This window comes from Plectropomus leopardus, chromosome 15 (assembly GCF_026936395.1).
Source record: "Plectropomus leopardus strain MGB_pleo_1.0 chromosome 15, ASM2693639v1, whole genome shotgun sequence".
Taxonomy (NCBI): Eukaryota; Metazoa; Chordata; class Actinopteri; order Perciformes; family Serranidae; genus Plectropomus; species Plectropomus leopardus.
The window spans coordinates 16,110,822-16,581,914 of NC_142190.1; the positions used below are offsets into that span (position 1 = coordinate 16,110,822).

Genomic DNA, 471,093 nt, shown 5'->3' on the forward strand with positions numbered 1-471,093 from the left:
TGTTTTTGTCCATGATGTTCAACCCCAGACTGAACCCCAGAACTGCAGCTTTGTTCTTTTCAACCTCATTGGACGATGGCACAGTTTCCCTGGGGGGCTCTGTCGCACTGCATGAGATTTCCACAAATTACCAAGACACAAAGCAGCCCCTTATAACGACAGTATCAACCTCAAATGTGCTTGGATGCAAATACCGCAAAAAAAGAAGTCCCTCTTGGGGGATGTTACCATTTGGAGCCATAATGTTGCAGAGAACACAGAAAATGACTTGCTAAACTTGGCCAGGCCAGCTCGTGGAAGCAAAGCAATGCAGACTTTAGCCCACGAGCTATTCTTTTGCAACAAGGATAATGTTAGTCATATAACACGACATTTGCAGAGCCACCACAGTGACAGGTTTATCTAAACGAGCTAGTCGTTAAGTCTTGTTTGAATGTTGCAGGGCATCAGCTAATGATGGTGGAAGCAGCCGAAGGCAAGACTCGTCAGTCCGGAGGAAAGAAGGGGTGATGGCAGGGATGAGAATGGGACACATTCTCCAGGCCATCATGATATCATCAGCATATTGTCTTTCCTCCCGCAGCTGTCACTAGAGTACAAATGTCTTCTTTTGTCTCCTTTTAAATTTAGTTTCTGGGACTAGAATGATGTGTATACCTTGTTTCCAGTTTTGTATTTCTGTTTTGTTTTTTTATCTCTCTTGTCTTTCTCGTTGTTTTGAAGTTGACATCTGGGGTCAGCCTGACCACTGAACCATTGATCTCCTATTCAACCATCTCATCAGTTCTGACAGCAGTTGATGTTTTCTTGCTCAGCTCTCCAGAAGAAGTGTGGCTTCTGCCAAGACTAAAATGAGGTACGGCTGACAGAGAGCACAAGTAACGAAAGGTGAACTGAGAAAATGAGAGATAAGGAGCTGGATGGAAAGGGGGTAGTAGGGTGGGAGGAGACGAAGGATCACAAGGGCATGTGGGATGATAGATTAAGGGAAAGGGGGAGATGATCAACAAGGATGAGAAAGGAGTCCAGAGGGGGAAAAACTCAAAGACAGAGGCCAGGATGAGAAAAAGTCATCCAGACAGTATGAAAGGCAAAAGGGAAAGAAACACATTAATTACAGAGCAAAGAGAAATAGAATAAGTTTTGATGAGAGTGAGATTGTGGAAGCAAATGTAGTAATATAGGGTAGGCGGTAGAGTGAAAAGTAGAATTACTGCCTTGTGGTTGTATGCCTCTGCAAACAAGTCAAGCTGCAGTTACAGGCTACGTCAATGTCTGTCCAAGCTCATGTATAGCCTTCACGTTTCTGCAAAGAAGCTACATATTCGAAAACATATATGCTTCATGCACATCTCAAACCAGCAGCAATTCTTGAGTTATAGCCAAAGACACTTTAAAAGGTTACAGTGACCTTGACTTTTTACCACCAGATTCTCCAAGAGTCCAAGTGAACGTTTGTACCAAATGTGAAGCATTTTTGAGGAGTGCCTTGATGAGAATGATATAGGCGCAAGGTCACTGTGATCTTGACCTTTGGCCACCAAAATGTAATCAGTTCATTGTTTAGTTCCAGTGAAAGTTTGTGCCAAATCTGAAGAAATTCCCCCAAAGTCTTTTTTTAGATTTCCTGTTCACACGAATAAGACAAACAAGGTCAAAGTGACCTTGACTTTTGACCTTTACGAATAAAATCAAATCTTTTAATTTTTTGGTCCAGGTGGACGTTTGTGGCAAAATTGAAGAAATTACTATAAGGCGTTCTTTAGATATCGCTTTCACGAGATCGAGACTGACTCACTGAAAACATTATGTCTTCAGCTAAAGCTGTCAATAAGTTAAGAAAAGGCTACTGAAAAGCATAGAAACAACCATAGGTTGGAGAACAAAGAAAAGAGTTGCAGTAGAATGTAGAACCACTTGTATAGCATCAAGTATGCCGCCACTGTAAGGTACATGAAAGTAAAACACTCAAAGAAGCTTTTTTGAAAAATATGTAATTATTGTTGAAGGCTGGTTGTTCTCTGTGCTGGTCTCTAATAAGCTTTGCCCTTTTGACCATTCTCTTTCCCTTTCATCTTACCTTCCCTCATAGACATCCCTCAACTTTCTCTTCTCATCCTACTTTTTCTCAATGTTTTAGATGAATTACAGATATGCCTCTTTCAAATCACAAACTACATCATCTTCCTCCACCACCACCAACTCTAAACATGTATGCTGGACTTTAATAAGACAAAAGTCCCTTTGTCATCTACAAAATTGCTTTTTTTCATTGAATTCACATTCAGTTTGTCTGTAGGGTTGCATTATATAATGGCAGTTATGTAACATAATTAAAAGTTGCTGTTTTACCATCATTGGATTACATTTGTGTGCTCTCCACAGCCAAGCATCCTGAATCAAGAGTTGTCTTAAGCTTGTTGCAATCCATGGTTATATTTAATACCAGACAACAGAGGGGTAATTTATTTGGCTTACATCACAAAATGCATCCAGTTCCATTAAATTGCAAGTGAGGGCTTTAATGTGGAATTAACTAGTTTTTGGACTGCTTACAGATACACCACTTCAACTCCAACAGTTAATAGCGTCACAGATATTGTACATTATAGAAGCATATGAGGCACCTTGTCATTTTTGGACCACCACTAAAACACAATTAGTCTCACTCTTATGAACTAATGGAACTTTAATAATGAAATAATAACATTTAATAACTGTGGTATGCAGAATCTTTCAAGTTGCACCAACTAAATAGGTGCAGTCATTAAAAGTTATGTTTATAACTTTATATCCACAGTGCACTTTCTCTTTTTGTACAGCAGTGAGATGGTGCTTGAGGATTCAGTGACCATATCTGCAGCATACAATCCACTCATTGTAGTAATACAACTGGATTTATGTGGAACAAATTCGACCCGTATGCGGTTTTGAATTCTTTTATTCCAAACAATGGACCCTGGATACATTTTTGCTGCAGTAAGCTAGTTGGCTACACAGCCAGTAAACACTGCCTAATTCTTGAAGGTCAAAGCATAAATACTCATGGATCCAATGTGGACAATGTGTTTGTGTGGTTCAATTGGAGGCTATCTGGAACTAGTTTTTGTTTGGAAATGGCTTTCTTTACAGGGTATTATCAGAAAGTGTGTGCTGTCAGCTGTCTTGTATTAATGTAAGCTCCAGTGGGCGTGTTCCGTATTGACCCGATGTAGCTACAGTACTGCACCTGTCACAGCCAGGAGGCCTGTTGAGCACCATCCACACACACATTTGCCCACAGGTAAGCCATGTAATATAATAGATTTATAGCTTCACCTTGGCCAATGTGATTTTGTTTCTCTGTTGAATGTTTTCTCTGTGTGTGTGTGTGTGTGTGTACATACTATGCTCATGTGTGAATGTGCGTGGGCTTGTGTGTGTCCCACCTAGAGCTGTGTTTCTCTCTTTTCCCCTGCTATAAATCAAAGTGTAAACCCACGTTTACCACGGTCAGCGCAAGCATCACCTGGTTATGGTTCGTCGTAATCTTATGCCCCCGTTCATCCCGAGCACTGTTTCCCCCTCTGGGGATTCAATAGGGATCACTTCTGTTCATTCTTCTCTTGTAATATTCTTTTACCCTTCCCGCTTTCTTTTCCTTTCTCTTATTCTCTTCCCTTCCCTCCCAATTTTCCTTATTTCTCCAAGGCCTTTCGGATGTTCTTTGTCAAAACCAATAGTTACTATGCATATCACTAACAAGCTCTGCAGTTCAAAAGGCTATGAAGCTCACTTCTGCTCAGCCGCACATTGCCATTCAATCATATCTTGTTACCATGACGTGCCCTCTTCAAACCATCTTTTCTGGGAGGAAAATAGCAATTCAAAGGGCACAAGTTCCATCTAATTCAATCACAAGAGCATGACACTTTTTTTCTTTTTACTTCCAATCACATTTTGTTATTCCAAATAACTGCACTGTGGACTTTCAGAAAGAGGTTTTCCCTGTTTTCCACTGGGGATCACCCTACAAAACTCACTTCCTGACACGGTGCCGGCTGTAACCTTAATAAATGCATCGGCTTGTACGGGTCCAAAATATGATTTTCTCTTGAGGCCACTGCTGTTTCAGTCTCAAGAGCATGAATCAATAAAGAACTTACAGGATAACACGGCATGCGACTGAGGAAGCACTGGGTGAAACATTGATTGGATTCATAGTTAAGATACATCATGCTTTTGCAATGCAATTATGAGGGGTATCATCTCAAAAAAAAAAACAACTAGATTCAAGGAGGACATGGTTCTCCAATTCCATTTCTGATTTCATATTTGCACATACTGCCACACAAATAAAGAAAACAAAACAAAAAACAAAACCTTTTCACCAACCTGGTCCTCCTCAGAGGCTTTTTACCTTTACATGTATGGTTTGGTTTTCAATCTGCTGCTCTCCGTATGGTAGGACATACTGCGCTATGCTGAACCATAAATCAAGCCTTGATAGACTGTGTACACTGAATCGACACATATCTCACATCACCTCCCAAGGGATCTTGGGAGGCTATAGCATCCATCAGCAGTTAGCAGGTTAAATGCAAATGGTGGGGAAGGCAAATGGATCCTGATCAGACTCGAAGCAAATCAAAACATATGGCGCTCTCCTCCAGAGTGCGTCTCAACAGGCTGAATGGCAGTTGTTACAAAGTGTAGTCAAAATACATTGTGTACTAAGTAAAAATTGCAGCTTGAAACCGGGGACACGACGAGGCTAAATATGAAAAAAAAATTACTGGTGGATTTACTACAAAGACTTTACTGCTGTGGGGTTTGAGTAACTTGAACTCGACCTGACACTGGATTTACACTCAAGTCTCACGTTTTAGACAAGAATAATATTTCATATTTTTTACTTATACCTTAAAGAAATACTTTATCTCCTGAAAATGACCACTTGTAAATCAGTCATGTTGTGATAACTTGAATTCATAATCGAAATTTCACTTTTCTCTATGGAACATGTTAAACATATTGATTTAATGATTTATTGGGGACCAACAGCAACACTATACTAAAATATTTGCCAACAATGTTTAACAGACTTTGTGCAATACACTCCAAGTTTTGGATATCCAGCCGTATTTTTGCATTTTTGCTAAAACCTGACTTTTAAGGAAATGAACTGAAAGGTAAACTTGTCTATGTTCTCTTCAAAGCAGACTCCACTACTAAATTGAAAATGCATGTGTTTGCAAAATACGGAGCATATGACTAGATAAAAGACACTAAGGTTATACTGCTCAAGTTTTATGAGAGTTTTTAAATGGACATTTTTTGAATAGTTTTCCTGTTGTTAATGTGGTCCCCAACCTATCAACAAATCAATATGTTATATATTCCATGGGGGCATGTGAAAAAACCTCACAAACCACTGGAAGCAATTTGGGATTCAGTGACTGTACTTAATTTGAGACTGGCACCTAAAACCAGGAAACAGCTGCTCTATCCATAGTAAAACCGATTACTTTAATTATTTTTTTTTTATGCAAATGTCAGGAATCAGTTTAGTAATGTGTGAATCCAATAATGTACAATATTCATGTCCGTAACTGTAACCCAGCTTACAAAAGAGCACCAAGACTTTGTTTGTTTGTTTTCAGTATGGAGCAATGTCATTGCATCATTTATTTGAGCTTCTATCATCTCTCCTGAGCGACTGCTCTGTTTGAAGTTCTTCAGAGATTTCAAGATACAATGGGGGACAGATTGGAAAAACATGTCATTCGGTTATAAAATACAGATGTACTACTGTTGTTTTTAGGAAACAATTTCATATTACATGAGGGTGCGCCTAAGGCTCTCTCTCACAGATTTCCCTCTCATACATGAAACATTTGTATGATTCAAAATAAATGTGTTTTTTTTCTCTGCCATGATGCCATATGTGCAGGCTTCACACACACACACACACATGCACACACACACGCATGCATACGCATGCACGCACGCACACGCATGTGCACACACACACCTCATGGACAAATAAATCCAATATAAATTATAATTTGATCCAGTATATAATTGTGTTTTTGATTACCTTAAACGCTGCCACATATTTCCAAATCCTTAAGGAACACTTGTTCCACTCTAACACGCACAAACATACAAGTACACACACACACACACACACACACACACACACACACGCACGCACGCACGCACGCACGCACGCACACGCACTGCTAATGCTGATATAATTTGTTAATGTTGACATTTGTTCCACCCCCAGGCAATGCTTTTTTCTCTCTTCATCCACCCCTTATTGTGTCATTCCGCATTCTGACCCCCAACCACTGTGTAAACAGCAACATGGAGATAGATGGATGGATAGATGGATAGATGGATGGATAGATAGATAGATAGATAGATAGATAGATAGATGGATGGATAGATGGATAGAAAGATAGAATAGTCAAATCCTTAGTGAAAAAACAGAGACATGTTTGACTAAGAGAAGAGAGAGATAGCTTATGGTAAGGAAGTAAGAGACAGAAAGAATATGATGGGGGAGAGACAGAGAGCATGCCTCCATTATTCATCTGCTCATCTCACTGCAGTGGAGCCAGCAGGGGGAGGTGTTGCAATATTTGGTTGGTTGCTGTCGTCTGTTGCAAAAACCCAACTAAATACTCTTACATATAAATATTTGTAACTTTTTCCCCCAAACATGTGAAGCATTATTTAAACACAGATACACAAAACTGCACAGGGTCCTTTACAGAGTCCTCTGACATCAAAAAGACAGCTGATGTGTCTTTTTGTCTGTGTTGTCTCTTTCTATAAATCTATGTGTGTCTCTCTTGCCCTCACTATCCCCCCCTCTTTTTTTGTGCACAAGTCCAACTCACTTGGCCAGAGGAAAGGTATGTGTGGAGCAGGGTGGTGAAAGAGCTGTTCAAAACCATGAAATGTCTCCCCTCACTTGGGAGGTTCTGACATTTTGTCTGTCTTGAAGACGGGGAAAGTGGAGCAGAGAGAAAGGAAGAGAGAGAGAGAGAGAGAGGGAGAGAGGGAGAGAGAGGGAGAGAGCAGGCTATTTGGATGAATCCAGACGCAAAGATAGAGTTGTATCTCTCTGTCACACACAATGTGATTGCTGCATTCAGTAGGTGGTCGTTATCATAGAACAAAAGAATAATAAAAGCTTTGGGATTATGGTTTTCTGTCACATTGAATCCGCTCATTCGATTTCATGGGCCTCCAAACAATGTGTGTGTCTACAAAGAGTTTCTATATGGTAGTGCTATAAAGTTTTTCTATATTTTTGGTTTTCAGCTCCACACCCTATAGTCTACTACTTTATGTAGCCCTCAGCCAGTTTTAGGTGTTTTAAATGGACTTTTGGTTTGGCAGACAAACACATCACAACAACGGTTGTTATACAACTGTCTTGCCAAGCTAATGAGACCCTCATATTTTTCTCTAGAGCTGTCAGACCACACTGGGCCAGTGAATAATGGACTTATATTTGATAGGATGGAAGAGGAGGACTCTAATGGGATCAGGGCTGGATTAACCCATTAGGGGGCCCTTGGGCAAAATTGAGTTTTAGGCCCCTATTGAGCAATATATTAAGGACTATGCATCACGTAAGCACAACCAAAACTGAAATGAGCAAGTCTTCAAAACTAAAGTTCAGGGACTCTTAATTATACAAGGAGGGTCAACCCAATTATGCGTGGCCCAGTTTACAGCTGGTATTAATATGAGTCTTAGGTTATCATATCACAAGTGGACACCTCTAAGTGCAAGTGCGATTGCACCCAATGCTCACTCAATGTGTTGAGATACTCAATAGTTCAGACCACATTTGGAGGTTGCCCCGGCTGCATATGGCCACATTCTTTCAACAGCATTTGCACTAATATGCATGGGCCACAATGATGGACCACCTTCTAATCTGACATCATTGCTTATATTACTCTCTGCCAGATGAGCAAACTTTTCTGTTGCTGCTGTTACAAAAGCTAGATGTAGTTAATTTACATATAGAGAGGAGAAGTTAGCTAGCTAGCTAATAACAAGCATCACTCAAGACGCATGTGGAGACATATTCTAATGCCATGTGTGAAAAGACAGACTTAAAGCTCTCCACTTGTGAATGGATCACTGAAGAGGAATTTCAATACTAGGTCTAAGTAGGTTCTAATAGTGCATGTACTTGTATCATATTTAGATTTATTATTTTGGTTGATGCTTCTTAAATTGTGCATATAGTTTCACAAAACAAACTTAGTTTGTCAAAATTCCACCAACGAATTGCCACAGAGTAACCATCAAGTTTTCGGCCCCTTTGGGTTCAAAGGTAGAGATAGTTGCCGGCTTTTTGTCTGATTGGTAATCCAGTAATGTATAGGATGTGCAATCCAGTTACCTCAATTCAACCATATTGTTTCCTATTGTATATGCAATGTTAAGCTACCTTAGCAATTCCACTAAGAGGACAATTGTCCATGTCAGAGTAATCAGTATAACTGGTTGTTATTTAGAAGTCAGACAAACCTATTGTGCTGCCAAGAAATCATTTTAGCCTTGTTTTGCAAGGTACCAGTAGCATTTAAAATGAACATTCATTCATTTGGCAGACGCCCTTGTCCAAAGTGATGTGCAAATAAGGTAATTTAAGCCACGGCAGATAAATGAGACGCATCTGTCTTATTGTTACTTGAGATGTTAACTAGCTTGAATGATGATGTCAACCTGCAGCAATGACACCATGTTCTGTCTGAGCAAGAATTTAAATGTCTTCAGATCTTCATCATTTGAGATAGATATGTTGTACAGCTACATAACATCAGCTTCAAAACAAGTGATGTTTGACACTTCTTGGCCTAGGTGTCTCCTGTCTGTTTTAGAGCGTCTTTTTGTGACTTTAGGATGTGAATTTGATAAATAACCACATTCACAAAAACATAGTCTCCGGAAATGCACGCTCCATCAGCACTAGGTAATTATTTAATGAATAACAGATGTCAGTCTGGCTGTTTTTTCTGCGTCATGAAGTCAAAATCACAACAAACAAGCAGCAGATTATCTCTTATGGGTGGCAATTTTCAGATGATGTGAAGTCTCATTTTGTGCTACGTTATTAACACATTGCCAAGGCACATGCACAGCCAGGTCGTGACGTGCCTTGGGTGACAGCCATTATTCATTCTGAGACTGGCCGTGTGTATGATCGTGATTTCTTAGCACTAAATGAATCATTGTTATGTTTCAAACCTGACCACTGACAAATCTCTCTCTCCCCTTATTTACGATTCTGCTCCAAATTATGTCTCTGAGCCAAACTCATTGCATTTGATTTTTGTCCGAAGTATGTGTTTTGTTTCTGCTCTGAAAGAAAATGTTCCCTCTGACTGAAATTCAATTAGGTAAACGGAGCAAATTGTGTTTCATAAACATGCTGGGCAACCAAATGTCTAAACAGATGGGTGTGTGTCAACATAATTTGATTTTTATTAATTCAAAGTGCCAATTAACTGATACTGAAGGTGGCAGATTCAGTTTAAGGCCAATGAACCATCTTTGTTCTGTTTTGCTTTCATACTTTTTTTCCTTAGTTAATTTCATCACGCAAGTCAGTTAAGACTTTGCTGCAAATCTGTGGCAAGATAAAAAAAGATGGGAAACTATAAGAACAACTGAAGAAGCAACTGAAACAAATTTTCTTCACTTTTTTCCCCAGCTGTGAAAAATAAAAGGCCAGTTTGTAGTCCAGTTTGCAAAACAGAAAATGCTCCAAAAGATGTTGTGTATGCAACATAATTGGGTACTGTAGTGCCTGTAATTTACATAAGCTAACAGATTTTCATACAGATACTTCTGTTATATGTTCCCTGGTTAGACACCTTAAATCCTGTAAAATTGTTTGCATGGCAGTGTTAGACAGGGTTTCTAATACTTCAGGCAAGCTATATTTGAAACTTTTTAATGCTATTTGGAATGCAATTTTAGACCAATTTTACAATGACCATGATTGAAGGGAGAAAAGAAAAACAGAAATCAACATCAGTTACTTAGTGTTAGGGACAAGTTTTGCCCCAGTGTTTATTGAACATAAAACATGACTTGTTTTTTTGTGTTTCTGATTCTTCGTGTGGGATTCCACTGCCTTGATTCACTTTGTACCAAGTTAGACCCATGTTTTTTTGCATAAAATTTCTGTTGCACTTCCCCCCTGTTGTCCACAGTGCAGTGACAGCTAACAGTGCATCCTCTGGTCTGAGCATCGTGGAAACAAAATGTGAGTGTTGGTGTTGTCATCTTGATCTGCATGATGTTAATTTGTGAGGCATTTGGTTATTGTTTTTAAATTGATGTTTACAATTATTTTGAGATTTTGCAATTTAACATCAGAAAAAAATATTAACAAAATCCTACCACGTCTTACCATTTTTTTAGCTTGAAAATTTGATTTAAGACATTTTAATACTAATTAAGGACTGATATTTCTATCAATCAATTCACTGACTTTAAATACTTTTTAAGGCGCTGTAGAAACCCTACTTAGAGCTGAAGCCCATATATGATATTTGTATCAGTAAAAACGTTTTTTAAAAGCCTCAATTAAATTGAGAAAGAGATACAGTTTACATTGTCAGATGGGTTTGTAAACTCTCTTCAAACGCAGCTCTACTGTCAGATTTAACCTTTTTGTTCATTTCCCCAGCATGGCTGCTCTCTGATTCCAAGTTGGTGACTTCACACCTTTACAGTTTATGTCGTTTCACTCTTTGAGCCTTGGCATATTTTCTCACAGTTAATTAGGTAAAGCTACTAAAGCATTTTTATCTTCATTGGGAATAAGAATGACAATATTGTGAACAGAGCACTCTGAACTCCTTGCCTGCACTTGTGTGATTGCTCTGCAAACCCTTCTATGGGATCGTAAACAGAAATATGTGGAGGGCATCAGAAATCACTAAAACCTTACTGAATCCATTTAAAGTTATGATCACTGCATTTTCAGTCTTGGCAGCAGTGTATCAAATCAATGGAGAAAAAGTGTAATATATCCTTAACCCAGGCCTTGAGGCATGATTCTTTGGCAAAATCTCTGTTGCAGCATCCTAGCTAGTAATCCAGCCTTTCTGCCATCCTTTGGACATGGTTGCCTGGTGCAACTGCATGCCTTTTTCAGCACCAAAGGCATTTGAGGTCTGCAGCTGTTTTGCAGAGCTGTTCTACATTAAAAATGATTGTCTCATAGATAAAAAAAAATACCATAAAAAGCAAACTCAAAGCTGAAATTGATCTATTGTGTTGTACTGTGAAGGAACAGTACTTTATGCACTGAATCTCAAGTGAGGTCCACGGTAGGTTAGCATGTGAGTGACAGAACATCAGATATACGACTGGCAGGGCATAGCGAGACCACCGTTATCTCCCATACGCTCTCTCTGCAATCTCTAGTGACACTTCCACGCTGTCTTGCAGCCGTCCAAGTGAGTTTCATATTGAACCCAAGTGGCACCATGAGACCAGGGGAAGCAGGGCAAAGGAGCAAAGGAACAGAGAGACTGAGGAAGAGATACAGGGTGAGGAATGTAAAAAGGGATGTGAGAGACGAAGGGAGGATGAAAAAATCCAATAGAGGTTTTGAATGCTCTCCAGAAAGGGCATTAAGAAGTTACTTAGCTTAAATCCATTATGCTGCGCAGGATGTGGCTGCCTCTCTGCTCTAAATCAAATCATGCATCCAGGTAATTGTTCTCACATTAGAAAAACTGCATCCTACTCCCATCCTCTGAATGCTCATTCACGTTGCACCATCCATCTGGGGGATGGATGAAGTGTGAATCAGATGATGATGGTTATAATGCTAATCATGCAATAAACACAATGAAGATGGTGTCACCAAGATATAATGCAGTATAAAGAGGAAGAAACATCAATGACAAGGATGACCACAATGATGGTGATGATGATGATGATGATGATGATGATGTGATTATCTCTCTTTATAAAGGTAGGATTTATTGATTGAGCTTGTGATTTTTCAGCAGTTTCTCTGTTACACGCTGTTATACATAGAGGATCCCCAACACAATGCCATCCTTCTGCTGAGCAGCACCACTGGCGACCGTGAAAGATAAGTACCTTTCTCAAAGTCAGCATGATATTCGCCTTTGGGGGACCAGTGAAAATGAAACCTGAGACAGGTTTAGAAATCCCGTATGATTTAAAATGTCAACAACTTACAGGATATACCTTTTAGGTCAAGTTCACTGAACAACTATAGAAAACATTTTCAGTGACCTTCTTTGTTGGCAGCTAAAGAAATAAAGTGAGCTAAACTCCTTGAGTCAGAAACGGCTCAGGAAAAACTGACATAGAGTAACCAGATGCTACAAATATCTAAAAGAGCAGTACACTACTCTTCATAAAGTTGTGAAGATTAAATTCCTTTGCATACTGTGCAGGCACTTCCTTAAGTGTTATGTGGTGAACACAAATGCTGAATCTTAACAACAAAAAACGGTGCAAAAGAGAGGACTCAGGTTAATCAGTTCAACTATAGTGCACATATTTTTTTTTAAAAAAAAGGAGTATCTTTTGTTGCTTTGCTTTATTTTTATTGTTTGAAAGTCCACTAACTAGCTTTTTCTGGAACTTTTAATTGACCAATCCAAAGTCCTGGCCCCATTGGTTACTTTAGCTATGTCGGACAAGCTTGACAAAAAGAAATATGGCAGTGGTGGTTTAACTTTAAGAGACAGCAAGGACCATAATGGAATTATATATTCACAATGTTAACTTTTATAAACAAGGCAAAGCAAGGTATATTGAGACTTCCGGACTCTACAAAAAGGGGAGAAGTACAGTCTGAAGATCACAATACTGATTGCTGCCAAGATCAGTGAACACTGGTCCTGCCCTGCCTCGCATGTGTAACACAAAATTGTTTTTTTTTTTTAATACATTACCAAATAATACAGAGCTATAATTGCCAATATCAATACCAATACAGATACTTTTCATTATTAAAAGTGGCTTATGTACTTTTATATTGGGGAGAGCAGTGAGTCATGATTTATGAGGTTAATAAAGTAACAGTTAATGATCACGTATTGCAGTTTTAAAATGTAACATTAAACAATGCAGATCTGATTGACTAAAGTATTAATTTAACTAGGCAATACCTGGACATATATCTTGCCCGAGTCTCTCTACCATGGTGTGTTGCGTGTATGCAACCGTACTTTGTTCAGGTGCACACAGCAGTGGAGAAACAAAGAGTACATGCACCAGATGTGTTCAGGACAATAGAACATTATTTGCACATACAGTTTTTCTCATGAAATGCAAATAATGTGGACGAGAATAAGTTATTTCTTTTTTTGGGATCTATCCTGCTGACGCTAGAATTGATCTTCAAATTGAAAATGTAGTATCTGTAATATTCATTTTTTGGTAATGATCTGCCTACCCCTAGTATTTATTACTATTACTACAGACCATGGTACTGACATAAGGTTTGTCTGTATTTACTGTAGAAATTTACATTAGTTAGGCTTATATCAGGGCGGCAAACAGCCTTACAGAGATATAACAAACGAAGGAATGTAAGCCTTGATTTGCTAACAATAATCCATGTTATTACAAAAATATGGTACCAACCAACCTTTCTGTCCTTTTCTAAATTTCATAAATTTCATCACAAAAAAAGAACGAAGTAAACTTGGCTGATCGTGATCTGACATTAGCCTAACTCCTCTTGATGTGGGTATTAGCTAGTGTTTTACTAACTTAAGTTAACTTAAGATGTGATTGTATACAGAGTAATGTGTCCATGAATATTGTGACAGTCCCCCAGTCATATCTTTTTAACAGTCTTTGAAATTTGGTTCTTTCAACACAGACCAGCCTAGCACATAGCATAGCTATTATAACAGTGAAGAGGAAAGTTGGCCAAGTTTCTGCCATGTTCCAACGTTGTCAACTGATATTGGAGTACAGAACGAAAGGTGTGAGACTTAGAAAGGATTAATTGTTAGCAGATGTCATTTGCACACCATATGACTTAAGAATGAGACTTTGGTCACATGATAACAGTTAGTGTGAAAGTGTATCCTCTATTGGACAGGCAGACCGCATTAGTCCTCATTCGTTCTGCTGCAAGTAAGAAAAATGACTGTGCCACGGCAAATGAATTACTCAAACCTTCAATGTGTGAAGCCCAAATTGACCTTTACATGGCGCCTATCAAAGGGGAGCATTGCATAATTGAAAATCTTTGAAATATAAATGGACACTGAATCTCATCAACTTTCAATGTAGAACATCAACAAGAGTGGTCTACTGTACAGACTTCTGTGCTTTGAGTTCAGTCCAGTTCTTTAGGCTTGATAGGTTTTTGTAATTCACCCAGAAATTATGACTTGAATATCTTTTACTCCCCCACCAAAAACACACTTCACCCACTCAGTCCTTTTTTTGACAGAGAGATTGTTCCTTTTTTTGGCTGAAATATGCCTTAAGTATTCTTCATACAAAACATTGTTTACATCTGTGACATAATTTAAAGGGATCTCTGTGTCCTCTTACACAATATCTTGCCCATTCATTATCTTCTGCTACTAATCACTTGCAAGATTTCCACTAGAATTTTTTTTCTATCTTTAGAAGAGTTTTTTAAGTCACACAGCTTTACAGAACTAACCTGCTACAGTCACTTAAATTATAAGGTAATGTACTCTGCAGCCTTCGAAAACATTATGGGATGGAATTAAATGTTTAAGTCAAACAGTACACTATGTATGTCTCTATGACCTTGGCTCATTAAGTCTACCAATGCAAAACTCTCTCGAAGTCACACACAAGAGACCAATCTTTGATGTCATCAAGCGACACCTCCTGGAGCTGTTCGTGGATGGGCCAACTTTGTGAATAGTGTGACAGCGCCCGGAGCTATTTTCTGGAGATATAGGCACATGTTTTGGTTCAGAGCTCTGAGCACTTTTATGAAATGAAACCCATTTGGGTGTAAAAGACCTAACAGTTATTCTACAGAGTCAGACTGCAGAGTCGGTCCCCCGTTCTTTGGCAGGAGAGCAGCTAAAGAAAATGATGCAGATCACAAAGTCGTGGTTGCCTGGATTTTAGCTTTGGGGTTCACTTGTTCATGTTCATAAATATTAATTGAACTGTCTGAGATGATTAGAGTGTTGGAATATATTTCACAGTAAAGTAGTATGCTTGGTCTCACTTAAGATTAACATATGATTTGAAAGTGTAATTAATATGAGTTGCACATAGCAAGAGTATGAACTGGGACTGTTGTACATCTGCAGCTCTATATAATCCAATTTTGTGCATGTTCTTTTCATAATATTTTAAATTACTGAAAACATAAATAGATTTTATTTATAAAGTCTAAGAATAATTGATATTACATAGGAGATTATTTTAGCGGAGTTTAAATAAGAATGTTATAGTTTGTTGTCTGTCATAGTATATAGATATATGCTACTGACCAATATGTAATACACAGGCTACAGCTTACTGCTGTTCATAGTCGTACGCGTTTCGAAACTGCTAAATTAATTTGCTTATTCCCGAAAAAATGAAAAGCTAGCACATCTCAAGCCCTCATGTCAAGGAGGACAAAATACTCACATTTCACTTATTTATTTGACTTACATTTAACACTTCACTAAGAATCCCTTTGTGGGAGCACAACCTCTTTTTCCAAATGGCTGGAGTGGCAAAACCGAGGAGTTCCCACGGTAATTACAGAATCACGCACATTATAACGGTACAGAAGAAGAAGTAATAACTCCATTCACTCCATGGATTAATTATAGTAATGTCGATTCACTCCCATAACTCCCAATAAGTTGTTCCGCGCCACTTCCATTCTATGGTTGTCCTTATAAAAGGATGTGTGGTGTCATAAATAATTTTGTGGTTTTCCACCTCCCAAATTAGCTTCTCCTCTTCCGTATTGCCGGTAGTGACCTCCAACAACCTCTGACCTGTTGAATCTAGGCCTGGATCCGCTCATATTGACGTTTTTTTATGTAGTTGAGTGAAATACTATCATGCATAAACACAGAGTGTTTTATTCTGAAAATTAACTGGATGTTTTAGTGTTGTATCGCTGTCTGATTTCCTGTCTACTCTGTGTTAAATTTAGCTGAATTTATGCGGAGTGCTCCAGCGTCCAGCAAAAAATAGGAGCCTTGCGTATCTGATCCGCAAGCCTCCAGACTGCCATAGCTGAGATGGAGTCGATCTGCAACGCAGTGGAGCCAGTTGAAATTAACACCTAGACTAGAGTCTGTTTGCTCCATCTGCTGTGATGGAGCGGAGCCGGACCGCACACTGATCTGGTGGAACTTCGGGGTAAGGTTGATTTCAGCAGAGTACCATGAGTGCTGACCGTCCGCTGGTGAGGCAGCCTTGCTGATCCAGTATAAGGACCTCAAATCTCCAGAAAAAGTCAGAGCAAATTTTTTAAGCAGGCTCTATCTTTATAAAGATACCACTCATTTCAAGTTTACAAGTATATTATCACCCAAAAAACACTATGTTCAATGACATAATAAGAGAAGTATTTTGAAAATTATAGCCTACAGTGCTGAGCTTTCGCCTCCACTATTGATGCTGGTCCGACGCATACTTGAGATTTTTCCTGAATCAGCACAGCATCCAGGTATTTCTGGCGTACTGCAGATTTTGCTATTGTTTGCATTCTGCATACCACATTTTGGCCAAATCAGTATGTACTTCATGTACTGCAGGCAGTTTCAAATCCAACCTTAGTTTCAAACAAACTTTGCAATTATGAGTGTGAGTCACTGAAATAATGACAAATTAACTTCAACAGTATGAACGCTTTATGAATACAACAGTTCATCACCTGAAGCCTGTAAAATTAAAACAGAAGCAGGGGTATTACTGTGAACTCAAGCACACTCCCAAAGCAGAGTCCTATACACTTCATTTTTACCAAATGCGTCGCTTTCAGCCCATGGCACATCACTTTCTCCCTAAATTAAACACAAAGCATGTTTCAGCTCCCCAGGTAAGAGCGAATGGCCTTGGGTTAGGCAACAGGCATAAAGACACTCCCAGTGATCCAGAATAAATTTGGCTGCTTTATAAACAAAGCACTCTTTGTAAACTCTGTGATGTATCAGAGGATCAGCGACTGATGTGATCTCTCATTGTCAGAAGGGATTTACCAACAAGGGCTGTCTCTTGTTTATTTGCACTTCCTTCATTTACCTGTTAGATTCTCTCTACAGTAATTGTGTATCTCTTTGAATCGCTCCCCCTTTTATTTTTCCAGTGTGACTGTGGCTGCTGGCAGATTTCCTGTTCTTCATATCTCAAAAACTACAGTCTCGCCCTTGGTGTGTCTCCAGACATCACCCCAGCGGTGCACTTCACCTCTGTTAACTCTACTGGTGGTATTTATGCGTGTGAAGCCCGAGGATCTGAACTCGTAGAGACATACAACACACGGTTACAGCTTTGCTGTCCAACTACATACGGCAAGCCTGGCCGACACTGGGGGCTCCCGCCAGGGCCTTTACAGCCTGCTGATCAGAGGAGCAGAAAGGAATAAGTTTCCTCAGACTCCCCACTGCTCAGTGGAGAGGGATATAAGACATAGATGGAGGCAGAAGACCTACACTTACCAGGTTTACAGACAAATCTAAGGATACACAAATACAGATGTGTACAGGCATTCAACTTGTATAAACACTGGAGCTGATTCTGCAAGTAGCGTGAAAGCAATAGAAGCTTGGATGAACCCATTGAACCTACCTACCTGCCCGTTATTATTATTTTGTGACATAATGGAGAATTTAGCAGCTGAAAAGCCAGACATTTCCCTTTAGAGTTGGTGAAGACCAAAACAGAGCTAAAAGGAGTGACTGTAGGATTCCTATGTGTCCAGAAGCATGACTCCAAACAAAAGTTTCAATATGACTGCAGGGTGAGTAAAAAGGCAACTGTAAAATGTTAAATTCAACCATTTTCAGGTTAAGGTACAACAGTGAAAGTTGTTTATTTATGCTTAATACATTTTGTAGTTTGCTATGGCAATCAAATTTTACTAATTTTGGCAATATAAAGATGACTAATTTTAGCAGTATAAGGATAGAATGCAAGCTAATATGCTGTCAATTAGGAGGTCCTAATTTGAGGACATTGGGATGTTATTATCTCCTTTGAGGACATTTGGACTACATTATTGCATTATTGCCGCACTTCATACAGACTTATCAGGTGTGAAAGACTGTTTCTACAGACAAAAATGACATTTCTGAATTGGAGTATGGAGTAACGAAAAATTATAAAAATGTTACAAAATGAACAAATCATAAGGCTTTTACAAATGATTCCTTATTTGCAATGTCCAAAATGTATTCATAGACTTGTCCAGGTTTTGAAATGAAGTTTTAAAAAAGTGAGCCCTCCTGCATAGTTTAAAAAAGGATGGGACAAATGCTGCATTGTTTGTAGTTTTGGTTTTGGACAACAATGTTCAGACATTAAAATAAACAACTTAATACCTTATTACACAATTGTCACTCATATGAGGATATCTTTAAAAAAACAAACAAACAAAAAACCACTTACTGTACAAACAAAACGATTAGTTTTTTAGACTTATCAGACCCTACTTATCTCAAACAGCTAGGAGGAATTAAAAATACATATGCAACAAAAGCTTGGCTCTGAGGAGGTGTTTTGGCTTTATTGCAAATTGAAAGTAGCAATTATTTTGAAACACACTGGACATAAGGATGGGCAGTGCATTGTGTTACAGGAGTAGTTTGAGAAGTTTGTGTTGGTTACTGTATTTTTCTTTTCCTCTTTTTGCCATGAACCTGAGTCACAATTGAATTCCATTTCAACTGTTGTGAATCCAAGCAGACTATAGATGCCATCCTTTTTGAAGTAACGAGCAACAGATTTTTCATAACCAACTGTCAAGCCTACAGGGGAAGAAAGCTTCAGAGAGTCCATACAGATTGTGGACCGTATTGTTGTGTAAAGTTTTAATACAGAACTTGTTTAAACAATACCCCTCTTTTGTTATTTGTCATGGAAACTAAAAGTAAAAAGCCCTAAACTCTATAAATATGTCAACGCTTGCTGTTGTGCAACCTCTTAGAGACAAAGCCCCCTCCACAATGAGGACAACAAGGCCGAGCAAATTAACAACTGTTGCTGTGAGTAACCAATATGCCTGCCTCACAATGGGACAGAGTGCTATGGCCTTGGGTTGAACAAGATGTTACGTAAGCATCCTGATGGAGACGCAGAAAAAGAGTGATGAGCTCTGGATAAAGCCTTGTCCTACGCAATGAATTTAAATCAAAGGCATTAAAAACCACTGAGGTGTGTGAAGATGTACTGCACTGATTAAGTGAGGTAGGCCCCATATTCATAAAAATAAAACTGTCATGCTGAATGAAAGTAATTTATTTCTCCCCTCGTCCTTTTGAATGTCATCCTAAAATGAAAGGGATGCGTTGCTCTACCCAGTAAAAATGATGCTTCCAGTGAAGCCAGTTACACTTCCATCTTTATTCCTTACAACTTATACTGGGTGATGAATAGTATTCCACGCACACACACACACACACACACACACACACACACACAGACACACACACCCATATATATATATATATATATATATATATATATATCCCTGTGAATTTACACATGAACAATTACACATCAAACGTTTTCCTAACCAGTAATTCAAGTTATATGTACAACATAGGTGTCATACTGTATCAATAGACAAAGACTTGACTGCAGTCGCAGTCTTTCCTTGTTCTTATGCCTCTTTAAAAATTATGTTTTCGCCCATTGTCTTAAATTGAGTGATGTTTGTGCTATGCTTTAGTTCCTCATCCAACTCATTCCATAATTTTACTCCACAGATTGAAATACACATACTCTTCATAGCCCAAAGAACATGACATCATAATGCTACTAAAGACTAACTAAAGATACAGTTGTGCTTTTCTCTTCCATCTGCAATGTTGTGAGTCACAGCCTTTGGCCACAATTAGGAAACCCTATTATTATTATTATTATCAAAATGAGACATAAAAAAATACTGCTTTCAGAATCAACCCTCCTGCTGTTTTCTTAATGACTTAGGTGACATGCTTTCCATCTGAAGGGAATGTATAGTGGTTTGCTGGACTAAATTGACTAAATGGCTCCTTTTCAAGCTTTGTGCTTTGGATGCCATTAAAACGCACAGACAAGAGAGTATAGCTGATGGCTGAGGTGATGCTGAAGTGTTCCCTAGGGACTGTCCATTTAGTGGTATCGGGTATCATCTCTACTGCACGAATCAGGCTACATTAAAGGTTTTTTTTATTAGCTGTGAACAAAACAAATATGCATCTTTGTAGCTATTTCAATTTCCTGACATGATAATGGGGATTCTCAAACAAGTTTTGAAGTTTTTTTGGAAACTCCAGCCTATGATGAATGGGGGTGATGGCAGAGCATTAGTGTTCTTCCGATGACAAAGTGAGGCTCTGGCAGATTTTCAACAACAACAAAAAGGTAAATGGAAACAGAGAGGCCACCTTGGAAGTGAAAATACCACCAACACTTGCAGTGCTGTGGAGAACAACTTTATTTTGGAAACATCAGGGTGCAACGAAGGCCACGGGCAGAAATGCATTCGTAAGGTTGTTCTGAACAGCACTAAAAGCATTGCTTGAATTTTCAGGGCATTAGCATCCTGCCAGGGGAACAGCTAATCTTGATGGCAACTGTTGTGTAATGATAGAGAGATTTACTTTACTTTGATAGAAATATGCATCATACTGTAAGTACATCCAAAAGCAGATACATATTTTGGCATTCTGGTGTATGTGTGGAAGCCTTTCTGTGTTGCAGCTTTCTCACACTTCAGATTTTTTTCCATCAGAAAGAGGCTTTAGAAAAAAACTCGACAAATTCCCAAGGGTTCAACGTAGAAATATTCTAAAAAACACAACACACGTATTTCAGTATCCCTACGCTTTAACTTACTTGGCAGTGCACAGCCTGCAACTTCCAGCACTCTTCCATTTTGGCATTTTCTCCTCCATATGTAATCTGTAGTATCTGCATCAGTGACTTTGGGCTCAGTTGTGGTTTGTGTTTGATAAAGCCGTGACCCTGAAGAGAACATAAAAGCCTCAGAAATAATACCAGAGCTGAAAGCAGAAACTCCCTGTGATCTACCTTTGGGAGTGGAGATTATACCTGCTTAACGTCAAGCACACCAAATACCATATAAAGAGGCTATGAAATCAGCCAGCTAAATTTCCCCCCTAATCACAGTGGAGAGGTTAGATGCTGGCAGGCGCCTCGCAAGCCACACAGTTCAGGAGTGTGCGAGCCTCATGGAAAGCAGATGACTGAGCTTCACTGTTACCGGCTTAGAGCAAACTGAATGTCTAAATAATCCTTATGGTTTGTTCAATCCATATACAATAGATGGTTTAGTGGATCAGAGCAATTTAGATAGAGCCAGATGCATTGTCTTTTTGAACTTTGTTTCAACTCAGTGAAACAAGCCTGTAAACCTCAATGGGACCACAGATATTATTTATATTTCTCCACTTGGTTGATGAACGCTGCCTTTGATTTTTATACTCCCACCGTAATTTGAAGGCCATTTGTCAAATTCAGATGGAGTAGCCTGCATTGGAAGAGAGCACTGTGCTATGTCTATTTATTCATGTTCACTGTATTGAAATAATTGCTTAGCTGTAAATAATTTGAATTATCAGATTAAATCATCTATATTGCATGAACAATAATTTTATGTTACCCAAGACAGAATTTTAGTAGCCATGGTTTTAGACCAAGAGGTGTCAAATGTGGCCTTCTGGATCATTTTGCAAAGTATGAAATTTCAAAGAAGTCATTAATACTAGAACCCAACCAATTTTATGTCTAATTAAAAAGTAGGAAAAAGGCAACACTAAATTGTGAGGATATTGTCTTTATTCTTTAAATTTTTGGAGCTGCTGGAAATAACAATCAAACAGATAATAGGTATTGTGTGGTGCATTTCAGTTTAGGGCACCTCTGACTATATGCGCACAAAAAAAATCAAGCTTTTTAATTGTATACATTTTGAGACATTTTAAAGTCAAAGTCCCACATAACTGTCTTGAAAAGATTTTCTGTCAGCAAATAGAGGCATAAAAAAAACCCCAAAAAACCCCCAAAAAAACCCAGTGCTCATCAATTCCACAAAAAAACGTAAACATTTAGAGTTCAGGACATCTCAAAAAACACCAATACCATAAATCGAGCATTTTTACTGTATCAAAGTTTGTCAAACGGTAACGGTTTTCATGGTCTGGCCCACTTGATATCAAAGTGGGCTATATGCGGTCCACAAACTAAAATGAGTTTGACAACCCTACTTTAGACTAATATATTATTTTTGTACTCTGTCAAAGCAGCTTCTAGACCCTCAAAATACAGATCGCTCTACAGTATTTTTACTGTTGATTAGGTTACATTTTATTGCCAGATTTCCATGGAAAGTGTCTTGTCTACAAGCTGCTACAATGTCTATATCCCTGCTTCACAGTACAGCATCCTGCCTAACTGCACATTACTCTTGGCCTAATATGTCAATCATTCATCACATTTGCTTACTCGCAGACTCTTCTTCCTCAAAGATCAGTATTTTAAGTGAGATCCACCCACGATCCAAACACACTCCATGCAGTCTGCCAGGTTAAATGCATACAGTGTGAGGGTAAAAGCCTGTTTAGACATGCCACTCTGCCTGAGAGGTGATTGATTTGGTGGTTTGTGCCCCCCTTCAGGTTGACAGATCTGAGTAGCCACAAGTCTGAAACAGTTCACTGCCAGCTGCCTGTACACAGTCAGGGGGTTGTTGGCGTCTTATAGCGAGTCTATAGTGGTATTATTCTTCATGATCATAACATGGTTCTTATTCAGCTGCAAACCTGCAGGCTCTCGAACTGTAACACGAAACAGTGAAAACAAATTCAATTAAAAATAAAAATATTAAAAATGAACAATATGGTGTTACTTTCGGTATCTTTAATACTTCGGTTAACAGCAGCAAATCAAGAGATGCAGTGATGCTACTCTTAATGGGGGCCCTCATTAAATCAGCAGAGAGCACCAAATGACTCAGCATGACACGTTAGATAAAAGAACAATTTCGAAATGGGGTCTAATAAAGACAGATTGTAAAGAAAGTTGAACGATATAACGAGGAACAAGGAACAAAGAGACAGTTGGACTGTGGACAATTGTAGAAGAGGTGAAATTCAGTCTGGTGGCATTTCAGACATGGTTTAAAGATTTTAGCAATGCCAGACCACAGAGAGTGCTTTCTCATGTTCATGTCTGAAAGCTTTCAGTAAGGAGGGATGTGTTTCTGTTTTTGCTATGTTTAATAAACAGACCACCTGGCCTCACACTGTATCTCTCCTGTCCGGTGTCAGGGCTCTTTATTTTTATCTTTTTATTTCTTGTTATTTCTGTGGCAGAATTGCTCACTGTAAAATCTGACAGGTTGATTTTACGAAAAAAAACGTAATGTTAATTGTTACATTTACTTAAGATGTGGCTATATTTACTTAATTTTGTGAAGTTGTAGCAACTCAAAGGTGACAAGTGGAATTACCTTGGTCTTTTGAAGTGTTAGCAACTTTAGTAAACCAAATAAGTCTGACTTACCTTGATAATGACAAAAATAATTTAACGAATTATGAAGTTAGGAAATCTGCGAGTTCTGCTTTGTTTAAGAAAATATAAATATGATTGACTTGTTTTCAACCAGCAGGATACAGATACATAGCACAGTATATAGCCTACTGAAATTACTACAACTTTGAAAGAATTATTTATTACATTTGTAATTTTTAAGTTGCAACAACTTTACAAAATTAAGTACATATTGCTAAATCTGAAGTAAACTTAACAATTAAATATAAAGTAAACATAAATTAAGACTAACAGTTATATTTGCTTACATTTTCAATTTTTAAATTAAAGTCAACTTGTCAGATGTTACAGAAGTGAAATCCTTTTATGAAGTCTCAAATTTGTTGTATGTGTTTTTCTTCTTTTTTTTTTGGGGGGTGTCTGACTGCCACACTGTCTCATATCCAGTAGTGCTTACAGTAGATCATTCTGCTCCCACAGCTTGATGCTAACTGAGTGGGGCTGTGACAGCATATGTGTGGGTTGTAAAACTGGAATGATAGTGGAACTGGGCATCTGTGTGTTCAGTGATGCCATTATAGAGGACTATACCTCCTCCAGCTCTTATCTAAAGATGACACAACATATCACCACAGCCAGACTCACACATGCCACCCTGTCTGCAGAGAGAATGGGTGCCATGAGAGATGAAGTCATTATTAAAATGTTTTTAAGCAGACATGTCACTAAACTAAGCCTTCACATGCCAGTACTGTCACTGCCCACAATGCACCCAATGTGTTTGGTTATAGAAATGAAAACCTGAGATGCTTTGTTACAGACTGCTGTTAATTATATTATGCTGTATTGTAATGTACTCAATATTTCTCATGCACCTCACCATGACAAAGCAGCCAAATGCTCAGTTTAGCTTACCGCAGATATTTGGATCAGGTTTTTGTAATATGTCTGTCTAACACTAATCCCATATGTAAGCCAGGGGCCCTACTAAATAATTGATGTCAGTAAAGGTAACTACCGACTTGTATTTTCTCAATGTCATAAACACACACAAGTGAATAGGCTGCTGGAGGTAGGTCAATGCATGAGAGCCCAGGTGCTTCCATGATATGAGGATGCGCCAATTTGGCTCAAATTTCTGCTGTGACTATTGAACCAAGTGGATCTAACCTGACATCTCTCTTTCTATCTCAGTCTCTCTCTGTTAATTTGAGGGTGTGTGTGTGTGTGTGTATGTGTGTGTGTGTGTGTGTGTGTGTGTGTGTGTGAAAGACAGAGTGTGAAAGAGAGAGAATATGAAAAAAGAGAAACAAAGGCAGATTCTGCCAGGGATATAAGCTGGTTGCCTTGTATCGTTAGAATAAATGTTTAGTATAAACAATATAGATAAAAAGTAAACATCTTGTCGCATGCTGTAATAGCAAACAAGTAAACAAAAGCTGTTATCCTGTTTACAAAATACATTCACGTGTTAATTAAGTTTAACAGTTTAGTGGCCAGTGGCATTTATCTAAATTACCTCTTCCATCTTAGTTAGATCGATACCTTTTACTGTTAACCAGTATGTCTTACGCTGGTGTTTGGGTCATGACCTGCATGACTGGAGTCTCTGACAGCTGTGAAGACATGGCTGCAGGGCAGAAAGAGATATCTGGCCCTGGGGACTGAATGATATGCGCCATATAGTGTGTGTGTGTGTGTGTGTGTGTGTGTGTGTGTGTGTGTGTGTGTGTGCCTGTTTAGACCAGGAACATATAAGCCAGGACTAAATTTGCATTTTTATTTCCAAAGCTGTAGCTACGTTGAATATCTATACAGTGATATGAAATTGAAAACTGCATGTACGGGGGATTGGAGATTACTTTCTCTGCCATTAACTGGCAGTAAAAATCATAAAATTGCTAAAAGAAATGCAGTTAAATACAATTCCTTTTTGCAAGTATCATAGCCGTATTTTGAAAGTTCTAGTGTGTAGGATTTAGTGGAATCTAATGGTAAAGTTGCAAAACTAAAAATTCTCCCGTGTTAAAAGTATGGACAGAATACAATGGCCAAAGCAAAAATGCGAGAAGCCTTATAGCCAATGTTTGGTATGTCCATTCTGGGCTACTGTAGAACAAAATGGCAGACTCCATGGGAGAGGACCAGCTCTGCATGTAAATAAATGGGTCATAAGGTAATGAAAACTTCTTATTTTCAGGTGATTATAAACTAATAACATAGTTATGAATATTTATAGATGCCCCTAAATCCTACACACCGGACATTTTAAACATAAAAAAAAAAAAAAAACACAACCAAAAAACATAACCTTTATTGCTGAAATGTGTTTCTAGTTGGCTTGACTACGTTCACTGTCAAAGATGTTTTGAGGTACAGCATAGCCAGGAAATGTGCATTACAAACTGGTTACAAGAATTAAACATTACAAGACCTCCTGTCTTTATTTATACTATATTCAGGAACTGGTTTACTTTGCTATGAGGAATGCTGAATGCCTGATGAAGCATCTGTCAATTTTCTTAAGATGATTAACCTACGCTGAGCCTCACTTGCCACAAATAAACACATGATGGTGTTTTCAAATCAGACACAGCTCATCTTCCATGCATGTCACACTTAGGAGGCAACAGCTGCAATCAACTTTGATTGCCAAAGTCGCATTTTAATAACTAATGTTTAGAAAACAGGAACCAGACAATGGCTGGTCGTCGTTCTGAGTGAATGACTTCATATGATACAGGCAAAAAGAAGAGTGCAACAGTTTACCATGGCTGTCGCCTCATGGGACCGTAAAAGTGATAATGCAGCATGTTCACTGCCTGTATGCCCATGGAATAAATGTTCAGAGGGGAATTTGGACTAATGCACCATGACAAGATGACGACTCTGCAGGCACCTGCTTGTTTCCACTGCACCTGTCACTCTCCTGGGTGCTCATTTTTACCCCTTCAGCTATCACGCTGGTCGCTTTTCATTTTAAATTAGTTCAATTAACTGTATTTGTCTTTGCTTGTTTGACAACAACATTTCTACTGGATAGGGACACTATATATATATATATATATATATATATATATATATATATATATATATATATATATATATATATATAATAAAATACACACTGTATGTCCACTGGGGAAGAAACAGCTGCATCCAGCTGCTGAGGACAAGGGACCTATTTTTCTCTTGTCATTCATATCACGCACAAAGTCCTAACAAGCACCGATTTAAATTTATGCATTTTTTGTGTTATTTATCTTGATTTTCCTGCCTGCTCTCTTTTAAACAAGCATTTAAAGAGTTTTGAAACTTGCCATTATAGACTGAAGGGGAGGGAGAGAGAGGGAGAGAGAGAGAGAGAGAGAGAGAGAGAGAGATTGCAAAGAGTAACAGCAGTATCAAAGTAATTTATGAGACAATGTGGGACAGGCGACCATTTTGTATTTTATATTATGAACACATATTTTCCTCAAACATCCCCTCAAGGAGCCCTTGGAAAAAAGTTACACCCCACCAAAGCAGCAGCATTAGCATACTTATATAAGGATATTGAAATGGGTACCAGAGCACCTTACAAAGGACAGTGCAAACCTCAGGATACTCTTTCTGGATTGGTTTCAAAATATGTCAAAAGACTTGGAAAAGCACATATATCACAGAAGAATTTTGTATGCTGCCAAAATATTAATATGTCATTTGGCACGGGCTACTTAACCTCATTCAGTCACACAATCAATTAAAATACAAAACAAGCTGCAAAGTAAACTAATCGGCTCCATTTTTGGGCAGTGACACTATTTATTGTTTGTTTGTTTATTTATTTACTGTCAAATCAACTTGGTTGTGAGAGCCCGTGTTCCTCTGATTCAAGCAGCAACACACTGACAGGAGCTGTCCTTGGTGCTGATTGGTGGTTTGTTATGTAGATGAAACTAATAGAGCTGTCCAAGGTGCTGAAAGCGTGACTGGACTTGACTTGGGCCTGCGGCTCATTTAGGACTTTAAATGGATCTGCGTGGCAGCGAGAGAAACAGAAACACACACACACACACACACACACACACACACACACACACACACACACACACACAGAGAGAGAGAGAGAGAGAGAGAGTTTCACAGTTTCACACAGTATATTTGTGTGCACTGTAGGTAGAAAAAGTGCCAGTGAAACATGATTAAAACTTTCAGTCTGCTACAGACCCTTATTGTGGTCACTGAGACTGAATAAAATGGCGTACATTCTCCTCATTAATTTTTTAGGGACTCCAGGATGTCACCTTAGATCTTACTTTGTGAGATCCCACATTAAATTGTGTTTACTGCATTATATTATTTGGCAGCGTTTGCCAAATGAGGCAAGTTTTCACCGCCTTAAATAGCATTATTTTGTTAAACAGAAAAAATATATATATATTAATACACATCACGTGGTATACACCAATAGTGCGCTGGCAGTAGAAAAAAATAAAACCACCATTTTTGTTGTAGCACCAAGCTAAGGCTTTTCCCCCTATTCGTTGCAGCCCTGCTTCCGCTTGGTGAAACCACGCATGTGTTGATCCGTGCTGCAGCAACGTGCATCAGTTCCTCTCTGACCCCAGTGTTAATCTGCATTCAGACTGAGGCTCCACTGTTTTTTTCTTTTTTTCAGCGGCTCGATATTAGTGTAGCATATTACGGGGAGCTTCGCCGTCTGTGGCAGTTTTTTAGGGCCCTGCTAGGCTGACGATTCGGCAACAGACACGTAAAAAAAAGAAAGAAAGAAAGAAAGAGAAAAAAAAAACAAGCGACGCGAAATCAAGCTTTCGACTCGCATCGATTCTGTTTTGGCTGATTTCACTCCACCGCACGTCCGCCTGGGGTCTAGATTTGCAGACCCGCTACTGCTAACGTGCGTAATGTATCGTAGAGAGGAAACACAGTAAATAGACGGACACGTCCATCTGCAATAAAGAGGAAACGAAGATGGTGATGATGGCTCCACCAAATTTAGCCTCCAAATGCTCGACAGCAATGGCGAAGCCTTCCCTCCCCCTGAAGCTGTTTCTCTGGGTGTTTATTGTCGTCAATCTCCCTTCAAGGTAAGAAATGAACGCGTGATATTTCCTCTCTAAGCCATTATTCGGTGTCGGCTTTGTTGGGTAGCGGGTTTCTTATTTTAACATCATATAATTTTGCGGTGCCTCCCATCAAATGCCAGCACAAGCCTGCTTTCAGTGGAATCCTGAGCGATGAGGTAGCTGAGGGAAATCTAGCTTTAGTACAAAACCGAGTCATGTAGCATATAAATCACACGTTTAATTGTGGCTCGACATAGGGGTGTGATATTAATGTTTCAGATGGCCACAGCGACACATGTATCGCATTGCTGTGAGCTGTCGGGTGTATTTTTTTTCCTACAGAAAACAAAAGCGACAAACAGCTATACACTCTTTTTAATATTCGGCTGTGGAAATTTAATAGCGGGCATATCTATAGAGACCAGTATCTCACACAGTCCGTACAGCGGTAGAAATAGCATAGTGGCAGGCTAATTTGCTTGAAGCTAAAGCTACATATAGTCTGTGCTAAAGCTGTCTTTAAGGATCAAGTCTATTCTAAGAGCCAAAGGCTCATTATTGAAAGGCAGGTGGCGGATGTGGCCGAACTCTAATAGCTTTATGCAAACAGTCGTTTGTTATAAAGACAAAGTGTATGCGAATGAGGGTACATTTCACCCCACGTATTTGAAATAATTAAAAAAAAAAACATTTCAAAATGGCAGACAATCACACAGAGAATACAAGTGTAAAGGCACAATAAGGACAAAGATAACACATATGGGCTCATCCTTGTGTTGCACGCACGCACAGGCAAAGAGCTGCCATTTCAGCTTTAACTGAGGTGCAGATTTGAGTTTGTTGAGAGAAGCTGCTTGGTTGTCCCTGTCAAGACTTTATGCTCGTGCACTAAGATGAGAGAAGTCAAGAGGAAGGATGGTTAGGCTCCTCGCATTGCTTTCGTCTTGTGCTGCCAGAGGGTGAAAAATGGAGGCAGATAAATCAGACGACGTTCAATCAGCATCATGCTGATCGCAACCTCAGGGCTCCCTGCCCAGCCTTCATTGTCAGTGCCTGTGTATTTCTAATTGTATGCATAAGTAGTCTTCACAATATGCTTGAGTAAACACTGCACCTTGTCCCACTGAATTAAATCCAGAATTGAGATGTATGGGCAGGTTGTGCATGAGTGACTGAAATATAATGATCTGAGATGTGACATTTGGATGCCTCTTAGATAATCATAACAAGGCCAAAATGTGAGCTCTTTGTGTAAACACCTGTACAAAAGTGATATCTGTGGCTCAAACCTAGTTAATTACCAACAACAGCTAAATATGTTTTCCTTTCTAAGTCTTGCGCACTGAATAATAATTTAAAGACAGCTTTTGCTCTGTAAGTTGCATTGGAAGTCATTTGTGATTCATGTATGAGACTTCTTACATAAGACATCTCTCAAGGCCTCTAGCATGCTTTCAGTAATCTATGCTACTTTGTGACTCATTGACAGTTACTATGCGTAGTGATGTGTAATTGCATCACCATACATTAACCCCCAGTGCACAGTCAATTAGTGGTACAAAGGTAACACAGCATCCACCCTCGAGTAGAAGTAGAAGTCGTGTTTTTACAGATATCTTGACATATTGTTCCACCAGTCAATAATTAGGCTTCAGATAAAGGCCTTGGATTGTTGATTCATGGTCATGACAGGAGGAAGTGATGTCAGAGTGAAAAGGTGCACTGCTCAGGGTTTTTTTTTTAAATTTTGTCAAGTGGTGTTTACTGTTATGCAAATTCACCAAATGTCTCTTTGGTGGCAGTTGAAATACATATTAATATCACAATTCAGGATGCACTATTAATCATCTTTTTAACATTCTGTTTTTACTTCTATAACCATAACATTACCAGAATATATTTAAATCTAATCTGTATTTGTTGTTGATCAACAAAAGCCTATATTAGTTTGATGGACATCGTAGGGCTGGGACGATATATAATGAGTCATATTTCCCACAACAATTTACATTATGTCAGTCAGTGTTTCTAGCTTTTATTTCAGCAGCATCATACAGCATAGAAAATTGGTGAATAAACTAATCTGTTATTATGGTCTTTTTTTTAAACAATTGTATTCTTGTGAACCACTCTGAGCTCTAAGAAAGGTGCATACTCAATAAACATTACTTACATACTAAAATTAATGCATGTATAATAACATTTTTATTTAAAAAAAATATTTAAAAGTAATCTTCTACACTTAGCTGTCGATGCTCATAAAGCTAGTACAGTGTTTCCATTACAATGATTCATTTGTGGTGGCCGCCACAATATCAACATTGACCGCCACATATTGATTTTCAATTTTCTATACTATTTAAAAAGGGTAAAATCGTATTTAATTATTGAGCAGCATATTGATTCTCCCATTCCCTCCTTGCCCCTTTCTCCTTCTCTGTATTTATCACACCATAAATGAGAAAATAATTATCAAGTTGGTGTGGTCCCTCTAGCTCACTGCCTCTGACTAGAAGACCATTAAATAGAACAGGCGGAAGCTCCGGAGACGGACTTTCAGTAGCAGCTGCAGCAGCACCCCAGCGGTGTGGCTCTAACCTGTGCAGCGGCAGCAACAGAAAGTTTACTGATCCAGTGGGAAGTTTTCTGTGGCTAAATTAGAGTTGCTACAGCCCCTACTGAAGGTCTGTGTCCTCAGACTGTCTTCAAATTTCTGCTTTTTAGCTTTGGTTTTGTTTTTTGTTTGTTTTGTTTTTTTAAACACATCTGATTTCATGTTACAAATATATTATATATTACCACTATAAAAAGTAACAACTTTCCTTTTTACTCACCTTGAATGAAATTAATTCAGGCATTTAAAAAAAAAGTGATACTTAAGTGAATCAGGTTTTTTCCCCCACCCCTAGTAATTGTCATTGTTGTTAAGTTTTAGTTTCTATTACTGACAATAATCATGTTAGATTATATTTAATGATAAATACATTTTCCTCTCAGCCTGCCAAATATTAATGCTTTTCTTTTCATCTTATATAATCATATGAAAAATTAAAACTGCAAAGCTTTTAGTAGGTCCAGCTGGGTAATATTGGCTGTTAACAACACATACTCTCCATAGAAATTAGTGAAGAATTCTTGGCATTGCATATTTTATCTACATCTTCTGATGATTACCAACATAACACCTTAATAATTCTCTGACGTGAAAATTATGTACTGTGAATTTAACTCTGTCCCTCATCAACAACAACAAAAAAGAATGCTAATGCTCATGCCAAGTATCAATGTATCAATGTATCAATGCACAGTTCCAATAAGTTAACAAAAGCAATACAGTGCTACATGTACGAATTTGTGACTTAAGGGGAACATCCCACAGCAAGCTAACAAAAAGTCATCTTGCTAAACAAGTGACAAACAAGTAGCAGACACCTTGCCAACAACATGTACACCCACACAGCTATCTGCAGTTGGCATAATTGCATATAAAACAAATTATGATAAAGTCATTCAAATTAAATCTGTCATCATTTGCCCTAACACAAGACTCCTGGATCTGCAGTATTAATTTCTGGATAAAATTATCCTGCTAGCAGGATATACTATGGACATAATACAATACCATGAATATGGATTTGGAGTATTCTTTTCAAATTTTATTAATTTAATCCTGAGTCTACCACTGGTTGCATTCTAGCTATACCCAACCCTGTTATGCTTGTTTATTAGTGACTGCAGTTCCATTAAAATTACATTCATTTATATGGGAAATCTACAGTGTATTGGCCTCAATCAAGTATTAATAGATTATGTGCCTCTTACCATCACTTTGGATGTATAACTGTGACTAACTGTCAATCCGTCATGTATCCCATAATGACTATCATATGTATTTATGTCTCAGAATTCCTAAAATGTGGTTGATAGGAGTCAGCTGCTGATGCTCCTTTTTCACATGACAGTTAAGACAGCTTGACAGGACAGTAGATGACAGTCAAAGCCCATAGCTGCCTCTTGCTAACAGTTTAGAGAGTCTTTCATAATCATCAGCCATGAGGTATTAGGGTCAGAGCGATTTAAGATTTCTGGGATAGCATTGTGTGAATTAACTACAGTTAATTTACTCAGCCCAGTAAGTATCACAATAAACCTTAAGTAGGGTCACGGCTTATTTCCAGGCTGACAGAGTGTCCTATCTATCTGTCCTAAGTATTTTCGCTCTGGCCATCCCTGCTGCCTCAGCCCTGATAGTTTTCTTATTCTAAGAGATACTGTGGATAAATATAACTCTACTACCCTTAGTCCAAAAGGGTTTGTGCAATTCTATTTTAAGGATACAGGTGCACAGCAGGTGAATGAGGATACTAGCATACAGAGAGGATACTTTAAAACTAGTCCACTAATGCTTTGTTTTCCTCTGTGCAGGGCCTGTTTTACATGCATAGCAGAGGTTATTACTAAACACCCAATGTTGCAATGGACTCACTGTTATATCCCCACTTATATGAAGCTCCAAAAAGTTAAAAGCACAGCAATTTATATGCAAAAGGAAAAGCTCACCCCACCCAGAATTTGACCCTGCTATCACTCCCTTAATGACTGACGAACTCTTTAATCTCTCAACATTAGACAGCATTTTAATTACTTATTCATATTTTATCTTGCCACTGCTGAGGGTTTGTTTACATATTTTTTCACTCAAACCTAACTTTTACATAGTCTGAGATATTACTGACTGGCTCGAGTCACATGACTTGGACTTGAGTCAGACCTGAGTCAGAAATTTGATGACATTAGATTTAACTCGAAAAACAACAACTCGACTTGGATTTAAACACCAATGACTCATGATTTTGCTTGGACCTGAGCCTTTTGACATGCGAATACCGGACACCGTCTGCCAAGGCAATTTAGGAAGAGAAAGTTATAGACATTTTTTCAAATATGAGATAAATACAACACAGGATCCAAATATACAAAATTAATTATTGGTTAAAGGTCCTATATGCTTTAAAAGTGCAACATCAGCACCACTGTTTTTATGATTAAGTTTGGCCACTTTCTTTTGTTACAAACTTATTATAACAAATACATTGCTTTAAAAAGCATACTTTTTTGGAAATTGAATGTATTCTTACTTTTTAGTTAAAATGGAATTACATTTGGTGAAGAGGGCATTATGACTTGTTTAACACTAAAAACTCACATTTAGGAAGTAGGACTTGACTTGAGACTTCGCCACCAGGTTCTTTGTGCATTCTGGTTGGTTTTGAGATATTAGCTTCAAAGTTTTGAATAGCCAAAATAGCCATAAATAATATGAACATTTTTGTTTTTAAATAAAAAGTCCAAAAATGCATAACTTAGAAGACACCCCACCTTACACAATGTTAATACATTGTCACAGAATAAGAATATATAATTAACTAAATTTTTGCATAAACATCAGATAGAACTATATAATTCTAATGTGACGATTTGCCAGTCATGACATGAGACTTGACTCAGGACTTGAATTGGGACTTGAATGTAAAGATGTTGACTTTGTCTCACACTGGCACACTAGCACTGGCAACATTACAAGTTGGACCAATCTGCCTTGTCAACCTTGTATGCCAATATCATCTGATTTAGGGTTGGTTTGAGATCTGGTTTAGACTGGACCGAGTGAAGACTGTAAATACACTTGATCTAACTATCATAGGTCAGTTAAGTAGAGCAGGCAGACACAGTCCAAGTGATAGGTCGCTAACTATCCTGTATGTCAGCACTATAACTGCAGAGCTTTGCAAATCGACGCCTGATTACGCAGAAGCACAATTTCCAACAGCTTTAAATGCCTACAGTTTGTTAATTAGTGTTATTTTGTTTTATTAACAGTAGAGCTTGTGGGTGGAGGGTTGTAGCAACAACCTGATGTGCAAGAGTGGTTTGTTGTGCTGTTGCCATAGGTGCAGGGCCAATTTCGTGTTGGTTGATAATAAACACGAGGGTTCATTAAGTTTGGTTCCTTTATTAGCTACGATTTGAAACATGCAAAGATGATAGCTCGAGGGAACTTGATGTGGATAGTAATGGCATAGCTGTTTCCATAGCTGGTATCGCTATCATTACCCTACTTAGACCCTCTTATGAATAAGTAAAACTGCAGAGGATGGGGCAGCTCTCTGCTGATACATGAAACCTGAGATGAGATTTTAATTGAGATCTGTTCAATAGTAGGGACAGGTTCTGACTGCTGCATATGGAGCAGATGAGAGTGTTGCTTGATGATGGCGCTTAATGTGAAGGGTAGAATGTATGAAACTGTCAGATTGTCCTCAATGAGAGGAGCAGCAAACACAACACTTAACTCCAGCACTCTCCATCATTACATACACAGCCCTGGACATACATATGCATGAAAAACAAACTCGAAAATGCACACAAACACATAACAGCACACAGGCATTCAACACACTTACACACAGGCACACACCTCTCTGTGGATCTTCAGGTACCGAATTAGTAGGCAAAAGCTCAGATCTGCCTGCAGTGGAGAACACATGGCTCTTCCTTTGATCTGCTTGTCTTTGGAGCATTTCCATATACACAGAGATACTCTGCTAGATGAATATAGATGATGAAACTGCAGCAACCTAAAAACACCAGATTCTTGCAGCCTTCTCTGCCCTCTTTTTCTACCCATCTATCCATCTATCCAGTCTGTGCCAGAGAAAGATCCTCCCCAGCTATATTTTTAATAACATCCAGTAGGGCACATCTAAAAGGGTCCACCTGAGAAAAATGATTAAGATTTAATGTTTCAGGCATTAGTGTTGTGCTGGAGATGGATGGCACTTAATGCATTCTAAGGAAGAGTGCTGGTCAAAACAATATTCCTCGCATCCAACATGAGAAAGCCATCAGAGCTTTTTTTCTGTCTTTACCATGGAAACAGTCTTTTTTCTCACCTTTTCTGATTCTTTATTATTTCATTCAGAAGTCTCTTTTTGTCTTTGAAGCTTTGCTGAAAGCTCCCAACTGTCTCTCTGTTGCCCTTTTGTGCCGTTGGCCGAATCTCCAAACCTCCTTTCTTGGTATCTCTCTCCCTCTATCATCTCATCTGTCACTTTTCTCTTTTGTCTTGTTTCTGATGCAGTGTGCTGCTGAACAAATCTGTGCTACTTAGAGAACATCAGCAAATGCAAGTTTTCTGTCATCTGAGGCACAGCTTCCATGTAATTAGTGAAGGAGGACTCTCTTTAATGCATATGCATACAAGAAAGATCGCAAAAATAGCAGGAGATTGATTAGTTGATTGCATATTCCATCATATATTATCCAGGTCCTTGGTTTCCATGGTAAATTAGCTCCCTCCAGAGATTGAGTGCACATTTAATTTGGTGTATTAAGAGCAAGTTGTAGTGGAAAAAAGTCAGTTAATTATCATGTATACTATAGAATATTTATCTATACGTATAAAACAAGAAAGCAAAATATTTTTAAAAAATAAAGAGCAACAAATAAATGCCAATATCTATCTATTTTCTACAACTAAACACAGGATTGGGAGTTGTGGCTTTGTCGTAAACAAAAAGTTGACATGCCCAGAGCTGCTGCACTATGGAGATACGGATTGCACCCTTGATAAGGCAAGGCAAGGCAAATTGAACTGCCTTGTTGTTGAATAGTGCTCTATAAATCAAAGTGCTTCGTGTAAAATATTTGAAAAAGCGTAAAGACAAGATATATAAAAAAGAAACATTACTTTAAAAGACATATAAAAAGAGTACAATAAAATAGTGATACGGTTTTAAGAGCATAATAAAAGTCACATGGCGGTCACAGTGGTGAGCAAGATATGAATGAATAGTTCCAGATTTGATTTATTTAATGGAAATGGCAAACATAAAAGTTGGAAGTGTCGATTTAAAAGAGAATTAGAGCATTATAATTGTTTTTGTTTAACAAGAAGTGTTTTGTTTTGAATCATTTTTGTCTCCCGTACCTTTTTTAAATACCTTAGGCCGTAGTATGGTTCTACTGCAGTGCTTTCATAAGCTTTTTTGGGGTTAATATCAAGATTAAATTTTAACTTTAACTTTCTCAGTTTCACTTTTTCACTAATTTTGAATTTTTAACATTCTTGTGACTTGTTTTTTAAGCAATTTTTAGGGTACTAATTTAATAAAAAAAATCCTTCACTTTTATAAACCCTTGACACACAAAACACATCTGAAAGGAAACCCCAGACACTGACTGTGTAATGGACTGCTGCCTCAGTAAATCACACAGTAATTACACACAGACAGTGCGAGCACAAGTTGAATGTAAAGATGTATCACAAATTCGCCCTGTGCTTTTATGCAGGTCCATAAATTTGGGCCAACATTCTCTTTCACTAACATCCACACATCACGTCCATGCATTTCTGTCTACACTTTTGTTTTTGTCACACACAGAGTTCACATCGTCCCTGCCCCCTGGCATTATACACCTTCCCTCTTACTGCAGACAGCATCAAATCCCCTGACATTTACTCGCCGTAATGCAATGTCATACCACTATCTTCTATTTGAGGTCTCAAACCTGGAAAAAAAGATCTATTGTTACAGAGAATAAACCTTTATTCCAGACATATAATTTACCAAGATCACACTTGTCTGTGGGAGAGCAGGAAAAACATTTACAGCCCCGCTGTGGTGGTACTTGTGGTCGGGGGCTCTTGGGACATTATTATCCTTTCAGTTTGAGACGTCTGTGGTGAGGAAGTAAACTCAGGAAAATTGGCTTGTCTTCTGCTGCTCTCACAGAAGCTTAGGGGGCCCTAAAAACCCTATTTACGATCCGACAAACAATTCTGCCGTCAAGTTCCTCAACTTTGCCATCTTGGAATTTATTCACTGAGTTCAAAATTGAAGGAAACCTATAGCTGTGATTGAAGGTGATTGTGGAGATCATTCAAACTCATTCAAACGTTCAAACTCACATTACATTTTGTTTGTCATGTCTATACAAAAAATGGCCATTTTGAGAAGTAGTGGGGAGACTGCAATTTTCTATTGGCTTTTTCAACTTTTTGCAGTGTTAAAACTAAGTACTTTGAGTCCGTGCCTAAGGCATTACACTAGTCTTTTGTCAAGCAGCTTTTTGTGGAGATAGCTGGCTACGCGCCAACAAAAGTCACAACATCTCACTTTGAAAGAGTGGCCATTATTGATTGTGTTTCAATCTTTACAGAAGAATAAATTCCTGATGAATCTGTCCAGCAGGGCATTTAATGTTATGTCCAATTTACTTGACATTAATGCTAACATCAGCTGTCTGAACTGCGGTGAGTTTGCAAAAAAAAAGAAAAAAGCTGATTATCTAACCACATTACTTAATTTAACATTAATATATCTCGATGGGGAGGAAGTGTGTGCAAGAAAAGTCATCGTGGCTCTCAGCTCATGTGGTGGTGCACACTAATATGCACCGTGGGTTCCATTTAAAATAAACCAAAAAGTAAAATGCAGATAATGAGTTATCTCCTTTTTAATCATCTAACAGCACAACTCCTCACTGACAGCATAATTCCCATCAGCCATAAGCTCTCCATATATCTATTTTATATCCTCTTAGATGAGCATATATGTATGTGCCCTGTGCCATTTTCAGGCTATGATTGCTTTGCGCTTTTGTATTTTTTTTCATTTCTTCCTGTTCTATGGCACGAACAAGACTAAGAACTATAGCATTATTAAATCGAGATGACATCTACACACAGAGAATGCAAATTTCTGACGCAAATAAGTTCAGCCCTTCTCATTTGATGAGAAGATCTAAATTCATGATGTGCTGAGTTCTGAAATACTGGTCAGGTATTCACCAAAACACTATTTGGTCCTAGATGTGTGTTGAGTTTAACATATTCGATAGGAGTAATAATCTGAATCAAACTAAAGAGGCATGTTTAAAAAGATTTTTTTATGAATTACAATATACAGTATACATATGATGGCATTGCTGCAAGAATTTAGACATCTAACTGATAAAAAAAATATTTTGTAAAATGGTACATAATGGTACATGATCGAGACAAACAGGCGGTAGACCACAACAATATGAATATTTGATTAATGACAACCGTATGGTGTGAAAAAATGAGAAAATACATGTTCTTCATCACAAGTGTTGCACTGAATATGTACCATAGTTTATTCAAATCCTACACAACCACTTTGATTCGGAAAGGAAAGATTCATCAAATATATTTTAGTGTGTCCCTAGTAGCACTGATGTAGTGATGAAAAGCCCTGAAACTGTTGCCAAGTTCATCTCCTGACCTTGGATCGAGATCTTCAAAAGCCTTTTCTCTCTCGCTGTGTCTCTTGTCTCCTAACATTTCTTTATAAAGAAAGCAGAGCACACTAGGAAAAACACTGCTTGCACTACCTTTTAAAAAGAAAAAGAAATTATTGATTGCATGCATTTATTTTTTCTCTCCTCCCTGCAGCTCCTTCCAGACTGATGACGATGATGAGGTGTCTAACAAGACGTGGGTGCTGACTCCCAAAGTGTATGAGAGTGACGTCACACACATCCTAAACAGCCTACTAGACGGATATGACAACAAACTCAGACCTGACATCGGAGGTGGGTGCCGATTTTTCACACATGATCCGTTTAGTCGCAGAATCACAAAGAAAAACACCCACATTAGTGGCCAAATTTGCAATCAAACGCATATATGCACTCATTGACTGACATGCATGCTTATGCTCAAGCATTTTACGCTTTAACAGTCAAAAATAGGGACGTACCATGCGTGATGTCACCCACTGATATCTAGAAGGAGCCTGGAGCCTGCCATATTCTCACTTGTTGAAGACAGATAATTTATGCTTGTGCAGTGGTGTGAAGCCTAGAACACGTGTTAATGAGAGCAAATCAACCTTAAAATACACCCCTCTTTAATATGATTCTCAAAATTGTCATTAAGAAATACATTAAAGGGAGCACTTCTCTGAGACTATTTCATTTTTTGAAAAGTTAAGCAGCAATTAGAGGAACTGCATCTTAAGGCACTTACGCAAACTGGGAGTAGACACTACATACTATAAAAACACATCTGGTACACTTCAGTGCACATATTTACCACTTTTTTATGTTTGATATTTCGAATAAAAAAACGTCAGTTTTAAAGGAGCTAAGAAAACCACTTTGTGGTCAGACGTCCCTAAACAAGTAAAAGACAAAGTGAGAATGAACGGAAATCACCATTACTGGTGTAACTGGCTTCTCATAAAACAACAGTGTCTGGGTCATGAATCTGTTGACTTTAAACTTGTCTTCACAAAAACAAAAGGACTTGCAATTTGACTTTCACACCAGTGACTCATTACTTCACTTGGACTCTAGCCTGATGACTTTGAATCAATTGATATCCTCCCAAAGCCCAAAGATAAATCATACAAGGTATTTTTTCTCCTGACTTTTTATTCAATCTTGCAACAGCCAGTCCAAACTGCACACGCATGATGGAAAGGTGCATTTTTCAAGCTTCTCATATTAAGACTGCCAATTCTGAATTATCACCAGTGATGGATCATATCACCTGAAGCTAATTAGTTAAGATATTGCTCTAAATTACTAATTGAAATGTCAAAAAACATGGCTGTTGTCGGTTAAAACTGGATTCAGATATGATATAATGCTAACAACGACCCAATAGCCAAAGGAATAACATGCCTGATGAGGCATACCTGATCAATTTGCTCTTAAAGGAGTTCTTTGCGAGATTCAGATCATATCAATGATTCAGAGTCTGCAGTCTGCAGTGTTAACGTCTGTGTGTCATATAAAGCCTTTAAATGTTAAAGTTAAAGTTTTTTTGGAAGTGGTAGATATGCATTTTTAAGTGCAATCAATGTGTCTGTACAACTACCCTGCTATTATTCCGTTTCAATTCTGAAAAAAAGCACTGAATTTAAAGGACTAGTGATATGTTTAAGACTCTAAACACAAAGTTAAGGACTTGTATCGGACTTTGAGTTCATAGCTTAGACTTGTGACCTACTTTGGACTAACCTCACCTCTGGTCGTAGCTCATAACAATATTAGTCTTGCCACCTGATACATATTTGAATGTCTCTGCTGCAAATTGTCAAATGATAAGAAATAATGGCTTTTTAATGGCACAAAATGAAAATGGTAGGCCAGCTGCAGCTGGGTGGCCTGTGTATATGCAGTGGCTGTAGAAATTGAACAGAGGGTATAATATGCACAGCATACAGTTCATTATGAAGCCATGCTGGGTACAAGGTGTCCTTGTGTGTTTGCCTGTGTCCAGTCTATGTGTGCTGACAGGCAGCCAGGCTGACTATAAAGTATGTTTGCCTGTGTTTATGTACATGCGTGTGTTATGGTCGGGAAAGCAGTCCGTCATGGTTCTGCTAGCCCTGTCTTGTCGATGTGAGAAGTAGACAAGTAGCTTACACCCTTCACACTGACAGACAGCTGGGCAGGGCTCCCTTGTCTGCACAAGTGCACATATATCCTAAAGCCTGTCACGTCCATCTGCAAGAGCAGAATAGGGAGATATTCAGTACCCTTGAACACTTGATTCATGGGTCAGTATTCCTGGGAAAACCGGTTTAAGTCAGAATCTGTCACATACTCTTACAGAATAATAAAGATATACCACTCTATATGCTAGCAGTGAATTGCTTCTCCGCCCACTGTAAGGGCTCAGGGTAGTGCTTAAAGCTACAAATAGCATGAATAGTTGCCGGGGGAAAAATGCCCCAGTCTTATCAGTCTGTGTCACAGAGTTACAATTCAGACACTTTATTTGTCTTTCATTTGTCTTGTTGTCCAAATTGAAGTGTTGTGTCTTGTAGTGGTGTCAAATCACAGGGAGAAGGAAACAGCAATAAAAATATAAAACCTGCACCGCAAACAGCAGCAACAAAGTGCTCTTTCCAAAGAAGAAAACACATTGACCTCTATTTTTGTATCTCTGCCAAAGCAAGTGATCACAAACTGATGAGCCAGCTTTCAATTGATATATTTATTCAGTTCGGAAAATGGTTTGCTGTGCAGGTAACTGGCTATCTTTTCTGACTTTACATGATTTCTGGGGATTAAATACGTTTAATCATTAAGTGTCTGTGCTACTTGAAGGCACCAACATTTAAACATGCCTATTTTATCTTATATTTTCAGGATTTTGGGATGGAATATTGCCTTTATTGGACAGATCACTTAGAGGCAGACTGGAAATGGAGAGCGGGGAGAGAGGGGTATGATATACGACAACGGTGGTTGGAATTGAACCAGTGGCGTTGTGGTTATATGGCATGCTTCAGCTACCAAGATACTACGAGGCATTTTGTGAAATTTGCCTGTATTCTCTGGAATTGAAATGTGCTGCGGTCTTTGACACTGCTCCCTCTACTTTTGCCATAACGATGGAGTATATGTGTTACCTAATCAGCTGCTTCTTAATAACTGCCACTAAGAGGTTTATGCTGTCCCCACTGATTTATGAAGAGAACTGGATACAGCGTTGTAAGCGGGGCTCTGTTCATTCCTATGAAAGTTGCTCAGTGGCACATGCAGCCTAAAATAGTTTTAATTCGCGGTATAAAGCTATTTGGATCTATGGGCCCCTCGATTTGCATCGTGGGGCCCATAGAGCAAGCGCACTTGAGACTTTTGCCAACTGAGCAGCTAGGCATGGGCGGGATCACAGTATGACAGTATACCAGGTTATTTGGAAATCCTGACAGTGCAACTTTAAATACTATGAAAAATACAGACCCTCATCTTTACATTAACTTCATATGTTTTGCATGCAGTGTGCATCACGTATCCTGGAAGTTATGCCTTGGTCACACTGCATGTGAGAACAGTGTGTGTTCAGCATTTGTTATTGCAACGTCGCTGCAGAGCTGCATACTATTATAACTACTATATTTCCACAATAAAAAGCACATGCTCCTCTCATTTATGGAGCCGTGCAAGCTATTGCATCATCAGCAACATGGTCCTGTAAATGTTTCACAATAAAATGCCGTCTTCTGAGTCTGTTGACGGAAACGTTGTCAGAGAGTTTTTATTTTGTAACTGAAACAGGGAAGGCTGAGTTAAACATATATTTGTGTCTCCTCATATCTGTGATGGATAAATAGGTGAAAGAATATTATCTTTTGTTGACATCTTGTGGGTGTATTGTGTATTGAGTAGGCTGAAAATGAAATGAAATGCAGTGAACTCGCTGGTCGGTGGTGCAAAGGGGGATAGTGCCACACAGTGATACCATCATATACTGTATACCGTGGTGAAATTAAAAAAAAAAAAAAAGATACCGCCCAAGCCTTGCAGCTAGCTTCCATTTTGCATCACTGGTGCAACAAAAAAGAAACAATCCTCCACTGGCTTAAATCCCCGACTAATAAATTGGCTGAAATGATGGCACAAGATGAAAGCAACTGAGTAGGATGTATATGATAAATCTGTTACACTGCTTTCAAGTTTTTTTTTTTTTAATGTATATATACAATCCTGCATATAATGTGACACATTTCATGAAGGGCAGCATCTTTATTCTTAAGACTCTAGAAGTGGGCTCATGCTATAAATTGAAGAGCAGCTCAGATCTGCTTTGAGGTGCAGCTTCAGCCCGGAGAGCTGCTGCATAGCTGGGCGGCTGGCTGCCACCGTCTTCACCATCATCTTCAAACACGCTATGATCTCGCTCACTCAGCGGTGGTATTCCAGCTGCTGCCAAGTTACACAGCTACAGAGGGGTTATAATTAGCTGGCTATACTGTCATCTGATCCACCAACCAATCAACCAACCAACCCTACCAAGAGGAGGCAAAGATTCCCCTCCACTCCTCAGAGCAGTGAAATGCTGTGGATTTAGATTCAGTGCTGATTGTGCCACAGCCTCCCTTTGAAGTCCATTGTGATGCTCATTTAATTTTAATGCCCCTGGAGTCTACTGTACGTATGAAAACCGAAGCAAATAGGACAGAGACACTAAGAGAGAGAGAGAGAGAGAGAAAGATCCCTAATTCTTAAATAATAATACATCCATGGCTTTGATCAAGGTCATTGCCTTCTAGAAAATAGACTGTTTCAGTGAATTCACAAATATTGAGAGCAACAGAAAGGAGTTATTTTACAGTGAGTTTAACTAACAGGTCTAAACTATGGTTAATGCACAATACTGCATTTGGTCAGAGTCTATGAGCTAATAGGCCTTTTACCAGGATGCCTGTGGTGGGTGTGTTGGCATGTATTGTGTCGTCTCAGACAGCGAGTTAGAAATCTAAGCACAGCCACTTCATGTTCACTGGCATCTCGGAATAATAAGTCCTTGGCATTTGTTTTCCGTATTTCTGAAAGACATGTACTTTCCAGCTGGCTGTATGAAATAAGACACATTTGTTTTAAGTTATTACTATTCTATTCATGGCTTGTAACATTACATGTGCTGCACACATTTTCAGTGACATAAATGTTAGTTATGTCAATGCAATAATATACACTGGCATTCATTACTCACTCATACCTATTTGGCCAGAAGCAATGCTTTAACTGTTGATAAAAACTATGCAAGATTCGGTATTAACCATTTAGAGCATTGTGTATGTGTGTATAAGCATGTGTGATTTTATGTAAGCAGGCTTATGTATGTTAAAGTGTGTATGTGGGGATGGGGGTGCATTGCACATTCATGTATGCCTGTGAGTAACATGAAAAATGGATGCAAACCTGCGCTCACTCCCTCGTATCTCTCATACTCACTGTAGCTCCCGCATTGAGTCCTAACCTGACTCCTCTCTGACACAACGTCCAGTCATCCATAAACATACGCATTACATAGCAAAGTGTACAGTGGTGATCCAGGCTGACACAGAGGATCTGACGGAGCATGGGCGGCCATTTGTCACCAAGCCTCCTCAGTCATACTTTGTTTGACACATGTCTGTCCATCTCACTAAGTGTTGGCAGTAGACACCAAGATGTGGAACACATGGTGCTAGACAGATGCACACATGCAGATGCACACGCAGAGATAATTTATTTACATAAAAAAAGCATGCATCATTTAATAGTTTCCAATGTGCCGATCTATTATTTGTTTGAGGGTAAGAATTGTAATCTTATGCCAAATCCTGTCAAGTCAAAATATTTACAATGCACTTCTACCCTAAAAGTGTGTCTCTGTAGGAGCACTGTGCATCAGCAGGTCTCTGCGAAAAGACAGTGACTGATTGGTTATCAAGAGGAGCTCACAGGCCTGAAGCATAGAAGGGTAGAAAAGGAAGGATGGGATGTTGCAGAGGGCACAAAGGTATTGTGTTAAATGGGTTGCGAATTTGGCCGTAAATACAGGCAAAGCATGTGGTTCTCCGACATTGGCAGAAAGCCTGTTTGAAAATGAAGTTGGCTGTGTATGTTCTGATGTCGTCTCATTGCAGACAAAGGAACAGGGGTTGAAAAATGAAGCCAATGCAGAAGTGCCAAAAACTGCAAGTCCTCAAATGACCACTTAAGGCTGGTTAGAAAAGCAGTCAATCATCATAGACCCCCCCACTTTACAGCAAAAATAAACATGTTTACAGCCTGGTTAAAAAACTGTTTTGGTCTCTGTAGCCAATTTCCCCATCCATGACAACTGTGCATTTAATTTTATTGAGGCTTTAAGTTGTGTGTAATTAATAGCTTGGGAGCTTTGAGTGACAGGCTGTCTGCTAGGCCTCAGGCTCTGAATACAGATTCACCCCTTGGTCCTCCACAGCTCCACCCTCTCTATCCAAATTTGGTCACTTCCATCTCCAAAAATCTAAGACTGCAGGGGAAAAAAGCCAAACTCAAAGATTAAAAATGGGAGATCATAAACCAATGGCTGATAACACTGAGGCATATCTAATATTTTTTATACAGGCTGTCAGAAATTCATATTAATAAATCTCAAACAACCTATTGAACAATTCTGTGCCAAACTGCAAGCACTTGAGACGGTAACATCAATAATTGAGTAAAAAACATCATTGAAGTGAGACAAATAATACATCTCAAAATCCTAAGATTTCTTCATACATTAAAATATTTGCCCAATATATTATAAACATTAGATTAGTTGTTTCATATTTTGAGTTTGATGCCTGATAAAGGTTGGTGATGAAATGTTGCATTTCCACTGAACTTGGTGCACTAGTGTGCAAGAATCCAAAACTTTCTTGTGGATGATTTCATCATACACACCTGTCTATCAGGTGTGTATTAGATAAAACTTGACATAACACTGAAAGCTAGCTGAGCAGTAAGCAGCAGCTTTATATTCACACTTTCGCAACAGGAAGACTATTTCCTCCTTTTTCTTCACTGATGATGACGGTGATGATAATATAGACAAAACTGCTAAACAGCTCTCTGAAACTTGTTGTGTAAGTGTATGACGAATCATTGCTCGCCTCTAAAATGGATTTTTTCTTGTGCTTCTTTGCAGTCAAACCAACAGTGATCCACACAGACATGTTTGTCAACAGCATCGGTCCAGTAAATGCCATCAATATGGTGAGTAATACCAGACTATGGTGTTCATGTGTCATCACTGTTATCAATAATCAGCTAGAAACTGCATGCATAACTAAAGAAGAATACTTATTTCAACAATTTGTGTTCAGCCTGCCTCCGTGATTGTCAGAGTGCTGAGGGTATAATGATTCAGATAGTATAGCACTCTGCTCTGGAGCTGGCAGGGTTTCAGTGTCTTGCTCAAGCACACTTCAGCAGGGCAGATGCTCGCTGTCACAGTGGATTGGTTGGTCCATCTAATCACTATGCTGCCCCACTGCCCTTGTAGTGCAGCAACACAATGCAGGTGTCAATCAGCAACTAAACTACTGCACCAGCCTCTGCACCACAGGGGATGAATGTGGCCCATTTAATGCATCTGAGCTGCATTAAAATCCTCTTATTTTGAGTTAGAAATACTGATTAACAGTTGGCCAATTGTGTTGCTCAACACACAGGCCAGATCTCAAAGCAGCATATTTGCAAATGGCTGCGTGAGTTGGCAAATCCTAAGATATTCGCACTTTGTAGTTGCCAGGAATTGCATCAGCGACAATCTGAGGTGTCACCTGTTTGAGCTCTTTGTGGTTTGTTCAAATAAATACACCAGTTTGTGATTTTTCTTGAATCTGGTTTGAAGACAAGGCTGTTTTTTTTGTTTGTTTAAGCTTTTGATCACAGCTGTTTGTTGTGGCGGTTAGAGTGACTCATTTAACTTGTATACTGGTTGCACTAAATTTCTTTGTGTTCAACAGCTGCAATGTTGTTTGTTTTCCATAAACATTTCTCTAATAAAAATGTGCAAATAAAACCTTTTTACTTTAATAACTATTCGAATGATCCATACAAGAGCCATGAAATACAATTGCAGCCATGTGATAAACAGTATATATACAGAACATGCACTGATATAATACTCTCATTTTTAGATGTTTGTTTTGGTTAAATGATAATTTCTTTCAGTTTTCTAATGAATGTATTTGCTAGGTTTTGTTAGAATTTCTTCTAGTGTATGCATGCAGTTTCCTCTAGTGTTATTTATTTAACATTGTTATCCCTTTAAGAAGTAAGACGCTTGCTATGTCTGTAAAGCCAAGTCTGTGTAGCATTTGGTATATTATTCTTATAATGATGCACATCAGTTTCTGCCAATATGAGTGGGAGGACTGCCTCAGCGTCCAAAAATGACATCAGTGTACTCCTATTAATAAAAATAACCAAACTGTAGAGTTGAAAGTCACATTCAGATCAGAAGACCCTTCTCTATGTTGTTTTTGGTAATGCTGTTTGCAATAACACAAGAATCTACTGTATGTGTATATTTATTTGAAAACTGAAGAATAGTAATAGGATATATCCAGTAGCTGTCATGCTTCAGTGACGACCAAAATAGGGCAGAACAGTTCATCTGATAGCGGAGAGGCAAAATGTTTGTCGGAGAGAAAGGAGGATTAGAAAATGAGAGTCTCTTGCAAATCTCAAATCAGCCTTGTTTTATGTGTCATTGTTTTCTGTGGCAGGTTCCCGCTGAGAACCCACTTCTATTGTAATTCTGCGGAGCAGTCTGCTCTACATGGTGGTGGCGTTCCGTTTCACTTAGTCTTAGCTACAACACCCACTCTCAATAATGGCAGTCGCAGTGAAGTTGGAGGAGAGGCATTGATGAGATCAGTTAGAAAATGTGACTTGGCGCTCACATTAGGGAGTCTGCGTGCATGCGTGTGTGTGATGAGGGCGTCACGCTGACATGAAACGATGACTGATTGCTTCACATTCATATGTAATCAGCGTGGTTCGGCCAGTGTGTTCGCATTATGATATGACAAATGTGGTGCGGTAGGTAGATTTTTAAATTTTTAATTGTGCAGGAATCTTTCAAATGTGGCAAAACTGAAACTCATCTTAGACATAGGGAAGGGAGGAAAAGAGGAAGAGATTTAAGGAAGAAAAAGTAGAATGATTTATTGATGCTCTGTAGCCACTAGAGCTAAGCAGTACTTGGCTGTACTTGGATGTGTGCAGCTGTTTGAATTGAAAGTGAGATTCTGTAAAATATCCCACTGTATGTATACGTTAAAAAATGTTCATCCTACTCAGCAGGGCCCAGATGAAGTTCCTAAGGCATTTGGTCTTTCTCTCATCACTGTATTTGAACTGTCTGCCCGTCCTTTGTGGGAAAAAAGGGATGTTAAAACAATGGGAATGTTGCCTGGTGAAAATGTTTTTCAAATCTTGTTTAGGACTCTTTGGCATGGATTTAGGCTTTATTGTTGGGCTAAGCTTTGTCAGGAAGCTAATGCCTCTATGCCCTCCTGCACACAAATCCCCAGATTTTTTTTCTCTCTCTCCTGCTGTACTTCACTTTGGACCTCAGGGCTCAACCATTCCAAATAACAAAATAAATAAGAAAGACTGATAGCTCCCTCTCACTCACTGACTCTCCTTTCCCCCCTCACATTAGACCACATCACACCTTTGCTCTCAGCTCTTCAACTCTGCCTGTGCCAATTTTCATCCCCAATATGTATGCTCTAACACAGCTCTCACAGGGGCTGAATAGGAGACAGGAGGTTTTGTCAAGCTCAGGACAAAGTGCCGGCAAGGCAGCAGGTTATGAGGTTAGATAATACTCGAGCCAAACAAGGGGAATTATTAATTGCCCCGTTGAACATTTAATTTTCAGGTTGAGGGCCTCAAGATGGTCTTTTTCAGCAGAAATCTTTAGTAGGGACAAAGGGACATCTTGGCCTGAATAGAAACCATCTTGTCTGGGGAAAAAAAGTGCCTTCAAATGTGTTCCAGCATTAAGTTTCCACTGACATAGAAAAGTTCCCTTCGCAGAGAAACAGAGGAGTGCTTTTTCAGCGCCATATTTGATCTCATTGCATCGCAGAGTTAAAAGCCACACATTGGTGACAGGCACCGGTTGCACGCAATACTGTTTGCAAGGTTTCCCTGACAAACAGAGACTTTTATCTAGAGTGTTACATAAAGCATGTGCAGCTTTTAAACCGAAGTGCAACTTAACAATATGGGTGTGTTTTCTCTGTTGTCAGGAATACACCATCGACATCTTTTTCGCTCAGACTTGGTACGACAGGAGGTTAAAATTCAACAGCACAATGAAGGTCCTGCGTCTTAACAGCAACATGGTTGGAAAGATCTGGATTCCTGACACTTTTTTCCGCAATTCCAAGAAGGCCGACGCCCACTGGATCACCACGCCCAATCGCATGCTTCGAATCTGGAATGATGGCCGGATACTCTACACCCTCAGGTAAAATGTCAGGCAAGCCCAAGATAAGATATAAGATTGGATTTGGGTATTTCTCATTCATCTGAGACCCCCACTTTGATTGACTGAGTGACTGGGTGGTAGAATTATTGACCTTTATCACATTGAAAACTTAAATTGTCAGCTATCATTATCTCTCCCACACTGTATCCTGTTTAAATGCTTGTGATTCTAAAGCAAAAGATTTTAAAAAGTGCTTCCAATTTCAGATTAACTGGAAAAAAAGATTTTTTTTTCTGTATTGGAATGAAAGCTAAGATAATGAGGAGTTCAAAATCTATTTACAGTAACATGTAATTCTAGTGATCTCAGCTGAATACGTCCGAAAACACTATATAACAGTGAAAATACATGGTAACTTAACTCTTAACTAAACAATCTGAGCGTTGAAGCTGGATTAATAATTACTCTGCAGTATTAAGGGTTCTTTTTTTGTTTCTAATTGGGATGCTTATCAATTTGTTGCCACTAAGGTGCTTCCTCCTCCACCTCGAGCAATGCGTCTACTTTACTAAAGGATTTTGAAGCACCCAACAATTTACGGCTTCTCTACATAAATGTTTCATGGTACTGATTATTCTGAACAGACCTGGGGCAATTTGAAATTCCGCATTTTAAATTTGACATTAATTAGCATGCAGGAAATCTGTCCTACTGAGTGAGGCAGGAAGTTGTTTATGACAAGGGAACAGTGGAACTGCATTGCCTTAAAATGATGTTTTTAGGCACTATGCATTCACTCTTTGGGTTAAAAGAGAACATTTTCAATTCTCCTAATGTATTTTTTAAGTAGGTTAAAATATATGGGAAAATTTCTAAATAAACTAAAAGTTGTAACAATTATAGATATTTCTATAATGTCCAAGATGAGGAGTGATTGGATAAATATGTTAGATATAAGGCTGGGCAATGACATGACATCAATATCATGATATGAAATTAAATATTTACTCAGATTATGGATAGAAGTGATAGAAGTGTTGTCTTTTTCTGGTTTTAAAGTCTAAATTACAGTAAAGTCATGTCATTTTCTGAATCTACCAGACTGTTCTTACTGTTAGGTTATTTTTCTTTATCCACAGAGACACTATATCCACAAGGGTTGGGCCCTAAAAAAATCACAATACTTAAGTCACGATACAATATTATTATGATATAAATGTTTTGCAATATGCTGCTTATTGTGAGAACATATATTGCAATTTATTACCTCTTTTTATCTGCAAATTTTGTGCCAAAAAGAAAATTTTGTCAAAAACGTTTTATCCAATAAGATAAAGTTTTCAGTCTGTTAATCTCACTTTAATCAGTTTTATTGCAGTAAAATGTATCCAGTGGACTGAAAAAGCAATTGATTGTATTACTCTAATGGGCCACCAAACATTTAATTTATATTTGCAATATTTGATAATTTGTGTGTTTAAAAAAATATACATGGCGTCCGTAAATCAATTAAAATACTTCCATGCAAATTATCACAATATACTACTATACCGCACCCCTATAATACATAATACAGATGATTTTAAATAAAAAATCTCCTAGCATGAATATTTTTTGAAAGCACCAATAGTCAACCCTACAATATTGTTGTAATGGATGAAATATTAGATGTTTGTCTTTAAACACTCTAAATGTAAAATTATTGAATTCCTCTATGGCTTCAAAACCAGTGTAACTAACAAGAAACGTGAAAGATGTAAAACAGGAGGATAGATTGAAGGGGATTATTAATTGTGCTTATTATCATGTTTTGCATGCCATCATAAATACAGCGGGCATTAATACTGACACATTAATATATCATCAGTAATAATAAGAGAGAAAGTGAACTATTCTGGACTCAATCAAGCCATGATGGATGTTCTGCTATGCAGAACACTACCCCTCCACTTCATTAATTTGTTAAGGAACTCAGAATTTAACCAGTGGTTAATTAGGATGACCGCTATGATTGGGAGGACAATGATACATGACAATAGCGAGTGCATGGATGGGCAAAGTCATTTAAGGTCATTCTCTCATTAAGGGGAAGTTTAATGACTTTGCCTTCAAACTCCCTCAAGTGTGAAAAGGAAGAAACGGGTGTGTTGCTGTGAAAAACATCAATTTAGTTTAGTGGAATTCTAATTAATAATTCCTTGTGTTAATGCTGATAAGGTTAGGGGTTTAATTTAGACTTTTACAACACTTCTCTTAATGTAAACTATTGTTTTTTGATAGACTGGTTTTTCATTTAAAATCTTTATTTACACATATACACTTTTCCATAGTAACTGAGAGAGCGCATCCAAATACTGTGTCTCTGCAGGCTGACCATCGATGCCGAGTGCCAGCTTAAACTGAACAACTTCCCAATGGATGAGCACTCATGTCCCCTGGAGTTTTCAAGCTGTAAGTTTGGCCATATGCTGATCACCCACTGTTTTACCTCTCCCTCCGTTTCAACTCAAACACACACACGCTGTGGCCATGAACAAGCAATATGAGCCTAACAAAGACATAATTTTTAGGAACAATAATGCAACAGGCCAAATCAAAGAAAATGCTATCACAGTCATCAAAGAGCTCTATAAAAGATGAAGAAAAATACAACAACATGTATTTATGTGTTGCGATCTGACAGTTGTGAACAAAAACGTGTTAAACACGTCATTCATTCATGGTACGCACTAGCATTTAATAATAGATGTCTTTCTGCCTACTCGACCAGAGGCAAAGCACTGATTGATTTTTCTGCACTTTGTCAATACCGCTCTAAAAGACATTTCAAAAAGTGACACGAGTCCAAATGAGTCAGTCCCTCCGTGTGAGGAGCGGATGGGGGGTAAGTTATGCTAATGAGGCCGCTATGGATCTACAGAGAGATGCACCATGGGATATTCTCCAGAGAGAATGCTTCCCAAATAGCTCCAGAGTAACAAGAAAGAGGAAGTGGGGGGGGGGGACAGCAGGCCTAAAAATGGAACAGAGGCGTTCATTTAAATTTGATGAAAGCCATGGATGTTTTCAGAACTTTTGAGAACCGCTTGATGTACAGTACATGAGCTCAATCTCAGAGGCAGCAGGCGGAGCACTGCGCAGCATTTATCACGCGGCATATTTTTTTTCTAACACGTGCCACAAAGCAACAAAGCATTGTAGATTTTCCTCTGCAACCTCTTCTGCTGTGGTTCTGGAGAAAGCTTTAGAAACACACCTGATGAAGTATATTATTTCAGTTTTCTCAGAACTGCATGTTCACTTTAATATGTTAATTGCAGCAACTATTTCAGCGACATCACAACTTGTTTCAAAGTGAATATACGACATCAGGACCATTGTTATTCTAGCTTCACAGAGAGGCGACTGAATCTATAATTTGTCCTGGATGCACTGCCAGCGAAGGAGCAGACTGCTTGCCTGGCTGTAATGTGGCAAATGGACAGATCCTTCCATCCCCTGCTCCTCTGAGGTCCAGAATTACTGGATGTCTGAGAGCACTTTAGTAATAAAGCCATATAACGTTCATACGGAGGAAGTTTAATGTGCATTACTCAAGCCACTGGCCTGCACAGCTCATCACTAGACGACACACTAAACCTTTCACCGGATGAGGAGCCCAATTCCAAATCCAACTTACTATGGGTTTAAGTGAAGCTTAACTGTGTCTTTTTATTCCAAATTTGGAGACCAGACAAATTCAATGCTAACAAATATAATTTGATTATGATAATGCATTTGCATCGTCTAAGTGAACCAGCATCAGACAAGATTGTTATTGTGGTTCTCACAAGCGGAGAACATCCTCATGAGGAATAAAATTACTGGAAACCAACAGACGTGGATCAATTTTGTAATTCTTGCCTTTAAGTCAGCTGAGTTTTTCCGAAAAAGTTTTCACTCCACAAATGGACTGCATATTATGTCAGGAGTCTGTTATATAATGGTTCTTTCATGAAACGGTTTATTTGCAAGCTAGCTGACTCTGTATGGATTACTGTGAAATAAAACAGACTGTGCTCAATGCTTTTGTTTCATATTGAACAGTGTTCCAACATGTTGTTTTAAATAGCAGAATGCTTATCTGAGGAGGCAAGTCTTAAGATATCTCCTAAAAAGGGATGAACGCTAGTCTTTGGAAAACATTTTCATTTTTGCACCAAACTTATTTCATGTTTTAACTGAGCTCTATGTGACTCTGCTCCATCCTGTTCAGATGGCTACCCCAGGGAGGAGATTGTGTACAAGTGGAAGAGGAGCTCAGTGGAGGTTGGGGACATTCGCTCCTGGAGGCTCTACCAGTTCTCCTTCGTGGGGCTGAGGAACACCTCTGAGATTGTCAGGACTGTCTCAGGTAAGACAGTCTCACTTTTTTTCCTTTACAACGCTTACTCATTCATAAAAGGCTGACTGTATGTTCTTTGCCATTGACACCCTGTTTGTGCCACTGAACAGCCGTTAGAGTGACAGAAGTGATTTCTTGAACATGTAGCAACAGAATAGGTGATTCCACGGGTGCTGCACGACACAACATTCATGTTGAGCGTGATATATTTAATCTGATGGAGGCAGGAGCATGCAGGCAGCTTCATCTTAATGATGTGATATGGTGGAATGAGAGGCGTTATTATTATCAAGCTTAACTGTCCATGCCAGTGACTAAACACGTTATAAAATACATTTCTCTCCCTGACTCTCTCAAAATTGCCATTCGCCTTTCAAGTCTGACCTGTCAGCAATCACGGCTGATCTGTAGACCTGTCTGGCTCGTGTCTGTTGCTAGGGGTTACAACAAGAGGTTGACTTGGGACAAGGACATGACCTGTCATGTTTTTTATCCACTTTCAGTTTTCACTGCCTCGAGTAAAATCCATAAGGGCTATGGTCCGCAAATATATGACTTCCCCTGTGGGATGGCCATGCTGCTGGCAGAGTGGGATGCACTGTAAGAACAATATATCCAAGATGCTGCACCATTCATCCACTCAGTGCATGCACTTAAAGCTTTTCAGCATTTTTGATATTTTTGGCCCTTACAATATGCACATAGAAGTGTTTATAGGGCATCTTCTGAAAGACTTTTGGTGGCTTTTAGTGATATACTGGACCCTATAGCTCAAACTGTTATACTTTCGAAGGCAGGTCTGAATGTTTGTGACAACTGAGAAATCAAATGTGTATTTAATGTTTTTTTTAAGGTAGAGGTCAACATGACCTACAGTTTGTGGCTGCAGCTCCAAAATTATCCTGTGTAGATGCTTGTTGAAATATTAAGAAGTCACAGCACAGTGACTTTAAAATATACTAGAAAAAAATTATTAGATAAAATCAAATTAATTGAAAATATACATTTGAGTGAAAGACAAGTCTGATTTTAAATCACACTTGAAACAATGAACAAAATGAAATGAAATTAACTCAGAATCCACACTTGAAAAAAAAAGAAAATCTGTTGAGTTTATATTTCTGTATCAACATTTATTGTATCTGCATAACAAAGACTAAGAAGAAGATATTCACTCATGATTTTTGTCAGGTTATGTTCATCCACTATTTTGCTCCATATTTTGCTCTATTCTCTGGACAAAATAAGCTGCTAAAAATCACTGTAAAGACAGCCATGAACAATACGGAATAGTTCTAAATGCTATACACCTACATGCAGTACATTTTAAAAGCTATTATTTGCTAAATAGAAATAGTATTTGTAAGTAAAACTTTGAAATATAATTTTTTTTTAAAACCTACATTTCGCCCCCATTTATCTGTTATCACACTTGCGTCAACTGTCCACCATGGCATGCTCTAACAAGGGTGGATGAATGTAAATAATGTGGTGCCTACTCATTAACACACAGGGGACAATGTGCATCATTCATACAGTATATTTATGGTGTACTGGATGAATTCCATTCAAGAAGATGCAGGAATATTTGCTTGAGGAAAAACAGGAGGTTCCACTGTGTCTGCATGCATATGTTTGTTTGTTTATGTTTATATTCATGAGATGTCTGTAAGTAATGTATGTAACGCTCTGCTGAGGAATTATATGTATCCTCTACGCTGTCTGTGGTGTGAATCAAAGAAAGCCTTCCCGCAGAGATTAGCTTTGGCCAGAAGAGAGTTCATTCTCATGAGATCAGCTGCATTATACAGAGGAACTGATGAAGAAAATTTTAAATAAGGGTCTAATATATATGTTCAAGTAAAATATCCCCCTTAATGAATCCTATTGTTAAATTGCTTGGAAAGAAATACAGCCATTTCAGCAATTATTCGCTTAACTTGCATCTTTAGGGGTGATTAAAAAAGAAAAGCTGCCATATGTTTCCTTATTAACACCAGCATACAAGGGTTTTTTAAACTTCAGCTCAATCTCTTTTTTATGAGATACTCAATTCATCCTAAGATATCTGTTACGTGGATATTGATCAGGGGGAAATGGATGTTTTTTGGCTGCACTCCATCCGTTTAGAATATAGGCTGAAAGGCTATAAGAGGTAAAGTCACACATGTATCAGTATAGGGTCATTGTGCTGGCTCTCATTTGCAGATCAGTATAGTCAATTCGTATACTGCATCCTTTCATAATAAAAGTCAAGGCTGTCTTGTGAGAAGCACGTACTGTACTGCAGCAAAACACAAAAAATAGTGAAAGAATTACTGCATACAGTTTTGATTGCTTTGTTGTGTATGAGTTCTTTGGTGATGCAGGTGCACTTTATAGTGACTATTTCAGTGGCTGTACTGTGTGTATACATTGAAAGTGCTGTATATGACATTCAGAAACCATCTTTGCACTGTGCTCATATGACTGCTAACACTAATTTACACATTCTAATCCCAGCTCATCAAACATCAGTGCTGCTCACATCTTCATGATACGATAGGTGTTCACCTGCGTCTGCTGTTGATGTTCTGGGACGGTGTGTTAATTTATTCCTGTTAAATGCACTATGTCTTTTGAAAATACACTTGTACATATGTACAGTTTCTGCTTGTTAGATGCATACAGTCTTTTTCAAAAATGACTTTATGTTGGTAAAATACCTTGTATATATGTTTATTTCCTTGTGCAACAAAAGCACACAGTTAGGTTTAAAAAAAACACAACCATTATGACTTGGCTCAACAATCAAACAGGAAGCAAACAGATGGCTCCTGGGTTTAAGTCACTGTTTAAGTGGTTGTATTCGACAACTTGAGAATTAGAACAGGCTGCACTGATAATGGCGTAGTCGCGAAAGGTAGCACCCACCCTCCACTTTCCCCCAGGTGAACACCTTTACCTCTGTCAGCGCTGTTGCTGTTTCTGATTTTCTAGCTGTTAACACTGTTAGCTGCTAGCCGCCAATTCAGCCACTTCTATACTGAGAGCCATGTGCAGCAACCTGAATCAGACTCTGCATCACAGACATGCTCTAAATGTTGTGCATAGCTCCTTTCATGTTCATTAATTTATATGCGGTAGCTCTAGGAGCTTATGAACAATGCTCTCCTGTGATGAATAGTTAAATTTGAGGTAATATTGTGTTTGGAGTGTTGGGTGCTGAGGGTGTAATAGCTGCTAACCCTGTTAGGTAACCCAGTGCTCTGTAATGGTGACAAACAAAGCTGTGACAAAATACCAGGAATCATCAGCTTTTACAGAAAACACATTTTAGAAATGTTTGAGCACTAAAGATATGTAAAGGTAATGCATTGACCTCTGCAATGCAGTTTATTATTCCAAATATTCCAATATAAATCAGTCATCAGATGCACAGAATCAGATTTCTCTCAGAGTTGAAATGCTCACCTTTCAGTGGTGGCCGACAAACTGAGCTCTATGGGACAAACACAGAGGTATGCTTGTATGCAAACATACCCATGGGAATAGCAAAATTCACCCAGTCGTTCAGTAATTTGCTACAGTTCAACAGAGTGCCACTGCAACGTTATGCTCACACACACACACACACACACACACACACACACACACACACACACACACACAGGGAGGGATGTGGTGTGCACAGCACATGTGCATTGCGAGACCAAATGCTTGAACAGCAGTGGTGCAAGGTGATTAAAAAATAAATAAATATTAAAACCGTGCTTGTAAATTTTCTCTCTGTTTAAATCAAAACAGTTTTCAAGTGACAACATGAAAAGGCGATCTGTGTAGGAGGGTGAGCTGTAGTGGAGAATTTGCAGCGTCCTCTGACTCTCTCTCTCTCTGATCTGGTTTGTTATTTCCACAAACAGCCATCTGCTCTCTTGTCAGAGCAGAGAACCTTGACTGTGGCTGAGAGACCTCTTGTCTCATTTTGCAGTCAGTTTGGGTATCTGACCTGCTTCAAGATTCATGAACACAACATCTGTCTCGAAAAGCACTCAGTTAGGGACTTATAATTACCCAGTCATCTCAAGCACTTGCAATTTAGTGGGTAGCGCTCCTGAAAGGTGTGCTGGAAATGTCAAAAATATTCCTTAATATGCTGCATTATTATCAGCTCTTTCCGTGCATTTTAAGTGTAGACAAACATTACAATAATAAGCCATTGTACTGATAATTTATATTTTTCTGCTTTACTTCTCTGAACACTGAAAGTATCCTTATCTTAATTCTATACTGTGAAATAGGTGGATTTATTATCACAAACAGCAGTAAATTCAATAAAAATCGTGTTTGACCTTTTTAATTTGGCTTAATTCGTGATTTGATTGTATTGGATGCAGCACAAGAGTAAAGCTTGAACACTGCCACTGTGTTGACTACAGAGCAGTGAGTTGGGAAACCAGATAAACAGAAGCTCAAGCTCTTGTCCCAGCATCTGCGTATGTGTACCCTGTGTGTCCATGAGCAAAACACTGAATCCCTGCCAGCTAAACGCTTCGTTTTCTTTGTTAAAGTTTGTCAGAGTTATTCTTTCAACACAAACCTTTGCACAGTATTCAGTTTTGCACTAAATGCTGAATCGATTTCAGTTTAACTGAGTTGAAATGGGTCAGATGAGGCCACAGAGGGACACATAATGGTAAGCCAAGCAGGCATGCAGGCAGGTGAATTGGCCGGATCCAGACAATGAAGACTATAGCAAATAGGCAGAGGAAGAGATTCCTTCTCATTCTTTGAGACAAGCCAGTCTCTCCCAGGCTCAACTTGTCACAGCACTACTCTCACGAATTAATGTATCCGTGCTTGTAGTCTCTGACTATCTTTTTTTAATAAAAAGTGATGCATGATTAAAGAACGATTGAGTGATATTGTAATAGAAGGGGGGCCGGGGCAGTGACATGCCATCTGCTGCTCTCATCCAGTTGTGCTGTAGCTTTTTATAAAGGCTATGTCTGTTTGTATTTTGTTCCTTTTTCCTCCCTCAGCCAGTGTCCAAAGGCTTGGTCTCTCAACATGTCACTTCACATCAGAGATGCCTGTACTGCCTGGAAGGCCATACCTGCATTTACTAAAACAGACACACACACACATTTGCATGCACACATGCCATCTCAGGCCAGTAAAAAAACACATTCACTGCTGCTTATGACAAGCAAGGACCCTTGAAAGGACGCCAGTGGACAGAATAGAGAGAAGCTGAAAAGAGATGCAGAGGAGTTTGAAGGCAGGACAGCCAAGGTACACAGCTAATGATGCTGTTAAGTTAACCTCAAAGTTAACCTCTCAGTGACTGGGTTAGGTTTGATGCTGGGAGCTGTGTTCTCACCCATCTGCCAGGCTGGAGTTCAGGGAAGAGCATCATAGTGCAGACAAGAACAGAGAAAAAAAAGAGAAACCAGAGGAGGAGGAGTGGACAAATTATAGAGAGGGGGGGTGGGAATAAAATGAAAAAGATAGTTGTGGCTTTTTACTAGTCCTGCGAAGGAAAATTACAGATCAGAATCCATGTTGCCAGTTTACGGAGGTCAAGTGTGTCAGGTTGGGAGCAAAATGTGTGGATTTATTACATCTAGGGTTATAGTTTGGGAACTTATGTCTCAGAAAATATAAAAACAACATTTTAAAAACTTGTACTCCCAGTGGATTACTGGTAGTTTTTGCAAGTAAATGGTCATATAGTTATAAACAGGTTTGCTTTCCAAGCTTTGACTCGGCATTTAACTGTGACTGGGAAAGTAATATATGCACTGTGTGATAAATGTAGTGACCTGAAGATGAAATACACTCTCATAGCTTGACAAATACAATTCTGTTATTTTTTTAAAGCACCTAAAACATCAATGGCCCCCAATTTGCATCCAACAACAGCAGTGTGGTTGCACTAATACATTATGGATGCATGTGTTTGATAAAAGAAGATGTATTGTGAGGGGGGGGGGCAGGATGAATGACTGATTTGTTTTATCAAGAAATGGGCGATTAGTCATTTTGTCGAAAGCCGTTGATTAATGTAGCCGGTGTGGTGCATTTACATTAACTATCAAATGCTATCACAGGGATCTCTCTGAGATCTTCCCAGCACATTAGTGGAACAAATGAGCTCAGAAAAGCATTGCTTGGATTGCCAAGGAGCTTTTCCTCTCGAGCATAAAGGGAATCAATGCCATGTGCTGTCTTTCTTTCTTGTTTTGCTGTTCACTTTTGTCAGAATCTTTGGGTGGTTTAAGCAGGACATGAAGTGCTTAATTCTCCATCCTTTTAGCCAAGTGCAAACGTACGCGACTTGCATCAGCCAGTGGTATATATTAGTATGTGGTTGACAGTACTCAGAGTGCTTTGGTCCACGCTTGTGTCCAGGATGAATTAATGCATGTTCCTATGTGTCCATTTGCTTGCATGCACATTTCAGTGTGCGCTCTCCACTGAATACGAGTCTCTTTTTTTACATATTGAAAGCTATTCTTAGAGTGACCTTCCAAAAGCCATGCCGTGCAGCCCTGTTGTCTGTGTGCGCCCGCCTGTGTGATTCAGTTAGAGTGGAGAAAGCCCAGGGACACATCAGTGGCCCTCTCCCGATTACGGAGCGCCACAGTTTGCAGATGATTCTTTGATGGGCGACTCTGGAGGCATTATGGTTGAGGGGAAGTGGCTTGGCAAGAGGGAAACAGTCAGCCAAAACAAATACATGAACGCCCATGCACATGGTATATATAAACACAATCATGTAAGCACAGTGACTCTGACATACCAAAGGATTCCCCTTATAGCTTGGCAGAGTGCATCACTGTCCTATCTTTAGGCCCTCAGTGCTGTGAATGGGGACCTAGACCATAATTGAATCCTCTGATACACAAACACACTCTCGTACACAACTGGAAAAGATACAGCTCTGCTGCATCCTCCTTTATGATTCGAGCCCCTTTATCTTGTTGAGAGGTATTAAGATACAATTTTAGTTTGTATCAGTTGTATCCAGAGGTGTGGACTCTATCACATGACCTGGACTGGAGTTAGACTTGGCTCAAAAATTTGATGATTCGATAAAATAAAAAAAATATTTGCAACTTGACTTGGACTTAAACACCAATGACTTGTGACTTCGCTTGGACTTGAGTCTTTTGACTTGAAATAACTTGATACCTTCCCCTGAGCCCAAAGATTAAAAAGTATGTTATGTGCCAGGATTTTTTTTCTAAATCAACTAACATGAATGCTTTGCAAGTTAACAGTTAATAATTCTCCAGTTCCTCTTTGTTTTAGCTGATTGGAAAGCATCCAATCAGGTTGCAGGAGAGAACAATAAAAAGCTAATATTATGCTACTGTGCGCTAGCTGAAAAACAAATTGCAGTATGCAAAACAAGCAGGTTGAAAATAAAGATAAAGACACATCAACTTCCAACTTTGTTAAAAATTTGAAGTTGCACAAATTACAGTAAATCAAGGCAAATATTAACATAGCTATTGAGCTAATGTTAGCTAAACAGCTAAGGATTTTTTTTAACTAACTTGTTTTGACCAAGACTTTCACCCATTTGTTTGGTGACTAAAGTTTTGAATCCTTAAGTTTGGCATTTCAGCCACTGTGCTTAAAAATGCATAACTTTTGGTCTTCATAAAATGTAAACAGGTGAGTTATAAAAAATATATATGTTTGTTTTTTTTTTTACCAGACTATAAGCATGTTTATTTCTGCTGTAAAGTTGGGCATTTTAACATAGGGAGTCTGGGGGATTTACTCTTGTTTTGAAATCAGCCAAGACTACAGTTGATGAACTACAGTTTTTCGCACTTCCACATTGGCTTCATTTTTCAGCCTCGCCGATAGCTGCTGGGTTTTACGAATAAGTGCAGACTTTAAAAAGCATTCATGATATTTCTAAATTTAATAATTGGCATCACATTTGTTGAAGAGGCTATTATGACTTGGTTGGGACTTTAAACTCAGAGTTTAGAACTTGGGATTTATCAGTCTTGACTTGGGACTAATGCGTAAAGACTCCAGACTTACTTGTGATTTTCAAAACAATGACTATGGCTCACCTCTGGGTGTATCTAATGACTTATGAGTTTCATCACAGCTGTGTAGTGTGATTATTGCATTGCAAAACAGGAAAGCTGTTCTGTAAAGAAAATCTACTTAAAAGAGAGATGCACAGACATGTGGCAATATTGTCTTGTTGAGGTTTGTGAAATCCCCAAGTGGTAACATGCATGCCACATACGAGTTCCATAGCAGAAAACCAAAGCAAATTAAAGGGAAAATGTTATCAAATTCCTCAAAACAAAATCATGCCAGCAAGGCATGGATGCTTGTCACCACCTGCCTGGTTTAATCAAGAAAATATGAAGGGGAGACAAAAAGCAATAAAACCAAAATGCCAATACTTTTTTTTATTGTTATGGAGACAGCATCCCTGATGAAATAAAGCACCTGTGAAAGCCCAGGCATATTGTGCAAGATTATTCAAGTTTCCAATGCATAAATTGTCCCGACGAGTAACACTTCATTTTAAGAACAACTCACAATAAATGTTTAAAAAGGAGATGCAATATGAGATTGAGGAATATGCAGATGCATCATTCAAATATTACTTTTTGGTTGTATCATGGGTTCTCAGTCATGTTTATGTCAAGTAATTCAGTGGTGCTCTGATGCGAATTCACAATACATTAAAATGAGTATTAGGGTGTGAAATTTTTAAAACTGGTTTGATAATAAGCCAAAAACTGGACTGGACCGGTTTACCAAATTTAATGATTCAGCAGTCAGTCCTGAGAGGAATATAATGACATCGTGTCCCAAGAGAAAACTAGTACCAAACTATCACGTAGCATAGAATAACACTGGAGCCCTCTGTCCAAACTGATTCCATTAAATATGCACTTCTGTTACTTCATGTAAACAAACCACATAATGTTAGCTATCAGCTGTGCAATGGAGATCAGACCGAAGAAGTAGCCCACTTGCTATCTTCATACTTTCGGAATGTTACTTTTTAAATCAGAGATCAAGTTTTATGTTGTGATATTTAGTGGAAATTACTTGGCACTATACTATTTACATTAGCAGAAACTTTCAGATTCCAGGTGCTATCCGTCCAGCCAGCTGACACTGCGCTTAGTTTTTTTTAGTGAAAAAAGTAGGTTTTGTGTAAATAATTCCTTATTTCATCCTCTTGAATCAGCTGTTCCTCATCCACTGCTGCACTTTCAAAGCAAGCAACAGATATAAGTAGTAACACAGCATCCAACAAAAGTTTAGCTCACAACAGCACCTGCAGCCAATAAACAGCTCTGTCAGCTTTAAAATCAAAGTCGCCATACTGGCACAGTTTTAGCCTTTTTAAGAGAATAACTATATGTTGACATTTCTCCTCTCATCATCAAAAGGTAAACAAACAGTTTGCGCTGCTCTCCCTTCCTCCCCCTCGCCTCTGCTGAAATTTGATCTCTATCTTGTTGCAGACACCGGCCGCTCCCTCTCTGCAGTAAATGAAAACATGACCTGTATGACACTAGTTGCTCAATTAATAAGTTTACAAACATGATAGGTTATTGTATTAATCACACTGTCATGTTGCTTATTACTTATGCAGTTTGACTTGGATTCAGTGCTGTGGTAGGCAACTTTTGAAACTGCCAGAAAGTGACATAATGACACATATGCCGGTTCAGCCAGTTTGCATGAAACAAACCGATTGAAGCTTTTACAGCGGACTGGACCGGCAAAACTGCCAATCGACCCAAATTTAATGAGCATAGAGGTGAAACTGCAAGTCTTAATCTTTCTTAACAATTCCTTTATCCTCATATAGTACGAAATCAGACATATAATAAAAAAGAAAACGTCAAAATAGATACAGAGCAGGCTACCCTTGACTTCATGCTGTATATGAAAACAGTAATTTAATCACAGTAATGATACGTTGCACTTTTTTTTATCAGATGATGATCACTCCATCTTCGCTGAAGGAAAAAGGTTAAGAAGCGCTGAAACAATCCATTAGCCACGGTGCGACTCTGTTGCTATAATAGCTGCTCTCTCTAATCTCTCCCTCCCCTCACCCCCCTCCCCCCACTCTTTCTCTCTCTGTGCGTGTATGTTCTCCCTCTTGCTTCTGGGTGATAGTTGTGATGGGCAGGAGTGGGAGGAAAAATGCTCTGACTCAGCCAGAATCCTCCTTTTGTGAAGTTAAATACCAATTTACACTCCTCCCCATCCCCCCTCCCGTCCTCCACACACACACACACACACACACACACACACATCCTAACCCACCCCATACACTGAGCAGTATTCACATTTACAAGTGTCTGTGCTATATACCCCCCCTACCCTTCACCCCTTCTCCCTTCTTCCCTGCTCACTCTCGCAAAAGAGATGATTTTTATTTTGCGCCCTGTGTATTCCTGTGTCCTACTTTTCACAACCCCTCCCTTCCCCCCTCACTTTCTCTCTCTGCCTTTCACACTTGACAGTCTAATAAGCTAGTAATTAAAACCTGAAAACAGAGAATGGTGATAGGCCATAGGAGAAGAGATTGCTTTGGGAAAATAAGGCTCTTGTTTTCTTCCCCATCGACCACCACCTGCATATAAAAGAGCGCCTGTAGTGCACAGCAGAGCAGCACCGATTTAGAGAAACAGATTTTATTTTTGTCTTTGTTAGATTGTCAGTGCTATGTGCTCAGTATAGATGTTTGTTCTTTTTTGGACAACCGACCATGAAGCATACAGGGATATGGATTGAAGACGGGGAGTGAAGGTCAGAAAATAGAATAATATTCGGTGTCAGAGGCAGCCCACTGCTCCACTCCTGCAGCTTCCTTCACCTTGTTATGCCATGTTACTGTCCTCATGATGTATATTTTTTTGTTCACTTCAATGACAAATCTTTCCTCAGCATAACTGTAGCTGCGACTTGAGTTTCAGAATGATAAACTAGGGCGCTAGAATTCATTGACTACAATATTAATGTCATCTAATATGCAAGAGAGAGGAGGAGGGGGAGCAAGTGGACGTAAATAAATGAGGTTGTTGTTGGTTCCTGTTTTTCGGTTGAAATGCCAGCAGGCAAAGATGGAGATCATGGGGTGGAGAGATGCAAGTATTAAAAAAAAAAGGAGAGGGAGAAAAAAAGAGAAGGATGTTACTAAATACCAAACCGGGTCAAAGCTTTTAGAGATGCAGTTTTTGGAGGTTGGTGGTCTTCTTGACTTCTGCTGGTGCAGCTGTCATTCTGAAACACTCACTTTAAGAGTGTGAGACCACTGGAAGGGGTCGATGGAGTTTGTTTTTGCTTTTGACAAGGGAAAAGGAAGAGACTGTTAGCTTGAAGGTGCAAAAAAGTGGAGATAGTCACACGTATACCGTCATTTCTGATGAAATGTATTGGATGCTTGGGCAAATTTTACTGCTCCTGCTGGTACTGCAAATACAACTTTAGTTCTCCTGCTAATACTATCTGCTTTTATGGCTTTTACTAATACTACATCTATTTATGACTATAATGTTTCCACTACTTCTGCTTTCAGTATTACTGCATGTGTGGTGCAGCATTGGTATGTTGATTCAACAGCTTTGTTTCTCCTCATGTACTTAATTTTATCTGGATGTGTCACTTTAAACCAGTAAAATAAATGGTGATATTTTAAAATAGATCCATGAGTAGATTGTTTTTGTGTTTGGTCAGACAGGACAACCAATGTGAATTTGTCAAACTGGACTCTGGGATATTGTGATCTGTCAGTTTTTGCTATTTTCTATTTTCTTTACAGATGAAAAACCCCATAGCTCCTATAACGTTAGATGTAGAGGTTTGAAATTGGATTGTGTGACTGACAAGATGTAGAGAGTTAAGAATGTCGTGGAACAAAATGAGGAACAAAAAAGCTCTTTGAACAAATTTAGTTTAGGGTATATTTCAGCAAATTACTAAAAATCATCAGAAACTAGAAGATCTTACCTTTAAAATCAAGCCTTATATTTTTGGCTGCACAGTTCTTCTATCATAAGCTTTTCCATTTGGGTATGCCAAATAAATAAAAATTCTGAAAAAGGGTAGATGTTAAGAGGTTAACTGAGAAAAATAATGGACATATTAATTGATTATTGTGAGTTGCTCCTACTGCGTACTGAAAACAGATCGGTGGTTGGAGAAGTTAAAGTACAGTAAAGTATATTCCATTGTAAGTCCTGCATTAAACATTTTATTTAAGTGCTATGAGTAAAAGTATGGCAGCATCATCAGACAACTGTATTTTGGGTGAAGCTGGACCTGATTAAGCTTCTTTATATACTATTGGAAATTTGTATGTATAATAGCTGCAAAAAAGGTAACTATAGCTTTAAACAATAAAATATACAAATAAAATGTACAGTATCTTCTTGCAAAATGTGGTGGAGCATAAAGTAGCGTAACAGTGCCTTAAAATTGTATTTCAGTATGTATATTCCACCAATGAAACAGACACAGTACAAGCTAGAAGCATTACTCAATACACTAGTAGCTGACTACTCTTCGAAAAGTGCACAGTATTTCTGTTGAAAGTGTTATTGTAGAGTAAAACAAGAGGGCTTCTTTTTTCAAAAAGTGCAGAATGAGCAATAACAACAGTTATATTACAGCCTGAATCCAGTTGTACAGTGCATGTGGGCATCTGCATACACACACACACACACACACACACACACACACACACACACGCAGTCTCTTCTCAGTACCCTGTTGAGACGGATGAAGCTGGTTTGGAGGCTAAAAGCGTTCAAAGTTGATGGCACTCTGTGGAGAAATTGTTCCAAGGCCAAGCCCTCATTGCTCAATAAATTGTTAAAAAGTTTGGTCCTAGATTCTCTTCCCACTCAGCTTATTGGCCTTGTGTAATACTCTGCAGCCCAAGGTTTTAAAGTAATTAGCCAGAAGAAATGAGGAGAGAGTTGTGAAACGTCTTGTGTCTGATAGGATAAATCTCAGAATCGCAATAAAAAAAAAAAAAACAATCAGTTTCCCATGAATCAGAATGACACTGTGAAGCACATAACCTAAATTCTAGGCTTTTCTTTTCCTGTTATTGTGGTATTAGAACTCTGCAGATTTAATGTTTAATGTCATATATGGCATATGATATTACCTCGCTAAGCCTTAAAAGAACATGTATCTGTGCATATTATGCTAATGCATGTCACATATACTATGATGTACCAGAGGCCTTTTCCCAGTAAGTCGGGCAAAGGCTACAGTGAAATTAATTTTTAAGTCAAGTAAGCTTGGACTTAGAATTGTGTTACCTTCAGTGAAACTGTCCATGAATCTGTATGAGGGGATGCATTGTTAGTATTCATGCTGGATAGCTGGGATCATGTATGGCGTTAAGCCCAAGGAGCACATTTGTATGTAAGGCTCTCTGCTCGTGTGTTTTTCTGGGAGTGCTGTTTCGGCAAAGCTTTGTGATTATTGAGGTACTTAGAAGAAAATGCTACTTAGTGTGAGTATGCACAGGCATAAATCAGCGCTGTAGTTTTGGGCGATTCATTTCACTGCGTTGAATATGATTAATTAGATTTCAAAGCTTAAAACCAGGGATCCAAAACTCTAATCTGTAATAGCACTAAGCCATTGGCAATGAAGAGGGGGACTGATTGTCTTGGCTTCTACAGTGTTTGTCTGAGCTCATCCATCGAATTTAGATTCAAATTACATTGTTGCTATTGTAAAGAACAGTACATTGTGCCATTAGGAATGAAACATCGTCCTGAAGATATATTAGAATAATCTTCCATTTACTTTATGATTAATTAAAGCAGACACTGCAATCAGATTAAATGTAGCAACTGTTAACTAATTCCTCTGAGTATATGATGGGTAAAACTTGTATTTTCCAACTTGGTCTACAGGGTTTCCCACACATTTATGCATTTGTGGCAGCCTGCCCCCATTAAAAGATCTGCCATCACGTATTGATTCTATATTTCTGGAGCCGGACTGTATATTATGGTATATGTATATATATGAGCAAAGTTGTGAAGTTGTTACAACTTGAATATGACAACTGAAATCCCCTTGTTCTTTGTTAGCAACTTCAGGTTAACCTGACTTAACTTGATAATGACAAAGAGGATTTTGCCAATGACAAATTTAGGAGAAAATGTTTAAGAAAATACAAAGATATATAAGAACACAGATATATAACCCTGTAAACTTGGTTTAAGACAAAGCAAGGCAGCTTTATTTGCACAGTACATTCGTACATTTAAGTTTCAACAACTTAAAAAATTAATTACATGTAATATGTAACTCTACTATAAAGTTAACTATAAACTAAAGTAAACTTACCGATTAGATATAGTTTCTTAGATTAAAAAAAAAAAAAATTAAATCAACTTGTCAGATTGCACAGTGTGGGAGGTACTTGTAGATTTTTCTAAAGCATCCTTGATGATAAATTGCTTCTGCTGAGGTGAAGATCGTTACTCAGGTGTAAAAAAAAAAAAAAAAAAAGAAGGAAAAATATGGCCAGTGCTGTGACATCTTCGCCCTTTGATTTTCTGTTTAAGGCTCTGTGGGCTTTTCAGCCACAGTGGTTATTACAACTGAAGCTAACTTCTCGCTGCTTATTCTATTTATTGCAAATAAATGACTGTTCCTGTTATAACACTCCTTTTTTGCTGAGGGCTTCTTTTTTTCTGGAGAGACACACTCCTGCACCAGGTGTGTGGAGCCGAACAATGAAAGCCGAACTGTAAAATGGTGTAGTAGAATCACTCTTGTGTTGTATCACTAAAAAAGATATCCATATGGTGCGAGACATCACTGAGAAAAATAGCAAATATTGTCTATCTATCTCCTTCTGATTGCTTGTCTTCACATATCAAGTCACTTGTCCATCCATCTGTGTTTTTAGGTTTTCCAATTTATTTTCTTTTTGAGGCATACGCACACAAATCAAAGCTGAACAGATCCCCTACACAGAGGCATCTAGAAAGCTTTTTGTGTTGTGTGCTTGCTTATCTGTATTTTTCTGTAGTTGCATCCCTCATGGCGTCACAGTCTCCTCGCCTTGATTTTATTTTTTTTTTACAAAATTAGCTGTATTTATTTTGAATTCCAAATGAGACAAACATGTCTAGCATCAGTGTTGTGACTGTTCAGGGAGGATAAGTCCCGTCAACCGGCCAAAATGGTTACAACAGAAAATAAGAACCCAAAAAAGAGGTGATATATTAAACATGGAGAGAAAGAAGAGTGAAAACTGAATTTTAGAACATAGAGCTTATGTAATGAGTGTGAATCGCATCTCTCCTCAGTGTGTGAATAAGAAATAATGAAGCCATTTTTAGACGAGGTAAGCTGGAACACAGATAAAGCGAAGACAGACTGTGAGAGAAGTGAGAGAAGCTGCATGTGAATGTGTCGGCCTTGTTTTTTAAATATATGATGTGATGGAAATGACTCACTAATGCTTTCTTAAAACCATTAAAATTTTCTTTAAATTGATGTGGAGAAGTAAAATGCTTAAAAGTTAGTATGAAAAATAAATAAACAAGATGCCTTTTTTTGACAGAGACAAGATGGACATAAGAAAACTTGATTTTTTGTTTTAGATGGAAGCCTAGGCTTATGCGTGTGCAATGGTGCTACATCCAGCTGCAATCTACTTAAAACAATATACAGTCAAACATGACAGTACAGTATGAAATATCCAGAAAAAAGCACAAATGTGCCTATTTGCAACCCTCAAGTGGCGGTATGAAATGCTCCAGACAACTACCAAAATATAAAGAGCAAGAAAGTGTGAGTGGAGGTGGACTGTCACCTGTGAGCCCGCAGTTCATGTCCCATATGAAAACAAAAGTCTAGCGAGTTATTTTAATGTGTAAGTTTGTGAAGCATACTATGCCAGCGACGTATATCATGTTTCTTTATATTGTGTTAGTAACAAACATTCTTATTCATTCTAACCATGTCTTTTTGTTGCCTAAACCTTAGATATAAACCTTAAAACATTTTTTACCCATGTTCCCAGTTTAGTTCGAAAAACGCTGCTTTTAATGAGCAGAAACTGTACACTTCCTGTAAAAAAGGAACTATATTTTGAAAAGAGTTTGCTTGTAATGAGCATGAATTTGCACACTGTCCCTGACTGTTCAAAACTGATGCCGAAATTGTACCTAGAACGTCACATTTTGATGTGTAGGGCCACTCACTGAATGGTATTATATGACGAGTTAAGAGTGAGAATGTGTTAGTGTTGAAATTTGGCTTCTGTGAGTCTGTGTGAGTGTGTGTGTGTCTGTATGAGAAAGAGAGCGAAAGAGGAGGGGCTCAAAAGTGGCTATAGTGTACTTCGTCTGAGGACCCCTCATGATACCATGTGTCATCATCATCTAAAAAACATAAAGTACTCATGGATATACTCGATTTTAAACTTGGTTCTCTAACTTTTCCACTCTCTGCGAAACTCTTCAAATAATGGTAAGGTAAACAGTTGTGACAGCTTCTTACCACCTGTCATAAATCCCATAAACAGCCTTGCTCTCTATTAGTATGTCTAAGAGAGATAATCATCTGTCTCTGTCAAATTCAACACAATGTTAACAAGAAGGCAATCAAACTCTGCAGACTCCTGTCTGCTGTTTAATCATGCCGCCGTGTTCCCACATTCACTCACTATGACAATGCTGTGCCTTCTTTTTTTTTTTTTTTTGCCATGACATCATCTTGCCGTCCGCTGTCGGGCAAAAATAACTGCAGTCGCCTGTGGAGGCAAAATGCAAAGCCATAGTAACTGGTTAATCACTGGCATATAGCCCTGAGTCATGTCACAGAAAGTGATGAGTTAACATTCTCTGTAAGTATTGTTGACCCTGGCAACCAGCCGTGGCATAACCCTGGTCATTAGCAAAGCTCCTGTCTTCTCACCAACACACATACACACATAAAGACATGCTGCACGATAGCATCCGCTGTCACCTCTGATATAGATGACCCCTGACAGCAGAGGAGCTCAGTAAGACGGCCTGTCAGCGGCTCTGCAATGTGTCTGGCTCGTCTCCCTTCATTGGATGGCCAGCATGTGCCTCAGGTCTCTCCTGCCCATCCATATCCACACCAATTTACAGCCTTGCTGCCAGCAGAACGATATTCTCATGTGACAGCTTTTTTTTTTTTGTTGTTGCCGTGTTTCATTCCCATGGACCCCCCCTGTGGCTATTCTGCAATAATGCACAGCCACAATAGGACCAACATTTGCAGAGAATACAGAATGTTGTAACAATTTCTGTATAATAATAATAATAATAATAACAAATCATCCGATCTTTGTGGATACTTCTACACTTCATACGAGAAGAATGATCTGAATTTCCTCCCCTCTGCTGTGTGTGTCTGATGTGTGTTGTCTCTGCAGCTTTTAACAACAAAGCAACACTGTGTTCTGATGAATGATCATCCCCGCCAAGTTTTTATTGCTTTTTGTAGATTACATCAGCTTGTAGTAAATCGCTTTTGCCAAGGAAATGTGTGATCCTAATAAAAATACTTCAAACCATATCTTAATGCAAACAATAGTTTGAAGCTGTTGTCTGCATAGTTGATTTTTCACACAGCTGTCATCAGCATCCTTCATACAGGGATTATAAACAGAGAGGAGTGGATTGACTTGATAGCCATGTAATAATAGCGATAAGATGGAGAAATTTGAACTTTTAGGAATTATGAGAAGCAAAGGAAAGAGGCCTCAACGGGGATCTGAACTCTGTGTTCTCATTACCAAGCACAAGAAGTTAAGTTTATGATCAATAAAAGAGTCAGGGCTGTAGCTGCAAGATCACAGGAGATGTGGTTGGATGCATGCAAGAGGCTGTGAGATCATAGCAACTCTCGTAAAGCAGCCTCTTTATATTCATTGTCGATCCACAGAAGGTAAATTTAACCTTAGTGGTAACAGCCTTAAAAAAGATAGCTTCCTATAGACCCTGTGAAGATAGAGTGTGAACAGTCTTGTGAACACGCCCTCCTCTCCTGGCGTTGACAGATGGGGAGTGCTAGCTAAGGTTAGTTTGAGGGCTCCCATTAGGAGGAACACAGGCACGAAGGCTTGAATGCTTTGATATCCCAGCTGCAGTCTTGTGCTGAGAAATAAACAGGGACCTTTCATCCCGCACACTTACAGTCATGCGTGCATACACATGTGAACTACCATCTACCTAGCCTATACAGCAGATTTCTTCAGAACTCGAACAAAATGGGCAAATGGAAACCAAAAAAAAAAAAAACCAAGGGGAAAATTGTACGTTAAATTTTAATCAATAACAATCAGGCTCACCTTTTTATAATTTTGTTCTCTAATTAAACATCAATAGCAAGTAAACACAATTAATTCTATTTTTTAAGGATTTAAGTTTGCTGCATGGATGTGGGGTGAAAGGAAAGGCTACGGCAATAATTTTGGATAAAGTCGATGTGGTCTATGTCTATAGTGGAGACACAGAGGGACAGCTCCATAAATTGCTTTTAATGGGGTAATATTAATTTTTAAAGCCCCTGGGTATAGGTTATTAAAATATATGGCATTGGTGGCTCTTTGTGATGGTAAATAAAACATACCACTACACCCCCAACCACCCCACACATAGTGTACCACTTTTTAATAAGATAGAATTTTTTTTACAAACAAAGACCTTAAAAAAAAGAAGATAATAATAATAATAATGATCATTTTTATTATTATTATTATTATTACTATTATTATTATTATTATTATCATTATCATTATCATTATCATTATTATTATTATTATTATTATTATTATTATTATTATTATTATTATTGTTGTTGTTGTTGTTATTATAAACTTTAAAATATATTGATGAGTTTAAGGGTATCTTACAGAATGAGATGATTGGGCTGGTGGTTGTTTTTCTCTTGAAAGGCCACTGTGTTAAACAGCTGTTCTTCCATTTTATTGTGAATTTTTGTATACCATGTTAATTATATGTTGTGATTTTGCATGGCTGGTACCTCAGCCAGGTTTCTATAGTAAAAGATGATCTCAAGGGGACCTCCTGGTAAAATAAAGGTCAAACATAATAATAAATAAATAAAACATATGCCATCAGAATAATTAAAAAGATGGAACTCACATAACAATTTGACATTTTAAAATCGTTTGCCTCACTAAAGCAGGCAAATGATTATAAACTATAAGAGCACTTGGACATTGCAGACCTGATATATATCCGCCCTGTGACTCAGGTCTATTCCAAAATTTAATGCTTTCTAGTTTGGCCTGCGCTACATCCTTCCAAGTATTTTATCTGGAAGCCAACTGACAAACCAGCCAACAAACAAAACCAAACGGAAAATAAAAACCTGCTTTCCGGAGATAATAACCAACATGCAAAGCATGGAACGTGTTCACACAGTCCACTTATTGTGTTGGGACTGTTTATCTGGAGCGCTAAACTATTTGCTCCCCCTACGGTAATGTTGTGAAATCCCGGCCAGACACTTAAACCAGTGAGGGAACTGGAAACCATTTTGTTTTGAGTGGAATCAGGAAGACATTAACAAACCGATGCATTACTACAGCGCCATAATGGCAGGCAGGCTGATACAGATACATCAGCCTGCCAGACTGGAGGGCATCGGTCGATAACACCTCCTCAAAGTGTCTTCCTGGCAAGTGCTGTGGCCTTTAATGAAACTGGTGAACAGACGGAGAGAGGCGTACGGCAGGAGGGTCTTACACCAGCCGACCTCACCCCTGTGGTGGAAATCCCATTATCATTAAGAGTCCGAGGAAATGTGAAGGAGGCTTTGTGCTGCTGACCAAGCCAGAATAAGTGTATTAACCGGCAGTTTCTCAGCTGTCAGGGGTCTCGGTTTTGGGCCCCTGTTAATGTAATGTTAATAAAAACAAAATAGTGGGCTGCGGGACCCCTGAGAGCAGCCTTCATGCGTCTTCCGTACTCCTACAAACTGAGGTGGCTTGTGTAATATGCCATGCACCTGCCTGCATCAGCAGAAAGCGAGCGTGGTGATATGAACAGTTATGGTTGTGCTGCTGGGGTTATTGCACTTGGTTTATTTAATGATGCTATCAATGGCGGGGTGAACAGAGGTGCATGGTGGGATGAATCACAAAGACTTGGTCCCTGTCCAGACACTACGAGGACGCACTCGCACACAGAGTGCACATGTTTGCCGGCATAATAAACACTGACGGTCTCATCTCTTTCTCGCTCTGTCTCTCATTAACACACAAAGACACAGATGTTGGCTGTTTTTCAATAAGCCACAGTATGTTGTTGTTCACCCTTTCTCATGAGGAAAATTATTAGCCAGCTGTTCAATCCCCAGCTGCAGCGACTACTCCATGTGCTGTGGGTGCTTAAACACACACACAAACAGAAACACAGTGTGGATACATGGCAGAGAGAATGGGTTTGTGCCCTGCAGGTTACAAGCCACAGAGAGAGGCCAGGGGAGGTTTCCGACACCGTTAACAGCCTGATGTTAATCAATTAGCAGACAACCGACTGAGCTGAAGGCCAGCAGTGAACTGCCATTAAACCCAGGAAGCAGACAGACAGGTACACGGGTAGACAGTTAAAGAGAAAAGTAACTATTGGAAAGCTGGCAGGAACACTACTGAAATGTGTGTGATGAGTTAGTTCTTGTACATGCCTGTGTTTCTGTTTAGTCCTGGTTTACCCTCCTTGCAAAAAGAGTATGTGTGCAGTCCAAGAGGGTGCACGCGCCTGTGCATCCATGTGCATGCTTCATATGTATTTTAAACAGGCAGGCTAGATGATCCATATTGTCGGGGTGAGGGCTACCTGGGCTCAGCTAACCTCACCCTTTTAACACCTAACATCTGCTGGGGTCAGACAGCCAGCCCAGGGATGGCTCATCATCGGCTGGATGCAAGTGTTCATGGTCCAGCTAACTACTGGCAGGAGACGAGGCTTTGTGTATCCAAGCAAGTCCGGCTCGAGCTCTGTGAAACACTCCGTTTCATTTTGGATCTCGAGTTGCCTTGGGGCAAACACGCTGTGGAGATTTTGGTTACACAACATTACGTATTGATCAGTCCGTGACTTAATGGTTTGTTTAATCCGCACTTGGTGTTTCTGTGTTTGAGCATGGTGAGATAATGTGCAAACTGATTTTTTTCAACTGTCTCAGTCCACTACATGTTCGATTATCTTGTCCTTGGATGCTCAGATTGACAGTGAACATCAAAACTTGTCATTTGTTTGACAATTTTTACACTTGTAATAAAGTGAATTCTATTTAAGGCTGGGCAGTATAGAAATATTATACCAATAATTTGATATGAGACTATGTTTTGTCTGAGATTTTTGATACTGTAATATCACAAGTGTTGTCTTTTCTTGGTTATAAATGCTAAATTACAGTTAAGTGATATAATTTTCCAAATTAAACAAACTGGTATAGCTGTTTTATTGTTTGCATTTTAGTCATTTAGTAATTATATTCGAATTACTGATGATCGTTTCTCAAAAATCTATCCATCTGTCTGAATAATTTTTGAAAAGACCCATAATCAACCCTTTAATGTCACTGCAATATCTATATTACAGTATTTGGTCAAATCTATTGTTACATTTGATTTTTGTCCTATCCTATCAACCAACCCAAATCTTATCCCACATATACAATTATATAATGCTCTCACTCTTTCTGTCTTTTCTCCTGTTATTTTTATCTTTCAGGAGACTATGTGGTGCTGACCGTCTTCTTTGACCTGAGCAGGAGAATGGGCTACTTCACCATTCAGACCTACATCCCCTGCACCCTGATTGTTGTCCTCTCCTGGGTTTCATTCTGGATCAACAAGGATGCAGTACCTGCTAGGACATCATTAGGTAACAATAAAAGTTAAAGTTATTACTGATGCAAGATTTTCACAATTTCTAGTACATGCAGGGGGAAAAAAACTGTTTTTCTTAAATTGTTTTTGCTTTTTTTTCTCGTAGTCGCCAAATCCCACTCTTTTGTAACTGCTCATCAAGTCCTGACAAAGCCTTTGCTCTAGTTCATTCAGTCCACCCAGCCCAAACACACATATGCTGCAGTTACGCCATTGAGATTCATTAGCCATCCTGGCCTTAATTACTCTCTGCTGTGAAACACATCAAGAACCCAGTGGTGGTCACACACCTCCTCAAACTGAAGAGCAGTCGACTCAAACCTTCTCCTCCCTGCTGTTCTCTCCTTTCCTTTTGTCTTCTCATTCACCATCCCTCCTCCTCCTCTTTTCCCCTCTGAGACCAGGCAGCTGCTTAGGAATCTAGTCCATCTTGATTAGGAGAGCCTCTCCTGCCACATATGTTTCCATGCATGCCTTAATGAGGCATTAATTATGCAATACAGCGGGGAAGATGCAGAGATGCAGCCTCAGCACAATAATAATGCAGGTGGCCTCTTCGCTGAATGCAATAAGAGGACACGCAATGGAAAAAGAGGGCAAGTGTGAGGATTTCAAGGAAATTTGTCAGCTTTTGAACTTGCCCTTGGCGTCCAGTGGACATCCTCAGAAGTTCACTCGTGATGCAGTTACGTGCATATTCCTTAGTCAGCTTTCCTTTTTGGCCCCTTAAGGCACCAAAGCCTGACCTCAGGTCCATGTGATGTGATCATTAGCGAGCATAACTGAATGTAAAGCAATCCCTGCAGGCACAAACCCTCATTCCACCTCACTATCATCGTTACTTTGTCCATCATTAATCTCTCTAAAAATAGGTTGTTTTTTCCCCCCCTTTCTGCTTATGCAGCTCCAGACATGATTTGCAGTCGAAATAATAACACTATTAATTCTCTGCTAAAAATTGCACTAAGAGTCAAATATCTTAATTTCCTTTGAAAGATGATGCGGGGGGTACAGGAAGCCAGGTGGTTAGGAAGCGGATTAATGCAGATGACATAATTCTTAATCCTTCAATGTCGTCCAGAAATATATCTATTCACTCACAATACTGCAGTGTAAAGCTTGATGCAGACTGAGGTCTTACATTCCACGTTAAATTTAGACATAAATCATCTTCTATATACTAGGAGAGTCCCCTTATAAGCGTGATCTATTAAAAGAAAGGAGGCGCTCTTGTTAGTTGCTTGTTTGTTGGTGTTTGGGGGATTGTGCTGCTGCTGTTAGTAATCTGTTGTATCAGTGCACTACTTATAAACCCATTTCCTTGTCCTGTGCCTTCAGCCCGCCTCCAACTACATCATCATTAGAGACAAACAGAGCAGGGTAAAAGGGGAAGGATTACCAGATGGTGGATAAAGGAGTGTTGTATGCCAGTGTGGTGGTGGTGGTCATTGGCAGCTAAACCGTTAACCAGTAAAGTATGTGGATCAATGCGACAATAAAACAGCTGCTCACTCTGTCCTCATGACCGCAAGAGCTTGCAATTCAACAGCCAACATTAATCCTCCTTCACTTATATATATATATATATATATACATATATGCTTATATATCAGTTGCACAACTTATTATTTGTAAATTACATTTTTAGTTTCAAAACCAGATGATTTATAACCATCAGCATAAGGTAATAAAATAAACTGCAATTCTCCACTGACTTTTTTCCAGTACCATATGTGTTTCTAAAATGAAAATTTACATCCTACGCTGTAGCATTTAGGAGCACATGTGTTTTTAGGTTGAAAAATGTACGAGGACATGGCTATGTGAATTGAAATATGTATTAACAAACTAGTGCACAATCTGTGAAAATTATTAAAAACATCCGAGCCAAGTTTCAGTCTCCGAGTTCAGCTGGTTTCAGCTTCACTCCAACTGTGAAACTATTATGGGGAGAATATCCTGATGAGTAACACGTGCAGTCATTTCTTTTGTATTATTATTTTCTCTTCAAGAACTCAAAGTAATGTCTAAATAAAGCTGTCAGCATTATGCACATCATGTTTAACATCATGGCAGATTTAGGAATACATTGTTGCGAAATGCTTGTATTAATAACCATCATTGTGTTGCCATTTTTTTATTCTTTGATGCACAATTTAAGTAGCAAGTAGCATAACATTTCAATCTAGGTTTTTGATGTTTTTGATCTAGGTAATTTTTAAAAGAAATACTATTACTACTACTTGTACTAGTACTACCACTACTACTACTACTACTAATAATAATAATAATAATAATAATAATCATCATTATTTATTGATAAAGCACTTTTTGAAACAAAGTTACACGGTGCTTTACAAGGTCGATCCTAAAATTAAGACAATGCCAGATTTAAGCAAAATAAATCTTGCAATTTTTACTGATATAATAATAATAGTAATAGGAATGCACAATAAGAAAATAGCCTCCAGCTCTATGTGGCAGTAAAAAAAAAAAGTAGAGTATACTTAACCCACTTCTATTTTACCTTGTTTTTGCACAGATCTCATTTTCTCTTTTCCCTCAAATCTCACACCAGGCATCACCACTGTGCTGACCATGACTACGCTGAGTACTATTGCCAGGAAATCCCTTCCAAAAGTTTCCTATGTGACTGCGATGGACCTTTTTGTCTCTGTCTGCTTCATCTTTGTCTTCGCCGCACTTATAGAGTATGGCACTCTGCACTACTTTGTCAGCAACAGGAAGCCGAGTGCCAAAAAGGACAAGAAGAAGAAAAACCCGGTGAGTGCCTTTCTAAAACTCACTGAAGTGATATAATTTTTTAAACATATTTTTTGGATAAAGATTTCTTGAAGTCTCAGTAATACTGCTTAATTTCAAAGTGTACGGAATTATTTTTATTCACATATTATATCTTTGTGTAATATCTTTACAGTGTTTACAGTATCCTTTATTTAGGTGAGAGTTCAAGTTCTCTACGTGCTCCCTGGCCCTCCCCCGCTGCATTACAGTACAGGGATTAAGCCTTAGAAAAAAAGCTGCTTCCTGAAGGGAGCATCTTCCCAGGGACCCACCACACAAATTACTCAATGAGCGAGGCGTGCAGCTTGAACCTTTCCTTAATCCGCCACATATCTGTTACAGTTGTAATTTAAACCCATGTCACATGACAGGAGAGTTGGAGTCATGTGAGCTTTAAATCCCTCAAGAGGTCATGGTAGCTCAATTCAAGGGCCATGATCTCTCAACATACATATGAGCACTTATGGAGACTGTTTGGCCTCGACAGCATATCCGCTGGAGTAAGCATATGGTTCTTGAAAGGAAGATTTTGCACTGAAATACGTTCAAATCCACTTTTTGAAGTCTGTTTAGTGGAAAAGTTTGTTTTTATGCTTTTGTACAATAACTAAATCAGGCTGCAATCGAATGATGTTCGATCTTAACCCTCTAAGTATGCTGTGCTTGGCTGACCATGGGTATTGAACTGGAACTTGGGGGAAAGTGGGGCGCTCTAGTTTAGCCTCTGTAACTAAGGTTCTGCACATGGTCTCTAACTGTCTCGTGGACACGAGTGACTAATGAAGCGGAAGGTGTGATGCCAGTTTGCCATCTCAGAGGGGCTTTTCTAGGTTCTTTGCATGATTTGCCAAGATGTGGGAGGAGGGAGGTATGCAAGAAAATGAAGTGTGTAAATGAAATAATGTTAATGTTTATGAACTGTTATTAGCATTGAAAAAAAAGGAAATCGAGCAAATACAAATAAAGAATTTTATAAATTTTTTTTTACTACTTACTAGTGCAAAGGAATTTCCCATTATCAGGTGTCCTGGTTTATTTTGTTTCTTTTAGATTAGCGACATATTATCAAACTGTTTGTTAAATGTCAAATAGTGAAACTGAAAAAGACACTTGATAAAGGGCTGTGTAAGACAAATGTCTCCAACTTTAAGTGTTACCTAACTATTTTTCAACCTTTTCCTATATTTTGTGTATCGGTGACTAAGGGAATTTTTTGGCATTTGTTCAGTACTGAGCATGAGGGCTGCAGCTGGCAGCAGTGAAACAGGGTGCAATGTAACATTAATGGGCAATTGTGCACCTCAATATACAACACTCAAAAGTACTTGTGTTGGCCAATGACAGACTCAGATTGTTATAATAAGTGTCTGGAAAAGAACCTAACGGGATAGATCTTTTTGCGTAGTTTTTGTTTAACCAGAAACAGACCCAAAATTGCTATTGCCAAACTCAACAGATTCCATTTGATTTTATTAGCGTAAAACATGCTTCATTCAAAGTCGACAAAAACAAAATCAAACTCACAAAAGCCATCTTGGTTCACTTCTTTTATTAATCCAACAGTCACCAACTTTGCTTTGGTTAAAACGAACCCTTAATTCACCTTGTTAGATGTGAAATTATGCTGGCTAAAATTTCTGTTTATTTAAATGGAGTCTGGCGGGTTTGGCGATTGAAATTTCACAGCTGTTCTGGTTAAACAAAAAAGAAAATGGTCTGTTGCAGTAGAAATCCTTTGCCTAATGTTTTCAGACACTTGTAATAACAATAACAATATCTGGGCCCGTCAGTAGCAAAAGGAAGCACTTTTATTGGAGGTACAGTGATGGTGCGCAAATGCCCCTTGTGGTTATATCGTAGCCTGTTTCATGGCTGCCAGCTGCAGCACTCTCGCTCGGTACTGGACCAATTTCAAAAACTGTTGTTCCCATTAGTCAATTAAACACAAAAACCTGGCAAAATGGGGTCTAGGTTGAAAGATATTGAAGTTACCCTTGAGGGTGAAAACATAATGATGTTGCACTCACAGGGAGTATTTGAAGTCTGTATTATGGATAGTGTTTATCTCTCCAGTTTTGCATCTGTAATATTTTTCCTAAGGTGATGCTGGCGTGAGAAGCATGTGAGATACATATATATCCCGCCATTCCCCCTGTGTCTGTTCGTAACATGTATGTCTCTCTACAGTATATTTCTTCTCTTTCCATTTTGAGTTAGACAATACAGTGATTGTAAATTTCACACATTATCCTGTGTTTGTTTTTCGTTTTATTGATGTTTTTTCATTCTCTGTTTACATGTATTCTTTGTTTTGTTTTTTTTTTGTTACTCTCTTTCAATTCCACATATTCTTTGTTTCCTGTCTGGACAAAAGCTCCTCCGGCTCTTTTCCTCAAAGGTATATTGCCTGTGTCTGACTGCATGTGTCTGCTGCATTTTGGCTCTTTGAGCCCCCAGCACCTCACTGCTTTTCTGTCTGTTCTACAGCAGATATGCCTCTCTCTAGTCCCTCTTTATCTACCTGCATTCTTACCGTACTCCTCATCAGTCGCTAAATAGGTATCAGAGATAACATAAAAAAGGGGCGCTCTGCAGTGCACAGTGCGGAGGCAGCCAGCCAGACGTACTTATGCAGTTTTTAAAATTCAAATAAGCATCCCACACATCCTGTGTCCAGAGGAATGTAATAGTCCAGGCCCAGCGTGGACTCATTCTGGCTCCCTCTGTCCTGTTTCACTCTTTGTTGTTGTTGTAACCACAGTGAACTAGCAGCCGCTGCAATAGCTTCCTCTTCTTTCCCTTCTCCTGCCAGTAAATCTATACCTGTGTGTTTGTTGGGCTTCTCAACCTGACGCTTCCTACAGAGTCAGCAGAGCCTTAACAGACTGAAACAGACAACCCCTGCACTGTCTTAAGGCTAATTAGAGTTGGAGGTCCATTCAGAAGATTAAAACATGCTAATCTGTAAACACCCAAAAAACATCCAGGGTGGGCGGTAGCTAGCAAAGATCTCTAAATTGAACCTAACACAAAATAATCTGCTTTTCTACATAATGGTCCATATCAATATTTTACCGGGAGGAATATTTTTAAGGTCGAATTAGTTAGATTTTCAGTCTAGACACTACCATCAAACATTCAGCCAGAAAACCAAGGGATCCTCCAGCAATGGTCCCAAATGTTTCCGCCCTTTGTCTTCCCTGAGAGGTTGTCTACTTTCAGCCAGTTAAAGTTGCCGATGCCACTGTGTTGTTTCTTTGTTTTTTTTTTCTTTATTTTTTGCTAACACCGACACACAGCACAGCCCAGCTTGACCAGGCCATGCGGCAGGATGCTGTTAATGCTCCTTCTGCTTGAGCTTCCACTGCGCTTCCTCCAGTGCAACCAATCCCCTTTGAGAACTGAGTCATAACCTGTTCTGCTAATACCCCCCCCATTTACCTCAACATACTGTCCGTTAATAAGGACAACAATGCTGAAACTAACCCGTATGTTGTTTTGTTTGTGGTTATGTATCGTTTTCAAAGGGACCGCAGGTTTGTGCACTAGTGCTGGGCAAGATTACAAGTTGTAGGGAATGAACAGTTCAATCAAGTTTAAGTATTTTAAGCTTGTTTGAGGATGCATGCTTACAGCAGATAATGTTATGTTCAAACTAAAGCTGCAATGATCTGTTTATTTTTCTTTTTCTTTTTTTTTTTTTTAGCAGCAAGCATGCGTACTGTAGATACATAAAAATGGGGCAAAAACATCCATGACAAAAAGTATTTACTGTTTTGTGATGCTGCAATTTTAAAAAGAACTGATTAACGCAAGGCATAAAAATGCTGTAAAACACATTTAGAGTGTGTATACAGTAATTTACAGATTCCTATGTCATGAGGACAAAAAATAGAGAACAACATAAACTACAGCTACTAACGCTTTTCCGAGGGAAAGTGGTGATGTGAAATTCTTAGAAGTTGAACTTTGGAGGATGCTCGATTCACTGTGTCTTTTTTAAACGATGAGCTTGACACCCTAGTTTATCAGCAAGGTCAAGGAACCTCTGCCAAAGGGGGGGAAAGCATTTAATCTGCCAAACAGCCCAAATTCCAATTTGTACAAAGGTGGCATGGTGTTTCAAGATAAAAGCTGATGAAAACAGTCTGTTTGAATACTAATTGTCTCCCTTCAGAATGACAGGGCCACAGACTCACTGATGTCACTGTCCTATTTTAGGATTCTTCACAAATAAAAGCCATGTGCCCTCCAGTGGCGAGCACAGTTTGAAAAGGAGGTTTATTTTAACCCATTTAGTGACAGAAAGAGTGGGCTGGAGCAATATTGAGCTGTGTACTGCACATCTGCCAACACATGCTCCTCCCTAAGCTTAGCTTTATGATGCATCATAAGCCAGTTACAACATGTCGTATAAATGTATTTCAGAGAAATTGCTTACAATATCCATACAGGTCCAAATTTGTACATTTTGTTGAGTCACTGGGCATTAAAAACATTTTTAAATACTGCTCAGAACAAATGATCACAGTCATGTGTGTGATACAGTGTTTTGACCGCAGCAGGAAAAGTATAATCAGGAAAAAAAATAAGCAGGGGCTTTGCCCAGCACTAGCTCGATATAGCTGCTAAATAAAGCAATATAGACTTCTGTAATAAAAATATTATGACTGCCTCAGCCACCAGCTATTCTCCAACCCAAAGGTGTAATTTGCATCCTGGGTTCCACTGGGACTGACCCTTTGTCACTATAAGCCTCACTAATTACAACCACAGGTGGTAGTTATGGGTCAATTAGAATTTTCTTGACATTGAAAGGGTCCATTGGCAAGTTGAAGGTGCAAATTACATTTTGCTGACTAATGATAGAGATTGAGGCGTGAGGCAGAAAATGGCAGCTCCAATTAGGTCCCCTGTTATGTCAGTGAGGTCTTGATTACAGCACTCTTGGGCTGTGACAGCTAACTGTGTCATTTTGTCCTGTTAAAAGCAGACACCCACGGTAGACATCCGTCCACGCTCGGCAACGGCCATTCAGATGAACAACGCCACGCACATGCAGGAGCGAGACGAAGAGTACGGTTACGAGTGTCTGGACGGGAAGGACTGCACCAGCTTCTTCTGCTGTTTCGAAGACTGCCGCTCCGGAGCCTGGCGGCACGGCAGGTTGCACATCCGCATCGCCAAGATAGACTCGTATGCACGCATCTTCTTCCCCACTGCATTTGGTCTCTTCAACCTGGTCTACTGGGTCTCCTATCTCTATCTCTAGGCCTGGGTGTGTATCCAGCCTTATCATACAGCTCGTTACATTCTGCATATGCTCTGTGCCAGCAAGGGACATTTTGAAGGCGGGGACCCACTGAAATACCCACTGATCTGATTCTAAGCATTTCCTTGAATTCCTTAGTTTCAATCTCTCTTAGTCATTTTATTTGATAACTTTGACAGACACTGCAAATGTTGTAGCACTACATTTAACTGGTATGAGGAGGTTTGTAGATGTGTTGTGAAAACATTGATTGTGTGAGCAATTTATAAGTTTTGTTGTTGTTCTCATGATAATTATGGACTTTTTATTTGGAACATCCTCTTCATTTCCTCAAGTGGATTTTTAAAATTTGCTTTATTTTTTAGACAAATGCATTCCTTCCGTAGAAAGCAATTTAAATAAACAGCAATTCAGATAGCAGCAAACAGTGATCAGAAAAGACTAAAATGACATTAATTACATCTTATCATTTTTATCTCTTGTATTTTTCACTCTACACACTAAAACACAAAATCTGAAGCACTTTAATAGAGCTATGTTAGACAGTGACGCTAATTTATTTTTAATTTATTTTGCTTAAGAGTTGGCACAATTTAACATTTTTCATGTGTGGTCAGAGAGAGATGATGCTGTTTATGGACAATGCTCAACTGTACAGACACTGTATATATTTTACTATTACATAGTGGTTTACATTTATTGCATGCACCTTTCAGGCCAAAAATCAACATCTTTTATGGTCTTCTATTGTTGGCTATGGAAAAAATGAGCACTGTTGATTATCATTGAAGATTTAATTATACTATTTTCTAGAAAAAATGGAAAATGAAATGATAAAAAAATGTGCCCAATTTATCCTTTTTAGTTGAGGAATCATCTTTGCATACAGGTGGGAGGATCAGCCCAGAATTCCAGGCCAGATAACTGGTTTAATCGTTTTCCTCACAGCTATTAGCTTACAGTATAGACAACTCTGACCTCTCATCCTCTCCTCCATTTGCTGTTAAAAGCGTGCATTTACATAATGACACTCTGCTGTTGTATTTTAGTTATGCAAGCTTTCACAAGAGAAACTGTACCGAAACAAGTTAGGCTTTCTTTTGAAAACAAATCATTTTTGCCCTTAACATTAGCAGAGTGCTAACTGCAACTGTGTAACCAGCAAGTGAGTTTCAAATAGAGGAGTACAAACTAATCTACACTTTAATGTGAATATCAATACAGACAGCTGTTGGGTTTTTTAAAATTCCTGCAGTGGGACGGGGTTAATTCTATGTGTCATTCTTCTAAGATGAGCAAACAAACAAAAAAAGCCTGAAAAAAATATGAATTGATATCAAATGAACTTAAGAGCTTCATTCAAGTAAAAAAAAACATCTGCTTGTGTCAAGAAAAGCTGTGTAAGCCTTATTATCAAGCATCTCACTTCCCGTCTCTTTGAGAGAAAACGCATTAAGAATGTAAATTATTACATAGTGAGGAAATTGATTCACTGGCTGGGCAGAATTTCATTATTCTTATTTTTTTTTTACTTTTGTTGCATTAAAATTAGCTTTGAATGCCGTATGTTGAGTGACAAGAGCGGAAAACACAGAAAACACAGTATCTGAATTGTAAATGTTGTGTATGATAATATGTTAACGCACACGAATTACAACCCCTTACAGATCACAATTTTGATAGACACCAGTATGCAACAAATGGAGAAAGTGCTTCAGTATGATTTGTAAACTCACAAGAAATATGGGTGTAAATCACATTGTTTATGTACATAAATTATGAACGGAGTAAAACACTCGTCAAGCCCTTGGGATTTTGTAAAAGGGTATATATTTTGTAATTTCAGCATTGTTACAGTATATCATCATACAGTATATTAGACTTATTGTATTATGCTGGACTGACCATGTAGAATACTTTGGGGTAATGGGGTATTTATTTATTTATTCATTGATGGTATTTATTTATTCATTTTATTGAAGAAAAAAGTATTTTATGTTCATATAGCCCCTAAAAAGAAACACAGAATGCTGTCATTTATATCAAAGATACATTTTTGTTTGATGTGTCAATGGAGCTTGAGCTTATTTATCTTGTGTTTTCTATGTTGTGATCGATGTACACTACTCTCACAAAGGCCTGTCAAACTGTTATATCTGTTGAATTAGTGAGTTGCAACATTACTTGTTGTGCAGCTTCTGAGTAGTAGACTTGAACATTTTCAGGGAAAAAAAACACAAAAAAAAAAACAGTTCCCGAGCCACCAGAAGAAGAACATTTGCTCGTCTAAGTGACTATTGATTATTTCCACTTTTTCCACCTACACAAGGGTTTTCAACGGTCTTGATATTTGCCATCTTCAATAAAACATCAGTGACGACACGGACATATGCATTTACCAGGTTATCTCATATTTCCTGAAGTTCTTTCCCTTTTGTATTCAATGGTGGTCCTGTTGCTGTCCTAAAGCTGCCACTTACAGTAGTGGTCAAACCTGTCTTCAGTGTGCACATACTCTATCTCTCACATCTTTAGGGACGTAAGTGTGTCAATAGCAAAGTAGACTGGTCATCATCAGTGTTCTGTAGTTTAAAGAAGTGTAAAAAGAGTGATTACATCCTATAAAGTGCCAAACTGACACACATGCAATAGAGAATATCAAACTATTATATCATTTGTGAATCCACATTTACTGCCTTGATGAAAGAAATATATGCTAAACGTAAGGGTTTTCATGAAGGAAATGCAACACTAAAGAAGTCGGACACATTGTTGTCCCCTCAGATATTGTTTATATATATGCTTATGTGTGTGTTTTATTTTGTTTTTTTCATATGTTGCGAAATCAACAAGGACAATTGTCCGATAAAAATTGTTGTGTCTGGGTGAACAGGAAGACACTTCTGATTCATTTCTGACTTCAGTACACTGGGTTTGTAGATGACCAAGCATGTTTTGTGTTTTAACAGTGGTGCAGAAAACAGACATACTTTATGGGGTTTTACTTTTTCCATCATAATTAAAGCTTGTTTATTTTTTTGTTTATTATATTTATTTTTATGCACTCTACTGTAAAAGGTGTGTAGGAGGTACAGTTAATATTCAATAATGTGCATGTTGGATATCTTTTCAGAATTGGAACTAATTCAAGCACTGTTTAATCCGGTCTCAGTCCTTTTGCCTGCATTGAAATGGACTTTTACGACGCTGTTTATTTTTGACAAAATCTTTGTTTTTTTTGGGACCCACAAATGACACATATATATGTGAACAGCACATGTAGATATTTTCTATTGTTATGTATTTTGTCAAACTGCAGAAAACAAAATATTGCGCACTGGAATTACAGGGCTCAGTTTAAAGGTATCCAAGAACAAAATGAATTTCATATGATCCCCATACATACATTATGTCAGTTGTTTGCCATCTATGTATATTTGAGTATTGTATAATAGGGGCACTGATCAATTCTGTTAGGGTCTGCTTAATATATTATACATGTACTGGAAAAAATCCTTTTCATAAGGGAATTGCACATAGCTGTGGAATTTTACAATAAAATGGTTGCATTTATCGATGTGCATAGGTTCATCATTATTTGTACTGGTGCTGGTAGTTCTTGTGGCCAAAAGTACCAGAAAAATCTTCCTAGAGTATCAATGATATAATATCATATTTTTGTGAAACTGCTACTGATGAATCAGTGTATCAGAAGAATTTCACCTATATAGTGGTTTAACTTTCCTTTTCTTTTCTCTTCTTGGGTGAATATTGCATAATTCTACCTCTTTGTGCCTAAACACTTATTTCAGTGAAATCTGTGACATGCTCAGAGGGTATATGTTCCTGGTGGAGCTTCTAACAACTCATTGGCACCAAAATGTGACAAGATACCCTAAGATACTGTTTCTTTTGAAACAAGTCACAAGCCAAGACGGCAAGATACCACTGGTTTATTCTTTAACAATGCAATGCACTTTATAAGCTTATCTATGTTTAATTATACATAATCTGATTCCACACAGAAAGTAGGAACAGTAGCTGTCAAATAATGCATTGGTGTAATAAGTGCAATAGCGTGGAATGGGATCACTCAAGTAAAGTATGAATGCTTAAAATCTGTATTTAAGTACAGTGCTAAAAGTAAATGTTCCTATCGACCAATTTTTGACAACTTGTCAGGAGCTCACATAACTAAGCTGCAGATATCTCCTGCACATCGACTAAAAAAGAAAAAAATAGAGATAGAAATAGAAATAGAGTTTGTGGGGAAAACTGACTGGTTGTGAAGCAAGAGGACTATCTTTCTACTATTCCAGCTAATGGGAGAAATATGGTACTTAGCAAAGTACCAGTATGGCACCTGCGTATGCTCCATAGTCCCCGCACCAGGCTTTGACCCGGAAGTCGAACAGGATAAATTTGTAGAAGAAAGCCGGGAAAACAAAAGACGACGAAAGGAAGAAACAAAACATGATGACAGTAAAACATAAACATAATAAACAGAGTACGTAAAAAATGTACAGCAATGACAAATAATCCATGTTGTCACCATTTGGCATGCAACCCGTTTGCCCCTAGCTAACTTGTTTGGTATGTGACGTAATAGGTCAACCAGAAGAAGGTCCAATAGCAACTAGGTGAGAGGGAGCGTGTCCTCGTCTTTCATCAATAAACTGATTCTCCCCCCTGTGCTTGTATACTGTAACAACGACAGTAGTCCAATTAGATGGCTTAATTGAGCGATAATCGTAGCTCGACTTAACCGCGCATGTAAATGTACTGACTGTAGTAATAAAATCACCTGACTCTGATTTTATCATACTTTATTTGGCCATTATCTGTGGTTTTAATCCTCATAGATACGGTGGGAAGGGGCCTGCCACACCTACTCCTAGGTTCAAAAGTCGTTATCAGACCGTTTAATGGCCATTTGCATATGTTATATCATAAGACGTTGACATTATCAGGCCATTAAATGGCTGTTTGCAAATCTATTTTTGTGAAACGGTTGCAGGTTTAAACACAAAAACTACATGGTTAGACTACATTTATAAAAGACATCATGATACATCAGTTAAAGTATTCATCTGTACCACCCAACATGGACTTTGTTGCTCTTTGTACAATGTCACTGGAGTCCCTCCCCTGCTCCCGTCATATTGTGCTGAGAATAGAAAAGTGTATACACTATAGGTTGTTTTTTTTTGTTTTGTTTTGTTAAAATTACAGCCAGAAAGGAATGTAAAACAAATGATAAATAGGTTACTTTGATCCAGTCAGGTAAAACACAAAATATAAACCAGGCAGAAATCTTGGCATGGATAACTAAGATTTGTTAAAAAAAAGTAAGGAACTTACACAAAAATAAACTACATGGCCAAACTGTTGGTTAAACAAGCCGTATTCAGAGGTGGCTACACCATCAACACATTTATCCTGTTTTACTGTCATTTGATAAACTGTCAAGAGGTCAGGTTACTTACATGTTATAACTGACATGTTGAGATTTTTAATAGTCTGCAAATTGCCCAGAAAGTACTAATGGAAATCATTCTGATCTCCCCCTTGTGGAAGCAAAACACATTCAATAGTCCCATCTTCCTTTGCATCACTTGGCTAAAAATTTACACTTCAGCACCTGTCACTCATTTTGATGTGCCGTCAACTGTGAAACTACTTCTTTTCCGAGGTAACCAGCATCCATACAGCCACAGCAGGTTTTGAAAAAGCAGATGGTATATGTGTCAGAAAGGCATTCATTTCAACCACAGTGTAATAATGTGACTCTTCTGTGTGGACCTCTGAAGCATAATTGGAACTCGTGTCACTGAGTTATCCGATATGGAACTAAATAAAAGTCATTTTAGTACTAACCTGATTTCAGGGTTACAGCTCAGGACATTAGTTTAGCCCTAACTTAACTCTATCAGGAGCATGTTTTCATATAAAAAGGACAGTTTTTACGTAGGGGATGGCACAGCCTGTTCTCGTCTCGTTCAGTGATTCTCTTCCTTCCAGGAAAGTGCACTTGAAACAGAGCAGCAGTTGGCTGATGGACCCCTGTGCTGGCACCTCTCCCTCCACTGGGCAGTGTGGCAGCTGCAGAGGACAGCCATGTGAATCGCTCTGATTATTACACAACCGTCTGCAGTGTACCACAGCACCCTGCCGTCACAGCCAGCCCTTTCATCAGCTGAGGTACAGGCTCTTCAGCGAGTACCGAGCTGGGAGTGCAGGGAGCCCTGCATGAATAATGCAGTCTGCACATGGCTAACTTTTAAGGACTTCACCCTCATGCTTTCATCACTGTGTGCGCGATGAGATATCCGGAATATGAATATACGACTACCTTACAAAAATAAAACAGTCAGAAGAAGTGTTTTGTATAGATTCTTGATAATTATGGGTCAAAATAGTAATCTACAGGAAAACCAAGTGTTTTCCCAAAAATTTAACAGTACAGAAGTATAATTCATTTACTTGAGAAAAAAATCTGTAAATCTGTATTTCCTGAATTAACAAGAAAAGGAAAAATATTTTTTTCATGAAAAACAAGAGCAGAATTTTTTTCTCTACACAGAGAATAAACTGCTCTTGTTTTTCTAAATTAATAGGATAATCAAAATAAAGGGGCAGAATTTACCACCTTTCTCAGACTTCTAAGACGATAATGTAATTAATTTAGAAAATCAAGGCAAATATTTTTAAGTGAATGCACCACATGTTCATAAAACAATGAGCATGGCAACTTTAAAATGACAATGTAATGAATTTCTGTTATTGTCTTCAAAGTCCATGAAAAGACCAAAACCAACAATGAACTTTAAACAAGGAGTGTCTATGTATCAAAAGCCTAATTTACAGTAGCTTGTTCTTCTGTGATATAATCATAGACTGTATACAACAACAGCTACTATGACATTACCAACTTTGCCTTGAGTTTAGCATTTTGGCTGTTGCCATGTTGTTGTTTTTTGGAGCCAGAAGTGACCATATTTGGATAAAAGGGTAGACCTGACTCATAGACTGTAGCGACGCCTCACAGACTGCCTGTCACTCAAGCAGCGCACCCTTAAATATGTATAACTTTAAGCCTTAATAAAATGAAAATAGATGACCTATATAGTCATTCTGCCCCTGTATAGTTGTCAGTTGGATATTGAAATTAGCTTTAGAGACCAAAAACATTTGTTTTTGTACTCGGCTGTAAACGTATTTATTTCTGCTATAAAGTTAGAAAATTTTAACACATGGGGATTGGCTGGTTGCTGGAGCCAGCCTCAAGTGGCCGTTAAAGGAGCTGCATTTTTTGGCACCTCTGCACCTTGAAAGTTGCTGCTTAGATATAATGTAGATCTCCACTGACCAAAACCTTTTGAAACTACATCAATTTTTCAGATATTTTAACTGGGTAACATGTTCTTTCATCACCATAAACATGATCGCTGCAGTGTATTTTGAGTCAATCCCACCATCCTGCTGCCACAAATCCACTGTTCCACACAAAATGTGTATAAATTTAATTCCCCTTTAAAGTTTAATAGGGCACAGTAAATGATAACCAACACCCTAAAGTTGTCACACAGATTAATAATAACTTGCGAAGAAAATTTACAGCTTGACTTTCCAACTCGCAAAGGCACACAGCTTGAACCCGACAACGCTGTGATCTGGTTAATTACTGTAGCCACTTAATTGCTGTTTCTGACAGTATGTATTTAAAGCATCACTTTCTCACACAGCATTTCAAACTGATTATAGCAAAGCAAGTAAAATATATGAACACATATGTGACAAGTACAGATGACATGTTATTAACCTGCAGCAGATATGCGAAAGGCTCTGTAAGGAGATCATAGAGACATTTCAGCCACATGATAAACATGGATGAAAGGAACACTGACTGGGAAATTAAAAGAGGAGCTCATGTGAATATAGCTCAGCTGACCAACTGTCAGTTAACATGATATAATCTAGCTTAACGTTTTTGCATTTCAAAATGCTCTGGAGAGCAAACCTTTAACAAACCTACTTTAATTTACATTTGAGAAAATCCTGTTTGCATCCATTTCTTCACACCTACGAAATAAACAGTAAACACTTAGACATTTAAATGTCTGTAATTCCTGTGACAGTGACCTCTTTTAAGAGTGTCTGAAAAGTCATCATACTGAAGGTATCACCGTTGCATCAATATACCACAGACTTCATTAGAGATGGCATTTAGTGACTTTTGATCTGTTCAATCAATGATGAACGTTGTAAAATGTCAGCCATAAAATAATTTGACCTTTCATATTAATTTAGATGATGCCCCCCATGTAAGCACTGAGGGCTGATGAGAGTGACCACCAATGTCCGCATATGTAATTCCAGGTTTTCTGATGTGTTTTTGACATGTATTTAACGGTGCGTGCGTGTTTTCGCCTGGTTTTCTGAACCCCTCATTAACAGCTCAAATGTAATCTGCTTGGGCTCAGTAACACTGAAAGCAGAGTAACAGAGGGATGGTTGCATAACTTCTTCCTTTAGCCAAGACATTGTATAAACAGGGATTAATTACCAGGGTTTACTGTCAAGATACTCAAATCCACAATCATCAAAACATGAGTGTGAATGAACAGTTTCTTATATGTACTACTCAGGCACATGCCCACAGAAACACACACATACACAAACTCGTATTTTTTTTGTAATTTCTGATGCTAGTGAATTAAACGAAAGGATTCATTTTATTCATGTACTTCTGAATTTTTATAAAAGTTTCTTATTGAATAAATGGAATTTAACCAATCACTGTAAAATCACGGGCCCACTGTTAAGTCCCAGGTCTCACAGTGGTGTTTAATCTTTAGGCCAACGAGGACAAACTGGTAGATTGAAGGTAAGACAAATGAGAAAAGATTGGATTTTTTTCATTTCAGTAATTAAAAGACACTTTAATGCCTGTAGAGACCTCTGACATTCTTCTTTCCAAATTCACACCCAGCTTCACTCCTTACATCTGCAGCTGCCTGCACGCTCAAATATAACCGCACTTTCTGTATTCCGTTGAGATTTCTTACAGTGATTACAGATCCAAAGATGTATCTGTTTATTATATGATTCTGCAGTATTGAGAAAGAAATGTATCACTGTTCACATGCTGTAATCAGAACCATATCTCCTATAAATTAGATTGCATTAAGTTAGGTGGATCTCATAATCTGTTTGACATTTTCCTATTAAAAGCAATGCACCCAAATTCATACATATTCCACATATTTTAAAAGGCATCAATTACGTGATCAATGTGTTTACGGGAGTAAAAAAGGAAGCAGTCCTGAGCAGTCACGTAAGGAGGCATGTTGGGGTAGTGGATAGGTCACAAAAATGTGGACTTTCCTCAGGACTTTCCCCTGGAGTCACGGGTTCAAAACCATCTGGACTTAGAGTAATTTTAAGGTATATCCCCACAATATTTCTTTTCCTATACATAACTATAATAACCTTACTTGCCTAAACATAACCTCCATAACTTGACATTGATCACCTTACTGCACATTAAGGAAGTGCGGTAATTTGTAGGGTATCATGCATACCGTTCCATGAGAATACATTAAATAAACGCAATTATTTTGGTTTATAAATGTATGGTTCAAGTAAAGTCAAAACCTCATCCATAACTCTCCCCATATGAACGATAGCAAGGATGACAAAGCATCTTATGTGTAAAAAGTTCTCCTTGTTGTTGGTAATATGTGGAGATCAAATCGAGCAACCAGGTCAACCAGACAAATTGTATTGATATAACTGATAAATATAATATCTACAGTTACAAAACTTCTTGGTTAAGGTCACAGAAAAACTGAAGTTATGGTTTATTTCTTAAAAAATGATGATGTTGCAAACCTGTGAAGCTCATGTCTAATGACCTTACACCAATTCAAAGTATAGTGTTGTACTGTAACAGTGATGCATCTTTCTGAAGATTTATCTAGAACATGGTAACCGGTATCCTGCACTGTCGTTTACCGAATTTGCACCTCCCTTTCTTCTACATGTAGCCTACCTTTTTTCAAGCTTTTTTGTTTTCTTCAAGATAAAGAGAGGTCTGTCCTGCCCTACAACTCTAACCTCAATTTTTGCTGGACCACATGCAGTGAACATAAATCACTAATGCAGAATCGTTCCATATGTGCATACAGTAATTGATGGAGGGTTACAGCTGAAGCTTTGATTTATTTACTTTACTCACAGTGATCTTTCAAGTTACTGAACCACTGAAATCCAAATTTAGTAAAGTGGGTGCAGAGAGAAGCTTGTGTGGAGCTGTGAGCAAACGGCAAGCAATGCCGCCAATTGTGATAGGCCGAGAAAGCTGTCAGGCAAGCAATAATGTATAGTCATGGTCTTAAATGGCATCTAAGCGTTTTAAGTTCAAAGAGAATCCCTGTTGTTTTAAGGTTTGAAAGGCAGTTTATTCTTAGCTGTTGCTGAGCCTCTGGTGACATAGAGAAAAGAAAAAACAAGCCACATTGGATGCACTTGTAACTTTAAAATGCCCATGAAATTATCTAAAGTGTACAGCAGCTGCTGTTTTGTCACAAGTGCATTACAGATGTAATGTGTTAGAGCGTAAGAATCACCATAGGTACTTGACTTTCTTTTTTTCACCACTTGCTGAACACAAATCTGAACAACATAAAAAGTCTTATATGCTCTTCTTTTCAATATAAGAGCTAAGATTGACCACAGTGTGATCTCTTGAACAATGTCTTTTTGTGGATAAGCTACATTTAACATGAAGTGAAAGCACTATTAAGCACAGGCTTTACCGACAACTTAAGTTCAATGACCCTTGATGCTTGGAGCTGCACACTCTAGGCCTCCTGTAGTCCTTCAGTAAAGTTCCTCCTTCATTTGAATTTGACCTTTCTGAAGCTTTGTGAATGTGCTAAAAGTCTGGGTTTGATTTACAGATGATTTAGATAAGAGAAAAAAAAACTATATAAGGTACCAAACTGGATACTGAGAAGTTAAAGATCTTTTTACACTGATGTTGGTGGATAAAATACATTTTACTAAAGTGAACACCATATATTTTTGTATTAAACTAGAATTACTGCCTGAAAGTTGTATGACTCCACACATCAGTCAACTTGCACAGTTGACATCAGTGTCTGTAAAAATGTGGATGCTTCACATACATCTCACCCCAGGCAGCATGAAAGAGTTATCCTGTCATGGCCAGAAAAGTGTCTTTGCAAAATATTATGATGTCACAATGAAGTTGATCTTTGACCTTTTGGATACAAAATATCATCACTTAATCATTTTATGTCATTAGACTGCATGAAATTATGCCATAATTAGTGTATGAATTATTGATTTATGGCCAAAAACAGGTTTTGTGAAGTCACAGTGACCTTGACTGCCAAATTATAATCAAACATTCTTCAGTTCAAGTTGACCTTTGTGCCATATTTTAAGGCCTTCTTGAGATATTATGTTTAAGAGGATGAGACTAAGTCAAGGTCACAGTGACCTTGACCTTTGACCGATAGTCCAAGTGGATATTTGTGCAAAATTTGAAGAAATTCACTCAAGGTGTCATGGGGATATCACGGTTACAAGATTAGACAGATGCATAATAAAAATGGTATAAATATTAAATATTACTGCTGTGTCTTTTCCTATCAACATAATATATACTATACAGTATGTAGTCACTATCATATGAAATATTATTGAATAAAAAAACTTAATGTCACATGTTCTCTAAGGCCAAGAATTGGAATCAGCAAGTGTAATTTCACAGCAGAGCATTGACACTTAAGGCGCTAGTGAAAAACACCCAACAGCTGAAAAACAAGGTCATGTACAGCTGGTCACCCACAGCCAAGGGGGTAAATCTCAGCTGATACACCACTACTACTGAGCCAAATGCAGACAGTACTCTCTTTGCAAATTTGACATTCTCAGCAGGATTCAAGCCTACATCTGCTTACAACAAATATTTTGAAACGTCTTAAATAGATGCACAGAGAGATGCTGGGATCAATCACTTTTTTAAGTAATTAATAATGTTATGTTGTGCTGAATTTTAATTCAGTCTCCGCCACCTACAGGAGTCAGGAGGGCATGTGCTCCTCCAATCTGTAATGGCTCGTCTTATTTTTTGTTGGTATACTGAGGAGCAGAGTGGTGGAAAACTCTGGATCTGTTGTTGGGCTGAGCTTGGCACCCTGCAGGCAGCAACAGAGGTGAGAACAAGGACTATACTGCTTCCTGAGCAAAAATCTACCCAACTCCCACACCCTCTAAAGTTATCACCTTCATCACTCTTCTCATCCCTCCAAGGCGCAACTTTCAGCATCACACTTTCGCCAGCAGTCATAAGACTATATACACCACCTCCCAAACAACAAGTTAGAATGTGAGCAATGTACAGTGTGTAGAAACCGTGGCACATTTTTTCTATAGACACTACTGGTGCTGCTCTCCGAAATGTAAACTTTTCAGGAAGTGACATCTAAAGGTCTTCCCTACAGCAGGCATCTATCATTCTCTGTATCATCACTCTGCCCATTTCTACTCTACTCATCTTTGCTGTACTCTGTTGCTATTTGCTGATGCAGTTAAGCTGGTTTCCCCTACGGGGTCATTAATCATTCATCATATCTGAAGGATGAGGTGGAGGTGAAGTTGTTGAGTTGTTACTTTGGCTGAAGTCTTTGCCGTCTCACATATAGTATGAAATAAAGTCATTTAGGGTCTCTGCTCTGTCAAGGAAGCCTCAGGTGTTGCTCTTGACACAGGAAAACACTGGGGAGCGAGAGGCAGGGAAACATGCACATTTATTTCAGATAATACCATATAGATGAATGGTTGACTGGCCTTGACCACCTTTGAATAGGATTTCAAGGTATTTGTACATGTTTATTTATATCGTAGCGACAGCTGCAAGTCAGTGGCAGGTGCAGGTTGGTTTGGATTTCTTCCAGTCATTTCATGTTGTCCTGACAAAATCAAAGGCAGATTTAATTTCGATATCAAGTCACTACAAAGGCTGCACAATTTTAGGAACATTGGGGATTGCAATTTTTTTTCTAACCAATTTCATAATACCTGTAATAGGTCAAGCATTGTTCTTAAATGAAAACAAGTATCTGATAAAATTATGCATCAGCTTGTTTGCTTTTTTAAGCAATGTCTTAATAAACTGAACTTATTTTCTACAGATAAAATTACTATATCATACAATGTAGCCTACCTATGATATTTAACAGTGGTGTTTTGGTTATTGTTGTTGTTGTTGCTATGTTAGCAGACAGACAGGATAAGTGACTTCAAAATTCAGAGCTTTTCAGGTGTAAACTTTAAAAGAATAAGATGTGCATAACCTTTTGAAACGGGGATCAACATCAGTTTTCTTGTGCTGCGTTCAGATGTCACTCATAAGCTATCTGACCCTCTGAAACCAGAGCAAATTGGTTTGATTTTTTTTTCTCACTTTTTTGTTGTTTATTTTTAGGTAATTTTCTTGAAACTTTTTACTAATTTCTTGCTAACTTTTGGGCCATTTTGTGTTAAACTGCACATTGCCTTCTTCTCATGTTTTTGAAAAAAAAAATCAAACCATATTGCTAAGGTTTCAAAGGGTCAAAAGTTCAACAGCTGAAGAATCAGAATCTAAGCCTGAACTGTTGAGTTCATGGACAACACACAACTTTGTGAGATACCAATTTTCAGCCAGGTCCCTGTCATTGTGGTGCAGGCAGTGCATGCAAATAAACAGTGTTTGGCTTCAAGTCGGTCAGCCAAAATCTGCCAGACTTATGCAGAAGGTGGAGGGTTTTTGTGTATGGCACAGATGGAACATTTCTGAACTGCTGGCACTAGATGAAGCCAAACACCATTCATCTGCACACACTGCCCACATCGCAGGGACATAGACCTGGTATAAAAGAGAATAAGTGTATATAAGTGTCCTTCAAACAAAGATAATACAATTATAGCAAGCTGAAATGGATTTCATATCAATAAAATCAAAATTTTGGCACATCTGAACTAATCCAAACTGGCAAGAACCATTAGAAAAGACATTAATTAAATAAATAAATAAAAATACAAAAGGCATTAAAGAAGTTTTAAAGTAGCATTATGACCTCCAACAGTCCTGCCAGGAGTCATTAATGCCTTTCCTCACTTTCAAAAGATTAGCAGCCATGTAGTGGGAAACTAAAATTCATTCAACTTCTTTTGTAGTGAATAATCCCACTTTCCTGCTACCCCTCACAGCCACATGGACCCAGCATATCTATTCAGTTCCTTTTTAGCATGCTGGCCCAGCAGGGAGAGAAAGCTGCAGGTGTAGAGATGTTTAAATCTCTAATCTCTCACAGTGACTGACTTCTTCAGTGTGACTAAATCTGTGAAATTAGAACACTCTGTTGCTTTGGGTTACTCTGCAGATAAGAGTACAGTCTGGCTTATGTTGATTAAAACAGCCTAAAAAAGTTTAGTGGCATTCCTTATTTAGAAACTACTTTGCATCCCCCTTTAAAAAAAAAATGTTTTATAGCTATAATAAAAGATTTAAGAGTTTTCGCTGTGATTTCAAATTATCCACACTTTACTTGCAGCGCGGACACATTAGCTCCCAGTCTCCCTGTGGGGCAGCCACCTGCTCTGATGTTTCATCTCACATACTGTAGACTCTCTGGTCTTGCAGGTATCCTACCATTTTATTTTCCTATGCCACAGCACTATGTTTTTGTCTCTTTATTATTTATGTCTCATTAATATTTATGAGTGATAAAATGAGACTGAGTGAAACATGGGGTCCAGGTCTCTTGTATCATTGTCTGCTCACATCGAGCAACTACCTGACATAATCAAAGCCTGATAAGTCAAAGGCAATACCATTACCAGGCCTGTTTCACAGTTTGGTTTCCAGATGAACTGTGGCAATGAGCTTTGCCAGAATAGATGGAGTGTGCAGACAGGAGCAACATTATGTCACCCCACACCCTACTGGGATATATAGTTTTGGAGGGTTAAATGTGTAACAGTGTGACATTTTAAACACACACACACACACAATTATAAGTGTTGCTCACAGATACAATAAGAGCATGGTTCAGTGACCTTATCCATTTTTGTCCTCATGAAGGTGTAGCTACAGAAAATGTGATGCTTGAACAGCTTGGCCATGAAGGTTGCAGTTTCTTAAAATCATCTAAACTTGCATCCAATTTTACCAATCTGCATCACAAAACAAGGTTGAAAAAGATAACTGTAGACAAATGTATGGCAAGCAAACATGGGTTGATAATGAGACAATGGGCCTCTGGGTCCAGCCATGCAAAAAGGCTCCTCCACAGGAGTAAGAAACAAAGATTTTGCAGTTGTTTAGCCTCTGGGTTTTTGTGTGTCGCAGAATTTGTGTCTGTTTCTGGTAGTTTTGCCCATTTTTGAAGTCGTGTCTTTGCCTTACATCCCTTCTTTATAGTCATTTCGAGTCTTTTTGTAGTTGCTTTCTTTCTCTGAAGTGTCATTTTGTGACCCATGTAAGTAATTTTCTGTCTCTTTGTCGTCATTTTGAGTCTCTTTGTAGTTGCTTTCTTTCTCTTTGGTGTTATTCTATGACCCATTTAAGTCATTTTATGTCTCTTTGTAGTTTCTTTCTGTCTCTTCCAAGTCATTTGTGTGTCTTCAAGTTCATTTTGAGAGTCTTTGTAGTTTTTTCCATCTCTTTGAAGTAATTTTGTGTGTCTCTGTGGTCATTTTGAGTCTCTGCAATTGCTTTCTGTTTATTTGTAGTTATTTTGAACCTGTTCGTAGTTGCTTTTCATCTCTTTGTAGTTGCTTTGTGTCTCTTTGTGGTCATTTTGTGTCTCGTTGAAATTGTTTTGCCCTTTTTACCATTGTCTAGAGTCCCTTGGTTTCTCTTTGTAGCTGTTTTGCATCTATCTGTAGTCATTTTGTGTCTCTTTGTGATCTTTTTATGTGTCTTTGTAGTCATTTTGAAGGTGAAGGTTAGAAGGGCCCCTGACACTTTGAGGCACTGGGCTTGTGCCCGCTAAAGCCGTTCAGTGATCCATCCATGCAAGCAATGGTTCTGTACAGAGAGCGGGGCTGACTGATGCAAAACGTTTCTCATGCTTTCCATTTTCGCCCACTATCCCTTGAAATTGTGTCCATATTGGACAATTCTGTACCTCATACTCTGCATTCAATGCCAACGATGAAACCTTGATGAAGTGTTTCAGTTGCCTGACCCGACTAAAGACTTAATTAGCCCTCCAAAGCTTTGCCGGAGCGGGGGAGTATTAGAGCAGTGGATACATGTATTGACACGACACACAATCTAGCCCTTCAGGTTCAAATTTCATCAGATGAGTTTTCTGCCATCTTGATTATTCGTTCATTTTTCTTTTTTTTCTTTTCCAGTCGATGCCTTTCTGTAGCAAACTTATGGCCCCTCATTCACTGAGTCAGATTAATACTCATACCATCTGCAAATGTAGTGACAAAATCATATGGAGACCTTCAAATACGCACAAATGCAAAATAAGCCTCTGAGCGTATGCGAATATAAACACTGGCATGTTGTGAGAATGAAACATGATGTGACAGGAGGGGCATGAAAGATATGTTTATACCCCGCCACATACACATATACACAAACTAAACACACACACACACACACACACACACACACACACACACAGTCTACTGCTTGTTTTGCAGTACCTTCGGCAGCTGTCTTTCCTTGTTTATCAACTGAGTAGAAAAGCTGATCTGTCAGGTCTACACTTGGCTCAGGCGATGGCCACACAAAGGACTGTCAGGTTTTTTGGAAGATAATCACAATGTTCTAAGTTTTGTGTGAGTTTACAGTTTCACTTCACGAGGCATTTGTCAAATGGTGGGGAAAAACTAGATTTTGGTGCTAAAGTTATTTTAGAAACAGCTTGTTAACAATGTTTAAGATCCCAAAATATGAACCAATGAGCACTGCCTTAGCTGTAGGGTAGTCACAGCTCCGACTAATAGGAAATCAGTTCAGTTAGACTTCATAAAGGAGCAACAGATAAATTAGTTGCCTTCACAGGGAGCCTTCTGGTATGACATGGAGGTCGATTAAAATGTTGTGCTTTTTCCTTTTTATGATACAGAAATATACAGTACACTGTATATTTGTATGTTAATGTTTTTCAGATACAATGGGTTATGTCCTGACACATACAAATTTCTAAAACAAAAAAAAATCTTAAAACAAGCTAACCCCTCAGTAATTCAAGATTAAAGATTCAAGAAATGTATTATTGTTATGCAAGCATAACAAAATTGCATTTGTGCTAACCCTATTGGTGCACACTAGGTAGAGGAAAAAAAAACATCACAAATTTAAATTAGGACATGAAAGTGAGTAATGAAAAGAACAATAAAACCTAAAATCCTTGGTAGAGAAATACTAGCAATATTATACGAAATATTTACTGTACTAAATATAACGATATTACATTTTAAAAAGTACAATGACTTTGAGACAAATGATGTTGTTGATGTGCAGTGTGTGTATCTGAATATTTCGACCTGAGTGTTATTGGTGTTTGCACACCCATGTCTATACTTAAATGTATGTGTCTGCATTTGACGGCTGGTGGAGCACACTTCTTGGCCACACTGTCCTTGACACTACCTCTCTCCACGTGACCGCCCCTGCCCGGGCTCCCTGAGGCAATGTCGCTTTAGCGTCAGACCTGTCTAGTCGAGAAAAACTGGCTCTTTCTTGCCCCGCAGGGCTGAAGGCCCATGGTTGCGTGCCTTAGACATCTCCTCTACTGGCTGTCCACTCCCCCCAGGTCGCAGTGACTCACCCAAGCACACAGCTGAGTCACTCCCATAGGGGGAACACAGACATGACACAGGCGCAAACATACCTCAAAACTACATTACATGTATATATTGAAATATTTTTAGAAATATGTTTGAATATATTGTTTGGATAGAATTATATAGATCAACGTTACATTCCCTTTGCCTGGGAACCAGACAAATTTGTGAGCTCATGTTTTATATGCTCTGATAGATATAAGTGGTTCCCTTCCCGTTCAGAACCAGATTTTCAGCCAACCTGGATTGGACCAATCACAACCGTTTATCTAATATTGGCCATTTTTGAGACAATGACTGCCAACTTATGTCACTGCAGAGCCCTCACGCTTACATAAATACGTGTTGAGATCATTTTTGTATGACGCACCCTTACAACAGTGGGAGAAAACCAACTTAGTAAAGATGACACAATGGCTGCAGCTGATATGGATTTTTTTGTTGGAGTGCTATTGTCAAAGTCTAATAGCAAATAATAGCTAAATGGACCTGCACTTTTAGGAGCTTAAACACCATGAGTCATATTCACATGTACATGTTGTCAGGGAGCCAGGGATCAAACTGTCAACCTTCCCATTAGTGGACAACCTGCTCTACCTCCTGAGCCACAGCCGCCCCGAAGAGGCAACACTGGTTTGTAGACATACTGATTCAACACTATCACATCTCATCTCTGCAAGCTAGTCTGTCTACATTATATGTGGTGTCATCAGGACATTGGGAGAATGTATCACCAACGGCAAAAACTGCTTGTCTGGGTACAATTCGGTGGGTTAGCCAAGATGCTTTCCCACAATCTGGTAACCACTGAAGTGGGTAAGCCAAAATGTCCTCCCCAGACACTTACTCTAGGGTCTCCATAAAACTCTTGAGGAATTCCCAGGTGAGATAAATAATCCCTGCAGTATGTCGTGGGTCTGCACTTAAGGTTTAGTCCCAGGTGTTTGATTCAAACTACCTCTACAGGGATGCATCTTGAGGGCATCCTGATCAGATGCCTAAACTTTATCAGCTGTCTTCTTTTGATTCCAAAGGAGCAACGTTCTCCAACTTCCTCACAGACTGTCAAAACCTCTCACCATATAAAGAAAACCAATATTAACTCCTTGTATCAACAATCTCAGTCTATTCCTGGCGCAAGGATACTCTGATTTTCTTGCATGAATAAGGACCTGTTCTCCTGTACCCTCTACCAGCTAAGGGCCTAACCAACACAAGAAAAGGAGAGACAGCAGCCCCTATCCCTTTCCAGAGGGAAAACGATTGAGCAACTACACACACTGCTGGCAATCCTGCACACATGGATATATTGTCAATTCATCCAGTACATTAGCTTAGGCAAACATGTACACACTAACAAATGGCAATTTGTGGACTTCCTAATGAGCATCACATAGTGAATGATCACCCTTTCAGCTTTTCTATTCCATTAGGGACATCATCTATGCCTGCACACTCCATATCCCCCCCCACACACACACACACACAGACACAAAAAATACTGTGCATTGACACACACACACACACACACACACACACACACACACACATACACAAACTGTAGACAAAGCACTGATGCATGCCTAGAAGTATCATCCATGTGATGTTTAAATGCAGACTGGCATCTTCCAGGAATTTCCTGTCCTGCAATTTGGCCTGGCAGGGAGGGAGATGAGGGGGAAGGCATCTGGAACACTGGCTGCTTATATAACAGCTGGATAGTCTATTCCCTACCAAGCCTGCTTTGTTGTATAAGTGTGAGAACTTGTTATATGTGAATGTGCTAGTGTTTAATTCTGAGCCATGCCACATGTGGGGACAAATTTTTGGATTCAAGCCAGTTGATTATAACTTGCATGTGTATCCTCGGGTGTGATTTTATTCCAAATTAAAGGCTTTCTGTCCTCTTTAGGGGTGAAACAGTGGTGGTCTTGTTGCCTAACAGCAAGTAAGGTTTGCATCTTTTCCTTGTGTAAGCTTTGGCTTTCTGTGGATGCTTGAGAATCTTCCCCCAGTACTAAGACATACGTGTGAGGTGAAAAACTTTCAACTGAAATTAGGTGTAAATATTTTGTGAATATGTCCTCCTATAGCTTTCAGTCTTGTGATAGACTGGAAGCATGTCTAAGATGTGACACACATATTGCTGAGTGCAAGCATCCAGCAACCCTCAACAGGATAAGCAGTTCACAAAATGGCATTAGGTTAAGGTATGTGTCAGCTATGAGTAACATTAGCATGAGCCTCAAGGGAATAAATAGAAATCAATGTCCCTTTCAGAGACCTCCAGCTTAATATGCGTATGCGAATGCCTCTTTTTGTCTTCCAAATCCGTTTTGTTGTGTCTTCGCTACATATTTCTCAAACAGTAAAATCTGAAAGATGAGACAACAACAACATCACCAAGGTCAACCAGTCACTTGCGATGTCCCCCTCATTCAAATAGCATTATCTTGACGCCACTGTCACAGTCATGAGTGAAAAATGTTGTCAGCTGTCTGATATAATCATTTATAAATATAAATGTCACAGCGGATGTTGGGATGAGCACAGTCATTGCATTCAAATGACGCTCTGTGTCAAGTCAGTGGATAAATCTTAGGCATTGACAAAAGGTCAGGGGTTTAAGGAGCTTTTTATTTAATTATTTACCCTCAACCTAAAAATAAATCCGCAGTCCTTGGGTGTTGGATGGCCTTAAGAGTATGCTCAGCAGGGCGGCATTGATTGATGAGATTCCTCTAGATGCAAATGTGAGCTTAATCAGATTTGCTGATTCGTTTGTTGTTTCTTTCCCTCTCTCGTTATACTTTATGTTGGCACGTAAAGTCTCAAAGAGCATGACCTTCTCTTGAATGTTTATAAGTGGAAAAAATATAGCAATGAACAGAAGTGACTGATTAAAATGAATTTATGGTGCAAGACCTGAGCTGCTTGGCACCTGCTGAACCTTTTAAAATAAGTCTGTAGAGTGCCCGACAGATGGAAATGCCAACTGTTATACTGAGGCTATTCAGACAATGTAACACAATGAGCATTACACAACTCTAAAAGCAATCAGCTATGACTCAAGCATGACTTGGTTTAATTGAATAACATCAGTGCTCTACAGTGTGCCCATATGCTATTTGTTTCTGATGTGAAATAGAGTGCAGACGGAAAAACCCATCGGAGCGTGCAGAAAAGGGGTTGAGTTTTGAACTTTGAACTTTTTCAAACAGCTGTTCCCGCTCACCCTGGACTATTATTATCTTTGCGCAAGGTTATAAAACAACACAAAAGTAAACAACAAATTTAAATCATCTCTATTAAGCATTTTCTCCTCCAGCAATCAGCCAAGATAACAACAGAAAGAATTTGAGTGATGACAAAACATAGTTTAAAAAGCAAGCATGCAAATGAAAGCGGAAAGGAGAAGACAACTAAACCAAAAAAAGTTTGATGAAAATTGAATGAGCCAGCTGTTAAAGCCTGTTTTGTCATGCACAACCAACAAGCATTAAACTTCAGCTCATATTTGCATTGCTTGAAACAACTGAAATGAATATAACAGCCAACATTATATAAGAGTGGATAACATAATGCTGCTCAAAGTCATAAAAAGTTGACTGAGTGCGTTTGCTCTTCTGCCAACTCTTGTTTGCATTCATCTAAGTCCACATCCACACCTGGAAGCTGCCAGTACAGCCAGTTTTCGACTGTTGATGAACAGCTCAGCTGGAGAAGTTAGAGGGTTCTGTGCCTGACTCAAGGGCAAACACTAAAGGTGAGAGTGTTTCATTTTAGCTACTCATATTTTTCTGGGCAATCCATAATTTTGCGATGGCAAATTTAACATTCACAAGTAAAATTGTCTGACTTCACAAAAAACAGTGATGTAAAGGTCCAATGTTTAGAATTTAGAGGGATATTTTAGAAAATATGTGATGTAATGTGATAAGAAGGCTATATTTTCATCATTCAATTGTTGTGTTTTCGTTACCTTAAAATGAGGCATTCAGTGTATATCTTTCTTGGGAACAGGCCCTTGTTGTTGAGTTCAACATTTTGCAAAGCCATGTTTCTTCAATAGCCCAGAGTAGACAAATAAAAGCCTAGCTCTACACAGAGATGCTCAACTTTTCATGTAGGCCCCTGTAATTAACAGCCTTTTCGTGATGAGGAGCATCATAAAATACATTGCTTTTTTTTTTTTTTTTTTTTTTTTTAAAACAACTTTATTTAGTGTTTCCAGCAATTTTGAATTATCTGTTCCATTTATTTTGGAGAGGAAGAGACGAATAATTTGGCTTGAGGTAACCACTGAAGGAAATCTAACTTTAGCTGGTTGCAATCTGCAATCCTCACCACTCGATGCCACAAAGTCTCCCTAAACCTTGCACACTGTTCATTTAACGAAACAACTTTTTATCATTTAGAGAGGTCGAGCTAATAACAAAACCAAATGCTTAAGGGTACAGCACGAGCAAAAATTTAAGAGTGGTTAAAAAAGAAAGTAACTTCCGAGCCTATTTATTTTTCTTTCCACATAAGATAAATCTTATGACTGTATGTTTGCTTAGTTTTTACAGCAGTAAAGACTCGTACTTTTACACTGTTATTTCTCATTGCCTCCTGGCAGATGCAAAGTACAACCACCAAGTGTTTATGGTTACATTTCTACAGTTATCCCTTGCTCGAAGGCACAACCATTCAAAGACAAAATTCATGTACATAAATTCTTGCTCGACACTGAAGGTGGTGCTGCGTCAGAGTAAATGTCCCCTAAAGACTGACTGGCTGACACACACATCTGAAATGTGGATGTGCGGGAGATACGTTTTGCCAACACACCAACTGTATCACTAGATTTTCTGCAAAAGTAACCACTTTAACAACTAATTAAAGATAAAAAAGCAAGGAAAAAATGAAACCTGCAGTAGCTACAAATCAAGACACTTTTTGGCTGCACATTAGCCCCCAATTAAACTCAGTGAATCTGCAGTCCAGTTCTCACTGTGGCTCGGGTTCAACTGCATTCAGTGAGATGGAGAGAGTGGGCACATTAAATTGACTGCACAGCAGCCAGACTGAACCAAGGAAGCTTACACAGATTATTCAGTGCATGTGAAAACACCACACACGGCTACGCTAAGTAATGATTGTTTGGATGCAAGCTGCAACAAGTGAACCTCACTGTTACATTGTACAATATATACCTTCCACCTGATGTCAAACAACACCGTTTCAGACTCAAGTTAGGCATCACTGTGGAATCAAGAACTTGTGTTGTTACGTTGTTTCTTTATCAAAACTACTGCAAGCTTTCTGCCCTCCCCAGAGAAAAGGGAATTATGCAAGACTTATTGAAATGTTACACTATTCTCCCTTTTATCTCTTCGCCTTCCCTTTTCCCCTCATATGACTTTGTGGTAATGGTGGGCGCTGGCCCCTCAGGTGCAGGCTGACAGACACCACATTTTAATCTACCTTACATTGTACTTTGCTTTTGTCATATCCACTTAACCTCCCTTAGGCAGGCCTAAGAAACAAAGATTTTCCTTTTGATTCTTTTTTTTTTTTTGAACATGTTACACTCAAGTTGGCATGATCCCTGTTGCAAAGCGACCCTCTGGCCTACTGCCAAAACAGCTTCTGTCCAGAAAATACTGCAAACTGCCTCTGTTTACCTACAACTTTTGGGACGTTTTTACGATTTAAATCATTTTGCGCTTAATAGATTTCATGTACACACTGAATTAAACTACACTGTCAAATGTTTCTTAACACCATACTTTGACAGTTGAAATTGTGAAATGTACCATATTGTGTTACTAAGTTACATCACTAGATGTTGTTTATCCTTGAAGTTAGTTGAGCAGAGCTCTGGCCATGGACGGATACCTGTAACTGAGCTACTGGCTTCCTTTAGCTTCTCAACTCAACGCTAATGTTAGGGTACCGTGTGTGGTTACTATTTGCTTATGTATGATGAAATAGTAGCCGTGCAATTGGGCTTTAATTGCACGAGCATCGTGGAAACCCCAGACACGTGGAAACCCCAGACATTGTGGAAACCCCAGACACGTGTGGCTGTACGCTTTTGAATAACTTAACTGCCTCCAACACTCTAAAAACCTTCATTATATAAGAAGCACAGACCCAAACCGATACAACATCGGGATGGGAAAAGCAGCTGTTTTGATCCCCTATTTGGAGACCTTTATGACCTTTACCCTACTTTAAATGAAAAGGCTCTTTCAATGGTAAATTTACGGATGGAAAACTGTAGTTAATTAATGGTAATAGAATTAACTAGAATTACCACCCCATGGTTGTTTGCTTTCACAAACCAGTGAAGTTGCAGTTAAAGTTTGCATCCATGACCAGACACAATGTAGCTGTGACAGTATTTAATGCTTGAAATATGAATGTTGCTGTAAAAAAGCTACAAATTATAAAATGTGGCTGCTTCACACATCAGTCTATTGTTGAGTGAACATTCATGCCATATTTGAGGAAATTCCCTCAAGGCCTTCTCCAGATATCGTATTTATGAGAATGAGTCGTAAACAAGGTCACAGTGGCCTTGGCCTTTAACCACCAAAATCTAATCAAGCTATCCTTTAATCCAAGTGGATGTTTGTGCCAAAATAAAAGAAATTCCCTCAGTGTGTTCTTCAGATATCATGGTCATGAGAAAAAAAATGGAAACAAGGTCACTGTGACCTTGACCTTTAATCACCAAAAGAGCTCAAAGGTTGAAAAATGTTTTAGTCATTTAAAATGAACGAAAAGGTATAGGTTCTGCGTCACAAGATAAATTATTTGCGCAGGTGGTGTTATAATTCCATGTACAACCACCATTAGTTAAGCGCCTGGCTCTTTACAGTAATTAAACCAACAACCTATAATGAAAAAAAGAGAAAGATTAGATACTGTGTACTTGAGTGATCACCTGTGGGAAAACCACACTAAAGAGGCAACACTGCAACTAACATGTAGCACAAAAGCAGCACCATGGATGTCGACTGCAAAGAAGAAGACCATTTGGGTTATGAGAGGCTCCCATTTAATTACCTTAAATGCCTTTCTGTCCTAGTGCGTATTACATAGCTGTTTGTTTTCCAGATGGCTGTCAAAGCTCCACTTTACTCCACTCTATTTGCCTGATTCATCTCTGATGGTGAGGAGGAGGACAGTAAAGTGGGGAGATGAAGGCGGTGGACTTTTATTTCTCACACAAAATTTCTGCTGACTCTCCCATTGGAGGCAGTGTGATTGATGCTTTTTTAAAAAGCCAGTGATTAAACACTATTGCATCCGTTTATCCTCACAGTTCTCCTCACTGTGTGTTTCTCTCTCTGTAGCCCTACAAATGCTTTCCACATATGCATTTACCAACACAGTAATTAAAAAGAAGATTGCAAAAAAAATGTTTCCTCCTCTTTAGAAAAAATAATCATTACTGGTGGCTCCATTTGTTTGTTTATACCTGGACTTTGTCTCTCCTCACACTGAATATTAATGTGGCTGGCTTTAATTGATTAGACATTGCTTTGTTGCTGCTGTGAACCCTTGAAGTATGTATTTATCCGCTTGCCAGCTACGTCTTTCAGTCTGGAATATAAACTCTCAAAATAAACAAGTGCTTTCTATCAAAAATGTTTCAAAAGAAAAATCCAGTTATACAAAGTTGTCAAACAGCACTCTCAACCTGACCAAAATGAGCATCATTAACCACAAGGTATTTTATCCAAGGTGACCTCTAGGCCTATTCTACAGAAGTTGTGAGATGCCTAAAAACCCACAGCTGAAACATGTCTTAACATGGAATCACGCATGACTGCTAACTCTAAAACCTGATTTATTTCCTTGCCATGTGATGTTTTTGTAGCTGGGTTTAATTTTATCCAACTCTATGTTAGTTCCCACAAAATGCATGTAATCATAAACAGCAATATTGTTGTCGTCATACCCCTCAATATATAGCTTTTCACTGAATCCCCTAGAAAGCCACCAACCCTATGCTGTCATGGTTACATGCATTTGCTGGGAGCTAAGGCTGGAGATATGAAGGTGCATTTGCCTCCAGCATTTATAGCCGCCCCTCTGGGAACAACATTCAGAAACATCTAGAAGGCAGGCAATGGCTCGTATCTGAATACCAATGCACCTCTTAGATCCCTGTTGCTACCCTGGCTCTGAAGCCACCTTTGCTGCTGGTAGGTAGCTGAGTAAATCATATCATTGCCTGTGTTATTGCTGGAGGCAAAGGCATTTGGAAGAGGCATGATAATTAGCCCAAGTCAACAGTCGCCTTAAAGTTGTCCTTACATTGTCCAATGACGTCTGGAAAAATGAAATAATCTACAGTGCTTTAAACCTTGTTAACCTCACCTCACCTATGCATGGGTCATCAAAAGCCCGAGCATTGTTTTGACTGACAGAAACTTATTTTATATTCCTTTTTCGCATCAAAACTACAATTCCACGCTGAGTTATAGAGACTTGTATGTTTGGACATTTTACTGCTTCAGGATCCTTGGACCTAGCAGATAAGTGAGTTTACTGTATCAGAATCAGAAATACTTGTTAAAGACATATGAGAACTATTGTGGTTGACTGCTATCAATAATAGCTATTGTGCTTGTAAACATAACAAAGGAAACACACATTACTGTACTTATATAGCTCTCTCATTCACAGAAAAGCATGTGCAAGTGCAAATTTCTCTTTTTTTTCGCTTCAAGCACAAAGAAAGAACAACAAATGGTTCTTTGCTATTGTTTTGTCATGTCTAGATATTTTGTTATGGGGATGTCAACGGTTTACCATTAATTGGTTAACCAATGAGAATAGTTTTAGCCATTTACTAATGTCGGTTTATAGGTTAATTTTGTTACATTCCAGTTTACTGCACTGCGCATCATCCAGGTCTGGTTAAGACCTTACTTTAGCTAGCTAGCTATTACTCCTAAAAACACAGTCCCAACCCAAACAGCATTGCTGTGGAAACATTATGCCCACTATACAGTCTTCCCCTAGGTTGCCCTGTTGAGTAAGTGGTTTAACTTTGAGCTGGTTAAACCCCTTTAGAATTGCTGACTGTTACCACTACCACCACCTCTCTGTTAGTGCCATTAGAAGTGCCAGCATGGGTAGTGGTGCTAACATAGTCAACACTGCTAAAAAGGGTTTTGTGGCTCAAAATTAAGCCACTTACTCATCACTGCAACCTGGGGGGAGACTGGAGGGTGGGCATAATGTTTCCACAGTAACACATTCTGCCTTTAGGAGGGTGTTACCAGCTATTATCGCCAAATAAACGGCACTACTAGCTGGCTAACGTTAGCTCCTACCCAAACCAAGTGTTGTGCAGCACAGAGCAGCAGAGGAATCAGTGGAGCCTGAAGGCATCAGGCTTTGGACATAAGAGTTGGACACACAGACGGCTGACGGACCAGCCACAATCATCATCTTTAGGACTGACCAGTCAAGGGGCAAATTGACCTTTAGCCAGTAATATTCCAAGTTATAGCTGACAAATAATACAGAATGACTTAAAGGTGTGCTCAATAATTTTTGCAATAAAACGAATATTGCTTTATAGGTAATATTATCCAGAAATCATTTCCTCTTGTCAGTGATATGGCTTGCTCCATTTAGCAAGCTAAATTTTGACTGAAACTTTGAGCGTTGTGCAACAAGACCTGCGGTTATACAGAATGAGAAATATTAAAGTGGAAAGACCAGACATCAGAGAAGAGAGAGTCCCTGAACCTTGTTAACATACAGACACACACACCCATTCAAACACCACCTGTCTTGGCCTAAAGCTACAGCCAACTAGCAGAGGGATGCTGCTTGTTCAGTGAAGCTGTCAGAAGCTTTACTCCGCCCTACAGATGTGAAGGTGTGTGTGTGTTTGGGTGAGAGAGCTGCAGGGGGGCCTGCTGTGCAGGAACAGGGGTGCTGTAAGTTCAATCCTTTCACGGAGATCAAAGTCAAGCTCCTGGCGCTAACGATCTGATGTGAGCAGCTGGCTGGTTGCCATTGCTGCCACTGACCTGGCTAAAAGTTTTCACTTGGACTAAGATAGATGGCCTTATTTGGCTGTTCTCTGTTAGGAGGCAGGCATGTTAGCAAATGGGACATCAATGGAGTGGCAGTGCAATAAGCTGTAATTCCCACTGCCAGTGTAAGAAACATACGACATACAACAGACAACAACAATAGTCAATGTATATGAAAATTTTAATTCACGAAGTAATGTAGTTGCCAGTTGTGTAGCAGTAATATTAAGACCTCCTAATCATCACACGTTCCCAAATGACTTTGAATTGTCAACGTTTTAATACATGTACAAGTATCTGTAATGTCGAGAATGCAGACTTTTTTTCTTTATTAAACACGAGCGACTCTTATCATTGTCAATAAAAAGCTCATAATTAAGATCATGCAGCCTAGTCATTTATGAGGGTATATGTATATTGTATGCTAGGAGTACATCATTATGATAACATGTCTTGGTTGCACACTGTCAAAACTTAAAAGGATATCCTGATGTTTGACAGAAGCTTGGATTTGTTATGTTTGGCACATGACTTCCTCATAAGACCTTCTTATGCAGTGTTATCCGAACATTTTATCACAACAATTTCTAGACTTTCTTTTTCCCTCACAGATAACCACATAAGCCATATAAGTACAAAGTGACACGTGCAAGACAACTGGATTTCTTTCCCTTCACAATCTGTACTTAATGTTGCTGCCAGACTTCACTCAAAAGACCTGTTGTTCCCTCTGTCCTTCCCTTCCTTTGTCCTGACACACAAACACACAGAGCTATCCTGTCCAGGCCAAAGGAAAAGTGCTTGATATCACCGAATTTTGTATTTTCTGACTGTGGCAGTGGGATATCCACTGGATATCTGTTCTCTCATTGTGAGACAAGCTTTTGTGAGTATGACAAAGAGACCTGTGCTTACCGGAGAGTCTGATCTGTCCTAATGGGGCTTCTCCGGATTTACAGGGGCTTTCGATTTCTGAGTAGGAACTGCAGTCGATTTCTCAGACATACCAGCTGGCCTTGCAAAGGGACTGCCACTCCCAAAGAGGGTAACATGTAGACACAGGGTCAAATAGTAGTTGTCAATAACTCTTTGGGCTTGGTGGTATAGTCAGAAAGTTGGTAGGATGGCATTAATGTCAGGTATACATTTTAGACAGAGTCAAATATAAATGCCTCATATCTTGCATGATCATACCCACCTATAATCCCATAAATCTGAAATATATAAATACTTCTAGACATAGACTCTTATTGTAAAAAAAAAAAAAAAAGATTCAGAAATTAGTACCATGTTTGAGGTTATCTTTCTCCACGTACAGTGCAGAAAGTGTTACCTCATGTACATGTAGTTGCGATATGTTTGTGTTCTGGTCTTTTCCCCAAAGCCATGTCACTGAATGCTCTTTCATGTAACATACATGTTTATTGATTTTCTTTCTCCCCAAACCTGAACCTCGACACTGTATTATTAATAAGAAATACATGGCAACTGGTGCTGGAGCACTAAGGGAGATGGATGTGGTTGCAACAAAGGCACATATAAAAAAAAATTGCATCTTCATTCTGACACATCCCTTTCAACTGTGGAAGAAATCTAATGTGTTTTTCCATAGGGGACATGCTGGCATACATGGTGTTATGGTAAATAGGCTGAGGAACTGTACAGTAATGGATTGCATTGTTTTTGAAGCACACTTATTAAGTTACAAAGGACACGGGGTGTCTTTTCAAGACATTTCAGAGGCATTAAATGACTTCTTAACTTGTCTTTTTTTTCTTTTTAAAAATGTATCCCAAATTAGTTTTATTAACATTTATTTTTTTTAGATTAATATTGTGATCTTAACAAATTATGCCAGTTTTTCAATGACGACCATCTCAAGCTTTAAGCTTTGTGTACCAGTTACATTGTCTGAGTATGATGAGCATAAATCATTTACTGTATCGCTGATGACTAACATTGAAGCAACAAAGGTGTTTGAGATTGCAAATATGAAATGTTAAGACTATTGGCTTTAAGTGCCATGCCATCAGACAGTTGATCAATAATTACTGAATATAACGACATATTCTTGAGCTGACATAAAAAACTCTAGTTTTGATGAATAGGTGCAAGATTGTTATTCCAACCGACATTTACATACAAAGACCTTTTCAACAGCTATTTCCTCCCTAACAATGACTCATGTTAACACTTCCGTGAGACTGTAGAGCTCATTACAAAAACTTTTTTTTCTTTTTTTTTTTTTTAAGTTGTAAATGTTAACTCATTAATGGATTTTGATGTTAATTCCCTGCAGCACTCTTACATGGGGAAAGTGATCAAGAGTCTATTAGAATGGACTTTCTGAATTACTACAGACAAAAATAAAGTTAAATGTTCTGGAGGAAAATATACAATGAGAACAAGAGATGTGGAGCTGTTGCTACAAATGGCTAATTATAGATCAGACAATGGTATGCCTTTATAATAACTTAAGTTAAGTAAAAAAAATACATATCACTGCACCAATACTGATCCAAGCTGACTAGACAGAAACAGATGCCAGAAAGTGATGGCATGACAGCCATGATAGACAAAAAGCATGATAGAGACATAAATAGACCTCATAGGTATCAATTAATACGCATGTGTTTGTGCATGCACTTTTTTAGTAAAGAGGTAAGACTGGGGAGGGGGGTTTGGAATGGGAACAGGGCCACAGGTGCTGCTATGTTATTTTATTGTGTTGTATACTTCTGTCTTTATGTGTATCACCTTATATTTACCATCCCTTCTTAAAGTATATCGTACTTGTGTCTACCTGCCACAGGGACTGCAGATGGAAATTAGCTTAAAGCTATGTCTGGCGCAATTCAACCTTTTTCAATCTGAGATTAATGTCGAGTGTACATGTTCCCTGACAAATAAAGTTATAAAACAAATAGATACAAAGATGAGGGATGATAGGGAGATAAACATGACACAGCGGCAATGATAGATAATCAAAGAGACAGGTAGGCACGGCGGCCATCAAAATCACAACAAAGATACAAAAAAATACATATAAAACGTATCTCCACACTTCACAGTTAGAGATACAGATAGAACGATGAGGGACAAAAGTAGTTAGGACAGACACGGCGGCACGGCTGCCAATCAAACAACACAACCTTAAAGAAAAATAAAAAGGTCACTTACTTTTTGTGGATCTAGCTGAGGCGGCTGTATCTCAGTTTAGACTTGCTGTGGAAACCTGAGGATAGTGGTTCAAGTCCAGAAGTCCAGCACAGACCACACTGCAGAATGCAGACTGGTAGGTAGAGAGGTACCAGTTCACCTCCTCTGCCAAGTAGTCCTTGAGCAAGGCACCAAACCTCTAACTGCTTAGAGCACTGACATATGGCAGTCCAATCACTCTAACATCCCTCTACAACCAATGAATGTCTATAGGTTCTGTGTGTGCATGTTTATGTCAGGTCTGTGTGCGTATGTGTGTGTGTGTGTGTGTGTGTGTGTGTGTGTTGAATAACAACAAGAGTATAAAAAAATGAATTTCCACAATTAACAACCAAATCAATATATAATGTTGCACCAATCAACCCCAAGCTGATTGAAAAGAAGCAGAAAGACAAAAGACAGTCACAGAGTGGCAGCTATAAAAGATAACAAGAGTGAAAGAGGGATGAGGTATATATAGATAGGTAGATAGAGGAATAAATAGAAATATAGAAAGAGACATAGCAATGGCATGGCGGCCATGATAGAGAGAAAGAGTGATAGAGAGCCGAGGGATAGAGAGAGAGATAGTCATGGCACGGCGGCCACAGTAGATCCTCGAAGAGAGGCACAGTGGCTAGTAGCTGGAGAGGTGCTACTACAGTCTGACATCTCTCTATAACTAATGCATAATGTCAATGGATTCTGTGTGTACATGTGTGCAATTTGAGTCTATGTGTGTGTATAATGGATAATAAAAAACAAGTGTAAAACCAGAATATTCACAATGAGTCATAGTTATGGCACGGCATGACAGATGATCAAACAGAAAGGTAGGCACGGCGGCCAACCCAAAAACACAAGACAGACTTTAAGAAAATAAAAATGGGACCTACTCTTAGTTGGCCGTTGCTCAGTCTGTAGGGGCATCTGTACGGTGTGGGGTGTTAGGTTCAAGTCCAGGAGCCCAGCAGAGACTCATCACAAAATCTGGACCACAGACTGTATAAACATAATGGACAGAGCCACTGTGTCATCACCCATTGGTTTGTGACATTGTTAAGTCTTCAGTTTGATGGTTTACACAGCCATCTTGTTTTGTTTTGAGCCAGAAAACTCAATATTTGAGACAGGGACACCCCTCTACAACTTATGCATAGTTCCTGTGTGTGCATGCCTTTATTTTGAACCCATTATTTGTGTGTAAGGAATATTAACAACAGAGTGTAAAATGTGAATACTCCCTATTACGGATGGGAGATAGAGTTAGAGAGAGAGAGAGAGAGAGAGAGAAAGAGAGAGAGATAGACAGAGACAGACAGACAGTTAGATAGATGTTGCATGGCAGCCATGATAGATGGTTGAACAGACAGGTATGCAAGGCAGCCAACCAAAGACACAAGAGAGATTTAAAGAAAATTAGAATGGAACCTACTCTTTGTAGCTGTAGTTGTGGCGGCTAGGAACGTATGCAGGGTGGTGGAACCAGAGGGTGGTGGGTTCATGTCCAGAAGTCCAGCACGGACCCATCACGTAGTCTGGACCGCAGACTGTATAAACAAATGGACATAGCCACCGTGTCATCACCCAGTAGTTTGTGACATTGTGAAGTCTTGAGTTTGGTATTTTACATAGCTATGATGTTTCTTTTGAGCCAGAAAATACCATACATGAGTGAGTGGACATCCCTCTAAAACTAATGCATGTCTACAGTCCTGTGTGTGCATGTATTCATTTCAAGCCTGCATGTTTGTGTGTGAGGAATAATATTACCGGAGTGTAAAAATGTAATTTCCCCAATGAGGGATTAATAAAGCAATTACCTGCAACTCCCAAATGGCATATGCTATTATAAGTAAGTGGTATCACTACAAGAATCCTATTTCTCCACTGGTCTGTCAAGGTTGGTAAACATCAAGTGGTAGTTGATAAGTTTACAGAAATACCATACTTGCAAATGCATAAACCTCCATAAAGACATATGCAAAAGAGCACCTACACATTTTAACATATGGCCACATGACAATTAATGTGAAGGTGAAGCTGAACATATAACTGTGTGTTTTTACGCTCAATTTGATGTAAACTGACAGTCACATTATGACATTTAAATAAGTATTTCACCAATATAAAGACAGTCCTCACATAAAAGTAAGCCATCTCTGCAATGCAAAGATGCATTTTTAAAAGAATTAGTGCTACATGACCAGAGAAAACAAAGAAAAAGCGCTTATGGTATTGTCTTTTGATCAAATGGTAGAAAACCTACAATTACCAGGATGCACCTGTTGGGTCACCTAATGCAACCTAATTAATGACGTTAATTGTGTCATTTGGCAGTCTTTTGCCAGGAAGGAGAGATATTCAGGCACTGGTTAGATGGAGGAAAGTCTACCACTGTTCATGAAACATACTACCCATATTGTTTTGGTACAAAGCTGGTTGAAAATCAGCGAAGTGTCCCTATAAGAGGGACTAACTGGGATTACTGATTCTAATCTTTGATCCCCAGCTGCAGTATAAGTCAGTAGTTGATTTAAGGAGAACTGATGAGGCTCAAAAGGGACAGCAGCTATTCTTTGGGAAAACATGACTAAAAATGTCGGGCTCTTTAACTTTTTACTTTTAAAAGGCTGCAGTGTTCATGTCATAGGCTCCATGATGGTGCACTTTCATTGTCGGCTGTTTTTCTCTGTTCTTCCACCACCCACTCCTTCATTTCTAATGAATGATAGGCGTTTGATCAGTGGTCTGGGCTTATTTGAATTCAGAAACCCACTGTGAAAATGCTCTCAGTTTAAAAGCTGCTCTTAATGTGATTTCATTTGTTATACATGCTTCTACTTTTCACTGTTTAACAACACTAAGTTGTGTTTTTTTATGCTGTATCACATTCTGTTGTGTTTCAGTGAGAAATACAAATTAAATTTGTTGGACTGAATTCAGATGTGACATGGACTCTGATTGATTCCATGGAAAACCTTTTGCGGAAATTGACTGATGGTTAGCAAGGAACCAGCAACCTCTTGCAGCTATGAATTCAATTAACCTATTGATGACAGATGGATTTGTGTTTTTGGTGACATGAGTTTATTTATTTCATTTGATATACTGAACTTGGGGCTAGTGTTAGTGTGGAGGAACGCAGGGCTGGGAAGGGAACAGATAAAATAGAAATACTGAGCAGCAGACATTGAGTGTGAGCTCAGGAGCCACAGTGACAACAAAAAAAACCATAGCAAGACCAACCAACAGTGTGAGGGACACAAGGTTAAAGTGCATAACAATGTGTAAACCCAGCATCTTTCAGGATTCCAGCTGCATTATAGAGTGGAAACCAGGAGCACCTCTGTTCACACCAGGAAAAATTATAACATATTTTCATTGTCTTGAATAAGGATTATTGAGTTTGAGAAAAAAAACACACAAAAAAACAAGCAGAGGCTCTACATCACATTGTCTAGTACTAAATATGGCGATTCATAGTTACTACACTAAAAACAGAATAAATGCATTGAGATCTGCCAGACTCAGCCCATCTGATTCACTGACTTATCACATTGGACCAAGCACTTACCAGCACTTAAATAATTCTCAACAGAAGATACAAACAATTTATTATATTTTTCATTACTAATATTTAAATAGATCTTGTTTTTCACAGTACATTGATAATTTCAGTTGTTTTAATAGGTATCTCAATATTAATTATTCATTTTAGCATCTAAATGCTTCCTACAAAAACCAAAATGCAGCCCACGGTTTCTCAAGCCAAAATGACGACCAATTTTGAGTGTGTATTGTTTAGCAGTGACCTCTAGTGGCCATAGTAAAGCAAAGAAGTTTAAAAAGCGAGAAAGTCTGCTCATTTTGGACACTGGTGTTCCCACATCGCAGTAAAAAAAAGTCAATGCTGAGTTTTTTTAAATAGCAAGTATGTTGACTGCCTTATATTATAACTGTTCTTATTTTTTTATAATATTTGTTTATTAATTTATTATTGTTTTCTTACACTGTAAGCCTTACTTACACTGTGCCTTGGGTACCTGAAAGGCGCCATAGAAATCCAAGTTCTTCTCCTTCTTCCTCCTCATCCTATTATTATTTAGCCATTGTCCATCAGTAGGTGTGTTCATTTAGAAAATATTACAGTGGGTTGTAGTTATTGGTATGAGCATATGATTTATGGGGTCATATAGGTTAGAGAACTTATTGAAAAATGTATGAGACATAGGGAGAGACAGGGGTATGGCATACAACAAGGCTCCACTGGCTTGAAGCTGATCCCTGGACACTGTGGTCATTTGGTCTGTGCCTAATCATTAGGTTACGAGGGCACCCGGCAAATCCAAGACTCGTGACGCCTCTTGTGTTATTACAAAGGCTTGCAAGCTATTCACAACAGCCTCTATTCCACTGCGGTACCAACTACCATTTTTTTTCCATAACATTCCTGCGAGTGCAACAATAATACACAAGACCTGCTGGAAACTGGGCATCAAATTTGTAGTATCTCATTTCTTAAACTGATTCTTCGATAAGGTATTTATTTTTATTTTGTGACAATATGTGATTGTATTATAGTGCAAACACTATTCCTAAACCCCTGTACCAGAAACATTTTAATAAGTGAATCATCTGATCTCATTTTAGAAATCTCTCAACACCAACACGCCAAAACATCTCTATGTTCAACTAGGTGATAAAACTATTTATTAGTTTCTTCCATCAACAACCCAGCATGTAAATACATATAAGTGAGTTAGAATTTGAGTGACTGTTCCACAATATACAGGGAACAGGATGTGTGGGGAAAGGCGCCGCTGCTATTTTCAACACCTACAAAGTTTTCAAAAGTTCTTCAATGGCAGCATGTCAAAAAGAGACTTGGTGTACCTTCTTCTTTTTTTCACCTCGATGTCTGGAGAATGACAGAATGAAATACTGAGAGACAGATCAGGAGGCCTCCATTTCTGAGTGGCTGCTGGAAATGGCACTGAGAGACAGGGTGGAGGGGGGAAGAGGAGGGAGTAGTATCAAACTTTTAAATGCTAGCTGGTGAAGAGACAAGGAGAGGAAGCAGCTTTCCTGTGTAAGCTTGATAGGGCCTGGGAAAACATGGCATCGAAGACACCTAGTTTTCCGAGACTGGTGTCAGGGGAGGTGAGTCTCTCAAGCTCTTGACGCCAATTATGGGAAACCTTCCCTAAGCAAGTACCGAATGGAGCCATGCTCCCGGATGCTAATGAAAGCCCTAATTATTTCAGACAAAGCATCCGGGAGTGACACGGCAGGTTTCAGAGGGGATTGACTTCCTGTGCGTTCACGCCAAACATTGACAGTAGCTTGAGGAGAAATCTTTGGACCGACTAAGGATTGGGAGGGTATGGACAGATGGATAGATAGATGGAGAGAGAGTGAGAAAGAGAGGGAGAGAACATGGGAATGAGACAAGGTGTGGGCTTAAGGGAGGCCAGGAAGGGCCCTCTGTCACCAAAAAAGAAATGCAATAGAAGGTAATCTGTAGTCATAAAGAGCTCTCTGCTGAGTTGCACTGAGGGTCCCCAGGGAGCTGTCATGCCTTAACCGCTGCTGTTGCCTTCTAAAAGCTTAATGCTGAGGAGGAATTAAACCACTGTGTGCATGTGTGTGTGCATGTGCATGTGCATGTGTGTGTGTGTGTGTGTGTGTGTGTGTGAGAGAGAGAGAGAGAGAGAGAGAGAGAGAGAGAGTGAGAGAGTTGGGTGCTTAAGTTACTCTGTGTATGATATCTCTGTTTGAAATGCTCGAACAGGCAGAGCAAATAATCAAGCCTATTAACAATGACTTCCTAAATCACTTCCATTATTGGCTCTGTACCCAAGACCTGAGCGAGGGTCAAACGACAATCCTTGTCTCAGCCCCAGAGGAACCACACGCACACCCACACCCGCACACCCACACACACATCTAATACTACATATTAGAATACTACATGAGAAAACAGTAACTGCCTCCAAATCATTAGCAACCCCATGAAAAGCTACTGAAGCTACATAAAGTGCCACAGGGACGAAGCTTCCCTCTTCCAGATACCAATAGGGTTTTTTTTCCATTGGATTTTGGATTCCGCCAGAAAATACACAAACATTTATGATTACTACAAGTTTTGTTCAGCAAGATAATGTTCAAAAATGAACACCACTTACAGGACTTTTGAAGCCTAAAAGCAGATGCTAGGAGTAATAAGCTTATGTTAGGGTATAAACAAACCAATGGCTGTAAAGCCTTGTTTGGCAGCAGTAGTGCGGCAGTTAGGACACCTAGTTAAGTATAATTGAAATTGAACATTTGAAAAAAAAAACGAAAAAAAAAACAGTAATACTATTATAGTCTCTTACATTACATTATATTTTTTGGCAGATGCTCATGTTCAAAGGCAGTAGCATATTTTACCCCAAATGACACACATTTCTGGGCTGTGACATGTTAGCTTTGAATAGGGACTAGAGGCAGCTCATCCCCAGCAGAAGGAATTTACACTCTTCAAAACTGCCACATTTCACTTCTTCAGCTAGCTTGCCACACCCAGGTGGAACCTGAACCTGTGGGCTTCACTGTAAGGACAATAATTGAAGGTACTCATGTGGGCACTAGAGCTAAATAAGCTGTTAATGGTTAGTGATTAGCTTAGCTTGCTTACCATTTTACCATAGAGTTTTGACTTTTGTTTCCACCAGTTAAATGGAGGGTCCAGCTTTGGGGTCTTTGGACGGCATCTTCGACAGAGCTGAATTTAGAAATGGTGAGTCATGTTTATGAAATGTCACATGTCACTAATTGGTCACATATGGAGTGAACAAATGCTGCACCTGAACGCAGATATAAACACATGTAGTGTCACTGTGAGCAGAGTGCACATCCCTGAAGCTTATTTACTGCATTAGCTATCAGTGATTGCTCACTTTCCCCCTGTGTTGAAGTCTACCTCAGTGGTTCCCAGATTTCCCCAGATATTTCCCTCTGGGGCATTTAACGGTTGACCTGGCCAGTACTTAGCACTTGTTATGTGTGCATTGAGTATGTTGGTGATTAATTAAAGCAATCTATCTGAAGCTCCAGTGGGGAATCAAGATGCTGTTGGGAAGATAAGTGGATGAAGAAGTTGTGGGAAGCCTGTAGCAGTGCAGTCCCCTCGGGGTAAACACTGTTCTGCCAAGAGAAAATACAGTGTAATATAACATGCCATTCACTAATGTGCTTTTTTTTAAAAAATTATTTCCATCCAAAATAAGAATAAATTGCAATTTACATATATAACAACATAACACCATTAAGTCCCTAAAAGGCAGCCAAGATCTGCAAAAGTGACCACAAATGTGCCAGGTTTTAAATAAGGGCCTTCAATTCTTTAACAGCACACTCGCTGCCAGTTAGGACTAAATTGCCTGAAGCACCTTTACAGTTCCAGATAAATTTAAGTTCTCTGTGGATTATAGTTATGTGTTTATGTATTCCCAAAGTCTCTTTTTAGCACTTTAAGGAGGAGATTTCCAAGTGAGATTGCATGTATGAGAGCATCATTTGTATGTGCTGCTTCAAAATTTTCCCAATAAGGCAATCAACCTAAACAAATAAGGCCATGAAGGTCATGAAAAATAGAGAGAGTTGTTGAGGTTATAAAAGATATATCCTTGTTTTTCTGTGCTTACCTGCTTCCCTCGCCTGTCAATTGCTGGGTATTTATAGAAAAGGTTGGCGTGATTGAGAAATGTCTTACTTGAGCCCATCCATAATAGATTTTAACAAAATAGCACAGGACAAGACTTTCATATCATAGAAATTTTGTTCCGTGCAGGTTGCGACCAAAATATGAAAATTCTTTAGTGTGTACTAAAACCCCCTCCCATCTCCCTTCTCTCTCTCTGGCAATGCAGCAATTCCATTTCAGAGTTAATTCTGTTCTTGTGTCCTTTCATCCATAATTAAAATAACAAGCAACTAATTACTTTTGAATAATGTCAAGCCAGTCAGGCGGGTTGCACAATCCCTCTCCATAATTAAAGTGCACCCAACAGTTTTGGCAGACATTCCCCTCATAGCCACATCACTTTGCATTGTTTCAGTGAACCAGTGTAGAGGCCAACCCTTTGGAAAACCTTCGAGATACTCCAGGGTCTGTATGTCAGCTGGATCTCACACGCTCCAGGCTTGAGTTATTTGAGGTTTGGAAATACAACACGGCCCAATCTGAAGCACCCTGAGGGCGAAAAAACATTGTAGCAGGAAGTTGGGGATTAAACAATCTGGGTATTCTCTGTTTCTGTATGCCAGCCAAAGAAACAGTGCAACAGTGACTGTGTGGAAGTCATGAAAGAATGAATGATAGTTGCCTACTATGTCCAATGTTTTAAAGCAATGCTATGGGTGCTGGGTGGCCACATGAAAATGTGCCTTATAAGAGATATCATAAATAACAAAAAAAAAATCAGACATTTTTCTATTTCTGTACAGGAAAAAATGGCATTTCCACCTCCACTCACTCTGAATCTACCTTCAGCTCGCTTTGCTGGCTATTCTACTCTGTCTGAGAAAATAGTGAGAACCCTCCTGGGTTTTCAACAGTCTCCATATCACAAAAGAAAAAAACAAACAAACCAGCAGCTCAATGAATATAGACATATAATGTTCAATAATAAACCACATATAGTGTGATATTTAGTTTTAAAGCCCACATTTGATTTAATGCCTGCACAGCACATGATTTAGGCCTATCATTGCTTGTCCATTCTTATAACAGATTGCCCCACTTTTACTACCTTCCCACAATGCTGAAGCTCTAAAACATTGCTCCCAAAGACCGTGGGGAACACCCCGGTGTATAATCGTGCCAGGAAAGGCAATTTATCAGATGATATTGCCTCTGTGTAGAGTGGGGGTCCCTAAGCTCCTCCCTAGCAGGACTATTGGGTTTGGACCAGCAGCAGAAAGTGGGGGAGGTCCCCTAACTGATCTGTGCTCTGCCACAATCAATCTTGGAGAGATCCCATGGCTTCAATGGACACGGCTACACAAGGCCTAATGAAGGCCTCACGCTGCGCGCTGTCTGCTGCAACAAAACATGTTTATCTCTGTCAGAGTGTGCTGGGTTAAAGATTACAGGGTGGATAGATAACTCAGCTTATGGTAGGCATCATTTCATCTGCTGGTTGTTTCACTTTTACAACCTGTGCGATACCATATATTCATTTTTTTATCTATTCTGTGGTACACGCTGTGATTTATGGTATATTAAATAGATTAGGGAATGTGTGCCGCTCCACACACAGGAAGCCATGATGTATTGTTGTTTGACTGTGAACTTTTGACATGCCCATTAATGACTAATTAAGCTCCAGCCAGCATCCTCTTGTCATTCAGTACATAATTGATGCAGCATCTGCCCAGGACGTCCTCTTCCACCATTGTATGTCTCTCCCTCCATTGTTATGTATCAGCTATATTTGGAGAATGGCTTATTATAAATGTTGCGTATGTGCATCAGCTAACAATAGATATACAATCTATACATTTAGAGGTTTTAGCATATCTGCATTTTTATTGCGTTGCCATTTATTTGCATCATGTTGTATGAGAAAATTCCTGTTTACCATGGACTTTCATTGGCCTAGGCATTGGTGCTGTTGTGGGGGTACATGTGGGACAGTTTGCTGTTTGCTATTTGTTTGTAGATTTTTATTGTTAAGTCATTACTGCCAAAATTATATTAAAGCTGGCTGAATAAATCAGTACAAAGACTAAACTTTTTATTTAAAAACATATTGGAGCTGCCTTTTACCCCTTTAAAGGCTGGTTTATCTGCCCCTGCACTAGGATTCGTCTCTGAACAAAGCCAATGACGAGTGAGTGACCTTACTGTGACATACTGCTGGAGCACCAACGTATGCCTTTTCCCAAAAAAAGGGATCAGCATTCCAAAAAAATAAAAGAACGCAAGGAAAGGGGAAAAAAGCCAACTGACTACATTAAATAATAATAATTGAAAAAAATGAAAAAGTGTGTGAAAGAGACTTGGCTCAATAGAGAAAGGCCGGGGAGCCCACATAGAATGCTTATGCTCAGGGCTCACATTTTGGTGCTACGCCCCTGTGCCCACTGAGAGTTATTACTTCACAAACTCAGTCACATGTAATTCAGTTGGATATTGTGAATCAAATGAATATATCTATATTTACTTTAATGTGAAACTGAGGAATAAAATATGGGAAGTGGTGGACAGTTATCTTTCTCAGCATTGGGAAGACAGTCATCCTTATTTTGAACTACTTCATTTAAATTACGTTAAAAGGACATTTACTCAATTGTATGTCATCTTAACTCACCATTAAATCAAATGGATTAGGAAGACTGACACTATTGTATTAGTCACTAACTTACTGACTAATAAAGTGACATTTTTAATGTTTAATTATAGGTCCATTAAACTGTAGCACTCACAATGGCAGACTGCACTTTGCTCACTATTCTGATTCAACCTTTTAGTTGTGTTGCTGTCATCTCTGCTCTTAAGGACTAAACAGACATGAAAATCACATTAAATTACGTCTAACAACACAAAGCTTCTCAGACGGGGGTCACTGCTATACAATGTAATCAAAAGACAAGGGCAGAAAACTATTTGTGGGTCCTTGATGTAAAAAAAAAACAACTGCATTGTCAATTGAAAAAAAAAATCTCATGGGATCAGTGCTAACTGAAAACTTTCAACGGATGACATCCCCTCTGTGTGAGTATAAACAGCTGTGGGAGAAGTCTCTAAGTGGTTCGCTGTAAGATGTCAGCTTTGTTCAGGCAAAGTAGGTTGACTCGTGGATGGTGATGGCACTGAGATGGGCAGACAGCTGCGGAGTTTCAGGAGCAGGATTAAGACAATGTGAAAAGGGACACCAGCCTCTATTAGAAATAATGACCACAGAAACTAAAGTAAGAATTCAGCTGATTTAAACATCAGTCAAAGCACTAAGGTGATTGCTAAATATATGTCAGAAGAAGATGTGTAGGAAACCAAGCACAGGGAAATTGTTTTGTTTGCAGAACCATCGCTAAAAAGTCTGTTTATCAATACATTTATCCACGCACTTTTGAAAAGAACAATACGGCTTCAAGAACAATGCTAAAAGGTAAACATACAATAGCATAGATATGCCCTGAACTGAATTAGCTGCAGGATAAATACATCCACTTATTGGGCATGTCAAATTCACAAGCTTGCATACATTTACGGCTTAATTCACAGTAATTTATTAAATAAAATAATTCCCCCTCATCAAGGATAATTGAAAGAGTAGTAATTATAAAAAAAAAAAGAGAGAAAGTGACATCTCCTTTGTGGGCTCGTGAAAGGCTGTGAAGGAGATTGCTCAATTGCTTTGTGTTAATGTCTACTTGGTTCCTGTCAACTTCTAATTGGTTTATAGTGCTGATGGTTGCTAGTTACATACAGTTCCTTGCTAATGTGCAGCTGTCAGTGGTTGTTAGAGCGGTTTCTGTACAAAATCCCACCGCTGCAGTGTCAGGATTTATTTTCTCCAATTTACTGCATAAAGCTCTCTAAGGTAAACTCTTTCTTTTCTTTTGTATTTTGTCAAATTGTTTGAATTATTTAAAGCTCTTTAGAATAATTTAATTAAACTGTGTTTTGGAATAAAGTACCCAGAAGCATTAAGTGAACTGCATAAATCATCCTTGGTGTTTTCAAGTAACCCACAACTAAGGACACATCTGCCATGATTAATTTTTCAAGTTTCTTGGCTTCACTCTGCAACTAGATCTGACCTCTTTGGTTCCAAAGTAAAAGGAGGTTTAGGTGGTTTTACTTTAAAGTGCCTCTACCCTTTCTGCAGCCAGGGCCTCATTATCCTCACCTATAACGGCCAAACAGACAGAGTGAAGTAAGAACATTTTTAAACCCTTCAGATCCTTGCTCGCAGTGTCCAAGCCTATTAGATCACTGTGACACATGGAAATGAGGTCATGTACTCTCTGTGGGGCAATCCTTATCCATATTTCTGGGATTTCTTTTCATTGGGAGTGGGAGACAGAGTGAGAGAGAGAAAGAAATGGGGAATAAGTCCCAGAGAGGATCATTAAAATGTGAAAAACCCTGACCAACTGGTCCTTTCAGCCCTTTGCGTCATGACAAATGCTCTGAGTATATAGATCTGAGAGGAGCTTCTTGTTCCCTTCAAAAAGATGATAAATCTAAAACTTTTTCCGCTGCTCACTACTTCATTGTGCTGCAAATGGCCTTTGAGCATAATATATCACATTACAGTTTGTATGAATAAAACAATAATTATCTTAAGAAAGGCCATGAAGCTGGTTGAACTGCTGTCACCTCTGACTTTGATGCCTCGAGCTATTTTTGTCAAGCCACTGCTGCTGCTGCTACTGTAGGATGACTGCACAAAGATAGAGCTCTGTGCTTTGAGAATATGGCTATACTGTACTATGACTTGTTTTGAACAGAAGAGAGCAGATATGTAATACTGTCAAACTCTCTACCCTTTGCAGCAGAACAGATTGTGCAACTGCACCTTCATATTGATACATTAAGGAGTAATTATAGTTTAAATGGTGGGATGGTGCCCAATGGAGCATTCATTATGATCATCTTTTAAAAGTGCCAACAATCTCCTCTTCACCCATTCAGTTAGATCAAATAAAACTTCGTAAAAAAAGTGACTGCAGCATGGAGACATTTTGAGTAAAATGTCTCCATGTATCCCGAGAAGACAATATGGTCGAAGGGGCTCATACTTCTGTTATGCCACTGACACACCAAAATGACACCAAAGAACTACTGGTGTCAAAGGCCAACTGCTGCGTCACCTCATGTCGCTTGTGTCTCAGCCAAAAAGTTGTACGTGAACACACCACAAATACGACAGCCAACATTAAGCTAGCAAACATGTTCTGCACCTGCGTGGGAGGAAATAACTCTTCATAGCAGCAGGTGGAGGTAATCTGTATATGTAATTCACAAAGGAAAACCGGAAGACTGACCAGACAGATTCATGATGCTAGTTGGCCAGTTTGCACATTAATAAAACAACCGGATGTTGAAGAACAAAGGATATTTACCACGCAATAGCAAACAATTACATAAACCACAACAAGCCATTTCTGCTCGAGATGCTTAATGTCTCAAAAGTAAAGAATGTTACCTAATACAACATGTTTGTTTCAATCTCACTCCCTCTTCACTTTAGCCATTTATGTACTTTTCTCATTTCAGTTTCTTTAGTGTATATATGTATTAGTGTGTGATTTCATTCACCAATGGGCTCTGCCATCTCAGACACCTATTCAACATGCTGAATTTGAAAAAAATACTGTGTGTTAATTGTAGTTTGACTGCATGTGTGTAGCCGTGTCACCTGTAAAATGTTCAAGACAACTTTCTGCTAAGGGAAACAATAAAGGCTTATATTATCTTATCTTATCTTATACATAGTGTCCTCAGACAAACACAAAGAAAAGCACTAATTACATCTAACATTTGCATCCAGAGAGCAATGATTTAGTCAGAATTCCTGGATAAAGTTTGATCATTTTTTATCAAATCATAATAATCATAATCTCCAGACAAATGTTGGCACCTTCTAAATTGTTGCATCTAAAAATGAACATGATTTAGCATAGAATATTATGACATCTAGCCTCGTCTTAGCTGAAATGCGAGGAATGATGTGTCATCCTGTTGTGGATATGTGGCATGTTTGATCATGAAATACATTAATAATAGATCTGTGGCAAAGTCTCCCTTTCCATGACACTGTTATCCTATATGCTTTTGCTTCTTGGTGTTCTGCATATGATCATTTATTCATGACACGGAAGCACAGACGAGTTATTTTGAGATGAGTAAAAGATGAAGCCCCATATGAGGGTGGTTATTTTATAAAACAAAACTTTATAATAAAATAGCTCATTACATCACAAAGTGTGAGGAAGAAAAAGTGACTGTTACTTTATGTGGATTTTGCAGATCAACTCTGAATGTGTATTTTACCAAGAAGGTGGCATCATTTGTGGAATTCTTGATATCCTAAATAGTGTAGCATTGCAACCTCAAACAAGATACATTTTTAACAGGCTCTTGACCAATAAAAGAATGATTACATGAGGGATTTCCACTGTAACCCTGACCACCATGACCATCTCCTTTCATGAGGAGCTTCTGTAGGAAGCTTCTGTAGGAAAATAAAAGTCTTGGGGATGCCTGAGCATTTAATACTCTACAAACAACTATTTTATCGCTCCTTTATGCCTCCATGAGGTAGTGGACCTGCTTCACAAGTGATTGAAATGGCTTTAAATGTTAGGGGGCACCGAGAGCAGAGAGGTTTCCTTTCTAAGAAGTGCACAGGGTATTCTTGAACTTTATCAAGCAAATCTATGCCTCGTTAAATTCACCAAAATCCACGGCCATTTATTCTTTAATTAAAAGGCGAACCCAGGGAGGCTTGCCCTTCTACTTGCATTAAAAGCTTTTGGTTATGCAGTCAGTCATGTTTAATTCACAGCATATTTCAGTGTAAAAAAGATACATTGCACAGTCATGAAATATTGAGGAGGCCCCTAGAGGCAAAGATCGCAAGCTTGCTCTCTAAAAAAGATCAAAAAAATGAGATAACACGCCAGCGCACATCCAGGGCAACGGTGTATCTCCTTGATCCTCTTATCTCATGCTGCAACGCAACAACACACTTCATCGACAGAGCATGACCAGCAAGGATGTGAGAGGAAGTCATGCTCAGAACATAATGGTCGTACAGACATGCACTCGCAAACACTACTGAGAGTTTTGACACTGAAAAAAAGAAACAGTGTGTCAGACTTACAAACAGCGTCGACTTCCTACTACTACAGCTGCTCCTTTGATTCAAATCAGATGCAAATTAGATGTATAAAGGTTGTATGGTTTTTGCCGGTGCTTGAAGACAATATAATCAATCATGCAACAAACTAAAAAAAAACATGAGTGTGCAGAAAGCTAAGGACAAGGGTGCAGAGTTACCAGGACAGAGACAAGATCTCATGTTGGTCAAACTTAAGCTCCAGTCAACACAATACAGATTGACTGATTTATATAATGGAAAGTCATAACTACACATCAGTTCTTAACTTCAAGTGGAGACATACATCTTCACTGTGGAATTAACTCTCCAAGATTGTTCTGAAACTTCACTTGCTAATATGTCATTGATATGATGTCAACAAATTTGAGCTGTTCTCCCCTATTGTGCTTTGTTAAACATAGAATAAAAACAGATTTATCCATGTAATGTTTTAAAATGACCTCTTGACAAAAAATGCAGAACACGTCTAAACCTAAACAAAAAGTCATTCTCAACACATCTGGTTTCAAAGTAAAGGCCTATCACTGCCTCCAGGTTTAAATGCATTTATTGTAAAGCACATGCAGAAAGTGATGCTGTAACATGCGCATTCATGTTTGCGCACCACAGCAAACTACAGGGGTATAGCATAAAAAAGGCACCATGGTTATGTCTGGCTGATATCCAAATGACTTAATAAAGTCAGTTTCAGTGACTTGTTGGAATGAATCGGTGCTTCTTTCAGAGAAACATAAAAAATGTGTTCAACCACAAATGTGTAAAGGAGTTCTTAAGGTTAACTAATCTTACTTGAAGTCATAATCAAAGATTTTATGCTTGTTCAGTATGTGAGTTGAAGAAAAGTAACAAACACATCACGTGGGCGTAAGGTTATTAAAAAACAGCATAAATGGAGAGTTGAAAGTTTCTGTGCATAACTATTTTTATTGAATAATGGGTTTTATATTTTAAAAAAACATCCGAGAAATGCAACTCAGTGTACAAAGGCCTTAAGTGTACAGGCTTACTTTTTTCTTCCTATTGTTCTGTATGTCAACTGCGAGAATGGAGAATCGTGGGTAAAGGAAAGTACATGTTTTCATAAAGATCTTTTTTTAACTTGTTCTTACAGAGGTAAATGTGACGTTGTGTTATTGTTGCTATGGATTTCAAGCCATGTCTCCCCAGCCTACTTAGAGGTAACATACCTTTCAATATTTAATTCATTGCCGCATATTTCATTTATACATGCTTAACATAGATAATCTGATTAAACTCACCCTCTTTGAGAATCACACAATGACATGTCTGATATGCTTCAGTTGATGTCATGAAAAGATTCACTTAAACTGAGCTGTTGCATCACTCAAGTGAATCACCAACGGTTAGGGTTTAACTAATTCATGAGGTGGTCAAAGAAATGACTTTCTTGTTACAGCTAAGTAATTCCACAGCTGCCGCTTTATCCATTCTACCTCATGTAATCCCCAAGGTTGATTGTATCAACAGATAGCTCTCTGGCAAGAGCCAATCTCCACATGGTCTGCTCTTTTCACAGAAACAACCTGGTCTAAAAGCTTCCCAGAAATCTCCTCTGAAACCATGTGTGAAATTGTTTTCAATCTAGCCTGTGTAAACTGACAGGTAGTAAATCAGATTTTTGGAGGGTTTTACAGCACAGATTATACCTGTCTCAACCTCTAATATGATTGAGATGTTAATATAAGAGGAGGTGGGCAAAGTCAACTGGCCACAGAGGACATTACAACACAGTAAGTCGAAAGTGACATCCGATTAACGTTGTCATTTCTCTGGTTTAGACTGACCTTTACTCAAAAATCTGACTGCAGATTTTAGAAACAGGAATGAGTTAATCGGGGTGGAAAGCGGGCTTTTGAAAGGTCGTTAAAAAGGTCAGGGGAACTTTTCATAAGACTGCGGTTTTTCAGTCATTCCCTCTGAGCTGAATGTTGTGGGAATATTTATCCTCTGACCATTTCTAAACATAATAGAATATTCATGAAATCTATTTCCAAATGAAAGAATAGAGAGGATTTATTGACCTCACTGTGATCTATCTATAGGGGTAGTGAGGGCCCAATGGGAGTTACCATATATGCTCTATGTGCATTCAAGTGAGAGATGGTGGAGGTGAGGATGGCCCACACACATTTCTAGGTATGCCGCTGATTTGCTGAACTGCTAAGGAAAATGAAGTATGAGAGAGTAGTGAGAGTTTGAGACCCCTTAAAAAATGGCATTGCTCTTTTTTTTCTTGTGCGCTTATTGTACCAAAGTGTAACCTAACATTAAATACCACTGCATTTGTGCTAGCTTAAAAAATGAGCCTCTTCAAAACAGTGTTCGAGTTACTTTCGCCTTACCTTCCATTCATACATGTATTTAAATTAAAGTTACAGAATTAACAGCTTTTAACCTTTTACTGTTTATCACCAGGACACTATATGAAGAACTTTGATGGACTGGCTAATATTATGAAAAGTTACATGAACCAAAGCATGTAATTTTAGATGAGGATATTGTATTTTCGGTCATTGTGGTCACTTTTATATGAAGAATGCCCTAACATAAAAAGTAATCATGGTGCAGTGCATAGGCTATATAACTTAAATTATCTGTGTCTTGCTATCTTCAAAGCAGTTTGTAAGTCCATTATAACATGATAAATCTTAGAAAACCTGATGTCCAAATTTAATGTTAGGGTCCGACAATCAAAAACACAGATCACCCTCAAAATGCTCAGTGACTGTAAAAGGGCTAATATTGTTTGCTCGTATGGAGACAAGCAGTTCAAACTGTCCATCCCACTGAGAATCAACATTATAGTCTGAAGTTTCTATGACTTTCAACTCATATGGGTTTTACTGGTCTATCTGTTTAGTTCTCCACGGTCTCACAATGCCCCATATAAAACCCCACATAAACTCATGCAAATCAAACATACACCAGCTAATCAGCAGGTTAAAGTGAAGACAAATAAAACAGCTATCAAACCAAAGATGAAATCCATTTTCAGGCATTAGTATATTAAAAAGGGATTAAATATGACTGAATATTGTACTTGCTTTTGACAGGTGTCAGAGGGTGGACTCCAAAGAGATGCTGCAGATTCAAAAGGAGACTAAACTTTATCAAAATGTGCTTTAAATCCAGTTCACATTTCCAAGCTATGGTACAGCACAGGAAAAAACAGATGCACATATGTGTGATGCTAAGCTGCCTTAACCATATGCAGTGTATTTGCTTCTCTAAGAATCCAAAATCACTGAAGTTTGGACTGAAACCCAAAGCATATCCTCTCCATGTGTTGCTGTGAAATCACCAAAGATGCCAAGAGAATGGGAACAAATGGAGATGTTATAGTATGGGAAGTCAGTCTCACAAGGGCATTGCACTTAATCCACCATTTTCATCACTGAAACCCATTCAAACAATTTACATAAGCAAAGCCCAAGTCTTGGACTAGGCTCTTTCAGCTCAAGTACTACACTTATCCTCTGAAGATATCCACTTTGGGCTGAAGTCATTCAGCGTATATAGAGAGACAAAACAGCTCCTGATCCTGGACTCAAAGGGGCTGAGGCTATTCTATCTGACCCGGCCGTGTAAAGTCTGCTGATTGTTCCAGCAGCTTTAAGTCAGCATGGCATTGGCCCCTGGGATGTGACACACACAGTCTTCCTCAAAGGCCACAAACAGGTGAGGAGACTTTATTTGGCTCTGGCCAGAGGGTGTCTGTCTGCTGACGCGTAAGCAGCCACGTAAGGACCAATGCACAAATGCCGATACAAACACTCGCCGACTTCTGCATCTGCGTGCACATATACACACACTCTCTGCCTCCTGTCTCCCACGTGCATGTACACACACATGCACACCTGGAATGAACCAGGGCTGAAGAGGAGCAAGAGGTAGTTGGGGAAGGACAAACTTTCCCTCAGGTGCCTGACTGTCATGGCAGCAAATGGGCAGCTCAAAACAATAGACCTGCACCCTTCACATTAAATCTCATCAGAATGTTTCATCCTGAAGCAGAACTGCAAATACAACTCTGTTGTTTTTAATCTTTTTTTGTCTACAAGAAATGACTGCATGATGAAAAACTAAAGACTATATTCTTTGGGAAAGCACTAACCATGTAGGATTTTTTGTGTGTGTGTGTTAATTTCAGGCACACAGACTGCTGACTGTAAGAGTAAATGGGTCCAAAAGCTTGCAGGAAAAAACTGGTGGCACACAAAGTCAGGTTTTTTTGTTGTTTTTTCTTTGTTTTGTTTTTATGTTATCCTCTCCCTCTCTTGAGATGTCCTTGAGCAAGCACTTATGCACAGCTCCAGTGAATGTAGCCACCCTCTGTGACCAGACAAGGGAGAAGCTTTCATTTGTGAATGAGTGAAACTGTGGATTTAAAAAAAAAAAAAAAAAATAGGTCACTGCTACAAAGAGCCTGTGAATTCAGATTTTTTAGGGCGCTGAAAAATAGCTACAGCTCCTCTTGAAGAAGGAAAATGTTAACAGGAACATGTTTTATCTGCACACAATGTTGGAAAAAAAGCAGCAGCATTCATGTATCACCATTAGAAAAAAAAAGACACCTTAACATTTCAAAGCCTGATATACAGCCGTTATATGGTGTATTATATACTTTATCAACAGGGGAACACTTCAGTATTGTGTGACAGTTGCGTCTCAGCCCCAGCTACAGCATGTCATCTGTATCTTTCCTAGGACTGCCTGTTGTCATTATTTACAGTGTTAATAAAGCTTTTCTAATGGCCTAGTTGACTGCTGCTCCTCAGCTGTGTGTAATCCATCAAAGAATGATGGATTAGAAAAACACACACACACACACACACACACACGCAAACACATGGATCTACACCAAAGCACAGATGCTATTATGCAAAAAGTGTAAGAGGCAACGCTAAGATTAATAATTCAGTCTATTTAAATGACAAATGCTTCTTATTGTTATGATATATTATCACACCAACTATTACAGCGCAGAGACACAATTGAACACATGCACATGCACGTATGTTTCCAGGCATAATTTAAATTTAAAGAAAGAATGAGTAGGATTTTCCCAAAAAAAAATTATGTATAGGGTAAAAATAAATCCCTCTCAGTCATCACTTATGACCCACTAAGTGTGTGGTGGTGTCTGAGATTCAGCTTTTCGCCTGTATTTTTCTTATTCTGCTGATTTCGAGATATTTTGTGTGTCAAACTTTTGGCAGTGTGTAGCCTCCAGCCAATAACAATGTGCAGGGTGTGAGGACCGGACTCTAAAAACATAGCAACCATGGTGCTAGATCAAAAGCACGTATCCAAGAGAACTGTCACCATTGTTTAACATAGCAGGGGGAGATGTGCCATAGTATTTTACCCATCTGAACACTTTTGTTGAGCATGTTCTCTTCATCCATCTCATACTACATCATACCCTCACTTGTGAATAAGACACTTAAACTACCTACTTGGGAAAGCCATTTGCCCTGCACAGAGTGGGCACCCCACCCTTTGAATGTGTACAATGGCTTCATTAGCGGAAAGCATTTGGTTCCCTGAGCTTTTGATGTGTATAGCGTAAAGCCCGCCAATATTTAGAGAATTTGGTATTTGGTAACTAGCTCCTACTGCTTCCCAAATGGAATAAAGATGTTCCAATGAGACAGGTTTTTAATGATGTAACACATAGAGCTCTTTTCTAAAGTTGCAGGTGGTAAGCCCACATGGCAGCAGCCAAATATAGATTTATGGCTGAACCTGACTGGGCCTCAGGTTATTAGACATTTGCCTCCCAGGCCTGACTTGAAGATTCCCCCAAGTCTTGCTCTTTCCTATCGTGATTGTGAACATTTTCTTTTCATGTCTCTATTTTTTAAGCCATGATGCTGTGATGTTTTGGTATTTGCTATATTTATAAGGTGACTCTGCTGTTGGTGTTGGGGATGCCAAAAAAGGCAATGCTGATCACCAGCCTCCACCCATCCAGCAACTGGATGTCGAACTGCTTTGAAGTTGGTATGGCCCCTGAGGAAGCATTTCTAATTATTTTTGCAACCTCCCGAGCTTCCGTCTAGTGCCACTGTCAGGTCATTTTTTTTCCTTTTGATAACACTTCTCAAGATATCAATCTGAACAACTGATAAGATTTCAAAATCTAAAAGGCGCTTTGCCATGTCTGAGCACCGTCATGCTCTCTACCTTTCAATTTCGAACACCTCATGAGTTTTCTCCTCGCACAACCTTAGCTTACCCTGGCAACTTTGTTCACAAAATTGATTAGTCTTGTTTGTGTTTGGAAAGTCTTTGGAATATTGAACATGAAGCAGTGTTCAAAATATGACAGAAAATAACTTAAAATTAAAAGAAGACAAGATGAATACATTACTAAACATTTTTCTCAAAATATATGAATTAAACTCTTCAGGCCTCAGAGAGTATGTCTATGACAGCCACAGCATATTTTAAGGTGGGTGGTTAAAGTTAACATAAGTATGTGATTACTAAACATTTAATTACCCGGAAGTGTTATTCTCAGCTTTAGCGGCCTAAAAAAAGACCCACAGCCCTACACAATTTCCATGAGACACACACACACACGCACGCACAAAATCCTAGCTGACTCAGTGGAAATGCTGATTTGACACACTTGCCAGAATCTGATCAATGCACCCCATAAGTAATGGAAACAGGCTCTTGATAGAAATCTAATGGAGACTCACTTAAGCAATTTATACTTAAACATGCTATTACATGCTCTTCCTGTAAAAGCGGCACTTTACCAGGAGACAGCACTTACTGTGGATTCCTGTATGCATTCCTCCACAGCTCGCCAGACCTCTCCTTAAGTCGGTCAAAGTTGAGGTGGAATATATGATCTTTCTATGGGCAAATCAAAACCTGCCGCCATCCATTACATCTTTAAAATGTGTATCAGGTATACAATGTTTGATTAATTTTATTTACACTAAACAAATATCTTATTATTTTCACTTAAATGTGACCAACTCACCTTTGATTGGACCAGATATCCAACAAAGCCAAACAGAAAATGTCAACATCCAACTATTAAAGTTCCGCTTGACTCAAAAATGTGTTGTTGTTGTTTTTTTCAGTTTATGTCCCCTAAAATGTCTGACTTTGACATCTTGGACTACTCGAACTTTGTCAATGGAGATGTGTTTTCACATTTCTCTACTGAATACTGGGGATGGCTATACATTTCCCAAAAATCTAAGATTCAAAATCAAAAATCAAAATATCAAAAACCACATTACAGCTGATCTTATTGTATATTTTTCAGCCACTAACAGATAAAATATATTAACGTCCCTTACCATTCTGATACGTCTGCTAGTAGACAATTTTGGTGCTCAACCGAGTCCTTGTTTGATTCTCGGTCTGACTGAGATTCAAAAATGTATGTACGTAATACTAGCCATCTTGATATGCAGTGCTACGGAAAGGGAAAGCAAAACCTATCGCAAGCAGCCATGGTGGGCGGAGGCCAGATCTAGAATTTCTTAGCAAGGTAAAAAGAATCTGCTCCCAGACCCTTCTCAGAGTTTATTTCTTTAACTATTGTGTGGGAAAACCATGTTCAACACAATATTAATATGTTAACCTTCAAATTTTTCTGGAGGGGGATTTTAACCATGTTACATCCAAGGTTCCCACACATTTTTCTGGACAAAATTTCAAAACTGTTTCATGACTTTTCAAGGAACCTTTTTTTTTTCCTTGCACCACATGCTCGACATTACTCAAACATGAATTTCAGCAAGCTGGCACACAAGATGAGAGAGAAGGAATTCAGGGAAAAATATGAAGAAATGTATGTGATGGTAAACAAAATGTCACACATTGACGCATATTAGAGCTACAGCACATCAAAAGTTAAAGAAAAAAAAAAAATTTGCTGTTGTTGAGGTTATCCGTGAAAAATTACTACAACAATTTCATAACATAAAACCAAATTCCACGTATTTTTGAAAATGTTTTACTTATTCCATGACTTTTCCAGGCCTGGAAAATGTAATTTGGAAATTCTCTGACTTTTCCCAGCTTAGCATGACAGTGATGACCCTGTACATCACATAACTGGATACTAGTTGTGTTTTACTAAGGCCTAAATAAGAATAACTGATGAACAATGATGTGTCTCTTTTGGAAAAAATGAGGCTTCTTCAGTGACAAACAAGCTAAGGGGATTTAAGTCTGTAAAACAACTGCTGAATCAATTGAACTTGGCGGTAGAACTCAACAAATCAGTGAATTATTGAGAGCGAGTTGCATGATGACGTGTTTCGCAAAACCCACGAACAACTTTTTAATCTAGGCATTTTAGATTGAAGCATTCAAGTCTAAATGAAGCATGACTGTGTAACTGCATGGCCTATTTCTCAACTTTAAATTTATTCAGAAATACTCCACTGACTCAGGAATAAAGCACACAGCCTCTAAAGTTAAGAAGCACTCAATTTCCTGAAATTATTGCAGCATGGAGGCTTATAATATATGAGGTAATAGAGATATTTATACATTACTTCACTATGAAATTGTATGATCTGTAATACCAACACTACAAACAAGAATATATACATATCTCCTCTCTCCACAAACTGTGTCTTGTTATCCACAAAGTCTTGGGGAGGATGAAACCTCATTAAAGGGACCAAGAGTTGCATGAGACAGCACAGAGAAGCTTTCTTAAAGCCTGCCTTTGAAGTTGAAGTTGAAGTGTAGAGTAACACACACACACACACACACACACACACTCACAGCCTTTAAAACCGTTTGCATACGGGAAAAGCATACACTCAAACACACACAATACATGCCACAAAAGAATACACGACAGAGCAGACTGCCACACAACAACAGCTAAACAAGAGCTAAATAAATGCTGCTGCCCGAGTGCCTTGGGAGCAGAGCTGAGAATAAATGACTCAACTTCAAAACCCCTCACATCTTCCATATCCCTGCTGACTCTTCACCAACCCACCCACCCAACCATACAACCAACCAATGGAACAAAAGCATTGTGCTTCTCACAGAGGCTGTTCATTAACAGTGCGGTTGTGTGTTTGTGGCGCCCTCCACTTCAAAGCCTCATCTGATTCCTCCCACCATCGTTGAGAGAGAAAATAAGCCTTTTTTTTTTCGTCAAAGGAGAAGGACAGCCAAGCATCATCTATAAGTTACAATTTGGGGTAACAAGCCTACTGGCCTTGCAGATTCTCAAACCCAGACAGACTTCATAATGAAGCCAGATTTCTCTGTGGTCCAAAAGATAATGCAGAAAAAGCTACAGTGAAATGCATGCAAAAAGACTACAAGATTGAGGAGTATTTCAAACTGAGTGAATATTTTTGTAAGTCAGTCAAAACTAAACCACTCCAAGTATCGTCCTGCACCCTGTACATCAGACACATGATGGGATGAAAGAGAAGAAGAAAGTAAAGAGTTGTAAGACTGATAAAACACATTAGACAGACAGATTGATAGATATTGCAGGCAGACAGACAGACAGAGGATTAATCAAAGACCACACTTCCCTCATCTGCCCGTCTTGACTTACCAGATTGTCTCGCTTGACATTATGAGGATGAACACCACCCCCTGCTGGTGGCTCTTCTGGCCAGGTGTTGAGGGAGCTATTACAGTCCGTTGGAGACAGCTTGGAGCACAGGTGGCAAAACAAATATGAATGCCGTGCAGCCTGAGATGGCGAGTCACACTTGAGGAGAGTGACAACTTCATTTGTCACCCAGAAAGGAAGAGTAACGGCCGTCTCCTCTCACCTTTGATTCTGTCTTCATTTGCCGGACATGACCTGCATATGGGGAAAAGAAGTGAAAAAGTTAGATAATGTCTTCAAAGTGATGCACCCAACAAGTAAATACACTTTAAAGTCAAGGCTTCATCGCAGCTGCTTGAGAAAGCAGAGTTCTGTGGGAACTACAGAGGCTCATAAAACCCGATCAAAGACAACCAGCAAACAGGGATTTGGTGGTTCAAGGTTACACCAATGTCAAAAAGTAGCAAGCCAAATTATACACATTTACAAAGACACACAAGAGCAGTTCTGTGTTGTCATGCCAAACTATTTTGCTGGCGTGTACTAGTTTTTGGTGAAAATGAAATCTTTTATGTTTCAAATAAACACTGGTGGAAGATTAGTTACACAGAGGTAGACATACCCAAATCAATGTGCATTAAAGTCATTAAAGAGCTAAATTTAACAGAAAGTATCTGTTTTTATTAGGTCACCGCATTTCTGTCTCCAAACTCATTCTTTCCCTCATAATGCTGATATCTGCATGGGTCACAAAGTGTTTCCAGATGATAATCTGCTTAAAAACATCCATTTATACAAGCATATCTGGAGCACAAGATATAATCTAATTTTGTAACATTTTTGTTTTGTAAATAATTACAACCACTCATCTTCATCAAGGCAATCAGATTCATGCAAATCGTCAAGACAGAAGGGGAGACATTTCATGTGTCTGTGCCTGTGTTTTTGTGTTAACCATCCCGGAATTTAAATCTGTAAGGTCTGTGTACTTATTTATTTATTTTTACTGACTTAGAGCATATTTTCTATATCAATGACAGACAAGCATTGGGAATATGATTTTAGCTAATTGGGTGTTTTGAAAAGATGAAGATGAAAAGGGAAAGGAAGGGATTTCTGATGACAAGGGGATTCACTAAAGAGAGAGGGGATGTGTATTGTCTCAAAAATAGAGCCTTAAGCTGTGTGCTCGCTTGCTGCGTAGACAAAATAGATTTCCTGTCAGGAATCATTCTTTTCCAGATCTATACTGCTTACCGCCATTAGTGTTTACTTATACAATAAATATGGAAGGGATTACATTCTCCACCGTTTGCAGTTCTCAAAGTTGCAAAAAGACATGTGCTGGTCTGAATTGGGAGCTTTGCCTATATGGACAAGGTAGCACCTTTATAATTTGAAATAATTTATGATTGCATGATGACAAAATGTGCACTGTTTGCTGGAAAAATAAATGGACGAAAAGCTTTGGCTCATATAAGTAAAAGGTTGAATTTCAATGCATCTATCAAAGCTGTTAATGTGTTAGAAAGATTTTAGATGACATTGTTAACCCCATTCATATTTGAAATTCAACCATTTATCTTCAGAGAGAAACATGCAAAAACACAATGAACATTAATGCCTTACAGGGACCATATTCCTGTTAAAAAATGTTCTCAGTCACTGTTCCTCACTAAAACTCCTGTATGTATCCTTGAGGCCTAAAAATGCATTGTGTGTATTTAAGGACCAGTGTGTAGGAAACGGGGGGTGTATCGACAGAAATGACATATAATATAAAAACTAAGTTGTATTTATTGTATAATCACCTGGGAATAAAATTTGTTGTATTTTTGTTACGTTAGAATGAACCATTTATATCTACCCCAGATTGCCATGTTGCAGCGCCATGTTTATCCAAGAACAGACAAACCGAACACTGGTTCTAGAAAGGGCCATTTGCCTTGCGTTTCTGCATGTCACTGTGGTTAGCAGCCCCTCTGCAACAAGAGTGTCAGAAATATTTTTATTCCGTTTTTTGGTGTGTCTTTTTTTAAGTGAAACTGATTTAATCAGCATTTTTACCAGTTTAAATCATCAGATCCATTTGTTTTGGAGAGGAGGAGACCTCTGTAGTCAATTCAGCCTCCGTTAAACACCTCCTGAACAATAAACACTGAAGAAACTCTAAGACAGGAGGGGTTTCAGCTGGTTGCAATCTGCTGCTAGATGCCACTAAATCCTCTTATGTCTTACACACTGTTGCTTTAAGTTCCTCATAAAACATTTGCAAAGATTTTTTTGAAATAAGTCTTCAAAACCATGTTTGGTAGCTTGCAGTCTCCTTCCTCAGTGTCTTTGCCGGCACATTGCATTTTGTGCCTTGTAGTCTGCCTTTTCTGCACGAATATCGCCATCATCAGCTTTTTGATGAGTGCAATAACACCAAACGGGTAGAGGGAATATGTATTTTGGATTGCCTTCTTGATAGCAAATGGGCATGAGTGTGCAAGTGCATGATACAAAAACAAAAAAGTGAGGTTGAGAAATACAACAGGGTAATTTTAGATAACTTGATTGAGTGTGCACAGTGTGTAAGCAATTATATGTACATGAGAGACACATGTAGTCAAGAATTCTTTGGTCAAAATTTCTATTTTGTGACCACAACGAAGTGTAGCGTTGGCTATTGATGCCGCTGACTGTTTGGGCCTCGCCAGCTGTTCAGATGCACAGCTTCCACAACAACAGCTACACTTCACCCAGTATTGTTACTAAAATGAATTTGAGTCTTGAGGCTTTCTGAATGGATTCATGCCTTTAGAGGACCATGAAAGCAAAGACTACAAAGAGTCTCTTCTACTATCTCATAGGTAACCCCACATTTTTCAAGCACCCTCTCTGGTGTGGAGTCTCCTTGAGTCTCACAGACCTCAAAGTCATCAACATAATGCATAATTCCAGTCATGTGTTTGATGGTAAATTTCACAATAGCTGTTTAACTTCTCCCAGCTGTATGGCCGGTGAAGATATGCAGCTCCATATTTTGTCTTTAACTTTCCAGACATCAAAGTGCTTAAAGAAAAGAGAAGGCAGTTACCTTTTTCCACTTACATGTTTTCTGCCTTTGTAAGAAAGTGCCCTGTCCTTCTGAGAAGCTGTATGGATAAGATGAGAGGTATCATTTGTCTGAGAGGTTTGATACAAAGACACTTATCTTCTCAAGGATTTTCCTGTCAACTCAGCATAATCCAGCACTGGACTTTTAGATGCTCATGAAACTCATAAGCCTACTGAATGATAATCTGTCAGGTTGTCAAGTAAATGCAAAATGAAAATGGTGATGAAAGGTGTGATGATGATTCTGCACATTATTGAATAAATCAGGAAGTATATTTACATCGGCAAGTGTTTTCTTTAGGGACAAACAACTAGACACCTCTGGCCATATTTTATTTGCTCAACACCTGGAACACTTAGTTGCTCTTGTGATGGCAATGTCAGTGTTGGCTCACCGCTTTGAGTCAGACTAAAATATTTCACAACCACTGGATGGATTTCCATGAAATTTTGTGCAGACACTCATGGTCTCCAGAGAATGAATATTAATGATTCTGGCAATTCTCCTGACCTTTCCTGCAATGTCACCAGCCGGTCAATGCTTTCACTTATGCTGTGAGATATCTCAACATCTATTGGATGGTTTGGCAATACAATAAACATCTATGACTCCCTGAGGATGAAACCTAATAACTTTGGTGAGCGCTTGACTTTTCCAACATGATATACTGGGAATAATATTATTTCCCATGTGGCAACAATGTTACTTATACAAAAAAAATAAAAAATACTACCCTGACCATTTACAAATGTCAATAATCCCAAGTAAACACGTGGCTGGTGAATAGCACTGCATATTCAGTGAATCCAAGTGACTCAGATGTTTTTTTTTAAAGATGTGGGTCTACTAAAAAAAAAAGAGGGGTAAGCACAGATTGAAATTCAACTTGAATTCAACAACTGTCAAGAGAGCTGGCTGAGAGTAAGACACTCAACAACCAAACTGCTCCAGATGGGCAGGCCACCACCTTGCATGACAGCTTCCTGCCATCGGTGTATCAATATTTACGTGAGCAGAGAGTACAAAAGAACGAACATCAGAGTAAAAGAGAGAAAGAAAGACACAAACATGGTCATGTCAGGAAGCTTTCGACATGCCAAACCTCTGACAAGATTTCTCTCGCATATCTTTAGATGGCTTCACCACCTTGTTTTGAGATGATGTAAATCAGTCATCTGCACATGCACTGACGAATTCAGAGGTGTTTGTTATTCTATTGTGGGTTTCCAAAGTTAATTCTGCAATGAAGTATAACAGAGCCAACTAAGAAAAAATAAGGAGGAGCTCTTTTTCCCCCCTCTGAGTGTTAAGAATTGCTCTGGGGAAAGAGTTTGCTTATAGCTGAGAAATGACTGAGAATGCACGTACTTAATGAGCAAGAAAATAGATGCTTCTCGGGGAGGAATGTCAAGTTAAGGGATGTGTGTTTGTGTGCTGTGGATGCTGCTGTGCTAATATACAGTAAATGTAAGGAAATAAGATTACATACTGTTTAATGTCAATGTAAAATTCCCATGTATGTTTGTGTATATATAAAAAAAAGACAGAGCTTTATGAAATGTTTTCCATCAGTAAATGCTGCTGACTTGTTATGAATGCCATTAAATTATTAGTTTTGTTTCGATCTCCAATTAACTAGATGCAATTCTAACCAGAGGAGCACAGGCAGTTACAATCACTGTTTAGCCTTTTTCATGCTAAGGGCCAAACACAGACAAACCTTAATATTAAACAGCAGGAAGTAAATGTGCTGCCCTACTGTAAACCCTATCTATGCATAATGTTCAAAATGTCTGACCTCCTCTGCAAGTTGTAAGTACACCAAAAAAGGTAGAGTGGATGAATTATGAATGTTGTGAAGACTTGTGCTTATCATTAAATTGAGCTCATACAGTTAGTTTATTTTTATCCTATTATTCTCTTGCAGAGTAATTTTGACTGGAATGTTTGATAATTGATTTTCGCTATGAAAACTTTTTAAAGTGAACATCTCTTATCTCAACCGCATGTGATGAAGCCAGTAAAAAATATATTGGACAGCATTTTTCCTATTTTCTTCTAATTCTAAAATGTCTAGCAAGCAACACTAAATGCTACCAGCCTGCTCTCACTCCCAGGGCATCAAATACAAATGATTTGTCATGTCCGTTGGTGTGATATCGACCCCGGGCACCCTTTGGTATCTTTATGAGATGCACCAGGTTTTCAACTAACTCTAATGGAAACCCATATATGGGAAAGGTTTTGGCTTAGAGCAACGGATGTGGTTTAACCCTGAGAAAGCACACAAAGGGTGGCAGTGAGGGGAGGTGGATGAGTCAAAAAATGAACTTTCAAGGAGACCACAGTTCATGTCCTGAGTGAAACCAGCAGTCTGTTGTTTAAGCCTAACATTATGTAACTTAACTACGGCCATCGCCCACTCACATCACTCTTGATATATACTTACTTTAACACAAAAACTACCTATTTAAGCTGTGTGTCACATAGATATGGTAAGTTTTGGCCTGTGCTTTGCTATGAGACGCCGAAGGGTCTGGGAAAACGGGTTGATATTACAGTGTCAGTATTAATAGAGAAATGAGATGCAAAATGACCAGTGCATAGACTGCTTTGCATTATGATACAGTGGCTGAATGTTCAGTTTGCAGATAGATTGATAGAGTAAATACAGACACAATGCAGACATTTTCCCTATGGAAAATTATTACTGGTAAAGACTTTTTCATACACCCAAGAAAAATTACATCATTCCCTTTGAGAAAATTATGTTGCATTTGCTACACCTTTAAGTAACAGTTCTGCTTGCCACATCTTTCTTTGTGTAATCTATTCACAGCACAGTTTGCCATTCGCACCAATAAAAGACAATTATACTCTATAAACTGCAGTGCAGTGCCACTTGACACTGATTTTCTTTCCTCTTAATAATCATTCTACGTTAGGACCCCTAATTCTCTTTCTGAAATTGCAAAAGCCACTTTATTACCTTTATTTAATTATATTATTTAAATTATTAAATAATATAATTTTATTTTATTTATTTATTTTTTTACATATTTTTGGGTCACAAGTTGGCCAATGTTACTGAAAGATCTTTGTTAGTCGTTTGCACCGTTAATATCAAGCCGACAATCATAAAAATGATGATTCATTTACCTTATAATGACTTTTTTTGATACTGTATTTTAATTGAAGGGATTTTAAACATACACAAAGTGGCTGACAGCTTTGCTCCTTTGACAGCTCACGAAGAAATAAACCAAAAGATAGAAAAGGGGAGGAAGACTGGCTTCAGACATTGAATGTAAGATGTTTTTTAGATCAAGGACTTGCATATGCATTGGGTTTATTCTATTGATGAACACCCTACAAACTGACACCAGTGATCTAAAATTCATCATATTCTTTCAATCTTTCCATGGCATCTGTCTTTTAAACAAGTATGGGGTCGCAAGTCGCTTCCAGCTTTTCTTTTAAAGCTTTGTAGCCCGCTCATCATGGCTAGGTATATTCATGAAAAATGCTGTTTGGTGACGGCCTCTGTCTACAGCGCCTTGCAATTATTACATCATTATTAGCACACGAATAATCAGTGACCCAAGCATGATACCTGTATTCCTTTTGACCAAAAAGTTTGTGAACTGTTTTCTTATCTTCCTTGTACATTCTTCATATTGTTATGCAGAAAAAGTCTCTGCAGAAGTACAGTGACACTGATCTGGCTCATGTGACGCCATTCACCATCGCTCCCATGTAGCAAAGACCCTTATGAAGCACCCCAATCAGACGATAATGAATGGAGCAATTAGCAGTGATTATTAAGTGCTTTGTGAGGCTTCTCTTTGCCAATTTATCATGCGAGCATGTTCGATTTATCAGACCCCCTCGAGACATATGATGATGATGGGCAGCCACATGCAGCACATACACTCGATGTCTGTGTGCTCCCGCTGCACTTGCACCGAGCGAAGGATGATTGCAAGGGTGTTAAGTCCTTGTCAGTTCATAACGTGGCCATGGATCGAGGACATCATGCTTCCTTCCCAACACAATAAAATAAGGCTACAGAAATCGCAGTACAGGTAAACAGCAAACATGGCAAAAATACAATCCTGTGGCCTATTTGGTCTGCCAAATGAGGCTTGATGATGAGGAAGTATTCTGTCTCACCATCCAATGAGAGATACTATTGATTCAGTCATACCTTTCTTGTCCACTGCATGCACGCTCCATTACACTACTCAAACACTCTATGAAGGCTTCATTAGGCCCCTCTAGCCCTTGTATAATTCATGTTGAGTGTTTGCTTCTGTAGACCCACTGAGTGTCAAGGTCGTTTTCATCCCAGCCACGACCCAGAAGGGCTGGCTGTCCCACAGGACAGACTGCTATTTGTTTTGGAGTGTGTGCTGTGTTTGATCGGGATGAGAGGTGGAGAATGGATAACAGGTCGACTGGATGCACAAGCAGAATAACTGATTGATGTCCCTCTTATGCTGCCCTCTTAGAACCACATTTTCTCTTCCAAAATCTGCTTGTTGTGTCATAATCTTTTTTGATATCGGTCATGGTGACCAGAGGAAACGTGAACTGGTCATGGGAGAGTTTAATGTAAGCCCCCCGAATCCAGATTAAAAGCGAGCGGAGGTGGTAATGATACAGACTTGGCGATGCATCAAGCCTTGTTGTCTGGCAGAGGCACATCAAACTAATCACTCTTGCATCTGTCCCTCATCGTAGCATTGGCAATATCCTGCACGACACATCGATCGCATTTACTGCCTCTCCAAGAACTTTTTAACTGACACTTTCTTATTTAAAATGTCAAAGCATCTCCTGCATTAGCAGAAGACTGATCATAAAGGAAATCGATTCAGAGTGTCACAAAGTTTTGATCTCTTCCGTTTGACACTGAGTTTGGCGCCGCGCCAAGCTGCAGAGGAGCACATGCTCAGATTTGAAGATTTTTTGACACTTTTTCGGGTGAAGTGGGAGATAAAACATGAGAGTATAAGCAATTCAGCAAATACCTGTTAACAAGGGCATGTAATGCTTTTCTGTATTAGCTCAGTAGTTTTCTGTTTTCCCGAGCAAAGAGTCTATATGGGTGTGAATTTGACGTGACCAAATTTGATCTTTTAGCCACTATACACAGAGATCGCGCTATTGGGCTGCTAGGGAGTCCCTTCTTTTTGCTACCTTTGCATTTGGACACAGAATGCAAACAACAACAGCATGCAGCCCCAGTGTGTGGTTTTAGATAGCATGCTGGCACTGCAGAAGCAAAAGAGATGTGACAAGCATGACATCTGACAGAACAGCATTATCCTTTAGTTCGATATATAACATATGTGGCAGCATTTACTAAACAATAGTTTATTGTACCTGTTATATGGAGGCTGATCTTGTCCATCCCTCCCATGGTGCCGTTCTGCCAGCTGTCCCTTTTTCACAGACACCATTTTGGCGCTGTAACTACCTTCGCTACTGGCTTAAAGGCCCTATCCTGCCATCATACCTTTATACAGAACAGCAAGGTAGCATAACTGCAATATTCCTGTCTTGAATAGGCAGTTTAAAAGAGGCTTCTGTCCAGCAACTTGAAGTGATTGAAAAACCACTAAACAAAGCTTGTACTTGCATGTCAAGCAAACACATCCTCATTAGCCAAAGCTGAATGTTGGCCAAACAGAAAAAATATGGAGTTGAGAGCCAACTAATCCTAGTGGACCAGACCAAATCCTTAAATTCAATCCTTGGATATGCAAGCGATCCTTGGAATTTTCATACCTCACGTACAAGTTTGGCACCGCATAAAAAAGGTCAAGAACCACCGTGTTAGTATCTGTCATGCAGGAGGAGCTTACATCATTCAAACAAGTCCATAATTCTCACTGGCTTCAGCATAATGTCCATCCAGTCTTAATGTCCATTTCCCCTATGACTCCTCATTATCACCATGCTGCCCTAATGACTGATGGCATGCTTGGTTAATAAAATTAACTAGCCAGGGCACACAAATTACCATCCTGAACTGAAATATTGAATCATGTAACTACACCATGCCTTCTTAATTGCTACTTTACATATTAAATGTATAAGTGGTATCATGTTTGAATTATGTGATTTAAGATAGACCTGATATACTATATCTTTAGGAAAAGTTTTTTTATAACTGTATAGAGAGCTTGTATGTGTTTGGTGATGAATAAAACATTGGCAGCACTTAGAAAACAACACAGAGGGAGAAAAGTGTAATATAAGCAACATGACAGAAGCAGTGAGAATAGGAGAGCCATACGGCTAGAAGGTTAGTGTGCCAGTAGAGGAAATCAATTTTTTATAATATCAAAGCCTGAGACAGGCATGAAACACATATCAAACTATTTCAAAATGTCTAGCGTGAGGGGAGCAAAAGGATAGAAGTGTAAAAAAAAAAAAAAAAGAAATCACTCTCAGCTTGCACCACAAGGCATACTGGTGCAGCCCATACTAAACATGCTTGACCTCGATCATTTTCCTTGACTTCCTCTAACACCCAGTGGTGCAAAGTTGAAGTGAAGTTTAGAGAAGGCGCTCCCCCGCTTCATTTTTCTTCTTTTCAAAACTGCAGCAATGCTTGGTCAAATCTCTCTGCAATGAATATTTGATTGTAACAGTGCAGAGTCCATTTACATATGTTTCAATCACTAAGTCTTCTTAAGAAGTGGCAAAAAGCAGTTAACATTGGTGCATATGTCGTTTCAATGTCTGTTTATGCAAATGTACATGTGAGTGTACCTAAACCGATTGTTTCACAGCCTTAAAATTAGTTTTTAATGAGTTTCAAAAGTTCTACACTTTCAATTAAAGACTGCGGCAATGGAGTGTCTGACATGATTAAACTTTTTATGAAGGTGTGTGAACTTTTCTTTGTACTTGATATGAGTCCAAATCTCATCTACATTTTCCTTGATCCACTTCAAAGGAGGCTTTTACTTTGATGAGTCTTAAGGAGTTATAGTTCTTAAAGTTTACAGTGATCATTTGAATCCGACTTTTGCTTTGGTGGGTATGGAAACGTATTAATAATGCATCGTGAAGCATCATCTTTATGCTGTGAGGAATTTGCATATATATTGGGTATCATTAGATTATTATCCCAGCAGCTATCACAGCATTCATAATCAATGAGTAAAAAGATACAAAGTTAAGAGATATTATCTAACATAAGAGGATATTGAATGCAAATTCTCTATGTCTATTTTGTTCACATCCATATTAGGTGTCAACGCATTATGTTGCAGTTTAAAGGTTCAGTGTGTAAGGTTTAGGGGGATATATTGGCAGAAATGTATGTATGTTTTTCTTTAGTGTATAATCACCTGAAAATGAGAAAAGTTTCGGTTTCTTTACCTTAGAATGATTCCTTTAAATCTATTTAGGGAGCAAGTCATCGTTGGCTGGCCACCAGATTTAAAAGTCCATCCCCAATAAACAAAACTGCGTTGGAAAAACCCTGATTTGTACTGCGAAACTGCTTTATTCAGTGTTTTTACCACTTTAAATCACCAGGTCCATTTGTTTTAGGGAGGAAGTGGATAATTCTTCTCCTGATAAAACCTCCTGATTAATGATCATTGAAGGCATCCTAGCCAGGAGTTCATACACCCGTGAGAAGTTGCACTTGGTTGCAATATGAAATCCTTACAGCTAGATACAATTAAAGCCTATACACTGCTCCTTAAAAATGTAATATGGGTGCTATAGCCTTATTAACTTTAAAATAAGAATCATTTAAAGCATTTTAAATAAGAATTATTCAGGTCTATGAAAATGGTGCTAACAGTTAATGGTCTCTGTAATTATTCCTCCAGTTGTGAAGAAGTGACCACACTTAACAAGTTAAGGGGTAAAATCCACATTCATCACTGCAGGCTAAAATGAGCAGTCTGTTTTTGCTAAACTAAGCGGGTATTTCAAAGTTACAGTCTCCTTTGAGAATGTTCTGAAAAAAGCACACATGCAAACCATATCTTTATGCATGGAGACTGAATCTCAACGGAGACGGTCTAAAGGTGAAAAGGAGAACCAGTCTTGTTATTTACTTGAATTTGAGGTATAAAACACACCCATAGTCTGAATATGTTAGCTGCATTAGCCATCTGTGTCAAATAAACACAGATTACAAAAACACTCCAATTGGCAAATTAATGCAACTAAAGCAGGGCAAAAGGTCACTTTTAGTTTGAGCATCAGAACGTGTGATTGCCTACAAACCTACAAACAAATACCAGAACATTCCTTCACTGAAGCTAAGCAAGAAAACAAAGTCTTGGGAAGCCCACAGGGAATTTCGCCACGAAAAGTCTTAAGTTATAAACAGTAAGTAACTTTGGTTTACTCAGACTAAAGCCTCATATTTGTTGCATCTAGTTTTGTGATACAACAGACTTTAGGAAGTCCACACCTTTCATTTAACTTTTCCAAGATGATGAGTATGAATTTAAGTTGTAAATCTCACTAATAATAAACATCAGCTTGCCAAAGTCTCATTTAATTCACATGTAGTAACCAGTCTTATAATACTACTAGCAATAAATCTGTTTAAATGGTTATGCCTATAGAAGAAAAGGGAAATAGCACTGCCTTGAAGGAAAACCCTGCAGGCAGAATGAAAGAGAAAGGCAACATAATCTTAAGAGATTATGGCTCAATATTAACTCCGTCATGGTCAGGGTTGAACTCTGAATTAAGGCCATGAAGTGGGTCTTTTAACTAAACCCTGAGCACAGTTTCTTAGCAGTAACATCATCATTGCTTCATTAGGTAACTGAGAACAAATAACATTTAAGTGCAAATTGCACAATTTCGGAGGGCTTGGCTTGAGTCGGCTTTTCTCTGTGAAAATGATTATCCCTTACTTAATTTGTCTGATACCAAACTTTCATCCCACCTGTTGCTACAAGCATCACATTAACATTTCACTGACTTACTGATTGGCTGAATTCAGACTTGCAGTGTTTTTATTGTGGTCATTATGTTTGGTCATCTCCTCTTGTAGGGCGGAATAGGTTCACAGGTTTTTATTGCAAGGACTGAAAAGTTTTGTGAAGCGGAACATCAAATTGGCTGTTTTAGCTTTATTTGCAATGTCTGCTTTGATCTGCATGATGCTCTGTACGTAAATGACACTTCAAAGACCCCACAGACACTGGTGCACATAATGCAACCCAATGCAACACCCTATCTCGACTCTTTCAAGACCTCTCTTTTTTCCCCCTCTCACCACCCAAGGTTCATTGTAACAGCAGTGTGACAAACTGTCAGCAAACATCAAATCCACTGTGTGCTGTTGTGCGGTGTCAACAACACAGAAAGCTCCATTCGCACACAATCCATCAACCGTGACGGAAGGACATCAAATAGCACGGCGGATGCCACATTCATCACAAAAACCTGCACACGGAGACGACTGCTCCGGCCCTCCTCCCCTCCACCCACCGTTGTGCTCTCACCTTTATTCAGCCTGAGGAGTTGTTTCCCCTCTGTACACGTCTGTCACTGCAATCTAAATCACATGTATACATGCATACATAAGCACGCATATGCACATGTGAGTAGGCTGACAACAATGCTCTGTTTCAACATGTCCCTGCCAGTTACAGTATCATGAGCTGGCACAGAATCACATCATCCCATGTGTGCCGTGTCTGTTCCTATATATGACAAGAGCCATTGTGCGCTATTGTATGAGTGCTCTCTCATATGTCAAAAGGACTGTGGCTCTATAGCAGTGAGGTAAGAGTCCTTGGGTGGAATAAAATGATATCTCATCTAAACATACCGTGTTCTGTGTTGCATGGGCCATTGTTGCATGATTGAAGAACTTGATATTGGATTGATTTGGATGACATACACAGTTAATTTTTATTTAAATAGAAAAATTATTTCAAGTTGGCATATTTGTATTGGCCAAGGCTGTCATAGTGGAGAAGGGGGGCCATCAAAACATCTGGACTGAAAGGTTTGATTTCCTGTTTTGTTTCTTTGTTTTTTTATATAAATAGTGCCGTAACTGAATAAAAAATGCATGAATTAATTGTTTTAAAGACTGAACTTTGTATAAAATTTATAGAAGCTTTCTGATGCCCCTCCTATCCCTTCAAGGAGCAAAATGGTTTTGTCCACCCCTGCACTTGGATTCATCTCTAAATGCATTTAGAGCTGTATGAATGATTGCTAATGCTGCTGGATCACCAAAATAAACTTTCATGTCCTTCCTTGAAAAAAATGAAATCATGGTTTCAAATAAGAAATGAGAGTAGGACACTAAAGGAGAAGCGAACAAAGTGACTTTTTAAAAGTGAAATTAAAAAAGATCTGTGAGAGGGAAATGGATCAAGAGATAATTGGCTTAACAAGTGTGCTTGAAAACAACAGACTGTTTAGTAATAACAAGTTAATGTTATAGACCCAATGTTATAGGGTCTACTTTAATTTTAAAAGACATTTGAGTCCCTGGTGTTTTTAAAACCTTAATTTAAGAAAAAGAAATGAATTGCAAGGACAGAGGTCAGATCAAAGCACAGTACAACATATATCAAGGTTTATAACTCTACAGAGTAACTGATAAATGAGTAACCAAGGACACAGAGGTTCATGTTTCTGTTAATTATATTGGTAAAAGCTCAATGGGCCTTGTTCAAAGTGATGGAGGTGGTCTGGCCACCTGTGACTCTTGTATTGGAAAATAAGTAGTCTTGCAGTATTTCATATCCATCGGGAAGAGAAGGCCACTAGTGGAAATACTCTTGCAAATATTAATTTTATCCAATGTTGATGAACAGTTATGAATAATTGATCATTTTCCTATATATTTTCACATTTCTACAGTGATGTGGTGTTTTTAAATCTTATATTTAGGCTACTTGATATGACAAGAAAGATTTGGTACAAAAACAAAAAAAAAGTCCCTTTTGTCAAAATGTTGCCATCATCTCCGGGGTGAAGCATTTCCATCCTGCTACAGCTGACCTGTTCTGACATGGGGAGGTGCCTATCGAGGCATAAGGGGCTTGTTATTTTCCCAGCAGGCACCTCATTAGAGTCCCTATGACCTTTTACAATTGAACAGACCATTGGTCGCGCAACGTTTTGAATACAGATATCCATTCCACTGACATTTTTTTTAAACAAAAGAAAGGACATTCTGTCCTGTTTTGAGAGAGTGCTGCCAACCTGAACATTAGTCCAGGCTTGCATGGATAAATTATGCTGCACATCTGGCAAGTTTTGTTTCTGTTGGTAAAATATACCTCAGGGATACGAGAAAGAATGGTACCATTCTAAAAATAAAAGAAAGACAATAAGATTTAGTACAAATTACTTACCAGGACACTTTTCTAATGTGTCAAGTATTTCAAGATACTTATACTGAGGCAAATAAATATGTATTTAGTATAAATTGCAGTTTAGATACAAACAACTCACTTACTACTCCTCTCCTTTTACCTCCCAGTTGCTAGTTGACTATTAACAGAATAATCTCAGTAGTCTGGCAGAAAAGGAAACTTAAAAATCTTCTAATTGTCTTCAAGTTTAATCATCTGTTCTATTTCTTGTAGACCCGTGTTTTAAGCTACTATAAATTATGAAACCAGGTCAATAAAAGTAAAGCTGATCCTTCATGCTCAGTAATACAAGAGATAAATTGCACTATCCCCCTCAAAACCACATTTTAATAGTTGTAATGAAAAGCTCAATGCATGGCATGTGTGCTTTTTCTAAAATGAGCCAAGAGCAGCTCAAATCCATTCCAATTATCTCCACCACTGATATTGTGTCCTGTCCCTGTCCTTGGTAGGCCTGCTATTTTGCATCTTGCATATCATTAGCACAAAAAGCACTTAACGGTCTCTGCAGGAGAGGTTTGCAAATTACTATAGATGACCTTCACCTAAACCAAGTGCAGAATTTGCACATCTTGAGCACAGTGTTTTTACCCATATTTTTATTCTTCTTTTACACCATGACTTTGCTCTTTGTTATCTCTTTTTTTATAGTATACACAATGATTCAGATCTCTTTTTTATAGACCAAGCTGTTCTGTGTGATAAAATATATATATGCAACACACTGGAACCAATGTTAAATTAATAAGTGCCAAAAATAATGTATTTGATTATGTCATTTGCCTTTTTCATAGATTTAATATCTTGCTCAAGGGTGCTGTAGCAGATATAAGGCCAGTTTCACTGAAGGATGGTTCCTCTGTCCTTGAGCCACCCCGTGCTCTGCTTTGTGAACTTTCACTTCCCCACAACTAAACTGCTGTTTATCTGTCATGACCTCATACTGTATCTCTCAGTTCACCTCCGTAACACTATACACCGTGCTACAAAGAGGTAATGGACGAACCCAGCCCAGTGATACAGAGGGCCACAACAGCAATAAAAAGGCGGTTTAATTTGCCTCCAGTTTAAGATCTCGGTGATATGGTGGGATGCACACATAATTGCAGGGATCAGGAACAGTCATCTAGATTGGAAAAAGATGCCCTTGGCTGAGTTGGTTGACAATAGTCTTTCTTTATCTCTTTCTTCTTATTTCCAGATTCTCTCCCTCTGGCATCAGCAGTAATTAACTCTGGACCACAAATTTTAATGTGTTTTTCACTAGTTTAACAATATTTCAGTTGTATGGATATAAGTAGTACTATCAAGTAGTAGTATTCATTTATTCTTGCACTGTACACATAATCAAATAGGCAATTATTGCTGGCATATCCTGTTAATACAGGCATTTTTTCCAACAACAGAACACTGGAGTACAAGTTCTCTGAAACTCTCTGGCTCCTCTCTAACGCTGACCTAATAGGCATCACCGTGGGGTCTATGTTATTTGTTGAGCCAGTGTTGACCATAAATAGTTGAACACTGGCTGACCGTGGCCTGAGCCTGTGCCAGGTAGATGATGTCATGCATGGATGGAAGAATTATTGAACTAGACTAATGGGCGCAGGCCCAGGGGCCAAAAATGTTAGGGGTTCCCTTGGCCTTCACCTATAAAATGTCACTCCTATTAACACTTACTGACCAGGACGAGATGCAAAGGAACTGCAGAGATATACAAAACAATAAAAAAAAGGGGTAAAACAACCACAAAGAGACACAAAGTGACCAAAGAAACATAAAGTTAAAGAGTCAAAGTGATACCTAATTACTTTAAAGAGATGCAAAACTGCTATAAAGAAACTACAAAAGGATGCATTGTGGCCACAGAGATATGCAAACCTATGACTCAAAAAGAGGTTAAAAAACTATTAATTGTATGTCTTTTGATAATGCATAAGACAAAATGACTTTAAAGAGATACAAACTACCACAAAGAGACAAAAAAATGACTACAAAGAGACACAGAATGACTACAAAGGGGCACAAAACCACAAAAAGATGCATAACAACCACAAAGTGATGCAATATGACCCATAAAGAGGCATAACAACTATGAAATGTGCCTTGCCCCTATGCATAAATGCAAATCACATTAAGTAATAGAAAACTATCACTAAGCGATACAACATGACCACAAAGACACCCAAAATGACCACAATGACATGACCACGAGACATAAAACCACAAATAGATGCATTACTACCGCAAAGAGATGTTACAGAATGACACACAAAGAGGCTAAATGACGATAACGTGTGTGTCTTGCTCCCGGCAGGAGAGGTCAGGGGGTCTTTTGCATATCTGTGCCCAGGGGCCCAGTGTCTGATTATCCGCCTCTGCATACATGTAGCAGATTTATTCCTCTTCAGTGGTGTAAATGGAACACAAAAGCCCAATGATAACTGTGCTATGTTTAAGGGATTAACAAGATATTTGGAGCGGATGAACAGTATGGTACACCACACTAAACACAGAGCTATGTACTGACACTCCCAAAGAGACACACAGTGGGAAAGGTCTTTGAAGTAGAGCTCTGCTACAACACAGGTGACCACTGCGGCCATAAATGTGTGTCTATTGACTGTCAAAGCGGGACTTCCTCTTTTTCCAGCAGAGACACACAGAGAGTGACATTATTTGCTCATGGCTGTCAGTTGTAAATAAAAGCTCTATGTTTCTGTCACCCAGGCTTCATCGTTGGCCCCGCCTTCGTTGCCCTGACCCTTGCATCACACACTACGCAGCCACGGGAGGGAGCGCTCTAGCAGAAAATGCAGGTGTAGTTACTCTTTAAATAAAAAGCTGATACATCAGAAAAGGATTACTTCACAATTTGGGTGAATATTTCAGGATATCAAAAGTATTTTGTGTTGATGCAATGCCCAACACATTCATATGCAAATGTTCTGGGTACAATTAACATTAAATCTGCCTCTGTTCTCAACGGAAACATTTTCACACGACCACAGGATGGAAATAGATCAATATATCTGATGGTTTATTTTCAATTTCATGCTTTTCTAGTTCCATCAAAATGTGTCAGTGGGTGATAAATCCAAGCCCTCTCTACTGCAGTGTCAACCAGATTTGCTGACTGAATCCCCGCCGTCATTCTCACATCATAAACATATTCTGGATCCATATTTATCCCACATGTGCTAATCAGGGTCATGACTTCCTGGTGAAATGTGACAGACAGAGAAAGGCTTTTCAGGTTCATTTTCATTCAGGGAGACGTGACAGAAGTGATTGTGATGTGATATAAAAATCTAAGCGATGATGTTCGTTAGTGAGTCACTGTGTCACTGCATGCAAGTACTTGCTTTGCTATTTATCACAAGCATATGTATTGCAACAGTGTAGCAGTATAACACGTATGCATATGGCGCAGTTTACACCCTCATGGAATTACTTGATAAGCTTGCAAGATTATTTTTGAATACATGCTGGTGTAAGAGACTAATTTAAATGCAAACAAGCTGATTCATTGCTTTCTTTCCCCTCAAATATGCATGTTTTAGGCAAAGAAGCACAACTAAGTTATTCTCACCCTTGGGACATAAACAGACTTCAAAAGAAAAGCATGATTTAGTTGGCCATTTCCAACAGAACCAGGCTGAAACAGAAAAAAACATTTGTGTTGAATTGCGATGAAACAATGTATTCTCCTCAACATGTTTTCATAAAGAGATGTTTGATTCTGCATAACAAATGTGAAAACTTTTATAGAACTTTAAATGACCCTTTGAATGATCTCTCCCCAGACCCGAAGCAATATTGTTGGGACATTATGGCAACCCAGCAGATAGTTAATTAAAAGTTAATCAACAAAGCTATTCACCTCTTTCTGTGGCCTGGTTTCTGACTGCAGAGGAGTCCTCAGCTGACTAAAGTGACCCTGCCTTTCTGATGGAATGGATGAAAATGGGCCTTGACCCAAGGCCAACATTATGATGATTAGCCTGACAAGTTAAATTCCTCCCCAGAGGTCCCTAATACAACCTCAATTAAACTGTCCCAGTCCCAGGACAACCCGAGGCGAGCCGGACTCTGTGGTCTCCAGTTTATTACAGCTCATCATCATGCGTGCGTATTCACGCATATTTTAATCTCTGGACATTTTAATTTCACACGCTTTCAGTTTTTGCTGTTAAAATCCAGTCTTTGATTCATGAGATATCTAATGCATCAGCAGAGAATCTCTTATTAGAAATGCATCTTACCGCTAGTCTTCATTTTTGAATCGTGGTCCGTTCCACAGAGTGGTTAGAGATGACCATGAAATAGAAATAACAGCATTATATTTAGGGGTGAAAAGTGGATTTTTAATGTCAGCCATTTCAAGAGCCAATCCTTTATAAAGTCCTCCTCATATGATGATCAAACCAAATATTTTTCGACGAGGAAATTAAACAGCAGCTCATCTCTCTCAATCTTGCCCTCTGCTGAATTAAATATATCACTTTATTGTTTTATTCACTGCTGAGGCTCATTTTACATTATGCCATGGAGTTTTAATAAACCCAGTTTGAGGTGAGCACTGATGCAGTTTGCAGAGATGTATTTTCCTCCTTTAGTATTAACACCTGCAACCCACTCACTCCTCAGACTCTTTTTAAGACTAAAGGAATGCACAAGAGAAGAGTTCAAGTATTTCACAAAAAGAAAAACACCAAAAGAGCACCAGCACAAAAATAACTGCAGGACTAAATCACGGAGAGATGCTGGAGAATCCTAAAATCAGCAGGAGAGCATTATTTAAATTTCTTCTCTCAAGTCAGGGGACTCAGTTAAAGCCCAAAGGGGTAACCTGGTGAAGGAAAATGTATCTCAACAACTAAAAGAGATACAATAAGAAGTTTGTCTTGAATGTATTTTACCTCCTGGTCATACCTAAGACTGTTAATTTCAAGGGGCCTGCTTCTTGACATTAATTCTGACACACAGATGGGCGCCAAATCAAAACAAAAAACAAAATGGTGTCTATGCAAGGCACCAGTCCTCCTCGAAGCCACAGGAACAGAATCAATGCTCCTCTGCAAAATTTAAAAGTCTCTGAACTCTACTGGAGGGCTGAACACCATCCTTCCAAAATCTATTCCCTTGTTTGGGGACTTTGCGCACTTCGTGCATACTTCAGACCTTGCGTACACTTATTTTTCCAACAGTGATCAGACGTGTGGTGAATAAATAAGTAAGTAAATAAGGTGAGGGACAGAACCTAAAAATAATTTATATTTGCAGTCTGTACAGAGATCTGTAAAAGTCCCAGATCAGATGCACATCTCTACACTTAATTTTGATGAATTACTGATGAGTGGGTTATTCATTTTTTTATTTGCACTGGAGACATCACTTTACTTTCTTTTATGTTCTTCTTATCTCTTCCATTTGATATGCAGCCTCTGAGCACTATAAACTAAACCAGTGATTACTTCTTTGATGGCTAACAGGTACAATATGCTGCATTAATGATACTTGGGCTGTAAATAGCCAGAGCCGTGCATATATATGCCATGAGTACTGATGGCTGTACTGGTGTTGTGGTGGGACGTTTAATGCAACACAGCCTGGGTATATATCTGTCTTGGTGCATGAAAAAAGGTTAATGCATCTTGATTTGTTTTTGTACTCTGATGATTGTGAGCACTGTAAAACACATCAACCCAAAATCTAAGGTGTTCAACTGATTTAAGATTTGGAGACTGTCTCGGGGCCATAGAATATGATTCACATAATTTTCTCACTCCTTTTCCACCAATCAGCTCATATTTCAACCTGTCTCATGCAAAACCATTGTCATTAAGGGTGTGTCATCAGAGGTGCACAATACACAACTAAAGTAAACAATTGTAGCAAAATTTCAGATTACATTGGTTACCTAAAAACTTTGTTTTTGAAAAACAAGCAGGAATCAACTATTACTAAGACCAATGCACTATGGATGTTTTTATTTTAAACATGATATTGATATGGTCTGATCAGAAGTTGCTATATCTATAATTTATTAAAACATTATTTACGGAATAATGTCAACATTGAGATTCAGACCAATTTTACTTGGATTATATTTGTACTGTATAAAAAGTACATTATCTGAACTGCATACTCATTTCATCAGAGTACTCGGCTTAACTCTTCAATGCAAGCTCTCTTTCCTTCACAATGATTTCTCAATTGAGTGTTGCTGGCTCCTCCCTCCTCTTTCCAACCTGTAGAATATCAAACACCCACCAATGTCAAGGAAAAATATTTTTTGGCCCAATTTGTTTTTTGGTTGAAATGCTTTGAACTGTTCTAAATCAAGTGCAGGAAGTGGAACAAAACTGGTTCTATGCTGGTGAAAAAAAACCCTTCCCGGGGGGTCAAATAATGTCTCAAGATCCATGTAAGCTCAGTGGTTATATTTTGGGTTTTAGAGTATTTAGAGAAATTAAAAGTCATTTGTTTACCATGAGTGTTATGGCACTGTAACCCTTAAATATAAAAGCTCAAAAGAAAATCATTAAAACCTTATTTGTCTGGACCGCTCTACTGCAAACAACACAGTAAAGCAGTAAACAACAGCACGGTTCTTATCAGTGCAACTACTTTTATTTTTTCATATTCTAATTTCAGATATGTATCATATTCTTTCTCTGGGTTATATAAGCAGAGCAGCATCATGTAATTAATATCCAAAGACCAACAGGGAGGAATATCACAGCAAGATATTGGTTTTACCTCTCACTCTACAGTGACTTATCTCATTTCCACTTTGTGTGTCGAGCTGCTCTGAGGAGAAACTCTGGTATGGTGCTTTGCATTGTAATATCTTTCCAGGTCAATTGATATTCTGCCTGAGCCTGGGAATAAACACAGCTCTTGCTGTGTCTCTCATTCACATTCCGACCAGTTTATAATGCGCTAAAGAAAAACAAAATCTGTTCGCATATGGAAACACAGATCAAATCTCTCTATTCATTGCAGTTCTAACACACTAATGTTTTACTCAGTTATAATGATGTTATTATCCTCAGCTTTGCCTCCTCCCTTCATTCGCATCATCATCTGAACACCTGGTGACCTCGCGCTGATGAAGCCACTCTAAATGGGATTCAGTCACCCTGACCCCTGAAGACCCATGTCTGTAATTAATCACTCTGTTTTGAAATACAAACAGCCTGTTGATGTCCATTAGGAGTTTAAATTTGGATCTGCATGTTGATGTTAAAGGGAGACATTGCTTTTTATGACATAGCTGTAAATCTATTATGAAACTGCAAATTTTACAAGGTCAGTCCATATTTTTTTATCACTGTAAAATTCATGTGGCGTGTGTTATAAAATCTAGTTGAATACTATTACTCATTAGCTACATATTAAAATCACACATATATCATACTCTAATAAAACCTACGTCTAATTAATGCAATTACATTTAGTTTGCACACTGTTTTAAAATTCATTTAGATCTGGTACAATTTGTTTTAAATAGTGTGCATTTAAACTCTTAAGCCAAGATTTTTGGCATCTCTGTCATCTCTTGCATTAGACATGACATGTCTTGTTATTTTAAAGGACAAGCTACTCAGAAATGCTAATATTTGGGATGCGAGTGACAGGAGTGTAGCACCACATTCTGGGGTCTATGCTTGTGCACACTCTGTGGGCCCTTCCTCTCTAAATTCATGTTTCTGCCACAGACCTTTGGAAATTACTTTGTCAGTTTCTTTTCTTTCCCCTTCCTTTATTTCTTTCTTTTCGATGACTCCCAGTGTACGAGCAGACAAGACCATTTTGTGTCTTTCAGAAGTGAGAGGGGCCTCAGAGAGCTTCCACTACTTTTTAAACAAGGCTCAGACCACAACACGCAGTCTTTCAACCGATGCAACTAATATTAATTTTGTTATTGCACTAACTAGAAATTTTTTAAAAAAGCAACTACAAAAGCCCCTGGTTGAGTGGTATAATACAGAGGGTCTGATAATTCCATCACAACTGCTTTCATTTGTTTAACAATTTTTTTTCAGTTAAGACCTTGACATCTACCTCCTGCTGACAAAAGTGACTGACATACTTTTAAACAATGATTAACATAGCTACATGTCCCGCAGCCACATAGATATATAAGGCTCACATGTTTCTTAACACACTCTCCGAGCTGTCCTGCTTTGGAAGTAAAAACAATATAAAATGTCGGCCAGAATGCAAACAGCAGATAAAGTTTTCATTTGTTTTCATTCTAACATCAGATAAGGCCAGAAGAAGCCAAGTGACATGGAATCAAGCTGTCAAAATGTTTATGCTGCACAATGAACCAAAAGTAATAAAGTGGCGCCCGCGGGACTGTGTCCATACATTTATTCATCTCTAAAACCACAAAAGCACAAGCAAGTATGAAAAGATGGACACACAAACACAGATCAAGAGAGCATCTGTATGCCAGAGACGGGGACACATGAACGGTTCAACCACTTTGTACACATGCTCACTTATTCAGAGGCAAATATAACACAATACATGCATACATGAACACACACACACAGCATAATGCCCCGAGCACTAGCCACATTTCACATTTTACACTTAAGCCGTGTTCAAAGGAGACAAACAGGTCATCTGAATCAACATTACAGGCCATTTTCTGTGATAATCTCCTGCATTTGACCAATTACCCACACTGAGGCAGAGGCAGGGACACGCATGCAGATTGGCAAGCTTTGATTCCTGCCTCTTATGGCCACCACTACTGTGGTCAAGCTTCACAGATGCCACTTGATTGGCTGACTCTCTCCCTTTTTTGCTGTGTTGTGTGCGTCACTTTTTTCAAAATCAACCTCACTCCCCTCCAAATGTGAACCACAAGCAAAAGTAGCCATCCAGTTAGCAGCATCACACTAACAAGTGTATGACGGACAAAAGAATAGTGGAAAGTCTGTTTTTTTTTTTCCGTAAAAACAATGTCACAGGAGCTGATTTTGAGTGGTTGATGATATACTGTAAAATGTCAGTGCAGAAGTGCTGTTAGAAGCCTAGTTTTTTCAAAATATTGTATATTAGGCTATAATTTTTGAAAAAAGATCATTTTTATTCATCAAATAACGTTCAAAACAGTTTAAAATGTGGAAACTGGACATTATGTTCCCCTTTAGGGAATAACATTATCTCAACAAACTTCTACAGTTTAATCATGGGATTTTAAATATCTGTTTGGAGGACCGCTGATTGCACAGAGTGCTGAGTGCCTATGGCAAGTGTAAATGGCTGCTTGCTAATAAACTCCAAATACCTGAGCTCAAAATGGGCTCTGCCAAGCCAGTCTTCTGTTTCAGTACAGTGAAAGCAAGTAGAGTCCTCTTACAGTCTCTGGGTAAACAAAAATGCATCTAATGAGAGAGACTCTAATGATATATTATTCAACAAACACTTGAAACGACTGGCAATGCATGCTTCACGAAAAGCTAATTATGCACATGTATGTCTTAAATAACACAAATAATTGAATGAGCCACACATGCGAAAAATTCTCCAGAGTGATGGGGAGTAAGAGTTGAATTGTTTGTATGACAACAGAAACGTGCCAGAGTATGAATTAAACATTACAGTATACTTTAAATGGATAAAACAACATTCAGATGGATAGGCTAAAGCCCCCTTTCCACTGCACAAAAAAAACACTAACAGCAGCTAAAATCTGGCTTTTTAATGTAATGGGAAATGTAACAATCCATATTCACACCTGGCTCAAATGACTCTGCAGTAGTTAAGCAATGCCCCGACACTGATCCAAATTCAGTTTCCACTGAGTTTGAAAAAGAGACTGAATAAGATAAATAAAAAAGAATAACCCCATAACATATTTACTGGCCTCCATGCTGCTTTCTACCGATTACTAACCGGTCTTCCTGCCTGCTCAAGAAGTCAAACCCACCAGAAAACACACACACACACACACACACACACACAGACAAACACAGAGAGTCATACTTAGCTGTTGCAGAGCACACAGCTATGGACACAGCTCTGCTCTATAAGTAATGGGAAAGCAGTCTGTCGCCTATTTTTAGCAGGTTTTCTGTGATTAAAAAACTTGCATAAATACGCTAATTTGGTGGAAATGGGGTGGTATATGTATGATGACAGAGGAAGTAGATGATTGCAGGTAGAACTGATGTGCAGTGAAGGGTGAAAGAACTGTACTGATGTGGTGAAAGGTAGCAGAGATGGGCGATGATAAGTGGCTGTGTATCTGTGGAGACTCAATGTGTGTGTGTGTGTGTGTGTGTGTGTGTGTGTGTGTGTGCGTGATTGGCTGCCGGAGTGAAAGCAGGGTGCAGACGATCAGAGCACAGGTTGAATGTGGTGGGAAGGTTTGATTAGATTCTGCGGTCCAGCTTGTATGGCTAAATTAGCGTGTGTGTGTGTGTGTGTGTGTGTGTGTGTGTGTGTGTGTGTGTGTGTGTGCGCGTATGGTGAAGATGAAGTGAGGCTATAAAGCAGGTGGCTGTGACTGTTGGAGGGTTTTAATATATGTGGGGGAGCTTGGAAGACAACAGGGAGCTCAGAAAGGTGGTATTAAAAGGGCGGGGTTTGGATGACGGGACAAAGTTAAAGAGAAAACATGAAAGTTGGGCGTGTCTCAGTGAGGGCTTAGTGTTTTCATGCACTGATACAGTTTCTGATCACTCTTCTTGTATAAAGTGGCAATAAGAGAGGAAAGAATACAGCTCTGGCAGAAGAGAAATAAAGTGTGTGCGGCCTAGCCACTCACATTAGAGAACTGTGTTTTTATATACAAGCACTTTATAAATATTTATAATTTCAAGATGAAAAACAAAATTAAATGTAAATAGCAGAAGGGATTAGAATAAACATGACCGAGCTAATATTTTGGAGCCCCATTAAAATTACTGTTTTCATAGGAGCTCATGCCTCGATGCCCCATAATTTGCTTAATGCATCCAGGTCACTGCGTCAGCTGACATTTGTTTATATAAATCAAAATGCATATAAAGTTTTAAAAAAGGCCGAATAAAATCTCATTACGCGTTTATTATGTATGTTAGGTGAAATTAAATAAGCAGAAGTTTGTGTCATCTGTATTACACTTGCTGTAATCACGGCAATTATCTTATTGGACAATAAAATAATGGTGTTTACAGTAAAATGATGAGTCTAACAAATGAAGCGGGATAGCATGCAGGTAGATAAACCCTAAAACAAAAGAGCCGGGTTCAATGTGCGGTCACAATTTTGCCTGCCTGCTCTCTGGCTGCCTACAAGCAGAGGAAAAAAAAGACTTTTTCTCCAGGGATTAATAACAGATCATGACTGTGATATTAATGATGAATAACGGAACAATAATAATGATAAGGTTACTTACAGGTTGGGGTTAGAGCCCACAGACTGTCCCTAGGACATTTGTTAAGGTTTGGGCACGGGCAGAAAATGCAAATGGAGGATACGATGGGTATCATGGGATTTAGCTCATTTGGAAGCAGGAGGAGGCAAGTGGAAGCAGGAAGTGAGTGGAAGGAAGGGGAAAAAAGCAGGAGAGACAGCAGGTTAGGTGGGAAGTATGGAGCAACAAACGCTGGAAGGAAGGAAACGTGGGCAGAAAGTGCGAGACATAAGGTGAGGCGGGGGGAGAGGGAGAGGTAGGGGTGTTGCAAGGCGGACATCGCTGGCATGCCGTGGCTGTGTGTCCTGGCACGGCTGCAAGACGGAGCAGTACACCTGCTCTCAGTCCAGTCCCTGTGGATCTACAGGCAGACGGTCATCTCTCACACTCAAACACACATTCACTTATCGCATACAGTGCACAAACACAGATGCTGTCATGGGCATTTTTTGATTTTACATCCACGAGTCCTCGATGGCCACAGAAATAGAGCTTTTTTTACCCGAGGCCATTGCTTTTATCCCTGCTCTCCATTAGTGTTCTTTTTTGTTATAAGACGTATTATTGGTGAAAACAGCAAAAATTCTATTTCATTTCAAGATAAAATAGCATAGATGCAAATCCTAGAGAGAACATAGACACTTACAACTATACATTGAGGCAGATCCATCCTCTAGCATGACTCATTTGTTCCCAGCGTTGTGTGACTGTGTATATGTGGACAATGTGTTCACACTAACAGAGCTACACTGTAGCCTCAAACGACAGCATTAGTGGGTCTGATGAGGACTGTTATGTAACACAGTATTTTGGGTTTACAATGATAAGAGCAGAACAAACAGATTTCAAAAGGATTTCGGAAGATTTAACTTGGAAAACAAAAGAGCAGAAGCAGCTTAAGATCTGCACCTAATACTGGCTTAATTAACAAATTATTTTAGATTTATGAATTTGAAAACACACAAGCAGATATAAGCCAGGCTGTAATGAGGGCTGTTTTCTGAATGGAGGTGGGAGCTCATGCATAATTTTCTAAAGTTGTTCAACTTCTCAGCATTTTCTAAGTATATCAGACTTAAATGATAAGTGAATGCTTTATTCAAGCTGATCACAGGGGCTGACGTGTTCCCTTTTGTTTCTGCTCCTAACAACTTGGTTCAAAGCATTATTTGATTTCCTTACCATGTTTTAACAAAAACACAAGGAATATTAAAGGCAGTGAATAGCCAGTTGTCTTATCGCATTATCCTCCTGTGAATCATACAGCACTTCTAAAAGTTGACCCCTCTCATCGAACTGAGAAATGAACAGTTTAGTTTTACTTTTAATGCGCCTGACGTTCTGCCACACGTCTCTGCCTCTACTGTGCTAGAAATAACCCAACGGTTCTTTAATATGGCTCTTAATTAACAGTCCAGCTCCATTAAGACTATGGCGGGACAAATCCGACTATGGCTATGACTATGGTTATTAATGGGAAACACTGATGTTATTTCTATGGTCTAAGGCAACATAATAATATTGGTAAACATGACCATAAATCCAAAAAAATTAGAAATTTTTTGATGCCTCCAAGAATAAAGTCTGGAGCTGCTCCGTGACAATGAATAGTAAAATATGTTCTAGATGACAATAGCCCCTTTTACACTGCCTGTTCAAGGTGGGAACATTATGCCGCCTCGACGTTCTGTGTAAAATGGTACAATTGTGGAGTTGGGGGACAGAGTTGTCTCGCCACTGAGCCAGAAAGGAACATATTTATAGTGCTGAATCAAGGTCTCTGCAAAGGGATAGCCAGGAACATGAGTGGGATGGGTGGGACATTTTGACAATGTGTTATGCATGTGACCCACAACCAGGAGGTCTAAACAGCTAACAGCAGTTAGCTGCTAACTCAAAGAAGAACAGCGGACATAGAAGTCTGCAAATGGGAAAACAATGAGATTCGGGAGCTCCTTATCCTCCGAGGAGAGGACAAGATCAGCCGCCATATACAGTAACAGGGACTGTAAATGACTGATAGTGCCATTTAATGTCATTGATGTTTTTTATAAAGCGTTGCCTATGAGTATGTATGTATCACAATAGAGATAGACGCTGTTGTGTTAAACTCCACACCCATCACGCCTCTTTTGCTTCCACGATGCAGGCATGCCATCACTTATTGTTGTTGCTGTGGAGTTATGTAATCCCTCTCACTGCCTCTACCTGATGATTTAGTGTGTGGATTATGTCTTTGTCTTTGTTTTCATACTGTGTATGTCATTTTTGTTTTTTTGACTATAGAGGAAAACAAGGTTCCCTCTTAGAGATTAATAAAGTGAACTGTATCCATCTTAATCCTATGACATCACAACATGAAGACCTGCTTCTCTTGTGTCTGGATTTGAAACAGTAGCTCATGTTCACTAAAACTGGTTGAGTGCTCCTTGGCCGTGGCAATAACATACTGAAATTCTTAATTTGGGTGGTGCTCCCTTTTAATTAATCTCTAATCTTGGTGCTCAGTTACTCACCAGTTCTCACATTGCTGTAATAGACATCTCTAATAGTATTTAAAAAAAACCCTTAGTCTCAAACATCGTGTGATATAACAAATAGTAATTGTAATTTAGAGAATTCATTAGACTATAAAAAGTACACCCATGCTGAAAGATAGTGCTATCATGTTACATGTACAATGGTTTTTTTCATTATTACAAATTAAGCAGATTGAAACACTCAATACTAAATATTTATATTCCAACTAAACCACATGAAATAATATGTGGGATTTAGTTATGTGAACTCCAATTTATTCTGTCGGTTTTAACATTGGTAGTTCCTCATTTGTACAGTATGTAATATATGCACTAAATCCCAAAGATAAACCTACATTTAATGCAATTTTCTGTCATGTATTGTTCTCCAGTCACAGCTTTCAATAGAAGGAGTTTACAAACCAACACACACGATGTCATGTCAAGCGTGTTGTGTCAGAGATGTGAAAACTAAGTGCAAAAAAAGTTTATCAGAAACAATCTGACTTTGATTCGTTTCCCCAACCCCTTATGTCACACTCCTTTCAATAAGTAGAAATAGTGACACTGTGCTGTGCTGCTTTGATGGCCTCTCGCCTTGGGCCAAGCCAGGGAAAATGACCATTGTGGACACAGGTTGTTGACCAAAGGCAATCTCCCCACTGTGGCCAAATAGCCCACAGAGATGTAAACATTACATGGAAGAATGGCCTACTGATCGACCTCAGAGATTGCAAAGTGAAGGTCAATGGTTTGTCCAACAGCCTATCAGAAGAGTGTGTGTGTGACTGTGTGAGTGTGTGTGTGTCAGAGTGGGGGCGCGTGCGATTAGAGTGGGGTGGAGGGAGGCGACAGTGGTAAATTGAACCACCCAGTTTCGAAAAGGACTTAAAAGTGACTGTCACAAAGGATAAGCTTGATCTCTTCACTCCCACATACCTGTAGGTAAAACACACACATGTGCACCCATGCTCGCACACACAGAGGGGCCACAACAGGCCGCAGGTGTCGCACGTGATATCTATCTTCCTAATCTCACTTCACAGACAAGTATGGGTCTGTAAGTGCGATTTTGCTCCTAAAGTTAATGTGATATTGAGTCTTTTTGAAGAACATGTGTGCCGTTTTGAAGCTAATCTTCAGAAAACCAACAACATTAGTCCTTCAAAATAAGGTTAGAAATACCGAACCCAATAGTTTTGAGTGTTTTTTTGTTTATTTTCTTCACTTCCTCTTCTGTTGTTGCCTTCAGGGACTTTCATTTCTTTCACCTAAGCACTAGAAACTTTAATCTAACACAGCAATTACAGTGGCGCTACCTTATGTTTAAGTTATTAAGGCATTGTATGAATATGGGTAGAGGCTAAGTCACTTCAAATTTGTGCGGAAATGAGCACCATTTGCATAACTCACTTGCCTGTGCCTTGCAATTATGCCCCCTGTTCCGACACATGCTGCATCGTTCTGCATGTAAATTCAATTCGGCTGATAAGAGTACCTTATGAATATACAGTTAATTGGCAGCAAATTCCCCTGTTCAATTTTCAATCGTTCTGCAATTACCGGAGGAATCATAATGGCTTTTTTTCTTCTGTTCTCACTCTCCTTCTCTCTCTTTCCCAATGACAGAGCAAGACAAATACCAAAACAATTGTTCCTGGGGCAGTATCTCTTAAACAAAAAAAAGAAGAGGAAGAAAGAAAAAAAAGATAAAAGGAAGGAGTGATCAAGGAGAAATTTGTGGCTCCTGCCTCCCAGTGCTGTGTGCACACGACTGAATCTGAGGGAGATTGCAGGCGACACAGCGTCTATGAGAGATCAAAGAGGTTCCTTGCTTTGCTTTGCATACCTCAAACACTATCAATAATGTATTTTCCTGCCCTACCTGCCAAGCGCAGGGTCCCTCTGAGTGTGTGCACGCACACATGCATGCACACGATGGCCTACAGCAGTGCCTGGCATTTAACTACGCTGTCTGTGGAGCAGCTCAGGTGCAAAGATGGGTACAGGTTGACAGCAACCTCGGGGCTGGTGAAGTTTGTTGAAGGCTGGGGAGAACTCCAGCTAAAAATGCATTTTAACAAAACATGGTTCAATAACCAGAGAGTCATTTCTCTGTGATCAATCAATTGCCCATGCCTTAGACATCTCTATATACGCAAATGGGAATTAAACTGCTCTTACTAAACTTCTTCGGGTGAACACCGGGGTTCACAGAAATAATAGGTGAATTTCTATTCATATTATTCATTGCTGTTTTTGATGTGATACATTATGGGATCATGAATGCTACAGTAGATAGTGCACAAACAGTAAAGAGTTTAAAGACACAGAAGTTATTTACCTTTTTTTTTCATGCCCCTGGACCGGATGGCAGAAATTTGAGCCTGGAATGTGAATAACTCACTACCTCACTTCACCATTATTGTTGAGGTGACCTTGAGTTTAGCACTTTACCCCACTGATTCCTATGCAGCTGCTCAGTCGCCAGCAGTGATGAAATATTACTTAGTATGTTTACTTAAGTACTGTATTTAAATACAAATTGGCTGCATTTGTACTTCGGTATTTCAATTTTATGCTATTTAACACTTATACTACTATTTTGTACTTTTTACTCCACTACAATTACTCAATTACTTTAGTTAGTACTGTGCAGATTCAGATAATAAAAACAAAAATATAAATCAATAAAAAGATCTGAGATCACATTACAGATGATGTTATCCAGCAGTATATAAAGTCATTAAAATGAGCTTCACCTTTAAAAGTTACAAGATTTAAGTGATGAACACATTATTGCATCAATAATTATAATACAATGATATAGGATGAGCTGCATTATTCTGAGGTGGGCTATTCTACATAACGAGTACTTAAACTTTTGAACCTTTACTTGAGTAAGAATTTGAATGCATGACTATTACTTGTAACAGAGTATTTTTACACTGTTGTTACTTTTATTTGAGTAAAATACTTTCTCCACCACTGGTAGCCAGCAGAACTATGGTTGTAGTGGACTTTTTACTGGTTATATACAACTTTAAAGTGGATCTGAAGAGTAAAAACCACAACAAAACCAACAACGAAAAAGTTTAGAACTAGTTCATCATTCACTGAACTAACGCATTCACCTGTTTGTTACAAGATGACAAGACATTGACAATAGATGTTCTGCTGCAGGAAACTTTGTCAGTACATGATTGTTGATGGTCCCACTGTTTATCCTAATTATTGAGTCTATGACCTTTCCAGTATAGAATTGTGTGTCTAACTACTCGGCCTCCCTGTCACCAGTGGTAGGAATAGTCATTACTGGCTCTTATGCTGAGCCAATAGTATTGAGCAGACTAACTATCATCAACACATTTTGTGACTTATTTTGCACAGCTATTTTCAAATGCATATTGATTTTTTCTGCATATTTATTACATTTAATTTCAAGTAGAAGCTGTCATATAGTGGATATCATCTAGATAGCTTCTCTAGGTAAAAAAAACAACAAAAAACTGATGGCTGAAATGAGAAAAAAATGCCTCAGCTAAAAGCAGTGGCTTACTTAACATACTTTTTTCTCTACAGCTGAACAGAAACCATCAGTCAAGAAACAATGTAGACTCCATTAGGTGAATATGAGGCACGGGTACTTTAATCCTGTCTTCTTGCATATATAGGTCAGTAAATTCAGCATTGCACTGCCCAAGTCTCTAAGTGTTCAGAGTATAATTTTAAAACATGAAACATACATCTACTCCTCCTGTCTTATATTTAAAAAAAAACAGAAGCATACTGTAAGTGTCTCGATCTGAAATTTGCAGTAAAGTGAATTATGTAAACAGCTTAAGCAAGACAGATCTGACTGCGGATGACCGATTCCCTCATTCTAAGCTCCTTGTGGCACCAGCGCGGAAGTGGCATGGAGTCGCTCTGTGAGAAACCATGCAGCAGCTCAAGCAGAAAGGTGCATGGGTCACTGAAGCATCAAGGTACCCAAATAAACATATGCTCAAGCACACAAGTGTGTACAGTTTGTGTCCGTACATGTACGCAAACAGTCACACAAATTCTACTAATTAAGACCGGAGTTCTCTAAACAGGTACTATTTGCCCGTTTCGCACTGACATCACCATTAATACATAGATATTAACAGAGAAAATACATAGCAATAAGCACAGAGGGTTCATGTACACTTCTGTGTCAGCATTGGCTCATGCAGTGTGTATCTGGCAGCCATCAGAAATCCAAGCTATATATAACAGCCATTAAACTGTAATAGACAGGAAACACCTTGATCCCGCCACAATTAGAGCCTCTTCCAGTATAATGATGAGGTCATAAAAAGTGATGAACCTGATAACGATTAGCCTAATTTGTTTCCTAAATTAATGGAGTGAAGACATGCAGCCTAAGCAACAAAAGAGGCAGACGTGAAAATCAGAGTGTAATCACAAAAGTCTGAAAGTACTGCGATAAAGCAGTATCTCGAAGAAGCGAAAGGCAGAAGAGTGCCTTTGTGATATTGTTATTTTTGGTGCCATAGCTGGAAGGTGTACTTTTGAGTTTCATTTTATTTCATATCGAGTTTCATGCCAGAGAAAGCAGAGGGGAAGCAGGTCTTTAATGTCAAGGTACAGTATCCCACCATGACATTTTGAATTTTTTCATCTATTATTTCTCATCATCAGTAATTTGTTACCTCACAGAAAATGTTTGCAACAGGACAAAATGTAGACCGGCAGTAGAAGTTTTAACACTTTCTCCTTGTAAAAATTCAATTTCTTTTTTTTTTTTGGCTAGATATCAGACTGAGGATTTAGACAAAATTTAATTTGTACTTCAGAACAGCGAGTATATTATAAAGCTCATTATACCATTTTCTGTTTTAAATAATGTTGAACATTGTGTCCAGTCCAAATGTGCATTGGAATTCATTTCTAGGATAAAGAGGCCACATAACAAACAATCACCCTGCGATAAGTCCAAGCAGTCAGTCGATTATGTCTCAAATTTCAATCCAGAAGAGATCTGGACTTCGTCTCGAAAATCACTTCAACAAGAAATGTGATCTGCCAAAGTGTCTGATGGTTCAATGTAATCTGTCAATCAATTCAGACCATCGGAAAGCCAAATATGAAGGTACTCATTCACTCGAGTTAAGGTGGGAGACTAAGTAGATCGATCTGTTCTAGTCAGTCAATACATGAGTGGGAGTGAGGTTAAAACAGATTAGTATGGTGGCCCTGAGAACTCAATGCACTGCAAAAACTAAAACACAAGCAAAGAAGAAGGCAACTTGACTAGACATGCTCAGCATTAAGAAAACATTCATCAACTTGAGGACACACAAAAACATCAATTTGAGGACACATACACATCATGTAGATAAAGTGCTGCAAAAAGCCCACAACACAACGGAAAATGTTTCCAGGGGACACTACACGTGATGCTGGAGCAGCTACATGACCCGCCCACCAGCTTTATTACTCACCCACTGTACATGCAAGATCTGCTCACTTCACTCCTTGGTCCAGAAGCAGAAGCCCTGGGAAAAAAAAGAAAAAGAAAAGAAAATGCTTGGTTAAGGTAAGACAAGGCAAAGCAAGCCAGCTTTATTTGTAAGGCACATTTCATACAGCATGGCAATTCAAAGTGCTTTACAGAGCAATAACATATATATAAAAAAAAAAGTTTAAAATCAAGTTTTTGAATATGTTTGTAAATTTTAAGTTTTGAGTTAGAAGTGGTCAGAGTTGGGGCTTGTCTTATCATCTAGGTGGTTTTTCTAGCTTTATCCTGAATAATAATTTGGGTTAAAAGATCACTACTCATCCAAGTACTGCACATAACGACTAGGTGAGTAAAAATACTTAACAATATATGTTCATACAAAGAATATCTTTATCTAAAAATCATTAAAATGGGTTTGGTCCACATGCTAAGAAGGGGTAGAGGTAGAATTGGTTATTTAGTTCCAATGGCTCATTGTTGTCTTGCTACATTGACTAAAATGTTTCAATGTTAAAATTATATAATTATTATTATTTATTTTAAAAAAGAGGTGGTGCAGGATATAAGGAATAAGGCGCTCAGAAAACTGAAACACACTACAACACAGGTTAAGGTTAGGGTAAGAGTTAATCTTGTTACAGGATGAATTATGTCTTCATGTATAATAAATAAAGTAAATGAATAAAGTGGATTATTGCTACGTTTGGCCTCCTGTTTATCTGCTGGGGTTCAAATAACTGTTGCATTGGTGTATTTGAATCTTGCATTGCTGTTCTCATGTGATGTCAGGTCGGTGAAAGCTTTCTAAATGCTGTGCATGCATTGTAAAGTTGGTTAAGATGTTTTTTCATTTGCTTGTGTTGTGTCTATTTGCAGTGTGCTGAGCTCTCAGTGCCACCGCAGATTACTGAACAAATGTTAACTTTCAAAATGCCAATCTCATTCCCAAATCCCACTCAGATCTCACAGTGATTTTTTTGCCCTTTTAACATGAGGCTGCTCTGCTATTATCCATTAATTAAGAGGCTTAGGTGACACAAAAACAAAAAACAACTTAAACTACCATCATATGCTGCTGGTTTAAGAGTTAAAATGCATTTTTGTCTCTCACACACACGCTTAAAACACAGAGTCTTGTATGGGCCTAAAGCGAATATTCCATCCAGTTAAGACCCACTTGACTTCACTGCAGTTTCTAACATGACCTTAGATTTCATCACAGAGGCAGACGCATGTGCTGGAGAACACACAGAAGACATACACTCAGTCATGCATGCACACACATACAAATACACACAGCAGGCCATACATATTAATGAGAGATCAACATCATCTTCTGCTTTCCCCCACTAAGCTTTTGCCCTTTCCTCATGTACAGCAAAGGACAGAGACTTGCCATGCATGAGCGCGTGCGCGCGCGCGCACACACACACACACACACACACACAGAGCACACTAACAGTCACAAAACTGCAGCATTGTTGTTCTCCTTCTGCCCACTTTATTCACACACAAGCTGGCGACAACAGCAACAAATGGCAGTGAAGGCTGAAGAGTGCCCCCTGCTGTTACACCGAGACTGAGGTCAGTCCACCTAGTCCTGGTCATTCCACTGCTCTGTCTCTCTATTAGCAGAGGCTTACTTGGAGGTGGAGGGAGGTCGATATCATACTGCAGCTGCCAGAGTAATAAAACCACAGGCAACCCCGGCTGAGCATGAGGGGGAGTGGGAGCGCAAGACAAGGCTGGCAAAGTAGGTATGAGGATTTAGGCAATGGCCAGAAGAAGAAGAAGTGAGGGCAGAGAAACTCCAAAGAGAGGTGAGATAAAGTAAAGAAAGAAGAAGTGTGTAGGTAATTCCATGAAAGAGGGGAAGTCTTGGGGGAGTTGAGAGACGTGCTGGGAAACTTGGCAAGAGAGAAGGTGGAGGGTCTGAAGAGGAGGGGGAGATCAGTGGAGGAAAAAGGTTTGAGTGCCGAGCTCACAAGTGCCAGCTGCCTCCCAGCACAGTCGCTGTAACCTACGGTAGGAATCTACGGGTTAATTCTTACACAGAATTTTAGATTTGATCAAAACGATTTAGGTCCAAAACATAAAATGTATGCTATGTTTCTGTAAGGCAGCAGTTTACATTTAACATTTAAAATCCAGCAGCCTTCCTCCCAGGGTAAATAGTTTATCTATTATCCCTCACATGTTCGAAGTCTGAGTCTTGTCTAGATGTGTCTAATCAGCTCCGGCAACTTTTGCTGAGCTCAGACAACAAACTTTAGCTCCTAATTAGATCAGAAATAGCTCAACACTTCATTAGCAAAGGTCAGAGGACATTTCATTTGTTGTGTGAGCAGAGAGGCTTGAATAAAGCCCCATTTAGACTTAAATAAACATTTAAATAAACGCAGAAAGGAATTCTGAAGTCCGACACATCCCACACATCTTATCCAGTTTCAGCCAAATTGGCATTGGTTGTTTTAGTCTAACATGAGCGGGTAAACAAGAAGTCATGACGCTTAACACTCAGGTTCTCTTAAATAACTATTTGACTTAATGACTGCATGGTCATTATCTTGCTCTAAAAAGAGTGCTTTTTTTTTTTCTTTAGGCCAGACGCATTTACAAGGGAAACTTCTATGGTATGAAACTATAATTAATCTCAGCAGTTACACCTGTTCTTTTAATGCTATGACAAGTCAAAGTGTTATGAAACACACTCAGTAAAATCACTCCTTCCTTCATAAATCATTCCACATTATTTCATCTTCCTTAATTAGCAGTCTTCATTAAACTGATAATTGAGGCAGCAATAGAAAAAATAAAAACCAAATCAAGCAATCAAACCCAAATTGGTTTAGATGAGGACAGAGACAGAGAAGGGGATTGGGAGGAAGCACAGATGAAGACAGTAGAAGATGGGAATACCAAACAGAAGGTGGGTGAGGTAGCAGCACCTCAGGACAACATCAGTCGATATCTGGGCAATAGAAAGTCATGGAGCTGGAAAGAGACGTACATACAGTCGTAACTATCAAAGATCAATGGGAGGGCTTGAAGGGCAGCCTGAAACCCAGAGTAATTGCAGGGGATCAGGGAGGTTATCATCTCAGGCCTCCCTCTCTCCAACTGCCTTCCTCTCAGCTGATGGATGAGAGACTTCTCGGCTAGCCAATGGACAACAGGGCCATTGAGATTAATCCCGCAATAAAAGGACCATTACTCCTCATTGGCATGACGAGAGGTCCATTCGTTATGGCAAATGGTTTTTTGTACGACTGTGTGAGACTGAGCTCCACAATTAGGAGACCCGGGTTCATATGTCATCATCAGGCCAAGAACGGAGGAGATTGAGACGGAGCTGCCGATGATAGGCTGGGATTACTAAAAAGAGAGATATTCAGGGAAAAGGAGAGGGAGAGAGAGGGAGAACTGATTGACAGAGCAGGGGGGCAGAAGAATGGAAAGATAGCAAATCAGCCATGTTGAAGAGATTTTTTAAAAATGGGGGAAACTGGTGGGAAAATGAGGGAAGAGAGAAGAAGCAAGAGAGAGAAAAAGAGATGGCTGGCTGGCTGACTGGCTGGCTGGCTAGTTGGCGGGTTGACAGGGGGCCCGTAGTGTAGACACCTCAGTAGACGGCTCTTAAATGGCTGTCTGTCAGAACAGCAATGGCTACCCTCTGTTCCACTACTTTAAATGAGCTCGTTATGGTTGAGGCCATTACGGCATGGACTCTCTGTTTGGAGGAAGCTGAGATGTCATTAGACATAGTGAGAGTGAGGTGAGAAAGAAGAGTCGGAAAGCTGGGAGAGACAGAGAAAAGGAGGAACCCAGCAAGGGAGGGTGAAAGTGATAGAAACAGAGACAGAAAGGCAGAGGAAGGGTGAATAAACCAACGGAAATAAGACCAAGGAGAAGAAAGGTAGTGCTTGTAATGAGGGAAAATATGTAGGATGAAAGAAGTAAGGGAATAAGTTAAGAGAAGACAGAGTTCAATTTACATAAAGCAACCACAAACTTCCACAGCTCTGTATTCTCTGTGAAGTAACTTGGATATTGTGTTACCGAGGAACGTTTTCTAGACTGAACGAGGAGCGCTCAGTATTCAAGAGGCTTTTGCTATTATCTCATGAGTCTTAATGCATACCAGCCTGAGAAAAAAATGTAAATTAAAAGCAGTGTAGCATGAACATTCAGTCTACAGGTACATATAATATGCAAGCCCAAGGCCAAATGCAACAATAGAGCACGTGCAAAATGATACAACAACCCAGCAGGAGTCACTTTGCAGTACGTATATATCAGCAGGTTGATTATCTGCAAATGACTTTTCTCGTGTATGTATGAGCACACTTTGGCTGTAACTAATTGGGTTTTTTTCAATTCATTGATGAGTTGTTCAGTGTGTAGAATTTAATAAAATAGTGAAAATGTCCCAAGGGGACATCTTCTGGGTTCTTGTGCGTGTGCACAAGATAAACTAAATAAGGATCCTGCTTCATACAAAGCAGCTCCATAGCACTATGAGAGACCACAAATCCTACAGTGAACCTTTACACTGAAGAAAACAAGGCCAGAGGTGGCCATATTGTTCTATTTAGATGCGAAGAAAACGGATAAACATTTAAAAACCAATGTACTGTATTATCAAATGATCATTGTCATGTATTGAGTAACTTTTAGCCTTCTATACATGCTTGATTGTGTTGTTTGTTTAAGATATTTCAGACAAAGTTTGATTTATTTCCTTCTTTCTTCCATATTATTGCAGTTTTACTCCATATAATGTTTTTTTTTAATCTATTTTGTGAGATTGAGTGTTGGGACCCAAATAAGGGTAAATGACATGGGAAAGGCGAGTGAGGCACCTAAAATATAAGAAAACGTATCAGCAATGAAGGAAGCATTAGAAAGCCTTCATTGTAGTGTAATTGGTGAATTAAAAATGCTCATTACAGCCCTGTGATAGTCCGTCGACCTGTCCTGGGTGTACACCACGGTTCACCTAATGTTAACTGGGATAGGCTTCAGCCCCCCTGCACCCCAGATGGTAAGTGTTCACCAGCAATGAATGAATGTCATGGCTAAATCATTATTTAAAAACCCAATATGTTTTGCCCCCTCCAGGTTGTTCAAAGCCCAAAGATTTATAGTGATCAAAGACTGATTGCTTTTTAAATAATGATTTAGCCACTACAGTAAAAGGCTCTTTTAATATTTCCTTCCTCATTGGTATTTTTTCTTAAAACTTAGAGTTCAAGGATTGACTCTCCTGTTTATCCAGTTCTTTCCGCATTTTCAAGGACCTCTAAACTTATTTTTGATCTACAGTTTAGCATACAGAGTAAGCAGTCATCTATTTTCCTAGCTATTGAGACAGTTGAGTTCCTGGTACATTTCTAATGAGGTTTTAAAGAAAAGTCTTCTAATCAACTAATTGTTTCAGCACCATACAGTTTAACTTTATCATCTGTATGCATTTACTGCATGCACATATAATGTTTGTGGTATACTGTACTCTGCTGTGACAGCATTTGTTATTGGCACAGCCAGAAATGAGCTCCTTTGCAGCTTTTCAAATTTATGCTAGCTAGAGTGCCGATAGTTGTGTCTCCTTCATGTAAGACTTTTGTGGCTGGAGGACATTTCTCTCACTTTTCATCCACAGAGCATATATTTGCATTCTAATACATCACTTCATTTAACTACGTTTTGGGAGACCAAGATTTGCGTTTGTGAGCTGAGGGCTCTTTACCCCTAAGGTCTACACACACACACACACACACACACACACACACACACACACACACACACACACACACACACACACACACACACAAATACGCACATACACACACACACAGACTTCTGTACTGACAAACGTGCCAATGCAGAAAAACTGACATGCAAACAAACAGACCTTTACGGGTGGTTAGACAGTGAGCCAACTAAATGTCAGATTGGCAGATGCTCCATCTCAGCGTCTGGCTCCTTTGATTTTCATCTGTTTACCCTATCTCACCAATACAGAACATGCCCAAAATCAATTATGATTCAGCCAAATGTCACATACAGGTGGCATGCTTGATGACACTTGGCTTAATGATAGTTCAGTTTGTTTCAGATTGATAATGAGTCTGTCAATGTTAAACCGTCATTCTGTTCATGTTTACCAAAGATTCAAATCAAACGAGACACGTGTTACCGTGATTTCAGACAATACATTCACCTCAATTAATGTCTCTATTGAAATTCTTCTGAGTTAACAAATTCCCTCTTGGCTTTTTCATGCCATCATAGCTTCGTGATATTTCACCAGGGTAAACGGTGTATGACGGTATTTGTGTGCTGCATTATCACAACCCCACCACTACCACCCCAGGAGTTCACGACATTCTGCAAACTCACTTAGCCCTTTCTTTTGGATAAATAAACAATCCAAACTCACAAGATGTCAATTGTTGGTAATATTCGTACCCAATTTTCATTGTTAAACAAAGAATTTCAACCGCACATCCTTTAAATTCATGTCTCTCTTTAGCCAAACTAAGATAGGTTAAACACCTTGTACATCGAAAAACACATCTCATTCAAACTTAATTGTTCCAATAATCACCAACTCTGCTTTGGCCAAAATAAACCCTTATTCACAGAGATAGATGTAAAAACATGTTTTTCCACTGCTGTTTCTCTGCTACTCTAGCTGGCAGTTTACAGCTCTGTTATGTTATCCCCACCACTCGCTCTCACCATGTTTTTCAGCACTGCTACCTCTTCCACCCCTAGAGACTGACCTCTCAAGGCCCTAGATGAGCACTATATCCAATACATCGTGAGTACAGCATCTCCATAAAAGTTTAATACAAAGAGAAGCATCTGTATGTTTTGAGGGTATTGGAAATCAAACTGTCGAGATCTGTAAATATCCTGGTATACCATAATATTGAGACAGCACCCAAGCGTAAACCTAGTATATAAAATGCCAGGACAAAATATTGTTTTCATTATTTGAGAACTTTTTACATGACAAAGATCCATTTTAAGAGGTCTTATATGCCAGACAGGTATAAAAATGCAACCATAAGCTCTTCCACCAGATGCAATTGAACTTTGTTCATCTGTGCGTAGATTTACAAGAAAATAATTTAACTCTGCTTAAATTGAAAGTATTCTGCATGGCTACCTCTGCTGCAACTAGAGGCTTTAGATGGATCAAAGTACTGTCCAGGAACTGTGATTACTTTTGTCTGAAAGCTGAATGGTGAACTGAAAGTTTACTAATCTAAAATAACATCATTGTTATGATTATGATTATTACGATATGACAACTCACACAACTTTTAATTAGCTCTACCTTCTGCTAGCTTTACTGATAAGCTTTACTGTTGTCTGTCAGCAACTGTTTGTGTGTGCTGATAACATTTTGAGCTACCGCTGTCAAACTACAGACCGATAAACAGTTGGTAGCTATCCAGTAATAAAATCTCATCTCTTAAGGGAGTCATAATTATCTAATGTTCACTGAGGCAGGAGGGCTCTGCTTCTGTTTCTCTCCTCTCTGCTGCCACCATCTCACTACAGCTCACTTCAAATAAGCAGCATCTATTCCACGCTGCGTGCACAGCAGCAGCACAGTGTAGCCTCACTGCCCCACCCACTTTTTTCCTCCGCACTCTAAACTGTATTTAAAGAAATTGACTCAAAGTGGGCACCACAGGCAAAAAGTGGAACATCAAGGACACCGTTTTTGGTTTGAACACACAGTATTGAGTGCTAATTATCTGACTTCTCCTATTAAGATCTTAACACTCCAATTAAATGTTTGAACCATAGAACCAAAAAAAGCAACACAGCAAAAACCACCTCATCTCTACAGACAAATGATACACTTTAACAACAATTTTGCCGGCAGTCCCTCAGGCCATAACTCCAGCCTGCTCCCCAAACATCTGCTGTACCCCCACTGCTCAGCAGATCAAGATCTATGGGTTCGCACAGGCAGTGTTACTAGGACGGTGTGACTTTATGGGCCACAGGGGTGGAAGTGGCTGTGCTGCAAGTGCATACTTTGTCACTCCACCAACAGAGTCCCCTGTGAGAGGTCACACATAGAGATGCAGGATCTTCGTTCATCTTGTAACAGGGATATAGGCAACTGTGTAGCAGGTTTGGTTCCCTGATCATTTATTGATTTTGGCTCTGTCTCTGGGGATTGAGGCAGGCCCCTAATTATCAAACTCAGGTAATTGCACAGCTTTGCTGAATACTTGATTCTGATTGGTCAGTTAAGGCAGTCTGTTTTTATCTGAGTAGCAGACCGCTGCTATGGACAGAGTTCTAATCATAAGCTCTACAGGGAGTAATAAAATAATTTTAAATCAATGAAATTATTTTTAATTAATACTTTGTGTCAAATTACTGATTTCTTTATAAATAGCCGTGCATGCAATAAGTGCAATAATGAACAGTGAGCGGGTCATTTGTGTGAAATAAATCCCAACAGGGTCATAATGCAGGACCCATCGCGAAGACCCCTGATATTAAGTGTGGTTTGGTTGGAAAGAAAACCTACTTTCAAACTTTCACAACAAATAGTTGCCTGTATCACCTTTACACATGTAATATGCAATATGCAATACAATGTTGTGTCATATACTGTACCTTATGGGATGCTTTGAGTGTGAGAGAAATTATATATATATATATATACTAGTAATTAAATTTATTTACATTTTTCCTTGATGTTTTATCTGTATTTCTGCCTAATAAGCTGGTGCATTGATGATTTTAAGAGGCCAAGTCCATAGTAAACCTACTAAAAACAGCTTGATTTGTTGATTTATTGTCGTAAGTCAGCAGGAATCATATATAATGTTAATAAAAAAAGCTATTTTTTTTGTTAATGGTAATCATTTTGAGAAAGCATATGTATAATCAAATACCCTTTTTCATCACCCTTCTGCAGACAGACGGTAGCCTACTCTGTGACAGCATGTCACTGCATCTTGCCAGCAAAGAGGCTAAAATTAATGCATCCACCTGGGTGTCGCATATCCATCACTGCCAATCGGAGCCAGTCGGATCCAATCGGAGCTGGAGCAAATAGCTACTGCAGTCATTTTAACCAAGAGTGAATACTGATTGTAACCTTTCCCATTAATTACAAAAGTCATATGTTAGCAGGTGTTGGTGGATTTTTGCACAGTGAGAAATGGGCTAAAGAATGGTATAAGGTATGTCTCTGTGCCATAGAAAACCAGCAACATCCAAAAACTATGAAAACACATGAATGGCGCTGAGTGGAATATTTCTTAATTACAATGAACGTGGAAAAAAATGTATAAAACTGTGCCTTCTACTTGAAAAACAATACATTTAATTTCTTTAACAGTTTTAACTAAATACAAATCAAGACTTGACTTTCTTTGCAATTGTACATATCCACTGCAGACACTTGGCTTTTGTCCACTGAGACCACCCTCTAAAGAAATACAGAGGACTTTTATCGGCATGCAGCTGAAAGGGTTATAGATGTACTAGCTTGTTGCCTTTGAAGCTTGCCTTTTTTCTAAAGACGGTCCCCCCCTCTGAGGGAGTAATACTTTGGGACAATGTTACTTTATGGGCTCTATGATGTATGGGCTCATGGCTGTGGGAGCTGGTTTCTCTCCACAGAGCTTCCTGTGCTCTCAGATGTGGTGTGCATGGATGCCTCACACTGTGACAGACTATGATCATATTTCATGATGAAGAAGAAGAAATACACTGTGCAGTATTGATCTATTAGCTTATGGATGGGTGAAATGGAACTTCCTATACAGTAGCTTACTTTATAGAGTTTCATCTGAGGACTTAATAGTTTGTGTTCCTTTCTGATGCCTCAGGGAGGTAACCAAGGGTATCACCTATTGGTCCCCCATCCTTCATATCTTTTACAGTTTCCCTCCTTTGCTGTTTACTTCCCTTTTTGCCTCTCTTTTCAGTCTCTTCCCATCCTCTAATCCTTCTGTATCACTAACTTTCTCTGAACTCTTTTCTGTTCCATCTTGAAATACTACATTTATTTATGGCCCCTCTTTTCCCTATAGATGTTCATAAGATCTCAAACATCTATCTTGTTCTGTCAAGCAGCAGAATGCTGAGCTAGTCCTTCTTCAAGAAACTAAAGATGACTAATATTTGTTGCTTTGTGCACGAACACTTCTAAACTCCTCAAGAAAAAATCGCGCAAAAATCACATTTTTAGACACTGCTGCATTTTTATGCTGGGTTTAAGAGACTCAAAGTCACACACACTCATGGATTAACTCAATTAATGGAGTGAGTTTTGATACTGTAACCACTCCTCCCTAAAGGTGTCCAGTAAATGAGGGTTTTACCCAGCGAATAGAAGCAGCAATTAAGGTAAATGTACTATTACTATCAAAATAAAAAAAAAAAATGCAAAAATGTTGAGGTTACTGTAGTGTCTAAAAATGTTTTTTAGGAGGTTCCAGCTTTGGGTGAAGTAGAAGTTTACAGAATTTAAAGAGGTAGAAGTAATTGTAGTGTAGTGTTGTAGTCATAGTGGTGGTAATATAACCAAGTGCAGAATTTAAAGGTTCTCTATGCAGCATTCAAAGCATTAATACAGCAGCAAATCACTACTTTCTATGAAAAGATGTAGTCTTGACGTCCTGAGCAGAGAATATAGCGCTACCGCTCATATGCTCATATGCTCTGAATTTTGTGTGTGTGCCTTTAGCTAAATTAAACTGTGACAAAGCTGGACTGTTGTTTTTTTTGTTTTTTTGTTATTTTTTTAAGGGGATCTTAAAGTATATCTACAGATCTTGAGGAGTACTACAGCATATGTATAAAGAACATTTTAAAAAGTACCCATGGTGCACTTGTATACAAGGGGTAAAAAGAAAGAAAGAGGCTGTAACAATCATGGCCAATCATATTGACTACTTTCATCCCTTTTGAACACAAGACCCTCTGGCATGACACACTGATAGTTTGGGAATCTGTGGGGGATTTTCCTCAGAGGAAAGTTATTTGTTGTCTGGGATGTGCAGAGCTTCAAACATGAATACATGAGCTAATACAAAACACCAAAAGCAGATGATGGATTATCTTACATTGAATTATTTTATGCCATATATACAATAAAAACAGAATTTAGATGCAGTCTGCTTATTTTTGACCGGTTTACATGTAAAAACCATTGGCAACAATCTTAGAACATAACAGTTGTTTACTTGATCTTCATATTGTTTTAGTGGTTATTCTGCAACAGTTGGGTGCTCATTGCACAAAAATTAACAAGCAGATCTTCCAGGCGTATCTGTGGCTTGGCAGCGAGAGACCACAGATGGAACAGATACCTGCTGCCTTTAGATGGCTGAGAGACTCACTCAAGTTAAGGAAAAAACCTTCTGTATGGGCTGCTAGTTGTTGTAGATTACAGAGCTGGTAAGAATCACTCATTAATCTTCACTATGATTCGCTGGCATTAATGCCATAATTATTTTTTTGCTGTTTAATCACATCAGCTGTTTGAAATACATGAATAAATGGATTTTTGAGATTTTAGAGTGATTTAGTGTATGGGTGTGCCTTAATTAGTTAAAGTGACCAAAATATTATGGAACAGAAGTGCATCAAGCTGCAAACAGCAAACAACTAAGTCTTGATATTTATGACATTTCATCTCCATTTGTGTCCCATTTTAGTCTTTGTAAATATGTGTGAAGTCTTAAATACAAAGCACAAACTGGGGCTGAAATTTTTGTTGTACTTCCATGACAATAAAAATCTTAAATTGAAATGAGTTGGTACAAGGCTATGCACAGTGTCTACATACCCTCATTAATGTATGTTACTAGAGCCTGCAGGTTGTTGCTACTGTTTTCTGTGTGTTTATGGTGAAGTCCCCCGTTGTTAGTGCAGTGGTACTGGGTGCTTACTTGGCTCCTGAACACTGAGGCACTGTTTGTGTATTCAGCACCATGGAGAGTGACAGCAGGGGTATTACTCTGTTAAAAAGCCCTTGAAACTTTTTTTTTTATTTCAGTCTTAGCAGCTTCTATCATATGTAACTACTGTTTATTATTTGTTTATTTGGACTGTTTATTTGGACTCTACACAAAAACAAAATATCAACATTATTAGAAAAATGCAAGGCAAGGTAAGGCAAATTTATTTATGAAGCACATTTTATACCTAGGGCAACCCAAAGTGCTTTACAGATTACACAGGTCAAGGCACAAAAAAGCAACCATAAAAACAATAAAGGCAAGCAAGCAAAAGCATGCAGAACAGAAACAGTAAAACACACAAAAAAATAATTTTGATTTAAATGATAAATTATTTAAAGCAACGGTAAACAGGTGAAAGTTTTCTAGTAGCAGCATTGTCAGTCAGCACTGTTTCAAGTCAGATAGACATCCTCCTAGTGTCGGTTTTCAAAGCTCAGGAACGGCATTTGAATTAACGCTCATTACATGCATTTTGTCTTAAAATAAACTACATATTTATTTATTGATATATATATATATATATAAATAAATATAATAAGCACATTCTTTACTTAAGTAATGTAACTTCACATGACACATATAACTAGCTTAGCATGCAACACATATTGGAACTTCCTGAAATACCACCGCCCGGTGTGTCTTGTATTGCCGCTAAAGAGTGCCTAGGTATTGAACGCTGATTGGCACTGACCAAGAGTTGAAATTTGAGTAGTTGGGCGTCGAACCATGTTGTTTAGGTCTCATTTGGAGAACAACCAGTTATCCACAACCAGCAGTCCTGAGAGGTCTGTAAGATTCATACTGGGACAGGAAATCGAATGTGTATCTTGGTAAACCATTCATCAATTAATTAACAAGCTATCAAATCTGAAGATGATTCTGTGAAAAACAGGTATCTGAGAAGTGGCGTGATTTACTTAGCCTTGTTACAACCCTAGAAGCAACATTCTGGATCAGCTGAAGCTGTTTGATTTCTGTTTAAAAATAGACCTGTGAACAGTCCATTGCAGTGGTCCAGTCTGCTAAAGATGAAAGCACATGCAAGTTTCTCTAGATATAATGTTTTGACATCAAGTCTCTGACCCTTATGATATTTTTCAGGTGCTGGAAGCTGAATTTGTCATGTGACTACTGAAACTTAGGTCTGAATCCAGGAAAACACCAAGGCTCTTAGCTTGAATTTTACTCTTCGAGGACAGACTATAAAGGTGAGCAGAGACTTTAATTGTTTTTTTTTTTTGGCCCAAAAAACAATCACTACTGTTGCGTCCTAATTAAACTGGAGATAAATTTGGAACATCAGCTACTAATGCAACACAAAACCCCAGTATTAAATCAAATATGTCACAAAGCACTGTATGCATTATAGTTATTGATCCTGACTGTGTGAAAACAAGCAGTGAACAGGTGAAAGCATCTCCTATTGTTTGCCGGGGATGTGTGAACCAGGCCATAGCAGCGGGGTGCTTCCTTTCATCTACACCTTATCCTTCTTTTTCACACACACACACAAACAAGGTCTTTGTCACTCTTCAGTCTGCTTCACCCACACCATCCCTGTCTCTCTTAGTTTATCTCAATTACCCCTCTGTTTCTCTCACCCCTCTTTCATTCTCACATTACCTTTTTCTTTCTCTTATAGTGCCCTCTCTCCCTCATTCTGTTCCTGTTGCTTTATTTCATCGCCGCCTTCATCCATGTACTCCTCCACCGTGTTCTTTAATTTCCTGTGCATGAAAGATTCATCTGACTGCTTTAATAATAAATAAAGAGGCACAGTTGAAAAGTGCAGAAGGCACCTTTGACTACAGCAGCAAGGATCCAAAAGACAAGAGAGAGTAATATTCCTGCTCTGTCTGGCCTTTACTCCCTCCATCCCTCCCTTCTATTAATCTCTCTTCCTTTGTCACTCTGTCTCTTTCTTCTCTGCTGTCCCAAAGCATCCTGAATGAGGCCCTCTGGATAAAGATGAGGCACAGGATCACAGTAGATGGCATGAGGTCCTACTTATCCACAGCATACTGATTCAGTGAGTCACTCAGTCAAACAGTCATGATGCTGTCACGCTGACTCTTTGTTGTCTTTGGTGTGAATTGTATAAGACTTCTCGCTGCTAAAAAGTAAGCAAAGTGTCACACAAACTCCATGCTGCAGATTTTTGTTTTCACAACCACCCAAACTTATTTTCAGAGGAAACTGAGAGATGATTGCTGGAGTAATGGAGCCAAATTAAATCCTAGCTCACATAATCACAGTATGCCATAAATGCAAATGACGGGAAATGGTAGGAAAAGTTTGGATATGAATTGTGTTTTGACCTTGACTCTAGTATAAAACATCATATTTTATTTAATTTCTTACTGCAACTTTGCTCTCTATGGGTTTCAAAAACATTTCTAATTTCTAGACAGTTGTACACAAATGCCATTTGACAGTATAAATCTATGTATTTTGGAGCCATTTTCCAAAATTGGCACAAACGGTGTTCAAGCTCCTAATGAGTCTGCTTGGACGAGGACACAGACCCACATTTTCATTTGTCATGCATATATTGTAAAAACCATGTTTCTCCAGGTTTGATGATTTTGACATTTTTAGGTTACAGATATGCTCCTTTCTGAGGTTGACAAATACCCCACCTTATAAAACCTTTATGAATTCATTGGATTAAGTAGGAAACACATTTTCACAAACCAACCTGTTCCCACTCCCAACTCGTCAAATACCGCCAATTTGTAAGTGATGTAGACATTAGACACAGAGGCAAAAGGGCACCAAAAAGGCACGTCTGTTTTGGAGGCAGATGTCGAACGCCTTAGTCTAATGTCCATTGGCATCGGACATCAGACATGGACGCAACGAGGCACCTTTCGCTGTGGTATGATTCACACCAGGCACCGGCAGTTTGTAATACCACCGGCAAGTACTGTAATATGTTCTTCTAAACCTAACCACATGCTTTTGTTGCCAAAAGGAAATAAACATAAAACCAGCAGAAACTGTACATTACCTGTGAAAATGGAAGTGTATGACTGACACACTGTCCCATAACGTCCAAAACAGACGCAGGAGGGGACCTTTTAGTATGTGAAGGTTCACTGAAAAAGCGGCACTATTTTACGCGTTGGGAACATGTTGCAACTGCAAAAAAAGATTATTTTTCTAAGATGTTTTCAAATTATCCTGCGCAACTATCCATAATTGACATACAATATCTATCTACGTGAAATGTGTGCATAGTGTTGATCGATTTTATGTTATTTCAATTTTATCTAACTTGTTTTTTTGTCATATTTTCATTCTCATTCATCACTCAATCACTATTTTCCTCTTTCTCTTGTTTCTGACACTTTAGCTTTTCCAGCTTTTGAATTTTCACAGTGTGGGGCTAATAAAGTCTTATCTTAGCATTTTTGAGTCTCATGGTTTACAGCTAAACAAAATGTTGTTGGTCTTTGTTTCCCATGCAAGCTGTTCAAACAAACTGCCAAAATATGCTTGGCATGAACTCATTCTCTGTCATTCAGTGAGTCAGTCAGGCAATCAGTTGGTCAGGCACTTCTTCCCTCCGTCCACACTCAAACATATCTTACCTACTCCCTTCATCCCTTATCCTTCTTGGACAGCCCAGAGAACAACTGGAGAGCACCCAAAAACAAGTCTCACAGCAGCTCCTAGCAATTCTTCATCCTAACACACTCCCTCTAACTTAGGTCGTGTTCCAATACCCCAGGAGCCTGACAACGTGTCTTTGTCACCAAGAACAACCTCATCCCTCTCGTCGTCCTTCTGCTTCAACATCCCACTGCTAAAGCCTGCCTGGGGTTCTAGTGTGAATAAAACTAAATCAGAAACAAAAACTTTTTCAGCCTCCCTTTTGCTCACAGCAGAAGCCCCTCAGCGCAGGCAATAAGTAGCTCAACATCATATAACCTCTCTAGAGGTTCGTGCTGAAGTTTGGTCGATCATTCAGAGGTAACAGAGCAAAACATCTCCCTGCATTATTTATTTACCAAGGTGTGTTTACTTTAAGTCATTTACACTTTAAGGGTTTCTTGTTAAAGCAGTCACTGACCTCCACATTCTGCTGAACAAGACAGGGGCGTTTGGATGGTTGAAACTCACTCAACTCAGTGTGGATGGCCATCGAGCAGCCATGTCACTTTCTTACAGGCACCATGGCTATGTTGTTAGGGATGTCCCGATCATATCAGAAGGATCGGGCCCAATCGATGCATTTTGTAATTGGTCGGGATCGATTATTTTTAGCACATGCCCCTCCCGATCCTTTGTTTACATCCACCATCACACAGGTGTGTTAGTATAGGATAGGAGCAGATAGGAGAGCATAGGAAAGGATAAGATTCACTTTATTAACCCCCCAAAGGGAAACTAGTCTGCCACCGAAGACATAAAACAAAAACCACATAATGAGCATGTAAACAAAGACAGAATCCAAACACTAGATCACCAGGCAGAGACAATCGAACAGAAGCACATTGCTCCACTGCAACAACAACAACACGAGAGCCACTAAAATCCCCACAGTCAACAGTAGAAGGGAAAGGGTGTGATACAAACACAAAGTGCAAATGTGCTAAATACCATCATGTAAACAGTAAGCAGACAATAACAATAAAAGTCATTCCTGCATACACTAAAGAAATAAAGAGAGAGCATGACTGCAACAGATAATCAGGTTTAATTGTAATGCTGATACTCCGATACATAGAAACTGATTTTATTTTCACTTAAGCTGCTACAATTTTTGTCATTTTTAGTGAACTAGTTTTACTTTAATGTTGTAATGTGTGAAATTATGACCGATTTTCATTTCTTGCGACTGGGAAAGTTAAAGTTAAGTAATAATAATAACACTACTTTGAAGTGGACTTGTGATCATATTACTCATTTCTAGTGTTCTGTACTTAGTGTACTTCTGTACACTAAGTGGATTTGAGAGAAGTTTTTGAAGACATTAGTTTGTTTGCTTGGTTACTTTATTGAAAAAGATGCTGCATTAAGTGGAACTGTGATAAGAGCCAGATGAAATATTATCTGCAGATATTTAGTATCTCTTAGTAGTCTGATTGGAATCGGGGGCAAAAAGTCTTGATCGGGACATCCTTACATGTTATGCAAAAAAAACCTGACACCTCAAACTATAAAGTCAAATTAAAAGTATGACATGGACTTTAAATTTCACTGCACTTTCAATTAAATCCTTATTGTGATCGGATTTCTGTATCTCATACTCTCCAGCCGTTCTCCTTCTCCTTCTCTTCACTGCAGTTTATCATCATTAAAATGAAATGCTTGAGAGACTATGACACCTGACGGTACGTAAACTATGCTTTGTATACGCACTGCATATTATACAATAAACCTATATTAGGCAGGCTGTCACTGTGGATGTGCCCTAGAAATGCAAAAGGGTAAAGCAGCTCAGAAATGCATTTGATGCGCTACATGCCCCATGATCATCCCATCAACTCTGCTCGATGTTGCGAGGGAGAGAAAGAGAGAGAGAGAGGAATATTATAAATGGATTTCATTGACATGCAATATGGGATTTATGGGAAAAGGCGACCATTCACTCATCTTCATTAGAATGGGGGGGGGGAGATGGTGAAGTAACACAGACCTTTATTTATAACTATCACAAAGGGGACACGAACAAAATCCTCCTGTGACATTCGGGCGTTAAGATTTGTCACGCCTCTTTGCCGTTAGTTCCCCGCAAAAAATGGCACGCGGAGTAAAAACATCTTTTCAAGGTTTTGTAGCAGACTATGTTATGGAAGGGAGGAGGGAAATGACACCACCATCTGAGCCACTGCCAGCCATTTTCTGTTGATGAGATGTTTCATGCTTCTTTAAGCACAGATTGCAAAATAAGAGTCACGTTGTGTCCTCCGGTGCTGAGGGAAATGATTGTGGCCTTGCGGGCAAAGCTGCCTCAGAGTATGGAATGAATGTGCCAGTGAAGCATACCACATTAAGATGCTATGGACCAGGGCGTGCACTTATTCTGCTGTTGATAATGCCCCCAAACAATAAAGAGTCACTGACCTCATAACTTCACTTTTGATGATTTTTTTCTCAGTTCAATAATTTCTTTTTACTTATTCACTAATGAAATGAGTGACTGTTGTGACCTTCGGCCATATCAAACCTATCATCAGCCCATTACATAATATTGAGAGTACTTGGCCAACACTCACTTTCTAATTCTTTAAATACTCACTCTTTTTTGAGAAATATACAATAACCACAGTATGCTGATAAATGTGCTGGTTTCTGGGCTCTGGCACTTGTTTTCAGGATGGTGAGCCCAGGTAATTTTTTGGATTGGTTCCTATTGATTGATGCAAGCCCATCAGACTTAACTCCAGGGGCTCAAATTGAGACCTTTTCCAAAGCCCTGAGAACCAACTCCAAATCACAGGATGGGGTAACCCGCTCATGTATAATTAAAATCTTATTAAACACTGAAAAATAAATAAATTTAAAAAAAGCTTAATTCTGACAACAAAGGACATTTAACAAAAGCCAAAATAAAAAAGCCTTTGAACAGCATGTAACACTCAGCTACTTACAAAGAGAGAAAAGGGGGGAAAGGTCAAACAAGCACAATGAGTTGCTGAATATGACGAAATGCATATAAGCTTGAAAGCTACAACAATACAACATAAGATATTAAGGAGAAAAGTGGAGCAAAAATATGTTTGCATAAAAGTACATTTATAGATATATTTCACCAGTGGAAAGATGGTCTTTTCATAAACTGAGCTGTTTATGATGTGGAAAAATGAAAATACTTTTGAAATTGGTGCTACATGACCACAGAAAACAAAGCAAAGGGCTGTGGCATTTGCTTTGGCTCAACAGGTAGAAAACCTATCACTACCATAATGCACTGCACCACACTGGATCAATAAACAATCCTCCTAATGCAAGTTCTTTGTGCACAAAACAATATGGCAGCTTGCTGGTAAAAAAAAAAAAAAAAAGATCTCACTTTACATTTTAACAGTACATTTTTTTTTAACATTTTAAGTGAGAAATAAGCAACAAAGTAAGGGAATATTGTTCATATTTGATCAACACTGCTAAGTACAACTTTTTATCTCAGTTTTACTGACATCCACGCAGGACATGGTTTACCAAATCAATTATTTTTTGGTGGCCTGCCACAATTAAAACATCTGCTGCCACATACTGATGTTATATATCTGGACCTGGATTAGGAGTGCTGTGGAGGATATAGATACTATTTGGTTACTCATTGCACCTCTGGGAGCACAAAGCCTACTCTGGGCACAAACAGAGCAGCAGAACACCAGGTGCAGTGAAAATTAAACTAACACAAATTCCTCAAACTGCTGCTGAAAAAGGAACTCATAAAGAGCTCCGTCTGTGCTGTGTTCACGGACCTGCAAAAACATCTGACTCTAGAAAGGGCAATGATAACAAAGTAACATACACAAGACAAAACAAAGAGAGACGTACAAGTTTTAAGTTGCGTTATGTCGTTTTAAACAAACTCAAAGCAAAAGAGCTCTGAAATATTGGATGAATACACTCTAATGGCGTAAACAACAAATTGTTAACTTACACACTTACAACACTTCTTACTGCTGAGAAAAATAACTGAGTCTCTATGGCTAGCAAGACTTTTTTCAAAGTCACTCAGAACATTCAACTTATTTAGAAATGTGATTTAGGTCCGGATCTAATTCAATGACAAAGATCTTGCCACTTTAAGGAGTGACTGGCTCATAAACCTTATGTTGTCAATTCCATCTCAACGTTTTGGGCTATAAATAAAACTGCTTGGAAACTTGACTTTCTGGCCATGGCCATTTACACCCTTCTTATTTATTCTTCAATTACCAGCAAAGAAAAAAGCCTCTTGGCACTGAATAGAAAAACTGGTGTGACGTTTCCTGTGAGATTCATTTAGCCGAGGTTCAACCGCAACTTACTTTGTCAGTCACGTTGGTCAGCTGTTGTCGAAACACAGCTGATTAAACCTGGAGCAAAAATCCAGAGCACTGGTATCTGTTGTACCGTCGCACATTTCCCATACTGTATGTCCTTGTTTGTGAAAGATAAAAATAACATATCAGGCAGTTCCTTTGTTGTGACTCTACTGGGGAACTAAACAAACATTATTTTGTGATGACTAAGAAGTAGCTGGGGCGGGTACTCTGTTTAGAGCTTTGCAAGTTTTTTTGATCTTTTGCTTTGTTTCGTTTCTATCGTTCCCCCAAACAATTCAGCTTTTGAGAGACTTTCAGTGCTATGCAAAGTAATTGTGCCTGTAAATCACCTATGTCTTAGTTGTAGCCAATGCAGAAATATATCTCAGAACAGACAACAGGACAAGATAGGACAAGAAGTGTGCTTTCTTAATGGTAATGCTATGCTGTCCTTCAGATCATGTCGTCTGTATTCACTATGTTGATTGGTGTGCATAGACTTTTGTTGTTGGTAATGTCTGATGGATGTAACAGTTTCTGGTTTATCACGATTAGCCGCTGGTCTGCTGGTAGCTAACGCTGTATTCACACTGATGAAGGTTATGAGACATTGAGACGGAGGCATTTGAACGACGTTTGAACCAACACAGCAAACTCCTATTAGCGCTCACATTGACAGCGTCAGTACAGTAGCTGCACTTCTTCATTTCTTACATTTCACAATAAAAGTCCGAGACGGATACACTGCATCACAGCTTGCCAGAGGGAACTCATTTACACACTGAGGCTGTGGTGATGAGCTGTTCAATATATTTAATACTTTTACTTCAGATTTTGCTCTAGCCTCTTCTTTAAGTTTGCGTATTATCTCAATTAAATGGACTGAAATAAATGTATGTGAGACAAAAAGGGCGATTTATTATTTTGGCTGGTAAAAAAAATGCTAGGCTGGTAGATTTTTTTCCAACCAGCCAAATTGGCTAGTGAAAAGTTAATTGTAGAAACCAACTGTCAGATTGTAATGCATCCACCGAAGTTAGCAGCAGCTATCATTTTTGCTATTTGGAATGGAAAAAATTGAAACTCAATATCTAAAAGCTGCTCAAAATGCAGAAAGAGTTCAAATTTCAAAGTGGCAATTTTTCAGTGTTCATATGAGAAAAAAAGCTTATGAGGCACTTTGTATTTTGATAGTGCAGCCTGAGCTGTTGATTTGGTTTGTTTGTTAACCTGTATGCATGCTGCCGTATGTGGGATACAGAGGAGTGTGTGCAAGTGTGACCACCAGGATGAAGTCGAAACATCATTGTTAAAGTCGATACCGTCCCCTGAGTACTGGCCATTGCATTCGGACAATGAGAGGGTGGGATGGAGGAGGAGAGAGTGGGACGGAGCAGTGAGAAGAAGACAGGATGGAGGGAGCAGAAGGACGACAGGAGGGAATAGACAACAGGGAGAAATGGAGAATGGGGGGGTGGACAAAGCTGTCTGTTTTGGAGCATTCAGGTCTCACTGCTATTTGATGAAGATGAAGTGAAGTGTTAAAAATCAATAACCGGCTCGATATGTCCTCAGAAAGGTTTGACCACTGGGGCCACAACCAAGGGATTCATTTGAGATGCGGGTTGAATATATTGTGAGAGCTTCAGTCAATTTCAGAACAGCTCTGGCAGCAACCAAAATGCCTGATAAACCTGAGCAAGAATGCAATCAAATCTGATCTAAAAGTCTAGAAGAAGAAAATAAAATGAAATTTTGATGAACTGATCAGAGAATTAAAATGCACCAACATTAAGTACATAAATAAAGATATGTATATGAAATTATTCAGGGTACAATAGTAGAACTGAGGTAACTAAAAAAATAAATTCAAAAAAACAAGTTAGGGATAAAAAGGAGGCTAAACCTTAAAATGACCAGATCTGATTAATACCAGGCTGCAAAATCAGACACACATTTTCCACCATTAAATGATAATTTATTGGATCAAATGCTGTAATAACTAATCTCTCAGTCATGGTGGCTTTTATCAGCCCTCACCAGTCTATGGATAATAAAAGAGATCGAGGACGGACCTTGAAAACAATCACAGCTTAATTATACTCTGAACCCACTAAATGGCAGTAAGAGATATACTGTTTGTGGGGTTTTGTTTGTTACACAAAAGACAGAATCATTTCTCACAAACATTGGCCTTAATATTGCAGTGACATTGCGGTTGTCCTCCTGACAAGCAGGATATACCACAGGGAAATGCAACATCTACAGGGGTTCTGCATCTCAGCAGATTGGAGGTATAGTCTCATAACAGGAGCCACTGGCCCATGACCATGCAAACCGAGTATTGATCTGAATAGAGAATACTCAATATAAGATTATAATGGCCTCGCTTAGTCGAGAGGCTATAAAACATGGGATCATCAAGCTGAGATAAACTCAGGGGAGATAAGGCAGAGGGGATGGTATGTGCTTTTGTATTTGTGTATTTGTGTGTGTGTGTGTGCGCGTGTGTGTGCGTGTGTGTGCGTGTGTGTGTGTGCATGCGTGTGCGTGCATGTCTGCAGAAAAAGGGGAATGTGAGACTGGAGGTTGTACAAAATGCTTCAAAAGACTATGAAGTCCCAGGACACTTGATAAGGTCTCTTAGGACTCAGTTGCATGGAAAATTAGACCATATCTATATGTGTGTGTGTGTGTGTGTGTGTGTGTGTGTGTGTGTGTGTATATATTACTGTATCAGATGTATGATCATTTTAATTGGTTACAGTTGGGTTCCGTCATTTTTCACTTCACTGCATTCATCTCCTCTAATTAACATGGTTAAGTTCGGACTTCAGAAAGCTGGTTCACTCCGTCATAGTTTATGTCCATCCGTTCTTATAATTGAGCTCATAAATTCGACTTTTTTTTCATTCAGATTTTTCAAAACAACACAGATTGTGAGTACATTTCACAGTGACTAAAGCATCAAATACTAATTATATATTTGTACGTTTGTTTAGGTTTAAACTATGCCTTGGTGTGATTATAGTGTGCTCTGCACAAAACACTTGGTTATGGTTTGGGAAATATAAGGTGTTGGCTAAAAAAAACAACTGCCTTTGGTTGCACGATCATCACTGGAAATTGCACTGATATCTCACTAAAAAACACCCCCTGTTGGTGGCACAATCTATGCTAGAAAATGCTGCTGATGTTTTGCTTAAAAAAACTGCTTTTGGTGTCACAAATGCCATTGGAAACATTGTCAATGTCTCATTAAAAAAATAGCAGCTTTTGGTGGCATAATCACCCCTGGTAGCAGCAGATTCCTCACAAAAAAATTACCCGCTTTTGGTGGCACATTTACAGCTGAAAATACTGTTGAACAAAGTTTTTTTGCTAGTTGGTTCAACAGTTGTCTGCAGCATGGCAGATGTCTTGCCTATGTACGACACCATCCACCATCCCCTCCACCTCCTGATGACAAAGTCAGCATATAAACATATATCCAAAACTATATCACCTTGGAAACGTTAATGAGTGAATCGTGTTAAATGAACAAACGTTACATATCTGTATTTGCAGAAATGTACAATGCCAAAGTTTTCTTCTGGTGACTGTGCTGTCATCATAGAGAAAAAAATCATAGCTCACCATCTTTTATGCCTTCTTCCTTTCCAATTAGTAGACACAGGTTAAGTATGTGTGCTCATATTGTGTATCCACTTATGAAAATCTGTTTGTAGACTTGAGTTATGTATCTCAGTAAACATTTATCTTTGTTGCTTGCAAGAAATGATGTGAGCTCATGCTGTACATGCTTTTCAAATTAATCTTCACTATAACAACTGCTGTATCCAGTAATAATAATAATAATAAAATAACACTTACCACTGACTGTTAAATGTTACTGATAATAATAAACTGATAACTGCTAATTGAGTTTCATTTTAAACAGAAATTAATGGAAAGCAGCCACTGCCTGGAACAAGTTGGAAAAAGAAATTCATCCAAAAATTCTAAAACTGTACAGCATTCAAAAATGTGAACTTCACATAACTTTTTTAGAGCTAAAACTTTCAAAGGAAAATAGTAATACTATACCCTGCATGCAGTGACTGAGATGGAGCTTAACCTTCTGAAAATGAGGGGTACTGCTTTACCACGAGGTGAGGGTCATGCTGGAGCCTCTAAAGTGATTCTTTCTGCCTCTGAAGTTAAAAAATGTGACTTCCACCCCAGAATAACATATTCAAACTATGATGTATGAGTCTGGGAGAGCCTTCAATTAATTTCCCATGCCAGGTAACGTGAAGGTGCCATAGCCCTGGTACATTAAGCGGAACTAAATGAAATAATGCAGACATTATGGTTCATTGCAACAACTAGGTTCCATATCACCTGCAATCTATTTTGGCTAATCAATCTGCCAGCGCTTCCACAAGATTAATTATCCGGGTTATGGATATCTCACTATCAAGCCCCAACTCCTCTCCTCTCCTGTTCGACTTCACCACACCCTCCACCTGCTGGAACGTGTTCTGCAATAATGAGTGCAGAGGATAAAACTGTGGACTCTGGGATTATAATGCACTCTTTAGTGGACACTATTAGACCTCATGCCATAGTGGCTAATAAATTAGAGTAATGTTGCAGCTCTCCCTTTATACAACTGACCTGTCAGTGGCTTAAGGAAGTTACAACAGGCCCCAGTGCACCCTATTATCATAGGCCGTTGTGCACGCTAACTGCTAGTTATCAAGCACATAGACACAGACACAGACACACACACCATTAAGGAATACTGTATTAATATGTTACCAACAATGTGTTGGTGAAATATACATTTATGTGTTTGTGATGCAGATGTGCAGCTTGTCAGTCTTGAGTCTTGTTGCACTGACACTAGTAGGTTTGCCACCCGAAAGTCAGAGATTCGAATCATCACCTGGAGACCGGCCGATATCACAATGAACGTGCCACTGAGCCTTGAGACTTGACAAACAACACAAACATATCTATTACCCAGCAATCATCATTTCATATTTACATATTTAAAAGCATATGATTTTTGTTACAGATTTCTAACTGACTATTTCTTGAGTTGTTCTCGTATCACAGCTGTATTTCCGAGGTGGCAATCTGAATCAGTCACAAGGGCCTGTTCTCCATGTTGTTGGAGGGCTCACTCTACTGCCCCCCCCCACCAAAAACTGACCTCACAATAACAAAGTTAGTTTTAAGTTGGATATTTGACAGCCATTCATTTTAGACACAGCAGTGTCTTTGTTTCAGTTTCACCCAATAGTGGCAGAAGGAAAACAGTAAGCTCACCTCCCAGCCCTCCCGTTTACTGCTGGGGGCTGATGCAGGCCCTCAGTTGAACTGTGAATGGAAACACATCAGCGTCAGTGTGAGCACAGCTGTCCACAGGCATTCGATGCAGAAAGTATGTCCAAGCCTTTAGGGTTTAATCTCTCACTTGTCCACCTGTATGTCAACTCAACAGGTGACCACACTTAACATCAGAATTTAGGTCAGTCAGTCAGAAAAAATTTTACTTCAACACATGATTTAAAAAAGCAAAAATCTCTCCAGGTGAAGCCTTAAACCTCTAATGTTAAGACATAAACTTATTTCTATTAAAATGAAACACAACTTTAAATGAAACTCCAAAAACTCAACAAAAGAAAGTGAATCAGTGCGCATTTCTGCCAGGTAATGTCCTGAAGATAATATAATCAAATATGTGCCGGTAACTTTTCCGTAACTCGCGGTGCAGCGTGGCATTTCTTTGCTGTTTCTTATCAGAAATGGCATTTATATAAGTTTAATGAGTTGTTTACTCTTCTGTCCAAACACTGTCTCCCGTGTTTGTGCTGAATCAGAGGCATGTGGCTGTGAGTGGCAGCAAAACACCAAGGTGGATTAAGACTGCCAGATATAAAAGAAGACTTTCATGTCTCCACTTTTCCTCCCCAGCAAAGCTAAAGAATATATATTTTAAGGCATTTTTTTTTATCTGTGATATTTTACATTAGGTCATCAATAATTAAAGAGTTTGTCAATAGCTCAGGGGAGACTGCGGGCTTCATAATGTTGTTGCAGCATGTCTGATCAGCGGACTTTATGTCATCTTGTGAAACTCAGTATGAATACATAAAATCTTTGATTGGTAAAACAAAAATGGCTTCAAATTAAATAGATTTATTGTTATTTTGTTCCTAGTGGAATTATGTGTCTGACAAGAGGATTTCAATCTGGCTTTAAATCAAGTGAATGTTTTTCAGTCTACCACGCAGATGGAGAAGTAAACAGTCATGAAATGTAATGATATCATCTGCACCTGGACAGAGTAAACCTCTGGTTTTACTGCTTCTTGCTGGGGTCATTGTGAACTTGAATGAATCTCTCTAAATAAATGTAAAGATGCCGCTCTACCATGATGCTACAGGTTCAACCATGTGTTCACAGACATAGTTTGGGGTCAGCTTGGGAACAAATATGTGCACATGCCACCTACAAATATTCCTCTTCACCCACAAAGTCAACACTGATGGAGGTCATAATGAGAAAGTGTCACAGTTTAGCACACGGCCCGCTTTATTTATGATCAATAAAGTCTGAATAAATCTCCCTCATTCCGTTAATCCATGTCAGCAGTAAATCACACCAGTGAAATGTTTGAGCTTCACAGTTATGACCCATTACATCTGATTGAAAGGAGGCGGTATTTCATTTCCCTCTAAGCCTCAGGCTATCACCTGAAGTAAACAATCACATTATTTCACCGTGTACAGGCCTCTGTTGTTAAATTAACGAGTCTGTGGTGAGGGTGAAAGACGTCACAAATAATGACCTTTTAACTCACCTCTCACCTTCAACTTTATTTTCCAACTCTTTGCATCACTCTTGGGTCTTCTTTGTCTTTCTGAAAGACAAAAGGAAAAGAACAGACAAAAAAATAAACAACAGCAAAAACATAACAGATTCCAAAACACAGTGGTTTGACTGTGTTGCCAACAGTTGAAGCTAAAATGCAAAACATTTGGTCAATACTTGTATTATAATTACTAGAGAATAGTGTTTATTTGTCAAGTCACGCCTGGGTTTCAAAAGGGCGTTTAAATGTGATTTGGCTTTTAACTTTAGTTTTATGGTAACAGTAAGTTCTTATGTGGAGTATCTTTCCTTCTTTGCTCTCCTCCACCAACAGCTGAGCTGCTTCCAAAAGAGTGATTTGATGACAGAGTAGGATGTGGTGTAAGTAATAATTAATAGCTTGTTCACTTCAAACTCAACATCTGTTTTGTGTGCTTCTATCTCCCTTTCATGTGTTTTATTTTGCTAGAGTAACAGGAGATGGAAAAGGCTAGATTCATACATGTATGACATATATGCAACATCATCCAGGAGCACAGGAAGGGATGTTTGAAAAATGTATTGAACGTTTTTAAAAAATGTGTTAAGAGGCTTGCACCATGTGTAAAACCTGTGTCAAAGGTTTGTTATATCATGCTCCGCTGGATCGACATTTCACAAGCCACTGACTCTCCTTCCTAGCCTCGCCTCTCATGTCTTTTCGTGAGTTGGAGAGCACTTAAGCAGATGTTCCCCGCCATCCTGCTTCACTGTCCCCGTCACACCTGCCCCGATGCTTCTGCAGCTGTTTGCCTGGCCCTTCAAACAGCAGACATAACCGTGTCCGATCCACCTCTGTTGTGGTTTTGCTTTTGGGTAGGACGGAACTTTGTACTCTTAAGGGAAAAAGTTTTGGAGGAGACAAAAGGGGAAATGTCAGACTAAACAGATGGGCTAGTGAAGCTGATGTTTTGGAGAGGATTTCTGCTTTTACCTGGCAAGCTGAATGGATGCATGAGAGGGGAAAAGAAGGCTTTTACCCAATGGGAACATCAAGAAAATGATCCTATTGTGTTTCTCTACTTATCAAGATTCAGTGCTCATTTGAATTGTGTTGAATGGGAGAGTTGAATGAGAGTATTTAACTCCCTGTACACATTTGTAGTGCCAATCCAAGCACAGCATCTAACCAAAGCCGTTTGTCAAGTCAATATTGTTGGGAAAAAATCTCTAGAGGGAGATGTGCATTGCTTTGTTTTCTTTTGGACCAATTACAATGACTGATGACAATCGAACCCGGGGCAAGGATTTAAGAAGCAATTAAGGGTGCTCCACAGTAAGGACAAAACGCACCGACTACCACACAAACGTCAGGATTCAGAGGAGCCACCTGCTTAGTTCAACATTAAATAGATTTTTCAGGGAATCTAGAGGTTGAGTGGTGTTATTCAACTTTTCATTGACATACATTTGAAAGAACTAAACCTTTACACTGACTTTTAAACATTTAGTGAAGGAGGCGCTCTCAGTCTAAAAAAATGTAATTGCTCAGACACATTCAAGCAAGCAACTGCACCTGTCATGTATAACGTACTTGAAAAGCACTCGCTCGTCTACCTTCCCCTTTTCCCAGTTGCATTTGTGTGCAGTTGCACAGCCGTGAATGGATCTATTCTTTTGCTACTGGTATTCACCACCAGTTAATGTAATGTCAGCCAGATGAAAAGCCAAGTTATGGGTGGGTTTATGGGTCAATCTACCCTGATCCCCACACTGTATGAAAGCCTTTAGCCTTAGTCTGGGTAAAGCTAAATCATCTTTAAACAAAATCTAATACCTGCACATGGAATACAAGTGTTTGCATGTATCTGGCAACTGATCAAATAACATTACATGTCCTCACTTAAGCTCATGTCAAGAACATGTATTCATGTTACACTATAATATAGTATCCTTTTAAAGGGTATATTATAGGCTTTCATTCAAGCCAAGTGGGTCTGTCTGACAAAACAGTTCATTTGAGCTTTTCAAAATATCACTGAAAACATTTTCTTCCCCACATTTTTGTATATTTTAGGAACTATGCTAGACTAGGAAGATCACAGGCACAGAATCCAAAAAATCTGAATAGTCAATGAGTGGTACTAGGGCAGCGAATCAATGATATATCCATATTGTGATAAATGTTGTCTTTTACTGGTTTTACAGGCTGCAATAAAGTAATGTGATGTGTTGAGTTTATGGACTAGAACTGCACAAAAGACAGCAGGAAAGTAGTTGAATGCCCAATGTGTGTGAACACCGTAACACATACAAACCCCTTACAATGCTAACCGCTAAGCTAACGGAAGCTATTAGCACAAACAAACCCTTTCCAATACTCAGCGCTAAGCGCCATGCTAACCGCTAAGCTAGCGGGACCTACTGGCACACATTAACACACGATACAATGCTAACCGCTAAACGCTAAGCTAGCGGGACCCATTAGCAAATGAACAAACACAAGACTGATACTATAACCAGCTTAACAGGTGAGAGTGTTTTATAGAGAGCACTTTTCAGAACTTACCAAACTGTTGCAGTTGTTCTGTTATTTGCCTTTACCCACTTAGGGCGCATTTATGCCCAATGTCAGATATGTATAGAAGAATCCGACAATCCGGTGTTGAAAATTAGCACGTGTGCTATACACACCTAAGCATTGACATCTGGTCTGTCCACTGGGACAGTCTCAATGTACTTGTGATGTCCATATAAAATAAAATAAACTTAACTTAACTTAACTTAACAACCAATTTGTGTGTTTTGTCATCCTGCAGCACCGCCGTTTCTGCAGTGGCACCATGAATTTGCATATTATGGTGAAGTCAGGCACTTGGCTGCTGCCAGCTGACATTGACTTCTTCTTCATCTTCCTCTTCTGTTGGGTTTAACAGCGGTTGGCGTCCATAAAGTCGCATTACCGCCACCTACTGGATTCAACCTAAGGTCTACACTAACTAAGGATAAAAAAACAATACCACAAATAATAATAATAATCACAATACCCCTTCCTATCCCACTCCCTCTTTAATGTATCTGAACATCTTCTTGACTGATTGAGAGCCTAAAAGTGTCTCTCAACAGCTGCTGTACATCCTCTCCTGAAAAATCTCCAACATCCACAAACCTGCTTGCTGCATCAATAATGACCTTTCTCTCAATACCAGCAGTACAGTTTGTCACCATCACCACAAAGGCTCAAAACTTCATTAGATCTTTACAAATGCACTCTTTGCGTGTCCTGACTGACCCGTCCACCGTAGCCTCACGCCGCACACCATTGCTCGTCCCACCAACATTCTCACGTTTATTTCTTTTCTTGATTTGTGACAGTGTCTGCCTCCCTCCCTCTCTGTGGACAGGTAGCCTCCCATGCCGCATCCAGATTGTGGGGGCAGTGAAGTGTAATTCAAGTTTTTTTGGGTTTTTTTGTGATCAGCTGTTTTTATTATTTTCAATGTGCATATAAGGAATAAAATAAAAATGAAAAATTAAATTCCCTCCGACCCCTCACCCTGTAGCAACCCAATAGTTAGGTGAGATAGAATTTAAAAAATGAAAAAAAAAAAACAAGGCCCTTGGCAAGACCCTTATGCGTGGAGCACATGCATGCCTAATGTGCATAAGCATACAAATACATATACATATACATTCACACATGTAATTAATTACTTTAATCAATGCTCAGTTCTTTCAATTTTCAATAGTCTGTTTCCATAATTTGAGTGTCTTTGGGCCAGCACCATGAAATATACCAAAATGTACCAAAAAATATATGTAAAAATATATATACATTGACGTGTAGTTCAAGTGAGATTTGACTGTAGCAGAAGTCAGAGACATTTAAATAATGGCAGAATGGAACAAATTGGTAATATATTGAAATTAATTCTCTATCCACGTCTCCGTGTATTTAATGTCCACCACCACTGTCTTGTCCACGATGCTGCGACCATGAAAAGGTACATCATTGCGATCTCCTGCACCGTCAGCTGTTATTGTTATGTGAAACGTTTAACTCTGCCCTTTGGTGCCATCTATTGGCTATATTAATGCTATCATATATAAATGAGCCCTTAGCCATTTTATCCACATTACTGATAATTATTTAGTAAAAATGTCATTGTGTAAATATTTTGTGAAATTCCATCTGTCAATCCTACAATATTGTTGCAATATCAACATCAAAGCATGTGTTCAAAAATGACATGATATTTTATTTTGTCCATATTGCATGGATCACAAGTGGTACTAAAATCTTCTCTGGACTACAGTTTATATGACCATATGAACAGTATTTTATATGAGATGTCATGCTTTTTTAAAATAATTAAGATGATGTGGCTGTATTGCCACAAGTTGTTACCTCTTTCACTAGCCCCAATCTTCACCTCCCCTCTGTAAATGTCACTGCATTTCCAGGCCTGCGCCCTTTCCCCTGAAGTCCAAGACAGCAAGTGCTGATTTGCGCTGCCCGGGTGTCCCTAACTGGAAAAAACAGCATGTACTATAGACCAACACTGTGATATTATACCCTGATGGGATTTTGAAAAAATGTGTTAAGCCCTATGGGCCTCTATGGCATTCTCCATCACACAAATGGATCAAAATACTTTTTGCTGTTTATTTTATTGTGACCCAAAGAAAACACAGTTTTTCATATTTGAGGTATCTGATACTTTTTAGTCCCTCTTTGTTTTTCTCTTCATCTTACTCTCTTATTCTTTTTCATTTTTATCACTGTATCTTTCTCGGTTTCTCTCCTTGGCTTAACGCCTTTGTTTTCTCATCCTCACTGTATTTTTCGTAAATAACTCTTCCCTCTCTCATTTACAGGTCTCTTGTTCTCTCAGTGGCTTGTTACCTTGTTTGCAGGCTGAAACTCACAGCTATTGGTGTCAGCAGGATTATGTGACATGCCATGCATTGTGTTGTCCCAAAGGGGGGTTCCCTTGCCAGCCAGTGAATTAATGAGTCCCCAGTGTGTGAGCATTGTGTTTGTGTGCTTTCAGGATGGGGTCACTGAGCGGTGCATGTGGGTGTTAAGCCTCATGAGAGAAGCGTTAATGTAAATGTTCATGTGTATGGAATGAGGATGAGTGCATGTGAAGAAAAATGCACAGGGGAAAGGCCTGTGCTATTCTACATGTTAGACACCAGTGGACATAACTACATTAAGGACCACATATATGATACATGTGCAAGGAAATGCAAATTCAGCATAAATAAGAAGGCTATGAAAAAGTAGAATTAATGGATTAACAGGTGCACTGATATCAATTCTCAATATGTAATGACCCACTTGCTGTGGAGTATGGTACACAGTAGTATTATTGTACAGTATTTGAGAGTGTTTGTATAGAGTATCACCAGCAAAAGTGAAAGTCAACCCTAGATTAACTCCTGTTTTGGAGCAAGTGTTGTCCACTTAGTGCTTCACCTCACTATATTTGTGTTTTTTTCAGTGCTATGTGTGTACTTTTCATAGCATCATCCTGAATATGTGCTGCTTACAGTCTGACACTTGGTCTTAGATTGAAATGAAGTCCGAGAATCAGCACTGGACTCAGGAAAGTCTTGAACATTGCAAAATATAGAGGAAAATAATATAATACTGGGAAAAAGTGTAAGTGATGATTTAGCAGGATTACTTTTGTATGAGTCCATGCTTTGTTTAATGCTAATTGCTTAATTTAGTTTTTACGTCAGTTTCAGCCACTGCATATTCACATTACATCATTTTGCCAAGTTTTTTATCTTTTCTCAGCTGTATCTAGATGGTTTCTAGAAAATTAAAAAAAATAAATAAATAAAATAAAATAATTACAATAATAACAATAAAAATAATAATTCTTTAAACTTTACTTTTACTTTATCAAACAGAAATACCAAATGGGCTAAAATGTTTTTTCTACAGTTTTTTCGAACATTAATTAATCTAAAACATAATTAACAGGTTAAGCAATTATTAACATTGCTTGTTGAAAACCCCATAGAGTTTAAGATACACCTAAAAAACAAAACAAAACAAAAAAAACCCTGCATACACTCATTCAGAAATGATCCCTGGAAGTGTGTGGTGGTGTTTGTGTCAGCAAATACTCTGGTTTTTACTAGGTATGTTTTTACTTTCAATTTCGCTGATCAGCATTTTTACAAACAGTAACCGACAATCCTGCATCGTTTATTTTAAATATAATTTTTCAGTTTTTCATAAATTTTCAATACAATTAACCCTTTTAAGCCCCACTAGCCTCTCTCTTTTAAGATAATCCTGCACTTTTGTGAATCTACCACATTAGTGACTTGGATGCATCCATCATGCTACAGAGGTATTAGGTAATTAATTTTATCCGTTTGTAAATTGCATACTAAAAGAAAAGGGGTGTAAGATGCAAATACAGCAATTGCCTAAACCATCCGGAAACCATCAGGAAGATCATCCGAAACAATCAAGTGCAAGTTCAAAGACAATGAGCTTTTAATCACTCTGCAGTAAAGTGAAAAATGCTACAGTTTAAACAACCCTGATGGAGTAAGACTTCCTGGCAACAATTCATCCTCAATTTGGCATTTGTCCATTTTCCACTCAAATGTGATTGAAGAGTGCTGTGTATCAGAGTGTCTAACGAAATGAAGCACCAGGCAACAAAGAAAATATGATGTAAGTATAAGCAGTAATTTCATCACTGATAGAAAACTGATGCTTTCTCTGTCTCTAAAATTAAGAGGTGCAGATGTTAGATTAGATGAACTCCAATAATTGAAGCTTGATTTGTCTGATTATTTCATTTCCTTTTTTTCCCCCACTGTGTTCATAGGGTTATGTAATTACTCTGCAAAGTCGTCTGCTGTCTGTTTGTAAAGACACACATCATTTTCTGTCTTTACAACTAGTGCTAAAATTAGGATGTTGAGGACTGCAGTAATTTCAGAGGTGCACCTCAAGAAAATCTCTTTAGCTGTGCCGAAATAATTTCATCAACAAATGATAAAGTTAAGACCCTTTATGGTGCCCTGATGAATCAAATAAATTATATGATTTTATGCCTCTTAACCATGAAGTCATCTCTGTCAGTACATTTTCTGTCCCTCTCACTCATCCGTTCTTTGGCTATCCCTATTGTGTGTCATCAGCCTCAAACCAAGCATCCTTGCTAAAAGAGTGACGTTCTGAAGCTAATTAGAGCCCCATTACTTATTTATAGGTAACTTGTTTATGTGAGAGCAGAGGTATAATTATCCAATAGACGATGTCTTTGGGGTATTTTGTTGAACAGAGCTTTATTAACAGCAACTGGTGAGGGCAATTTAATGGCATCCCAATTATTTAGAGAGTCCCCGCTGTTACCAGTGCCAGCCAGAAGCAGCCAGCTAGCACCCATTTAGAGTGGCGAGGGAACTGTAGCACTTAATGACACTGTTAAAAAGATTCTCCGTGGACAGATGTGTCTTTTATTTGAACCAGGGGACGGTTTTGTAGTGAAATGAGAGAAACTGAGCCAATGGAAAAAAGAGAAACTCTCTTTTGTGTCTTGTGCAACTGAACTCGCAGAACTCACACTGCCCGGAAGAGCCCTATATTCGAAAATTAATGCTGTATTTCTTTGATGCTCAGAGAAATTTGACAGCTTTTAGTTTAATTAGGAGCTAATATGAGCGGATACTTAAATGACCATTGAACATTCCCAGTGTCCATTATGACTCGAGATACTACTGTGACTATTAAAACTCTGAGTGCTAAAGAGGTTTCCGTATGTCATAGCAGCATTACGCTACAAGGCATTGTGTCAAGTAACTCTCCAAAAGAACATTTCTCTGAATTTGTCAATTTACTCAGCAGCTGACCTTGTGAGGAAGTGCTCTTTAAGTGAGCACCACACTCAAAAGCATAAAACACTCCATGTCTGCTTTAGAAAAACACCTTATATAGTTGGTTTAGTAACAGGATGCCAAAGTTTAGCAGGTAAGATGTGAATTATCATTGGTGAAGAAAGCAAGCAAGCAAGAAAGAACACAAGATCATTAAAAAAAAAGTCTAACGGTTGCCATAAAACAGCATCAACATGGATAGTTCATGAAACCTGGGAAGGCAGTGATAGTCCTAGCTGGAAGCTAGGCCACATGCAAAGATGTCATCATTAAGAATATTGGATGGTTGATCAGCTGTTCTTACAGCCATACTCTGGTCGCAGATACTGACTGTTATCCCCATAAGGTGACCACAACAATGACCAAGAGGTCTTAGATCAAGGCCTTTGTCAGGGTGTTCAACTACATCCACCTCGTACCCATTAGAAACTCTACTCTCAAGTACTCCACTCTCAAGAGCAAATCCAAGCAGGAAGCCAAGATCAAGTTGAAAGAAAGAAAGATGATAGCATCATTCATACAGCCAAACTGCGATCACAGGCATCGACTGCTATCCCCATAAGGTGACCACAACCATGCGCAAGAAGATCGCAAAGAGGTCCAAGATCAAGACCTTCATCAAGGTGTTCAACTACATACACCTCACTGTCAGCAACAACATCTTAAGGATTCCTGCTCTCAAGCAAAAAGCCAGGTGAAAGGCTAAGGTCATGTTTGAAAAGACGTACAAGATGAGTAAGAACTGGTGGTTCTTCCAGAAGATCAGATTCTGAATTCACAATGTTTCACAAATAAATACATTTTTGAAAATGAAAAAAAACTATACTTAAACTAAAACTATTTTGTAAACCAAGATGTGTACTTATGAAACATTACAGAGTGACTCCAAAATAGCTGAATTGCTGCAGCGATTTCTGGCTGTGGTTTGATTAATTAAAGATGGCTCACTACAAACTACTTTGCATCTTCCCTTAGATCTGAAACGTTTCTGTGTTTGTACGTAACTGAGGAAGTCTCTCGCCTTTTCATCTCCATCTCCTCTCCCCTGGAGTCACCTGGCTTTGTGTTCTCCCTTACCACCACCTGTTCTGTCAAAACTCCCTCCTTCTCTCCAATGTTTTTCCATTTCATTTGAAGACTTCAGAGGTCCAAACAGCTGCCGCTGCATCTGCCTTGAAGCTGAATAAATTGCACACCCATGCACAATAATGTAAATGACTTGACTCTTGCTGTAATGTTACTCAATGCAGTGAATAAAGATCTAAGTAACTGCAAAATCATGTGTTTCCCTGTGAGGATGACATGCTTGATAAATGCAGTGTAATGTAGCCTTGTTTTTATTAGGCGGTTCATTTTTTGTTTCCATGAACTGCATGTTAAGTCTCCAATCTGCATCTCTCTTTCTCTCCCTCTCCGTCCCCGTCTTCTGGACAGCCTCATCAATTTCAAATTCACTGGCTTACAGTAGGTACGATAACCAAAACACATTAACCACCATGACAGCAGGAACACAAGGCACAAGAGGTAGATTAATCAACCGTGTACGTAGTGATGCCAAGGTGGCATCATCCCAAGGCTGCCTGAGAATCCCAGAATACAGACCATTACCTTAAAATACAGATTCATTACAGAGTATATCTGGTGGCTATTCCCAGAAACACCACTGACAATTAGAGAGACCAGTGAGAATGCTCTTAATTGGTTTTTCAACAGACTGAGTTTATGCTTTGTGCCAGCGCCATTTTTCAGCAGAGAGTAGCTGAGTGCGTAAGGAATTAAAAAACAGATACAGCAACTTCAGTTAACACCAGTGTTAGTCAGGTATCTTTATTATCACCGCTAATTTTCCACAATCTCAACTTTTGATTGTAAATTCCTTAAATTACGGTGGCTGACAAGGGCAAACACAACAGCCCATACCATTTCCAAGTGGAGAAACGTGCTGCATCTTGAGAAATTATGCCAATTCAAAAACACATACAGAAATCCAAAGCAAAAACATTGAAAATGTGTTGTAAATGAAAAAAGGTGCTGCAAAGTCAGAACAAAACAGGAGCAAACAAACTGCAATGAAGCAAAGTAAGAAAAACACAAACCTCAAAAACAAAATTCAACAGAGGAAACTGCAAGTAGAGACAACACAATGTAAGTTCTCCACGCATCTAGGGGATGCTTTGTATATAACTGCCCCTTTTTCACACTGTAAAACTAAGGCCAAATGTGAAAAAGGATACATACCTCTTCATGTCACCTCTTTAACCAACTTTTTTTCCCCTTTAAAAACAAACATCTATGGTCCCCCCTTTTGCAGGTCAGATGGCAAGCTTTTGCATTTAGCACTCCCCCTAGAGGCCTGGAGAAGTTCCACTGTGTTGACTGCATGCAGTAAGAGGAAATTCTTTTCCACAGCAGATGCATACAAAGCAGGCGGAATGCATATTACAAATATGTAAGACAAAAAATGTATTGGTACAAAACACACCACAAACTGAAATTCCATAAAAACAAGGTGGTTACTTATTAAGAGCTTGTATGGCCGTGGGAACGCTCTTACTGAAATGGGCCCTTCTGCACATGGATGATCTTGGATGATAGTGAGTGATAAAGAGCTTTGCAGCGCTCTGTTTTATTAGTTTTGGGGGTTTGCATGTTTTTGACTTAACATTGTTTCTGTAACTGCAGCGTGTTTGCTGTTAATGCATCTGTTTTGGCTTTCAGCAGCACGCTTTTTCATTTGCAAGTTGGGCATTTTAACACTGGGGTCTCCGTGGACTGACTCTGTTTTGGAGCCAGCCTCAAGTGACCATTCAAGGCACTGCAGTTTTTGGCTATTCCACGTTGGCCCTGAGAATGCTGCTTGGTTTCACCTGATGGAAATATTTTGGGAATTGTTGCTTGTTTGCCCTTGTCAGCCACCATAAATTAATTACCGTAGTTAAGTGCCAATTTTAAACTTGTGCTGTTTTGTCCTGTTGACAAATGGAGATCTTGTCATCATTAGATTTTGTCCTTGACAACCTCTGCCTCATAAAAGTGATCTAAAATGATACTTTAAGCATTGTGGCTCAGTGCATAATATGCAAAGCCACACATACTGTGCAGCAGCACATGAACATGCACTGAGCCCAAAAAGTACTAGCCTAATTTTAACAAATAGTTTGGCAGCAGGGATTTTGTTTTATACACTCAGTCAGACTTTGGCTCCACGAATCCTAACGTTTGCTTTTTAAAAGTGCCAGTTTCTTGTCACAAAAATATATAAAGTTACAGAGTGCTTCCAATTATCTAAAATACGTTGGCAGAAATTATTTCTCCTCCATTAGGCATTTGCAGTATACATTTCTCACACACCCACACTAGCACACTGAAATGCATACACACAAACATACACTTCACAGCAAGCCCCCCTTAGAGAGACTGATGAAGCTGAGTTAGCTCTAGACATTTCTCTCATAGCTGAAAGATTAAACACAGCAATAAGCGCTGGCTGACTCCTGTTTAAATTAAGCTTAGTCACTGTAAGGTCTGCTTAACTGCTTCTGTTTGAGGTCCTGTCAAATGGAAGGAGAGGGAAGAAAGTGACTCCCAGTTCCTCCCATAACATGTTGACTGTCACTGCAAAACCTGTAACACCTCCTGACCATTTTTCCATTAGTGTCAGTGATACAAATACTTATTTTCTTCGCAATGTGACATAAAATGCTCTCGGCAACAGGGGTCTACATTGATTCTTCACACGAAACGGAAACACTGTCTGTCAAGGAAAAAGCTGCAACACCTGCCAGATGCAACACTGGATACATCATAGAGTTTAATTTCTGAAAAGAGAAGAAGGTTCAAAAAGAAACCTAAACCCTGCTGCTTCAGTAGTTGCTACATCCATTGTAACCTTTTAATACTGAGCTGTCAGACTGAACATAATGGCTGTCATATTAAGGACAGATCAATCAATCACAGTCCACCGCCTTCTGTTGCATCCAAAACCTAAGAATGGTTGATTTGTGCCACACAGACCTGACAGATTACAGGGCAGTGAAAAACAGATGTGCAGACAGGGCAGACTCTCTGACGTTTCTCTCTTAATCACTAAAAGAATTTCCTACAATGAAACGCAAACGCACACACACTGTTGGAAGTGATGACAGACGGAGCAACTGACATGACTGTGAAGGATTTTGGGTGGGTGGAGGGGGGAGCGTCTGTTCCTGTTCCTTGTCAGGCTGCAGGAGGAAGCAGAGGAAAGAGGCTAAGACAGTGTGATTGAGCTGCTGTGACACCAGCAAGGTCAATTCTGACTCTTTCCTGCTGCGGCAGCATTCTCAGAGTGAGGGGAATTCTTCACATATAAATTGATGTCTAACTATCTGGTGCATGCAGAGGGCCCGACTTCGTTTGGTTTACCGAAAAGGAGCTCGACAGCACCAGGTAATCTGTGTCTATACAGAGGAAACTATGAGCTGGTAGATGATGACAGTTGTTGCAAGTCAGTCAGAGCTGAGAAATATGGTAGAGGGGAGAAGGCAAACTGATTTGTAGAGAAAAAAATATATAAAAAAGGAAAATATCCTTCCACACAAACAATGCAAACAAAATGCATTATCTCTCTCACCTTTCAGTAAACTCAGTTCAGTGTTGCTGACATTGTTAAGCTCTTGTTGCCTTTTAACATGCCAACATTTGACTATATCACCCGCATCAGTCCAGTCCTCATTAAAGCAGTGGGTGTTATTTGTTACTATGGTTGTATGAATGTGGCAAGTTTTGTGTCAACTTTACTCAGAGTGCCAGAATAAAGGCCATGCATAGTTGTGAAAAAACAAAGTATAGTGAGTCAGAGTCTTTGGACAGATGCAACAGCAAAAAGAACACTGAATACTAAAATAATGACTTTACACTCATATGAATGTTTCTTTAGAGAGCTCGGCTCATGCAAAACCTCTTTGGGGACTCTTTGATAGCCTGGGCCCCCCTGTCTCTGATATCATCTAAGACAAGTTTTCAATTTTTCAAAGGACTTCAAAGGGCTGTCCTTGAGCCAAAAACGTATAGCTTTGATAGGGATAAGTCCCATTATGCTCTGTGTCCTCTTTGAAAGGTTAGGGGCTTATCAGAAGACCAAAGGGAGCAAAACATATCTCTTTGCACCAAAAAGAAGGACTGAGCAGTTTCAACATGGATATTTAAAAAGGTGCAATGCTGCGTGAATCTGAAGACTGCAGTAGTATGAATGCAGAATTCAAAATCTTTTTGGGTCACATGGTGGATAAGCAACCACATGTCATTAACAAATTTGAATGGGTAGTTTAGAATACAGTATATTCAACAAAACAACATCCCAGAGGGACGCCAGTTCAACAGTTTCTTGAGCTGCAGGACCTGTAGGAACATCAAAGGTCGTCCAAAGACATAACAGCCATCAGCCATCAACTAAGCCGCAACATGAGCTTTTTCAGCCCATCTTGAATATTTGCAAGAAAACAAAGGCAGCCTGCTTGGTCCCTGATGTCCTTGTACATTCTTAAACCTTTAAGGTACTGTATTTCAAATAATTACCATTAAGCCTTTTCTGAACACAAGCCCACTTCTTTGAAAAACACACAATGGCAACAGGGTCAAAGAACCCTCCAGGCCACACGGACTCAAGGTCATATCTAAACTAGCTTTAGAAACACAGACAAGACAGAATTTTGGTACAACCAGCATCTATAGTCATAGAAAGATGCAGCTTGCACTGTTTCAAGACTGTCATCCAAAAAATGACTACATTTGACATTTCTACAGGCAGAATTCATGGCCCATATTGACAGTTTTTGTTAGGTGGTTGTAGCATTTATTTTGGGAGCAAGGCATAGGTCAGGTGTCATAATATAAAGTGTAAGAAAGTCAGCTAAGGGTGGGAGGCGGGGAGGTGGATGGGTCAAACAAACAATGGACTATAATCCAGGAGACAGGTGTTCGTGTCCCGAATGGCACAAAAGTCAACAGTTTTATAGAATTTCCCCCACATTATTAAAGGCATCCCAAGCATTCATTTATTTGTGGCCACCAGCCACAATAACAACTTATGCTGCCACATGCTGATTTTCTATTTTTGTGGCTGGACTATTGATTAGGAGCTCTGTTGGAATACTCATACCATTCAGTCATTCAGTGTACCCAGAGCACAGATGGAGCAGTAAAACACAAGATGCAGTAAAAGTGTAACTTGACTGTTGCGTTGGGTCTAAGAGTTTACTTTCACTCACTCTGCAGTAGCTGCTCCTCTTATCCATCAGTCTGATCCGATCAGGTCTGATTGGATCGAGTTATCAATTATCTTCTCCGCAACTCAAATTCAACAAACGCTGCTGAGAAAAAAAAACTCACCCAGAGTTCCGCCTGCATTCACAGACCCGCAAAAACCTCTGAATTTACAGACAGTATACTGCTGGAGTACTATATTTAAACAGTATGGAATATAATATTCATAAAACTATGTTTTCATTCATGTATAATAACCTGAAACTAAAAATCCTTGTGTTTTTGTTGCCTTAGAATGGGCTATTTATATTAACATATGAGGCGGGCACTCTTCTGCACAGTCAGCCATGTTATTCCTACAGTAGCCGTGAATGGACAAAAACAAACACCAGCTCTAGATAGGGCCATTTAGTGTTTTGCATTAGCCACTGTAGTTCTTCTACAGGCTTGGCACACAGGAAAAATTTCATTTGGTTGCAATCTGTGACAAAACAACACTCATAATGTGTAATACTTTCTGGTTTTATCAAAGGCAGACTGCATCTAAAATACTATTATGTTTAAATTTTAAAATGCTGATTTTTCATTGGTGTCTTAATTTACAAAACACTAAAATACTATGCAATCCATGGTTACAAGTTTATTTTTTGTTGTTTTGTTTTTTTATTTTATTTTTTTTTTAATGTTACCAATTACATTACAATTACATATCCATTCCAGGTGTTGCATTGTATTACAGGACATTAAGACAAGAAAAAAGTATTGCTTATGGTCTCTATCTGCGAACCGCGGTTTATATCTACCAGCAAGTCATAGCTCATGTCCACGCCAAGAGCAAGTACAGTCACCATGATAGACCTAATTACATCAGCGTGATGCAGCGAGCAAAGATCCACAACTTATTCATGCTCGGCTCAGTTATGATGGCCATCGAATGAAGTGGCCATATGTGTGGGTCAGGTCTTTATGAATTCCTCATGGTGATGGAGCCTGGCAGGGGAGGATTTATCCGTGAAAACAGATGGGCAGGAAAAGAAGGAGGGAGCCATCAAGCTGAGAAAGTCCTGCTGGGAGTCTCCTTATGGCAGAATGAATTACAGACGTCTGGCAATGCTTAATGTCAGAATGCAGCACATTATGTTTGATTGATCATTTTTATATTGACTACACTGAATTAAATATAAGTGCATAGATTCACACAGAGTAGAGACACATGGTGGACAGGTGCAAGGAGTCTACTAGATTTTTTTAGTCTATACCTCGATATAAAGTTCATAAACCAAACTCTTTTTTACAGGAAACGTGATACTATAGAGACTGTAAAATAATTGTGGTTTCCTGTGATTGATTTCTTGGCATGCATCGGTAAACTTCACAATGAGAAGACCTATGAGCTGTGCAAAAGAGAATAATTTGATATTTGAACGGCTGATCTTATGTGGCAAAAACAACAAAATTAACAATACAAATGAGCAGACACACTGTCTAATTAGCACATCTCCTTTGTTTTTGGTAGAATTATGGACGTCTACCCATAATAATTAAATGAACACCCATTAGGCAAAATAGAAATGCAGCAGCCGATTGCAAGTTAATGAGCACAGCGGACAGAGAAGATTTCACTGGCAATTATATGTGTTTATCTTATTAATTATTTTCATTGTTTTGTCACTTGTCACATATTTAGAATTATGGTATTCAAACTCAAACTTTTTATGAATGACAAAAAATTTAGTTTGATTTACAAGCTTCAGGTAGATTTTTGTTACTTCCCGCAATAATATGCAATAACTGTTTTTCAGGTGACGGATATACTGTGCTTCAAACATGTCTTTTTTAGTTGGGGTGCAGAATATTTTTCAGCATGCTAAATGTGGTGTGTGGATGGGGTAATACATTGTCACCCAGGGTGTTTTGTAGGTTTGAGTCACATAGCAAGGTGCGCACAGTAAGCTAATACTTAATAATTGCAATAGTGAGTTTTATGGCTATAAAGAAAAGAAATGACTGACCACCACCAGACAGCAGTCCTCCTCCTGTGACTTCATTATCCTTTTATTTTTTTTATATATAATCATAATCTCAATCTGACGCAGTATTTGAGGGAACATATCAAATGTGTATGCTAGAAATTTTGAATATATAAGCATGGCTTTTCTTAGTAATTGATAAGCCTTTCAAAAATAATAAATACATAGTGGAAGTGATTGGTGTTATTATGTAATGTTATTAAGTAGTGTACGGTTATACTGAAATTTCATTGAAGATCTTTCGAGCAGATGTGCTGCTGTAGGGTTGCAGATAATAATTATTTTTTAATTAATCAGTCTAGGAAATATCACAAAGTAGCTTCTGGGACTCATTAGGGATCCCATTTTAACTGCCACAGGTCTTTAAACTATGTTTCAATGTATCTACAATCTCTGAACCCATCGCCTATCAGTCTGACAAAACTAAGCCTGCAATGAGATTGTTTCATGCGGTGAGATCACATACCAAGTCAATGCAAAGATTTAAATATACACAAATTTGCACTGGGTGACACAATGGATGCAAATGATGCAGTGCGATTGACTCAAACATTCAAGTCTTGGTATAAGTTGTTCAACTTGTTGTTGCCATGGTGCCTCTGCGTTTGCGTTTGCTTTGTTAACACCCAACTATGGGTTGTGCTTCACTGCAAGCCAAGTTAGCGGTTAGGCGCCTCCCCCGGTTAGTTTGCTCGCACAACCATTAGCCTAGCTGTTAAGGGTGAATATTTGTGAGTTGCTCCATAAAACATTCCAGCTGCTGTATACTCATGAGTAACGTGAGGTGAAAATTCAGCTCAGGTTCTGTGTGAACACTATAAGGGGATAACGGTCAATACTTTGGAAGATCCAGTTTGGCAAACTGTTATACAAGTCAAGACATCATCTTCAGTGTGTCGGCCATTTAAGCTTGTCTCTATAAGCAGATATCTGCATATGAATGCGGATAAAAAGAAAATGAACTTATCTTTATGTATAGAGGCTGTGTCCCCGCAGCAGCGGGTTTGATTCCAGCCTCGGCCCTTTGCTACATGTCAACCCCTCTCTCTCCCCCTGTCTCTCCCCCTGTGCTGTCCTATCAACTAAAGGCAAAAACACCCCAAAAAATATCTTTTAAAAAAAGTCTTCCCCAGACAATAGCTGATGGGTTCCAAGATAGCATTTCGACCAGTGCATTTTGCATTTTTCCACACAGCCATTCTACCATGACTGGTCAATACTACTCTGACTACAAACGAAAAACAACAACTGCTCCAATATCAAAATCTCGTCTCGTTGCCTCCAGATTCAGTAAACATATGCAGATATAAGTATCAGCTGTCATCACATGCTGCTCCACAATCATTACAAATTTGGCCTTCTCAAGCTGCGATGGAGAGTGTGATCTGTGAAGTGCTTGAAATGTGAAATGATCAATGGCATATAATGTTACTGTTTTGTTGTTTCCTATCTATTAGGGTTTGTTAGGGTCAATTGCATTGTGAAACAGGTCTAATTATCCTCATCACTATTCAGATTGGGTTTCGAGTGGCCCCAACAGATTGAGTTACTTTTTATTTATTTTTTTCCGTTTCAGACTGAATCTAAAACTTTGGACTAATGAAGACCTCTACCCCCCAACGCTTTGCTAAGCCATCAACAACTTTCCTTTTTCACACAAACAGTGTCTATGTCCCAAAGGGCAAACTAAAAGCATTCTCATTAACACCCTCATTTTGAAAACCTACCTGACTTGTGATTGATTACAGATATACAAATGAACCCTCGTCCATCTCTCCAATGCAAACCCTTAGTCCCCCATGTCAGTGGCTTCACCACCCCTAAAAACAACGTAATGATACTGTCATTGCTAAGTGTTATTGTGTAACCATTCAGTCAGTGTTGGTTGAATGGTTAAATGATTAATAGTAGCCAGTGTGCCAGCTAACTAGCACAGACGACTTATCCGTTAAAGTGAAAAGGCTATCCACTCCTCCGGGGATAAACAGGAAAGAAATGCTGTTCTGGCATTTTCAGTGCAGTGTTTGATAATTCAGTGCACAGTTTATGAATTATGTGAAGATCTCTTAGCTTTATATCACACCTATTGTGCTTTCTTACAACATGATATATTATAAACAGTCATAAAGCACATTTTACAAAGCCTATCAATTACTGACATTGCATGTTGTTAGTGTTTGTGTGCATGTGAGTGTGTGTGAATCCAGATAAATGGACATTTTTGTCTATTGTACCTCAACACAAATATTGCTTTGCACCTGTAAAATTGTAAATCTTGTAATTTGAGCCACAAATCAAACAAAATATGTTATTCTAATGTGTTATTATGTTGTTCACTCACTGTATTAGGCTTCATCTATCATATTTTGCACTGTAGACAGAGCATGTGAGCATCTATAAACCCCATACACTGGCTGTCTACTTGCCTTCACTTTATGTCACTGAAAACAAAATTCATTTATTCAATAACAACCCACTTTAGAAAGCTGTTCCCCCACTGCCAGCACAACCTGCTTCCCTCAGCTCTAATGGCAGCCCAATTATGAATGGTAGATGGGTACCTAATAGGAGAAACTACCTCTCACTGAGCCCAAGAGGAGGAAAAGAGCTGAGAAAAAGGGAAAGGATAAGAAACCAGAGTATAAGATCACATCTCCTGTCTTCTTTATGCCGATCCACTGACAAATATTAGATGGCATTGAAAAATGCTTTCACCTCTGAGATCAGAGCTGCAATTATTTTCAGAATCTAATGTCAACTTCTCTCCTATCCCTCCTCTCTGGCTTTAGGCAGAATAAGACAAGCTCTTGTATTGTGCAGTGGGAAGATCTAGAAGTAATAACATGTTGCTGAAGACAGACAGTATTGATATCATGAGATCAACCACAGCATCTGCCCTCTGTCCCAGAGGAGCCAAGAATTGGAGTTATCAGAACAAATTTTCTGCTTTTCCTTCAAACAGTGGCTCTGCACAATCAAATTTTGTTTGGGATACTGAGAACACATACAATAAGCCCACGCTTATTTATTGATTTATTGATGCTCTGTCGTGGTCCAGATGCTATGGATCCATCATCAAAACTCTAAAGTATTTAGTAAGACTTTGGATTGATTGATAGGTTCATTCAGAAATACTAAAGGTACATGCAAGACTGCAAATAACAAACAGTACCCGAATGCAATTGAAATTGTTGAGGATAAAAACATATCAGGCAAAAACTACTTGAACAATCTGCCTAATACTTTGTGCATACATGTATGACTGTATGCTCAAGGAAGTCTCATAGTTGCAGTGCTTCATAATAGCTGAAAAACCTTGTTTATTGACTGTTTTGTATCCTCAGAGATTGCTGACCTCTCTCCCTCTCTTCCCCAGTACGGGCTGCAAGTTTTCTGGAAATCCACTTCGCTATAAACAAAAAGCCTAACTATCTTTTGTAGGCCACATTTTGACCTTTGTCATGGATCAAAAATTGACAGTTTGATCTCATTTTGAACCGCAGCATACCCGAAAGGTTATGATCCACACAAGGTACACATGTTATTACATAAATTAGTCCCCATTTTTTATGTCTTCACTGCCATCTTGAATGTAAAGGAGCTGGGAGGGACAATTACACCAGGCGCAGCTGCGACCCAGTCTTGTGTTGTCCTCAGCATGGCAACAAAGCACACTGGGAGTGTTACAGGAGCTGAGCGTTTTACCTGCCTGATCTGCCTGATTCTGATTTTGTTGATTTGGTCATATTTCCTTGATATTTGTGCTTCTACCATAAGAAAGTTAAACAGGCTATGTAATTAAATCACAATGTTCTATTTTAATTGTGTTTGTTATTATTTCCTGGTTTGTTGTGCTGTAGCCCACAAACAAAGTTAATACCATTCAAAGTCTAGTTATAAACGCCCTGAATTAGAGATCTGTGACTGTGTTTTAGTTAATAGAAATAGATTTGTCATTGTAATTACATTGTACCTACATTGCTTTTTGAAAGGACTGCTTGATCTGCTCTTAGCAACGTGCTGTGGTTCTATCAGAAATAGACGAGGCATGTGTTTTATTAGCTTCTGGGATGCTTTTTAAATTTGCTGCAGGGCACCTGATTAAATTACAAGAATTGTCTTAGGCGGGTGTGATCAGCTAGGGCTGAAATCTGCACCCTACTGAGTGCACTTGTCTAGTTTCTTTTTCAAATATTATGTAAAACAAGGTTTTAACCCCTGATTTATCACCCCTTACCAATTACATCAGTTTGTGTTGGGAATTATGAGAGCAGGAAACAAAACATTTCATATTAATGACTTATGGCCTTAATTTATGCAAAACAAAAATGGAAACATATCACAAGAACCTTCTCAAAGTCTTCTGCACCCTTTTCTCTCACTTTCACTGCTACCTTCGGGCAGACACCCTGAACAGACCAATCTGTTCACAGAAGTTCACAGTTTAGCCCTATTTAGGCCTGAGACCCCCTGAGACTCCCTAACTAACTGAGGAGTGACTGAGCATGCAACTGCATGATTAATCATGGTTTAGAATAAAAGCAAAAGGAGTCAATACCTTTTCTTTCACAGGGGGCCAATCTGAAGTGCAAGAGGCAGGACACACGTGCAAAGACACACACACATGCTGCAATACCCTGTTGTCTGTAATCTAATCTCACGGCATGCTAATACATCACAATTACCTACTCAGTCTGGATGGTGCCATTAGAAATACATTGTCTCCATTACCACTGAGAGTCTGAGTGTGTGTGTGTGTGTGTTCCTGTGGAAGTGCACGCCCTCACAAGTGTGGATGTCTGTTTGAGAACCGAGGCACTCTAAATCTCTCCGTAGACTGTTTCATATTCAATTACTTTTTCCTTACATCACTGGGATTGCTGTGTGTATGCCAAGTCAATAATGGCCCAGATCACTTGTCTGGGGTGCAGAGAGGCATTAGTGACATTTAGGTTGTTAGCACCTTCATTAGAGGGAGGCTGAAACAGGCATCTGAAAGAGACAAAGAAAGGAAAGCAAGAGAAAAGCACAGGTTTGTAGTGCTTAAATTGCTTTCTCTAAATATGTGTATCAGCAGATGTTTGCTGTTATATCTTTTGAATATAACTCTTCCTGAGGAAGTCTGCTTAGACCATCATTACACCTGTGGTATATAGTGCCACTGTTATTTTCTTAAAAGTACACCAAAATTATGTAAGAAAATCAGAAATTGTAGCAGCAGACAGGTGCTGTTGAATGGTTGGATTTCACCTTTTATTTATTATTCAGGACTACACAAACTGTGGTGCAGAAGAAGAAATAAAGAAAAGAAACTACCCTTGTAAAAAAAAAAAACACAAAATCATAGTTCAACTGCAGATTTGTCATTTCAGCTTTGCCTCTGACTTTTATAACCCTCTCATATGCAGTTAACATACTATGTCTACCTTAAGCAGCCAGAGTCAGTGATGGGACAGGCTTTTAAATTGACACCCCAGACAAGGGTGCTCTGACTGACAGGCCACTGGTCATTATCTGCTGATATTCGCTCTGAATAGTTTGAAGGCCGATCAGAAGAGCCAATCAGATGACAAAAAAGACACTTTCCCTATGCACCTCTACAATAGCTTCAGTGGTCTGGCAGTTCTGACAAACTGCAGCTCATACTAAACATTCACAGTTACATTCATAGTTCACTGCTAACCTGACGCACAGCTCACCTGCTTATCGCAAGTCTCTTGTCTCTCTCTCTCTCTCCTCGCTCACAACACACACCACACTGAACACATATATATATATATATATATATATATAATTTTGGATTTTTATTTTTTTAAGGCAACTTGCATGTAAACACCAAATGAGCAACCATAACAACAGCGTTTTTCTGCAGCTCCAGAAATTGCTTTTAAGAGAGCTAAAAAGTATAAAAAAGTAAAAACAAAAAAAATGTAAGGATGTTTTACCCCATAAAAAATATTTTTTTGAAATAAATAAATTACAAAAAAATAAACAAAACTGTGTCCTCCAGGCAACCAACCAGCACAGTTGCCCTCCTGCTGTATATAATTTTATAGGATACTCAAATAAAGATGTAGAGAAAATGAAGGAGGGGATCTGTAAAGCAAAAAAAACTTGCTCCTGCCTGTATATAAATAGCAACCTTTTCCCAAAATACTGCTGGCTCTGTGGTGTAGCGTTTTAAATCTGATGCTTGCAGTGCACCATAGGATCATCAAATGATGCTTGCCAAATTAGGCAAGTCAATCATTGCTTTCAGTATGTTTGGGCCTCAAGATTATAACTACAACTTTGTTTATTCTCTAGTAGAAGACCTGTTCTCACACTTTACGGAGACCCTTCATGCTTAATTTGTCGCCTGTCAGTATGTTCAATCGACATGTTTCTCAGTAATCACCTAAAAATTGAGCATCATTTGAACTGTAAAGGTTTTCAAGTGACACCTTGCATGCTGTTATATAAGCATCAGCTGTCTATTCAACAATATACTAACACTGTCCCAAAAAAGCAATCTCCCTTAACATTAATCATATTTGAATATTTATTTTGACCCATATTCTAAAATAAGCCACCCGTCCACAGGGAGGACTTACCAGGGCAGGACAGCTCTGATGCATGGGCCATCGGACAAGCAAACACTGCAAAACTTTCCTGCTTAATTAGCAAAAAAGAAGCAAGAGAAGATGACACAATCACGCAGACACACGCCCGCATGCACAAAAACTAACGCATACACTGCTGAGGTAAATTTACTGCAGTGGTAAACCTGAGGTGACCTCTCAGAGAGGAGCGGCGAGGAGTGACACACCAAGTCAGGAGAATTAGCACCACTGAAACGAACATCATTAGTGTTGACACTTCATTAGGTAAAGACAGAAAAGAGAGGGACAGGGGGGAGGAAGAGTATGTGTCAGTCAGTGTGCATCCAGTACAGATGACGACGGCTCAGCTGGACAAACGAAGGGCTCCACCTGCCATAACCTCAAAACCATGACATGCAAGGACACTCGTATAAAGTCGCGCCACATTTCACGTCCTCAAAATCTATAACACAGTATGGCATCTCCTGCTGGCATGCTGGCACCCCACTCCCTCCATCATAAACTGACAAAATGACTCCAACAACAGCAGAAAAAGAACTGCTGAGTGTGCTTTAGCTACAAAAGGTTGGATTTTTATCAAGGAAAAGAAGTATATTTAAAATTTAGATCATTAATGCAAGTAGTTGTCAAAAAGATACACTAAAGTCAATTATGAAAGCAAAAATATTGACAGACAATAATTCTTTAACGACTCTATTAGGTAATTAAGTAACTGACATCAATTATTACTGTTAAAAATGCTGATAAGGTACAGCTACATCCCTACTGTGGCTTGAGTGAAAGACCTGTGACCTTGAGAGCCACAGGACGCATTTTAAAGAGACAAAGATTTGCTCAACTTGCAGTTTGAAATTCAATAAGGATCACTAACGAATAAAACACCTCCTTGGCTGTGATGTTTTCTGGCTTGATATGAGATGCATTAGGCCCAATACATGTCAAAATACAGCTTTTGAGTTTTGAGAGCTGGCAAGTTAAAGCAACTTCTAAACCACTCCCCACAGTTGGCTGATTGGTCGATCTTCCTCCTGCAGGGTTCAATCAATTCCCTGCGGATGTAGTATAGACCAAAAGAAAACTGATCTTAAAGATGAAGCCTTTCTCAAACGGGATAGAGCTCTGAATCCTTTGACACTGATGCCCGCATTTTTCTAGCACTGTCAATCACGAGTAAGTCAAAGGCAAAGGAACTTCATATATGGTTTTAAAGACCTGCTCTCTCATACAAGAAAAGTTTTTATTGACTGGTGTTCATTGGCATTTAAACTTTTCAGGGCTGTTTTAAAGACAGAACAGAAAGTACGCTGACTTACAACTTTACAACTTTTTGGATGCATTGGACCTGTTCCCTGATAATTTTTATCGACTTTTTATACACTTGGTTGTCACTCAACAAAATTCTCTTACGAGTCCAAAGAACCAGAACAGAAACAATGCTCTCACATATCTAAAGGGCATAATAGGTCGATTTCAACTGACTTATAAAATGACATATATGACCATTCCCAAAATGATATATTATTATAATGGCCGCAGTTTTAAATAGGACCTTAACATAAGGAGTTGCCATTACAATATAAACTTCATGTGTAGGTTTAAGTAATAAAACTGAGTGATTTATTGACGAACTATGAAACATCATAGTTTGGCTTTATGTACTGTAAGTACTTTTAAAACAAATGTGACATCACGTATGTCACATGATAGACATCACATACGTCACTAGCCTAGTGTGCTATACGTACTAGCATACTACATTATGTTGTTATTAAAAGAATGGTAAATGGTGAATGGACTTGCAATTGTTAAGTGCCTTTCTAGTTTTCCGATCACTCAATGTGCTACTTGTCATATTCACCCATTCACACGCACATTCTCACACTAGCAGCCAAGGCTACCATACAACTAAAAAAAAGCTACTGCTTCTCAAAAATCATACTATCACACTCACACACCACTGGTGCAGACATTGAGAGCAATTTGGGGTTTAGTATCTTGCCATGGATTCTTTGACATGCTGACTAAAGGGTCTGGAGATCAAACTGCTGATCTTCCAATCACAGGATGACCCGCTCTACCACCTGAGCAACAGCCGTCCTAGTCAAGAAGTCAAAGTTGACTTGAACATTTAACACAAGTCTCCTGGGTGAAAGTCCAGTGTTTGTATGACCCCTCCTGCCTACCACATCAGGAATTTTCCCTTTTTCACACAACATTATGCAGACTTAGACCCTTTTTAATACTACCTCGCCTCACTTTCTCATCTGGTCCTAAAATAATTACTTTATAAGAGGGCGCTGCCTTATAAAAAATGTAAGTATGGGTTGTGAATGACAGTGTTTCTTTTGGCATGAATATAATTCAAATGGCATGACCTGTCCAATTAGAATATTGTTATTCATCACAGACCTATCTTTGTAAGGAACGCTCCAGGAAAAAACTTTGACTCAGCTGTGGGCTAATAATATGTTTTTTTAGCGCCTGCCTGGACTACTCTGAAAAAGAAGAGAATGCAACCCTAATTTGGAAGAATGGTTCCAGAGCCATTACCTGCAATATTTTACTGGCAGTACTCAGTCTTGCCAACAGGTTCTGTCTTTTCCCCCATCAAAAAGGCAATATTGCACATAATGATAACCAGTTTCTTGGCCAGGGTGTAGTCCACCAAGGCATCCATTCCCATCAGCTACCGAACTACCAAAACAATGAATGCTTGCATACATACTGACTTTAATGCCCTTTTTGCACACTCACATTGAGAAACCAAAGACTTTGCCAAGATTTTATTTATGGATTTTTCATCCTCTTTTAACACTATTAAATCCAGTATCTGAGCAGACATTTTGGCAACAGAATTTTCTCTTGAAGATGGATTGATTTCATAGATTGTTTATTTTTGTAAACTGTATAATCCAGCATGTCATTCTCTAACAAAGTGACCACCTGCATAGGGATGTATTTTATCATTTCTATTGTTCATTTTATATATCAATTCTACAACTTCCATAACTGGTGTGAGAAGCCAAATCTTCTCCTGAGCACCTTTAAAACAAATAAAATATTGATAGATCTTAAAAGGCTGCAATTCTCTTTCCCTACATTTATCAGCAGTGAGCCAAAATAGACTGTGACAAATTACAAGTACCTGGGCATTGTGCTTGACCACAAACTTAGGTGGGACCCGTGGACTGACATCATGTGTGTTAAAATGCCTTTGTAATATGCTGCAAACCAATTTCCACATGAGGACAATAAAAGTAGCTATCTGTTCCTCTCTTACAGTTTGTGAACCTTGATATAAGTTGACCTGAGGACTGCTAAAGATTTGCCACAGAACCACCTGCAAGCTCCACTCCCAGGTCTGGCTCCAGTAGAGGGCCAGGTTCCACTTTTCGTCGAGATGACGATCTTTGCTTCCGAGTTTGTTTTTTTTACCCTACAACAAGGCCTACAGGGTTAGGGGTACAAGCACAATTGGAAGTCAATGTAATTAACAAGGTTGCAAGGGGAGAAAACACTTCTGATTAATAATAGATTATTCATTGTATTATAGATTATAGACTTGTACTGCGTACATTCAGCTTCAACAGCATCAATAATGCAGCAGCCTATATCTATTGGTTTTAAGGGTAATCTTTATATTGGTCTTTTTAAATAATGTAACTGGCTGTTAATTATTGAAGGTTGACATCACTGTGGGTTCAAGATTTCCCACTATAAGCCTACAAGCTGCACCCCGAGGCCTGGCTCCAGGAGAGGGTCAACTTCCCCTTTTTTCCACATAAAAACTGCTGGTGCCCCTTCATCTGCAACCAGTTTGAAATTGGATACCTACAGTACCAGAAGTTATTTTCCCCCACAACACAGCTCACAGGGTTAAAGGTAGGAGAATATTGATTCTACCATAGTAATTAACCCTTAACCCAATGTTTGCATTTTTTTTTGACATCTTTTACCATTTTCTTGCAATTTGAGAGAATTTAACCTTTTTGCTGAGATGTCAAAGATTTAAATTGGGTACTTATGAAAGGCATCTGAATGCAGCACAAGAAACACTGATCCAGGTTTCAAAGGGTTAAATACGTAGAGAAAAAAATACATACATAAACAATATTCCCAAATATATCTTCCATCTTCACAACATCATTTTTTTTAGAGATGCAGAGAATCACCATGACCCAAACGCTTTGTCAAAAATCATCAATGATGCATGTTGGTGTGTGCAGGTATGAGGGAAATAGACAGAGAGTGGGGATCCTGTCTAAGAAAATAGAGTCCACCTCATTTAGTATCAAATGTCTGGAGAAAAGAGGAGAATAGGAGAGAAGGGAGAAAAGATAAGGGAAAAGTAATCAGGTAGGGACACCATTAGGTAATGACCTGATAAGTATGTAAAGCTGCGATGATACAATATGATTACTGAACTCGTATTGCTCTGCTGGACCGTGTATGGAGGGATATTTTACACATCCAATCTGTCCTCAAGACATTAAAGTTGCAATTGGCCAAAACTGTATGATAGCAAATCAATGTAACTAACAAGGCTGGAGGGGGAGAGGAGATTTTTGGTGACTAATAGATTCTTATTCCTTTGGTAATATAGATTATAAAATCTCACTGTGTACATTTAGCCACATTATAAGACCTTTCAATATGCAGTAGTCTTCACTGTTGGTTTACATCATAAACTCCGTATTGATCCTTTTAAATCGTGTAAACTGATTGTTTAATATTGATGGGTAACATCACTATAGGGACCAAGACGAGATGTTTACCTTACCTCAATATTACCTTGCCATGCCTAACCCTCCGTGTCTCCTCGTCTTATCTTTTGTGTGTTCTGTCCTTTTCTGTCTCTGTCTTTCCCCTCCCTCTTCAGCCTCACCCTGTTTTGTCTTGGCTTATCCCGTCTCACCTAGTTATATCCCTTCCTTCCTTTCAGTTGATTTGATAGAACAGCTCTTTCCCTGCAGCCCCCAAACATCAGTTTAAATTTAAATGTATCTAGAAAATAGCACGACTGAAAGTAACTGATCAACAGACGAATGATAGTAACACCGCTTTCTTGACTGGAGAATAAGTTACAGATGGCACTTGTTCCATAATGTCAAGGGAAAACATTGGGCTGCTGCTTAGACAGAAGTTTTGTGATACAATTGTTGGCTTAAGGACACAAAGTGGAAGCAAAAGCTGATCTGTCTGTATAATATGAGTCGCCTTGGGCTACCGGTACCTTCATAAATATTTCTCAGAAGCCTCAGGTTGGCAGGAGCTGCAATTGGTTATTCTGCCAAGCAGTTGTCACACCAAACATGCTGATGCATTAAGTAGATCAGGAAACATTTGCATACCGGTTTACATCCAATTGAACCCGACATGTAGTCCTGCAATTCTGAGCTACAAACAGAACATTCCTCAGGCTTGTAGGTCTTGCCGGTTGTTTTCAATATTGCATGTAATTTGTTCAACCAAAGGTAAAATTAGCTCTTAGTTTTCCTGTCTATAAAGCAATTTACAGATGTTAAGATGGGCTCTGTGAGCTTTTGACAGGCATCCATTTAAAGTCAAAGCACTTATTATTTAAAACTATAATTACTGCCCTGAAGTTGTAATATATAACAACTAATTTGGCCAATAACCAATATAAAAAAAATAAATATTAATATGAAAAATAGAAAAAAAATCATTATTTCCACTTTTTGCCACCTAATTTTAGTGACCTTACAGAGATGATCTAACGTAAGTCTCTTCTGTGGTAGAATTTACATCATAATATGATGTTAATTCCACGACAGTAAGATATTATACAGAGATATAGATATAGAGATATATTTATTTAGTGTGCAAAATAAGAAAAATACTTAAACTTAGGGTTGATGTTTTGTACATGTACACTTTGTCAATAAAAATAAATAAATAAAACATATCAGAAGAAATCAGCATATTAGCCAATAATGATATTCCATTTTAAAGCCAATATTGGCACATACTGATGATATGACAATATAATCAATATTATCATGCAGTCCCTAATTGCAGTTTCTATCTATGCTGTCCAGAATCATGTTTTGTCATGACAGGTGACAGTGCTTTAAATATGGGTATTGCTGTGAAGAAGCTACATGTTCAAAAACCTGCATGCCTCACAGACATCTTCAACCTGACAGCACAGAAGATACAACAAGCACAGTTTCAAGATTAAAAGATTACTGTCACCAGTGCAGTATCTGACCAAATGTCTTCCCTTCGGTTCCTGAGTTATGGCGTTGAATAATGTCCAGAGAAGTGTTTTTGCTGAACATTATGATGTCACAGAGAAGTTGACCTTTAGAATATAAAACGTCATCACTTTATCATTTTATCCCACCAGACATATAAATTCTTGAATCATGGCCAAAAACATGTTTTTTGAGGTCACAGTGACCTTTGACCACCAAATTCTAATCTGTTCATCCTTGAGTCCATTTGGATGTTTGTGCCAAATTTAAAGAAATTCTATTGAGGTGTTTTTTGAGATACTGCATTCACGAGAATGAGACAAAAGAGGTCACAGTGACCTTTGACCACCACGATGTAGTTCACTGCTAAGTCCAAGTGGACGTTCATGCCAAATTTGAAGAAATTCCCTCACGGCATTCTTGAGATATCACATTCACAAGAATAGGACAGAAGTATATACATATGGACATAATATAATGCTTCTTGTCACAGCTATCACCAGTGCAGAGACATAAAAAAATATAAAACATTAACTTACATTAACATTAACTCAAAAAATAGTTGTAAGTCCCAGGACTAGTGTCAAGCATATTATTTTACACTTGCTGCAAATTAGAGTGGATTTTGTGAACTGCAGTACAGTCTTTGTTTTGCTTTGTTTTCTTTTTGTTTTTACATTTCCCCAATACATTTCCCAAAAAAAGTGACCTGGCTCTTAGAGAATTGCCTTTTCCAGAGCTTACATCCAACACAGAAAGCTTTCACAAGGTAGTAAAGTCCAGTAGCATAATCCCTGCGGTTCTTGTCTGTAAACAAAATGACTGCAAGAGAACTTGCTTTCAGTCCAGTCTGTCGATTAGACAGGGTTTGAATGACAGGACCGTTAGGACCAAGGATCTGTGCTTGAGTCACAGAATGTGCTACAACAGACAGGAGCAGACTTTTTACAACTCTCAGCATGTCAGAAGTACACACACGTAACCCTCCATGTTACCGTACACCTCCATCTCTCAAGTCCACACTGCAAAAACGGATTTAATGCTTTTGAGATCAAGCTCTCTCTTTTTTTTTGACCAAGTCTTTCACTCTACCTTTCTAGTTCTCTCTTGCTCTCTATTCTCCTTCTTTAGCTTTTCTGCCTTTGGGGTTTTAGTGTTAAAAATGGTGTTGAAAGCTCGAGGGCTGAAAGGTGAATGGATGCCACTCTTGGTAAATTGCCCGTGAAGGGCAGTCTGAGAGCAAGAGAAGGATGAAGGAAGAGAAAGAACATGAGAGACTGAGTGAGGGTAGGCACTAGAAAGAAGACAAGAAAAGGGCGAGGACAAAAGACAAGGTACAATGGGACAATTAAGGCTTGGTCAGACTGCCAGGCCAAGGTAACATAAAACATGAAAAAGAAATTTTTGCAAATCAGATCCAAACTACATTTGGAGGTGGACTGAAATGCAATTACGATCAATTTTCTCCATACGCATCTCAGTCTAGACACTCTGAACACTTAGCACTATTGGAAATGTCGCTTTTGCGTCACTGGCAAAGCAACACAGGATGATAATTTCAAATTCAGAATGATGTTAATATGGAGGAGTGTAATCTGTGCATCTACTAGCAGAGTGCAGCGATGGAAGAATAATGCACCTGCAATTATTTGGATGGCTAAAATGATAGACCTGCATTTCTCATGCTTCAGATCTGGAAAGCCACAACACCAGGGGCCTGATGCAATGTGTACACACAAAAACCATCCATACACCTTTTCCCACATATAAGCTAGTATTTAAAAAGGAGGAATGTGCGGTGAGAATGTGCGCACCACCTGCATTCTTCAGAGCAGGTGTACACACAGTTTTAGCTGAGATAGCTGCAGGTGAGATGCAAAGGAGATTAAATATAAATTGAGAGACAGAAAACTGTGATTTTAGGATGTTTGCCACCTTCACTGATTTTTATTTTATTATTACAGCAGATTGCACGGTGCTCTTTAAAATATCAATCAAAGGCACATTTGTAAAATTATTATAGTGATAAATTTCAGGATTATTTTTATTTACATTCATTGCCCTGTACTGATAATTAAATTTTATTATGTGGAGCATTTGTGAAATTATTTTCCACATGAACACTATGAATAAATCATTGAATGTCCTTCTGATATTTAATGCCAATCAAGATTTCACCACTACAATAATTTGCAGAAATGGGATGAATTAGTGGTACGAACACTACAGACTACAGCTGCTCTGGCATTATTGGAGAATGTCATTGATGCAACAAAGTTGCTGAAATTGCACTTTCTTAACTGTATTTTTCACTGACAGGTGTAATGAGTGGCGGAGGGGAACAAATGTCAACATGTAAATGCACGTTTAAGGGCGTTTCTACATCCATTTATGGTGAACTGTAGGTGTGGAAATGAGGCTCCTGTCCGTGCGCCCTGGTCCACAATGACTGAGATTTATAAAACAGAATCAAGCGTATGTACAGCTTTATAAGTCTGATTAAAAGAATGTGTATGCATATTTCTGACTCTGTGCTTACACAGTTTTAGTCGTGAGTCTACACAGTTTTATCCATCTGGCCACAGCATAACTACATAGTTACTATTATTTACTCAGCAATCCATGCAGATAGGCTAGTGATGTCTGGACACAAATGCAGTCCAATCACTCATCAGATTGTCTAATAGACCAGATTTAAGAAACAAATCTGATACCTGTCTGAACGAAGCCTTAGAAAAAGACATTGAGAGACAGAAATAGAGAGAACAGAAGAAAGAAAAGGAGAAGAGGGGTGACTAGGAGTGTTGGAAATAGCAGGAGAAGTAAGAGTGAAGAAGAGGAGAGGAAAGAAAACTGCCAGTCACTTCACTCCTTTGTCAAACTTGAGTTCTCGCTGCCTTCAAGGCCCAGACATGGTGTGAATCAGGAAGAAAACAGGGAACTGAGGGCTCCAGGGACAAAGAAGAGGAAAAGGAAATTGCAGCGTGAAACTCTCTGACTCAGAAAGTTTGAACCTGAAACTGTCTGACTCAGAAAACCTGACAAATACAACTTTGGAGCGTAATAGGACACTGAAATATTCACGAACCTCGGTTTGCCCACAGCATGAAATAAGTATGAGACTGATGCATTTGGGTATTCTGTGCTGAAATACTACACTAAACACAGAAAGTCTTTTAGGATTTGATATTGTGTCCTCTGTTAGCGGATATGCGCTTCACCTGCTTATGCAATGCAGTGTATCTTTTTTATTTGTATTTTTTTGGCTTTAAAATGATTTGTATTTCCTGATTTTGACTGCTCAAACAAAAAAGAAACACCTCTGCCAAATTACAACAATGGTACATTTATGCAAGTAAAAGTTTTATGGAAACCTTTACTGTTCATTTCACTTTTGATAAAGACTGAGTTTAATGTTTTGCAACAACTTGTTAAAATATATTGTCAATATTACATGTTGCATGTGAAGTTAAATAATTACCCAGGACACTGTCTCTAAATCCTGTTTCAAAACATTGGCTTGGACTGATCCTAATGCCTACCATACTTTTTTAAAAGATTAAAGAGAGTAGTACACATATCCTGTTTTGTCACCAAGATTTAATGAAACATGACATCAGGATTTTAATGTAAGATAAGGATGTACTGAACCTTTAACTTATATGACAGGCTGCTTACAACATATTTACTGGAGCAACGTAAACTGGTGTGTGTGTGTGCGCGCGCGCGTCTACGTGTCGGGTAGCAGGGTGATAGACGACAAAACTAATGAAACATTTTGTATATTGCCGCTGTCTCATAATTTAAGCTTCTCATGCAAAAGTTGTTCTCATTTATGATATTTATTTAAGATGACAGTTACTAGCCTCTGTCAGGCAGTAAGGAAGCCCTTGGCATTCCCCAACTCAGGGATTTTCTATGTCACGCTATACAAAGCGGACAAAATGCTGTCGGAAACAAGTGCATTTTCCACATGAAAACAGTTCACCTCAAAAAGTGAAGAAGGGCAATCTTTTTTTTAATTTAAGTTTTTGGGCCTTTTATTGCCTTTAATGTACAGGACAGCTTGAGTGTGAAGGGGGAGAGATAGAGGGGGCGACATGCAGCAAATGGCCAAGGCTGGAATTGAACCTGCCGCCGCTGCAGCGAGGATACAACCTCTATATATGGGGCGCCGCTCTACCCACTGAGCCAACAGGTTCCCCAAGGGGGCAATCTTCTTAAGTCGTGTTGACAGGTAGTACTGCATTTACACATGCAAGCCTTATACAACTTATATTTATAAGGGACCTGTTGTGCTAATTTAAAAGTTCATGCTCAAGTTCATGGTTTCTTTTGGAAGACACATGCTTCTATGGTCAAAAAACACTTCATTTTCCTCATACTGTCTGTGCTGGAACATCTGTACTCACCCTCTGGCTGAGATGCTCCATTGTAGCACCTGTTCTTTTTAAGCCTGAAAAAGCCCAGTCTGCTCTAATGGGTCAGTCTTTCAGGGTCTTCCACACCTTGGCGTCTCTGCAGCTGGGGCAATGACTATAACAGAGAAAAGTGGCACTTTCAGTCATGAAAAAATTACCAATAAAAGTGTCTAAACACAACTGGATATGTTCAAGCGGTAATAAAATCAGAAATCAGGGAGAAAATAATTACATCAGCAACTAAGGTAACATGTTTCTTTGATGTTAACATCAAGGGGGTGACTTCTCTCATTATAAAATCACCAATGAAATCTTCTTAACACAACCAAACATGTTCAAGCAAGAATTTAATATCAGAAACAGATTAACAACACTGGCAACCAAGACTACATGTTTCCAAAATTTTGGCAATTGTATTGTTCCCTGATGTCGTAGTGTGGGCTATACAAAGTCAACTCCTGCAGTAACGTTGCCTGCAGCAGATTACCATTTTAAGAAATTGGTCATTAGTTGAAGCCAAAGTAGGAAAAAAACACAGGAAACAGGGTATTCAGAACAGTCTAAAGCCTAAGGTTTTGCCTCAAATGAATTACTTTTACACTACTATAATATTATATATATATGACAAAAAATAGAAGAAGCATAACCAGTCCCCTTTAAGAGTTATTTTAAGTCAAAAACAATACAGACATAGGAAGAATTGCTGAGACAAAAAGCCAGGATTCTGTTCAGTTTCTACACCAGTACATTTAAATGATATATCTGTATCTGTAGTTTCATCTAGCATGTAACATGATTTACAGTTTAAAGAATGACCAAAGCCGATATGAAGGATGGTGAGAGATAACAGAGGCGTGGAACAAGCTGTTCAGCACTGCAGAGAGACAAGGGAAAACTGATCTAATCTCCTTTTCTCTTGTCTTCTCCATATATCTACTGCACCTGCTTTTGTTCCCATGTGCTATATTTGTATCTCTACCAAATCGTGTCTGCAGAATTTATTCATAGCATAGATTGGATTTTTCTAAATCACAAAGTAGTGGGGCGGTCTGTTCTCTTCTCACAGTTTAGAGTTGTTTCTTTATGTAACATCAGAGATTCTGAATTGCAATGAGGACCCCCATCTCATATCTTCAAATAAACAAATTGTTGAGGCGTGAGTAAGATTAAAGCTTAAAACTAATGTGACACTTTTTTAGTGTCAAGAAAAAGACAAATAAGCCTTTTTTCTATTTTAGATAATAACATGAGTGATAGCTACATTCCAGTTAGCTGCTTCGGTTTGAGGTTCCTGGGATTGTACATGCTTTCATGATACAGATTGTTTACTCTACTATAAAACTTATCTGACAAAAATGAGGTTGAACTAATTTCAAAGTTTAGGTAATGACTGTCCAGCTGCTCACTCTGAACAAAGCTACAATAATCTGGAGCTGGAAAGAGTTTCGTTGAGTTTTTCCATATTTAAAATATATCATATTTTAGTTTGTCCATTCTGGGCTACTGTTAAACAACATGATGAACTCTGTAGAAGAGGACCCACTCTGCATGTAGACATAAACAGGTCATTCTATGGTGAAAAAAAACCTAGATTCTTAGTTTCAGGAGATTATATACTAACAAAAACACATTATATTTCATTTTTGCCAATATATCCCCTGGAATCCTACACACTGGACTTAATATTAAATATCTGGAAATTGAGCTGCACTTATCTCTGAAAACACCTTTCGTAAAGGTAGTTCCTGCAACTTTTACAGGAAACACATAAGAGATTTTCTAGAGGGAAAGGAGGGAAAAGCAGTACTCACACATATCAGACATGAATTCTCGTTTGTTTGCATGCAAGGGAAAACAAACTCTCACGCGCACACACATAATATCCCCAAACAAATGCTGAAGCCTGCACACAAATGTTCACTTCATGGGTCAGTGAGTTTTGATCGAGAGCCGGGTCACGGTGATCTGGAAGGGGGGCCACAGATTAAGGAATGAGGTGGCGTCTCACTGTGGGTGGCTCGGAAGCAGCCTCCAGTTATTTTATTAGCCAGACAGAAACACTGCGGGATGCTCTCTAATACCACCGGTGATTTACACTTATACAGTGGCACACACAAATACACACACACTCACACACAGAGCGAGAGAGAGCAACACAGCCACCTTCTCTCAAGCACACACATACACAAACCAAAGAGAACACACACAGGCACACACACAGGCTCACACACAGGCTCCTGACAGCCCTCCCTGTGTGTGTTTCTTGCAGGGCTACGCAGAGATTAGCCATTATTTCACATCAGCGAGGCTGGCAAAGTTTAAAGAGAGTTGTTACTGTTATCTTGACAGATAGAAAACTAACTCCCCTCTGCTCTGCACAGTGAAAGAGTGTGTGTGCTTGTTTTATTATGTATGTTCTGTACTTACATTATCTCTGTGTTTGTGTGTGTGTGTGTGTTTGTGTATAGACAAAAGCAATCGTGTTAGTTCTGCAAGCAGGTTGCATTTATATTTTGACCAAAGGACTGTGTAGTGATGAACTTCCACAGTTTTACAGAAGTAAACAAATGCTCATTTTGCTAAATAAAAATTAGCCTTTAATTTTGTAATTCTGTTAAAAGGATATTTATGTGCAACTATGTTTTATAAATAATTATTGTTTAAGTCACTATTCAAACTAAAATATCAACATTTACTCTTTTCAGGTATTTAAGGGTGAGATTTTTTTTTTTCAGCATGACATTATTCTAAATGAAACATCTCATCTTAGACATCTCTAAAAGCTTTACTAATCGCTAATAAGAAAACTCATTTGCCACCAAAAATAACTGATACAGACAACAAAAAATTTAGACAACATTCAAAGTATAGTAATACAAACCTGAATCCCAAAGAGTAGTAGTATTGGTAGATTGGTGCCTAATCTACCAAGATAGTCATAGCTTTTGGTCTATTTTCTTTTCTAAATTATTTAAGTAATAACATAGCTAGAGTAGTTCACACACACACACACACACACACACACACACACACACACACACACACACACACACACACACACACACACACACACCATACAGAATATCAGGTCTATGTGTGATTAGAATAGAGCAGAGGAGCAGTACTGCATTTTAATTAGGGATACCCCTGCAACTTATTCAACAAATAACATTTGTTATTGCAGAACTGTTACAGTACAAAAAAAATTACCACTGGGTACTTTTGAGTACCTGTATGGGATTCCAGGTAACAGAACCAGTACTGGTTCAAATGCGAATGACACCCAACCCTATAATGGAAGCTCAGATATTTTATTAATCGTCTAACACAAGAGTGATGGAACATAAAGGACTGTTTATGAAAATGTTTAAAAAGTCTTGCCCTCAACACAGCCTTTCCAAGAATATTAGTATTCACTGTGAGCACAAATTAGTTTTTATTTACCTGAGACAACCTTGAAAAAAAACAGCACAAGGGAAATGCACTCCATGTGCATAAACTAAGACTTTATAAATCCACAAAAACTTCAAAATGCAGGTCATTCATTAGAATGGAAAACAATCATTATATCTCTTACAGAACATGAACCCTAGGATTTAGTAAACACAGAAAAAAAAAGAAAGAAGCTGTTTGAAAGGACTATTTTGAATGACCTGTATTGTTGAAACGGGCTTAGTCAACTTCTACTACTCCTATCATCACTTTTTAATGGTCCACATTAATCTTTCAGGTCTACCTAAGCGGATCCAACAGGAGTTATCATAAGCCCAGAGATTTCAAAATACTTCTTCTGAGAACAGTGACTTATCTGATGCCAGAGGCTGGGAGACGTGTCAAATGTAGTGAGACGCACCAGCCTTCCCTTCGCACCTCTTATCCTCACATGCAGACTCTTACCAAAAGAACCTCATACCCCACCCAGATTTATCTCAGTTCTATTTTCTGTTTTTTTTTTTTTTGCCTTGCTGTGACCCAGATACAAAGGTGTGAGAAGATCCTCTTCCTGCTCAACTCTCTGTCCTACATATCAAATCGGACAGTCTCATCAACCATAATGTTTGCTCTACAGTGTTGATAAAGTGTTGTTGATAAATGGATAGGCTTCATTCACATGTCATGACTGGATGATTTCATCTTTATCTCACTCAATTACAATTAGACCACCGAGAGCCAGTTAAGTGTGCCTGCAATGGCACTCTCAAATGAATTTCTCATGCATGAGTCTTATTCAATATCAATTCCATTCATTATTGATAACTCATTAAAGTCTCATAGTCTTCAATAAATGATTGAATAATGCGAATGAGTTCAATTTCTTTCAATTGTTCATGCATGACACAGGGTCAATGCAATCAATACCTCATTCTCCTGAAATCGTCAACAGACTATGACCGCTTGAAAATGACCTTCAGAACGTCTCCACATTCCTGATTGGGTGTTTGATGGTTTCCATCATCTGACCTTTTTCTGACGCCAAGCTGTGAGTGAGGTGGATCATGTTTTGGGATTGGTGTCAACCTCTCATTGGAAAAAAATAGATTTGAAGGTGAGTAACATGTAAAATGTTGTGGAGCTGAGGGAGAAACTACTAAAGCCTACTGGAAACTGCTTGCTTTCTACAAGGAAAATGATTCATCAGCACTGTCTGATGGACATTCTGTACCGCAAAATGTGAAGCTCATATTACAGACGGGACTTTATTTTTATTACTGGTGCTGTCATTTGTGGCTAATGCGCAGACTCAACACTTTCTCCATGCTGACCTGCTGTGTTAAATTCATGATGATGTACATTGTCACAGTATTAATATCATGATTTCAGCAACAGCATCAGGTCATACTCACTAATCTGTTCCTCATTCTCCTTTAAAGGAAAAACTACTCATTCACACATCATGGTTCTGCTTTGCTGTCCTCTTGTTTTTGGTGTTTAACTATTGTCCATTACCAGAATAAATATTTACATTGTATATTTCTGCAGTTATTGAACACATAACATTTGTACATTTTCATGTAGTGCACATGTTGACAATGTACATTTCTTTATGTTTCAACAATGTTGTGGTTATTTGGTGACTATGTGTACATTTAGGAAAAGGTCATGTTTGATGTTAAAATGCCTGGTTTTGGTTGAACAATCAGACATAGACATGCTGCCAAAAATCTCACTGAAAAAAAAGAAGGGTTTGTTGTTTCAAAGCAGTAGTCTGTAGATTTTCAGATGTCACACAAAGATGTTACGCCATCCACTGTCCTCTCTTCCTCTCAATGATAAAGTCAGCTCATACAGACATTCCTTGATACATATAAAACAACAAATGTAACATATACCTGGTATGCAGAAAAGTACAATGGAAATATTTTCTTCTGGTAACTGGGCTGTCAATTAACACTTCCTGTCAGCAACTTGTTTGTCTGTGCCCTCTAGAAAGACACATGGATATGTTTTCTGATCTGATTTCCCTATCTGCAGAAAAACATCTTCTCTCAGTGTCTATAAACTGTTACAAGTCACTGTTGAAAAATTAATCTTTTACATAATGTGAAAACACTCTGGCACAAAAACAACTCAGGGAAAAATCATTTTGAGATTGGCTTGGGTTTTAAACTTTGTTAAAGTTTAGAAAACATCTTGGGTTGGGTTAGGTGGATTAGAGTTGATTGTCGGTTGTAAACAAACACACTACGGTCTCTCGTGTTAACGTGATGTTTTGTTGACCAATTTATCCTCATTTTGTGGACTTCCTATTTTTCTCCTGACAAAATAACGATGGCCATTATAGAGAGCTTTGTCAGTTCACTGGGAACATGTTGTTTTGGAACACTGGCTGGTATCACTCTTCTTGGGGGGGACAATTTCCTTCCTCCAGACATTTCACATTAAAAGCCTATCAGGAAAGAGAGCCACTGGACTATTTAGAATTTATGAAATGAGCCATACCAGCACAGGAGAGTCCATCCCCAAACAACCTTAAGAACCAACTGTTTTGTTGTATGTGCCGGACCAACACATTTTCATCCCAACTCATTACATGGCAACCCACACCAGAACACCATTAATGCACATGCTGGAACAGATGGTTAGGTCTGGGGGAATGAGGCACATGGTAAGGTGTAGAAAAAAACCCCAAAACATAACATTTGCATGGGAAGCAAACACTGGTCTCCAGCATGAAAGTCTGTTGTCATGGGACCCATCTACCACTCCTCCTGGCCACCCTATAGGCGGCCTCTCATTTTTTATGTCATGTTGTTACCGGCAGCATTAACTTGATGCCGTCCTACTACGTTTCGTTCACACACAACAGGTTGCATCCAGTCGCTTTCTCAAGTGACACTGCCCGTGCACCCATAAGGAGGACACAGCAGGTGCCATTGGGTTATCCACCAGCATATAATAACACAACGACCAGTTCTACCGGCTGCGCTCTCATCTGACGCCATCCAGAAACGTTCCATGTGCACATGAAAGGTGTCTTTTGGCGTCAGGCACTTATGCCAAAAGTACTGACAGAGTGGTGCTTTTCTACCGTTTCAGAATTAGAATAGGCTGGCTGGACACAGATACACACTTTCATTTGAGAATTCACAGTGTATAAACAAAACTGCGTCTCGCAAAAGCCAGATATCAGAGTGGCTTTATCAAAGTTGTAGATAGTTTGTAGTTTGCTCTTCCTCTCATGGAGCACTGAGAAAAGTGTCTTCTGCTGCATGTGCACTTTTTTATGGATGGGTATCAGAGAACATCAATAAATGTCACTTTCGTAGAAAAGGAGCTTCTGGTTGTCCTTTTGTTGAGGATGAATAAAAGAAAAACACACACCAGGAAAGCTCTGACCCCAGACCGCAATTTGAACCTGGATGGTTTGAGGCCCTTAAAAACAGAGAGCCAGAATGGGTGTATTTAGAGTGTCAAAGTGGCAGAGCAGGCCCTGGTGCAGATGTCTAAATCCGCCTCCATTACAATGGTATGCCATACTATCCAAAGCCTCAATGATACACAGCCAGGAAGCTTAAGTGACTAAGTGCACCTCCACCCAGGGGAATTAGGGAGGGAAGAGGCCTCTAAGAATAATTTTGGCAGGTTCTGAATTATTGTCTTTCCCAGCTGGCTCCCTTCGCTTTTCTCTCTCCTCCCCCTGTGGCTGTGAATACAGCCAAATCCCCCTTGCTTTGCCTGGCTGGCTGGTATATTTTGACCATGTAGAAAAGCCCTGTAGAGGTTTAACGGATGGTTTTGTCTGACTCAGAGAAACTGAGCATAAGGCTAGTGCCAGGCAAAGAAGAAGCGATAGTAATAACAGTAATAAGGGAGGGCGCCGCCAGATAAACATCAATCTTAGTACCTGCTGGTTTCTGTTCCACTTTATCATATGGCGGGATGCTGTGTTGTGAATTAAAGCATACAGACAGAGGAACAGACAAACAAACCAGCAGAGAAAAAAGAGAGGGAGGTTTGAGTACTGCATCTCCAATCAGCATGATGTGTAATTTCCAGCAGCATTTTTGAAACTTCAGCAGCGCTGCCATCAATTCCCACCAGAGGAAACAAACCTGCATCGGCTCTCAAAATCTTTACAAACAGTGTATTGATTTTACAGTACCTGAGAGAGAAATTATTTAATCTCACCTCAGGCTCTAAGTAGCTGCTTTACAGGAGGCACTCTCAAAGATAAACTTTTTAATTTGCACTCTCAAGCAGGCGCTATGGATATATCAGGAACAAGCTCCTTTAATATTTTACTCCTTCTCCGTTGCAAATGATACAAAGATTTCATATTCCAATAGCCTTGGAGGTGAGCAGAAATTGGTGAGGGAGTCTGTGGGCATTTAGGATGGGACTGAGTTTTCAGGAATGTGCGTGCATGTGTGTCTCTGTGTATTGGCGTGCATTCCTGCTTGTGTGCAAATGCAAGAATGTGCACATTGTCAGTGAGCAACAACTCAGTTCACCTCCTTATTCATGCATTCCCTTTCTTTTTATATGCAGCGCAGTGCCTCGACATGAAAAGAGCCACCCTAATTGAAGACTGCTTTCTATGTAGGTTCTGTTCCACATTGCCACATCGGGAATTCTCAGAAAATAATAATAGAACTCAACGGTAAAGGGAGAAGGTGGCGTGCGTTTATGTGCATACTACAGAGCGGGTGAGAGAAAATGAGAGGCTGGGATGGAGAGAGGCAGACGGAGGGAGATTCTGAGACAGAAGACGTGATTATGGCTAAACTGTCGTCTTCCATTTTCGATTTGAATGATTCCATTATCTGGACATAATCCGTCCAAGATCTGCTTATTCTTCGCTCCAGCTCTGGAAATTTCACAGTGAAAGAACCCGTTTCTGTCACTGCATCTCAATCAGGTCATTGTCTTACTTTTCAAGGGCGAGCATGCTCAGCCGGAACTCGATAAAAGCCAACAGCGGACCTTACACAGCTTGACCTCTACTTGAGGACATTGATTATACATCTCATTTGTTTGCGCATACTGTACATGCATCCCCTCTTTCCTTCTTTGAGTACAAACACATACCAAACCCCTGTTTTCTCCTCCATCCGACACACCTTCGCAAAGTTGGATGTCAGTGGGATTGCTCGGAGCTGCGGTCATACTGAGCCTCTGAAAGGGAACTCAGCTTAAGGGCCAGCTAAGGTAACGGATTGGTCTCTGCAGCTTAGCGCAGGCCAGGTGCTTGGTCAGATATTGGAAGAGATTTTAATGTGGTTTGCATGCATGAGAACAGCAACCCAGATGATGACTTTGGCTGGCGTAGAAAAAAGGCCAGAAAAGAAGAAAGGGTTTGAGGAGGGGGAAGGGTGAATAGTTGGTGGAGAAGGAAGCGTAAAAAAAGGAGAAGAGGGAATTTGCAAATAACTGGTGAGAAATAAGAAAAAAAACAGACAGTGCGATTGTTTGAAATAAAACAGAGAGACAGGGAAGAGGGGCAAAACAGGGAAAGGGGCCTCAAAGAAAGAAAGTGGAATGAGGCAAAGAAGGGAAGGAGAAGAATGCGAATAAGGCAGCGGAAAAGGAAGAAAAAATGAGAGGAGGATGATTGGAGGAGCGTCTGGTTTAAAAATGAATCACAATGAAAGAATTTCACCAGAGGCATGGATTGTCTATCCAGAACATTTCCTTTTCAGCACCATCAAAGACGGCAAAACTTGCCGATGCTGCGCTTTTTATCTCTCCATTTTCTGGCTCTCTCTCTCTCCACTCCTGTTTTGTTTCTCTCCAAAAGACCTCTGAAATGACTGACATTCAAGGGTGACCTCATTGTAGTTTTCTTATTCTGTTATTTTTCCTTCCACAAAGACCGCTTTTGCTGTCTCATGCCAGCAATATTCAGCAAGCTCTGTTGTGAAATTGCACTGATCTGGGACAAAGATTAATCTCCTTATCTCTTTTAACGAACCCAGGCCTAAGGGTGTGCATATTATTAGCTTTTAGACCTCTATGGTTTAATATCGCTCCACCAGATATGACTTCTCACCACAGACAAAGACTGTGTGATATATCTTTGCTTCCACGTGACAAAGAGATGGTGGTCTTTTCTGTGAAGCCCATCAATCATACATGAATAATTAGGCAGCAGAAAAGAGACGGGGCAAAATTTAGAGATTATTCGATAAGGGGTTTCTTTCTAATGGCAGTCTCTTGATGTGGGAGTTTGATGAGGTGCAACTGTCTCATTAGGTAGTCACTTTTGTGCTCGGGTATGGACAGCTCGCCAGCTGATTTACGAGGTGCACCCTCTAGCAACGCCACCTTTACTGCGGTGGTGTACTCAAACTGAAAGCAGTTTCACAGAGTGTACCTGAAAGCACAGATGGTCAGATTGATCGCAGTCGCCAATCATCCCTTCTGACAGATGAAGGTATGTGAATGTTATTCTCTTGCAAAACACTATTCTGAAATTTTGGCTGACTTCCACAAGACCTGAAAGTGCCAAGGTTACTTTTCAAAGTGTGCTTGTTGTGATCATAAATAAACAAATCTGCAATCTATGATTTTCTTCTTCTTTTTTTAACATTCTAATCAAATGGAAGGTATGAACTTGTACTTGTATAGTGCCATTCAACCATTTCACAAACACAGATACATACACTGCTGGCCGAAGCTACCACACAAGATGCCTCCCACTTGTTAGATAACATTCACACACACTCCTTTGGGAGCAATTTCGGGTTCAGTACCTAGCCCAGTGATACAGTAACATGTGGACTGGAGGAGCCTGGGATCAAATCACTGTGTTCAACTCACTTTACTAGGCTTGGGCGCCATCACTGTATCAGGGTATAGGGTTTGTAGAAATCCCGATGGTGTGTTTTTCAATACGGTCAAAAATTCAGACCCTAATCATTCTATTACCTTCACACTGGAGAGGCTGTAATGAGGATGTTTTGCATGCAATGCATATCCTGTGCCACCGGAGGTCATAGTGGTGAACCGGCAGCTGAGCTGACTGTGAAGGGTGAAGAGAACGTTACAAGACTGTGAACAGCCTGTCAAAACCAGCCTGTGTTGTGCCTGTAATGGCAGAAAGAGAGCAAAAAGACTGCAGGGAAAAAAATCTTATTTTTACATCTAACCTGTTAAATTAAGGGAGTATTTCGACCAAACTAGAGTTGCTGATAGTTAGAAGAGATGAATAACTAATAAGTAAACAACTAACAAGAATAATTAAGACAGTTTTGTGAGGTTTATGTCAAGTTTGAATGAAGTGTGTTTTACAATGAGTAAACAAGGATATTTACAATGAGTTAAGGCAATTAAGCTATTGTCTTAGTTCAGTAAATGAGAAACACATTAATTCAAAATTTGTAGGTTAGTAGATTAGTTATTAGTAGGTTCCTCTGTTTAATGAGGAAAATAGGTGTAAAAATATAATCTTTTGTTGAAGGTGCTGTTCTGTGTGAGTGTATTGAGTGGACTGAAAATGGCAAGACAGCCTGCAGAACATAGCAAACTCGCCAGTGGGTGGTGCCAATGATTGGGGGGAGTACAGTACATCAGTTCGCACAGCACACTGTTACCATCATGTACAGTACACGCTGATGAAAAAGGAAGGTATGAAACTATGAAAAGACCCAAAAGCCTACACTCACCTAATAAATTATCAACAACTGTAAAAAAAAATCCATCATTATGTCTATAAAATATCATTCAAAATGGTCATCATAGTTTCTCATAACCCAGGGTGATGTCTTTAAATAAGTGTTTTGTCTGGCCTGCATTTCAAAACATCAACAGATTAAGTCTATCATCATAGCAGACAAACAAAATCCTAAAATATTCACCTTTGCGAAGCTGGCATTTCTTATTGGAAGAAAAGATTCAAAAGATCGACCAATTAGCAAAAATTGTTGCAGATCAACATAAAATAGTGGCTAGTAAGCACAATCATGCAGAGTGCAGGATTTTTGACAGAGCAAGAGCATTTTGTGGAGAATTAAAATCATAGTGACTTCATGGAGCAGAGGCTTATGGATTCATAGCAGCTGATAACCGCACAGCCCAGTGAGCTGGTCTTGGTGGTTTGGAGGTGAAAAGACATCCAGGAATTTGGTTAATCTGAGCACATTTTTACATTTTTACAACTGTTTTTAGATAAACTATAGGTTCAAAGAAATTTCAATGAATATTTAACATGGCTCTGGTTCTACAGAATACCCTAGATATATCCTTGGCAAAAGCTGTTCAAAAGCAGTTTAGCCCTACTCTGAGATTCCACCACAGTAATGTCAGCTTGTTTATTTCCACCTGCAACCTGAATTAGTCTATATTTGGAATACAGCAGGCAAAGAATCTGGAACTTGGGAGGCAGACAGCGTGCTCATCCCTACAATCCAATCCCTATGAAACTTTCACCACTTTTTACTGTGAAATATTTATTAGCAGTTCAACCTTCACAGCCTCAAGTTCATATAGTTCATCAAGCCCCAAGACTTGTCAATCAGCTTGATGTGCTGTCTATCATGAAAAGGCATCTAGCCTGCAGCTGAGGTAAACAGCATCCATAAAGCCGCCACAGTTGAAGAAGCAGCTGGTGAACACAAGCAACCAGCAATAAAACAGGATGTTAATGTTTACTAGTGTTATTGTAACTTTCAGTAACTGCATCTAGAAAAAAAATACACACAGAGAGCAAGTGGTATACACACAGAAATGCTCTCAACATTAGAGAAAACACCATTACAAGAGGTGATTTGGGTCTGAGGAGTGCAGCACAGATATGCATCCTGTGAAAAATGTATACAATTCAAATGGCAGAAGTCTGCCTGCACAGGCCATAAAAAAGTAAATCATCAAGCACCAAAATGCAATACCAGAAAGACTTAATCCAATGACTCCACACAGCATTTACACATAATTATATTTTCTGTCGAGATTAATGGAACCGCTATCACATTTTTGAGTCTGACAATCTGGTTCTATTTTAAAGTTTGAGGTCCTCTAGGTAATATTGTTGGTTCATTTTTTTTCTTGTTCCTCTTCCAATCTCTCTCCTGATAATGTCCTCCCAGCACCTCTGTAGTCACACAGGCAGGGAACTCTAGAGGCTCAAACAGCAAACCACTGTCCCTGTCCAAAAGAAGAGGCTCCCTTCATCGCTCAGAAAACCCCCGAAACCCAGAGGCACCTGCTAACATTTCCTTCTCAAAAACTTCCCTACAACTTCCCTACACTGACTGCTCGGAGAATATAAGCCATCTCTCACTTGATCTCCATTTCTCTCTCCTCTTATCTCTCTCAGTATTCCAACTCTCATATCTCAACTGTGATCGAGAATCGTTTTGTGACATCGCAACTAGTGTGGAAGCCAATCATGGTCCAATATGCAACTTACACTAGTATGCTGTGGAAACTTGAAGCCGCCAGTAGACACTGAGAATCGGCTTTTCGGTGAAGGAGACAATGTCTTGAGTCTTTGAAAGCTGGTTCAGCATTAGTTTTCTTGTGCTGTGTTCAGACAACTGTCACAAGCTATTTAACCCTTTAAAACCCAAACAAATGATATGACTTCTTTCAAAAACATTGGGAAAAGACAATGTGTAATTCACAAGACATGGCCCATAAAGTCGCAAAAAAGAACTAAAAAGTTGAAAGAAAACTGCCTGAAAATAAGCAAAGATTTTAAAAAAAGAATGAAAGAAAAGTAAAAATGAAAAACAAATAAAATGCCCTGAAAAAAAGTGCTGAAAATTATAATAAACAATACATGTTTTTACACAAAATTATTTAAAAATACATGTAAACAACACAATCATTCTAATTATAGCTTCTGGACATTTTTTCCTTTTTTTTCAATTTTTTATTTCTCCCTTTTTTTTAAAAAAAAAAAAAAAAAGTAATTTTCAGGGCATTTTCTTTCACTTATTTCTTGCAACTCATGTTTTCTTTTTTTTGTAAAGTTGCTCACTGTCTTTTCCCCCAAGTTTCTGAAAGTTTGCTCAGGTTTTATAGAAAAACTTTCAAAATTAAGAATATTTGCATGATTGGATTTCTGGTAGATGGTAGAAATAGATTTAGGTTTAAGAATTTATGTTTAGGCAGGTTTAAATAATGTTTTTTTCATTTACCCAGTCGGATAAATTGGAGGAAATCTACTTGTCCAAAATTAAGTCACTTGCCCCTATCCAAATTGTTTTATTCATTAGTGCTTATCAAATAACAGCTAAGACTTAAGTTCATTGTCATGAAAAAATGTGAATATAACAAGGCAAAATGCCAAGCAGAATAAAAGTTATTTTTAAATTATTTCTATATATTGACAACAACCTAATACCATTTGTATTGAAATTAAAACCCTGCAGATTAACATTTGATTATTATGCAATATATTAGCAGTTTTCATTAAAACAAGTTCTTTTAATTGTAAGAGACAAAACTATGGCTTGTTTTTTTAATATGCACTTCTAATTAAGCTAAGCTGGTGCAGTGTTAGAGGTTAAGATCACACAGATGCAGAAAGAGACGTGGGAACATTAAAAAAAAGAAGATAAAATCCCAGCCCTTCATTCCCACAGAGCCCTGAAATAAAACTTGATTTGTCAACCTAAATTACACTGGCTTCTTACAAGAGACTTTTCCCTACTGACAGAGGAAGAAGCACATTTGCGATAATGGGCAAAGAAAATAAATTGACATTTAAATAATCCTAATCGCTTTTGCAGGGAGCCCAGTGGTGAGCATCTCAGGGGCATCGCAGCATGAAGATAACATGGCCTGTCATCACTGTTAAGTGTGTGTGCGAGACGTTTCTAACTGTATCTCCCTTCAAATATGTGCCAGCTGAAACCCTTACGGAGCCCTCACGACCTGATGCAAATGAAACAAGATATTTGAGGGTGCAGGCATGAGAGAGAGAGGAGAAAATAGACTGAGAGGTAGGAAATAAATATCCAAAGAGAGAAAGGAAGTGAAATAGGGTATGAGGAGCAGTGCTGCATTCAAGTCCTTCTGTGCTACAAACAGGGGAAAAAGTCTGCCAAGATTTGTTTTGGAGGTTATAATAATGGTTCTCTCTGGAAGCTCTTTGGGATAATGATATTGCAGCATTAAATGTATTTCAGCTAAGTGACTCAATGCCGTTGCTTAAAGTGAACACATGCATTTCAAAACAGGCACGCCAAATTGTCTCCATAACACCATCATTATGGGCACTGCCATTCAAAAAGCAAAAAGAGAACACACTCGCTAGTAGATATGCAGTCAAGCTGTAGCCACCAGGAAAGCAGACAGAGCGGACAGAGGCAAGTGCAGAAGCAGCAGCTGTGACAGTAACTGCACTCTATTCTCCCACATCACTCAAGGCCGAAACAGGCAACTAAAGACTTCAGCTCAGAGTGGTTGAATTAAAACTCTCTATAAGACTGCTGTCCTTGTCAAATGCTCAAGGTCAGGCAGATCCCGGAAAACATAAAATGGAGGACCTGCTGGCAATTTCTTTCTTTAAGGATTTTCAAAAGTTGAAGGAGGGTTGGTGAGGAATCACTGAGGTTTCACAGTGGTGGTTTCTTGTCAATTACTAGTCAAATGTAGAAATCACTGGGAGGAGATAATTCAACTGTTGCTTAAGAGTTACGCACATAGTTTGTGGTGCTGTTGAATTGTATTACATTTACTGAGAGGAGAACATATTTCATCCAATTTATATGACTAATTCAACAAAAACTATGACTTCACAGCAGATTCATTGCAAGATTTTTGTATCAGATTGTATAGGTTTTAGCTCGGTGAGCATAATGAAAGTGAGTATATCGTCTTTAATAAAGGTATGGATGACAAAGGGACACAAATCACATCTCACTGATGGTTTTCCCTTCAGAAATACAAACTTGACCTTCTGTTTGTATAGTTCAGTGATAAAGCACAACATGGCCTGACATTTTTACAAGAACTGTAAAAAAGCAAAAAAGCAAGCACAGAGTCCCAGCACCTGTAAGAGGATTATTTTTCTTTTTAACCCTTAACCATTCATTTTAGTTACCTCATCTTAACCAGCCGTAACTATAAGGGTGCTATAGCCCTGATCAATTATGTTGCATTTTCAAAAGGCTGTGACAAATAACCCACTTTGTTGTTCAGGTGTGAGGACTCACTGACCTGCAATAGTGTCCTTATTTGGTGAGAAATTTTTGAGAAAATTGTGGTGATTCTGTTATTGAAGTCTGAGACTTTTAGAGCTCAGTAATGAGCTCTATCTCCAGCAACATGACTCTTGACCTTCTCTTCTGTCTAGGAAGAAAGACACAGATGTCATGTAATAAGATTCATTACTTTTCACTCTCTCGCTTTCTCTCTTCCTCTCGTGTCCTTATCTCACCCGGCATTTGTCCCCCTTCCCTCAACGTGGAGCCAGAGGTCCCTGTCTCTCTCCCTCTCAGGAGTGCCGTCCTCATGCACCTCTCCATTCCTCTTTTTACTATCACAAACTGAATCCGCTGACAGCTCCCCATAAAAGAGAATTCCAATCAGTCTCCACACCTGCACAATGGGAGATATGAACCCAGCCTTTTACAGAGACTTAGACAGACACACAGAGAAAGACAGAGAAAGGTCTCAGAGCATATTTTTATATTTCAATGGTGCACAAAAAGAGAAAAGGGAAAAGTGTGCTCCAAGCTATTATCCCGTTTCCATCATATCAAACTGACAAATCATCTTTTTTTTTATAGCAGTTGACAATTACTATATAAATATGAAAAGATCAATGCCACTTTCATGTCAGTGTGTTAACTATGGAGAGTAAGGCTAGCTTTTTCCTCCTGTGGTCCAGTCTTTGTGGTACTCTAATCAGCTACTGCCTCTAGCTCCATACACAACACACAGACATGACAGCAGTATCTTTTCATTAAAAATAACTAAATGAATTAATAAATGAATAATGAAATAAATATCAAATAATGAAATAAAGAAAGAAAGAAAGGAAGAAAGAAAAAAGAAAGCAAATGTCAGACTATTTCTTCTTGTACAGAGGGTATGTGTTGACATTAATCAGACTGAGATGCAAAACATCCGTCAACTTGGCAGAGTTTAGCAGAGGAAACAGTGAAACCGGGATTAAAACAAATGATTATCAGCTCAAATTAAGGCCACTTGGACTCGACAATGATCCTTACAACTAAACAAAGAACCAGTGGTCCATGAACATTGACATGTGACCAAGAATCAGCTATCCTGTCACTTATATGTACCTGATTTTGACACCTGGAAAATACACAATGCAAAACCTAAAGGCATACTAAAGCCTTGACGCACACACATTTAAAAATTAATTTATTTAATCAGCCACTAGATTTAAAAACAAAGCAAAACTGATAACAATAATCAGAAAAATGCTAAATATCAATAATAATCAGCTGACAATAAGTCAGTATACAGTGTATTGACACATGTATGCATGTGTGTAATTTACTTTTACTTGTCCTTTTGTTACTTAAGTACATATATTGCCAGAAAATGACTTTTGATACTCAAGTGCAGTTAATACAAAATGGGAACCGCAAATCCACGTTTTGGTGCCTGGATTCTAGTTGTTTCTGCGAATTGCAGCGGCCCATTTGCTTCTCTTTTCTTGTCTTTCAGCAGTCTGTAAAAAGATAACTCCAAATGCTCGTTGAATATATTCGTACAGTTACTGCTGATGTAGACCCAGCATTTTGCAAAATTGCCACTTCATATAAAAGTGTTCAACTTGGGTGGCTTTTATGTGAAGCAAGTACTGGATGTGAAATTTACCACTCACAGAGGTTAGCATTAATTTGTTAACAGTGCAGTTGTTGACTAAAAATGGGTCTTCACCACAAGATATATGTGTTTTCTGAGCTTTTCTTTTCCAGCAGATATGTTTTTGAATATTGCAGTGAGGAATGGAACAAGAAGAATCAGCCACAGTGAGATGTTAGATGAAGAGCTACAAGCGACAGGCTGTGGTTTGTACAATCCAGCATAAAATAAAGAACAAGGAACACTTTAAGAGCAGGCATCCTTTTTGACAAATGAAGTAGTGAGGTTTATGGACAATGTGATCTTAACTTGGAAAACATAGGCGTTCTGTATTCAGCTCGACCCATCTATGACGACAAAATATTGGCTGACATCTCTGTTAGATGTTGCTCTGTCCTTACAATAGGTCTGCCTGATTTAGAGACAGATGAGAAAGGAATGGTTGCTGTCAGTTATTAGACGGGAGCCAAATTGATTTCTTTGGGACCAAAATGAAATGAGAGCAGGATGAGAGTAATTTTCTCCAATAGGCAGTGTGACTCATTTCTGCAGGACAAATTCAAAGATGTTCTTAAATCAAGGAAATTAGCACATCTGGGCCTTTTAAAAATGATAATAAATGGTCAGTAGTTAGGTATAAAGTTGCTTAGATTGGAGATCAGGCAAGATTTTGATCTAGTTAAGAATTGGGTGAGAACCAGTGATTTCTTTCTCTTTCATTCTCCTTTTATTTCTGTTTCTGAAAGGCGGACCAAAGGATACATAGACTCTGAATCAGGACAATTTTAGGGAACTTATCCAGCCATTCTCTGTGAAGCTCCAGCTGTCTGAGGCATAATGACTGCCACCATTCATTACTCATTCCACTACGACTTCCCTATTTTTGATTATTATTCTCCAATAGTCTCACCCTAATTTGAACCACTTGCTTGGCTCTCAAGCTAATTAAACTGTGCACCACAGTTCTAGCTTAATGCTTACAAAGGACTTTGGCACACTGTACTATACAACCCTCCCTCCCACCTCCCACCTGTTTGTATTCAAATCTGTACTCATCTTGGTTTCAGTGTTCACAAGTCAGCACTTTGCCTCATCTTTTAAAAGTTTCAGACCTCGTTTTCTGTCCTCTCATCCTCTTATTTTCTCCCCCCACACAGATGAATAATAAATGGAGCATCATGGGGATTGCTCTTTCAGATGAGCAGCTGCGTTTTGTGAGTCAAATGCCCTAAATTTCACTAGACATGTATAGAGTCAGTGGCAAAAGTTTTGAGGATGATTAGTTCTGGATGGGTTGTTAAAATCCTTAGCATTCGAGGGCCTGGAAGATCATCTCTAGGCAAAAGATACTCATCAAGAATCAAGTAATGCAAACTAACATGCAGTTATACTAAATTTAGCTAAAATCATTTTCACTTACTTAATTAAATATTTTTGTGTATGTCCACCAAGCAGTTTAACACAATCAGAACTGAGTGCTAACTACAGACTGTATGGAAATCCACTGGCCAAATAACTTCACCTATTTGTTTGTGGACTCTCATTTTGAAGCCTGGAGTTCAGCATCTTGGCCGCTGTCATCTTGGGGGCTTTTTTGGAGCCAGATGTGACTATATTTGGACAGGAGGGTGGAGCTGTGGAGGAGCGAAGGATCTGTCTAGGCGGTGCTTAACAAACAGCCTGTAATTTAAAGCTGCAACACCCTAATTATGCATAACTTTAAGCCTTAATAACATCTTCACAGGTGGATAACATCACTTTTTCTCTCTCCCTCTCTCTCTGTATATATATATATATATATATATACACACACACACACAGTACTGTGCAAAAGTCTTAGGGCCACTTCAGTAGTCTGTTTACTAATATACTAATATACAACCAGTGTACAGTTTTAAAAATGCAAATATTTCAGAATAAGACAACCTCTTCAGGCTTAAGTTGCAAATATTTACTGTGACCTCCATTTCCACTTAGCATGTCTTGAACTCTCTGAGACAGGCAATATAAGATTTACAATACTAATCCTTTGGTGTATTTATACCAGGCTGTTTTCAAGACATGTCCAAAGCTCAGTGTTGATTGTTTAAGCTACCTTTTGTTATGGTTGTATGATTCACTGTTTCACACTAAATATTGACTTCAGTCAGAAGAAGCCATTTTGTTTAGACTTATTTGTTTTAAAACATTGTACGTGTTCTCTGTATTCTTTGTATCTTCAGAAAGAGACTAAGCAATAAATGTATATATTATGTGCTCATTACAAGTTTTCTAAAACAAAAATTCAATCGTGGCCTACGATTTTTGCACAGTACTGTATATATGATTTTTGTATCCATGTGATAAAGTACCTTGAGCTGTTATCACAGTTTTTGTGATATAAATTATTTAATCCGACCCACCCCTATCTAATCTAATGTAAACTGAGGAACTCAGTTAATTTCAGTTCAATTTAATTGGATTTGATTCTGTAAGTGATACTGCATATATTTGTCTTATCATATAACATACAGATATATACTAATATTGGAAAACTGTATTAATAAACTGATGGTGTCATTCCCATAACAACATACAAATACATTTTCTCTTACTAAAGAAGGCAGTGTTATCATGACAATCACAGCAGCAATAATAGCAAAAATAATCAATGTCCATAGCACCACTGTATCTATATTTGTGCATTACCTTCCATCTAACCATTCTTTCTGATACTGTCAATGCACAGCGTGCCACATCTGGAATAAACTGTATAGAGTGATGGATGATTTCACAATATACAGATAAAAAGCTTCATTATATGATGTAACGAGTCATGACTCTGACTCCTCCAACCTCTGTCCATTTCCTTCTCTCACACTAGTCTATCTTCTGGAGGAACAGATAACACTGCAACAGCTCCATCGATAAAGTGGACTCTCTTTGTGCTGTGAGCTGTGGCTGTTTGAGAAGACTTAAATCGCTAAATAGATCCAGTCATTACGGCCGAGGATTACGGCAGAACATCGGGCCTTGTTCTCACAATAATTAGCTGAGAGGAAAGCTATAGATTTCAGTTTGAACTGGAGTCTTCTAGATGCAAATTTTTGATCCCAGTGACTGTAGTTAATTTGTATTTAGCAGCAGGTGTTTGGGCTTTAATAGTAGTGTGTTGTGTGTGTTTAAAAAATCAATTGCCTGACTGTCTGTATCAGAATGTTCTGCATAAACAACGTGGCACCATCTTTCATACAGAGTGCTAATTACAACTAATAGAACCACAGCCACACCAAAAACAGTTAAACTGCTTAAACACAAGCAAACTTAATTCATACATGAATTATGGTGATAGTTGCAAAATGCAACACAACAAGGGCAGCTTTTAAGCATTTAGCTTTCCTTGTGCAACAACCTTCTCGATGATTCATCAAGGCTGTGACATTTTAAGAGGGGATATTATGGAGAATGAGAACTGCCGAGTCTTGGAGCACATTTCAAGTTTGAGATGTTAATTAAAGTAACTCCAGTAATTTATATTCCACCCGTACCTCCAATGTAAAAATAAGGGTAAGCAGCAGGAACTATAAAATGTTGAATATGACACACTGAAAAGTAGCAGTCGTTTAGTGACTTGTACACCTAATTTCTCACATGCTACTTGTTCTAAATACTAGAGGTCCTGGTTTAGACCTTTGGAAATAAAAAGTTTACTTTATTTTTAAGGCATTGGCTGATGAAGAATTTGCTACAGTTGATACAGTTAGCTAACACTGTGTCCTTAGAGCTAGTAAATATGTGGCATGTAAACAAACCACTGTACTAATCAGCATTTTGCTAGAGATTATTCTACTGTGTGTAACTACTGTGACTACAAGATGGGTGGGCACTTGCTGTCTTTCGATGTTTGTACTTTCTAAACACACATTTTATCATATATACTGGAAATCCCAAACAATATAGCTAACAACAGGTAGAGTGTGATGGTCAGCACTAGAAACTTTCAGCTCCAGTTTGTGGATTGTGTTTGGGTCAATGATTAACGCATATTTTTGCAGATCGGGCAGGCTGAATTGGCTTAGATAGTGGGCCAAAATAGTGTGGGGTTTAAAATCCCTGACCTGCACATCAATACCGCACAGTTTCACCAACGTTTCAGGGATGATTTAACTACATCATTTACACAAGCCAATCTGAATGTGGATGCACTGAGCAAAGGTTGGTGAGGTTCGAGTGGAGCTCTGAAAAACAAATGACTTTTGATTAAACCAAGCCCAATTTATCCCAAAAATTGGAAAATACATTTGCAGTATGTGCACAGCAGAGCTCAGGAAGATATGGATATTGACCAAATTATTTTAAAAAGAAATCCATGTATGGATTTGAATGGTAAGGTAGAATGTGAACGATGAACTGAACGAATTACATTTTTAACAAACTGACTTGTTGAGATTATCGTGATTCATCTTGTGTGAAATGTTAACTTCTTTCACCATAGTGGAGGCTTTCCAGAGACATGAGCATTTGTTTTTCTCCAGCCACCTTACTTTGTATCTGTTTTTGGTAGGAATAAAAACCCATCAAAATCTACAATATGTGAATGTGTGTGTTGCAGTGAATGAATCATACTCTACTCTGTCATCTGAATGATGTGAACCGTTCATAAATTTTGTATGGCAATGCCACAGTGGACAAAGTGGCTTGGTTCTGCAGGGCTAGCATGAAGTCAGTGTGAATAATGACTAATAGAAATGTCACCGTATGGCTTGCGCAAACACACACACACGCACGCACAATTTCACAAATACCCTCCATTAACTGCACTTAAGATGGATGTCCTTTTAGCGCTATATGCGGTAAACATTTTCAAAGGACAGTAAACAAATTGGCTTAAAGGCTGCCATCAGATTCTCTGTATATCACCAGGCCACTATGCAAGAAATTGGCCACAAATAAGTTTTTCTTCATTATAAATTCATCTACCAATCATTTTCTCAAAATATAAAATAGCATAAAATTTCTACCAGTCTCCCAGAGGCTGGGCCAGTGATCAGTGAATTTTATCCCATTTTGCCCAAGCAAAAATTACTCATGCTATTAAACAATTATTAAAGATGCAGATTAATTTGCTGTTGATTAACTAATTGATTAATCAACTAATCATTTCAGCTCTATCTTTCTGCTACTCCTCCAGTGACTGAAGCTTACAATTTGTCACCATGGACCAATGATGGAAAGAGTAAAAATCAAAGAAACTTTCATTTTTATATTTCTAAGTAAGGCAAAACATAAAAACAAAGCAGCAAACATCCTTAGGAAGGATTAAGGTTTTCATTGTTTTTGCTGTCTTCATTTTGAAAACTGTAGTGCAAAAATATTCATTTAGTGAGGCAGAGGCTGCCATTTCTCTTGATTGAGGTCTCAATATCTTCTGGAACTTCTGCCTCATGATTTGGTGTTTAAAAATGTTTAAAAATGTTCCAGACATCATAGATAGAAACTGGACTGTAATCTGTAAAATCAAAGAAAACAGCAGCCAGGAAACATGCACACACACACAGTCTGATATTCTTGTTGAAAATTCACATGTTTATCTCCATTTGAACTCTCTGAAACATATATCAGCTATTTTTATTTAGGTCATCACCCTTGCGCGCCATCGTTCGCGGCAGAACAGACTATCCATGCGCAATGCGGGCTGAGAAGCGTGTCTAGCAGTGCATACATTCAATCTCACAGCACTGAAAATAGCTATCATAATGGATATATTCACTGAAGGGAAAATTCACGACCACGATAAGCTCTGGTATATCTCTTCCCAGAGTTTTCAAGGCATGTAGGGGTGAAGAGAGGAGCCAGCCCTGAATGAATGTATAACTCTCCAATTTTTCAAACAGGGACTCGTCACCTATCTGATAAAACAAACTCTTTGAGGCTTTTCTTTAGCTGATCAACTCAAAAAAATATCTCTTCATACTTGTCATGTCTAATCTCACAATCACACACACGCCTACCCTCTGTCATGTTGCAACTTTCATCTTGTATTTCATTTCACACACACAACTAGTATTTAGGGTGTTTTTCTGTCATTGTTTTTCAGTATTTGCTTAATTTTTGCAATTTTTTCGACATTGTTGTTTACATTCCCTTTTTGTGATTGTTTTTCTTAGTTAATAATGAATTGTATATGGTGAACGCTTTACTCGCTGCAGTTAATTAATCACACATTTGCTTGTTTATTGACTTCTCTGAAGGTGCTATGTTTTAATAAGGCTCATCATATTTTTCCCTGCACAAATAAGCACTTCTTGTGTTGTTTTTAATTGTGTTTGTGTTTTATTTAAGTCTGTGAGGGTCAGCTCAAACAAATTACTAAATAAAAAAATAAACCACAAACCACAGGTACTGTCTAGTCATGTAGTTTTAGTTTAATATTCTGAAGTCTCGAGACATTTGTCTTGAAACTTCTACTGCCCATTGAAAGAAGGGTGAACGCAAGTGTGTTTGTGCTGCTCAAGGCATTAAAATAGTGTTTGTTCAAAACTGACCATATAAAAACAATACAGTGAGTGCAAGTAAGCCCTTTGCCATTTAAAGCCCTGACTTTCCCAAAACAACAGTTTGGACAGCAGTGTTTTGCTTGCATGGTAAATCTCACAATGTTTATAATCCCTGTCCATCTCCATGAAAAGGGTAGACTAAACTCTTCCTGACCAAACAGTCCCGTGGGTGTTTTGTCCGGATAAACAAAAATCAAGGTGACTTCTAACAGTAATGAAAGATCGTGTGTTTTTTGTTTCTACAAAATGAAATACAGTTGCTTAATTCCAACCCCCTCCTCTCCACCCTCTCTGGAGAATTTTGTTGGCTATATATGCCAATGGCTATCTATAATTATATCCGGAGTTATTTGTGTGGAGAAATGATCACACTTGGCGGAGCGGACAGGAGGTGAGGAAAAGGTTTGCTGATAAAGCACCCGACGGAAAGTTTTCAGCCCACTGCAAAGACAAGTATTGACGGATTAGTTATGCCTGCACAGACACACGTGCACATGCTCCTGGTGATGCTGCAGGCTGGGGATGGTACAACATTTTATCAAACTAAATCCAGGATTAAATATATTTACTGAGTTTTGCAGTGGTTCTCAATCCAGAGGTGGGGATGTCACAAAAATATAAGGGGTCATGAGATATTAATGAGATGAGATGAACAGGATCGGACTCACCTATCTAATGTTTTGTTTTACAATGATAATTATATAATTGTTTTTAATATAACTAATAGTTCTCAGGACTGTACAAACAACAAAAGTTATGAACGAGTTACTATTGAAGAAGTAAAACTCTCAGGTAAACAAAGAACTAAGAAAAAGGATTTACCTAATTAACTTTTGAGAAATGTAGAGAGTATGTGAGAAATATAGAGTATGAATATATGAGATACAGTAGAGGTCTTCTGTGTTTTTCACACCAAGCAACGCCGAGCTGAAAGAGGGATGGAGCAGGGACCCCCTATAACATAAAGGAAAAAATCAGTTGCATATTAAATTGGGCCTACAAAAAAGTGAGGTGCAGCCTAAAGTACCCTTTAATAACATAACGTTATATGTTGCATACAATACTTATAAAATAATAATAAGTGACATATTCAGATATCTATACATCATAGATTAATTTGACAAGGATTTGAGGGTAACAGTTAGGCAACTCAGAGGACCCCCCCAAGGGGTCGTGGACCCCCTATTGCAGACCCATGAATTTTTTAACTCTAGCTACTCGACAAATTTAGAACCAAATCCAAAATTTCACCAATTATCAAAACTCAAACTTTACTGCTCTGTATAACTCTAGATGCGTACTCACACAAATCTGCAGGCAAACACACAAGACATGCACTTTCCTGACACTGCAGACACACAGACACACAGATATATGCATGCATAGACACACACATAAACACAGTGTGTGTGTTCGTCTGCCAAAGCTCAAGCATACGCTCATTCTGTTTCTACTTGACTGCAGAGTTACACACACACACACACAAATGCGCACACACACACACAGGCGTACAAAGTATTCCCCTGCCACTTGAGGGGGGGACAGCACTCCAGGCCAAACTCCTCCACAGGTTGTGGTGATGGGGAGAGTTATCGGAGAAACATCTTGTACAGATCCAGGCCTCAGGGCGGCACCACGACAGATTCCGCCTGACCGCGTTTCACCTTAGCTCTGCATTTTGTCTTGGATTTCCCCCTCCTACCTTCTTTTCATCACAAGTAATTGACATTTTAGCCTTGAAGCATTGCACAGAGGGACCATGGATACACAAGCATGCACAAACACACTTTGGCTTCAGGTTATAACACTTCCACCTTTCAGCTTTTTTTTTCTTTTTTGTTGCATTACAGTCTTAACGGTAACTTGGGTCAGTTTTTTTTCCAGTATGCTGAGCTTTCACCAAGAAGAGAAAAAGTTTTTATGTCTAACTTTAAAAGAAGCACTTCTCAGGAAGTGGAGAGAAAGTTTGCTGTGTGCCAGCGCATCATGTTTGTACTCGATATTGATCCTATAAAAACAAGCTCCTGACACAAAAATCTGTAATGGCTCTTGTGTTCGTTTGCCCAAAAGATGCTAATTACAGCTTCAACCACATGGTCATCATCCTTTCTAATTCTGTAGTGTCCTTGGAGTCCCAAACAGACATGATACTGAGCAGTACAGTGCCGTAAACCATCCTTATTTTATCCCCTGCGGCCAGAGACACTTGTCTTAGATATTGCTCTGACGCCAAAGTCTTTGTGCTTCCTCTCAGTGCTATGGATACTTCTGTCAATGCCGCACTCTCTGGGGAGCCCACTCTTCGTAGTGCCATTGGCTCTCAGACCCAAGTGCCCACATTAACACTGACTTGGAAGACTTCGCACTTCCCTTTTTGTAGCGACTCTCAAGACATCTTTTTACTGAACCATGAAGAAACTCATCCCCTCAAACAGGATTTTGAAGCTGCTGCAGCGATTGTATTCATTCTTCTATTCCCCAGCGGGTGTGGCTTTGTTGGGGGAGTAGAGGAGGAGATTGGGCTGACAGAGAAGGAGAACGGGTGACTGTCGATATTCTGGGACACTTCCCCTTCCCCTTGCGTGACTGCATGTGACTGTCTTTATCTCATTCTCACGTACACAGAAGCATGTGCATGTAAAGAAAAAGCAAAAAATGTGTAATCACTGTACATCCATGTATCTGCAGGCAAACACACTACCAATGTACAAATAGTGTATGTGTTTGTATGCACAGATGATGTGTTAAAAACATATTTGTGCACACATTTCTGTGTATGTATTCAATCATAATGTATCACAAAGTGCCTCAAAAGAAGGAGGAAGTAGTGTGACTTTATAATTAGGGTTTAGCAGAATACTCTGATGATATCATATCCAGCATGGATAATGTATGTTCATGCAAGTATCATCTGAGTAAAATGAGTCAATATCTAAATTCTTGATGAAGAAAAGTTTTTATTTGGGTAGCTCTGTTCAATCTTTTACTCTTGTGATCAAAACTTATTTCAGAATGGTTTTTTTTTTAATAAATACAGTTACTTCTGATCAAACAAGATCAATTTCAGACCTATAATAACAACTTGAAGTCCCATCACATCTGTTCAAAAACTTCTGTTTTAACCCTTTGAAACCTGAATCCACATCAGTATTCTTGTGAAGCCTTCAGATGCATTTTGCAAGCTTCTTGACCCTTCAAATACTGAGCAAATTGGTTTGATTTCTTTTGAAAACATGGGGGAAAAAGAAAATGACCAACTCAGCATGAAATGTCCCAAAAATTGCAAGAAATTAGTAAAAGGAGACAAAAAAATAACCTAAAACTAATTTTAAAAAAAGAGGGGAGAATTACATTACAGAAAAATATAATAAATATATAAAATATATACATTAGACATTATTCAACACATTTTTAGGTTATTTCCTTGTTTGATTTAGTTTGTGTTTATTGTTTTGCTTTTTCCAGGTAATTTTCTAGGAACTTTTTTTTTTCAATTTTTTTTTTGTCATATATGTTAAACTGCTCATTGCCTTCTTCCAGTGTTTTTTTTGTAAGAAACCAAACCATTCCACCTGCCGATTCTGAGTTTGGATTCTGATTTGTTGAACAGATACAGATACAGATAATGGTGTACTCACTCAGACTGAGTGAGAGGATGTGTGTACAAAATTTAGTCCTGTTGTTGAGAGTTGATTTTAACTTTTTAATTGGTTGCCTTTCATATTGACCGAATATAAAATTAAGCGTTTGCATTTAAAACTGACAGCCTATTATTTTACCTCATCCTGTCCAAAAGATAACAGCAGCAGCAATTCTGTAATAGATTCCCTGGTTAAAGGCCAGTTAATCATCGAAGGAAAAATGCACAACTGTCCCCTGTCACAAGAAAATGGATGTACTACATAACTGCCAGAGTCCAACTGCTGATCCTCCTTGAGATGAATGATGCAAAGTGAACATTTTGAGTCTGTGGGATGGAACAACACACACACACACACACACACACACACACAAACAAACATCTAGTCGCACGCTAGATCCGACACAGGCTACACCGCCGCGTTAATGGGTACATAAAAGTTCGTGTAAATCAGTCATGGTGTTTGCGCGAGTTAAGCTGAAGCACAAGCTGAGAGCCTCTCTCTCCCTCCAGGGCTAGCTTAATGGCATGCTGCTCCAGTCCTTAACATACAGGCTGAGACAACAGCGGGCACCACATCAGTAACTAACTCTCTTTTCTTGTCTGTCAATAATAAGGCCCGACAGCTGCTGAGAGGAAGGCGTGCTGACAAAGCATACACACATGCCCAGACACATGCATTGGACACATACATTATCATTCGGGAGATCAGTGGGTTGAGCAAACACAACCTTACACATGCAAACACATGCAATGCCATTGTAACAGTGGATTTACATTGTGTTCATATCATTTCTGTCTTGCCAGTATAATACCACAATTGGAATGTTGCCTGGAACTCAGAAAATATTAAAAACAAAATTGCCAAAATACATTTTTAACCCAGACGTCTTCTATCCCCGTCATGTCTTCCACTTGTCTGTTTTCAGCTCTCTCTCCTTCCCGTATCTAAATCTGTCCTCTCCTCTCCCTCTTCTAGCTCTGATCGGTCTGAAATATTGTTCTTCCTCCCTGTCTCCGAGCACCCACCCTCTCTTTTCACGCTGGTGTCTGTAAGCAGATTATCAGTCTAAAGTCCTCCTCACTGGGTGTAAACCTGACACTGGTTTTAATAGACTCCATTTGCCACAGCGCGTGAAACAGACGTGGTCTATTGATTCATGAGCAACACGCAGGCTCTTAGACACATATATTTAACCCCAAACCATATACACAGACGGAAGATTATCACAAAAGACACACGCACTACACGCACACAATCTGCAGACCTGTTACTGCTGACTCACAAACTGGCAGGCTGAGCTCACCGTGAAATATATGTTTTGTCAACTTCTGTTTCCAAGGTCAAAAATGAACTTTTAATCTCTACTCTTAAACCGACATGGACGGGAAGTCCGTCAAACACACAGTGGGATTTAAATTTGTTTTCAGCAAAGCAGCTCACGAACATTAACTGAATGTGTCCTGCCTGGTGTGGAGAAGAGACAAAGTAAACAAGAGGTTGTATAGAAAGCTGTCAGACCAACATTGTGTTGTTGTATCAATATAAAAAAGTGATTATTTGCTGTCCTGTTAGGGTGTTAGTGACATGAACAAACAACTTAGGGCTGAGAAATAAGGACAAATATAAGGTATATTATCAAATACCTTTTGAGGGTTTTTTTCAGCATCCATGATAACAAGTTAGAGCAGCCACACTGCCTGCGTGCAGCACTAGTCAGGTGTGTCTCGGCTGAGCTGCAGCACAGCTAGAGAAACGGAGTCTTGCTGATTTTTTCCGCATGACACGTGATCGTCTGCAGAAATGGACAGTGAAAATGGTGTTTTGGTAATTACACTGACATTATACCAACTTCTTCTGCAGTTTCAATTTTTCTATCTGTCACAGAGATGAGGGAATACAAATGTTTTACTGAACCTTTCCTGTATCTGTTTCAATATAAAAGCCCTCTGACAAAATTTCTGCCAACAGAATCCCTTCAGTTGTTCATAGGGGCACCACAACAATGCTGCCAGTGTGAACACCACAAGCGCACAAGCCGCTGCAGTTTGGTGAGGTTGCCGTCATGCACTGCTCACACATGCAGTGTGTTCAGGGTGTGAGCCAATGCAGAAGTGCCAAAAAATTGCATTCCTTAAAAGGCCACTTGGAGCTGGCTCCAGAAGCAAGTCAATCCCATAGATCCCCGTGCCAACTTTACAGCAGAAATAAACTTTTTACAGCCTTATACAAAAAAGTTTTTTTGGTCTCTGTAGCTACTGTACTACTGTATGGGTTTGAATTTTTATATAGACTAACTTACACATTAAGGGCGGGGCTGCTTTAGTGAAAGGCTGTCTGTAAAGTGTTGCTAAAGTCAACGGGACAGATCCAATCTCTCACTCCTCCATAGCTCGAAACCTATGTCCAAATATGGTCACCTCTGGTTCCAGAAAAGCAGCAGAGGCCGAAAAGCTGAACTTGCAGCTGCAGTCCACAAACCAGTGGGTGACTTCACTGTAGCTACGTCCATTATTTTATACAGTCTATGGTCATGACTCATTTTTATGTCCATGTACTGGAAAGGTTTGTTTGATTCAATGCCAATCAGTGTCAGGTTTCTAAAACTTATGAGGCTGAACACATGCAGTATAGCGAACCCCTGGTACATTATGCCGCACAAATGGTTGTTTTATAAGTTCATTTAGGATTTTTACCTGCATGGCATATAATATGTCTTCTGGTTTGAAAGAGAAAGGACTGCCATAACTGAAAAGTTCAAACACCCAGGGAGTCATGATTTTGAACTAACTTTTTCCCTCGCCCAGCAAAACTACTGCTGATGAAGTGATGATGAAATGAATCTATACAGTCTGTACTTGTGAATTACTGTACTTTTTTTTTTTTTTTGATATCCAGAGAGCCAGATTTTGATTGGACTCTGATTGGCTGCTTCCTGCTGCAGTGTCAGAGTGACGACTGATTGCTCTCTTTTCTCTCTGCTCCTTGCTCTCTCTCTCTCTTCCCCTAGATAATCTGTTGAAAGTTTGTCCAACACTGCTGCAAGTCCACGACTCGACGGGCTTCAAAGTAAATTCCACAGTCTTCTCCAACATGTCGTAGCCTCAGAGCACGGGTCGTCCCTGAGCACCCGCTCCCTGCAGATCGAGGAGCAGGTTTGCTGTCACAGCGCTTAATGAAGACCTTGCATTCTATTTCATCAACCCTTTCTTCTTTCTCTACTAGTCCGCAACGATGTATTGCATATGGGGACTTTATTATTAATAAGTCCTCATCTCTTTGCTAATGAGTACACTGATTTCAGAGTTGTTTCGTTTGGAGTATCATGCTCTTGTGACAAAAAAAATGCAGCTTTGATTTAAGTTTTCTGCAAATGTACTTTTTGGCTGAAGCTTGAGATTAAACTTGAAAATATATAAACTGTTTATCAGCTCTTACTGTTTAGAGAAACCTTCTGGGGAGAGTAGACATGTAACTAATAATGTGAAGACAGAATGACAGAAATAAAAAGCAATTGTGAAAGAGGGAGATATTCAAACGAGCAGGCTCATTAATACCACCTGCAGTCGAGAACCTGATGGTACTGTAACCTTTCAAGCTAAAACATTTATTTTTGCAAGCAAAATTTCATGCCAATTACACCTAGGACGGAGTAATTTCCTCTCCTTTCCTCTCCTCTAATCTGCTTTCTTCTAATCCCATCTGATCTTTGTTTCCCTCGTTTCTCCCCCTCTCTTTATTTATCTCATCTCATCTGCTCCTCGTTCCTTTTTCTCCGTTCTACTTCTCTGCATTTCCTATCCTCTCTATTTTTTATTTTTTTTACACTCCACCTTTCACCATTTCACCTGTTAGTTCCGGCACAGCGTAGCGCCGAGAGCTGTCAGCGAGCAGATACACTTTCTCCCCCTGTGGTCGCAGAACCAACCTAATCAGACCCCCAGCAAAAGCTCTCAGCTCCTCATCCTCCTGCAAGACACTGATAGAAGTGCTGTGGTTTGTTTTCCTGCAAGTGTTAATTATGTAACCCAATTATACCATCACAGAGCTGACGCAGGGAAGCTAAATTAAAAGTGATTGGCTTCATTACAGTCGCCTGAATGCTGCACAGGGTGCTTTCAGGAGGCCCTATTTAAAGTTACTTCTCTGGTGAAAAACACTCCAATCTGTAGGATGTCATCATATTGGATTTTTCCCTCCAAACTGTTGCACCATAGGTGTTGCATATATTTAGCACAAATTGGATTTTTGTTCATTTCCATAAGGACGCATATAGACTGATGTTTACAACCGCTGTGTGATCTGTAGGCCTCCTTTGCTTCCATGTTGCTTTGCTTGTTTGAATTGTTGTACCAGCAGACAAGTCATTAGCACAGTGAGATACAGCCAAAAGGCCATCATTCTCCCACATTAGAACAACCTGGGAGCTTTCAAACCAGAAAGGTCATGATCTGCATAAATTTCTCCAACTCCACAGATAACCTGAATGTAACCTGTGATCCATCCTGCATTATGACTCAGTTAGACACACCTTCCTTGGATTATGACACCATTATACCACTTTTATACCATTTAAAATGTGCAAAAGTGAAACACCATAAACTGTAATAGACCCCAGCACAGACCAAGCCTGTGAGAAGAGTTTTTGTCTGATGCAATGTTTAACAGAGGAAGAAAGTTCATTGCGCTGAACACTTAATCCCCTGAAAACATGGTTACAAATATTTAATTGTTTGCTGCAACAATCAATATTCATGACTTAAAAAGCAACAATTAAAGTTAAAGTTAGGAGGAAAGGGGTATTATTTGTTGAGAGCTTAACACTCCAGAACAGGGTTTACAACCATGCTAGAAGCTTTGTGAGGCTGTAAATGTTAACATAGATTGCTAAAATGGTTACAATGTCAATGTTAAGACCATCTAACATTTGCTATTTAGCACTTGTACACTTGCACGTGTACTTAAATTCACTACTTCTTCACCTTACAGTGCAGTCTATCTCTCCATCTGTGCCACTGGGGCACATTAACAGCTGCAAAGAGTAATGTGACAGTTAAGAGCGCTCACTCTGTAGCAAAATCTGGGGACCAACGTCCATAGAATTGCACTGTACACAAAAAAAAAGACTGCTCACCTTGAAGCAATCTCAGTCTACTGAGGGTCTCCAACTGATGACTTGAGCCTAGGACTTTCAAGGGGCAGCTCTAGAATTAAAGTAAATTCACTATGTGCCTAAACCCTGACCTATTTCAGCATTGCACTAATTCATACAATTGCATACAAACTGTGTGCATTTTTGTGAGATATAATACAAACAGTTGTAAAAGGATACATTGGATGATGACACTAGACAAGTCAAGGAATCACCAAAGTTATTCCAATTTATCCTGTGGGCAACATGACTGTCCGTCCCAAGTTTATGGTAGTATTTTTTCTTCAGCCACAAAAGTGCCAACAGAACAGATATGAAGATTTTCCACTTAGAAAGTGAAAACTTGAGCTGCTCGTAGTTCTAGGTGAAAAGTCAGAGGATCACCAGACTCATAAAGACAGTAGTTGAGGAAATATTTCTGCACGAACAAGTGGTGGATCAACTTACATTCGCCAGCTCAGCTAAAAACTCTAAGCTGCTTCGTCAGGACTGTGTGGGTGCAGTATAGTCAGACTTCATTGATAGTGGTCTGGCAACATAACCACACAACTTCACCCTGCAACTTTCACATCACATTTTGATTCAGACTTTGTTTAATAATTGTTGCACCTTTTTTTCAGCTGACCCACTTCCACTCGATGTGAGGAGCACAGAAAAAACAGCAAAGACAGAAATCTCTATTGTGAACCCCCCACAACTGTTGGGGATCATGCAGGACCTCATCTCTCAGAGTTAAATGAGAAAATGTGTTTTCAGGGCAATTAAAATTATTATTATACTTAATCATTTATCATATTACACTAATCATTATTTAATGAGATTGTGTCTTTATCTGCCATATAATCATACATGTCAATATATAGAAAATGTGCTTATTAACCTTGTGTTAAAGCCTGATTCTACTGTGCATATGCAATTTCCCCACTTTCCCATCATTATAATCATGAATAGCCACAAAAGTAGGTCAGATTATGACAAAGTGAAAATGCAAGCCAGTCTCTCCTTCTTTGGGACTCAAGAGAGGGGTTTGGGTGTGAGGCCCCACGACAGTCTAACATCTTGTCCAGAGGATGTATTTGAACGTCAGTGTTCCTCAGGCTGCAATATAGAAGATTAGCAGCTCTGTGGGATGTTTTGAAATTAGGACTTACTTACTTACATACTTACTGTAGTTACTTGCCTTTTTCTTATGCCTACTCATTTACTTGTTCTGATCCTTTTTACTTTTTAAGTTCTGTTAATTTGCAGTACTGAATTAACAGTCTATGTCTAAGGGATACTGAGCGCTGGTGTCTGAATTCAATGCATCCCCCTTGACCTACTTCTGAAGACAAAGTGTTTTAAGGACACTTCTGACATTCTGTTTGTTTGGACTGCATTACTTTCTCAAAGTAGCTTGATTTCACATCAACTCCACAGCATGACACTGACATAAATGCCTCCACTTGATCAAGGGCCTCATCTACCTGGAGAGACAGCAGAGAGAGAAAGAGGAAGAGAACAACAAGGAGATGGGGAAAACAAAATGAGGGACGAGGAAGGGAGGGATTGGGGGAGAGGGGTATTGAAGGGTGCGAAGGAAATGCATCAAGCTCGGTTAAGTGTGACTGCCACACTTCGCTGTATATTTAGCCTCCATAAATGTACCAAATAAAAGAAAATATCCTTCATTTGAATTTGCTGCTTTTACACTTCATGGTCGATGCTCAGTTTTGCTTTCCTTACATTTAACAAGGATGAAATTTAAGCTTATTTATTACAGTTAGGATGCTTAATTTCAGTTGGAGAGGAGAGGAGACGAGATGAGAGGAGAGGAGAGCCGTGCGAACCAAACATTGGTAACTTTCCCATCACTGCATTACACTGCATCATACCGTAACAGTGATAATTTTGCAGCCTTTCAAACTTAGCACTCCTCCTCTGTTCTCCGCCCACCGTTTTGTTTGCATCTCCACTCGTTCATGCTTCTCTTACTTTCCTTATTCTTCCCAATGTGTCCTCTGTCTCCAAACTCCTACACCTCTTCTCTGTGGGCTCTGTCATTCCCTCCTCCATAAAGTAGTTATAAGCACTTTCCAAAAGTCTTTAACGTGAGGTATGAAGCAACACTGCCCCCCAAAGGCTGAAGGGATTTGGGAAAACTAGTGAAGACATTCAGGAAGCTGGAGAAGAAATAATTTTATTTTTAAACATTTAAAATGGTTTGAGTCTTAAATGGTTCAACTGCAGGCACAAAATCAGGCACCGTTCTGAAATATACTGACCTTAGTGGTTGCCTAAAGTAAAAAGTACATAACTTTTGGATGTTTTTTGGGGGGGAAAAAGGATACAGTGAATGACTGTGTCTCATTTCTTCCTGCATCAGCAATGAGCTGCAGTGGCTGATCTGTTATGCTTCACATGTACTCACTTGTTCAAATTCGCTCTGACTTTGCTCTAAATAACAGTCAGAATTTACATTTGTAAATCTGTGTGGATACCCAGCGTGCAAGATTTATTTGAAAAACCAAGTGTATAACAGAATCAAGACAGATTCATTAATGTGAAGTGAGGATAACACTTGTTAGATGGTGCTGTATTTTAACATTTTTGTAGTTTGGATATGTTTGGGAGAGTCTCTAAAACAGTGTGTTTGAACCAGGTGTCAGAGAATGCCCGGAGGTCCTTGAGGGAGGCCCAGGGGGCCCCCAGAAAAAGTAGGAATAGTTTATTTTCACAATTTAATGAACTTAAGAGGTGAGCTTACGCGTAACAGTAACTATTCTGATCTTATTTCATTTTTTTCCATCAGGGTTATCTCATCACCTGTAGTCGACAATCTGAGATTCTCGGGCAGGAACCTTCTGAATGTTCCCACCTCATACTCAAAGACTAAAGACGACCGAACATTTGCTGTTAGGGCTCCTTGTTTGTGTAATGACCCGCCTGAACAACTCCAGCTTGCAACATCACTATCTTCTTTTAAATCAATTTCTAAGACTTATTTTTAGCAAATGGCATTCCAATAATTTCTCTTTTATTTTTGAACTTTTAGGTCTATTTTCATTTTTACACTGTTTGATTTTAAATGTAACCATTGTTTTGTGTGTGTGTGTGTGTGTGTGTTTTTTCTTTTGTGTTGTATTTTTTTCTATGTGAGGTTTATTGTGATGTGTAAAGCACTTTGTAATATTGGTTTTAAAATGTTCTATAAATAGCAACATTAGTATTATTATTATTATTGTCATAGAATTATGCTCTCAATCATATCTAGCAATCAAAATCTTTTCAGATCGATATCCATCAAGAGAAATCTTATTATAAGATTTAAGAGAACTACTGCTTTAAATGACCAGTCCAGGTAAGTATACAATGGTAGGTGTATGTCTACATTATCAAGGGCAGCACACATTTGCTTTTACCAAAAGGAACTGCTATGATATTAGAGGGATTTGTCTCTTGAGACCATTAATATCCAATAAACTAACATCTGAAAATCTTAAATTCCACATTCAGTATTTTCAGGGATGAGGAGCAACGCGTAAAAAGGACTTGATTCTTGCCATCAGCTTAAAGTTGAGTCTTGAGAAAGTCTCTTTAGTTTGTCATAACATTTGCACTACAAAGTACATCCAATTTTCTGGCATTAATATGAGTTGATTTTGCGGTGACAGTCATTTGTTTTGTTGTTTATTTAGTCAGCCAGTGGATATGGCTCTGGGGCAGCTTTTCAGAACTATCTCAAAAGAGCAAAATCAACTCTGATGGATGTGGACTTACATAACCATTGGCATGGCGTTTACTTTTATACACTGAGTTTAATTAACAGCGACGATTTTGCTGCGTACCAATCACTTTGTAAAAGCACTTGTCACTTTTTCCTAAATGTTGGCTACGTCCTTTTGGGGAGCCAAACTGTTCACATCATCCACACTAGAACAGGATGGCTGCTGACAGGAGAAAAAACATTGGTGTCGCAGATAATAAGACACGGCAATATCTTTGAATACCAGAATCTGCAAAGTGGTGTCTGCCTCATGATGTGCACTATTTTCAGAATTCTAATGTTGTTAGGTATGAAAAAAACATATTTTGGATGTACCGGACAGATGTTTCATGGAAACGGTGGTTAAACATTTCCTTGCAAAGTAGTGTTTTGCTGTGCTGCAGTGCAATCACAAACATCAGCATTTCCATTACTACTGCATAAAAATTACCATTCGCCCCTCTGCGCGAGGCATTGCTGTATACTTTACACGGAACCTCGGTCACCTAAAAGTCATTGATATTCAGTATTCAGGGTGGTTTCTGAGCTGCATGCAGAGTCGGTACACTCCTCCTCTCTCTACAGCAGCCATCAGCATTGCCACACACTCCCACCCATGAGATTTTAGCCATCTACTGCAGCAGTGACATACCTTGGCTACAATTATCAACAATCGTCTTAGGGGATGTTGATGGGATTTTTTTTTTCCTTTTATTTTGTCACATTTTCAACAAAAGAAATACAGAGTGGATATTTGCACCCAGATGAAATTATTCACCCTGCAACCTATCTCCATGATGCACTAGTATAGATCCCAGTCTGTGCAGTGATTGGCTTGTAGTTGTTACATTGATATGTGAAGGTCATACACAGTTAGGATTAGGGCAAAGAGATTATAATTAAGGCTGAAACTGGCCAGTCTAAAATATTCTCTGAGATTAAAATTGTAAATTTACGAGGAAAAAAACTCAAATGTACAGGCAGAAAGTCAGGTGACATGGTATCAAGAGCAACACAGTCCATAAACTCACAGGTTACTGGGACTCAAGTTCCATATGAGTCAGTGGTGACTTATTTTCATTAGACTTAGCTGACTCATTATTTTCAGTTTTTAGGATGTATAAAGCTGCTGAATGCACATGGACATGAGCCTGTCTGTGACAACTAGATATATATATATTTTAAATATTTATTTAAAGATGTCCTGGAATAAAATGGCTACATTTTGCTATCCCACCCTGTGTGCAAATAACATGATTGGCTATGGACACTTGGATGCTAATAGAATTTGCCATAGTAGTAACAAATGAATTTACCACATATCTGGAATTTGTAATTTAACACCAAGACAAAGTAATCACAAAAACCTTTGCATTAATGCAGGGGATCAATTTGGATCCAGAGTGGGACATTATGTGTCTTTGTTTCACAGCTATTGTTGACATTTTTTTCAGGGGCCCTACAATTTCAGTACTCCTGGATTTATGTAGCAGGTAGTGGCCTTGTGTCTGTGTTTGCTGAAGTAAAAGCTGCTTCTGTCAAAGTTTATTTTCTCAGCAATTTGCACTAACAATGGCACTGTAACAATAAAGACTGAAGTGAAATAATGCTTTAGTTTAAGTTGAGAAAAATCAATGTGTACAACAACAAGAAGTTTTCAAAAAGGTGCAGCGAAAGTTTGACTGAAGCAGAATCTGTTATGTACGGTTTCGTGATCTCTGTTGTAATCCACTGGCATAAGTTTTCACAGAATGTTTATTTATCTTCAGTATTCCTAATAGCTGTGACTGATGGTGTGAGAAAAGATGAGAATGTCAAATGACTAATGATCATAAAGATGCAATGCTATGAGCATCATGAAACAGTGAGTAAGACTACCAATTAGTAAATCCAAATGAATCTCGCTACTGGCAGTGGGTATTAAGTATCCCAGATCAAGTCCCATGAATTACTAATTTATAGTACATTTCAACTTGTGCTGCTTGTAAATCACAAGAACATTTGAATTTTACAATTCAATGGGTTTGGCAGCAATTTGTTTTCGGAGGAGGCAGTTCAAGCAAGCAGACACTCAGATTCATCATTGGACTTGTAAATGTAAGACATTAGTCTCTGTTATGTGTAAAACAACTGTGACCTAATGGTTGGCCATAAAAAACAATGAAACAGACACGTAGTTGTTGGATAAATAAACACATTTTTGACAGATCAGTCCATCAAAGACACCAACAAAGCAGTGAACTCATAAATATATTCTGGATGGCCGTGGGTTGATGATGCCAAATGACCCACAAACATTATGAGGAAACACTGATAAGCTGGGCTATGTCCCTTTCTCTGTGAGGCGACTGTGATAATCACTTTAACTTTAACTAGATTCAGGTAGCTTTCACTACTGGTCTTTCTAGTCTACGGTTGTTTTTTTTTTTTATCACTACATCCTGACTGATAGATCGACCGATTTAAGCAGAAATTTCAGCATCCTTGCAAATGTTGACCAAATATTAATTGTACATTTGAGGTCATTTAAAGCCAGTATTGTTTTTACTTTGTTCCTCAACCAGAGAACACTGACAAGTTTGTTTTAAGACTGTAAAATGCTCTGCCCAGTACATATTTTGGTTGTTAATGGCTAAATTAAATGTCTATGCCTTGTATAGGCTGAAGTTTATCTGCCACAAGAAGCTTCTTTTTGACTACAAATAATTATTATTTTCATTAGCAATAAATATTTCATGAATTGTTTTGATTAATCAATAAATTGCATGTTTTGCCTAATTGTAATGTAAAGAGAAAGGCCTAATATTTACTGCCAAGTCTGTGAAGTTAGCCAGTAAATTCAGACACACAGTAAAATCTATGTCGAAAGTTTGCTAACATTAGCGAACACTATAGTTGCCATAAGCTGCTCATCATACGAAGGGTAAGTTTGTACTGCTTATGAATTCAACTCACACTGAATTTGTTATTTCCTGTTTTGACAGTTACAAAACCCAATAGACAAAAAACTTTCAAATCATCACATTAGAGAAGCAAGAACCTATTAATGTTGACATTCTTATGATTATTTAAAACAGTTGATCCATTATTAAAAGAATGAGTATTCTGTTCAGTCAGTTTTAGTAATGCTTATTTAGGAATTATACTGTGTTGTTCATAATGTGCTTTTGTGACCAGACATGATTTCTTTATACATTGTCCAAGCGTCTGATACAGAAAATTAATCACTAAAAAAAATGTTACAGCACAAAATAAATCCTGTCCGGAGCGATTTGGCTTTATACTGTCACGAGTGTCTTTTCCCACCATCAGAATAAGTGGACTGAGAGCTGAAGTCATCAATGGAAAGGTCAGCTTTGTTTCCGAAAGCCTGCTGGAAATAATTTCATTTTATCTCATCTCACAAACATTTTTTCTGTCACAGCAGAGGGCAGCTACCGTCTTTCCTTTCTTTCCCTGAGAAGCACTGCACACTTCCACTAGTGTTACAGTGTTTGGCTGTTAAACACTGATAGTAACCCTAATTACCTTCACTCTCCAGACAACATGGACCTGTGTGCTGTGTCATCTGTTCTCTTTGTGCATCTGCATGACCCCTGGAGGATTAGGAAGTGACCCCTGCCTTGAATGTGTCACTGGAACACTGCCTAATGAGACACATACACACACACACACACACACACACACACACACACACACACACACACACATGCAGCATGGTCTCACACAGAACAATAAATGGGGAGTAATAAATACCATGTCAGTTGTACCACACACCAAACTATCCAATTACTGTCAGCGTGGTGAAGCTGTGTGTTATAAACGATGCAGCTCAAGTAAAAGCTGAGAAATCTCTGTGGCTTTAAAAATTAGTTAAAAAAGACAAACCATCTACTGTTTATGCAGAATATATGTGGAACTTTTGAAATAAAGAAATTAGTTGGCTAGTGTTAGTGTTCACTCTCTAGGAGTAGCTTTAATAAGACCTTGAACCAAGGTCAAAAGCTATTAACCTCCACAGTTCAGTGTTTCTCACAGAGCTGGAGTGTATGTGTGGCAGTAGCTAACAATGGGGGGAGGAGGACAGCAATGTTTCTTTTTGTTTCTTTTAAATGCTTGTCTGTCCTTTTGTATCATTCTGTTTCCCCTTTCTAAATTCTTTTTTTTTTTTGCAGGTACGTGAATATAGCGCAGGCAGAGCTCCCATATTCTATTTTTTTCCTCAGCAGCAGTTTGTCACTCAGCTGTGAATAATTGACCAGTCAGTTTGTTCAGAGCTGATCAGATTAGATCGATGGATCAGAGGAGCAGCTGCAGCAGATGCAAGTGAAAGCAAACTTTTAGACCCAGTGCAATGAACTGTAAATATGGTGAAATAAAGTTTTACTTTTAATGCACCTGATCTGGCGCTCCAGGAGTGTGATATGATGAATGAACAAACTGTTTATATATTTTAGCAGTGCTCCCATCGAACGGTCCAGCTCCAAAAATCGAAAATCATTATGGTTTGGCAGATGTTTCAGTTGTTGCAGCTCCACACAATTAAATAAATGTGTGGGAAATCCTGTAATAAACAAGACTAAGTCTTCAGCCATGCTAGCTTCTCTATGGATCTGCACTTAACTAAGAGCATCCCTGTGACAAGTATCAACGTGGTCATAAACCCAAATTTAACTGCATGGTGTCATTAGATGAATAGTCAGGGAATCACCAAAGTTATGACAATTCATCATGCGGGGTGAGACAAAAAAAATATTTTTCAAATTTCAAGCAATCCATACAGACATTTCACTCAAAATCACAATCGTCCTCCTGGCTGCGAATAGTTTGATTGTTGATACTGCTTCCAGTCCTCATCAAAGCACCCTTAGTGAGTAATAGTAAGTATGTATCAATACTATTTAAAACAGGTCTAAATCCATATGAGTTGCACTTTAAGACCTCAATTTTGAAGTGAGTCAGACAGTCCTGACCTCTGGCAGCATAAAAAGTAACTAACCACGTACATCAAGGCACAAGGCCAGGTCTGTAGTCCTTGATTCGATGCCAACATGACAGAACTGATGAAACAGTCATCTAAAGGACAGAGGGGAGAGGTAAAGAGGCAGTTTGCTTAATAAAAGTTGAACTCTTTGATATCACTCAAAAAAGACATTTCTGTTTTGTTTGATAGTGATGGTCTGTGTCAGAGATGATAAGCACAAGTCACAGAGAGGCATGGCAAGGATTTGGGTCGTTGAAGCAGAACACAACGGGATATTGATAAGAACAGAACAAATAGAGGATATCAAAATAAGACAAGTAATTAGAACTCAAGATTAGAAGAATAGCATTTAAAAAGAATAATTACAGCATCTTCAAAGACCAATTCATGATTAAGAGAGGAATTCAAAGTGCGTATTGCTCGAAAATCATATAATCAGGCACAATTTGATTGAACATGATTCAGTTCAGTTCACCTCAGTTAAACATTTCTGCCTACAAGGAAACACAGCCAGAGGCATAAAAAATTACAAACAAAGATTCACACCCTGATCTTCTTTGCCAACTCACTACTTTATATGAGACATTTGTGTGTGGATTGAATGTATTATAAACCTAAACTTCAGTACAAGTGTTCTGTAAAAACACAATAGTACAAATGCTGAATATGGTATAAAATAATTCTCGTGAATTGAAGGATAGATATATTAGAAACAAAGATACAAACAAACACTGTCATAGATGGGATCAGCATAATTAATGAAGTCAAAATACAGTACAGAGGAAGGAGGTTCTCACGTCAGGGACAGAGCCCCGGATCCAAGTCCACTTGACCCATAAAACCAGTTTGATTAGTTAGAAAAATGTATACCATATCTGAGCATGGTTCATCAATCTGTGCCCAGGAAAAGTGGAATTGAGTACGGCTCATGTGTACTCAGGTGTAGTTCACAATTGGGTTCACAACCAACTGTACCAAAACATGGAAGTAAACGTATTTAATATGAGTAGCCATTGGCGAGTTGCAAAGGTATTTCTTAGCGATGCTGGTCCCCTCTGAAATCTGTATATGCACAAAACATAGGCTGATCACCTCCTCTAAACTGAATAGCCATGGGTGATAAAGTAGGAGAGTTCTTGTGCATGTGCATGTGCAACTGCATGTGCACTGTTCAAATCATTATATATACAAATGCAGCAAGTGTGTCCTTATTTCTATTTGTCCCTTGAATCCTGCCATTTCCTTCTCAAAGATCTGAGCGCAGGGAGTTTGTTTTACCCTTTTAACAAGGAAAGGCTGCTGAGGTCACATTCCTATTTGCAGAGGAAACCTCAGGGAGTAGCTGCATGTGAAGGAATGGTTACACTAATTCACACACTCACACCTGGGAGCTGCCCAGTGTTATCATAGCATTACACTGCTGAAGAACTGAGGGATCAAAAACTTCCAGTCACAGTGAGGCTGCCTTTTTTCAAAACTTACCTATTTCAGATCTTAGAGCTTGTCTTAATCACTCAAAAACAAGCAATTGAAAGTCCCAGAAAACCAAATCTGCATCTCTGATCAGGTAAGTCATTGAAGCCATTGAGCAAGTGCTTTTTTTTTAGTGATTTTCACTGCTACACACCCTTCACAGGAACGCAGTCCCATAGTTCCACCAAAACCCACCACAATGACATTATCTATGAGATTTACGATCTTGGTCAATGATCCTAAACTACAGTTAACAGCCTTAATAAATATACTACGCTCTGTTAAACCCAAGCCTATCGTGTCCAGAAATTGCTGTTACAGCCAACAGAGACATTTGTTCTAAAGGACATACAGAAGTCACAAAAAGTCCACTTTCTTCCATTTGCACTCTTTAAACTTAAACTTATTTTCCCCCATTTATTTTGCAACTCCTCTGGAGTGTGTCCTTGTTTTCATATTCATGCTTTTCCTTTCAATCCAATGACAATCTACTAGAAGGGCATCGCTGATGCATTACTTGTTTGGAATAAATCAAATCTGTGAAAAGCTAAAATAACTTTAAGGCTATCAACTTGATGGAATTGGGGACTGTGGAAATTGCCACTGGCAAAGTTTTCCTGGGTTCTTGACACTTTAGAGATTCAGACTTTATGACCTGCTCAAATATTCACAAAATAATAATGGACTGACCATTAAATGAGGTTAGATAAAGGAGAAATGGGTGGTTTTCATCCCATGCATAAGGCAAAAGTAGCCACCAGTTTGGTCATCTCTGATATATTGTGGTCTGTCTTAATGAGTTTTATTCACATGTTGTGTAGCCTATACACTAAAAACAAAAGGGAATTGACCTTTTCAAGGTTTTCATACTTTTCAGTAGGCTATAATATAAGATGAAACAACATTAACTAACAAAAGCTACAACTGTATTTCAACAGTAAGTGGTCATTTACAATACCTGGTCACTACTCAACTGGATACACAAACAATAAATCTGCCACATGAAACAGCCACTTAGCATAAATTGGAAACAGTCTTAACAAAATGCTTTCAATATGCTACAAACAGTAAGTTCAGAAGAAATTACGACGTCGAGCATAAGCTGGGAAGGCCATAGACTTCTAACTACAGCTACAGCCCATACAGCAAGAAATAGACCGAATGAGGGAGCTAGTGGTTAGAAATGAGATGATAATTAATTGCCTTTACAGTAGTCATGCGGTGGGAGAGATGGATGAAAAGAAGCAGATCTCTGGGGAGAAGAAGTCAAACAGAAGAGGAGTGATGGTAATGAAGGAGGGAGTTAGAGAGAGGAAAAGGCTATGACCAATGCAAAGACAATAAAGCAAATTGGAAGGAGTTAATGCAGCAGACCAGGTTCCAGAAGTAATAGCTCTTTTCATTTTAGACAATGATACAAAGAGGTGACAGGCAGGTGGAGCCCTACGAGGCTTAGATGGGTATGAAAAGTTAAAGTTACAAGTTACAAAGTGTGCATAAAAACTCCAGAAGAGAACATGGTTAGGTATCAGTACTCAAGACATTTAAGATATTGACTTAAATAACCCAATACCAAATAATATCAAAACTCCAATCAAACAATACCTGATCCTTTTCATACCCTGATCAACAAAAATGTATTATTTTTATGGTTTTGCTCACAGCCAATTATGTTAAAACGTTCTTATTTTAATGCGACTGCAGCAGCTACAACCAATACAATATTTGTTGTGGTGAAGTCAAGCATTTATGTTGTATTTATGCACTTGGCAGTTCAGTGTGCTAGGATGCCACCAAAACATTCAAGAGTGTGGCTATACGACTCTACCCAACTGTATGTTTCCAAGTAGATAAGGTAACACATGAAGAAATCTAGTATCGGTATCGGTATTACTTTAAGGGAACTGGTATTTAAAAAAATACCTAGCACTATAGTCAGTGGACAAGCTCTCAGTATTGTAACAACTGTGCACTTTTTGAGAAAAGCATGAAATTTCGAACATAGTGCTTACAATAATGTTCTTTTTCATATATGGAAGGAAGTTAGATTTGTTAACTGGGGACCGTGAGAGGTGTAATCCAAGATGGCCACTAGTCCTCACAATCTGATGTTCAAACACATTTTGGTATCAAACAGTGTAGAAAAACATTAGGGATGCAATTTAAACTAAAATGGGGATTCCTGTTCATTTGGTGATACTTTTGAGATCACCAGAATTTTTAAAAAAGCATTTAAGTCAAGCTAAATTCTGTTAGAAAAAGCATGTTTGGGACATTCTTTTGCTAATACGTTTATTTTAGTTTGGACACTGGATTCGCTTTGAAATTTGCTTTTTTTTTTAGATTTGCTTCCATTTTGACACTATAGGGAAAATAATACCAAAGAATTAACAGAATAGACCCCTGGTAACTAATGATAAATAAACTTTTTAGTCTTCTGACCACTCAAAGAGCCTTTTACATACTTAAAGAGAAATCTACAACTCTGAAGACCAATTCAATTATTTATTTATAAACCTTAAAATTCATTTGTCCACACCATTAAGAGCAAGGTGAAGCTTAATATCACATTTTGTAGACTGTTGATTTTACGTTCAGAGGTTTATATCAATTAAGTTGAAGTTCATGTGGATAGTTTGCATCAGATTGTACTTAGATTGAGTACTTAGACAAATGGAGCTGTTTAATCCAAAAGAGTTCTTCAACAAATGTCTCCTCAATAATTAAACAAAAGTTTCAAATGCCAATTTACTTTGCATCTAGCATTTGTGGCTTACTGAAGACTGTCTGTCTTTCCATTGGACTACCATCATTATTTTTGTAAAGAGGTATAGCCCATTATAGACTACATGACAAGCATATGTCAAAGCTGAAAAATGAAGAGGCTGAGATAGCAGCACATTGCTTCAGCCTGTCAGCAGTTAACACGAGGTGAGAATATTTAACCAACCAGACCTGGGGGATTGATTCATTTTCTTGCCAGATTCCATTTCAATAAAATCTAATTGCAGACTTTTGCTCCAAAGAGGTCATTTTTTAACACTCCAAAACTGTGAGAGAGGCATCTAGTCAAACTGTGCTTAACTGTTGTTAGCTGCTATCCATCTATTTTAAACTAGAAAGAGTATTTGAAAATAAAGTGGATAAAAGATGATACCTTTAGGAGAGACACAAGACAACAAAAGCAAACAAAAGAAGTTTCGAGAAATGAGCTCTGACAGACCATTCAAGAGCACTCCGAAAATCTTTAAATGTTTTTGTTGTTTCTTTTTAAAAAGCAGTTGATTCTCTTTTCTGCTTTTGATCAGCCTCTCTGTATTCTGGTAGCTTCGAGAAAAGAAACCAACAAAGGGCATCAGTCTATCATAGAGATGAGAAGTGACCTTGCTATGATTGGAAAGATGCTGCTCCCGTTGGTAAAACCAACATTTCTCCCTCCAACATAATGGTGAAAGAATGTAGATGCAGAGATCATTAAAAAGAGCAATGTGAGCAGTGATTTTTTAAAAAAAGCATGTGCAAAGCATCTGATTAAAAACGAATCTTCCCTGCATCAGAATGAGACAAGGGGAAACAAAAAAAATCTGTTAATCTTTGGTAAGAGGTTGCCTGTCATTTTAAGCCTATTTTAGCCTCTATCTAGTAATGTGTGCGTCGGTTTATGTACAAACTATATTCTGATTTTCTATCTTACATTCTGATGTTGTTTTTAGCCTTGTCTAGCCTTGCCTTTTAGCCACAGTGTTGTGTAAATCACAAAGTAACCATGTAGAGGTCTTGCATGGCTATACCTATCAAACAGAGCTCCAGTGTTGGAGACAGGTGTGGCTGAAGCAATCATAACTAAGCACTAAGCAGGAAAAACATTTTGGGTTTTTTGTACTTTTTAATCCAGTCACAATGGGCTTGGTCAAAAATAGTATAGCGAGGAAGCTAGTTTTGTTCGAGGGACGAACGCTAGCATTAAAATGGCTAAAACCCTCAAAAGAAAAAAGCATATAAAACATTAAACTACACCCTAGCACGTAATTTTACTCACTCCGAAGTAATCATTGTTTCATGCACAGTACTAAATTGAAGTGTGAAGACAGGTCTGATCATGCATGACTAGCTTCACATAGAAACACGTGAAACACGCAGTTAGATAGGCAGCCAATGACAGGCTTTACACCCACAGTCTGCATCCTGTGAGTCAGACTAATCTTTTCCTAACTTTAACTTAGGCCTGATCTTAACCGCACTTGAACAATTTGCCGTAACAACAATAACATCATGTGCAAAGACTGTAGAAACCAAAAAAAAAATTTAAACTGAACAATAACTGGATTCATAGATTGTTGGGGGAATAAAATTCAACTGTTCTAATAAATAATCATTTGTTAGTTTAAGCTACTTACACACCAGATTTTGCAGCTTTTCTTTTTAATTACTATTTTTTTTAAATTAGATTTTATATACTTTAATAACCCCAGAGGGGAAATTAAATTTTTTTCCACTGTGTTTGTCATTTACACACAAGCCAGAAATACACATTTATGTGATATTAAATTGAACATTTTTGCTGCAGCTTTGGACTGCTGATCAGCAAGTAATACATATAAAAAAATCAACATTTGAAACGTGTGAAGCATACACTGAAAACACGATGCAGACAGAGCATGTGGTCGATGTACAGTAGACGGGATGTGCCGATCTGAGTGAATGTGATCACTGCAGAGAGGTGATGCACTTTGATGTCAGAAAATAGGTCGGTGGCATATGAGACACCGCAGCTAAACTCCGACAGTGTCACTGACTGCAGTTCTTCTGCAGCATTCATCTATTCACTCTTTGCACTGCAACAGACCATTTTTTCTGCATACTGTTCCCATAAGAATGCCATGATGTTTAGACTGCTAAAGTTTTTCTCTATTCCATTGTCCTTGAAATCCCAAAGTACGTGCTGTTGCAGAGAGTTAATAGCCAATAGACAAATGACACCTCTATCATGGTTTTGTCATGTTATAAATTATTCTCACTAAGTGTGAGCTGCAGGGAAGCTCTGTTGTTTCAAACAAAGAAATCCAGACTAGTGTCTGTAATGGAGCTGTTCATTATTAAACAAAAGCCTAAATGGACCATGCATTAGGGGAAATGAAGACAGAGAGGCATTCACTGTGTCAACAGATCACAAAGAAGAGGTGCAAGACGTATTATGTATCAAGTGTGGTCGAATTAAATTCCAAAGTCTTTTGCCAAAACTGTCTCTTAAGGAGTATCAGCTAAATGAAAACAAATGTACACTATAAAAGTTCAGCTTGCTCGATTGTAAACATCATTTGTTGCTTCAACAGTGTTACCGACTGTACTTCAGAGAGAGGCAGCGAATGCAAAGACACTCGGCCACTGATAACTAGACTACTGTTGGCCTGGAGGATACCCATGGCTTTTGAAAAGTTTAAAATTTTCAGAATAAGTGGCCCAAACTTCTACACTAAAAGCGGTCTCTCGAGTAATTTCATCCATGGTTGCTGGCTTAAAAAAAAAAAAACTTCAGTGATAGCTCTCGAGAAAGTAGGCCGACTTTAATTGAATCACAGAAACAGGAAAAAGGTTTTTAATTTGTTAATCTTGAGGCAAAGCATGAACGGTGCAAATTATTTAATTAGCGATGACTGCCGTGGTGAAGGATGCCTACATGACTCGCTTAATAATTCTGATTTACCTCAACAGTGAGCCTGGAGTTGGCACTGAACATCCTACTTTTGCTTTTCTGTGTCTCTTCTGAAAATAGGCACCCAGGCTGAGCTAATTTATTTTTGACTGGGCCTATGTGAGAGCCAGATGTAATGAGAAGGAGCTACAGTGACACGTAACATCGTTGCCATGGCACTTTAGATAACGGAGCAGGAAAGAAATTATTTATTTCCCATTTTCAGCTTTAAAGTTTACTTTTAAATCAAGATTTTTTTTTAAAACAGCATGACCACAAGAGTGACTTTAACTGACTTCTGCAACTCTGAACTCAGGCCTCCAGAAGTTTTGGACATTTCATTTCAACTCCACATTGATGTCTTTCCTGCTGTGCTGGAGGTCGGTCAATTTCAACTCAAATCAGTGGGTCAAACAGAAGTTATAAAGGTCATTGCCAGCCTTGCACTGAAGAGTTGCAATACATTTGATAACTGCAGTACTTCCTTTTAAAGGACCAGTGTGTGACATTTAGAGAGATTTAGTGTTATGTAACAGTGAGGACTGCCCATGGCAACCAGCTGAAACTTCTGTTAGTTACAATTCCTTTAGTATTAATTTTTCAGGGGGTTTATACTGTTAGCTGAATTATTCACAAATGGACCAGATGATTAAAACCAGTAAAAACACTGAATAAAGCAGTTTCATGTTAAAAAAGTCAGTGTTTCTCCTACCTTGTTTGGCATGTTGCAGACGAGCCACTCGCCTAGCACCTGCTAATGTGCTCAACTATTTCCTCTGACAGCTTAATGTGTGCTCACCTTATATCTGATCCAGATGTTTAGGAGGTTTTCACCGTGGGGCCGAATTGCCTGAAGAGGTCTCCTCTTCTCCAAAAAAAGAAAATGGACCTGGTGATTCACATTAAAGTCAGTGTTTTTTCGATGCTGTTTGGTTGCTGCTTAACAGCTGCTAATGTGTTCTCACCTTTTTTTCTCTGGTGACTTAAGATCCAGACGTTCAGAAGGTTTTTACCAGGGGCCAAATTATATTACAAGGTCTCCTCTGCAAAATGAATGGACCTGGTGATTTAAACCGGGGAAAAAAATTGATACATGTTAAAAAAAAAACAAACAGTTTTTTCTACACTCATCATTTAGGGGCTGCAAAATGGTGGCTGATGTGAAAACATGACTGGCCCTATCTAGCAACATGGCACTGGAACATGGTAATGTCATTTAACAAGGACCCATTTCCTACGTAATATATAAATGCCTCATTCAAAGGTAACATGAACACAGCAATTCTTATTTTCACGTGATTATAAACTAAAGAAAACTCACTTATTATATTATATTCTATTCTATTCCTACACACTGAAACTTTAATATAGGAAACTACGTCAAAGCCATGTGATTTGAACTACTTAGTGCACATCTCCAACCAGAATGAATAAGTTGGTTATGATATTAAATCCAACATTCATTCATTCAATGTTTTTCTCTTCTAATACTGTCTCCTCTAACCTCAAAGCAAATGGAATAAAAGAGAAATGCCTGAATTTAATGGTGGTAAAGGTTAAGCTTTAGTATGTGCATGTAACAGGTACACTTCTGTGTATTATATGAGACGTATATGCTAATGCAAAAGTAAACATTAAATGAGCTCTGTATTTTCACAGTGCCCTTAAGCCTCATAATAGAAAGGTCTGACACGCACACAGAGATATTTGTGCAAGACAGTAAATCCCTGCGCCCTTCTAATGTATGGCTATGAACTTTACTTTATAGATTTGACTTTACCCCCCTGTGCATAGTGAATCACGTCTTGCTCCACTGTGTTACGATGCATTAGCATATAGGCGATATGGCAACCAGGCAAGTCACCTCAGGCAGTGAGAGATGAGGGCAACAATAATGAGTACAAAAAGTAGCCACTGTTGCTAGTAATGTTTCCCATCTGTATTCCCTTGCACATTATCACCCCCAGTTCATATCTTTCACACACAGTTATTCCCCAGGCAACACAAGATCAAATCCTGCTGTGGCAGTGATGGATAACATCGAAAATGCTTACAAATTTTCTCAGTAATGACAAAAGACATGTGAGCCGAGATATGAATTATAAACTAATAAAAAGGTATAGGCCTTGCACTGGATCTACAGTAGTTACTAAAAATAATGGCACTTCTCCTAAAAATACCAAAATTTCAGTTTTATGCCAAGTCACCATGTGGATGGTTGGCCTCATGGCACTTCCCATGAATTCTGAGCTGTCCATGCAGGCCGCACAGGAAGGGAGAAGTCGAGGCATTAAACAGCCAAACCAAACTGAAGGGAGCTCAGCCTAAGCTGGAAGCACAAGTACAACTCTCTTAAACAAATTAAGTATTGAGCATTGCTGATTCAGCCAAATTTCAAAACTCAGGGTTTGCCAACAAAGCCGCTGAGACACACTTTGATGCAGGATTTTCACTCTACCCTTGTAAAACTCTGACTGGAAGAGTTACTAAGGCTAAATCTGGTGGGAAAAAAAACTCATATCCTTCTGAAAGCAGGGAACACAGGAGTCTTAAATAGGGTAGGATTTTACCAAAATTAAATAAGGCGGCGAGTGACAAGATGTTTAAATGTCAAGATCGATCCCCAAGGTGCTCTTTAGCTGCCGACTTCACCCTCGGCTGATCCAGTGCAGCAGCACTGTGACCGTTGGTAAAGGCCTGCAATGAATGAATGTGTGTGCGACTCTCCCATTTCCTACAGGAATAACCCAGTTCATCTTGGTAAACAAAACAGAGCTCTCTTCCTTGCCTTGTTATATAAGGATTAGCCCAATAAAACCTCTGAGTATGAGAATTTTGGCCCGATGTTGCTGTATACTGTATCTTAAAGGAGCTGTATGGGACATCGGAGCATATCTATGACCCCTTTAACACTGGATGTTCAATGTGAGAATATTTTGCAGCTATGCTGCCTTCTTGTACTGTATAACATGTACAATCCCAGCATGGGGGAGACAGAGGTAGTGATGTTTTTAAGATGTGTTATGTGTGCGACCCACAGTGGGAGTTTAAAAAAGCAGCGAGCTGTAGTTAGCAGCTAACTCAATCAAAAACAGCAGATGTCAATGTCTGCAAAATAGAAAACAACGATGTATAGGAGATCCTTGCCCTCCAAGCAAACTTCAAGATTTGCTGCCATGCAACTGCTGGTTAGTGATTGTTCTTGCCAAGCTATGCTATTCTTATTGTTAACATGCTAACATGTATATAATATCACACAAGAGGGAGACGCTGTTGTGTTACATGTCCTGCCATCAGAGCTCTTCTGCTTCCGGGATGCGGACATGCCATCAAAAATCACGCATTGGAGCAGCATGATGCCACCCTGTTTTGGTTCTGTGTAAAAATGCAAAGGAGGCATATAGAAGGGACTTTGTAGTGGCCCTATAGCGTGATCACTGTGTAAAAAAGGCTTACGATTTAGAGTGTGGGGTGAGATACATTGCACACAGTCCTCAACATGGAGGTGGCTGAGCTGGCAGCTAGCAGCTAACATTGCGAACTCAATAAACAGCACTTACAACAGCATTAGTGCTGACAGACCTAACATTGCTATCTGGGGAGAAACCCAAGGGTGGGCACTGTGCCTCTGCGACGATACCATACACAGTGGCAACAGTTGCCGTTGTGTGCGCAGTGGAGAGTAGGGGCGATGAGCGAGCCAGTGGGATTTACACACAAGGACTCACAAGCACGACTAACACAACAACCCACAGGGAATCTCGGATTACAACACACAGAGGGAGCAGGACTTCATTCTCAGCTCAAGACGCCATTACTCCCATATATCTTTATAAAGCAAATAGTGATTTGCTAGTATATTAATGTTCTGAATGTTGCCCAGAAAGCCCAGAAAGAAGTGCAGAAAAATATTTGACTTACAAGCTAGCCTGTTAACAGTTTACTTCCAATGTACTTAAACAAGTTGCCCCTGTCAACAAGCGTTTGAGGTGACCAGGCTTTCCCACTACAAAACAATTTCAACCCAAAACATTTTCGTCTGCTAAGATATCCTGGAATGAAAGTAAGGAGTGGTGGACAACTTTATATTTAATGATTGGATGTACTGTAGCAAGTCAAACTTTATGTGTAAATGCATGTAAAAGCAGGAGATGCCTCACACTGTACTGTAAATACAGGCTTATACTGTATAAAGTACAAATGCAGAAATCAGTGGAGTGTCATTTTCAAAATATCCACCATGTTTTGGATAGCTCTCAAGATGCATTCCATATTTAGGCCTAAATAGAAACACCTATTGACACAACATTTATTTTAATTAGTGATGCACCGTTTTAAAAAGTGAGGCAGACATTATCCTGAAGCCATGAATCAAGCTCTCTCCCTCACACAGTCAACAGTGTGTTTGTAATCCTGTTTGCAACACATACACTGTCAGGCAGAGCTAAGAAGACAGCAAGCCAGAGTTGCACACGCACACACACACAGCTGCTTATGCAAGCTGCAAGGTAAGCAGTGTACTTTAAGCTAAAATTGCCTTGCTACCCACTTGCAAAAAGTTGGCAAGAGCATGGTGTTCAAGAAAGGAAAAGGAGAGAGCAGAGAGAGAGAAACGCACCGACGAAAGGATCAAGGAGGGCGAAGGAGAAAGAGCGGGGAAAGGACAGGGGTGTGGGTAACTCAACAAATTGGATATCAAATTAGATTATGAGGTTGGACATGTCTTTTTGTGCACTCAGGCCTTCTCGCTTTGTCTCGTTCTCTATCTGTTTCTCCCCCCTGTCACACCTGACTAAGAGACAATAATGTGAGAGGATAGTGTGCATTTGGCCACAGTGAAACGCTTTATCCTTGGCCACCTTCCACTTTGCACACAAATAGACGTACACACACAAAGAAGCACACGTACACACACTGCTGCTGGTGTGTCTGCTCCACCAGAGAAAGAGAGATTGACTTGCAACGTCATCTTTTACCACCGTTCTGTTATCTCTCACTTTCCATTTTTTACCACTCTGTAGTACAAGGTGTACATGGTTCGCAGTGAGCCTGACCTAACAAAACAAATCGATCACAGAAAAGATATATTGCAACTCCAAAACATACAAAATAAATCAAAAAATCTCTTAGACATTTCTCCATGCAAGAGTTCTGCTGCAAATACTTCAGTTGAGTGAGTGGGTGGTGCGAGGCTCCATTGTAGAAAACTCTGCTCCCAACAACAAACACAACATAACGGCCTTTTTTGTTGCTGTCATTCATGCGCTTTTGTCAGAGTGGGTGGCTGTTTCTCTTCACAGAGGCAGAGTTCACTGGTAGGTTGTAGGTTTTATAAGCAGATGTGAGCCCACAACAAGATGTCACTGAGCTAAATGGGTGTGTTTGCATGAAACTACATTGTAAAATAACCTTGGAAACCAATTAAAAAAGGAAAGTAAATATAACTATGAATCTTAATTAGTACTAACTTTATATCTAATCTTTTAATTTACTCAAAATTTGGCCATATTTACTCAGCTTTGTTGTTGTTACTTTAATGTGACAACTGATATTACCTTGTTTTTTCTAAGTGTAAGTAACTTAAGTAAACCAAGTTAGTCTGACTTAACTTGACCATGACAAATAGGATTTTGCCAATTATGAAGTTAGGAGATCTGCAAGTACTGTTTTGTTAACATTTGACTGATAAAATTGAACTTGCCATTTTTAGGCTGCAACAAATTCACAAAATTAAGTAAATATAGCACAATTTTAAGAAACTTATTTAGATATAAAGAAAACATGAATTAAGATCAATAGTTGTATTTATTTACATTTACAGGTAATCAGTTTTCTATTGTTTTTAAAGTAAAATCAACCTGTCATATTTTACAGTGTAGTAGCCCCTCTGTCAGATTTGGTTCAACTGGCTGAGATTGTACCGAAAATGCCACAGCGAAAAAACTACCCCAAAGCTGACAGATACAATGTTAAACAAAACTTTGGATGTTTATACTGTAGCCACCAGAGTGAGACAGGGCAAAGAGAGATCAGGGCTGCAGTCCAAACACAGAAATATGTGCAATGGTGAAATCAATCGGGCTGAAGAGAGCAAAGCTAAGGTCGATAGCTACGCATCTGTATTCTCAGAAGGAGCTCTCTCACAGGGCTCTATAGCAGGCTTTTTATCAACCTTTACTGGACCATGACCTCAGTTTTCGTACCCATACTTCTCCTGATTGCAGCAATTAACTGTGAATTTGGTTTGGCATTATGGAGGCTCTGCATTGTATGAAAATTATTATGCATTTTAGAATTTCATATGGTTTAAATATAGATCATTTTTAGAAACCTAGCTCCATGATAAGCAACAAGCAACAATATCTCGGATCTCGACTCCAAGGTGGACAAGGTTTTTGCTATTTAAGCTTTGTATTTGTACAGATTTGCACCTCTTTATCAATGACAATTTACTCCTTTTTACCATTTCACAATGAAAGCTCTCCTCTGTGATGATGGTAAAATGCTTCATGTTGTATCACCCACAACTATGACCTTGTGATGTCCTCAGGCATGAAGGATGGATTTTGAGTGTGGCGCTTGTCACAGATACCTTCTCATCATTGTAGCATTGGGATTAACTGGCAGGGCATGCAGATCACTCGTTGTTATAGACAAAGTCAAAGCAGGAGGCAACAGGAGGAGGTTCTCAACAGTATCAATAACTCAGTGCTTTTATGATACAATGTGTTTGAAATCATACCATCGCCGTTAATAATTACGCATTCAATATTGAAAGTACTGGAGCTATAAAAATATCAGGGCTGTAGCCGACTCAGTTAAATTGGATTTGACAGTTCAATAGTGCAGTGCTATCAACGGATCACAAATGTGCAACAACATTTTTTCTTACACTAGTTTTAACAAAAGCCAGAAACTGTATTGTATTAACTTGCTGTGGGCTGAAAAGTGACCATTTCTTCACCTTACGGTGCAGTCTCTCTCTCTCTCTCTCTCTCTCTCAGCTGCAAAGAGTGAGGAAAGTCAAGAGCACTCACTCCACAGCAAAGTCCGGGGACCAGAATGTCCTCAGAAGTACAGTATTCAGAAAAAAACAATTGCTTGAATTGAATGTATCTCAGTTGACCATCATGCCTATTGTACATTTAAATCTGCAACTTGCAAGAGTGCTCCCTTGCACTTCTAATCTGTCGGTAAATTATTTTTTAATACCTTGAGGACTGGAGGACGACAGAAACACCAGAGGAAGAAAATGCTTGAGCTGGTCACTACAGGGATACCAATGCTCAAAACAGCCATTTTGGCAACTAGCCCAGCTTTAAAAAGGCTTCAGTCAAACAGCACCAGATTTTGTCAACCAAAGGAGCAATGAAAACTGGCTTTGCTACCATAACTGTACATTGGGTACGCCTCCAGCAGATGGTTGATTCGACAAAGGGGGCCAGGAGAACGGAGATGAGTACTGATGGTCTCAACAGTTGACTTTCATAACTGTAAAGAAGTCCCTCCATACTAACAAAAGGAGGGGCCAAGATTTTAAAAGCTTCAGTATTACCTACCTTGAAGTTGCATTAAATCATGTTCTTCCTCTAGAGGGGCGAATAGCAGTGGTGAATTTACCTATGGCAGATTCACAAGGGTTTTTTTTAGGTTGGTGAAAGCAAACCTTATTTTGCCTCTGATTTGCCTACCATGATATTCTTACAATAACACGAACAAATCTCACTCCATATGCCTAAACTAAACCAATACAGGCAAAGAATACCATGAGTCATGCCTTCACCATTCTATGGTTCTATGAAAAAAATAGTGGCAGGGTCAGTAGCGCAGACATTTCCACTCCAAATAATAACGCCAATTTGCCAATGACTTAGCCTGGCATTCAGAAAACTACAGCTGGTCGTCATTCCCAGTGGTGCTGAGGCTGGCAAGAGGGCAAGTCAGATAGCAGGGGTGACTTTTAAGCATAAATAAAGGTTGATTTTGCAAAACTTTCCATACTGTAGCAGCAAGATATAAATGAGGTGCATCAAGCATTTTCAATCAGAATGCTTGACATGAAGGTTGTAAGTTGCCTGAGGCAAAGTCGTTTTTACAGCAGTATTTCAAAGCCAGGCATTTTGGTTCCCACAAAAGGGTTCACTTCTCAGTCAGCCAGACCTGTTTACTCAACAGAAGCATTGTTTAATATAGGAAAATTACAAATACGTTGCTGTAACTGTCATGTAAAAGTGGATACGGGAGGATGTTAAGTGGTAATACATTACACAAGGGTGTTCATTGCAGAGATCTGCCGGCATCTGTCACACTGCTATGCAGAGAGCACACAATGTGAAAAGTCAGACCTCTATGATGGCTACATTGCTGTTCACTCAATTAATTTACCAGCTCTGCTTAATTTATAAAAAAGACGAATTTGTTCTCCCTTTCTGACCTGAAATGCAGACTGTCCAGACAACCCAAACTGTTTTGTCCAGCCTGTCTCCTTCTGACTTGCCCAACTGAATAAATTGCTGACGACAAGTGAATTTTAAAAGGAAAATAATCTCATGTTGATGTCTTCCTGTCTTCCTGTGATGCACCATGGACCCCCGATCTCCACAACAAACACTGTCTACCTTCCCTGTTCTTTTTGATGTGGCTGCCAAGACAATCACAGAGCATGCAGTTTCTAAGAGGAATAAAATGCTTTCCATGCCAAATAAGACACTCTGGCAGATGAAAGTAGCCTCACAGGTAGAAATGAAACCCCCATGACAGATATACACAGACAGACAAACACAATTGTTCTCCTGATGACACACTCTCTTTCAGTCCCATCCACACACAAACACAGTGATTGAGCCAGAGACACACAAGAGGGACTAGCCCAAACGAGCTGCATGTGAAAGATGAGTGTCGAGTGTAATCCCAGCAGAAGGCAAATGGACTGGGGAGGTTTTATATAGAAGCCAGGCAGCAGAGCTGAGAGTGGCACCTCCCGCTGTGGCTTTGAAGACGGGGGTTGGAGAGCACAGAGCCAGATAGGACAGGGAGAACTGGGAGCAAGCATCTGTTTTTTGGCTTGGTCGGTCGGGGTTTTTTTTATATCTGTCTGTCGGCCTGCTTCTCAGTCTGTACATTTCTCTCCCCTTTCTGTCTTGTCCTATTTTCCTCTGTGTCTTTGTCTGTATTGTTCTCTGTGAGCCTTACTGACTTTTTCTCTATGAAGATAAGATGAATCTTTAATGATCCCCTGTGGAAACTTTTCCAGAAACTAAAGTCATAGAATAAAGCAGGCGTGGGACTATAAACATGAAAACACATAAGGAATTAAGGTTTTGTATAAAGTTATCGGCGATGCCAAATGACCTTTTAACCTTGTAAATCAAAAATGTTATTCTCAAACTTGTCAGGAACTAAGGAAAACAACCACAACAAACCACAATGCCTTGCCATATAAATATAAAAAGGGTTAATGTGCCAAAGACGCTGGAGAGATTTTTTAAAAGATTTAAACACAAAGATTTAAAAACTGAAATTATGGACATTCAGGACAGCACATGCTACTTTGGATGCTGGAGAACAAAAATGGCAGCAAGGGGTTACTGGGATAACTGTTTTTGTTCCCAGATATTATGTAATCTGCACAACACCACACTCATGTTTGCCAACCAGCCAAAGGATATCAAAGAGACAGAATTTGAGTACCTAATGTTGGTAAAGGCAGCTTTCTCGAGGCAGAGTGCTCGTGCGTTACCATTTATAGAACACAGTTTTTATTTCGCTGTCAGGTTGTGATTGATCACTTCCTCTGAACAGAGATGATTTCCTGTCAGTGACCCAACCTGCCGACAGAATTTAATTTGGGAAAATATGTTTAATATAGCTTGTCAGACGCTCTTCCCTGCTGCTACTCCACCTCATGATTTAAGCTGAGAAGACTAGTGGAAGGTTGTGGCTTGGCACTAGAGATGGTAATTATGTTGGTGCTGAATGGACAGCAGACAGTGGTAATGCCCTGATTTTTCTGTCTAACGTCAAAATTTCAATGTGTCATTTTTAAGATATTATGCAAGATTTTTTAAAAACTGTATGACACATACAAAAGTTGTCCCTCTCAATAACCACTTATTACCCACAGAGAATCTGCAAAGGCAGATGAAAGTTGAGCCGAACTGAAAATGCAGAGATGAACCTGTCAACCCTTTTGGTAAACTACAGTAACATGGCATTAAGGAACATGATTTGTTGCCTTTCTAGTGTACACATTTAAGAATAGCAAACGTTATGTTGAGTTTTCATCCATCAAACACTGTTTTGTTGCCTGGTGTGTAATGAGGGTTACAGCCTCGCAGGGCCGGTAGCAGGGCTACAGACATTTAGTCGTTTTACATGAAAGCCTTGCCCTCTGTAACTTTATCAGATTAAACAGACTGTATTACATTTGTTACTGCACTAATGTCTCTCCTATGTGTCTATCACTCAGCCTCTCTCCTTCTCATCTCTTTATCTGCATTGCAACACTTTCTCCCTCCCATCCACCTCAAGCACTGTCTCTCTCGTCTCACCACTTTCCCTCTCATCAGCCTCCATATCTACCTCCCCGTGCCCCTTCTCCCTTCATCTCCTGCGTTGTCATCCACCACCCCACCCAACCATCTCCAACTCTGTCAGCAGTTAGATCAAAGTATCGAGACATGGGGTATTTAACCCATCCCTGGTCCTGCTGATAAGCACCTTCTGAGGGCCTGCTGGCAGACTGACAGGGGCGGCTATTCCTGTGTATACACACACACACACACACGCACACACACACGCACACACGCACACACACACACACAGATTTGCATGTATAACTCAAAGTCATGCTCAGCAAAAGATATATGTGCAACATTTTTAACACTTTATTAAATCATTTTTGATACATTTGATATACTTTAAAGTGATTTTTTTGAGGGGTGCTGTAAAAAGTACTCATCTTTACTCAGTGTATTACATACAGTAATTGGTGTATTTTAGCCACCTAAAAATTTTTTTAAAAGCCCCTTTTCTTTGGCACTATATTTTGTCAGCCATATAACTTCCATACGCCATAACACCCAACTGTGCTGTGCATTGTATCATGAAGGTCAGCTGTTTGGGGTCAGACTTTAAACGGTTAATTGAGGAGACAACAAATGGAAGAAAGTTTTAAAAAAGTGACAGAGACAACAAAATGATGTCATCATGAGAGACTTTATCTTTTCTATAAAATGTTAAACTCATATTGCAAAAAATGGAAAGGGTCTTTTTATTCTTTCACTGAGATTTTAAATGTATAAAAGAGTACTGGAATTGTTCAACACGGATGCCCCATCAACATGCACACATATACACAAACACACACACACATACACACCATTGATGGCACTATGCAAGCCAGTAATAGAGTAACAACAATGATAAGTCACAAACTTTACAGCATTCATGTTCTGTGTATTTATGCACATGCATTCATACTCACTTCAAAACCGTTATTACACATCTCACCATCTTTTACACACAAAAATGCATGTACACACACACACACACACACACACACACACACACACACACACACACACACACACACCAAGAACAACTCCTAAGCCTGCAAGGAGAGAGAGGAAAAAAAGAGGGCAGGTTATTGGCCTTTAAAACGTAGAAAGTGCTGATGCTTGCCATCGATTGATATCTTTCATCTGTTCGATGGGGCGAGCGCATGCATAATCACAATTACAGATGGGTCTGATCTTTAATCTACAGCTGATTCATTTTTGTCGATGCCTTTCATTTATATTCATTAGCTCTTTGAACCTGAAACGGTAGATTTCCTTTCACACTCTTGAGGTCAGATGCTGCTTGCTGTCACTATAACTTTTGTGACGCAGAGTTGCACTCTCTCTCTCTCTCTCTCTCTCCATCTTTATCTCTCTGTATATCTATCCATCCACCCCTACCTCCATCCATTAAATCCATCCACATCTCTGGAAAGTTACCTTGCCCTTTTGATCGAGGATACCGTACAGAACATCTAAACTAAACTTTGCGGGGGGAAAAAAGCTGCCTCATCTGTTTTGACAAACTCTCATTGAGAATGCTCCTGCTAGAACATTACTTCAGTTTCAAAGTGGTTTCATCATAAAATGGGTGCCTTCATAATATCCAAAGAGAGCAGAGGAGAGCCCATAAATTAGCACATTTATTACTCTTTCATCAGAGTTGCCAAAGTAAGCTACTGTTTAAAAGTGAGAGGAAGCAGACGAGCAAGACGGAGGATTCAAACGTTTCCCAAAGGAAGAAAAAGCTAAATGAGAGCCCTCAAGGTCTCACCACTAATTGACCTCAGCTTTTGCAAATTGTGTGTGAAGATACTTCACACAAAATAATAATTGTCTTGACGGATTTTTCTTCTTTTTTTTTTTTTTGCAAAAGCCACAAAAAAAGGAACAAGCCTGTACTGCTTCTCCATTTATAATTACAGCCTTTGGGACCTACAGTATGTACCAAGCATGTGAATGAAACCATCAATCAATCAATCAACACATAACACTCATGTTTTTTGATTCTGTCAAGTCCTAAAGATGGAGCACTGACAACTTAAACAAGCTCTCTGCAGCACCTAAGCACTGACAGGCAGGGTCTGGCTTTTCTCTCGTAGCCTATGACCTCGACCTAACCTCAGACGTGCCATATTTTTAAGTGCTGTGATAAAACATGACAGGGTAGCAAAGCTGCTCTATTAAAAATGCAATTACTGTAATGGTTACGGCAAGATGTCCAGTTTCTGTACAAAATGGGGGGCTATTTTTCTCCTGACCTCCATAACCCTGTCTCAAAGCCATCATCGCTAAAGTGCTATGGGCAGCTAATATTGACAGATGTGTTTGGCAATGATGATTGGGCTATTGATGAGATGGTAGTGGGGTTAATATGAGGAGAAAAATCCTGCGGCTATAAGCTATAACATCTGTACACAAAATGTCTAAGCAACATGTGAAAGCTTGGCTACATTTCCTCAGAGGGCTTGCTAACGGGTGGTAAAGATTGAATTGAAAATTGGATCCATCTGCGTCCATTTCAGTGCTTTTTAAATGGAAATATCCAACTCAATCTATCAAAAACTTGTGACATAGGTGGTGACCCCCCAAATCCCCAACCCCCTAGAAAGTGTTACCTTGAAAGATTTGAACTTGAAGATGGGGGATGGTGCTATTTCATCATTGTTAAACCTTCATTTAACTGGGTGAAGACAGTGTGTTTAAATGGACATGTATAATCTATTAATGATCAGGTTTTTGGAGTATTTATGTGTTGTGCACGTAAACACCATAATCTGTTGATGGTGAACCAGAATATGCTAGCTGGAGTACTCTGAAAGAAACTGGGACGTATACAAGGAATATAAATAACCCGATTTCTCTGTGCTCATATAAACATCATATCCCAAATATGACCATAAGCAGGATAAACCTCATTAACGGTATATTAATGTCACACTCATTGAGATTCACTAAAATACTGCATTTGTACTCTATAAACACACTGAGAGATCAGTAGTAGCAGTACTTTGACGCTAAAACATACATGCTCCGACCAAAATTTGAATTTTTGTGTCAGGAACACCACTGGAAAGCTATCCAACGATATAAATACCTAAAAAAATAAAATATTGCAGCCATCATTTAAATTTCTAATAAGTATTTTGATTACCTATATGTCTCCTGCCTGAAAAATAAGCTACAGTATAGATCTTTTCATTGCTGTTTTAGGCAAACAGCTTTGGCCGCTGTTTTCATTTCCTGTCAGTGACTGCATTAACAAACATTGCAACAGGAAATACAAAGGGGCCCATTTACAATGTTTATGTTGTCAAGTTAGAAAAGGTCCATATCTCACTTGTGCATTTGCCTAAATTCCGCAGTGAGGCAACATGCTGTTTAAGATAGTGTAATTGAAATTCACTTCATGGAAAAAGGCTCATTCACAATATTCTCCCTGAACAATGCAGAAAGTGCTTATTTATATTTTAAATTTAAAAAAAGATTGTTTCATGGTCCTAGACATCTTGACACGTCAAACTGGTGACCGTTTAAAGAAATCCAGAAAGGATAAACAATCTAAATGAAGGGCTCCATGTGCATTTTTCATACTTTAGAACATTTTTTCGTCCATTACCACAGCAAAACAACATAATGATGGAAACCATCCACTGATAAAAACCATCATCAGTTTGACAGCTGGAAATATTATCTGTGATGGAGCAGCGCTGGTGAAATCACCTGAGACTTTGAGGATATTCTATTTTCACTGAGCCACTGCATCAGAGAGAGATAAAAATCCAGGGATGAAACGGACTGAATAAAGCAACGACATTTTCATCTTTTTAAACGACGTGAATGTCTATCCTCTCATCTTTTTTACCCCCATTCAAAACCCAAGTTCTATCTGAGCACTCATGACTCATAGAGAAGGCAAAAACACGGACAGGAGCTTGTTAGCTTGTTGCAAACAATTTGTTAGTTTCAGGTTTGCAAGTTGTCAAATCCTTCTTTGTTAACACATGCAAGAACAGACTCAGCACATCACCAATTAGACGACATCAGCAGGGGGCCGGATGCAACTTCTTGCGGCAGGAGAAATTAATTACTACATCTAGCCAAGCTTAACAATAGTCCATAATTTTAATCATCACTGTTCATGTCATCATGGTTCATTCACAAGTCATCCATTGTGAATGACTTGTCAGGATCTGCATTATGCAAATCCTGTTCCTATGAGTTGACAGCACCGGTGCTCGGATGCACCCTGTGAGGTTTGATTGCAACTGTAATTACTGTTTTTCAGATTAATTTGTCAGTAAATTAGCCCTGACTATGTGACGAAAACATTGGCTGATTTTAATCATTTTACAACATTAACCTTTTGGTTGTTAACATCATGAATCTCTCCGGTTGAACGATACAGAGGCGAAGAGTCAGTGATGTTTGTTTCTCAAGTCTTAATGAGTCTCAAAGTCAGAATCTTGTTTTTTTCAGTCCCTTAAAGGGTCAGTTCACCCAAATCGCAAAAAAAAAAATTTCCACTTAGCTTCAAGCAGGTAGTCTTGATTATATGTGTCAAAGGAACACATTTACACTCACAGTCAAAGCAAGGGGTTAATCACAGATGGCAGTCATGTCCTCCAACAGAGAGACTGCGTGAATGTGAAAGTTTTTTAGTCTCAAAACTCCAGTGCGACTCAGACTTTGGAGAAAAGATACGATTTAAGTTTACATTGAACTCCGACTGTGTGGAATCTGTCTGAATCTTAGCCTTTTCCACTTACATTTGAAGACCATATTTTCAACATGTGACATCCTCAAGACATATTTCTTGGTTAAAGCCTTTTTAAAAGAGTATGATCTTTTACGCACACATTACATTAGATATCTGACTCCAGATTTATCTCTGGAAGTCATTGTAGTTCTATTTTTGCTGAACATATCGAATGACATTTCAAAACTTAAATGGCCTCATGAAGATGAGGCAATGTCCAAATTGATTAAGGTAATCCACAAACCATGGTCTTCAAACAGAAACATTGAGAGATTTTTCTGGAAATACATTAATGAAGTAAGTAAAAGCTGTACTCTCACCTGCAGGTCACATTTGTATGTTTCATTTCTGTCCAAAGTAAACTGGGTTTAACGGCTTCTTTTTTTGGCAGCTCTTGTTAATAGACTATTATCCTGACTCTGGGTCCTCTTATTGCAATTTTGGTTGTGCCTGAGGAATCTCTTTTTTCTACTAAAAGAAAGAGAGACATTTAGCTGAAAGTCCTTTATATCCACGTTCTTTTTCTTGGTTTGAAATTTTGATGTATTTTCCTCATTTGGACAGATTTAAACTCTGTTGCAAGAGATTCAAGTATATGATTGCTTAAACTGATATGTATACCTCACAGCACTCCATTGAATAATTGGTCATTTATTTGACCTTTTTGTTTTTACTGCAGATATAGTCTATGTAATGTGGGTGGCAGAATATACAGTGATTTTGTGGAGGATATATGCAGATATAGCAGGGTTTTCCCACACATCCATTCATTTGTGGTGAGCCAATACAACTAAAACATCTGCCACCACAATAGATTTTTGGAGCTTCACTGTAAATTAGGAGCACTATTAGAATATACCGTTCGGTTATTTATAGCACACTTGGAGTATAGAGAGCACAGCAGAACATCAGAAGCATTGAAAGCAGAACTTTACTGTTCATTCTGTTGTGTCTAAAACTTTGCTTTAACTTAAAAACATCTGCAAACGATTGCTCTCATCCACTGATGTGATTTGATCAGCTATGAATGGATCGACAGATCAATTATCGATCCTGCCAGTGACAAACTGCTGTGGAGGAAAAAGAGAACTGCTGCTCTGGGATCACAGACCCGCGAAAACCTTGGATTAAAAAACAAACAAACGAGGGACACAGGCATATAAAAGATGCCAAAAAAAGATGACCCCACCCCCCACCCCCCTCGCCGTCAGCTCCTGCCACACATATACTGTCCTTCTGTGGGAAACACTGTAAAGGATATACCCACCTCTTTTTTTGATGTTCTGTACCCACCTATTATCCAAAAACTCATCTACCCATTGATCCATTACACCCACCTCATCAACTATCACTACACCACTGCGTGTATATCTGTTATAATTTCAGTTCACTGATGTGTTCTGGTGAAAAGCCACCGTTGATGCACTGTTTGCACACTTTTTCCACTAAAAATGTTTTATGATCTGGCCAAAATCAGAGTACTTGTCAGCAAAACAAAAAATAATAACCAAAAAACAAAGTATTTAAACAGAAAAAAATGTGGGCAACAGCAGAATCGTGTGCATGTAGAGAAAGCTTATTGAAAAGGCATTCTCCTTGAGCCTCAAATGAACATTTGAGCCTGCCACTTGACTTTGACACTTTGTTTCGACTTCATTTTCATTGGATTTTGTTAGTGACTTATGTGGGCCTCCTGGCAAATTGCCAAAAGAGGATTTTTAATCTCAGTGAGACTTCATTTCTATGACCTTCTCTGTCTTAGTCAGATATTCCCACCAAATAAAAGAGAAAGGGAGATAAAGAGACAAAAAGAGACTTAAGTTAGTTCAGGGTAAAAGCACTTCAAGTCCTAGAAAGTCGATAGGGTTGCGTAACTCAATTTCCTCCAAGTCCAAGAACATCATGAAGATAATGGATTTCTTGTCAAGGGAACCGGGTCTTGGTGGGGTGAGATGCCAACTGCACACACAGATACACACACTGTAGTACACAGAATTTATGTACAGAGAAGGATGACTAAAGTAAAGGGATAGAAATTATGTTTGATGAAAAGAGAGAGGGATGCTAGCCAGAGATAAAATGAATTGGAAGGAGGAATGCATATTTTAGCCGGAGGATATAAAGAGACCCAAAGGGAAATGCGGCGGGCAGAGGAAAAGTTGAAAAGAGTGAGAGACAGTGTGAAAGAGAAGCAAATCGACAAAAAAGAGAATAGAAACAGGAGCAAGATAAAGCACTGAAAGGAAGAGAAAGACAAAGGAGGAGGAGGTAAAGAAAGGACAAATAATTTGACTGGTGGTTTAAATGACACCCTTAGGGAGAGAGTAAGAGGAGGGAGCATTGAAGAGCTAGAGAAACTGATTCAAAGAAAGAATTATATAAAACTATTCAAAGGTTAGATAACTTTGCTTGAGGATCCAGTGACAGAGGCATGCTGAAAAAGAGAGAAAAACAACAGAGGAGGGAAACAACGGAAGGACAGAACAAAACAGACGGACAGACGGAAGGACGGAGGAGAGAAGGGAAGCAACGATAGATGGTTTCACTAGAGGATTAAGAAGGACCCGGAGGGCCATCCCAAAGGAAGGGAGGATGATCAGAGAGAAGCACTGACAGTTGGTTGAGATTTAAATTCTCACAAGTTTTACATGAATTACCAAGGGCTTTTAAAGTAACAAGGAGTTCACTTAGAAGTCTGTGCCCACTGATGAAAAATGTTTGAACCACCTGCAGCCTCAACAGGCTTTATTTGCATTGTAGCCCCAGCTTGTGTCTTTGCCTACTTGTCATCAGTGAATTACAGAGACTTTCTTCGCAAGAAAAGCGGCCGCATCAGTCATTTCAGCAAAGCACATGCATTAAGATGCTCCTGGTACAGCCTCTGCTCTTCTGAAAAGGTTTTCCACCTGATTTTGGAACCTGGCTGCAGAGATTTGCTTTCCATTTAGCCACAAGATCATCACTGAGGTTGGACACTGATGTTGGGCAATAAAAACTGGCTCACAGTTGACATTCTAGGTCATTTAACCCTTTGAAACCTGTAGCAAAATCAATTCTCTTGTGCTGCTTTCAGATGCCTTTTACAAGTATTTACACCTTTGAGCCCTGAGAAAATTGGTGCAATTTCTTCCAAAAACATGGGAGAAAAGTGAGGAAAAACTTGGTAAAAAAAAAAAAAAAAATCACAAATTGAAAGAAATGAGTAAATTTAGAAAATAACTTTTCAAAGGGGAAAATTTCAAGGAAAAAAGCAAAAAAGCTAGTGAAAAAAAAGTTATACCTAATTATAATAATTATGTATTTTAAATTGTTACACAATAATGATTTTTATTCCATGTCATTTCTTTTTCAAAAATGTTGTTCTATTAATCCTTTGCGAATTTTGGGGTAATTTTTTCTTTTGTTGCTCATTGCCTTCCTCCCGTGTTTTTAGGGAATCAAGCCAATTTGCTCAGGTTTCAAAGGGTTAAAAGTCATGGATCAAACTCACAAAACCGTTTCTTTATGGACCTCCCTTTGTTCATATGGGAATTGTCATCCTTAAACAAGACAGAGCATACCCTCATAGAATTAATATCCTATAAAAATGCCCACACCACAGTTCCTATGATAATGGTGGAAAACAAAGAGATAGGGGGAATATCTTCAAATGTTGAATGATGGGGAGTTAATGAAATGTTGCAGATAAGATTGTGCAGGGATAGTGTTTGTGGTCAGTCTCATTAGAGATGCATTCACATTTCCCACACAATGCCAGAAACAAAGTGATCACAACACTACGATATTCAGCAAAATGCAGAGCAGTAATAACTTAGGTCTGTGTGATGACAACACTTGACAACTTGACAATGACAACACTTTAACACTGTCACATTGTGACATAGTTCATCTCATTTCCACTGAGTGTCCACAACTTGTAGCCTCACAAAAGGACAACCAATCACATCTTTTAAAGGAAGCATTATACCTAGTAATAAGGTCAACCACACGTCCTCACTAGGGTAACAGTGTCTGTCAGAGTTGCTCTGAGAATTTTCCTAAATCACTCCTAAGCTATAGGGCTCCCCTGGTTCTCTTGCTTGTTTCCAAAGTTGCACACTGAGAAGCTTGAAGGATGTAGAAAATGAGAAGCTTTAATGTACACTAAATATCCAAGACTGCATGTCAACGATGGAAGTGCTTGAAGCTATGTTAATTATCTCATATTAATCTAATTAACCAGCTACATTTCTCATGGTTAATCAGTGGATAAATGATGTCTGTTACCACTGAAATTCTATGATGACTGGAAGTGGAAGCGCATTTAGTCATTCTTAAATTAAAAAGAGTGTACTGAACTGATTAAATAAAATCAGTAAGTCATTAATATAAACTGTAAAGATATGATACAGATGGTGCATTGGAGTCTTCTATTCTCAGAATGTGAATAACTAGAAAAAAATCAAACATCTTTCTAACATCTGTCAAAATTGCCTTTTCACTTAGGGGATCTCATTCTAAAATGATTAGAAGACGTGATGACTTTGTACCCAGAAAAAAACTTTCTGTAGGTAGTGAGAGTGTAGTTATTTAACAGTTAATATAGGCTTATTTTGTTCCAGTAGCAAGAAATCATTTCGCTCTCCCTATATACAGACAAAAACAGCACTACTGTTTTTCCAGCCTTGTAGTGTTTCCCCTTACACATATTTAACTTCCAGCTCAACAGTATTTGAAAGCATTTTTTCCTCACCATTTTTTAAATGGTACATTTCCCTTCTGCACATCCATCACCTTAGTCTATGACCTGAAGCACACAATCAAAAGCAAACTACATAACGCTGTACAGTACATCAGCTGTTGGGCCATGTGTGTCATCCATATGGGAATAAGGGAGGGAAAGAGACAGCGCAGAAAGAGACGGAGAGAGTGGGAGAGTGTTTCTCTACGGTTCAGCCATGACAGTTTGATATAGGAGTTTTTAGGTGTTGCTCACTCATGTGTACCAATAAATGCACTAAATATTCAGAGGGCCATACAAAATTACTCTTGCACTTGAGGGACATACAAACACACACATACTGTTTATATAACAGTATTTACACTACAGAGACTCAGCTGCACTTAACCTGTTAAAACTGCATAAACGCAGAAACTCATACACCACCGCCTCTTTTAGATGAATAACTCTTAGTCCATTCATTAATTAGTTTAGCTGAAGAATCAGTATCCTCTGATTTTGGTAAATTATTGGAAGGATCAATTTCACAGCAAAATTTCTCAGTTTTAAATCTTGTTGTGTCCAGGCCTTGAAGCTTTTGAACATGCAGCCTTGGGCCCTGTGAACAGATTACATCCATTTTTCATATTCTTTAGCATAAAAGAATCAAATAACCAATTAATCGAAAAACAATCAAAAGGTTAAAAGAATAATGAAAATAACTGTCATTTAAAGCTGTAGCCTCCAAGGCTTAAAGAAAATGAAGCAGAGGCAGAACTGCCAAATTTGAGGCAATAATGTAGCTGTCCACAAACTAATGGGTGGCATCACGGTAACTACATCCATAATTTTATACAGTCTATGGTTGGAGCCTAACTGAGATGACGCAAGATGTTGGATGAAGGAATTTCCCAAAAATGTCCCATCTTCTCTGGAATCAAATCTGTCACTTTCCATGTACATAACAACCTCTCCAACTCAATATTAAAGCAAGAAAAAGGAGAGAAGTACTAAAACTCCCAAAGCCCACAATTTGGAAAAGTAAGGGAGGTAAAGTGTAGGGAGTTCAGGCACCAAATAAATGACTGGATTGAGTTGATGGTAAGAAAATCTTTTAGAGTTCAGATCTGCACGATCGGGTCGTAACTGTAGTTTGACCTTCAATTGACAGTCTGTTGTTGTGTTGAGTGGTTTGGCAGACTGGGCAAGAGTCTTGTCATTCATGATGGAAAGGTCTTGTAGAGAGCAGGATTTTTCCTGGGGAAAAAAAATGGTTTGACTTGTCTAGATTGGGGTTGCGATGGTGGGCAGATTTCCAGCTGCAGAGATAAAGCAGAGAAGAGTCGTGAGCTTCAATCTTGGTGTCAGAGGAGAGAAAAAGTAGAATGGTACAGTCATGGCTGCAGCAAAACATGTTTTGCAATGTGGTCATAGATGGTAGAGCCTTGAGAGGGTACACTGTGAAAAAAAAGTGGGAACTCAGAGCACAAATCATTGGCATACCTCCAGATCCCCAGGTCAACCAAGGTGGCAAGGATCATCTGGTCGTCAACGTTTCAAAGGCAAGAAGGATGGAGAGAAAGGAGGGTAAGGTGTGTAGATATATAGACAGAGTACGCAAGAACTTGCATATTTCAGAGCTTGGAAAGTAAAAATAAGACATTTACTTTCCTCTGGTTTCCACGCCACACGGGGCACAGCTAGGGTGATTGTAGCTGATTGAAGGCAGCAGGTATACTGCCAGATATAAGTTAAAGGAGCATTTGATGATGGTAGACACCAAGGGAGGATGCTGATTAGAGCTAATGGTCAGGAAAGTCTGAGATGAAAAGACCAAAGGGCTGAAATAAATGAAACGAACACCTTCCTGGGGAGTTGTAGACATGTACTGTACAGTAGATGTCCCATCTTCAAGGCCATTTATAATGAGAATATCCTCCGATCTGATGCCAGGGCTGTCTTGCGAAATGTTTGTTCTGTTGGGTGTACAAGTAAATCCAGTATCACAAAACAATGTTCAGAGTTTTTTTTCTCTGTCATAGCATAAGAAAAAAGGCTATATCTCATTCAAAAAATGTTTGTCTGGACAGCAAAAAAAGAAAAAAAAAAACACAAGTAATGCAAATTTTTCAATCCTGATCCAAACCGTGTTCGGAGGTGGTTTGAAATGTGATTCCCATCGGATAACAGATACATCTCACCACAGATGCTCTTGCTGTTTAAATTGGATACAAAGTGTCATCACTTGTCACTGCTCCAAGACTTCTACAGAGCCTTACAAACTTCTCATGGCACATTTATCAAAATTTTCAAACCACCTATCGCCACGAAAGGAGGACTTCACGTTCCCCAGTCAGTATCGTTACTTTGCATCACAACTCTCGCTACACAGTGAAGCCTGCCGTGAACATTACAATGTATACCAGCTTCCTCAGTTACACAAGCCAAACGCAATGAATGCCCTGCCATTTAGTAGTGTGATTGTTTGGAGGGTGAAATGTTGGACCTCCATGCGTCCTCATTGGAAAGCAACAACACTAACATAGCTTCGTATTTACTGAAGCCTATGTTATCATAGCAACCCATACAGATAGGCTGGTGATGGCCGGACACAGAAATATCATTTTATCACTTGCAAATAACAGTATGGACAGTCTGTCTTAAAGATCAGATTTGATCAACAAAATCAGATTTGAATATCTGAATGCTTATGTTTAGTAGGTATAAAATTCATCATCTTGCGTCAACAGAGAGCGATCCATGAATGTCAGTACGAGGTGTTGTGCTGAGTCATTCAGTAGATGTTGAATTATATCACCAAGTAAACATTTTTACCTTGTGGTGGCCTTAGGTTAAAAGTAATGGAATAAGTAACTAAGATTCATCATCCATCATCACACATGTATAGAAATTTCATAGCATTTCATTGAGTTGGGATGTTTCATTAAAAGCCCAAATTGTTAAACTGTTAATTGCAAGAAGACAGAACAGGGAATCACCGAAGTCAGCATTCATCCATTGGTGACCATGAATATAGACATGGGTGGTATTTATTTTTCACAATTTCATACGTTCCTGACATTTCACCTGTGTACACAATATAAGAGGGTATTTGTGAATGAAAAAAGTAAAACGTAATAGCTGGGCTACTGGTGATCTGGTGAAGTCACTGTAGCATTAAACGTCATTGTCTGGCCTATACAATGCTGTGTTTCTAGCCTACGGTGGCTTTAATTACTTATAGCTCATAGAATACTGAACAGATAGAACATAATTGCCCCCTCTTGCTGGAGGACCCGATGTTGCAGCAGGAAATACAGACACATCAGTTGACTAAACAGAAATTGTGTTATGATTTAACATTACGAAATGGGTTCTGGGACATTCACAGTTCCCATCTTTCTCAGCTTAGCTGCCTGTCTTACCAATAGAGACTGACCTCTGCTGGTGCTTGCTGTGCACTACAATACATCACCTCTATACAGCATCTCCGTATCAGTCTAACAGAAAAAGGAACATCTGTATTTTTGACAGTATTGAAAATCATACCTTTGGGATTTCTAAATACCCTCTGTACAATTTCGAGGCAATCCATTTGATAGCTGTTTAGATTTTTCAATCTGGACCAAGAGGCGGACATACAAAAAGACTGATATTGCCATCCCTGGTGCCATTCTCTTAGAGGGTTTCCCCCTTGTTTACCGACATACCCGAATCCAATCATCACCCATGAGCAGGTTCACAGTGGCTTAATGCATTCAAGACCACTTAGTGTAACATCTATACAGTCTCTACAGCACTTCTTTAATTTCCTTTCCCTATCCTTCTGTGCCTCTCCCTCTCTCTTTTCATTTCTCACTCTAGTTACTTTTTTTATCTCTTTCCAATAAATCCAATTTCTCCTCCTGAGCTTCTCTGCCTTCTTTTCTGAGTGATTTAAGTTCAACCACACCCTCTCTGCTCCCCATGGGCCCTTTACACAATCATATTACTGACATTACTGAGCAAGGCCACATAGGGATGATGTTAGTGGAAAGGGTTTGAAGTAAATAAGGAACGTGTGTGCGTGTGCGTTCGCTGTCTGAGTGGCTGTCTCTGTGTGTTATAACTTCCACGTGAAGGCTTGTAATCTGCACCAACATTGTCACAACTGGGGTTTCCAGTATAAACCAAAGATTAAAAGAGAGGCAGCTCAACAAAAAAGACAGCATGTAAAAAGAAGGCGGATGGTTCAAATTCATGAGAAGGGAGCTCAGAGCTGGGAAAGTTCCACTTCACACAATGACTGCTGTGAAAGTACCATTACTGAAGTTAATTAACCTCAAACTGTTCCACTGGTGCTGCACAATAGCCAGAAGTAAAAGTCTGTGGCTGCACTGGCCAGGTCCCAGGTGTCTGTGTAAAATGTGTCTGTGTGGGAGGAAAATGCGACATGATTGAAATAGAGCAGCATATGTACATATTCAGTAATACCTCAACGTAGATAAATCCAAATTAGCATGCCTTTGAATGATAAATCTCATTTGAAATGTTATTTGCATGTGGGAACGAATCAAAGAAAATCAGGGCAAAGTGTTTGTTCCATTGTCGGACTTACTGGGAACCCGATATTGAAAGGGAAACATGCATGTTGCGTAAGCTGAACCACTGGTTGTTTGTTAAAATAACCCTAAAATGACTAATATATGTTTTTTAACAAATCTGAAAAAATTGAATTAAGTTCTCATGGAAAAATGCTAAATGTGAAGATTTCTTGTTAAGTCTTTGTCTTATATGAGCACAAATTGAATATCTTTAAATTCAGAATTGTTCAGACGAGACAAATATTTTAAAGGGAAACATCTTTGGCCCAAGGCACTTACTGTTATGTCTGGCACATTCAATTATTTCCTTTCATTTAATAGACCAAACAGTTCTTTTCACAAAGTATTAAGCAGATAAATTGTTATTAAATCTAATAGTAAAAAAACTGTGACTGAAAAATGGCCACAGACATGGATTAAATTGCCATCAACATTTTGAGTGACAAATTCTCTTGAAAAGTCTTACCATTACGCTTACATATTAACTTTGAAATAACAATCATTTGTGGCACTATTTGTTACGATAATAAACACACTATGTTCACATGTTGTGTTTACGTCTTTCACGTCAGTAACACAAATATCTGTTCTTGTGCAATCACGAGCTAGAAACACTGATGCACTAAACATAACACATAATTGCAAGTGTAGAGCAGCTAGTATATGTATGTGAAACTGCACCTCAGACCAAATCAGCTTGCTCAACCATCCGGACGTGGCCACAGAAAAATTACACGGCCAATAAGAGCTTATCATACAGCAGGCATGAGAGAGGGAACATCAATCAGAGCCTTATGACAACTAAGTAATTTAAACTGCAGCAGGCCTCAGGCTCATGTGTGTGCATCTGTGGTTGTGAACATGTGTGTATGACAATACATGTGTGCATGCTCCTTATCTGTGTGCAGTCTCTCCTATGTGTGTGTCCGTGAGCGTACAGGTCTACTACTGCTCAGCTCCACAGCCATTGGCAGGTAAAGAGCGCTTTATGTGTTTTCATTACTTTGTGCCAGACAACAGAATCACACTGAGGGCTGTTGGAAGAGACAGAGGCTGGAGGAAAGCAGTCAAATCAGATTAAGAAGCTGAGATATATGGTACCACAGGTGAGCAGGTAGGCTGACTGAACGAACAAACCTCCGCTCTGGGGAGCAACACACACAGCCTCTCACACAGCCGGATCACAAAGTGGAAGAGCACGCCTACAGCTTGTGTGCACACAAACACAGCAGAAACGCGTAATGATGTGCTGAAGAATATGTGTTTATGCACAAGTGCTTTTTTAAGAAACATCCAAACTTCCATGTAAACAAGGGAAAAAATATATACTTTTATCTGAAAAAATCCGTTCATGTTGAAATTTTTGTGACAAGCCATGCCTTGTATGGAAAATCAAGTTCAGGCTGTTTGGTAGCTTTGAAAAATGCAACTGCCTTAGCTTGTTGTTACCACAATAAAAACAGTGTTAATGACAAGTCTCAGTGGGTTGTATTCAAAGTAACGCATTATACGTTAGTTCTCATTTGTCTGAACTTTTTTCTATGTGGCCGCTATGGATGAGCTAGTACTCCATTATCTGTATCTGTATTTGTCAAAGCAACTATATTATCTGTATTCGCATCTGTACTCTGAATGGAAAAAATTTGGAACGGAAATGGCTGTGGGTTAATCCAGAAATCAATGGAGCATCACCAGAAGTGTTTATTTTAAGCCTGGTCAGAAGTTGCTGCTTTTATATTAATTAGAAAACTATTTACAGAACAATCTCAGAATTGAACTTGGGGGCATTTCTGGTCCCAAGAGTAAGAGGTTAAACACAGCTACCCACATGAAAAAAATACATTATCTGTAACATTTCTTTTGAGATTGGCTCAACCCTATTGGCAGCCATAGTGCACATAGAGAACATGCATAAACAGGATACGCAACTGCCATGCAATGCTCTAGAGTGTACTTCTTTATCACGCACAAGAATGCAGATTCATGTCCATGAGTACACATGTAAAAAAAAATATGTGCAGATCCAGTTTTAATGATGCACAAATCTGATCCATCTAACTCAGTTTTTAGCTCCGTTGGTACCCCTGGTCCTCACGTTGAACCCAATGAGTTCCCTGCAGTGAGGTATACAGATTTTAAATTTGTAATAATTTTTGGATTTTGGATAGGTATTCTATATTAGCAGATAACCTGAGGCAAGGTATTGTAATTGGGAGAGAAAAGGTCTCTTAGCAAAAACTCCAAACTACGTAAATGGACAGAGTGGACGCAAGCAGGTGTGGATTCACTCTAGGATACCTGAACTGAGGTGACAGTGTGTCCATGCCAGCTGAAAATGTTTCACCTTGCTCCGGCAGAAAAGTTTACTTTTTTTTTCCGAAAGCTGCATGTTGTATAACCCCACTTCATGAGCTGACAGGGACAAAGAGAGTGAGGAGATTCAGGCTCATCTCTACCATTGATGCATTGCCTGTTTGAGACAAATAAAAATGTACGGTACAAATATTTCTCCTCAATTTGAAAGCATCCTTAGTCTATCTCTATTTCTCCATTACAGCGTGTAGTGACTGGAGACGTTTGTGCAAATGGAAAGCAACACTCTAGCATACACATAATACACAAACACCTCAACAAACACATTGCAATTGTAGCCTTATACACATGCACACATAAAATCACATTGTGTCTGCATCTACAGCTATCTGAAGGAGACTCGCCTGTGTAGCCTAAATGAGTCGGAGTGCGAGCACAAACTGATAAATATCCTCTTCAGTCAATAACAGGAAGAGACGGAAAGGGGAAGAAAACAAAATGAAGAGAAAGAACAGAGATGGTTTATGGAGAGAGAGAGAGAGAGAGAGAGAGAGAGAGGGAAGGGAGGCAATGTGAACAGAAAAAGCGACAGTTTTGGAGAGAAGATGGCAGGGTAATAGAACATAAGTGCCTTGAGACAGTACAATATTTAATGTCACTGCCTCTGGACTCACATATATCCCTGATGAGTTTGGCCTGAATCCCACCACCTTCATCTGATTTTTGCTACAGGCTCAGTACAAAGAGGAAATATCAAGAACTGAACTTCTCTGTCTTCTTTGCAATAAGAAAAGATAAAGGCCAGCTCAGGGAGATATGGAGTAGTGGGAGCAATGTGAATTATTAGTAGTAAATTATGAATGTGGGACTGCATGAGAGACTGGAAATTGGTCTATCAGAGGAGCATCAAAATGGAGAGAGAAGTGATGAGCGGTGGCAGCAGGAGAAGAAACTGTGGTATTATTGTAAGGAATGAAAACAATAAAAATTACTTCTGGAGTACAGCTGATCTATATCAGCTGTACTCCAGAGGTTAAGTTTGCTATATTAAAACAGCTAAATGTTTGCGCTGCAATATCTTTCATAAATGCATGAAAAGTCAGCAGACAATGAATTGACCAGTATTTTAAAAAGAAAGAAGTGCAACTTTGTACTTGTTGTGTGCAACCTCAGTTTTCTAGCATAAACAGTTAAAGGTCGGTTCCTTAACAGTCAGTCATTAGGAAGTGAATAGTCAGTTAGATAATAAACAGTTAGATAATAGTTAATATTTGACAGTCAGTTAGTAAAGTCAATTAATAGTTGGTTATTAAATAGTCAGTTAAAATTGTTTAATAGTCAGTGGGTAAATAGTTAATAGTTGGTTTAAAGTTAGTTAACTGTCAATTATCTAATGGTCAGTTAATCATTTGTTAATGGTTAATCATAGATAAATGGTCAGTTAAAAGTTAATTTCCACAGGATCAATCAAGTATTTCTGATTCCAATTCTGATAAACTCAGTTTATAGTTAGTATCTGAGCTGATTACTATCAGGGAATTTAAGTCACTTTTAAGACATTGTGAAAACAACACTCTTGGTCAATGTAATGTTACTCAAATTGTCACTGAAATTGTTTTAGAAAACTGTATTTCTGTATGTATTAAACTGTTTTTGAGTTGCATTTCAACTGGAGGGTGTGCTTGCTCTTTTTGGTGTGTGACAGTTGTGCGTGTCTACTTATTAGTAACTTAGTAACTTATTAGTTATTATTGTAACAATTATTGTAGTTATTAGTTAGTTGGTTAATCGATGGTAGTTAAAATAGTTAGTTAAAAACTAATTAATAGCTCCAAATTATGACACATGTGAAGTTAATTTTTTTCGTATGTGAAAATGTCATGTCCAAAACGGTATGTATGTTTTTCTGCGAAGCACTCTATCAGTTATTTAGATGTTTGTTAGTCATTAATCTGTGTGGAGGAGCATGGCATTTAAACAAAAAAAACTTTGAAAAATGAACTACAGAACTACATTTTTGGCTAGAAAAGCTAATTTAATGGTTGCCCTTGAAGCCTAGAGCGGAGCAACTGCAACTCAGTGTGGTACATAATAATAAGACCATCTCTGTAGGATTCATAAGTTTGAAATGTTAATTTATTGGAAACTTGGAAGTGGAGCCTGTACATCACAGAAAAAAAAGTAATTTATTCTTTTTCATAAAAATATATATAAATTGTGTTGGTATGATGTTACCTAGACACAGTTTTCCACATATAAACTAGTATTTGCAAAAGAATGTACAGTGAAAATATGTGCAACTCACACCTCTAAGGCTAACTGTGGGAGCGGATGTGAGGCTTTTGAATGTTTCATACTCACAAAACAGAATTGAGTACATGCGCAGCCTTATAAATCTGACAAGAATGAAAGTGCATATTTCTGTTTTTGTGCAAACACACAGTTTTAGATGTAAATCAGCACATATTGTCATGCATCTGGCTCCTGGACTACTGTAACTTCTCTATCTTTACATAAAGCATCACCCTGGATGTATGTCATGGACTTCATTATGTTTTCTTAGACATCTTTGCAGATGTATGTGATTTAATGTCCTTCTCTCATATTGTTAAACCAACATAAATAAACATCATAAAACATGATGAATATGAATCCTGTGTATTGCATTTTTATATAATTTATTTGGACAATATAGAGATCCAAATTTAAAATTTCTGAAAAAGTATTCTTGCATTGTGTAAGCCTTTATCACCGTCTCTTTCTCTTTCTGCCTCGCTCTTCCTCTCGGCAATCAGGTCAGTCACGGTGTCTCGCCAGCGCGCATGTGCTCCCACAAATCCTGCTCTCACACGACTTGCAACCTGACTACGCAAGAAAAGCAGCATGAGATGAGGAGAGACGAGGAGGCTAAAGGGGGAATTCAGAAAAAGGAATATATGCGGCATATAGCTTGTCGTCTTCGAGGACGACAGAGGCTCGGGCATATACTGTAACGCTGGAAAAGGGAGATAGAGGAAGAGAGAAATGAGAAACATAAGTAAACAGGGAAGGGCTTGTTGGCGACGCCACAACCTCCTGAGACTGTCATCTATTTTCACTGCCTGACAAGCATGTTCTTTCGCAGCGATGTGCGCCAGGGCAGGGGGAGACACAGAGAATACACAGTGAATCAGCGCCATCTCTCTCTCTAAATCTCTCCCTTTTGCTATCTCCATCTTCCTCTCACATACACACATTCATCTCCCCATGGATGCCATGTCACTGTCTTGAAGAGAGGAGCATTTGCATTTCTTTTCCCCTGTGTCTCCGAACTCACATGCCGATTCACGTGACAGTCAGTGTGTCTGTCTGTGTGTGAGTGTGTGTGCTGGTGTGAATATGCATGCAAAGGCAGTATATTTACCTGCTTACAAGCATATCATGTTCAAACATTTGCACGTGCCTGTTTGGGCTTTTATCACTTCTTGTACAAACGCAGGGCGCATGTGTGCGGGTATTTGTATTTTGACACGTGTTGTGTGTCGTCAAGAAGGGATGCTCTTCAGCCAAACATCTTTACGCTGCTAGACATGGAGCTTACAGCACGCAGAAACAGAGCAGGGTTCTTGTCAAAGGGGTGTATTCCAGCGGAGAGCCTCAAGGCAGAAGAATACATTCAAAATTTGAAAATCAGCAATGTTTTACAAATCTTTCCACCATGGGCAAATTGACATAAATATCTTGGGTGACAGTAGGTTAAAGGTTTGAGAGGTGTGAATCACTGGGGCGCATAAAAGCTAATGTGAGTGAGAAACATTAATACCTGTTATTATTATACCACATTATCATTTTAAAAGGTCTTAAAAAAGTGAATATTAATCAGTCCAGAAAGAATGTAAATGCACATAGAGACAGCAGAGAAAAGGAGCGTTCAGAACAACTTCTATGCACCTTAACTTAGAGATTCTCAAACTTTCTGGACTCTGCATGGATGAGCACCACCCTTTCAAAAGAAATCCCCTCATTTAGTCTTTTATTGATGGTGGTGGAAAGTGCCATCATTGCTGTCATCTCAACGTGACAAGGCAATACTGTACTATACTGTACACCAGAGGGGACCAAAGGAGTCTGGAGTCAGCCAATTGTAGAGCTCCGAGGGGTTTAGTGACTCGACAACAGACTGACCGAGATGGACACATTGGCTGCTGCTGAGATTAACCTTGTGGTTAAGAGTCACAGAAGAGGCTGAGTAGTTTAACCCAACAGGAACACTAAAGATGTGTGTGAAATAAACAGAATCAGAGAGAGGCGAGGATTTTGCCTAAGCATTTTTTTTTTATCTCACCTTCCTCTTATTCTCCCCTCTGTTCTGAGCTGTGGAGTTTAAGTGTTTTAATTAAACTCATTATCCTTGGGGAGAGGGCAAGGGTAAGCAAGAGCTGGGATTGAACAGGGGGGCAGAGGTGAGAGTGTAGGAGCAGGAGGGAGAAGGGGCATGGGGAGGCTGAGACCAGAAGATGGCATCACCCCAATTTTAATTCTATTCCTACCTAAAGAGTCCCTATCTCATTGTTCTGTATGATTAAATTATGCACTCTACTAAGAAAAGTCTACCTTTCTTAAGGGAATGCATGGGTGGATTATGATGGATAGAGTTGATATTGTCAAGTAACTCAACTGAACTCAACTCAATCTACACGTAGGTGGATAAAAAGAAAGTTACAAGCTGTGACAGAGAGAAGGGGTAGTTGATCGATATCTTTATGTTCTAGGGCTTTGTGTATTTGTGGCAAACCAATATGGTTCTGTGCAAGCAGCCGCACGCAGAATACACAGTATGTTGGTTGATGCAGGTAATAAAGAACCAAAGTTCAAAAACACAAGTACAACTGGGGAATGTTTAGCTGTACGCCATCAGCAACAGATGCAGAGGGTAGCACAACAAGTTGATTGGCAGGCATGTCAGTTACACTATACTGAGCGCAAATGAAATGTTTGTTTTTAGGTTCCCATTCAGCTACGAGAGAGAGAGTTGTGCGTAAAACAAAGATGGTGTGTAGGCATTGCTTCTCAGTTGTAGGGTATGTCAATTAAAACGCATACAACATGCTGAGGCATATTCGACAGCATCACCTTAAATGAGCCGAATACCAGGACAAACTAAAAACAAGGAGTTTGACTTCTTATCCCCACTGCTGAACAGGCAGAACAGGAGATAAAAGTTTTTACGGATGCAACTGGCATTTACAATAGCAACACTCCTCCCCCAATAGCAAAGTTTTATTGTGTATTATTTTATTCATATTTCTTGCGTTTTTAAATTTCATAGCAAAATTATCTTTTTCAGTTTTATAGCCTATTGAGACTCATTGTCTTTTGGGAAAGTGTCTATTCAGTGCTTGCACAGTGTTATACAAAAGTGTTTAATATTTTTATTAAAAAAGTAACAAACATTTTAGTTAAACCAAACTTGCTAGTGTGCAAAATGTTACCTGCAGTCTCCAGCATGAGGTGTCATTTGGCACTTGCAAATTCACATGGAACAGTGACTCCTCCTAACAGTGACTTCTCTGCACTGTTACACTCCTACTTATTGACCAAAACTTGCAAGATAAGTGGACAAATTTGCACCCCAAGATACAAAATAATGATAGAATATATCACTTTAATAGGGCACACTGCTGAGACACCTGACTTATTTACATTAATGTATCTCAACATTTGCATTTAAGGCAATAAGAGTAGCTGACGCACATGTCCAGAGGAGAGCATACAGGAACATTTCTGCCTTATTAACAGTACAAGCAACCACCAGTTACGTTGGCACAATCCAAGTCAAAGCACCTGCAGTCAAATAAAAAATACATAAACTCACTCCATTTCACTGAGAAAGTGAATAAACATTGCAGTATTTATTTCCTGAGTTTAATTAAACTTTAACTCCTTCAGCAAACATATCTACATAAAGGGTATCAGAGCGACAGAGGTAGATAAAAGCTGGAGATTGCATCACTCGCTGTGATATTTTGCCAAGCAGAGTTTCCAAGAACAGCAAGCACAAATATATGTGCACACCTCTATTAGAGAAAATACAATAATGACAGACGGCAGATAGTAGGGCTAGTTACTACCATGACTGAATGATCTAATATCCACAGTGGTAAGTGTCAAATCAACATTTGTCCATTAAAAGTTTCTTTTGTTGACAAACTCTTTATGTATAAGATGCAGTATCATTTGAGAAATCCTCAAAAGGAGACACACTTATGCAGTATGGAGCCATTTATTTTGAAATTGCAGAATACATTTTAAAACCCCTGCGGTACGCACTAATGTGAGGCTTTCTGCTTCATCTTGATTCAGATTCATGTCACCAGGGATCCCAAGCTGTGAGAGCTCAATGTAAGTCACTGTAAGTCACGGGAAGGTTGGAAACTGGCTATCTAGCTCTAATAACTTTGTCACTGTTTTCCATCCTTTCTTCCTATCACACTTACACCATCTTAACGACTTTGTGCCTTTAAGCATTCATCAGAGCTACAGCCAATAAATCAGCCATATCACAACATGTCAACGCTCCTGGTGACTGATAATTTGTGATTCTTAATGCAATCCACATAAATACACACACACACACACACACACACACACACACACACACACACACGCACACACACATGTCCTTCCTGACTAAAAGGATGACTTCACAGCAGTTGTTGAAGAAATTTGTAGCACTCAGAGGTTGGGATAACCAAATATTTTCCATCACTTACTCATTATTTTAAGCAATGAAGGAAAATCTGAAGGCTGTCTATCATTTTGATAGATTTGAACACTGAGGGCAATCTAAGTTACTTAAGGTTAAGTAATTCAAATGATATTCATATTCATTCGTATAATTCATATTAATAAGCTATTGTCTAGTCTTGAATTTGAGCTCCCATACATGACATCATTGTCTAGGTGGCTTTAGGTAAAGAGGTGACCTCAGGTTACCTCTTTACTATAGCCATCGCATTGGTAGGCTATATTGCAAAATATCATGGCAGGTGAAAGCCAAATTTCTTTTAAAAGACAAAATATTGTAATGGGATTGATAAACAAGATGAAATAAACACGGTTATTCAGTTTAGCTACTACCTGAGCATGAGCAAACACAGCAGCGGCTCACATCTGACACCAAGCTGTTAATCTATGCTCCCAACAATCTCACATGACAGCAAAAAGGCTCCACTAATCTGTCAGTTACTATTATGTTATGTTAGCTGTGTGTTGCGAACAGTTAGCCCTGTCACCATGTGCGTGCAGGCAGACTTTTACACACTGTCCCTGGCATACAGCTTACACTGCTGCAGCAATCTCATAATAAACAGAGCGAGCGTGGCAAGGATGGGCCAAGTGAATTAATGAGCTGTGCGCAACTTTAAAATGAAATAACATTTTTTCCCATTTTAAATAGTAAAAAAAACAGAGAAATCATATACAGAAACACCTAAACCGTTGCATCGTTGAACATTTGCTGTTATCGAAGCACCAGAGCTCAAAAAAATTATAAATGATTATAAATCATTTAGCAAAATGATGGACAAAAAGAAAGCTTAATGCAATCTACAATCGCTGTTCTAGTTATCCAAGGCTAAAATCCAAACTGGGCAAAGCAGGCAACTGCACCAGGGTCCAGGACTCCAGGGGCTCCAAGTTAATTCACCCATTTAGTTATCATGCTATATTTCAGCCACAAGTGTAAGAATGTAACTCGGTAGGTGTTTTTTTTTCACAGTATGACTGAAAAAACTTGACTTGATGTCAAAGAAGACAAACACACAGCACACACATAGACACCATAACTAGTCCTGGACAAACAATAGCGATACACAACCACAACACTCCATTATGACATAAACACATGTACATGCAGAGAGAGGCACAAACTCCCCCAAGCTGCATTTGATTAAACTGTCATCGGCAGCGGCAGTTGTCCGAGTCGGCCCTGGAGTCTAATGGCCATTAGACTCAGCAGTAACTGAGGGTTGTAGAGTGAGCAATACTCATGTAGCCTTAATGGAGATTTCATTGTCACTGCTGGGAACATTGTTAGGGTCTGCTAGCCTCACATGGCAGTGACATCCAACCAATTACAGTGTTTATGAGTCCAATTAATTAAGACTTTGGGTGTATGGCACTTTTAGACTGCATGAAGGAAGATGCTACCACAGAAAATGATTAATTCTGGGGGGAATGTTTAATTAACATCAACTAACACTACGATTTTGGGCTTACATCCATATGTGTGTGTGCTTTACGAGGTCAGACACATCTCTGCATTGCAGTTAGTCCACAAAAGGGCTGTCGGTGTTAAACTGCAAAATAAAAAGTATTCTAACTGCAAAATTCATAGTCTATATGCACCAAAGGCTATGCTTTGTGCTCCAAGGGGGTGTTCAAAAAATACATTGTCACTCTTATCTGCTGCATGCCCTGTTGCCCTTTCAGAAAACTAGACGATTGCTGTTCTCTTCGATAATGCAAAATGAAGAAAAGCCGTGCTGCACAGATAATCATGACACCAAACCGTCTGAGAATTCTGAATCATTTTGGATCTGACACCATATAACATATCCTGTATGCATGGAAAAAATGAATAAAGGTAAGGTTGTTTGCCATCTTTAAAAAAAAACAAAAAAAACAACCGTCCGGCAGTAATGCTACTACAACAATAAACAAGAAGTCACCTGATAGCCTGATAATCAATTTAACTACCTTTTGTCTCATCGTAAATCACAAAACAATCAGAACAGTGGGCTGTCATCAGGGGTTCAGAACATAATTAAAGGTTTATCGCTGCTCTCCAGAACACACGAAGGCCTTTTCTGATCTGTCGCCACTATCACCAGGATAATATAGTTTATCAGTGCCTTCAAAAGCCATTACACGTCACCATTTCAGTACAAACAACTCAACTGCCTCATCTCTGAAGAAACACACCACACAGCATATCCACATACAACGGTGCATATGATGGCACCACTACTGGTTAGGTTAAGGAAAGAATCATGGTTGGATGTTACATGACATTTGATCACAACTTAAAATGACTCAACACTGACTTTTGGTTTCACACAGGACACAAACGGCGACCTCTTGGGTCACAGTCCTTTGTTTGTTTGACTGATCGATCACCCTGACTTCCTCCTTTGCACCTGTCATATGAGGGGGGAGTCTTTCGTGAACAGGTCACATGATCACAGCTTCCTGCCTCACAATTACATGGATTACCCCGTTTTCAAAACTTTTCATAGATATAAATAGGAACAGTGAATAAGAACATCCTGCACCATATGTTTAAATTATACGCAGTCAGGATTAGTGACAGTTTGACCATTTCCACATGATTATAAAGAGATAAACGTAAGAATACAAGGAAAAGAAGTAGAACATTATTTCATTTGTACTTTACCACTTAAGAAAAATAGATTTAAGATTTTGCATTTTTAAGACCAATTTGAGAACTGAAACAGAATGAATGCACGTTGAAACAAAAAAAAATTAAAAGAGCTAAATGAGAAGACAGATACAGGAAAAAAAGATTCAAATTTAACTTCTTTGGGGCAGAACTTATGTTCTGTATAAGGAAATCTTTGAGAAGTAACTGAGAAGGAGAGGGTGTCTTATGCATCGTTTCTAAATGGGTTTGTTATCTGGAGTCATTTTAATGAACGTGAAGAAAAATGCCCACTTGCGCACATAGTTCTATTTCACTTGAAGAATCTCTTTCTGAAAATTGTTTTTATCCATTCCAGGTTGAATATTTTATATTAATTTCCATATGGCTGGAAAAAGTATTTAAAAAACAATTTAGTAAACTATTACACTTACCAAAGACTAAATGCATTGAGTTCTACTTTCACAGCAGTTTGCAAGTGTATTTGTCAGGAAACCATAAATGTCTGAAATCCTACATTTTTGCATCTTTGTCCTTGTCTCGTATTAACAGGCCTGTTGTGGCGGAGGTTGAAATTGGCTCTTTAACTGAATCAAGCAAGACTGAGTCCAAAAGAGCTGATCGATGCACCATTAAAGGAGGATCTTTATCGAAATCAGAGCTCGGTGATTAAACTGTAGCACCGTTCAAACAATGATGGAAGTATGTATTGATTGATGGTTGGCCAAAGGTGTGAGGACATCTCAGGCTGCAGCGTCAATGCTGACTCAGCAGGAGCGTGAGGTGACTTTTTCTTGGCCGTTATCACAGGGACGTTCGTTCTCCCCAAGCAATTTGGCAACAGGCAGACTCCAGCAAATGTAACTAATCACCTCATGTTTGGCACTTGTTTACGGCATAAACATTTCATCCGCCAGCATTTCTTTGGATCTGACTCAACTCCACCACAATCTTGAACAAACTTAAAGAGCTCATCATTATCAGTAGGAGATAGGAGTCCATTCACAACCTCCAGCTTGATGAAAAGAAAAACATTTTAAGAATCCCACCAGCGCTTTTTCTTAATAGGAACATCTGTGACAGCAGCGGTTGTTTAAATGGCTGATTGATTGATTGATTGATTGATTGAGGGGTTACTTCATGCTTGATGGGTTAGTTATTTTGCTAGTTACTCATTTATTTGGCTGCTTGGTTATTTATTTGGTTTGTTAATTATTTGGCTCATTTGCTGATTGGTAATTTATTTAGCTGGTTATTTATTTGGCTGCTTGGGTGGTTGGTTATTTATTTGGCTGTTTTGCTGGTTGATTATTTATTTGGCTTGTTTATTTTTTGGCTACTTAGCTGATTAGTTAATTAATTGGTGGTTATAAGGCTGCTTGGCTGCTTAGTTATTTATATGGCTGCTTGGCTGGTTGGTTATTTATTTGAGTTGTTAGTCATTTGGATATTTGACTGATTTGTTATTTATTTGGATGGTTATGTATTCGGCTACCTGGTTGGTTGGTTGGTTGGTTGGGTTATTTGTGTGTTTTTCTAAGGAGATGACTGGTTACTTGATTGCTTATTCTGTTATGGTAATTATTATAACTGGTTGTCATGGCTCTGTTTTGTTGGATAGTTGGTTATTTGCTTTTTATTAAGTTATATGTTTTCATTAGTTGTTTGGCTGGTTATTTGAATGACATATATTTATTTATTTTCAAAGATTTATTTTGATTAATTTGGATTTTTTAAATTAAATTATAAAATAAACCCATCTAAAGTGTCAAGTTTTCTTCCAATATACGTGTAATGGATGGAGAATTTAGAAATCTTTATTGATGACTCTGCAGATGATGTGGACATTATGCACTTACTCCCTCATTACAAAGACAACGGGATCTGTAATCCAGGCTCAGTTGTCTTCCAGTTGACCAGCGGATTGATTGCAGGTTGGCAGGAGATGTGAAAAGAGGTGTGTCTTCAGTTGATGAAAGGAGTGCTGATTCAGTAGGAATTCTGAAGGGTAAGGTGACTCATTGCTAATACTCCAAATGAGCGTTTTATTAGTTTAGTTTCATAGACCATAAAATTAATGGACAAAGTGAATTGCACTACAGTATATGGATTTTGAAGCATTTTGCTCAGTAGCACAGCAGGCCAAAAACAGCAACTTATTTCACGTAGCCACAGAAAATTGACCTCCAAAACTGTTCAATTTTTTTCATTCTAGAATATAGGACTGCTGTGGCTGGTTGAATTTCTAATCATTGCACCAACTTTTCACAACCCAGAGGGACTGGTCTTCGGAGGCTACAGTATATGGTCCATAATACTACTGTGAAATTAGCGACCTCACTCACTGAGTGAAATAAAACTTTTGCCAGAATGCCCATGTCAGCACGCTTATATAAGCAGAACACTGAAAACCTTCAGTTTTTACTATATGATTTTAATTGGTTAATTCAGTTGAATACCTAAATAATGTACATAGGACTGCATAAATTTGCATTAATATTGATGCATTTGTTTGAGTTTGGAATAGGGTTGGTAAGGACCACTGCAGTTTTTATCACTACAAGGTAAGGTGTGTGTGTGTGTGTGTGTGTGCATGTGTATTGTGTTGACAAAATCCCAAAGTAAAAATGTTGACATCCTTCAGCCCACCTATCTTGAATTGTTTCTCTTGCTCGGCTAGGTCAAACTTGAGTCCTGGTTGTGAAGTTTATCGATCTGTCCTGAGAAAGAGATTGAAAGCTGCCAGTGACACCGTTTCCCGCAGACAGCCGAGCTTAAGTCTTTTTGTCTGTCCATTCCTTCTTTGACAATCCAGCTGATGAGAGTACAATTAAAGTGAGTGTGAAGTTAAGATGGAGAAAGAAAAGGCAGCTACCGAACAGAGATTGAGGAGTGCGACGGCAAAGAGAAAGGGGAAAAGAGTAAGGGTGTTAGGGGAGGAGTGGAGAGAGAGAAAACTGTGCTTTAAGCAGGAGGCAGAATTGGAAGAGATATAATACAGAATAGAATATAGACATAATCTTTATGGATCATTGATTTCATTTGAATGTATCATTATTCACTTACTCACAAGGGGCCTCACTCCATACAACACACCTCGAATAAGTATCTCAGGGAGAAATATGGAGATGCAGTCTTCTCCATGACACTACTGCAATGCTTAATTTAATACAAACAACTTTCTGAAGAATGCATGTGCCATTCCAAAATAACTTGCCAGTTTTAACGAGATGCCCACTTTAATGCTCAGTTATTTTCTTAGCCAACTCAATTCTCTCCTTTGTGCTATCCTCAATCTCAGACCCTCAACCAAGTCTCACTCTTTATCTCGTTCCTTTAGATACTCCTTTCCAATATTCAGCTTTCCACTCCTTTTTAATGTTCTGCCATACATCTCTTCTCTTCCTTTTTCATTCCCTCTCCTCTGCTCCTTTTCCTCTGTGCCTTTTAACTCCCCCAATACTTTTTTCAACACTTTCCATAACTTCTATATTCCAACATTCTTCTGCTGATATTTGCTCCATCACTGAGGAGGTTACAAGGCTCAAGACTTTCTACTTTTCCATATTTTAACATGATACATGTAAGGGCATGTTCATAGGAGAATGCATGGCTGAATGTAAATGGGAATATTAGTGGAATAACCATTTTCATTAGCAATGTAAACAGTTTAGTAGCAATATTGTCTCTTTGGAATGACAGAAAAATGAATAACTTCATTGCTATTTATCCACATTTGGCATGAAAACGTCTTTTAAACTCCTCCCGTGGCTGTATTTATTCAAATCAGATTTAAATCAATTTATTTATTTTGCTTTTTCTCCCATTTCTCCGAATATGCTCCTATTTTTGACAGGGTTATGTCTAGAACATGGGGACATTTTGATTTCATTGTCGGCCAAAACCACCATCAGAGTCATGTAAACACTAGTTCCTGTCCAGTGCTCCTTGGTTGTGCTTCCGCTAACATTGCACTGCCTTTTAATCCTGTAGGGATCACAAATTACTTGACATTTGTTTAAATTGACATGTCAATATAATCAAAGTCTGCCAGTATCAAGATGTTTATTGCTGTTTATATGATTAACTTGGTAATTTTACTTTGCTTCACCGCTCTTTGATCATCCACAGCAATATGAGGTAAATCTGTTGAGTGTGCAACTACACTTGTCAATCAGTGAGTCCTGCATTGATCAAACACCAAAATGTGCAGCCAAGTACAACACAATTACTTATTGTAATTATTACATCACACATTTTGAAATGTCTGTCACCAGCCATCCCCATTTCCATTACCTCCCTCTCTTCCTTTCATTCTCATCCAGAATGAAAGGAAGAGAGGCAGATGAGTCAAACATCGGTCTCATTTAGACACAGCTGAACTTGGGGTCAATAGTGTCGACTCTTAAGGTCCAGAGTGTGTTTACTGATCAGTTACTCCTCTCTGGTTGAAGTTGTTCCAGAAATTGAAATCAACTGTTGCACTGTTTAATTGAATGAGAGCCTGTAGAGTCATGGCTCTAAGAGAGTTCAGTCTCCCTGGTGTAGTAATATATGTATATTCTGTTGTGTGCTACTCATGTTCAGTTTTGTCTTACACCTGCAAAAACAACACAACAACACACCCATGTGAACTTATCTCCTTTTTATTCCAATCTTATTGCCTTCCTTTAGAATTGTTGTCCTTATTTTCCTCTCACATATTCTTTTATCTGTTATTCTTTCTCTCCTTATCTACTCCTCCTCCTGAGCTGTGGATGGCACAGCCACACCTGCAGCGAACCGACTGTGCAACTCATCCACTCCCAAAAAACTGTGTGCAAGCTCTCATATACACACATGCACATTGTGTCCCATTTCCCTTTGCCCATCTTGCAAAAAGTGCAAGATGACAGAGGTAGTTTGTTTGCAACACACAAATGTGTGCACTTACTCACTCAGCGGACAAATTATCTGCAGCAGTGCTGGAGCTCGCAGCTAAAAGACTCTATAAATGCAAGCTTGCAGTTGCATCATATGTAACAGCAGACCTGCTAAATTGAGTCACTATAGCCATGAACATTGCCACTGTCGTAATCTCAGACATGACTCATGCATACTGCTTTACACATATAGTAGAAATGCTTTAACTTGAGACAAATTTTGTTGCCTGTTCCAACATTAGAGGGCTAAGCATTGGTCTGCCAGCTGCTGATGTGGGAGATGTGAGGTATTTTTGTGTTCTAATCTGCACATTCAGCTGTTCTATGCTTTCAAAAAATAAAAAAAGCTCCCGAGGCTTGTGCTTTTCCAGTAAACACCATGACGGAGGGCATTTTCTTTCACTTCCAGCAACCTGACCTCAACTTTCCATCTCTCTAAGCAACTTCCTGAAGTTAAATACACTATCATTTGCTTTGCAGACCCTTATAAAATCAATGGAAATCTTGGATGTAAAAGTGCACCGTTGTCTTTCCAGCAGAATGTTCTGCCTTGGGGAATTATATGTCCGGAGGGGCTTTGCTACGTGTAGTGGTTTGCATTAAACCACACGGTAAAGGGAAGGACACCGCTTAGCAAGCTAATTGTAAAAGCAGTGGCTCCTCTCAGGAGCCTTCCCTTAGGAATGGAGTTGGCAGCAAAGTATGCACAGCAAAGAGAAGCAGAGGACTTTCAGCTGCACACAGGAAAAAAACTACCAAAAAACTAATTGGGACAACTTTTTACTTTTTTAAATTCTATTTTTGCCACATACTTTGAGCATTTGTTGGCAGAAATTCAAGTAGTTACTGCAGTGGCTGGTTCATACATAGGGCAATGTTATATTCACAAAGTTTCCAATTGTTTGGGTGCACCTAGCCTGAGCATCTACCTGCGGTAAAGATGTTTCATACTTTCCCTACACATTTCTGTCAATCTCATCTGTGGGTAAAGTCTACATTCACAACTCGGTTCACTTTCCCACTGTTCATTCTATTACAGCTGTTGTTGATGTGTAACCAGAGTACTCTAATATGGCTCAGTTCTGCTGTATGCTAGAGCCATCAATGCCAGATCACTGAAATGCTAGCTCATGCCCCCAAGATAAACTCTAATATGAATTTCGAGCTGCCTCAATGTTTTTCTCATTAAAGTTCAAGACTAGCGTTTTTGGTGAGGGCAAGATTTCTTTTTTTAAAAGTATATTTTAAGCAAACTGTAGTCCTAAATATTTTTTTCACGCATTCTCATTTGCACGATTCAACACCCTGGTGAAATCATGTAAAAGGAGTGGAGTGTGATGTTTTCAATTTGAGGCTGGTTTGTGAAAACATGCTGTGGGGTAGTTCCCATTCCCACGACTGCTGCCGCTGAGGTTGCAGTCTTGCATAGCCGTGCTTGCCTCCAAGACTTCCAAGGATCAGTTGGTCCTTGTGTGGGAACTTCAGGGTCCAACCTCTCCCACAGACATCACACAGCTTTCCTTTATAAGCTACCCTTGACACTGGCTTACACATATAGGCATGCACTCACTGCACATGCTTGCATGCCACTGACACAGACACAACCTCAAAAGGGAACCGTTGCTTCCCTGATTAAAATGTGACAGCTTGCTTATTGCTCTCCTGCTCTGTTTTTGTGCTGTCGGCCATTGATTTCCCCGGCCTGATCTAATCCTGGGTTCACATAGCTGAGCATTAATTAGAGAGGGAGAAGCACCAGGAAAGAGAACAAGAGAGGGCCAGTATTACACACACCGAAGGCTTAAAAATTTGTGGGTTCAACGTTGGATCAGGGGCCAGTCGAGAGAAAGAGATGTACAGAACCTTTGAGTAAACCACATGCTCTCATTTCATCTGTGTTCTCCAGGCATCGCAGTCTCCTGTAAACTCCATTTGGTAATCAAATCTGTACTTTCTTGATGGCAACAACCTCCTCACTTTCCTCTCTCCATTGCTATTTTTCTCTCCACTCCTGCTCATCCCGTTGCGGCATAGGTCGCTTGGATCTGAGACCGCTGTATCTGTCACTTTGGAATGAAGCTCCCGCAAAGCCCTCGCTGTAAGGAGCACTAGGTCTCTTTCTGCCTTTATGGAAACTTGATTGAAGAGAGTTGAAAGGACCTGTCTGCCTGCTTGGGGAAAGAAGGGCAGAGGAGCTCCTGCGTGCCACTCACCATCTGGAGAAACTCACACCAAACTAGGGGTTTTTTTCTGTTGTGTCTGTGTGGCTTTGCTTCCATCTACTGGGTAGAAGAGAAACTGTCGAGAGACGCAGAGGTTGGGGGGGTGGGGAACAGCAGTGTCTGAGACAGCTTATGTGCCTTGCATAGCGTATTTGAAATCAGTGAAAGCACCACTGTAGTGAGTTACTAACTTATGACACTTATTACTGAATTCTGTAAACAACCATGCCATCTGTCACACTCACATCTTTTTTTGCACTGGGAGCCTTCCGCACAAACACAACTCATGTCTTGCAATGCATGATTGAAGGCTGTCTCAGAGATATTTCAGGCGTTTTCTGTGCATGCTAAAGTGTAAAGAATGCATTAAAATGCAATCAAACGTGTTAAAAACATCTCTCCTGGGAAAGGAGGTGGGTACAATATGAGGCTGTTTTCAGAGTTGTTACTGTGGTACCTGTGCAGAAAGGAGTGACTCAAACTTATTCATGAAATACTTAAAAACTGGCAGTCAGCTGATTAACTTTAGTCAAGGTCATTGACTGAAATCCTGATAAACAAAGCAGATCAAAGTGTACTGAGGCATTTAGTGAAGGTATTTTAAATTTAAGCTGTTTGTCATCTTTAACTTGAGTCTTCTGCAAACAATTCAACCTTTTTGACAAAAGGTAATATGATTTTTAATTTTTTTACTTTCCATAAATTTAAATTGTTTTAATGTGAGTTGCCGAGTGTTGGAGATATTGGTCATTGCGGTGTCTGCCTTCTCTCGAATATGATGGATGGCACTTGGCTTGCGCTGCTGAAATTTAAATAAATAAATAAATAGATCAATTTGTAAGAATCAACAGCCATTTCCCTTTCCAGAAATCATGACCCAGTTACTCAAGATAATCCACAGACCTTCTTGTGAGCAGTTTCATGTAGGAACTATTTTCCTTTTACTGAACTACACATGCAAGCCATACCATCCCACAGAAGGAGGCATGCATCTACTGCTAGCTCACCTCGCACAACTGAGCTAGCTCACATTACAGTTCAGCTGAGGACGACAACAGAAATATTTACATCTCGTGCTGTCACGAGCCTCTCGTCCATGAGTAGATGCACACTTTCTTCTGCTCAGTGATACAGTTGGAAGGTACAGTGCGGTAGAAAAATAGTTCTTGCATGAAACTGTTAACAAGGCCTATAATCTTGAGGAACCAGGTCATGATTTCTAAAATGAGACACTGCTGTTGAGTTTTTTAAATGCATTTTTTGAGAGCTTTGAGCACCACAAGCAAAGTCACATCCAGTTTGATTTTTTGGAGGGAAGGCAGACATTTCTACAGCCAACATCTCCAACACTCTGCAGCCAACACCAAAACAGTCTAGATTAATAAACAGCACTACAAGTTAGAGGAAAAATATAGTTTTGATTTTGGGGTGAACTGTCCATTCAAGCAAAAACCTAAAAAGCCTACTGTTACTATCACTGTTTTCCATTGAAATTTTTACTAATGACCACCAATGACTTGCTCTTGCCCTTTATGTACTGGTACTCTGGACTGATTTGTTTTCATTTCAGTCTAAATTTTTGCATTGAAAATAAATGAGTTTTTGAGCCATTAGCATTTTGTTCATTACTGTTAACAAGATGAAAAATAATTGAGCTGTCATACTCTTTGAAGCTATCAAAAGTAGCCAAATAAATTTGAATGTTTGCTGAAATATTTAATCAAATTTCCTGAAATTAGTCACTACATGTTATACTTGCAGTCCTATTTGAGTTGATTATGTCAACACAATTCTTCTCGGAGCACACAAAAAGAGCCTTTGCTGACAAAGTATACTATGAACTATTACAGCGTGGATGCTTGAAAAGCAACTTAACGATGTGATCGAAATAAACGACCCACTATAATCTCTCCCCACTCTGCTGAGGAACCAAGTCTGTCAACTTGATACCAGTCTAATGAGTCTTTGAGTTATTACAACAAAGACAATATTCCACAACTATGATGAGAAGATTATGAAATCAAAGGTTGTTAGCTCTTGTGCTGCTATATGGCTTGTAAATAAAACACTTTAGATGGGAAATGAATTCGCTGCACATTTGCTCTCATTACGATGAGGGTAAATTGTTAAGTGTGGCGTGGCTGCCTGTGGGCCAAAGCACGATGAGTACTTTCACATGGGTTTTCTGGTTGGCAGCAGCTGTCTTCTGCCAATTAGATGCATTGTGTGTGTGTGTGTGTGTGTGTGTGCATGCGTGCGTGCGTGCGTGTGTGCATGCATTCATTTCCAAACAAATACATCCCAGTCCCCCTTACCCCGCGGGCACATGCTGCCTGAGTCTTGGCAACCCTCCTGACAGTATTAGTACGCAAACACACACCATCCTCACACTCACATTAGATCCCCCAATCTCCCCATACCCAGATCCCTGCCCCCACTAGGCCCGGAGTTGCTCCAGGGTAGACAAACACACACAAACTCTGTCATCAATTCAGATCTAATGCCGTCTAAATATGGAACAAGCTGCGGTGAAGAAAAACGGGAGTAGTAGGCAGAGAGGCTATAGATTTGATGAAAATAAAGTGGCAGAAGATTGAGAATTCATGTCAGTACATCATCTTACATGTGATGAAACTGTAAATACAATATGAATATCCCCCTGGCATCAGAAATCACTTCTGTTCTAATTCATTGGACAAGATGGGTTAAAATTTATGTTTAGCTTTTTGCTTATAAGGTGCTTGCTTCAGCTGGAACAAAATCTAATGTTGCCTGGTCTCAGTATTTACTTTAACATGGTACTCAAACACTCAAGAATGTCTAAGATTGTTTTCTGAAATTGTAAAATATGGCTGCAGTGGTGGTTTACCTGCTGCTGTGAAACAAACAAACCTTTGTTTGACTCACCTTTGAGTGGTGAAAAAATGAGTTTCAAATTTATGGTCAGTAAAGTGCTGAGAGCTCTTTGCAGGCTCTTATCTCGAGCAGTGTGTGCCAAACCATTCACTCGTGTTTTAGTCCACTTAATGGTAATATGAAACACAACTGGCAGTTAAGTGAACTGGTCTAGATGGCGGTCCCTCAAGCAGAGAAGAGAATGTGACAGGACATGGCTTTTTTTTAACTGCAATTATTTAAAAACGTTACAGTGTCCTGCCTGCATGAGAGTAACTGGAGTCGACTACAGTTGCTTCATGTTAAGCAGTTTTGGGTTTTTTTCTGTGCAGTGTACTTGAGGGGACATTTTGGTCTCCAGATTTTGCTGTGGAGTGAGTGCTCTTGACTTTCACACTTCTCTTTGCAGCTGCCGACACGCAGGTAGGACTGGCTATGGAATGAGTAACAACTTACATGACAAATTATTATAAAATAATAATAACATATGACTTTTACTTCTCACATGGGACACAAACATTGGTGTCCCGGGTCAAAACCTTGGGCTTGTTGGAACCACCCACCTTAAGTGAACTTTTATGCTCTTTATATTACATCTGCTGGTCTAAACATAGAATAATGACACAGATGGATTTACATTGGAGTCGATTAAAAGCCCAATGCATCTCAGTCAAAACTGAAAGGGTGCATTGTGCATCCCTATCTGATGCCAAACTGCATTTTTTGATGCCATGTGAGTAAGTAAACTGTAAACTGACTTGCACTTTTTTAGTCTTCGAGCTACTCAAAGCGCTTTTCACCACAGGTCATATTTACCCATTCACGCACACATTCACACAATGGTGGCCATTCACACACAGATAGCGAGCAAATTGGGGTTCAGCATATTTTGACATAAGGACTGGAGGAGCTGGGGATTGGACAGCCGATCATCCAAGTAGCGGACAACCCACTCTACCTCTAGAGTTACAGCCACCAAATGAGACCAGGTTGCTACATTTAAATCTCCATCCATATGGAGTGCAATTTTAACTGAACTTCCAGAAAATGTGCAAAATAAAACATGAATTAATGCATATCTTTATCCAGTACTGGTATGTAAATATTCTGAGTTGAGGGCATTGAGTAAACAGCTGCTAATGCTAACTGTCCACCTGGGTAACATCAAAACCCAGCAGAAAACAACGAGATGATGCATTTAACAGAACAGCATTCAACAACCTCTTCAATGCAATGCTCGTACTGGGACAGGCCATTGTTATCAACTATGCTGTAAAGGTATTTTGAAATAAAATAGACTATGAGCTACTTCTTTGGCTGGTCACAGTTGGCAGGAAGTTTTGTAGTGCAGTGTGCATTGGTTTGCCAGCTTGTTTGCCCATAGTGGAGTTAGGTGCCTCATTTTCACAAAATACTTCACTTTCATCTTGCAAAAGTAAGTTATTAAGTTACTAAATCAACAATGCACCTTAACAGATACCTTCGTTAAAGATGAGGTGAATGATCATCATACCTTTGCAAGGACAAAACATAATATCAATTAAACCATACATAAACAGATTTTGAAAACGAGTTAAGAATTGTAAAAGATAAGAATCACAAGTCTTATATAAACATTTTTCCCTACTCTAACATGACAAGCCAATGTTAGTGGGAACTGTTTTGTTTTTTTGGTAAAGATTATTTTTTGGGGACTTTCATGCCTTTAATTGATAGGACAGCTTAGTGTGAAAGGGGGAGAGAGAGAGAGAGGGGACGACAAGCAGCGAAGGGCAGAGGCTGGTTTCAAACCCGCAGCCACTGCGGCAAGGACACAACCTCTGCACCCTGCTCTATCCACTTAGCCACCAGACGCCCCCTAGGATTTTTTTTTTAAATCTATTGTGTATATACCAAGCTAAACTATGAGAAGCTTTTTCCCAACATATTCATGAACTAATCAAAGAATTAGTTTATCCAAATAAATGGTGTATCCCTTCAAAGGTGCTTTGTGTCACACTTAAATATCAATAAATAATAACCCCATAAAGAGACAGTATAATCACATTAATTAGTACCCTTACTAGAAACAAACACATGGCTTCTGTTTGTTTGTGTACCTCAGTAGGCCTTTACACTGCATTTTACAGTGGATGACACCAGGTCATATTTTACAGGAAATTCTCTGTTGGATTGTTTTATGTCTGCAAGGCAGATTGTTCTATTTTAGAATAGGAAAGTGGAACTTTCAAAGTAATGTACATCTTTATTGCACTTCCACGATTCTAACAAGAAAGTCTCAACTTCATTTTTCGAAGAGCTGGTGTCACTTTCTTTATGCGTATCAAAAACACCCAAAGTAATACAGCAGTGAAAGGGAGGGTGGTGATAGTAGCAGCATTAATGTCCATCATAGTTTATGAGGAGATGATGAATTGCAGAGAAGTGGCACCGTGGTGTCTGGGATATTTTCCCTTTCTTTTCTACACTTGAGAAACTATTTGATGCCAAACAGACTACATTTTTAACCTCAAGACAGAAATAATGGATGGATGGATGAGAGTGCTCTGAGGTCCCCAAGCCAGATTGTCCTCTTACTCCCACGGCGTGCCATGAGTCGAACAAAACTCACACAAGCAAACATGTGCGCACTAGTAGGCACTAATGAGTGTTGTGTGTGGGCCAGTTTTGACAGCTGTGTTTGTGTGAAATGGGAAACAATGTGTGACACCATCATTCCACCGAAAAAGAAAAGAGGGGTACACTAAAACCACCGACAATCGCCATCTCACAAGACAGATAGACCTGAAAATGACAGCAGTCTGTTGGAAGGTCACAGCCTGTGCACTACATATCCATTTGAGCTTTTTGGCATGGCGATCTGCTATGATAATGGCTGCCCAGAGGGGGAACTCTCTGGATGGATGGAGCTGTTTTAATCTCAGAGTGGCAGACCTCTGTGACCTTGTCAGGAGGTGTCCTAGGTCTGGGTGAGTGACGAGACTCCCCACAGGCACGGCACATAGCGGGGAACACAACTCGCCTCCGATGCAGTGGAGAGTGGTGGGAAGAGAAAGATGAGACTCAGAACGCGCAGAGCTCGCTCCACGGACTCAGATACAACCAGAAAAGAAGTATCTCAAGAGAGAAGCAGGACACAGACAGGTGTAGTACATAAGAAATGAGATATGCAGGTAAAACAGCACAATTTGAGTGACAGCCGAAAAGTAGTTGCTGGTATACCTCTGATGTTTTACTGGCCACTTACAAACAGCATGCCATCAATGTTTCACTGACACCACTTTTCAGTAGGCGCTGTTCAAAAACTGAGACTGAAAAACAAAAACTGGAGATAGGAATACAGATTGCAGGACAAAAACTGCTAACCACATGAGAGGCACGCAGAAGCAAAAAGATACAGAGCACACAAATTGATAGAGGAGCAGCCGTTTTATTGGTGCTATTGACATTTATGCCTTGAATCGCTTGAATCTGGGTTGCTGGTTGAATCAGTGGTCGCCCCCCTTTTGATGACAGTCTGAATCCAGCTGTCATCAAACATGAATAAGCGAGCTACTTTTCAGAGCTGCTTTTAAAGCAAGCAAAGGGCGAGTGTTTGATACAAACATAGATTTTTGGTTTTAGTAGAATATTTATGCAGCATCATATGAAAGAAAGTATATAGAAAAGAATGAAAATTAATGGTTTGTGCACGCTAATGCAAAGTGAAGTTTTTGCACAGTACGATTAGTTAAATACAAAATCAGTGCAAAGACGCAAACAGATGCAAATATGCATTATGTGTACATTCTTGATTTTTGTGAGTAATTTTGAGTCATGTCTCGATTTTTATTTGGAATTTGAGTGACGCTGTGTTGCAAAAAGTCTATCACCACTGAGGTGGTTAAGCATCTACAAATCAATGTTAGTATTGTTTAGAGACAGAATAATAAAGTGTATAATACTAATAATAAAGTGAGCAATGACTACACAGTAATTTCTGAAAATGTATTTATGACTTGTATGAGCTATTTTGTTGAGTGGTCTCTTAGAAAAATGCTCTTAATGCCCCCCCCCAAAAAAAAAACCTCACACTAGTAACAAGGTAAAAATTTGCTTTGCATTTTTGCATTTGGTGACACAGTATAACACCTGTTTCTCACACAGTGAATGATCGTAGTGTGGTGGATGGAGTACAAAAAAAAAGAAAAGTGGGGATTTTTTCAAGCAAGTTACACATGCTTAGCCTGTTCGCTGACTCTCAGAGCAGGTCAGGACATCTTCATTAGGGAAAAGCCAAAACAATCTGATGTCTACTTGTTCAGACCGCATCCAGCTAGAAAGAGGGCACAGTGAAAGTAAATTTAATTTTAGCTGCTTTTCTTTTTTAATATTACATATATTTAAGAGACAATAATTATAGATAAACAGCTAAATATTAGGAAAATACTACTTGAGACTCCTAATACTGTGATTATCTACAAATACAGTGTGCACGCACACGCACACACACAAGCAGAGCACTCTTTTTAATTCACTTCAGGACTTCACTCTCCCCCAATGAGTTGTGGACTTGCAGTACTGAAGCCAAGACTCATCCCCACAAAGTCACAGCAAATTCATGCAGTGCATAAGCAATGTCTGTCTGGTTACCTGGCAACTCTCAGCAAGCGAATGGCGATAAGAATGATGTTTGACCTTATCAATTTATGAAAAAAAAAAAAAAAGTAATTTCCTTTTGCACACTTGTGAGCTCACAGATGTCCATACTGAGCACTTTTGGACATGTTTAAACCGTTAAAGTGCAATGAAAACAATATCAAATCTACCCCTGAGACCAGAAAGCAGCAGAGGCCAGCTCTTGTGGTTTGGCCTCTGGGCATGTTATTAGAAAATGAGTATGAGGTAAGGACATGGGGATGCTATGGAAAGCCATATCGATGGAAGGGTCAATTATAAAATTTTTGACTGATGGTTGTGGTATATAACAGCACAGTTTACCCACATCCTCTGTCCTTCAACACAACATCATTCACACAGCTCAATCAATGACCATCTAGACAGTTAATCTGTAATTTTCTGCAGCTTGGACGGATGGGTCGAGGAGAGGAGAGGCTTAAGATTCATGTTTGGTCCCTTTAACCATTCAAACTTGTCTGAGCCACTGGTTACTGTGTTGGCTGTCTTTCTCCTGGTACATATGTTGCACCAGGGTGCCAGCACTTTAGCAGTTGGGTTGCATGAGCTGTCGCTATCCCCCACCCGTGTCTATGCTGGCAGGTTGGGTTTGGCACAAAGAAAGTGACACTTTTGCCTCTCCCTGAGTCTATGTTTCACACTTTGAAATTGCGCGCCTGACTTGAGAGAAGTGCTTATTCCAACTGTGCAGATTGAGCATTATGACAATCTAAGGTTGTTTCAGGCTGTCGCAGGAAGGAGGGGATGCACGCCTTAATGCAAGAGGGAATCAATGAGCAGGTCTGCTGATGGCAAAATGATTTTACAGGATTAGTGCATCAGTGTGAAGAAGTCATTTGCTTATATATTGTAAGCTAATGGAATATCTTATATATTGTGTCAACAAAAAATGCATAACTATTTCATTATGTTACTTACAAATGGTTTCTCAAATAAATTTCCCAAAAATGTACTACACTACAAAATACAAATACAAAGTACAAAATGTACTAAAAGTCGTCTGTCTCAACCCTCTTCCTTCAGAATACCACATAGAACTGATATTTGGCCCAAACTCACCCTAATTCATTCAAGCCTTAGTTAAGCCAGGCAGCCAGGACTTGAATGCTCACAAAATGTTTTTAGCCCAGACTCAAGCCAAAGTCTGTGTTTAACCATCTGTTAAAGTTAAAACACTTAAAATCTCAGTCCTGGTTGATTTAGCAACAGCCGTGTTTGCCGTGGCAGCCAGTGCAGTTTAAACTTGCTGTTAAAACATTGGCTTTGGTAAACAGAGTATGAAGTTTCAGCAAATGAAACATTGCAGTCTGCAGATCTTTAGTAGCTTTATCTCTCAAGATTAAAAAGTCAACAGACTGTAAAGGTGTAGACTTACACAGGGGTAATGGCGTAGTTCTTTCCGAGCATAACTAAGCCAATCATCACACGTACACACACATACACACACAAAATCTTTAAACCCCGACCCATACCCGGAGAGCCAAATCAAACCATCTAACTTCCAGCACTGCTTCAGTGCCTGTTAAAGGAAATAGTTTCCAACAAATCTGTGCATGAACTGGACTAGAAAACGTATGTCATAGCAAGTGTTGGGTACTGAACTACATTTTGACTCTATTTTGCAACAGCTTGCTGGTAGTTTGACTACATTCATATTTACATAGTTATTCAAGAAGTTATTTTTTTAAACCAGTTTTTTTTTTTCTTTAGTTAACTACTGAGACTACAGACAATTTGGGGCGAGAAATGTAAAGGAAATATTTTTGAAATTTTCATTTGACTATTGCTCCTCTACTGTCATTGAACCCACATTGACCCACCAGCCTCACCAGCTTTTCTGTCATCCAACTGCTGTAAAGGCTAATCAGGCAATGTGTCCATCAGGAAACCGCCACCACACATTTGACCTCTCACAATTAGTCATTAGTCTCTCTTTCTTTTTTTTACAGAGAAGTCTGCACTTCTTTTTTGTAAGTAGCTGTAGTTAACCAAGCTAAATCTTTCTCCCTCAGGTATTTTTTGCAGTAGCTTCCCCGACACTGTTCGTAGCAACAAGGCACGTGTGTTTTCACTCTTTGCAAGTGTGATAGTAATCTGGGCTTACTGACTGCATTTCTGAGAAACATAATCATTTACCATAACTCAGTGATTACTGCTTATTACTGAAAGCAATCAATTAATGTTATTTCAAGTGTCAGAGTTTTGTTTAACACATGCTCACATGATTGACTTCAGCCAACCTACAAAAGAATATCCCTAAGCTATCAATAACACAGCAGTTCTATTGATGTAATGATGATAATGTCTATAATGTTGAGATAATTATATGCTTTGCTGTCCTTCACAGTTGTGAGGCATATCATTTTTCTTTGGATCAAGAAATAATTACATGAACAGCGAGCAAATGGTAATGAGTTCAGAGAGATGAAGTTACAACTGACGCTGAATGTTAATTTGAACCAGGTGCTTAACTTTACCTACACATTCACTGATGCCTGAACCTGTTTGCAAGAAACAGAACAAGTATCAACTGCATGCAGCTTTTATCTGCTTTAAGCCTGTCAGGGAGAGCTGGGTAAACATTGATTTAACACCCTCTAAAAAATGCATTTACAATTATTTCTGAATAACTGAATGCACATGATTGACTTAATTTAAATATGAGATCTAAAGAGTAAAGTGCCTAATTTTATGTTTTTGCCCCCTCAATCCTTTCCAGATTCAAGAGCAGACATGTCTCAGCATGAATAGGATGAAAGGCAGGGTCACACTATGGACAGGCTGCTGGTCAACACAATTAGAAACCTCAGGTGGACAATTAATGCGGTGGGAAAACATCAGGGAGGATTGGAAATACCACAGTGACAAGGTTGTGAGTCAAAATCGCAATTAAACTTATGTCTGTCCTCCTGTGAGGGTCCAGTCCAAACCACATGATGTCAGCTATTTAGCAATTATGATGGATGGAAATGTGATGGCTGTCTCAGTCCGAGACACACAGATAAAACACAGACTCAGAGAAAGCAAATAATAACTGCCACATAATGCAATAAATGCTCAAAATATGACAATTAGTAAATCCCACCATATCAGTTAAACTGAGTGATATCATACTGACGTAAGGCAAACATACATGATCTACACAGTGGTGTTGACAGGTTTTCAAAGTAGTGATTCCCTTGACCGACGGGTGTGTTACAGGGGGGTCCTAAGGCAGTTCAAATGAGTTTAACACTGCAATTTGACAAAAAAAAAAAATTTATCAGGACCAAGTTTTATGTTTTATGGTAATAATTATATTCACATATGTTTCAAATGATTCTAAAAATAAAATAATTTTTCTTTCATTTTTCTTTCAGTTGCAGCTGCCTGAGGAAATATTTTTTCAGCATGGCACGTCCCGTAGATGGTGAGACATCATCGACTTGAGTCAACACAGTATCGAGCTGTGTCACACAAGTGTATTTACCAATACAACGTTTGTTGCCTTCACTGTTATTATGAAATGCAGTGAGGACTGGTTTTGTTGAAGCAGGGTCATTTAGTCTCTCCAGCAATGACTGAGACTATGAACACAAGATCCCACCTGTCCAACGTAGATGCAAGGATGGTACGAAAATGGTGAACTCTTTTTGTTTTTTGACAGCGAGGTTTTGGTATTTTTCTAAGATTCCAACACAGATTCAATTAAGCATGAAAAAACAATTGTTTTATAATTATAATCAAGACTTTAAATACATTTTTTAATGAAAGTATGTGTAATAAGTCTCCCTTTTGAGAATAACTAAATAAACATGAGATTCTCTATCCTGCTTTTTTATTTTCAATACCGTAGATTAGGTTAAAGCACAGGTGTAATTGGTAAGATTAAAAATTACTGCAGTCATTTTAGATGAGCTAGTTCAGGTTTCTGTTATGGCTCACTGTCATGGCTTAAAAAGGGACATTTGAAGGAACTGTGCCTTCATAAGTTCCATTTGTTTCACCTATGCTTTTCCTGCTAAGTCAAAATGTCTGCTGTGAAAAGGTCAATCATGTCTTCGCTGCAGTGAATGCATTTTGTAGACTAGAGCTCATTTGTTTGTGAGCACCAAAGCAAAATATCTACCAAAGACGCATGAATGATTTTGGTGGCTGTTTTTTGTTTTTTTTTTTCTTACTTGACAGTCAAGGTTACCAATCAGAGCAACCTCTGTGCATTCACAATCATTTTAACAGGCTTAAAAGAAAATGATCCTTCATTTGCCACCCAACGTTCACACCTGCTTGCTTTGCTTTCCTTGTCGGTGTCAATCATACCTCCCCTTTATCTTCCAATCACCACATTTCTCTGCTGTCTCCTCTTTGTCCTTTGTCTCCAGGTATCTCGCAGGGAGTTGAAGCTTAGATTGCAAAAATGAGACAACTGCTCCGCCCTCTGTCTCATCTCCCTGAATACCCCATCCGTTTATCCCCCATCCAGCCCGCCCAACTTTCATTAATTTGATAACGCCATCATAACCCGCTCTCCAGATATTCAGTAATCTATTGAATCACTTGAAGATCAAACCGATAACCAGACAAAGAAGTCTGAAAATTGATCTATTTTCTTTAAAAATGCAAATAACAAAACACCGGTATGGCCATTACACTATATAGACTGAAACTGATGGAGGCCATCCATCACCATGTAAGTCATACATAAATGCTGGATAAGTATAGAGGAACAGCCAATTTTCCTGAACAGCACAAGCCTCTGTGTTTATGCAAACATGTGGCACAGATCCATATCTGTACATCATGTATTGCACATCACTAATGAGCAACAGCAGGAACTCCTCGCTCTGCATGCGTCGTTCAGTACTCTGCTTCCAAATTCCATTCGTTCTGCTCAAGGTTAATTGTTTTCTAGAGCGGGCACAAATGGCTTGTAAGTAGCATGTTCATGCATCTGTTGGTGCATGTTTATGTGTGTGTGTGCATGTGTGTGTTTGTGCATGTGTCAACCACTGCCAAACCAAATCAGCATCACAATTAGTGTCAAATCGTAAATAAAATAGGCGTGCATATGTTTACCCACCTCTTGTGAATATGCACACTGTGACAAACACACACACAGATGCATTTTGTAAGTAAATGCTCAGCTGTGTTTTCGCATGAATAAACAATCAGTCCACGTCGATCAGTCAAATTGACACACACATGCACACATGCAGGAAATAAGACATGTGCACCTGTTACTATCAGCAGTGTGAAAACACTGAGGACGATGTCCACATTAGGCACTGAATTTTGATGTGGCAGTCCATCCGCTCACACAAATACCACAAAATTTACAAGCAACCGAATTTGGTCGTGATTAAATGTATTCTAGTGTCTCATTTAACTATTATTTAAACTACTTTTGAACCCTAACTGTCCACTATTAAACAAAACCAACTACATGGCAGCAGTCATTTGGAGATCATGACAGTGATTACTGGCAGGTTCCTCTAACAACAAGTCCCTCCGAAAATACACCCTCTAGAATGACATTTAAGTGTTTTCTGATGTAACACCACTATCAGACAGGACAGCATTGTCTGTCAGTGCCTTTGAAAACTGTTCCAAATCAATGCTGGAAAAATTCGTCATAATTATGATCTGACAGTGTTACCAAGCTACCTACTAAGGTTTGGTTGATTTGGGTATATAAAGTGCTTGGTTAGGTTTCAGGAAACATTGATGTATGGGTTAATATTTTTGCATTTTCACAGATTTTTTTACACCAAAAATCTGTCAAGTGTGGTTTAACATTTTCATTGGTCGCCCCGGTGCACCTAACATTTAGCAGGTCTGTCAATGTGTGAGCATGTTAGCATTTTATTTTTACCTGCCTCTATTCTTCTTCTGATTGGCTCTGACCTTGATATTCCTCTTTGCTGAATGCAAGTGTGGAAAAAAATTAATCATGCACAGATGTGTGAAACCGCAACATCAGTCGCAGCAATAACCACTCCTCCACCTGCCTCCCCTGTCCCCGGTAAGATGCCTGATCTTGACCCGTCATCTTCAAGGGAGATCGACTCATCGGACTCCAAGCCAAAGCCACAGCCAATCACATGCATGTGTTAAGAAATTACTTATGGGAATGGGAACTGACAAAAAAGGGTAATATTTTAATTTATTATTGCAATGTCAAAAGCCACAGTGAAAAATTTTGGGAGCACCTAAATTATATGCTGATCTGCCTCAATTTTCAAGTGCATGAAAGAACCCAGATAGCTTAGATGTCTCTGTAGAGGAGGAAAAATGACTTTTGGCCAAAACCCTAACTACTGATACCAGATGCAAACTGTCACAGCAAAAAATGGCCGTTTAGGACATTAATCCTGTTACATTACACCATTTTAATCCCAGTAATCCTGGAAACTGCGGCAACGTGACCTCATGGAGAGGCATGTAAATAGCGCGCACCAAGTTTTAGTAGCAAACAAAACCTCAGTGTTGAGAAAACTACATCCTAATTCCACGATATGTATCAATTTTTGTGCTTTTGTTTGCAAAAATTATGCTTTTACAAACAGATCCAAAATCTTAGTCAAAATGAATGCCCAGCATTTTTTTCCACACATTTCACGCAGCATCTCCATCCTAGCAGCACTCATCTTTTAATCAACCGCCGCTGTGTTAGGGGATCGCCTAGAGACATGTTATGTCTCTAATATGCAGAAACGAAATGCCTGTACTGTATATCACAGGAGTGAAAATGGTTCATACATGTAGGTGCTACACACCCTGAGGGCTACTGTGCGCTATGAGAAGAAAATATTGCTTAATAATCAAAATCCCTGAAACCTAACAGCCTCACATGTGAGAAAATGTTTATTCCAGCTATAAATTATATCAAACGTTTGATTCCCCTGGGTCAGTTAGTAGCCTTTTGGCGTTACATTTTCAAGAGGAAATGAAAAAGTTTATGGTGCAACCACATTAAACAGGGTTATGAATACTGAATAGTGGTATTTATTTCATCAGGGAGCCCAGATTTGCCCAGAAGACCAAGACAAAAAGTGATTAAAAACCAGAATGTGCTGAACAGAATGAAAGGTATAGTGTAAAATCCGCCTGGTACTCCATGTTCAATACTACACTTCCAAATTGCATTTGTTCTGCTGAAGGTTAATTGCAATCCGGGGCAGATACAACTGGTTTCGTAACGCTGTGTACCTTCAGGTAGTTAGTGTGTGTTTGTGGGTATGTGTATGGCTGTCACACTAAATCAGCATCGCAATTAATGTCCAATTGTAAGTAAAATTGACACCGGGGTGTGTGTCCTTCTCCTATTAATACACACACACAGATACTGAGGCAGTTTACCATCGGTGGGGTTGCCTGCAGCAATTATTAAGGTTGTTATGGCCCAGTTGAGACAGAGTTGGCACAGTGGAGCCTCTGTTTGGAGACTTAATCGACAGGTGAACTCTTTATTATTTTGACTGTTGGGTACCGGAGTCAAACAAATAAATACACACAGGCAGGCACACACACACACACACACAGATGCCCAGACCGCCAAGCCTGACCTGACAGCTGCCTACCCTCTGGTTCCCCGCCAGGTCAGACTCGTTAACTGTATTCCACAGCCATTACAGCCACTTAGTGCAGGAAACAACTCCCTCACTCACTGTCTCCATCGCCCTCTATCACCGACTCGTTCACGCTCCTGCTCTCTCGACCACTTGTTTGTTTTATGACAGTTTTTTCCTTCCCACTTTGTCTGACTGGTTTCTGGCCATTTAGCAAAGCCTATTAGGGCCCGTTGCCTTGCGAGAGCAATGACCAGTCAAACCAGCAAGGCCTAATCAGAGTGCAGGGAATTCATCTCGATCTTAAGGGAAGAGAGATGTTGGCGCCATTTTTTTCCTCTTGCACTGTTAAAGAGGTAAACACGCTCACAGCTTAACAACATAGTTCCACAGAGAGGAAGGGGGAGACAACGGTGAACTGTCAGGCCATTAAACTCACACAATCATAAATATACAACTGCCACACTCCCACAACTGGTTATTAATCACATTTAAGCTGGTAGAGTGTTATAAGCAATTGTTTCTGAATTGCTTCATGATACGCAGGTCATAGAAGGATGAATTAGCATAGGTGAGCCTGGCTGTCAAGAACTAAGCAGTATTTTTTCAAGGCTAGCCGCCACATCTGGCACGCAGACACTTAAATTGATTTGATCACGCCAATCAGTCACACAGGCAGTCAGTTAGTCACTTACACAGATAAATTGCTGTGAAGCCAGACAGAAATCAGGTCAGCAAATTGCCGAGCCAGCAAGTCTGTAATACAACACAGGAGAGTGCCATAACACAAAAAAAAAACAGGTAGAAAGTCAACATGCTAATCAAACAGCCAGTCGTTTCTTAATTTAGCTGTCAACACATCTATTTAATCAACTAAATTATATGTGATTTGACAAGTTGAGGAATTAAAACTCAAATATGGCCAAATGCACAACAAAAGTGGAGCTGACAAGCCCGTTTGTCTTGGTTTTAATTACAGGATGCTCAATTACTTTTCATTACTAATGTAATTTGTTCTCTAATTTGGTTAAATGAGCGCTGAACTTGGGGATGGAAACCTTTTAGAGTTTGTGAAAGATTTGGAACAGCTGAACACATTACAGAGTGATCATTTGTCTTACATTGGTTTTATTGTCAAGAAGTTTGTCAAAATCAATGTGACCAAGTATATAATGAATTATTAAGATATGCAGACTTACCTTAATTTTTTGTTTCTATCCTAAGGTACACAACTCACTGGGATTCGGTGAATACAAAACATGTAAAGAGTTGCTATTCAGCATCAAGGCTCTGACCTCATCGCTCACCACATAGTCTCAACCATGCACAACGGCACTTTCCCCAAAATAACACCAGATATTGATGTTTATGTTGAATCTAATATTTGGCTAAAACACCAATTGCCATGTTGCCATTGTCAATCAAAACACTCACTGTCATTGCTGGAAATATCTTGTGATATGAGACCTGTCATATAGTGTAAGCATAAAAGTTGAAGGTATTAAGACAAATATTTTGTATCACTTTATGTTCTCCCAAACTTGCCATTTTGAATATAAGTGTTTTCTGACAAGTTTGGCAAAATGCAATGAGTACCCAGATGGATTACAAATATGACCATAAAGTTAAGGAACACTTGACACATCTTGCCTTCAATAGTCGCCACAAAGTGGCTACGTAACAAAAAGGGACAGACCACCTAACTTGTGAAAGTGCGGTTGCGCCACTCAAAAGCAAAAAAAGCCAGCAGATATTTTGGTGGCCGAAAAATGTGGTCAAATGTTGTCATGCTCTGTCTGGTTGCAGTTAGCTATCAAAAAGAGGAAAAAGCAGTAAAATTCTGTGATCGTCATTTCTCTTAAACACACAACAGTTGCGTTTGATTTGAGATGACAATATCCCATCATGCACAACAAAAGTTACTACTTAGTGTACACAGCATACTACATGGAGGTGTACTAAAGGAGACACTGTCAGTTCACACAGTGTACAATATTGATAAAAACACACAATGTCTGCCCATCTTAAGACACATCAGTTATGCAGCAGATAATAATCAACTTAATAATGTCAAATCACTAAGCAGGTCATAGTTTTGTGACCTTGAGCAGATAATTTCAAATTATGAAATGCAATGAGACATAAGCAGCAGATGATCATCTGAACATCAACATAAAATTTTAGGTCAGCAATGAGCACAGCATAGTGTAAACAATAAAGCAGAAGTTCATACTTACACCAATCAGCCAAAACATTAGAACCACTAACAGGTGAAGAGACTTGGAAAGATGTAGCAGGATCAAGCACATATTTTGATTTCATTTTTTTTAAACCAAGTTTAAAAAAAGACTAATAAATTTACCTTCTACCTTGCACAACCCTACAACACTACAGCCAAATTATAAAATGGATGGTCTGTGTGTCAGATAAAATGTTAGGTTTACGTCCCCGAGGCCAACAACTTAACACTTGGCTACAGTCTTAAAGAGCCAACAGGAAAGCATCCATTCAAAAACAATCAATGGCAACAAGCAAAGAGGAAATAAGTTATTCCAAACAAGGCCAAAACACTGAAGCATGGGTATTCACATTTCACCAATAACAACAAAGAATAACAGCATCATATTTCACATGCCAACCACCAGAATAAAAGTTAGACAAAGTTAGCTGAGTCACTATTAGAAATGAAGGCCTTTTTCATGTCAGACATGTTGACATGTGACTACAACGTTACACCTGTTAGCACAGAAAGCAAACACTTACCTGGTTAGGTGATGTGGTTCATATGTCCCCTTAATGAAGAAATAATCCGTTTTTGGAAACTTGTACAGGCCGCGAAATGTCCGAAGTGAATTGCGTGTTTGAGGCAGAAAGCAGCGCGCCCTGTTGCAGTGACAGGTTAAATTCTGCGCGTGCTCCTTAAGGTGCGTTTGATTTACGTCACAGCCACTAGAGGTATCACGTGATGTGCGTTTGCGTTGTCAAACACTTAATGCTTTCTATTTATTTCAAGGGATACACATTTCAAATATAAAATGTTGCAAGTATTTCAACTATTTAAGCACACGGAGCGCTATTAGTGAAAAGAAAATATTATACTCTTCATGGACACAAAATGCAAAATGCATTTATTCTGCTTTTTATTATTGACCTGCACTTTTTTTGTCGTTTAGGGGAAACGTAATTTTGTTTTTCTTTATGCATGGAAGTGCATCATGAAAATAACAAATAAAGGAAATCTGAATCTCTCTGAAAACTGCAGTTTTATTGATTTTTCAGCATTACAGGCCCAATTAAAGCCTTAGAAAACAGTTCCTTTTTGTAATTTAATCTTACTCACATTTTAGTAGATTGCATCCAAAATCAAGCCTGTCCAGTGTGTTCAAATAGGGCTGTGTTCAACACCAATTCAGTCTGGCCAAGTGTTTTTGTCTGTTGGTTTTGTTTTTGCTTGTGTTGTTTTTTGTTTGTAATTCACCTTTGAAGGTATTTATACAGACACAATATGTCAAAATGTTTTCACCACTACATTTAATACATTTGAAGGTCATAAAATATCAATTGTGTCAGGTGGGCGTCATTTATTAAACACAGGCTATTACATTACCCAGAGATGTTATGAGTAATCTTTTTACGTGGCTGCTTTATGAGACTCAAATTGAATAAAACAAACTATCAAGAGACAAAACGGTCAGATTAAATTAATGGAGGAAGACAGCTGGCAGCTTTCCCTCTTTTTGCAGAGCATGACATAACTGAAAAGGCTGGTTTGTTTCTGAGTACCTTTGCTGAAGTCTACCTTCTCCCATATCGACTGATTTATTCAAACATCTTAGATACACATAAATAGCACTGGCACCACTGCTGTCTTCCTCAGCAAGGTCACTTTTCCTTTTTTTCTCTTTTTTTGATCAGTAAAATAAAATCCAGAGGAACTGCTCTCTTCAGAGCCACTCCTGAATCATTGAAGGGGAGTGGGCCTGTGTGATTCTGTATTGATTACCTATCTTTTTCCCCCTGTTATTTGTTGCTTCCACAGCAAAGGTTACATTGTAGGTTTGGTTCCAAAATGCTGCCTTCTGCAGCTGATAAGGATTCATTTGTACACAGTCTATGATTCATTTCCAAAAGTACATCAGCAGGGTGGTTCCTGCTGTAATAAAACTTGATCCCAGGCCTGCTGTTGAATGGATGATATGAATTGTAGATAACAGAAACTTCCGACGTTTAAACTAAAAAGGAGGTTTGCATGAGTTTTCTAAAGGGTACAGGGAGCAGAATTTCCCGCTAGGCATTGCTTGTGCATATTGCATGCTAACAATATGATCGATAGAAAAAAGGAGGTTAAAAAATAACAGAGAATGAATTTAAATCATCTGTGTACTTGTTTATTGTATATGTGTATGCACATATATTTTCTAACTCCTTGAGTAATGTGTGCATTGGCATGCACGTATATTCGTGGCTGCCAGTCATTTTCATTTCGAACAAAATTACACTTATGCAGCGTTTGTTGTAATTAGCATATTTTTCATTTGTGAAGTAACTGTGCTCCTCAGGCAATTACATCAAGCTCCACATTTATTTCACATATGGGACTATATTGCATTGATTTAGGGGGAAGGAAAGGCACTGTTTCAAAAGCTACAAAGCTCCAAGCGGGAGAGGGGCTGTGGTGTAAGAGAAACGTGAGCACTTATGACGCAAGTAGGAGCCTCAACTGTGTCAATGAAGCAATATCTCATCTATTTTTAGGTAATTTTCTTTAACAATATATATATGGGGAATAAATCTAAAACAGCAACAACACAGCCCTACAGGCAAAGATTTTCTTCTGAGGAGAATATCAAGACTGAATCAAGCTGTTGTTGGGGAAAAAAAGTAAACATACCAGCAGCGAGTCGAGCCCAGGCTGCTAGCTCTGATGCTGCATGATAAATGAAAGTATTAAAAGAACATGCCATCATCAAGACAATCAAAAAAACTCAATTTGAATAAGATCACTTAGTTCTCTTATATAATGGTAAACATCTCTAAATTAAACATGAAGGTATTATTGGTAGGTCACATAACATAACTTATCACTTCACTAAAAAGGCAGAAAAGTAAACAAGTTTGTGTAGCAAAAACATGTTTTTCTTCATCTTTTCAACACATGGGACGTTTCTTTACAGACTACTTCACTGTTCAGCTACAATATGTCAAGCAGCAGACATGTACATCAGACAAAAGAGATCCTCTTGGGACAGACCTGTCTTCCTTTCTCGTTCAACCCCTGCACCTCGGACATCAGACATAACACAATTCTCGGATGACTGCTATTGTGAAATGTATCAGCAGGGAATACACAGGTTTTGTGGACAGGTTTGTCGAGTGGTGTGGGCTGAATCACCTGCAGCTGAACATTGCCGAGAAAAAGGAGTTTTTAACCCAAATATATGACTCAGAGATGGACAGGGTGCGTAAAAGTCTTGTGTGGTTACACGCAGCTCCATCCAGAGCTGTTAACTTGTATCACTGCTGTAATATTTGACAGACAAGGACCATCAACTGAGGTGTGAATATAATTGTTTATTGATTATACTAGAAGTGGGATGGGAGTGATGGAGGAGGATAACAGCTGCGATGTGGAGAAGGCTTCAGGAAGGATCTACCATGGCTTCCAGTCTTGGGAGACCTCCAGGGGTGTCTCAGCAGGACACGAGAGGCTATGATAGAGGAGAGAGAGACAGAGAAAAGGGGGATTGAGCGGCACAAACAACAATAATAAACACGCATGCAGCTGTAACAAAGTAACACTGATGCACCTTTCCACACCATTTTTTTATTGATCATTTCTCACATAGCAACAAATATTTTGTCAGTTGCACCTCCCTTTGTTCTACTTGTGACTTCTACATCTAACACCTTGCTATGGTGAGTTTTTTTTAAATTTCTTTTGCTCTATTTTACCTTTTAAACCTTTACCTTTGTTTTCTTTTATTTGTGGTTTTATTACTTTTATTGTTTCTGTTATTATTGTTTTTGATCTATTTTTTTTGTATTATTTTAATGAACTGTGAGCCCATGGAGCAATTTTTTCCGCAGGTCCTGAGTATGGTGGCCCTGAGGGTCAAAACACTACAACATTGCAGAAAACACTTCAGTATTTCAAAAGACACTACAACATTTCCATAAACAAAACAACATTTCTAAAAATAGTACAACATTCCAAATGTTATTTTGTTTTCTGAAATGTTTTGTGAAGTTTTGTAGTTTTTTGGGTAATGTTGAAGTGTTTTGGGATATGTAGTGTTTTGGGAAATGATGGGTTTTCTTATGGAAATTAAGTAGTGTTTTGGTAAATGTTTTGTTTCAGGAAATGTAGTGTTTTGGGAAATATTCTCGTGTTTTGGTACATGTTATTTTGTTTTCTGAAATGTTGTTTTGTATTGGATGATATTGTCGTGTTTTCTGAAATGTTGTGGTGTTTTGACCCTTAGGGCCACCATACTTAAGTGTCTTGCTTAAGGCAACACAATCAAAATAATGAAGGGGGGAGAGTGTTCACGTCTTCACAAGGTGCAGGAATTCAAACCAGGAAACACTCATTGTACCAAAGTGAACGAAGCAGTGCAACAGCCTCTGCCCTCTGCACCACCATACCATTCACTCTACAAAACACATATGCATCCACATGAGCAGTCTCCTCATGCTTTACACATTTCACATTATTCATTCAAATGTTCTCATGTGTTCATTAGTATTCTGAGGAGTGAAAGACCTTCCCATGCTCTCTATTCTCCTCTTACGTTGACTTTAATGATGGTGCTGGTGGTGGCAGGTTAATGAATTTAAACAAACAATATCATGATTGCTTTTTTCGTTGTCTGTGAGCATTCATCCCGGGCCAGCCATTTCTCCGTGTTTTTTTTCCTGTTTTCAATTGTTCTATCAGATAATTGGAAAAATTTGTAGCGACAGCAAACACTCATGAATACAATAACAAATGCTTCTCCAACAACAGCAAACAGAAACACGCCAGTCAAATACTGATTGAAAGTATATAAATGCTATCAAATTCTAATTCAGACAATACAAAAACATGAATGCCCCGGCTGAAAGCGTGCATTACAACCTCTAAGCGGGAGTCTATTCTCAAATGAGGTTGAGCGTGTTTCTTTTTGAAGCTTTGTCATGATTTAAAGCTTCATTAAATGGCTGCAAAGAATTCCTTCAGCACAAACACTCCCTGGTTGCTTTTTAGAATAATACAGCATTTCTACAGCTACTTCTCAGGGGCCACAGAGGCAGAGGGAGGGAGTCGTTTAAATCACAGACTATTTAAAACACAGGCACATCGGATGCTGGCTGGAGCTCGCTCACTCGATAGTTGGCAGATATCTTCCCAAATCCTAAGCACTGACAACAGTGAGTTTGGAGAGGAAGACAGAGGGACAGAGAGAGCATAAAAATGAGATGGAGAGAAAACAACGATCTTGAGGACGATTAACCAGCCAAACATGCGATATGTGCCCGTAATTAAGAAACCTAATTTATTTTATCACGCCAGATGTAATATTGGCAATCTGCACTGTAATAACTTGTTTTAAACCCCCGCATCGCAAGTCTTCTTATTATTGCAAGCGACAACTTGTATCCTGTGCAACAAATGCACTGTAAAAAAATAAAATTGTTTTAGATGGCTAACGACAGAAGATCATCATCAGCCTCATCACCAGATCTTTTTGATCACAAGACGCCTGCAAAGAAACGACCCAGGCTTTAATCATGCTCCCGAGCATTAAATATTTAGATTTGGCAGATGAGATAGCTTTTAACCTCAACCTAAAGTCCACTAACAACACTTGTGGCTTTAACAGCAAAAGCAAATGTCTGTTCACAAAGTCATGACAACATCCATACACTTCTCCACTTCTCGTTTTTTTGCCCCACAAACACCACACGAGCCGAGTTGCCATGCATGGACGATTGCAGATGTGTCGACAGTTAACAGGCCCAGTACCAAGTGAATAAATCATCAAACAACTGTACATAGGACAGAGGACGCTCCACTGACATGAAATTAAGTTTAGCCAGTGTTGCTGAATAATGTATTCCACCACATGATGCTGAAATTATGTTCAGTGGTCATGTTTTTTTTTCTCTGGAGGCTAGACTACACTGGGCTCCTGCAACGTCCCATTTCTTGCCTTTAATGTAACTATTACAGAGTGAACTTTTGCCTCACATGGTGTCCGACAATAGAATACATCCTGCATGCTGTTTTAAGGTCAAATGCCACAATTTCAAAACATCATCACAGAGCATGATTCCAATCCTTTCTCTTAGATATTATGTTAATATAATACTAATTTGCAACAGCATATCAATTTCAAAAGAAATATTATGTCACCCAAATTACTCATTACAAATTTAAACTATTTTAATGAACATATTTGCCAAGTCAAAAAAATGTTATCAGCCAAATGTTCGCTGACAATGTGCTTCATCTTTCTGTTATTCATTATCTGTAACCGCTTATCCTGTTAGGGGTCGCGGGGGGGCTGGAGCCTATCCCAGCTGACACTGGGTGAGAGGCGGGGGCACACTCTGGACAGGCTGCCAGACTATCACAGGGCTGACACACAGAGACAGACAACCATTTATGCTACACCTAAGGGCAATTTATAGTCACCATTTAATCTAAGAAGCATGCCTTTCAACTGTAGGAGGAAGCTGGAGAACACAGAGAAAACCCACGCTGACATGGCGAAAGCATGAAACCTCTTGCTTTAAGGTGTAAGGGCTAACCAATGCACCACGCCTTTCTTTAACCACTTGGGGGCAGCAAACATTGATGGGTTGCCAAATCAATCTGAAATTGCACATGGCTATTGAGAATTGCCATAGGTAGAGACGGACAAAGCCCTTAGTCTCACTGCCCGTTTTGTATAAATATACTTCATAAATAACGTTGACTTGTTTATTCTTCAGCACCGCTCTGCCATTGCAACCAACACTGTGGTCAAAGGTGGAATTTTAGCTTAAATGGCAGAATTAAAGCACTTTTTTTCATTCTTTCAAAGCGTTTAAAAACCTATGTTGTTACAAGGCTGATTTTTTACGCCTGTTTATTTGCATTTTCGGAAAAGTCTACACCAAAGTCTGTTATTAATTTGGAGTTGTGTTTCTGACAACTGACAAATGTCTGACTGACATATTCAATCTTCTCTTGGCCCTGTTTTAGTCTCCACCATCTTCGGAGGGAAATATTTTTCTCTTTAGATTCTAAATCCTCCATTATGTTCACCAGTTAGCTGCTAGATATGTCTGTCTGCTGTTTGGAGCTGGGCAGGTAGAGGTAGGGAACAGGTTAAAAATGTATTAGGCTTTTTATCTTTTAAACTGATGTATTTATCACAATCAAGAACAAGAGCTAATAAGAAATCAACATAATTAAACATTTTGTCCTTTTCTTCTTTTTTTTTTGTATTGCATCCTAAATGGATTTTTCTCCACAAACGCTCCACCGTACCCATCAATGCTTTAGCATGCTCGGACTGTGATGGTCACTTACTGATGAACACATTAAGGTGAACTGCATTGCCAGGACCAGAGGTTGTACCCCTACTACAAGCTGACCATTAGCATTAGATCACCCATAATAGAAACATCCACCACAGACTGTGAGTGCAGTAATAAATTAAAATTTCTTGGTTGTTAAACCAAGATAATGAACTGAAAGCTATAAAACTCACTATCGGGTGACCCCTTTACAAGTAGTCCATGATCCATGACATGTTATTCATCGTTAATGTAAAGATCGCTGCTGTAACCATAATCAGGATCTTTCCCTAGTCTTATAGTGCTTTTTTTTTTTTTTTTTTGCTGAAACCTAACCATTTCAAGAACTTGAGACACAAACTCCAGAGTCAATGTTCTTACACCCACCTCCTCCCTATAGCTTCTGTGTTGTACACACTTCCTTGACTGGAAAGACTGTGGGAGCATAATTTAGCTGAGATTATATTTCCTTCAAAAAGTATTAAAGGAAAACAAATTTGTAGTCTGTAAATGTAATTTCTAGGAGACATGGCTGCATAATTCATATATTCTCCCGAAATAATTTTGGCATCTCAGGTTTGAATAAATATAAGGCTAAAACATAGCAGAGAGAGTCTTTTATAAATGGTGCTTATTCTGTTGTTCTTTAAGGTAGTTTATGGACATCCTGACATGATATTAGGTGTAAAGGAAAAAGGGCGAAACGATGTATTAAGTACAATTTTGATGTTTTGACATTAATCAGAATATTAAAATGTCATAACTGTTTCTAGTCTTCTTTTTGGGAGCATCTAGTTTGTGGGAACCACTTTCCCTTGAGATAATAAAAAAAAATCTAAACTAAAAATATCCATTTTAATATTAATTAATAAGCAAAAGCTTAAGACCCTCTGAGCTTCCTAGTCATATTATCATGACAAACCTAGATATCAGAGTCAGGCAGTGCAAAAAAAATCCTTAAATGTATTCCTAAAATCTTCAGTGTTCTTACATAATCAACTCCAAAAAGCATAAACTATTTTATGGATGTAGTATCTACGCCTGAAGAGACAGACCTTTTCCACATGTCTACCAGAAAACAGGAGGTCTTTCTGTACAAGCTGAGATGGGAGGCTTATAGCGGGTCATTGGAGAATACAACCTGGGACGATTATTTTCCCGCTCACCTCACATGGGGTTAGCGTGGGGACAAATCCAGCAGGGGGGGCCTTGTGAGTTAATGTGCAGGGGAAGTCACTGTGAGTTCATTTGCATATATTTAACTGGTGCAGGCTGAAACTTTGAGGCAAAGGAGGAATTAAACTTTTACCAAAAGGGATTTGCAAATTTAAATCAGATAAAATACTTAAGAGATGTACGGGAGGCTGTTTTGATGTGGAGCATAACCGTATGTCCGCTGACAACACACAAGCTATTTAATAATTAACATCTTAATTTGTCCTAATGCATCATGATGTGCTCTACTTCCAGCACTTGATCTTTCAATGCTCACTTTACAGCAATCCTTTAAATTTGCTGCCAGTGGACATGCACCAACAATCAGACAAGCATTATCAAAGGCAGCCACTGTGATCCGACACACACATTAGAATATATATGTGAAGAAAATAGTCAACCTGTGTTACGGTGTCAGATCTCCCACACAGTGCTGATATTTATCACACGTCAGAAAACACACGTCGTCCACTCCTTCTGAGTGTGTAATTGTGTGCGCTCTGGGTGAGATGTTGAATCATAGATCGGGTTTACTGATATGTCAACTTCCTGATAAATGGGCAGGATCAAGGCTGTTCATGCGTGAATTCAGATGAATTCAGTTTTCTTAACCACCTCTGCACTGAACCAAACTGATTGAAATGATAGACAGCAATCAATGGGGGTTTAGATTACCTAACCCAGACAGTCTGAAACATGTTCGGGTCAAACCGAGACTTTCTGACACCCTGTCACTAAAAACTTTTAACTCCTGTCTGACTCATAGTGGAAAATTGCTATTCTTGCCTGCATGAAGACGGTGCTTGCACACAGAAATGTAACTTTTTGCCTGGAGTCAGGAAAAGGAATCATTAGTCATCACCTCTTTCCCTCATTTGGTCAAGTTCATGCCCCCACACTTGTCATTCATCGAGAGGAGCCGTCTATCTTGCCTACGGCATCCTTAAAGCTGCCACAAATGTTGGAACAGGGATTCTTCAAGTAGACAGTAACGCTGGTGTTGCCCATTGTTCTTAACCTCACTATTTTTACCACATATTAAGTGACCTGGGCCGCAGACAAATACCAACCCAGTCACCACATTAAAATATTGGCACTGCTAAGCAGCTGACAGCTGCAGACTGCTGTTTGAGACCAAAAAAAGCAAGTACTTCTTGATGAGAGGTCGGGACATTTCCAGTCACATTTGTAGCGACAAACGCTAGTATTTTTCAAAAGGAGGTCAGGATATGTCCGAAGGTTTCTGTGGCAACAAAAGCAGGTATTTTTTAGCAAGAGGCCAAGACATGTCCAATCATGTTCATGGAGACATGGGTAGTTTTTTAATGACAGTTTGGGACATTTAGCTTTTTGTAGCAACAGCGCAAACACATTGACAGCACCCCTTATATCACTACAGCTTTGTAGTAATATAAGGGAATATTTTTTAACAACATTGTGGACATGTCCAGCTATTTCTATGTCATCCAAATGGGGTACTTTAAGCCAAAACATGATGTTTCCCTAATCCTAAGCAGGTGGTTTTTGTGCCTAAAGCTAAACTCATCTTAGTTAGTGTTATCCCAACATTATACGTAAAGCAAAGTTAAGTTTCAGGATACCTGTTAGATAAACATACAAATGTAATATATCTATGTCTTGAAGAAGTTTATAATCCCAACAGTTATTCTTGTAATTGAGTTGCAAATGTACACTGATAACCTAAATGATCAATTTCTTTTTATTTTAATCTTAAAAGGTGGCATATTGCAAAATAAAGCATTTAACATCAAATTAGGCTTTTGAGGGTTTTTTTAGAGCTATTTCTTCTGTCGAGTTTGGCCTGTAAGTATTATTTGAGGATGGAAATTATGCTATTTCTGTTAAACAATAAACATCTGTGTTAAAGAGCAACAATATATCAATGGCATCAATATATATTTATTCACTGGCATTACAGGCTACACTGAGATGCAGCCTCATATGGGCCAGGCCATAAACATGGCAATATAGGATGTATGAAGGTATGGACTAAAGTATGGATGAAAGCCTGTTCATATGTACGTGTGATGTGTTAATGTAAAGTATGTGTGCAGGAGAAAGGCTGGCTTGAAAGAAAATCTGCAGTTATGTATGAATGACTTCATGCCTGACGTGATCTCAACAGATTGTGAACATATACAGTTTATGCAGTTAGGTGCACCGTAACAGATGTGCTTTATAAACCAACATGCCTCAAAGTAACAGAATTCATGCAATTGGTCATGTGTGTGGTCTCAGGGGAATCAAACCCATTCGTGCTGCAGTCTCCCCACTGAGCATCCTTCTTTATGCAGACCCTTGCTCCCTTTTAATTTTCCCAGCTTCCAAACCTTTGAACCAAGTGTTGGTTCATTCATTAATATTTATTTCGCTTTACATCACTTTGATGGTGAAGCCTTTTAAATGTTTAATTTGGTTCAGCACCATTAATCAGTAATGCCAGAGTCTTTTAATTCTAATGTACACATTATGGCACAGCCTGAATACAGGCGGTGTGGGGGTGACCTGTATATGCTGCTCCATGGTTTCTAATTTACCCCTATTTATGTGTTGTTGCCTTATGTGAAAAGCTTCACAAATACATTTGTCTTGTTGTCTCAAATGATAAGGTTTGCCAAGCTTCATAGCACTTTTTCATTAGTGCTGTTTATCTTTTACTTCCTCTTCCTGCTTTGTAATTATGTAAAATCACCATGGGATAGTTGTGTTTACCTGGATTTACCTCAATAGGCTCAGGCAAAGAGTAAACGTGTTTGGAGTGAGGACTGTGAATCAGAGATCACGCCAAACAACTCCTGAGCACCACCTCAAAACCTCCTCTGTGCCACAAAGACCTGAGACATAAAATCACTTCTGTATGGATTTAGCACGAATTGTCTTCACAGTTCTCACACAAACACATCGACAAAACTCTCTGTGCTGCGCGTCTGCATTGTCTTATGTGTGTGTGCTGCTGTGTATGTATGTGTGTAACTCCTTCAGGTAATGCAATCTGTCTGCAGCCTTCCCTGTTCCCCAATTACCACAGGTAATTCCCCAGCCTATGTGACCACATCTAACACATGTCTCATTAGCTCCCTGTTAGCCCTGCTCACACTTAGTCCCAGGTCTTTCTCTTTGGCAACAAGTGATCTCCTAATTTTATTATTTCCTCTAGTCGATCACATGGCACAGACATTGATTGAGGCCCACCATCTTTGCAAACATTGCAACTGATGGAATGACTTTTAACAGAAAAGCCTGCACTATAAACTGTGGCTGTGCGGTTTGACATACATGAGAGTTCACCTCAAGTGAGGGTGATTGAAAGATGGACATTTTGTTTGGTCATTGACTTTGGAAACTTTTAAACAAGCTCTGTTGTAGTTTCTTTTTAAAAGTGCGGCAAAAAGTAAAAAAACAGCCAACTCTTTCTCATTCTGAACTCATCAAATACCGCTGCTCTGTCAGTGCTTTTGGCGCAAGTGTACAACGGCACTTCACTCGCGTGAACATGGAATGCCACCAGACGGTGTCACACAGCTGGACAGAACTGGACGCTGTGTTATTATACACCTACAGACAGCCGGATGGTGCCTGCTGGATGGAAGCTGACATGTGCACATGAGAACCATGAAACCATAGACTGCATAAAAGAAGTAGACACTGAGACACCACCTACTGGTTTGTAGATCACCATTTTAAAACCTTGAGTTTGGCATTTGGGCCACTGCCATCTTGGGGTTTTTTTGTGGGTGACGACATTTAAATGGAAGTATGTTTGATTGAGAACCTGAAGACGCCAACATGGTATCAGCTTGTAGCCACGCCCGAACGCATACCCTGCTTTATCATCTATTAATGTCTAAATGGGACCATATTTAACAAAATGGACATTGTTCTTTACTGAAGAAGCTTGAAAATAATGATTTAGACAATGAATTCATGAAGAAAATGTTTACAGAGGTAGCAACTCAACTAAGAAGTATAGTCATCTTCTCATAAACTTCTAACAATTTTGTCTTCTTTTTGCAACCAGTGAAGTTGCCCCCTGCTGGCTGTTGGAAAGAATGCACTCTCACTTTGGCTTCCCTTTTCAGATATGGAGATGCATGAAACGTGATATATAAATTATCCACTTTCATATTATTAGAAGTGCTTATAATGAGGGAATATGTATGAAAGGTGATTTTGGAGTGTTAAATCCTACCACTGGACCATATATGTTTTATGACCTCGTTGAGAGGCATCAGCTGGCTTATGGGCTGGAAATCTCTTTGGTAATTGGATACTGGAGCTGATCTGATGGGACAGTGAAATGATGGTATAGATTCAGCAAAATCAATAAAAACTTTAATGTGCTTGAATAAAATACCATGTCTATTTAAGCTTGCGTAATAACTTAATCATATGGGCGTGTGAAATAAACATACAAATCATTTGATTGATCTTGTGCTGTTCGTGTGTGGAATTTATGGGACGCTGCATGCCATATGGTTCAATTTAAAGAGACATTAGAGAATTTTGTATCCTACTTTTACCACTGACCTGCACTACAGGAGGAAACAAGGTTTTGTTTCTAAGGGTACACAGAAAAGTGTCCAACACAATTAGTGCATCACTGTGGAAGAAGATGAAACCTGTACTTCAGAAAAAATGGTAGTACTGCTATGTAGAAATACTTCAAAAGTAAAAGTGCTAACCACGCAAAATGGTGCATTTAATATATTTCATATACATTTCATATATAAGGCATTTGATGTTGTTGGTGGCAGGTGGGACCTATTTTTTTTTTTTGGACAACTCTATGCTGTTGGGCTGTTTAGCTTATAAACAAATCATTATTTTTCATTTGTTTATCATATATTGTGTGTCTAAAACCTAAACCTGTAAGGTACTAACAAGTATCTCCAACTGGCAAATACATATAGTGGAGTAAAGATTTTATTTAGCACCTCAAAATTGTACTTCAGTACAATACTAAAATGTAAATGTGCTTGCTGAGACAAACAGGAGTGAATCACATTAGCATGGATGAGAGCTGCCAGAGGTACCTGCACTGTATCACATCACATGTGCATGTGTTTAGGGAATGGGCATATATGCATGCAGTCCTTGTTAGTAACTTTTTTAAGCCCAGGTTCAATTTGAGGTTGTGGCTCTTAGTGCCCCTTGACTTTAGTGAGGAATGCTAATAACAATTTAACTCCCAACATGAGGCGCCTGGTCATAAAAATCACCAGGCAATATTCAAAATGCCAAGGTACAATATTCTATTAGCAGTTATACCAACAGACATGAGAAAATGTACAAGTATATCCACACTATGAATGTTTGGAATCGAATTTTGGAATATAAAATGCACATTTTTTTAATAATAGACAATAAAATGGATGAATATCCCATTTATGGCTAAAAGTGTTGATTTTAATTTTTTTTAATTTAAAAAAAAGGGACTGTAAACTACACTAAGAGGCTGCTCCAAGACTATAAATCTATTGTATAAAGATCTAAGAGCAAAAGCAAAACACACCTTCTCATTACAACTTAATAACCACAGACAAAAGAAGAAACAGCACGGCAGTAATAGTATGACATGAATATAAATACATGTATCACAAACAGTACAATTAAACAGAGTCAGCTTTTGTCAGATAGTAGACAAACAACTTCAGTGTACCATCTGTGGAATAAAATAATTCTCACTTAGTTTGTAAAAGAAAAAATGAAAGCCAATTTTGTTTGCACGATGACAGACCAATCTAACAGAAGTTTTTGCAGGAGACAAGCTTACCGTCAGCTCTTTTTCAGGACCCACAATATTGTCATTTCTAAATTTTCCAAATACCAGCACTCAATACAAGCTTAAATCTTATATTTGCAGCAGTAAAGTGTGTTATTATTGACAGAGAGAAATGGGTTTGGTCTTTGGTACACTGGTACACTTCCCTTTAGTTTATATATTAATCATTTATCCACACTGCACCTAGTAGCATATTTATGTATTAATGCAGTGGCAGATCTTCCTATAGGCAACATAGACCACCCAGAGCCCACCATCCCCAGGCAGGGGCAGCTTGCCTAGGGTGCCATTTGTGCTCACTCTAGTACTGTATGTATGTATGTATTCAGACATATTGTTTATGTATCTATGTAGTTATTATATCCAATAATTCTCTACACAAATGTTGGTTAATATCAAATAAACGTCTACAAACCACCCCAATAATGGACTCGATGATAACATTAAAAACTTCTCAGTTGTTTCCTACAGTGACTGGTGGAGATCAGCTGATTCCCAGATGCATTTTATGTTTCTTTTGATGTAATTTGTATATTTCTTTTATAGTTTGTTTTTCACATTACAGCAGCAACAAGATATTCCAGCCCTTATAGTATTTACTACCAAGAACTTTCGGGCTATGTGGAAACTAAATCAAACCAAACATACCTACTTAAATAAAAACAATAAACCAAAAAAACACATATCTTACCTAAACTCCTAAACCAGGAACACAGGATAGCTGAGATAAAGTCTTTCAACTCCTGCCAATCCCAAGCCGGCAATACATAACCACATGATGGTATTAAATTAAAAAACTGAATTGATATCAGTTGCGTTTAGATGCCTTTCACAAGCTATTTAACCCTTTGAAACCTGAGTAAATTGGTTTGAGTAATTTAAAACCACGGGGGTTGGGTGGGGGGTGGGTAACTGGGCAAGAAATGGCCCACAAACTGTAAGAAATTTGTAAAATGTGACAAGAAAATTACCTAAAATTTATATTTTTAAAAAGAGGAAAACATCAAAAAATATGAAAAATATCCCAAAAATATAATTTTTCTCAGCACTCTTTCAAAGTAATTTTCGTGTTTGTTTTTCACTTTTTGTGCTTATTTTCAGGTGATTTTCTTTTTTACACAATTTTTTTGATAATTCTTGGAGCATGTCTTGTTAAGTTGCTCATTGCCTTCACCCAATGTTTTTGAAAGAAATCAAACCAATTTACTCAGGTTTCAAAGGGCAAAGGATGCTTTGCAAAAAGTTAGACAACAATATGCTTACTGGTTGGCTGGAGGAGGACAGAGATGAGCCCATGAGAGCTGGAGGAAGCTCTCAGTGTTAACCTATTCAGCGAATAAACTATGCTGTGTTTCTATACCTAAAAATAAACATTCATATAATAAAATATCATCTTTATTTGTATATCATCCTTTCCACTTATACTGTGTTTTTCAGAGAATTTGAAGATAATGAACAGAATGAAATGCCTGATAGCGTCCTTAAAACTGGCGTATATGTGGTAATTAAGATGTCGGACTTTTATTTTGACAGCGTGTGTGTGTGCGTGTGTGTGTGTGTGCGTGTGTGTCGTCTCAGATTGTTGGGGCAGGCGATATCTCAGCTGTTAAAAACCTGTCCTCATTTAAAAATAAAAACAATTATTTGAGCTGTTGGAGTAAATAAAGTAGAATGGGCTCATGAGTGTAGATGTGAGTATTTTTCTCTGCGTGTGTGTATGTGTGTGTGTGTCCGTCACTTCATTAATGAGCACCTTCCAGGCAGGTTGCACTGATGAGGACCGGTGCTCTCCTTTCCACAGAGATGAGAAATGATGGTGGCAGCCCAAAGTCTAATTATAAAGTGAGCCTAACAAACCAGCCGTTCATATCTCTCTCACTGCGTAATGCCTCTGAGGAGAAAAGACGTAATTTTCCTGCAAATTTTCTTTCTGTGTCTTTCGTGTGTTTTCCTTTCTCAGAAAGGTGATGGCTGGTTTGTCTTGTGCCTCCTCTTTCTCCTCCTGCGCAATGTCCACTCTCTCTCCCATGCAACCACCTCCACGTGGCTTCTTTTCCAAGAAGTGATGACATGACCAACAGGTTGTCATGGTTATTAAACTGTAGCAACAAGACATGCTACTGTTCCATCTATTCTTTAAAATACATGTGGTAGTATGTTAGTGCATTGCACAGATAGTTTGAGCACTGAATATTCCGTTAGTCACCCACGAAGAATAAAATCTTTTAACGTGCTTACGATAGCACATCATGTATTTTGGTTGGGAGCACTTTACATTTCAATTAATGTATGCTTGTATGTGTGTCCCCAGAAAGAAACTAAACTCTGAAATGTATTCTCATGAAAAACACCAGATACTTTCACACCTTCAGGCCTCTAAAATTCATTCAAATAAAACAATCTAAGAGGCAAAATTGCATCCAGCTGATCATAACAAAAGCTATAACACGTGAGAAGGTGTCACAAGTGGACATTTTTTGTTTTTATGGGTTACAAGCCAAACGAGTTACAGTAGGACCTGCGGTTCTAAACTGTACAATGTGAACTAAGAAACAAGAAGCAAAAATATTATTACATTATGTACAGTATTATATGCTAATATTTATGGTATACCGATTTCACAAGTAGCCTACAGGCCCCAGACATGCCAAACTGACAGCACAGAACTAGTGATGACAAGGCCCACTGTTAGTGCAAAGACTGCAGCCACTGGCCAACTAGCATGCACGTTTTGCACTTGTATGAGAAGAAATACCTCTCCATGCCAGCAGGCAGTGGAAGCCTGTATTTGTCATTCAAAGAGGGAAAACAGAAGACTGCTACTTAACCAGTTAGCACATTAATGGCATCATCCAGTGTTATAAGAACAAAGGACTTTGACTGCATGCCAGCAAACAATAAAACAAATATTTCCGAAAAGTTTCAGCCAAAGAGCTCAATTGCAAAAAAACACAAAACTTCCCTAATATAACAGGTTTGTTTTGATCTCATGCCCTCTTGACTTGTTTTTTTCACTTAAGTTGTCTCTACCATCTTACTCCGCCACTTTTGAAGATTCAACATGCTGCATCATCTTAAAAAAGCTAGCAATTCCTGTGAATGCCAACAGTGCGGGAAATACCACAAAAACCACGGTGTCAGACATTTGCCAGCAGCTTGGTGTGTCAGGGCGCTAAAGGAAATCAATGTTCCCAACAGCTTTATTTTGACCAAAATTTGTTGTACAAAGGAACTCAAAACACAATTTCAGTAGTACAGCTGAGCCTGATGGGTACGTCATCAGTTGTGCAGGTACAATATTTGGTCATATAACAGTGTACTGGACAATTCATATTTTGAACTGATGATGGCGTTCATGAAAACGTCATGAAATCACTGGAGTTTACAAAAATAATCCCGTCAGTCACACAAATGTGTGTATCAGATTTAATGGCAATCCATACAGTAGCTGTTCAGATATTTCAGTCACGATCAAAGAAGTGATTGAACCATCAAACAACATTTCCAAGGCTAAAAAGTCATGAGATCCCAGAAACAGCTCCAAAAACTCAAGATATCAAGAATTTGTGTTTCACATTTCAAGCCTTGTGAATGAGTGCAGTCGACTTCCTATAAAAGACGACGAGGCAAAGCGAGCAGATGAGAGACAGTTGGGGAGGGTTGCAGTGCGGCATGAAAAATCAGCAGCTGCAGCTCCTCCTTCACCTTCATTAAAGTAGATCAGAAGGTACTTTGATATTTCAATATGGATGTATTTCTGCTTTCACTGACATTAGCAACTCGGCAATGTAGATTTCATGCATTACGAGGTCATTTTGACCACATGATTTTATTGTTCCGCGTGGATTATGCAACTGCTTATAATTCTCATAATGAGTCAAATTTCCTTCCTAATCTCCAATGAACTCTGGATAACAGTAAAGAACGCCCTCGCAGGTATTACTACAACAATTATTATCTACAATGGTGGACAATTAGCTGTGTAATAATTATTATTATACACTGGGTGGCTTCAGCCAAGCAATCTGATGCCATAAATCTTAATTTGTTTAATGCCCGAAGTGAACCCACACTCAATACTGATTAGGCCTAAATTTAATTCGTCACCCAAGGTGCTATACAACAGAGAAGTGATTTAAATGGAAATTTGCTTATTCCATTTTAAGCACTTGCATGAGACTGGTGATTAGAATTTAATTTTAAAGTTAAAAGGTACCTCACAATAGGCTCCAAGTGTGGCTCAGCCAATCAGAAATGGAGCTGGAAGCAAATATTTGTTGGTTTTTACACTGGAATTATAGAAATGAGTGCATGTGATGGTGGATAAAACGGTGAACTGAGCCAAAAGTAAACAGCTTTTACAGAATAAATTATTGACTCTTTGCTCTCAAATCTAACCGCAAGGAAGAAGTGTGCTGCACTTGGGGAGTGTTTGGACAAGGTTACAATCAAAATCTTGAGGTAAACATCCATGGCCTACTCTCAAATTACAGAATCAAGCACCAGGAGAGACAGCCTGCACAAACTAAACTCAATATCCACTCTAAAATAAAAAGGTTTTTGCAGCATCAAAATTGTTTTAATATGAGCTTCAAAGGCAAAAGGAGACACAAAAATCAGAGACAGAAACTCAGAGAGATATTGAGTTTCCAGAAATTCCTAGGCGACTGCTGCTCTGCTTCTGTGATGATTTTATTATATAATATTTTCCTCTCTTTGCACTCAAGAGAGCTTCAGTGCAGGGGATAGTGAGAGCTGAACATGGCTCCTGTGTGACCACACTGCCCCCTATTGATCAAAAAGAGAACCACAGCAGCTCCTCTCTTCCTGTTGCTAAAAGATAACCAGGAGCTGGACGACTCCAGAGCAAACTGCTCTCTGTCACATGATATTTCATGAAATGTCTCCTCCTATCCAAAATTCCCCTCATAGGAAAAGAAAATGCGACAGGGTGAAAAGCAGAAGGTGAGCGCTCATTAGAGGGAATAAAAGTGCAGAGTGGAAAATGTATGCAAGGTCATGCAAAAGTTGCACGCTACGGTCTATAATTAGCGTAACATGAGACTGCAGGCCACTTATTTTAGTTGGTTTAGTCATATAATAATGGTTTACCCTTTAAGACCTGGATCAAAATCAGTTTTCCTTTGCTGCATTCAGACAACTTTTTGTATGTTACTTCTTTCCAATTTTGGGACTGAATTCATACAATCCATGAAATTTATGCTACAAATACCTTTTTCTTTTCTTCTTTTTTTAAAATCCTCTCCTACTTGATGTTTTTATTGAATTATGGAGATGTATAGATGTTGTAAATATTGAGGAGGATGTGTCGCAACGCAGAACCTACACCTATGCATAAGGGTTTGGTAATCACCAGAGGCACCGCGATACAAAATCATTATGATACCTAGGTCATGATACAATTCTTAAAAAATGTTTTTTTTTAAATTAATTAATTTATTTATTTTTGCAGTTTTTGCCATTATTGATAGGACAGCTGGAGGTTGACAGGAAAGGCGGGAGAGAGAGGGATGATGACACGCAGCACAGGGCAGTAGGTCGGAATCAATCCATGGCCGTTGGGGACTCAGCCAAATGAGGCGCACACTCTGCCAGGTGAGCTGGAGAATGCACCATATTCTTGTAATTTCAAATGTTTTGGGATACACTGAGTATTGCAATGACATATTGGGACAGTTTTGTGGGATTTATAACCTTTTCTCAAATTATGTCATATTATATACCCCCAAAGAAAAACTTTGTTTTCATACTGTTTACCTCAATTCAGTCATTTTTAACGCCATAAAATGTATCTCTTGGACTGAAATTGTAATTGATTCTATCATTCTTGTAGGTTACCAAAAGATTAAGTTGTATTTGCAATACTAATAATTTATATAATTCAAGACAACATTTGGCGTCCATGTTTCGATACAATATCACCATGCAAAATATCATGACACTATGCTGTATCGATCATAATTTTCTGTATCGTCGTATGCATGGAAACACCTGAACCCTTTCTGATTTACTATAATTGAAAGGTTAAAAGCAAATATTTAATAACATCATGCAGCAGTTTCAAATTTAGTGATATTTTGTTTTAAGTCCTTGGATTTAATAAGACATGCAGATTGGTGATGTAACCTTCCACTGTTTTGTCTCCATCCATTATGCCACATCAGACACACCGACTGTACAAGGTAATAGGACAACCTGCCACTTTTCCATTAAACAGACCATGAAATTGATTGAGCCGGCCTCGATGTTATTATCTCGATGTTTTCCACCTTCAGCATGCAACCTTTAATAATGACATGAAGGCAAGGAGAAAGGAACATGTTTTTTTTTTTGTATCATTCAGACCCACTTTGAGATGATGGTCAAGCTACGGGTTGCTCTCTCTGCTCCTACCGCTTCGCCGCTTCCTTTTATTCTCTAACCCTAACGATGTCAAGTCTCCCCCTGTGGATATTCTCTCTGCTAAAGCTTTTTCAAAGCAGGCGTTGAGGGGTGAGATCTGACATCTGAAAGCCAATCGCAAAGGTGGGGGGGGCTTCAGAGGTGGATGAGAAAGAAGTTTTTTAAATGAGGAAAAGGTGTGCAGTTCAATATTTCATCCTTATATCACAGGGACTGTGAATAAAATGAAGAAGAAAACTAGACAGGGGTTAAGAGAAGATGTTAAATGATCAGTGCCCGTTTTAACATCTATGATCTGGCCTCTGTCTCCCTCCAGTGGCAGGAAGACAGACAGACAATCTCTCAAGATATTAATGTTAGTGGTCATATCAGCTGGCAGGAAGTAAGCCTATCTGCCTCCAACGATTCCAGTAGCATTTTGATGGCCATCTTCCAGTCACTCTTCCTGTATCTGCACTCTGAGGGGTCGATGGTTAAGTGCAGAAAATACAGTCAGGTCTGTTGGTCAGGAGCCATCTGCTGATCTGCTTAAATGGTTTTACTGTATTTGTGCAGCAGATGCTTCCAGCTAAGCAGAAAGGCTAAATGTTTAAATTATGACTCCTGTTGCAACAGAAGTCTCATAAAGACTCACATTAAAGGTTTAACAAGGAAAAACATCAGAAGCTTGTAACTCACTTACCCTTTTAAAAATGTAACCATCATTTCATTCTGTCAATTGACAAAACTGCTCTGTAAGCATTAATTTGTAAAAAAAAAAAAAGTAAAAAAATATCAACTGACATCTAGTTAAGACTCAACTAAATTTAATAATATACATGACTGTATTTCAGTGTTAAGCAGGTTCAAGCTACATGTTGAGAAAATGTAATTAACCTTTTAAACCTGAGCAAATGGCTTGGTTTCTTTCAAAAACATGGGAAGAAAGCAATGGGCAAAGAAGACATTACCCCACAATTTGCAAGAAACTAGTGAAAAAAAGTACAACAAAATTGCTGGAAAATTAGGGGGGGGGGAAAACAACAACAAAAACAATGATTAAATTATGATAATTATGACACTTACATTGACATTTTTCCCTAGCTTTTTAAAAAAATATATCTAAATTTACTAATTTGTTGCAGCGTTGTGGAACATTTCTTGCCATGTTGCTCATTGCCTTTTCCCCCGTGCTTAAAAGGAAATCGCACCAAGTTGCTCAGGTTTTTAAGGTTGAAACGCATGTGAAATATGTCTGAACTCAGCAGAAGAAAAGAGATGTCGCTCCAGGTTTTAAAGTGTTTGAAGGAATACTTCCTCCAAAAATGATTATTTGTATATGTATTGTTGTTTTTAACAACTTTATGTTTACTTGATCATCAAAATTGTTCATGATTAATTTTCTGTGGATCAACTTGACAAAGTCCCCTTGGGCCCCAGGAAATTGTGATGACATTTCATGGCCTGAACAATTAATCAACATAAAAATAAAATGGATTAAAAATAATCATCAGATTAATAATATTAATAATTTAATTAAATTGGGGGACCAAATTGTCATTTTACAGGGATTATTTTCCCTGTACAATGTATATTCTCTATGCTGTGAACTTTTACACATCACTTGATTAATATTTAAGCACATCCTGTGCAAAAACATAGTTATATTATTGTTACAGTATATTCTTCATATTTTTATTTAATGTAAAATCTGACAAGTTGATCTTAAAATAATCTTGGAAACCAATTGCCTTGAAAAAGGAAAGTAAATATAACTATTTATCTTAATTTATATTATATTTTACTTAATTCTGTGAAGTTTTTGCAACTTAATATGACAACTGAAATTACCTTGTTCTTTCTAAGTGTTCGCAACTTCAGTAAACCAAGTTAGTCTGATTTAACTTGAACCTGACAAAGAGGATAGGCCAATGAGGAATTTAAGTGATCTGATTCTGGCAGGATTATAGAGAATAGTGACAGCCATGCTAGGAACATGATGTGAAAGTTTCCTTTTCTCTGTCGTTATCTATAGGGATCTGTACACTGAGTCGTGTACTCAGTACATTATGTTCAAACAGTGAATTCCTGAATATCTGGACGGCCCTCTGCGGACTCTATGTGTATAAGTTTAGCTAAGCCGACGCTGAGGCGACAATGCTGGAGAGGGGCCTCCAAAGATAAAAAGAAAGAAAAAAAACCATTTCAGTTTGGTCCGACAGCCAGTGATCAAAGTCAGAGATCAGATGTGACTTTAGGAATATAATGTGCTCAGCCAAGTGCACAAAGTTTTCCTGACAGGGCAAAGTTGGTTCAGGGTTGACATTGATTTACGGAGCGAAGCTGAGCATTCTTTGGCTGAGGGGGGACAGAGGAGACACTGGGGGGTCTGCAGACACATTTTAAACTCTTGTTAAACTGATCAGAGCAGACTGCGCTGAAAACCATCACCGAGACATCAAGCTAAACATGAAAAGTTCTCTGTTTCATACTTAGGATCCAAGAAGTTGAAGCCAGTGCTCCCTTGAGGCTCTGTGAGTGTTTTCATCTCTTGTATAAGCAGGCTCTCTTGTGACAATACTGTCACAATGTGTAGGATTATGCATGTATTCCTTTTGGGCAATTCATGCTACATGTTTCATTTTTTAAACTTTGCATGTGTAGATTTTCTGTCCGGATTTATCATTACCATTTCAATAAGACAATATGTGCTCAAGGCAATATTTATGCAGCATGTTATCACTTTGGAAAATTCTTGATACAAGGCCAAAATGCATGCATAATCATGGATTAAACTGACAGTGTGTCATATTTGATATTTATTTTTTTTAAATAATCAGATCTTCAATCATTTAGTATATTGAATATAAAAAATATGTGTTGTTACCAGGGACCAGAATGACACCTGAAAATGTCTTACTTTGTCTGAAAGGGAGCTAAAAAAAAGCACCCATAAAGGTTATTTTATTGGGATTTTTTAAGAGAAATTTAGAAGTTTTAAGTAGCGTCCAGCAGATATTTTTTTATTTCATAAATGCCAGGATTAAATAACAAACTAATAATTGGACCAACGAATCTCACAGTCCATCAGCAAATGGAGTTATTATTGTATTAAATCATACATTTAATAATATAGTGTTGTTGTTTATTGGGAATTCTGGACTGATTGGTCTTGTCACCTGATCAGTTTTGATTCTGAATTGAATTAATTATGGCTCTACAAAACACATCAATTCAACATGGTTCCAAGATGTTAAACTGCTGAGCGCCATCGAAAGATGCGCATTGGTTTTTTTGCCTAAGGGACCCAAATTTTCCCCAGTTTTTATCATTGAGTAAACCGACAACCCCTGACTAAGTGACATATTTTAGGGATTTTTCATAATATATTTAATGTGTTATAACAGTACATAACAGATGCAATAAACCCAAACAGTACAGGCGCTTGAACTACTACTGACAAATTCAGTGTTTGTTTTTCCCTGACATTTGGCCACTGTTGCATTAGCTCTGGCTGTTTTAACTGCGCACTTTTCTGAAGCAGGACGAGGCTGTTTAGAGACTGTGAATATAGTTAGTGTTCAGGTGTTAACTGTGCCCTCATCCTATGAATTTTTTTTTAGTTTATCTCTTCATAAAAAATCTTAACTTTAAAAATAAGCATATTTTTTTGTTTTACTTACAGAACTGAGTGAAATGCTGAGATGTGGGCCCATAAATATTTCTTATAATAGTTTTGTTTCAACCCTTAAAGGTCCAGAGTTTAAGATTTAGAGGGATATATTGGAAGAATTGCAATATGATATCATAAGTATGTTTTCTCTAGTGTATAATACCCTGGAAATAAGAATTGTTGTGTTTTCTTTTCCTTAGAGGGAGAAGTTCATTTCTAAATAGGGAAAAGGGTCCTCATTTATAAAAAATGCATCACAATGTTGCATCGCCATGTTTATCATACAGTAACATTTATACAGTAGTCCAGTTCAAGGAAGCCAATCTCTGGCTTCAGAAGGGGTCATTTGTGTTTTTGCATTGGTCACTGTACTGAGGAGCCCATCTACAATGAGTAGCATCGGCATCTAAATCTTACACACTTCACCTTTAAGATCAAGGACACATTGCGACCCTTTGTCAAGCTTTGGTGACCCCATGTGAAGGTTGGGACCCCCTGGTTGGGAAACACTGACTTAAATTATACAGTAGGATATCTTTTTTTCCATTGTCAACAAATGAAGAGTGGGGTTTTTAAGGTTTTAAAGATTTATTTCTTCAGTGGGAACAGATGTGCTTGAGGCAGCACACCACAGCGGGGGAAATTGGAACATATTGGGAGACAATCTAACATATTGATGGTTTTGGTCTTTTTTTAGGACTTGTCGTCAGCAGGAAAAATATAGAATAAATACATTACCAACCTTATCCCTTATTTTGCCTTTATTAATTTGAAAAGGCTTGTTTGCCTGAAAACAAACCACAAAATAGTAACATATTGGTTGATTTTTTTGTTTTTTTACTGCAAGCTCTGTATAATGCCAACAGTGTGCTCCTTTTCAGACTCTTTCCTGTGAGAATTAGCAGTGTTTCATTCTCAGAGTTACACAAAACCAACATAAAAACAACCTGACCCCGGTGACACAGATGGCTGTGTTGCTACTGTGTACCAACAGGGAGCAGCTAAACGCTCAAAACCATGAATGTCAACATATTTCCGCTCAGTCATATTCCCACCGGTATGACTGAGCGTGATGGAATGTAAACACGCACATACTTCTGTGCAAACATGTAAAATCAGCAGAAGCCGTTAGCACGGCGACAGGAGGATAAAAAGAGGAGGATAGAGCTACTGTATGAGTGGGTCCAAGCCCCAGAATATGTGAGAATAACTCACAGAACAAACAAACTGTGCGAGTCAAACACAACCTGACTCGGTACAGGACACAACCACTGTGTTCCCACTGCTTGTTACACTCTGTCAACATGCAGATACGCCACTCGCTGCGACCGTTTCTCCTTATCAACATTCCAGTCGTGACCTCGGCTCAGGCACACTGGTCAACTTTGTTTTTTTTCATCAGTCAGCTGTGTGAGGTGACTGAGAGTGGAAAGCAAACTCTTTTCCACCCGCAGCTGACGTCTGTTGACTGGTAAAGTTGACTCTTGACACGAAAAAACTAAGTGTGGTGCTTCTGAAAGTTGTTTCTGAGGTTTCCTGGCAACATGCAAACAGCCAGGAAACTATGAATCACAAATATGCAAGTCAGGGACAAAACAATCTTTGCAAAATAATGTGTGCATTGTTGCACAGTCTGCACTCTGTACACCAAGCTGTCCGTTCCCTAAAGGCTAGTCAGTGTGAAGTGGCATGAAGCAAACTATTACACAACACTGACAGGTCTCCTGCACAGCTTCATGGCACATGGATGTAGTCAAGTCAGTAACTTAATATCATTAATTACAAATTTGCCTCATGAGGCTTTTACAATTTGGATGAGGACAAACTCCCATATATAAGGGAATGTGCATGATTTTTCAGAGGGGTGGTGCATGGACAAAATTTAAAAACTTTTCCATGACTTTTCAAGGACCCATAATAAAAATTTTTGCATTTTTCCTTCTGGTCCAGCATTTTTCAGACATATCATACTGGATGAAACTGAATGAAACTAGTTAAAACTGACACTTAGGTATAAGACCACAATCCTTGTACTTGAACTCTTTTATTAAATGTGTTTTTTTTCTCTCAAATTCCTGTAACCAAGCATGCTACAACCAGATTTTGGGGAGCAAAAAGGAAAACAAGCTTCTGTATTTTTAAAAAAAATGCCATTGAGCAATACATCATAAGGATTGCTACATTTCTCCAGTGTTGTAATCTCAGCCCGGCATTTGTGTTTTTATTCTGATAGTGGTGATTTAGTTTCAGTTGAGATGGCATTAAATTTAAGTTATATCTTAACACAAACATTCAGTGCAGGGTGCAGCAGGTCAGACAAACCAACAGGAATTATTGACAGAGGGACTACATTTTACAAAACAGGCCTCTCACCCACATCAACTCCAGTGGTGCATTAGAGCTTTGCCTTTGACCCCCCTGGGCCTCCGGCCAGGTTCATCGGCACCCTTTGACCCCCTCTGACAGCTGGCCTGCAGCAGGTCATCATACTACAGTGCTCACAAACAGTGCGAGTCGGGACTGTGGTGCCCTAAAAGTAACCATGTCAAATTCTCCTTTTCTTATCAGTTAAGAGAATGAAAGCCAAGGAAAATCAAATATTTTTGTATGGGGTCACGATATGTTATGTGAGTAGTTACATCATATTTACTTTACACATATTTAAGGTTCCTACTTTAGACATACCTGTGAGTAGTTGAAGCACGTCTGGTTTTGGCTCTTCGATAGCAGTGTTGGTCGGCCAGCTGATTTGTTTTTCTTTCGGCTTGAGCTAAAATAATAAGTTGATTGATTGATTAATCAGTTGGAAGAAAATAAATCTGCAGCGATTCTATTTATTCAATAACTGTGTGATGTTTTAAAGCAAAAATGTTGTTTCCAGCAGTATTTTTTCTTTTTTGTTTCCGATCGTAAACTGAGGCTGCTAATGTTTAAGTTTATACTGCTGCTTGTTGGCGTATTCAGTATAATCAGACAAAATAGTTATATATCATAATGCCAGAAACCAGTTGTCATGTGTTGTACCTGCTGTGTCCGTGGGGTCCCTCAGGGTCAGTTGCCTGGTTTGTCGGGTTGCCTCAGGTCAGCATCACGCAGGTCCGACTCTACAATGCTAATCTAAGTATAAGTGTTAAAAAAATGTTAATTTCATCTGATCTTTTCTTAAATACTTTTTCATAGCAGTCAACCATTTCCACTTACAGATGCTGCTCTTTTTAAAGTGTGTCATAAACATCATCAGTGTTTTGGGCCTGGCACACATAAATGGAACAAAGCCATCATTCATGTTATTATTACACCTGGACTTTCCACCCTACAGCTACACAAAATGTCTGCTGTGCGAACGCCTAAAAGTAAACTCAAAGACAAACACAGAGACGAGGCTGCCGGACCTGACCTGCACTTGGTGTGAGGTTGTGTGGGTTGTATCATGGCCAAAACCAGCCAACCTTTTTATACAGCTGAGGGGAAAAAGGACATGGAAGTTCCCCAAAAGAAAATTATATATTTTTCCACTTAACTAAAGTGTTATCAGTCTGGATGGTTTGGTGTGAGTTGCTGAATGCTGGAGACAGAGACATGTTGTGAGCAGTTCCATGTTCGAACTTTTTTTTTTCCTACCAAACTGCACTGCAAACTGTATTACCGAGAAGAAGGAAGGAAGCATCTACTACTTGCTCAACTTGTGCCACTGAGCCACCTAAAGTTAAAGTTTAGCCTTAGAGGATGCCACTAATGGTAACATCTCGTGTGTCACAAAAGCGGGCCTCTCGTCCAGGAGTAGATGGTAGGACTCCGGGAATCCCACACAGTCTTGCTTCCAATTTTTACCAGTTGCCACTCACGGTATTGCAGCGAAAAAAAATTCCTGCAGCCTAGAAAGCACTTTCTGTTCTGTTGACAGAACACCTCAAACTAGAACTAAGGTCTGTTATGACTCTTTCTGTTAGGGATTTGGAGGTTTCATATTAAAAAAATTTCCTTGAGCCAAGACGTGAAAAGTCCATGATGTCATCACAATGTAAAGTCCATCGGCTTAATTCCAGGGCGGAGACAAAGGGAGAAACATTACTGGGCCACATACAGCGGGAGAAAACACAGAAGCTAGAAACGTTTTTGCCATATGCACTAGGCAGGCAACTCCATTTAACTGAACAAGTGCCATCTTGGTAAATGGGCGCTTCCTACTGCACAGTGAAAAGGCTGGCCAACGCATTCTCATTCTCATCCCACACTTCGCTGCCACTTTGCAGTGGACCTTTGCGTCTATTCATCATGTTTTAGGTATCTTACGCTTCACGTGCTTATCTTTAGCCAACATAAGCACATTGCAACCAACACCGGGACGTCAACAAGCGCACAAGCTGGCACTGATGGTCAGGATGAGCGGAAGGAGGCACATGGTAAGGTGTAGAAAAAAAAACATTACATTCAGACGGAAAGGAAACACCTGATTCCATATGAAAGTCCGGGGTTTGTTGAACCCCGCCCACCCGACAAGCACCCTCACACTCCTGTTACTTGAGCCTGATGCCAATGCAGCAGGAAGCATTTGGCCATCTGCCGGCGTATAATAACACAGAGGCCAGCTCTTTCTGTGGTTCTCACCTGATACTGTCCAGCAGCAAACACACACGCACATACGAAAGGTGCCTTTTGGCGTTGCAAACTTACGCCAAAGCACTGTCAACTTTGTGCTATTTTACAAGTTTGGAATGAGAACAGGATGGGATGGCAAGTGTAGTTTGGCACAAATAGTTCCTACACAACAGGGTCTGTGGATTATCTTAAGTAAGCAGGTTATCATTTTTGGAAGGAGACATTGCTGCTGAGTTTTTCAAACGTTTTTGGGGCTTTTTGAGCACCACAAGCCGAGTGCCATCTAGTTCCATTCGGCCCGTATTTAAGAGAAACCAGACATCTCTTCGGCAGATATCTCCAACACTCTGCAATTCACAGTCAAACAATCTAGACTGATAAATAGCACTCCAGGTAAGAAGAATTGTGTATTTTTGATTTGGGGGTTAACTGTTTCTTTAAAAAAGGATTTTTTAAAAAAGAGGAGTGAATAAAAAAAGGAGAAGGTGTTGAACAAGCATGGTATATGATCCCAGTAATGCACCATGTCAGGATCAGATATTTTTGAATTGATGATGGCAACTAGCATGATTCAAATTCTCTTTTTAACAAATACCAGCCTGCACGAGAGACAAATGCTCAGCTTGCAGTTGAGACAGAGCTGCTGCTGCTGGACCTGCAGTCTGTCTCATTTATTCACACCAACAGAGTGAGCCCAAAATTATGATCCATTACCTGCACAAACACGGGCTAATCTTTGGTCACACAGATCAGAAATCTTCCATTTCCAGTGAAAGCTCGACCATTTTGTGTGCGGGTCCCGTATGTCTGACCCACTAACACATTTCTGTATAATACACCCGGTGACGTCACGGAGGGGCGGGGCCAAGGACGTTCAAAACACAGCCTGCCCTCAATCCTTCTTGATTTTCTGCTTCCTGTCCCTTTTTTGCGCTTATTTTCGCCTCTGACCTAGTTATTTTGAACTACTGCGCGCTTTAACGCCAGTTTTTTTTATTTGTTTTTTTAAAATAATGCGGCTACTTTCCGTTTATTCGCCCCAAAACACGTCTTTCTACCCGGGATTGTATTCTCTAACAGCATCCTACTGTTGTTTGCTTGTTTGTTGCTTTCGGTGAAAATGGACTGATTGAAAAACCGTATAAATGCACCTGCCGTCGAAGGGATACCCTGCGTTTGAAATCGAAGAGGTAAGACTGTTTGAGCAAAGCAAAACAACAAAAAGAGGAAGGCAAATGTTTTTGCCTGCAGCAACTGTGCAAGAGGCTGCAGCAGCTGCAGCCCAGGATCCCGCCTGGATCCTGTATCATTTCACCCACAGCAGATTTAAAATAAAAAGTCACATACCAGTTTTCGAAAGGTTTTGCATTCAGTGTAGTCGCTTAAATATGCGCTGCCAGCCTGCAAACTCTGAAAAATGGTGATGTTGTTTTGCAAACTGAGCGGTTTCCTGCTGCATACTTGGCTCTTTGAGCAGCGGGCTGCTGGTCTGGTGGACTGTTAACCAGATTCAACCAACTGGCGGCCAAAATACAAATTATGGATAGTGGGACTTGTTTAAACCCATCTGAAACTTAAAAAAAATCTTCAATTTGTTGCTTTGGGACATTTTTTGTTCCAGATATATTTTTTGTTCATTAAATCCTTTGTGTTTGCTTCCCTCTCAAAAAAAAGGAACAGTGTTATGCTTTGTATCCTCATCAGATCTTTTATGTAAAATTGAAGGTGAAATGTGCATTTGGTGCATAGATATAACAGCGGAATGAGCAGATGGTTATTGTTGTTTGAGCTCTTTTTAAATCTGTTTAAATATTTGCACATAGCTGAAAAGAAGAGAAGGCATTTTAAAGGAGGTATCCATTGTAATCTCTTATCTGTTGCCTCCTCTTCCTCTTCATCAGGTGTGTGTGCCCTGGGTGCAGCCTGGCCTGTGCTGGAGAGGCGATGAAGAACCCAGGAGCTGTGGAGAGCCGTCGGCTGGACGGCCTGCTGGAGGCTGCTCTGGTCAGGGAGGCTCGTCTCTGGAAGGTACCTGTCTTCAAGAATGGATGCATCCAGGTAAGACAAGTGGACTGTACATTTCCAGCTTGTTTAGTGTCACATTTAATGTCAGTAAATCATAGTCATTTTCAGATGTACATGTACTACCTGAATAACAGGATCGGTTTGCTGGGCAGCTAAAACTGTCAAAAAGGGACTGAGGCCAAAAAATCAATGTAGGTCCTCTCAGTAAAATAAGAAGTAAGCTATTTTTTATGTAACAGAAAGCATCAAGATCTATGGTAAACATCTTCATTTTTAACAATTTCACTCTAAAAAGCTGAGCTGGGGTCTTCTTTTAATTAAAATTACATCAGCTCTCATTAGCTCTTAAAAAGTCACTTTCTGTAATAAGAAAATGAATATTTTAAGTAAGAGCAACAGTGAGTAAGTGGCATTAACAGTAAAAGGTGCATGTATCATAATAAACTAGAAGGGCCTTCCATTAACTTTTAAAACAATGGCCAAAAGTAATTAAGTGTGAATGTGAAACAGCATTTGTCTGGGTGTTGCACTTTTTACCAGCATATGTTGTTGAAAAGGCCAATTTGACAGATCCAAAACACAGTTGAGTGTTTGCTTTTTAAAACATCTGATTTAAATCTCTTGTATATTAACCAGAGAGTGTCTCCTCTGACCTTTCAGGGCGCTGACATCTCTTCATCTCAGCACCAAGAAATGATCCTTTGGCTCGGAGAGATGAACCGTCTGTTTCAGTTCTGTCCGGAGACCTTTGCACTGGGAGTCTGTGTCCTCCACCGACTGCTGTCCACTGTCAAGGTAGACGGCTACAACATGTGAAAATGGTTTTTGCACAACTCTTTGTTCATGATCTGAAATTTACTCTTTTTAGAATAAATTAAAAAATTAGTTTTCCAGTACGAAAAGTGCACGGGTGGCTGCATAATTTGACATTGTGTTGTACTCTGAAAAGGGCTGCACAGTGAACCTTGAATGATCATATCTTTAATTTTAGTCCACTGACGAGCAATTTGGGATGGTAAAAAGTATATTTTAATGCAGACTTAGAACACGTGCTGCTCTCTTATATTAAAGTCTCGGACTGTTTCACAGCATTGTATAACACATATTTTGATTGGTTCTTCTTTAAAATGAAGTGGTCCTTTTTTGTTGTTTTTTAGGCCCAACCAAAATACCTGAAATGCATTGCTTTTACCTCATTGGTCCTGGCTGCCAAAATCAATGAGGAGGATGAGGTAAGATCTTCCCTCAAGACACAAAAAAACAATCACAGATAACCGAAATGACGGCCTTAAAAAAATGACAACCACGTCCACGCTATTTCAAAACAAGACGTTTATTTGCTTCCCTTTTGTTGTCCGTTTAAACAGGTAATAGGTTCTGTTCAAGACCTGGTTGTGCAGAGCGGATGCAACTTTTCAACAGCGGAGATTCTTCGCATGGAGAGGATCATTCTAGACAAGCTGCACTGGGACTTGTACACCGCAACGCCAGTCGACTTCATTCACATAGTAAGTTAGCAGATAGACAGGCAAACATGACTGTTTTTTTTCTTTTTTTCTTTTCTTTTTAACTGGGCCCGAGCTGTCAAGAGCATCTCACAGTGAGCTGGCTGCGCTTTGAAATGCTCTGTCGGTTCAGGTCCCGATGTTGCCAGAAAACACAGCAGTACAAAAGCACACAATAAACCATCATGCTTGCAACGTGTTTGCTCTGAGATGGTGTTTTACAAACCCTCACATCCCTCCCTGCCCCCTCAGTAAAGAATTGGTCCTGGTAGAGATTGTGCATTTATGTGATTTGACTCATTGTGCCCTTTATCATGAACTCCATTCAGTCGTGTTCGAAGTGTGTCCGTCCCTTTTTAATCATCACTGTAGCCAAGAAGGGGAAATAAATTCATGTCTTTCTCTAATGTAAATATCCAATCCTATAGTCTGATTAAAGGATATTACATTAACATTTGTTTTTCTGACACATCACAGTAAAAATGACAAAAAGTATAAAGTATTGTCAACCCTTTTATACCTGAGCAAATTGGCTTTTTTTCTCTCAAAAGCATGGGAAGAGAATGAGAAACAAAAATGGGCCATTGGCAACATTTCTGTTGCTCATTGCCGTTTTTCCCATGTTATTGAAAGAAATCACAAAATGCTAAGTAAAGGTCTAGGTCTATTCTATTTTAAGTTTTTTAATCATCTGATATCTGCAGCTTCAGTGCTTAAGTGACAGTATAGTTACTTTATAACTCACGCCAATTACCAGAAATCTGCGAATGTAGACAAAAAGCAACAAAGACACATTTCAGCATGAAGTCTGAACAGAGCTGTATGTTCCACATAAGACTGCATTTGCAAGCTGCTAGCAAAATAACAGGCGTGTTGCATATCAGGCCAAGGCACTTCTGACTAACTCTTACCTGCAGCCCTACAGTGGATACTTAAACCCTGCGTCACCAGAGGGCGTGTGGGGATATAGATCATTAAGGGTACCAAACTTCATGAAACAGTTTGGGCCGCATTGACAGCATGCTGTGAATTGTTGACTGTTTCTAATGTTGAAGCAGGTTTGTCATTGTTTAAGATCCCATGCTGTGTCACTGAGTTTATGGCACAATATTGTTTCCCAGCTTGTTAACAGCAAGTTAATTGTTAAACCCTCACAAATCATTGCCTAAAGCCGTAAGCACTAACTGAACAGACAACAAACACACATCATTTAGGTCTCTTCATGCTGTTGGGCTCAGGGGCTGTATTCATAACGCTTTTAACAAGTCCTCCAGGATGAAATAATTAAAGAGATCAAGAACTTTACTGCACGGTAAAGCAGTATTGATGAGTGTCACATAAGACTGAGTGATATGAGTGATATTCACTATCTATATGTATATCATGATTGTGGCAAATGTATGCAAGTCCAGTGGTTTAAAGGAGCAGTGTGTACGATTTAGGAGGATTTAATGATATCGAGTGGTGAGGATTGCAGATTGCAACCAGATGAAACTTCTCCAGGTTAGGATTCCTTAAGTGTTTACTGTTTAAGAGGTGTCCAATTTGAGCCAAATTATCTGAAAACAGATGGACCTGGTGATTTAAATGAGCAAAAACACTGAATAAAGCAGTTTAACGTTACAAATCCGTGTTTCCAATGCTGCTCGGCACGATGGAGACATGCCACTATCCTAGCCCCTGCTAATGTGTGCTTACATTAAGTTAATTTGTTCTCCTTATAAAACATACAGACCTGGTGATTTAAACTGGTAAAAATACAGAAAAAAGTAGATTCATGTAAAAAAAAATAATCTATTTTTCCAATACTGCTCATCACTGCGGAGATCCTAACTATGGTGGCAGATGGTTGAAAGTGGCTCTGTCTAGTATTTGATTTGTCCATTCTGGGCTACTGTTGAGACACTGCGGTAACTCTATAGATGAGGACCTGTGCCTTGTGCAGATATAAAATATAAGTAACAAAAACATATATCATAAAACAAATTCGTATTTTCAGGTGATTATACACTGAAGAAAACATACTTATTATATTATAGCCCATTTCTGCCAATTTACCCCCCTAAATGCTGCACACTAGTCCTTTAAATTGTCAACTTTTTACACATGGAAAACAACAGTGGAAGTGCTTTAAAGCAAAACAAACTGTAATTTAGCTAAAAAAAAAAACTGCACCCAGCTGTGATTGAGGAAGTAAAATAGGTTGTAGGCCAGCAGTTGGACGCGTTATGAATACAGCCCGTAATATTCTTGACAGCAATAGTTTCACACATTGTATTGATCCACACAAGAATTTCCATTGAAATGACTTGCTCGATTTTGCCATAATTCTTCTATAAAATAAATCCGACAGTGATTTTAGAAGATACTGATTACCTTGCACCCAGAGTTGATTTGTGAAGTCTCGCCGTGCATGCCGTGAGTCAACAACCTCATCCCAGACCAAAAGGACAGCTTACGTTTCCTCAACAAATAAATAACAGCGTTAGATTGGTGATATTGAAATTGGTGGAGGACTGATACATTTGCTTAAAGCCACAAACCGTAAACTGTCTCCAACATACAGTTTGGCACATTTGGACTGATTTAGTGTCTTCTGCAAAACTAAAAAATGGCACTTCCCTACTACAGTATTACGGCTTGTGGATCTGACTGATATTAGTGCCGTAGGTTTACAGCGTGTGGGTCTTTTTGTTGTGAATTAGTTCTGTCCTTTTAGGTATTACAAAAAGACTTTCAAAATAAAGAGACGTAATGTATTAATAAAAACTATAATAAAATAAAGACATTTTCTCTTCTTATACTATTCAAATAAATACTTTTGAACAATACTGTAAGTATCTCACAATTACATTCCCCCTGCCCTAAAGAATTTACTCTGCATTCCCTTTCCTAAATAAATTCTCCATTATCTATAAAACAGCAATTAATAAAGTCTATCAATAATTTGTCACAGACTCTCCACCATGACACTTTGATATGAAGAAATAAGAGGGTTTACAGAGATGCCTCGGCATTACCTCGCACAATCTTCAACATACAAGCAAAACTCTGAGAAGCAGAATCAGCTGTGTGACGCTCGAATCATTAAACCATCTGAGAATCTGTCAATCAAAACACAATTTTACTTTTTTGCTACATCACCCTGATTTGAAAGTTTTAAAAAGGGCAACTGTTGACTTGTGCGCCACATCGCTGAATCTACCTCCCAAGAAATTCCACCTAACCCATGGCTTATTTTTGCTACAGAGTAAGAGACAAACTAAAGCAAATGAGTTAAACACAACATGAATGAAAGAAACCTGACGACATTTGACTAAACGTTAGAAGGATGTGTGATTTTTTTCTTCTGTTTTCTAATCACGGTGTGACCAAACTGAAGAACTAAAACTTAAAGCGTCCTTGTAACATCAAGCTCCCACTCAGGTTGTGATTTACAGTTCCTGCCTACAAATGGGAATACAGAAAAGCACTGCACGTACGAAATGCTACGAACAAGATTACTATGATTCCTCAGGCAAACAAGAGGGTCTTTGTTAGTAAAAACCTGATGGTGAGATTCTCTGTCTGTTGCTCAAAGTGTCCGCCTGCACACCGCATCACGTTTTGCGTTTCTTGCAGCAGTGGACACTTGAGAAGAGCAGAGATTCACAGACGGACAGTTTAATGACGGTTGGGTCAGAGGAATGAATAATGTGTTGACATTTTGTCAAATATGAATGATTGGACGTTAGACGCACTTCAATATCGGATGTTGATATGAATTATGAAGTAGTAGAGGTAAAGGATGAACAAAAAGACAACAATGACATCATTATGCTAACGTTTTGGTCTCGTTCCTCTTCACTTCCTGTTTATCTCTGTTCTAGTTCCACGCACTGCTCGTTTCCGGCCACCCTCACCTCATTCCGTCCATCGGGCTCAGCTCCGGCGTCAGCTTGGACTCGGCAACAGAGCCCAGTCTTGAGCCGGGGCATCAGAAGAGGCCCGCAGGCCTCCAGGCGGCGTTGTGGACCAGACAGGTGCAGCACTGTATGGCCTGCCACCAACTTTGGCAGTTCAAGGGCTCCACGTTGGCTTTGGCCATCATCACTTTGGAGCTGGAGGCGCTCACGCCCGACTGGTTCTCCGTCTTCACTGATCTGCTGAAGAAAGCACAAGTAAGAGAAATGCACGGGTCTAGGAGGCTTTTCTGGCCATGGTTGTAGCTTGAGTGAAGAGTGTGTGACATTATATATCCTTACTTGCCTGAAGACACCCAATCAGAGCCTAACCAATACACTAACGCATGCCGATATTGGCCGATTTTCACTTACTACAGATATATTGGAATCAGCATGTAAGAGCCAAACGCCAAATCTCAAGCCAAACCATCTTTAATCATTCCTAAAAGGCAGACTGTGGTTGAATTTAGTTCCAGCTTGGAGCATTTGACTAACTGTGATGTCTACACTCTCCCAGGTTGACAGCGCCGAGTTTATCCACTGCAAAGAGATGGTGGACGAGTACCTCCACAGCCTGGAGTTCTCCCTGCCGGCCAATGCCGTCTACATTTTCGACAGTGCCCAGATCCAGGACGAGGAGCGAGCCCGCAGCCCCACACAGCGCTCCAGGAGGAGGCAGGGTGGCAGAGAGGAAGGGGACTCTGATGAGTATTACGACGGTTTTAGGTGTTTGTATAATGAGGAGGTGACTTCAGGGGAGCAAGAAAACGATGTTGAGGGTTCCCAACAGAAAAATGTCTCGCCCTGCCCGCCACTGCACCCCGCCGTCAACTAGTCTGGCATTTATTTGCACCGTCCACCTCTCTTAGAAGTGTGCAGTTCTCCTATTTCACGTTACGAAGTCCAGTCAGTATGTTGTAGCTCAGCATGTTATAGGACCTCGATATTAAGTTTTATGGAGCTCTGAAGTAACTCGCTTAAATCCAGTTGTTACTCATCTGCCACAAAATTTAGGAATTGACTTAAAAGAAGATATTTTCCGTGCACTACTTCGCACCCAAATGTGAATCTGAAGGTGTGTATGGATCAGTGTTATCCTGATGCCATACCTGTGTCGACAGCTGGGCAGTTGAGGGGAAATTGTGGGGATCATTGAGCCTGACTGAATGTTTCTTTTCAGTGCAGCAGAGTTTTTGGTCCATTTAAGTTCTCTACTTACTGTTATTGTATTAATGATGCTTTTTTTTTTATTTTTACTTTTAACCTACCTGTCCTTTTAATATGCACCACAAATTGTTTTGTTTAACAAGTCAGAGGTTAAAGGAGAAGATTTAGGCAGTTGTGTGTTTGGTTTTTTTTTTTGTTTTTTTTTTAGTGTGGTTGAGGCCAAAAATGGCTATTTTTATGTTTGAGAGTTGATCCTGATTTTGTTGAGGTTTCTTTGTGCTCAGGTTCCCCCCAGAGCCACATAGCACTTTTTTATTAATGCAAATTATTATATTTTTTCACAACCTTTTTTATTATTATTATTGTAATCTCTTACTTACGTATACTAATTTTTGTGCTATTTTATTAAGCAGTTATTTACAAAAGCTATATTTTATGTAAAAAGCTTTAATTTCCTGACTTAAAGCTGCAAAAGTTTTTATTTCATTAATGCTTCAGCCTGCGTTGACTCAGCTAGTGCTACTATTGTTACATATGAAACAAAACAAAGGCAACTTTGGGAGATTAACTAGAGCTGAATGACAAATTTTGTCATTTTGACATCATGAGATTACCTGATTAATGACCAGGCATTAATAATCTCATTTTAATTCTTTTTTTTTTATTATCATCTGATACTGTATGAGAGCACCAATAATCATACCCTAAATCACATTGGTATTGAAGTATTGGGCTAAAAGTCTCCTGTTTTTATTTTGTAAATACCACCTAGTTCTTTTTCATCTCGATACTGACATGTACTGAAATGGTTGGAAAATATGTTTTCATGGGGGGCAGCATTGGGATCTTTAATGTGAACTGGTTACTGTCTGTTTTCTCAACTGTAAGGTCTGCTTGGATTCATTCCGTCAAGTTGGGCGCTACACCAGTGATCAATGTAATGGTTTTTTTCCCATACTCCTTCATTTACTGAGGCAGCTATACAAATCTTATTGTTTGTTCAACCACCAAAATAAAGCTATGACTTCAAAAGTCCAACGTGTAACTATCTGGTTTATTAATAACAAAAGTTTATAGGAGGTGTCCTGTGATTGAAAGGTTGCCTTGTTTTTTTTTTGTCAGATAATAATAATAATAATATATAATATAAATGGGTGAAGTTCATAGCACATCATCCAGAGACATGAACAAGCTACTGATGAATCCATATTTTGCTTTGCATGTGTTCCCATACAAATACAATTTCAATTGGGTCTCACTATAAATCATGTAATACTAATGGGTTGTATTCAGTGTACATGGATACATTTACTCACTCAGAATGTGGACACATGGTAGATACAGTGCATTAAATAGTGAATAGGGAGTGATGAGCCAGAGTTACTGAAAACACCTGTATGGGTGTGAAGGGCCAGGTTAAGGGTTTAAATTTGGAAGCCCAAAGACCTTTATCCACAACAGACATTTTGACTTTACATAGTAGGAGAAGCAAAGGTTAAATTGGTAACATTAATGATAGCTCAGTAACATTGAGTCTCTCAGTAAGCCACGTCAGTGAGCCAGCATGCACAACACCAGGGCCTCCCTACAGTGAAATGAAACTGTCATTACTGATTTGGGAACTTAAAAAGGGAACTCTGGGAAAGGGACTGCACGTGTAAGAATAAACTGTAAAAGATTGGACAGAGTATTAAACGTACTTCTATTAGTCAAACATTATAGTAAATCAACAGATTTTTTTTCTGGGTCTCAGAATTATGGATTAGAAAATCTAAATTTTGACTCTAATTCAATTTTCTAGACTGATATAATACACTAATTTAAAAACATTACATACCAAGTCAAAGTTAAGGTACTATTGTATAATTTAAACTTAATAATTCAAATGTTTGATTTACAATTTTGACTTACCGTATGCTTTTCATGATCAAAAATACAAGATGGTATTTGATGGTTACAGTCAGCAGGTAAGACTTAAGTGGACTGAACGTGTGGTTAACAATTAACCTAACATCTCAGCCTTCATCCTGTTTTTTCCTAATTCCTCAAGTAAATCTCTAGAAACAGTTTGCAGCAATATAGCTCAAGCCCATAAGACGTGTGTACACAGTCTCAGTGTGTCCCACCTTGTTGTCCTGAATGTAGGACAGACTGTCAGAGAGCCATTATCACTCAGCTTTGTTAGCAGAGTGTGTTGGTGTACTGAAGGATCGAGAGTACAGAGAGCCCTGAACAGATTGTACTGCTGGACGAGATCCAGCGAGCCCTGCAGGTGGTGGACAGAATAATAATAGTGCTGGCAGTGCCGTCACAGTAAAGACAAAACCATTACTATGGCAAGATCTCAACGCTGTGCCATGACTTTTACCGTCTGTTTTCAATGAATCGCAAACGCATTCTGGCCTGTTAAATAAACACGATACAGGAAATTACAATCCATTCTTGTTTTATAAATGAATAATAAAGCTTCAAAATGTTGTTTAGACAAAAAACATTTGAAGAAGAAACCTTGGGCTTTATAAATTTGTAATGGGCATCTTTCAATTGAGAAAACAATGACAGATTAAGCTATGTAGAAAATAACTGTAAACAGCAGGCCTAACAAATAATATTTTAATTTAATATGGATTAAATCAAATGGTTTGGGGAAAAAGTTCAGTTTTCTGAAAGCAATGAAGATACTTATAAAGACAGTTTACTTATTTTTCAGAGATAATAAATTATGTTAAAGGAACATCAAAGTCAAAGTCTCTTTCTCTCCTAAACAAACTGAGCCATGATTAAAACTGGTAAAAGCACTGAATAAAGCAGTTTCACCTTTAAAATTAGTGTTTTTCCAATACTTCAGGGTTGGAGGGACTGCTAACTACGGTGGCAAAGTCAAAAATCAGGGTTCCCAAACATTTCCATAGAAAAAATGTAAAACCTGTGATGTATAACAAATTTTTAAAAATGCCATGAATAGCTGCATATCAGAGCTACCTTACATCATCGGCTACCGAAAATACATTTGCTATTATGTTACATTATGTAGAAGGTTATCCACAGAAGATTAGTGGAACAAATTCATCACTCGAATAAATTTCAAGACTTTTAAAGACAAAACTTTCCATTATTTTTACTATTCCATGAGCCCTGAAGAATGCAAAAATGCAAAAACAAAAACACACAAACGGCTCTGTCTAGAGCCAGTGTTTGGTTTGTCTGTTCTGGGCTGCTGAAGAAATATGGCAGTGTAACATGGTGGACCCGCTCCCTATGTAGATATACACGGCTCATTCTAAGGTAACAAAAACGCAACAATTCTTACTTTCATGTGATCATACAATAAAGAAAACATAAGTATTATATTTAATTTCTGCTTATATATCCTCCTAAATCCTATGTATCTATATATTCTCCTTATCTTAACCTTGCTCTCCACTATTGATCTTTATCACTTACAAATATTTGAATGAGCAAGCATTAAAATATAACTGGAACATCCTAATAATCTGACACTATCCAGGCTGTGTAAATGCCTTAACTGTGTTTTCAAGGAAAAGTTGGATGAGAGATAAAGTATAGAAGCAGTAACTGAGTGCTAAATGTTGCTGTGTGGTTATGAAACAGAGCGACAGCCAGCTGCAGTTTAACACGCACATTGTGTACACACATACGCACACGCTACTCACAAGCATACTTTTAACCGACATCTCCTTTTCACACACACACACACACACACACACACACACCCAGCTGAGGTCAGCAGCATGGTGGTGAAAGCAGGGAGGATTATGAGCATACCGAGCACACATCTCTCAGCTCTTCAGTTAGGGATCACTAAACAGGAAACGCTGATACTCAAGCTGACAGCTGTTGGGGTTACAGCTGAGGCCGCCAGCCTCTGCATGTGTGTATGTGTTTGCGTGTGTTTGGGAATAAGTGTCTTCACCTGCCTGTGTTTCACTTTCATCTCGCTCTCGGCTGAATATATCGTCAAGAAAATCATGGCAGAGAGACACATCAAAGTCAGGAGTGAGGGAGGGGGTTTGCATTTATTTCCAACGACAGACAGTAAATACAGCTGCTCTCTTCTCTCTCTGAGTGTAAACTCTTAAACAGCTCGCTGAGGCTTGTATGTTTTCCTGAATCCTGTTTGTGTTTGTATATACTGTATATATAGTATATATACTGGCTTCATGTTTTGTGTGTGTGTCCACTGTCACAACACTCCCATCTAGGCGATCGCTCGTGGTTTACAATAAAGTTACATCATTTGTGGACAATGTACACTATCATATGTGCTTCTTACAATAATATCATATTCAAAAACTAGTACATTTTGCATATTAAGCTGGGTAAGCTCTAGAAAATATTCACATACATTTATTGAGTTAATATGAAACAGCACCAGAATATTGCATATTTTTTTTATTAAAGAGTTAAGACTAAGCTTTAGGTTGTCAGTACCTATGTATATGCAGTAATCTATACAGTATACAGGTACTCAGTTTTATTGCTTAACATGCTATTTATATGTATTATTTGGGCTCAGGGATTTATTCTGCTGTGAAATGGACTTTATCTAAATTGTTGAGATTAAAAAAGTATCCATAAAGAACATTTCAAACAGCTCAGGTATTGAAAGACTTTAGGAAAGGTTTGATTCCACTGATATCTTCAATTAGTTATTTAAATGTCATGAAATCAAGCACAACCTAATTCTTTAAATACATATTGAACTGTTTCAAATAACTTGACCACTGTGTTACACTGCAGTACCAACCTCTCGTTTCTGTGTGAATAGTTGATGGAAAAACACAAAAAAACACAACAGAAAATCTTTGAATCACAACATAGAAAAACAAAATGCATATATATAAAAAAGTGTCCAAAAAGCATAGAATGAAAGATCCTGAATAAATGAGATGGCCACTGTTGGCAGGTGAACATTTGTTTTTCCTCATTATCTCTCACCATCTTTCACTCTTTTACTCCCCTGTGGCTTCATCATGATCGTCATCATCATCCTCAGTGTCTTTGGTCCACGTGCACAATGTCAAGATGGAATGTCAAAACAAACAAAAGAAAAACAAACAAAACAAACAAAATAAACAGGTGTTGTCGTTGCTATGGAGATGGAGGACAAATCCATGGTCGTGTGTGGGAGGGTGTAGAGCGGCCATAAATTAACTGAAAAACAATGACAAACAATAAACAAAATAAATTAAAAGAATAACTACTTTGTGAGAATTATTTATTTTGAAGAAATATTTGAATTTATATAAAAGTAAAGTAGAAGTGAAGCAAAGAGGGGCAACAGGTAAGATAAAGTGTTTGTGTTAGAAAATGGTGTGAGGATCAAAACAATGTTTAGTATGATGCACTTTATCTGTCAGCAGGGGGAGCTCTGCAGTTTCATTTTCAAACATCACACCTCAATACTTTCTGAAATGCTTCTGTGGCATAAATAGTGTTTTAAAATGAACCCATTTCCCAGAGTGTATGAAAAGACAATTTAGAGAGTAAATTAATCGCATAATAAAAGGCAAACTAAAAACCTGTGCAATCTCCCTCGCAAAACCACAAAATGGAAGATCAGTTTCCCACAAAAGCACTGACTGCAAAATGTGTACGCAGCCACAAGATGGAGCCAGACGTCTTCACATTTACTGCCGGAGCGCGTGACTGGGTCTACACCACCAACAAGCAATGCACAGTTCAAAGCTTAGCATACCTTTTCTAATTATCTCCAATTTCCCAGACCGCATTTAGCCTCAGTTATTATCAGAACGGTACAGGGATGACAATGATTAATCAACAATTGTTCTTTTGGTTGAACATGTGAAGCTTAATGGACCAAACACAGATCTGATTCCTAAATATAAACAATGTGTCGTCTCCCATTACATTCTGGGTATCGGTAGAGTGGTGTGCTTTGAAATCATGTGTCAATGACCAGCATTAACAAAGGGCACAATATAACTATTTTATGACAAGGCAGTCATCCCAGGGCCTGGAGGAAGAGTGCTTTGGCGACACTGGAAAATGAAACTGGCAGAGCAAAGCATTATTGGATTGTAATCAGGGTGTTTATATGTCTATGCCTCTATATGTTTCATAGGCCATGCAACAGTATCAATGAATATGCAATAACTTGTGGTGAGCATTGATTGAGGAAAAAAAATGTATAATAGTTTGGTATAAGCAAAGTTTTTTTTAAAAGATTATTTTTTGGGCTTTTTTGCCTTTTTTTTAAAGGACGACTTAGGCATGAAGGGGGGGAGGGGATGACATGCAGCACAGGGCTGGGTTTTTATCATGATTTAATGGATTAATCATTAAAGATACCACTTATGAATAAAGCAAAGTGCTTACAATTTGCAACCCTAGTACAGAAGATTGAACTTGCAGAGACTTAAAAGCTGCTTTGAGATGCACCAAAACTATGTATTGACAGTGGTTTGTGGTTCTAATCTATCCAAAAAGTGTTGGATGGGGTTGAGGTCAGGGCTCTGTGCAAGTCAATTAAGTTTCTGCGCACCAAATTTCACACAACATTTCTTTATGGAGCTCATTTTGTGCACGGGAGCATTGTCATGTGGGAACAGGAACTATCTGTTGTTTAAAATATCAGTGTTTGCTGCAGCATCAAGATTTCCCTTCAGTGGATCCAGAGGAAAATCTCAAAGGTCTGCTCTAACCACATACTGTGCATTTTTGGAAAATCAAAACCAGGAGAGAAAGATTCCTTGAGTACACCTTCAAAGGAGAATTTTTTTAAACAATGCTTAGTGTAAACTTACTGTAACACCACAACAGATTTTTGAGAAGAAAGTAAAATGCAACACATTGTCCACTGCAATCTGTTACTGAATGATTGGTCTGCAATTTAATGGTAAAGCTCTACTGAAACTATCAGAGACCAATAGCTGTCTGGAAGGTACAGAACATATTTATAACTGCTCTGCAGTCCAGTTAAATAAACATGATGTGTAGTTCTTCAGCACAAACATTAAAAGCCTGTATTGTTTTCATATCCGTGCCAACATAAACACGGGCACAATCAGCATACCCCTATTGAAATCAGCTTTGCCCTGTATGAGCTGCATTCTGCATCACCTATTTATAAGCCAAGCTTCCAGTTGCTTCACTGCCTCCTCCCTGAATATCCTGAATAATTAGAGCGAGGCAAAAGGAAAGAGTGAAAGGACAGGAAATGTTAAGCCTGGGCAGGACAAAAAAAGGGAGGAAGTTTCCTTAACACATGCCAGGCCTTTATAATAGCTGAAATGCTTGTGTATTGGAGATAGGTCAACAACTGCCCAGAACCATTATGTGACACTTTGCCAGGGGACTTGGCAGGATGTACACCTTCTGCTTTAAGACTTGTAACAGAGGTTAAAGGGCAAAAAGAGGAGGGATGAGAGAAGCTGCAGCACAAAAAGGAAATCATTTCAGGATTGAAGGCGCAGAATGAAAAGACAACATGATTAGTTAAAGAAAAGGAGCAGGGTTGGAAAAAGCAGTTCCCTGCTACTGAGTGACAGACAGGAGGGATTGGCTTACTTTTTCTTGTCCTTGTCCTTCTTGAGGGGCTGAGATAGGGAGAGCGTCTCGGCTGCCACCTTCTTCCTGTTGAAGGCGTTCATCTCCTCCTCCAGGTCTCTCCGCTTCTCCTCCACCTTCCTCTTCTCCTCCTGGTGCATCCGCTTCAGCTGCTCAAACTTGTCATGCAGCTGAGTGGGAGGAGGAGAGGGTGGTGATGGACAGGCAGAAATGGGGACGTCAGGAGGAGGACAGAAGAGAGACAACAGATCTGAATTGGTACTTGCTAACAGTCAGAGTGTGACAAAATATCTGGGTATGTTTCGGTCCTCAGATTTAGCGCTTGCTCCTAAAATGAGATATCTAAAAACAATCGCAATATATCACCTAGCTCACAGTATGGCAATATATCACAATATATTGAATTGTAACCCCTGTATCATAATATGTATTAAATCTTCTGATTCTTGCCAGTACACAGCCCTAGCTAATAGTGATGCTAACTCTCACTGGTGCAAAAGACCCAACAATGGAATAAACTGACTACAAATAAATTCTAAAAATATACATCTAAATATATGACACAAGCACAAAATATACTGTCTAATGTTATCAAAGGTGCAGACTGCAGTTACATTCTGCTCAAGGTGCTACTTTTATCATTTGCTTGTCTCTGAAGTTATAGTGTTGATACATGGACTTATCAGTGTCCGTTTAAAATCAAATATACCACATCTATAACCATAAAACCCCATTAGACCGACCTCTCTCTCCTTTTCTTTCAGTTCCGCTTCCGTCTCTTTCACTTTGTTGACAAACATTTGTCGCATTTCTTCCTCTTTACGCTGCAGGTCCCCCAAGAACTCTTTCCTCTTTGCCTCGTATGTCTCCTGAAGACTGGAGGGAAGAAAAGACAGTAATAGATTAGTTCTTGTCTCCTAACAATAGAGACTCTCCCTGTAGTTGACACTTGAGTATCTCTGTGGGTTTGTGTGTGTGTGTGTGTGTGTGTGTGTTTTCACTCCATGCACTCTCCCTCCACTACCTGAATGGCTGGCTGTCGGGGTCTGTATCTTTGAAGCCCATTTCCTCCAGCTTACAGCGTCGGTACAGCTCATAGTGGCGGGCGTGGGTCTGCTCCCTCAGATCCTCCATGTTGACCCTGATCAGCATCTCTCTGAGTTTTACGAAGTCGCAGTGACTCTCGTTCTCAACTAAAGGAAAAGAAGAATAAGGAATTAAGAGAGCGGGTCAGGTGATAATCTCATAAACAAATAAATTCTGCTACGATGTTTGAAAAATTGGTTTTGGTCAACATCAGCGCTACAAATGTGCAGCCACAGTTCTGAGTCTTTGCTTTTTGCTTTCATTCTGTGCCTGGCTGTCTTTTTCAGTACTTCTAACTTATTTTAACACCCCATCTGTCACCCTATTACCCTCCCTTCCTCTCCATTTCTCTCTGAAAAGCAGGAAATCATACCACATCTCTGCAGGAATGTGAAGTAGTCTGCACAAAATACAAGTGGACAAATCGCATTTGGAATTCATTAAATCCAACCAAATCTATCACATTTTGCCAGCAAACAAGAGTCGATAAATCAGAGATATTCTGCGAGTTCCAAGTTCATTTTTTCTATTGGAACAACTTTAACAACTTCACTTTAGTTTTATGTCTGAGCGACTCACACAGTTTAATGATTTCATGGTGGGAAAGAGCAGGAAGAGTTTCCTGCCTGACATACTGACAGTTGAGGGGAGGACGCCCTGGGCGTCATTTCCATTCCAATGAAGCCTATTTACTTACAGGTCACCTCATTTACTCCACTGCAACAAAATGAGCTGTTCTGGAAATGAATATGCTGAATTTTTTCTTCTGTTTGAGTGCACAACAAAGGTCAATATGGTAAGAGCGAGCATGCAGGTGTGCTGAATTGTGGGCTGAACTTTGAGGATTTTGTCTTGATATAACAAGTGGGTAATATGGCAATACATATGCTGCTAATAATCGGTCACAGGGTTTCTGCAAAGTTCAAAGTATTACAAAGATAATAGCTGTTAAAGTATAGGTTAAATGTATGATGGAAAACCAGCAGTAGCAATGAAGCCGTCAGAGAGGCAAATTAGTCTGTATTCCTTCCTGATAATTTAAAGCAAAACAAAAAATATTTAACATAACATAACATTTAAAAGTCACCAAAACAGAGAAAAACAAAGTTTCTGACACTCAATTTTTTTTAAATTGGGGAGGACTCCCCAAACCCCTACTTTTTGTTTTGCGATCATATTTTTGAGGTCAAGGTTGGCAATACTTTAACTGAATAAAATATGTTTTGCAAGATTTGACATTTGCACATTAAAAAATGCTGACCTTCAGAGATACTGTAGCCATCAACAGTAATGACAGTGCTTGCGACAAGTCTGATATTAAGGAAGTTGAATGCAATGCTTTTTAAGTCTTTTCAAGACCTGCATATAAATCCCTGCAGCCAAAATCCTTTCTGCTCGGCTCTCATCAATAAAAATCCCTAAAATAAAATAAAAGTAAGGTTTTCCTTCTTGATGTAATTTTCCCTCCATTTGCAGACTTGATAATGCCTTTGAAGCCTATGTGGAAACTTGGAAAACTTCTAATTACTTGAAATGCTCAATCTCCTCCAATCTTTATATGAGTGCACACTGACGTGCAAAATTTCTGCAAACTACTAAAAACCTAGAGCACGAGGCAAAGCTGTTCTGGTCCAGTGTAGAACTGGATACATCAGCTGGATAATCTTGGAAAAACTCAAGTGACACATTAAAACAGACGTTTTGTCAGAGGAAAAATAACTTTTTCCTTGCAGCAAGTTAATGTGATCAACCTGTTAGAAAACCTCTGGAAGAATGCAATAAAGCTTTTCTGTTGACTCGGATCTGGTGTGTGTGGTGACTGAGGGCACGTGCAGAGCGGAGGCACGTGGTTTTTCAGAGGCAGAAACATATGCCATGTACCCCGGGGTAGCAGTGATGGAGAATGGGATGTATGCTGTCTTTAAATACCACCACAAGCTGTGAGCTCTGAGGATGTAATGATGGCAATAATGACATTGGAAAAGCCCAATTAGCCTGGCATTTAGCTTCTCCTGATGAGACATGCTGGGAAAGTGGGCTGCAGTGCATGACAGCAAACCACAACGCCACATCAAAATAGGGAAACAAAACAGAGTCAAAGTGCCTGAAAAACCCAAACATTTCACCTGAAGAAACAGATGTTCCTTCATTGAAGGGGATACATAGGAATACTTCACCCTCCTCTACTTTAATGCTTTTGGACCCATAATAAAAGATGTTAAAGAGTAGCAGTGATTGAATTGAATCATACACTCTTACTTTCACTTAAATTTGCGGATGACCACACATCATTAGTGGGAATATACAAGTTAAAAACAGACATGAGCTGTTCTCTCGGGCTGGATTCAGGCTACTGAAATTGCCTGTTCATTTGACATCTAATAGTCTCTCTGTACTGGCCCCCTGCTGAGGGCTGAATGAGGGCCAACGCTCTGACTGACTGCAGCACTGAGCCCTCAAGATATCTGAGCACGGGCTCTGCAGACACGTACAGTGCACATGCCAGCCAGAGAATAGGGACATTCAAACAGAGAACAGAGACATGGCTGCAAATAAATATGTAATTAACAAACAATAATCGGAACTGACAAATGTGGAACATAAAAATGATCCACGTGTTCCTGGCTGATCATTTGTTCCTGTGTGTTTGGGAAGACTTTTGCATATTCTGAGTGGTAGATTGGCAGAGCTATGTATATGATAGTAAATGCTCTAAAGCTCATGTTGAATAATGTCACCATATATGACAGTTCTATGCAAGATATCAGCAACACTTACATAAACCATCATACAGCAAGACAGAGATTCTACAGCCATACAGGCAGCTTTGTGAGGTATGAATGTTTGTACTAAATTTTACGGTAGTGAATCCGTACTTAGTCCATACTCACTTAAAGTCCATCGTTGTCTAGACATTTTGCTGAAAACTACAAATGTGAGCCTCATGGTGGTGCTACATGAAAAGTCAAAGGACCTCCAGAATCAGTATGACACGAACTAGGTGTGTACCTGTACTTCATTCAGAATATTGACATTCAAATTCTAAATCAAATTTTGAATGCTGTCCTAGCAGCAATCCAACAGGATCATGAATTACTGTACATTTTTTCATTAAAGAATGGTGATTACAAAAAAGACTAACTAATTTAATCACAAGAATTACAATTGAAATTGAGGACTGCTTTGACATGTGGTACAGTCCTACAAGCCATAATGTCTGTACAAGATTCTGTGTCAATCCATTTCATAGATGTTGAGATATTTCACTGAATACATTAAAACTTTGACCTGTTGGTGGCCCAAGAGGGAAAAACAGGATCACCAGAACCATTAGGATTTATCATCTGGGAATATTTGTACCAAATGTCATGACACCAGCCAACAGATGTGAAAAACTTAAGACCAAAAAAGTCAGTCTGCTGGCTGCACTCGAGGAAAAAGTCAGGGGAATTGCCACAGTCACCAGTCATCTCATGAAGAACATGGATGTCACAGCATTGCATCAAATAGTTTCCAAATGACTATCCCACTGACAGACCGAGATTGTCATCCATAGCGCCACAACGCTAACATAGCTACAAACTGAATATAGTTTTGAATTACCAAACAGGTTACATATTCAATACTTTGGGCCAGAGAGGAGCTCAATATCTTGATTTGTTATCAATTTGCAATTAAGACATTATAGAGTAGGAATGCTTTAAGTGTTATCCTTGTGTGGCTGTGTGGGAAGTGGTATATCTCTGAGTAGGTTTTGGTGAGCTAGTCTGACACAAAAGTTCAGGGCCGACTTTCAGTGATGGCTTAATTGTTGTAATATTGATAAATGTTTTCAATCTTGCACTCTTTTTTAACCCTACCCTAAAATAATGTAATCTAACCAAAATGGACTGAATTAAATGCAAAGTCAGTGATATAACATCTATAATTAGATATAAACACATACCATAATATGTGTGCACAGTTGAACAAACACCCAGTAGCCTGCAGAGTAGAAATACAAGAGGTCTGCTATATGTCACTGATGTCTGGAGTTCAGAGATAACAGACATCAAGATCCTCAGGGAAGATAAGCACACACACAAACACACACACTCAGACAGAGCCCCCTGCAATTACTCTTTTTATCAGTAGACAGTCCTTCCTCTGTCTTCCCTCAAGTCCATGGAAAGTTCCCATGCCTCCTCAAGAGGTTACCATAACCCATCTATATGACATCTGGCATCCACAAACTGTTTCCACTGACACACAGACCTTCCTTTCAGTCAGCCAAATGGAGTAAAACACTAAGACTTCTGTGCTCTTCTGCCCCTGTCCTCAGATACTGTGACAGAGCGTGTTGTATGAATGATGAGCCATCAGGTTTGCTAGCAGGCCTCGCTAAAAGCTAAGTAGTTTTCTTGTAAGACATCCAATCCAGACCAGATTTTTGTTGTTGGAAAGAGATGGACAAAGTCAATAATAAGATGCAGACAATAGCAAAAGAACAAATGACAACTTCAATTTCTGTTCTAGAAATAATGGTAAAATTTCTGAACTAATATCTTAAGATGCTCATGAAAATACAGCAGCATAATTTCTTACAGCCTGAATGGAATATGGCAACAATCACCTCAGTCCACAAACTCTTTATAAACTAAATGCCCAATCAGTATTCTCAATAATGATGTGTTACACATAATAATGTGGTTTCCCACACATTCATTTAGTTTTGGCGGCCCACCACATCTGCCGTCACGTGTTATCTATTTTTGGAGCTGGGCCATCAGTCAGAGCCCTACTACAATAAATACTGTTCACTGCACCACATTCTCAGAGCACAGAGCATACTCTAGGCACAGACGGAGCAGCAGAATGCCAGACACAGTGCAAGTGGAAACGTGAAGTGAAAAATTAGAAATATAGATTAAGTTGTTGTCTAAAGTAGGCATGGGCAGGAAAGCATATATACGGAATACTAGGGGTTTTTAGAATAACTTGGCGGTATGATTTTTAATTTTTTTTTAATACCATCAAAAAATGTGCGCTGCACATAAATACCATCATATACCTTATACCCCGGTGAAATTTCAGATCGGTATGAAAAATTATACCGTCCAAGCCTAGTTTAAAGATGGTCTGATGACAGATATGTTACTCAATAATAGAGTAACAGCTATTGCCAATCTTATTCCATCTTGATGAGTTAGACTACTATTTTGTTTACATCAGAGTAAAATATTATGCTTTCCTGAATCTTTACATTACTTTCTCCCTTGACATCCATTTATTTTTGGCATTTTATAGTCAGCATTTTGTTGTATCATTATCAAAACTTCCACAAAAGCATGCACATCCAGACAACAAAAAAATAGATGTTCGAAAAGGGATAATACAAGAGAAGGAAACAAAATCTGCATACTGGATTTTGCTCCATCTGATGAAAAGCACTTAGCTCAAAACATCACAAGGTACATGGTAGATGGTGGTAACCATATTAAATATTTGTAGGAGCATAATCAAGTGTGCAGACTTTGTTTTGTCTTTTTTTTTCTTCTCAATATTTCTTCTGTTGCATCAGCCTCGATACGTGTTGCCAGTTAATATCTAACACCTGTTTATCGCTACTGAAGGAATAACAAATAATTGCAATGACATAAAAAAAATCCCAAAGAAATGAGTTGTTAGTAAAGTTAAGAAAACTTTTTTGCAGACGGCCCTATTCTGTATGTTAATGGATGGGACTATAGCTTCATGGTGACTGATGTGAGTCCGAAGGAATCTGTCCCCCAGGAGACAAACAGCAGGCTTTAAAAATAACCATGGAGTGTCCTCTGAGGGTTGGGGAATGAGAGCGGTCAGTGGATAATGGAGAGGAAAGGAAGACGGGGTGAGGACACAAGCTCAGTAAACTGAGGAAAGGATAGGAGAGAGGGGGAGAGAGAGAGAGAGAGAGAGAAAGAGAGATGGAGGGAGGGAGGGAGGGAGGGAGGCTTCTATGAGAGTTTAACTCCCATCTGAGCAGTAATATTCTCACAGCATAACTCTGTGTGACATTATTTAATTAAAATATTTACTCTCATTGAGAAACACAGAGGAATGAGCTGTGGGAAACAAAGATCACTTGCATCTCCAACATGGGTAACGCATGTCTGTAAACATACAGGCACATGCACACTATCACGCACACAAAAAGGCAGAGAGACATGGGTTTCACACACATTAAGAGCGACATATAACGCCATACACATCACTGGCACACACAGAAGCACACTGGCAATTTACCCAAACAATCTACCCACTCGCCCTTCGTTTAGCAGTGTCACTCTGCATGAAGTCACACTCACAGCTGTGGAGGGCACTCTGCATTGAGAGGGATGGTATAAATAAACAGACAAACTGTGGGACGCCCTCGCCACTCTGCCGTGAGCAGGAAAACATCTTTCACCATGGATACTGACTGACACGTTGCTTTCTCAGCTGCAGTTATATTGTTTCTCTATAAGCACAAAACATCCTCAAAAAACACAGCATGTGGTATAACAGAGATCCTACTTTAAAAAAAAAAAAAAAATCAACAATGAATCACGTGATCCAGTTTTGCTTCTATGAACAGGCAGCGTAAAAACAAAATCTTTGCCAGTAGAAAAGTGGAAGCTGATTGCATGTTTCCGCAATTCCCTGCATGTGCACTTCCATGTTGGGTGTGGCATTTGGTAAATCTTTACTGGCACAGGATGCTGTCAGAGATTTTTATTGCTTGACTTGTCTGACAAATTTAACTTTATTTTATCTATTTAGTTACTTGCTTCTATATTATTTTATATGAATTCTTAACTTTGGAATGGGCCTTAATACTATGAAACTGCTACATGAATACACAAACAGAGGCATAGTGAATAGAGCGAGGCTGCAGGGGCCGGAAAGAGAGTGAGCCGCGTACTTCCTCAAAAATGATATACACATGACCACTTTCAGATGCATTCACAACGCAGTAAAATCCCTGAATCATCACTACGAAGCCAGGCACACTTGTTTTATGGCAAAATAAAGACTGTTCAGTTCAAACACTGACACTGTGCTTTGTCAGGCTGAGAGAAATTTGAGTGAGTGCTAATATGCCATGATACTACTCTCTTCCATCATTTCTACATTTGTCACTATACCTCTTTGACCCTTTTAATGCCTGTAAAAAAATCAACAGCTAGTGAATATGCAAATTAATCAGCATCATCAGGTGTGTGCAGAGCAAAATGAACTGAACTATTTGTAACTGCAATTTACTGACTTGAGTACTTGTGAATGGTGTTGAGCTCTCAAACACGTTGACTGTTACAATGGCAACTACTGTTCAAGGATTTTCTGTTGCATGATTAGAGGTAAGGGAAGTCATGACTGCAAGCGGACAGAGATAAGAAAAACAGTTACTAGTGACAAGCGGGAAGTGACTGAGTAATATTTAGAGTTGGGTACTGTTCACAATAGAAATAATGACGGTAACTGTAATTCATCACGGGTAACTAATGGTACCTTTTTTGGTATTTTACATCCCCTGTAATAACATAAATGCTTTTTAAACAAACTGCACCAGTGACATTGTAGACCAAAAAGCAATTCTACTTTTTTCTTATATACATAGATCTAATAATCTGTGTCTGTCTGCTTATGCATGTGTGTGTGTGTGTGTGTGTGTGTGTGTGTGTGTGTGTGTGTGTGTGTGTGTGTGTGTGTGTGTGTGTGTGTGTGTGTGTGTGTGTCTGCTTGCCTGGCAGTGATACTAGGCTATTACCAAAATAATATGAAAAAGAAAATAGAACTAAACTGATGGTTGAACCTGTTGGCTCCACAGAGCTCTGTAGCTGGCTTCCAGTCAGGCTTCGGGGCACTTCCACCTCTCATCTAAACTCAGCATTCTCACCCAGATACACTCACAAGTACGGAAATTTGGCACCGATTGATTTAATGTGAATACAATGAATAACATTGGAACTCTATATAAATGATGTCATTCAGTAGATACCCTTAATGTAATAAAGTTATTAACATACTTTAACTACACTATTTCTGTTTGTATAGTCTCAAACTTAGCTATTATTTTCATAGTTTTTATCCAGTATCACAGTAAAACATCCACTGACCCCTTCATGTACTCACTGTTGGGTTTGCTTGAGAAACGTTAACACACACAGAAAAATACACTCTAATAAACTAGCTTGTTCAATGGTTCTCACCTTGCACGACACCCCAGGGGTACTGTCTGGCCCTCACTGTTTTGTTCCCCACTTTGACCTCTTCCACGCTCCCAACCACAGCAAAGGGCAGATGGGCCTGTGCAAGAGAAGATGTTTTTATGTTAAAAAGGTTAAGAGGCCACAACCATTACTGGAGTCATGAAGAGGGGCTGAGTCCCCGCTCCCTCTCTCTCCTAAGTAAAGAGTTTCCTCATGGTGACATTCCTTACAGCACAGCAGCCACTTCACAAGTTACATTTCACTAGACTCAAACATCTTATGTACAAATGACACAACAAAAAGGATTAATGAAAATTGAGTGTTGACTTTCAAATAAAACTTTTTTCACTGTGGCCATCATCTCTCTTATCTTTCATGACCAGACCACACCACAGAGAAGTGTAACCACCCTGACACATGAGCTGCAGCAGAGTTGTGTTTTAAGTTTAACATGTGGCTCAGTTGGGGCTGAGAGGCCTATTTTGTTGAAGTGATAAAACACACACACTTTTTTATTGCCCTCAGATCTACTATGCTTCGTTAGGATCGACATTGAAGCATCATGGGGAAAACATGCCTGATATTCAACCTCAAATATTAGGTGGTGAGTTAAAACCAGCTGGCTGGTTGCAGCTCAGAGGAACAAGCTGGTGAGTGTGGGCGCTGATGTAACCGACTATGAATAGATGGGGATACTGTACAGGGACTGTGTCTGGGGAAAAAGCAAATCCAGTCGTATTTATCCATGAGAGAATTTATAATTTGTGCATTTGTACATGTGTGGGTGTGTGCTTGAGCACAGTGTGATTATACATCACCTCAATTATAAAATTAGAACAAAAAGGCTGAATATTTCTAAAAACAATTATTTGAGCTTGCTGCCTAAGCATGAGTCAAAAGCCTAGGTTCATTTTATTGTTATATGCATATTTGTTTTAGTATTTCAAAATAATTGGTTTATTTTGACAGTGGAAAATTTAAAAATGGAAATAAAGCCAGTTGTAGGAAAGCACATTTTGCCATCAGGTTCATAAAATCGTTTAATTATGGAAAGAATTGAGAAACGGGGTACTGGAAGAAAGCAAGAATTCATACAGGTTTGTGTAAAACTATATATAATGTTTGCATATAGCGCATGTCCAAGCACATGCCCAGGGCCAGCTGGTATGTGCACATATTTTTACTGTTTTTCCATGGATACACTTGCAGATTTGTGGGGTTGCAAAGTGTTGAGATAAGAGGGGAAAGCATGTGTTAAAAGCAATAAAATGGTGTTGACATAGGCTGTCGTTACCACATGTGTAACACACGAAGACATAATCTGTGAGCAAAGTGGTATCTTAGTGACAAATCCTTTTTTAATCAAACAATGCTGAGAAGTGTCGGGTACAAAATTAAGCACCAACCACCAGCTAATATATGCTAATATTGGTAAAATATGGAAGTGGCTGGAGGATTTCAGATGCAAATAATGATTTACAATTGAACGGGTTGTGAATTTAAACATTTATCTGTCAGTGGCTGGTAGATGCTCACATTGAACAGTTTCACACCCCGGTCACAAGTTGAAAGAACAATGTAATCATTATTACTTTCAGACCATCCAAGTGTGTACAAAAACAAATCTGGAATTTCTTTGTTAGGTAAAAATGTAAAAAAGACTGGTTGTATGATAATTTCACAACATCACTTACATTCATGGAGGCGTTGATCTCACTGACGGCCTCGTCGTCTGTTGGGAACTGATATATCTGGACACCATTGCTCACCAGCTCACTCATAATCTTTATTTTGAATTTATGGAGCTCACTCTTCGAGATTGTGTCCGCTTTGGCAATGATGGGAATTATGTTGACCTGAGGAAAGGATGAGAAGACAGAGGGGATTTAATAAACAAAGTTATTAAATGTGTATTGTGTGTATGAGCATTGTCTTTGTTTTTATAGTTGAGTCTGCCAAAAATATACATCCAGTCCTGTACTGAAAGCTGCTTTGTGTTCTAGTGTATACGTGGTATTCATTTTGCAGTGATTTTTCTAGGGTGGTATGACATGCATCTTCATGACAGGACACAATGTACCTGTCAAGCTAAATATGATGAAAGCAGACACACAGAAAATCAACTCAGTGTTTTCAGTGGATTACAGAGTACAGTAATTAACTTCCTTTTGTCAGCAGGTCATGAACAAACACTGTGAATTAAGCTAAATTAAACACACTGAAGACCAAATTAAATACAGAAACCAAACTAAGTGCACTGCTAAATATAGTTGAGAAGGCATACCAGACCATACGCAGCAATACTGTACAGTGAATAAGCTCAGTCAGAAACCCAGCAGATACATAAAACAAACAGTGATTATGAAAACAAACTAGGCTCCATCTCCAATCAGCAGCAGATGTGCAGAAATAAACACACAGTTTGTCTGCATTCCTCTGCACGGCTGCATTACCCGAATCACTAACAGGGAGGACAAGGAGCATCCCCACAGATTCACTCATCAATTCCATAGTGCGCCTCAGAGCAAGAGCCAGCGCTTGTTAGGAGTAAAATTACAGGCTCATCATACTTTATTGGATCATTAATTTACAGCAGGGCAGCCAGTGTCGCGCTTTAACCCTTATTTAACAATCAAGCTCCCTAATCGCTATCCAGAGCTGACAACAGCCGTGTGTGAGTTGCGTGTCTTGACGTTGTCGGTGAGGAGGGAGGGGACTGTGATATTTGTTCACTTCCCACAGCCGGGTTTTCCCAGCTGACCAAAGAGTATTCCCAAATAGTTCTCAGCGTTTGTTCTGACCACTTGGAGCACCAGATGGGCAACAGTGACCACATCAGAGCAGTCTGCATGTAAGATAATCACTGACGACAAAGGATTGACATAATGTGATATTTTTGGCTTTTTTGCTGTAATCTTACACCAGTCAAATAACTGAACTATGTAGAGAGTAAGTTAGCTGTGGGCAACAATGTTTTTTTGTAGCCTACATTTGTTTATATTTTGTCAAGTGGTGCCATTTGGCTATTAAGGTTCCTGTTTGGCTACCAGGGAAACAAAAGTGCTTTCCTCCTCATGTTTTGGTTGCACAATGGTTGCTGCACTTCCTCTTTGTCATAAATTGCACCTTCATTTTCCCAGGAGATCATATCCTTTGCTAGGCAGAATTGCATTGTAAAAGCGAGGCTTATATGGAACCAGTGTGGACGCAGATCTCATTATTTTATAGCTTTTATATTGCATAATCAGTTTTTACTTTATAATAATATGTTATGTTAGGCAAAAATAATGATTTTCACTTTCAAAAGCATCATGATTCCCAGGAAAGTTAAGGAGTTAAATCATGGATGTATAAAAAAACCCACATACAGCATGGAGGCAGGGCCCTATTCATTCCTTTGAGAGCTGCTCAGTGACGCATGAAGAAAAACAAGCTCTATTTCCACCGTATAAAAGTACCCTGATCTTGCACATCATGGGGCCCACAGAGCATGCGCACTGTGCCCGAAAAGGCAACTTTAGCCAGCGGAGCGGCTGACTTCTGGTTTAGCATCCTGCTAACCTGAATGGCGATCAAATAGGTTCATCTGGCAGCTCTTTTAGACTTTCCAAATGTTATCAAACTTATTGGATTAAATCTTGATAGAGAAAGGAGTCATTTTGAGAAAATTCTGATGCTCACAAGAATTTATCCATTGATTTACAGGCATCTCTTTCCCAAGGTAAGTCAAAAAGTGGAAAAAGGTCTTGGCATCTTGTTATGGTATAATTCCACTTTTGGCCACTGTGTAAAATTTGCTTCACAGCCTGGGGCTTTTCCTAGGTGATAGAGTTAAATGAGCATCTTTTTTTCTATGATTTCTAATATTTATTGGATGCTTATAGAACATCTGAAATAGACTGAGTTACAATATACATTTCACTGATTATAGTCCAAATTATGACAAATTTCAAAAGGGTAGTAGGAAATAGGGAAAGGAACCGACTTGTTCTAGTTTAGAATCTGTCCGACCCATTTGAATCATATGCTTCTGAGCTTATCAATTCCTTTTATCCATGACAGCATGACAGTTGCACATTGCAAAACAATGATGTGATGCTAAAACATCAATTTCAAGACTGCCATGTATGTGGGGGCTTGCTTTTGTCCCAGAAAAGCAGAATCGATAACGGCATTGGCATCAATAAAATCTTATCAATGCCCATCCCTAGTAAGAAATATCAATCCTTGTTTGTAAAGTGGCCTCTTCAAAATCAATCCTCTACATCCTAATATTAGATAAATAACTAGTAATGATTTCCTTCTATTCAAGACCAAAACATATAAAACAAAAGGACAACTCCTTCTCACTCTTTATCTCTCTTCCTGCCTTCAGCCATCAGAAACCACACTCACTGTGGTGGGCCTTCAACTATCCTCCCAAGGGAGGGGGGGATTCGTAGCCCATTTACAAGAAAAACACCATTGTCTCGCCTTGACAGCAAACTCCACAGACTGAGGGAACAGTTGTTTCTGGTCTGCTTCCCTGGTTTTTCCTGTGAGCTATCTGGCAGACACTGTTCATTTATCTTTAGTTTCCAGATAAAAGTTCATATTCACACACAGTTACACACCATAACTCAGCATAGAAATTAAAAAAATTTTTGGATGGATGCACTCTCAGAATGCCTCTCATGGGACTGAAATACTAAATGTAACCAAAATGTGACAGTACTTAGACTTAAGTGCCTAAATGATTGGTTAATTAATTACTTGACAGAAATGAATGAATAAGCACCAGCTCCAGCTTCTTTGGTGTGAGGATTTGCCAAATTTCTCCATTTTATAAAAGCATAGCTTGAGGTTTGGACTGCTGGTTAGACAGAATAATAATGAAAAACAAAACAAAACATTTGAATCCATCAGTTCAGGGTCTGGGAACATATGAAGAGCATTTTTTTTTTAGTAATTTTATGTTTAACGATACTAAACAGCGGATCAGTTCATTGAAAAATAACCAGTAAGACGATCAGTTAAAATAATCATAAGTTGCACCTTTTTTCTCTGTGACTTGATAAGGCTCTTGTCTAGGCCTGTTAAAGCGGGGAACTGGTACTTTTTGTGGTCAGCCATCACTAGAGTTTAAAGAAATGTGCAAAGGCTGACAGTATGTGGTGATTAGCTGCTGCAAATATTGCCTGCAGCACATTATTATTTCATCTAGAGAGAGACCACTGCATAAACAAGCCCATCAGGCCTGTAAAACAAAACAGCCTCACATGCACACTGTGGTCACTCAACACTGGCTTGCTTTCGGCTGTATTTCACATAGTGGAAAGATTGGTGGGACGGAGCCACAGAGGTCAGAGCAGTGTTCACCCTTACCACCCACTCAGGCTCAAACTGAGCCCACTGTTTCACTCACAATGCTGTAAATCGTCTGAGATAAAAGTGCCTGCCACCAGCTTTGCTATTATTTTACACTTTCAACACTTTCTGACACTGTGTAAATGAAAAAGGCCTGTGCATGACCAAAATGTCTCTTTTAGCCACACTAGAGGTTCACGAAAGAAGGGTTTGGTTTATATGAATGGACGGGGAGATTTGACTGAGGTAAGCTGCTTTGCTTTCACTCATATTAGAGTATAGTATGTAAGCTGTTACACGATAGCTAACACATGTTAACTGCTTTGCTGTGGTTCAAATACCGGATAATATATTTAGCTCAGGTAAGCTACCATGTGTTGCCTCAAAGCAGAGGGTACAGAGTTTTGGCCGTGCAGCTTTGGATGGTATCAGGAGACAGTTGGCAGTGTAGAGTGCCAGGTTTTGATCACTCTGTTGGCTGATAAAGACAGCACAGAGGCTCAGTGGTCAAACGCTGTCGCCTCACAGCAAGAAAAGTACTGCATATGGATCTTGGCCCTTTCAATGTGAAGTCTTTTCTGTCTTTTGTGTGAGTTCCTCTCAGGTCTAAACAGCATTTTGGTTTCCATTTTGACCCACCAGCAATGTGTGGCGGTGTATTTGTCCACAGAGACTCTGCCCTCTGCTTGAATTTTTTTTCTTATTTTTCTGTGCACAGGACATTTCTGTGCTACAACCAGAGCAGTGGTGTGTAACCCCCAGCCAGGCAGCTCGCAGGTGAGGCCAGGCCTGCTTTCTGTTGGACAGCTTAGTTAGCTTGCTTAAGTTTCAGCTTTTCCATTACAACAAATGTAACATTCCTCCAATAGTATCTTGCAGTGTACGTAGAAGAAGTGTAGAAATAATGTTGTGGTTACAAACAATAAACACAATTCCTGCATAATGTACTTTAAAACAAGAAAGTGTCAAAAATATATCAAAATACTTAAAACATTTATGTTGAGTGAATTTATACATAAAGACCTACAAAAACGTGGTTAAGAACTACTGTGTGTTAAATTACGACAAGAGTTAATCCTTATAAAACCATTATCTGTCCCTTTAGGGTGATAGTTGTCTAAAGTATCCGGTCACAGTTTTGAAGAGTACCAGGAGATATCTGGCAGAGACGCACAGCCGTGCGTTGATAGTTGGCAGAGGTAAGGCAGCAGGTTTTGGTCACAAGCTGACCATCTGCTTTGTTCTGGAGTCATTATCACTGCATCACCACACACAAACAGGGCTGAAGCTGCTGCCACTATGTCATCCATATAGCAGTGCTATCAGTAGTCAAATGTATACATCACAGTGCTGTAAATCTATCTGACTGGTGTATCGACGCTTCTTTAATTAACTCAATTATCAATTCACTAAATTATACAGGCCAATGCATTGATGGCTCTTTATCATAGAGGTCCATGTAGCTTTCTCAGTTTAAGTGCTTGCAGATATCCGAGACGTCAGTATAATCATTCTCGCCTTTGGTCAAAACCAAATACAGTCGAAGACACACAAATCTTCACATCTTGCATTTTAACTGCCTCTTACTCTGTCATTTCTTCTCTTCCCGGCTTTGAGTACACATGTTTTGAGGATCTTTTCCCTTCCTGAAATTCCACACTTCCCACACAATAAAACCAGGATTGAGGATGGAAAAAAACACTGAATGGTTTTAGCTGTGTTTATCACTAAGCTGTTTTTCCAAAACATCTTATCAAAATGTCAACAGGTTGAATTTATTTACGTCTGTTGAACCGATCACAAAGACACTGTTCATATTTACACCTTATGTGTATGGACAATTTTTGTTCAATATCAATGGCAACATTTATTTGGATTACAAATAAAAACATCTGACACATAGAATAAGAGGCAATACAGTAAAGCAAACTACAGAGGATCAACTTTCTTCTGTGAAAAATTCAAAGAAAACCACTGACAAAGAAAAAAGATGTGCCTAAAATTAAAAATATAAATAATATCACAGTAAATACAACATGGCTCTAACTTTACTTGCCATTTCTGACTCTCTCCTCCCCCACTAAAACTCACTCCCTCCCCTTCTTTCACGCTCCAAGTGCTGTTATGATGAGATTTTTTTTCCACCAGTTGTCTAATTGAGGCCGAGCCAGTGATTGTGTCTCTACTGAGCTGCACTTATCAGACGTGTGGCAAAGCACAGATCCACTGACCAATAATCTGTGTAGTAATACTCGCACAAGAGCAATGAAAAAGCCACAAATCAATGTGGCTCTGATTGTTACTATTGACTGCTGTTCAGCTGACCTGTAAACTGCAAATATGTTGAATCGGAACTTGTTTACATCACTTTATATCACTGCCTTACAAGGACTATTTTCTTTTTCACTTATATACAGATTATAAATTGCAATTCAGAAAGTGGAATGTAGTGAGCCCCTAAAGGGCCACGCAGGAGAAAAAAACTAGATGGTGGAAAAAAAAAATGATGGTGAAAAAAATTAATATTTTTTCAACATCATTTTTTTTTCACCATTAAAAAATATTTTCACCTTCTAATTTTTCTCCCACCGTCTAATTTTTTTTCTCCTCCATGTCCTTTAGGGGCTCGACATGGACCTTAACACAGAAAATCAACCTTTCACTTGTAAAAAGGCACGCGACATGTTGATTTTTAAGTGTGAACCTCGTATGCAGCAGGTTTTGTGTAGTTCTCCTGAAATCTTGGAAGCTTGCACATTTACTCTCACATCTTTCTTTCCGCTTTCTTATTCTTTTGGGACACAGAGAGTCCACATCCCAACAGAAAGATCAGGGATCTCCACGTTTCAGTGAAATTCATACCAGTCCCAGTGAAAGAGAGGTCGAATTTCAACAACACTGATAGTTTTCACAGACAATGGGAAAGACTGGAAATGTGTGCTTTTTGCCAAAGGGGGAAGACCAGAGCATATGTATGGATTCATGCGTACCTTGCTGTCCAGTTTTTTCATGGTGACGAGGTCCAGGGACTTTAGGGAGTGTCCTGTCGGGGCGATGAAATAAAGGCAGATGTGGATCCTGGTGTCATGGTAGTTAAACAGCGAGCGTTTGATCTTTAGCTCTTCCTGGAGATAGTTTTCAAACTGAGTGTCGATGTAGTCAACGATGGGCTTGTAACTGTGGAGACAGCCGAGAAGAAACTGTAAGGATTTATGTCTGTGGGTAAAAGCAAAAATATTTGTCTAACTCTTCATGCGCTTGTAATGAATATAAAGGAAATATGGACTTGTCACCGGGGAAATGAACCGAGACAGTTATGTTTTCAGTAACTGCGTGATCTGATCCCTTGCCAAGATCTCAGCTTAGAGCTGTACAGCTTAGTGCTGCATGAAATTTGTGCTCAGCTTATGGAAGTCTGGTTGAAACAAATCACAGAGGATGAAAATTGTCCTATCCTCTCTCATCAGTGCTCTGATGGCCTTTGTAGCCTACAGTGTCACCAGTAAATCACAGAAATCAGGAATGTGAGCTGTGAAAACATCAAAGGTTTTCATTTTTGGCTCATTATCGTTTTGCATGCGTAGCTAAACAAACAAGACCAGGAAGGTAAAATTCAAACTTCTGAAAGTCCATATCGTTACACCGCGGATAACCTGCATTGTTAGAGGAGAACCAAAAGCCTTTACACACTGGGGACTTTTTTTGTGTGATAAATTTGCATGGCAATTTTTTTTTTTGACTTACTCTTTTGATCATCAGTACTTTCACATACAGAACACAAATGTTATGCGGCAAAAAAGCAACTTTTTTTCTCAAACTTTTGGACCGAAAGCAAAGGCAATAATACACAACTTTTTGCAGAACAAACATCACGTCACAACACCAGGACAGTGGCAGACCTGTTGCAAATTCACATCCCTGCTGATATGAAGAGTTTTGACACACAAAAAAAACTGTCCCGCCAAAAGGGCGATAAGGGAGGTCATGCATTTGCAGCAGCAGCCCTAAAGCTTTGAAACAGTTTAACATTTTCAGTCAGTTAAGCGCTCCCCCTTTGTAGATACTAAACGTATCTATGTACAAAGAGGGAACAGTATGTTTTAGGCCTTTTAGTGTCTTAGTGTCTGTAAGTGCTTCTGATTCTGCACCATTTTTAAACTGCAGTGATTATCAAGTTAAACACTAGGAAATATTGAATGTCCTTTGTTAAACTGATTTTGGTTATTGCAGAAGTACAGTTTGTCTCTGCAAGCTATTTCTAATATCTTTCAATTCCAAAACGGTCACCAGTCTGATAATGTTAGGGTCATGAGACAGTTTACAGGAAATTTATCATGCAGCCACAGCGAGCTTGTTTGGAGCAGTTTGAGTGTGCAGCTTTAACTCATTTAGTTTGGGGAGATGAGAACAAGACCAATAGCAGTCAGACACATTTTTAATAAATTGCGTCATTGCTGCCTCAAATACAATCCCTCAAAATATGTCTATTGTACAAGGTTTATTAGTCACAATAGATACAAGTCTTGCAGAATCACTTACCATTCGCTACATATCTGCTGTTGTGATGCTCAATACATTTGTTCCATTCTCACAATCCCTCCAGCTTCGCCTCCAATGTATGCCTCAAAAATGTTTCAAACAGACATTGCTGTGGCTCTCAAACAGATGTGCATTGCTTATGTTACGTTGCTATGTTTGGGCACAACATGACCTCCTTGGCCTCACTGGGCACAGCAAGCATCACCTCTGCTTTCACATGTCCTCTGGCTCTCACTGACAAGATGCACAAGAGAACGTATTTTTGTAAAATTGTGCAATGTCATAGATCTGAAACACCTCCTGAATCGACATCACATCAGTCCTCAGTGCTTCAAAGTGACTGAAGTGCAACTCAGACTGTCAAGTTTACAAGATGTGCCTGCTACATTAAAAGTGCGATTCTGAGCCACAAAACAACAAGACTAAAATGAAGAGTTTCAGGAGTATAATAAGACAGATCTGGAAATGTAATGGCCAGCTGTTTCTTTGAGTGATGTAATCAGGTAACTAATTACTTAAACAGCAGACTACACTGGAAAATTTTCTACTGCAAGTGTTTGCAAATTTTACAGGTCAAAGTGAGACAGAAGTCCATTTTTTTCTATATCAACAGCCAGCACCATGTTTACAGTGATCTGTCCTCTCCCTCCACATCTATCTTCAATCTCTTCTGAGGATTGCATCAACTCTGACCTTTTGAGGCTCTCTCAGTTGCATTTACAGTCCACTGCAGCATGTCAGTTTATACAGCCTACAGAGAAAGCTCCTATCAAAGGGCGTGAGAGTGCTTGCTTGCTGGCTAGTTCACAACAAGATCACTCCATTCCACAGCTGCATGTTTAAAAAAATCAGCTATTTCCTCCTTATTGCTGTCCCACCTCGTCTTATTTCCACCCTACAGAGAAAACCCAAATGTGCAGAAACCTGGACTGATATTGTCTGTTTTTCTCATTTGTAACCCTAGGCAACATGGACTTAATTTAGGCAAAACTATGGCGGTGTCATCGTGAAAAATAGAAAGACGGGTTTGGATGAGAACTGACAGGGAAAATCTGTCGTTACAACAGTCAGGAGTCAAATGGAAAACACAGTGAAGCATGTGTTTGAGGCACGTACCACGCAAATGGAATATAACTCACAGGACAAAACAATAAGTGCTGTTTATCAGAATGCATCATCACTTTCCTGATGCAGTAAATGGCACTGTTGGTTAGATTTACCACATTGTTCACACACATTGTCATCTATAATCTGTAAGGCTTGAGTTCCAACTTCGGCTGTATGGCTGTGATAATTAGATGATCAATAAACAAGAGTATGGCTTAAATTGGGGATATATTTGGTTGAAAAACATTACATTTATTAGTGGTGGGAATCAGCAGAGGCCCCACAATACAACATCATCACAATACTTAAGTCATAATGCGACATTATTGTGATTTTAAACATTTTATGAAATGCTGAGCATTGGGATGACATATGACATATATTATTATTACACACTTGACCTTTTACATCATTTATTATCATTTCACCACCCTCACCTGTCCTCTTTGTTGATCTGATCACCGAAGCCCACGGTGTCAACGATCGTCAGTTTGAGGTGGACGTTGCTTTCTTGCAGGTCGTATGTTCGCGGCCGCAGATAAACGCCATTCTGATAGTGGCTCGCCTCTTCATTCTCAAACATGGTGTTGAAGAGTGTGTTCATTAACGTTGACTTGCCAATACCAGTCTCCCCTGTGGGTAGTAGGATGTACAGAAACAGACAGAGAGGTAAATTACTCAGTCACTGGAGAGTAATTCATCAGCCTGGACTGGACTGGAGTTTTTATTGCAGCAACACAATTGTGCATTTCTTTCCTGTCAGGAAAAACAACACAACGTTGCTGCTGTATTGTTGTAGTTAAACATGTTCTTTGGAGGAAAACAAATCAAGTAAAGGTTGAGGGAAAATGACTGTAGAGAAACGTTCATTAGTTACAGAATGGCATTTCCGTGAGCTGCTAATTGTAACAGTATTTAACACAATCTGTCACACACATTGCTCGCACACTGTTGTTTGGTACTCACCTACACAGAGAATGTTAAAACAAAATCCCTGCGTGACCGATTTACTGACCAGTTGGTCAGGGAGGCTGTCAAATCCAACATGTCCGCCCAAACTCAGGTTACGCTTCTCTTCATTCTGAGGGACAAAAACAAAACAAAACATTAAAAGTCTGGTTGCGTGTGTGAAAAACACACATGGTGAAGACATTAGTCAGAGGTAGGAAGAGCTGCAGCTGAAGCATTCACATTCCTACGCAAATGAAAGATCCTGCGTACATTCTGCAGATGTAACACTCATCGGCTAACATTATGAGATAAATAATCAGGGCCTGCTGTGAGGATGAGCTTCAGGAGTAATCCTTCACATGCATGAGGAACTAAAGACACTGCCACACGGAGAAACTGCTTCTCTGTGCACCAAATAAATAAGTCATTCAGAGATTTATGACACTGACATCATCTCAGTGAAATGAGAATATCCTCAGATGAAAATAAAAATCACTTGCAGGAAGTTTAGCAGTTCTTTGGATAACAACATCAACATCCTAAACATTTTAAAGCTACTCTTTTCTTTTATCTCAGCACTAATGGGTCACCACAGCCATACACAACAAACGATATAAACAAAATCATCGATCTTAATTAAGCTACTTGTGGTTTCCAAATCAAGGGGCACCTCTTAAAACTGTAAACAAAACTAAAAAGGATCTCCAATCACCACTGCTTTTTCAGACACTGTGCACAACCACTCTATAATCAATCTGCATTTAGAAGAGAGCATCCTGGAACCAAAAGCACGAAGATTACCGATACACAACCGACCAAAGACAGACACCACTATTGGCTTGTAAGCATTTTCACCTTTGATCTCCCTTGTCTAACACATCTCAACTGAAGGAGAGACAGTCAGCAACAAGAGAGAGCGTGTTAGAGCTGTAGAGGAACAGACAGACAGCACCTTGAGATGAATGGGGCCACCCGAGCTTGGCTGGCTCCGCCACGAAGGATCGCATACTTGAAGGCTGATGTCACTAAACACAGGCAGCCTGGGAGCAGAGCAGAGCTCAGCAGAACGAACCCCACTGTACTGAACTGAGAGGCAGGCTCTGCATGCACAGCAGAGGAGACAGAAACCTGACTGAACTGCAAAGGATGAGCACTGTGTGTGTGTGTGTGTGTGTGTGTGTGTGTGTGTGTGTGTGTGTGTGTGTGCGTGCGTGAGTGTGTGTGTAAGCACAGGGTTTAATATGTCAGGCAACACCACTGGAGTAATCTGACGTGAGCTGAGCTAGGCAATAGTGAGCTGAAGCACACTGTGAGTTTACTACATTACATTAACGCCCATGTTTAATCAAAGAAAACAAATCTATACAAGCTGTAAATGTGTTTTAAGTGTTTCTCCATGCGATGTTGTCTGTGAAACATCCAGCCAAGCCGAGGACATGTTTTATGGCAAGCCAGGTGACAGCATAGCAAAAACTTGAAAATCCCATTGAAGGGTTCTTTCTTTTTTATGAGATCTAGCTCTTGTTCCCTTTGAGCCTGAACGCATGCATTGTAAGTTGCTTTAAACAAAAGCATCTGCCAATTTAATGTAATGTTTGTGGTACTCCGTAGCAGGTTTACACAGATGAGGATGAGGAAGAAGACAGTGAGCATTTTTGCATTTTTTTGTTAAAGGAATAAGGATCATTTATAAGACAGATAGTCATACCATGTTGAAGTTTTGGAGAAAAAAATGTGAACATACTGATATTTTGATTGATTTGGGGCTACATTTAATAACAGCAAAACTATATCTAAATGATTCAGTTTCTACTACCATTATGTTATTGCTGCTGTTATTGTGCCTCTTTAAATGTAATCTATCTATGTGCCATTCATTTTAATTTGTGCAGCACTTTGGTCAAATGTGGTTGTTTTTAAATGTGCTTGATTTTATTTGATTTGATATGTTCCCAGTTTTCCATGGAGGGGTGTAAGTAAAAGTTTTCTTCACAAAGTCAACATAACACTGCATGGTTCATTGATAAACAAATGGTCATTTTGTAGGTGAAGTACTCATGTATATGCTGTAAACTCAGAGCTCATCAAACCACATTAATGCTTTTTTGCGGTATTCAGTTTGCTGAACGAAGCTTGTAGAGATATTCGGATAGATTACTGGAGGGGGAGGGTGTGACCTCTAGTATTAGGCCTGGAAGGAAACTGGTGCAATGACTATCTGGATTCCTGAGCTGTGTTTAAAAAAGGAGAAGTCGACAATTTATATTAGCCTTTATTTATCCAGGGAGGGATAAATAAAGGCCTGTATGTTCATTTTCCATCAACACCCCCTTTCGTTTCCAGTTTCACATGTGGTAGCAGACTAACTGCACGCAGTTGGTGATTAAGTGGCTTGCTCAAGGGCACATTGACAACATTTTTTGTGTGAGTGAGGAATTTTTTTAGACCACAAGTCTGGAAATTTACACTTCAAGCCACAAAGGCTTACCTCTGGAAACTCATTGTGCCAATTCAATATGTATCTGGACCATCAGAGAAGCATGACCAAAGTCAAGGGGCGGGCTGGTGTCATGCTCAGTAAGGAGTATTTTGACCTTATAAACCTTGTTTCTGTGGAATTTGCTCCAAACTTACAAAACCACATTGGTGAGACTCTCAGATTCAGAAAAATAACACAGATCCTGACTCATGAGATAATTCTAGGGTGACCTCCTACTCTGAACCAGACCGAGCTGTCAGCAGCACGTAATCTTTGTGTGAGAGTGTGTAAATCATGAGAGGCAGATGGGTATGTGACTGAGGGCTACAAAAAAAGCACGCAGACCTGACCATCGGAGTTATCTTTAAGGATAAGACCGAGAAGAACTGCAGACGTGGACAAACTCTCCAAGCTGTGATTTCACTGACAATGTTGGAGTGTGTGCTGGACTCAGTGCTGAAAAAAGTACTACAAGCACCGTTTATGCAAGTAAAAGTAACAATACAACAATGTTAAGGTACTATATTCCAAGTAAAAGTCACTGTCAGATAGCTAAGCAAAAGTAAATAAGTATTATCAGCAAAATACATTTATTTTTTGTATGGCAAGTGAAAAATGTCAGTGAAACGTGGAGTTTCACGCAGGAGAGCTTGACACATTTTCATAAAAAGAAATTAAAAGAGGCAGAAATTAAATTAGATAAATATTTTTGGTAATTCAGACCACGGATTCAAATTTAAGAAAAATTAATGACTTCTAGGGCCTAATATTCATAAAATTGAGAACGAGGTAGTGGTGTGCTCGAAGACTGTCTTTGTAACTCAGGAAATAACGCAGATGCTCTTGAAAAAAAGGGTCATAGCCATTTATAAAATTGAATTTAAGACTTTTCAGGGTCCTGCAGACACCCTGGTAGTAGAGCATAAGCGTGAAGTAACAGAAAAATTAAACACTGACCAGACTTAGCTGGCATGCAGGACTAAGTCTATGTGAGAGCTACAACTTATCACTATTGTCACATGAAAATCTCCATATTCGGTCATTTTCTTGTTTTTCTTTGGCTGGAGGATTACATAGTTCTCCACAAAAAAAGACTTTTCCGTCTTATGAAGCTTTGCTGAGAACAAACTGGATTACATGAACAATTCATCACAAAGCTAAAAATAAACCTTATTGCCTTAGTTCCTAAAACATTTAGCCTACACTTAATGACAACAGCGTAACGCCCATCAGTCAAGGATGCATAACCGGCAGAAAAAAGAGCTATTAGGAAAACTCTGAGGCATCTGTCCACCCACTCAGTTCAGAGAAGAGCAGCAAAGTATGACAGGAATGAAAGGCTTCTGGTTAACTGTCTCAGGGTGAGGAAACAACACAGTCAGTTCTCAGGCCACCGTATCGCCAGGCCAACAGGAAATGACTGCACTGCGGGGCCCCAGGTGGCTCAAAGTGAAATGAGGCATAAACGATATAAGCTAGTTCACAATGCTGTGTGTTTGTAGCTGGCTGACGGGAACTACTTTTTTCTGTCAGTGATTTTTTCACAGTCCTGTCACTTTGAGGGGCCTGATGCAGGCTGGCTCACTGTTACCCTCATGGCTTACTGGGACACTTGAATAGAACAAAGCCACTGTTAATTTTAGCAACACCTGTGCTTGTCTTTAGGGGTCGAGTGGTACTGGTTTTGCGGCACCGATCCTGATACTATCCATCAGTAGTTAATGAGACCAATGACCGATATTTGGAACCAATGACCGATATTTGGAACCAATGTGCATTTACAATAAAAAATGAAAATATTGCTGTTGAAATTTAGAATTTGGAATATAACAAACTGACACAAAACTTTGTTTAAATGCTTTCACAAAATGTTTCATCAAAACTGAAACTTTCAACATCATATACAGCAAGTTCCCAGCAAGTGTTTTATAAAGTTCAGTGAAAAAAAAATAGTACCCCGAGGTTTTACAAAGTGAAAGTTCCTTCCTTTGATACTTTCTTTGCATGTTTTGCAGACTGCCTTCCCCAGCATTGGTTGGTTTCATTAATCATTAATATAAAAAGCTGATACAGATAATCTGCAAAATGCCAATCTGCCAATCTGCAAAATGTCAAAAGTCTTTGGCGTTTAAAAGGGTTACTTCAGATTCGCCAAAGTCACAAAATAACACAAACTAATTAACTGATCGAGGCAGTGGTAGACCAGCAGCTCCCATGTTTTACCAAAATTATTGTTTTTGTCAGTGAAGTCTGGCGTTTTCCCTGTCTGAATGTGCTGTCTGACAGAAAGGTGAGCTATGAAACTGTTATTCTTTTTTTAAAAGTGGCTAAAATGTGTCCCCCATCCACAGCGGTGCATTGCTTAACTTCCATGTCAGCGATTCTGCCACAGCTTCTCCAAACTGGGGGCATGCTGACAGACACCTACTGTATGTAATACACCGAGTATGAATAAGTAACCAAAACAATGCCCCTTCAAAAAATCCAAACTATCCCTTTAAGATATGAAGCGCAAACACTATGATCTCAAGGGAATCAATTCAACAAGTTACGTTTTAGGACACAATGACTACTGCAGTGTCAAGACAGTTAAGCCACATGCTATAAGAGATTGCTTTTATTGTAGATTAATCATTTTATTATGTGTCTGATTAAATGAATTATCAATAAAATGACAGAAAACTGTGATAGATACCTGTCAATTTGTCAATCAGAGCAAATACCCATATTTTTTGGCTTGATCAATAACTTAAACAATTATCTGAAATTTATGTTTTTATTGTCCATCACTGTGGGACACCTGTCCAAACCCAGAAAGTATAATACTGCCATGGATTCAGTGAGTTACGCTTTGGGCCACAACTTGAGTCCATTTTTCAGTCTGCATTTGTTTACATTTTGGCAAACTGGCACCATTAAATGTATGCAGCATTTGTTTTTGGCAATTCCTGTTTGCAAACAAATGATAAAGACGACTACCTCTGGATGACATCCTCTTCCATGATGCCTAAGCCAAGCTATGGATGTTTATTTACACTGAACGTCAGAGATAATGATATCCTCAGGAAGTGCATGGCACACCAAACCAAGAAATATATGCATGTATGCTTGTGCATTCAGATTTAACTGATTAATGACACACCAATAAGTGGCTGAAGTACCTTCATTGCCCATTGTTGTGTGTAAGCTCCAAAGTCTATTTGAAATTGTTTCAGCACTACAGTCTTTAATGCAACAAACATGATTCCAAACATCACAAAAAATAGTGAATATCATGATAGCAGGTAAGTAAGCTCCAAAGGCACTTTGACATCAACTTTCCAAAAGGTTACATAAATATGTGACACAGATCCGACCAGACACAAACTGGAGGCAAAACCAAGATCTGTTTTCTACACACCTATCAGTCCACGGAAACATTTTCGGCGCTCAGTCCTAACATGACCTGAAATTCTCCCATCAGTCACTCTCTCCTGCTGCAGACTCCCCTCCTGCTGTCTTTCCATCCTCTCCTCAGCCTGCCTCTCGCCTTCTGGCCTCCGTTCCCACCTGACTTGTGTCTGACTTGTGTTTGCAGCTCGTGTCCGCCTCAGTGAGCCTCCAACTGACAGACAGCAGCAACTTGACAGCCTGAGGTACACACTGCTGCAGCTGATGCTTGTGTGTGAGGAAACACACCGAGGTACGGCCTTTGAAAAGGCTTCAAATATTTACAATAACTTGAGGTGCACTTTGTGTAGACGTGGCCTCCCTTAAATGTCTTGTTTTCACATAACAAGTTAAAGAGGGACGATCAACTGCTACATAGTATTCCACATTTTCAGAATTTTCACTTCACTGGGCATTTTCCATTTCCAGTGTGCATTATGTATTTATTATTTTAAGTCATATATACTCAATACATACTGAGGCAGGACTCTAAAGAATTTAGAATAGGAATTGTGGCATGCTAGTACGCTTTTCAAGGCATGAAATGTATCGTTATGACTGCTACTTGTGGAAATCTTACTGGCTACAGAGGTGGGGAAGCTTTAAGCAAAAAGACTTGGACTTGAAATTATGGCTGGATTATTAATCAGTTACTTGATTGACAATAAAAAGATCACAAACTCTTCCAATAATGAATTAATCATGTGTTTATCGAGCACAAATGCCAAACATTTGCCGCTTCCAGCTTTTTAAATGTGAGGTTTTGCTGCTTTTCTCTGTTTAATATGATTGAAATTCTTATTTCTGTGTTTTGGACTTTTTAACTGATAGAAAATTATAACTGAAGATGTCACATTGAGCTCTGACATTGCCAGGAAGCTCCTGGCTTTTCCTGAGGCAAGGTTAGGACTAAAGGTGACAGAGCTGTTTCTGTCACTGCTATGCTACGACCTGCCCGAGAATTTCAGACCTGCAAATCGAGTGTCTTCCATTAAGGTGCTCCTGCAAATCTACTTTTATCATAAGGTTTTCTTATAATCAGTTCAAGCTGAAAAACGTGCATGCGTGTGAGATTGTGCGTGCACTTCTCTTTGCATGTATATGTGTGGGGTATATGTTTTTAAATACATTGAGATATCTGTATATTGGGTTAATTTGTCATTTGGTCTTGCTATTGATATAAATGTGTCACTGTTTTCCCTAGAATTATTCTATTGACTAAAGCCAAAAACACACCTGTAGTCAGGAGGCGTGTTCATGTGTTTTCAGGTGGGAAGAAATTCTTTGAAACAAAAAGTCACAAGACTGTATTCTCTGAATGCAATTTGCCACCGAAAAGTTAATCTATCCCCAACTTTCATTTTGGCCTCAAGTCGCTGCAAAATAAAACATCAGCAGCTTTTCATAGACACTGCACGGCAGCTTGCTGCAAGCTGCACTTTGCTGCTGCTTAATATGTTTTCAGCATCATACCTGCCCTTTGTGAAGCACTCTACAAACACAGATTTTTATAAGTGCAATATAAAGAAATGTAAATTACCATTAAAAAAAACTATTAGAACTATTGGAATTGGCTGTTTTTCATCATTTTTTTATTTTAAATTAACAAAAGAGATTAATCAATATTGGAAAAATGAGATGCAGTTTTACAAAGTCTGGGACTCGGTTTTGAGACACAGACACTAACTGCACTGACTTGCTGTTGTAGACTTAACTGGTCAATAGGATCTCTACCTTAACTGACAGCTGCATAAGAAAAAAATCTTATGAGACTACAGACAACTATTTTACTAAAGCATAACTATTGACGGATTGTTTTTACCGAAGTGTGATTGTTAAAATGTAATTACTACAAGCACAAAGCTTCATTTGGTGTTGAGAACAGATGTATCTGTTTGAGGGCTTATTCAAACTAGCATCTGTGAGGGGAGGACGCCACATGAAAACCTCAATGACAAACCAACACACACATTTAGTGCTCTGCAGATGAGGTAGGGTGGTGACTTCCTGTCCAATGACGGTCATGCAGATTTATGAACAAGCCGGATGTCTTCTGAATTATAATTATGAGGGGACTGCTTCATCATAACTTCTGAAAGGGCTCTTTTGTGTAAGGGGTCATTATGAACTGCGGCACAAAGGATTTTACATCTCATACAACGTCATCAAACAAGAAATGTACTTTAGAAAGATGTTGTTGTCATATTATCATCTCTAACCCACCCCGACGGGTTTTGCCCATTTTGCAATAGCCGCTCTACTGCCGCTACTTGATGTTGCAATGGTGAAAATGTTGACTGTTGAACTTTGCATGTGTGCCTTCAGGAATTCACAAGCACAGTGATAAAAAAAACAAGTTTTCATCTGTTTATTATCTCATCAAATGCCCTCAATATCTCTCTCCGCCTCTCTAGTCTCACAGTCGTGCACAACAATCGTATGAGCGCATTACTGCTCAGCTTCATCACTCATCTATGCCCAACAGGAAAGACCAAAAAATGAGTGAGACAGACGGGAGAGGAGACACGGGAACCATTTTACGAGACAGATGTACAGCTCGCTCATCTTTATGGGGCTTTTCAAAAATACACTGTATCCTCACTATCACTGAACTGAGGTAGAAAAAAATGTATCCCAACAAAACAGTTTTTGCTGTGCTCTCAGGTATGTTATTAGCCACAGGGCAAAGTGATTTCTTCATGGATTAGAAGTAAAAGTCTCTCACGTGCACAGAAAAGCTCTCACAAGTGCTAAGTGATTAAGATCTAGACTAGTAATGCAAGTTATTGAATGCTGTAGAACTATGGATACTAACTAAAATTGGAGACGTACAGCTCAGAAAATCAAACATATCTTGTGCTCTCTGTGGATGCAGTAAATCCAGCCTTAATTTTGTTTTGATACTAATTAATCAAAGAAAATAACAGGGGACATTTTGCATTGTTTTGACTGGATTTTTCTTATTCTCTGGCTTTCTCGATGACATTTAAAGACATAACAACCTGTGAATTTGCAGGTCAAGTACAAATTGTCAGATTAATGACTGTCCCTTTTATTTACTTTTTCGAGTCGATGTCTGCAGCACTTAAGCCGTCTCAGCCAAGTCAGCATTCACATGATTCCTGCAAGTTTCATGTTTCAGAATCCAAAACAGAAATGAACTCGAGACCATCTTTCAATGCGATCACTCAAGCTCAGATACAGTGATCCACTTATAACTATTGCGACCAATGGCCCCTTCCTACCACCTTACTTTCGGCCCCCTTGCTTGGACCACATCTATCTTCGAACTCGACTTTCATTTTGATCTCAGCGAAACACCTGTAAAGTTTCATGACTGCGTCTTGCATGGTTGTGACGCCATCGTGGTGACAAAATCTGTCCACAGGCAGACAGACAAACACCTGGCAAAATACTCACACAGCTTCTGTGGTACTTCCCGCTACAGTCGCTGTCACCAGGACCACATTTCACCATGATGACACACACAGACAGACTCAGGAGGTGAAAACAATACCAGCTGCAAAAAAAAGTGACTCCATGCAGCCTTTTTATCGTTCATACTGATAAAAAGACATCCATATCCCATGTGAAACACGTAAACATCAGAACGATGCCACTTGGCGCTGTGGAGCCTTTCAACAAGACACATGACTGATGAGGTGCTGCAGTTATTAAACGTGTGAGGTTATGGCGTGGTTTTTTATCTTGCAGGCCATCCATCCAACAGCTGTTCAATGTGGACTACGTTTTATGGTGAACTTGCCTCTGTTAAATTAGACAACACAGCCTCAAAACCTTCATTCAGCCTTTGCCAACATTATTTTGAAATCTTTTTCAATCTAACAGCTGCACAATTTGGGTTACAACAGGTCTTTGCCAAATTCTGACCTATTCTATAGATGGATATTGACTCATCATCGTCAGCTGCAGCTCGGCTGTCATGATTCATCCAACACATCGGATTTGACGGTCTCGCCTCGAGGCAGTTCTGGCCTGTATGTTCTCTATACAGCCAGCATCACTGCCGACACACAACATTTAGTTTACTTGACCTGCAATCTGTTGTGAGCGGCTGAACAACATGGAAAGGCGCTGGCTAAAATTTGAAGGAAGTGTGTTTTAAGTCTAAGAGTGCATTTAAAATAAACAAATCTGCGCTGAATAAAGCGCTCGATGCATTCGCGAGTTAACATCCCCCTCTGCGCAAACAAGCAAAGCTGCACTTTTAAAGTACGAGCCTCATAATTCAACATTCATTGTCTTTTGCCTTTAAGCACTTTATGAAGCTAATTTCATTTCATGCATGCAGGCCTCACGGGAGAGACAATACTCTTCAGGGTCAGTAGGCAAGCGCTGTACATGCTAAATATGTTGTAGGGCATTTCATTACATAACCATTTAAATGAACAGCATCCGTTTCCTTATGCTCAACACTCTAATGCAATCAATGAGTGAAAGCAATAGTTGGCTCCATTGATCGCCTCCTGTGGCCCTGGCCTAGAAAGTTATCCCAAAGCTACGCTGTCTGTTGCTTTGGATTGACGCGGGCCAACAATGCAACCAAACACACATCCCTATCAATAACTGCACGTAATTAACAGTGTGCCCTTTAAACAAACTGCCAGGCGAGCATGTCCGTTTGTTCAATATGTTCTCACTTAGTTCAGAGAGTTGGACAGGAAGTCAGACAGACAGCCCGCTGTTGATCCACAGGCCTGTTTTACTGCAATCAGCATTTTTCTTTAATCGATTCTCTTACTTTGTATTCCAAAAAAGACGACTTATCTTCTGCACCCTCACTTGGAAACCTCCCCAATTTAAGAAATGCCAAGCGTGCAATATCCTATGCACCTTTTTTTGGATCCTCTCCTTTCTTCACGGACATGTGCTGCACCAAGAAGTGGCAGGAGAGGCCCGCAGTGTCTTCTTAATCTCTTTATCCCTGAAACTCAATGCTGCTTACTGTCCAATTCACCACAACAAGGATCTCTTCAAGCATCTGCCAAAAAGTTAATCACCCTCTTTAAATCCCCTCCTGTGCATTTGCGTCGTCGCCGTGATACCGGTTCTCCAAACGCTTCGTTGTGCGACTGCGTGAATTCTTGACATACTTGAGGGTGTATCGCTATTTTCTTTGGCCTGTATTGCGTCACCACACTGTACCTACAGGGTTACACCTGACTGACAACTAAGCTCGTCACTATGAAAACAATGCAGGATACTCTGCTCTCATTTGATACTAAGCCCAACCTTTACTGTGTAGAGCCGGGATGTCCAGACTTTTTTGAATGGGGGTCAAAACAACTGGAGTCCAGCTGCTTCTCACACCACATGGGTTATTTTGAAAATTACATGCAAATGACACAAATGTTTCGAAATTAAGCGATAGTATGTATGAAGTATTCAAGTTAGTATGAAGTATTCAAGTTTTCGCCACACCTAAAAGCGGCGGCCCTTTGCTTTTGACTTTATGCTTCTTTGCCGTGGCCATGTCTACAGGGAACATCTAGTCTTAATAACCATTAGTCTGCTTATTTACCATCTGCTTATGAAAATACATTTGTTTCACTCATGCAGGTCCTACTTGGTGCATGTCTACAAACTGTATGAAAATGTAATAAATGTAAAAATGATCTTGCTTGATTAACCAATATCTTGTTAAGTACATTTTGAAAGACAAACCAAGAGCCTGTTAAAATCTGTTTGAGGGCCACAACTGGCCCCCTGGGCCAGACTTTAGAGAAAGGCCATCAGCAATGGAGCCAGTGATTATTTAGCATCTGGCTGGTAAAACTGACATGGCCTTTAGTGCAAATATCACATTATGAGTCAAGAAAGTTAGTTGAATTTTGCACACCTGAGCATAAAGTTCAAATGAAACCATTGTTAGGAGCTACTGTTTCTAAATATATATATATGTAATTCAAAAGGTAATTAGTTTTACACAACAGAACTGCAAGTAATACACTTTCGACTGGGTCTGTGGTGTTTAACAGCAAGCTTATAGCTTTCAAAATAGTCTTTGTACAGTACTGTGCAAAAGTCTTAGGCCACCGTAGAGTTCTTGTCATAGTAAAGTAACACTGATGATATATTTATGCTTATTTATCAGTCTTTTAATCAAGACACAAACACAGAACACAGAGAGCAGGTACTATGCCAAAGTACTCACAACAAAATGGCTTCTTCAGACTGAAGTCAATATTTAGTGGGAAACTTGGAATCACACAACAATAACAAACAACAATCAATATCAAGCTTTGGACGAATGCAGCCTGGTGTAAATACATATAAGATTACTATTGTAAATCTCATATTGTCTGTGCATGAGAGTTTAAGACATGCTAAGTGGATAGGGAGGTCACACTAAATGGTGGCATGGAATTTAATACCAAGTTTTTTGATTTCTCAAAGTAATACAATATGCTTTTTTTCACAAAAAAAAAGTTAAGATTGTATTTATTTACACAAGGAATAGTGTAGAACACGCTATATGATGTATATTTTTGATGGTCTTGAAGATGTGAAATCAATTTTGTGCCATCTATCTAGTTTTTCTTGTGATTTAATCAATAAGTTTCCAGGTACTTTTTTTTTTCTCAATGACTGAAGAAGTAAATCATTATGTAGCGCTACTGTATATATTAGACAGTCTTTGAGTTGTGTTAATTGCTGTGTGTTTTATTGGTGTTGTAATGTGTTTAGCTGTGGGTATGAATGATAGATCATGTCAATTTATGTAATCTAGTAAATGAAATATTGTTATAGAAATAATGGAGACTCCAGGAAGAGACGTTACTGTTTAAAACAGGAGCTAATGGGGATCCTAATAAACAAACAAATTAAATAAATATTTGTAACTTTAGACTGCTGAAGTTGTTTTTTTTTCTCTAGAATATTTTTTTATACTGTTTTCATATTTTTTACGTATTTTCTGGCTGTTTTTTAGTGGAGACTACTAAGAATCAAATATGTATGATCATTATAACCTTACTAACATAACAACGTTTAAGGTGGCCTAAGACTTTAGCACCGTGCTTTACGTGCTAGCAATAGTTGTATCCAAAAACAGTGATATGATATCATAATATTTTTCTAAATGTTTTGTGTTTGCAGCCACTTCCAATAACGTCCACAGTAAACAGTTCACTGCTGCTGCTGCACCCATTTGTGCACAACAGCAAAGCATACATGTGCAGAGACGCAACTCGGGAAATAAACGTTACGTTGAGACAATACAATAGTCAACAATAGCAGCGTCTTCATAATTTCTCTTCACCGATTAAAGAAACCACCAGTCACCGTCACTGAAATCACTTCCACCGCCTCGGCTGAGCCCACATCACAGGCTTCAAACGCGGGGGAGGCTTAGCTTCCCAGCGGCTAACACACTTTTACTAATCACAACCAAGTGGCTACACTTGCATTGTGTTTTTTTCCGTTGTGGAAAAAAAACAAGAAACCCCGTGGTGTTTTACTCACCGAAAATACGTCTACGTCCGTGGCAGCCATGGTGCGGAATGTATGGTGTTAGGGCAGACTGAGCAGAGGCGAAAGGGAGCAGCCCTCGTCTCTCCGTGTTAGCCTGCTGCTAAACTAGTGAGCGGAGCTGACAGAGAGGAGGAGACGGAGAGGAGCTGCTAACTGAACAGGGAGGCTAACAGCCAGGCGACAAGATGACTCCCTGCTGTTCACTTCTGTTTCGCTCAGTCGGGTTAAATTGCTTCTTTTCCCTTTTTTTTTTTTTTACGAATTTTTCTATAAGTCAGCGGGAGTCCAAAGGAGCTTTCTGAGACGTATTGACTGTTAAGCACGGGATGGTAGGGGGGAAAAAAGTCGGTAAATGGAGCTATCAGCCGTTATTTAGATGCTTCCGTTTTACGCATGCGCAGTAAAGCGGATATGTATGCCTAAAATGTTTACTATCTACAATATTAACCTTCTTTCTGTTTTCAGATCTCATCTTAAACACATCTTTTTAAACTTGCATATTCAGTTTGTCCCCAATTCACACTAAACTTTTTTACATAATGACTTTATACACTGTTAAATTCTCTTTTTAATTGAATCGAATTGATTTTTTTTTAACTGATCTGTTGTTACACTGTTGTTGTTGTTATTTAACTCCTTGTAAGGCTACCTTGAGTATATTTATTTATTTGTTTCTTTGTTTTATTTTAATTTGGCATCTGCTTTTAGGTCACCTTAAGCTTATTTCTCAGTAGTCTCTTTTTTTAAATACAGCCAGAACACACAGGAGATTTGTATTTAGTATTTTAAAAGAACATATTTTAGAAAAAAAAAATTATTATTATTATTATTATTATTATTATTATTATTATTATTATTATTATTTTCATTTTATTCCACTTTCTACTCCACCACATCTTCGAGACAAATATTGTAAGCTGCTTTTTAGTCAGCTACATTAATTTGACAGCTTTGGTTACTCGTTACTTTTCAGATTGAGATTTTTGTTTGTTTGTTTTGGGTTCAAACACCCAGTTTGTTTACAAGAAACACAGCTGTTAGAAATCCTAACTTCTTGTTTATTTTGTCTCCAGAAAAACATCTGCCAAATGTCCTGACAAATCATTAAAAATACCTGGTTTTGTAGACAGAATAACAATGTCCTGATGTCTCATCAAAAATACCTGCTTTTATCTCCGGAAAACATCTTATTAGTGCCCCAACTTCTTGTTAAAAATACCCATTTTGTGTAGTACTTTTACTTTTCATACTCTAAGTACATTTTACTGATTATACTTAAATTCTTTACTTAAATCAGGTTTTGAATGCAGGACTTTAACGAATAATTGAGGATTTCTACAGCGTGGCATTGGTACCTTTACTCAAGTAAAGTATCTGAGTACTTCCTCCATCTCCGTGTAACAGTCAACGTTTAATAGTACGTTGAAGTGGGAAGTGAACTATCTTGATCCATATGTTTCATCTTTGGGTGGGACAGATATGTTCCAATATGGCCACTTCTCGGGAACTCCCATCAGTCCAGGAATGTCATGCTGCACGCACTGCAAGCCAGGACAAGCGCGAGCAGCAGCACTCAGCGACAGAGGGGGAGCACAAATATGTGTGCCAGCGGAGGAGATAATAAAAAACATACAATCATCACTTCAGTGTAGCCAGCTATGTGTGTGTGTTGCAAGATGGGACATTAATATTTAAATGAATTAATGAGGTCACAGATTGATTTTGGGGGGTGCAGCCAATCAGAGCATGTCATCTGATATTGTTCCAGTATTGAGTCTAATTAACTCAAAAACTAAAACCAGTGTTTCTAAGTTGTGTGTATTGTAGGCTACTGTGCATGTAGCTTAGGTGCCCTGGGAACTTAATGTTGGCATCCAGTTTACATTAAACAACACAGGCTGTTGTGTATGGTTGCTTTTAAGGTCCGACCAGTTCTGGGGTTTGGGGGTTATGTTCATTTTTAGAATTTAGAAAATGTGGTACTGATTGGTTTAATGGTCCAGTTATGAATTGTTGTGTTTTTGTTACTTGAGAATGAGCCATTTACTATATCTAAATACAGAGCGGGTCCTTTTTCCACAAAGTCTGCCATGTTGTTTCTACAGCAACCCAGAAGAGACAAATCAAACACTGGCTCTCGATGGGGCCATGCATGTTTTCTCATTTTCACGTTGGCCACCATAGTTGTCCTACACATCTGTCCCAAGTATTTACAATGATAATATCATTGTAACCTCTTAGATTTAGCACAGGGGGAAAGTTTCAGTTCTGCAAACTCACCACGAAATCCAACATAATGGACCTTTGACAAATGTTTTTGATATTACTTGAATTTGGTTAGCCTATTTTTATTTTTTTATGTCCTGCTTAGACTATATAGATTGCGACCATTATATAATAGGACTTACACACATCTTAATAGGCCAACAAGTTATATCTATATGGTCAAAAAAAATGTGAACGCATAGACCTACAAAATATCAGTTTAATGATATTGTAATTATAATTATGATTGAGTGTAAATGAAAAAATCAAATAAACACATTAAAAAAATCAATTGAAAAATGATAAACAAAATTGATTAGGCTATATTCAGTCAGAGGATATGGTCACAACTCTGTATGTGAGCCAAAATAACCTGAAAAATATGAATATCCTACATGTAAATGAAATGTAGGACTATACATTTTCTATTTAGGATGATTTTAAATATTGGCTCATTCACATATGCTTGTTAGTAATCTCTAAATGGGAATGAGAATAAGATTTTTGGTGGTCTTTTTGAATACTGAGGATGTTAGAACTGTATTTTTATTTATTTATTTATTTATTTATTTATGCTAAAGAGAGACAGAAAAAAAAACAGGCGTATACAAGATACCAAGTTCTTTGCTTTTATAGTGACAGACAAAATAAACTTGATGCAATATTAGTCTTCAGTTAAAAAGTGTTTTTCATACTGGCAGTGACAGCCACTTTACTTAGCCTGGAGGGATGCATACATTATTCAAATTGAGTCCACGTCTGCGCCTTTCACCGGAAAAAGACTCCTCCAGGTGGAGAGAGCGGCCAGGTGAGGGTTTACTGTCAGCAGAACAAAGGTGGAGCAGATAAAACCTACAGCGCTGAACTGTGAGTTAGAAGTTATAACTTTAATCTGATAAAAGTGCAGTTTTATAAAAGAAAACATGTCTCTGACGCAAGAATCCGTCCTGTTTCTGCTGATATCGGAGGGGGGCAAAGTGAAGAAACCCGACTTGGTGTGTAAGTTTAAAGCTTTTCTAGACTGCGAGGATCCCGCACAGAAGGAGCGGAACAGGGAGCTTTTCAAGACTTTTGTCAACAATGTCGCCGTCGTTAAAGAAATCGACGGTGTCCGGTATGTTGTCGTCAGGAAAGTGTATCAGCATTTGCTGGACGGTGCGCAGGCAGCGCAGAGCCCAGAGGGAAAGACTGAAGAGCCGACAGGTGAGCTGCAGCGCCCACCTGCAAGACAGGAGACTGGGAGCTCTGGTGATGCACGAGGTCAGTGGGGGAATGTAACTAAGTACATTTACTCAAATACTGCACTTAAGTATGAATTCAAAGTACTTTACTTGAGTATTTTATTTTCATGCTACTTTATTCTTTAACGTCACAATATTTCAGAGGGAAATATTGCACTTTTTACTTTATTACATTAATACGAGAGCTTTTGTAACTTTACAGATTAAGATTTTTTTTTTTGCATAAAAACATAAGAAGTGTTTTTAAAATGTGGTGTTTGTTATAAACTTAATTACCAAACAGTTAAGTAGTTATGCATGTACAGTTGCATTAATTTATTTATTATTCAATGAATTAATTCACAAAAAATTATGGGCTAACTATTCTGATAAATCGTCTTTTCCCATATTTTGTGGGGTTTTTTAAGTAGGTTTGAGTTTTGGGAGGTGTTAGTTAGGGTTTTTTTTGTTTTTTTTTTTTTTTAAATTTCTTTCTTTTTTTGTGTTTTTTTTGGGTGTCTTTTCTATTTTTTTTTCTAAATAATTTTGATTTTTTTTCTTTCTTATAATTTTGAAGTTTGGGGCGTTTTTCCTTTTTTAAATATAAATTTGAGGGGTTTTTATGTTCTTTTCCCTTCATTTTAGGTCATTTCTCTTTTACTTTATATCTTTAAGATTTTTTGGGTGTTAGGTTTAGTAGTAGTACTTTTACTTCAGTGAAGTGTCTGAGTATTTCTTCTACCACTGCAGGTGGGGAGAGATCAGCTGAACCTGATCAGGAACAGGAAAGCAAAAGTGGTGAAAACCCCACAGAAATACTTTCTCCCATACAGCTGGCATTGCAAAGGAGCAAATTGACAGATGTTAGAGTGAAAAGAACGCTGACTTTTGGGATCCAAAGTCAGGACACAAATAGAGGTACTTGCTCAAGAACGGCAGCAGTAGATGAGCCCGACAGCGTGAAAAACAAACCCTACGCCTTACCTCTGAGGATGCCGCCCAGCGCCACCAAGGTGGAGATCCACAAACTGAAGATGGACCCAGATGACCCTCCTGAAAGCCCGTTCAGGAACAAGAGAAGGCCTCCATCAGTGGAGACGAGCGGCAGCGTCAGCTCACCTCAGCTGAGAAGGTCAGTGAAGAGCACCAAGGCGTCAGAGGAGCCCAAAGAGACAAGGGTCCCGTCCTTGGTTCCCCTGGAGCAGTCGGAGCATGAGTGGCTGGTGAAGTGTGCGGCGGGTCACTGGAGCCAAGTTTACGGTCTGCTGCTAAGAGACAACCAGCTGGCCGAGAAGCGGGACTTCATGTCAGGGTTCACCGCTCTGCACTGGGCAGCCAAATGTGGGAACAGTGACATGCTTGTGAAGATCATCGACCTGTCCAGGCAGGGAGGGGTGGACATTGACATTAATGCAAAAACACACGGCGGATACACTCCTTTGCACATCGCCGCCCTGCATGACCAGGAGTACATCATGGCCATGCTGGTGGGGGAGCACGGGGCCGATCCGAGCATCAGAGACAACTGCGGGAAGAGGGCCTACCACTATCTGCACAAAGGCATTTCAATGACGGTGAGAGAGATGCTGGGGGAACCCAAAGCCCGGGAGGCTCCGGACAGGGCCGTGCACGAGAAAGAAGAGTCGGACCTGCTCCCAGATCTCTCCAGGGGCCTGTCTTCTTTTAGCCGTCTCTTCCAGCCTCACGTGATGAGCCACAAGAAGAAGCAGAAGAGGCCGACGTTTTTCTCTCTGAGCGATGAGCCCAGCGAAGAACGAGAGGACAGCAGCTTCAGACACGGAGTTGTGTCAGATGTTTTTATGTGAACTCAGAACTCCTCTCCAGCCTTTTCGTCTTATTTTAATGAGGAAAACCATCCAGGATTGTGACTGACATACCTCTGATTCCAGGCCCTCTTCAATAATGACTAAAACAAGCCTGTCATGTTTTGTTTTATTTATATATATATATTTTGGCATTGATCAGATGATATTAAAAAAGGATATTTTATCAACACTGTTGGTTGATAGGGACAGATGGGCACAAGTACGTTAAAAAGCATCTTGTTATAAATTACAAATACTTGCTCAGGCTAATTATTGTACTTTTGTCCTACAGTTTAACCTTTGAAACCTGAGCAAATTGGCTTGATTTCTTCCAGCTTAACACAAAACAACTCAAAACTTGCAAGAAATTAAAAAAAAACAAAAGTTACAAGAAAATGACCTGAAAATTAGCCAAAAAAGGTTAAAAAAAAAAAAAAACAACTGAAAAAGTCTTAATATACTCACACATATACATTATTTATGTAACATTTTGGGACTTTCTCCTCTTTAAAAAATCTAATAATTTTATGTCTCTCCTAGTTTTCAGGCAATTTTCTTGTCACTGTTTTCTATTTTCTTGCATAATTAAGAAACAAACCTTACTTTCTTGTGAGGCATCTCTTGCTCATTGCCTTCTCCCCCAAGTTTTAAAAGAAACCAAACACATTTTCTCAGGTTTCAACGGTTTTAATGCTTTTGTAAGACATTTGAATACAGCACAGGAAAACTGATGTCAGCCTGCTCATCTCTGGTTAGCGACAGAGTTTTGGTTTGAGGTGATACTTGTATGAGTTGTGTGTGAAGGTAGAGTTTACAGGTGTGCATATAACATGTTATGCTGTTTCTTGAAGGATCATCTTCACCTTCAGGGCACGCTCACACTCAAAACTGAAAACTGAGCTTAACAGTAATAATATTTATTTTATGTTTAAGAACGAGTATCTGTTTCCCTTAATACAGAAGCATACAATCACAACTATTTTCATTGTCTCTTCTCTTCAAAAATGTCTTTCTTTATCTACTTTTGTGAAGAATGAATCAACTAACATGAACTCAACCAATGACGATGAAATTCTGCTTGTGAAGAACCGGGGGAAATCAAGACTGGACTTGTGTGCTGAGTAACGGAGATGAACTTGAGTAATGAAATGGTCATACTCCTGATTTCCACAGGCAAACGTGCCCAGACTAAAAAGTGAGGATGTGCTGATTTATGGGTGAATCAAGCCTCTAGAAGCAACACAATAAATTAATAAATAAAAATCTGAGAAATGTTTTTGCCTCTGAGGAGGATTTAGGGGACTTGCTTCTTCATCGCTTCACTTTATCACAAATTAATTATTAAACACTGTGGATTTAGGAGCAAATATCCTACTGCAAAATCCCTGGAAGAAAACAAACACTGGATTTGACCGGATTATATTTCATTAGATTAGACGAGGGGTGTGTCATTGATAAAAGGCATACAGGTGTTCCATAAATCATTACAGTCTATGCATGTGCCAAAATGTTTCTGAAATGTGGCTTGGAGCCATCTCTTGACTTGCTGAGACAGCTGTGAATCAGCCTCATGAGCAGCTGACTGGGAATGTGTGTGTGTGTGTGTGTGTGTGTGTGGCTGAACATGTGTGTTCATGCTGCCACGTTTCCTGTCTATCATGGTTCCTGGTTGACTGGAGAAGAATAAAAGAAATGTTTTGAATGTGTCAAAATGACATGTAGTTGCAACTTGTTTGAATCATGGGGGAAACAGTGTGACGAAATGGTACGCGTCCTGTGGTCAGCCTCACTCTCAGACTGTCCGTCTTGTCCCTGCCTCGAGTCGTCTCCCTCTGTTTTTTTTTTTCACGTCTCATGATGTCACTTTCCCAGAAGCTTACATTGTCTTCACGTCAAGACGATGTTTCATCTCCGAGCCTCTGGGTTTTCTTAAGCAAATGTTCTTTTCTGCTGCTGCTGCTGCTGGGAGGAAAAAGGCCATCGGAGGGTCAGAACAAGACCTGGAGTGGTGGAGAAAGTCAAATCCTTTAGATGGAGGAAGTAGAAATGATATAATGTTAAATGACATTAAAGTTAACTGCAGCAAAAAGTGGAAAAATGAGAATATGAAAGTGTAAATGCTAAACCTAAAGGTAAACCCACATAGTTTTCAACTGAGACCCTATTTACCCATGTTTTTGTGTCTATGTGAATGATGGGGATACATTTTTAAAAAGAAATTGGTCTAGCATTGAAAAAGAGAGCTGCAGCCGCAATCACGTGCAACCACACGGGGCATTTGCACATCGTCTTCTTCATTTACATTCACTAAAAGTACTTTTTTTTGCCGCTGACAGGCTCCGATTGTTGTGATAAGTGTCTGAAAACATTATGGAAAGGATTCCTAAGGAGAAATGAAACATTTTTCTTTACCTTTTACTTGATTGGTTTGTTTGTTATTGTGTGTAACATTTTTCAGGACCACATTGTGTCGTATCAGGTAAAAGGGGGTTTAAAGGGATGGGAAAGTTTTGACATTTTTGGAAATTCACTTTCTTGCCAAGAGTTAGATGACACCACTGATACCACCCTCTGACATGAGAATGGTATTAATCTTATCGAACTCTCAGCAAGACAGCAAATAAGTGTATTTTGCAAAAAATCAAACATTCTCTTTAAACACCGAAGAACTCGGGTGAAGACAGGAGCAACGACAGAGGATCACAGCAGGGAAAAAGGGAAGGAGCTCAGCGAGGGTAACAGACAAACTGACAAACAAGAAAGAGGAACACACAGGTGTACGTACACAGAGGGCACTAATAAAGACAACCACACAGCTGGGAAAGGTGGACACAGAAACAGGAGGGAAACAGGGATTGGCCTGTAAATGCAGGTGAGGGAGAGAAAAGCAGGGTGGAGCAAACAAGACTAGAACAGAACAAATGTGCAGGGAAAACTAACGAGAGGACAGGCAAGACTGATGCAGGACAGGTGAAATTAATCAGGGAAACACACAAAAGCTGCGTTCGAAACAATTCCCTGTCACAGAAATAGTGCACTATATAGTGTGTTTGCCATTTTGTAGTAGTGTTCGAATTCTCAGCACTTAATTTTATCTACTATATAGTGCACTATAAATACCCATAATGCACAGCAAATTTGAGCGTATGTACAATGTACCCTACATTTTACTTCTGTATACCACAATGCAATGCGTTTGTGTATTTTTAGAGGAAGAAAATTCCAGCATAGTGTCCAAAATCTTGTTTGCTTACACTACAATAGTGAGCTAAAGACAGGAGCTAAAACCAGACATGATGCAAGAGGGTGAAAAAAAGAAAATAAAACAGGAAACGGAACAAGAGATACGAGAAACAAGGAAAACACAACCAGAAAAACCCTCAAAACAAAGTCCACACTTTAACAAAAAACCTAAAACCACAACGGTCTTGTCCTTTTACTCAAGTATTAGAGAAAATCCAGAAAGTCATCTCAGTATTTGTGAAGTAAAATTAACGACACAACATAAATTAGGCCTGCCAGCCATATTCTTGGTAAGAAAGCTCCACATGACCCCGCACAAATTTGTGTTTTAATTACTACTTGTCATGACATTTGAGGTTGTAGAGAAATATAATGAGGAGTGTCTGGAATACATTTTCAATGTAAACTATTATGTGTGTGTGTTAGGTGGATATGAACAGGCCTTGTATAATTAGAGCAGTGCTCCAACAGAAACATTGACTGTCATAAAGATGCAATAAATCGTAGTGCACAGTGTTTTGGCTCTGTCAGTCTTCATAACTGAGTTGTGTAATGACTGCCAGAGGTGAGAGGAGGAAGGTGTGCTGACATTCCTGCGGGGCGAGGGGTTCAGAGTTCAGGTTGGATAGTGAGCGTTGCAGCCACTTATCTGAGCATGTGGCAGAGTAATCACTGAGTCATCGACATGATCTACAAACCTTCTTGGAAGTCATGGTCAATTTTATTGTTATTTGGCAGCATGAGGCAAAAAAAAACTTTTTGCCCCTCCATGGTGAAGATGTTGCCGATTGGAGCTTTATGTTTCATACAGTTAGTTTGTTTTTAGGGTTTTTTCTGTGTCACGCAATTTCTGGTCCATCCCACATGAGATTACAAGACACCAATACAAAGCATCTTCTGGTTTTACAGATAGCAGCAAAAAGTTAAAGAGGGTACACAACATAAATTAATTTACAATATAATATATGACCAATATTCTTGCAAAAAATGAATTGTGCACTGAAAAATAAATTTTTACAAATTTTACAAATGTACAGTTTATCTTGATAAAGAGCTTGTTTTCTCATCTCCTCATGAAATGTTTCATTTGTAAACAACCGCCTTATTCTTTGAGCATCATTCATATAACTAAATCAATATTTGTTTTTAACTAAACAAAACTGTACAGTTTCACATAAAAAGGGCAGCAGAAAACAAAATGAAAACTTGTTTTCTCTATCAGTCAAACAACACATATGACAAATCTGCATTTTCTTCTTCTAAACTCTAAAACAGATCTTAGCTGAGCACATAGGGATCTTTGCTTTTTAGTTAAATTGTACTATAATTATTATATTCTCAGTACCATATTTGTTGTTGTTCAGTTTTGGTTTAGTCCATATATCACCACCCCAATGCTCTTTATACTGAGTAAGCACAGAATTTCTGAACATAGAATTGTTTTTATTTTCCATTATTAATAAATCCCTCATCAAACTTTCTAAACAATGAGTATACACGTCTCGACCAAGGCCCAGTCATTTGTTTGTCCCATATAATAATCTTTCTTGTCAACCTGTTTTCTTATCATTTAGACGGTTCCATATACGGTTGTGTGTTTCCCTGAGTCACTGTTGAGAGAGACACAGTCAGTGATTATCAGCAGCAGAGCTCCTCATTACCCAGCTGCAGTGTGACAAAACTACTGCTGCAGCGCTCACACCACCCTGTTCCCTCCTGCTTGTCGGCAGCATACACCACCAAACGCTCCATCACTTGCACTGCATTTGTAATGACACTGAACCTAATTACCATGCAATTAGTGTCAGACAAAGATCTTACTTGTTGAAGATTTCCTGAGTTGTGTTTCATGTCCCTGATGCCTTCAGTGGGAATGTGATTAAAAGTGTTTTTCACTTCGCAAAGTACACTAAGTGCTGTCTGGTGTCTCTCACTGTCCTCCTGGGGTTTCATCGGCCACTTGCCAACTTGAAATCCGTTTTTCTCAGTTCACTCTTTTAATAAGCATTTGTTATCGCTGACAAACAAACTGGACGGCATTCCACTGTGAACAAATGAGGGCAGAGAGGAGTGAAAGAGACAAGAGAGAAGGAAGACAGACGCTGCTTAGGATACTACTATACTATATCCCCCTCAACACTTTGTTTAGTCCTTTAAATGTGATGTTTTTCTTATATGAACAGTTAGACATTTTTGGAAGTACACTTATTTGCTTTCCCACACCAGAAGATAGATACCATTCTCATATCTGAAGTCTGTGGTTAATACAAAGCTACAGACAGCAGTCTGTTAGCTATGTAAAAAGACTGGAAGAAGGGGGAAATAGCTACCCTGCTTCAGTCTGCCCACCAGCACCTCTACAGCTCACTTATTTACGTGCTATATATGAATACATTGTTCAAATCATAGATATGAGACTGGATTTAATTATATGGCAAAATTTGCCACTTTTTTTCCTTCTACAGAGGATAAAGCTTGCACATAGTGTTTAAACAGACAATGTAAATCAAAACATAGAATGAGGAAGCTGATTTGCACCAGTGCTCCTGCTCCCAGTTCAGTGAGAGTAAATTATTGAACTCTCAGCAGCAGTGTGTTGATGCGGCTGCAGAGGGCAGAGACGAGCTCTGAGAGGAAACACCGATCCAGGAAAGCTCCAACTAATGAGCTAACTTCAGCCTTTAAGTGTAGGAGAGACACAATATCAGAGTAAATAATAGTATTCAACATGCTTATGAGAAATAATGTGGCAAAATGATACTTCTCATAGCTTGAATTTTGCAAAACAAGCACCAATCTTTGCGTAAATATTTAATGTAGTCTATATTTGTACGTATGGTCAGCTGTCTTACACATGATGCGATCCTCCTGTACCACTTTTTTTCCCTTCAGGTTGAATATATGTGTGTGCAATCTCTCATTTTTAGCAAAACTGCTTAAGATTTGATAAAAAAAAGGAGAAATGTGGCACACTGGGAGGAGAGGGAGAGCTTAATTTATTCACAATATTACGAACACAGTGGAATTTACAACTCCAAACAGGCACAAAAAAAACCTCAAACTCGACAGAAAACAGGTGTGAAAAAGAGCAGAAAATGTGTATTCAGAAATGTCTCTGCTGTCATCCCACCAGCTGGGACTTACTGAAATGTGTCTTTCCTTCTTGGTGTTAAAAACAGATTCTGTTCATATCAATGTCACACAGATTTGAAACAAACTAAACAAATATAAATCTACTTCAAAAACAGGCCTGTTTTCCTGCGACCCCAACAAAACACTGCTTTGACAGAAACAAGAAATGACTCAGGAAGTTGTCAAATGTTTGTTAGTACGCACACGTAGCAAGAACTAAAAATGAGTATTTATCCATGTGCTGCTGTTCCTCCTCTGTGGGAGCGTTTTTCCTCACTTTCTCCCCCACAGTCTTTTCTTTCTCCAAAATGTTGCATACTTCAGGAATTCCAGCAGGCTGTGGGGAACAACATGAGAGTCTTTCTAACCCTTCAGCCCTGCGTCAGCACAAAGGCCAAAACAAACACACGTTTGTTTGGCAAACTGAAACGGACGGGGTTGTAAATCTCCAGAGAAATGTTTTAGGGGTAGTGGAAGGGGTGGAAAAACTATTTAGCAAAAAAAAAAAGAAAAGAAAGAAAATATCTTTTAACGTAAAAGAGTTTCCAGTTGATTTGTTTTTTTTAACATTTTGAGCTAACAATTTAATGAGTAGAGGCTGATAATGATCCCCTTTGTGGTCATTATTAGTCAAATATTATACACACAACAGTTAACCCAAAAAACTGGATCAATTTTTTTTTTCAGTACAGCCAACGGGTATAATTTCCTGAGGGACGACAACATTTCATCACTTTATGACTTTATATGAGTTCTGTTGAAAACGGCAAACACTGAGAGGAGTTCTGTCTCTCTGTTCAGCAACTAAACTCTACACACATGAAATCAAGAAATTCATGATTTCAAGCACACACACACATATTCTGACGTAAAGCAACGCCACTCTTAAACTCTCCGACATGTCTGGTTGAAAATTCAGTAAAAAGAAATTAATATAACTATAAAAACTAAGGACACACATTAATGTAGAAACACAGCTGCAGTTTAAAATTAGCAGGACATTTGATTCAAAGGTGTATTTTCATTCAGGGCAAAACAAGAACAGCATTTTAACTTAAGACTACTGTGTACATTTAAATAAACTTAAAGGTTACATATGTCTAAAAGGGGCTACGCTGTGGAGGTAGAGAATAGAAAATTAGTTTAAGACACCTGAAGTGAAGATTGTGGACTTTGCTCTTTAAAAAAATATTTCAAGTATCACTTGTCACTTCTGCAACAAAGGGACAATGGGAGAAAATACTCAGTGATATAATTGTTGGTTACTTATAATCTGCTTTAAGGTTTAGCACCTCCTTATGAGGAACCGTTCCAGCATGAAATCATCGAGACTTAATGACATTAAGCATGAAATTAGCTGAAAAAGTATTTGTACACAATCCTTAATGTTGCTGGGTGTGCTCATGTACCTTTTGAAAAGATTATTTCAACATTCCTATTCATAATTAAAAAGAAACAAAGAACAGAAATATAATTTGAATGGATGGAGTAAGGCTTTCACTTGAAATTACTTGAATCTGATTTGAAGAAATGTGCATTCATGTATCATTACAAAGTGCTTTTTTTCATTCACCCTTTTTGGTTTTTAGTGCCTTAATTTGAAACATGTTTAAAAATAAGAATATTTACACAAAAAAAAGATTTAATCTGTGTAATCTACTGTATATTTTACTGACAAGATACAGTACAGCTACTCTTTCTCCGAAGCGCTCTCACAGGTCAAAATACAATCTTAAAGCTTATAATAGGTTTCCACAGGTGCAGATACAGGGCTGTAGCACTACCGTCGTCTTGAAAAAGTGAAAGACAGTTGCTCAGTTGCTAATAGAGGACGCAAAGTTTCCATGCAGCAGCGCTAACGGTTAACGTTCCAAAGCAACACCATCAAGACATCAAGGCACACGGACAAACCGCTCAGTCCTCTGTTCAAAGTCAACTGAAACATGTGCGACACTTTGGGGGAAAGTCTTCAGGTGCACACTGTGCAGATTGACAATGGGCGGAGATTGGAGGCGAGCGTTCTGGGCACCCTTGGTTGGATGACAGAAAGGCAAGGAGCTTCAGTCTTAGCAATCTTTGTTGCTCATCTCATGTGAGAAGAGCCCCGTCGAACTCTTTGAAGGACAAAAGAAAGTCAGAACAGGGTGCAAAATGTTGGAGATATCTGTGCCCACACTACAGACAAAATGTTTTTTTTTTTTTTTTATGAAAGAAGCCATCCTCCTTCTATGCAAGTGAAGAAAGAAAAGAAGAATCTGTGCTTTTGTTGCTCCTCCCTTCACAGATTCAAGCTGTTGGAAAGAACCTCCAGTTGCTCCTCTCCCAGCCTCTGCTTCTCCTCCAGGTCCTTCTGTCGGATCAGCAGCGAGGCCTTGGTCTGGACGAAGCGCCGGTAGTCCTGCAGCTGCTCAGCGGACAGCTGACGAGACAGGAAGGTGGAGACTAGGTTCTCTCTCCGGTCCAAGTTATCCTTCAGATCTTTGGCGTCTTCCCTCTGTTTGCACAGCAGACGGTGGCGACTGTCCAGAGATTGCTAAGTGCAGAGAATAAAGAGCTTAAATTATATCTTACATGATATTGTTTGGAAAAAGAGATCTGTATGGTGTGTTATTTAAAATTTTAACCATTCTGTTGTTGAATTCATGTCTTGCAGAGCAAGCTCATAATATCAAATACATAAGCAAATAACCAGCTGTGACAAACTCAGAAAAATACAGAATCTGAGAGGACTGCTAAGAGAAAACATGAAATTAATCATGTCCAAAAGCATGTTTTAAGATATATTTCTTGATTTAATTGATAGCTAATATGTTGTTTGATGTAAGTGAGAGCTGCGAAAGTTGTATGCTTATGTTTCAAACAGCTGCAGGGCAGGAGGTGCAGTGTTTCCTGATGTCAACAGAGGGCAGGGTAGATACAAATGTCATCGAAACCAGGCAGGAGTTTCGGTGAGTCAGTGTAAATACCAGTGTTGCTGATAACAGCAAGAAAACAAATGAGCCTGTAACAAGCCCTCAGTATGCTGCACGCTCAGCCTGGCTTTGACAGATGCACAAACTGAGCCCTTTCAGAAATAAATCTAGAAATATAATGCATCCATGCAAGCACAAATTGATGCTGTAAATACTGTGAAGCAGAATAACAGGATATGCAGGACGGAAACAAATAAAGGCACACAGCTCAATTCAGATCCTGTGACACAGCTCATGATATTTGAAAAACCTAAATGTCAGAGTAGGCATATTTTAATGAATGATAGCTTCATCAGATGCAGCATGATGAAAATCAAGTATTTTTTTCTCATTAAATGAAACTTTAAAAAAAGCACAGTCCTATCAAACTGCAGTATATCAAAAATAATCTTCAAACGTCTTTTAGCTTATCTGTGGCTTGACACAGATAAGCTAAAAAATAGGGCAATTAAACACAGATAGCGACATTTTCTAAATTCCACGCAGTGAGAAACCTTGACTCCATTAAACTCGCCCTTAAAATTCTCCCAAGTGGTATGTTTGCTGTTCTAAAGTCAACACAACGAGAGTATAGCTGAGGGCATGGGAGCAGCCACACACTCCTAACACACGTGGTCATCCTCTTTGCCAGCAGCTCGACGTGAGCTGCAGTGAATCATGACATCCGTAAGGCCACATTAGCATAACATTCCCCCAGGAGCACTCGTGGACAGTATGCTTTTACTCTTGTGTATTAATGTGAATGCATAAACAACTTCAGGGGGAGAGAGAGCAGTGGTTACAGGACTGCTGGTCCACTGAGCACAGGACGGTGCATCACAGCATATCAGTAGATTTTTGGCACATCTTATTTTGATGATTCAGTTGACCTTTAACCCCTAGAAACCAGCCTCAGATTGATTCATTATATCAGTGCTCTCTACTGTGAGGGAGACACAGAAAAAAGCAGCATGGATAGATTTAGATTAGGTTTCTAATTTATTTTGGAATCAATTAATATTTTGGTGCTTAAGCTCCCTGCTATTAATTAGTTGTGTGATGTGAGATAATAATCACAATTTAACCCTTTGAGACCTGGCTCAAAATCAGTTTCCCTGTGCTCTGTTCAGATGCCTTTTATAAGCATTTAAACCTCTAAAACTTGAGAAGAAGATTTCTTTTGAAAACATAACTAGCAGTTTAATTAGTAACATGACATGATATGTCCCATAAATTGCAACAAAAAAAGAAAGAAAGAAAAGAAAAAGGTGACAGGGAAAAGACCTGACAATTAACTGGGGGGATTATTAGATATAAAATAATTGCAATAATAATAATATTTTTTAAATAGGGGAATACATTTAAAATTATGTTATACACACATTTAGATAGATAAATAGATGCTTTTGCAATTTAGTGTTAAGCTGCTTGTTGCCTTCTCTCCATGTTTTTGAAAGAAATCAAGCCAATTTGCTCAGGTTTTAAAGGGTTAATTGAAGATTTGCAAAAATGAATGTTGTGAAAAGGTTTATGTGAAATTGGTTCCATTTAGCTGCAGAAATCTTGGACTTTGGAGGGTTATTGAACCCACCAAGTAGGAGAGTTTTCAAAACAGCATTACTATCAGACAATTGTGCAACTTTAAGAAATAAAGACATAAATTAGGGTAAGAGGAGACTGAGAAACTGAGAAGAAAATGTTCTTTCAGCAGAACCTCAAAACCCTAATTTATGAACCCAAAATAAATTAGGGTATCTAAAAAGAAAGGTGCTAAAAAACAACAACAAAGGTTTTGGTTCTTCACCTTCTCCTCAGCATCTGTGTGTTGGTCCACGGTGCTCAGCGCGTTCTGCACCCTGGCCAGCCGAGCAGAGAGGCACAGCAGCAGGTTGACCACTCTCTCCAGGTCTCCTATGAACAGGTTGTACCTCTCCAGCTCCACGGGCAGACAGCGTTCACGGACCAGCACCTCCAGGGCCTCTCCGTGGGCCACGTTCTCCTGAATCTCTGTTTGGAGGGCATCACGAGTCTCTTCCAACGAATGCAGACGCTCCTCAATATAGGACACTAACAGGCGCTGTTAATTCAAGCAGAGGAGGTGGTATGTAAGAGATTTCAGGCAATGATACTACAGAGCAGATACACGCGAAAAAACAAGACCAAAATGTGTGGAGAAAAAATACTTTAATGTACTTTAATATTTCATATCTACTGTCATAGAATCATGGATCAAGCCATATTGTATCAAGAATGAATGTGGGAGGAAGTCAGGAGGTGGGAGGGGGGTATTTGCTAAGCCAAACATGAAGTAAGTGGGAGACACTGATAAGAGGCAGACAGTGCATCATGTGATAAGAGATGCACAACTATCTTAGTCTGAAATGAGTCCACTTAAGGCCAAATGGCAACCAGATGGTATCCGTATGAAATCATTTTTAGAAAGAAAAACAGAAGGAGACCATAGCTCAAAGTGTGAAGTTCATGTTCCGTCTGGTTTCTTATAAATTTTAATGTAGACGCAACAAAGCTATGATGACATATTGTCTTATAAGTAAAGTTATTAATTTTTGGCTGCAATCAGGTCTCATTTTGTTATGTGGAGACATTTTCATAATGTTTTAATAATTCTCGTTTTGAATGTGAAAAATTACTTCCACCTCTCTGCCATAAGGAATTACTAAAAGAATTCATTGTCATAAATGACTCACATATACACATTACTTATGCTGTATGGCACTTTGGACAAAAATCCTCAACGATTTTGCATAAATAAATAATTACCTTCTTCTCAGTGACGTCAGCTTTGCTCTGCAGGTCTGTACACTGAGGTTTAAGGCTGTCAGGAGCAGGACAAGGAGATGACTCAGCCCTTTCAACTGTTTCAGCACTAGAAATACAAACATATGTTTAGCTTTCTTGCACCCTGTTTATGTGCCACATAGTGTCTACACATTGAGTACTCTCATTTGCATACAACAAAACTCTGAAATGTAACTGCACATTCTCTCTGTATCTGAAGTGTGCTTACACAAGCAGAAATGTGAGTTCATGTACAGCAGTAAGCAGATAGCCAGGTGTGTCTGTGCATGTGATGCAACAAAAGGTAATACAGCACTGGTGGAGCTCAGTTCTTTCACAATTAGAAACCAGTATCAAGTTTCGTAGAGAAACATTAAACCAGGAATCCTAATTAACTTGGCACTATAAACTATCTTTTAATATGTGATGGATTATTATTACACTCTACACAGCTGTGTATACACAAGAAAGAATATTATGTAGTCACCTGAGAGGATGAGAAGTCTAGGGTTTCACTAAATGCAGTTTTTTTCTGTCATTTTCATCATTTCAGAAGTCTCAGGGGTGTGTTGTCTTCTCTAACTCATGCATTAAATGCTACTAATAGAGTAAACTGGTGGGAGTTAATTTATGGCTACTATAACTGGTTTAACCTTGAAGTATTATGTTCCAGGACATTAACGTTTACCTCTCCACAGCTCCTTTCTGCTCCTGTTTCTTCTTATAGTGTTCCTCCATCAGCAGCGTGTCCTCTGACAGCAGCTGCTCCATCAGCATCAGCGCTGTCTTACGATTTGCCAGCGGGTAGAACACTCTGGCCAGTGACTGATCAGCCTTGACCACCACTTCTACCAGCTCCTTCCACTGAGGTCTCTCAGCAGGCTTCTCCAGGCTCTCTGTTTCTCCCTCTGGTGTCTCTCTCTCCTCCATCTCCTGCTTTTCTCCGGACTTCTCCTTTTCTGTTTCTGGATTTTCCTCCTCCTCCACCTGCTGAATGATATCTGCGTCAGAGACGGAGGTGCACGGAGACACAGAGGCTTCACTTGTTTGAGTTGGAGGGGCCGAGCTGGTGGACTCATCATCAAAAACGCTGTCTGTCAGCGGTGATGGCTGGACATCCACTTTGATCTCTTCCTCTGGAGGGAGAATCCACAGCGATGGATCTGTGGTGACGCCGCAGCTCAGAGACACTTCATGGTTTGTATCAGGCTGCGGGGAGTCATAGCTTGGTTCATCCACTGATTGCTCTCTCTCTGATCCAATAACAGATGGAGAAGTCCTGATTCTAATGCAGAGTTAGACAAATAATAGTTAGAACCAGAACGTATACTAATCATCCTGGGGATATCTGGAGCATTAAGACAAATCACCAGTGCCCAACAAAAATTCCTCTCCTACCATATTATTAAAACAAAAAATTGAAACCTCTGCTTATGTCATGAAAATGAACAATTGTTCCTACTTACAATACGTGGCTATTTGATCAAACCAATAAATTACATTTGGAAAGGATAAGACACGTCTAAAATTGTAGACTCCCACAATACATTACAACATGGTAACCTCTTTCACATCTTGCAGAAATAATATTCCTGAGTTGCAACCCACTTATTTTCAGTATCTTATTCTCCATTCTCCATTATCTTATTTTGAGTATGACTTAATGAGTGAGACAAGGGTAGGGGACAGGGGAACAGAAGGGACTGTCTATTGTACATGTGTTTCATGTTGAATTAAATACTATTTCCTTCATTTGCAAATGTATTATTTGAAATTCTTCTATGTGAATTGAAATGATCATTGATATAATCATATGAGATATGTAACCTTATCTTTGGCTAAATAAAAATACTTGAAATAAGAATCACACCTGGCCAAAATCATATTTGCAGAATCAAAAACCAACCCATTACAGTTTGTTTTATTCCAGTTGGCTGAAGAGTGATTTATTCAAATCATGACAGCTCAAGTTGTGTAAAAAAGTGCAATTAGTCAAATAGTTTCACAGTAGGTCAAATTCTGCATGAACACAGAATCTAATCTTACCTGGAGCTTGGTCTGTTTTCACAAGGAAGCTTTGTCTGGGTGGGGGTGGACGAGGTGGGTTTGATCTCCCTCTCACTGGTCTCGAGACATCTTGGAGAAGGTGGTTCAGATGAGGTCTCACTGGGCGGTCTACTGGACCTGAACTCATCGGTGACTGGGCCTTGAGATGCAGAGTGAACCCTGGCCCGGGAAGAGGAGCAGGAGGCTGGGGAAGTGGATCTACTGGAGTTTCTTGTTCCTACCGTGGCTTCCTCCCCTGCTTCTGAGTTCTGCTTCAGCAATGTTTTCTGGTTTTGACCAACAATCTCGGGTTCTTTCCCCGCTTTCTCAGTGACATTTTGTTTCTTCCTCCCTCGGTCCTGCCCCTGGGCCCCTCTGACTTCTGCAAAGAATGAGACACTCCTCTTGTCTCTGTCCGGTCCTCCAGGTCCAGTGGAATCCCTCCACAGTCGATCCAGCTGCTCAGAACTTTTACTCATTGCTGATGGTCTTGTTAGTTTGGATGACCCGAGCTCTTCCATGGACTTGCCTCTCTGGGCAACCACACGAACACGCTGCTGGCCCTCAGGAGCCGGCTTGATTAAGGAATCATCGGTGGCATTCGTCTGAGGACTGACATTGACAATCATTGTTTAAATGTGTAACATAATGAAAACCAAAATCTATTAAATCAACACTTTTAACTATCATATTTTCATATGCAATTTCCATAAAGGTAAATACAATTGCATCATACAGGAAATCTGGAAATTTTTATTTCAAAGATTGGCAAATCATAATACAGTTTGGAAAAATAGGCCAACTCCTTGAAAACAGTGGAGTCAATGTTTCTTCTTTTAGAGCCCATGCATAAATCTTTGAAAAGGAATGCTGGTTTGCTGGAACAGGTGGGTGTTGACTTTCCAGTGCCACAATGAATCAAGTAGATTTATAGTCGGTGCCATAGTGCACACTCACTGACCTAATACTCTCCTGACCTAAAACCAGTAAAAAATGTCCCAGTTTGTTTGCAGTGCTGGTACATACCTGCAGGTTTCCATTGTATGAAGTGGTAAGGGATCCTCCTCGCAGTCTAGCGCCTGGAGACAAAAGTCAACACAGGGATGAATTCTGAATTAGGAAAGTATATGACACCAGTATGAATAACTACAGTAAAAGTTCTGTTTGTTATTTGTCACTATTTCTAATCAAAATGTAGCACTGTTAATGTTGCACTGCCTGTTATTTGTCTTTGTCATTATTCACAGGTATGTAATACTGTTCGTTTTTGGTCGGCCATTTGCAACCAGCTGCCACTGACCATGTGCACTCACCACTTTAATCTACCTCAGGATGTGTATTGTTATATTGTCCTTTTTCAGTATTTTGTATTCTATGGTTAATGTTGCACTGAGCCACTGTAACAAGTTAATATCCACAGTGTGTGCATCAATAAATGCTATCTATTATCTTATCGTATCTTATCACATCATATCGTATCTCATCTCATCGTATCAAATTTCATCACACTTATTGTATCATATCGAATCATAGCGTACCGTAGCATATTGTATCTTTTAAGCAAGTTAGAGGTTAACAAATATCTTATTTTCTCTGAAAGAATAATTTCTGATTGGCTTGTTATACTGGAAAATTAATTTCCTATACTTGTGATTTTTTTTTTTACTTTTCTCTTTACTTAAATTTAATATGTGTTACATTTCCACGAGTCTCATTTTGAACAGACTTACCTGAAATGCATGTGGTGTAGATGTGGATCTGTTCCTGAAGAAATTAGGTGGCTCGGGCTGGTCCAAGAGACTCTCCACTGAGGCAGATTTCCCCTGAGATGGACCATGACTCTCCCTCCATCTGGGTTGATTTGACTGGCCAGCATACTGTCCTGAACAAGACTGTGCTGAGAAGAACTGGGCATACCTGTTTTGTAGGATTAAAATAAAATAAGATAAAATGATTTGATCCATACAATAAAGGAAGCATCAATCAAGTTTTGTGGTTGCCTTTCGTACCTGATGGAGCTGGAAGGGGAATCAAGGATGCGGCCTGCAGAGTGGGGTCTGTGAAGTTTCTTCTTATTGTTTTTGCCTTCATGATTTGCTGAAAGGGGCCTGGGACCCCAGTCAAAGGGTTTCTCCCCCAGAGAATGTCTCTGTCTGGACGGAGGTGGTAACTGAGGCGCCGGCTGCTGAGGCTCAGCCACTTTCTGGCCTGTCTTACGCTCCATGTACTCCACCAGGGCCTTGTGTTGCATATGTTTTAAGTTTGTCTTTGAGGCGTTAGAGGCTGAGTGGGCTCTGCCTCTTGTCTCAAACATCTTCCTCCGTGATGCAACTAGTCCTGGCTCTCCTTGCTTCACATGTTCCTCTCCCTCGCCTTCAGGTGCAAATATGCTTTCACTCTCGTTGCCAAAGGAGCGGCATGAAGAGTGGTGAGGAGCACCTCCAAGTTGGTTGAGTTTCTCTGGTTCAGAGTAGCACATTTTCTTCTGCTCTGGAGTCAATCGCTTCCTGCCTCCGATGCGTGCTACCTGGGGCTGCGCCACATTCGCTGGTCTCCCATTTTCCTTTTCAGTCTCTTTCTCCATCTCCTCCTGACTCTCTCTGACTTCCTCCTTTATACTCCCCCTCTCTGTCTCCTCAGAGGTCACAGACGGAGTGAGTGTATCAATGGAGGTCTCAGAGTCCTGCGATGGGGAGAAAGTGTGAATCACTGCAGGCCTCAGCTCGGGTTTTTGCCTGATACGGTGCGGCCATGACAGCTGCAGATCCCTCCTTTTAAATGACGTCTCCCTTAGGACTTTCGACTGGGCGTCCTTTAGCCTCTCTTTGTAGTACTTTTTAAATGAGTCATCCAGGGTGTTACAGGCAACCGACATTACTTCCCCTCTATCGTTCTTGCTCGTGTCACTTTTTGGTGGTCTCTCTTTATCGTTCACAACCACGTCTCCATGACCTGCTTTATTTAGCATTGTGTCTTTGCCTTTTATACTAAAATCAGCATCCTTTTTCGGCTGCAGCGCTGCCCTGTTGGCACCGGTGAGGTGGTACAAAAGTGGGGTTGTTTCTTTATTTATTCTCTCGCTGGCTACATCCCCCAAGGGCTGCCGTTTTCCTCTCTTTGCCTGCTCTTCTCTCTTGTGATGACTGGGCTGATCATTGCTTATCAAAGAGGTGACCTCCTTTGTTTGTTTGGTTGAAAGGGGTGGGCAGTTTTTGTCAGGTCCACAGTAGAATATAGGGTTGTTGGCAGTGTGGCGGCCAATATCTCGACTCTGCGTCATGTCGATTTCTTCTAAAGCGTCAAAGCTTCGAGAGGACTGTGTCGAGATGAGGGATAGTCTATGATTCTCCTGATCATGGACCCTGGGGGACAGGTCCTTGCTCTGGGAAGTGAAAGCCTCTCTCTCATCTGGAATCACACCGCTGGAAGAGCGAGAGCTCTCTTGGAAAGGTCTGAACAAATTATCCATTGTGCTGTGGCATCTTTCTTTTTCTCTTAGTCGGTGTGTCTCCAACACAGTGGAGCTCTCACTCCCAGCCTCAGACCCACACACAGATGCAGAGTGTGTCCTCATACCAGAGTCAGACGGCTTACACACTCCCGTGACAAAGTAGAACTGACCCTTATGCTGGATGCTGCTGTTGATAAAACTTTGACCAGCATTCCAGGGGCTGGCAGCTCGGGCTGGCTCTGAACCAAGCCAATCATGAGCCGAGTGAGCCCTTTTGCGCTGACTCTCAAAATGGCCACTGCTACCACTGTGCTTGTCGTGATGGTCTCCATTACACCCAGTGCTGTTCGAGGTCTGTCTGGGTTTCAGGTGCTCAGGCTGGCTTGTGCCTCTGGGAGGTGATCGGCTTAGGATGTTTGTTGACTTCTGCTGCTCAGAGGCAGCTTTGTTATCCGTGATGAAAAGGTACTCTGGGTTCACCGGCGCCCTGGTCGGGTCATGAGGCTGGAGGTGGGGGCGGTAGACTGGCAGCTGCTGGGCCTGTGCCTGTTCAGAGCCCTTCCAAACTGAGTACACTGGGTCAGAATTGAAACTCGAGTTGCCTGTAGCAGGGTTAGTCGTGTCAGGACTTTGGGGATGCGGATGGAGTCGATTGTTGGTTCTTGGCTGTAGTTGAGACTGTGGCTGCTGGGATTTACATTCAGTACCTTGATGGTGCACCCTGCTGTTTTCCAAGTTTTTAGTGGCTATGTAACTATCCAGGCGTGCTGGAACTGGAGGAGGACGGACACCTTGGGATGGAGCCCCCAAAGGCACCTCTTGTTTAGAGAGTATTTTGTTGTTGTTATGGAAACTGTTGTGGCCATTGAGGTTGTGGTTTCCATTGGTGTTGGTATTGTTGCGATACTGCTGCGAGATAGCTTCCACTGAGCGATAGAGCTGGTCCATGGTCTTTGAATCAGACTGCAGAACCTGGGTCGGGTGATAAATAGACTTTACGTACTTAAGATCAGCATAGTGGCTGAAGGAGCTGGACTGTAGGTCGTCTGAGAGAAAGGGTGATGGGTAGTCTGGGGCAGTGGACCCGCCAGAGAAGGAGCTGTAGGCAGAGTCTCCTTTGCCGTGTTGGTGGTGTGCGAGCTGGTCGGCGATGCTACTGTTGGACTTGGCTGGGGAGAGCCGGCTGACAGGCAGGCTCAGAGGATGCAGGTCCACGTTGCTCATTCTCTCAAAGTGGAAGCTGTAGGAATCCATGGAGGACCAGGGCTGATGGCAGGAAGGGAAGGGCAGGGTTTGTAAATGTGCCGTACGTGTATGCGCGCTGATGCATGTGTCTTTCTTGCAGGTGAAACTGGGGAAATTACCACCAACACATTTGCACCAGGTTGTCGTTATGCTTGTCGCTAATTAGGTCATTTTCCAGCCACAATTTGTTTATTCAAAGCCTCTTGAAAGGATCTGCTCAGTAGCTCCTGGGGGAGAAAACACAAACACAGCATAAACCGGTTAAAGGCCTTAAGTCATGACTCAGTACTCACACTCCAGTCTTACATCTACGGCAAGTAACTGCTCAAGTAAGCTAGTTTGACATAATTAATGTGTGTTCAAACAGCAATAAAGTAAAGAAGAAAAAAAAGCAACTGACCGATACTCAATACATCATGTGGCTTTGTGTAGTCTCTACAAACTTCCCACTGCATTGCTGTTTTGGCTGCTTTGCAATGGCATGACAGTTTCACACAAACAGGCATGTTTGTGTCAGACTGTCAACCTGGCATGTCCACTAGGTTAATAACACACACAGTTTCATCCCCACATCAAAGAAACACATTGTCATACCTCGTCTATGCTGTGTGCATGGAAGAAACCAGCTACCCTGCAAAAAACAGCAATGTTTTGCAGGGTGCTTTCTGCTCAAACATGCCAGAAAACAGTAAGTCACCAGTGAACAAAATCTTTGCCTGGCATTTCTAGGTCAAATTCCTGTAGTGAGAAATTATGCTCCATCTGTTATAAGTTGTAAAGACAGATCATATACCCCTAAACTGATTTTTTTTCAAGTAAAGAATGTTTATGCCTACCAAGCAGAGTGGAGGTGCTGGTGCCTGGCAGCACTGCGAGGGGAAATCCTTTAACTTTCAACTTTTTTCAACACGGTATTTTCAAAATTAGTGAGCAACTGAAACTTATTTTCATTATAAATTAATATTTTGGTCTATAATAGTGTCAGAAAATAGTGAAAAATCTGATTTTATCAGACGTCAATTTGTTCACAGCATTTAAATTTTACAGTCATTTTTGTCCTGCTCACAGGATTTATTGCAGCTTGGTTTTGTGGGTCAGTATAGTTAACCACCTGTTGAAGGAGTCTGTCTGCTTCAACGAGGCCTTTAATTAAGGGCCCTGAGGTTGGCGGTGCACGTTGCAGCAGACACATGAAAAAATGTCAGGAATTCCATATGGAGCTACAGAAATCACGGAGGATTAGTCATGTGATGGATGTATAATGCCTTGTTATACGGCACTGCAAAATGTAAAGACCTTTTCCCCGTATTGTTCCTGGAACACTGAAGCATTTGATTTATTTATTTCTGGCCAAATAACTGCATAAAGTGTAATGAATTGGGTAAGATTGAACTCTCAATTAGCTGCACAACCACTGTGACAGAGACCATTGGGAAACCTTTACAGGCAATAACTCTGTGCAGGAGGCTGTCGTGTTTTGCAGATTTTCTGTGAAGCCAATTTATTTCCAACTGAGTCACAGTGAAGCTATTATCAACCCATAAACTACATGCACTTGATCTATTATCTCTGGGCCTTTCAGACTGAATCAACTGCAGCACTCACATTTTTAAGGTCATTCGTTTAGACTGAGATTAATCTTTTGATGACCAGAAAGCAATTAACTTCAATCTCCAGTCTATGTTGGCTTCTTTAAACTCTCGTACATTTTTCACAAGTTTCCTGATTTACTGTAAAGGAACACAGAATGTATTAACTTGCAGGGATAAATCAGCCATCATCAGCTAACCATAAAGTCCTCATCAGTACAAAAACTAGCTCCTGCAGGTTAATGATAGGTTCGGGTTTTACGGTGGACTCTAATCACAGAGTATGAAAGCTTCTCTACCCAATGACCTGCATGCCTCGCCTTGACTTTGTCATCAAGATGAAGCTACATACCTGTCATGCAAACACAAAGGTCAATGTTGCTAGTAAAACAAAGACAAGCCAAACAGCTACTCAACTCCAGCAGTATGAAAGTTGGGCCTCAGCATTAAAGAAACTGCAATAAAAGTGTCATCCTAACCAACAAATAAAAATGTTGAGGCAGATGACCACTTAGTAACTTAGACTGACAACTGAAAACTCCTTTAAAATCAACTCCAAAGAGCAACATTTTCCCAGTATTGCCATGTTTGTTGGCTGAGAAAAAACTGAATCAAAGATGATCCTAGGTGGTCGTTTTGCATACACATAAAACCCACCTCCCAAGAGCCTTTCAAACTACAGTATTAAGGGGGATTCCATGTGTTTATGAAGGGCCTTCTGATCTGCGCTGTGTGTGTGTGTGTGGTTTCCAGCCCTCCTCTCCCCTCTGCGAACAGAGAGAGAGGCTCCCAAACAGGGGAGCGCTCAAGTGGAAGTGATGGAGGGGACAGGCAGTGACAAAATGTACAGAGAGGAGAGAGGGGAGGGAGGGGAGGGTGAGGCAGAGGGTGACCGGCCCAGACAAATACCCTCACACGCAAATCACAACAACAAGAGACAAGAGAACTAAACAATGACAGCAGGAAAAGCTGAACACAAGTTGGACGGCTGGATCAACAGTCACAGCAGCAAGGCAGACTGGGAGCCATCAAGAGATCAAGCACTTGTGGACTGGTGTGAATGAAAAGTTTAGAGAGCACTGTTAGCAAGAAAGAAATAGAAAAACTCACCCAAACTTTGAGTCTAAGTCGCTGACTTTCATGATTTCCATCTGAGAAAGTAATAAGTTTCCTAATTTTTAACTACTAAGGATTCGCTGAATAATTTCCGTCTCGTTCAGAACATCTTTCTTCCTCTAAAAGAGGGACCAGACCAAGTAACCAGGAGAGCTAGATATTAGAGGGAAGACTTCTAGTGAGTCCCTTCTCCCCCCACCGAGACCTGAGGCTGCCTAGTGGGAGCCACTGATTGGCCAGCCGATGACGTCCGGCTCTCCGATGCACAATGAGCGCAGCGGAGGGAATATTTCACTGCTGCAGATAGCTGCTAGTGCTGCCGGCCGCCTGAACAACAGGGAGAGAGGGGAGAGAGAGAGAGAAAAAAAAGAGGCCTCGCATTCCTGGCTGGCTTCAAAGACGGAGCAGAGGCCGGGCGCCATTCATTCCCAAGGCCCTGAGCCCGGCACATGGAGACTAGCCAAGGCAGGAGGGAGGACGGAGGAGGGGAGGGGGTAGTGATGGTGGGGCTGGTGGGTGGATGGGTGACCTCCCAGCCACCAACCCCCCCCCCAAAAAAAGAAATATTGTCATAAAGACTAACTATCCCCTACTATCAACCTCATTATACCATTTGTCTCTTATTCTTAACATCTATTAGTCTTAACTGTTTTCTTCTATTCTTTAAACCCTATAAAAGACAATCATTGTCCTCTTTTTAAGACAAAATTTTCTGTTTGTAGTAAGATAAAAGAACAGTTAAAATGAGAAATTAAATAAACAGGTGATGGTTTATTTCATTGTGAAGATTAAGTATGTTAAATTAAAATTTGTGCATAAGAGCTTAAATGAGAAAAAATATGAGGACATGAGTCTGCCTTTTTTAGATATACGGGGTTATCTTCGTCAATTTTGAGACTATTCCAGATGAGTTTTTCGACATCTTGCTAACATATCTGTAAGCGTACCACATGTGGTCAAACTGTCAGTTTCAATAATGTCGGACTGCGGGTGACTCACATTAAAGACAGACACTAACTACAATCACACCTTAAGTTATCTGTCAGTTCAGTCTCACACTTTGTAGAAATGTGTACACCTTTTTCAACATCTGTATAAATACTTTTATTACTTAAATTCTATAGAAAATGTAAAATGAATGAGAAGCATCTCAAAATGAGAAGCATTCTTTTATTTTGAAGGCTGATACCTGATTCCTATGTTGGAAACTATTAGCTATAACTAGCTTTTAGCCTGGAAATAATGTACAGGACTTATTTAGTGATTTTCCGCACGTGTTTACATGAGAACTACAACTGGGGGTCAACATTAAATAGAGACATGAAAACAAGGATAATCTCATGACCACTGAGCTAAGTACTATATCATGGTGAAGTGGCAGAGAGAGTAGGCCCTAAGACCAAAAGAATTTAAAGACCATATGTTTAAAAAAAATCCTATGAGGTCAAGGAGGGTGTCGGGCAAGGACACATTTTCTTAAAGAAGACTGTATTAATAAAACCAATGAATAAGAAAGAGAACACGGGATAAGGCTGATGGAGAGAGGAAGGAATGAAGGATGGGAGGGGGGGGTGTTTAATTCTTTCAGATTTTTTTCTTTGTCTTTCATTAGTGATTATGTTTTCCAGCGTGACCTTCAGCATGCAGCCACGAGACCGGACCACCAGGCATCTGAGAGGCAAAAGGCAGAAATCAATAGAGAGAGAGAGAGAGAATGCAAAGACAGAGAGTACAGGATGGTAAAAAAAGATTTTAAAAAAATGTAGCAGAACAACCATAAAAACAAAAAAGTGGAATAAACAGGAAAGACAAAGATGAGAGAGGCAGATACAGCAAATGCAGGAAATTTGGGGACTACAGTAGCTGATGCCATGATGGTAGCCGGTCAACCAACTAGCAAACCAAAACCAATAAGCTTGTTGGCCTCACTGGCCCCGTTAAGTTTGTTGACGGAGATGATGATTGGTTGACAGACCTCTGACTGCAGCTAAATGGATTGCTCCTGAAAATACTACTATCAGCACTGTCAATCAAATGGCTTTTGCGCAAAAGATGAATTTATCTAAAGTCTAAGTCCAAGTAAATAGTTTGGTCCCTATAATTGGTATGGCTTCCTAAGACCATTGTTAACATCATTAACTGCACTTGTGCTTCCCTGATATAATAAGTCAAAATGTCTGCAGTAAAAGAGGTTTTTTAATGTGATTTTATGTTCTCACATCGTCTGGGACATGTTTTGCTTTGTGTTCCCAAAGTCAAAATTACATATCCTGAAGCAGCGTCTGGTTTTATGCACCACATCTGTAACAAATTCTAGAAAACAGCACGTCCGCTGCAACTACAACTTCTTTTCAATCAAGGCTGAACATTTTTCTGTTTGCTGCTGCCTTTTATTAAATCAAATAATTATTAATTTCTTACACTACACTGTAACCTTTATTCTTGCATTTTATACCTTTCTTTTTTTATTTTAGCTTGTTTTTATTTTCTGTTCTCTTGGCCCTTCAATGGCTGTTAAATTGTATTTAAATGTCCTTTTATAATGTGTTTTTTCCACTCTCTGTCTCAATGCTTTTAATGTTTTTTCTGAAGCATTTTAATTGCCCTGTTGCTAAAATGTGGTATATAACTACACCTGCCTTGTCAAAACCAGTACAACTCACCATGGGAGTAAAATGATGCCAAATGTGGACTCCTAATTTTTTGAAAAATATTTAAACTGTAACACATAGTGGACTCTTCCTATAGGAAGTGTCAACACCAAATTAGACCAGATCCTCTGAGGGTTCAGCATTGACTAAAGGGGCAAAAAAATAAAACGTTTCACATACAGTAGATCTTAGTAAAGAGGTACCACTCTTGCTTAAGACATGATTTAATCTCCTTGCTGTAGGATTAAAATCGCTCCACTGACCTTTTAGCCCATGAAGGACTTCATAAAAACGTGAACCACTGTGGTCTTTACTTAGCTTACTCACAATGTACAGTATATATATAGTACTCTACTCATTAAATACCACTGCACAGCCCTGAACTCCCAGGTAGGCTGAGGAGACTTAACAAAAGCAACTTGAAATATATCCCAAATCTTTATGGGTCTTAAAATCCGAAATGTTATCAAATCTGTAATCATAAAATGGATAAAGGGAGTGTCATAAATGCACAAATATTGAACTATGACCTCACTTCTGGCCTCAAGTCTCCCACAGGACCTGAAAGACATCATTCCTATTGTCCCTGATCAAAGAGAAACAGAGAGGAAGCTGTTTTTGAAAAGGTGGAAATGGTTGTATGTTGAGCACTGACAGAGCAAATCATCTATTAGTGGGAAAGGGAAAGCTGTGTTGCCATGCACTGTTACCAAATACCGAAAAAGACAGAGACATTAAGCATGTTTTAGCATGTGCAGAGGAGAGGAACTGTGGCAGTTTGTTGCTGGGCAGTACTCACACCAGTGTCTAAAATCTCTAGCTGACCAAGACAAGCTGTCACACTCTAATAAGCTCTGCATTCCTGCCTTGATCTGGCCTAAATTGTTACTTGACAAAATTAACATTTCATCTAGCTGATTTAACATTGATGTTTTCCCAATAAGTTGCATACATGTGCAACTGGAACTACAACGCGTGCACTTTTCTTTTGTATCTGCAGGAAAACAAATCACTAAAAGCCCTGTCATCTGTATGTTGTGTTCAGTTAAGCAATTAATGCTTACATAATGACACACACACCCATCCACACAAAATGCAACAAGGTCAACAAAAGTGTATTATTAATATTCTATAAAACAAACAGTTAAGCATTCTGTATCCTCCCCAGTCAACCATTAACCAGGAACTGCATCATGCCTGGCAGCACCGAGCTTTAAAACTGAACACAGGTCTCTGTGAATGATACACTTCTTATTACTTTCAAGTGGCTTCTGAGAAGACAATTACTTTTGTATTAAGGACCCCCCGGGGGCTGCAATATGATCTAGTCATGGTGAGTTAAACTGGATACTGTAGGAATTCGTCCTCACCAGAATAGTACAAGGCTGCAGGCGCTGGGAGCTTTGTTTGAGTGGTGTTTGGTCTAAAAATGGGGCGTGCAAATTCATTTTTACTGCAGCATATCGTTTTCAGTCTTTGGTATGTGTGTTAAAATCTGGGAACATAGTGACCTTGGTCAAAGTCAGATGTGGAATGATTATAAAATCATGAAGGCAATTGGACTGCCGGTAACTAGATAGCAAACTTACTGAATGCTGTCAAAGTACATTGTGACACACTTTTTTACAGATTAAATAAAAAGTTATGCAGCAAGCAATCAGTCTTACACCTGGCGGAGGAAATATCCCCAATTTGTGCAAGAGCCAACAAACTTCATGGTGCAAGGTGCTAACTTCTGATGTCAGCAGAGAGATGGCCAAGTAATAATAGCCAGTAATAACAGCAGGGCTCTGTGGTCTAGCGTGGGGACTAGGGCTGTCCTGAAATACCTTTTTTGGGGCTTTTATGCTTTAGTGATAATTATCCGCCAGTAATCAAACATTTGTAGGTACATGACAGAACTTCTCTAGGTCTCAGTGACACTGCATGTGTGTGTAACAAAGAGAGTGGTAAAGATAGGGAAGAGAAGGTGGAAGGTGGATTATTGCACGTAATGTTTCTGTAACTTAATAACAATTTGGAAAGCTGCTGGTCAGGTTGCATCACTAGGTGCAAAACAAATGCTTTTCACAGTTGTCAGCCGTGGACAACGTTCCACATTTAATCTCACCTGGTCCTTTCCTTGGACAGCCAATCTGATTGCTTGAAACAGGGGTCAATGAATACACTGAGGACACTGGCCTCATTTTTGTGACACTTGTCACCTCCTTTAAATTTCCTACACCAGTTCAATGGTAAAAAACAAAATAAAAACCAAAGTATTCCAATACTGATTTGAAAAATTGATTATTATGGCAGCAATTGGAGCTTTGAAGTATTCACGTTAGCCCTAATGGAGACGGTAGAAATTTAATTTTAAATTGTCTGTACATTTCTGTTTTATATTGTCATTAGCTTGTTTTATTTGTCACATCTGTTGTGTACTGTAAACCTGTCTATATTTAAACAAGAAAAAAAAAGTTAGAGTACTATGAAACATAACACTGTCGTGATAATGATGAAATTGAAAGTTAAATTGATATTTAAATTTCACATTGGCAGATCACACAAGAAATGGTCTTTTTCATAGTTATTTCCAAGAGCTACTTTCTGCTTGTTTTTTTTTTCTGGAGAGCCTCTTGAAAATAAAAGCATCAATGCACACAGATGGAAAAAAAAGTGATAGCAGCTTAAACCATCTCTGAAAAGCAAAAGACTACCTTATGTGTATATGTGTGACCAACAACAAGGGAGCCACAGTGACAAAAGAGGGCCAGGGTGAGGAATGTATGAAAGGAGAAAAAACACACAGTGAGAAAGAGGAGACGGCCCAGCAGGAAGCTGAGGACAAACACCACCGGAAAACACACAGTAAAAAATGACCCACTTCCTGTTCAAAGGTGAGAAAAGTCTCAATGACTCTATCATTATGGAAAAATGTTATCCTCAAAAAAAAAAACTCTATTGTTCCTGAGTCCCCAGTGTCTATGCCTCAGGCCTCATCACTGAAACAGACCTAAAGACACACATCTCCAGTCTTAGCAGTACAGATAAAATACAGCTCAGTTGGTCCTCACCTGATATTCATACCAGTACTTTCTTTGGCAACATCTGTCAACTCCACCAGCTACCTTTACACTGTTGGATGTTATTTTCTCAATACTTGAATAATTATTTAATCTTTAAAATATCAGAAAAATGCAAAAATGTGTGAAAATGTGAATACCCACAGCAGTGTCTGATATACCAGAAATTAATTCACCACTTTATACCCAAGAGCAGCAAGGCACTTTATCATCAGAGAGTCCCTACCAGTTAACTCAGCCCGTGTCTCTCTTGCCTGCAGCTGTCTCTGTCTTGCAAGGCTGCAGTAGCCATCTCTGTTCTGTTACATAACGAGCTGTGGTCCAACCAGCTGACCACAGACACATAACAGACGCAGGAGTTCACCCACGGTGGCCCCTGAGGTGGTCCTGTGGCAGCCATGACACTACATGACTTCAGCAGGAGTCTTTGAGGCCTGGCACAGAGGTCAAGACTTCCCAAGGAGGCACTGACTTTTGCAGTACATGTATTGGTCTTGTAGTATAACCAATCATTAATTAATTTTACAGTGACTTCTATCATGCAATTAAGGGTCTGTATTAACTCACCCAAACTGTATTTTTTTTATCAGTTGAACAAATTAAAAGAGCAAACAAAAAGGAAAAAAAACAATGCTGCAGATGCTAATATCTGATCAAAAATAATGGTTATATGAAAGACCTCATGAAGAGAGATGCCAGTGATAAACACTGATTTAGCGCCATTAATGAGAACACATGATAAGAATCAATTTGTGTTTCATACAATTTCAGGAAACAGAGCTACACAAAAAAGTCCTACTGCTTAAAGAGAACAATGAAGTCCTTGTGCAAGCTGTTATATACAGTATACATATTTTGCCCTTTCATTGTTTCTAATGGAATGCATTAATGCTGGTAAAATCCGTAGCAAAAGCTGATAATGGACTTATCACACCTTATACAGCGCAGTGTGGCATAAAGGCCATACAGTGTGACCTGGTTCTTTCTTTAATTTTTCACAATTTGATTAAGTGATTGCTTTTTTGCTTATAAGACCTCATTCTTGCCATGGACGTAATCGGGTTTAATGTACGGTACATTGTGTTTGTGGAAGAAAGTTATAAAGTTGACTTATACAGTAGCATTAATGTAATTTGTCAGAAGTATTTATTAAAACAGGATTGGGAAGCTTTATCATGAAAAAACAATTTCGATGGAAAAGCAAAATGTGTGCCACTTTGTGTATTATGGCATGTTAAAGGAGGCTTGTTTTTTTACTGTATTTAATCAGACTTTAATATTCAACGTATTCTAGCTGAAATTTGCGTATATGAAGCTATACCCCCGCTTTCCTTTAGCCTGCATGATACACTACTACTTTTATAATGACACTGAGATAATGCAGTGATAATTAACACAATATTCTGTGTCTTTACAGTCTACTGCTATGCAGTGGAAAAGGTACATGTTTAATCATAAATATGTAGCCAAACTAACAGCAGTTATCCAGTGAAATATCTCAACATCTATGCGATCGACTGGGAAAAACTTGGTATCTTGAGGGTACCGACCAAATTATATCGCTACTATTGAAGGCCAATTCATGTTTCATCAACAGGTGCCACTTTTTAGTATCTAGGAGTGCATCTGGGTCAGAACTCTGGGTTTAGAAAAGAGGTCTAAGTGCTTCAAAGCACCCTGTCACAACGTGGCTGTTGGGACAAAGCAGAGGGAGACACACTGGTAAAATTAACCAATAAATTGATTTGTTAACTAAAAAAAATTAAAACAAGTTAAACAAGCTTCACAAATAAGTGGTAGAAATCTGTAGTCAGTAGCGTAAGGAGTGAGTGAAAGTGTGCTGTGGGGGTATTGTGCTGCAAAAACAGAGAAGCAAAGGTGTGGTGACGAGGTCTGCCAGTCTAAGACTGACTGCTGCTCTTAGTATATGCATGGGGCACACGGAGCCCAGGTGTGTCCAATGTCACTGATTGCAATCAGTCAATCAAGTCTGCTGCCCTGAAATGAAAAGCACATCACCAGTAGCAAAGAAAACAAACAAAATCTGAAAACTGAAGCTGAAGCTGAAGCTGTCCACGGAGCTCTGCCGCCGCTCCGTCAATTTCCCAGCAAGCCAAAACTGTACTGCTGGCCTGCCACAACAGTTTTGGTGTAAGGCCAATTTTTTTTATTTTTTTTTACTATATATATATATATTATTTTAGTAAAAGTCTAGTATCACTGCTAGAGGAGCAGATACACATGCACACACACGTAAACAGACAGAAAGAGAAAGAAAGTAAACTACAGAAAAAAGGTACTGTAATGGGTACTGGAACCAAATTCCAATAACCAGAACCATTATCTGTTAAAATGTGAACGATACTGAACCCTGAGCACCACCACAGCATAATTTTGATGATACCTTGAATTTTCATCTAGCTCCTTAAACAAGTCAAAATTTTAACATGTCCATTACTTTGGTTTATGACCCTAAACCTGAGACATTCCCATCAGCCTCAGCTGTACTTTGTGTTTAGTGCCAACTGGCAACATATAAATATGTTATCATGCTAACTACAGCACGTATGTATCCTTACACTGACATTTCTCTTATAGCACCACTGTGCCACATGCAGTTTCACAAAACCATACAATAAAACAATCTACAATCTGCAAATGGTAGCATGCTGACAATATCGATCAGCAAGCCAAACACCTGACACTTTATGACGGCATGGCACTCTGACCCTCTGTGCCTTGTCACTGCATTGGTTGTTTGGCAGGCGCACATGGAAAGGAATGTGCTTGATAAGCAACGAGGGCAGTTACAGATACAGCACGTTAAGCAAACAGGTTATTATGTTCAGGAAACAGCCCTCAGTTTGACGGCTTATAACAAAATATGTAAATCTTTTTCAAAGATTTAAACTTCCAGCCACTTACTTATTATGCAGTTTATTTCAAACATCCAGACCTCTGGCCACAGACAATAGTGCGGCCATAGTAATGACATCAATATTCCTCTAGTTTCCAGTTAGACAAATAGCAAAACCTGTCTGCTTTAAACTCTACACTATTCCTTGAGGGAATGGTCATTTGTGCTTTAAACATTATTGACTCCACTGCTCTATTCAAATATATGATGTAATGATGTGAGATGACGTCACAAGTCATTTATTGCCCTGTGCAGAAGGCAGGTTAAGATAAGACAGTAAGAGGATAGACTGCAGGACACTTCCTGGTAGAGCAAACAACTGTATGGGAGGATCACAGGACTATAAACCTGTGGAGTCACATTAAATAAAGCAGCACGATAACTTTTTACAGAGCTATTAAAGGAAAGTTATGATTTTCTACAAGTAGGGCTGCAGCTGACAATCATTCTAATAATGAATTAATCTGGAGATTATCTTCAGGATTAATCTATTAATCGGTTGGTCTAAAAAAGTTCCCACAGTCCAAGGTGACATAATAAGATCAAATATATTCAGTTAATGATCACAGAGGACAAAGAAAACCAGAAAATATTCCCATTTGAGAATTTGGAACAATTTTTAAAAATAAAAACAGGTTTGGACATCTCATTCATTAAGACATCCTGATTGTTTCACATCATGAGGCTTAATTATATCACACTTAGAAAGTTTTATTTTCAATACCCGTTGCATAACGACCTTAGATATTTAATCCTACACTGAGTTCACTTTGTATTTTTTCCCCTACAAACTAATGTATGTTCATAAACAGAAAGTAAACAAACAAACAGTTACCTAACAGCAGCCTTTCCTGTTGGTAGCAGAAATGGACATAGCAAAAAGTGTTTAGTCGACAGTGAGGGCTGTCCCTGTCAGGAGCAGAAAGTTTGTTTATTTTCAGTACATTTTTACTTTGTCTCGTTACTTGTTTTGTTTTTTTAATAAAACATTTGATGCACCACGTATTTTCCTATTATCCAATCTGTCCCCCATTCAAAAAGTTTAGACACCCCTGGCCAAGGGTGATTTTTTGCAGAGATGCCTAAGCACCAATCATGAATCGGCAAAAAGTGTTTAGCAACACAGTGACAGAGCACACCTTAGACTTAGCTGTTGATCTGACTTCACTAGGCCTTCTTCAGAAAGTCATTTCATCCAAGTGGCTGAAACAGATGGAAGTACTATGTCTATAGCCTTGGGTTGTTTAGATATTAAATAACATGTTTCGTGGGAAAACACACAAAACCCTTTGCATCCCTTTGCAGTCACACAGACCATACATTTTTCAGCAATACACAATCCTATTTATGTTGAGACAGTCAAATTATAGAACTGGAGCTGCATGTATTCCCCTCCTGTAATCATTTGGCCTCCTGGAGAGGCCAAAGTCAGGTTACAGCACTGAATGACTTACTGAGCTCACAGACAGCAACATTCCTCCTATGGCTTTATTGCTCCTAGATCCATCTAATATGAGGCAATTACAGCCCATGAATGGGCATTTATAGACCACAGACTGTAATGAAAATATACAGGGAATATCTGAAAAGGGACAAAAATAATTCTTGTCTTCAACAGTAAATATACTCCCCACTCCTACCAAAAAACAATACAAGATTAAGGCATCAAGCAAAGTGACAGTACACCTGTCAAAACTACTAGTCTTTGCTGGTTAAGCCGCTGCAGGTGTTTTCAGTTCCTTTCACTGATTAGAGTCCTGCTCCGCAGCAGGCAGGTGGATCTCTGCTGGAAATTATGAGGTCATCTGACTGCATGCACTGATATTGCTGCAGTCGCACTTGATTTTGTTTCTCATTTATTTCAGTAGGCCTTCTTCACAGGAGACCGTTTGACATTTTACAGTAGGAAAAGCACAGGTGTGACTAATAAAATTAACGATGCTGCTTTGGTCAAACAAAAAAAAAAAAGTTTTTTCACTGTGCAAAAGGACTTAAAAGGAAAACCTTAAGATTTTGGGGAAAATCATTTTTTTGCATTCTTATCAAAGGTTAGATCAGAGGATAGACCTTTTTGACAGCACATATTTTGGCTTGTCACAGTAGTAAAAGCACAGGTGAAACTGATAACATTGATGATCAGTTCCATTAAATGACCACGTGAGATGTTCCTGTGAGGCAGCATGCACAATACCATGGCCTCCCCTAAATAGGATGCAGCTATCATTAAAAAGGACCTATTATGCTAAATTTCAGTTACATACTTGTATTTCGGGTTTCTACTAAAATGTCTTCAAAATTCTTAAAATGGTAGGTATTGGAGCACCTGTATCAACTCTCTGTCGGGGATGCTCTATTAAAGCGCCTGTCTCTTTGGTTTACCTTATTATTTCAAACTCCAGTGACATTAAATATAAACATACAACAATGTAAAAATGTACAATACTGTGTGTTTGTGTGTGTGTGTGTTAAGATCCAAAAAAGAATACAGAGAACATGTTAAGTCTGAACACAAATGACTTCCTCAGACTGAAGTCAATATTTAGTGTGACCTCCCTTTACATGTAACACCTCTTGAATTGTCTGTGGCAGGCTATCTTGAAGTTTTCTCAACTAATTTTCTGATATACCAGAAGAGTTGTATTATACATATCATATTGTCTGCTCATAAGAGTTCAAGACATGCTACGTAGGTAGTTGTAAAAGGACTTTAGACTAAAAGTGCATCACAAACAAGTGCTTTTACCTAATTTGCCTGATTTAAGCTCTTTTCAGGACTCTTCGCTCCATTTGCTCAATGTCTGTACACTGTGCCTCACCGACTTCTCTTATGTTGCACCTTTATCATTCTTATTAAAAACACCTGTATGGGTTGATTAAAATGTAATCACAAGGCGCTCAACATCTTAGCGAAAGCGCCTTTATGCTGAGCCTTCCTTCAGTCACAGAGGCCGATTTTTTTAACCAATAAGTACAGCTCATTTCAGTCATGCGTGCATCCTTGCAGTAATTTTAATGAGCCACATACACACAAATTCTACACTGACGTCAGAGAAAAAGGCTTACTGACTACAGGAGTCATTCGTGCATGAAGCTCATGCTGTTACATCTGTGACATCATGTCTGGTAAGAAAAGAGAAACAGCCGAAAGTAAAAGGAGATATGCGGATAAATAGGATAAAGGTGTGAGAAACTGGGTCACTGTCCACTATCTAACATGGCGTGATAATAGTGAACAGACATGCCTCTAATCTCTCCTTTTATACTTGCCAGGCTGCTTTAAGCAGTGTGAAAAGGACAGTCCAGATACACGATACGCTGCCTTGTGGAGCAGCAGCAGCAGGACAACAAGGAAACATTTGCTCAGTGTTGCACCAGAGATTTGAATTGCAAAAGAACCTGTCAGGCAGACAGAGACACTGTGTGAGGGCGAACGGTTAATGTTCACTCCCCCCACTGACCCCGACATGGCTGCAGCTGAAGTTAACAACACATCTAAACCAAGAAATATTCTTGAGAGAGGAGATTTTTAATCTATTTGAGTTCAGACTCCAACTGTCAGGATAAATTAGGCACATTAAAAAGTGGCCAACATTCTCCACATTTTTGTTTTCGGACAAATTATCAAGAGCACTGACCCTGATAGGCCGAGCACATTAATCCAAGTGGAAGTGATGAGCCATAACTAAGCAGATGAAAATAAGGACTTGTGGGTAACAGGTGTCCTCACATGAAGAACCCTTCTGTCTCGTATTACTGTTCTCCAGAATCCAGTAATTTATTCGTCTTGACAGCCTAGTTTCAAATCTCACTCAGTCTCTTTCTCCTCTATTTACACTTCTGTCTCCCACTCATTCCTCAGACACAGACAAAGGTTTCAGTGGGTGAGAGGAGTACTGGAAGCTTTCCTGTTTCCTGAGTTGAGTTTCAGTTTTGACAACTGATTCACCTGATGTAATTTGATTCCTTACAGTCTTAATGAAATACAGAGATAATTATTTAGTTTGTGTTGATCAACCCAGTTTAATTTCTTGTGAATGATCACTTACACACACACAAAAAACTGGGTCAAATCAACTTACTGCTTACACAGTATCACAGTTACTGGTCAGAGATCACTTCATGCCCAACTTTGACTTCTTTACAATTACTTTTGTTTATATAAACTTTGGGTACTGGTAAGGGAGTTCATCTTGTAGTGTGAACAGCTGCTGATTTAAACACCTACAAAATTATACTAGATTTGTCCAGAACAGCACACAGAAAAGATTTTTCCACCGACCTTGCAAGGCATTATTTGATATGGAAAAAGCCCAAAGCACAAACTAGAACAGATGGCCTGATCACATCCCTCAATGTATCCGATTTCGCCAAACCTGCCATTTCTGATAGCCGGAGCTGTTTAATTTATGTGCAAAGCTGGCGAAATATCCTGACTGAAGTGATTTTCTTGGATCAAGCACAATTTATTGCTTACATTCAGTTAAAAACAAGGAGTAATTCCAAGCTACAGGCGGGGCATGTTTTTGGCTTCCTCACATCAAAAACAAATATCATCATGTTGTTCAAGAGTTATTGAGGAAAAAAAAAGAACTCACCACTAGAATCTCAATTACTCCAGATGAGCCCTAACCAGCTGTTATTACTACATGAACATATATTGCAACAGAGCCTCATAACTATAAAAAGTCTTAATTTGGGCCCTATAAAAACAATGGGAAAGTTTGAGTAAGTTGGCTCTCTAACAAGAAATATATTTCCTCTCTCCTATTTCTCACTCTCTAAATCTCCACATCAAGCCTACAGGGGGATTTCTTCTGTAAAATGAACCGAGAATAAATCTGATTTAGTGGACAGCTTAGCACTAGAAAAGCAAGACTGCAGCTTTACATTTTAGAGTGCAAAGATCTCAGCTTTCAACATGTTACTTAATGGGTTTCCCATGCCCACATAATGTACAAACTGGTGCTTCAAAAATCATACCTGTAAATAGCAAAAGGCTTGTTATTATAGACAGTGAAAAAAAAGCCTGGCATTAAAGTTCCAACAGATATTTAATTAATCTGCTCCAGGTGGACACTGAGTTAGCACTTAGCCAGTTACATCATTCTTCAGGCCATTATGAAGCAGATGATCAATGTAACACGCCAACAATATTTCCCTGAACAGGCTGATAAGGCTCTCAAATTGAGTAATCCTGGGTAAGCGCTTTTCCTCTGAGAAGCTTGCTTTATGCTGCAGAAAGCTATATTATGAAAATAATGTAACAATGAAAAAGAAAATTATTATTTTATCCCGAATACAGAGGCTCTTTGTTAGCTCACAGCGCTATTACCACGTGGATCATAGTGCTGCAGTCATCTCGCCTCCACCTCAGCATGTTTAACAACAGAACATGTGTCGGAGCTATGTTGGAAGAACAAAGGAGTGTCTAATGTGTTGATAATTACAGAGTCCCACCTACACCTCAGGCTGTAGAAGAGCTCCCAATGTATCGACGCCTCTGCAGACACTCTGTGTTAACTTTTAATGGTTCTGCTTTGAAACATATACAGTAACTTAATAGTAGTGATCATCACGCAGGAGTCAAGTGATTTCTAATCTACATTGTGTTTCTCAGCACAGAGCCTGCCACCGTGGTTAATTTTGGGGGAGCTGATAACAATGGGCTCCTTTTACTGTTGGCAGCGCAGGTTTCCTACCACAGAGCAGGGGAGGAGAGGGGGATCAGAGGTGGAAGGGGGGGCAAAGGCTGTAAAATAAATCACTCAGAGATTACACTTCAACAGAAAACAGCACAACTGGACTTTGTAACCTGGGAGAAAAAATGGTGAGGTAGTCAGAGGTGGTGCTGCCTGAGGAAGCATTGGTGTGACTATTATGAGGGGAATATTACTCCTTACTAAGATGCAAAGAAAAATATAAACTTGTTCAAATTTCAGTAGTTTTGCTTCCACTTTAATAATTTCTTAACATGTATTATTTTAGCAACTTAGACTAAGTCAAGGTCATCCCAGCTCTGACTGGACACTCACAGACACAAACAAAGATATCAAGCCTCTACTTCCAGCCATGTCAGACAGCTGTAAATGCCTCTTTTATTAGGCAATATTACAGCCATAATACTGCGTCCGTGGCCGGCTCAAATGTTGGTGACAACCCCTCACCCACACCTTTTCATCAGGGGCTATGATACCTGAGAAGGCCCTCTGGAAGACCTGTTAGCACAGTGTATTATGGAGCTACAGTACACACAGAGAAATCTCTCAGACACAGAGGATGAAGGGTTGCTCTGTTGTTCACACTGAAACAGCAACAGCATCACAAAAAATCAGTTTCTTCCTCTCTGTACAGGCCTCTTTTTGATGCCTCAGTGACCCTGACTATTTTAACATCAACATTTTCAGACTTTAAATCATAATCTGAGATCAGCGTAGTGATGTTTTTGCATTTCAGTCAAGCACTGTGGCTTGGTTTTTGGCTTGAATTTAGATTTTTCCTGATGGATTTTCTGTACTGTGGCTGTTGCTACTTATGCTAACAAAAGAAATTGTTGCTGCTGGCAAATAATAAAATCCACTATTTTCTGTCCTTCAGCGCAGAAGAATCCTAACCAGTGAATGTAGAATATCACTGTCAACTGATACTAGAGAAAGAAGTAAAATTGTGTTTTCATTCAGATGAAAAAAATATTGTTTTTGAATATATGAAACAGTTCCAATAATCATTTTCTGCAACTGCTGCTGGCAAATACAGTATCGACACACCAATACTAGCTGTGCTTTTTCACTTTCTGTGATTGTTAATGTTTAATGTTTAATTCTACGGTTACTAACCAAGAAATGAAATATCATCGCTGTCATGTTTTCACCCTGTTATATTTATCTGAAAAATGTAAGTTTTATGTCCTCAATATCAATTTTTCCCAATGGTATCCAAAATGGTATCAAATATTGATATTTTTCAAGGTACTGTATAAAAGTTAAAAATTACAGTATTGTGCGAACACTGCATTTAATAATACAGAAAAATGGGCACCCTGTAACTCACCCAGTAGAGCGGGCACCTCATGTACACAGTTTCTGTCCTTGCTGCAGTGGCCGTGGATTCAGTTTCACCTTGTGGCCCTTTGCTGCATGTCATCTCCTCTCCTTTCCCCTTTCACTCTACAGCTTTCCTATCCTAATAAAGGCAAAATAGATAAAAAATATGCAGAAATAAAACTTGTGTAAATCATATACAATGGGTAAGGTAACACTGAATGTTAACATAGCTTCCGTTTAAGAAAAGCTCCACTGGGCAATCTACATTTTCCCAAACAGGAAAAGGTGTATTTGTAAAAGCTGCCTATACAAAGGGGTTACTCACACACACACATACCCACCTGACATATGACACTGCCATATCCTAATGAGGGTCCTATAGGGTCATACAATGGTGTAGGTGTGGTCCTGTCAGATAATCACAATAGGCAGTCAGACAGACACACATAACTATACACACTTTCCAGTCTGCCCTCAGGAGGTCTCGTATTAGCCAACGATAACCTCTGTCAGCCATTTGTCTCCTTCTCGTCTATCTGCTCTATAGGACCTGAAGAGGTCTCTGTGTTCCTGACAAAAGGAGAAGGATCTGACACAATAACTCACCAGTCAGTGGTCAAACCCGGGTGATAATTCTACGTTTGTTTGTAACTGTTTGAAACACATCACATGACATGCAGTAATTTGAGCCATTATTTATGTAAAAATATTTATTATAGTATTTATAGCAGCCAATCAGAATCTCCCATTGTTGTGCCATGGCTTAAATAGAAAACCCCCCAAAACTTTTTTAATCATCCATTTGTAAACTGTGTCATTATTAGCAACCAACACACAGCATATGCTGCGATTAAATCAAAAGCATTGATCATAATTACAGCTACTTTTAGCCAGTCTTATCAAAAACCCTTCCTACCAATGTCAAAGTAAATCAGAACATATTAAATGACTGCTTGTTGTAACCAGCAATTGTTCTCATCATTATCATAAACTGACTTCAGAAAAAAAACTTTCAGACAGGCTTTGGTGACCTCCACACAAAAGCCATAATAGGTGGGAAGGTGATTAGGCATCACCTTCCCATCTATGATTACCACAAAAAACACAGGTTTGATTTCTGTGAAAGCAATTCTGAAACACTCACACATACATCCATTGATTCGCTCAAGTTACTCCACAATGATGTAATGTTAAAGTAATATTTGATTCCTTCTGCTTTTATTCAGATTATCTGTGAAGGTGTCCCAAAACTCCAAATTTCCATATTAATGTTTCCTTTTCCAGCATGCCTGTTAGTTACAACAACCTGATTCTCTACCTATTACTCATTAATCATGTGGGGATTTTTTTTACTTTCATATGGCATCTTAAACCGGCCTGTCTTCCTCTTCTGTGCTCTGACTCTAGAGAATCAAATCTTCCACCCTGATTTTTTTTTAAATCAGTGTTTAAAGAGGCCTTCTGCAATGATGTCATACAACCTACCTGAATACCACATTACAGCCATGCACCAAAGAGTGCATCTATCATCTTTTCAGCGTTTCCAAGGTCATGACTTGCAAAACAGCACATGATGTCATGATGACTTTCACAGACCAGAATGCCACACCTTATGCTAACTAGCCTCCCTGCTAATTACAGTTTAATTATCAGCACTGCCACGATGTACCAAACTTCTGAAGCATAAAATTACTTCTGCATGACACAATGTGCCGAGATTATCTCAAATATGCCATACTGAATACTCTATTACACATTAAACCCTTGATAAAAATTAGTCTGACAGACTTTGATCAGCCACTTCCACCTTTCAAGTATAATCTCATTCTTTTGTGGCTACAATGTATTGCTGCCCCCCACCCCCTTTATTCCTGTTAATTAAATCTTCCTTTATTGTGAATACATTGCATAATGTCGGTGCTTGATCACATCAGTTGATTTATATCCAAATTATCCTAAGTCCCATATTAGTGGTTAGCTCCTAATATCAAAACAAACCCTCTCTCGTACCTGATTACGGCCAGTGTGAGTCAATAATTTCACTGTAAAAGACATCATTGAATTCCCCATGGCTTTGAATGAGTCATTCACAGCTATTTCCTTAATTCATTTATTTTCCTGTAACCAACAATACTAGTGAGAGCCTCACATCATGCAGGTACAAAGAAAGAGATGGAATTACAACACTTCCATTACGGGAAAATGTAAACATCACAGGTAAGAATAACAGAACCCAACAAGCTGTTAACTTATTTATAACTTTGACGTCCTCCTGCTACATCCTTGACCATTATCTTACTTTGACACCTTCACTAGATTTCAAAGAGACACCAGAGTGATAATAATTGAATACAGTGACATTAGGTCATTTAATAAAAGGTTTCTCTAATTTTAAGTTGCTTTATTTATGGGATTTCATTAAGTTTTCAGATTTGGAACAACAATTGTGTGTGATCTCACCATTTGACTAAGGTCAATTTCAGCAACATTTGCACAAGTTTTTAAGATATATTTTTTGGCTAATGCCTCCATGAGGTTCTTTATGCTGCACAATTAATCTGAACCCGAGTGAACTTCAACTAACCTGACTCATGCAGCCAAACCAGTTAGTTCATCCTTGTCGAGGTGGGCTGTGTGAGAGGTCACTGAAAGAATGTAAACATCCGACTGAAAAACACACTCACACCAAGGGTAATTTTCCACTGCTAAAAACTCAAACAACAACACACCACATAAAGTACCAAACTCCTAACATGCTATTTTGAATCTTAAGTGTCCTAAAATGACAAAGATATTATTCCATTCCATTTCGTTGAACTACTTTTTCTGCAACACACTGTCAATACTACCCACACATTTTTTGTTACCTTAACAGCAGAAGGAAAAAGAAAGAGACATGGCAAAAGACAGAGGAAGATATCATGTTTCCACACCCTGAGTAAGTTTACATGCATAGCCCATGGCTTTGTGACCCTACTCTATTTTATAGCCTTGCCCTTTTATTTTCTGCCATCTTTTGTTTCCGGCTTCCTTTCTTCTTTCATCTTCCTGCAAACACACACACACCACCTACTCATGCTATACAAGTCCACCAGCCACAGTGGCAGGGGGACAAAAAAAGTCAATTTCCAACCCTGACCACCATGCACGTCTACTCTTCTCAAACATTTCTGTAAGGGTCTCTTTGCAGCCTCCAGGTCAGGCTCTGTGGGTGCAGTGGAGCCGGGCAGGGCATCCAGCAGCAGCACAGAGAGGCCAGTGTGCTCCTCCTGCTCCCACCATCTGACCAACGCACCGCATGAGTGCTTCAGTTTTAGCCACAGCACAAAACACCAGTGTCTGGTTTCCCCCAAAGCAACACTGCCACAGCCGTGGCGCCTTTTGTTCCCAGTTTAAATAAAACATAGTCCAGTCATTAGGTAGAAAGGCTCTCCTGTGCATAATTCAGGGCCAGGTATCAATTTGAGGCAAGGAGATAAGGTTGAGAAAGGACAATACTGTGTTGTTTTCACAATACTGCCAAATAACAGCGTAAGTAATGTGGACCACAAATAGTATGAAAATGACAATTAAATGTGGTGATAACAGTAGTTTGGGTTGCTGTTTGTCTCCAGTCCACACTATCTATTACAGAGCTGCAACTAACCATAATTTTCAGCTCATCTGTAAGATGTTTTTCACAGAGCCCAAATTGATGTTAAATAAATTTTAACAGGCTAATAAAAAGGGGGTTTTGAGGTGGAAGCAGAGTAGTTTAGTTTTACTAAAATGTAATCCATAATAAACTTTAAACACGTGTAAAGCTGGGGGATTGTATTTTTTTTTTATCAAAGTAGGGGAGCGGCTGGGGTGCAAATTTGTTTTTTTATATCACGACCCTTCCTGGCCAGAGCTACAAGTTTTTTTTCTTTGAGCATCCCTATATGACTGCAGGGAAAATGCATAACCCTCCCTACACCATAAATAACAGTTTTTCACAAATTCTGGCTATGATAAAAGGTGTGATTTAGACTTTTAAAGTAAACATACCTTTCAAACCCACTTGGGGTTCTGGGGGTATTTAAAATAAATACAAAATCCAACCATTTAAAGTTGAATATCACTCCTCATAGCTAAATTACAAAACATAACTCCCTCCCCAGTGCTGAAAACATATTATTTAATGTGTCTCCCCCATTTTGCAACACCACCATCCCCTCTCATAAATAATAAGCAGGCCCTAAATATGAATTAAAATGTCATATACACGAGGTGTAAAAGCTTACAATAAGTCAGAGCATGCTATTCCAGAAAAGTGATAACTATGTCCACCAATTTGACCACCAACAAGGACTATTTCCTATGTAACGTTTGCTCCTACTTAATCAGTTGTAGCTTGGTAAAGGACGTTTATTTCACTCCCGACAAGAATAACAACTAACAACAAACTGCACATATAAAGAGAGTGTCGATGTAAGAGACATTAAGCCATTTTTACAAGAAATAGTAGTTAAGCAACAGGTTGACAGTTGACAACCGAAACTGAGCAGCGCAGCGATACCAGAAGCACCTGCTGCGACAACAGTCCCCTTCACTTCACGTACCTGCTGATTCCCTGTCGCCGTTTTCAACTTGTAGTCCTTGTTTCTCTCAGATTTGTCTCCTGCTTTTAAGTGAATAGTGGTTTAAAAAAAAAAACTAATTGAAACTAAAGGACAAGATTCACTTTCTAGCAGTTGGCTGAGGTGCCTCGTCGCCCTCAGTAATGAGCTTTCCTTTTTCCTTCGCTGGCAGTTAGCTTACCTTATTCCCTGGAAGAGACAAGCGGATGAAAGGTAATAGAGGACCAAATCGACCAATCAGATGCGGCGGGAGGCGGGCATGTTGGGAAAACACGACACCCGATTGGTCAGTCTGTGTTAATGGCGGAACAGCATAAACGGGAATTTCTCTGTATTTTGGTATTTAGTTCACTGGAAAGAGGCAGAAACCAAGAGTCAACAGTGACATTTTTACTGGAAAAAGCGGTAAGTGAATTTATATACATATATGGTTTATATAGTTTAAGATAGATATATAGATAGATGGACACATACATAGATAGAAAAATAGACAGATACTAGAAATCAAATCAGTACCCAGACCAAGACAAAAAACAAAAAATAGTGATAAAATAAAATCAGTAAAATATGTAAATATGTGTGTATAAAGATAAAACATAATACATTGGTTGGACAACTGTCTATCACATCATTATTTAATGTCCCTGAAATACATAGTTATTCATTCAGGAATATTTTGAAAGTCCAGCTCTCCTATATGCTTAAATTATATTTTACATAATATATTTATATAATTTATATAATATATACATTATAGTTTACATATATTATATTTAGGGTCACAGGGTCACAATAGTTGAAATTACATACATGTCACATACAAGGATGTATAAAATAAAGTTATTTAAAGAGAAGCATTTTTAGTGGTTAAAAATGGCAAATTTAAATTGGATCCTGTTCTTTTTCTTCTTCAAAAACAACCACAAATTGTCCCAAAGTGCATTGATT

General features: G+C 39.0%; 5 protein-coding genes and 4 long non-coding RNA genes across 18 annotated transcripts; 4 read left to right on the forward strand and 5 right to left on the reverse strand.

Moving 5' to 3' along the window:
- The first annotated feature begins 28,281 nt into the window (after nucleotides 1-28,281).
- On the forward strand, nucleotides 28,282-87,585 carry gabrg2 (gamma-aminobutyric acid type A receptor subunit gamma2). 4 transcript variants are annotated; one of them, XM_042499310.2, is made up of 10 exons: nucleotides 28,283-28,841; nucleotides 39,301-39,440; nucleotides 46,312-46,379; nucleotides 49,436-49,656; nucleotides 51,986-52,068; nucleotides 53,873-54,010; nucleotides 75,778-75,930; nucleotides 78,514-78,719; nucleotides 81,115-81,138; nucleotides 83,734-87,585. In XM_042499310.2, the coding sequence occupies exons 1-10, from the start codon at nucleotides 28,726-28,728 to the stop codon at nucleotides 84,010-84,012; spliced, it is 1,428 nt and encodes a 475-aa protein (XP_042355244.1). In that variant the 5' UTR covers nucleotides 28,283-28,725; the 3' UTR covers nucleotides 84,013-87,585. The 4 variants fall into 4 exon arrangements, with proteins under 4 accessions (XP_042355245.1, XP_087944419.1, XP_042355244.1 ...); XM_042499309.2 differs by having other exon boundaries at nucleotides 28,284-28,841; nucleotides 83,731-87,585; XM_042499311.2 differs by lacking the exon at nucleotides 81,115-81,138 and having other exon boundaries at nucleotides 28,282-28,841; nucleotides 83,731-87,585.
- Nucleotides 87,586-116,049: 28,464 nt separating this feature from the next.
- LOC148187256 (uncharacterized) lies at nucleotides 116,050-139,875 on the reverse strand. The gene is made up of 3 exons (XR_015778919.1): nucleotides 139,647-139,875; nucleotides 116,590-116,704; nucleotides 116,050-116,156 (listed from the first exon to the last, which is right to left on the reverse strand). It is a non-coding gene; the product is annotated as an uncharacterized LOC148187256 (long non-coding RNA).
- Nucleotides 139,876-198,401: 58,526 nt separating this feature from the next.
- LOC148187257 (uncharacterized) lies at nucleotides 198,402-343,816 on the reverse strand. Its single transcript, XR_015778918.1, has 7 exons — nucleotides 343,681-343,816; nucleotides 283,286-283,380; nucleotides 283,120-283,209; nucleotides 233,860-233,983; nucleotides 200,454-200,513; nucleotides 198,917-198,967; nucleotides 198,402-198,577 (listed from the first exon to the last, which is right to left on the reverse strand). It is a non-coding gene; the product is annotated as an uncharacterized LOC148187257 (long non-coding RNA).
- Nucleotides 343,817-346,468: 2,652 nt separating this feature from the next.
- Nucleotides 346,469-373,021, reverse strand: LOC121953009 (uncharacterized). Its single transcript, XR_006106473.2, has 4 exons — nucleotides 372,870-373,021; nucleotides 370,581-370,673; nucleotides 370,242-370,326; nucleotides 346,469-346,625 (listed from the first exon to the last, which is right to left on the reverse strand). It is a non-coding gene; the product is annotated as an uncharacterized LOC121953009 (long non-coding RNA).
- Nucleotides 373,022-373,064: 43 nt separating this feature from the next.
- ccni2 (cyclin I family, member 2) lies at nucleotides 373,065-375,697 on the forward strand. Its single transcript, XM_088088931.1, has 5 exons — nucleotides 373,065-373,345; nucleotides 374,057-374,213; nucleotides 374,841-374,975; nucleotides 375,338-375,412; nucleotides 375,548-375,697. Exons 2-5 carry the CDS (start codon nucleotides 374,100-374,102, stop codon nucleotides 375,695-375,697), a joined length of 474 nt encoding a protein of 157 aa, XP_087945057.1. The 5' UTR covers nucleotides 373,065-373,345; nucleotides 374,057-374,099.
- On the reverse strand, nucleotides 375,494-423,138 carry septin8a (septin 8a). 2 transcript variants are annotated; one of them, XM_088088930.1, is made up of 10 exons: nucleotides 422,980-423,138; nucleotides 409,602-409,716; nucleotides 409,073-409,268; nucleotides 405,980-406,166; nucleotides 399,338-399,499; nucleotides 397,644-397,740; nucleotides 389,372-389,540; nucleotides 389,091-389,223; nucleotides 388,348-388,517; nucleotides 375,494-379,827 (listed from the first exon to the last, which is right to left on the reverse strand). In XM_088088930.1, exons 1-10 carry the CDS (start codon nucleotides 423,007-423,009, stop codon nucleotides 379,662-379,664), a joined length of 1,425 nt encoding a protein of 474 aa, XP_087945056.1. In that variant the 5' UTR covers nucleotides 423,010-423,138; the 3' UTR covers nucleotides 375,494-379,661. The 2 variants fall into 2 exon arrangements, with proteins under 2 accessions (XP_087945056.1, XP_042355848.1); XM_042499914.2 differs by lacking the exon at nucleotides 375,494-379,827 and adding an exon at nucleotides 384,815-385,971 and having other exon boundaries at nucleotides 422,980-423,137.
- On the forward strand, nucleotides 397,749-421,232 carry LOC148187258 (uncharacterized). The gene is made up of 4 exons (XR_015779018.1): nucleotides 397,749-398,293; nucleotides 403,708-403,766; nucleotides 404,095-404,188; nucleotides 415,643-421,232. It is a non-coding gene; the product is annotated as an uncharacterized LOC148187258 (long non-coding RNA).
- Nucleotides 423,139-426,018: 2,880 nt separating the features above from the next.
- Nucleotides 426,019-430,014, forward strand: sowahaa (sosondowah ankyrin repeat domain family member Aa). 2 transcript variants are annotated; one of them, XM_042499922.2, is made up of 2 exons: nucleotides 426,019-426,513; nucleotides 427,224-430,014. In XM_042499922.2, the coding sequence occupies exons 1-2, from the start codon at nucleotides 426,177-426,179 to the stop codon at nucleotides 428,297-428,299; spliced, it is 1,413 nt and encodes a 470-aa protein (XP_042355856.2). In that variant the 5' UTR covers nucleotides 426,019-426,176; the 3' UTR covers nucleotides 428,300-430,014. The 2 variants fall into 2 exon arrangements, with proteins under 2 accessions (XP_042355856.2, XP_087944966.1); XM_088088840.1 differs by having other exon boundaries at nucleotides 426,019-426,456.
- Nucleotides 430,015-434,520: 4,506 nt separating this feature from the next.
- Nucleotides 434,521-470,348, reverse strand: shroom1 (shroom family member 1). Of its 5 annotated transcripts, XM_042499068.2 has the most exons (12): nucleotides 470,128-470,348; nucleotides 468,129-468,189; nucleotides 465,886-465,952; nucleotides 465,552-465,683; nucleotides 444,480-447,393; nucleotides 444,201-444,387; nucleotides 443,497-443,549; nucleotides 442,471-443,082; nucleotides 441,113-441,709; nucleotides 440,407-440,512; nucleotides 439,430-439,702; nucleotides 434,521-437,207 (listed from the first exon to the last, which is right to left on the reverse strand). In XM_042499068.2, exons 5-12 carry the CDS (start codon nucleotides 447,173-447,175, stop codon nucleotides 436,953-436,955), a joined length of 4,779 nt encoding a protein of 1,592 aa, XP_042355002.2. In that variant the 5' UTR covers nucleotides 447,176-447,393; nucleotides 465,552-465,683; nucleotides 465,886-465,952; nucleotides 468,129-468,189; nucleotides 470,128-470,348; the 3' UTR covers nucleotides 434,521-436,952. The 5 variants fall into 5 exon arrangements, with proteins under 5 accessions (XP_042355002.2, XP_042355000.2, XP_042355003.2 ...); XM_042499066.2 differs by lacking the exon at nucleotides 468,129-468,189; XM_042499069.2 differs by lacking the exons at nucleotides 465,886-465,952; nucleotides 468,129-468,189.
- Between the last annotated feature and the right edge of the window lie 745 nt (nucleotides 470,349-471,093).

Bases quoted from the DNA above. Each gene is read 5' to 3' on its own strand.
- gabrg2 (XM_042499309.2), top strand. From the start codon at position 28,726: ATGGTGATGATGGCTCCACCAAATTTAGCCTCCAAATGCTCGACAGCA. The intron at 49,657-51,985 runs GTAAAATGTCAG...GTGTCTCTGCAG, and splicing joins CGGATACTCTACACCCTCAG to GCTGACCATCGATGCCGAGT. The intron at 78,720-81,114 runs GTGAGTGCCTTT...TCTGGACAAAAG, and splicing joins ACAAGAAGAAGAAAAACCCG to CTCCTCCGGCTCTTTTCCTC.
- ccni2 (XM_088088931.1), top strand. From the start codon at position 374,100: ATGAAGAACCCAGGAGCTGTGGAGAGCCGTCGGCTGGACGGCCTGCTG. The intron at 374,214-374,840 runs GTAAGACAAGTG...CTGACCTTTCAG, and splicing joins TCAAGAATGGATGCATCCAG to GGCGCTGACATCTCTTCATC. The intron at 374,976-375,337 runs GTAGACGGCTAC...GTTGTTTTTTAG, and splicing joins GACTGCTGTCCACTGTCAAG to GCCCAACCAAAATACCTGAA.
- septin8a (XM_088088930.1), bottom strand. From the start codon at position 423,009: ATGGCTGCCACGGACGTAGACGTATTTTCG. The intron at 389,541-397,643 runs GTGAGAACCATT...CTTTTCCTTTAG, and splicing joins CCCCTGGGGTGTCGTGCAAG to TTGAGAACGAGAGTCACTGC. The intron at 389,224-389,371 runs GTAGTGGAGGGA...TCTTCCCTCCAG, and splicing joins CCCGACAGCCAGCCATTCAG to TCTTCAGGAGACATACGAGG.
- sowahaa (XM_042499922.2), top strand. From the start codon at position 426,177: ATGTCTCTGACGCAAGAATCCGTCCTGTTTCTGCTGATATCGGAGGGG. The intron at 426,514-427,223 runs GTCAGTGGGGGA...CTACCACTGCAG, and splicing joins GAGCTCTGGTGATGCACGAG to GTGGGGAGAGATCAGCTGAA.
- shroom1 (XM_042499067.2), bottom strand. From the start codon at position 447,175: ATGGATTCCTACAGCTTCCACTTTGAGAGAATGAGCAACGTGGACCTG. The intron at 440,513-441,112 runs GTAAACGTTAAT...TTGTATTTCTAG, and splicing joins CAGAAAGGAGCTGTGGAGAG to TGCTGAAACAGTTGAAAGGG. The intron at 439,703-440,406 runs GTAATTATTTAT...TTGAATTAACAG, and splicing joins CTGACGTCACTGAGAAGAAG to CGCCTGTTAGTGTCCTATAT.